The 576,716-nt window shown below is 42.6% G+C and overlaps 2 protein-coding genes, 1 long non-coding RNA gene and 1 pseudogene across 6 annotated transcripts; 2 read left to right on the top strand and 2 right to left on the bottom strand.

Annotated features, from left to right (window-relative positions):
- Positions 1–169,923: 169,923 nt before the first annotated feature.
- Positions 169,924–249,980, top strand: LOC135517527 (cadherin-6-like). Its single transcript, XM_064941917.1, has 12 exons — positions 169,924–170,016; positions 210,974–211,410; positions 229,018–229,312; positions 230,925–231,044; positions 232,944–233,111; positions 234,836–235,023; positions 238,986–239,239; positions 240,378–240,514; positions 242,847–242,968; positions 243,144–243,261; positions 243,546–243,797; positions 244,253–249,980. Exons 2-12 carry the CDS (start codon positions 211,165–211,167, stop codon positions 244,765–244,767), a joined length of 2,415 nt encoding a protein of 804 aa, XP_064797989.1. The 5' UTR covers positions 169,924–170,016; positions 210,974–211,164; the 3' UTR covers positions 244,768–249,980.
- Positions 221,114–222,535, top strand: LOC135517528 (uncharacterized). 3 transcript variants are annotated; one of them, XR_010452042.1, is made up of 5 exons: positions 221,114–221,180; positions 221,308–221,344; positions 221,439–221,545; positions 221,964–222,036; positions 222,231–222,380. It is a non-coding gene; the product is annotated as an uncharacterized LOC135517528 (long non-coding RNA). The 3 variants fall into 3 exon arrangements; XR_010452043.1 differs by lacking the exons at positions 221,114–221,180; positions 222,231–222,380 and adding an exon at positions 222,484–222,535 and having other exon boundaries at positions 221,287–221,344; XR_010452041.1 differs by lacking the exon at positions 221,114–221,180 and having other exon boundaries at positions 221,287–221,344.
- Positions 249,981–251,199: 1,219 nt separating the features above from the next.
- Positions 251,200–399,794, bottom strand: LOC135516976 (ribonuclease 3-like; annotated as a pseudogene).
- Positions 399,795–476,033: 76,239 nt separating this feature from the next.
- LOC135518573 (melanocortin receptor 4-like) lies at positions 476,034–477,180 on the bottom strand. 2 transcript variants are annotated; one of them, XM_064943739.1, is made up of 2 exons: positions 477,046–477,180; positions 476,034–477,006 (listed from the first exon to the last, which is right to left on the bottom strand). In XM_064943739.1, the coding sequence occupies exons 1-2, from the start codon at positions 477,098–477,100 to the stop codon at positions 476,087–476,089; spliced, it is 975 nt and encodes a 324-aa protein (XP_064799811.1). In that variant the 5' UTR covers positions 477,101–477,180; the 3' UTR covers positions 476,034–476,086. The 2 variants fall into 2 exon arrangements, with proteins under 2 accessions (XP_064799811.1, XP_064799810.1); XM_064943738.1 differs by having other exon boundaries at positions 476,034–477,180.
- Positions 477,181–576,716: the final 99,536 nt, after the last annotated feature.

The raw sequence follows: 576,716 nt of genomic DNA, 5'->3' as shown, positions 1-576,716 counted from the left end.
AAAAAACTACCTAGTCCTTGCTGATGACAAGCATACCCATAAAATGATGCAGCCACCACCATTGTTGAAAATATGAAGAGTGGTACTCAGTGGTATGTTGTGTTGGATTTGCCCCAAACATAATGTATTGTTTTCAAGACATAACGTTTATTTTCTTGCCACATTTGATCAGTTTTACTTTAGTGCCTTTATTGCAGGCTTCTTTTTCAATCTGTAAATTACTTTAGTATTGTGGAGGAAGTACAATGTTGTTGATCCATCCTCAGTTTCTCCTGTCACAGCCATTAAATGCTGTAACTGTTTTAAAGTCACCATTGACCTCATGGTGAATGTCCTGAGCAGCTTCCTTCCTCTCCGGTAACTGAGTTAGAAGGACGCCTGCATCTTTGTAGTGACTGGGTGTATTGATACATCATCCAAAATAAATAATCATGCTCAAAGGGATATTCAATGTCTGCTTATTTCATTTTTACCCATCTACCAATAGGTGCCCTTATTTACCAGGCATTGGAAAACCTCCCTGGTCTTTGTGGTTGAATCTTTGTTTGAAACTCTCTGCTCTAATGAGGGACCTTACAGATAATTGTATGTGTGGGGTACAGAGATCAGGTCATCATTCAAAGAGCATGATAAACAATATTATTGCACACAGAGTGAGCACATTTTTACTCCTGAATGTATTTAAAATTACCATAACAAAGGGGTTGAATAATTGTTGACTCAAGACATTTCAGATGTACCTTTTTTTTGTTTTGCAACAATGTTTTTTTATGGGGTTTTGTGTGTAGGCCAGTGACAAAAAAAATCACAATTTAATCAATTTTAAATTCAGGCTTTTAAAGTCAAGGGGTGTGAATACTTTCTGAAGGCACTGTAGATACAACCACAACTTTCCCCATGTTTATTTTTAGAGAACCAGATTGGTATAATACATCTGGGCAAGGGAGGAATTGGTGGCTTCACAGGTGCTGAAATCACTACTCATTTCTCAAATGACTCTAGCTGTGCCAGCCTGCATGGCTCCCTAGGCCTAATGGCCACTGAAAGAAAGTGTGGCATTTAACAAATGGGTCTGCTTTATTCAATATGCAATTAACCTATATTGGTGGATGGAGGTTTTCGGTCCAACCATGAGTTTTGGCACTCTGACTGATGTCTAAAAATGGCACTATACTATGGAGGAAATCAATGGCTTTTCTCTTATTGATTTCATTAAAAGCCTTTTGGAGATTGATTACACAGAAAGCTGCCCTCTCTATGCATCAGATTACAGTTGCACAATCCCTATCTCATTTTTTTAGAAGTCCACAGATGGGGAGTTTATTTTCTTATACTGTGATGTGTAAATCTCATCGTTTCAATGCACTGAAACCACTCCTACTGCTAACTAGACAAAAACTCTATCGAGGTTCCTCGAGTGTTGTTTATTTTTGGTCATCTTTTTTCTCTATTTTCTTGTAGTGTTATCATGACATTCTGCCTTTCAAGTTTATTGTCTGATGAACTACAATTTTTAAGTATAATTTTATTAAACAAAGTTAAAACCTTTCTAGGCTAGGGGGTGGTATTTTCACGTCCGGATGAAAAGCGTGCCCAAAGTAAACTGCCTGCTACTCTGGCACAGAAGCTAGGATATGCATATTATTAGTAGATTGGGATAGAAAACATTCTGAAGTTTCTAAAGCTGTTTGAATAATGTCTGTGAATATAACATAACTTATTTGGCAGGTGAAACCCCGAAGACAAACCATCCATGATTTTTTATTTTTGAGGTGACAGTGTTTTCAATGGGTTTCTATGTGGATCTAGATTTCTTAGGTACTTGGTTGCAGTTCCAATTGCTTCCACTAGTCAACAGCCTTTAGAAATTGGTTGATGTTATTCCTTTGAGTAATGAAGAAGTAGCCCTTTCCTATCTGGGTGGATAGCCAAGTGTACTGTTGTGGTTGGGGAGCACGACCTGAAAGCTCGCTCCACTTTGTTTTTATCCGCTATTGAATGAAGTTTATCCTGTCTTCAATTTCATTGATTATTTATGTAAAAAAAATACCTAAAGTTGGATTAGGAAAGTTGTTTGAAAGGTTTGGACAAAGTTGACACGTAACTTATTAGATATTGTGCAGTCATGTCAGGCGAGTTGGAACCAGTGTTTTTCAGAATCAAATGCGCCAAATAAATTGACATTTTGGAGATATAATGACGGAATTTATCGAACAAAATGACCATTTCTGATGTTTATGGGACATATTGGAGTGCCAACAGAGGAAGCTCTTCAAAGTTAAGGCGTGAATTATATCGTTATTTCTAAGGTTTATGTTTGTCTGTGTTTGTTTGATGGGTTGCTGTCCTCAGATAATAGCATGGTTTGCTTTTGCCGTAAAGCCTTTTTGAAATCTTACACGGTGGCTGGATTAACAACAAGTAAAGCTTTAATTCGGTGTATTGCACTTGTGACTGTATGAAAGTTAAATATTTCTAATAATTTAATTTGAATTTGGCGCTCTGCCATTTCACCGGATGTTGTCAAATCGATCCCATTAACGGGATTTGAACTTTAAGGAGATCTACCTCTGAACAAGGCAGTTAAACCCACTGTTGTTAGGCCAACAATGAAAATAAGAATGTGTTCTTAACTGACTTGTTTAGTTAAATAAAGGTAAAATAAAATAAATAAATATTGTCATTAAATAGTGGAGTTCAAAATCTGTATTTCGGATCTGTGATTTTGGGATCTAGTCTTCAAAACAGTGTAATTCTCTTCATTCCTACCCAAATGTGCTGAAATGAAGTCCAGATTGATTTGAAAAACTTAATCCCATGTATTAAACTGAGCAGGGCATCATCCCAGCCAGTGTTAATAGTATTTGTATTATCTATACAAAATGTAAAACAATAGCAATTACAGTACAACCCAGTAAAAACAGAATCATACAGTATTATGCCCATAGTCAACATGGCATAGCTTGGCAGTGTCGCTACAGCCAATTCTCACTGGGCAGAAACTGTTTGAATCAACGTTGTTTCCATGTCATTTCAACCCCCCAAAAATATATGTGATGACATTGAATCAGCGTGGAAAACTGATTAGATTTGCAAGAAGTCATCAACTTAAGGGCATTTCATTTTTTTTTTCACCCAACTATTCACCTAAATCCAAAAACATGGTGACATGTTGTGTCGATTTCACGTTGATTTCACGTTGATTTCACGTTAGTTGAAAACTCAGCCAATGTCAAGGCTGTGGGTAACTGGTGAAAGGAGTTAGGTGCAGGAGAGCTGAGATGCGTGGACAAGGTATTTAATACAAGATAACACCAGTATAAACACAATACTATGGTGTGGGAAAAATACCGGTACCACGAAATATACGGGGCGAAATAACAAAACCCGGCAACAAAATACCAGCCATAAGTAACAACCTGAACAATAAAGCAAACACGCACACAAACATGGTGCAAACCAGACGGTTAAATAATGAACATGTAATGGGGGAATTAAAACCAGGTGTAGTAGAAAACAAAGACAAAACAAATGGAAAATGAAAAGTGGATCGGTGATAGCTAGAAGGCCGGTGACGGCGACTGCCGAACGCCGCTCGAACAAGGAGAGAGAGATCGACTCCGGCGGAAGTTGTGACAACCAAATGTAAATTAAAGCTAGATGTTGAACTGGCGTTTGTGCCCAGTGGGTTACTTCTATTGTCGAATGTGTTCATCATCAAAGGACAAACTTAATGACAAAGAGTGCCTCGGTGGGAATTTTTATAAAATGTGATGTATGTTATTGGCATATAAACCAATAATATAGTAGATTCATAATAATAGTAACATTATTGTCTTTCCTAACTTAGCGTCTTCTACAAGGCGGCCATCTTTGAAGTTGCAATGTTGAGGTGGTGTCCTTGTAGCACCATCCACGCTTTGATTCATTTATCTGTCACATATTTTCTGCTGAGCACGCCAGTACAGTTTGTGCCAGTGGGCTGTTTATGAATATATCCTACCAAATGATATGAAAGCAATAACAGTTCACAAGATCCCCGTTATTTCATTGGAAAATTGATTGCGTATATCCCCTGAAATTGCATTTATCTTTTTAAGTTGTTTAATATCGCATTCAATATTAAACAGTGCACACACAGGGTGTGAACAGTATGGGCGGGAGGCAGACGGGTTGGATTTTACATATGGTTGTCTGTGACCTTTCTCTAGTCCCTAGCTCTGCTTAGTGCAGTATTTTTGGCAGACTGAGGTGTTTTTGCTGAATAGATAAGCGCTTCCATCCCGAAGCGAGTGAGTAGCTTGCCCCTGTGAGGTCTGAGGTTGCTCGCATTTTAAAAGGTTATTTTAGGATGCCAACTAAAACCTTCCATATCGCCTCAGGCTAACTCTCTCCCATCTCTTCCTCTTGGCTTGTCTCCTTTCGGGGCATGGCACCAATATACATGCTACTACTGTACTCAATGCATCAGGGAAATAGGAGGGAAGCAGGGGGATTTTACCCCTCTCAATCCTGTGGGATAGTCCTGCTCTGCAGCAAGAGAAGTAGGGAAAGATGTCCAATATGGCAATATGGCCTCTAATCTCTATATACTTTTGGCTCGAGCCCATGGCAAGTGCCTTATTCCCACCCATATAGGGCATATTTTGCCATTCCATGTTTTTGTCTAGTATATAGGGGCCTGTTGGCCGTATGCATGCAGTATTCTTGCTATGAATAGTGGGGTCCTGTGGAGAAGAAGGGGTTGTGTGCCCTGAGGGCCATGGTTGTTCAGAAGGCCCTGTTGGCCCCATACTACAGTATGAAGCAGGGTCCCGTTGGAGAGGGGCTGTATCTTCAAAGGGTCCTGGTTGGTCAGAAAAGTCTGGACAGAGTCCCAAATGGCAACTTATTCCCTATATAGTACACTACTTTTGACCAGGGTCCATAGTGCAATACTTTTGACCAGAGCCCTATGTTGGGAATATGGTGTCATTTGGCTTGCATACATGGTTGAATCCCCAGCTCTTTGCAGTAGTGGAGCCGTCTGAACTGCTTGTGCATTTTGACCCCAGGCAGCCTGAGTCCTGCTGCTTCATTAGCCCATTCTGCTACTGCATGCTGCCTGAGACAGATTTAAAGCAGGTCCTGTCTCATTGTCTGTGTACCAAATGGCCCTATAAATTGCACTGCTTTAGACCAGTGCCCTCTGAGCCTCGATCACGATTCCCATATGGTCTCTGTTATACTGGTCATGCAATATACATATTCGGCATAAAGAGGGAATTATAATAACACACCGTGAAGCGTCATCTTCTGTGCTCTGGGTGCTGGAACTCTGGAGCACTGATGCTGCAGGGATTTCATCATGTATGTTTGTAATTGGGAGAGTTTGTCTCACACACTTTCAGTATTATTGTAGTATGTTTTGTGAGAGAATACAGTGTCACACTGGTCCCAGTTGGGGTCATTTTCTATAATGCCTTTTCCTATTCTCTGACAGGGGAATATACTGGGTAGGTGACAAGGACTTGTTTTAAACACATAAAAAAAAAGATTCCAAAAGGAAGCTATCTGAAAAGGCATCCTTATGTAGTTGTTTGATGTGTTATTGAATCCATTACACATTTGTGAATACATTTCTTAACGCTGCAATTTAATTTTTCATAACCTACACTTCAGAACCCGTCCTCAATCAAAAAACAAAACAACATGTCAAGCGGTAAACTGTAAAAAGAACAAAAAGCCTACGTGAATGACCTTTGGATCATTTCACACGTTCAATTATAATTTTGGAACACCCACGGCAGCGCACAAAGGACAAGTGAGCTAAATAGTCCAACTTGGGCAGAAGGAAATCAGTATGTAATGAAAGGAGTGGAACGAATGGTAGCCTTTATTTCTTGAAGCAAACAAAGGGGTGACTGGAGTGACAGAGCACAGATGGTGGCGTCTGTGTCCCTCAGGGCACACCGAGACAGGACTGTGAGATGGCCAAGGGTCCTCTAACTCCTTCAGCAGGAACATTTAAATAAACTACCTCTGTACCCCACTCACGCCTCCCTCTTTCTTTTCCCTTTTTTTTGTCTTATTTCTTTCTGTCTCTGTGTGAGAATGACGAGGGCAGGAAAAGGACCTAACACAGAGAGAGTGTCTTCTCTAAATGATAAATAATGCACCTCACATTATCACAAGATCCACAGCGCACCAGAAATTATGCCCTTTGTCTTCAACAAACAAAGACCTGAAAGACTTAAAATCACTTCAAGGTCTCCGTTTGCCTGGCCCATTCTTTTTCTCGTATAATGACCAAGTCAAATTACTTTTATATCCAGACAGATGCCCATCCCTTGAGGCCCTGCATTTGACAGGTGTTGCGCCTACTTATAAACAACACTAAGTCAAAGTCAGGTCCCCAGCTTTGAGAGGGACATCAGGAGGGTATTGAATGTCACCATCTGTTAACGACCTGTTCGGATGGAGCCATTACACCGTGTTGGGAGAAGGAGGGCGTGGATCCATGGTTCACCCAGGAGACTAAGGGTTAGGGTTATTGCACGGGACCACAGCCTGGCACTGATCTGGTTTCCCGGGCTCTGTCTGTCCATGGTGATGACTCTTTTTTTGTCTGGAGCATATGGGCCACCATTATCTTCCCATTGCTGTGCCCAAAATCTGTACATTTCTGAAGACCAAAGACATTTCACAGTGACCACACCTGAACCTGTACTTTTTAGGCCAGAAAAGGGGTTAGAGAAGTTGGTGTATAGCAGTCTCTACTGAATACCATGCAATATGTATTTCTCTGGAACACATGGGCCACAATTCTCCACCCCACTGTAGTGCTCAAAATGGGTAAATCGCTGAAGAACAAAGATATACTGCACTGCACGGATTCATCAATGATCATGTTTGAAATTGACATACAGTAACCTACACAACTCACACTTTCTTATCTGATCTTCCGTCTCATCCCATCTTCTCTCTATACCTCTATCTGCCTCCGCTTTTCCTTTCACAGCTCTTGCTCATCCAGTTATTTTAAATACTCAAACACAACATAACCATATGAGTTGTTCCTGGATTGCAAACAATTATATGGTGTAGCCATCCTTTATGAACTGAATTATATGCTTTTGCTGTTAGTTCCACTCGTCCCCAATGGTAAGAGAGGGATTAATAAAATTCTCCATTGTCGGTGAAGACTCTATGGTGGGGGGCTCCATTCTCTCTCCATGCCTCAGGTTGCTGGGACAGTTACAGTGACTGATCAGCAAGAAAGGAGAATGATGTGCGTACATTTACTGTAGCTAAACTTATCTCCTAGGTGATAACTCCAGTGAGAGGAGGACAAGATAACAGTTCCGCTTCCCAGAACTACCTGCCCTGCAGCCATAACCGTTGAATAACTGTCAAAGGACTTTGCCTCACTGGTGGTCTCCTCATCAACTATGCATTTCAAGAAACTGCTGGATGGGTTTTCCTTTGAGATCGAAACCCCCCTTTCAAGTGAAGAAAAGTCATTATTAAGACCCCACGAGCTGTTCTCAGATCATATGCTATTGACTTGCTTTGTGGTGAACTGCTAGTGTTATGAATCGAAAGATTAGTCTTCAGCTCATAATGAAACTTTAGTTAGTTTACTCTTAGGCTGAAATGCTTCTGTCTGGACACTGGAACTCTAGCAGTCTGTTTGTCTCTGACTATAGTCTCTCTGCCAGTGAGACAAGGAACTACTTCTGTTCTCTTACTAGTTTGCAATTGTTACATACAATTTTAAGGAACTGTCAAGCCTTTATCATTACATACATGTCAGACCAATTAAAGCTTGTACTATTCCGATCTTAAGAAATGTATTCTGCTACTCGTCCTGTACTCCTGGCCTGCACATCACTCCCCCCCAATGCATTGCTCCCACCTTGAGCCTTGACCTCTATATTTACCAATTAGATCATCAAAGAAAAGCGTCAATAGTTTCTAGAAAACCTTCCACAGCTCCCAGTAAAATGACACCTTCCTGTGCTGCACAGCACTTGCCTCCCACTGCTCCCACCTAGTGCCATGCCCTGCATGGCCCTGACTGCTGTTCTACAACTAACCCATCCAGCATTCCAGTAGCTTTAGCCTATTCACACCCACCTTCCCCTCCTCCTATCCTCCTCCAGGGAAACCTGTCTAGCTGCCTACTCGGTCTGTTCACTGGCCTGGCATTCCATAAATTCATTCCAGCATGGCAGGTGGCTGCTCACCCTCCCTCAGCGCCCCTCCATCCCAGACCAACACCACCAATACCCCTGCCACCCGTACGCTGCCGGCAGAGTCCTGTAGTCCCTCTCCTGTGGCGAGCTATCAGGCTTAGCTGGCCCCATAGACCCCCAAGATGCTAGCTTCACAGGAGTGCCATGCTCAGCTGGAGAACAGGCTGCTGAATGTGTTTGGCCTCCTAAGACTGTCTGGAACACAACAACACCGGCGATGTCCTGCTTTTCATTTCCACCTCTCTTAGTTTGTGTAAATTAGTTTTTCAGAGTTTGGGGCTCCGGAGGAATTAATCAACATATTCCTTTGTGTCTTCACAGAATAATGCTTCATTTCTGAGGGGGATATGTTGCCAAGACTAACAGTAAGGCGTCCCGTTTGGGCATTGGTGAATGCAGATTTCTGTTTGTAAGAAGTGATAAGCACAAAGGTTTTTTTGTTATCAATCTAACAGACATCCAAATCACACTGCCTGTCTGACACATTCTGCATTGTGACCCTTTCATTTATTGACTAGCAGTCTGTTTAGAACAAATCTCTCCCTCTCTCCTGAATAGAACATGTTGCACTCTTGGGATGGCATAAATATGTGGATACATGCAGTATAAATTCATACAGTTGTTGCTGACATAATGCAACATTACTCGATGGGATAGAACAAGAGTAGGGCATTTTAGGGCCTTTGTCTGGCTCTTTAACCTTCTGTTTGATTGCCTGAGCCAGCACCACCAGAATTATTTATTTGGCTTGGAGAGCTAATTGCGTTTATCATCAGAATCACTTCATTCAAGAAGCACATTAACACATACCCAGAAATTTACTAAGGAATAAATTCTATCAGATCAAGTGTTAACCAGTAATAGCAGACACCAGTATGGCTGATGTTTTGGTTGTGTCAGAACTGTGTTGGAGTCAAATAGTTAAGCAGCTGGTCTTGTGACCATTGTCACAAAGCCAAACATGTTCCACTTGTGTTTATTAGTTCAGAGTGACAAAGCTTAGGCTATATAGAAATAATGATGATCAAAATATTTAGGATTTCTATCAGCTTAATTGAGGTGTAGATTACATCTCACATTCCAGTGTTCAAAATTGTAAAGAAGGCTGTATGAGATTTCACTTAATGCGACACCGTGCAGCCAATGGCAATGTCCGCTTTAAGAATGCAATAAAAAAAAATTAGAGAGCAAGTTAACTACTGACTTTCAGCATACACATAAGGATGGGCACTCAACTTGTACGGCACTGACTCAGATGACTGATGATTGGCTGAAGGGAATGGATAATAAGATGATAGTTGGAGCTGTATTGTTAGATTTCATTGTAGCCTTTGATGTTATTGATCATCATTTGTTAGTAAAAAAAAACCTGTTATGGCTTTAAATCACCTGCCATCACATGGTTGGAGAGTTACTTATCCAATAAAACTCAGAGAGTATTCTTCAATGGATTCTTCTCTAACACCAGATATGTAAAGTGCGGTGTCCCTCAGGTCAGTTGCCTTGGGCCGTTACTCTTCCCTATTTTTACAAATTATATGCCACTTGTGTAACAAACTTCTTCGTCTGATGAGGAGTAGGAAGGATCGGACCAAAATGCAGCGTTGTAAGTGTCCATGATAATTTACTATATCAGAACACGAAAAAATACAAAATAACAAAGTGAAGGAAAGACATGGAAATCAAAACAGTTCTGTATGGTGAAAACACAGACACAGAAAACAACTACCCACAACCCATAGTGTGAAAACAGGCTGCCTAAGTATGGTTCTCTATCAGAGACAACGTTTGACAACTGCCTCTGATTGGGAACCATACCAGGCCAAACACATAGAAATATAATACACAGAACAAAACATAGAATGCCCATCCCAACTCATGCCCTGACCAAACTAAAATAGAGACGTAAAAAAGGAACTAAGGTCAGGATGTGACAACTTGTCTTACAAGAAGGTCAAATGACTATGTATACTGATGACTGCACACTCTACACATAAGCACCTACAGCCAGTGAACCCACTAAGACTCTAAGCAAGGAGTTACAGTCAGTGTCAGAATGGTTAATTAACAATAAACTGGTCTTAAATACATCTAAAATCAAAGCATTGTATTTGTGTCAAAACATTCTCTTAGACCTAAACTTCTGCTGGAGTTGTGACCGTTGAAGAAGTTGAACACCTAGAAGTAACATTGGATTGTCATGGTCAAGTCATATTGACAAAGTTGTTGTGAAGATGGGGAGAGGTATGTCTGTTATAAAAACATGTTTAGCAAAGAAAGACCTAGCAAAGCTGCATCTGGCTCAAAACAAAGCAGCACGCCTTGCCCTTAAATGCACACACAGAACTAACATCAGCAACATGCATGATAGTCTTTCCTGGTTGATGGTTCAGGAGACATTGACTACTTCTCTTCTAATCTTTATATTAAGAAACATTTGTGTTTCTATTTGTATACACTTCAAAACAGACATACAGTGCATTCGGAAAGTATTCAGACTCCTTGACTTTTTCCACATTTTCCTACGTTACAGATTTTTTTGTATACCCTCAATCTACACACAATATCACAGAATGATAAAGCGAAAATAGTTTTTTAGGAATGTGTGCACATTTATTAAAAATAACAAACAGAAATACCTTATTTACATAAGTATTCAGATCCATTGCTATGAGACTCGAAATTGAACTCAGGTTTGTCCTGTTTCTATTGATGATGCTTGAGATGTTTATACAAATTGATTGGACATGATTTGGAAAGGCACACCTGTCCCACAGTTGACAGTGCATGTTAGACCAAAATCTAAGCCATGAGGTCGAAGCAATTGCTCGTAGGGCTCCAAGATAGGATTGTGTCGAGGAACAGATCTCGGGAATGGTACCAAAACATTTCTGCAGCATTGAAGTTACCCAAGAACACAGTGGCCTCCATCATTCTTAAAATTAAGAATTATGGAATCCCCATCACTCTTCCGAGAGCTGGCCAAACTGAGCAATCGGGGGAGAAGGGCCTTGGTCATTGGGGGTGACCAAGAACCTGATGGTCACTCTGACAGCGCTCCGGAGTTCTTCTGTGGAGATGAGAGGAACTTCCAGAAGGAAAACCATCTCTGAAGCACTTTACCAATCATGCCTTTTTGGTAGATATGGCCAGACAAAAGCCACTCCTCAGTAAAAAAGGCACATGACAGTCTGCTTGGAGTTTGTCAAAAGGCAACTAAAGGACTCTCAGACCATGAGAAACAGATTATCTGGTCTGATGAATCCAAGATTGAACTCTTTGGACTGAATACCAAGCATCACGTCTGGAAGAAACCTGGCACCGTGCCTACGGTAAAGCACAGTGGTGGCAGCATCATGATGTGGGGATGTTTTTCAGCGGCAGGGACTGGAGCAAAGTACAGAGAGATTCTTGATGAAAACCTGCTCCGGAGCGCTCAGGAACTCAGACGGGGACGAAGGTTCACCTTCCAACTGGACAACGACCCTAAGCACACAGCCAAGACAAAGCAGGAGTTGTTTAGGGACAAGTCTCTGAATGGCCTTGAGTGGTCTAGCCAGAGCCCGGACTTGAACCCCATCGAACATCTCTGGAGAGACCTGAAATAGCTGTGCAGGGACGCTCCCCATCCAGCCTGACAGAGCTTGAGATGATATGCAGATAAGAATGGGAAAAACTCCCCAAATACAGGTGCGCCAAGCTTGTAGCATCATACACAAGAAGATTAAGGCTGTAATCGCTAACAAATATTACTCAACAAGTAAGGGTCTGAGTACTTATGTAAATGAAATATTTCCGTATTTTTTTATTTTCTAAATTTGCCCCCCAAAATTGTTTTTGCTTTGTTATTATCGGGTATTGTGGGGTGAAAAAATGATTTCATCCGTTTTAAAATAGCGCTGTAACGTGACAAAATGTGTAAAAAGAGGAGGGTTCTGAATAGTTTCCAAATACACTGTACATGCCCCAACAGATAAGCCAATATGGGTTTCTTCATGGTACCCAAACAGATTTAATGTGTCTCAGATATGTATAGAGTCATGTCATCCTGGAATGCTCTTCCACCAGTGGTTACACAGGCAGAATTGTTTTATTTTACTAGGCAAGTCAATTAAGAACACAGCCTTTTTTTCAATGACAGCCTAGAAACAGTGGGCTAACTGCCTTGTTCAAGGGGAGAACAACATATATTTTTTTACCTTGTCAGCTCAGGGATTCAATCTTGCAACCTTTCAGTTGCTAGTTCAATGCTCTAACCACTAGGCTACCTGTCACCCCTAGAAAGCAAGTTTAGCTTTAAAAAACATAAAAAGAGTGCCTACCCTCTTTCTAAAGAGCTACTTTAACTATACTGTATATAAAAATATGAATATGTACAGTTGAAGTTGGAAGTTTACATACACTTAGGTTGGAGTCAATAAAACACGTTTTTCAACCACTCCACAAATGCCTTGTTAATTAACAGTCGGTTAGGACATCTACTTTGTGCATGACAAGTCATTTTTCCAACAATTGTCTACAGGCAGATTATTTCACTTATACCTCACTGTATCACAATTCCAGTGGGTCAGAAGTTTACATACACTAAGATGACTGTGCCTTTAAACAGCTTGTAAACAGCTTGTTTGCAACTGCACATGGGGATAAATATTGTACTTTTTGGAGAAATGTCCTCTGGTCTGAAAGAATAGAACTGTTTGGCCATTATGACCATCATTATGTTTGGAGGGAAAAGGGGGAGGCTTGCAAGCGGAAGAACACCATCCCAACCGTGAAGCATGGGGGTGGCAGCATCATGTTGTGGGGGAGCTTTGCTGCAGGAGGGACTGGTGAACCTCACAAAATAGATGGTATCTTGAGGGAGGACAATTATGTGGATATATTGAAGCAACATCACAACACATCAGTCAAGAAGTTAAAGCTTGGTCGCAAATGGGTCTTCCAAATGGACAATGAACCCAAGTATACTTCCAAAGTTGTGGCAAAATGACTTAAGGACAACAAAGTCAAGGTATTGGAGTGGCCATCACAAAGCCCTGACATCGATCCCATAGCAAATTTGTGGGCAGAACTGAAAAAGTGTGTGCGAGCAAAACCTGATTCAGTTACACCAGCTCTGTCAGGAGGAATGGGCCAAAATTCACCCAACTTATCATGGGAAGCTTGTGGAAGGCTACCCGAAATGTTTGACCCAAGTTAAACAATTTAAAGGCAACTCTACCTAATACTAATTGAGTGTATGTAAACTTCTGACCCACTGGGAATGAAATAAATAAAAGCTGAAATAAATAATTCTCTCTACTATTATTCTGACATTTCACATTCTTAAAATTAAGTGGTTATCCTAACTTTCCGAAGACAGGGAAGTTTTACTAGGATTAAATGTCAAGATTTGTGAAAAACTGATGTAAACTTCCGACTTCAACTCTATATATGAGTAGTGCACATATTCCTATATAGAACTTTTGTGTCACGCCTTGGTCATTGTATTTTGTGTTTTCGTTATATATTTGGTTAGGCCAGGGTGTGACATGTGTTTATGTATTGTATTTTCGTATTGGGGTTTGTAGTATTTGGGATTGCGGCTGAGTAGGGGTGTTGTATAGGCTTGGCTGCCTGAGGCGGTTCTCAATCAGAGTCAGGTGATTCTCGTTGTCTCTGATTGGGACCCGTATTTAGGTAGCCTGGTTTTCACTTTGTATTTCGTGGGTGATTGTTCCTGTCTCTGTGTCAGTGTTCACCAGACAGGCTGTATAGGTTTTTCACGTTCCGTTTGTTGTTTTTGTTATTTCATGTATCGTCATTTGTTCTATTAAAAACATGAGTAACCAACACGCTGCATTTCGGTCCGACTCTCTTTCGACAAACGAAGAACGTCGTTACATTTTGTCTGTTTTATTTTGAATTAAATTTAATTTCTTAAGTTGTTCTAGTCTATTACTGATCTGTGCATTGTTATGTATTTGTACTTTCTATGTGGATCCCAGGTAGAGTAGCTGCTGCATATGCAGTTCCTAATAGGATCCTAATAAACTAAACTAAAGCAGATGTTGGCTCTTAGGGAATAGGATCCACAAGCAATAGACAATGTTTTAGACAATGTGCAAACAGAATACAGACATAAAATCAACATGTGTGTGTAATATATATATATATATATATGTAGATGAACGGATGCTGCCGTGACAAATATGTATAGTGTTGTGCAGAGGTGTACATGGTGCAAATACATTACAGTGTAGTTATTAGTAATACTGGTAATTATTGGCAAAGGTGCAGTGATCAAATTCAGTCTCTTAATCCCTATGGCCAGTTGGTGAAGACCACAGGGGAAGAAACTATTCAGGTGGTGGGTGGTTTTGGTCATGATTGACCTGAAATGTTTGCCAGAGGGGAGTCTTTGAAAGATGGGTGTCTGGGGTGGGCGGGATTAGCGATGATCTTTCCTGCATGCTTCCTTGTCATGGAGTCGTGCAGGTCCTCGATGGAGGACAGGTGATAGCCGATGACCCGCTCAGCAGATCAAACAATGCACTCTAGTGTGCCCTTGGTGCAGGCAGACGCAGACCCAAACCAGACGATGATAGAAGAGGTTAGGATAGACTCAATGATAGACTTATTGATTGTGAGAGTTTAAGTTTCTTCAGCTGGCGCATATAATAGATTCTCTGATGCTCCATAAAGTTGTCCTCCCACTTGAGGTTCTGGGAGATGAACAATCCCCAGGAATTTGAATGATTCAGCTGTGCTAACGGCTGAGCTATCAATCACTAAGGGGATAGATGGTCGGGGACATTTTCTGAAGTCATATCAGAGACCCAGAGACCCAAATGGAGTTTAGTACGTTCTGCTGGGTGAGTTTGTCCTGTAACGGTTCTGGGATGATGGTGTGAAACGCGGAGCTGAATACAGCATTCAGTTGGCAGAAATGGTGGATCTAATCTTGGAAACGTGAAGGAGAGTGAACCTTTATTGATTCTGAATGAGAGGAGCATGTCCCTCTCATGGGATTGTGTTCTTTGTTTGAAAACAAAAAAGTACACCTTTGACATTTCTTTTTTCATTCACAATCAAACAAACATTGTCCGCCCTCATCTCACAACGTTAGCCTTCGACTGCTGCCTGCTTGCCTGTGAGAAAGATCCCTGAAGAATTACTTGATTTTTCCCCATGCTCCCAAAATTAAATATTTGTCATGTCGAGATTGTTGTCTGATTTATGAGATTGTTTTGTATTCGAACAGCTTGCCTTCAGTAATAATGTGTCACTTTTGTGTATCATTTTATTGTTGCTTGATGAAATAAACAATGAGAGACAGTGGCTGGTTTACATTAAAAACGCTGAAGACTGCTCAGTTCATTATTAATTTCTGCTGCAATGTCAGCCTTGTTAGACATAAGCTTTGGATATGTGCATCTTTGATTGCACTGGCCATAGAAGACTCTCCAAATGCGTCCCAAATGACACCCTATTCCCTACATAGTGCACTACTGTTGACCAGAGCCCTATGGGCCTTGGTCAAAAGTAATGCACTATTTTAGGGAATAGAGTGCCATTTGGGACATATCCCAAGACGTCAAAGAGGATAATTTCTTCTTTGTGCCTCTCTAATATTCAGACTAAATCATGTATTAGAGTGAAATTGGTATTCAATTGCGAATTCTCTGTCCTCCTGAATGAGAAGAGCAATCAGGGCTAGTCAACCAACATGATCACAATAACACTTCTTCGGTCTCTATTTATTTCGATGTTGATATACTTCCATCACTGTACAAGACAAGCCTTGGATCACGTCAAGACAGAGCTGATGTTGTTATATCTACGGTTATAGCCCATGCTGTCCAAATAGTCACTTATCATTCACTATCATAGACTGCTTTTCATTTTATACAAATAAAATAAAACATGCTGCCAAATAACTGCCAAATAACTGAAGGATAAATCCCTTATCTCTCTTTCTTGCTTTGGCCTACCGTTTTATTTGATATACACTGTGTACAAAACATTAGGAACACCTGCTCTTTCCATGACAGACTGACCAGGTGACTCAAATCAAATTGTATTTGTCACATGCCATGAATACAACAGATGTAGACCTTACAGTGAAATGCTTACTTACAAGCCCTTAAACAACAATGCAGTTTTAAGGAAAATGTGTTTGAGTAAAAAAATGGATGAGTAAAAAATGTAATATAAAAGCAACAAATAATTAAATAGCAGCTGTAAAATAACAATAGCGAGGCTAAATACAGGGGGTACTGGTACAGAGTCAATGTGCGGGTGCACTGGCTAGCAAAACAATCCTGCAAAGTAGCATCTGCTTCATCTGACCACTTATTTATTGACCGAGTCACTGGTGCTTCCTGCTTTAGTTGTTGCTTGTAAGCAGGAATCAGGAGGATAAAATTATCGTCAGATTTGCCAAATGGAGGGTGAGGGAGAGCTTTGTACGCATCTTTGTGTGTGGAGTAAACGTGGACTACAGTTTTTTCCCCCTCTGGTTGCACATTTAACATGCTGGTAAAAATGAGGTAAAACGGATTTAAGTTTCCCTGCATTAATGTCCCCGGCCACTAGGAGCACCGCCTCTGGATGAGCGTTTTCCTGTTTACAGCTCATTGAGTGAGGTCTTCGTGACAGCATCGGTTTCTGGTGGTTAATAGAGAGCTATGAAGAATATAGATGAAAACTCTCTTGGTAAATAGTGTGTTCTACAGATTATCACAAATATAGATAGAACCTCACCCCTTGACTTACCAGAGGATGCTATTCTATCCTGCTGAATAAGCATAAAACCCAGGTGAAAGCTATGATCCCTTATTGATGTCATCTGTTAAATACACTGCAATATGTGTAGATTATTAAGGGGGAGACAGGTTATAGTTGGATTTTTAAGCCTTAAGACAATTGAGGTCTAGATTGTGTGTTTGTGTGCCATTCAGAGAGTAAATGGGCAAAGCAAAAGATTTAAGTGCTTTTGAACGAGGTATAGCAGTAGGTGCCTGTGTCAAAAACTGCAAGGCTGCTAGATTTTTCACGCTCATCAGTTTCCCATGTGTATCAAGGATGGTCTACCACCCAAAGGACATCCAGCAAACTTGACACAACTGTGGGAAGCATTGGAGTCAACATGGGCCAGCATCCCTGTGGAACAGTTTTGTCACATTGTACAGTCCATGCCCTGATGAATTTAGGCTGTTCTGAGGGCAAAAGGGGGTGCAATTCAATATTAGGAAGGTTTATCTAATGTTTTGTACACAGTGTATTTTATTCTTAAATTCGTTGTTTGTTAAATTGGGAATGATTCTGTGGGACCTAGGGGTTAACTTTGGTTTTAATCATAACCTTGGAGTTACTCTGATGTTGGCTGGATATCCTTCATGAGAGAGCAAATAAAATGACTCGTGAATTTCTTATGGCACATTGCTTTTAGAGGCAAGCTAGATATAGTTTCCTGCAATTATTTTATCTGCCGTTTGTAGAAGTGTTTGATCTGAATCTACAAGGGGTGAGTTAGCTTATACTTTTAAGTCTGAAAATGTAATCGTTATGGGGCATCATTCTAAATAGGACTTGTTTGCAATAAGTGAAACTGACAATTCAAGATCAGGAACAGATGGTTACAAAGACTAAATTAACGATTCAAAACATGAAAAGAAAATTGTCTCAGAAAGTACAGAAATAATTGCAATACATTTCATCATCTTCTGTGGTCCGGTTGATTATTTTACAGTATACGGTGACAAGGGTCTATGAATACATTTGATTTTGAACATCATGACGGCAATACTGATCAGGAAAGGGGAAGTCATATTTGCAGTACACACACAGTTTATCATAGTAGAATTGCTGATCTAGGATCAGTTTTTATTTTTAGAACATAATGAATTACAGACAGGTGAGTCCTTACCCTACAACAGCAATCTTACTCAAAGCATACGGTAATACAGTAATGTATCTTGTTAGTATTACAATAAATAGTATTAAATATTTTTTCTCTATTTGACTCAACTCTAATATGACCCAGTTGGAACTACAGAACTTTTCTAAGTCTGGTCTTTCACCAAGGGGAGGCAGAGGTTTTCTTCAGCAGGAAACATTAGCTACCTCTCACCATTCACATCCTTGTTCTTTTTCTAAGACAGTCATGTTAGGCCTCCATGCAAAATGAAAACACATTTTCAAGCCACTTGATTAACACTAAAAGGTTTTACATACATAACAGTTTAACTGTATATCCATATGAATACAAAGCAGTTACTATGTAGGCCCAATAACAATGTAATTCCTGTAATCACACAGGTAAGAGCAGTGACGTACTGGTACAAAAAATGGTGGGCGAAAGTAATGCTCCCTATACTCCAATGAATTTTTTGGACAACAAAAAAAAAGTGGGTCAACTGCATTTACTTGCGTTGTCCCACTAAACCATTGGAAAAGAGCATGTAAATGTAAAGTGCTTACCCACAATTCTGTGTGTTTGTTTTAACAACATTCTAAGTGCAGGAGCAGAAAACATATAGAACAGGACAGACTACCTGGAATATGACTATTTATTATTCAATCTGATATGTTGGAGGGGGTCATTATTTACCCCTCTGTTTTGAATTGTTGTTATTTCAAAATGAATTAAAATGTGCCTCAACTACCTATTACAGCTCCAAATGAATGAGCCGTGTTATGAAATTTATACAGCTTCTCTCGACATGAAAATATTGTTGAAATGTATAATTAATTGAAGTGCTGAGCACTCATGGGATTATAAATAGAAACATTATTGGTTGTGTCACAATGGCACCATATTCTCTTTATATTGAACTACTTTTGCACAATGCCTTTAGATGGATATTTGTGCCCAGCAGCTCTTCATTTCTGTTACAAAACAAATCCAGGTGGCATGTAGACAGCTAGACCTAGGAGACCTTTGTACTACTGTATGTTACCCAGAAAGTGTTTTTTGTATAAGTGATTTTGTATAACCAACATGGAAACCTGACCAATTAATGTAAGCATATCCTTCTAAAAAACGACCAGACTACGTCACAAATGGCACACTATTCCCTACATGGTGCACTATGCATAACCAGAGGGCCCTGGTCAAAATTAGCATACTATGTAGGGAATAGGGAACACCAGTAAGGACCAGTAAGTTCCAAATCCAATGGGAACTATGTGCTTCAAGGACGCAATAGTATATAATACAATACTTGACTGCCCATTTGCATGGACACTCAACAATGCAATTACTGTGATGTTGATGCATTGCAGGGATGTTTATTTGGTCAGAAGGGCATGCAAGATGTACCAAACATTCAATGAGGGTAATGCAATTCACTCACTATGAACCCTCTCTCTCTTGCTCTCTCGCTCTCTCTCGCTCTCTCTCGCTCTCTCTGTCTCTCGCTCTCTGTCAATTCAATTTCAATGTATTGGCATGGGAAACATGTTTACACTGACAAAGCAAGTTAAAAAGATAATAAACAAAAGTGAAATACACTCACAAAAGTTCCAAAAGAATAAAGACATTTCAAATGTCATATTATGTCTAAATACAGTGTTGAAACAATGTGCAAATAGTTAAAGTACAAACGGCCAAATAAATAAACATAAATATAAGCTATATTTACAATGGTGTTTGTTCTTCACTGGTTGCCCTTTTCTTGTGGCAACAGGTCACACATCGTGCTCTGTCTCTCTCTCTCTCCCTCTTAACTTTTGAAGTCAGAAATAGAATTGGCCAACTGCACTGAGCCATACTACAGTATATGCGGCAAGTGGCTGGTGCACTGGAACAAAGGGAATTAACACATGATCACACTGAATCTACACTATATATACACAAATTAGTGGATTTGGCCATTTCAACCATGTATGCAATCGATTACACTGCCATTCAATCTCCATAGACAAACAATGACAGTAGAATGGCCTTACGGAAGAGCTCAATGACTTTCAAAGTGGCCACGTCATAGGATGCCACCTTTCCAACACGTCAGTTTCTCAAATGTATGCCCTGCTGGAGCTGCTCCGGTCAAGTGTAAGTGTTGTTATTGTGCAGTGGAAACCTATAGGAGCAACAACGTCTCAGCTGTGAAGTGGTAGGCCACACAAGTGTCCAGAATGGGACCGCCGAGTGCTGAAGAGCGTAGTGCGTAAAAATCATCTGTCTTTGGTTGCAACACTCACTACCGAGTTCCAAACTGCCTCATGAAGCAATGTCAGCATAAGAGCCGTTCGTAGGGGTTTCATGAAATGGGTTTCTATAGCCAAGCAGCCACACACTAGCCTAAAATCACCATGCGCAACACCAAAGGCTTTAGTGGTGTAAATCTCGCCACCATTGGACTCTGGAGCAGTGGAAATACGTTCTCTGGAGTGATGAATCACGCTTTACCATCTGGCAGTCTGATGGACTGGAGAACGTTACCTGCCCGGATGCATAGTGCCAACTGTAAAGTTTGGAGGAGGAATAATGGTCTGGGGCTTTTTCATGGTATGGGCTAGGCCCCTTAGTTCCAGTTAATGGAAATCTCAAAGCTACATCATACAATGACATTCTAGATGATTCTGTGCTTCCAACTTTCTGGCAACAGTTTGGCTAAAGCCCTTTCCTAATTCAGCATGACAATGCCCACGTGCATGAAGCAAGGTCCATAGAGACCGGTGAGGAAGAACTTGACTGGCCTGCACAGAGCCCTGACCTCAACCCCATCAAACACCTTTACTAGGAGTTGGAATGCTGACTGCGAGCCAGGCCTAATCGCTCTACATCAGTGCCTGATCTCACTAATTATCTTATGGCTGAATGGAAGCATGTCCCTGCAGCAATTTTCCAATATCTAGTGGACACCCTTTCCAGAAGAGTGGAGGCTGTAATAGCAGCAAACAATGGATCCGTTTGAGATACCATTTGGAACTTACCCTTCATGACTAAAAGTATCCTAATCCCTACATAATGCACTACTATGGGTCCAGGTCAAAAGTAGTGCACTATATCGTTAATAGGGTACCACCCACTTCTCAACCACATACTCATAGTCAGATGTGCAGAAACAACTCTTCAAGAACATGTGCTGTTCCCGAAATGGCACCTATTCTGTACATAGTACACATGCATGGGGGCCTGGTCAAAAGTAGTGCACTATAAAGGAAATAGGGTGACATTTGAGACCTATAGACTGCAACGTCTTCCAATAAAGATTCAGAAATAGCTGGATCTCCTGGGCCGCATTAGCCTGAAGGTCATCAAAGGGGAAAATTACCCTGGTTCCTCCCTCTCTTCCTCCCTCCTGCTGCCCCTCTCCCCCTCTTTTTCTTCTGTAATTGAGTGTGGTGTGTAGCCAGGGAGCCTGTGCTCATCGGCGAGCAGCTCAACATGGTTGTTAGTTACACACGTTTTCACCATAATTCCCAGGCATACTCTCTATGCACTCTGTCTATGGATCTTCCTTCAAGGACATATCAATTTCACAGTTATCCCATGCAGCCCCACCCTCCTTCGCCCACCTCTCCTCTACTATCCGCACTCGTTGGTGTCATTACCGGCTCACAGTTCCAGATTATGTACTTCCTCCTCCTTAAAAGCATATCAAATCCAAATGGTTATTGTTATTTTGCCATCTTATCTCGTCCTGGCAACCATTGCTACAGCAGCAGGAGTGCTGGCGATAACCTTCTAGTCCTGGTGTGTGACTCAATGCCGTCCGTAAACGATGCATAATTAATGTCATGCAGATTTACGGCTGGTGTCACCACTTTTAAACTTTAGCTCGATGCCCCTCTGAAGCGAGAGGCCAGTGATATTTAGAACAAGACACCCAAACATTTCACTGGCCTTTCCACTTTTTCTTTTGAAAAATCTCAGCAGTCATTCTGAGAAGTGTGGGCCGGAAAGGCTATAAGATTCGGTGCACGCTTCTTCTTTCCCTACACTGGCTTGTCTCGGATCAGCCATGCTGCATTGCTTATACAACAGGGTGTCTGTTTCCTTCAGTCTCTCACCCTCTACTGGCTCCCCTCTCATTTGCTTGACACCCTTGTCAAACCATACCCAGTAAGGCAGAGTCAGTACTTACTGGGTTCACAAGCTCTGTCAAGTCCTCTTGCAGGCCCGGCCTGTCAACCAGGCTGGTGACAGTGTTCGGAGTCCCAAATGGCACCCTTTTTCCTTATTTAGTCCACTACTTTTGACTAGAGCTCTATGATCCCTGGTCCACATTAGTGCTCTACATAGGGAATAGGGTGCCATTTGTGATGCTGACAATGGAACTTAAAGCAAGAGGCACTCAAATCAACGCACAGTGGTGGCATCTGTTGCTTTGTTTTACTTAGTTAGTTGCCTTGTGTATTGGCAAGATGCCGATAAAAGTAGAGCCACCTGTTTGCCGGTGAGTACGCCGTAACCAAATCCCCCCAATGGCCACAGTCAAAATTTTGAGTCTTGTAGTAAATGGGTCCCTGCTGAGTGTTGCTAAAATGATTGCTGCACTAAGTGGATGTGATTTGTTTATGTTTCCGATTAAACTATTAAGTCCTCATATTGTTGTCAGGGTTTTGACGTGGGGAGGGAGGCGGAGGACGATATCAACTCTGATTGTGTGGCAAAGTGATTGTAGAAGATTAGCAGATTGCTGCACTTTACGGACACTCCTCCTAAGAGACTGAGAGAATGGACCCACTCTCACTACGTCGGCATTGCTTGTTTGATTGAGATGCGATGTGTCAGCCTTTCAGGACTATCGGCCCTCGGCATCTGGGCACATGTCCGGCATCTTTACCAGAGAATTGATTGAGGTTTATTGTTAAGGTAGATTAAGGCAGGAGAGGTATATATGGTCAATCAGGAAAAGAGGCACACAGCTCTACTGTGCAGCACAGCATCCCAAATGGCATCCATCAGCTTCCTTCGTTATGACAGAGGAGGGTGACCAGGGCCAAACAGCTTCGATAGCTCATAGTAACACAATCGTTACCGTTACACAGAACCCCCATGGCAGCAGTGTCCTGAAATAGAATCAGGTGAATGTACGGTACGGCGAGGACATGCATGCTTATTAAGCAGTGATATGTGTCCCTCTGGACTTGCCGTACATACTTTGGGACTGGTCTTCAGTGGATACGGTATACACCATGCCAATACCAGTATAGTTAATTGCTTTGTTGGTCTCATCTCTTTCAGTCCAAGAAAAGGTTCCCCAAAGGAACAAACAAGCCAACTTAACTTGTTCTGTCCCTCTCTGCCTCTGGTTTCTGTTCAATCCACCCACCTGGACCTGCATCTGACAGTTTCTTGACAGATTGGGCAAGAAGGCATGATTAAAACCTTGTTCGGATATTTTTGGCATTTATATTGTGTACTTGCAGGGATGCTAATGTTTTTACAAGAGATATAAGGTCATAAGGATTTAATGTATGCCCATTATTAATTATGTGCTATCTGCTTCTGTGTGTGCAAAGGGGTGGGGGTCTCTGTGTGTTTGCACAGTATATCTAAGCTAGACCTTTTGGGCTTTTGTGGTTATTCATTCTTACATGAGTGTGTTGGTGGAGTGTGTGATGTAGGCGAAAATAGAAAAGGTGTCATCGCCAAGGCCTCTGAGGTATAATTTACTTTGCAGTACAGTCCAGAGGAACGGATCTCTGTCCAGTCAGATAAGGAGGTCACTATGGCCCTATGCCACAGACAGAGGTTGCTTCCCAAATGGCTCCATATTCCTTATATACTGTAGAGCACTACTTTTTCCAGGGCCCATGGCACCCTATTCCTTTTATAATGCACACATTTTGACCAAAGCCCTATGGTCCCTGGTCAAAAGTAGTGAACTATAAAGGAATAGGGTGCCATTTAAGATGCAACCAGAGAGATCACAGCTATGGTCTCAGCTAGCTTCACCAGGCTTTCAGTCTGGTCAGCGACTTGCCCCTTTAATAAATCCACCTGAACTGACCCAGATATCTAAACGTCTCAAATTGGCCCTAGAGGAGCCAGGAACAGATGGCTGTCATATACCAAAGGGTGTAGATAACAGCCATTTATCAAAGCATTAGAGGAATGCCACGAAATAGGGCCACTGGACATGCATCACATACTCCGGTCTTTATTCATCTGCAAATTCTCTGTTGCACTCTTTCCAAATTGTTGCTCATAAATAATTCAGTCTCCTTTATTTGGGCTATTTATATTAATAACGCAAGGCAGGATTTCATTACAATGTATTGCCTCATCCTGCCATTCCAGGTGTATTCAAGCCCTGTGAAGTGGGTGAAATTGACTTATATCCTTACATATCTCTGGTTTACAATCGTAACATGAGTAATCTGTTTAAATGCGTAACTTAGCTTATGGGAAACATTTTTGTCATACGATTATTGTGTAACTAACATGAAAAAAAAATGTGTGTCTACTTAAGGTTATATTACTCATGAGTGTCGCTGATTAATGCTGTTAATGTTCTCCAACCCTGCCACGTAGTGGCAACTGAGTTATAATTACTCGTTTATAGCAATCAGTGGCTTGATTTAGACCCTTCCGATTATTGTTGGCATTTTCTGAACTAGCCAGCCAGGTATGGAACCAAACTCTTCCAACATTGGCATTCTGTCTGACAGGGAGGAATATTCAGAGTTCTGATTGGGTATTGGTCATTCTGTAAATCCTAAATACGAGACATTAGCTTGAAATAGGTCAGTACACACTAAGACTGTAATGGACCATAGTTCAGCAAGACATATTCCTTAATTAGTCACACACGGTCTGCTCCAGCTCTCCCCAAATGAATTCACTTGATCAGAAAGGACCTTGCCCTGAGTCACTGCGTTAAATAAATAAAATAACAACTAGTATGGTAAATTACTCAAACGGCATTGAGTTTTCCAAAAAGTAAATGTTTATCCTATACTCTGAGTAATTAGCATGCATAGTGAGTGGTCTAACGTAGATTCCTTATAGATTAGACTGTGGGAAGGAAATTACCTGGGGAACGCGGTGGTAGGCTATACTGATTTATCTGGTTATTTAAGATTTACACCCAGCATGGTGTGGAACAGGAGTAGTTATAATCTACATTGATAATGGATTTAAATTGAATTAGATGATGATTTTTTTTTAGTTTTTGGGATATTCCCTTAAATCACAGAGAATCTGGGATTACACATGTGTGCGTGTGGGAGAGAGAGAGGCAGAGGGATGACAAGCATTACATGATGGCCACCATAATTGTGACCGAGAGAATGAAATACACTACTTGGCAAACAGTATGTGGACTCATAGGCGTCGAAAATCTCATTCCAAAATCATAGGCATTAATATGGAGTTGGTCACACATTTGCTGCTATAACAGCTTTCACTCTTCTGCGAAGGCTTTCCACTCGATGTTAGAACACAGGGGCTTGATTCAATTCAGCCACAAGAGCATTAATGGGGTTTGGCACTGACGTTGGGCGATAAGGTCTGGCTCGCAGTCGGTGTTCCAATTCATCCCAAAGGAGTTGGATAAGGTTAAGGTCAGGGCTCTGTGCAGGCTAGTCAAGTTCTTCCACACTGATCTATTGCTAGTGAGTGTTGTGAGTGTTGCTAGTGAGTGTTGCAACTGACGACAGACTATTTTTAGTACTCTGTGGCCCCGTTCTGTGATCTTGTGAGGCCTAGACATTTCCACTTCACAATAACAACACTTACAGTTGAAAGGAGCAGCTCTAGCAGGGCAGATATTTGACAAACTGACTTGTTGGAAAGGTGGCATCCTATGACGGTGCCACATTGAAAGTAATTGATCTCCGTTAGGAGATTCTAATTCCAAATGTTTGTCTATGGAGATTACATGGCTGTGTTCTCGATTTTATTCACCTGTCAGCAACAGGTGTGGCTGAAATATCCGAATCCACTCATTTGAAGGGGTGTCAACATACTTTTTGTATGGTGTATGTCTGAAACACCCTCTCGTCACTGAATTTCATGTAGGGAGACTTGAAAAACACCCCAAATAGTGTTTAGCGATGAAGTTTCCCTTTAATAGTGAGTGATTTAAATACATAAAACATGTCTTTATCAGCTGTTTAGCATTTGAATAACCTTATATGTCGGAATCAATATCAAAAAGGCTATGTTATAGTATAAGTCTTTAGGCATACAGTCTGGCTTCCAAATCTTTCTAATGATCTGTTCTGGGCATTTTGATTATATCTGTCTCATTTAGTTGTGATGGTGAAACATTTGAGATATGAGGAGAGAGTGAGAGATCAATAATCCCATCAGAGAATGATGACATGATGTATACTGTCTGGGTAGCCACTTTGTTGGAAAGAAATAACTTCGCATTGGTTTAAAATAAGAACAAATAGCTTAAAGGAGCATACGTGTTGTATACTTTGGTATCACCTGTAATTCTGCAAATAACATTTGGTTACCTTAGTAGGAGCTTAGATTCTGAGTTTAGTTGTTAGACAAGCAGAAGTAGAACAACGTGGACTATGCAGCCTACATTTTCATCCTAGAAATGCGCATTGCTCTTTCAACTGCTTTCCCCCCCACTCTGCCAAGGACTGTCTCTTACACATGTATTTCCCTCATGGCACATCATCCTGCAAACTAGTTTTATTCATGCATCTCTACATACATACGTTATAATGTAGCTTAATGTTTATAGTCTAGTCCAGGGGTTCTCAACTCTCACCCTACGAGGTCCGGAATCTGCTGGTTTTCTGTTCTATCTAATGATTAATTGCAGGTCTAAATCAGTCCCTGATTAGAGGGGAACAATGAAAAAAGGCAGTGGAACTGGCTTTGAGGTCCAGAGTTGAGTTTGAGGGGTCTAGTCTATAGCTTTTAGCTTCAGTGTTTATAGTGTACATAACTCTACTGTATGCAGATTGTGTAAATTCTGTGTCTATATATTTTGTCCGTATACTCTGTTTATTGTCGGTCAATGTTTTCCGTTTATTGCGGCAGCACCATTTCAGAGTCAAATTCCTGTACATGCAAATGTATTCGGTGAATGAAGGTGACTCTGAAAATGTCAACTTTCAACAAAATCAAAAGTTTAACCAAAGAGACAAAGTTTTTAAATTTGATGCAACTAAAACAGATATTCTCAATCATACACAAACGTCCATTTCAGCCCCTGCAAGCTGAATCTAACTCCTTATCAATTTTCATTATCCAATCTACTTCTAAATATACAGTACCAGTCAAAAGTAAGGACACACCTACATTTACATTACATTTAAGTCATTTAGCAGACGTTCTTATCCAGAGCGACTTACAAATTGTTGAATTCACCTTCTGACACCTTCACACCTACTCATTCAAGGGTTTTCCTTTATTTTTACTATTGTCTACATTGAAGAATAATAGTGAAGACATCCACACTATGGAATAACACTTATGGAATCATGTAGTAACAAAAAAAAGTGTCAACAAATGAAAATATATTTTAGAGTTTAGATTCTTCAAAGTAGTCACCATTTGCTTCGATGACAACTTTGCACGCTCTTCGTATTTTCTCAACCAGCATAACCTGGAATGCTTTTTCAACAGTCTTGAAGGAGTTCCCACATATGCTGAGCATTTGTTTTCTGCTTTTCCTTCACTCTGCGGTCCAAATAACCCCAAACCATCTCAATTGGGTTGAGGTCTGGTGATTGTGGAGGCGAGGTCATTTGATGCAGTACTCCTTCACTCTCCTTCTTGGTCAAATAGCCCTTACACAGTCTGGAGTTGTGTTGGCTCATTGTCCCATTGAAAAACAAATGATAGTCCCACTAAGCGTAAAACAGATGGGATGGCGTATCGTTGCAGAATGTTGTGGTAGCCATGCTGGTTAAGTGTATCTTGAATTCTAAATAAATCACAGGCAGTGTCATCAGAAAAACACCCCCACACTATCACACCTCCTCCTCCATGCTTCATGGTGGGAATCACACAAACGGAGATCATCTGTTTACCTACTCTGCATCTCACAAAGACACGGCAGTTGGAACCAAAAATCAAAATATGGACTCACCAGACCAAAGGACAGATTCCACCGCTCTAATGTCCATTGCTCATGTTTCTTGGCCCAAGCGAGTCTCTTCTTAATAATGGTGTCCTTTAGTAGTGGTTTCTTTGCAGCAATTACACTATGAAGGCCTGATTCAAGCAGTCTCCTCTGAACAGTTGATGTTGAGATGTGTCTTTTACTTGAACTCTGTGAAGCATTTATTTGGGCTGCGATTTCTGAGGCTGGTAACTCGAATAAACTCTGCAGCAGAGGTAACTCTGGGTGTTTCCTTCCTGTGGCAGTACTCATGAGAGCCAGTTTCATCATAGCGCTTGACGGTTCTTGTGACTGCACTTGAAAAAATGTTCAAAGTTCTTGACATTTTCTGTATTGACTGACCTTCATGTCTTAAAGCAGGGGTGGGCAACTCCAGTCCTCTGGGTGTCAATTTTTTTTCTCCATCCCTAGCAACCACAGCTGATTAATCAAATTGCATTCTAAACAGAAGATAATGATTAGGTGATTATTGGAGTCAGGTGTGTTAGCTGAGGCTGGGGCAAAACTGTGACAACAACCAGGCTCTCGAGGACTGGAATTGCCCACCCCTGTCTTAAAGTTAGGAATAACTGTCGTTTCTCTTTGCTTATTTTAGCTGTTCTTGCCATAATATGGACTTGGTCTTTTACCAAATAGGGCTATCTTTTGTATACCACCCTCTTTTGTATACCAACCCTTGTCACAACACAACTGATTGGCTGAAAGAAGGAAAGAAATTCCACACATTAATTTTTAACAAGGCACACCTATTAATTGAAATGCACCTTATGAAGCTGGTTGAGAGAATGCCAAGAGTGTATAAAGCTGTCATCAAGGCAAAAGGAGTGTCACGCCTTGGTCTTAGTATTTTGTGTTAATTAGTTAGTCAGGCCAGGGTGTGACATGGGTTTATTGTTTGTTGTATTCTTAGTGGGTTTTTTTAGTTATTGGGATTGTAGCTGATTAGGGGTGTGTGTTACTTAGGTTTAGCTGCCTGAGGCGGTTCTCAATCAGAGTCAGGTGATTCTCGTTGTCTCTGATTGGGAACCGTATTTAGGTAGCCTGGGTTTCGCTTTGTATTTCGTGGGTGATTGTTCCTGTCTCTGTGTTAGTTTCACCAGTCAGGCTGTATAGGTTTCACGTTCCGTTTGTTGTTTTGTATTTATTTGTTATTCATGTATAGTTCGTTTTGTTTGTTTCACTATTAAATATGAGTAACCTACACGCTGGATTTCGGTCCGACTCTCCTTCGACAAAAGAAGAACGCCGTTACAAGGAGGTTACTTTTAAGTATCTCAAATATAAAATATAAGTTTGGGTTACTACTTGATTCCATATGAGTTATTAAATATTTTTGATGTCTTCACTACTGTTCTACAATGAGTAGGTACTGTATGTATTACTTACTTAAGTTGAACAAAAAATGTGTCCCAATAAGTTTTGATATTTGATTCAGTTAAACCTCAACATTCTCATCCACTCCACCTTGATCTCTGCAATCTGAATTTGCTTACTAATTTCCACTCTCTAATCCTTTATAATGAATATACTTGTTATTCAAACAATCAGGGAGCATGTTTTTTATTGTGAGCTTATTCTGAGATTGGGTTTTCAGTGGTTTTCCAAGTCAATTTGGTGGTGCGATGGTAACAATGGTGGCATGGTCTGAGCATGCATGGTTAAATAAACGGAGGAATAGATTTTGTTAATGAAAAATGCAACAGATGGTGGATATAAACCCAGTCCCAGTCGACGCCAGAATGTTTCCTGCCGCAGAGAGAGAGAGAGGATTAAGGTCAATTTTTTTGCACAGCTTTTTCAATTTATAAATTCATGCTCAGTCAAAAAAGTTGAACAAAAAAAATGCAAAGGAGAGGAAAAAGGGACGACTGTCTGGCATCTAGCCAACTTATCGAGACTCCCTGGGATGTTTAAATGTCAACGAGCACAACCATGAAAATGTACAAATATTAGAACAAAAAAGCGAGTTTAAGAAATTAAACAATGCATAAAGTCCTCACATTATAACTGTAATTCACTGGCATGCACACAACACAATCCATTGAAGGACGTCCAACGATCAAACAGCCCAGAAGAAAAGAAAATACTGCCGTTTACTCACACAGTGCAACAGGTGTTCAAAGATAATAAAATAACAAAGACATTAAGTCACCATTTTATAGCTCAATCCACCGCATACTAAACTCTAGGTTTGAGAATTCATGTTGATTCCAGCATAACATTAATGACAAGAATGATCAATGATCAATTAAAAAGTACAACCGACTTCCTGGAATTAACTTAAATTTACCCTAACCCTGAAATGTGTCACCTTGTCTCCTTTGTTTTACTATCAAAAGCACAATGAGCCTTTACAACCTGTACAAACACACACCATATGGCAAACGATCAAACTTCCAAACTCCAGATATAGCAATAACAGTGGGTAACGATAAACATGTGCTACTATTCGATGCTGTGAAATAAAGGAGAAGGGTATGTGTGTGTGTGTGTGTGTGTGTGTGTGTGTGAGTGAGAGAGAGAGAGTGTGAGTGTGTGTGTGTGATTGACAGGGTACCATTAAAAGAGGATGAGGTGGATGGCCCGCCTGCCCACGTAGGCTCGTTCCTGAAGTGGCGACCCACATGGTGACTCCCCAGCGAGAACATGAGCCAGTGGTCATGACAGATGCCTGGGATGCAGAGCATTAAGTGTCACATTATCTTAATATGTTGCTTGGCGTTGCTCCTAGTTGCAAGCACACTGAGGGCAAATGTTTGATGAAGGTCAGTGATTTGAAAACAAGGTGCCACACTGCAAACGCTCCACTCCTCTCCCCCTTCATCTGAGAATCCAAAAACACAGCTAATGATGAGAGGATGTGGGGAGAGGAGGAAGAACTAAGGAAGTGGAGATAAAGTGTGAGGGGGAAGGGTGTTTTAATGAGTATTTATGAGAGTAATAACGGTGCTTTCACATCATCTAGGATTTCATATAACGTTTTGTGCTTATGCTGTATTTCCATTTCAAAAGGAGGATTGGAATTCAGCTGAAAAGAAACCGTTTAACCCCTCCCAGCCGGGCTTTAACCCCAATCCCCTCTCTTATTGGTCAAGAACTCTCCACCAACCAAACCACGGTGTGCGTCATCTTCCAGCCTCAGCCTCCTCATCTCTATCATCATTATCATCCATCATCATCACCATATGTCACAGTGGAGTAGTGTTAAACAATATAAACATTCTGCCAGAGGAAAGTTATGGCCCAGGCAGCCGCTGATGTAAATTACAGGCAAGATTAATTAGATGAGGATTTGTGATTGTAATTAGCTGTGGCAAAGGTTTGGTGATGTCACCCTGTCTGTTGGAGAAGACAAAGAACAGGACAGGGCAAGACTGGGGGGAGGGGGGGGGGTGTTCAAACATTGTAGAATGAATTGGGTCTACAACGTCGTGGGAGGGAGAAAGAGAGCGATATACTAGAGAGGGGAGGTGAAGGAAGAGAGAGAAAGAGCGAGAGACACGAAAGAAGAAAGAGAGAGAGAAAATCAGAGAGCGAGGGAAAAGGGAAGAGGTAGAGTGAACAAGGCAGCCCCATTGGGATTCAGGACATGCATAGAGAGCACATTAGTGCAAAAAAGTGGAACAATCAGTGCGGCATCCTTCTTTTATTAGAACTGGCTATGTCTAGAAATTTAAGACCGCCATATTTTTAGAACTCCATCAACCTGGCCTTTATATAGCTTGATAAAATAGGCCTTCTTGTTCAGATGGAGATTGAACTCGACTTATTCTCCTTCTGTCTGGGAAAAAATAGAGCTGCTTTTGTTGAAAACCTTCTGCGAGGAGGAAGACAGTGAGCTCAAAATATATGGGACACATCACAGAATAATATGTTGATGGATTGTGGCTGCTCCACCTCCCAGCTCTCAACATGGGGATTTGGATAGTGTGTGTGGACACATTTTACTATATTTGTGAGTACCAAAAGAATAGTACAACAAGAATAGTACACCAACTAAAATTCAGAGAAGTGAGGAAATTTCACAGTCCTCACTTGTAAAATTCCTATTTTAGGCTTAATGGTAAGAATTAGAATTAGGATATTGGGTTACTGGTTAAGGCTAAGAGTTAGGGTTATGTTTATCTTTAGGGTAAGGGTAAATTGGATTTTGAATGGGAATCAAATGTTGGTCACAAAAAATCCTCACAAGTACAGTAAGATATAGTTGTGTCTGTGTGTGCGTGTGTGTCTGTGTGTGCGTGTGTGTGTGAGTGCGCATGGATGTGTGCATGCTTGCTAGTAGAAAAAACATGTTGACTCACCCTACTTGTAGAGAAATGCCAATGACATCCTTCTCTTTCATGTTACTGAAACGGTGTATGACTCTGTCATACAGTACACGCTTTTAGTTTTTGTTGTCCTAGGCTACCTGGCTAAAATGCTTTCTCGCTAGCCTAACTTCCTTTCATGGGCAACGATGTGCCGACTCCATCTACCAAGAGTTCTCATCTATATTATTCATAGCCATCTATTTACCACCACAAACCGATGCTGGCACTAAGACCACAGACAACGAGCTGCCAAAAGCGAACAAGAATATTCTCATCCAGAAGTGACGCTCCTAGTGGCCGATTCCTGCTTACAAGCACAAACTAAATCAGGAAGTACCTGTGACTCGCTCAATGAGAAAGTGGTCAGATGAAGCGTTTGTTACTGTACGCTACAGGACTGTTTTTCTAGCACAGACTGGAATATGTTCCCGGGATTCATCCAATGGCATTGAGGAGTACACCCCCTCAGTCATCGGCTTCATCAATAAGTGCATCGAAACAGGCCCCATTAACATAAACTAGCAGAAGTGGAGGGGGTCGAGAGTTTCAAGATCCTTAGTGTCCACATCATGAACAAACTATCATGGTCCAAACACACTAAGACAGTTGTGAAGAATGAACGACAACACCTTTTCCCCCTCAGGAGACTGAAAAGATTTGGCATGGGTCCCCAGATCCTCAAAAAGTTTTACAGTTGCACCATCGAGAGCTTCCTGACCGGTTGCATCACCGCCTGGTATGGCAACTGCTTGGAATCTGACCTTAAGGCGCTACAGAGGGTAGTACCCAAATCCCAGTACATCACTGGGGTCAAGCTTCCTGACATCCAGGACCTAAATACTAGGCTGTGACAGAGGAAGGCCCAAAGAATTGTCAAAGACTCCAGTCACAAGTCGTAGACTGTTCTCTATGCCACCGCACGGCACGCCGTACCGGAGCGCCAAGTCTAGGACCAAAAGGCTCCTTAACAGCGTCTACCCCCAAGCAATAAGACTGCTTGAACAATTAATCAAATGGCCAGCCGGACTATTTACATTGACACTGCTGCTACTCGCTCTTTATTATCTATGCATATCTATGCACCTCCGCACATTGACTCGGTACCGGTACACCCTGTATATAACATTGTTATTGTTATGTAATTTTCTTGTGTTACTTTTTTTAAACTTTAGTTTATTTAGAAAGTATTTTCTTTACACTACTTGTAAGTAAGCATTTCACGGTAAGGTCTACACCTTTTGTATTTGGCGCATGTGACATAAAATTTGATTTGATTGAAGTAAAATTATGAAACACAGAGAGACGAAAGATACATTATTTTATATGGGCTCCCCTTGGCATCCATGACTACTTTCCACTGTGTGTGTGTGTGTGTGTGTGTGTGTGTGTGTGTGTGTGTGTGTGTGTTGTTAAGCTAAAGGACCGCACGATAGAGAATAATAATAGGAAGCAGAGGAGATAAAAATGAATCATAGAATGTATGTTTGATGCAAGTTGTGTGATCTTGTGCCTGCATGTTTTCTTCTGCATGTGTGTCCACAAATAGGCATTGTTTTTAGATATTTTTACACACTTAAATAGAGCCTCACCATCTTGAGAAGCAACAGAGCAGCATATACGGAGTGTTTCTTAAGAGAGATAACAAAAAGAGAGATATAAATAAAGAGATTAGCCATCGCAGAAAGAGAGAGATAAAGTGATAAAGTGGAGATAGCAAAAGACAGAAGAAACAGAGAGAGATGGTGAGGGACACAAGAAAAAAAGAGAGAGAAAACTAGTCAGATGTCTCAGGGGTTCCCAGTCCCTATGGCCTTTCTCCCTGGGGAGTCCGTTAATCACCCTTTTAGACCTGTCAGCCAGTGGGTGGGCCCATTACCCTCGGAGGTGCCCGCATTTTTGCCTGGGACAGTGGCTCTATTCAGGCATGTACCGTGGATGCCTCAGCCCTCGGCGTGTCGCACACAAACCCCACCTCGCACATAAAAAATGCTACAGTTTACTATAGAATACTACAGTACTTATAGATATATATTGTAAACTGTAGTATACTCTAGAATACTAAACTTCACACTGTAGTATCCCCCGATCATGTGTAGTACTTAGTATATAATGTTGCAATATACTGTAAAATACTATAGCAAATACTACAGTATTATCCACGCAAATAAAACTCTAGTAAAACTACAGAAATATCTGCAAAAACACTACATTTTTAACTATGGTAAATACTACAGTATACCGTTTGCATCTACCCAGCCCAATCCCCTCCCCCATATCCCAATTTCTGCCACTCTTAAGTGAGAAAGGTTAGAGGTTACAGGTTAGAGAAAAGAGCAGAAGTGCTTAACTCTCTGGTCAGAACCCAGTCCTACCAACATAAAGAAATAACTATCAACTTCCTCATTAACAGAGAGGCAGTCAAAATGGTTTCTTCATTCAAATATCTTGCAATAACAATAGACCACAAGCTCATCTTCGCACAACCCACCACTGAAATGATTAAGAAATCACAGCAGCATCTGTCTGTCATCAGACGTATGCGTAACGTGTCCGTCAAAACCCAAACTCCTTCTGCTACTGTACTGGAGCATAATTGAACCACTACTCATCAATTGCAGCATCTGTTACCACAATGCGCTCACAATGCAGCAAACTCTCAAATATCACAACAACGGCATCTAAACTGATTTGGCCTCATCAACTCTCCCTTCTGAATGATTGCACTATTCACTCCTGACACATAATTTCCTGCCAGGATCACCCGCTTCACCTTTGCTTCGATAATCTCCCCGCGCATTTCGGAAGTAGTTTCATCCTGAGGCTTTCACCATAGTGAACAATTCCATATAATTTCTCCCATGGGCGGGGGGGGGGTACTATTTATGCATGACTGTTGTTTGTTTCTCTGTGTTTTCATATTTGCTTTACGTATTCATGTGTGAGCTGTGCCAATAATAACTTCATTAAATTCTGCAAAAAACACTACAGTGAAAACTATAGTATACCTACAGTATTATTCACTATAGTATTTTTGTCATGTTGGCTCATTAGAGAAACATAAGAGATAATGAACAAATAAACAAAATGCAGTGAGGCAGGCTATGTGACGAGCATACAGTGATAGAGGCTGAGTACGACTCATTAAGATAAGACACTGGGTGGGTAGGATGCCTGGTTGGCTGGATGCTACATTAGAGTAAAGTACCACGCAGGGTGGCAGTGTGGGTTATTGGCCTGATATTATTTAGCCACAGACTTCACTGCTGGAAAATACAGCTTGACCAGCTGAAGTTGGTGAGCTGCTTCACCAGCTCAATGTATATTTCGATACGTAGCTGGCGTGCTGCCCAGTATGCAAAAAAATGTCTGCCTTTGGTGAGCCATCCAGCCATGAGGTTATTTGAAAGACAATAGCAAGGAATTTCTATCATCTCATATTCGTCTGCAACGTTCCAGCTAACCACTGCCAGCCAGAGGCTACAAGCTGTTTTAGTAATTTATATTATTACCCTACATTTGTTGGGATTTTATTGATTTGATTCATTTGCCAATTTAAAACACAATACAACCACATGTGGACATAATGCATTTAAAATCATTGAGGATGACAAAAAGTGATAAACCTAATCATTTATAGTTTAAGTATTAATGATATTGATTATGCCCAAAAATAGCTGACATTTAAGCCATTGATTTAATATACTGTATTTGAGGCACTACAAACGGTTCCTTTATAGCAAACGGTCGCCCCAGCGTGAGTTTATTTATGCACGTGATGTTAGAACGTTCTCTCCATTCCAGAATGTGATTGTTGCGCAACAGGACATTTAATCCGCGCTGCCCTTTAACCAAAGCACGCAGCCTGTTTTTATTTATAGGCTTTTTCAACTTCTATTTCAACTGATTTTTTCTTATTTTCTAAGAACATTTTCTAAGTTTGAATTGAGGTGTGTTCCGCCTCCTCATTCATTCACATAAAACAGTCATTTTTACTTTTGCATTGCCGGAGTCTCCCGTCCATTCGGGACCCGTGGCGAGGGTCACCAGTCCGAGGTCGTCGCTCATAAGAGGCCACGGGGGTGGTTGAGGATGCGGACAAAAACTATGGTGAAGTGGGGTCCATGTCCCGCGCCAGAGCCCCACCCAGGCCCTCCCCTATAGGTTCAGGTTTTGCGGCCGGAGTCCGCACCTTTGGGGAGGGGGGGGGAGGGGAGACTGTCACGTTCTGACCTTAGTTTCTTTGTTTTGTCTTTGTTTTAGTATGGTCAGGGCGCGTGAGTTGGGGTGGGCAGTCTGTTTGTTTTTCTATGTTGGTTTTTGTGTTCGGCCCAGTGTGGTTCTCAATCAGAGGCAGGTGTCGTTAGTTGTCTTCTCTGGTTGAGAATCATACTTAGGTAGCCTTTTTCCACCTGGGTTTTGCGGTTGTTTATTTTCTGTGTTTGTGCCACACGGGACTGTTTTGTTTGTTTCACGTTGTTTGTTTAGTATTTGGTAGTGTTCAGTTTTCTTATTAAGTTATGGACACTTACCACGCACACCACCCCCCCCCCCTTAAACATGCATACTATAAACAGACCAAACTCATCTTGTCTCCTCTTATTATCTTTGGTTTCTGTGAGGAGAAAAAAGCATGGCAGGGCATGGAAACATTGTCGGATTACTTTCGATTTCTAGAGTGTTTTGTCTCAATTATTTTGATCATTGGTGATCTCAGCGTGATGTGATTAATTGTAAATAGTAATTTCTATTAGCTAATTCATATTGTAGTTTGTCAGCGAGAGTTATGAAAATATGACCACTTCTGTTATGTCAATCTTTCCTCAGTTGGAGCTAGGACAAATGTAGCCAAATAAATTCCGGTTTGGATGATTGTGTTACGCTGTAGATACTTCCGTGAATGTCTGAACATTGCAACAAAAAATAAGCTGCACACATTCTGGACATAACTTTGTAAGGACTATGTTTGTGCAAAATGTCACTGAAAAAAAGTGTGGCCAGCTCAAATGCTGATTGTTGCGTCATTTGAAACTGTCCGTTCTAAATAAGCGTTCTACTCACACTGGTTTGATCGTACACTACATGGACCACTGTAGAAGGATCACACCCGTGTGTTGGTACGTGTGTTGGTACATGAGAAATGGTTAAATGCCACAGAAGAAGTCGAATAGCCTTCAACCGCAAGTTATCTTTTTTACCATCTTCCATCAATTTTTCAAACCTATCTTTGATACTTGATAGTAGCCAGTAGCTTTTCGAAAAGAAAATGGGAGGATTTTGGAACTAAAGAGCAGTTTAATAGTTTATTTATCACGACTGAACATTTTGAAATACCAAACATTATTAGAGTAGCGTCAACCATTCCCATTCAGTAGTGGCACCCATTCCCATTCAGTAGTGGCACCCATTCCCATTCAGTAGTGGCACCCATTCCCATTCAGTAGTGGCAACCATTCCCATTCAGTAGTGGCAACCATTCCCATTCAGTAGTGGCACCCATTCCCATTCAGTAGTGGCACCCATTCCCGTTCAGTAGTGGCACCCATTCCCGTTCAGTAGTGGCAACCATTCCCATTCAGTAGTGGCACCCATTCCCGTTCAGTAGTGGCACCCATTCCCGTTCAGTAGTGGCAACCATTCCCGTTCAGTAGTGGCAACCATTCCCATTCAGTCGATACAGACAGAGAACCTATTCGCTAGGCGAGATTTATGGCCTTGAGTTATAGCTTTGATCTTGATTTATGTATATTGGCTGGTCCATGGACATTCCTTTAGGGTGGTTTCCCAGTGCTTTGGTGTACCCCAAAAAACGTTTGCATTACATTGGACAACAGATTTAGGACAACTTGAAGCAGCCCATTTTCTTTTCCTAGACCAGAGGCGCTAGCTGCAGTTGGAAAAGCATTTGGCTGGCTATTTTGACAAAGCGGGTGCAATGGAAGTCTGATCCAACCTCCTGACGGTGCAGATTAGACTATTTGAATTACAAAAGATTCTTCTCAATTCAGTGTAGGCTGGTGGGCTGAGCCACAGTGGTTTGTCCTTTTAAAAGTTGATCCATTCTGCGGCATACCTTACGTGCTGCCGCAGCATTCTGTGGCACATCATTTAATTCTCAGCCATTTTTCCCATAGTAGCACATATATCAGCATATTTATTCCCATAGTAATTTGTTATGGATCCATAACTAAATCAACATCTGCATTTTGAAAGAGTATATTTTATCATTATTTTATTGACAAAATTTTGTTTATTTGTTTATTAGTCTACTGTGCAGTCTACAATACATACTGTAGTAAACACGCTAAAGTGCCTAATTCCTTACATAAGGGAGAGCAGGCCATGTCTGTACAACAGACTGCGAGGCACACGGGAGACCGCGGTTCAAATAGAGGTTTTCTTTACTGATTCCATATGTGTTATTTCATAATGATGATGTCTTCACTATTATTCTACAATGTAGAAAATAGTTCAACTATAGAAAAATCCTTCAATGAGAGTAGGTGTCCCCAATCTTTTGACTGGTATTTGCTTAAATAATTTGATTAATATTATGATGTTTCTATTCCATGAAAACAAAAAAAAAACTCTGGGTTTCTGTTAGGATGGAACGGGAAATGCAACGTGATGTCCGGCACTACAGTACTGGGCTATTTAGCTAAAGAATCCCCTGTGTCGTGCTTCTCTCAGACCAGCACGAAACAGTGCTAAAATTGTTGTAGGCTTTTGCTTCTAACTGAAATTTCAATGCTCTTTAAATAATTAAGACCTACACCATTTTTTAACAGTATATCTACGAATATTTTTTTCAATGATGTGACTCTCCGCCAATAATTACATTTAGAGGATTGGAGGACTCTATATTAATATCTAAGGGGCATTTTCCATTAGGATCTTTGAGAATATCTGAGAATGTCTAAGGGACTTTTATATCATTCTAAATGAATTAATAATAATTGTTTTGTTTAAAAAGTAGTGTTTTTTTGGAGATTTCATTTTCATTGAACCTAGAGTGAGTGGGAAAAAAGGCAATTCTTGAACATGTGGCAACATTCTTTATTGTAACCACAATGTCACGCATAATTTGCATCTACCTTTCCAATTACTTTTAGAGTTTGGGAATTACAGATGTGCGCTTTCTTTTCAGTTACACTGTTTTCGTTCCAACGTGCAGACTTTTTTTCTTTAAATTATTGTTTTATGTAGGATGCTACATTTTTGACCAGTTGCAGATGTTAGGCTCAATAAATAAAATTCTACTTCTATTTGACTGTTAAGCCGTATAGCCTACCTCAGCCAGTTAAGTTATTTTATATAGGTCTAGACTCTAAAGAAATAGACTTCAATTAAGCTCTCTTGCTGTTTGTAAAGTCAAACTCAAAATTCAAAAGGCAATCGCACATCTTTTTTGCAGGTTGATGACAACAGCCGGATACGATGAGGAAAAAGAAGGAATCCGCACACTGCTCTTGATCATATCACTGATCTTTAATCAGCTTTACGTATTGGCCTCACGACCTTCGTCAGGGCTTTAGTGTTTTTTTTAAATTGTCACCATTTTGAGGACGAAGCCACACCCACATCCTTTCCACGCATCAAAATGGGTTGGATGCGAAGGAAAAAGAAATAAGTGCTACCAAATATAACAATATGCATTTCAGAAATATTAAAATATTGTGTGTAGATATATATTAAACACTTCTGCAAAACCACAATGAGGACATCGACCTACCAAGCAAGCTTTTATAAATCATTGGGTGCAGTCTAAGAAAAATGTCAGAGTAATATGAAATTGGAGCATAATTCATGTTCAAATGTACAACATAACATACATAGACATTTCATCATTAAGACATTTAGGAAATAATGTCTGGAGGTGAAAATCCAATAACATTCTCTTTTACTCAAGAGTATTATTTATATCACCTCCCCTGTCTGATATCTTAACTTTTTCTATGCCACAAAATCTAAAAAGTTTGAAATATCAGGTTTTAGGTCATTAAAATATTGCAAATGTATAATCCCTGTCGTTTCTCCAAATTGAACTTGAAATGTTCAATGATTCTCTGTTTGCGAGAACAAGAAGTTTAACCTACATAGCACAGCCCACATGGACATTTAATAATGTAGATAACACGGGCGGTGTAACGGTTTTCTTCAGGTGAAAGAGAGTCGGACCAAAATGCGGCGTGGCTATTTAGATTCATGTTTAATTAATAAAGCAACTAAACACAAACACTACAAAAAAAACGTACCACGAAAACCGAAACAGCCTATACTGGCGCAAAGTACCACAGAGACAGAAACAAGGACAATCACCCACCAAACACTCAAAGAATATGGCTGCCTAAATATGGTTCCCAATCAGAGACAACGACAAACACCTGCCTCTGATTGAGAACCACTTCAGACAGCCATAGACTTTGTTAGAAAACCCCACTAAGCCACAATCCCAATTCCTATGAAAAACCACAAGACAAAACACATCACATACCAAAACCCATGTCACACCCTGGCCTGACCAAATAAAGAAAGAAAACACAAAATACTAAGACCAGGGCGTGACAGGCGGTGGATCATGTAATAATGTCATTTATTTGGAACTGTTTTCCTGTATGTGGGTGGCAGAAATATTCACACACATCATGTTGTTTCACTGTGCGCAACCTTCACATATATAGCTACCATTTGGAAGAGGGCGTAAAAGAGGCTGGCTGATTTTCTTTTGTGGCTGGTAGTTGGCATGGAACAATTTATCGTGTAAATAAAATATGCCAGTGTTTCTTGACCACATCTCCCACTTTTCGCAAGTCCAAAGTATATGTAGTTGTGGACATTACAGAGTGTTCTTTAGCTTTAGGGGGTGTCTTTTGTAGCAGTTCATCTCATGTTTTCCCCAATGCCAAATCAAGAGCTTCATCCATACATTGTGTAGAATATCCTCGTCTAACTCCTCTAACTCCACAATGAAATAGGGTGCAGGCCAGGCAGCAGGCTGTTAGCCAGCCTGCCAGCTTAGTGGAGTCTGCCACTAGCACAGTCAGTGTAATCAGCTCAGCTATCCCCATTGAGACCGTGTCTGTGCCTAGACCTAGGTTGGGCAAAACTGAACATGGCGGTGTTCGCCTTAGCAATCTCACTAGGATAAAGAACTCCTCCATTCCTGTCATTATTGAACGGGATTGTGATACCTCACATCTCAAAATAGGGCTACTTAATGTTAGATCCATTGCTTCAAATGCAATTATAGTCAATGAACGAATCACTGATCGTAATCTTGATGTGATTGGCCTGACTGAAACATGGCTTAAGCCTGATTAATTTACTGTGTTAAATGAGGCCTCGCCTCCTGGTTACACAAGTGACCATATCCCCCTTGCATCCCGCAAATGCGGAGGTGTTGCTAACATTTACGATAGCAAATTTCAATTTACCAAAAAATCTGCTCAGACCACAACCAAGGAGCATCAAAAGTTGTCCTATCAAAAGTCGTGCTATAAGATTCCTTGATGCCCTTCCAGACTCCCTCTGCCTACCCAAGGATGTCAGAGGACAAAAATCTTTTAACCACCTGACTGAGGAACTCAATTTAACCTTGCGCAATACCCTTGATGCAGTTGCATCCCTAAAAACTAAAAACATTTCTCATAAGAAACTAGCTCCCTGGAATACAGAAAACACCATAGCTATGAAGCAAGCTTCCAGAAAATTGGAACGGAAATGGCACTATACCAAACTGGAAGTCTTACGACTAGCTTGGAAAGACGATACCGTGCAGTATCGAAGAGCCATCACTGCTGCTCGATCATCCTATTTTTCCAACTTAATTGAGTAAAATAAGAACAATCTGAAATGTCTTCTTGATACTGTCGCAAAGCTAACTAAAAAGCAGCATTCCCCAAGTGAGGATGGCTTTCACTTCAGCAGTAATAAATTACTGAACTTCTTTGAGGAAAAGATCATGATTATTAGAAGGCAAATTACGGACTCCTTTAAATCTGCATATTCCTTCAAAGCTCAGCTGTCCTGAGTTTGCACAACTCTGCCAGGACCTAGGATCAAGAGAGACACTCAAGTGTTTTAGTACTATATCTCTTGACACAATGATGAAAATAATCATCTAAAAATAATCTTAATCCTCTAAACCTTCAAGCTGCATACTGGACCCTATTCCAACTAAACTACTGAAAGAGCTGCTTCCTGTGCTTGGCCCTCTTATGTTGAACATAATAAATGTCTCTCTATCCACCAGATGTGTACCAAACACACTAAAAGTGGCAGTAATAAAGCCTCTCTTGAAAAAGCCAAACATTGACCGCGAAAATATAAAAAACTAATCGGCCTGTATCGAATCTTCCATTCCTCTCAAAAATTTTAGAAATGGCTTTTGCGCAGCAACTCACTGCCTTCCTGAAGACAAACAAAGTATACGAAATGCTTCAGTCTGGTTTTAGATTCCATCATAGCACCGAGACTGCACTTGTGAAGGTGGTAAATTACCTTTTAATGGCATCAGACCGAGGCTCTGCATCTGTCCTCGTTCTCCTAGTCGTTAGTGCTGCTTTTGATACCATCGATCACCACATTCTTTTGGAGAGATTGGAAACCCAAATTGGTCTAAACGGACAAGTTCTGGCCTGGTTCAGATCTTATCTGTCGGAAAGATATCAGTTTGTCTCTGTGAATGGTTTGTCCTCTGACAAATCAACTGTAAATTTCGGTGTTCCTCAAGGTTCAATGACTTGTTACTAAATTGAAAAAAGTTTTTACATCAAAGCCAATTGTTAATCCTACTTCCTCTTTTAAACATCCAGGTGAAACAAAAACGTATGTGTACATGCTCCAAAAAAAATGTATAACTTCAACAGACATAACTTTAAATATACCCCCCAAAATCATGAGAACCATCCCCACAACTCCATCCTACACCTCCCACCCCACTGCTTGTTCTTCACTTGAGTCGTTTCATGGCATCGCTAATAATAACCAGATTTTTTTTTAAATCTAACACTGGATTTGCTTTATTTTTTATTTTGGGGGGAAGGGGTACTGGAGGCTTGAACTGGGGTGGGGGGAGCTGGCTCATTGCAGGTTGGCCACTTAGCCTTGTGTTCTGAATAGTGTATCAAAAGGTACATACAGTAGGTCTTTATTGCATGTCTTACAAGATGGCATCGACAGACATGGGAGCTCTGCTTCTAGCTCCTAAACAACTTTGCAGTATTTTGTTTATTTGTGTGCTATTTCTGTCACTGTTAGACCAGAATGTTTTTTTGTGTAATTACATAAAGCCGGAACTAACTTTTGGATATGAGAGCGGCTTTAACTCATCAGCAATACGACCAGGAATATTACTTTCCCAAATTGGATCCTTTGTTTGCACCCCCCAGGGCAATTGAACTTATACCAGAGGCTGCTCCAAGACACCGCCGGCGGAAAAGAGCAATTTGGAGCGGACATCCAGTCCGACTCAGGAGGCGGGCACACCGTCCACCGCTTCCGAGTGTATTACTCGCTAATGTTCCATCTCTGGACAATAAAGTAGATGAGCTCAGGGCGAGGATCTCTTTCCAGAGAGACATCAGGGACTGTAACATACTCAGTTTCACAAAATCATGGCTCTCTCCGGATATACTGTCCCCGTCTATACAGCCAGCTGGTTTCTCAGGACATCGATCAGACAGGAATAAAGAACTCCCCCCGGGAAGAAGAATGCTCGTGGTGTATATTTCATGATTAACCACTCATGGTGTGATTGTGATAATGTACAGAAACTCAAGTCCTTTTCTTCACCCAACCTAGAATACCTCACAATCAAATACAGACCGGCAGGGTAGCCTAGTGGTTAGAGTGTTGGACGAGTAACCGGAAGGTTGCAAGTTAAAACCCCCAAGCTGACGAGGTACAAATCTGTCGTTTTGCCCCTGAACAGGCAGTTAACCCACTGTTCCTAGGCCGTCATTGAAAATAAGAATTTGCTCTTAACTGACTTGCCTGGTTAAATAAAGGTAAAATAAATAAATAAAAGATTTATCTTCGGGTTATAGTCACAGCCGTGTATATTCCCCCTCAAGCCGATACCACGATGGCCCTGAGGTAACTACACTGGACTTTATGCAAACTGGAAACCACATATCCTGAGGCAGCATTTATTGTAGCTGGGGATTTTAACAAAGCAAATTTGAGGAAAACACTACCAAAGTTCTACCAACACAGTGACGCTGGGAAAACACTTGCCCACTGCTGTTCTCTCTTCCGGGATGCCTACAAGGCCCTCCCCACCCACCATTTGGCAAATCAGATCAGGACTCCATTTTGCTCCTCCCTTCTTATAGGCAAAAACTCATACAGCAAGAAGAAGTGATTAGATCTATTCAACGCTGGTCTGACCAATCGGAATCCATGCTTCAATATTGTTTAGATCACACAGACTGGGATGTGTTCCTGGTAGCCTTGGATAATAACATTGAAGTATACACGGACACGGTGACTGAGTTCATCAGGAAGTGTATAGAGGATGTAGTTCCCACTGTGACTATTAAAACCTACCCAAAACGTCAGAACAGAGACAAAGTGGAGTCGCAATTCAACAGCTCAGACACGAGACGTGTGTGGCAGGGTCTACAGACAATCACGGATTACAAAGGGATAATCAGCCACATCGCACACACCGATGTCTTGATCCCAGACAAACTAAACGCCTTCTTTGCCCCATTTGAGGATAACATCGATGTGGCCCACTCCCAAGGACTGTGTTTACGGACAAGTTCAATCTCTTCCTATCCCAGTCTGCAGTTCCCACTTGCTTCAAGATGTCCACCATTGTTCCTGTGGCCAAGAAAGCTAAGGTAACTGAACTAAATTACAATCGCCCCATAGGACTCACTTCTGTTATCATGAAGTGCTTTTAGTTAAGGACCATATCACCTCTACCTTACCTGACACCCTAGACCCACTTCAGTTTTCTTACCACCCCAATAGATCCACAGATTATGCAATTGCCTTTGCACTGCACACTGCCCTATCCCACCTGGACAAGAGGAATATCTATGTAAGAATGCAGTTCATTGACTACAGGTTAGGCTTCAACACCATAATAGCCTCCATGCTCATCAAGTTCGGGGCCCTGGGTCTGAAGCCCGCCCTGTGCAATTGGGTCCTGGACTTCCTGATGGGATGCTCCCAGGTGGTGAAGGAACCAAAATGTCCACTTCACTGATCCTCAACACAGGGTCCCCACAAGGGTGAGTACTCAGTCGCCTCTTGTACTCCCTGTTCACCCATGACTGCGTGGCCATACACGCCTCCAACTCAATCAACAAGTTTGCAGACAACACAACCATAGTAGTCCTGATTACCAACAATGACGAGACAGAGTGGTGCCAGGAAAATAACCTCTCACTCAACATCAACAAAACAAAGGAGCTGATTGTGGACTTCAGGAAAAAGCAGAGGGAGCACGCCCCTATCCACATTGACGGGACCACAGTGGAGAAAGTGGAAAGCTTCAAATTCCCAGGTGTACACATCACTGACGATCTGAAATGGTCCAACCACACAGACAGTGAGGTGAAGAATGTGAAACAGTGCCTCTTAACCTCAGGAGGCTGAAGAAATTTGGCTTGACCCCTAAGACTCTCACAAACATTTACAGATGCACAACTGAGAGCATCCTGTCGGGCTGTATCACCGCCTGGTACTGCAACTGCACCGCCCGCAACCGTAGGGCTCTCCAGAGGGTGGTGCGGTCTGCCCAATGCGGTCTGCCCTCCAGGACAACTACAGCACCCAATGTCACAGGAAGGCCAAAAAGATCATCAAGGACAACCTATATACATAGACATGGAATCACTGGTCACTTTAATAATGGAACACTAGACAATTGAATAATGTTTACGTACTGCTTTACTCATTTCATATGTATATATTGTATTATATTCTACTGTATTTTAGTCAATGCCACTCTGAAATTGCTCATCCTAATATTTATATATTTCTTAATTCCTTTAATTTATTTTCAGATTTGTGTGTATTGTTATGAATTCTTAAATATTATGCACTGTTGGAACTAGGAACACAAGCATCTTGCTACACCCACAATAACATCTGCTAAATATGTGTATGTGACCAATAAAATTAGATTTAATTTGAACCTCATTTGATGAGGCTGCTGTGGCGGGAGGCTCTGATTCGAACAACGCTAACAAGACAGGGGGGCTAATGGAAGGCCTGCACCCAACAACTCATGCATATCCGCATAAAACCACCAGGTGCAAGATGTGACTTCCCTGTCTTCAGTCCCAGACCCAGTCTTCAGTTCCTGCAACACATAACATCCATGCTGTTGTCTACATTGTGTGTTAACTTAAATACACATCAACATTTTTCACTGACAGTAGGCTTCTGTTGCTTTTGCCTAAAATGCATCTGAAATAAATATCGTGAAATTGCATTACTGATAACTGTCATTACTGTCACGCAGCAGCCTTTTTTGTTTATTAGTCACTGCATTTAATTCATACAGTCTTCTAGAGCAGTGACACACCAACCTTACTGATTATTCAACCAACCTTATATTTTCTCTTTAGGTTCTCCAATGTTTTGGACTCTTGTTGGCTGGCTACCCAATTCTTTGACAAATGTCCTATACAGAAACAATATTAGTGTGTGTTAAGATAATGGAATATACATTCATATGGACTGTCAATGTGAAATTGCAATGCACGTGGTGACCAGTAAAATATAAACAGCAGCAAGGCACTCACTCTCAAAATGACTTTATTTCATTTCTCTTTTTGGTGATCTAGTCTTTTTGTACCCAGAATTGTATGAGCAGCCTGGTTTGCTCAGGAGTACCTCGAACATTAAAAACATGCATTTACAAATAATACAGTACATGTATGACAAACGTGCTCATATAGTTAGCTAACTAGCCAAACTAGTACCTGACTAGCTAACTAGCTAGCTAACATTCCCTGCTGGAATCATTTAATGGCAATTTCAAAACAGGTTTTTAGGACAAATTAATTGTACTATAGATGTACTGTTACATACAATGGATAGGAGCAGTGACGTGTTGTTTTACAGGGTCAGCAATAGTAGTACAGCGCCCATGGAGCAAATTAGGGTTAAGTGAGTTGCTCAAGGGTACATGGATATATATTTTTCACATTGTCAGCTCATATATTCAAACCAGCAACTTTTTGGTTACTGGCCCAACACTCTTAAAGTTAGGCTACCTTCCTGTGCATTAAACTAACATTCCAATTGACTGTCATTTTTTGCATAAATTGTTAATAAATAATTAAATTGAATCAATAAATTACTCACTTGTGTATGTGTCTTTGCTGCCAGCCATCTTGCAGAGATGTTTTAGCCGCTTGAGGAAACTTCCACAATGTACTCTGGAAAACATTAAACAGCAAGTCTGCATCTCAATTCGCTTCATTTGAAGAAACAACTATAGGGCTGAAAAGGCACTACGCCTCACTCAAATTTAAATTGGGATACAAGGACTCGATTGGTTTTGCATGACGTAGGGATCGGGCTAAGGGGGAGGGCTAAACGGGAGTATTGGGATTGAGCATAAAACTAGTCCTAGACTAAAAAGCAGGATCAATGGCAAATCTTCTGGGAATATTATTTCTAGTCCAGGACTAGGTGTAATCTGTGTCTGCAAAACCACTCCTTAAAGTAAGACAACTATAGCCTAGAAAACAAGCAATGTGTTGCCATCTGTGATCTTCTTATTACTTTCATCATGAACTGTGTTGGATTCAATATGATTCAGGAAATAGGCTAGTTACATTTTCTTACAAGTTTTTGTTGGTAATGTTGAAACGCAGGACTATACAAACAGTTGGGATTTTTCAGAAGCAGAAAAATTACGTTGAATTACGTTACGAATTACGTTGAAAGGCCTGAGCACAATAACCCTACATGTGACCAAGCCTAACAGGCCTACTCAGATGGGAAATGGACAAGGTAGTTGACAGCTTCATATTTTGAAGCTATATATATATATACTGTAGATATTTCATAAAAAATCTGTTGATTCCAGCTACAGAAGTCATTTAAAACATTAACAATTTCTACACTGTATTTCTGATCAATTTTATGTTATTTTAATTGACAAAAAGTAGCTTTTCTTTCAAAAACAAGGACATTTCTTTGTGAACCCACTCTATTGAACGGTAGTGTAAATCCTTGAGTCAGCATGGCATTGTCCTCTAGAATGTAGTCTCAATTATTCCCCTCCTTTATCTCCGCCTATCATGGATCCTGACTTTCTCCCTATATATCATATCTCTCCTTGGCTAAACTAGGCTCATAATAAACATGTTTACTGATACCATACAATTTTGTAATTATTACTTTTAAATTTCACTTTTCCCAAACTGCACCACTTTAAAAGGTGGACATAGCATCAAACACCCATAATCTTGAATTTGGTCACATTTAAAGGACCAATCAGCCATTGCTACATCCATTTTTTGACTTTTCAATTAATGAAACACACTCATTGATTCTTGAAGAATATAACTTATATATTCATCATGAACTTTGTTCAATTGCTGTACCTCATCAGAACCCAAAATATAAGCTCATTCTACTCAACTGTTTGTGCAGTGCCTTGCATAAGTATTCGTCCCCCTTGGCATTTTTCCTATTTTGTTGCATTACAAACTGTCATTTGATTTTAATTTGGATTTCATGCAATGGATATACACAAAATAGTCCAAATTGGTGAAGTGGAAAGAAAAAAATATATGTTTCCAAAAATTTAAAAAAATTAAAAACTGAAAAATTGCGTACACTGAAAAATATTGTTAATGTACAGGTCAAATTAGATATTTGATGCTTACTAGAATTTGTCTTTTTCCTGGCCTTAGACAAACACTAAATATTTCACGTAAAACATATTTATTTGTATTAATATACAACCATGTAGATCCCATTCATAGCCAAGCATATAGGATAACATACACCACTTCAAAGTATTCAAGTAAACCAAAAATAGTCTAATTCTATACATCTATATATTTTATTATGCTCATTTAAGGCTGACGTAGCAGGCCTATGCCCCAAATGGAACCCTATTTCCTATGTAGTGCATTACTTTTGATCAGGGCCCATAGAGCTCTAGTCAAAAATAGTGCACTTTATCAGGAATAGGGTGCCATTTGGGACGAATGCCAGGTGTTCAGCATGAGGTAGAATCACTGCAATTCATGTTCGAGTCAACAGCTAAGTTACCCCATTAACCTCCATGGCTATCAAATTTACCAACTGTCTAAATTATCAATAAATATTGTGTTAGGGCCAATTAGAGCCAGATCATGTTGCTTTGTTACAACAGAATTCATCTGTTTTCCTGTGCTATAGATCTACATTTCCCCTAGAATGAATTGGCATACACTAGAGATAGGCTTTTGTGCATGGGCTGCGTCTCCAATCCACGTCTCAATCCAACTATGTCGGCATTCCGCATCTGCAGTGAAAGGTGGCAGAGCTTACAGAGGTGTTTGTCAGACCAGGAAACATCCTGAAAATTGATCTTCTCACGAAAACGTCTGTAGCGTCTGAATGGTTAGGGCTACACACTATTATGACAGCTCTCTGGAAAGAATAGACTTCTACGATCACGATGATGTTCTCCGTTTTGCCCCCCAAGTGTTGCGAGACTTTTCTGAAGGTAACCTGGTACCGGGTTGAAAAATCATTGCAAAAAAAAATCATTGCAAAAATCATTGCAAATCAAGCAAATAGTGCAAATAGGGGCATTTTTTTACTAACACCCAAACACACCCATCATGGGAGCATGCAGTGTAGTTACACTGCAGCTCCCACTGCAATCTAAGGTGTGTTGAAAGCATCTTAAATAATTTCAATATAATTTAGGAAATGTGTGATGATGCGTCAACAAAATAGATGGACGGTAGGCAAGGGAACGAAGCAGAGGGGGAAAAAGGAGAAGAAGGTAACAATCACTGAAAAGATAAAGAAAATAAAGTGGAATAAGTCACACACTCAAATGGAATAGTGAGCAAGGCACTTTAGCAAATAGCTGAGTGGTCTTTCAGTTATGAAAGCACACAGAGCGGAGGTGAGGAATGATGACTTCACTGGCTTTCAGGACAAAACATCTGACACATTTCTCTGCCTTATTCCTTGTATTCCTTTATAGTAATGTGCTGCCTGCTGCTGCTTGTACAAAAAAATAAAAACACATGATGCAGAGACAGAGTTTTCCAATTGTTCTATACATCTTTGTCCCTCTAAATTGCCTTCCATTATTGGTTCTCTCTCTGTAGCTGAGTCCATACATCCATCCATACATTTGGCATCTTGAGAGGGGGTATAGCTACATTATCTATCCACGGTTGAAAACCTTTTATGCAACAGCATCTTTAACTTTACTCGGTTGACTCCGCCAGGGGGCGGAAACTGGGCATCGAGTGAATCTGAATTGAAGAGGGCAGTCCATAAGCCCAGGGCGAAGGATATCAATGATATGGAATTAATCTGTATGGAGGAATAGTCCCTCCCAATGTGTTCTCCAATCTCATAAAACATTTCAGAAAAAGTCTCAGTGCTGTTATCCTCCAAAGTGAGGTATTGAAAACAGGAGTGGCTATAATTTTGACCCTACCTTTAAGGTTTGATTAGTACTTGTTAAACAAAACCTCTTTCACAGAGCAATTGTATTTGTAAAAAATATATTTTTTAGCATACACTATAGATCAGCATTTGCATTTACATTTGACACAATATTTATTTTGCTCATATTTATCAATGGTGCCAATAATTTTGTATGTGATTGTAGTACTCTCCTCATCACAATAACAATACCATAATATGTTACGCCATGAACACAGTCCTCTCCTCATCACAATGACAATACCATAATATGTTACGCCATGTATACAGTCCTCTCCTCATCACAATGACAATACCATAATATGTTACGCCATGTACACAGTCCTCTCCTCATCACGATGATAATACCATAATATGTTACGCCATGTACACAGTCCTCTGCTCCTCACAATGACAATGCCATAATATGTTACGCCATATACACAGTCCTCTCCTCCTCACAATGACAATGCCATAATATGTTACGCCATATACACAGTCCTCTCCTCCTCACAATGACAATGCCATAATATGTTACGCCATGTACACAGTCCTCTTATCCTCACAATGACAATACCATAATATGTTACGCCATCTACACAGTCCTCTCCTCCTCACAATGACAATACCATAATATAGTACGCCATGTACACAGTCATCTCCTCCTCACAATGACAATACCATAATATGTTACGCCATGTACACAGTCATCTCCTCCTCACAATGACAATACCATAATATGGTACGCCATCTACACAGTCCTCTCCTCCTCACAATGACAATACCATAATATGTTACGCCATGTACACAGTCATCTACTCCTCACAATGACAATACCATAATATGGTACGCCATCTACACAGTCCTCTACTCCTCACAATGACAATACCATAAAATGTTACACCATGTATACAGTCCTCTCCTCCTCAAAATGACAATACCATAATATGTTACGCCATGTACACAGTCCTCTCCTCCTCACAATGACAATACCATAATATGTTACGCCATGTATACAGTCCTCTCCTCCTCACAATGACAATACCATAATATGTTACGCCATCTACACAGTCATCTCCTCCTCACAATGACAATACCATAATATGTTACGCCATGTACACAGTCCTCTCCTCCTCACAATGACAATACCATAATATGTTACGCCATGTATACAGTCCTCTCCTCCTCACAATGACAATACCATAATATGTTACGCCATGTACACAGTCCTCTCCTCCTCACAATGACAATACCATAATATGTTACGCCATGTACACAGTCCTCTCCTCCTCACAATGACAATACCATAATATGTTACGCCATGTACACAGTCCTCTCCTCCTCACAATGACAATACCATAATATGTTACGCCATGTACACAGTCCTCTCCTCCTCACAATGACAATACCATAATATGTTACGCCATGTATACAGTCCTCTCCTCCTCACAATGACAATACCATAATATGTTACGCCATGTACACAGTCCTCTCCTCCTCACAATGACAATACCATAATATGTTACGCCATGTATACAGTCCTCTCCTCCTCACAATGACAATACCATAATATGGTACGCCATGTACACAGTCCTCTCCTCATCACAATGACAATACCATAATATGTTACGCCATGTACACAGTCCTCTCCTCCTCACAATGACAATACCATAATATGTTACGCCATCTACACAGTCCTCTCCTCCTCACAATGACAATACCATAATATGTTACGCCATGTACACAGTCCTCTCCTCCTCACAATGACAATACCATAATATGGTACGCCATCTACACAGTACTCTCCTCCTCACAATGACAATACCATAATATGTTACGCCATCTACACAGTCCTCTCCTCCTCACAATGACAATACCATAATATGGTACGCCATCTACACAGTCCTCTCCTCCTCACAATGACAATACCATAATATGGTACGCCATCTACACAGTACTCTTTATTTTCTTTCTTCTCCTCTTTTCTTGTTGATGTCTTTTCTCATTGACTTAATGAATTGTCTGAGGAGACTCCAGAATGTGGTCTTTTTTTATTCCTCCTATTAGAGCAACTCATCGCCGCTTATCCCTCAAACTTTATTGCATCCCTGACGCATTTGGCTTCCCAAATAAGATGAAATATGATTCAAAACTCTGAAATTACCATGGTTTCCTCACATTTCACTTCTCAGGGGTCTAGGGCTATATTGCTACCGGCAATTCTCACTGAGATTTCTGCTAGACTCGAGAAACATCTGCCTACCTTTTTGTCTTTGACCACTGCTGCCAATGGACTGTCTCTGCAAGTTATCTATTCAGAAGTGAAATATAAACACATTTGCACACCCTGCATGAAATTCTAATCAAGCACAGTGGATGCTTTGCAATGGCTAAGAGGCAAAAGAAGGTGTAAAAGATCTACTCATTTGAGTTTTCATGGACAGACTGGGTTCTGCTTCCCAAATGGTCCCCTATTCCCTATGTAGTGCACTACTTCTGACCAGAGACCTATGAAGCCCTGGTCAAAAGCAGTGCAATACTTAAGGAATAGGGAGTTATTTGGGAAATAGACGCTCAAGGATATGTATGAAGGACAGTGGATATATCCAGTCAAATATATAAGCGTATTCAGTCCTGAAGCAATACTCATCAGTTCATCTTTCAATACACCTAAGTGGAATAGTGTTTGAATTAGTAGTAAGGTAATGAGTGTCTTGAGGTGCTCTGCTGTGTGATGTCAAACTTTAGACAAGAAGCTAACAGTCACAGAGGAAGAAGGTGGAGGGAAGACAGTGTCTCAAATCCCCTCTTGTCTGCATTCCTCTCTCCTCAGCTACATGCTACTCATCCTGCTGTCTGTCTATATATCTGGAAGTGTCACTGATTAAAATCAGTTTTTAACGTGACTTGGGGAGAGCCTGGCTACAAACAATATGTTTGCAATGATGACCATATGATTCTGTCACAAAACCCAATTATTTGCATGTTTTTCACTTTACGTTGAGTTGAGCCTGCTGTTGGGCTCCATATGTTTATCACCTGTTGCCAAGGTATTTATTAGTGTGTAAGTGAATCTGAGCTTAGATCACAACTAGGGCGAGGTATAACCTTTCCATACAAACATAATCACAGTCATATGTTTTAGGTGCTCCGTATGGAACCAAATTGTTTACAATCTTTGACGTATGTCTATACAGTCCTGATGTATTTGAATCTATGGCATTTTTGATTTGGCCTCAGAAGCTTTGAAGAAAAAGGGATATAGGCACTGTAATTTTACTCCAACAGGGTCAAAGTCATTTACATGCATTATAAAAGGGTGACATTTAAAAACCACTCAACCGCAACCACAGAGGATGGAACACTGACAACAAAAAGCGTTGTTTCTCTAGAGATTTCAGTTTACTGTGGCATGTCTTCTCCTCACCTTGGACACTGTGCCAAGTGTCAGCTGTCAGTGCAAGTATGACAGCTTCAATAGTCTCTCTCTCTATCCCTCCAGTCTCTCAATATCCCTCTAGGAAACACATGTTTACATTGCCAAAACAAGTGAAATAAACAAAAATGTACAGTTAACATAACACTTTAAAAAGTTACAAAATAATAAAGAAATGTCTAATGTTATATTATGTTTATATACTGTACAGTGGTGCAATGATCTGCGTATAGTTAAAGTACAAAGGGAAAATAAATAAACATAAATATAGGTTGTATTTATTTGTTCTTCACTGGTTGCACTTTTCTTCTGGCAACAGGTCACAAATCTTGCTGCCGGATTGCACACTGTGGTATTTCACGTAATAGATATGGGACTTTATCAAAATTGGATTTGTTTTTGAATTCTTTGTGTATCTATGTAATCTGAGGGAAATATGTGTCTCTAATATGGTCATTAATTTGGCAAGAGGTTAGGAAGTGGAGCTCAGTTTCCAGCTCATTTTGTGGGCTGTGTGCACATAGTCTGTCTTCTTTAGAGATCCTGGTCTGTCTACTGTTGCCTTTCTCAATAGCAAGGCTGTGCTCATTGAGTCTGAACATACTGAAAGCTTTCCTTAAGTTTGGGTCAGTCACAGTGGTCAGGTACATGTATTCTGCCACTGTATACTCTCTGTTTAGGGTAATAATAGCATTCTTTGTTGCCCCTTTTTTTGTTAATTCTTTCCAACGTGTCAAGCAATTATCTTCTTATTTTCTCATGATTTGGTTGGGTCTAATTGTGTTGCTGTCCTGGGGCTCTGTGGGGTCTGTTTGTGTTTGTGAACAGAGCCCCTACAGGTCAAGGGTTCTATAACTGATTCAATCATTTTTAGCCAGATCCTAATTGGTATGTCAACTTGTATGTTCCTTTTGGTGGCATTGTAGGCCCTTCTTGCTTTGCCTTTCAGCTCGTTCACAGCTTTGTGGAAGTTACCTGTGGCGCTGATGTCTCTCACTCCCTGTCTCTCACTCACTCCCTGTCTCTCACTCCATTTTCCCTTAGGGCCAGAGGAAGGCCAAGCTATTAACTTTCCTTTAAGTGTATTCTTCTAAGCCTGGCTGTAGTCTCACCCCTACTGCAGTCTCTCCCCTTTCACTCACAAAGACCAACAACCTCCCTGTGAGAGCCAGGCGGAGCCAGAGACAGGCCCCTACGTAGGGCTGACTGTCAGGGCACTCTGCCTGCAGGAGTCTGTCTGGCAGCTGCACAGAGCCAAACACTCCTCAGTGCATTTGAAAGGCAAAATTATTCTGTCTACGAGTAAAGTTAGTCATCAAAGCAAATGTATTTCACAGGCTTTTTGCCAATTTTAGTAAGAGGGCCTGCTAGTCAGTCAAACTAACACTAACTCTCTACCATTTCCAAAGAGTTGTGATCCATGATTCGTTATTTTAGTCGATACAAGCTATTTACATAACATTTTCGATATATTTATTTATATAAAACATTTTAAATTGAGTTTTCTAACCTCAGAATAAAGAGCGGGATGGATTTATCGAAAGGATTTTGGAAATGTTTTGACTGAGTGCATGGAGAGAGAGAGAACAAAAGCTATTGTATTGGAGAACATTGGGAATGTTCCAAACCAAGGTTAGAAAGAGCACTTTACAGTTGTAGCAGTCTATCTAATTGAAATATTAAAACAACATTTCATGTCGATTTCGGGGTAAATCCTTCCTCATTGGTCAAAATGGAAGGAAATATTTCCAACTAGAGATTAACATTGACTGTAATCTGACAAAAGGCACAACAACAACCACCAAGTTCCCTTTTTTTACCACCAGCGCAATTAATCAAAAAGCAATTACATTAGTGTGCATCGGGAGATGGATTAAAATAATTTGACAATAATTTCAGTGGCTGAGATAGCTTGGGCCTCGTGCCGCTGACTGGTGATCTGAAAAACACACCTGCGTCCCAAATGGCAGCCTTATTTTCTATACTGTAAATGTAGGATATAGGGTGCCATTTGGGACGTAATCATGGAGTGGAGAGCGTTTGGCTAATTAGTCTAGGGGATAAGCCGGGGCTATTTTATGTGTGTGCGTGTGTAAGCGCGGCTCTCCAGAACCCTGTTCTAACCAACATGTATTAAAGCACACGCCTGTAAAATCAGAAGCTGCACGCCTGCCGAATGCACTCCACACACAAATGCCTGCCAGTGCCACACACTCATGCCACACAACACTGCACCATATTTCACAGCCCCTCCATGCTTTATTAGACTGTGAAATGTGCCGAAGAAAGGACCCACAGCCTAATTAAGGAAGACTTGGGTCCCCTCACAAATCAAACAGCTACACTCCTCCAGTCTGGGTGCTTCTAATGAACTCTATGTACTGTATCTACACGATGTCATATTATATTATTGACTCCTCAAATTTCTACGAGTAAACTAGCTACCTCTCCTGAGGGGGTGGGTGTTGGGTAGTGGGGGGAGGTTGTATCATAATGCAGTTACTCAAGTTTGGTTATTTCCAACCAATTCCATGCATCCAAAAGCCTATGCTACGCCAATGAAAAAAAACATTTTTTTTTTATTTAACCAGGTAGGCCAGTTGAGAACAAGTTCTCATTTACAACTGCGACCTGGCCAGATAAAGCAAAGCAGTGTGAAAAAAAACACAGTTACACATGGGATAATCAAACGTATAGTCAATAACACAATAGAAAAATCAGTATACAGTACGTGCAAATGAAGTAAGAAGGTACGGCAATAAATAGGCCATAGTGGCAAAGTAATTACAATTTAGCAATTTACACTGGAGTGATACATGTGCAGATGAGGAAGTGCAAGTAGAAATACTGGCGTGCAAAGAGCAGAAAAACCAAAACAAATATGGGGATGAGGTAGGTAGTTGGTTGGATGGGCTATTTACAGATGGGCTGTGTACAGCTGCAGCGATCGGTAGACTGCTCTGACAACCAACACTTAAAGTTAGTGAGGAAGATATAAGTCTCCAACTTCAGTGATTTTTGCAATTCGTTGCAGTCATTGGCAGCAGAGAACAGGAAGGAAAAGCGGCCAAAGCAGGTGTTGGCTTTGGGGATGACCAGTGAAATATACCTGCTGGAACGTGTGCTAACGGTGGGTGTTGCTATGGTGACCAGTGAGCTGAGATAAGGCAGAGCTTTACCTAGCAAAGACTTATAGATGAGCCAGTTGGCGACGAATATGTAGCGAGGACGAACCAACGAGAGCATACAGGTCGCAGTGGTGGGTAGTATATGGGACTTTGGTGACAAAATGGATGGCACTGTGATAGACTGCATCCAATTTGCTGAGTAGAGTGTTGGAAGCTATTTTGTAAATAACATCGCCATAGTCAAGGATCGATAGGATAGTCAGTTTTACGAGGGTATGTTTGGCAGCATGAGTGAAGGAGGCTTTGTTGCAAAATAGGAAGCCAATTCTACATTTAAAACTGCTTATGGATCGGTGTCCCGCTAGCGGGTCAAGTTCCGGTGAAACTGGAGGGTGCGCAATTCAAATAAATAATCATAAATATTATGGATTTTAAGCATATAGGTACGTATAAGTGTCTCATATCGGCAGAAAGCTTAAATTCTTGTTAATCTAACTGCAATGTCCGATTTACAGTACCTATTACAGCAAAAACATGCCATGCAATTGTTTGAAAACGGCACCCCACATCAAAATATTTTTCAACCGGCACAGGTTTCATACATTCACGTATAACGATTAAATATTCACTTACTTTTTGAAAATCTTCCTCTGATTTGTCATCCGAAGGGTCCCGGCTATAACATGTAGTGTCGTTTTGTTAGATAAAATCCTTCTTTATATCCCAAAAAGTCTGTTTAGTTGGCACCATCGATTTGAGTTATCCACTCGTTCAAATCCGAAAATCTACCCATAACCTTTGTTTCAACAAGTCAAAATAGGTTTCTATTTACTCCTCATATACCCTAAAATGTAATCAAACTATAATATTTATTTCAGAAAGAACTATGTTCAATAAGAAACTGATTTTAGCAGGTGCGTAATGTCTTCATGGCGCACACAAACACAAATGTCCAAGACTGATATTTCTTATTCGTTTTTGAAGTTACAAGTCTAAAACCTTGAACATAGACTGCTGACACCCGGTGAGAGCCATAGAAATTGCATCCAGGGAGCTAATTCCCAATATCACCCTTCTCTTGCATTTCTAAGAGGATGGTCTATCAAAAAATCAAATCTGTTTGGTTTTACTTTGGATTTTCTCCTACCATACCTATTTTGTTATATTCTCCTACATTATCATTTATCATTTCCCTAAACTTCAAAGTGTTTTCTTTCCAATGGTACCAATTATATACATATCCTGGCTCCAGGGCCGGAGCTACAGGCAGTTTACTTTGGGCATGTCATTCAGACTGGAAGTGGAGAAAAAAGTGGCCTATTTAATTTTGGATTGGAGATGCTTAATATGAGTCTGGAAGGAGAGTTTACAGTCTCGTCAGACACCAAGGTATTTATAGTTGTCCACATATTCTAAGTCAGAACCGTCCAGAGTAGTGATGCTAGTCGGGCGTGCGGGTGCGAGCAGCGATCACTTGAAGAGCATGCATTTCGTTTTAATTGGACACCAGGAAAGGAGTGTTGTATGGCGTTGAAGCTTGTTTGGAGGTTTGTTAACACAGTGTCCAAAGAAAGGCCAGATGTATGATGTCGTCTGCGTAGAGGTGGATCAAAGAATCATCCACAGCAAGAGCAACAGTTGCTGCAGAGCTGTTGGCCAGGGTTGGGGTAGCCAGGTGGAAAGCATGGTCAACCATAGAGAAATGCTTATTGAAATTCTTGATTATCGTGGATGTGTTAGTAGTGACAGTGTTTCCTAGTCTCAGTGCAGTGGGCAGCTGGGAGGAGATGCTCTTATTCTCCATGGACTTTACAGTGTCCCAAAACTTTTTGGAATTAGTGCTGCAGGATGCACATTTCTGTTTGAAAAAGCTAGCCATTGCTTTCCTAACTGACTGTGTATATCGGTTCCTGACTTCCCTGAAAAGTTGCATATGGCGGGGACTATTCGATACTAGTGCAGTACGCCACAGGATGTTTTTGTGCAGATCAAGGGCATTCACGTCTGGAGTGAACCAAGGGCTATATCTGTTCTTACTTCTACATTTTTTGAAAGAGGTATGCTTATTTAAGATTGTGAGGGAAGCACTTTTAAAGAGCAACCAGGCATCCTCTACTAACAGGATGAGGTCAAAATTCTTCCAGGATACCCGGGCCAGGTCAAATAGAAATGCCTACTCGCAGTAGTGTTTTAGGGAGTGTTTGACAGTGGTGAGGGTGGTCGTTTGACCGCGGACCAATAACGGACGCAGGCAATGAGGCAGTGATCGCTTGAGGCAGGGATCGGTTGAAAACAGCAGAGGTGTATTTGGTTTTCAAGTTGGTCAGGATGATATCTATGAGGGTGCCCGTGTTTACGGATTTGGGGTTGTACCTGGTAGGTTCCTCAATAATTTGTGTGAGATTGAGGGCATCTAGTTTAGATTGTAGGATGGCCGGGGTGTTACGCATATCCCCATTTAAGTCAGTATGAACTATAGATGGGTGGCAATCCATTCACATATGGTGTCCAGGGCACAGCTGGGAGCTGAGGGGGTCTATAACAAATGGCAACATTGAGAGACTTATTTCTGGAGAGATGGATCTTTAAAAGTAGAAGCTTGAACTGTTTGGGCATAGACCTGGATAGTATGACAGAACTCTGCAGGCTATCTCTACAGTAGATTGCAATTCCACACCTTTAGCAGTTCTATTTTGACAGAAAATGTTGTAATTGGGGATGGAAATTTCAGAATTTTTGGTGGCCTTCCTAAGCCAGGATTCAGACAGGACATCAGGGTTGGCGGAGTATGCTAAAGCGGTGAATAAAGCAAATTTAGGGAGGAGCCTTCTGATGTTAACATCCATGAACCCAAGACCTTTGTGTTTGCAGAAGTCAACAAATTAGAGTGCCTGGGGACACACAGGGCCTGGGTTAACCTCTACATCACCAGAGGAACAGAGGAGGAGAAGGATGAAGTACGACTAAAGGCTATAAGAACTGGTCGTCTAGTGCCTTGGGAACAGAGAATAAAAGGATCAAATCAAAATCAAATCAAATCAAATTGTATTTGTCACATACACATGGTTAGCAGATGTTAATGCGAGTGTAGCGAAATGCTTGTGCTTCTAGTTCCGACAATGCAGTAATAACCAACAAGTAATCTAACTAACAATTCCAAAGCTACTGTCTTATACACACAAGTGTAGGGGGATAAAGAATATGTACATAAAGATATATGAATGAGTGATGGTACAGAGCGGCATAGGCAAGATACAGTAGATGGTATGGAGTACAGTATATACATATGAGATGAGTATTTATACAAAGTGGCATAGTTAAAGTGGCTAGTGATACATGTATTACATAAATATGCAGTAGATGATATAGAGTACAGTATATACGTATACATATGAGATGAATAATGTAGGGTATGTAAACATTATATTAGGTAGCATTGTTTAAAGTGGGTAGTGATATATTTTACATCATTTCCCATCAATTCCCATTATTAAAGTGGCTGGAGTTGAGTCAGTGTGTTGGCAGCAGCCACTCAATGTTAGTGGTGGCTGTTTAACAGTCTGATGGCCTTGAGATAGAAGCTGTTTCAGTCTTTCGGTCCCAGCTTTGATGCACCTGTACTGACCTCGCCTTCTGGATGATAGCGGGGTGAACAGGCAGTGGCACGGATGGTTGTTGTCCTTGATGATCTTTATGGCCTTCCTGTAACATCGGGTGGTGTAGGTGTCCTGGAGGGCAGGTAGTTTGCCCCCGGTGATGCGTTGTGCAGACCTCACTACCCTCTGGAGAGCCTTACGGTTGTGGGCAGAGCAGTTGCCATACCAGGCGGTGATACAGCCCGCCAGGATGCTCTCGACTGTGCATCTGTAGAAGTTTGTGAGTGCTTTTGGTGACAAGCCGAATTTCTTCAGCCTCCTGAGGTTGCTGCGCCTTCGTCACGATGCTGTCTGTGTGGGTGGACCAATTCAGTTTGTCCGTGATGTGTATGCCGAGGAACTTAAAGCTTACTACCCTCTCCACTACTGTTCCATCGATGTGGATAGGGGGGTGCTCCCTCAGCTGTTTCCTGAAGTCCACAATCATCTCCTTAGTTTTGTTGACGTTGAGTGGGAGGTTATTTTCCTGACACCACACTCCGAGGGCCCACACCTCCTCCCTGTAGGCCGTCTCGTCGTTGTTGGTAATCAAACCTACTACTGTTGTGTCATCCGCAAACTTGATGATTGAGTTGGAGGCGTGCGTGGCCACGCAGTCGTGGGTGAACAGGGAGTACAGGAGAGGGCTCAGAACGCACCCTTGTGGGGCCCCAGTGTTGAGGATCAGCGGGGTGGAGATGTTGTTGCCTACCCTCACCACCTGGGGGCGGCCCGTCAGGAAGTCCAGTACCCAGTTGCACAGGGCGGGGTCGAGACCCAGGGTCTTGAGCTTGATGAAGAGCTTGGAGGGTACTATGGTGTTAAATGCTGAGCTGTAGTCGATGAACAGCATTCTCACATAGGTATTCCTCTTGTCCAGATGGGTTAGGGCAGTGTGCAGTGTGGTTGAGATTGCATCGTCTGTGGACCTATTTGGGCGGTAAGCAAATTGGAGTGGGTCTAGGGTGTCAGGTAGGGTGGAGGTGATATGGTCCTTGACTAGTCTCTCAAAGCACTTCATGATGACGGAAGTGAGTGCTACGGGGAAGTAGTCGTTTAGCTCAGTTACCTTAGCTTTCTTGGGGACAGGAACAATGGTGGCCCTCTTGAAGCATGTGCGAACAGCAGATTGGGATAGGGATTGATTGACTGTATTGTATTGTATTGTCCTCAAAGCGGGCAAAAAAGTTATTTAGTCTGCCTGGGAGCAAGACATCCTGGTCCGTGACGGGGCTGGTTTTCTTTTTGTAATCCGTAATTGACTGTAGACCCTGCCACATACCTCTTGTGTCTGAGCCGTTGAATTGAGATTCTACTTTGTCTCTATACTGACGCTTAGCTTGTTTGATTGCCTTACGGAGGGAATAGCTACACTGTTTGTATTCGGTCATGTTTCCGGTCACCTTGCCCTGATTAAAAGCAGTGGTTCGCGCTTTCAGTTTCACACGAATCCTGCCATCAATCCACGGTTTCTGGTTTGGGAATGTTTTAATCGTTGCTATGGGAATGACATCTTCAACGCACGTTCTAATGAACTCGCACACCCAATCAACGTATTCGTCAATGTTGTTGTCTGACGAAATACGAAACATATCCCAGTCCACGTGATGGAAGCAGTCTTGGAGTGTGGAATCAGATTGGTCGGACCAGCGTTGGACAGACCTCAGCGTTGGAGCTTCTTGTTTTAGTTTCTGTCTGTAGGCAGGGATCAACAAAATGGAGTCGTGGTCAGCTTTTCCGAATGGAGGGCGGGGCAGGGCCTTATATGCGTCGCGGAAGTTAGAATAGCAATGATCCAAGGTTTTGCCAGCCCTGGTTGCACAATCGATATGCTGATACAATTTAGGGAGTCTTGTTTTCAGATTAGCCTTGTTAAAATCCCCAGCTGCAATGAATGCAGCAGGATGTATGGATTCCAGTTTGAAAAGAGTCCAATAAAGTTTGTTCAGAGCCATCGATGTGTCTGCTTGGGGGGGAATATATACGGCTGTGATTATAATCGAAGAGAATTCCCTTGGTAGATAATGCGGTCGACATTTGATTGTGAGGAATTCTAAATCAGGTGAACAGAAGGACTTGAGTTCCTGTACGTTTTTGTGATCACACCACATCTCGTTAGCCATAAGGCATACGCCCCCGCCCCTCTTCTTACCAGAAAGATGTTTGTTTCTGTCGGCGCGATGCGTGGAGAAACCAGCTGGCTGCACCGACTCCAATAACGTCTCTCCAGTGAGCCATGTTTCCGTGAAGCAAAGAACGTTACAGTCTCTGATGTCCCTCTGGAATGCTACCCTTGCTCGAATTTCATCAACCTTGTTGTCAAGAGACTGGACATTGGCGAGAAGTATACTAGGGAGTGGTGCACGATGTGCCCGTCTCCGGAGTCTGACCAGAAGACCGCTTCATTTCCCTCTTTTACGAAGTCGTTTTATTTGGGTCGCCGGCTGGGATCCATTCCGTTGTCCTGGGTGAAAGGCAGAACACAGGATCCGCTTCGCGAATGTCATATTCTTGGTCGTACTGATGGTGAGTTGACGCTGCTCTTATATTCAGTAGTTCTTCTCGACTGGATGTAATGAAACCTAAGATGAAACCTAAGATGACCTGGGGTACTACTGTAAGAAATATCACGTAAAAAAAAAAATAAATGCATAGTTTCCTAGGAACACGAAGCGAGGCGGCCATCTCTGTCGGCGCCCACTGTGTCGGCGCCCACTGTGATCAATCTAATAATAAAAGGACTAATCTTTATCAATGCAATCAAAATAAAAATGTTATGTGTCACATGCTTCATAAACAATAGGTGTAGACTAACAGTGAAATGCGTACTTATGGGCCCTTCCCAACAATGGGGTGGCAGGTAGCCTAGTTGTTAGAGCATTGGACTCGTAACCAAAAGGTTGCAAGATCGAATCCCTGAGCTGACAAGGTAAAAATCTGTCATTCTACCCCTGAACTAGGCAGTTAACCCATTAATCCTAGGTTGTCATTGAAAATAATAATTTGTTCCTAATTGACTTGCCTATTTAAATAAAGGTAGAAATAGAAAAATAATAAATGAATAATGAGTAAAAATAACTTGGCTACATAAATGGGATACCAGTAAAGAGTTGATTTGCAGGGTATGAGGTAAGTGAGTTGATACACTACTTGGCCAGAAGTATGCGGACACCTGCGTGTCTCATACCAGAACCATTATACAACGATTGCCAATGAATGTGTAATAGTGTTTCTGTCTTTCTCGCAAAGCAATACTGCTTGGATACAAAGAAGCTGATGACTCTCAAGAGGATATGTGAAAGGTCCCATAACATCAATCTCCCTTGTATCAAAGTGACTCTGAGCACCACCAAAACACACCATTTGCAAGTATTTGTTGTAGGCATTAGTCGTATTCAGTAAGAACATATAGGTAAGGGTAAAGTGACTATGTAAGAGGCTATATAATAAACAGTAGCAGCAGTGTATGTGATGAGTCAAAAGAGTTAGTTCAATACGGGGGAATGCAGATAGTTAAATAGTTCACCAATAGCTACCCAGACTAACTGTTTAGCATTCTTATGGCAGACCTGGGGCATCGGCACCACTTGCCGTGCTGTAGCAGAGAGAACAGTCTATGACTTGGTTGGCTGGAGTCTGGCAATTTTTAGGGCCTTCATCTGACACTGCCTGATATAGAGGTCCTGGCTGGCAGGGAACTTGCTTGGCCTTATGCAATAGCAAGTAAAGCACATGTAAGTCTGTTTTTGACATTCCATCATTGGTTACTCAGAGTTCCTCATATTGACATTCGCTGCGGCCTCAGGCCCTATGGTGCTAACCTTGGAAAAGTAATTTCAATATGTACTCCTTCCTCTATTGCTACTGTAATAGGGATAGACCACATGGTGCAGTTCTATGCAATCTAATGTAATCTAACCTTTGTGCACTCGAGGATATACGTAACCATTTAGCTTGTTGTCTTCTTTCATGAAATCATAAACTATTATCCTGGGTGACCTAAATTATGATTGGGAAGTGCAGGCTTCAGATATTCTAAAAGAATATGTGTCATGATCTAAACCTATCCCAGCTGCTGACTAATCCTACACTGCCCAACCCTAAAGATCCTTCAAAGTCAACTCTGACTGGTGTATTGGTTAAAATAAGATCAAAGAAATATGTTTCTACAGGTATCTTCGCGGAAGACATTAGTAACTATTGCCCAGTTGTTTGTGTTAGAGATGTGAGAATACAGAATCAAACACTCGTGTCATCACAAAGAGGAACTTTAAAAACTTCAGTGAACAGGTTTTTGTTTTTTACTTTATCTTTATTTTTGTGACCTTGATTGTATTTCAGCTATCCCTGAACCTGATTTAGCTTTGAGCCTTTTTGCAGATGTCTTCAATACTATTGTGGATAATCATGCACCCTTCAAAAAATTAAGGGTTAAAGGTAAATCGAATGCCTGGTACACTCCAGAATTATCTGAAGTAATTAATAGAATAGATGATGCTTGGGTCAAGCAAATCTGAAAGGCTAAATCGGATTATTATGTAACCGTTCGTTCAGATTGTAATGGGAACCCAGCTAAATTCTAGAGAAATGGAAAATCCCTGAAGGGTTCTATGTCCTCCTCTCTGCCACATCAAATGAATTCAGACACTGGCCTCATTATACAAAAACATCTATGCATTTAATCACTAGCCCATACACAATGATATTGGGCTGGAAGCTGATAGGGTAAACTTGCAGTCAAAGCTTTTCTTTTAGGCCTTTAACAGCAAAATAAGTCCTTTGCGAGCAATAGACAACAAGAAATCCATAGGTGCCGACCAGTTGGATTCTGGTCTGCGCAAGTGTGCAGCACCCATCATTGTTGGGTCAATTACCCACATTTATAAATGCAAAATTTATGTCAGGAAATATTCCCAAAGTATGGAAATCAGCTCTTGGGCTGCCCCTCCATAAGGGTGGGAATAGTAGTTATCCTAATAATGATCATCCCAATTCAAGACTTCCTTGTCTATCTAAGATTCTTGAATCCTTGGTAAAGGTACTACTTTGCTATTTTTTTATCTGAGAAATGTATTTTGTGTATTAACCAATCAGAGTTTAGGCCTGGGCATAGCACTATTACAGCAACCACTTTAGTTCTTAATGATCTTGTCTTTACTGAAATGAAAGGTGCTGCTTTGTTTGTGGACATGGCAAAAACGTTTGATACTGTTGATCATGCTATTTTATTGAATGTCCTCAATAGGCCTGAGCTCTGACACTAGCTCACAGCTGGGTTTCCCTTTGTAATCCGTGATAGTTGTCAAGCCCTGCTAGATCCAACGCATGTCAGAGTACATGAATCAACCTTAGTCCTGTATTAATGTTTCGACTGTTTGATGGCTTATAGGTCGTAGCGGGATTTCTTGTGAGGGTCCAGAATAGTGTCTCACTCCTTGAAAACTACAGCTCTAGCCTTTAATTCAATGCGGATATTGCCTGTAATCCATGGCTTCTGGTTAGGATATATGTGTACTGTCACTGTGGGGAAGATGTCGTCAATGCACTTATTATTAATGAGACCGGTGACTGATGTGGTGAACTCCTCAATGTTATTGGATGACTCCCTATTGAAACAGTCCTGTAGCTTAGCATCCGCTTCATCAGATCACTTCCGTATTGAGTGTGTCAATGGTACGTCCTGTTTGAGTTTTTGCATGTAATCAGGAATAAGGAGGATAGAGTTGTGGTCAGTTTTGCCAAATGGAGGGTGAAGGGAGAGCTTTGTATGCATTTATGTGTGTGGAGTAAAGGTAATCTAGAGTATTTTTGCCTCTAGTTGCACAGATGATATGCTGTTAGAAATTAGATTAAACAGGTGGGAACCGTTCATGCAGATTAGAGTCTTCAGCCACACCAGATGGAGCTGAGCTGTGGGGACAACAGAACAGAGTACAGCAGGTAGCTACCAGATTACTGAAGGACCACCAGAGAGACACAGTGTACTTGGCAAAAGACACCCTATTCCCTACAAAGCGCACCACTTTTGACCAGAACCCTATGAGCCCTGGTCAAAAGTAGTGCACTATGTTGGGAATAGAATGCCATTTGGAACGAAAACACACACACACAGCCCTCTTTAGGAGTTACTAATGGGTCTGGAAGCTATAGCACACATCCGGGGCTGTGGGGCAAATGAGGGAGAGAGAAATCGCTAGGGCTGGAGGGATTAGATTAGCCACATCTCTCTCTCTCTCTAACTCTCTCACTCTCACACACACACACGCACACACACGCACACACCTATGAGAAGGACAATAGAGTCACACAGATCCCAGTAGTCTGTTGGGGTAATGGGCCCAGCCGTTGGACATAATACAGCTCCAACTTGCAGACTATCTGATCTGCAGGCAGGGCCCCTCCGGTATATTAGAGAAAAGACAGGGATGGTGTGGTGATAGTATGGGGTGGAAATTGCCTGGCCAACCGGCCAACCTTACCAGTCATTTATTTGTATATGTCTCCTGGTTCATGGAAAAGGTCAGTAATTACCATTAGCAATTACCACTGAGTGACTGCAGACACCTCCACAAGCCCAGCCCAGTGATGCCAGTTGTGTTACTGAGGGGAGAATATAACTAACAGGGCCTTGGAGTCTAATTCTCTCTCACCCACCCTTTGGCACAGTTCAGTTTGAGAACACTCCAGAATAGTTTCTAAATCTTCCCTACAGAGTCCGTCCAGAGATTGTGACCTGCACCAGTGTTCCGGATAAAGAACCACTCTATTTGTTACCGTCTGGCCATATAAATGTTTCTCAAATTAGTCTCGATATTATCAAGATAACGACTCCTTAACTGAGGAGAATAGCTCATGTCACACACACACACAAACACACAGGGATAGCATCTAGGGAGTGGGGAAGTCACAGAAACGCTAGGAAAAAAGAAGAGCCTAATAGATAAGGCAAAGTGAACTTGCTGCTGAAACCATCAGTAATGCAAACGGATGTGGACAGGGACTGCCCATTAGCTATTTCGTCTTTGGGTGTTAGCATCAGCACAACTGGGTGTGGGGGGGTGTGGGAGGGGGGTAGCTTGTTTATGACTGGCCACCTTTGTGCTTGTGGCTGCTTCCCAAATGGCACCCTATTCCCTACATAGTGCACTGCTATTGACTAGAGCCGGGCTGTGGTCAAGAGTCGTGCACTATAAAAGGGATAGGTTCCATTTGGGCCGCAGCCTGTGTCTCCAGATCAGAGACTGGCAGGGAGGCAACCAGATCTCATGGTTTGACTATTCAAATTATATCCACAGGGGGATAGGCGTCAAATTTATACGGTTACATTTAGGCATTAATCATGAAAGGTTAAGATAAGGGTTAAGGTTTGGGATAGGGTATAAACAAAAGTAAACAAAAAACGAGTTCCTAGCACTAGGATTGAACACACGACTCTCGGAGCCAGAGCTTGCAGCTTACTTTTTGGAGTCATCACCAGACGTCCTGGTTATCTGGACAAATGTCGAATATCGCCTTGGATCTGGAATGAGCTGACTGAGGGAGGATGGGGCGGGAGGAAGGCAGCAGAGTGGTAGAGAGACGCCCTGCTGCTTAGTGGCATCGCGGACACCCCACCATGACGGTAATGAGACAAGACCAGCGCTGCTGAGACAGAGGAGGTAATTACACACACACACACACACACACACACACACACACACACACACACACACACACACACACACACACACACACACACACACGCACGCACGCACACAGTGGAAAGTAGTCATGGATGCCAACTAGACTTCCACCCACTCTCCTTCTCATTCCCCTGCCTGCTGCACCAACAGCACACATACATGCCTAGCATGCACAGACTTGCGTGATCGCATGCAGAGACACACATACACAGTCCACACTCCAAAAGCACACTTGTAGTGTACAGATCAACAGCAGTCCATGGTGTGTGAGTCAGACCTCCTGGTATCTAACCCTCTCACATCTCCTTGCCTGTCCATAATATGTCCAAGGGGTCAGATACCCCTACAGCTGTACACTCCTGTACTTTACTATGTTATTCACAGCAGGTATCTGCCAATATAGTGGAAACATGAGTAGTGCTATGGGCATGTTTTACTCTGTGGATAAGAAACTATGTTTGGACTCGTTGTACTATGCTGTGCTGCTGTGTATTTACGGTTGCAAGCTGTGCTTTGCTGTTCTGTGTGCCAGGCTGTCCAGAGTACATGCAGTAGATGTATATGTGGGAGACATTGGGTGAATCTCAAAAGTCCTTTCTCGGTTCCTCGTGTCCTCTTGTCCTCACCCCACTTCCATTTTTCTCAGCCTCCAATGCTCTACTCTCTTCCCTTTGATGTTTTTGAGAAGGAGGCGGTTTGAGACATTCTGAGGAATCAAGGAAGGACTTTTAAGATTCAACCAACATCTCAGCCCATTGACATGATCTCATATGTGTGAAGCCACTGAAGACCTAAGATGCAGGCCAGTGAGAAGGTTTGCAAAACACCTAAAAAATAAATTTAAAAATGACCCAGTTTTTCAGAATTCCTGGTTGGAAAATGTCTTGTTATTCCCTCCTATTCCAGGAATTGTATAACTGGGATTTCTGGGAAAAACCTTCTGGATATGCTGCAACCCTAGGAGGAAGCTACAAAATACTATTGAGGCGCAGCCCAGAGGTTGTGTCCCCAGCTGTCATGGCTGTTGAAGAAAGAACTGGACCAAGGTGCAGCGTGGTGAGCGTACATACTTTTAATAGTAGATGTCGCCAACAAAACACTAGTACATACTTTTAATAGTAGATGTCGCCAACAAAACAATAAACAATATCAAAACAAACCGTGAAGCTTAAGGCTATATGCCAGCCCCCCGCAGGTGCCATGCGAGAGTGGGCATCCAGCCAGGGCGGATTGTGGCAGCTCAGCGTGCTTGATCTCCGGTGTTCCGTTTCGGCCAGGGTGTCCTGTGCCGGCTCTGCGCACTGTGTCTCCTGTGCGCTGGGACTGTTCAGTTCGTCCTATGCCTGCGCTCCCCCCGTGCTGGGCTAAAGTGGGCATTCAGCCTGGAGTAGTGGTGCCAAAGCTGTGCACCAGAGCTTCAGTGCTCCCCCACAGCCCGGTTTATCCGGTGCCTCCTCTACGCACCAGGCCTCCTGTAGGTCTCCCCAGCCTGGTGGGCCCTGTGGCAGCCCCACGCACCAGGCTGTCTCTGCGTCTCCTCTCTCCAGAGTCACCCTCCAGTCCGGACCCTCCAGCGATGCCGTCCAGTCCGGAGCTTCCAGCGATACTCTCCAGTCCGGAGCCTCCAGTGTCGCCCTCCAGTCCGGAGCCTCCAGAGGAGCCCTCCAGTCCGGAGCTTCCAGCAACACTCTCCAATCCGGAGCTTCCAGCGACGCTCTCCAGTCAGGAGCCCCCAACGAGGGTGCCCAGTCCGGGGCCCGCAACGAGGGTCCCCAGTCGGGGGTCGGTGGCGAGGGTCCCCGCTCTAGAGGCGCCACCTAAGTGGCCCAAGCCAGAGGTGGAGCGGGGTCTACGTCACTCACCAGAGCCGCCACCGCAGATAAATGCCCACCCATACCCTCCCCTATAGGTTCAGGTTTTGTGGCCGGAGTCCGCACCTTTGGGTTGGTGGGGGGGGGGTACTGTCACGCCCTGACCTTAGAGCTTTTTCTGTCTCTATTTTGGTTTGGTCAGGGTGTGATTTGGGTGGAAATTCTATGTTCTTTTTTCTATGTCTTTGTATCACTTTGTTTTGGCCGGGTGTGGTTCTCAATCAGGGACAGCTGTCTATCATTGTCTCTAATTGGGAACCATACTTAGGTAGCTTTTTCCCACATGGTTTTTGTGGGTAGTTATTTTCTGTTTAGTGTTTTCTGCACCTGACAGGACTGTTTCTGTTTCATTATTTTGTTATAGTGTTCAGTTTCAATAAAAAGCATGAACACTTACCACACTGCGCTTTGGTCCGATTCCTCTTCTTCAGATGACAACTCCCATGACATCAGCTACCTCTCTTCCTTTCCTCATTAGTGTGTCTGCTCTCAGCCTGCCTGATGTTCCACATGGCCTCTTTAATTATACATCCCCAGCTAATTTACAGGGGATTTAATATTAATCTGAATGCTTTATCTCTTTCTCAACCTCTTGGTGGATCATGTTTTATTTGGTAGAACCCCTCTCTTTGGTAAGGGAACAATATTTTTCTCAAATTAGCCTGATTTGGGTTTGTTCAGTGCTAGGATCCTGTCAATGTTCTAGGTGGATGCAATAAGGCGGAGTCCATCGCAGGACTCAGGTATGTGTGAAGCCATTTACATTTATATTTACTCAAATTCAACAATAATCCAACAAGGATAAACATAAACAAACCAGTTGACAAAAACAATCACGCACAAAACAAAAGGGGAAGCCAGAGGGTTAAATAAGGAACACTGATTATGGAATGGAAACCAGGTGAGTATAATGAAGACAAAACAAAACAAAAATTAAACATGGATCGGTGGTGACTAGAAAGCTGGTGACGTCGACCGCCGAACGCCGCCCAAACAAGGAGAGGGACCAACTTCGGCGGAAGTCGTGACAGATCCACATGTATTGGGACATCTCAAATAGCCTAGCTCATCTCGGGTGATCTACAAAAGCGGATTCAGAGATTTGTATAAGGATAGCATCTTTGCATTCATCCTGACGAATTGGGAACTCCCAATATGCATGGTGATATCATGTTCGTCTCATGTCATATACACTATATATATAAAATGATGTCGACACACCTTCAAATTTGTGGATTTGGCTAATTCAGCCACACCCTTTGCTGACAGGTGTATAGAATCAAACACACAGCGATGCAAACTCTATAGACAAACATTGGCAGTAGAATGGCCTTACTGAAGAACTCAGTGACTGTCAACGTGGCACCGTTATAGGATGCCACCTTTCCAAAAAGTCAGTTTGTCAAATTTCTGCCCTGCTAGAGCTGCTGGGGTCAACTGTAAGTGCTGTTATTGTGAAGTGTAAACTTCTAGGAGCAACAAATGCTCAGTTGCAAAGTGGCAGGCAACACAAGCTCACAGAACCGGCCGCCGAGTTCTTAAGTGCGCAGCGCGAAAAATTGTCTGTCCGCGGTTACAATTCTCACTTCTGAAATCCAAACTGCCTCTGGAAGCAATGTGGGCACAAGAACTGTTAGTTTGTAGCTTCATAAAATGCGTTTCCGTGGCCGAGCAACTGCACACAACCCTAAGATCACCATGCGCAATGCCATGCACAATGCATGGAGCAGTGGAAATGCATTTTATGGAGTGATGAATCACGCTTCACCATCTAGCAGTCCAATGGATTGAATCTGGGTTTGGCGGATGCCAGGAGAAAGCTACCTGCCCGAATGCATAGTGCCAACTGTAAAGTTTATGGAGGAGGGATTATGGTCTGGGGCTGTTTTTCATGGTTCAAGCTAGGCCCCTTAGTTCCAGTGACGGGAAATCATAACCTGACATCATACAATGACATTATTTGTGGCAACAGTTTGTGGAAGGCCCTTTCCTGTTTCAGCTTGACAATTCACCCGTGCACAAATCGAGGTCCATACAGAAATGGTTTGTCGAGATCGGTGTGGAAGAACTTGACTGGCCTGCGCAGAGCCCTGACCTCAACCCCAACGGAAAGCTTTGGAAAGATTTGGAACACCAACTGCGAGCCAGGCCTAATCGCCCAACATCAGTGCCCAACCTCACTAATGCTCTCGTGGCTGAATGGAAGCAAGTCCCTGCAGCAATGTTCCAACATCTAGTGGAAAGCCTTCCCAGAAGAGTGGAGTCTGTTATTGCAGCAAAGGGGGAGCAACACTGTATGAGTACCCTTGATTTTGGAATGAGATGTTCAATGAGCAGGTGTCCACATACCTTTGGTCATGTATTGTAACAGGTAACTGCCAAAATAAAGGAAACACCAACATACATTTTCTTAATAGCGTGTTGGGTCACCACTATTGAGAACAGCTTCGATACACCTTAGCATAGGTTACTTTGGTCCCAGCTCTCTGCAGGTCATTCACTAGGTCCCCCCATGTGGTTCTGGGATTTTTGCTCACCATTCTTGGGATCATTTTGACCCCACGGGATGAGATCTTGCGTGGAGCCCCAGATCTTGGGATATTATCAGTGGTCTTGTATGTCTTCCATTTCCTAATAATTGCTCCCACAGTTGATTTCTTCAAACCAAGCTGCTTACCTATTGCAGATTCAGTCTTCCCAGCCTGGTGCAGGTCTACAATTTTGTTTCTGGTGTCCTTTGACAACTCTTTTGGTCTTGGCCATATTGGAGTTTGGAGTGTGACTGTTTGAGGTTGTATACTGATAACAAGTTCAAACAGGTGACATTAATACAGGTAACGAGTGGCGGACAGAGGAGCCTCTTTAAGAAGAAGTTACAGGTCTGTGAGAGCCAGACATCTTACTTGTTTGTAGGTGACCAAATACTTATTTTCCACCATAATTTGCAAATAAATTCATAAAAAATCCTACAATGTGATTTTCTGGATTTTTTTTCTTCTCATTTTGTCTGTCATAGTTGAAGTGTACCTATGATTACAATTACAGGCCTCTCTCATCTTTTTAAGAGGAAGAACTTGCACAATTGGTGGCTGACAAAATACTTTTTTGCCCCACTGTACGTCTCAGGCGCCACTCTAAAATCTCCAATAAGTGTTCATTTGGGTTGTGATCTGGTGACTGAGACGGCCATGGCATATGGTTTACATTGTTTTTATGCTCATCAAACCATTCAGTGACCACTCATGCCCTGTGGATGGGGGCATTGTCATCCTATAGCCATGATATCTAAAATAATGGCCAAAATAATGACCTGCCCAGAATTTCTATACATGACCCTAAGCACGATGGGATGTTTAATTGCGCAACTAACTCAGGATCCACACCTGTGTGGAATAATCTGCTTTCAAAATACTTTGTATCTCTCATTTACTCAAGTGTTTCCATTATTTTTGCAGTTACCTGTATTTTCCCTCTCAATATATCTTTATTGTCCGAAATGTATAAATTATCCAATAGCATAAGCTTAGGTAGAGGGCTGTAGGAAATTAGATCAGAGTGGTTTCACCGCTGGAAACATTAGCTAAACTACATTACCCCTAGTATGAGACATGATTGATGCACGTGTCTGCTGCCGGATCGGTATATATTTAATCCAGTAAATGGCGTTTCACCTTTGATTTCACCTGATAAATAGAGAGAGCATGTATGAGACATGACATGGATATATTTTTTTGTTTAGTTAACTGAGTATACTGACCTGAGACAGCAGCCACATTATGTGCAGATTTTGTTACACTGATAAAAATAATGTCACTCATCCATCAATGGCTTCAGCAGAAGACTCCACTGCTCCAGGGGCTCTGGGGGGCAGGTATATTAACTATCTATGGGAGAGGCACAGTTACAGGGAGTATTGTAAAAAAAAATAGCAGTGAATTACGACCTTGTCTTATCTGTGGTAATGTGAGTTATGTCTTGTTGTAGTTGTGGAGGACAGAGACTACATTTTGTAAAACCGGAAAAAAAGTCAGTTGAGATTTACTTTCAAATTGAGTCTGTCTCACTCACTCTCGGTCCTGTTATGTTCACAATACAATTCACAAAATCAATTATCTTTCCACATTTGCATATCATGAAGTGAGACTAAGAAATACTTTAAAGCAGGTTTTTGCAAGCATGTCTGTAACTTTAGCAAGTCACAAATGAAATAGCCAAAAATGCTGTGTGAATAATCCCTCCAGATGCGCCCTCCAGTCCAGAGCCTCCAGCGACGCCCTCCAGTCCGGAGCCCCCAACAAGGGTGCCCAGTCTGGGTCCCGCAACGAGGGTGCCCAGTCCGGGGCCCGCAACGAGGGTCCCCAGTCCGGGGTCGGTGGCGAGGGTCCCCGCTATAGAGGCGCCACCTACGTGGCCCAAGCCAGAGATGGAGTGGGGTCTACGTCACTCACCAGAGCCGCCACCGCATATAAATGCCCACCCATACCCACCCCTATAGGTTCAGGTTTTGCGGCCGGAGTCCGCACCTTTGGGGAGGGATACTGTCACGCCCTGACCTTAGAGCTTTGACGGTGACATCGACCGCCGAACGCCGCCCGAACAAGGAGAGGGACCAACTTCGGCGGAAGTCGTGACAGATCCACATGTATTGGGGCATCTCAAATAGCCGAGCTCATCAAGGGTGATCTAAAAAAGTGGATTCAGAGATTTGTATAAGGATAGCATCTTTGCATTCATCCTGACGAATTGGGAACTCCCAATATGCATGGTGATATCATGTCCGTCTCATGTCATATACACTATATATACAAAATGATGTCGACACCCCTTCAAATTTGTCGATTCGGCTGATTCAGCCACAGCCGTTGCTGACAGGTGTATAGAATCAAACACACAGCGATGCAAACTCTATAGACAAACATTGGCAGTAGAATGGCCATAATGAAGAACTCAGTGACTTTCAACGTGGCACCGTTATAGGATGCCACCTTTCCAAAAAGTCAGTTTGTCACATTTCTGCCCTGCTAGAGCTGCCGGGGTCAACTGTAAGTGCTGCCATTGTGAAGTGTAAACTTCTAGGACCAACAAATGCTCAGTTGCAAAGTGGCAGGGCACACAAGCTCACAGAACCGGCCGCCGAGTTCTTAAGTGCGTAGCGCGTAAAAATTGTCTGTCCTCAGTTACAATTCTCACTTCAGAAATCCAAACTGCCTCTGGAAGCAATGTCAGCACAAAAACTGTTCGTTGGGAGCTTCATGAAATGCGTTTCCGTGGCCGAGCAGCTGCACACAACCCTAAGATCACCATGCGCAATGCCAAGAGTTATGTAGTACTTGCTGCCATTAGGCTCTGGAGCAGTGGAAATGTATTTTATGGAGTGATGAATCACGCTTCACCATCTAGCAGTCCAATGGATTGAATCTGGGTTTGGCGGATGCCAGGAGAAAGCTACCTGCCTGAATGCATAGTGCCAACTGTAAAGTTTATGAGGGAGGGATTATGGTCTGGGACTGTTTTTCATGGTTCGGGCTAGGCCCCTTAGTTCCAGTGACGGGAAATCATAACCCTACATCATACAATGACATTATTTGTGGCAACAGTTTGTGGAAGGCCCTTTCCTGTTTCAACTTGACAATTCACCCGTGCACGAAGCGAGGTCCACACAGAAATGGTTTGTCGAGATCGGTGTGGAAGAACTTGACTGGCCTGCGCAGAGCCCTGACCTCAACCCCAACGAACACCTTTGGAATGATTTGGAACACCAACTGCGAGCCAGGCCTAATCGCCCAACATCAGTGCCCAACCTCACTAATGCTCTTATGGCTGAATGGAAGCAAGTCCCCGCAGCAATGTTCCAACATCTAGTGGAAAGCCTTCCCAGAAGAGTGGAGTATGTTATAGCAGCAAAGGGGGAGCAACTCCGTATGAATACGTGCACGAAGCACGTGTGTGAATAATCCCAATTGAGTTTGTACGTACAGTATAGTCATTCTAGGTGGGTAATTAATGTGAGATCCATAACTCCAGAAAGTGTTGTAGGAATGAAAAGACGGGCCTCCAGAGTCTGGGCTATTCACAGGATGCTGCTGCTACCATGTCATGGTCCTCTGAGCAGGCCTGGCTAATCTCCATTATCTTGACACTGCAGCCCTTTTGTAATATATTGAAAAACATGTCAATCCAAGATTGAAGGCTTGGTACTATTAGCAGCCGAAGCATACACTCACATACACTCTGGTGTCTAAAGAAAATCGAAGGCACTCCAGAGGTGGACTTTAATTGTGGCACGACTCAACCAAGTATAAACTACAAGTCTCTCACTTACACTCTTCCTTTCTGAATGACTGACTGAATGTTTCTGTCATTGCTCATCTACATATTTATATTCTTCTATATTCTATGTTCTTATTCCATTATTTTACTTACAGTAGATTTGTGTGTATTAGGTAGTTGCTGTGGAATTGTTAGATTACATGTTAGATATTGCTGCACTGTTGGAACTAGAAGCACAAGCATTTCGCTACACTCACAATAACATCTGGTAACCATGTGGAGGTGACCATTAAAATGTGATTTGATTTGAATGACATACTGCTCTTGACCACATCACTGAAACTGAATTGGCCTGAAAAGCCTCAGTGTTTCGTTTGTGAATGTTTAAGAATTCTCATGACTAAATTATTTATACATTTTTATTGTAATCTGTGGAATTTGTATTTAAGAGACTAAACAAAAAGTAAAAAGTTCCTCTCCATCAGTTCAAACGCCTTAGCACTGCACACCCATGAAAAAATTATACAAAATGCATCCCAAAAGGGACCCCATTTCCTATATAGTACACAACCTTGAGCATAAGGTGCCGATTGTGACGCGGCCTGGGATCAGTGCAGGTAATCTTACATGGAATCACCCTGAGAATTAAAGTCCCCCTCCTCATCAGTTTTGAAATAAAATGATAGGGGGGACCCCTCTGGCAAACACCCGCATAACACATCTCTCCATGTCTCCATAGCCAGAGGAGAAGATACCAGACGTGAGTGTGAGTGTCAGAGGAGTAAAGTACCCAGGGAAATGTATTGCATTAGATAACACTGACAATGACCTACTGGGGAGATTTGAGGGCATTTTCAAAATGTTTACTTACTTGTGGAGCATTTGTTTCAGAGAAGTAAAATAGCGGCACGGCATCGTTCTCATGCATTTACTCAGTGGCCATGACCATACCCATACCATCGTATTACATTCTTAAACTACATGCTCATTTCGCCGTTTGATCTTGTCGAATTTACTCAACTTTTCCTGATTCACATGTTTGACAACAGATGAAAATCAAATACATTTTAATCCACTGGCGGGAGTCAACGCAATCGCTTATTAGATGACGCATTTGGGGGACTATCTTTGAAATTTCACAAACTATAAAATGTGACACTATTTTGTACACTACTATGGGTATTCGGACATGGACAGTGTGAACTGCAAGTCAAACGTGTCCCGGAAAGACAAACCAGTACATTTGCTTCACTGGGTTTTGTGGGCATTTAGTATAAGCAAAACACTGTTGAAATCAAATAATACAAAAAAAATCCTATAAAATAAACATTTTACTCCCACCAGAAAAGCAGAGGGAATTGGAATGAGAAAGCATGTTTAGTCTAAACCAAAACAGGCTTTAGGTTAGGAACTCTTTAATATATAATGAAGTGTAACAAGGTGAGTTAAGCGGCATTAATGTTTTTCCCAGAATGCAAATAAAAAGGTGGAAAATGTTATTTCTTAGAGATCGAACTCAGCAATTCTCGATTCCAGAAACTTCAACTGTTGCTGTTTTTTTTTCTATCTCTTCAACAAATTATAGAGGAAGTGGGTACTTTTGAGAATTATTCCTGTAGACAGAGTGAGTCAGGGAGTGAGGACCAGTGAATTATATGTACCTCCATGGAAGATTAAATTAGTATTTCAGAAACTTCCCTTAGAGCAACTCAAGTCCCTCAACCCAGAAAATGCAATTTGATTTGTGCTTCATTTTTCTATTTCTCTATTTTCTTTTAAACCTGACCTCTTGACAAAGACTTGGGCCAGTGTGGTACGGCTGGGGAAAACGTTGCGTTTCAGAGGGCTGCCTATAAAGAAGTAGAAATAAATTATCTTCCTTGTATGGGTGAATTGCCCTATGACATGGTCATTTTGTACAGTTTTGTGGAGGCCATCTGGGTAGTGTATGTGTGTTCACGCTTGTGTCCATGTTTCTAATGGTAGTTTTTATTGAAGACATTACTGATGAAACTTCCATGCAGGGCCCCAACTATGATCTAATCCACATTCCACTGTTGCCCTTACCATCATGACTTTGTAGAGATGTGTGACTGAATCTGTCTGTATCCCAAATAATGCCCCATTTCCCATGTAGCCCTACTTTTGACCAGGGCCAATAGGGCTTTGGTCAAAATTAGTGCACTACATATTGAATAGGGTGGCATTTGGGATGCACACACAGTCAGATCTTATGGAGCAGCTTGTTTTTAATGTGTCTACTCTCTGCCACAGGAATGTTATGTGACATCTGCAATGGAAATGTTCATTTTGTAAGTAGTTTTTCTTTCTAATTGGCAAAATATTTGTCAAGACAAATTGAAATTCAATAATCAAACAGAAATCTAGATCTATCTCTCTCAAGTCACCTCTCTGATATTCTGTCATCTTATGAACCCCAAATTTCCAATGTTTTCCTTCGATAAAATTAGAGGTAATTCTGTGGTATAAAAATAGGAAGTGTACCATTGAGGGATCTATGCTGTCTGTAGTCGGTTGTGTTATAATGTAAGGCTAAACCAATGTTAAAACCTATGGGAGGCTCAAATTGTGGGCCACAGATACACAGCCCTGCTAAAATACAGTAGTGTTTATATTCTGTTTTATTTCCCCATATACCACCAACATGTTTTGATAAGCAGGTAACAATAATACACTTCAGACATACTCATGGCATTAACAGTAGAACAACTGGGTGTGTGTGATACTGTGACAGTGGACATGTGGCTGATGGACCGTAATGGAAGCAGTGTGTAACCGCTGGTGGCAGGAGCATAAAAGGGACTGGAGAGGAGCACAGAGACAGGGGCCAAAGTATCTGAGCCGGGCTTGGAAAAGGAGGGAGGGGGCGAGGCTATTTAAGCTGATTGGGAGCGAGCGAGCGAGAGCAAGCGAGAGAGAGAAATGGAGAAAGGGAGAGAAATAGAGTGAGAGAAAGAGAGATGGGGTGAGTGAGTGAGCGAGATGAAATGTGTAATGAGATGGTAAGACACTGCCAATGTCACTCTCTATGATATTGACTGGCTACAATACACAGAGAAGGAAACGAAAGATCAATACATAAACAGGGGAGAAGGGATGGAAGAAGAGAGAGAAAAAACTTTTTCCCAAACACAAGGTGGCTAAGCTCTGGTGCCCAAACACTAGGCATGCCCTGGAGCTGTTATCAGAGGACAGACTAGGGTCCCCCAGCCACATCATAATTCACAGGGGCACAAATGACCTGGGGGCCCAGCAGGAAAGGATGGCCACAGCACTCAAGGGAGTGACTGAAAAAGCTTCTTCCACTTTCCCCAACACAAAAGGGGTTATCTACACCCTGCTACCGCGAAAGGACATTCACCTTGCCACCATACAGCGAGTGAATGCAAGCATTTCGCAAGAATGTGCCTCAAAACCTAATGTCTACCTTGCCCAATATTCCACCCTGGACTTGAACAGCCTTTACGACCAGGTCTACCTCTACAAGGCAGGCATCACAACTTTTGCCAGGACACTGAAGGGCATCACCCTCAACCGTAGCCCCAGTACCTCACACAGGAGCAACAGAGCAGCGGACACCCCGCCCAAACCAGCGAGACACCCTCCCAGACCTGCAAGACATACTCCTGAAGGACCTGCACCGAGAGAACCCATGCCAAGAGGACCTACACCCAGACCACAGCATCACCAGCCACAACCCAATCAGCTAAGACCACCCCAAGCAAACCCTGGCCACACTACATATAGGCCCCCCCTTCTGTCCGCCCCATGCCCCCCGCCAGTGCGGCAAGAACCTCAACATGACAGCAGGACATATGCCCAGACCATGAGCAGAGCAACAGGCCTAACCCCCACAATTACACCAGCCCAAGCCCCATCCTGCGACCTAAGAGGTACAGTATGTATCAGATGCTCAACATGCTCTGCCCACACCTACTGTGATGGTCCAGGCATAAACCAAACAAAAACAACACTATACACTATGGAAAACAGAGCTTTTACTATCTCATCCTGTAAAATACAGTGTCTGAAGTCATCTGCCTTTGGCCTAAAGAGCAGGAACCCAGACTTCATCAAATAAATTGGAAATACAGAAATTGTCATCCTACAAGAAACATGGTATTTAGGAGACGGACCCTCTGGTTACCCTCTAGGTTACAGAGAGCTGGTAGTTCCATCTACCAAACTATCAGATCTGAAACAGGGAAGAGACTCAGGGGGTATGCTAATTTGGTACAAAGCAGACCTAACCCAATCTATTAAATGAATCAAAACAGGAACATTTTACATCTGGCTAGAAATTAATAAGGAAATGATCTCAACAGAGAAAAATGTCCTCATGTGTGCTAGCTATATCCCCCCAATAGAATCCCCATACTTTAATGATGACAGCTTCTCCATCCTAGAGGGGGAAATCTACAATTTCCAGGCCCAGGGACATGTACTAGTCTGTGGTGACCTAAATGCCAGAACTAGGCCTGAACCGGACACCCTCAGCACACAGGGGGACAAATACTTAGTGCCAACATTCCCTCCCCCATATGCCCCCCTAGACACAACTACGACCACATAACCAACAAAAACGGGTCACACGTCCTGCAGCTCTGTCGGACGCTGGGTATGTACAGCTGGAGTCGGGAGATTACATACACCTCAGTCAACTACATTTAAACTCAGTTTTACACCATTCCTGACATTTAATACCAGGAAAAATTCCCTTTCTTAGGTCAGTTAGGATCACCACTTTACTTTAAGAATGTGAAATGTCAGAATAATAGTTGTGAGATTGATTTATTTCTGCATTTATTTATTTCATCACATTCCCAGTGGGTCAGAGGTTTATATGCAGTTCATTCGTATTTGGTAGCATTGCCTTTAAATTGTTTAACTTGGGTCAAACTTTGTTGTCCTTAAAAGCCATTTTGCCACAACTTTGGAAGTATGCATGGGGTCAATGTTCATTTGGAAAACCAATTTGGAACCAAGCTGTAACTTCCTGACTGATGTCTTGAGATGTTGCTTCAATATATACTCATGATGCCATATATTTTGTGAAGCGCAGCATTCAAAACACACCCACAACATGATGCTGCCACCCCCGTGCTTCACGGTTGGGATGCTGTTGTTCTGGGATTGATTTGCACTTTTCGCACCAAAGTACGTTCCTCTCTAGGAGACAGAACGCTGTCTCCTTCCTGAGCTCTATGACGGCTGCATGGTCCCATGGTGTTTATACTTGCGTACTATTGTTTGTAAAATGAACGTGGTACCTTCTGGCGTTTGGAAATTGCTCCAGAGGATTAACCAGACTTGTGAAGGTATACATTTTTTTTTCTGAGGTCTTAGCTGATTTCTTTAGATTTCCCCATGATGTCAAGCAAAGAGGCACCGAGTCTGAAGGTAGGCATTGAAATACAACCACAGGTACACCTCCAATTGACTCAAATTATGTCAATTAGCCTATCAGAAGCTTCTATAGCATGAAATCATTTTCTGGAATTTTAAAGGCGCAGTCAACTTAGTGTATGTAAACTTCTGACCCACTGGAATTGTGATACATTGAATAATACGTGAAATAATCTGTCTGTATACAATTGTTGGAAAATTGACTTGTGTCCTGCACAAAGTAGATTTCCTAGTTTGTGGTGTGGTTGAACGTTTTAATGACTCCAACCTAAGTGTATGTAAGCATCCAACTTCAACTGTCCATAGTCAATGGAAGGCTTCAAGGGGACTCCTATGTTAGGTACACATATAGCTCATCTCTTGGCAGTAGTACTGTAGAATACTTTATCACTGACCTCAACTCAGAGTCTCTTAAGACTGTTCACTGTCAGTCCACTGACACTCCTATCATATCCCAGAAAAATCACACTCTACATGAACAGAACTTTGCTCAAATCAAAACCAAAGAAACTTAATAATATTAAGAAATTATATAGATGGAAGGAGAGTAGTGTGGAAATCTACCAACAAACTATTTGGTAAACAACAAATCAAATTCAATCCCTTCTAGACAATTTCATTGGACAGAATATTTTACTGTCATAGTGAAGGTGTAAACCTGGCAGTAGAAAACCTAAACATTATATTTGACCTCTCAGTTTCCCTATCAAATCTAAACATTTCATTCACACAACCTAAGAAAATTCACTTCTTATGGCTAGGGGTTCCCCTCGAAAACATTCAGCTGAAAAGGCAGAGCATGAATTTCAAAAATAATTTTTTGAAATATGTAACTTTCATACATTCACAATTGCAATACACCCAATTAAAGCTTAATTTATTGTTAATCTACCCATCGTGTCTGATTTGAAAGAGGCTTTACAGCGAAAGCACACCATATGATTATGTTAGGTCAGAGCCTAGTCACAAAAACACATACTGCCATTTTCCAGCCAAAGAGAGGAGTCACAAAAAGCAGAAATAGAGATTAAATTAATTACTAACCTTTGATGATCTTCATCAGATGGCACTCATAGGACTTCATGATACACAATATATTTATGTTTTGCTCGATAAAGTTCACATATACAGTGCCTTGCGAAAGTATTCGGCCCCCTTGAACTTTGCGACCTTTTGCCACATTTCAGGCTTCAAACATAAAGATATAAAACTGTATTTTTTTTTGAAGAATCAACAACAAGTGGGACACAATGATGAAGTGGAACGATATTTATTGGATATTTCAAACTTTTTTTACAAATCAAAAACTGAAAAATTGGGCTTGCAAAATTATTCAGCCCCTTTACTTTCAGTGCAGCAAACTCTCTCCAGACGTTCAGTGAGGATCTCTGAATGATCCAATGTTGACCTAAATGACTAATGATGATAAATATAATCCACCTGTGTGTAATCAAGTCTCCGTATAAATGTCATATGGTCAGATGAAACCAAAATATACATTTTTGGTAAAAACTCAACTAGTCGTGTTTGGAGGACAAAGAATGCTGAGTTGCATCCAAAGAACACCAGACCTACTGTAAAGCATGGGGGTGGAAACATTATGCTTTGGGGCTGTTTTTCTGCAAAGGGACCAGGACAACTGATCCGTGTAAAGGAAAGAATGAATGGGGCCATGTTTTGTCAGATTTTGAGTGAAAACCTCCTTCCATCAGCAAGGGCATTGAAGATGAAACGTGGCTGGGTCTTTCAGCATGACAATGATCCCAAACACACCGCCCGGGTAACGAAGGAGTGGCTTCGTAAGAAGCATTTCAAGGTCCTGGAGTGTCCTAGCCAGACTCCAGATTTCAACCCCATAGTAAATCTTTGGAGGGAGTTGAAAGTCCGTGTTGCCCAGCAACAGCCCAAAATCATCATTGCTCTAGAGGAGATCTGCATGGAGGAATGGGCCAAAATGCCAGCAACAGTGTGTGAAAACCTTGTGAAGACTTACAGAAAACGTTTGACCTCTGTCATTGCCAACAAAGGGTATATAACAAAGTATTGAGATAAACTTTTGTTATTGACCAAATACTTATTTTCCACCATAATTTGCAAATAAATTTATTAAAAATCCTACAATGTGATGCTCTGGATTTTTTTTTTTTTTGTCTGTCATAGTTGAAGTGGACCTATGTAGAAAATTACAGGCCTCTCTCATCTTTTTAAGTGGCAGAACTTGCACAATTGGTGGCTGACTAAATACTTTTTTGCCCCACTGTATATACTGCCCTACCAAGCAAAGGCTTTGCACCCTCTTGGCATTCTCTCAACCTACTTCATGAGGTAGCCGCCTGGAATGCATTTTAATTAACTTGTGTGCATTGTTAAAAGTTGATTTGTGGAATTTCTTTCCTTTTTTATGCGTTTTAGCCAATCAGTTGTGTTGTGACAAGGTAGGGGAGGTATACAGAAGATAGCCCTATTTGGTAAAAGACCAAGTCCATATTATGGCAAAAACAGCTCAAATAAGCAAAGAAAAGCGACAGACCATCATTACTTTAAGACATGAAGGTCAGTCAATCCGGAGCATTTCAAGAACTTGAAAGTGCAGTCGCAAAAACCATCAAATCGCTATGATGAAACTGCCGGTCTTGAGGACCGCCAAAGGAAAAGAAGACCCAGAGTTACCTCTGCTGAAGAGGATAAGTTAACTGTACCTCAGAAATTGCAGCCCAAATAAATACTACACAGATTTCAAGTAACAGACACATCTAAACATCAACTGTTCAGAGGAGACTGCGTTAATCAGGACACTAATAAGAAGAAGAGACTTGCTTGTGCTAAGAAAAACGAGCAATGGACATTAGACCGGTGGACCTGTCCTTTGGTCTGATGAGTCCTAATTTCAGATTTTTGGTTCCAACAACCGCTGTGTCTTTGTGAGATGCAGAGTAGGTGAACTGATGATCTCTGCATTAGGGAAGTACTAACATACTGCATGGCTACCACAACATTCTGCAGCAATACGGCATCCCATCTAGTTTGTGCTTAATGGGACTGTCATTTGTTTTTTAACAGGAAAAGTTTTGGACTGCAGAGTGAAGGAAAATCTGCCCAGCATATGTGCCCAGCATATGTGGGAACTCCTTCAAGACTGTTGGAAAAGCATTCCACATCTCCAATGATCTTCCTACAATTCATTTGGCTGGACAATAAAAAAACTCTGAAGTCATTTTTCTCACGTTCACTCCATGAGCATTTTCTGCTATTTTCCTTGGTAGGGCAGTATAGGACATACAAGTCCATGTTTTTATACATGCAGATGGGACCTCATGTTGTATCTTATTCAATTATATGGCCTTGTTTTGCCCCAATCCTCAAATGCCAGTCAATCTGGAGCCTGCTATTAATGTGAAGTATATTTATCTGTCTTAATGCATCCTGGTAGGTATGTTATGTGTATGTCAGATATGTGTGTAGGTGGAATAGAGGAAATCTGATTTTTTTTAACGGTAATTTCTGAAACTCTTGCTGTTCTTGTCAGTCGGTTTCTAAGATGTGGAATGTGAGTCAATCACATTTGTTGTGTACGGCCTTGAGCCGTACTGAAATGGTTTCCTTTTCTTCTTTAAAGTTTACAGGCCTGCAGTACAGAAGGTATGCAAAACCAACACTTCAAATCGCCATCTGAATTGCACATCAAGAAGTGCTTGACAAACAGCAAGTCCAAGTGCTGCTGGTACTCAGGAGAGAGGCTGAAAGATATTCATGAAAAGCAAAGTTACCCCCCTGTGCATCAGAGTTCCATTTCCTTGAACAAACCTGTGGTTTTCTTGAAATCCTCCCCTGTTTGCCCCTCAAACAATATGTGACTCTCATTCTAAACCCATGCGTGGATTGTTGGTTAAGTATTTGGATAATCTCTGTGTGATGTGTCACGTATTGTTGGAGGTAATGCACTCCCTGGTGATGATGTAAGGAGAGAGTTGATATCCCAGTGGTCCCGTATCCACGAGGGAGCAAAAGTGGGCTTAGCCCCCTCAGTTGAATCTTGTACCGCCTCAGTTTTACTTTTATGTCCCTATATAAAAATAGCAAACTTCAAATGATTGAGTGACAGGTTGTCTCAAAATCTGTATGTATCTCAGCTGCGCTGTGCCAGCACAATGGACAGAGCGGGCCTCAACGTGTGTTGGGGTGTATAGAATACCACTTGGGTGGTTAGGTATGACTCCTTTGGGTTTCCATAAAAAGAGGGGGAATAAACGGCTAAGTGAACAACGTGGTACACCTCCGCCTGTAATATTTTATTTAGATTTATTAGGGAGGGGTCAAGTTTACCATTGTAGATGCTTCACTCAACTCTGCCTCAACCCCAACCACTACAGAGTTTAGTTAGCTTCTAATTTAGCTGTAACAAGCGTTAATGTTATTAGCCTTAGCCTATTTAGCCAGCCACAATGGACATCAGAAATTGGCTTTGTCAAAGAACCCAAACAAAGCCAAAAGGGGAAGGAGAGTGATGAGCAGCAGCATCAAACCACCAAGGTCGCTGCCAAGCCCAGCAGCGAGGATGTTGCTGAGCTCCATCAAGGATAATGGCTCGACAACCCCCTCCACCTCCGACTGTTCCTGACGATCTTGGCTCAGAGGAGCGAGCCCAGATTAGCTTAGAATCCTACCCTAGCCTAAGGTTCTGTCCAAAAACATTCATTTAACATCAATACTCGGTTACTGCAGAATTCTACAGAATTCCAATGCAAGAACCCAAATGACGCCCCTGGGTATAGCTACAAATCGGTACATTTCATCATAGAAATAGACACATTCTATTATGGTTTTCTTGGTAGCCTATTGGTTTTCGTGGTTGTAAATCGAACTGTTGATATTGGAAACGTGTTTATGGTAGGCTGGATTTGCTTACTTGATTACGTGGGTCGAATTTGATGTGTATTGTGTGCATTGAAGTGTAATGTGCCATATCATAACGTGTTGCTGTACTTATGAGCGGTATTGTTTTTCATGTTTGAAGCCGGCCTATAGGCCTATTTGTTTGACAACACAGCTGTGCATGGATGCATCTCACTGTAGTAGGCTCTGTTTTGGTTATATGGCTCTCCATTCACCTTTTGTTTACTGCGTTTGTTTACTGTTATTGTGTCATGCCTTTATCGATCTGATATTTTGTTTTCTGCCGCTGTTGTTTTGTCCTGTTTGCATTCGCCATTGTGTTGTTTTTCTAAGCCAAACTGCTAATCAGTATTTTTGTTTGCATGCATGAATAACTAGGCCACTACTTTCAGCATTTAGTTTGCATTATTTTGGTAAGACAGCTGTGTGTATGGCTGCATTCACAAAGGCTGTTTGGAATAGGTGGATTACCCTTTCTTGTAGCCTATAATAATTACCAAAACAACTTTGCTTTAGTGAGTAGGGTACAGATTTCCTTCGAACATCTCACTTCAAGAGCACTCAGAGTCTAAGCATTTGACGTTCATGTTTATTGTGGTATAACGTGATATAAGCAGAATTTATACAATTCCAATGCAAGAACCCCCAAAAATCATGCCCTCGCCAATTTCAGCTGCCCCCTTTAGTCACTTTATCCTGGCGCCAGGTCTGTTCCCCAGACAATTTCACATCTCCACGTCTCACATATATACAGATGGAGAGGGAGAGAGAAAGCGTGAGATTAAGAGAGAGAAAATAGATAGAGGGAGAGTGAGGGGGGTAGGGTTAGAGGAAGAGGAAAATATAGAGATGGGCAGAGAGAGAGGGGGTGGGGTTAGGGTTAGAAAGAAATAGGTAGAGAGAAAGAGAGACAGACAGACAGAGACAAAGAGAGTGGGTCATCCATAGCATACAAATATGTACTTTGGCACAAGCCTTGAAAAATGGGCCGCCCCATCTCTCTTCACTCTAAGCATGATTTCACCGGAGACGTGGCATCAAAGCACTCGGCAGCAGCCGTAGCGTACAGACGTACACTAATGATCACATGAGTGGTAGCGAGGTGTTGGAGCGTTAACCTTCCTCTCTGCCGGAGCTCCTATGTAGGTCAAAATAAATATGTTTTGCCTTAACAGCCCTACCTGAAAATGCCATTCAGATTCTGTCCTCCTTTCCTCATTCTGTCCTTCTATGCTCCTCCTTTCCACCCTCCTTTCCATGACATGGTGACACACAAAATAGGACAGTTACAATATTGACGTTGATACTGTGGCTTCGTAAGTCACTGTTGCGTGTTATGTGTTGAATCAACAGACATTTTTGAAGTGATGCATGCATGCGTTGATATTGTTGTAATTATATAAAAAACATTAGGAATTTAAAAGAGCCAGACATGATGCACATGCAGTCTAACGTGTCTGCTGAACATTCAGGACAGAGAAGAAGAGGTTGTTTGCATCCCAAATGGCACCCTATTTCCTACATAGTGCATTACTTTAAAAGTAGTACACTATTGGAATACGGTGCTATTTGGGACATAGCCATTGAACGAACTGATTGGATTATAAGGCTGTGTAAATACCGCTCTCCCAGTCTGAGGTAGTAATGATATAATTTATTCATACAGATAAGTTGCCAGTGTAATTCTGCACCAATTTTCAACAATTAGCGTTTATTAGGGGATCTTTATTTAAGGTAAATGAAGTGAAGGTTTCAGTGATTAAAGCACTTTTTAAGCAGCCCTTTATTTAAGGCCCATCCCTAATGTCAAAAAAGGTTATCATATGTCATTCATCATTTTTTTTGTTTTTCTCACAACTTTGCTTATCGTGGCCCAAGGCTTCTTTTTATTTCACACAAATACTTCATAGCATGTCCATTTGAATAGTAAAGAAATTAGCAATGTCTTCCTCTCTGACTCTTCAGGAGTATCCCACCAACACGTTTGCTTGATGACTCAGAGGACTCATATCCCTGCTGCTCATATCCCTCTAGTCATCAGTTGAATCCCAAATGACAGCCTATATAGTGCATTACTTTTGAACAGGGCCCATAGGTCTCTGGTCAAAAGTAGTACACTATAAAGGAAAAGAAAACCAATTGGGACATATCCTAATTTTCATACACTGCAGTAAATGTGGTTCAGGATTTAGCTAGGCAATACGCTAGACTGGACAGGCTCAGCACATGAGGTCCCCTTCCCGTTCAGTGGAATCCCCTCACTCTTATTTTTCCTTAGTGGTGATACATTCTCTCTAAGTGTAGATTATTTCCAGAGAAAACTGGGGCTTACAGTGCCAAGGCATGTCGCCAAGATAAAAGCCCTGATAGGACTGCGGTGAGCTGGGTTTCGACAATGCAGGGGTAGAAAGGGGTGGAGTGTGTATGTGTCAAAGCAGTGTATTGATAGATACATCTGCAACTACTAACTAGAGAACTACCGTGCACAGTTACATCTCTGAGAGGGACTGCAGTGTCTTTCATTTGTAAAGAAGTGTATCTATTTGGCTGGAAAACCACTGTATTCAAGCTATATTAAGTCCAAGTGGAAGTAAAGTAGAGTGCACTTGTGTTTTGATGTCAATTCAGAACTGAGTCATCATGCTAATTATGTTCTCTCAACTGTATTTTTTAAGAACTTTAATAGAATATGTCTATGGGGAAAACATTTTTAATTTCAACTCAGTTTATTCAGTCTTATGGTTTTCGGAATGTAAAAAGCGAGACCCATGACTATGTACTGTACGTGTCAGAGCTTAAACATAAATATTTAGGCCATACACAACACCAGCAAATACAATATCCTTGTCGCTCTCTTGAAGTGTAAATTCTTTAAATCTGTCCTACCCCCTCTCCCACCCCTCCCATTTTCTTTCTCTCTTCCATTTAATTAAGTTAAACCCATGTGACGGTACTCTGCGCACTTGTCCGCGTGCGTTTGGACCGTGAGGCCACTGACACATGATGCGACTCCTCAGCGGACTGACTGCAGACCTGGCATGGTCCCCTGTTGAACGTTGGGAAGGGGCCATGACCCTGTCTTTGTCCCTAGCCCTGTTCAATAGTAGTGCACTAGGCAGGGAAAACGGTGCCATTTGGGACACAACCCTGGCATGGCTTCCTTGCTGAACCTTGAGAGTCACATCACTATTCTTCTCATCCTCTCTCTTCCCCTCCTCTCCCCCCTCTCCTCCAGGGTTCCTAAGGTGTCATGGCCACAGATGGGGTCTCTCAGTTTCCTGTCTGTTTGATCTGAGCACAGATCACAGATCCCAGAGCTCTAGCCGCCGCACCACAGCCTCCCCAGCTGCCCACCCGCCCAGACCTAAATAATCAACCCCCTTTAAAGTGGATGTGTGTTTATGTTAACTCAACATGAATGGTTAGACTGCAGCATCGGGCGCTAGCTGGTTGGCCCAGTGATAATTACAGAGTGTTTATTTTATTGAATTGTAATTACTAAAGACAAACAGACTCCAACGAGCCACTTCCTGGTAGAAACAGCAGTTGAATGCAGCTGTGGAGTGGGTGGTAGATGACGCCACGGCAGACAGAGAGTGCATGTATCTGTCGTAGATGTCATGAAATATAGAATACAAACATGGTGCTAGATCACTTCAGTATGAATCACTATGGGGCAGAGTTCCAGACATATTTTTTATGGAGCTTTCATTTGATTTCAGGACTAAATTTAATCTGTGTCATGGAAACTGCCCATATCCACTTTAGTTTAGTATGTTAGTACTTCCCTAATTCTCTCTAACACCAATTGCACGCATACAAACACCATTTATTGAGTAGGTATCAAACAAAGAACTCATGCAATCTGTCTATATTATCAATAATTTATTTGGGTATCATTGATCACTAACCTTTCCACCCTGCTAAATTAATCTTATTACGACCTTTGACAACTTGACATTTCTACATAACTGACCTATCTCCGGGTATTCTACTACTCTATGAGAAATGGAGATAGCATACCCAGCAAACCAAAACTGGTTCTGTGAACCAGTAGGCTGCAGCAAATGTTCTCATAACACAAACACTGTGAAGTTGTCAGACATAGGTGTATAGGTGGCATGGAAGTCAGGCGCAGGAGAGTCAAAAGGAGTGTAAAATGGAGTCTTTTAATAAAGTCCACGTAGTATGCTCCATCACACTAAAATGTACACATACAAACAAACATGGGTACGAGGAACCGACGCGTACCTATACACCAAGCAACTACACTGACAATAGAACAATCTCTGACAAAGACATGAGGGGAAACAGAGGGTTAAATACACAACAGGTAATGAATGGGATTGAAAACAGGTGTGTGGGAAGACAAGACAAAACCAATGGAAAATGAAAAAAGGATCAATGATGGCTAGAAGTCCGGTGACGTCGAACGCCGAGCACCGCCCGAACAAGGAGAGGCAACGACTTCGGCAGAAGTCGTGACAGAAGTTGTGCTCATGATTACACAATGGTTGTATGAAACATTCGCCTGAGGTTGCAAGAACGCTCCACATTGTGGGGACATCACAAAATAAACAGTCTAGTTGTGTGGATGATAATACAGTGTTTCATTTAGGGTGCAAAAAACATTCAGCTGATGTTACAACAATGTTCCCAGACTATATTTATGTTCTTTAAAAGATCCTAAAACATTTATTTAGGTTGCAGGAACATTGCTGGGACATGATGAGATAGGTTCCCAAAACACTAAAACTGTCTACTTGCAGATAATGTTTGCATCGGGGTGCATAAACATTTTGTTGATGTTGCAAGGATGTTGACAGAACAACCTTTCTGAGTTATTTAACGTTTCCCAGAAAAATAGAGGTTCCCAAAGTACAAAATATGCTTAGTTGAGATGATATTCATACAATGTTTAATTAAGTTAGGTTGCACAGGACATTCCATTAATTCCATTGAAGGGGGCTCCTGAGTGGCGCAGCCGTCTAAGGCACTGCATCTCGTGCTAGATGTGTCACTACAGACCCTGGTTCAATTCCAGGCTGTATCACAACCAGCTGTGATTGGGAGTCCCATAGGGTGGCGCACAATTGGCCCAGCATCCTCCGCGTTAGGGCTTGGCCGGGGTAGACTATCATTGTAAATAAGAATTTGTTCTTAAGAAAAGGCTAAGCTTGAGAGATAGCATATTTATTTCATTTCATTTGCGATTTTCATAAATAGTTAACGTTACGTTATGCTAATGAGCGTGAGGCTATAACTGGATACAAGGTTTTTTCATAGCCAACATTTTTCATTGAAAACATCTGAAGTTCTTCAAAGGTAAATTATTTTATTTGAATGCTTTTCTTGTATTTGTGAAAATGATGCTGGCTGAATTCTAGGCTTATAGCTATGCTAGCTAGCAATACTCTTACACAAATGCTTGTTTAGATATGGTTGAAAAGCATATTTTGAAAATCTGAGATGACAGTGTTGTTAACAAAAGTCTAAGCTTGAGAGCAAATATATTTATTTCATTTCATTTGCGATTTTCATGAATAGTTAACGTTGCGTTATGCTAATGAGCTTGAGGCTATAAATAGGATCCCGGATCCGGGATTGCTCGACGCAAGAAGTTAAACTGACTTGCCTTGTTAAATAAAGAACGAATGTTAAGAGAACACCAGGTCTAAGTTCTTTACAGGTTTCCAGAATGTTATGGGAGTTGTCTGAGATGTTGCAGGAATTTTTTTGTGATTTTCACATATTTTCCTTAGGAGGTTGCACAGAATATTCCAACAATGTTGCATAATGTTCCAGAATTTCCAAATGACATTCAAGGCATATTTGTTTTGGGTGTCATTACTTTTATTCTTGAGTATTCTCCTGATCATTAAAATACAGGATCAGACCCTTCAATCTAAATACAAAATCATTTGACCTTTTCTCAATTTTAAATCAAAACACAAACAAAAGCAGGCAATAGCCATTCTAAAAATATTAAACATTAAATATCTTAATTTAGCACATTCAAGGATTCAAAAACATTAAATATCCAATATGAAAAGTGATTTAGCAGACATTTTAACAGAATTTGGTTTACAGTGCACAATTGGATATTCTTCAGATTAGCACCATTGTCCTCACTATGAATTCTAAAATAAACAAATAAATAAACAATAAACAAGTTTTCCTGTGTGGGGAAAAACAGAGTTTGCCCAATGTAAGGTTTCAGTTCTTAAAACCTGAATTCCTATGACTACAATTGCATGCACGTACATTGCTATTTGAAAAGTTTTCAGACCCCTTGACTTTTTTTGTAACATTTTGTTACGTTACAGCCTTATTCTGCTTAGGGTTGTTGTGCTGTTGGAAGGTGAACCTTCGCCTCAGTCTGAGGTCCTGAGCCCTCTGGAGCAGGTTTTCATCAAGGATCTCTATGTACTTTGCTCCTTTCATCTTTCCCTCAATCCTGACTAGTCTCGCAGTCCGTGCCTCTGAAAAACATACACACAGCATGATGCTGCTACCAGCATGCATCACCATAGGATGGTGCCAAGTTTCCTCTAGATGTGACGCTTGGCATTCAGGCCAAAGATTTCTCATGGTCTGAGTCCTTTAGGTGCCTTTTGGCAAACTCCAAGCAGGCTGTCATGTGTCTTTTACTGAGTAGAGGCTTCAATCTGGCCACTCTACCATAAAGGCCTGATTGGTGGAGTGCTGCAGAGATAGTTGTCCTCCTGGAACATTCTCCCATCTCCACAGAGGAGCTCTGAAAATATGTCAGCGTGACCATTGGGTTCTTGGTCACCTCCCTGACCAAGGCCCTTCTCCCTCTATTGCTCAGTTTGGCCAGGCAGACAGCTCTAGGAAGACTCCTGGTGGTTCCAAACTTCTTTAGTTATTGAATGATAGAGACCACTGTGTTCTTGGGGACATTCAATGCTGCAGACATTTTATGCTAATCTTCCCCAGATGTGTGTCTCAACACAATACTTTCTCTGAGCTCTACGGAAAGTTCCTACAACCTCATGGCTTGGTTTTTGCTCCGACATGCACTGTCAACTGTGAGACCTTATATAGACAGTTGTGTGCCTTTCCAAACCATGTCTAATTAATAGAATTGTCCTCAGGTAGCCTCCAATCAAGTTGTAGAAACATCTCAAGGATGATCAATGGAAACAGGATGCACTTGAGCTCACATTTGAGTCTCATAGCAAAGGGTCTGAAATCATATGTAAATAAGGTGTTTCTGTTTTTTTTGTCATTATTGTGTATTTTGTGTAGATCAGAGTGTTTAGAAACAATTTAATCCATTTTAGAAGAAGGCTGTAATGTATAAATATGTGAAAAACATCAAGGAGTCTGAATACTTTACGAACACACTGTAAAATAATTAACAAATCAACAACATGTTAACGACGTGTTATGAAAACAGTCCTCAGCCTTATGTACTCTACTACCTTTAAGTGTCTGAATGCTAATGTAACCTGAATGAAATGGCTAGTTATTTAGGTTGGAAGCAAGACTGTTACTATATACAATTGTATCATGTTTTAATGTCAACACACAGATTTTGAGTTCACATAATTTCAGAATTTAAAATGATCGTTTCTTGTTCCGCTTCTTGTAGTTGTACAGTGCCCACAGGTCAATGCCATCCACTTCTCTGATAACCCATCTGACTCTTTCCCAGGAAGACATTATTTGAAGGAATACAAGTTATTTATTAAAAATACGCTTTATAAATATCAATGCAACTAAAATTAAATTTCAAAATACTTTAAACAACAATAACAACTAAAATACAGTGTTGGAAATGTGCAGCTCTTAAAGGTGGGAACATGTAATAATGTCTTGATTGACCATAATGCCCTATCAACTGTAAATAGACTGAACCCCTGCCTGCTATCCTCTGGTGGTGCGGAGGGTTAATGATCTGACTGATAATCCGAAGATTGCCGTTTTAAACACAACATGTGCATTGCAGATTGTCAACATATGAAGTGTAAAACATATGGTTGTTATTGTCTGATTAAATGCTGTTCAATTGACCGGTTAATTACATTACAACTGAGCATATTTTCTTATTGTAATGCACCCACACTGTTCCCACAACATAATAACATGTTTTGGGAACCTTTAAAAAACTTAGAAAGGCTGTTTACGCTACATTTTTACATCAACGGAATGTTTTGTGCACCCTGACTCAAACATTATCTACATGTCAGCGCAACTAGTGTCACACGCTGATCTGTTTCACCTGTCTTTGTGATTGTCTCCACCCCCTCCAGGTGTCGCCCATCTACCCCATTATCCACTGTGTTTTTATACCTGTGTTCTCTGTTTGTCTGTTGCCAGTTTGGTTTGTTTCTTCAAGCCTACCAGCGCGTTTCCTTCCGTTCCTGTCTCTCAATTGTTCCTGTTTTCTAGTTTTCCCGGTGTTGAACTTTCTGCCAGCCCTGTCTCTGAGCCTGCCTGCCATCCTGTACCTTTGCCCCACCAATCTGGAATACTGACCTCTGCCTACCCTGACCATGAGCCTGCCTGCGGTCCTGTACCTTTGCCCCACCTATCTGGATTAGGAAGGTCAGGAAGCCTTGGGTTCTCTCTGCAATGGGATCATCAGGGACTTCCGGGATGACTCGGAGGCAAGGTTCAATACCTGGATGTGTGAACGAAATCGAATTTCCTCTCCCTCCATCTTTCCCTTAATCGCCCATCGATATGGATGGTCAATGTGAAGCAATTCCTCATGCATACCGATGGTGGCTCCTTGGGAGGAGATTGCGTTGTGCAGCTGGCCCGCGTCTGCTGGGTCAGTCATGGCCAGTTTGTACTGTCACGTTTCAGGTAACACCGAGATGCAGACAATGTCGTAGTAACAACAGTTTATTAATCCAACAGGGTCAGGCAAAAGACAGGTCAAGGGCAGGCAGGGGTCAGTAATCCAGATAGGTGGGGCAAAGGTACAGGACCGCAGGCAGGCTCATGGTCAGGGTAGGCAGAGGTCAGATTTCCCACTTCCTGGTTGGAATTTTTCTCAGGTTTTTGCCTGCCATATGTGTTCTGTTATACTCACATACATAATTCAAAAAGTTGTATAAACTTCAGAGTGTGTTCTATGCAGATCCACTAATAATATGAATATTCTAGATTTTATGGCTTTAAAGCAGGCCGTTTACTCTGGGCGCACTTTTCATCCGGACGTGAAAATACTGCCCCCTACCCCAAAGAAGTTAAGGCCATTTTTATGGGATTTAAGGTCAAAAGTGAACATAGAGTTCTTATTTGGCCACTTCACGTCAAAATACATAAACCTACGGTGTCAGGAAAAAAAGAACCAGACATGTATCTATCGTAATTTAACGTAAAGACTTAAAACTCTATTTTCCATAAGAGCCTACCCCATGTGTTCACTTTCAGCTTCCTGTGTCAACCGGAAGTGCCTTAAAATGGTGTCATAGGGGCTGTTTCGAAGGGTTAAAAAAGGTCAGATCTTTTCAAAACTTCATAAGTGATTAGGCAACCCTCATGAACTGTAAATCAGTCATTCATCACATCAGATTTCCAAGAAAAACTCAAACACACACACACAGCAAGGATGGAGTGACAGTGTGGGGCTTAGAGACACACTGCAATAGTTACTTTCACTCGAACTATCAAAGAACCGTAAGACCTAGAGCTCTGAAACGTTGGAAACCCGTTCTAGAGCTCAAGTTGATAGTGCACGGCGAGTTATGTGGCTCTAGAAGGTTCTCAGACCGAGAAACAGCCTTGTACATTTGCAATAACTTCAATTCATTTTGACCATCACGAAAATGAAAATGAGTCACAAGACGAGGTGCATTGAAACTGCCTCACCCCATAGAAACAGACTGTAACGTTTCTGTCCGATTGCTCATTCAAGGACCCCGTAGCAACGGCCGGAAAATGTGGATTTTCAGCACCATTTAAGGTCGTTGCTCGGGCTCCAAATGACCTATCGAGCCGAAACTTGGGAATCGGGGTCGACTCAGCTAGGCCTAAAGATAATGTCAGAATTGGACCCGCAGCTAGAACGTAACTACTTGTTTCATGTTTTTATTGTGGTTTAACTTCTTGACGCTACCCATCCCTTAACTCTTGGACCTATCGCTCCTGGATCCGGGAGAATTGTCATCAACTGACACTAATTAGCATAACCAACGGACAGAAAATATTACTAGAAAATATTCATATTCATGAAATCACAAGTGAAATATATTGAAACACAGCTTAGCCGTTTGTTAATCACCATGTCATCTCAGATTTTGAAATTATGCTTTACAGCCAAAGCAAGACAAGCATTTGTGTAAGTTTATCGATAGCCTAGCATAGCATTATGCCTAGCTAGCAGCAGGCAGCTTGGTCGAGAAAATCAGAAAAGCAATCAAATTAAATTGTTTACCTTTGATGAGCTTCGAATGTTTTCACTCACGAGACTCCGAGTTAGATAGCAAATGTTCCTTTTTTCCATAAAGATTATTTTTGTAGCCGAAATAGTTCCGTTTGTTCTTCACGTTTGGCTGAGAAATCGACCGGAAATTGCGGTCACGACAACGCCGAAAGATATTGCAAATTAGATCCATAATATCGACAGAAACATGGCAAACATTTTTTATAATCAACCCTCAAGGTGTTTTTCAAATATCTATTTGATAATATATCAACAGTTATAGAAGTCATTGTTTTATTTTACTGCGGAGCCCCTAGTCCCACTCAACATGCCATAGATAGCTCCATTGTCCACGCCCCACACATGCAGAGACCTCATCGAGCTTAACTGGTGCCTACAGAGACGCAACCTCTCTCATCGTCACACAATGCATAGGTTTACCTCCACTGTACTTGCACCCTACCATAACCTTGTCTGTACATTATGCCCTGAATTTATCCTACCACGCACAGAAATCGGATCCTTTTATTCTCTCTTCCCAACGCATTAGACGACCAGTTCTTATAGCCTTTAGCCGTAGCCTCATGCTACGCATCCTCTGGTGATGTAGAGGTTAACCCAGGCCCTGTGTGTCCACAGTCTCTCTCATTTCTTGACTTCTGTAACCGTAAAATCCTGGGGTCCATGCATGTTAACATCAGAAACCTCCTCCCTAAATTGGCTTTATTCACTGATTTAGCACACTCCGCCAACCCTGATGTCCTACCTGTGTCTGAATCCTGGCTTAGAAAGGCCACCAAAAATTCTGAAATTATCCATCCCCAACTACAGCATTCAGTCAAGATAGAACTGCTAATGGGGGCGGAGTTGCAATCTACTGCAGAGATAGCCTGCAGAGTTCTGTCATACTATCCAGGTCTATGCCCAAACAGTTGGAGCTTCTACTTTTAAAAATCCATCTCTCCAGAAATAAGTCCCTCACTGTGGCCGCTTGTTAATTAAGTCCCCCCCCCCCCCTCAGCTCAGCTGTACCCTGGACACCATATGTGAATAGATTGCCCCCCATCTATCATCAGAGTTCATACTGTTAAACCTCTTGAAGCTAGGGGGCACTATTTTTATGTTTGGAAAAATAACATTTCCAAAGTAAACAGCCTGTTTCTCAGGACCAGATGCTAGAATATGCATATAATTGTCAGATTAGGATAGAAATCACTCTAAAGTTTCCAACTTACTGTCAATTTATTGTCTGTGAGTATAACAGAACTGATATTGCAGGCAAAACCCAGTCTAAATCTCTTCGGGTATTCATTAACTCTGGGGCCAATGAGAGCTTTTTGGATGCTACCCTAGCTTCTGAGCTGAACATCCCCACTCAGCCCCTCCTATCAACCTACTGGTGTCAGGGAATCACAGTGAGACTATTCAATTTCTTCTCATCAAGTCTCCTCAGATTCTGTGGTTTTGTGATTCTCCTGGCTCCAGCGACACAATCCCCTCATCATCTGGTCTATGGGTGTCATCATGGGCTGGTGTCTGTTCTGTCATTGTCTGTTCTGCCATTGTCTGAAGTCAACCTGCCCCGGGACATCTTCCTGGGTGCTCGGAAGGTGCCCTGGATTTCTACGCCATCCCCACGGAGTACCAGGACCCCAGCAAGGCTCGGCCACTCCGCTTCTGCCCCATGAACCCTATGACTTCAGGATTGACCTTTTCCCCAGCAACACGCCGCCCTGGGGACATCTGTACTCTCTGTCAGGACCGGAGGTCAAGGCTATGGAGACCTACATTGGGGACTCCCTAGCTGCAGGATTTATCCGGTTTCTTCCTCTCCCGCCAGCATAGGGTTCTTCTTCGTGGAGGAAAAGGACAAGACCTTGCCCCCGTGCACCGACTACCGGGGACTCAATGACATTACTGTTACCCACTACACTAATTTCCTCAGCCTTCGAGCTGCTCCAGGGGAACATTGTCCTTTCCAAGCTGGATCTACAAAACGCCTACAACCTGGTGCGGGTACGAGAGGGGGGGCGAATGGAAAACTGCCTTCAACATGGCCAGCGGCCACTACGAGTATCTGGTCACGCCTTTTGGCCTCACCAACACCCCTGCTGTGTTCCAGGCTCTGGTAAATGATGTTCTCTGTGACATGTTGAACCGGTTCATCTTCATTTACATTGATGACATCCTCATCTTCTGCCGCTCCCCCCAAGAACACGTACTCCATGTCCAGCAGGTATTCTACGCCTTCTGGAGAACCAGCTGTTTGTGAAGGTGGAGAAGTGCGAGTTCCATCGGGTGGGGGGGGGGTCCAGAAAACAGGATGTTTGTGTCTGATGCCGTCCGCTCCGTGGTCCTGGAGTGGGCCCATTCCTCCACCCGGGCTCCCGTCAGACACTGGCCATCGTGCAACAACGCTTTTGGTGGCTTAAAATGGTTCCGGATGTCGCAATGTTTGTCGCCGCCTGCACGGTCTGTGCTCCGGTTGGTCCTCTTCAACCACTGCCTGTCCCTCACCGTCCCTGGTTCCACATATCCCTGGATTTCGTCACGGGTCTCCCACCATCTGTCCAAAGCCTCCCACAAAATCCGGATCCATGGACTGCCCGTGGACATTAGTTCTCATCCCGGTTCTGGAAGGCATTCTGTACCCTGATTGGATCATTGGCCAGCCTGTCCTCTGGGTTCCACCCCCAGACCAACGGCCAGTTGGAGTGAGCCAGCCAGGCCCTTGAGACAACTATGCGCTGCCTGGTCTCTGCCAACCCCAGAACCTGGAGCCAGTATCTTGTGTGGGTGAAAACGCCCGCAACACCCTTCCCTGCTCTGCCACGGGCCTATCGCCATTTGAGTGTTCCCTGGGGTATCAGCCCCCACTCTTTCCTGAGCAGAAAGAAAAGGTTGGCATACCTTCTGCCGAGATGTTTGTCCGCCACTGTCGTCATACCAGGAGGAGAGCCCGGTCAACCCTCCTCAAGACCACCTCCAGGTTAAGGCCAGGCGGAGAGGTGCTGGGTCCCCGCCAGGGTCATTCTGGATCCAAGCTTCAGCGCAGATTTCCCCCTCAGGTGTCGCCCATCTACCCCATTATCCCCTGTGTATTTATACCTGTGATCTATGTTTGTCTGTTGCAAGTTAGTTTTGTTTCGTCAAGCCTACCTGCGTTTCTCCCACTGTTCCTGTCTCTCGATTGTTCCTATTTTCCAGTTTTCCCAGTGTTGATATTTTCTGCCTGCCCTGAGCCTGCCTGCCATCCTGTACCTTTGCCCCACTTATCTGGATTCCTGACCCCTGCCTGCCCTTGAGCTGTCTTTTGCCTGCCCCTGTTGGATTACTTAAGGATCTGCCCCTTTTTTTCAATTTTTGCCTGAAATGTCATACTCAAATCTAACTGCCTGTAGCCAGGCCCTGAAGCAAGGCTATGCATATTCTTGGTATCATTTGAAAGGAAACACTTTGAAGTTTGTGGAAATGTGAAAGGTATGTAGGAGAATATAACACAATAGATCTGGTAAAAGATAATACAATTTTATTTTTATTTGTACCATCATCTTTGAAATGCAAGAGAAAGGCCATAATGTATTATTCCAGCGCAGTTGCAATATACATTTTGGCCACTCGACGGCAGCAGTTTATGTGCAAAGTTTTAGGCTGATCCAATCAACCACTGCATGTATGTTCAAGATTTTGTATCACGACTGCCCAAATATGCCTAATTTGTTTATTAATAACTTTTCATGTTCGAAATCGTGCACTCCCCTCAAAAAATAGCGTGGTATTCTTTCACTGTAATAGCTACTGTAAATTGGACAGTGCAGTTAGATTAACAAGAATTTAAGTTTTCTGCCAATATCAGGTATGTCTCTGTCCTGGGAAATGTTCTTGTTACTTACAACCTCATGCTAATCCCATTAGCCTGCATTAGCTCAACGTCCCGTGGAAGGGACACTGTTAACTTCTTGAAACTCCCCATCCCGGATCCGGGATCGTGACTAAAGCCTCAGGCTCATTAGCATAACGCAACGTTAACGATTTCTGAAAATCGCAAATAAAATTAAAATAATGCGTCTGCTCTCAAGCTTAGCCTTTTCTTAACAACACTGTCATCTCAGATTTTCAAAATATGCTTTTGAACCATAGAAATTGACTAATTTGTGTAAGAGTATGCAAAGCTAGCATAGCATTTTGTGTAGCATGTAGCACGCAACATTTTCACAAAAACCAGATAACCAAATAAATAAAATCATTTACCTTTGAAGAGCTTCTGATGTTTTCAATGAGGAGACTCTCAGTCACATACCAAATGCGCAGTGTTTCCTGAAAGCGTCTGTGTGTAGGAGAAATCGTTCCGTTTTCTACATTGCGTCTGGCTACCGAAACGAACCGAAAATGCAGTCACCTACAACGTAAAACTTTTTCCGGATTAACTACATAATATCGACCGAAACATGGCAAACGTTGTTTGGAATCAGTCCTCAAGGTGTTTTTTCACATATCTCTTCATTGACATGCAGTTCGTGGAAGCTTGCTTTACTCTCTGTATCGTATGGAAAAATACTGGCAGGTGACTTTTTGCGCACCAATTTCGGCGCAGGACACCGGGCGGACACGTGGTAAATGTGGTCTGTTATGGTCAATCTTCCAATGATCTGCCTACAAATACGTCACAATGCTGCAGACACCTTGGGGAAACGACAGAAAGGGCAGACTTACTCCTCTCGCGTTCACAGCCATATAAGGAGACCATGGAAAACAGAGCCTCAAAAATCCTTGTCATTTCCTAGATGCCATCTCATCATGGTTTTGCCTGAAGCTCACGTTATAGGGCACGCACAGAGAAGATCTTTGTATTTCTGGACACGTCAGAGTGTTTTCTTTCGAACGGTAGCAATTATATGCATAGTCGAGCATCTTTTTGTGACAAAATATCTTGTTTAAAACGGGAACGTTTTTCATCCAAAAATGAAATAGCGCCCCCAGAGCATCAACAGGTTAATAAACTGTTGTTACTTCGGCGTTGTCTGCATCTGGGCCTTACCTGAAACGTGACACTAGACAGTTTTAGTGTTTTGGAAACCTTGTCATATCCCCACAATGTTCCCTCAAACTAAACTAAATGTGTTAGGAACTTTTAAAGAAGATTAACAATGTGTTCTGGAAACATTTTTGGGAATGTTTTTTTGCACCCTAAAATTAACATTGTATAAACATCCACTCAACTGGACAGCTCATCTTTTTGATGTCCCCAGAACTTTCCCACAGTTAATGAAGCATTCTTGGATCCTTTAAAATAACGGATGGGATGTGTCATGGGAATGTTCTTGCAACATCAGGTGAACGTTTCATATAATCAGCAAGACGGGACAGATTTTGTGTTGTAAGAACATTTGCCGCAACTTGACGAATGTTTTGGGGAACTTTCACGGAGCCAATTATGGTTTACTGGGAGCATTCTTGTGAATGTTAGAACATTCCAAGGATATTTCATTAAAAAACTGATATCAATAACATCCTTTGAATGTTTTTGGGATGTTGTCATCCTAATGGTAGATAAAACCCGCACTAGAATTTAATGTGAATCTTAGCTAATGTTCTGGAAAAGTTCCCGGTTTGCTGGCCATCATCATAATAATTGACTTCTGTCCACATCTTGAGAAAAGGTCACCTACCAGCCAGCTTGACAGATGAATAATTAAAATTCTGCTTCCCAATGGGCACCCTATTCATCATAGGTCTCTGGTCAAAAACACTATATAGGGAATAGGCTGTGATTTGGGATGCATCCAATCTATGCCACTCTAAGACACCCATGGAAAGTAAAATGCTTAATTCCACTCATCATTAGTCATGGTACGACTGACTCTCAGCTCTTTGTTCCATTCCCTCTTACTTAGTTTTGCATTTTCACACAATGTGTAATCATTAGTAATATCTAAAGTAATTGGAGGTGGCATTTGGTAAATGGTTAGCTGACAGGTGTAGGGTGGGGAGAATGGAGGGAGGAGGTGGGAGTAGGTGTCCATCTACCTGTCAGGGATGAATGGAGGTGAGAAGTTTATGACCTTGGTCTCCCCATCAGACATCATCTGTCCAAACAAAACTATAAGAAGGTGAGACAGTTCACCTTAATTAACTTGTTCTGAACTGAACTCTGTTCATACAACTTTTAAATGTTCCTGCATCTAATTGTAGGCCATGTACTGTTTGTGGTTTCTACTTGTGGTTTCTTTAAGTGGTTTCTACTGTGGTATCTGATTTTTTTTTTCTTCCCAGCAACGCACAGAAAGGTTTTGTATTTCCTGGGACATTTTATAAAATGGTTAAGAGAGGATAATTGTCATATAACATTACAAATAAAATAACTCTACATGGCAGGCTCTTTCAGCCAAGCCCAAGTTAGCTAGAAGACTTTGGCACAGAATCCCTAAGGTACGCTACATAACCAAAAGTATGTGGACACCTGCTTGTTGAACAGCTAATTTCAAAATCATGAGCATTAACATGGAGTTAGTCTTTACTCTTCTGCGAACGCTTTTGACTAGATCAGGCCTGTGTAATTATTTTCCATGGAAGGCCACATTAGAATATATTTTTTCCATCGCAGGCTAGAATCATATTACAGGATTACACATCATGTGTATGACTGTGTTGGAAGTTATATGTGTAAATCATGTCCAGATGTGCTACTTATTTCCCTTTTTTAACTTCTTATTGCTGGGGGGCAGTATTGAGTAGGTTGGATGAATAAGGTGCCCAGAGTAAACTGCCTGCTACTCAGGCCTGGAAGCTAATATATGCATATTATTATTAGTTCTTGATGGAAAACACTCTGAAGTTTCTAAATCTGTTTGAATGATGTCTGTGAGTATAACAGAACTCATATGGCAGGCAAAAACCTGAGAAAAAATCCAACCAGGAAGTGGGAAATCTGAGGTTTGTAGGTTTTCTTTGCCTATCCAATCTAAGTCTTTGCCGATCTAATATACAGTGTGAAATTTGGTCCGATTGCACTTCCTAAGGCCTCCACTAGATGTCAACAGTCTTTAGAACCTTGTTTCACGCTTCTACTGTGAAGGGGGAGCGAATAAGAGCTACTTGAGTCAGGTGACTGGCAGAATGCCATGAGCTAAGTCATGCGCGTGGCCGTGAGCACGAGCTCTGTTCCTTTTCATTTCTAAAGACAAAGGAATTGTCCGGTTGGAATATTATTGAAGATTTATGATAAAAACATCCTAAAGATTGATTCTATATATCGTTTGACATATTTCTAAGAACTGTAATGGAACTGTCGTCTGAACTAAGTGCCTGCGCCTTGTGAATTTGGATTTGTGAACTAAACGCGTGAACAAAACGGAGGTATTTGGACATAAATTATGGAGTTTATCGAACAAAACAAACATTTATTGTGGAACTGGGATTCCTGGGAGTGCCTACCGATGAAGATCATCAAAGGTAAGTGAACATTTATAATGCTATTTCTGACTTCTGTGTACTCCAACATGGCGGGTATCTGTATGGCTTGTTTTGGTCCCTGAGTGCTGTACTCAGATTATTGCATGATGTGCTTTTTTCGTAAAGCTTTTTTGAAATCTGACACAGCGGTTGCATTAAGGAGAATTATATCTTTAATTCCATGCTTAACACTTGTATTTTCATCAACATTTATGATGAGTATTTCTGTAAATTTATGTGGCTCTCTGCAAAATCACCGGATGTTTTGGAAGCAAAACATTACTGAACATAACACGCCAATGTAAACTGAGATTTTTGGATATAAATATGAACTTTATCGAATAAAACATACATGTATTGTGTAACATGAAGTCCTATGAGTGTCACCTGATGAAGATCATCAAAGGTTAGTGATTCATTTTTCTGCTTTTTGTGACTCCTCTCTTTGGCTGCACAAATGGCTGTGTTTTTCTGTGACTTGACCTAACATAATCGCATGGTATGCTTTCGTCGTAAAGCGTTTTTGAAATCGGACACTGTGGTGGGATTAACAACAATTTTATCTTTACAATTGTGTATAATACCTGTATGTTTGAGGAATTTAAATTATGAGATTTCTGTTGTTTTGAATTTGGCGCCCTGCACTTTCACTGGCTGTTGTCAAATCGATCCCGTTAACGGGATTTCAGCCGTAAGAAGTTTTAACATGCACAGAAATAAACCACATCCATGTTCTCCTTTTGGTAGGTATTTCCATTATTACACATGCAATGAATTATAGGGAGGGAAAAGTACACTGTGCATTCAGCACCACGGACAGAATTCTTGTGAATGGGTATGCACAAAAACACAAGAAATAGAGAACTCAACATTACATTTAAACTACTCCATAAGTGTGAGGAGTGAAGTTTCTGATGGGCATTTACTAGAGCAGTGAAGTCAGGTATAGTTTCTGACATAGCGATGCGCAGGATTGCTGAGAGGTGAGAGTCAATAAGAGATTATCTGTGCCTTGACTTGTTATATTTCATCACTATAAATGTCTGTTCACATACATAGGTTGACCCAAACAGTACAAACATTTTCTGAGCATGATTCCTAATCTTTGGAAAGTTCTGTTTATCGAAAGATGCATAGAACCTCGTCAGAGACATTGTTTTGAATAGTTCTCAGACTGAAGATCGATAAGCTGCAGGTCAGTGGGAGCATTATCCACATTGAAGGTGAAAAGATAGGAAACCAACAGCACGTCATTTTCCCACACTTTGAAATCCTCAAAACTCACCATTCAAAGCACACACCAGCGTTGTATACCTCTTCCAACGGTCATCTGATAGGGAACAGACTAGTAGTGTCTGAAGGTGGGTGAGATTGTTGGCTTCTACTTGGTGTGTCAGGAGGAGTAATTTTCCCTTGAAGGCTTTGACAAGGCTGTACATCTGTACATCAAAGAACGCAAAATCAGCCAACTGTTCTTTATCTTGCAGTTGAGGGGAATTGCTTTCATTTGCAAAAACTCAGCAATCTCTGACTTCAGATCCCACACCCTTTTAATAAGCACCTTCACCAAACTCAGCCATCTCACTGCGTGGTAGGGTAGGGGAGATCTGCATGACCCGACTCTGTCTCTTCCAACAGTGAGACAAACTGTCTCTGGTTTAAAGATTTTGCTCTTATGACATTTCCCACTTTAGTGACTGTATCCACAACATAGCTCATTTTCAGTACACATTTACAGAGCACCTCCTGATGAAAAATGCAATGCAGAAAGAAAGCTTAGCTACTTGATCTTGAATCCTTTTCAAAAGACCAACGCTTGTTCCTATCAAGTTTGGGCACACATCAGTGGTCACACTGCATAACTTTTCAAAACGCAGTCCCAGCTTTGCCACACACTTATTATCCTCCTCCAATAAACCTTTCTATGTGGATGTGCTCTTCACTGATTGCACTGAAGCAAGCTCCTTATCAGGTTTCAGGTATGACCCAGATGCAGGCAGTGTTGAAGAAACAAAAGTTTATTTCTAATACAGTGGCAGGCAAACGGCAGTTCAAAGGCAGGCAGGGCTCAGTAATCCAGAGAGGGTGCAAAGGGTCCAGAATGGCAGGCACTCTCATTGTTAGGGCAGGCAGGGGTCAATAATCCAGGGAGGTGGGACAAGGTATAGAACGGCAGGCAGGCACAGGGTCAGGGCAGGCAGAAGGGTCAAAACTGGGAAGGACTAGGAAACAGGAGCAAGAAACAGACAGGAGCAGGGGAACAAACACTGGTAGGTTACACAAACAAAACTAACTGGCAACAGACAACACAGGGGATAATGGGTGACACCTGGAGGGGGGGGGACAAGCACAAAGACAGGTGAAACAGATCAGCGTGTGACGCTCCTCTGTAATTTCTTATGAGGTTATGCCTCGTAAGAAACTCAACAACTGTGACATGCATCACTGCTCTCATCCAGGGCCAAGGAGAAACCCTTTACCTAACTAGGCAAGTCAGTTAACTTCTTGCATCGAGCAATCCCGGATCCGGGATCCTATTTATAGCCTCAAGCTCATTAGCATAACGCAACGTTAACTATTCATGAAAATCGCAAATGAAATGAAATAAATATATTTGCTCTCAAGCTTAGACTTTTGTTAACAACACTGTCATCTCAGATTTTCAAAATATGCTTTTCAACCATAGCTAAACAAGCATTTGTGTAAGAGAATTGATAGCTAGCATAGCTATAAGCCTAGAATTCAGCCAGCAACATTTTCACAAAAACAAGAAAATCATTCAAATAAAATAATTTACCTTTGAAGAACTTCAGATGTTTTCAATGAGGAGACGCTCAGTTAGATAGCAAATGTTCAGTTTTTCAAAAAATATTATTTGTGTAGGACAAATCGCTCCGTTTTGTTCACGTTTGGCTATGAAAAAAACCTGTATCCAGTTATAGCCTCAAGCTCATTAGCATAACGTAACGTTAACTATTTATGAAAATCGCAAATGAAATGAAATGAATGTGCTAGCTCTCAAGCTTAGCCTTTTCTTAACAACACTGTCATCTCAGATTTTCAAAATATGCTTTTGAACCATAGCAAAACAAGCATTTGTGTAAGAGTATTGATAGCTAGCATAGCATTTAGCGTAGCATTTAGCGGGTAACATTTGCACAAAAACCAGAAAAGGATTCAAATAAAATAATTTACCTTTGAAGAACTTCGGATGTTTTCAATGAGGAGACTCTCAGTTACATAGCAAATGTTCAGTTTTTCCTGAAAGATTCTTTGTGTAGGAGAAATCGCTCCGTTTTGTACATCACGTTTGGGTACCAAAAAAAAATGAAAATTCAGTCATCAAAACAGCGAACTGTTTTCCAAATTAACTCCATAATATCGACTGAAACACGGCAAATGCTGTTTAGAATCAATCCTCAAGGTGTTTTTCACATATCTCTTCATTGATATATCGTTCGTGGATGTCTACTTTCTACTCTGAATCGCTTGGAAAAAGACGTGCAGCTGAAGATGACCCACCAATTTCGACGGAGGACACCGGGCGGACACCAGGCAAATGTATTCTCTTATGGTCAATCTTCCAATGATATGCCTATAAATACATCACAATGCTGCAGACACCTTGGGGAAACGATAGATCGGGCAGGCTCATTCCTTGCGCATTCACAGCCATATAAGGGGACAATGAAAAACAGAGCCTCAAAAATCCTGCTCATTTCCTGTTTGAAGTTTCATCTTGGTTTCGCCTGTAGCATCAGTTCTGGGGCACTCACAGACAATATCTTTGCAGTTTTGGAAACGTCAGAGTGTTCTCTTTCCAAAGGTGTCAATTATATGCATCGTTGAGCATCTTTTTGTGACAAAATATTGCGCTTAAAACGGGCACGTTTTTTTATCCAATAATGAAATAGCGCCCCCATAGATGTAAGATTAAGAATAAATTCTTATTTACAACTACGGCCTACCCCGAACCAATTGTGTGCCACCCTATGGGATTCCCAATCGCAGCCAGATGTGATGCAGCCTGGATTCAAACCAGGTACTGAAGTGGTGCCTCTTGCACTGAGATGCAGTTGTCTTAGTCTACTGCACCACTCAGGCGCCCACTGTTGTTCCGTATTCTCTGCAATGTCCTCAAAACGGCGAGTCACTCTTCGTCTTGACAGGGAAACATTTTCAAACAGCTTTTACTTGTCGGGGCAAACTATGGCTGCAGAGTCAATTAAACATTATTTCATGAATTCACCATCAGCAAATGGCTTGCTATGTTTAGCAATTTTGTGGGACAGCACATAGCTAGCTCTCGCAATTCCATTGTTTGCTGAATGCAGTTTTGTGAAAAGTCCTTGCTGCTTTTGCAACTGAGGAAGCAACACTTTCGATGCACTTGCACTCTGCTCAGAAGACATATTCCTATATTTCTCTGCATGCTTCGTCTAGAAGTGTCGGGAAAAGTTGTACAGTAGTCTTTCAAGACAGCAATGCTCTCTTTGCACGCTAAGCACACAGCATTCCCTGATACCTCAATAAATAAATATTTCGATGTCCACTCTTGCTGGAACACCCAACATTCATTGTCGCCTTTCCTTTTTGTGGAAAACTTTAGAAAACCTATTTTTTTCGCAATTTCAAGTTAGCTACTATTTGTAACTGTGACGTGTGTGCCAGCCTGTCAGTCAATGTCCTCGTGCAGTTGTTATTTAAACGTGCCTTCAAAATAAATGTCCCACAAGCGGTGGAAGTTAAATCAATTACACAAACGCGAGTATTGATTGGGCTTTTAGCAAATATATTTTTCAAAACTTTACTAGTGCAAATACTGTATATGATCTGAGCATGATTCCAAAGGCAGTATTGAATCATGTCGCGGGCTGGCCTTTGCCCAGGCCTGCACAAGATGTTGGAAAATTGCTGCAGGGACTTGCTTACATTTAGCCACAAGACCATTAGCGTGGTCGGGCACTGATGTTGTGAGATTATGCCTGGCTCACAGTCGGCATTTTAATTCATCCTAAAGATGTTCGATGGGGTTGAGGTCAGGGCTCTGTGCAGGCCAGTCAAGTTCTTCTACACCGATCTCAACAAACCATTTCTGTATGGACCTCACTTTGTGTACGAGGGCATTAAAGCACAGAATTGTCTCGAATATCGTTGTATGCTGTAACCTTGGGTCCAGTGAAGGGACATCTTAAGTGGCCTTGCCCAAACCATGATAAAAAGCCCCAGATCATTATTCCACCTCCACCAAACTTTACAGTGGACACTATGCATTTGGGCAGGTAGCGTTCTCCTGGCATCCGCCAAACCCAAATGCTAGTTGTTGAAGCGTGATTCATCACTCCAAGAACATGTTTTCACTGCTTAAGGGTCCAATGGAGGTGAGCTTTACACCACTCCAGCCAACACTTGGCATTGTGCATGGTGATATTAGGCTTGTGTGCGGCTGCTCAGCCATGGAAACAGATTTCATGAAGCTCCCGACGAACAGTTATTGTGATGACGTTGCTTCCAGAGGTGGTTTGGAACTCAGTAGAGTATTGTAATAGAGATCGACCATGATGATCCCTTACAAGATCCTGGATTGAGAAGGTAAAATAAACTCAAAAGTATCCACTAAGTAACTACAAAGATAAGGGGTGGCAGGTAACCTTGTGGTTAGAGTCTTCGACTTGTAACCGAAGGTTGGAAGATCAAATCCCTGAGCTGACAAGGTAAAAAATCTGTTTTTATAACACTGAGCAAGACAGTTGACCCACTGTTCCTAGGCTGTCATTGAAAATAAGAAATTGTTCTTAACTGACTTGCCGAGTTAAATAAAAATACAGGGAGCTTTATTCAATGCCTTGCAAAAAAAGGCACTGATAGGTTAAAAAGTAAACATTGAATATCCCTATGAGTGATGTTACTATTTAGGCTTTGGATAGTATATCAATACATCAAGTCACTACAAGAACAGGTGTATTTCCTAACCGAGTTGCCGTAGAGGAAGAAAACCGCTCAGGAATTTCACCGTAAGAACAATTGTGATTTTGAACAGCTACATAGTTTAATGGCTGTGATTAAAACTGAGGATGGATCAACAATATTGAAGGTACTCCACAATACAAACATAAACAATAGAGTGAAAAGAAAGAAGCCTGTAAAGAGTAAAAATATTCCAAAACATGCATCGTGTTTGCAACAAGGCACTGGAGTATATCTATATGTGCTACAGGGCAATTCACGTTTTTCCTGAATAAAAAGCTTATTTGGGGCAAATCAAACAATATATCACTGAGTACCTGTTACGATAACTAGGAGTGGTGGGTGGAATCAGGCGCAGAGAGCAGGGTTCAGTCGTTTTGTCAAATTTATTCCCCAGCGCAACAAAAACGGTTACGCCAACACACAGGGTGTATATAAGTTGCCAGTCCAAACAATAGGACAGAAATAGTCCGGCGAATAAGGATATGAACAAAATAACACCATCCAACACAGAGTAACAAAAAACAAGCCCGCACAAATACCCAGCGGGCCTAGTGCCCTTAAATAACCTACAAACAAACCCTAATACAAAACAGGTGTACCCAATTACCCAATAACCAAAACAAACGGAAAGGAAATCGATGGCAGCTAATAGGCCGGCGAATACGACCGCCGAGCCCCGCCCGAACAGGAAGAGGCACCATCCTCGGCGAGGTTCGTGACAGTACCCCCTCCTGACGCGCGGCTCCCGCAGCGCACCGACACCGGCCTCGAGGACGACCCGGAGGACGAGGCGCGGGGCAATCCGGGTGGAGGCCCTCCCCGGTACCCAGCACCTCTCCTCCGGACCGTACCCCTCCCAGTCCACGAGGTACTGCAGGCCCCTCACCCGGCGTCTCGAGTCCAGAATCGCTCGTACTGTGTATGCCGGGGACCCCTCGATGTCCAGAGGGGGTGGAGGAACCTCCGGTACCTCACTGCCTTGTAGGGAACCAGCTACCACCGGCCTGAGGAGAGACACATGAAACGAGGGGTTAATGCGATAATAAGAGGGAAGTTGCAATCTATAACACACCTCGTTTATCCTCCTCAGGACTTTAAATGGCCCCACACACTGCGGCCCCAGCTTCCAGCAGGGCAGGCGGAGGGGCAGGTTTCGGGTCGAGAGCCAGACCCTGTCCCCCGGTGCGAACACCGGGGCCTCACTGCGGTGGTGGTCAGCGTCTCTCTTCTGCCGTTCACTGGCCTGCCTGAGAGAATCCTGGACTGCCCGCCAGGTCTCTCTAGAGCGCTGTACCCACTCCTCCACCGCAGGCGCCTCGGTCTGACTCTGATGCCACGGAGCCAGGACCGGCTGGTAGCCCAGTACGCATTCGAACGGCGACATGTTCGTGGACGAATGCCGAAAAGAGTTCTGGGCCAACTCTGCCCACGGGACGTACCTCGCCCATTCTCCTGGCCGGTCCTGGCAATACGACCTCAGAAACCTACGCACTTCCTGGTTTACTCTCTCCACCTGCCCACTACTTTCGGGGTGATAACCAGAGTTAAGGCTGACCGAGATCCCCAGACGCTCCATAAACGCCCTCCAAACCCGGGACGTGAACTGGGGACCCCGATCGGAGACGATTGTCCTCTGGAACCCCATAGTGCCGGAAGACATGGGTAAATAGAGCCTCTGCAGTCTGTAGGGACGTAGGAAGACCAGGCAATGGGAGGAGACGGCAGGACTTAGAGAACCGATCCACAATGACCAGAACGGTAGTGTTCCCCTGGGATGGGGGAAGATCAGTAAGAAAATCTACCGAGAGACGGGACCATGGCCATTGTGGAACCGGGAGGGTCTGTAACTTCCCTCTTGGAAGGTGCATAGGAGCCTTACTCTGGGCGCATACCGAACAGGAAGAGACATAGAGCCTCACATCCTTAGCTAAGATGGGCCACCAGTATTTCCCCCTAAGACCCGCACTGTCCTATCAATCCCCGGATGACCCGCAGACGGTAGTGTGTGAGCCCACCGAATAAATTTATCACGGACACCAAGCGGTACGTAACTTCGACCAGTCGGACACTGTGTAGGCGCAGGTTCAACCCTCAACGCCCGCTCGATGTCCGCGTCCACCTCCCATACCACTGGGGACACCAGCCGAGAGGCTGGAAGGATGGGAGTGGGTTCGATGGACCGGTCCTCGGTGTCATAGAGACGGGACAGCGCGTCGGCCTTAGTGTTGAGGGAACCTGGTCTGTAAGAGATCGTAAATCTAAAACGTGTAAAGAACATGGCCCACCTAGCCTGACGCGGATTCAGTCTCCTCGCTGCTCGAATATACTCCAGATTACGGTGGTCAGTCCAGATGAGGAAAGGGTATTTAGCCCCCTCTAGCCAGTGTCTCCACACCTTCAGGGCCTTTACCATAGCTAGTAACTCCCGGTCCCCCACATCATAGTTCCGCTCCGCCGGACCCAGCTTCTTAGAAAAGAAAGCGCAGGGACGGAGCTTCGGTGGCGTGCCCGAGCGCTGAGACAGCACGGCTCCAACCCCAGCCTCAGACGCATCCACCTCCACTATGAATGCTAACGAAGGGTCCGGATGCGCCAACACGGGAGCCCCAGTGAACAATGCCTTCAACTGGTTGAAAGCTCCATCAGCCTCTGCTGACCACCGCAGACGCACCGCACCCCCCCTTCAGCAGTGAGGTAATGGGTGCCGCTACTTGGCCAAAACCCCGGATAAACCTCCGGTGGTAATTGGCAAATCCCAAAAACGCTGCACCTCCTTTACCGTGGTCGGAGTCGGCCAATTACGCACGGCGTTAACGCGGTCACACTCCATCATCATCCCCGAACTGGAAATGCGATAACCCAGGAAGGAAACGGCTGGTTTGGAGAACACACATTTCTCAGCCTTGACGTATAGGTCATGCTCCAGCAGTCGCCCAAGAACCTTGCGCACCAGGGAAACATGCTTGGCGCGTGTGGTAGAATAAATCAAGATGTCATCAATATAGACTACCACACCCTGCCCGTGCAAGTCCCTGAGAATCTCATCTACAAAGGATTGAAAGATGGCTGGAGCATTCTTCAACCCATACGGCATGACGAGGTACTCATAGTGGCCTGATGTGGTACTAAACGCTGTTTTCCACTCGTCTCCTCCCCGAATACGCACCAGATTATACGCGCTCCTGAGGTCCAGTTTTGTGAAGAAAAGCGCTCCGTGGAATGATTCCACCGCCGTAGCGATGAGAGGTAGCGGATAACTAAAACCCACTGTGATCGAATTGAGACCTTGATAATCAATGCACGGACGCAGACCTCCCTCCTTTTTCCTCACAAAAAAGAAACTTGAGGAGACGGGTGACATGGAGGGCCGAATGTACCCCTGTCTCAGAGCTTCCATGACATATGTTTCCATAGCCAGCGTCTCTTCCTGTGACAGTGACTCCGGGGAAGTGCAGCGTTCTCCAGGAGGTTTATCACGCAATCCCACCGTCGATGGGGTGGTAATTTGGTTGCTTTCTTCTTACTAAAAGCGATAGCCAAATCGGCATATTCTGGGGGAATGCGCACGGTGGAAACCTGGTCTGGACTCTCCACCGTCGGGGCACCGATGGAAACTCCTATACACCTATCTGAACACTCGTCTGACCACCCCTTAAGAGCCCCCTGTTTCCAGGAAATAAGGGGATTGTGAATAGCCAGCCAGGGAACCCCCAACACCATTGGAAACCCAGGTGAATCAATAAGATAGAAACTGATCCTCTCCCTATGATTCCCCTGTGTTACCATGTCCAGCGGAATCGTGGCCTCCCTGACCAGCCCTGACCCTAACGGTCGGCTATCTAAGGAGTGCACGGGGACAGGAGGGTCTATCTGCACTAACGGAATACCCAATTTACGGGCGAGTCTGCGATCCATAAAACTCCCAGCTGCGCCTGAATCGACTAGTGCCTTATGCTGAAGAGAGCAGAAAAACGCAGGGAAAATAATTAACAAAAACATGTGACCAACAAGGAGCTCTGGGTGAGTTTGGTGCTTACTCACCTGGGGTGGCCGAGGAGTGTTCCGCCGATCATCTCGACTCCCAGAGGAACTCCTCCAGCACCGGTCCGAAGTGTGTCCTCTCCGTCCACAATAGGAGCAGGAGGAGCCCCCTCCTCTGATCCCCCTAGATGCAGCTCCTCCCAACTCCATCGGAGTGGGAGTGGGAGAGCTGGAAGGTGGAATTAACAGGACCCCTTCTGAACGCCCGCGGGCAGCTAGCAGGTTGTCCATTCGAATAGACATGTCTATTAGTTCATCCAGGGAGAGGGTTGTGTCCCTGCAAGCTAGCTCCCGGCGGACGTCCTCCCAGAGACTACACCGGTAATGGTCCATCAGGGCCCTGTCATTCCACCCAGAACCAGCAGCTAGGGTCCTGAACTCCAAAGCGAAGTCCTGTGCGCTCCTCGTCTCCTGTCCTGTCAGTCGCTCACCCGCCGCTTTACCCTCTGGTGGGTGGTCGAACACAGCTCGGAAACGGCGGGTGAACTCCAGGTAATTGTTCCGAGCCGAGTCCGGACTGTTCCAGAGCGCGTTAGCCCAGTCCAGGGCCCTGCCCGTTAGACAGGAGACGAGGAGTCTCACACTCTCCTCACCCGAGGGAGTCGGATGCACGGTAGCCAGGTAGAGCTCTAGCTGGAGCAAAATCCCTGGCACCCAGCCGCCGCTCCATCGTACTCCCTCGGGGGGGAGAGACGCAGTGCGCTGGACACAGAGGACGACGTAGGTAGTGTAGGTGGTGTCGGCAGTTGGGGAGCTGGGGTAGACGTCGGTAGACCACTCCTCTCCCATCGCTCCATCCTCTCCATCATCTGGTCCATCGCTGTACCGATCCGATGGAGGACAGCCTTGTGGTGATGGACGCGCTCCTCCATAGTGGGGAGAGGGGTGGTCGCTGCTCTTGCTGACTCCATTTTTCTGGGGGTGCGGGCTTCTGTTACGATAACTAGGAGTGGTGGGTGGAATCAGGCGCAGAGAGCAGGGTTCAGTCGTTTTGTCAAATTTATTCCCCAGCGCAACAAAAACGGTTACGTCAACACACAGGGCAAATACAAGTTGCCAGTCCAAACAATAGGACAGAAATAGTCCGGCGAATAAGGATATGAACAAAATAACACCATCCAACACAGAGTAACAAAAAACAAGCCCGCACAAATACCCAGCGGGCCTAGTGCCCTTAAATAACCTACAAACAAACCCTAATACAAAACAGGTGTACCCAATTACCCAATAAACAAAACAAACGGAAAGGAAATCGATGACAGCTAATAGGCCGGCGACGACGACCGCCGAGCCCCGCCCGAACAGGAAGAGGCACCATACTCGGCGAGGTTCGTGACAGTACCATTCACCATATGCTTGTCATCATCAAAGACTGGGGAGTTTCAGGACAAAAAATAAACAGAATGGAGCTAAGCATGGGCAAAATTCTAGCCTGGTTCAGTTTGCTTTCCACCAGACACAGAGTGACAAATGTACACTGCTCAAAAAAATGAAGGGAACACTAAAATAACACATCCAAGATCTGAATGAATGAAATATTCTTATTAAGTACTTTTCTCTTTACATAGTTGAATGTGCTGACAACAAAATCACACAAAAATCGATGGAAATCAAATTTATCAACCCATGGAGGTCTGGATTTGGAGTCACACTCAAAATTAAAGTGGAAAACCACACTACAGGCTGATCCAACGTTGATGTAATGTCCTTAAAACAAGTCAAAATGAGGCTCAGTAGTGTGTGTGGCCTCCACGTGCCTATATGACCTCCATACAACGCCTGGGCATGCTCCTGATGAGGTGGCGGATGGTCTCCTGAGGGATCTCCTCCCAGACCTGGACTAAATCATCCGCCAACTCCTGGACAGTCTGTGGTGCAACGTGGCGTTGGTGGATGGAGCGAGACATGATGTCCCAGATGTGCTCAATTGGATTCAGGTCTGGGGAACGGGCGGGCCAGTCCATAGCATCAATGCCTTCCTCTTGCAGGAACTGCTGACACACTCCAGCCACATGAGGTCTAGAATTGTCTTGCATTAGGAGGAACTCAGGGCCAACCGCACCAGCATATGGTCACAGAAGGGGTCTGAGGATCTCATCTCGGTACATAATGGCAGTGAGGCTACCTCTGGCGAACACATGGAGGGCTGTGCGGCCCCCCAAAGAAATGCCAACCCACACCATGAATGACCCACCGCCAAACCGGTCATGCTGGAGGATGTTGCAGGCAGCAGAACGTTCTCCACAGCGTCTCCAGACTCTGTAACGTCTGTCACATGTGCTCAGTGTGAACCTGCTTTCATCTGTGAAGAGCACAGGGTGCCAGTGGCGAATATCCCAATCTTGGTGTTCTCTGGCAAATGCCAATCGTCCTGCACGGTGTTGGGCTGTAAGCACAACCCCCACCTGTGGACGTCGGGCCCTCATACCACCCTCATGGAGTCTGTTTTTGACCGTTTGAGCAGACACATACACATTTGTGGCCTGCTGGAAGTCGTTTTGCAGGGCTCTGGCAATGCTCCTCCTGCTCCTCCTTGCACAAAGGCCGAGGTAGCGGTCCTACTGCTGGGTTGTTCTCCTACGGCCTCCTCCACATCTCCTGATGTAGCGCCTCCATGCTCTGGACACTACGCTGACAGACACAGGAAACCTTCTTGCCACAGCTCGCATTGATGTCCCATCCTGGATGAGCTGCACTACCTGAGCCACTTGTGTGGGTTGTAGACTCCGTCTCATGCTACCACTAGAGTGAAAGCACCGCCAGCATTCAAAAGTGACCAAAACATCAGCCAGGAAGCATAGGAACTGAGAAGTGGTCTGTGGTCACCACCTGCAGAACCACTCCTTTATTGGGGGTGTCTTGCTAATTGCCTATAATTTCCATCTGTTGTCTATTCCATTTGCACACCAGCATGTGGAATTTATTGTCAATCAGTGTTGCTTCCTAAGTGGACAGTTTGATTTCACAGAAGTGTGATTGACGTGGAGTTACATTGTGTTTTTTAAGTGTTCCCTTTATTTTTTTGAGCAGTGTATATATTAACAAGAAGACAGTGGACATACATAAATGGCTTGGTTGCAGTTTTGACTTCTGCTTGAATTTGCTTGATAACCTATAGCAAGACACCAAAATGGATGTCTAGTAATTGGACAGAGCTTAAATAATTTCGAAATGACTAATGGTCAAATATTAGGCAATCCAGGTGTGAAAAGTTGTAACAGACTTACCCAAAAAGACTCACAGCTGTAATCACTGCCAAAGGTGATTTAAAATGTAATGACTCAGGGTGTGAATACTTATCTGAGCCACAAAAATGTGTGTAGATTGTTGACAAAATCCATCACACTTTGCAACAATAACATTTGAAGACATCAAAGTGTGTGAATACTTATGGTACACATCTAAAACATGAAAGGGTTCTTCGTCTGTCCCCATAGGAGAACCCTTTGAAAAAGCATTTTGGGTTCCAGGTAGAACCCTTTTGAGTTTAATATAGAACCTATAAGGGTTCTACCTGGAACAAAAAATGATTCTCCTATGGGGACAGCAGAAGAACCGTTGTGGAACCATTTTGTTTTCTAAGAGTGTAGATATCCTTTCAACAGACTGCTTGGATGTGTTATAAATATCAAAGCTGTGACTCTTTCAAAAAAGTGATGCCCTGGAACTGTAGGTTTACATTGACCTATCCTGTATTACTGTGATAAGTCATTCCCCAAAAATGTCTGTCACAAAAGGAGACATATACCGTAGTTCCAACTACACTTCAAGTGGAATTCCTAAACTTTGGGACCTTTACCCACAGTGAAAAAGTAGTCTTAGCAAACTTCAATCAGATGCGATTCCATAGTTTTAAACTGGCCTCTACGCAACATTTTAGGAATTAGCAATACCCAAGTGTGATAACTTTATACGGGCAAGTCTTCTCTCCCTCCTGGTACTACTGCCACAGCCCTAGGATCCCCACTCTGTTTGTCCTGCCTGTCATTTGCAAGGCCTTGTGGGATATGACTAATGGAGTGTTGTGCTTAAAGGATTGCAGTGTGTGTGTGTTGCGCTAGATTGTTCCCTGGGTTAATTACCTGGGATTGAGCAGTTACTTTGGCCCTCGCCAGGGCGAAACCCACAGAAGCACGTACGTGAGAGAAAAGCGATGTGTCTTAAACTGGCTGCAAGATTCCTTTTTTCCCCTCTCCTCTCTTCTTACCCTCCTGTGTGTCTTTTTTTCATAATTTCGTGTAGGAATCAATCTTATTTGATGGTATAGTAGCCTCAGGAAAAAAATCACATTTTGAGTGAATTTATGGGAAGGTGCTTTTTTTTCTCACTTCCTTCTTTTTAGAGGAGAGAGAGGGGGCATGATTGGGTCATTCTAAAATGAATTACATTGAGGTGATTTACCACATACAGTATTCACAAACATCCCGTTATTCTATGCAGCATTCAACGTCCTTGGAAGAATATAAAACTTTTTATGATTTTGTTAAAAGCAAGGGATTAAAAACACTATAAACACCTGAGAGGATTTTAGCTGGTTCAGGGCAGGTAGAACCTAATTAAACTTGCTCTGTTGGCTGGAAGTCTGGGCCGGGATAAAGCAGCATAGCTTTGGCATTAAACATCTCTTCCGCTCAGTCATACAGATAGTGAAGGTCAGTGGCAGAGGCAGAGAGGTTGATGGGTTGGAGAATCAAAAGGAAACTTTTAGCCTCCTTTCCCCTACCCCCAAATATAAGTGTGAAAAGTGATGTGTGTGGAAGTAGTTGGAAACTAGTCAGAAAAATAAATAAATACATTTTGCCTATGTGCACTTTAGAGTTTATCTCTGAGGGTATAGAGTCACGTCCAAAATGATTGGCACGCTCAATAATAATGTAAATACTGAGCTACTGTATATTGTATGCAAAAGTACATTTGGAAATTGTATTATTTTATTGGCACCCCATCTTTTTGAGAGAAAAATTTGTTAGTTGTTCATTTTGAACCCTCTGTTTTCATTACCTCACCTTGCGAGGACAATGGCACCAAGGCTTTTTCTAAATGTTTAATGAGATTGGAGAACACACTCTTGGAGACCATTCTTTCATACAGAATCTTTCCATATCCTTGATATCCTTTGTCCCTGCTTACGGACTCCCCTCTTCAATTCAGATAGTTGTTCAATGGGGTGTGCAAAATTGGCCATTGCAAAATTTGGATTTTGTGGTCAATTAACCATTTCTTTGTGTGCTTGGGGGTATTGTCTTGCTGGAAGATGCACTTCCACTTGCGACCAAGTTTGATGCCGTTGACCAGTGGAAACGAAATAGTCCCATACGATTAAAGTAGGTGTGGGGTTATTTTCTGCACAGGCATGTTTCTTTTGATGCAAAACCCAACACCGACATGTGTGACCAAACAGTTCTATTTGCATGTCATCCAACAAATGTAAGCTCTAAACGACATTGACATTTGGATTGGATTCGGTGCTACAGTCAGATGAAATAAAAATAGAGATCTTTGGCCACGCACACTAGTGGTGGGTTTGGCGTTGAATGAAAGATGCATATGCAGAACAAAACTAATAGCAAAAATCTACATTTGCAATGACCATCAAAGTATTCAGACTTCAACCCCATTGAAATTGAAGAGGGCCTTCCATAAGCACAGGCGAAGGATATCAAGGATCTGGGAAGATTATGTGTGGAGGAATTGTCTAAGATCCTTTCCAATTTGTTCTGTAATTTTCATTTTTAAAAAGGTATGCGTACAATATAGCTCAGTATTTGCATTATTTATTTTATGCAGTCTTTTTTTTCTCATCTTTATTAAGGGTGCTGATAATTTTGGACCACAACTAGTTGGCAAGTGTGCAATGAAGCCTGCTACGGTGTCACATCATACTGTGGCTCCTAATAGGAACACGGCTTAAGAGGCCCTTACATCTTTCGTTTCACTTGAAGTTGTCACTCAGTAATCCCTCGGCAAAGTGTAATGCCGATGGATTAGCAGTGCCAACCCTAGAATTCCAAATTATCATCATAAAAAAAATGTCCGAATGATGTTGATAATAGGAACTAAATTATGCAGCCGGGGGGAAAAAAAGGAAGAAATGCTTTTCTACTCTCTCTTGTCAATTCGTCATGTCAGTTTTTTTTTTTACTTTTGTAGCAGAAAGATTAGTGCCTCACGCCAGTAGTTCATGTCCATCCACTAGTGTTCGAGCCTTGGGAAAAAAACCTTCCAGATGATAATACGACAGCATCACTGGAGGATTTAGTAATAGGGGCCAGTCTGAGTCCATCTCTGGTGGAGCACTGGACTAATCCCTTACACAGTGAATGAGACTGTACATTAAAAACCCTTCCTCTGATGGCCCATGTCAACAGCAACAAGAGCGGGAGGAGAGGAGAGGGAGTGAGAATGGCTTTGGACGCCTTCCCCTCATCTCTTCTCCTCTCTCCTCTCCAGAGTGGATGGAGAGCATCCACGGACCAGGCCCACACCCTCTGGTCTTATCCCCCCAGGGGCATCTAAATCAGAGAGGCCCCATAGTGCTGTTCACTGGGATCCTCAGGCTTCACAGCCTTTCAATTAAAATACTAAATGATTATATTTGTTCTCTTTACTTTCACAAGTAAACACACATAGACACACACACACACATACACACACACACGAACAAAAAAAGAGAGACACTGTCATTGCTTTGCTTCACTATATCAATACATTTCAGCAGTAACCCAGAGAAGTAACCATACACCGGATTTTTACAAGGCTTTTCTAGTAGCCAAACGTGATTATGATGGATCATATGTTATTTGTGGATAGATTGTTTTTCTGCCACACAACAAGATGATATGACTGCCTGTTTGTGCTATATGTGTTGCTCGCTTAATGGCCACGTACAACACCGAAAAGGAGTCGTTCCATGTCATTTCAGCTAGCGACGACACCCACCATTTCAGATCATTCTGAAATTGTTTATGTAGTTAGAAACAGCTAATATTAGCATTCCTAAAACTTTTGACATTAGGCTAATTGAATGTACCCAAATTGGCACTTCTAATGTATAGGAGTCACTGAACTGTCAACAAATAGGTCTGTCAAAGTTAACGTGTGTGATTAATTTAAAATGCATGACGCTGTTCATTTTCAAACGCTGGAGAGTTTGAACAACAGCAAGTTGCAAATGGGCAACAGAAGGAGTCACTCACACAAGCCGTCACAACAATATGGAATTTCACACTGGAAATGGTCAAGTGTGTGCACAGAAACCAACAACCATAGAGATGCTCTGGCCCAACACCATGCCAACCACAGCTGAACTGGAGAAACAATTGACTGCGTTTTTATTTTTTTATTATCTTCCAATGCAGGTACACGTACTTGACTGAAATTCTGGGAGGAGATAAGTACATTTACTGTTCACTGGTCCTGCCAGCTTTGTGCCATCTCTTGCGGGTGACGGACAGCTCCGCTGGTGACCCTGCCTACATGGTAAGATTCAAGCTGACATTCACAACAGACTTGGAGAAATACAAGGAAAACACCAACGTCACATGGCTGACGAACACCACAGCACGACCTAAGGTTTAAAGATCTGAATTACCTTCCCAGAGCTGAGAGTGGGGAGGTGTGGGTTCTGGTCAAATCTTGTTGAAGGAAGAGAGGCCTGCACAGCAACCTGAGTAAGCAACAAAGTCAGAGCCACCAAAGAAGAAAGAGGCCTAATTGTTGCGTTCAGAGTCTGAGTCTGATGAAGAGGAGTCGAATGAGAAATGTGTGGAGTGTTACAAAGCAGAGCCCCGCATCAACATGGAGGACTGTTGAATGCAGTGGAGGTCACAGCATGCAGGGGCACACAACAGGTTGGCCCACATTGCATGCAGTACCCTGGCAACACCTGCCACAGCAGTACCTTGTGAGAGGTTGTTTTCACTATCAGGGCATATTTAACAGAAGAAAAGAGCAGCTTTATCATCTGAAAATGTCAGCAGGCTTGTTTGTCTTAGCAACTGTCTCAGTGGAAAGTAATAGGAGGACTGAAATTAATGGTACAGGTTTATGTTCTGGTGAAAATGCTACTAAAACATTCTGATAGATTATTTGTGTTATTTGTGTTTCCGTCCCTTACAATCAAAGTAGAGTATACCTATAACACAATGCACTGCTTTTTAAATGGAAAATATTTAGGGCAACATCTTAACAAATTCAAAAAGTGTGATTAATCGCAATTAACTACAGAAAATCATGTGATTAATCACAACTAATTATTTTAATTGTTGGACAGCCCTAATAAATACAGTAACCAACATCTGATCTGGACCATAATTCTTCCTACCATTGCGCAAGACATGGGAAATGGTAAAAAAAAGCCACCCACGGACCCCCCACACTCCATGCCAATCCCACCCCAACAACCAGTTATCTATGTCTGACAAGTAATATGGAGCTGCGGCTTGAGGTATTGCTTCTTCATCCTATGTAATGTATTCCATGAGAATCTGGTCATTTTTTTCTCCCCCTGTTCAGAGAATATAGCTATTGAAGTTGCTTGCATTATTTACCATAAATTATTGTTAAAGTACCAGGTTTTACCCATTAGATGCTGCCGTTCCTGCTATAACGCCACACTCTTTTATCTATTTTGTTGGTCTCTTGTGTTTTGTCTGACATGGCCGTTCCACTTTCTGCAGCCTATATCAGAAGAACAGCAAACATGGTTTGCGTTCCAAATGACACCATATTCCCTACATAGTCCATTATTTTTGCTCTGGTCAAAAGTAGTGCACTAAATAGGGTGTAAATTGGGACACAGCCGTAGGCAAGGGACAGGATAGTAGACTCCATGTGCCCTCACAACACTATTGGGCTCACTGCCTGCCATTAGGACTATGATTTATGATGCCGTCAAAACCTACACTGTTATTTTGTTTGTACTTTACCAAGGGTCACTGTGTTGTACAGTTTACTGTATGCCTCTGTCTCAGACTGCTGTAATATGATACTCTCTCTCTCTCACACCCTTTAAAATAAGACATTTATATCAAAAGTTCTCACTTGATTTAGGCTACATTATTGCATGCTAAATGTTTCTGATCAGTGACAGATGAGCAAATGAATAGCTATACCACCTCTGTCACGGCTTTCGTTGTGGGAAGGAGTAGCGGACCAAAATGCAGCGTAGTTGTGATTCATTATATTTAATAAGGAAACTATACACGATGAAACTAAAATAACAAACGTACGAAAACCGAAAACAGCCCTATCTGGTGCAAAACACAGAGACAGGAACAATCACCCACAAACACACAGGGAAACCCAGGCTACCTAAATATGGTTACCAATCAGAGACAATGACTAACACCTGCCTCTGATTGAGAACCATATCAGGCCAGACATAGAAATAGACAAACAAGACATCCAACATAGAATACCCACTCAGATCACACCCTGACCAACCAAAACATAGAAACATACAAATAAACTATGGTCAAGGTGTGACAGTACCCCCCCCCAAGGTGCGGACTCCAGCCGCAAAAACTGAACCTATCGGGGAGGGTCTGGGTGGGCATCTATCCGCGGTGGCGGCTCCGGTGCTGGACGTGGCCCCCACCTCACCGTAGTCCTCCCCCACCTTGTCCACTTCCGTGACCTCCTAGCCACGGCAACCCTGCTAAATAAAATGGGACAGAGGGGCAGCTCGGGACAGAGGGGCAGATCGGCACAGAGGGGCTCCTCAGACTCCGGCAGCCGCGCCGTACAGGCGGGAGACTCCGGCAGCAGCGCCTGACAGGCGAGAGACTCCGGCAGCAGCGGAGAGGAGGAAGGCTCTGGAAGAGTCTGACTGACTGGCGGATCTGGAAGAGTCTGGCGGATCTGGAAGAGTCTGGCTGACTGGCGGATCTGGAAGAGTCTGGCTGACTGGCGGATCTGGAAGAGTCTGGCTGACTGGCGGATCTGGAAGAGTCTGGCTGAATGGCGGATCTGGAAGAGTCTGGCGGATCTGGAAGAGTCTGGCTGACTGGCGGATCTGGAAGAGTCTGGCTGACTGGCGGATCTGGAAGAGTCTGGCTGACTGGCGGATCTGGAAGAGTCTGGCTGACTGGCGGATCTGGAAGAGTCTGGCTGACTGGCGGATCTGGAAGGGTCTGGCTGACTGGCGGATCTGGACGAGTCTGGCAGATCTGGAAGAGTCTGGCTAACTGGCAGATCTGGAAGAGTCTGGCTGACTGGCGGATCTGGAAGAGTCTGGCTGACTGGCGGATCTGGAAGAGTCTGGCTGACTGGCGGATCTGGAAGAGCCTGGCTGACTGGCGGATCTGGAAGAGCCTGGCTGACTGGCGGATCTGGAAGAGCCTGGCTGACTGGCGGATCTGGAAGAGCCTGGCTGACTGGCGGATCTGGAAGAGTCTGGCTGACTGGCGGATCTGGAAGAGTCTGGCTGACTGGAGATGGCTGACTGGCGGATCTGGAGAAGTCTGGCTGACTGGCGGATCTGAAAGAGTCTGGAGGATCTGGAAGGGTCTGGCTGACTGGCGGATCTGGAAGAGTCTGGCTGACTGGCAGATCTGGAAGAGTCTGGCAAATCTGGAAGAGTCTGGCTGACTGGCAGATCTGGAAGGGTCTGGCTGACTGGCAGATTTGGAAGAGTCTGGCTGACTGGCAGATCTGGAAGAGTCTGGCTGACTGGAGGATCTGGAAGAGTCGGGCTAACTGGAGGATCTGGAAGAGTCGGGCTGACAGGCGGATCTGGAAGAGTCTGGCTGACAGGCGGATCTGGAAGAGTCGGGCTGACTGGCGGATCTGGAAGAGTCGGGCTGACTGGCGGATCTGGAAGAGTCGGGCTGACTGGCGGATCTGGAAGAGTCGGGCTGACTGGCGGATCTGGAAGAGTCTGGCTGACTGGCGGATCTGGAAGAGTCTGGCTGACTGGCAGATCTGGAAGAGTCTGGCTGACTGGCAGATCTGGAAGAGTCTGGCAGATCTGGAAGAGACTGGCTAACTGGCAGATCTGGAAGTGTCTGGCTGACTGGCAGATCTGGAAGAGTCTGGCTGACTGGCAGATCTGGAAGAGTCTGGCTGACTGGCAGATTTGGAAGAGTCTGGCTGACTGGCAGATCTGGAAGAGTCTGGCTGACTGGCAGATCTGGAAGAGTCTGGCAGATCTGGAAGAGACTGGCTAACTGGCAGATCTGGAAGTGTCTGGCTGACTGGCAGATCTGGAAGAGTCTGGCTGACTGGCAGATCTGGAAGAGTCTGGATGACTGGCAGATCTGGAAGGGTCTGGATGACTGGCAGATCTGGAAGGGTCTGGATGACTGGCAGATCTGGAAGGGTCTGGATGACTGGCAGATCTGGAAGGGTCTGGATGACTGGCAGATCTGGAAGAGTCTGACTGGCGGATCTGGAAGAGGCTGGCTGACTGGCGGATCTGGAAGAGGCTGGCTGACTGGCAGATCTGGAAGAGGCTGGCTGACTGGCAGATCTGGAAGAGTCTGGTTGACTGGCAGATCTGGAATAGTCTGGCAGATCTGGAAGAGTCTGGCTGACTGGCAGATCTGTAAGAGTCTGGCTGACTGGCAGATCTGGAAGAGGCTGGCTGACTGGCAGATCTGGAAGAGTCTGGTTGACTGGCAGATCTGGAAGAGTCTGGTTGACTGGCGGATCTGGAAGAGTCTGGTTGACTGGCGGATCTGGAAGAGTCTGGCTGACTGGCAGATCTGGAAGAGTCTGGCAGATCTGGAAGAGTCTGGCTGACAGGCAGATCTGGAAGAGTCTGGCTGACTGGCAGATCTGGAAGAGTCTGGCTGACTGGCAGATCTGGAAGAGGCTGGCTGACTGGCAGATCTGGAAGAGTCTGGCTGACTGGCAGATATGGAGGAGTCTGGCTGACGGCTCTGGCTGCTCCATGTTGACTGGCGGCTCTGGCTGCTTCATGCTGACTGGCGGCTCTGGCTGCTCCATGCTGACTGGCGGCTCTGGCTGCTCCATGCTGACTGGCGGCTCTGGCTGCTCCATGCTGACTGGCGGCTCTGGCTGCTCCATGCTGACTGGCGGCTCTGGCTGCTCCATGCTGACTGGCGGCTCTGGCTGCTCCATGCTGACTGGCGGCTCTGGCTGCTCCATGCTGACTGGCGGCTCTGGCTGCTTTTTGCAGAGTGGCAGCTCTGGCAGCTCCTTGCAGACTGGCAGCTCCTTGCAGACTGGCAGCTCCTTGCAGACTGGCAGCTCCGGCTGCTCCATGCAGACTGGCAGCTCCGGCTGTTCCATGCAGACTGACAGCTCTGGCTGTTCCATGAAGACTGACAGCTCTGGCTGCTTCATGCAGGCTGGCAGCTCTGGCTGCTTCATGCAGGCTGGCAGCTCTGGCTGCTTCATGCAGGCTGGCAGCTCTGGCTGCGCTAAACAGGCGGGAGACTCCGGCAGCGCTGTAGAGGAGGAAAGCTCTGGCTGTGCTGAACAGGCGGGAGACTCCAACCTCGCAGGAGAGGAGAAAGGCTCCGACAGCGCTGAACAGGCAGGAGACTCCGACAGCGCAGGAGATGAGGAAGGCTCGGGCAGCGCTGAAAAGGCGGGAGACTCCGGCAGCGCAGGAGAGGAGAAAGGCTCCGGAGCGCTGGAGAGGCGAGGTGCACTGTAGGCCTGATGCGTGGTGCTGGCACTGGTGGTACTGGGCCGAGGACACGCACAGGTAGCCTGGTGCGGAGAGCTGCCACCGGAGGACTGATGTGTGGAGGTGGCACCTTGAGCACCGAGCATGCCCAACCTTACCTGGCTCGATGCCCACTCTAGCCCGGCCAATACGAGGAGCTGGTATGTACCGCACCGGGCTCTGCACCCGCACTGGAGACACTGTGCGCTCCACAGCATAACACGGTGCCTGCCCGGTCTCTTTAGCCCCCCAGTAAGCACAGGAAGTTTGAGCAGGTCTCCTACCTGGCGTAGCCCTACTCCCTGTGAGCCCCCCCAAGAAATTTTTGGGGCTGACTCTCGGGCTTCCTTCCGTGCCGCCTTGCTTGCTTCGCCATCTCCATTCTCCTATAACCCTCTTCGCACTGCTCCAGTGAATCCCAGGCGGGCTCCGGCACTCTCCCTGGGTCGACCGCCCACCTGTCTATTTCCTCCCAAGTAGTGTAGTCCCGATATTGTTGCTCCTGCTGCCGCTGTTGCTTCTCCTCATACCAGCGCCTCTCAGCTCTCTCCGCCTCCAGTTCTTCTTTAGGGCGGCGATATTCTCCAGGCTGATCCCAGGGTCCTTCTCCAAACAATTCGTCCGCCCATGTCCATTCCTCCCGTTGTTGCTCCTGCCTGTTACCACGCCGCTTGGTCCTGTTGTGGTGGGTGATTCTGTCACGGCTTTTGTTGTGGGAAGGAGGAGCAGACCAAAATGCAGCATAGTTGTGATTCATTATATTTAATAAGGAAACTATACACGATGAAACTAACAAAATAACAAACATACGAAAACCAAAAACAGCCCTATCTGGTGCAAAACACAGAGACAGGAACAATCACCCACAAACACACAGTGAAACCCAGGCTACCTAAATATGGTTCCCAATCAGAGACAATGACTAACACCTGCCTCTGATTGAGAACCATATCAGGCCAGACATAGAAATAGACAAACAAGACATCCAACATAGAATACCCACTCAGATCACACCCTGACCAACCAAAACATAGAAACATACAAATAAACTATGGTCAGAGTGTGACAACCTCCATTTATTTGCCCATTCAGAGAATTAACTAAATATACAGACAGAGATTCAGTGAAATCAAATCATATTGATTGATTAAGACAAGTCAAGGCTTTTGGTGAAACACAAACAATTCCACTTGTTAAGCTACATAACATGCTGTTAAAATGCTATGGTCAGTGCTAATAAATGAGCCAACTAGACAACATGATCATGAGCAGCACTCACCTCAACTTAGCTAACATTTCCATAGCCTAATTGTAGCCTAACCAAAATCCAAAATGGAGATTTAGTGAAAAAAAATAGTGGACATTGATTTATTGATCAAGAGAGTCCACATGCTTCTCTCAAAGCAGCAAAAAATGGTGCTGGACTAATTGACCCCACGCGGGTATGCTATTGCTTAAAATGTGTTGTAATAATTGGATGACATTGGGAGTTTCAGTAAAGAACCATTTGATGACTTCAATTGCATTAGCCTACTAAATTACAATATTTCCATCATTCAGTGATATTATTCCCAAAGTAATTTGTTATGGGTCCACCCAGTTTTGATTAAGAATAACAGTGCATGTGGTGGACTATGCAAAGAGATGGTGAAGTTTAGAACTGCAAGGAAGAAGCATTGTAGTAATGGGCGCACCTAGCAACAGTCAAGAGCAATAGAACATAGTGCATACCAATGTTGTCTCAGCATTACGGCTACATTTCATACTAAGCCATAGGCAGAACTTTATCGTAATCAAGACTAGATCGGTTAGTGAAATTAACAGTTGAGGCTGTATATACAGTGCAATCGAAAAGTATTTAGACCCCCTGACCTTTTCCACATTTTGTTACATTACAGCCTTATCAGTAAAATGTATAAAATTATTTTTTCACTCAATCTACACACAATAGCCCGTAGTTGTTTCTTTGCAGCAATTCAACCAAGAAGGCCTGATTCATGCAGTCTTCTCTGAACAGTTGATGTTGAGAGGTGTCTGTTACTTGATCTCTGTGAAGCATTTTTTAGCCTGCAATCTGAGGTGCATTTAATTTTAATGAACTTGTCCTCTACATCAGAGGTAACTCTGCATCTTCCTTTCCTGTGGCGGCCCTTATGAGAGCCAGTTTCATCATAGAACTTGATGGCTTTTGCAACTGCACTTGAAGAAATGTTCAGTTTCGACATTTTCCGCATTGACTGACCATGTCTTATCGTATTGATGGACTGCCGCTTCTCTTTGCTTATAGGAGCTGTTCTTGCCATAACCTTGCCATATCTTCTGTATACCACCCCTACCTTGTCACATCACAACTGATTGGTTCAAACACATTAAGAAGGAGAGACATTCCACAAATGAACTTTTAAAAAGGCACACCTGTTAATTAATTTGAAATGGATTCCAGGAGACTACCTCATGAAGCTGATTGAGAGAGTGCCAAGAGTGTGCAAAGCTGTCATCGAGGCAACTTTGAAGAATCTCAAATATAAAATACATTTGTTTAACACTTTTTTGGTTACTACGTCATTCCATATGTATTAATTCATAGTTCTGATGTCTTCACTGTTATTCTACAATGTAGAAAATAGTAAAAATAAAGAAAACCCTGGAATGAGTAGGCGTGTCCAAACATTTGACTGGTACCATATGTATGCAGGCACTTGAATCGGCAATGATCAGCACAATACGATGTGTTAACGTCATCTTGACCAAGTACATCAACACATTATTTTCATAGTTTCAGCGTTTCATTTATTTTAGGGCAATGTTTCATTTAATTTTTATGTCATGCTTTTATCATAAACACGTGCAATAACGGTATTGATAACATTGTTTGATTATGCTGTGATCATCTCTTTGGGTACTACTAGACCAAGTTGGTATGACAATTGTGGCTTGCCATACTGTTAATAGTCCATGATTAGATGTTAACATCAATTCACAGAGAGGAGATGAGAGCTGTGCATCTCTCTGAGAGGGAATATCAAACTGTGAACTTTCTAACTCCAGAACTACTGTAGCCAGTTATTTCCAAAGCAAATATGCAGTAAGGTGAAAACTCTTCAGCACACCTTGCAAAATACCAAGTAACAGAAAGTTATCAGTATTTGAAGGTGATAGGAGACTTCTTAACATTTCCCTTTAAAAATGGCTGTGAGTAAGTGCAATGCAACATGACAGAGTCTATTTGGATGTGTGTCTAATTCATTTCATCCCCTGCTAGAGCCACGCGGCTGCCAGTCATGTGCAGCGTGTGAGTGTGTGTGTGTGCATGTGTGTGTGTGCGTGTGTGTCAACAGACCCAGAGTGGGATTTTTCTCTGTCAAAGGAGGCAACTTGGCTTCACTGATTAGCTACGCTGCCTAAGCGTGCCCCATGCCCAGATGCCTAGCCCATGGTTAAAGGGGTGGAATGGATTCTGGTTTCTGTATGTGTGCGTGTGTACGTGCGCGTGTGTGGTCAGAAGCTGTGATTGCATGCTTATAAACACATGGTGTCAACAGAGTCATGCAAATAGGAACTGTCCCTGGTGATACACAGGACTTTGACTGGATGGCTGTGATTTTGGTTGCTGTTGTTGTTTTGGTGCCTCAATCACATATATGAGAATGTGGTTAAACCACTAAGTTAGCAACAGTAATTGTAGTTGTTTTTTATATTCCAATATTGAGTATTACAACTTCACTGGAAGCAGTTTGAAAATTCAGCTGACCAAAACAAAATAATTTTTTGTCATCATGTACTCTGTGACCCTTCTTGGCTTTGATCTATAGGGTTGAGTCCCAAAATGGCACCCTATTCCCTATACAGTGCATGTTTCTTGACCAGATCTGTATAGGCCTTGGTCAAAAGTAGTGCAGAAATAGAAAATAGGTGTCATTTGGGATGGAGCCTAGTTCTTTATTAAGAGCAAATGTGAGCGCTAGCCAATACTCTATTCATTTGGCCTACTAAGACATTGAGAATCATTAAAAATAACGTGACTAACGTGCTGATCAGCATGAGGAGTGGCCATTTTGTCAGCAGAGAATTATGTGAATTATTGCACAATGTCTGATGATCTGTTCTCTTTTCTAAAGCAGCTATTACACTGCTTATTAAAGAGTAATTACAATGTACTTGTTTGGGGTTATGAACATCGAGATAATTCACAATTAGAATATGGCTCAAATGTTGTTGCAGCCTTGATACTGACCTAACTAGCATGGTCTGATGCCTTTATCACAAATTAGAATTACTATATTTATGAAAGTCGTGTAACAGAGACTCTTATTAGCATCTTTTTGTTCTACTCATCACACAATGTATAGTTTTTTTATTCATCCAAGCAGAAAATTAATCTTCATTACTGTACTGCACTACTGAACTTTTATTACCATGTTCATCATTCAGAAAACCTTTAACACAGCAAAGACCTTATCAGTTTTACAATTAGCCAGAGGCAGAGTTTATAATGGCACAAGGTGAGACCCAGATGCAGACACAGAATGCAGATGGTTTGAGTCTCTGATATTTATTGTAATCCAAGGGGTAGACAAGAGAATGGTCGTGGACAGGCAAAAGATCAAAACCAGGTCAGAGTCCAGAAGGTACAGAGTGGCAGGCAGGCTCGAGGTCAGGGCAGGCAGAAGGGTCAGGCGGGTTCAGAGTCCAGACAGGCAAGGGTAAGAACCGGGAGAACTAGCAAAACAGAAAGCAGGAAAATGCAGGCGAATGGGAAAAGCATACTGGTTGACTTGACAAACTGGCAAGCTGGGAACATAGGAATAAGTGCCCAGGGACTAATGAGGAAAACAGGTGACACCTGGAGTTGGGTGGAGACAATCACAAAGACAGGTGAAACAGATCAGGTTGTGACAGCGTTAGGATGACGCTACAACACGGACGCATACCCATGTTTTTTATTTGATGTTAAGCTACTCTGCATCTGCGGTTTGAGTTACCTAATTGGCCATTTATAAAGGGCGCTCAGATTAGGTTGGCATGTGGGCTGCATTAAAACCCATCCACCCATTGATGCACCATGCAGTTATCATGACGACCTAGACTCATTGCCATAGTAATCCACACTAAGACCCTGTGCTATATGGCCATTATAAACACTAGGTCAAATGGAAAGATTCTAAACAAACACTACCAAGACAGCATCCTAATTGGCACCCAATTCCCTATGTAGTGCATTACTTTCGACAAAGGCCCATCAGACCTGGGTTCAAATACTATTTCAGATATTTCAATTACTTTTCAATGAATTTACAAACAAGTAGATAATCCTTTTTTTCTTTTTTTTTCTTACAAAATACTCAAGTACACCTGATCAAATACATTCCCATGTATTTAACACAGGTATTGTCACGTCTACTACCACTCCCAAGCTCGCCGTCACTGGTCTACTAACCACCAGTCCTGGCAGCCCACGTTGCACACACCTGGCAACCATCATTGCACACACCTGCTCCCCATCATTAAGCATACCTGGACTGCATCACCACCCTGATTAATCTCCCTTCATATAGCCCTCAGTCATCAGGCAGTATTGGTTTTGGTTATGTTTGTTACGCTTCTCCTGTTTTGTACTTTCTTCTTCAATTAATTATTGTTTATCTGCTTTTCATTATTATTAAACTCACCTTATGCACAATTTTCCTGACTCCCAGCATATACGTTACAGAATACTGCCTCTTCAAAAATGGAAACAGCAGAAGATAAGGATATCTCCCAGACGGTGGACCAACAAGGACACATCCACCAACACCATGATCAGCTGGTGCAACTGGGTGTGGCTATGGATGAGGTCCTCCACCATCTCGACACCACCTGAGAGATTCACCTCCAACTAGTGGAGGGCCTTCTACCACGAGTCTACCCAACAAGTAAGACGGGACTCCATCCAAATGCCGTGGCTTCCTACTCCAGCGCTCCCTCTATTTCACTCATCAGACGGGTGCCACCACCAAGAGGTCCAAGGTTGCCACAGTCATTTCACTGCTGACCGGACGGGTGTTGGAGTGGGCTACATCCATCTGGGAGAGAAGAGAGGAAGAGCTGGGTTCCTCAGGGGGTTCATGGCTCTGTTTGGGGCGATCTTTGATCATCCACCAGAGGGCAGAGCGGGAGGTGAGCGACTACTCCAACTCCGATAGGGTGCCCATTCCCGATGCTGAGTATGCCCTCACCTTCCGGACTGTGGCAGCCTCCAGTGGCTGGAATGAGCTGGTGCTCCACACCCAATTCCAAAAAGGACTGCGCGAGGAGGTCCAGATGGAGTTAGCATGCCGAGGCGACAAACTTGGACACGCTCATTGCTACCTGTAAGCATTCATTGCTACCTGTACGCGCTCATTGCGATGGCCATCTGTCTGGACAACTTTCTTCGGGAGCGCCATAACTCCCCTCGCCCTCCTTCTTTGGCCTTCCTGGGGCAGAGCCTGAACTCATGGAGAGTTCAGGTGTGACCAGGTGTGACCACACCTCCCCGTGGCAGAGTGACATCGCCGGAGACAGCTGAGTCTGTGTCCCTATTGTGGCCAAGAGGGGATGCAGCAGTGTCCGGTGCGTCCCAATCCAAAGTCGGCCCCGTGATCTTCCGTCTCCCAGAGTAAGCGTGAATATTCCTTCATCGTTTTCCACCAAATCCTTCCTGGTTTCCATTTCACTGGCTGGCCGTCCCTCAGGTGTTGTCTCTGTGGTTCTAGTGGTGCCACAGGGAATTTTGTCGACCAGGCCCTAGTCTCCTCCCTGAACATCGCCGTGTTCCCACTCTCCTGTTCTGGTCCAAGCCCTGTATAAACATCCTTCGGGATCCGGCACAATTCGGCACTATCATGCCCATCACAAAACTACTCACCCTCACCGTGGGACCCATGCACCAAGAAAGCCTTCGATTCCTTATCACTGCTTCTGTACATAAAGTAATATTCTGCCTTCCGTGGCTCCAACGTCATGACCCCACCATCTCCTGGTCGAGGATAAAAACTCACCACCTGGGAACCCGGATGTCAGTTGACCTGATTTCCCTTACCGTGTGGTTCCAAATCAATTGAAAGTCCTGTGAGTGTCCTCCAGTCCATCATTCCATCCTTCCATATCGTTGGCCCCTATTTTGGGACGTAGATGTGGAGTCTGCCAGGCTCAGTAGAGGGAACCCGGGCCTGCTACCTGCCCACTTGAGTGCATCTCCATCTTCACGGAGGTGAGGGGTTGCCTGTTGGCCTGGGTGCACATATCCCTTGCCGCTGGACACCCAGGCATCACCCGCACTATTCAAACCATCTCCATGAAGTACTGGTGACCCACCTTGGCACAGGACGTCACCCGCTATGTCCATTCATGCTCTGTTTGGACACATAATCTCCCCGGCATGCTCCAGCAGAGATACCTCTTCCCGTACCTCAGTGGCCTTGGTCCCCTCTGTCCATTAGATGTTACTGATCACCCTCTGTCTGATGGTTTCACCACTATTATTGTTGTTGTGGACAGATTCTCTAAATCCTGCCGTTTTCTCCCTCTCACTTGTCTCCCTATCGCTCTCCAGGTTGCTGAGGCATTATTCCAGCAGGTCTTCCGGCACTATGGTCTTCCGGAGGACAACGCCTCCGACCGTGGTCACGGTCAGCTTCACATCCAGGTACCAGCCTCAGTCTGGCAGGCAGGTGGAGAAGACCAACCAGAAGCTGGGGATTTTTCTAAGGAGTAACTGCCAGGCCAGGTTTCTTCCATGGGCGGAATACGCCCAGAACTAATTTCGTCACTCCTCCACCGGTTTGACTCCCTTCCCGTGTGTCCTGGGATTTCAGCTGACCCTTGCGCTGTGGACTCCAGAGCCAGACCGAGGCCCCTGTAGTGGATGAGTGGTTCCGGCATGCAAAGGTGTCAAACGCCACACATGTGAGGCTCCACCCGGGGAATCATCGAGATGACACAGATTCCAGCTCCCAACTAACTACTGGATCTCACCCTCTTTTCATGTTTCCCTCCTCAGGCCTATGAGAGAGAGAAATTACAAGATTATGTTATAATACTGTTATCGCATCAAATTGTGATTTTTATGGAGTAGAATAGGGTTTTTAGAACACTCTCATCTGTGTGTGGTCTTCTGAATTTGGCCTCTGGGGCTTAATGCTGACAGTAGATTTACAATGCCTTAGGCCACGTTCCATTCATGTGAGGGACATGGCTCCGGTTTCACTGGAAGGTATCGGGGAGAGATGGCTCGGGTATGGATAATTATGAGAGAAACCTTGTTTGGGGCCAGACCCTGGTTTCTACACAATGAGAACAGTCTTTACAGCAGATACTGTCATATGTGAATGATTAGTTTCTTTCATACAAATTCTAACCTTGTGACCCATACATCTGTTTGTTATGAACATTCAGGAGTGCTGTGGCTCAAATCCGTTCATTGGGCTCAACAAATCACCTAAGGGTGGGTTGTCGACCACCTTCATTATTGCAATAATTAATCAACACTAATAATAACATTATTAATAAGTTTTGAATAAAGTAATGTCCTGATTGGTGATTGACCTTGTCTCTCTTCATTATTGATTAGTATTTCCACGACAGGCCGGTCGTTCCTGGTCCCCTGGCTGATGCCGTTCGCCATGACACAATCCCACCTATCTCCACAGATCTCGTGGGGTGGGAGGGGTATCCACCTTCGCCGACTGGCTCGCTCCTTCCTCTGGGGACTGTCCCCCTGGCCTGCGTCATCCTGCGACTGGGGCCGCGTAATGGGGGGTACGTTCATGACTAATACCGCTCCGGCACTCGCCGTCGCCGGTCCTGGCAACCCACATTGCGCACACCTGTTGCCCATTAAGCACACCAGGACTTCAACACCACCCTGGTTACTCTCCCTTCATATAAGCCTCAGTCATCAAGCAGTATTGGTTTTTGGTTATGTTCAGTAAGCTTCTCCTGTTTTGTATTTTTTTCTTATTATTATTAAACCCAATTTCTTCACTCCCTGCGTGTATATTAAACTAGTATTTGAATTAAGTTTTTGAAAAAACTTTCAAATACAATTTGGAAGACGATTTGTTTTTTTCCAATCATTAAAATAGAAAAAATAGAAAACTTACAATTCAAAAGTTTGGGATCACTTAGAAAAGTCCTTGTTTTTGAAAGAAAAGCACTTGTCCATTAAAATAACATCAAATTGATCAGAAATAGTGTAGACATTGTTAATGTTGTAAATGACTATTGTAGCTGGAAAATACTTTATTTTCATGGAATATCTACAGAGGCACATTATCAGCAACCATCACTCCTGTGTTCCAATGGCACATTGTGTTAGCGAATCCAAGTGTATCATTTCAAAAGGCTAATTGATCATTAGAAAACCCTTTTGCAATTATGTTAGCACATCTGAAAACTGTTTTCAGTATCCCGGAGCCGGCGCCTCATTGTTGACGTTGAGACTGCTGTTTTGTGTGTACTATTTAATGATGCTGCCAGTTGAGGACTTAATTAAGTTGTCTGTTTCTGATCAATTTCATGTCATTTTAATGGACAAAAAATGAGCTTTTTCTTTCTTAACCTCTTACACCTATGGTGGCGCTATTTCATTTTTGGAAGAAAAACGTTCCCGTTTTAAACAAGATATTTTGTCACAAAAAGATGCTCGACTATGCATATAATTGCTACTGTTCGAAAGAAAACACTCTGACGTGTCCAGAAATACAAATATCTTCTCTGTGCGTGCCCTTTAACGTGAGCTTCAGGCAAAACCAAGATGACTTGGCATCCAGGAAATGACAAGGATTTTTGAGGCTCTGTCTTTCATGATCTCCTTATATGGCTGTGAACGCAAGAGGAATGAGTCTGCCCTTTCTGTCGTTTCCCCAAGGTGTCTGCAGCATTGTGACGTATTTGTAGGCAGATCATTGGAAGATTGACCATAAGAGACCACATTTACCACGTGTCCGCCCGGTGTCCTGCGCCGAAATTGGTGCGCAAAAGTCACCTGCCAGTATTTTTCCATGGGGCACAGAGAGAGAAGCAAGCTTCCACGAACTGCATGTCAATGAAGAGATATGTGAAAAAACACCTTGAGGATTGAAGTTTCACATTGTAGGTGACTGCATTTTCGGGTCGTTTCGGTAGCCAGGCGCAATGTAGAAAACGGAACGATTTCTCCTACACACAGACGCTTTCAGGAAACACTGCACATCTGGTATGTGGCTGGGAGTCTCCTCATTGAAAACATCAGAAGCTCTTCAAAGGTAAATGATTTTATTTATTTGGTTATCTGGCTTTTGTGAAAATGTTGCGTGCTACATGCTACACAAAATGCTATGCTAGCTTAGCATACTCTTACACAAATTAGTCAATTTCTATGGTTCAAAAGCATATTTTGAAAATCTGAGATGACAGTGTTGTTAAGAAAAGGCTAAGCTTGAGAGCAAACGCATTATTTTAATTTTATTTGCGATTTTCAGAAATCGTTAACGTTGCGTTATGCTAATGAGCCTGAGGCTTAGTCACAATCCCGGATCCGGGATGGGGAGTTTCAAGATTAAACAGAGACATTTCTAAGTGATCCCAAACTTTTGAACGATATACAGTAGAGAGAACAAGTATTTGATACACTGCCGATTCTGCAGGTTTTCCTACTTATAAAGCATGTAGAGGTCTGTAATGTTTATCATAGGTACACTTCAACTGTGAGACGGAATCTAAAACAATAATCCAGAAAATCACATTGTATGATTTTTAAGTAATTCATTTGCATTTTATTGCATGACATAAGTATTTGATCACCTACCAACCAGTAACAATTCCGGGTCTCACAGACCTGTTAGTTTTTCTTTAAGAAGCCCTCCTGTTCTCCATTCATTACCTGTATTAACTGCACCTGTTTGTACTCAGTAAAAGTCTAAAAGTATTTGGTTTTACAAATACAGTTGAAGTCGGAAGTTTACATACACCTTAGCCAAATACATTAACTCAGTTATCCTAGTAACAATTCCCTGTCTTAGGTTAGTTAGGATCACCACTTTATTTTAAGAATGTGAAATGTCAGAATAATACTAGAGAGAATTATTTATTTAACCTTTTATTTATTTCATCACATTCCCAGTGGATCAAAAGTTTACATGCACTCAGTTAGTATTTGGTAGCATTGCCTTTAAATTGTTTAACTTGGGTCAAACGTTTCGGGTAGCCTTTCTCAAGCTTCCCACAATATGTTGGGTGAATTTTGGCCCATTCCTCCTGACAGAGCTGGTGTAACTGAGTCAGGTCTGTAAGGCCTCCATGATCGCACACGCTTTTTCAGTTCTGCCCACAAATTTTCTATAGGATTGAGGTCAGGCCATTGTGATGGCCACTCCAATACCTTGATTTGTTGTCCTTTAGCCATTTTCCCATGACTTCGGAAGTATGCTTGGAGTCATTGTCTATTTGGAAGACCCATTTACGACCAAGCTTCAACTTCCTGACTGATGTCTTGAGATGTTGTTTCAATATATCCACATAATTTCCCTCACTCATGATGCCATCTATTTTGTGAAGTGCGCCAGTCCCTCCTGCAGCAAAGCACCCCCACAACATGATGCTACCACCCCCGTGCTTCACAGTTGGGATGGTGTTCTTCGGCTTGCAAGCATCCTCCTGTTTCCTCCAAACATAACGATGGTCATTATGGCCAAACATTTTTGTTTCATCAGAGCAGAGGACATTTCTGTAGCAGCCTGTGTAGCTGTTTGAGTTATACTAATTTTATCAGTAACCTTGTGTATAAATCAACAGATTGATGTTGTATAAACTGAATACAGTACTATACTGTAGAATTCACAGTAAAATACTCTGTTTTACAGAACACTAAGACCATTTTGTAATTTCAACATTAAAACACCTTAGACCCGCTCAGTAAAATACTGTAAATGTGTTTTACAATATTAATTATGGTGGATTGTGGGAAAATGTTGTTGGTGGGGAAAGAATCTCAGGCTCATTAACATATTTTAAGGTGTGCCTTGTAAGTGGCTATATTTGTTGCACCTGTGAGTGAGAATGCTGTACCCCTACAGAATAAGGTAATACTGTATACTCTATTTTATGAATACTACAAACTTTGTCCTGAAACTCTACAGTAACTCAATGGCCAATTGCTGCCAGTAATTTTCTCTAATTCAGAATATAGTACCACACCACATTTTTGGAGTGCCAAAAATATTTGAACACTAGTGGGTGAATGATATTGTTGTTTTTCTTTTGTCAACCTATTTTGATGTATGTCTGTAGGAGGCTATATTTGTTGCACCCTTATGTGGTAGGTCTTCCTTAACAATTAAATATAGGGGACAGATCAGAGTGACAAGTCTCAAAATGTTAATAGTTGAGTGTTTTGCCATGTCCTTTTGACCTGTTTTGCCTTGAAGTCTTTAGAAGCCTTTCTTAAGGCCGAAAGTGCAAGTCATGTAAAACACCAAATATCAGCTGGTATGCTATAATATATTTTATGTATTTTTATTTGACCTTTATTTAACTAGGCATGTCAGTTAAGAACAAATTCTTATTTACAATGACGACCTACCAAAATGCCTCTTGCGGGGAAGGGGGCCTGGGAGAAATAAAAATAAATACAATATACATATAGGACAAAACACACATCACAACAAGAGAGACACAACACTACATACAGAGAGCTAAGACAACAACATAACAAGGCAGCAAAACATGACAACACAGCAATGGTAGGAACACAACATGGTAGCAGCACAAAAACATGATACAAACATTATTGGGCAAAGTCAACAGCACAAAGGCCAAGAAAGTAGACAACAATACATTATACAAAGCAGCCGTAACTGTCAGTAAGAGTGTCCATGATTGAGTCTTTGAATGAAGAGATTGAGATAAAACTGTCCAGTTTGAGTGTTTGTTGCAGCTCGTGCAAGTCGCTAGCTGCAGCGAACTGAAAAGAGGAGCGACCCAGGGATGTTTGTACTTTGGGGACCTTTAACAGAATGTGATTGGCAGAACGGGTGTTGTATGTGGAGAATGAAGGCTGCAGTTGATAATTCAGATAGGGGGGAGTGAGGTCTAAGAGGGTTTTAATTAAATATAATTACATATTCACTATTAGCAATTGCTGTTTTTATTTGAATACAATTCAACCGTAATGTACTGTACTACAGTTTTGCTATATATTAACTGCATCATACAGCAAATGATTGTGGAGAAATATTTTGGGAGGAGAAATAATCACTGCCTCATTAACATGTTTTAAGGCGTTCCTTGTAAGTATATTTGTTGCAACCATTAGTGAGAGTCCTGTACAATTTCAAGGATAAGTAGTAGTAGTGCCCTGAAAATGAAATGTACAGACCCTTTTCCACAATTTTTTTGTTACAGCCTGAGTTTAAAATTGATTAAATTGACACGTTTTGGTCACTGGCCTACACACAATACCCCATAATGTCAAAGTGGTGAATTTTTACAAATTAATGAAGAATTCTAAGCTGAAATGTTTTGTGTCAATAAGTATTCAACCCCTTTGTTATGGCAAGCCTAAATAGGTTCAGGAGTATACATTTGCTTTACCAGTTAAGCATTGGGAAGTTATTATTGACACTTTGGATGGTGTATCAATATACCCAGTCACTACAAAGACACAGGAATCCCTCCTAACTCAGTTGCCGGAGAGGAAGGAAACCAGCCAGGGATTTCACAATGAGGCCAATGGTGACTTTAACCTTTTCACACGTAAGTTCCAAATTTCTCTACCGGTCTCCCCAGCGTGAGTTGTTTTATGCACGTGATGTCAGAATGCACTCACTGTTCCAAAATGTGATTGCGCAACATGACAGTTAATTGCGCAACATGACAGTTAACATGCGCTGCCTGCTAATTATCTATAGGCTGTGTTTGAACTTGTCAATTTCAAATTATTTTCTAAGAAGATGTATTTTCTAACAGTTTAAATTGAGGTCTGTTCCACCTCCTCATTAATTCACGTAGAAATAGTCAATTTCAGCGATGCAGACAATTTATGTTTGAGGCTTTACTGAGAAGGATAAACTTCTCTCTTCAAGGAGACCCCACCGCACTTCACTCATGTTTGCGCAGATCAAGTATGCATATATTTGCAGTCTTCCAAGAATTGGAACATTTTCATGCTGGTGCTCGATTTGCCTTCCTTGTTGTTTTCCTTACACATAATAACTTTGGACATGTGTGCATTCCTATCAAAGTAAGTTCCTTACTTTCTGAATATCATGCTGGCGTTTCTACTGTAGCCACATATAGTATGAATGTATATAAACTCAGCAAAAAAAGAAACGTCCTCTCACTGTCAACTGCGTTTATTTTCAGCAAACTTGGCATGTGTAAATATTTGTATTAACATAAAAAGATTCAACAACTGAGACAACATCTGAACAAGTTCCACAGACATGGGACTAACAGAAATTGATTAATGTGTCCCTGAACAAAGGGGGCGTCAAAATCAAAAGTAACAGTCGATATCTGTTGTGGCCACCAGCTGCATTAAGTACTGCAGTTCATCTCCTCCTCATGGACTCCACGAGATTTGCCAGTTCTTGCTGTGAGATGTTACCCCACTCTTTCACCAAGGCACCTGCAAGTTCCCAGACATTTCTGGGGGGGAATGGCCCTAGCCCTCACCCTCCGATCCAACAGGTCCCAGACATGCTCAATGGGATTGAGATCCGGGCTCTTCGCTGGCCATGGCAGAACACTGACATTCCTGCCTTGCAGGAAATCACGCACAGAACGAGCAGCATGTCTGGTGGCATTGTTATGCTGGAGGGTCATGTCAGGATGAGCCTGCAGGAAGGGTACCACCTGAGGGAGGAGGATGCCGTCCCTGTAATGCACAGCGTTGATATTGCCTGCAACGACAACAAGCTCAGTCCGATGATGCTGTGACACCGCCCAAGACCATGGCTGTCTTGGGGCGATGCAGGTGCAGGTGTTGTTACACGTGGTCTGCCACTGAAAGGACGATCAGCTGTCCATACTGTCTCCCTGTAGCGCTGTCTTAGGCATCTCACAGTACAGACATTGCAATCTGGACATTGCAAATTATTGCCCTGGCCACATCTGCAGTCCCAATGCCTCCTTGCAACATGCCTAAGGCACATTCATGCAGATGAGCTGGGCATCTTTCTTTTGGTGTTTTTCTGAGTCAGTTGAAAGGCCTCTTTAGTGTCCTAAGTTTTCATGACTGTGACCATAATTGCCTACCGTCTGAGTTCATGCTGAGTTAATGTATGTATGGAGCATAATGTATTTATAGTTTTAGTTACATTTTACTGGTGACAAAGCAATTTGCCAGCTATATGTGGTGCCATGTTTGTTGACATTAAACAATTCATTCTGGGTGTCACGTAATCTGCCAGACCAAAGTTGTAATTATATTATATATGTTATAATGACGTGAAGGAATGGTTCACTCATCTTTCGGGTAAACTTCCAGAAGTGAATGAAGGGATGTGGATGATCGTAGACGACACACCCCATTCACCATGCATACTATAAACAGACCAAACTCTTCTTGTCTCCTCTTATTATCATGGCATGGCGGCACGCACAAACTACCCATCGTCTGATTACTTTCGATTTATAGAAAGTGTTTTACTCAATTATTTCGAACAATGGTGAGCTCACCCGTGATTTGATTCATTCTAAATTGTAATTGCTATTAGCTAATTGATATTGTATTTTCTGTCAGCCGAGAGTTATAAAAATATGACCGATTATGTCACGTCAATCTTTCCTCCGTTAGCACTAGGACAAATGTAGCCTACATTTTTGCGGTTTGGATGATTGTGTTATGCTGTAGCTACTTCTGTGAATGTCTGAACATTGCATCCAAAAATGAACTGCTCACATTCTGGACATGACTTTGTAAGGACTGTGTTTGTGCAAAATATTTTTGTAAAAACTGTGTGGCCAGCTCAAATTGTGACTGTTTTGTCATTCGAAACTGGACGTTCTATATAAGGGTTCTAGTCACACCGGTTTGATCGTACACTACAGGTACCACTGTAGAATGATCACACCCATGTGTTGGTATGTGTGAAAAGGTTAAAACAGTTACTGAGGTACATGGCTGGCTGTGATAGCAGAAACCTGAGCATGGGTCAACAACACTGTAGTTAATCCACCATTCCACCAACCTAATTGACAGAGTGAAAAGAAGGAAGACTGTACAGAATAAAAACATTCCAAAACATGCGTCCTGTTTGCAACTAAAGGAATACTGGAAAAAAAAACTGCAAAGGAATTTACTTTTTTTCCTGAATACAAAATGGGGCAAATCTAATGCAACCAGTGGTGGCTACTGAGGGGAGGATGGCTCATAATAATGGCTTGTAACGGATCAAATGGAATGGCATCAAACACACAGAAATTATGTGTATTATGTAATTGATACCATTCCACCTATTCCACTCCAGCCATGAGCCTGTCCTCCCCAATTTTTTATTTTATTTATTTTACCTTTATTTAACTAGGCAAGACAGTTAAGAACAAATTCTTATTTTCAATGACGGCCTAGGAACAGTGGGTTAACTGCCTGTTCAGGGGCAGAACGACAGTGTAGATTAAGGTGCCACTAACCTCTTGTGAATGTGACACATTACTGAGTACCACGAGAACCACTCTCCATATTTCCAAGCATAGTGGTCGCTGAATCTGTCACACCCTGACCATAGTTTGCTTTGTATGTTTCTATGTTTTGGTTGGTCAGGGTGTGATCTGAGTGGGCATTCTATGTTAGATGTCTTGTTTGTCTATTTCTATGTCTGGCCTGATATGGTTCTCAATCAGAGGCAGGTGTTAGTCATTGTCTCTGATTGGGAACCATATTTAGGTAGCCTGGGTTTCACTGTGTGTTGGTGGGTGATTGTTCCTGTCTCTGTGTTTGCACCAGATAGGACTGTTTAGGTTTTCGCACATTTATTGTTTTGTTAGTTATTTCATGTCGAGTTCCTTTATTAAAGAACATGAATAACCACCACCCTGCATTTTGGTCCGCTTCTCCTTCACCAGAGGAAAACCCTTACAGAATCACCCACCACAACAGGACCAAGCGGCGTGGTAACGGGCAGCAGCAGGAGCAGCATAAATAGGACTTCTGGACTTGGGAAGAAATCCTCGACGGGAGAGGACCCTGGGCTAAACCAGGGGAGTGTAGCCGCCCCAAGGTGCAGCTCAAAGAGAAATGGACATGGGAGGACGAACTGGACGGTAAAGGACCCTGGGTACAGCCAGGAGAATATCGCCGCCCCAAAGAAGAGCTGGAGGCGAGGAAAGCGGAGAGGCACTGGTATGAAGAGGCAGCACGGCGACGCAGATGGAAGCCCGAGAGTCAGCCCCAAAAATGTCTTGGGGGGGCTCACAGGAAGTATGGCGAAGCCAGGTAGGGGACCTGTGTCAACTTCCTGTGGGTACCGGGGGGCTAGAGAGACCGGGCAGGCACCGTGTTATGCTGTGGTGCGCACGGTGTCCCCAGTGCGGGTGCATAGCCCGGTGCGGTATATTCCAGCTCCGTGTATCGGCCGGGCTAGATTGAGCGTCGAGCCAAATGCCATGAAGCCGGCTCTAAGCATCTGGTCCCCAGTGCGTCTCCTTGGGCCGGCTTGCATGGCACCAGCCTTGCGCACGGTGTCCCCGGTTGGCCTGCATAGCCCAGTGCGGGCTATTCCACCTTGCCGCACTGGCAGAGCGACCGGGGGAATTCAAAATCAAATCAAATCAGGTAAGGTTCGGCAGGCTCGGGTGCCATGTAAGGCTCGGTGCTCAAGAGCTCCAGTGCGCCTGCAAGGTCCGGTCTACCCAGTACCACCTCCATGCACCAGCCCTCTGGTGGCAGCTCCCCGCACCAGGCTTCCTGTGCGTTTCCTCGGCCCAGTACCACCAGTGCCAGCACCACGCATCAGGCCTACAGTGCGCCTCGCCTCTCCAACGCTGCCAGAGCCTTCCTCCTCTCCTGCGCTGCCGGAGTCTACCGCCTGTTTAGCGCTGCCAGAGCCTTCCTCATCTACAGCGCTGCTGGAGTCTCCTGCCTGTTCAGCGCAGTCAGAGCTGCCAGTCTGCATGGAGCAGCCAGAGCTGCCAGTCTGCATGGAGCAGCCAGAGCTGCCAGTCTGCATGGAGCAGCAAGAGCTGCCAGTCTGCATGGAACAGCCAGAGCTGCCAGTCTGCAAGGAGCTGCCAGTCTGCAAGGAGCTGCCAGAGCTGCCAGTCTGCATGGAGCAGTCAGAGCTGTCAGTCTGCAAGAAGCCGCCAGAGCTGCCAGTCTGCAAGAAGCCGCCAGAGCTGCCAGTCTGCATGAAGTAGCCAGAGCTGCCAGTCTGCATGGAGCAGCCAGAGCCGCCAGTCAACATGGAGCAGCCAGAGCCGCAAGTCAGTATGGAGCAGCCAGAGCTGCCAGTCAGCATGGAGCAGCCAGAGCCGTCAGTCTGCCAGGATCCGCCAGTCAGCCAGACTCTTCCAGATCCGCCAGTCAGCCAGACTCTTCCAGATCCGCCAGTCAGCCAGACTCTTCCACATCCGCCAGTCAGCCAGAATCTTCCAGATCCGCCAATCAGCCAGACTCCTCCAGATCCGCCAGTCAGCCAGGATCTTCCAGATCCGCCAGTCAGCCAGGATCCGCCAGTCAGCCAGACTCTTCCAGATCCGCTAGTCAGCCAGGATCTGCCAGAACCGCCAGTCAGCCAGACTCTTCCAGATCCGCCAGCCAGCCAGGATCTGCCAGAGCCTTCCTCCTCTCCTGTGCTGCCGGAATCTCCCGCCTGTCCGGCGCTGCTGCCGGAGTCTCCCGCCTGTCCGGCGCTGCTGCCGGAGTCTTCCGCCTGTCCGGCGATGCCGGAGTCTGGAGAGACCCTCTGTCCCGAGCTGCCCCTCTGTCCCGAGCTGCCCCTCTGTCCCGAGCTGCCCCTCTGTCCCGAGCTGCCCCTCTGTCCCGAGCTGCCCCTCAGTCCAGTGTCATTAAGTAGGGTCGCCGTGGCTAGGAGGCCACGGAAGCGGACAAGGTGGGGGACCGGACAAGGTGGGGGACTAAGACTACGGTGAAGTGGGGGCCATGTCCAGCACCAGAGCCGCCACCGCGGACAGATGCCAACCCAGACCCTCCCCGATAGGTTCAGGTTTTGCGGCCAGAGTCCGCACCTTGGGGGGGGGGGGGGCTGTCACACCCTGACCATAGTTTGCTTTGTATGTTTCTATGTTTTGGTTGGTCAGGGTGTGATCTGAGTGGGCATTCTATGTTGGATGTCTTGTTTGTCTATTTCTATGTCTGGCCTGATATGGTTCTCAATCAGAGGCAGGTGTTAGTCATTGTCTCTGATTGGGAATCATATTTAGGTAGCCTGGGTTTCACTCTGTGTTGGTGGGTGTTTGTTCCTGTCTCTGTGTTTGCACCAGATAGGACCTTTTAGGTTTTCGCACATTTATTGTTTTGTTAGTTATTTCATGTCGAGTTCCTTTATTAAAGAACATGAATAACCACCACCCTGCATTTTGGTCCGCTTCTCCTTCACCAGAGGAAAACCCTTACAGAATCATGTTTTGGGTTTGTTTTTAATCAATAAAGACTGGGGTTTTTCAGGATTAAAAAGAAACGGAATGAAGCTAAGCACAGGTAAAAATCCTAGAGGGAATGTTGGTTCAGTCTGCTTTCCACCTGACACTGGGAGATTAATTCACCTTTCAGCAGTACAAAAACCTAAAACACAATGCTAAATCTACACTGGATTTTCTTTCTAAGAAGACAGCAAATATTCCTACTTAAAAATCTATTGCAATACCTGAAAATGGTTGTCTAGAAATGATAAACAATTTTGAAAGATCTTGAAAAATGTTGAAAATAATTATGGGCCAATGTTGTACTATCCAGGTGTGCAAAGATCTTAGACTTATCTTCTTGCGTCGAGCAATCCCAGATCCAGGATTCTATTTATAGCCTCAAGCTCATTAGCATAACGCAACGTTAACTATTCATGAAAATCGCAAATGAAATGAAATAAATATATTTGCTCTCAAGCTTAGACTTTTGTTAACAACACTGTCATCTCAGATTTTCAAAATATGCTTTTCAACTATAGCTAAACAAGCATTTGTGTAAGAGTGTTGATAGCTAGCATAGCTATAAGCCTAGAATTCAGCCAGCAACATTTTCACAAAAACAAGAAAATCATTCAAATAAAATCATTTACCTTTGAAGAACTTCAGACTTCAGATGTTTTCAATGAGGAGACTCTCAGTTAGATAGCAAATCTTCAGTTTTTCAAAAAAATATTATTTGTGTAGGACAAATCGCTCCGTTTTGTTCACGTTTGGCTATGAAAAAAACCTGTATCCAGTTATAGCCTCAAGCTCATTAGCATAACGTAACGCAAATGAAATGAAATAAATATATTTGCTCTCAGGCTTAGACTTTTGTTAACTCTTGAAACTCCCCATCCCGGATCCGGGATCGTGACTAAAGCCTCAGGCTCATTAGCATAACGCAACGTTAACGATTTCTGAAAATCACAAATAAAATGAAAATAATGCGCCTACTCTCAAGCTTAGCCTTTCTTAACAACACTGTCATCTCAGATTTTCAAAATATGCTTTTGAACCATAGCAATTCACTAATTTGTATAAGAGTATGCTAAGCTAGCTTAGCATTTTGAGTAGCATTTAGCACGCAACATTTTCACAAAAACCAGATAACCAAATAAATAAAATCATTTACCTTTGAAGAGCTTCGGATGTTTTCAATGAGGAGACTCTCAGTTACATAGCAAATGTGCAGTTTTTCCTGAAAGCGTCTTTGTGTAGGAGAAATCGCTCCGTTTTGTACATCACATTTGGCTACCGAAACGAACCGAAAATTCAGTCACCTACAACGTCAAACTTTTTCCGAATTAACTCCATAATATCGACCGAAACATGGCAAACGTTGTTTGGAATCAATCCTCAAGGTGTTTTTTTCACATATCTCTTCATTGATATATCGTTCGTGGAAGCCTGCTTTCTTCTCTGAATTCCATGGAAAAATACTTGCAGCTGACTTTTGCGCACCAATTTCGGCGCAGGACACCGGGCGGGCACCTGGTAAATGTGGTCTCTTATGGTCAATCTTCCAATGATATGCCTACAAATACGTCACAATGCTGCAGACACCTTGGGGAAACGACAGAAAGGGCAGACTCACTCCTCTCGCATTCACAGCCATATAAGGAGACAATGGAAAACGGAGCCTCAAAAATCATGCTCATTTCCTGGATGCCGTCTCATCTTGGTTTTGCTTGTAGCTCACGTTCTAGGGCACGCACAGAGAATATCTTTGCAGTTCTGGACACGTCAGAGTGTTTTCTTTCCAAAGCTACCAATTATATGCATATATGCATTATATGCATAGCATTTGTGTAAGAGTATTGATAGCTAGCGTAGCATTTAGCGTAGCATTTAGCGGGCAATATTTGCACAAAAACCAGAAAAGGATTCAAATAAAATCATTTACCTTTGAAGAACTTCGGATGTTTTCAATGAGGTGACTCTCAGTTACATAGCAAATGTTCAGTTTTTCCTGAAAGATTCTTTGTGTAGGAGAAATCGCTCCGTTTTGTACATCACGTTTGGGTACCAAAAAAAAAAAGAAAATTCAGTCATCAAAATGGCGAACTGTTTTCCAAATTAACTCCATAATATCGACTGAAACACGGCAAACGCTGTTTAGAATCAATCCTCAATGTGTTTTTCACATATCTCTTCATTGATATATGTTCGTGGTAGTCTCCTTTCTCCGGTGAATCGCTTGGAAAAAGACGTGCAGTTGAAGATGACGCACCAATTTCGACGGAGGACACCGGGCGGACACCTGGCAAATGTAGTCTCTTATGGTCAATCTTCCAATGATATGCCTACAAATACGTCACAATGCTGCAGACACCTTGGGGAAACAAGGCTCATTCCTTGCGCATTCACAGCCATATAAGGAGACAATGAAAAACAGAGCCTCAAAAATCCTACTCATTTCCGGGTTGAAGTTTCATCTTGGTTTTGCCTGTAGCATCTGTTCTGGGGCACTCACAGACAATATCTTTGCAGTTCTGGAAACGTCAGAGCGTTTTCTTTCCAAAGCTATCAATTATATGCAGAGTCAAGCATCTTTTTGTGACAAAATATTGCGCTTAAAACGGGCATGTCTTTTTATCCAAAAATGAAATAGCGCCCCCATAGATGTAACAGGTTAACCAAAAAGACTCACACTTGTTATCACTGCCAAAGGTACTTCTACAAAGAATTTACTCATGGCTGTGAATACTTATGTAAATGAGATATTTCTGTATTTAACTTTCAATAAATTTGAAAACATTTCGAAAAACATGTCATTATGGGGTATTGCGTGTTGATGGGTGAGGACAAGAGTTTACGATAAATTATGTAAATGTAAATATAAATGTAAAAATGAAAACTTGCTAAGGACACTGGGTAATATGTAACTGTATGGGTAATTTCAGTTATTGTCACGCCCTGGTCTATATTTATTATGTTTATCTTAATTTATTGGGTCAGGCCAGGGTGTGACATGGGTTTATTTGTGGTGTGTTTCGTCTCGGGGTTGTGTGGGGTGTATAGCATAGTCTATGGCTGCCTGAGGCGGTTCTCAATCAGAGTCAGGTGATTATCGTTGTCTCTGATTGGGAACCATATTTAGGCAGCCATATTCTTTGAGTGTTTCGTGGGTGATTGTTCCTGTCTCTGTGTTTAGTTTCACCAGACAGGCTGTATAGTTTTTTCACGTTTCCGTCTGTTGTTTTTGTTCATGTTCAGTTATTTCACGTCTAGTCTACTTTCTTTCAATAAACATGAGTAACCATCAGGCTGCATTTTGGTCCGCTCCTCCTTCAACAGAAGAAAGTCGTTACAGAATCACCCACCACAACAGGACCAAGCGGCGTGGTAACAAGCAGGTGCAGCGAAAGGAGGAATGGACATGGGAGGACAAATTCTTTGGAGAAGGACCCTGGGATCAGCCTGGAGAATATCGCCGCCCAAAAGAAGAACTGGAGGCGGCGAGAGCTGAGAGGCGCTGGTATGAGGAGGCAGAGCGGCGACGCGGATGGAAGCCCGAGAGTCAGCCCCAAAAATGTCTTGTGGGGGGGCTCAGGGAGAGTGTGGCAGAGTCAGGAGTCAGACCTGAGCCCACTCTCCCTGTTTATCGTGAGGAGCCAAGGAGGAGACCAGAATCAGAGCCGGTGTTGGAGGTGAGCGAAGCAGAGACTATGAAGGAGAAATTGAGAGAGAAATGAGAGAGAAATGAGGGAGTTGCTGTGTTGGTGCTTTTTGCATGGAATTCGCCCGACGGAACGAGTCAGGGATTTGATGGCACCTGGGTCAGCGCTCCATACTCGTCCTGAGGTGCGTGTTAGTCGGCTGGTGAAGTTGGTGCCAGCCTCACGCACCAGGCCTCCTGTGCACATCCCTAGCCTCGCACGTCCTGTGCCAACAATGCTCTCAAGATCTCCAGTACGCCTTCACGGTCTAGCCCATCCTGTGCCACCTCCACACACCAGCCATCCGGTGGCAGCTCCCTGCACCAGGCTTCCTGTGCGTGTCCTCGGGCCAGTACCACCAGTGCGAGCACCATGCATCAGGCCTACAGTGCGCATCGCCTCTCCAGCGCTACCGGAGCCTTTCTCCTCTCCTGCGCTGCCGGAGCCTCTCGCCTCTCCAGCGCTACTGGAGCCTTTCTCCTCTCCTGCGCTGCCGGAGTCTCCTGCCTGTTCAGCGCTGTCAGAGCCTTTCTCCTCTCCTGCGTTGCTGGAGTCTCCCGCCTGTTTAGCGCAGCCAGAGCCTTCCTCATCTACAGCGCTGCTGGAGTCTCCCGCCTGTTTAGCGCAGCCCGAGCTGTCAGTCTGCATGGAGCAGCCAGAGCTGTCAGTCTGCATGGAGCAGCCAGAGCTGTCAGTCTACATGGAGCAGCCAGAGCTGTCAGTCTACATGGAGCAGCCAGAGCTGTCAGTCTGCATGGAGCAGCCAGAGCTGTCAGTCTACATGGAGCAGCCAGAGCTGTCAGTCTTCATGGAACAGCCAGAGCTGTCAGTCTGCATGGAGCAGCCGGAGATGTTAGTCTGCATGGAGCTGCCAGTCTGCAAGGAGCTGCCAGTCTGCAAGGAGCTGCCAGTCTGCAAGGAGCTGTCAGTCTGCAAGGAGCTGCCAGTCTGCATGGAGCTGTCAGTCTGCAAGAAGCCGCCAGAGCTGTCAGTCTACATGGAGCAGCCAGAGCCGCCAGTCAGCATGGAGCAGCCAGATCCGTCAGTCAGCCAGACTCTTCCAGATCCGCCAGTCAGCCAGACTCTTCCAGATCCGCCAGTCAGCCAGACTCTTCCAGAGCCGCCTGTCAACCAGACTCTTCCAGATCCGCCAGTCAGCCAGGATCTGCCAGAACCGCCAGCCAGCCAGGATCTGCCAGAACCGCCAGCCAGCCAGGATCTGCCGGATCCAACTACCTGGCTGAGCTTCCTCTCAGTGCTGGGCTTCCTCTCAGTGCTGGGCTTCCTCTCAGTGCTGGGATTCCTATCAATGCCGGGCTTCCTCTCAGTGCCTGGCTTCCTCTCAGTGCCGAGCTGCCCCTCAGTCCCGAGCTGCCTCTGTGCCGAGCTGCCCCTCTGTCCCGAGCTGCCACTCTGTCCCGAGCTGTCCCTCAGTCCCGAGCTGCCCCTCTGTCCCGAGCTGCCCCTCAGTCCCGAGCTGCCCCTCAGTCCCGAGCTGACCCTCAGTCCAGTGGGGTTCTGGGTGAGGACTACTAGGCCATGGTCGGCGGCGAAGGTGGACTATCCTAGGACGCGAGGAGGGGGGACTAAGACATTTATACAGTGGGTTCCATGTCCCGCGCCGGAGCCGGAGCCGGAGCCGCCACCATTTACAGACGCCCACCCGGACCCTCCCTATTGTTTTGATGTGCGTCCTGGAGTCCGCACCTTAGGGGGAGGGTTCTGTCACGCCCTGGTCTATATTTATTACGTTTATCTTCATTTATTGGGTCAGGCCAGGGTGTGACATGGGTTTATTTGTGGTGTGTTTCGTCTCAGGGGTTGTGTGGGGTGTATAGCATAGTCTATTGCTGCCTGAGGCGGTTCTCAATCAGAGTCAGGTGATTATCGTTGTCTCTGATTGGGAACCATATTTAGGCAGCCATATTCTTTGAGTGTTTCGTGGGTGATTGTTCCTGTCTCTGTGTTTAGTTTCACCAGACAGGCTGTATAGTTTTTTCACGTTTCCGTCTGTTGTTTTTGTTCATGTTCAGTTATTTCACGTCTAGTCTACTTTCTTTCAATAAACATGAGTAACCATCATGCTGCATTTTGGTCCGCTCCTCCTTCAACAGAAGAAAGTCGTTACAGAATCACCCACCACAAGAGGACCAAGCGGCGTGATAACAAGCAGGTGCAGCGAAAGGAGGAATGGACATGGGAGGACGAATTGTTTGGAGAAGGACCCTGGGATCAGCCTGGAGAATATCGCCACCCCAAAGAAGAACTGGAGGCGGTGAGAGCTGAGAGGCGCTGGTATGAGGAGGCAGCGCGGCGACGCGGATGGAAGCCCGAGAGTCAGCCCCAAACATTTCTTGGGGGGAGGCTCAGGGAGAGTGTGGCAGAGTCAGGAGTCAGACCTGAGCCCACTCTCCCTGTTTATCGTGAGGAGCCAAGGAGGAGACCAGAATCAGAGCCGGTGTTGGAGGTGAGCGAAGCAGAGACTGTGAAGGAGTTAATGGGGAAATTGGAGGAGAGAGAAATGAGGGAGTTGCTGTGTTGGTGCTTTTTGAATGGAATTTGCCCGACGGAACGAGTCAGGGATATGATGGCACCTGGGTCAGCACTCCATACTCGTCCTGAGGTGCGTGTTAGTCGGCTGGTGAAGTTGGTGCCAGCCTCACGCACCAGGCCTCCTGTGCACATCCCTAGCCTTGCACGTCCTGTGCCATCACTGCTCTCAAGATCTCCAGTACGCCTTCACGGTCTAGCCCATCCTGTGCCACCTCCACACACCAGCCATCCGGTGACAGCTCCCTGCACCAGGCTTCCTGTGCGTGTCCTCGGCCCAGTACCACCAGTGCCAGCACCACGCATCAGGCCTACAGTGCGCATCGCCTCTCCAGCTCTACCAGAGCCTTTCTCCTCTCCTGCGCTGCCGGAGCCTCTCGCCTCTCCAGCGCTACCGGAGCTTTTCTCCTCTCCTGCTCTGCCGGAGTCTCCTGCCTGTTCAGCGCTGTCAGAGCCTTTCTCCTCTCCTGCGTTGCTGGAGTCTCCCGCCTGTTTAGCGCAGCCAGAGCCTTCCTCCTCTCCTGTGCTGCTGGAGTCTCCCGCCTGTTTAGCGCAGCCAGAGCCTTCCTCATCTACAGCGCTGCTGGAGTCTCCCGCCTGTTTAGCGCAGCCCGAGCTGTCAGTCTGCATGGAGCAGGCAGAGCTGTCAGTCTGCATGGAGCAGCCAGAGCTGTCAGTCTACATGGAGCAGCCAGAGCTGTCAGTCTACATGGAGCAGCCAGAGCTGTCAGTCTGCATGGAGCAGCCAGAGCTGTCAGTCAACATAGAGCAGCCAGAGCTGTCAGTCTTCATGGAACAGCCAGAGCTGTCAGTCTGCATGGAGCAGCCGGAGATGTCAGTCTGCATGGAGCTGCCAGTCTGCATGGAGCTGCCAGTCTGCAAGGAGCTGCCAGTCTGCAAGGAGCTGTCAGTCTGCAAGGAGCTGCCAGTCTGCATGGAGCTGCCAGTCTGTATGGAGCAGCCAGAGCTGTCAGTCTGCAAGAAGCCGCCAGAGCTGTCAGTCTACATTGAGCAGCCAGAGCCGCCAGTCAGCATGGAGCAGCGAGATCCGTCAGTCAGCCAGACTCTTCCAGATCCGCCAGTCAGCCAGACTCTTCCAGATCCGCCAGTCAGCCAGACTCTTCCAGATCCGCCAGTCAGCCAGGCTCTTCCAGATCCGCAAGTCAGCCAGACTCTTCCAGATCCGCCTGTCAGCCAGACTCTTCCAGATCCACCAGTCAGCCAGGATCTGCCAGAACCGCCAGCCAGCCAGGATCTGCCGGATCCAACTACCTGGCTGAGCTTCCTCTCAGTGCTGGGCTTCCTCTCAGTGCTGGGCTTCCTCTCAGTGCTGGGATTCCTCTCAGTGCCGGGCTTCCTCTCAGTGCCAGGCTTCCTCTCACTGCCGAGCTGCCTCTGTCCCGATCTGCCCCTCTGTCCCGAGCTGCCCCTCTGTCCCGAGCTGTCCCTCAGTCCCGAGCTGCCCCTCAGTCCCATGCTGCCCCTCAGTCCCGAGCTGCCCCTCAGTCCCGAGCTGCCCCTCTGTCCCGAGCTGCCCCTCTGTCCCGAGCTGCCCCTCAGTCCCGAGCTGCCCCTCAGTCCCGAGCTGCCCCTCAGTCCCGAGCTGACCCTCAGTCCCGAGTCCCTCAGTCCCGAGCTGACCCTCAGTCCAGTGGGGTTCTGGGTGAGGACTACTAGGCCATGGTCGGCGGCGAAGGTGGACTATCCTAGGACGCGAGGAGGGGGACTAAGACATTTATACAGTGGGTTCCATGTCCCGCGCCGGGCCGGAGCCGGAGCCGCCACCATTTACAGACGCCCACCCGGACCCTCCCTATTGTTTTGATGTGCGTCCTGGAGTCCGCACCTTAGGGGGAGGGTTCTGTCACGCCCTGGTCTATATTTATTACGTTTATCTTCATTTATTGGGTCAGGCCAGGGTGTGACATGGGTTTATTTGTGGTGTGTTTCGTCTCAGGGGTTGTGTGGGGTGTATAGCATAGTCTATTGCTGCCTGAGGCGGTTCTCAATCAGAGTCAGGTGATTATCGTTGTCTCTGATTGGGAACCATATTTAGGCAGCCATATTCTTTGAGTGTTTCGTGGGTGATTGTTCCTGTCTCTGTGTTTAGTTTCACCAGACAGGCTGTATAGTTTTTTCACGTTTCCGTCTGTTGTTTTTGTTCATGTTCAGTTATTTCACGTCTAGTCTACTTTCTTTCAATAAACATGAGTAACCATCATGCTGCATTTTGGTCCGCTCCTCCTTCAACAGAAGAAAGTCGTTACAGAATCACCCACCACAAGAGGACCAAGCGGCGTGATAACAAGCAGGTGCAGCGAAAGGAGGAATGGACATGGGAGGACGAATTGTTTGGAGAAGGACCCTGGGATCAGCCTGGAGAATATCGCCACCCCAAAGAAGAACTGGAGGCGGTGAGAGCTGAGAGGCGCTGGTATGAGGAGGCAGCGCGGCGACGCGGATGGAAGCCCGAGAGTCAGCCCCAAACATTTCTTGGGGAGGCTCAGGGAGAGTGTGGCAGAGTCAGGAGTCAGACCTGAGCCCACTCTCCCTGTTTATCGTGAGGAGCCAAGGAGGAGACCAGAATCAGAGCCGGTGTTGGAGGTGAGCGAAGCAGAGACTGTGAAGGAGTTAATGGGGAAATTGGAGGAGAGAGAAATGAGGGAGTTGCTGTGTTGGTGCTTTTTGAATGGAATTTGCCCGACGGAACGAGTCAGGGATATGATGGCACCTGGGTCAGCACTCCATACTCGTCCTGAGGTGCATGTTAGTCGGCTGGTGAAGTTGGTGCCAGCCTCACGCACCAGGCCTCCTGTGCACATCCCTAGCCTTGCACGTCCTGTGCCATCACTGCTCTCAAGATCTCCAGTACGCCTTCACGGTCTAGCCCATCCTGTGCCACCTCCACACACCAGCCATCCGGTGACAGCTCCCTGCACCAGGCTTCCTGTGCGTGTCCTCGGCCCAGTACCACCAGTGCCAGCACCACGCATCAGGCCTACAGTGCGCATCGCCTCTCCAGCTCTACCAGAGCCTTTCTCCTCTCCTGCGCTGCCGGAGCCTCTCGCCTCTCCAGCGCTACCGGAGCTTTTCTCCTCTCCTGCTCTGCCGGAGTCTCCTGCCTGTTCAGCGCTGTCAGAGCCTTTCTCCTCTCCTGCGTTGCTGGAGTCTCCCGCCTGTTTAGCGCAGCCAGAGCCTTCCTCCTCTCCTGTGCTGCTGGAGTCTCCCGCCTGTTTAGCGCAGCCAGAGCCTTCCTCATCTACAGCGCTGCTGGAGTCTCCCGCCTGTTTAGCGCAGCCCGAGCTGTCAGTCTGCATGGAGCAGGCAGAGCTGTCAGTCTGCATGGAGCAGCCAGAGCTGTCAGTCTACATGGAGCAGCCAGAGCTGTCAGTCTACATGGAGCAGCCAGAGCTGTCAGTCTGCATGGAGCAGCCAGAGCTGTCAGTCAACATAGAGCAGCCAGAGCTGTCAGTCTTCATGGAACAGCCAGAGCTGTCAGTCTGCATGGAGCAGCCGGAGATGTCAGTCTGCATGGAGCTGCCAGTCTGCATGGAGCTGCCAGTCTGCAAGGAGCTGCCAGTCTGCAAGGAGCTGTCAGTCTGCAAGGAGCTGCCAGTCTGCATGGAGCTGCCAGTCTGTATGGAGCAGCCAGAGCTGTCAGTCTGCAAGAAGCCGCCAGAGCTGTCAGTCTACATTGAGCAGCCAGAGCCGCCAGTCAGCATGGAGCAGCGAGATCCGTCAGTCAGCCAGACTCTTCCAGATCCGCCAGTCAGCCAGACTCTTCCAGATCCGCCAGTCAGCCAGACTCTTCCAGATCCGCCAGTCAGCCAGGCTCTTCCAGATCCGCAAGTCAGCCAGACTCTTCCAGATCCGCCTGTCAGCCAGACTCTTCCAGATCCACCAGTCAGCCAGGATCTGCCAGAACCGCCAGCCAGCCAGGATCTGCCGGATCCAACTACCTGGCTGAGCTTCCTCTCAGTGCTGGGCTTCCTCTCAGTGCTGGGCTTCCTCTCAGTGCTGGGATTCCTCTCAGTGCCGGGCTTCCTCTCAGTGCCAGGCTTCCTCTCACTGCCGAGCTGCCTCTGTCCCGATCTGCCCCTCTGTCCCGAGCTGCCCCTCTGTCCCGAGCTGTCCCTCAGTCCCGAGCTGCCCCTCAGTCCCATGCTGCCCCTCAGTCCCGAGCTGCCCCTCAGTCCCGAGCTGCCCCTCTGTCCCGAGCTGCCCCTCTGTCCCGAGCTGCCCCTCAGTCCCGAGCTGCCCCTCAGTCCCGAGCTGCCCCTCAGTCCCGAGCTGACCCTCAGTCCCGAGCTGACCCTCAGTCCAGTGGGGTTCTGGGTGAGGACTACTAGGCCATGGTCGGCAGCGAAGGTGGACTATCCCAGGACGCGAGGAGGGGGGACTAAGACATTTATACAGTGGGTTCCATGTCCCGCGCCGGAGCCGCCACCATGGACAGACGCCCACCCGGACCCTCCCTATTGTTTTGATGTGCGTCCGGGAGTCCGCACGTTAGGGGGGGGGGGTTCTGTCACGCCCTGGTCTATATTTATTATGTTTATCTTCATTTATTGGGTCAGGCCAGGGTGTGACATGGGTTTATTTGTGGTGTGTTTCGTCTCGGAGTTGTGTGGGGTGTATAGCATAGTCTATGGCTGCCTGAGGCGGTTCTCAATCAGAGTCAGGTGATTATCGTTGTCTCTGATTGGGAACCATATTTAGGCAGCCATATTCTTTGAGTGTTTCGTGGGTGATTGTTCCTGTCTCTGTGTTTAGTTTCACCAGACAGGCTGTATAGTTTTCATGTTTCCGTCTGTTGTTTTTGTTCATGATCAGTTATTTCACGTCTCGTATAATTTCATTCTATAAACATCAGTAACCATCACGCTGCATTTTGGTCCGCTCCTCCTTCAACAGAAGAAAGTCGTTACAGTTACATCAGTGGTGTGTATTTATGGATGCCAATGGAAGCCAGGCTTCCCCAAAACGTTTAGCAAGAATACACATGTAAAAAATACAATAATTTACCTTTCATCTCTATGTGTTTCATAATTTTCCTTCAATTCGCAAGAGGCTGAATGTATCTCAACAGAGAAAGTATCCGAGCAAACGGAACAGTGCCCATATGTCTCTGTATGTCTAACTGATGATGTCTGGTCCAAAAGAGTATGATATTGTTTCCCCCCAGAGCATTGAATGCAATGGAAGTCAGCGAGTATTTGGCCTCCATTGATCATTTTTTAAATAAAATAATAGTCAACCAGCGTTGAGCTAAACTGAGTGAGCTCAACTGTGAATGGTCCTGGCGCACCAAAAAAAATCGATTTTGGTCTGGCTTCCTTCCAATCACATCGCATCGAGTGCATATGTCATTGACAAAAACTCGTTGTGCATCTCATTGTGTCATTGTTCTCTGATGGCTAGCTAGCTAAAGTGGGCCCACTCCTAAATTAGCCATTGATGTAGATAGGGATTTGGACTTGTTATTTTACTTAATTCTCCATACTGGCCAATGATTATAAGGGCGATTATGATCCCTCCATACATTCATACATTGTCAAGTGGCAACCCGTCATTCAGGGCAGGTGGGGCAGACCCACATTTTTAGGGGTGCTTGCCTGTTTTGCTTGTTATTTTGGTGTTAATACGTGTCACATATCAGTTTGCAAACAATGTAATAAAATATATAATCATTGAGTTAATAAAACCGTATACAAACATGGTCTCTTTTTTGCTTTCTTGAGTAAGCCAGCTGCAAAATGTTCCAGCCTCTGCTTTCTGTGGTGGTGGGGCCAGCCAGCAGAAAATACAGAGTGTTGCTCCTGATTGGCTCAGTTTTCTGCCACTCATGGGACAGTACGTTACCCCAAATGTTAAGGTTAGAGTTTGAAATGTTTTGACTGGAGAGTAAAATTAGAAGTGCCCATCCAAATAGGCTCAAGGTCATTGGCCGCAGATAGAATGACATCAAGTCACTTTATATCTACAGTAGCTTTGATTGGACTGATCATGTCAACATTTTACTTTCAAACTCTTAGCTAGCAGTAATTCTCATAAATCAAGTTGGCAATCTACTGGCAAATCCTTTTTAATCCTTGTCATTTGAAAATAAATAATGAAGAGAAATTATAGATAAAACGAATCGGTGCTCATCGGCCATTGGACATAAAGATTACACAACAAGTTGGAAATCTCAAATTCAACAATGAGTTGTTTGGAAGGAATCAGTGGCTAACTGCAAGCAGTACAAAGAAATCAGTAAGAGTAGCCTGCTATTCAATCGAGTGGCTGTGTGTTTTTTCCCCAAGGACTCACCATAAATCCAGAGAATGACAGACTTTGATGACAAAGTTTGATGACAAAACCGCCTCGCCATCTTCATGTTTAAGTGAGCACATCAGAAGCCAAGGTGAATTCAAAAATGTCTTGCATGCTGCTGCATAAATGATGTAATATGCCAGGGAGCTATGTATACTGTAGCTGAGAAAGTACTACTAAGTGTATGTTGTGTAGTAAGCTGTTCGTAGCCCATGTGCCTGACCCTAATAATTGGCCTATATTCACCAACGCGGTGTTGTAAACACATCGTTCGTGGCTGGTGTGTGCTTGTTTGCCTATGACCTGTTTTCGAGAGATGTAAACATTGAATATTGTAAGAGCTTTTATTCAAAACAGAAAACAACTACCCACTAACACAGGTGGGAACAGGCTACCTAAATATGGTTCTCAAGCAGAGACAACGATTGACAGCTGCCTCTGATCGTGAAGCATACCAGGCCAAAGACATAAAAATACAACACAGAACAAAACAGAATGAAAAACAAAATTCCCACCCCAACTCAAGCCCTGATCAAACCAAAAGAGACATAAAGGAACTAAGGTCAGGACATGACAGCATTCCCCCCCAAAGGTGCGGACCACAGCCGCAAAACCTGAACCTATAGGGGAGGGTCTGGGTGGGCATTTCACCGCGACGGCGGCTCTGGTGTGGGACGTAGACCCCACTTCACCTTAGTCTTGGCCGACTTAGCTGGCGTCTCTGGAATGGCGACCCTCGGAGTGAAGGGCGGCTCCGGACTGACGGGCGGCCCTGGCGGCTCCGGACTCACGGGGGCCTCCGGACTCACGGGCGGTTCCGGACTCACGGGCGGCCCGGACTCACGGGCGCTTCCGGACTCACGGCGGCTCCGGCGGCTCCGGACTCACGGGCGCCTCCGGACTCACGGGCGGCTCCGGCGCCTCCGGACTCACGGGAGGCTCCGGCGCCTCCGGACTCACGGGCAGCTCCGGCGCCTCCGGACTCACGGGCGTCTCTGGCAGCTCTGTACTGATGGGCGGCTTGAACAAAAATACGAACACTTGAACAAAAGACAACAAACGAACAGTTCTGCAAGGTGTAATACACAACAGAAAACTACCCACAAACACAGGTGGGAACAGGCTACCTAAGTATGGTTCTCAAGCAGAGACAACAATTGACAGCTGCCTCGGATCGGGAAGCATACCAGGCCAATAGAATGAAAAACATAGAATGCCCACCTCAACTCACGCCCTGACCAAACCAAAATAGAGACATAAAAAAGGAACTAAGTTCAGGACGTGACAGCAACCTAAGAGGTATGTATCAGATGCTCAACATGCTCTGCTCACACCTACTGTGATGGTCCGGGCGTAAATCACACAAAAACAACACTAGACACTATGGAACACAAAGCTTTTACTATCTCATCCTGGAATATACAAAGTCTGAGGTAATCTGCTTTTGGACTAAAGAGTGGGAACCCACACCTCAAATAAATTGGAAATACAGACATTGTCATCCTACAAGAAACATGGTTTAAAGGATACATTGTTTGTCCTCTAGGTTACAGAGAGCTGGAAGTCCCATCCACCAAACTACCATGTGTGAAACAGGGAAGAGACTCAGGAGGTATTATGATAATTTGATAGAGCAGACCTAACGGGCTCTGGCCCATTCCATTCTATTAAAAGTCAAAACAGGAACATTTTACATTTGGCCACAAATGAATAAGGAAATTATCTAAACAGAGAAAGATGTTATCATGTGTGCTTCCTATCTCCCCCCAATAGAATCCCCATACTTTAATGATGACAGCTTCTGCATCCTAGAGGGGGAGATCAACAATTTCCAAGCTCAGGGGCATGTACTACTCTGTGGCGGCCTAAATGCCAGAACTGGACACAAAAAACTGAGCCTACGCCTTCACTATTGTAATGGTTTTCTTCTGGGGAAAGAGAGGCGGACCAAAATGCAGCGTCGTTAGTTTTGTGCATCTTTAATAAAGATGAAAGTACAACAATCTACAAAACAAGAAACGTGAAAAACCAAAACATTCCTATCTGGTGCCAAACACAAAGACAGGAATAATCACCCAAAAAACCCAACACAAAACAGGCTAGCTAAATATGGTTCCCAATCAGAGACAATGACTAACACCTGCCTCTGATTGAGAACCATATCAGGCCAAACATAGAAATAGACAAACCAGACACACAAACATAGAATGCCCACCCAGCTCACGTCCTGACCAACACTAAAACAAGGAAAACACACACGAACGATGGTCAGAATGTGACAGTACTGATCCTGGCTGATCCTGGCTGACTGGCGGTTCCGGCAGATCCTGGCTGACTGGCGGTTCCGGCAGATCCTGGCAGACTGGCGGTTCCGGCAGATCCTGGCTGACTGGCGGCTCCGGCAGATCCTGGCTGAATGGCGGATCCCGGCTGACTGGCGGATCTGGAAGATCCTGGCGGACTGGCGGCTCAGGCGGCGCTGGGCGGACTGGCGGCTCAGGCGGCGCTGGGCGGACTGGCGGCTCAGGCGGCGCTGGGCGGACTGGCGGCTCAGGCGGCGCTGGGCGGACTGGCGGCTCAGGCGGCGCTGGGCGGACTGGCGGCTCAGGCGGCGCTGGGCGGACTGGCGGCTCAGGCGGCGCTGGGCGGACTGGCGGCTCAGGCGGCGCTGGGCGGACTGGCGGCTCAGGCGGCGCTGGGCGGACTGGCGGCTCAGGCGGCGCTGGGCGGACTGGCGGCTCAGGCGGCGCTGGGCGGACTGGCGGCTCTGGCGCCTCTGGACTGAGGGGCTCTGGCGCCTCTGGACTGAGGGGCTCTGGCGCCTCTGGACTTAGGGGCTCTGGCGCCTCTGGACTGAGGGGCTCTGGCGCCTCTGGACTGAGGGGCGGAAACTCTGGTAGCGCCGGACAGGTGGGTGCACCTGTGTTGATGGGACAGAGAGACAGCCTGGTGCGGGGTGCCGGCACTGGTGGTACCGGGCTTGGGACACACCTCAGGGCGAATGCCTTGCATACTATGCCAAATCAACTGCTCTCTCTCTTCACACTCCCCCAATTCTATTAACACCTCCTCGAGTGTCTCCTCATCTCCCATCCGTTCACTCTCCTCCATTCTGTCCAATAACTCCTCGACCCTCTCAGACTCAGCTTCGCCGATAGCTCCGATAACATCCATGGCTCCTTACGGTTAACAAGGGGAGTTGGCTCAGGTCTGGCTCCTGACTCTGCCACACTCTCCCTGTGCCAACCCCCCAATACATTTTTGGGGGTGCCTCTCGGGCTTCCAGCCGCTCTGCCGTACTAGCTCCTCATAATGCCGCCTCTCTGCTTTCGCTGCCTCCAGCTCGGCTTTGGGGCGGCAATATTCCCCTGGCTCTGCCCAGGGTCCTTTCCCGTCAAGGATCTCCTCCCAAGTCCATTCTTCCAAATAGTGCAGCCTCTCCCACTGCTGCTGCTGCTGTTCCTGCTCCTGCTGCTTCTCCTGCTGCTGCTTCTGCTGCTGCCTCTGTTGCTTCTCCTGTTGCTGCTCTTGCTGCTGCTGCAGTTGCTCCTGCTGCAGCTGTCACTTCTCCTGCTGCTGCTGTTGCTGCTGCCTCCGTTTACCACGCCGCTTGGTCCTTGGTTGGTGGGTGATTCTGTAATGGTTTTCTTCTGGGGAAAGAGAGGCGGACCAAAATGCAGCGTGGTTAGTTTTGTGCATCTTTAATAAAGATGAAAGTACAACAATCTACAAAACAAGAAACGTGAAATACTCTATGGAAAAATAAGGAACAGCACGTCATAAATAAGCTCAATGGAATTGAATAATCAAAAGAATCTAAACACTTCTGGAAAAATTGGAAAACACTAAACAAATGACAACATAAGAGTTATAAGTCATAAGAGTTATCTATCCAAAACGGAGATGTATGGATAAACCACTTCTCTAATCTTATGGCTCTATAACAAAGAACAAACAGCAAAAACATATACCGTTGAAGTCTGAAGATTAAATAAACTTAGGTTGTAGTCATTACACTCGTTTTTCAACCATTTCACACATTTCTTGTTAACAAACTATAGTTTTGACAAGTCGGTTAGGACATTTACTTTGTGCATGACAAAAGTAATTTTTCAAACAATTGTTTACAGACAGATTATTTCACTTAAAATTCATTGTATCACAATTCCAGTGGGTCAGCAGTTCACATACACTAAATTGACTGTGCCTTTAAACTGCTTGGGAAATTCTAGAAAATTATGTCATGACTTAAGAAGCTTCTGATTGACATAATTTGAGTCAATTGGAGGTGTACCTGTGAACATATTTCAAGGCATACCTTCAAACTTAGCGCCTCTTTGCTTCACATCATGGGAAAATCAAAAGAAATCTGCCAAGACCTCAGTAAACAAATTGTAGACCACAACAAGTCTGGTTCATCCTTGGGAGCAATTTCCAAACGCCTGAAGGTACCACGTTCATCTGTACAAACAATAGTACGCAAGTATAATTGCCATGGGACAATGCAGCCGTCATACCACTCAGGAAGGAGACGCGTTCTGTCTCCTAGAGATGAATGTACGTTGGTGCGAAAGTGCAAATAAATTCCAGAACAACAGTAAAGGACTTTTTAAAGATGCTGGAGGAGACAGGTACAGTAAAACGAGTCCTATATCGACATAACCTGAAAGGCCACTCAGCAAGGAAGAAGCCACTTCTCCAAAACCGCCACAAAAAAAGCTGGTATGGTTTGCAACTGCACATGGGGACAAAGATCGTACTTTTTGGAGAAATGTCCTCAAGACTGATGAAACATAAATAGAACCGGCCATAATGACCATTGTTATGTTTGGAGGAAAAAGGGGGAGGCTTGCAAGCTGAAGAACACCAAAGTCAAGGTATTGGAGTGGCCATCACAAAGCCAAGGCATCAATCCTATAGCAAATGTGTGGGCAGAACTGAAAGAGAGTGTGCGAGCAAGGAGGTCTACAAACCTGACTCAGTTACACCAGCTCTGTCAGGAGAAATGAGCCAAAATTCACCCAACTTATTGTGGGAAGCTTGTGGAAGGCTACCTGAAACGTTTGACCCAAGTTAAACGTTTTAAAGGCAATGCTACCAAATACTAATTGAGTTATCTAAACGTCTGACCCACTGGGAATGTGATGAAATAAATAAAAGCTGAAATAAATAATTATCTCTCTTACTATTCTGATATTTCACATTCTTAAAATAAAGTGATGATCCTAACTGACCTAAGAAAGGGAATTCTTACCAGGATTAAATGTAAGGAATTGTGAAACTGAGTTTAAATGTAGTTGGCTCAGGTGTATGTATACTTCCGACTTCAACTGTACATGATACATTACAAATATTAGAATCAACTATTAAAGACCAGAACCTACTGGATTCTCCAAATACATTGAATGAACTAGAGGACAAAATACAAACACTCCAACCCAAAAGGCCTGTGGGATTGAAGGTATCATAAATTAAGTGATAAAATATACAGACCACAAATTCCATTTGGCTATATTTAAACTCTTTAACATCATCCTCAGTTCTGGCATCTTCCCCAATATTTGGAACCAAGGACTGATCACCCAATCCACAAAAGTGGAGACTAATTTGACCCCAATAGCTAATGGGGGATATGCGTCAACAGCAATAGCGGGGAAATCCTCTGCATTATCATTAACAGCAGACACTCACATTTCCTCAGCAAAAATAATTTACTGAGAAAAAGTCAAATTGGCTTTTTACCTAATTACCATATGACACCCATGCTTTCACCCTGCACACCATAATTGACAAACAAACAAACAAACAAAAACAAAGGCAAAGTCTTCTGGTGCTTTGTTGTTTTCAAAAAAGCATTAGACTCAATTTGGCATGAGGGTCTGCTATACACTTATGGAAAGTGGTGTTGGGGGAAAGACATACAACATGATAAAATCCATGTACACTAACAACAAGTGTGTGGTTAAAATTGGCCAAAAATACACACATTTCTTTCCACAGGGCCGGGGGCTGAAACAGGGATGCAGCTTAAGCCCCACCCTCTTCAAAATAAAGAACAGCAAATTAGCGAGGGCTCTAGAACAGTCTGCTGTACTCGGCCTCACCCTACTAGAAACTGAAGTCAAATGTCTATGTGTTTCTGTCCCCAAACATGGAGGGCCTAGAGCAGCACCTATATCTTCTGCACATATTCTGTCAGACCTGGGCTCTGACTGTAAATCTCAGTAATACAAAAATAATGGTGTTCCAAAAAAGGTCCAGCTGCCAGGACCACATACAATTCCATTTAGACACTGTTGCCCTAGAGCGTGCGAAAAACTACACATACCTCGGCCTAAACATCAGCGTCACAGGTAACTTCCACAAAGCTGTGGATGATCTGAGAGTAGGCAAAAAGGGCCTTTATACCATCAAAAGGAACATAAAACTGTGACTTAGGTTCTAAATCAGTTATAGAACTATAACTGATAACTGTAACTAATAACTGTTATAAGAATTCAAGTTATATAACTTGAATCAGTTATAGAACCCATTGCCCTTTATGGTTGTGAGATCTGGTGTCCGCTCGCCAACCAAGAATTCACAAAACGGGACAAACAGCAAATTGAGACTGCAAGAGCTGTTAAATTCTACAACCACCTAAAATTAAGCCAATCCCAAACCGTCCATAACAAAGTCTTTACCTACAGAGAAATGAACCTGGAGAAGAGCCCCCTAAGCAAGCTGGTCAAGGGGCTCTGTTCACAAACACAAACAGACACCACAGAGCCCCAGGACAGCAACACAATTAGACCCAATCAAATCATGAGTTAACAAGAAGATAATTGCTTGACACATAAACAAAATTAACAAAAAACATAGCAAACTAGAATGCTATATGACCCAAACTTAAAAAACGCTTTCAATATGTCCAGACTCAGTGAGCATAGCCTTGCTATTGAGAAAGGTCGCCGAATGCAGACGTGGCTCTCAAGAGAAGACAGGCTATGTGCACACTGCCCACAAAATGAGGTGAAAACTGAGCTGCACTTCCTAACCTCCTGCCAAATCTATGACAATATTGCAGACAAATACAACCTATAGGTATGTTTATTTATTTTCCCTTTAACTATTTGCACATCATTACAGCACTGTACTGTATATAAACATACTATGACATTTGGATTGTCTAACTGTTTTGAGTGTAATGTTTACTGATAATGTTTTACTGTTTTATTTCACTTTTGTTTAATATTGAGTTCAATTGCTTTGGCAATGTAAAGATATGTTTCCCATGCCAATAAAGCCCCTTGAATAGAAATTGAAATTGAGAAAGAGAGAGACAAAGTGAGAAAGAGAGAGAGAGAGAGAGAGAGAGAGAGAGAGAGAGAGAGAGAGGGGAAAGGGGGGAGACAATGAGAAAGAGGAGAGAATAGGAGAGAGTAAGAGAAAGAGACCATGCATCCGTGAAACAAGTCAGTATTCAACATTCCTCCATGCCTGTGGAGCTGATGTCTCTCCTGCAGGAAAAGGCGGCCAAACAGGCCGCTATTAACATTGACGGGGCTGTAGTGGAGCGGGTCAAGAGTTTCAAGTTCCGTGGTGTCCACATTACCAACAAACTATCATGGTCCAAACATACCAAGACAGTCGTGAAGAGGGTACGACAAAACATTTTCCCCCTCAGGAGACTGAAAATATTTGGCATAGGTCCCCAGATCCTCAAAAGGTTCTCCAGCTGCACCATCGAGAGGATCCTGACTGGTTGCATCACCGCCTGGTACAGCAACTGCTCGGCATCTGACCGTAAGGCGCTACAGAGGGTAGTGCGAACGGCCAGTACATCACTGGGGCCAAGCTTCCTGCTATCCAGGACCCATATAATAGGAGGTGTAGGAAACCCAGAAGATTGTCAGAGACTCCGTCACCCAAGTTATAGACTATTATCTCTGCTACCGCATGGCAAGTGGTACCGGAGCGTCAAGTCTAGGACCAAAAGTCTCCTCAACAGCTTCTACCCCCAAGCCATTAGACTACATTGACCCCCCCTCTTTTACACTGCTGCTACACTGCTGTTTGTTTGTTACCTATGCATAGTCACTTCACCCCCACCTGTACATAGACTCGTTATTATTATTATTATTGTGTAACTTTTTATTATTACTTTTTATTTTAGCCTACTGGGTAAATACTTTCTTCTTCTTGAACTGCTCTGTTGGTTATGGGCTTGTAAGTAAGCATTTCACAGTAAAGTCTACACCTGTTGTAGTCGGCGCTTGTGGCAAATAAAGTTTGATTTTATTTGAAGATGGTGTTAAAACCATCAACTAGGGGCAACAGTGAGCGCTATTACCTTTAAGTAGGTTTCGGTATTGCTAGGGCGTTGTGGACTGGGACTTATGTTGCCAAAGTTTGAATGTGGAATCCAGCGATGGAAAGTTATTTGCATTTTTCCTTTAAGCCTATCTAAAATCTTAACCCTTAGCTTAACCATTCTGAGTTAATGCCTAAACTTAACCTGAAACACACATTTTGTTTAGAAGAATTTCAAAATTGGACTTTTCTGAAACATGGATAAACTTCTAATTCTGACGAGAGACTGTGAGAGTTAGTTGAGACCAAGACCAAAACAGAATTCATAAATATTCACAAAACCAATATTGTGTCTATCCAGGCCCATTCAGTAGGGATGATTTGGTCAAGACCCACAGTCAGTCATTGTCAATCAGTGGCTGATCTTTTAATTGAACATGCCAGATGTAGAAATCCCTCTGGCTCAGTGAATAGCTAGAGTTTGATGCTTGGTTGGGAGGACAGCTCCAAAGTGAAAGCTTGGGAGAGTTCCAGGAATTAAACTCATGCAACTAACACCCTGGGGAGGGAACAACTCTTCTATGCCCTGTTGTTTGTCACGATTTATAAAGAACTCGCCATAGTTCAATAAATCTAAATTAGAACCACAAACTAAACAATTTACATATTTTGCCCACTATAGATTTTTTTATTTGTATTTAGAGGAACAAAATATTATTGCCACACTATGTAATTCAAGTTTTCTATATTATCCACACTTCAAGGTTAGCATTTGAATAGTTACAAAAAGGCATGCAAACAGTAGCCTACCTTATTCTTACATGCTAAATAGGCCTATCCTACTGGTCACGGATGTCAGTTCATCTAGTTTTGAGTTGTCAACTAACATGAATTCAACATGAAATGAACAAAAAAGGTTCAAAGTTGGGTGACAAAAAGAGAAATGCCCTTACATTGATGACTTTTTGCAAATCCAACTAGTTTTCCACATTGATTCAACATCACATATATTCTTGGAGGTTGAAATTCCATGGAAACAATGTTGATTCACCAGTGGGATATGTCAATATATTTGGACATTTCTTTATTAGGCCTATATTATTATAGATGTTAGTAGTCTTACTTTCAGTCTGATGTTTTCAAATTGAGCTGACAACAATATATCATTTCTATCCATCCCTCCGTTGAAGTAGCCTACATCAGTCCGTTCAAACATGCCTCCACAGCGCGGCAAGCTGTTCATTATTTCTGTCGGACGATTTCTCCCCCTGCCCTGTATCAGGGACTTGTGAAAGACAGCCAATCGGAGGCTGTGCCCTTTCCTTCAGCCTCCCTGACATACACACAGAGAAGTGATGCTGCCTACGCGAAAAAGCTAAACGCAATTGAGGTACAGCCTTGAAGCTCTTTTGGAACTGCTGCAGTGAACGAAAGGATACACTTCGCTCTCATCACACCAACTACCCCTTCGCTATCGTAGGATTTCTTTAACTGAATAAGAACTCCGGTGGCAGGTGAGTGAAACGATCAAATCAACTTTATATATATATATATATATATATATATATATATATATATATATATATATATATATATATATATATATATATATATATATATATATATATATATATCGATGTGAACATATTTTCAGCTTTGTGCTTTGTGGCCAAATTTAAGGTTGTCCCGATATATAATGCTACTGTTTGAAAACTGCCGAGTCAAGTGCTATTGCGACCGAGAGGTTAGGCTATTGGTGTAATTTATTGACCGCTGTGCATGAATTGATTTCCAGGTAGCATTATACGTTATATGTTCAATAGTTGATTAATAAATAAGGGTAAGTCTAGGCGAGGTAACTTTAGCCTACATCGCTGGAAGTTTCTTGGAATATCACTCGATGTGTAATGCATTATGCCGCATTCACGTAACCACCCGGAACTACGAAACTCGGAAATGTTCGACTTGCTTACTGGTTGAACGCGGCACGTGCAGCCTCTAACTAGTTAGCAAGTCGGATATTCCCGAGTTTCCTAGTGCCGACTACCACATAAACGCGGCATTAGACATAATGGACCACTGCGTCAACTTTAGGCTTTCGTTTATTATAGGCCACGATGTTGGATAATGTATTTTGGATAATATTATTTATTTGACTCCTTCAGATCAGATGTACAGTAGGCTGCAGTAGCACTGTGATGGCACCACAAGGCAACACATCATGGAGAGTATCAAACAGAAGGAGGTCCACCTATATCTCCTTAATATAATGACAACTGAATATTTTTTTAAATGTAATACTCATTGTTTGTTGGTGCTATATGAAATGTTCTCATTCCTCTTAATTCTTACCCACTGGTTATGCTACGGATATCGATGCAGGTAGCCTAAAGGCTACAGTAGAATAAGCTACATGTGTTGATGAAAATATGAAATTCTTTCTCTCTGTACAGTTGGTTGGTGTAGCCTGAAGCGCAGGGGCCAGACCATGATTTGAATAGGCTCCTGGAGATGCCTGGATTTTTCCAAGTATGCCTCCTCAAGTGCGCCCTTAGTCATATTACATTAAGTCTTAACGTTTGAGGCTTTTACAGTATTAATTTGGACTAGGTACATTCGGGTAGGCCTGTAGGCTATGCCATTCCTCAATAACCTTTGCTTTCTCATCAGCTTTTTTGGGGGCTTTAAGCAAGATTTGGTTGGGGGGGCCCCCACCTCGCTGTATTTTGTTTTTGCCATGGGCAGAGAGAAAACAAATGCAGTTTTACAGCTAATTTCCTGCATTTCTACCCATTTTGTCACGGGGTGGAGTAAGGTGTTTGCAGTATTAAAGCTAATTTCATAAACTTTAAAGCTAATGTTGTCATGACATCTGAGTGAGAATGACTAACAAAATCAATGGGGACCCCTGGAAGTCAGGGCCCCTGATCAAGTGCCCTATATGCCCGGTCGGTATTCGGACGTGATTACTACAAGTTTAGATAGCTGGTTAGACTAATTACCAATCCAACAATTGTTAGTTGGCATGACTAATTGAGTGACTGTCAGTGACTGACATAACAAGGTAAAACGTTGCTTTACATATGTTTGTATGCCAAAATATGTATGGGGGTTTGGAAGTAATGCAGTTAATTACATTGATGGAAGCTACAGTCTATCTGCAATATTAAAGCTGATCTACACCCTGGAAAAAAAACATTTGAGACCCACACTGAGCCCTCCCCACCCCCCATACGGTCAGGGGCCCTACATTTATGTTGCCTATGCCTGGAACCTTAATAACTTTAATTGCTTGCATGAGTTTGATTGAGCTGTATTCTTTGGGTTGGTTTGGCCTACCTTTGTCACGACTTCCGCTCAAGTTGGCTCTCCTGCCCGTTCAGGCGGTGCTCGGCGGTCGTCGTCACCGTCCTATTAGCCACTACCGATCCCTTTTTCGTGCATCTGTTGGTTTTGTCTAATTGGTTTCACCTGTGTGTTTAGTTAATTAGTGTCTGTATTTAATGTAGGTTGTCCCACCCTTGTTTTGTGCGGGATTGTTTATTTTGTCATTCATTTTGTTTGTCGGTGTTTTGTGTTTCTTATTCTCCGGTTAGTCTTTATCCTGTGTTGGATAATTTCACCCTGTGTGTATTTGGGTTGACCGTTGTTTATGTTGTTCACCGGAGAATAAAACTTTATATCGCTATCTGCTCTCTGCGCCTGATTCCACCCACCTTGATTAGATGTGACAACCTTATGCAATTTTCTTGGACAATATGGCAGTTGATTCTTTCCTAGTGGTTTTCTTTTGTTTGGTGCCATTTAGCTTATATCACAAACTTGACTCTTGACGCATCCATCCCATTAGCGGGATCATTTTCATCACCACCCGCCGAATTGCAGCGCGCCAAATTCAAACTAAATTACTAAACATATTTAATTTTCATGAAATCACAAGCGCAATGTTGCAAAAAACAGCTTAGCTTGTTGTTAATCCACCTGGCATGTCAGATTTCAATACTGCTTTTCGGCAAAAGCTTAACAAGCGTTTATGTAAGAACATCTCAGTAGACAAAATATTACAAACACCTAGCAGCCAAGTAGATTGGTCACGAAAGTCAGAAAAGCAATAGATTAAATTGCTTACCTTTGATGATCTTCAGATGTTTGCACTCACGAGACTCCCAGTTACACAATAAATGTTCCTTTTTTCCATAAAGATTATTTTTATATCCAAAATACCTCCATTTGTTTGGCGCGTTATGTTCAGAAATCCACAGGCTCGAGCGGTCACGACATCGCAGACGAAAATTCCAAATAGTATCCGTAATGTCCACAGAAACATCTCAAACTTTTTTTATAATCAATCCTCAGGTTGTTTTTAAAATATATAATCGATAATATATCAACCGGGACTGTCACTTTTTCAATAGGAGAGGGAGAGACAATGGCTGCTCCACTCTGTTGCGCAAGCAAAACTCTGCGATCACCCAGCTATCCACTGACGCAAAGTTAACTTTCTCACTAATTTTTCAAAATAAAAGCCTGAAACTATGTCTAAAGACTGTTGACACCTTGAGGAAGCTGGGATACCTTGAGGAATCTGGTTGATATCCCTTTAAATGGAGCAAAGGCAGGCTATGGAACATGGAGCTTTCAAAATAGAAGCCACTTCCTGGTTTGATTTTCCTCAGGTTTTCGCCTGCAATATCAGTTCTGTTATACTCACAGACAATATGTTGACAGTTTTGGAAACTTTGGAGTGTTTTCTATCATAATCTGACAATTATATGCATATTCTCGTTTCTGGGCCTGAGAAATAGGCAGTTTCAAATAGGTACGTTTTTTAGCCAAAAACAAAAATCCTGCCCTTAGCTTGTGCAGCTTATAAATTACTTCATGTTTCATGCTTCAGTTATGAAAAATATTGCTCTTAATTAAAGGATAAGATTACAAACTACATTCAGGTGACCGCTACTGGGTGTTGTCTAGATGGCTTACAGTTATGTCAACATTGACTTTTCGTAGCTGGTTAGGAGAACTTACACAGCAGGTTAGGAGAATTAACATAGCAGGTTAGGATAATTCGATTAAAGCTAGGAACATTTTTAGGGTTAGCTAAAATTTGACATCAATTTGGCATAAACTGAATCCCTTCTAGACATGACCATGCTGTTGGTCATGTGCACTGCATTCTGGGAATCTGCCTATTCCTCAAAACTTTGGGAGAAAAAATGCCCCATTTAGACATACCTCACTGTGACCAAAAAAAACACAAAGATAAAAAAAGAAAAAAAGAACCACTGTTAAATTAAAGTTGATATGTAACAGTAATTAATTATTCAAACATTCATATTTTGTGTTTTAATGCTTGAAAAAGTTATCCAGGCCTCCTCTAGCCTCCAGATTGCTTCATGTTGGTTATATTGTTCTAGCTCTCTAAAGCCTGCAGTGATATGCCTGGAGGAGGCCAAGAAGTTGTTAGGGGGAGTTGACTAAGTAGGCTACCAGGGGAATATGCTGCAAGAATATTACCCTCTCTCACACATTCAAATGAGCCGATCATGTACTACAGTACATGCTTAAAAATAAAAAAAGATTGCACGCTGTTGACAGAGACCTGTGCAATGGGTAGCTCATGCATTACAGTTGGCTTTGGAAATAACATACGTTTTACATTGACACCTGCAAGGAATTGTGTTATAGGCCTAATGCTGATATGTTTTTCATAATTCACCCATCTGCATTTGAAAATTACTTATCACCATTTTGTTTGCATGAGACAGATGACAGCAGTTTGGTACTGTAAAATAACTTACTAGTGTGACGAGACCAAGGTTTTTGCAACAGAACAGATTTCATGGCTCAGTTTGTACATACATTTTGGTTTGAAGTTGGAAGATGAAAGAGAGAGAGTAGCATAAGATCTGTGTCTGATCAAAGACATACAGTAAACATGTCAGGGAATGAATATTTATAGCCTCTGAAAATAGACATTCCTCTGTGTGTGTGCCCGCGTGCATGGATGTGTGTGTGTGTGTGGGGGGGGGGGGGGGGTTGTAAGAGAATAGACATATCATGGAATTTGTTTTGACAGGTAAGGGAATAAACATATCAAAACCATTATTCTTCAAGGCCTTGAAATTAATGCTTTGGAGTCAACATTTCATTAATCATTAAAAAAAACTAGCTTGTATATTCCACAGGTAATTTGTTTCATCAGTTTAGGGCAAATCCAAAAGCTGGATGTTGTTATGAGGTGATGCTGATTACCTGTGTTCTCAAACTGCTCTCTCTCTCTCTCGCTCTCGCTCTCGCTCTCTCTCTCGCTCTCTCTCTCTCTCTCTCTCGCTCCCTCTCTCTCTCCTGTCTTCACTATCTCTCATCTCTTGAGTGTTAGTGTGATGATGATGACACCACAGGATGCGGATAAACCCGTTGGCCGCGCTGTCTGCGATGACCAATGACCCACTGCTGATTACATTATGTCCGCTCCAGATGGACAGCGTCATTTTGATGTGTCCTGCTCCAGAATCATAATATTGAACCATTTCAAGTCCTCAGTCCTCCAAGTAGCAGCATCTGGTCTTCATGAAATCACATCCCCATGCCCACTGTCTATCGGTACCACTTCACAGTGACACACAAAACGAATTGCGTTCTGTCTGTGTTTGTGTGCGCGTGTGTCCTCATGCGTGTATGTGGTATGTGTCTGTGTGTGTGTGTGTGTGTGTGTGTGTGTGTGTGTGCACATGCGTATCAGTACCAGAATACCTTGGGGCACCTTGATTTATTCTGTGCGTTAGTGAAGGTCCATACATGTTGTGATTGTCATGGCTATGGTTGTATTGAAACAAAGGGTATGGAGATTGAGCATTTGTTCATTTTGATATTCCTGGGTTTAACTCAAATGGAGGATGGACTCACTAGAATGTTTGTAGAATTGCCTTTAGTATTTTGCCCATAGAAAAAAACATGCCCCCTTCTGGACAGAAGAGAAATGGAAACTATATGACAGGTGTTTATGACAGGTGTTTATGACTGCTGACTTGTCATCATCAAAACTAAGCATTTTGAAGTTTCTTTGAGTTTCTATGTGCTAATGGTGTATCTTCATTCAACAAGGTATGGTCAGAACATTTTGTAACTGAACACATGCAAAATAACACTTAAGATGTGGTCTATTCCATCTTGAGCTAATGATGGAAATAGGCTGATAACAACAATTACATACACACCAGTGTTGGGGTCAATTCCATTTCAATTCCAGTCGATTCAGGAAGTACACTGACAATCCTATTCCACTTATTTCCAATGCTTTTAAAATGCATTGGAATTTCGTTTACTTTCTGAATTGGGTGGATTTGAAACCCTGACACGCACGCGCACACACATACACACACACACACACACACACACACACACACACACACACACACACACACACACACACACACACACACACACACACACACACACACACACACACACACACACACACACACACACACACACACACACACACACCAGAGACAGCACGAAGCAAAAGGTATAAGGTTCCCAACACGCTTCTCAGCACAATTTAACAAGATATATTAGTCACCCAGGAGGCAGCAAAAAGCCAGCCGTCCATAGTGCTCAGCAGACTGGGCTCTGACTGGGGAAGAGAGATAGTGATTTACCACAAAGCCCTGTAGACCATGGCACCATTTCAGAGGCTGGGAAGTCACATGGTTGAGGCATGGCCGTGAAAGCCCACACATACAGTAGCTAGTTACTTATTTTTCTTTTTTCTTAGGGATATAGGCTTGGAAAGAGTTGGAATTAGGGGTAAAGGGGATTTACGGTGGTTAAAATGCAGGTTTTAGCTAAATTGTTGTGTTTGGACAGTGCTGTGAGCTGTAAGGTATGAAAAGACAAACAACTCCACTTTATATAAACTTAGATCGGGTGCTGAATCCTCGTGCTGTGCATAGTCCAAACAACAAAAATAGGACAGCACACCGGTGAATAAACTGAAATTAACGTATTTGTATTAACGCACAAACGTTTAGAGTATGAGCCCTTCTTCAGCATGCATAGGAGGCAATGGCAATCAATGTTATGACAAAACAGGCCACAGACAGGTGGCCATTATTATAGACTCACAAAGTCAGTATTGATCCAATCAAGAGATGCAATGCAGACTTTTCTATGACGCATCATGTGTGTTCCCTCAGTAGTATTATAGCATGTGTCTAATCTGCGCTGTGAGCTATAAGGTGTGGACAGATACTGTAGATGAAGACACTCACACAGCAGCACACATTCACACACACTAAGATCCTACCTCGCGTCCAGCCGCTTCACTCTGGTTATAAGGATTCCTGGCAGTAAACAGCCCAGGGGCTTAACTCCAGCACTACAGACAGGGCACGTCCCAAATTGAACCTTATTCCCAATATCATGCACTACTTTTGACCAGGGCCCATAGGGATCTGGTCGACAGTAGTGCACTATGTAGGGAATAAGGTGCCATTTGGGATGAAGGAACAGACTGCACTAAGTGGCCTGAGGATGTTAAACAGTGTTTGGGGGGCAGAACAGAACAGAACATGACAGTCAGTTAATAAGTGTTGAGAAGAAGACCAAGTGGAGGCCAGAGAACAGACGACAACAATGTCTGTCTGTCTGACTGACTCAACATACTGTACAGCACCGGAGGGTCTGACTGGTGATAGAGAAAAGGAATGGATCCTATTGACTGTTGGATAAGAACGGGGCAATAAGAAGAGATCACAGATCCAAGCAGAAGACGAGAGTATTAGTGGCTAGCTTTGATACATAGACAAGGAATGGGGCTGTGTGTGTTTGTGTCTGACTCGCTAGAGCAGGGACTGTGGGAGAGGAGAGGAGAGAGGGATCTAGCTAAATAGGGTGATAATGACACATGCTTACTCCTGTAGGGCCTGCCATTGTTCTGTCATCACAGCCGAGAACTGTCAACTACAGAGAACGCTAAGACCAAGGAAGGTGTGTGTGTGATAGACTGTTTGTCTGTCAGTGTGTGTGTGTGTGTATACTGTAGGTGTATATACTGTAAGTTGGCAGCAGAGGGGCGTGATATGATTTCCACACCCTAATAGTCTTCAGAAGTAATTATGCAGGTTATTGCATATGACTAGTAACACGTCAGCTCAGTGAATGTTCACAGTGTGACAGGCTGTCCTTGTGCATTAGCCTAGGGGCTGTGCTTCTGTCCTACTGCTGGCCAAAACTCTCCTCTTACACCCAGCCCATTCAGGCAGGCAATCATTATTTTATTATTTCTCTCTCTCTCTCTCTCTCTCAACACTCACACACACACTTTTTAGTAGCACATTCACACGAATCTGCATGATAAATTGTTTCACATGAAGTATGTAAACATTTCTCATTTATTTTCCAACGCTAAACTGCTTAGCATCCTTTCACGACCCAACTTTCAAATACTGGAGGGAAGAAATGGTTCTAAAACACCGGTCCAAGATATATCAATCAGAAAGGGGAGGAGTCAAGGTTAGAATGACTGTCAGTTGTCAGGAAAGCAGAACATTATTTCCAAGCAAAGCTCTCTCGCTCTCTCTCCCTCTCTCGTTCATGGAACAACACTTGAAAACTCTGTAGGATTTTATAGCATCTCTCAAATCTCTCACTCTCGCTCACTCTGTGGGAACTGTATGTGTGTCTCTCTTTCTCTTTGCTGTTGATGGCTTCCCTGCCCATTGTGACACTGATACTCTATCTGGACTTTCCTTTCCCGACAGTCCTCTCTCAGCACATCTTACTAGATGTACCTTATACGGAAGAAGAACAGCTAACCTTTACAACAGCCTTTCATACACTCTTAAATATTAAGGTGCAAATTGGAACCAAATAAGGTTCTTGAGAGCGATGCCACAGGGTAGCCATTATATATACAGGGGGGTACCGGTACAGAGTCAATGTGCGGGGGTGGCACCGGTTTATTGAGGTAATATATACATGAAGGTAGAGTTATTAAAGTGACTATGTATAAATGATAACAACAGAGAGTAGCAGCGGTGTAAAAAGGAGGGGGGGGGGGCAATGCAAATAGTCTGGGTAGCCATTTGATTAGGTGTGCAGGAGTCTTATGGCTTGGGGGTAGAAGCTGTCTCTGCTAGCACACGCTTGCCGTGTGCTAACAGAGAGAACAGTCTGTGACTAGGGTGGCTGGAGTCTTCGACAATTTTTAGGGCCTTCCTCTGACACCGCCTTGTATAGAGGTCCTGTATGGCAGGAAGCTTGTACTGGGCCGTTCGCACTACCCTCTGTAGTGCCTTGCAGTCGGAGGCCGAGCAGTTGCCATGCCAGGCAGTGATGCAACCAGTCAGGATGCTCTTGATGGTGCAGCTGTAGAACCTTTTGAGGATCTGAGAACCCATGCCAAATCTTTTCAGTCTCCTGAGGGGGAATAGGTTATGTCGTGCCCTCTTGACGACTGTCTTGGTGTGCTTGGACCATGTTAGTATGTTGGTGATGTGGACACCAAGGAACTTGAAGCTCTCAACCAGCTCCACTGCAGCCCCGTTGATGAGAATGGCTGTGTGCTTGGTCCTCTTTTTCCTGTTGTCCACAATCATCTCCTTTGACTTCATAACATAAATACAGACCAAATTGAAGCTAACCTTGTAAGATTTTCGCTGTTTGGTGAAAATGCATAAAATATACATTTTGACTCTCTGGTCTGGTGATCAATAACGGTAGCTTCACAACGCTAACTGGAATGTAGGTAGCAGCCATCTTGAAACAAGGTCATCGGCTCGGCCTGCCATTATGAATGTGTATGCCCATATATGGTAGTAAGTCATACCAAAGATTTGAAGGCACCGATCAATAGCCAATCTACAGTGCCTTGCGAAAGTATTCGGCCCCCTTGAACTTTGCGACCTTTTGCCACATTTCAGGCTTCAAACATAAAGATATAAAACTGTATTTTTTTGTGAAAAATCATCAACAAGTGGGACACAATCATGAAGTGGAACAACATTTATTGGATATTTCAAACTTTTTTAACAAATCAAAAACTGAAAATTTGTGCGTGCATAATTATTCAGCCCCTTTACTTTCAGTGCATCAAACTCTCTCCAGAAGTTCAGTGAGGATCTCTGAATGATCCAATGTTGACCTAAATGACTAATGATGATAAATACAATCCACCTGTGTGTAATCAAGTCTCCGTATAAATGCACCTGCACTGTGATAGTCTCAGAGGTCCGTTAAAAGCGCAGAGAGCATCATGAAGAACAAGGAACACACCAGGCAGGTCCGAGATACTGTTGTGAAGAAGTTTAAAGCCGGATTTGGATACAAAAAGATTTCCCAAGCTTTAAACATCCCAAGGAGCACTGTGCAAGCGATAATATTAAAATGGAAGGAGTATCAGACCACTGCAAATCTACCAAAACCTGGCCGTCCCTCTAAAATTTCAGCTCATACAAGGAGAAGACTGATCAGAGATGCAGCCAAGAGGCCCATAATAACTCTGGATGAACTGCAGAGATCTACAGCTGAGGTGGGAGACTCTGTCCATAGGACAACAATCAGTCGTATATTGTACAAATCTGGCCTTTATGGAAGAGTGGCAAGAAGAAAGCCATTTCTTAAAGATATCCATAAAAAGTGTCATTTAAAGTTTGCCACAAGCCACCTGGGAGACACACCAAACATGTGGAAGAAGGTGCTCTGGTCAGATGAAACCAAAATTGAACTTGTTGGCAACAATGCAAAACGTTATGTTTGGCGTAAAAGCAACACAGCTCATCACCCGGAACATACCATCCCCACTGTCAAACATGGTGGTGGCAGCATCATGGTTTGGGCCTGCTATTCTTCAGCAGGGACAGGGAAGATGGTTAAAATTGATGGGAAGATGGATGGAGCCAAATACAGGACCATTCTGGAAGAAAACCTGATGGAGTCTGCAAAAGACCTGAGACTGGGACGGAGATTTGTCTTCCAACAAGACAATGATCCAAAACATAAAGCAAAATCTACAATGGAATGGTTCAAAAATAAACATATCCAGGTGTTAGAATGGCCAAGTCATAGTCCAGACCTGAATCCAATCGAGAATCTGTGGAAAGAACTGAAAACTGCTGTTCACAAATGCTCTCCATCCAACCTCACTGAGCTCGAGCTGTTTTGCAAGGAGGAATGGGAAAAAATTTCAGTCTCTCGATGTGCAAAACTGATAGAGACATACCCCAAACGACTTACAGCTGTAATCGCAGCAAAAGGTGGCGCTACAAAGTATTATCTTAAGGGGGCTGAATAGTTTTGCACGCCCAATTTTTCAGTTTTTGATTTGTTAAAAAAGTTTGAAATATCCAATAAATGTCGTTCCACTTCATGATTGTGTCCCACTTGTTGTTGATTCCTCACAAAAAATACAGTTTTATATCTTTATGTTTGAAGCCTGAAATGTGGCAAAAGGTCGCAAAGTTCAAGGGGGCCGAATACTTTCGCAAGGCACTGTATTTACCCAAAAGATATGGGGGATTGGAAATGATGCAGACAATTACATTGGAAGCAACATTTTTTCCGCAATATTAAGCTGATCCACCCTCTAAAAAAGAAATAAAAGAATAAAATAAAAAAAGGAACGCACATGTCCGAAGTTATTATTTGTAAGGAAAACAACAAATAAGGCAAAGCGAGCGCCAGCAAGAAAACATTCAAATTCTTGCAAGTCTGCGCAAATATATGCATACTTGATCTGCGCAAACATGAGTGATTTAAACCCGGCTAAGTAAAGCCTCAAACAAAAATTGCCCACAACGCTGAAATGGACGACTACTATGTGAATTAATGAGGAGGCAGAACAGACCTCAATTCAAACTGTTGTTAGAAAATACAACTTGATAGAAATCATTTGAAATTGACATCTTGAAACAGCCTATAAATAATTAACAGGCAGCACATGTTAACTGTCCTGTTGCGTAATAATCACATTTTGGAACAGTGAGTGCATTCTGACATCACGTGGGGGCGACCGTTAGAGATATTTGGAACTCATGTGAAAAGGTTAATCCATCGCTGTCCACAGTCACTTTGACCACAAACAACGCAATCCTTGCTCCTTTTTTCGTATCAGAACACATTTGGCGTTTCATCGATTTGAAGTATTTCTTCTAACTGTTAGATAATGAATTCACCTCATTATATGGACACTAATAATAGTTTGTGAGAAAGAGAGACTGGAAACAGCATACATGTAATCCCGGTTGTGGCCCTACAAGCTTGTTGGAATGGTACAATACAATCTGTCTAGAGAGTGACAGTCAGAAAATGAACATGTACTAACAATGCAACAATACCACAGTATATACATAGGCCTATCGGTGGTGCCAGGGGCTGGGGTCCCTTCTGTGTCTTACATGTCCTCAGTCAGCCCCTTTGTGAAAAGGTCACACTTTGAGACCCAAAACAGCTGAACACAATGCCGTGACACACTTAACTGACAGGTGGATTTGTATGGGCTGTGAAGGCCTCCAATTACTTTCTGACGTGTCAGCCCATCAAAGAGAAAGAGAGCAAGGACCTGTCAGTGAGGTTGGTGTGTGTGTGTGTGTGTGTGTGTGTGTGTGTGTGTGTGTGTGTGTGTTTTAACTACATTTGTGGGAACCAGACGTCCCCACAAGAATAGTAAACAAACAAGGTCAAATGTTATTTCTAGGGGGTTTAGGGTTCTGGTTAGAAGTAGTGTTAGGTTTAGGGTTTGTGTTAGCATTAAGGTTGGATTTCTGGGTTAAGGTGAGGGTTAAGGTTCTCATTAGGGTTAGGTTTAGGGTGAGGTTAGGGAAAAAAGGATTTTGAATGAGATTGAATTGTGTGTCCCCACAATGTTAATTGGACAAGACTGTGTGTGTGTGTGTGTGTGTGTGTGTGTGTGTGTGTGTGTGTGTGTGTGTGTGTGTGTGTGTGTGTGTGTGTGTGTGTGTGTGTGTGTGTGTGTGTGTGTGTGTGTGTGTGTGTGTGTGTGTGTGTGTGTGTGTGTGTGTGCATGCGCATGCCTAAAAGTCCACGAACCCCTGTCATTGTGGAGGGGCTGCAGGGTACTCGTCATTAATTGAGTTTGATCTAATGAAGCCGATGCCAAATGAGAGTTATTGTTAGCCCCGAGGACAATACAAAGTTGAATTTGATTTAAGATGCTTGGGGAATTTCTTTGAAATGGAAAAATTGCATTAAACATTCCATTTGTATTAATCATATTGTGCTTGCTATTAGTAGCTATGGTGTGCTTCTCCTACTAGCAGCAGAAACAGCAGTTTAGGGCTATTTCCAACATGATATCCTTTTCCCTATGTCAAAGGTAGTGTACTATATAGGGAATAGGGTGCCACTTGGGACATAGACAAGCAGTGGTAAGGAATAACTAAAGCAGGACTCTCCAACATTGTCCTGGAGAGCTACCCTCCTGTAGATTTTCGATCCAACCCCAGTTAAAACTGACCTGATTTAATTTATGAACCAGCAAATGTTTTTAATCATGTACACTAGATTAGGGCTGAAGCAAAAACCTACAGGACAGTAGCTCTCCAGGAACAGTGTTGGATAGTCATGCTGAAAAGACATGAGAATAACCAGAGGCTAACTGTATGTGGCTTAGGCCCTTAGTCAAAAGTACTTCACTATATAGGGCAGTGTTTCTCAACCCTGGTCCTTGAGTACCCCCAACAGTACACATTTGTGTTGTAGCACTGGACAAACACACTTCATTCAACTCATTGAGGGCTTGATGATTAGTTGACAACTTGAATCAGGTGTGCTTGTCCAGGTTTACAATAGAAATGTGTACTGTTGGGGGTACTCGAGGACCAGGGTTGGGAAACACTGATATAGGGAAAATGGGTGCCATTTGGTACGCAAGTTAAGTGAATCCAACAGTTGGTATATTGTTAATCATAATGTTTAGACCTCTGTTCCCGTGGGACGTTGTCAGTCATTCAAGCTCTTCACCAGCAGATTAAATGAATCATCCTCTTAATTCAATCAAATGGCCGACACTCACAGGTCAGCCTCTCTAAGTGGCTTTAAGAGAGTTGGAGTATACATCACAAATAGCACCCAATTCCCTTTGTAGTGCACTACTTTTGACCAGAGGCCATGGATAAAAGTAGTGCACTACATAGGGACTAGGGTGCCATTTAGGATGGATAGGAGACTATGTTTGAGGGTGTGTATGGCCCGTCACAACAGAGCTAAAGAGCTAGGCTTCTTTCTGTCTGGAGAGAATGAGAACTACTCCAAGTGGTCAGGGGTTGGATTCAGAGAGTCAGGTGTAGTAGTTATTCATGTTTCGCTTATCCTACACTACAAACACACAACTTCAAACCTGGCCTTATTCATGGGCTTGCCTAAGACTATACTACATACACACCAACTCAAAGTCAGAACTTGAATTCTATCAGATGCTGAGTTGCAGACCAGTTGTAAAAATGCAATGCAGTCCATCCATATCTTGTAGTTCTCCTCTTCAGCCAGGGGTGGCAGGTAGCCTAGTGGTTCGAGCGTTGGGCCAGTAGCCATAAGGTTGCTGGATTGAATCCCCGAGCAGACAAGGAAAAGTAATTAGTTGTTCTATCTGTGAACAAGGCAGTTAACCCACTGTTCCCTGGTAGGCTGTCATTGTAAATAGGAATTAGTTCTTAACCTCTTGAAACTCCCCATCCCGGATCCGGGATTGTGACTAAGCCTCAGGCTCATTAGCATAACGCAACGTTAACGATTTCTGAAAATCGCAAATAAAATTAAAATAATGCATTTGCTCTCAAGCTTAGCCTTTTCTTAACAACACTGTCATCTCAGATTTTCAAAATATGCTTTTGAACCATAGAAATTGACTAATTTGTGTAAGAGTATGCTAAGTAGCATAGCATTTTGTGTAGCATGTAGCACGCAACATTTTCACAAAAGCCAGATAACCAAATAAATAAAATCATTTACCTTTGAAGAGCTTCTGATGTTTTCAATGAGGAGACTCCCAGCCACATACCAGATGCGCAGTGTTTCCTGAAAGCGTCTGTGTGTAGGAGAAATCGTTCCGTTTTCTACATTGCGCCTGGCTACCGAAACGAACCGAAAATGCAGTCACCTACAACGTGAAACTTTTTCCGGATTAACTACATAATATCGACCGAAACATGGCAAACGTTGTTTGGAATCAATCCTCAAGGTGTTTTTCACATATCTCTTCATTGACATGCAGTTCGTGGAAGCTTGCTTCTCTCTCTGTGCCCCATGGAAAAATACTGGCAGGTGACTTTTGCGCACCAATTTCGGCGCAGGACACCGGGCGGACACGTGGTAAATGTGGTCTCTTATGGTCAATCTTCCAATGATCTGCCTACAAATACGTCACAATGCTGCAGACACCTTGGGGAAACGACAGAAAGGGCAGACTCATTCCTCTTGCGTTCACAGCCATATAAGGAGATCATGAAAGACAGAGCCTCAAAAATCCTTGTCATTTCCTGGATGCCAAGTCATCTTGGTTTTGCCTGAAGCTCACGTTAAAGGGCACGCACAGAGAAGATATTTGTATTTCTGGACACGTCAGAGTGTTTTCTTTCGAACAGTAGCAATTATATGCATAGTCGAGCATCTTTTTGTGACAAAATATCTTGTTTAAAACGGGAACGTTTTTCTTCCAAAAATGAAATAGCGCCACCATAGGTGTAAGAGGTTAACTGACTTGCCTAGTTAAATAAAAATGATATATAATGGACACAGGCGAAGCATCTGTCAACCTGTTCCAGATAGGAGTCAAGCAGGATGTGCTTGCTGCTTGATTCAAACTCAGCATCCACTTCTGCCATCTCTATCTGATGAATTCATGAGGTCCTATGTCTCTAAATTGACCATCGTCCCCTCCACACACACAAACAAACTGGCACCTGCCGCCCGGAAACTTGCCAGTAACGTAACATCTTCAGAGTGTATGACTGTAGAATAAACTTAAGCCTCTGATGCCCTCGGTCTGTCAATTTATGGAGGGCACTCTTACACTTCTTGAACAATGAAATGGACAGCACTCCAAAGACAATCTTCAATATTTACCCACACATTTTTAAAGAATAATCTCTAGTTAGTATGTAGTCTATCATCTCACATTCTCACTCTGCAGGCAGCTTCGCTCAATGAAACCAACGTACCTCTATGCTCACTGACATAGGGCTAAAAGTGGCCGTGAAATATGTCTCAGGACATTTTGAATCTCTGTTTTCATGGCTGCTGTAATTCCTACGCCTCTCCCTGCTCACCGCTGTTGAGGTGCTCAGTAGAATGAGTGGTGGCAGCCTGCATCCCAAATGGCACCATATTTCCTATATAGTGCACCACTTTTGACCGGGACCAGGTCAAAAGTAATGCACTATATAGGGAATAAGGTGCCATTTGGGACACAGACAGGGGGTACTCTACTGTACGGCTGTACTGATATAGCTGGTTTATGGACTATAGAGCACTGTCCACCCAGCTTTGTCCTAATGGAGGATTCAGCTCATAAAACAGCATCATGATTTGCAATAAGCAGTGTGAGAGCGAGTAATGAGTGGAAATCAACTGAGCATTTTTTTTTCATCTGACGTTTGCGGCCCTCCCAGCCTGTCTGTCCCCTCTACTCTTATGTCTTCCTCTCCTCCCCCCTCCCTGCCGACTCACCCTTCTACCGACCGGCTCCCCTTTTCCCGGCCGGCTCACCCTCCTCCGGGCTGGCTCCCCTTCTCCCTCTGTAATGGAAATCGTGGTGCTCCCTAATAAAGCTAAGAGTGAGCTGTGGTGTTAGTAAAGATAACCTGTAATCATTCAGCCAGGTACCAGTTCTAGCAACGTGCCTCTTCTCATGCGTGACTTCGACTAGCCATATCCAGGAAAACAAAAGCTGACCGGAAGTGGGCAGTTGGGGATTTTACTTGGCGATGAATACAAATAGTTTGATCCAAGTATGGAGGGGGTACTTTTTGGGCCTACTGATAAATACAGCTTTGTTGTCAGCTATTCACAGACGTTCAGAAAAGTTGCTTATTTCATTGGCTGTGCATGGACTATAGCAGGGAATGTATTGATTACGAGCAGGCATTGTAAAGGGCAAGATGGGGCCTTAGAGCTAACCATTTTATAGATAGTCATCATCATCACAGTGTAGAAATGGAGTGGCCAAGAATGTGGATTAGAAGCAATCATCAAAAAGAAAAGGGTCAGATACTTTTAGAGTGGAAATACTTGGCCTGGGAGTCGTGTTAAAATATCCATTCCTCACCCTGTGACATTGATCGAAAAGCAAAAAGGCTATAAAGTAGGGTATTCGTTTTTTAATGCAGTGGGGTCTTTCATTCTGAGACTAAGGCCAGGGTAAGAAATAGAACACTTGTTTGACTGAGTGACTGAGTGAGTGTGTATCTGTTGACCTCATATACAAATAAATGACGTCTAGGGATAATGAAAGAAAGTGGCCTGCATTTTTTATATCAGTTTGCCCCTCAAGTTCATGAGGGAGATTGGTTGCCTATAGTCCACCCATGACATTGGGCTGAATGATTTTCCTCATCTAGCTGTTTAAAACCAGGTTGCCTCCTCTGCCTCTTTAATGTAGTATTGATTGTTTATGTGAAATAACACAGTGCTGGAGCTGTGTTGGTGACAATGAGGGTTGGGTAGAGGATGGATAGGGCAGTGGGGGAGAAAGGCTGGGTGGTAAGGTTATGATGGATAATCAGACACACTTTACAGACCGGTTGTGATCCTGTATCTTACAAGTTCCACCATACCAGTACAGTATATTAATGGCCCACGTCTTAAATAGCTAGAACCTGAGTTTGAAATGTTAGAAATGTGGCACATGTTCGATAAGGCATCCTCAAATTCATATGAAATCTTATGCCCTAGTGGCTTCCTGTTGGCTTTGCCTGGTGCCAAGGGCTTGTGTCCACCATCCACCCCTCTCTGCACCCTCTCTTTTCTGCCCATGGCCACGGGGTCTCCAGCCCATATGGTCAGATACAGTGTATCACAGTGACCTGTGGCTGGGGTTGTTGTTCAGCCAGACCCCTGAAGTGCCTGATAATTAAACATGCACTGGATGTCACCCTGGTCACCGGAGAGGTGAGTAGGGTGGTGGGGGTCCTGTATACTGTTTAGGCGCGCGTGTGTGTGTGTGTGTGTGTGTGTGTGTGTGTGTGTGTGTGTGTGTGTGTGTGTGTGTGTGTGTGTGTGTGTGTGTGTGTGTGTGGTTGAGTGTGTGTGTTCTTTCATTAGAGTGTATAAAAAACAACACATTCAAAGCAATTAATTTCAATGATTAGACAACCCAAGCCATAGGAATAACTTATTGCCGATAGTCACCATGAGTCACTGTTAGGGTCAACAGAGGTTACGCCAGGCCACATCTCTAAGGAATTCACGGACAGAGTGGTTAGAAATGAAAGAGACGAATTCCACCAAGCCATTCATTGGAGCAAGTGGTGTAAAGTACTTAAGTAAAAATACTTGAAAGTATTACCTAAGTCGTTTTTTGGGGTATCTGTACTTTACTATTTATATTTTTTGCCAACTTTTACTTTTACTTCACTACATTCCTAAAGAAATTATGTACTTTTAACTCCATGCATTTTCCCTGACACCCAAAAGTATTTGTTACATTTTGACAGGAAAATGGTCCAATTCACACACTTATCAAGAGAAAATCCCTGAGCATCACTACTGCCTGTGTTCTTGTGGACTCACTAAACACAAAATGCTTAGTTTGTAAAATATGTCTGAGTGTTGGAGTGTGCCCCTGGCTATGTCTAAAAAAAATAACTCTGCTGTCTGGTTTGCTTCTTTATAAAGAATTTGAAATGGTTTATAGTTTTACTTTTGATTCTTAAGTATATTTAAAACCAATTACTTTTAGACTTTTACTCAAGTAGGATTTTAGTGGGTGACTTTCACATTTTCTATTAAGGTATCTTTAAGTATGACAATTTAGTACTTTTTCCACCGCTGATTGGAGCACAATCTAACCTGAGATAAATTGATAGCTGCTGTAGGATAACCACTATTGCTTTCTGAATGGAAGCATGGTAATCACGTTTCTTTAGGTCAAGGACATATATCCATATCTTTACAATGTTCTCATTTTATGAAGTATACAAGACGCATTTACAAAGTGCATGTATGACTCAACCTTCTGACTCAACTGCATGTGTGACTGACACATCAATAATGTAAAAGCAGCTGTTTTACTGGGAGCTTCCAAGAAAATACATTATTTTTCTCCGGACGGTGGAAGAGGAGGAGGAAGAAGAAGCCATTCTAATTTAAATGTGTAATGTCTCCTGTTTTAGCTCCATGAATTATGTAGGGTTGTGTGACAATTAGGTCTGTAGAGTGGTTGCTCCACTAAAAGTTGTGTGATTATGCTGCAGGACTTAGAGGTAATTTCTGGTTTAGTTACGGTACTCTTCGTCACTACTTCATTGTTCCAGACCAGCGCAAAGGGGGAGTTAGAGCACTGATTATGCTTTTGGGTCCTACTGTGTCTCTAACGGACAATGAATGGGCGATAGAAACTGTAGTACTGTTGCCCACTCCCGACAGGTCACATTGAACAGAGCCACAGCGGTTCACCTGTCTAAGACACTGCTTAGTGGTGCAAGCTGTGTAGCTACAGATGCTGGTTCAATACCTGTGCCGGCCTTAGATGGAAGACCTATAACATGACTGTAGGTCTTTGGTTATTCTCACAGATACATTATTAGCAGGACAATATATATTGGTCATATTGGTCATGGCTTCCGAGTGGTGTACAATGGGATTGCCTTGTAGTTCTCCAGCTGTATCCACTGAAACAGAGGTAGGCGCACGAGGGGGATAATGGCGCTGACTAGGGAAACATTCCCGCTGTTCTTAGTGCCAGTCTGCAAGTTCAAACTTAAACAATGTAACTAAAAATGCACCTTACATATGAATTCGGTGGGCAGATATTATTGAATATTAAAGCATTGGACCTCTCACCAAAGGTGTCACTCAAAAGTTATACTTAAAATGCGAACTGGATTTAACGAAAAATGACATGAAAGCACACATTTGTAAATCCCAAATTCGAAAAAGTAATTAGATACAAATTATTTGTGACATTGTGGTTACAATAATGAATGTAAACAAGATGTAAACAAGCTGTGTTTTTATTTACAGTAATGATGGCCAGCTGGTGGCATTTTGAAAACAGGTTTTCATACAATTGCAGTTCGATGAGCAGGACTCTTTACAGCCCGGCTACTGTAGATATGAACATCCCCCTACCTGCAAAAAAATGACATTGCGACCAAAGAGAACCAACGAAATGGACATCATTTTCATCAAGCCAGCTGTGGTGCTACCCATTCCAGGGTTAGGACCGTAACCACGAGAGGACATAAAAATGAGCCCGAGCTGAGAGGATTGCCAAAACTAAAGATATTTGGTTTCAGTGCATTTTCTTAAATAAAAAATGTATATAGCCTATCAAAGTGTAGGCATAATGTGTAATAACATTGATAAATAAAGGTTAAATAAAAATAAAAATGATTGTGAAATAAAAACAGGAATGTGTTTTTGCAAAGCATATGAACATGCCGACAACCATCCGTGGTGATCAGTGGACAAAAGGCTGGACAACTGGCCGCACCGAAAAAAACTCATGGTTGCCGAGAAAGTGGTAAGTTTTGCAAGATTCTTAAAATGTGTACACAACATTTGTGTGTTGGAGTCACTTTTAATTATCAATTGATCTACCGTTTCTATAATAGGCCACTGTAATCAATGGGGGCTCAGGGCGGTGTACCATTCTGCACATCTGATGAAGGTGCACATGGATACGTTTAAAACTCTGAAGACCGAGATCGAGTCATTGAAGGCAGACCACCCGAAAGAGAAACATTAACGGGTGGGAGAGATACGGGCGACAGCTAATGCATTGGTCCAGAGCCAGATGGCATTGGCGGAGAGATGGGCAGAGGATGAAAAGTGTGAGGAACGAGATGGAGTCACAATCCATGCCAGGCACACCTGTGAGATCTGAACTCCACCTCCGACAGGCAGAGTCAACATACCTGGCGGGTTCACCACGGCGTCGGTTCACCCTGACATTTCCATCCTTCTGACAGTAGAACTTGACCAACTGCTCACCATGCACAGCAAGGGCCGTCCGGACTTTTATGCTGTTCTGCTACAACCTAATAAACAATGAATTTATTTGCAAATTATGGTGGAAAATAAGTATTTGGTCACCTACAAACAAGCAAGATTTCTGGCTCTCACAGACCTATAACTTATCCTGAATAAAGATCATGGCCTTCTTGAATGCTGAGGATTTCTTCCTATACCACTGCTTGAAGAAAGTACCTTTCAGAAACTGGCAGTAGGTTCTGGAGTTGAGTTTCAGTCCATCTTCAACACAAAAAGGTCCAACTACCTCATCCTTAATGATAGCAGCCCATACCAGTACCCCTCCTCCACCTTGCTGGCGCCTGACTCGAAGTGGTGCCCTGTGTCCATTACTGATCCAGCCACGGTCCCAGCCATCTGGTCCATCAAGATTCACTCTCATTTCATCTGTCCATAAAACCTTTGAAATATCTGTCTTCGGGTATTTCTTTGCCCAATCTTGATGCTTCAATTTGTGAATCTTATCCAGTGGTGGTCGTGTTTCAGCCTTGACCTTGGCCATGTCTCTGAGCACTTGACATCTTGTACTTCTGGACTCTCCAGGTAGGTTGAAGTTCTTGAACATGGTAGCACTGGAGGATAATGGGTTCCTAGTAGATTGACGTTTAATTCTTCTCAAGTCTTTTGCAGTTAATTTGCGCCTTTTCATTTTTTTTCCACCCCAGTTGACTATTCTCAACAAAACGTTTGATTATCCGGTGGTCACGCCTCAATAGTTTGGCTATTTTAAGAGTGTTGCATCCGTCTGAAAGGCATTTAACAATTTTTGACTTTTCAGTGTCAGTTAAATCTTCTTTTGGGGCACATTTTACCTGAGGTAATGAAGCTGCCTAATAATTATGCACACCTTGATATAAGGTGTTATTCACTTTTGCCACACCCTCCCTCATTACACAAATACATATCACCTGAACATGATTAAATCCAATAAGCATTCAAGTTATATGGTATATTCATTATATGGTTTGGAAAATGTCCATAGAAATAATGATAAGGTCAGAATACTCACTTGCCTAATAATTGTGCACGCTGTGTATAATCAAGTTGATGGCACAGTCATATACAGTGCCTTGCAGAACTATTCATCCTATTTTCCTATTTTGTTGCATTACAACCTGTAATTTAAATGGATTTTTCCTATTTTGTTGCATTACAACCTGTAATTCAAATGGATTTTTATTTGGATTTCATGTAATGGTCATACACAAAATAGTCCAAATTGGTGAAGTGAAATAAATAAATAAGAATGATATAAAAATACAAAAACACCCCCCCCAAAAAAAAAACGCCAACAACAACTGAAAAGTGGTGCGTGCATATGTATTCACCCCCTTTGCTATGAAGCCCCTAAATACAATCTGGTGCAACCAATTACCTTCAGAAGTCATATAATTAGTTAAAGTCCACTTGTGTGCAATCTAAGTGTCACATGATCTGTCACATGATCTCAGTATATATATACTTGTTCGGAAAGGCCCCAGTCTGCAACACCACTAAGCAAGGGCACTACCAAGCACCATGAAGACCAAGGAGCTCTCCAAACAGGTTAGGGACAAAGTTGTGGAGAACTACAGATCAGGGTTGGGTTATTAAAAAACATCCAAAACTTTGAACATTCCACGGAGCACAATTGAATCCATTATAAAACATTGAAAGAATATGGCACCACAACAAACCTGCCAAGAGAGGGCCACCCACCAAAACTCACAGACCAGGCAAGAAGAGCATTAATCAGAGAGGCAACAATGATACCAAAGATAATCCTGAAGGAGCTGTAAAGCGCCACAGTGAAGATTGGAGTATATGTCCATAGGACCACTTTAAGCCGTACACTCCACAGAGCTGGGCTTTACGGAAGAGTGGCCAGAAAAAAAAGCCATTGCTGAAAGAAAAAAATTATCAAACACATTTGGCGGTTGCCAAAAGGCATGCAGGGGACTCCCCAAACATATGGAAGAAGGTACTCTGGTCAGATGAGATGAAAATGTAGCTTTTTAGCCATCAAGTAAAACGCTATTTCTGGTGCAAACCCAACACCTCTCATCACCCCGAGAATACCATCCCCACAGTGAAGCATGCTGGTGGCAGCATCATGCTGTGGGGATGTTTTTCCATCGGCAGGGACTGGGAAACTGGGCAGAATTGAGGGAATGATGCATGGCGCTAAATACAGGGAAATTCTTGAGGGAAACCTGTTTGTCTTCCAGAGATTTGAGACTGGGTTGAAGGTTCACCTTCCAGCAGGACAATAACCCAAAGCATACTCAAGTGGTATAAGGGGAAACATTTAAATGTCTTGGAATGGCCTAGTCAAAGCCTAGATCTCAATCCAATTGATAATCTGTGGTATGACTTAAAGATTGCTGTACACCAGTGGAACCTGTCCTACTTGTAATGGCTGAAGCAGTTTTGCCTTGAAGAATAGGCAAAAATCCCATTGGCTAGATACACCAATCCTATAGAGACATGACCCAAGAGGCTTGCAGCTGTAATTGCTGCAAAAGGTGGCCCTACAAAGTATTGACTTTCGGGGGGTGGGAGGGGTTGAATAGTTATGCACGCTCAAGTTTTCCATTTTTTTTTGTCTTATTTCTTGTTTGTTTCATAATAAAAATATGTGGCATCTTCAAAGTGGTAGACATGTTGTGTAAATCAAATGATAGAAACCCTCCAAAAATCTATTTTAATTCCAGTTTGTAAGGCAACAAAATAGGAAAAATGACAATGGGGTGAATACTTTCGCAAGCCACTGTAGCCCGGCACCTACATAAAGCTGAGTGACTCACTCATTCATGGCTTTGGATCAAAATAGATAAGTACCAACATTCTTTCTGATAGTCTTTAATAAAGAAATGTGTTGGTTATCCTGACCTGGACACCATGTACAATATTATAATAGCCCATTATGGGCTATTAGCAGGACAATTTACCTTTACCAACACCTCTCTGTATTTTGATACTTTGTGGATAGAGACTCCCGAGTGGATGGGGGCTCCCACAGTGGAAAATGCATTGCTACAGATGCAGGCTTGATACCCGTGCCGGCCGCCACCGGGAGACCCATGAGGCGGCTTTTGGTTTTAATTTAGAATCCTCCAATCCTCTATATGTAAATATTGGCGGAGAGTGATGTCATATTTTTTCGATGTACTGTAGGCCTACCGTAGGCAACATGAGCCTCACTAGTGTTGAGTATTGTGCTACTTAAAGTGGTGTAGGTCTTATTTATTTAAAGAGCATATTGAAGATAGAAGCAGTAGGATTTGAAGCAGTAGCCTATAACAATTTTTGCACTGTTTCGTGCTGCTCTGAGACAAGCATGGGGACTGGTCTTGATTAATAAAGTAGATTTTTATTTTCACTGAATCTCCATTTGGGTATTGGTTAGACTACAATTATACAATTAGGGTGTAGAAATGTTATGCTCTTTGTGTAACCTTTCTTTCAGTAGGCAAATCAGTTAAGAACATATTCTTATTTACAAGGGCAGCCTACTGCTTCCTCCCTGTCGGGGGAATTGAAATCCGGTCTCCACGACACTGGGATTCTTTATCTAAATAGCCCAGTACTGTAGCCTACTCTCTACTGTCACTTTGTACTGCGCCATTTGTTCTGTTCTGTCCTAATGAAAACCCAGAGGATTTTTTATTTTTGTTGGAATAGAAACACCATAATATTAAGCAAATTTATTAAGCAAAATTTCTGTCCCATATACTATGTTCTTACAAAAAAACGTTTTAAATTCTTTAGTACAGCTAGTATTGAAGGCTATCTAATGCTTCTCAAATATGCCTTCTGGTGGTCAAACGAGCACTAACTAGCACTAATGGTACCCATGGTTGGCACTTAAATAACGTGTCATAGAGTTCTGCGGCACCATGCAAGCTGTGCCTCAGTACGCTGCAACTGTAGCTGACCTGCTGTTTACAGCGTCAATAGACGCTTGAATGAAGATGTGTTTTTTTTTACAAAGGTCCCCCTGTTTGTAATTGTCACCACCAGGCTGGAAAGAGGAAGAGAGGGAAATGAAACAAACTGAACGTGGGAATGCAACGGCCGCTCTGATTTTCAATTCACAACACACTGTTTGACCTTTGTGTTGCTGAATCAATGCGTCCGCTTCTGAATTGCACCATTCATTTTAAAAAGTAAGGAATTGTTAGCAGTCGATCTAATCTCCAGGTACATTAAAGCAAAACAAACAAAACAATGAATAATGGATAATAACAACACTCTTTTTAATTACATTTGCTTTGAGTGTGTTTATTTCTGTATTGATGTATTTGGGGTGTTTTTCCTGTGGACTGTGTATTGGGATAATTGTTGAGAGAATACGCTTTCACACTTGACTACACATGGCAGGCACACACACTCGGCACACATACACACACTTGGCACACAAACAAATGTGCACACACACACTTGGCACACATTCACAGGTCATTTGCATAGGAATAGAGGCTCCCATACAGTACCCATCACCGAAGCACAATGGGCAGGCAGCAAATGAGTAATGAGTAAGGCAGGGGAACCAGTCGAACCCCCCACTGAGTTCTCTCCTCCTTCTCTGTTGTAAACAACAAAAATGCATTCTAAATGGCAAGCTTTTCCCAACATAGTGCACTACCTTCGACCAATCCCTTTGTTCACTGGTCAAAAGTAGTGCACTACGTAGGGAATAGGAAACTCTTTTGAATGCAGCCTAAATGCCAAACCTCAGAGGTCGATTTGCGGAAATCGGAAATCGGTGATGCCATCACGTTTTATTAAAACACAGTGTGTTTACACTACTGACTTCCTGTTTCTAGCATGTGCTACGTCGCAGTAGCAGTAGAGCGGCACTTCCCAGTTTCTCCCCCGAAAAGTTACTTATCACAAAAATGTCTGTCAAGTCCGAACGGTTTGAGCAAGAATCTATTTGGACCCCACTATCGAAAGTTGAGACTCACAAACACGGACATTTCGGCTTCAAGGGACTTTTCTGAAGGTAACACATTACCGGGATATAAAAATGATTGGAAGTGAATTGGGCATTTCCACATCAAAGGTATACGATATAAATAAATACATTTTGAGCTTTCTTATATCTCTCAGATATAGGACAGACACTTCAAAACATACCGCCTTTTGATTTCCTTTTTGACTATCTGTGCTAGCTAAGGAGACAAGAACAAACAAACTAGGATAAAATGATTCACAGAGACAACAGGGAACGATGGTGGGGGGGGGCAGAGAGAGAGGAACCTCTTCCCTAACCACTATGTCCCTCCACTATCGTAAACAGTAACACCACTAGCTAACACAGGGACATGTTGACAGGGCCATCTACTATATAAAAAGAGAGTAATGAAAAGAAAGAAAGAGAAAAAAAAAATAATTCAGATCAAAGAACAGAATGTTGAGAAAGCTGGTATAGTAGTAACACCATTTTAACACACACAACCTGAGCTAAAGAGGCTAAGGCAATAGAAAGACTGGTGGAAAGAAAGGGTTACACCAGTAGCCTATGTCTGCGGTATCTAAACTGGGCCATACATGCGGTGAAGACAAGTGTTGTGAATGTGAGCAGTGGTGGCGGTGGCGGCTTTGGAGCGCCTGCTTGGGTTGAGTGATGGGGTCGTCTCTGAATGATAGCGGGGCTGGATATAATGAGAAACGGACCAAGTCCCAAATGGCACACTATTCCCTATATAGTGCGCTACTTTTGACCAGGTCCCTTAGGGTCTAGTGAAAAGTAGTTCACTATATAGGGAATAGGGTGTCATTAGGGATGCACAGAGGGAAATGGTCCAGTCGCATTGACTTGGCCCAGATCTTATGATTTATCAGGTTATTTGGTAAGCATTTGGGCAGCCAAGCAAGGTAATGGTGTTTGCATTGAGCTCTGGAGTGATACACATGGATGTATTGTTGAGGGAACATCCCCTGAACATTGGCATGGATGGTTCGGACTAACACACCCCCGCCCCCTGACAAGGATGGTACAGGTTCATTTGTTTGTTTTGTGTTATTATGCGAATGGTGCATTGGTTGAAATCGACATGCAGTTATTCAGGGCATGATCGAAGAATGCATCGTCCTTATTGGTTATAAATGTCTTAATTTATAGGCTTTCTTTGGTTAATGCCCTGGGCATTACCTCTGCTAGCCTGAGAGCGGGTGATGCAGATGGAGAAATGTTAGCCAGGAGTAATGTTGTCTCTGTCCAGTTATACAATCAACCATCATATTCGAAATGCACTTCTCCATACCCGCTCCCTTCCATTAACCTGGTTCAGTTAGAGCCGAAACTGAACGAGTGTGCTCGCATACTCCATTAAAAGGCCTTGAAAAAAGCGGCAATAGTACTGTTTGTCCATTTTGAGACACCGTAGCCAGTTTACGCTTCCTCAAAAAAGTCCAGATTAATCTAAGATAACCAAAGAAATCTGTCATTAATTATAAATTTTTTTGCCCGGGGACATCTTAGTTGCACAAATTTACATATAACTAATATGCTTGGTACAGTATTTCTCAAAATGTGCATGAAAACGAGGCGTCTCTCGTTGAATGACAACAGACATTATTGAAGAATCCCTACTGTTGACCAATCACAGACAAAGGGGCGAAGACTTTAGCTCCGAACTTCGGCTTGCCTCCGTAAAACATTTTGTGTGTCCGGAACAGCTGAAAAAAAACATCACCGAAGTCAAAAACAAACTAAAACATGGCAAAACCTCAAACTCTTCTGAACTGTTTCGGCTGGGAAGCATGTGGACGCCTTTAGGAGATATGACTAAGGTGTGATTATGGTTCAGCCTTAAGGGGACCGTAAGAGAATAAACAGGTTCTACTAATTAACCTTAACAACCTAAGCAAAGCCAAAAAAAAAGAGTACAAACAAGGGAAGGGCCCTCAGGCTTTCTGTCGAGAGAAAGTGTGTACATGTACACACTTTGTAAAGGAGAATTACTCTGTAAAAGGGGAATTACTGGGTATGCTACATGCTGCCACATACTTCTCAACATACCCCAGTTTCTTTGCTGAATCCTCTTTTATTAAAGTAAGGCGGCAAGAAATATATTTTCAAGACAAAGACTAGACAGACACTCCCAGTTGAGCCAAAGATCAGGTTTTCAGAATGAGAATCTAGAAGGTCCTATGTTTCTTCTGTTAGTAGGAGGAGGCGAGGAGATTGGTGAAACAAGAACAGCCAGCCAAGCACTCTTTACCCAGCGGTTTGGCTCATTACTAAAATCCTTGTGACAGAGTAGTGTCCTGTCCAGGTGGTGTTCATGTACAGAAACAAGTGATAGGCTCTTGCCCTATGGCCCGTTCTGGCTCGTACTACGCTACTTACTGACTTGAGGACAAGGAAATCTAAACCCTACCCAGTAGCCCATCCATTGGGTTTCCATGCTCACAGGTATATGAACAAAAACTGAAAGAAAGACACAAAAAAGTAAAGAGTTATATTTGGGTCGGCTACTCTATTCCCAATGCACCAAGTGGGATTTAGTGATACATTTATCCAAGAAGAGGGGCTAGAGAATAATAGCATGGAGAGCGTTACTGTGAGGGAGTGACTCTCTCGGTCTGTGTCTGTGAGTGCGTCCCAAATGGCACCCTATTCCCTATGTAGTGCACTACTTTTGACCAGTGCCCTGGTCATATTCAGTGCACTACATAGGAAATAGGATACCATTTGGGATGTAGCCCATGTTCTCTTAATAAAATAAATTCAGAGCGTGACAACATTGTGTCAAGGCGAAGGAAAAGAAGGGAAACTGTGAAACAACCTGTCGCTGACAGTGACACACATTAGCAGCCTTTAAGGGCCTCTTCTTTGGTTTGTACCAGGGCAATGTACCTACCCCCCACCCCCCCAACTTGCCCGTGGCTGACATTCTCCTATCTCACTTTTAATTGCCCCCCCCTGAGGGCATCTTCTGGGTTGCCGTGGAAGCCTGGGTTGCCGTGGCTCAATGGGTGCGATAGGGTACTGTCTCTCTGTGTCGCTCATCTTCTCTCGTTAGGAGACTAAAGAAACAAAGAGAGAGAGAGAGAGAGAGAGAGAGAGAGAGAAAGATAGAGAGAGACACACAGAGAGAGGAGAGTTGGATAGAGAGAGCGGGAGGGAGAGAAGGAGGGAGAGAGACAGAGAGAGACAGAGAGAGAAAGAGGGAACGAGGAAGAAGAGTAAAAGCAAGAGGAGGATGAGTAGTACTGCTGTTCATAGGTCAGTTTTGCCTGCATGGCTCCAGACTATACACGAAATCCCCCTGAAGCCATTTAGTGTAGTTACATATAAAACACTAGAAAAGCTATTAGTCTGCTACATCCAATATGAAGGATAAGTTTATGTGTCTCGCTGTGTCCCTGTCTTTATCTATGAGTCCCTGTGTTCGATACGAGCAATATATATATATTTAATAGCTAATTGTTATGAGTTGAAATGTTATTTCATGCAATTCTAAGAGCCTAGAATCCTTGGGCCCACTCTCCAAATTGCAGACATATTCATCTTGCTAACCTTGCACGGAACACAATGCAGAAGTATTATAGCCACGTGTAGTGACTCCAGATAATTGGTGACAGGCAATTTAAAGCTTTTTTTATGGTTGCAATTAAATGGCGCAAAAAATGGATGCAAGGAGAAAGAGGGAGTAGAGGCAGAAAATCAAGCAGTGTCAGGGTTGTTGTAAACACTTTCTCTTAACTGCGAGGATATAATTGCGTTGTCATGTTCTATTACACAGGTTCATTATGACGCTGACACTTACTGGGGCTGGGTACCAAGAAAAGAGAGGAGAGCTACTCCACACACACACACACACACACACACACACACACACACACACACACACACACACACACACACACACACACACACACACACACACACACACACACACACACACACACACACACACACACACACTCACCGGTACACACAGATGTAGAGAAAACTAAGCTCTGGATGTAACTGACTTACTGCTACTGGTTCACTGTTGATGAATAATTAAAGGGTCAGAGAGCTGTGGCAGCGTCCCAAATGGCACCCTATTCCTTACATAGTGCACTACTATTGTATCCTCCCAATTTAAAGTAGTGCACTGCATACACTCATAAAAATAAAGGTGCAAGTAGGAACCGCATTAGGTTCTTGAGAGCGATGCCTTAGGGGAACCATTTTAGGGTCTCTGAAGAAAGATAAATGTGATGGTTCTTTGAAGAACCATACAGAAATCCAAAGCCAGAAGTAGTTCTGCCCTCCTGGACCGAAATTGAATAGCACTGATGTAAGGTTTTAAGCCCTATTTGCATATTTTTGAGTTACCAGTACCACCCATAAGGCCTTCTTTAGAGGGCCGAGAATTACCCTAATACAGTGGCCTGAAACTCAAGGTTTACAGGCGACATCAAGCCTGCAAGTCACATTATGCTGGTTTGCAAAGTGATGTGTAGGTCATATTCTAATCCAGCCAGAGAGGGCATATCCAATGTTTTAATTCACCCACAACCTGCTTTCAGAATGACAGCCATGGTTGTGAACACTAAGATTTGAGACTAACTTCAACATCCAAACTGGAACAACCATTTCAGTAACAAGTGCAATATGTCCAAGCAACAGATTTGAATAGTTTGTAAAAAATTGTATTTATATTTTATTAGCATGAGATACATTAATCCATCAATGACATATTTTACACTAGTTAACACTGGCCATAGCTGTGTGCTATGAAAGGGATACATCTGAAGGCTTCCACATTTCAATAACCTTTCAGAATTCATAAGAACCATAGATGCCACATCAAGAACCCCAAATTTAACTCAAAGGGTTATTGGGCAAGAGTTCTCCCATGGAACCATAAGAGCTGAGGAAAAACAATTTAAGAACCTTTATTTTTTTTCAGTGTAGGGAACAGGGTACCATTTGGGACAACATGGATTCCAGGGCATGACAAAATGTGATCAGCGGTGCGAGCACTCCTCAGGGACAGCAGGCAGGGCCTTTTCATACAGTCAGGCAGGCATTAGCTTCCAGCCTTCCACAGTGACATTATAAAGAAATATATTGAAAGGACTGACTGTCTGCCTCCCACCACAGCAGAGCAGCGTGTGTGCTTGCTTGCGTGCATGCGTGTGTGTGCATGTGTTGAGAAGCTGAAGACTGGAGGTATTAGAAGGCTCTGAGAAGCAACCCCGGAGACCGCATGGTATTTCCAACCACACTGCGAGTCCTATAGCAAATCAATAGCTCCCAGTCCCCCACGCTCCCTCACCATGGTCAATTAAGGAAATTCATAAAGTCAAGCGTGTGAGGACTTGGAAAGAGAAGGAGGGAAATAGAAGAGAGGAAGTAAAGGAGAAAAAAATACTTTTAGCTAAAAATGTATTTGAAACAGAGCTATCCAAGTGAGAGTTACGAAGAGAGAGAATGTGAGTGGGCCGTGGGTTCGGCTACTCTATAGTTCCGTCCCAAATGGCACCCTGTTTCCTATATAGTGCACAACTTTTGAAAAGAGCCCTATTAGTTGACTATGGGAGCTCGTCAAAGGGAACGCACTATATTTGAGACAGGCCGTCACTCTCACCTGCTTCGTCGGCCCAGAGAGAGCCTGTTGTGACCTATGGGTTCTTATTCCCCCTGCTGAGGCATGCAAAGGACACATTCAAAGTGACTAGCATCGCAAGCGTCTGGAAATCCCCCATGATAATGCATATCAGCTGAAGCGCATGCAGCAGGCATAGAGGAGAGGAGCTTTGGCATGGAGTATAATAAACTGCTTGACATGGGGGAAAAGAGAAAGGAGGACCTAACCCCTCAGCTTTTCCCATTTGCGTTTTGCCTCATAAGGGAAAAGCAGGGTTGAAAGCAGGTAGGGAGGGAGGGCAGGGAGAGATGCCTTGACTTGGATGGCTAAAAGGATAGAGAGAAGACAGGTAGGGTAATGGATGGGCTAGACACACACAAACTCTCACCCACACACACAGCTCCTCTCTTAACTGTCATGCTGACGCTGCTCTGACAGGAGCACTCCCTCCATCTCTCTCTTTCTCTCCATCCTCTCAAACTCTCCCTACTAGTCCCTGACCCACCCTCTCCCCCTTTCAACAATTGTCTCTACCTCTCTCCCTCTCTCTCTTTCTCCATCTCTCTCCATCTCTCTCTCTGCCCAACCTACCATGGCCCTCCCTCTCTCTCTACCTGAGCCTCTCCCGCCATCTCTCCCCCTCTCAATGTGTCTCGACCGGTCTGTCTCTCCCTCTCTTTCTCTTGCTCAATCTCTCCCCACTTTCTGCATGCACTTCAAAGCTCTTAATTCAGCAGAATGGTCAGAGATGTTTTCCTTTATGTCCTATGAGAAAAGCAGAGCTGCCATACAGCATTCTGCATCTCTCTATCTGAGCGGAGCATGTCCGTGTGTCCCTAATGCACCCTATTCCCTATATAGTACACTAATTTTGACCAGTAAAAGTATGGGTCCTGGTCAAAAGTTGTGAACTAGGATGTCATTTGGGACGTAGTCTGTGTGTGATAGTGACGGTGGTGCTGCTAGTTCCCAATGTGCCCACTGATAACCCAGCGCCCAGACCCCAGCGGTACCACGTCATTGGCCTGGATAGCACCCAGACAGGAATAATGAGCATAGAATAAGAAGTCATGCCCTTTTTCATCTCTCCATCTTGTTCCATTTTCTCCCCCCATGTTTGTCTAACCATGCCTTCATAGAGAGAGAGAGAGAGAGAGAGAGAGAGAGAGAGAGTGAACATGGGGGAGAGTGTGTTTGGTACTGTATGCTCTGTGCTTTCTTTGTGTGGTTTGCAAACAACCATTTTGCTTAGTATCTTTACAATGATCTGAAGGTTATAAACTCAGATTGACATTGCTCAGGGTCTCCATTGACAGCCTGCTTGCTCTGATAACATAGTGTGACCAAACAGATTGTTTCAAGAGATACAAGCTGAGCATGTAGACCTGTTAGTCTATTAAAAGTTTAGTATACATACAGTACCATTCAAAAGTTTAAACACACCTACTCATTCAATGGTTTTCTTTATTCTTACTATTTTCTACAATGTATAATAAGAGTGAAGACATCAAAACTATGAAATAACACATATGGAATCAAATGATAGTTCCACTGTCACGCCTTGGTCTTTGTATTTTGTGTTTTTAGTTAATTAGTTGGTCAGGCCAGGGTGTGACATGGGTTTATGTTATTGTGTTGTCGTATTGTTTTTTTTTTGTAGGCATTGGGATTGTGGTTGATTAGGGGTGTGTTTAGTTTAGGTTTGGCTGCCTGAGGCGGTTCTCAATCAGAGTCAGGTGATTCTTGTTGCCTCTGATGGGGAACCGTATTTAGGTAGCCTGGGTTTCACTGTGTATTTCGTGGGTGATTGTTCCTGTCTCTGTGTAGTGTTCACCAGATAGGCTGTACTAGGTTTCACGTTCCGTTTGTTGTTGTTTTTTGTATTTATAAGTTATTTCATGTACCGCGATTCATTCATTAAAAAACATGAGTAACCAACACGCTGCATTTCGGTCCGACTCTCTTTCGACAAACGAAGAACGCCGTTACATCCACTAAGCGCAAACCCAATGTACATGTAGCCCTTTGTAGCTGTGTCAATGTGTGGATGGAGAAGTAGACTCATTATATCGAGTCATATTCCTTTAAAGGGGCAATCTGAAATTGAATTTTTGAGAGAAAGAGAGAGAGAGAGAGAGAGAGAGAGAGAGAGGTAACAGCATTCCCTCCCCAATATGACCCCCGAGACAAAACTACAACAAAACAACAATAAATGTGTCACAATTCCTGCAGCTCTGTTGCATGCTGGGTCTGTGCATTGTCAATGGTATGCTTCTAGCGGACTCCTATGGTAGCTACACCTACAGCTCATCCCTTAGCAGTAGTACTGTAGATTACTTTATCACTGACCTCAACCCAGAGTCTCTCAGAGCGTTCACAGTCAGCCCATTGACACCCCTATCAGATCACAGCAAAATTACAGTCTACTTGAACAGAGCAATACTCTGTCATAAGTCATCAAAGCCAATGGAACTGCATCATTTTAAGAAATGCTATAGATGGAAGGAAAGTAATGTAGAAAACAATTGGGGAAGAACAAATTCAATCCCTTTTAGACAACTTCATGGATAAAACTTTCACATAATTAGTGAAGGTGTAAACTTGGCAGTAAAAAGCCTAAACAGTGTATTTGAGCTTTCAGCTTCCCTATCAAATCTAAAAAATGTAAAGCAGACAAGCTAAGAAAATTAACAACAATGACAAATGGTTTGATGAAGAATGCAAAAAACAAAACAATTTATTGTGAAACCTAAAAAACATTGAGACCCAGAAAACCTGAGCCTATGTCTTCACTATGGTGAATCACGAAAACAATACAGAAATACACTAAGGAAAAATAAGGAACAGCATGTCAGAAATCAGCTCAGTGTAACTGAAGAATCCATAGTCTAACCACTTCTGGGAAAATTGGAACACTAAACAAACAACAACAGACTTATCTATCCAAAACGGATAAACCACGTCTCCAGTCTTTTTGACTCTATAACAAAGAACAAACAGCAAACATATACATGATCAATTACAAATCTTAGAATCAGCTATTAATGACTACCAGAACCCACTGGATTCTCTAATTACACTGAATTAACTACAGGACAAAATACAAACCCTGATAAATGATAACATCTTGTGTGTTACAAGATGATGATGACAGAGAAGGCTGCCTCACTTCTCGTCCTTAGGAAACTTTGCAGTATTTTTTTTTTAATGTATTATTTCTAACATTGTTAGCCTAGAAAATCTTAAGTGTTATTACATAAAGCTGGGATGAACTATTAGATAGAGTCGCAATTCAACGGCTCAGACATGAGACATGAGACCAGGGACTACAGACAATCACGGACTACAAAAGGAAAAACAGCCTCGTCACGGACACCGACGTCTTGCTTCCAAGCAAACTAAACACATTCTTTGCCCGCTTTGAGGATAATACAGTGCCACCGACGCGGACCGCTAACAAGGCCTTTGGGCTCTCCTTCTCTGTGGTCGCCATGAGTAAGACATTTAACCGTGTTAACCCTCGCAAGTCTCCCGGCCGAGACGGCATCTCTATACACGTCCTCAGAGCATGGGCAGACCAGCTGGCTGGTGTGTTGACGGACATATTTAATCTCTCCCTATCCCAGTCTGCTGTCCCCACATGCTTCAAGATGGCCACCATTCTTTCTGTACCCAAGAAGGCAAAGGTAACTGAACTAAATGACTATCGCCCTGTAGCACCCACTTCTGTCATCATGAAGTGGTTTGAGACTCTAGTCAAGGATCATAATCACCTCCACCTTACCTGTCACCCCAGACCCACTTCAATTTGCTTACCGCCACAATAGGTCCACAGACGATGCAATCGCCATCTCACTGCACACTGCACTATCCCATCTGAGGAATACCTATGTAAGAAGGCTGTTCATTGACTATAGCTCAGCATTCAACACCATAGTACCCTCCAAGCTCATCATGAAGCTTGAGGCCCTGGGACTCAACTCCGCCCTGTGCAATTGGGTCCTGGACTTTCTGACGGGCAGTCCCTAGGCGGTGAAGGTAGGAAACAACATCTCTACTTCGCTGATCCTCAACACTGGGGCCCCACAAGGGTGCATACTAAGCCCCCTCCTGTACTCCCTGTTCACCCATGACTGGGTGGCCATGCACGCCTCCAACTCAATCATCAATTTTGCAGATGACCCAACAGTAGTAGGCTTGATTACCAACAACTACGAGACAGCCCACAGAGAGGAGGTGAGGGCACTCGGAGTGTGGTGTCAGGAAAACAACCTCTCACTCAACGTCAACAAAACAATGGAGATGATCGTGGACTTCAGGAAACAGCAGAGGGAGCACCCCACCCATCCATATTGACGGGACAGCAGTGAAGGTGGAAAGCTTTAAATTCCTAGGCGTACACATTACGGACAAAATGAAAGGGTCCACCCACACAGACAGTCTGATGAAGAAGGCACAACAGCACCTCTTCAACCTCAAGAGGCTGAAGAAATTTGGCTTGTCACCTAAAACCCTCAGAAACTTATACAGATGCACAATTGAGAGCATCCTGTCAGGCTGTATCACCGCCTGGTACGGCAACTCCACCGCCCACAACTGCAAGTATCTCAAGAGGGTGGTGCGGCCTGCACAATGCATCACCGGGGGCAAACTACCTGCCCTCCAGGACACCTACAGCCCGTTCACCATCCAGAAGGCGAGGTCAGTACAGATGTACCAAAGCTGGGACCGAGAGACTGAAAAACAGCTTCTATCTCAAGGCTGTCAGACTGTTAAACAGCCATCACTAACACAGAGAGGCTGCTGCCTATATACAGACTTGAAATCATTGACCACTTTAATAAATGCATCACTAGTCGCTTAAATAATGCCACTTTATTAATGTTGACATATCTTTCATTAATCATGTATGTATATACTGTTTTTTCTACCATCTATTGCATCTTGCCTATGGTACTCTGTCATTGCTCATCCACATATTTATAAGTATATATTCGTATTCCAGTCCTTTACTTAGATCTGTGTGTATTAGGTAGTTGTTGTGGAATTGTTAGATTACATGTTAGATATTGCTACTGTCGAAGGACAAGCATTTCGCTACACACGCAATAACATCTGCTAACCATGTGTATGTGACCAATAACATTTGATTTGATTTGAAAATATACATATCACACATTCCAATTGGCTATACTTAAACTCTCTTCATCCTCAGATCTGGTATCTTCCCCAATATTTGGAACTAAGAACTGATCACCCAAATCCACAAACTGCCTCAATTTTGACCCCAATAACAACAGTGGGATATGCGTCATCAGTAACTTTGGGAAAATCATCTGCATTATCATTAACAGCAGACTAAAATACTGTACGAAAGACCACATATTCACCCTGCACACCTTAATTGACAAAAAAAGTTGTTGTCACATGCTTTGTTGATTTCAAAAAAGCTTATGATTATATTTGGCATGAGGGTCTATTATACAAATTGATGGAAAGTGGTGTTGGAGGAAAAACATATGACGTTATAAAATCCATGTACACAAACAACAAGTGTGCAGTTAAAATTTGCAAAAAACACAAGTCTTTCCACAGGATCATGAGGTGAGACAAGGATGCAGCTTGAGCCATACCCTCTTCAACATATATATCAATTAATTGGTCAGGGCACTAGAACGGTCTGCAGCACCGGGCCTCACCCTACAAGAATTTGAAGTCAAATGTCTAGTGTTTGCTGATTTATCTGGCCCTTCTGTCCCCAACCAATGATGGCCTACAGCAGCACCTAGATCTTCTGTCCAGATTCTGTCAGACCTGGGTCCTGAAAGTGAATTTCAGTAAGTCAAAAATAATGAGGTTCCAAAAAAGGTCCAGTTGCCAGGACCACAAATTACCATTCTTGTCCTGCTTTAAATGACGTGGAGCTTAGAAAGCCTTCATAAACACTACATGAATGTGTTGCAAATCATCTATAACCATATGTCATACTCTGTAAAGGGTTCATAAATGTAGTATAACTGTGTGACATAACTACCAATGTCAAACGTGACATAACCCACTAGTTGGAATATGACAAAACCTGTGCTTTATAAAGGGTGGTGTGCCGGGACCACCCATACGTTAAAGAAAACATGCAACCATGACTGTAATTTGCCCTCTATTAAAGTGTCTGCTAAATTGTATATATTACTCTAATATATATTACTATATATTATATTATGCAACGCCAAGCGTCGTGGGTTCGATTCCCGCTAGGGCCACCCATATGTAAAAGTAGTGGCCCCAGCCGACTTGTAAGTCGCTTTGGACAAAAGCGTCTGCTAAATGGGATATATTATTATTATTATTATTATATTATATTATATATTACTCAAATATTTATAGGATGGCCAAACCTCTTTCCCTCTTGGGTTCTTTGCCAATATTGGACCTGACCTCAACTTTCCCCCGCTCTGAAGTACAGTCATTTACAATAAAAAACACTGGTTGGACCTTTTTGAAATCTGTTTTTATTTTTGACCCAATTCTGTTCCAAATTCAAGTTCTCTCTGTGTTTTTTTCCAGGTTTCCGATCCCCCCCGAATTCTGGTTTCCCCCAGTTTTTTCACACTTTTTTAAATAGAGAAACAACAACATTTCATTTTCTGTGTTCACAAAAATGCTTAAACCACATCAGGGAGTGACTTTTCAGTTCTGGGGAAAATCTTAGAAACGTATAGTAGTTGCCCTTTAATTCAGTGTACATGTCCTGCACAGTTTTTTGGATAGTGGTGTTTCTGTAAGTAAGCACACATGCGCACATGAGTTCGCAAATCAAATGCCCGCTTGTGGTGCCACTGGACAGCAAAAAATCATACAAGTTAATCTTTATTTATTGTCATTTAAATTAATTTGTAGTAGTGTAGTGTTGACCTAGATAACTTAGCTACTTCAGTTTCAAATTTCAAATAATTTCACAACATTTGCTAGTTGGCTAATAACATTTTGCTAGCTAGCAGGGTCAGCTAAATAAAAATTCCCCTAGATACAGCCACGTCTCATAGTCACATTATGAGATTTGTAAATGAAAGAGGAATATAATAATATGAGTCAAATGGAGTTTCCTATTTCACTATATAGAGTATTTCTGGCGCAGCACTGAAAGGCCCTTATCCAGATGGTTGGACAAAGGCATTTATTAACAGACCTGCTAACTTTCTTTGTTGTTTCATTTAAGGTTAGAACCAACATGCAGTACCTACAGTAGGCAGAGAGGCAAAAATCATTAGTACGCCAGCTCAGGGACAAGCTACACTATTCACAGCCCTGTGTAATGTTCATTGTAATTGCATTGCTGGACTTTCTGAAAGGGAATGTTTTCACAATGCAAATACATTTACACAAACAGATCCCACAGAGCCCGAGGACAGCAACACAATTAGATCCAACCAAATCATGAGAAAACAAAAAGATAACTATTTCCAATATGTAAAGTAATTAACAAAAAAACATGCTATTTGGCCTAAAACAGAGAGTAAACAGTGGCAGAATACCTGACCACTGTGACTGACCCAAAATTAACGCTTTGACTATGTACAGACTCAGTGAGCATGGCCTTGCTATTGAGAAAGGCTGCCGTAGGCAGACCTGGCTCTCAAAGGAAGACAGGCTATATGCACACTGCCCACAAAAATAGGTGGAAACTGAGCTGCACTTCCTAACCTCCTGCCGAATGTATGACCATATTAGAGACACAAATTTCCCTCAGATTACACAGACCCACAAAGAATTCACATTTCTATTGGGTGAAATACCACAGTGTGCAATCACAGCAGCAAGATTTGCCACACAAAAAAGGGGCAACCAGTGAAGAATTAACATAATTGTAAATACAACCCATATGTATTTATTTAAGTATTTGCACATAGTTAGAACACTGTATATAGACATAATATGACATTTGAAAGTCTTTATTCATTTTGTAATGTTTACTTCTATTGTTTGTTTAATTTTCGATTTGGTAATGTAAAGATATACACTGCGCCAAAAAATTAAGGGAACACTTAAAACAACACAATGTAACTCCAAGTCAATCACACTTCTGTGAAATCAAACTGTCCACTTAGGAAGCAGCACTGATTTACAATAAATTTCACATGCTGTTGTGCAAATGGAATAGACAACAGGTGGAAATTATAGGCAATTAGCAAGACACCCCCAATAAAGGAGTGGTTCTGCAGGTGGGGACCACAGACCGCTTCTCAGTTCCTATGCTTCCTGGCTGATGTTTTGGTCACTTTTGAATGCTGGCGGTGCTTTCACTTCATTGGTAGCATGAGACGGAGTATACAACCCACACAAGTGGCTCAGGTAGTGCAGCTCATCCAGGATGGCACATCAATGAGAGCTGTGGCAAGAAGGTTTGCTGTGTCTGTCAGCGTAGTGTCCAGAGCATGGAGGCGCTACCAGGAGACAGGCCAGTACATCAGGAGACGTGGAGGAGGCCGTAGTAGTGCAACAACCCAGCAGCAGGACTGCTACCTCCGCCTTTGTGCAAGGAGGAGCACTGCCAGAGCCCTGCAAAATGACCTCCAGCAGGCCACAAATGTGCATGTGTCTGCTCAAACGGTCAAAAACAGACTCAGACTCCATGAGGGTGGTATACACCAAGATTGGCAAATTCGCCACTGGTGCCCTGTGCTTTTCACAGATGAAAGCAGGTTCACACTGAGCACGTGACAGACGTGACAGAGTCTGGAGACGCCGTGGAGAACGTTCTGCTGCCTGCAACATCCTCCAGCATGACCGGTTTGGCGGTGGGTCAGTCATGGTGTGGGGTGGCATTTCTTTGGGGGGCCGCACAGCTCTCCATGTGCTCGCCAGAGGTAGCCTGACTGCAATTAGGTACCGAGATGAGATCCTCAGACCCCTTGTGAGACCTTATGCTAGTGTGGTTGGCCCTGGGTTCCTCCCAATGCAAGACAATGCTAGACCTCATGTGGCTGGAGTGTGTCAGCAGATCCTGCAAGAGGAAGGCATTGATGCTATGGACTGGCCCGCCCGTTCCCCAGACCTGAATCCAAATGAGCACATCTGGGACATCATGTCTCGCTCCATCCACTAACGCCACGTTGCACCACAGACTGTTCAGGAGTTGGCGGATGCTTTAGTCCAGGTCTGGGAGGAGATCCCTCAGGAGACCATCCACCACCTCATCAGGAGCATCCCCAGGCATTGTAGGGAGGTCATACAGGCACGTGGAGGCCACACACACTACTGAGCCTCATATTGACTTGTTTTAAGGATATTACATCAAAGTTGGATCAGCCTGTAGTGTGGTTTTCCACTTTAATTTTGAGTGTGACTCCAAATCCAGACCTCCATGGGTTGATACATTTGATTTCCATGGATAATTTTTGTGTGATTTTGTTGTCAGCACATTCAACTATGTAAAGAAAAAATTATTTAAGAAGAATATTTAATTCATTCAGATCTAGGATGTGTTATTTTAGTGTTCCCATTATTTTTTGAGCAGTGTATGGAGGAAAGCATATGTTGCTGAGAAGAAGGGAGACAGGACAGGAGGAGAAGAAAGTTATGGCTTACTTCCTACAGACAGGGATTGTTGCACCAAATATCGTAGTAGTTAACTGTTCCAAGTATTCTCAGTACTAACATCCTGACTGTGTGTTCTATGTTCCAGATACTGGCTGGACCTGGGCCCGAATGACAGACTGACAGCCCGTGCTGCTACTGCGGACCTACACCCAGACCTGGAGGAGTGAGCCAATGACGAAACTTCTGACTAAAGTCTACTGACCACTTCACACTAACACCCAGAGGGATTAGAACATCTAGCTGAGTGAAGCTGTATTTGGAGCTATTGGCCTGGCCATGTTGAGAGGAAGAACTGTACTTCTCCTGCTGGTCCTCTGGGCATACCTGTGTTCCCATGGGGACGGACTGCGAGCCCTGAGGAGGACTACAGGGGGGAGGCGGGGTGGCGCAGGGGTGGGGTTGACGCTGATGGGACAGGACGCTAATGGAGTGCCTCTGAGACGCTCCAAACGAGGATGGATGTGGAACCAGTTCTTCCTACTGGAGGAGTACACAGGGATGGATCACCAGTATGTTGGCAAGGTACGGCGTGATGTTAAATGTCTCCGTTGTTTTCTATTCTTAATTTTTTGTCATTATTGTTCTCTTCTCATTGTCTGAGTTCGACAGGATGAAAGGTGGGGACTTATATTATTATTCTGATATTGAATATGACATTTCAGTCATAGCCAGCATTCTAGCCATAATACTTATTTTGAAATAGGATACACACCACATATTATCATTCTCAGATAGCCTAAAATGTACTTTGATTGAGATACAATACTTTCGCTGGTAAAACAAACTCCTCCATGTACTTCTCCCTAGATCTGTACCTAGAGGAAACTACACCCCTGAGCACTGCCTCCTAGGCTGACTCGGATGTTGTGTTGTCTGATGTGTTCAGTGCTGACTGTCAGCTATGTGGTAGCTCGGCCGATGTCCACTCCACTCATATCAAAACATCCTAAGGAGGTAGTGGACTAGTTCCCTACTGCCAAACACACAGGCTTCTTACGGCTATTATTTGTCCAACAAAATCAAAACACAATGTCGACCTAGATAACATAACGGAGAGTAGGCCTACAGCAAAGAATATCCAATAAGAAATGCTTTACATAGCTAGATGAGAGAGTTGAGGAAGTCGATATCACTCTGTTTGTTTGCAACGTCGTACAACATACTGTAATTGAGAGATTGTGAATGTCAAGCATCCCAGCCAAGGTCAGGACAAGTGACGAGGAGTAAAGAGTTTCTTGTGAGGACTGGGATGTGTCCCAAATGGCAGCCTATTCTCTATATATTACATTACTGGTCGAAAGTAGTGCACTTTACAAGAATAGGGTGCCATTTGGGATGAAACACTGGATGAATAGGGTCTGGTTGCTTTGCATTCCTGTGGTGCAGTCGGTCTCTCCGTCCATCCAGAGAATAGAGCCATCCAAACCCAAATAAGATTCCACAACATAACATCGTCCCCAAGCGAGGCTTGACTTTCAGCTTTGCTTCTAAAACGATTACAGAGCTTGTGAAGGAATGAAGCGGAGGAGGAGGAGAAGAACAAATATGAGAACAAAAAAAGACAGAGAGAAAAATAAAAAAAAGTAAAGAAAATACAAGACGGTTGAGATCAAAAGTCAACCACTGGAGTATAATCAAACCACTTTATCTCCTTTGAGCATTGATTGATGTTTCCAGCTCGTCCTTTAGCGTGTAAATGGCTAATAGACTGTGAGGGTATATGGATTATCAGAACATGGTTAGCACACAGGCAAGTGCACACACACACACACACACACACATTAAATACGCACACACTAGAGACACACAGACTCACGGCAACAACCCTTGAGCTACGGCGGAGCCGCGGCCTTAAGAGCCTTTCTACTGAAGATAGTCACCATTAAGGTATCAAGCCATTGAGGAGTGTTTCACTTAATCAAGCCTCTCTGAGCGATGTGTGTTATTTCGCAAGTACACACAGATGCCGGGACATTCTCCTCTATACTCTTAGAAATAAGGGTACAGTTAGGGTACAAAATGTACCCTGGGGTACAACAAATATTAAATACACATAATGTACCTTCAGAGGTACACATAATGATCTCACATGGTGCTGTTTGGTACCTTTTTAGGGTATATGTGCAGACAATTTAGTATAATGGTACATTTTTGTACCCAATATTTTTCATATAAAATGTACACTACAAGAATAAAGGTATGTGGATACCTGCTCTTCAAACATCTCATTCCAAAATCACGGGCATTAATATGGAGTTGTTCCCCCCTTTGCTGCTATAGTAGCCTCCACTCCTCTGGGAAGGCTTTCCACTAGATGTTGGAACATAGTTGCGGGGACTTGCTTCCATTCAGCCACAACAGCATCGTGAGGTCGGGCACTGATGTTAGGCGAGTAGGCCTGGCTCGCAGTCGGCGTTACAATTCATCCCAAAGGTGTTTGATGGGATTGAGATCAGGGCTCTGTGCAGCCCAGTCAAGTTCTTCCACAACGATCTCGACAAACCATTTCTGAATGGACCTTGCTTAGCGCACGGCGCATTGTCATGCTGAAACAGGAAAGAGACTTCCCCAAACTGTTTACACAAAATTGGAAGCACAGAATCATCTAGAATGTCATTATATGCTGTAGCATTAAGATTTCATTTCAATGGAACTTAGGCACCGAGCCCGAATCATGAAAAACAGCCCCAGATCATTATTCCTCCTCCAAGAAACTTTACAGTTGGCACTATGCATTCGGGCAGGTAGCATTCTCCAAAACCCAGATTCATCCATCAGACTGCCAGATGGTGAACCATGATTTATCACTCCAGAGAACGCTTTTCCACTGCTCTAGCCGACGCTTGGCATTGCGCATGGTGATCTTAGGCTTATGTGCGCCTTCTCGGCCATGGAAACCCATTTTATGAAGCTCCCGACAAAGAGTTATTTTGCTGACATTGTTTCCAGAGGCAGTTTGGAACTCGGGAGTGAGTGTTGCAACCGAGGACAGATGATTTTTACATGCTTCAGCACTCAGTGGTCAAATTCTGTGAGCTTGTGTGGCATACAACTTTGCGGCTGAGCCGTTGTTTCTCCTAGACGTTTCCACTTCACAATAACTGCACTTGCAGTTGACCGGAATAGCTCTAGCAGGGCTGAAATTTGATGAACTGACTTGTTAGAAAGGTGGCATCCTATGACGGTGCCACGTTGAAAGTCACTGTGCTCTTCAATAAGGCCATTCTACTGCCAATGTTTGTCTATGGAGATTGCATAGCTGTGTGCTCGATTTTATATACCTGTCAGCAACGGGTGAGGCTGAAATAGATTAATCCACATGTATTTATAGTGTAAAATCATCGCACTCTACGGTGAAGTCACATTTCTGTTTTCCAGGGTACAAATGCATTTTGTGTAACCTCAATATCCACCATAAGGTACAATGATTAATTTGTGCCACTTATAAGGAACTAACGGCTTTGTCAAAGTAACCAAATTTCCATCCACAGTTTTAAGTGAATGAAGTAATTCCGTATACAACATGTATCAGCTGTGATGGAAACAAAACGTGTTGGTAGAATTTGATAAATGCTGCAATTTGTTTGTTCGACATGGGATCTTTTTGTGTCTGTCAAATGTATTATACGAGAAATGGCAGTGGAAACGCCTTTATGTGCAAATATTGATATAATAACATAATTTAAAGTAAACTTTGAGTCGATGATATGGTCTGTTGTCCTGCCACTACAACTTTGTAAACTAGTTGTTGTTCCCTACACTCGCAATAGCACCTGCTGACCATGTGTATGTGACCAACACAATTTGATTTCATTTGATTCGAAACAATTCAGTTTATTAGGTTACAGATTAAATACATTATTATGAACTTCACAGAATGGTGAAAGTGCACGGTGAGGAGCTTGATGCTTCTTTTCTCAGCCAAGGGAGTAGGCTCACTCACAATTTTGCCAAAGAACACAGCCATGAATAAAGAATGGTATCAACACATCCTCCGAGAGCAACTTCTCCCAACCATCCAGGAACAGTTTGGTGATGAACAATGCCTTTTCCAGCATGATGGAGCACCTTGCCATAAGGCAAAAGTGATAACTAAGTGGCTCGGGGAACAAAACATTGATATTTTGGGTCCATTGCCAGGAAACTCCCCAGACCTTAATCCCATTGAGAATTTGTGGTCAATCCTCAAGAGTCGGGTGGACAAACAAAAACCCACATATTCTGACAAACTCCAAGCATTGATTATGCAAGAATGGGCTGCCATCAGTCAGGATGTGGCCCAAGTTAATTGACAGAATGCCAGGGCGAATTGCAGAGGTCTTGAAAAAGAAGGGTCAACACTGCAAATATTGACTCTACATTGACTCTAATAGTGAAGACATCAAAACTATGAAATAACCCATATGGAATCATGTAGTAACCAAAAAGTGTTAAACAAATGAAAATATGTTTGAGATTTGAGATTCTTCATAGTAGCCATCCTTAGCCTTGATGACAGCTTTGCTTTGGAATGCTTTGGAATGCTTTCCAAAAGTCTTGAAGTAGTTCCCACATATACTGAGCACTTGTTGGCTGCTTTTCCTTCACTCTGCGGTCCAACTCATCCCAAAACATCTCAATTGGGTTGAGGTTGGGTGATTGTGGAGGCCAGGCCATCTGATGCAGCACACCATCACTCTCCTTCTTGGTCAAATAGCCCTTATACAGCCTGGAAGTATGTTTTGGGTCATTGTCCTGTTGAAAAACAAATGACAGTCCCACTAAGTTCAAGCCAGATGGGATGGTGTATCGTTGCAGAATACAGTGGTAGCCATGCTGTTTAAGCGTGCCTTGAATTCTAAAGAAATCACTGACATTGTCACCAGCAAGCACCCCCACACCATCACACCTCCTCCTCCATGGTTCACGGTGGGAACCATACATGCAGAGATCATCCGTTCACCGACTCTGCATCTCACAAAGACACGACGGTTGGAACCAAAAATCGATTCAAAAAACAAAAAACAATTCGACCATGAAGGCCTACTTCATGCAGTCACCTCTGAACAGATGATGTTGAGATGTGTTTGTTAGTTAAACTCTGTGAAGCATTTATTTGGGCTGCAATTTATGAGGTTCTGTTAACTCTAATGAACTTATCCTCTGCAGCTGAGGTAACTCTGGGTCTTCCTTTCCTGTGGCGGTCCTCATGAGTGTAACGGTTTTCTGAAGGTGAAGGAGAGTCGGACCAAAATGCAGCTTGTAGATTTCGATCCATGTTTAATCAAAAAACGTAAACACGAATCAATACAAAATACTACAAAAACAAGAACGTAATGAACGTAACGAAAACCGAAACAGCCTATACTTATGTAAACTAACACAGCGACAGGAACAAGGACACTAAGGACAATCACCCACGAAACACACAAAGAATATGGCTACCTAAATATGGTTCCCAATCAGAGACAACGATAATCACCTGACTCTGATTGAGAACCGCCTCAGGCAGCCATAGACTATGCTATACACCCCACACAACCCCAAGACGAAACACACCACAAATAAACCCATGTCACACCCTGGCCTGACCCAATAAATGAAGATAAACATAATAAATATAGACCAGGGCGTGACAATGAGAGCCAGTTTCATCATAGCGCTTGATGGTTTTTGCGACTGCACTTGAAGAAACTTTCAAAGTTCTTAAAATGTTCCACATTGACTGACCTTCATACCTTAAAGTAATGATGGACTGTCATTTCTCTTTGCTTCTTTGAGCTGTTTTGCCGTAATATGGACTTGGTCTTTTGCCAGATAGGGCTATCTTCTGTGTACCACCCCTACCTTGTCACAACACAACTGATTGGCTCAAACACATTAAGAATGAAACAAATTCCCCAAATTAACTTTTAACAAGGCACACCTGTTAATTGAAATGCATTCGAAGTGACTACCTCATGAAGCTGGTTGAGAGAATGGCAAGAGAGTGCAAAGCTGTCATCAAGGCAAAGGGTGGCTACACTGAAGGATCTCTAATGTAAAATATATTTTGATTTGTTTAACACTTTTTTGGTTACTACATGATTCCATATGTGCTATTTCATAGTTCTCATGTCTTCACAATTATTCTACATTGTAGAAAATAGTAAAAATAAAGAAAAATCCTTGAATGAGTAAGTGTGTCCAAACTGTATATATATACAGTACCAGGTTTTCCAGACCTGTGGGCGCGCTCCACCTCAACCTTCCTATGATCCATCTGTAGCTTTCGGTGACAATAATTCTCACGTTCTCCTCAGACACTTTACAGTTCTCATGTGGAGACTCTGTTATGCTATCCACAGCATTGCCCTTCTCGATAGTCTGTTTTCCCAGTGATCTGTAATAATGATTCACAGACAGTACTGATGTCAACAAGCTTCATTTGTTGTCATCTCACTGCAAGTCTATTTCAGGACATCCACCTATCCCTGGGAGAACGGCAAACTGTTATTACAGTCTTGGACCTCTGGTCAGATCGTCCATTGTTTTGTTGAGTCTAAGAGATTTCTACAAATACTGTTTGACGTTTTTTTTTCCTTTTGTTTTTACAATTGCTTGTAGACACATTCATTTTAAAGATCATGCACCTGTGATAGCAAAACACTGTCGTCTCCATTACTCCAACCTTCTTTAACTTTGGGCAGCATGATGGTGGCAATGTAGGCTAATGCTGGTACTCCACACAATTCCAGCCACCACAGCTTGCAGGAATAAAGGAAACAGCAACAAACAGCCACAAGCTCAGGACTATCTGCAGTCCCAGCCACGAGGGCTAACCGCATTACCGGCTGTGTTCAAACTGTCAAGGAATTCTGGGTAGCATCGCCAAGCAGCAGCTCTTCAGACTTTAGCGGTTGGCAGTATGCCGGGACAGATAGAAGAGGTCCCAGCAACTGAGGCTAACAGCGTCGCAGGATCCAAATTAAACAGGTAGACTGGTAAACAAACACTTTCTCAGAAACTTTCAAAACAACAAACCTGAGCTCTCTCTCGTTCCTTATTGAGCATGCGTTGCACTCTGATGACATATTAGTCTGCGAGGAGGCTTGTGCCAATTGAATGTCAGCATGCGTAGTACATCAAGGCCACTCCATCTCTCATTGAGTGATGTTATGATAGGGTAGGAACCAACGTGTTGGTCAGTGTTTCCCAGGGGACCCTAATCACATTTTAATAGATGTTGCATTTAGACAAATATTTTAGAATAGGCTATCTGATTCAGAACATGCTGTTGCACAAACAACTTGATGATCTACAACACCTCTGGTAGCATCCTGTATTAGATTTATCGTTTGCTTCTCTGTAGCTAGTGAATTTAGGTAAATGACATTTAGCTAGCTAGTTAGCGATTAGCATTAGCATTATTTTAGGCACATGTCAGCTTCCTTTGACTAACTAACTCACATTTTGCAGAGAGCAACATTCACAAACTAATAGTATAATAGAGATATATGTGGATTCATATTTAGACGCAACGTGGAAAGCAGCATCGTTCGTGTCTTGGAGGAATATGTTCAGTGCATGAATTAACAGCGTGGAGGAACTGTGTGCTACCTGCTTTAGTGAAGGGGCAGGATTTAGTGTGTGTGTGGCCCGGAAACTGTAAGCAAGTAGCATCGGGAGGCAGTCTGTTTTGTTTGAGCAGTGTAGAGAAGGGTGTTGAGGTGAAATATTGTTCCGCATTGAATCTTTTATTGGATTTTCTTTTAGTCACACTGGTGCTCCCAAAATAAAACTCCAGGTCGCACAGCAAAATATTTTGTTGCAGATGCGACCAAATTGGTCACACTTTAGACCCCTGAGTGCACTACTTTTTACCATAGCCTTAATGGTCTTTGTGAAAAGTACTGCATTAAATAGGGAATAGGGCGCCATTTGGGATGCAGCCTTTGGCTGTTGTCTTGGTGTGTGTATGGGCCGGTTGGTTGTTTTTCCTGGAGGAAGAGAAGAGAATCACTGTACACGGCGTCTCATTAGCAGTCGAGCAACATATCGGCCTAAAGAGAGCCTGGGCTGTCACTGGGGAAGAGTTTGTTTGCTTATTTGATTATTTTCCTGCTTTACCAAAGGGCACATTCCTAGTGAAAATGGTTAATGGCCTGTGGTTGAGGAGTATCATCATATCTCATAAAGTATTTACAGACCCTGATAGGCCCCAATGGTTTGCTAGGCCTGGTGGGTATGGTCTCTCCGTGCCTCCCAAGCAAGCAGTTATATTCTATCTATTTTCACTGCCTGGCCCTGTTTTCCCCACAGTAATGGGCTGGAAATCGGGGAACATTTAAGGAAATAAAGCAAGTGAACAGAGACATAATGCATCAGGCTAGGCTGGTTCCTACTCGGCATTCCCAAGTCAATCTAGCTGTGTGTCAGTCAGCGCCTTCCTGAAACGTGTTCCAAATGGCACATTGTTCCCACATAATGCACAGCACTACTTTTGATCAGCGCCCTATGGACCCTGGTCAAAAGTAGCGCACCTCAAAGGTACTAGGGTGCCATTTGAGAGTCACATATTGGCTATGTGGGAATCTGTGGGGAGATGCCCAGTCTTGGAGGCTCCCATGGTGGTGGTGGTGGGGAAAGTGGGGCCTAGCTCTGCTCTCAGCATCTTTTCATGCTCCCCCATCCCCACTGGGCGATGGAGTTTGTAATATGGCACAGACAGAAACACTTTTTGTACCTGCGCCATGGCAACGCCTTGGTCTCTGGTGGAGCACAAATCAAATCGAAGTTTATTGGTCGCATTCACAGAATTGCTGATGTTATTGCAGGAGCAGCGAAATTATTGTGTTTTTAATAATACACAACAATATGCACATACTCCAAAAAGGTCAAATAAAGAAATTAAGACGTATCAGAACGAACAATATAAGAGTCCGGAATATAAATATATATATATAGGTATATACAGTACCAGTCAAACGTTTGGACAAACCTACTCATTCAAAGATTTTTCTTTATTTTTTACTGTTTTCTATATTGTAGAATAATAGTGAAGACATCAAAACTCAGAAATAACACATATGGAATCATGTTGTAACCAAAATAGTAATCAACGAATCAAAATATATTTTCTATTTGAGAATCTTCAATGTAGCCACCCTTTGCCTTGATGACAGCTTTGCACACTCTTGGCATTCTCTCAACCAGCTTCAAGAATTAGTCACCTAGAATGCATTTCAATTAACAGGTGTGCCTTGTTAAAAGTTTCCTTTTGAATGCGTTTGAGCCAATCAATTGGGAAACAATGCTTCGAGGGGGACTGTTATCTATATGTGCAGAGGGTCCCTGATTCAAGCCTAGTTAGGGGCGAAGAGAGGGACAGAGGCAAAACTGTTACACAGGCACCATTTTAATCAGAAGAATCTCCTCTTTGTAATTATGTAAGTCTGGGCAGCGTGCTTTTTTTTTCTTTTTTTCCCCCCTACTTTTTCATTACGCAGACATAACCACAGTTGACACCATCGAGATGCAGATGTTTACTTTCTACACAAGTTGTTTTTGTCCAACAAACAGATTGTAGTGGTGAAATAAAAGAGATACATTTTTTATGGAATTCTAAGCATCACTCCAGTCAAAACAGGCTCTGCGAACGTTCGATTCCATTAATGGGCTCGCGCTAGTGTTCCAGTCTTTCAGCCTTGGGTGGATTTTGACGAGTTCTATTGTCCAGGCTATAGACAGCCAGGGCGAATTTACGAAAGCACCCAAATGTCCATTGAGAAGGTACAACGACTATACCATTTAGCTAAGCTAAGAATGATGAGAATAATCAAGTCAATAAAAGTTTGGTAGTTAGATAGCCTATAGTTAATATACTGGCAAGTTTGATGTATAACTACTAACGTTAGGTAGCTAGCTAACATACCGGTACATGCTGCTATTATATGCTATGTGATTCGTAAGGACAGCGTAGCTAACAAATTGTCAGCCAACATAACGTGTAAGGTAACTTATTTGAAAAGTCATTACTTTATTACATTGAGTAGTAAGCAACCCCTTAGTTGTTAGGGCAAATCTGGTCTGTGATAGGAAGGGGGGTTTTCAAACTTTACTTGTATTAAGTAAAGGTTGAAATGTCTATTGTTCAGCTATTAGCACCCCTCCCCAACTTGCAACAAATTGCTGTTCCCATCTCATTCCTTTCCCTCTTCCATGCATCATCATTCTGCTCCTGAGTGGCTCGCTTGTGGAAGTGCTGGCAGGATATGGCAACATCGTCAGTTGTGCGTCAAGAATTCTGCATACAGTAGCGCGTTTGTAAGAAGGTGTGGTTATTCACAGAAATTGTTATATGCTATGGAGGTACATTTGTCTTTTTGTCGAGAGCAAAACCTTTTTTAAATTTTCAATTATAAATAATTTTTCTGAAAGCAACTTTTTTCCAACACAAAGGAAATCAAAGTGGACACCTACGAAGATGGCATCTCAGGTAAGCAGCACTGGGCTGTATATCTTAAAAATCTGCTGCTTTAGATTGAACGGTCAATATCTATTAAAAAATAAGCTGTTTTCTTTACTTTCAGAGAGCGAGCTGACCAAGGGGTCGAAAATGTAGATATTGACAGATGTTCACTGTCCGAGGAACAGGCCGTGGAAGCTTTATTGCTGGCAAAAGTGTCCATAACCAGAGGTAATTAAACTGTTATGTTTTCTTTTTCTCTGTCTCTGCCTGTCTTGTGGTACATGGAACCTGTCTCACATGCATTAATTAAAAAACTCTTAAAATTTTCAGATTTACACCACATAAACACAGCCATTTTCACTGAACTATACTTTTCCCTGGGGGTTAGCCTTTCAATAACCAAGTGGTGAGACACATAGCCCTCTATATTTAAATGTTTCCGGCACACTCCGATTTGTCTGCATCACATACTGTATCTACCATTGACATTATCTTCTATTGTTTGTCCTCATTTGTCTGTTTTTCAGCATAGTGCTCTGTAGCCAATTAGTGTGGACACCAGGTGAAACCACACACACACACACACACAATAACAGTCTCTCTTATTCACTTCATCCCCTCTCCCCCTTCTCCCTAAATCCTCTAGGTTATATCAGCTGTTTTGGTGAACCCCTCCTGCATCTGAACTGGCTGACACAGAGGGAGCAGTATGATCATAGGTGAGATGCCACTTGGTCAGGTCAACAGGAAGTATTATTATAGAGATGTTTTACATTGAAATACAGACATCGATGTAGTAGTCCCGGAGTTAATGATCCAAGGTCAGTTTTGCATTTCACCTCCTGATTTAAGATGGGGAAAAAAACAAAACTTAATCATGCTCTCTCTCTATCTATTTGTCACTCGTCTGCAGGTATGTGTAATGTGAGAGGAAGCCAGTCCTATCATTGCCACCTCACCCGCGCTTAAGATAACCAGCTCAAGGCTGGTTAGGAGACACCGCAATTGTGATGAACTTAGAGAATATTAGGGTAGCACTGTAATTCATGAATCATATGCTGTCTACCGCTGTTCTTACCTCTTTCCCATTCTGTCTTCTACACCTCTCTCCACCTCGTTTTTCTTCCTCGTTTTATAATGCATACCATATGTGCATTGAAGTACAGATTCAACTTGTATTTATAATATTACAATTATCATAATTATAATGCATTTATGTATTTGTAACACCTGGATAATGAACTTCTTTCAATAAAGCGTTTCACATTCTTCACTGGTTGAAATTAAGTATCTCATTGAAATAATATCCTTTGTCCTCAGATTAATGCAGATCAAGGGAGTTAGATATGCATAGTTATTTTTGTATATGTGAATTACAGATCAATCATGTTTCGAGTCTATTGCATAGTTACAATGTGTAATCATTGATGTCCCAGGAGCAGGAGTGGTAAACATTGTTGACGTGTATAGTTGTAATACATACATGCAGACACAGTATCATTCAAATAATGGAGTTTGATATGATTGAAAAAGAATGTCTCAGAGAACCGCACATTTATTTGCCAGGGAAGAGTACATGATCAGTGCATATATTCAATGTACAGGCTACAATGTTGTAATCTCATGCATGGTAATAACTACAGAACATGTGTATATAGGACTTGCATCCTTGGCACAATAAATGTATTATATTCTACTCTATCAATAGGCTTCATTAATGCCATTCAGACTTGAAGTTGATACAACTATGAAAGCTGAGGTTCATAGATAGGTTCTAAACTAATATTCATACCAAACTTTTTAGGGTCCATGCACAGATCGGCTACATACTGCAGCTATCTACACATCCATAGGCATACAGTTATTTTTATCCTCCACTACACAATCAACAAGTAAATAGTTAGCTAGCTATGTTACTGGAGCTGCATCGCAAGGCAAGCTTACACAATTGTACATTCAATTTGCAGTAAATGCTTTAGCTAGCTAGATTCTTTACAACCACTGTTTCACAAGACGACAGCCTGGTTTGCTGCTTTTCTCAAGAGTCCCTAAAACATTAAGCCATACGAATTACACATTCATTGTCCTAACACTAGCTAGCTGGCTAATGATAGCTAGTCAACTTGCTAAATAGAGATTTTTGTACATTAACTTTATGACAAAAGAATATGCACAAATGTTTGTCTTTACATTAACTAACATATTCCTCTCAATTGTAAATGTTTTGCTTGACTCGTTATGACGTTATAACAATTTACATCTGGTTCCACCATAATGTTTTGTCAGCCATCTTTGTTGAAGCACGCCACAAGGCAAGGGTGGCTCGCGCAAAAATTCTTCATTGGAACCACTCGATATGATTGGTCATAAAAAAACAAATGCATAATGTGTGCTCTATCTCCCCCTTGTGGTAATCTGGAGATATGAAGCCATGACACTGGGTACCTCTAAGTCCTGCGGTGCATCTTCTAAAGGAGGAACCACTGTACGTGCAGATGTGTGCACCACGTCATTGTTCTCTCATGCTCTGCTGTGGGTGTATGATGTCGCTTTCAAACTAGGGATTTCGTCGCTAACTGAGGTACTACAGTAATTCTACTCACAGATTATGCATGTGTAACAGTATAACTTTAGTCCGTCCCCTCGTCCCTACCCGGGCTCGAACCAGGGACCCTCTGCACACATCAACTACTGACACCCACAAAGCATCGTTACCCATCGCTCCACAAAAGCCACAGCCATTGCAGAGCAAGGGGAACCACTACTTCATGTCTCAGAGTGAATGAGGTCACCGATTGAAACGCTATTGCACCACCGCTAACTAGCTAGTCATTTCACATCGGTTACACATGTATGAACTACACATTGACACATCCAGCCCAAATTGGAATATTTGTAAATTACTTAGTAGTTGTCAGTATACTGGAGCATGTCTTAAATGAGGCTTACAGAAGTTGAGTTCCTCAAGTGCCTATGTGTATCCCAATGATGAAATAGTTACCACTTTGTTATGTTATTTAAATAATAATGTTATTAATTGTATATGTCCACATTTGCCCTCGTCCACTGCATATGGGATAGTGTGCCATTTGGGACACAAGCAGACTATTTGGCGGTAGACTGTAGGGCTAAAAGGGTAACTGGCTGGTTGACCTATTGGCCTCGTCTAAAACCATACATATTGTATACCCTATAGCTCTGTGATACTCAAATGGCAGCTAAATATGTCTGGACCACCATGCCATTTTCTGTGCTAATGACATACATTGATTTAAAATATAAACATCTACAATATTCATGCTGCTAATATGCAGAATTAAGGTTAAAACGTATGTGATATCATTATTTTTTAGGAATGTATTGATTATTATTAGTATTATTACACTTAAAATTTTAGGATTTATGGATCTTGCGGAGTTGGTTAATGTTGCCTTTCAAAACTACTGTCACATGACCTCTTTATTGTGTGTAATAAAATGGAATAATTATTAATCTAATAGAGTATTGGTGACCTATAGAACAGAAACTCGCTCCACAAAATATCAAAGCTCTCCTGTAGCACTAGTACTGGAGCATCTTCCTTCTGTGCTTCCAAATTACACACTAAAGAAGTTCACTAAATAGGGAATAGGGTGACATTTAGGACATATTCCTCCTTTGCTTTATTTCATTATGATTTGATATCATGGTGGACGGAGGAGAAAGGGCTCTGCATCAATGTGTGGAGGTTTCCTGGTGGCCATGATCAATGCTTTCTTCCCCCTGGTGAGTCTTTTATTGAATTTTCAAGATACATTTATCAGGAGCCATTGTGGATCCACGTCTGGCTGACAGATTGATTTTCGGGGGAGGTTTTTCTCCTAATTTGAGTAGCAGGGACCTGGGTGGGCGGCTGTAAATTCACTTCTACCATAGGAAGGGTTAGGGTGGGTGACTCGAAGAGGAGGGAGACGGAGGGATCACAAACCTTAGTGCAGTAAGCAGGAGAGGAGAGCAGGGGTTCGATACACTGAGCTGGCTGTGTAATATCCTTCAGGGGAATGGAGGAATGATGCTGAACCCCTCAAAACCAAAAGAGCAGATCCTGAGCACTCACTCTGTCCATACAAACAAGATTGGATGGAATATGTCACACTGTCTGTCTATCGGTGGCAGGTAGCCTAGCGGTTAAAAGCGTTGTGCCAGTAATCAAAAGGTTGCTGGTTTGAATCCCCAAGGGACTATGTGAAAAATCTGTTGATGTGACCTTAAGCAAGGCACTTAACCCTAATTGCTCCTTTAAGTTGCTTTGGATATGTGTCTGCTAAATTGCTTAAATGTATCTCATTGGGAGAGGAACAAGAAGATAAACAGGCAGTTGCACAACTGAATTCATTCAACTGAAATGTACCTCCTAACTTTTGATCCAACTCCTCTGAATCAGAGAGGTGTGGGGGCTGCCTTAATCAACGTACACAAAGCTGTTGTTGGGCGTTAACTGCCTTGCTCAAGGATGGAAATACAGACTTTTCACCTTGCCAGCTGAGGGATCTGAACAACCAACCTTCTGGTTACTGGCCCAACACGCTTAACCACTCAGCTACCTGCCACACCAGAGGGGAGGTACATGGTCAGCACAACATAACCACAAATATAGACAGTCAGTAGCTAGCTTCTCCCAACTTGGTTAGATAGTTGGAAAACACAACGATCATATATTTCAGTGTTTATAACAAACACAGAAATGTTAAAGATACTAAACTTAAAAGGCAGCCATTTTGCTTCCACAGCTTTGTTTTCACACAGAACACAATGAATTAGTTATATAAAGCCTTCCAGCACCTGAAATAAAAAGCCATTCATATTTTAGAGAGAGAGGGAGTTAGGAGTATGGTGCATACTCTCCTTGTCCCAAATGGTGCCCTATTTCTTATGTATAGTGCATTACTTTCGACCAGGGCCCACAGACCCCTAGGGCTCTGGTCAAAAGTAGTGCACTGCATAGGGAATAGGGTGCAATGAGCACATGCAGTGCTCATCCACCTGATTGAATTTACTGACTGCACAATCTAACATACTCCATCTGTCCAGCACCAGAAGCTAGCAAGTCACACACCACATTATGTGACCGGATTCAGAATCGTAGGCTTTTGATGCTATTTCCTACTTCAAAGTAGGGCTTTTTGAAAACAAATATTGTGTTCTTTAACATGAGAACTTTCATATGCCTTAATTACAAGCTGGTCTGGGGTCCGTAAATATGAATACATGAGCTATGTAGGAAGAAAGGAAGGGTCCATGATTGGCTGAGATAATTGAGGGGCATAATAGAGACAACACTCTAAAAATAAGAGGTTCCTGGGGTATCCTTTAGGGGTTCTTCAAATTGAAACTGTAGAAGAACCCCTATAAGTTCTTCAAAGAACCAATTAAAAGGGTTTTTCAAAGAACCCCTTTTAAAGGATCCTCAAAGAACCTTTGAAGAACGTTTTGAGGTTAATGTTTTAACTACCACCCCCCCTCCCCTATTATTTTTTTATTATTAATAATAATATGGATAACAATAACACAATATTGTAAATGTCAGTGTTTATGATTTTCAGTGTCAAAGCAGGGGAAAAAAATCTAAATATGAGGTAAACTCCCAGCAGAGCCCCAAGTTCAACTGGTATATCCTCTGGTATGTTAATGTTGATGTTCTCCATATCCATAGCAATGATAGCATAGCAGTGCATGGGGATCGAACAGGTTTCCTGTTATATTCATCACAGGTGTAGGGAGGGTCTGTGAATCCAATAAATAGTAATTATACAGATGTTTAACAAACATGCACACAACAGTATTCATACCTTGTTTTTTTTGTAAATGTGAATGGGGAAAAAAAAAAGTTTTTTATAATGGTGTTCATACACATACCTTGTCCATAATTTAGAGGCCTATGGGATTTTTATTGAAGAGGTACATGTGATCTGCATAACAAACCAATACCGATTGGCAATCCTTTGTATGCCTCCTCATCTGTATACGTGTTGAGACGGACACAAAAATGAGCATATCAGTCATCTGCACCCAATACAGCTAGCCTTCAACATATTCTTATAGCTGTAAGGGATCTCGTCCTCATCTTCTGAGGAGGAGAAGCGAGAAGGATCGGATGACCAAAACGCAGTGTGGTAAGTGTCCATAATGTTTATTTTAAAACATAAACTGAACACTATGAAATACAAATACACTCGCATTAACGGGACTCTCAGACCTTGAGAAAACAGATTCTCTGGTGTAATGAAACCACTATTTAATTCTTTGGCCTGAATGCCAAGCATCATGTCTGGAGGAAACCTGGCAACTTTCCTACGGTGAAGAATGGTGTTGGCAGCATCATGCTGTAGGAATGTTTTTCAGCATCAGGGACTGGGAGACTAGTCAGGATCAAGGGAAAGATGAGCGGAGCAAAGTACAGAGAGATGCTTGATGATAACCTGCTCCAGAGCACTCAGGACCTCAGACTGGGGCAAAGGTTCACCTTCCAACAGGACATCGACCCTAAGCAAACAGCCAAGACATCACAGGAGTGACTTCGGGACAAGTCTCTGAATGTCCTTGAGTGGCCCAGCCAGACTTAAAGCCGATCGAACATCTCTGGAGAGACCAGAAAATAGCTGTACAGTAACAACCTCATCTAACCTGACAGAGCTTGAGAGGATCTGCAAAGAAGAATGGAATAAACTCCCCAAATACATGTGTGCCAAGCTTGTAGCATCATACCCAAGAACACTCGAGGCTGTAATAGCTGCCAAAGGTTCTTCAACAAAGTACTGAGTAAAGACTCTGAATGCTTATGTAAATGTGATATTTCAGTAGATTCAGTAGAAAAATGGAATCCATATTAGAATAAGGCTGTAATGTGACAAAATGGGGAAAAAGTCAGGGGGTCTGAATACTTTCTGAATGCACTAAAATAGAAATAATAAAGGAGGGGGAAAGAGAGGAAGGACAAGTTTTGTGTCCCAAGTAGTACACTATTGGCTATACCATATAGTGCACTACTTTTGACCAGATATCTATGGGCCCTGGAAGTGCACTGTATAGGGAATACAGTGCAATTCAGGACGCAGACAAGATTTTGATGAGTTCCCAGACATGAATATGTTGAGGAGATTTTGTGGCTGAATTAAAATGTCAGAGCAAGCTAAGCTGTTGTTCATGCAGACAGAAACAGGCCACATCAGGAGAGCGAGCAAATAGTGGAGTAGAGAGGAGATTGATAGGAGAGGAGATGATTGAAGAAAAGAAGAAGTGAAAATATCATGTCATATTTCTACAGCATGTTAGAGAAATCTGATCTCCTCGGAGTTAGTAAGAACAGACATAGGACACACTGGTCACACTCAACCTGATTACATTTCTATGAAACTATAATTATTTCTGCAAATGGCATAGGAAATTGGGGACAACACAAATGTCTTAAATCAAACATCTAAAGAGTCGTTTTAGAAAAATATGTAAATGGTCAGGATATCGTTCTGTCACAGTTAGATTATTTGTCTTCAGATCATTTGCAATCAGTCACGAGCACAGAGTGGCTTAGACTTGAAGTGTCTTTGTTTGTCCCAAGAGGAGTCCAATAATTGAAATGTACATATTCACTGCAAATCCTTTGTATTGAGATTGACTGCCATTGTGAACTGACTCCGCCCCCTTTGTTTCTCATTACTCTACAGCTCCACTCAGACGGGGACCGGGGTGACGGTAGCATACGATACGTCCTGACCGGTGATGGAGCCGGTAGTCTGTTCATCATCGATGAGAACTCTGGGGATATCCATGCCACTAAGAGATTGGACCGGGAGGAGAAGGCCTACTACACGCTCCGGGCCAAGGCCGTCAACAGAATCACTAACACCTCTCTAGAGGGAGAGTCAGAGTTTATCATCAAGATTCATGACATTAACGACAATGAGCCCAAGTTTACCAAGGACCCTTACTTCACAGAGGTACCTGAGATGTCCCCACTGGGTGCGTATGAACACCTACACCCTGACCCTTAATTCACACACATGCCAGATATGTAACCTCTTGGTACGTATGACAGAAGTAGGCTACAGAGAACAGCCCTACATCCCATCTCACTCACTCCTTACCACAGGCACCTACCAGGGCAGAAGTGGTTGAAATGTTTCTGGTTGTCAAGTCATAACCATGTCATCCAGTTTTGCCCTGTGTGTAACTGTAACTCATATCCTGACCGACCATTGTTAAACAGTTACACAGTTAAGCTGATAGCCTGGACATCATTATAGAAGAGGGGGATCTCATGCAGTCAGTGGTAATAATATATGCCATACTTGTATCTGCAATGGATTGCAGGATTAGAAGGCTTATGTGTGAGACAAGCTAAAGTTGTTACAAACAAATTCCTATCCTGTTGGATCAATGAGGGCTTTATCAATCATAATAATGAGAGGAAAGATTGTCCACATCCCAAATAGCACCCTATTCCCTATGCAGTGCACTACATTTGAGCAGGGCTCATAGGGAATAGGTTGCCATTTGGGGTGAATAAATTGAGTCGTTAAATGCGAATGATTACAGGCCATTAACAGTTTTATTACAGCCAAACGAACTAAGTGAAGCGGCCCAATGATGCTGATTATATTATATACTTGAGCTAATCTTATGAATACTCTGTCCAGTTATCAATTGCAACACATTAAAAACTCTGTTTTTGCCCGGCGTATGTCAATAATGTAGTTGGAATTCAAGACGATTAATCATGCAGTTCAGATATTAGGTAGTCTTGAGTATACACTTAACACTAAATAGTTACATAACACCGACAAGTGACAAACTGTCAGCTTGTTTACAAACTCTAAGTAAGAAAAGCAGTTACCCATAGCCACAAGTGAGGTGTGCCTTGAAAGAGGGCCTGTTCTGGACCTGTCTTTATAGTGCAATCGACTGGACACTTTGTCCTGTGAAATACTGAGCATTCCCTCTTCAGAAAGCAAAGTGGTATCATCAAAGAAATTAGCTTGCACTTTATTTATTCAATTAAGAGGTTAAAGAGAAAAGTAACTTTCCAATGTTTGTGCAGCAATGTAAAGCGCCCCACTAGTTTCACCCGTGCAGACCTCACATTGGCACTGAATTAGAAGTTTCCGTTGGTCACGATTCCAATGTCAATTGCACAATTCTATATTTATGTTCATTGCCATTAAATAGTTCCATTCAATTAATTATTCTTATGCATTTAACGAGACAACACTGGGCCCCACTAGGCATCGCTGGGAGGTACTATGTGACGAACACTTCTCCCCTTTGTTCTGTTGAAATATCATTCTCTGCCTCTTTGATAAGGAAAATGGATCACAGCCGTTGCTTTGGATCAGATATATGGTTGTGAGACACTCGAGATACACTAATAGGTTTTTTAGGGGTTTGCAAACAGCAGAGCTGCTTGGGGGGAGCACCAAAGACTTCAGTTCAGCCCAGTTCACTTTATTGGCCTTATTCAGGAAGTTGTCTTGAATCTTGTGTTATTGAGTGCTCCCCAACGCCCTCCGACTCCATTCCATGTGTATAACTTTGCTCACCTCTTTTTGTTTCTCCTCCTCCTTTCCTTCCCCAGGCACGGTGGTGATGCAGGTGACCGCTACAGACGCTGATGACCCTACATATGGTAACAGTGCCAGGGTGGTCTACAGCATCCTGCAAGGACAGCCATACTTCTCTGTAGAGCCCAACACAGGTCAGTGTTAACAGACCCTGTCTTTTATTTATTTATTATTTTTTTACCCCGTTTTCTCCCCAATTTCATGGTGTCCAATTCTTTAGTAGCTCTTTAGTAGCTACTATCTTGTCTCATCGCTACAACTCCCGTACGGGCTCGGGAGAGATGAAGGATGAAAGTCATGCGTCCTCCGATACACAACCCAACCAAGCCGCACTGCTTCTTAACACAGCGCGCGCACATCAGACCCGGAAGCCAGCCACACCAATGTGTCGGAGGAAACACTGTGCACCTGGCAACCTTGGTTAGCCCCCACTGCGCCCGGCCCGCCACAGGAGTCGCTGGTGCGCGATGAGACAAGGATATCCCTACCGGCCAAGCCCTCCCTAACCCGGACGACGCTAGGCCAATTGTGCGTCGCCCACACAGACCTCCCGGTCGCGGCCGGTTACGACAGAGCCTGGGCGCGAACCCAGAGTCTCTGGTGGCACAGCTGGCGCTGCAGTACAGCGCCCTTAACCACTGCGCCACACGACACCAGACCCTGTCTTTTTGCTTTTCTGTAAACAGAAAGGAGAATTAGGGTCAGTTACAATGCATATACAGAGTTCTATAATATTTACCCTCTACAGTCTATCTGTGGCTCAAGGGAGAAAAGTTCCCAGCGAAGTATACACAAGGTGCCATTAACCTGCCTCACTAAAGATTCAACTAACACCTGAATGGAACCCAAGTGAACCAGGATATGAACAGTGTACTCACCCTCACTACCACGTCTGGAGACTGTGTGTGTGTGTGTGTGTGTGTGTGTGTGTGTGTGTGTGTGTGTGTGTGTGTGTGTGTGTGTGTGTGTGTGTGTGTGTGTGTGTGTGTGTGTGTGTGTGTGTGTGTGTGTGTGTGTGTGTGTTCACCGCGGCTATTAACTCCCGTGTCAGACTGAAGAGACATGACAGAAAAGAAGGACAGAATCTCCGCCATCCGCCGCTTTTCGATCCCACTGCTCCGTCACCGCTGCTATATTTAATCATTTGTAATGTGTGCTTCGGAATGGATCCCAAATGTGTTCTTTGCGTGAACAAAAGGGAAATGGCGACCCCCCCAAAATATATTTGCAGTTTTAATCGCAGGATTAACAGTAATGTGGTTTATGCCAGATGTGCCATGTAAACTGACATCCCCCCCCTACACAAAGGCAGGCTTGGACATCATAAGCATGATTCTCTCTCTCGCTCTGTGTCTATGACTGTGAGGAGAATAGGAATAAGAGTGAATGAGGGAGAGTAGCAAAAAACGAGAGAGGGAGTGGGAAAGATAAAAAGATATAAAGAAGAGAGAGAGAGAGAGAGACAGAGAGGGAGAGAGAGAGAGAGTGAGATTAAGAAAGAATAGAGGGAGAATGAGAGAGAGAGAGAGAGAGAGAGAGAGAGAGAGAGAGAGAGAGAGAGAGAGAGAGAGAGAAGAAAGATAAAGAGAGAGAAAGATAGTGTTGAGAGATGTATTCAGAGTGTACTGGTGTATACATACAGTACACACACATACTGTGTATCTATGTATTGTTCCCCCTCAGAATGGCTTGAATGGACTAGCATGTTTTTCAGTTGCTAGCTGTCCATCAGCGAGTGAGATACACACACACACTCCTCTGTGTCTCCCTCCTCCCCTGCTGCCACATCCTAAGTGATGAAAGAGCAGGATGAGATTTTTATACCCCTGCGTTCACCTTACGTTTCACCAACGCTGCTCAGAACTAGGTTTGAATGATGTGCACCATCAACCCTCACATCCCCTATTGTTTGATATTCAATTAATTTCCTCTTTGGAAAAAGTGTTAGTGCTATAAATATCTATATCGATCAGAAGTATCTAGTCTTGCATCACTTTGATCGTCTGTCCTGACTGTCTGTCCTTCACATTCAGGTGTGATCAAGACAGCCCTGCCTAACATGGACAGGGAGACCAAGGAGAACTATGTGGTTGTGATCCAGGCTAAAGACATGGCTGGACAGATGGGTGGGTTATCAGGGACCACCACAGTCAGCATTACCCTCTCTGATGTCAATGACAACCCACCACGCTTCCCAAAGAGTGAGTATAGTGCACAAAAACAGACAGATGTGTGTATGCACATGCACTCACTCACACACACACACATAAGCACACTCACACACACACACAGTCCCCTGAATATAAAACTCAGTTCACTATACAGGCTTGTGCCAACCAGGCAGCCTCCATCTGGTGGCAATTTCAAAATGAATGTGGATTATTGCAGCAAGTATTACTGTGCTGCTGTGGCGTGTGTGTGTGTGTGTGTGTGTGTGTGTGTGTGTGTGTGTGTGTGTGTGTGTGTGTGTGTGTGTGTGTGTGTGTGTGTGTGTGTGTGTGTGTGTGTGTGTGTGTGTGTGTGTGTGTGTGCGCGCGTGCGTGCGGCAGTGCCGCTCTCTTGAAGGCTTGGCATAATTAAATGTAGAGCCATATGAGAGAGTGAAGGGTCCTGCACAGTGCATCAGATCGGCCTGCTAATCCCTATTAAATGAAAAGAGTACACTGTGGGTTTTATCTTCTTCACTCTTTCTCTGTCGCTCTCTCTTTATCTCTAACTCTATCACTTTCATTCTCTTTCTCTCTGTCATTCTCAATCTCTTTCTCTTGCTCTCTCTAACACTCTCAATGTCACCGTGTGTGGCTCCGCTACTGTCCTTTGTTTCTCGTGTTTCTTCTCCTTCCTCGTCCTCGCTTTCAGTGTTTCTTTTTTGCCATTCATCTTTTTCTCATACACTCCTCTCCCACTTTCCTTCCATCTCCTCTCACACATTGTCTCCTGTCCCTCTCTTTCTCTTGCTCTCTCCCCTTCTGGTGCATCTGGTGAATTGCAAAGGCAGCTGCGTCAGATTGACAGATTACTGGTGTCATTTTGTTTCCCCACAGTAACAGCAGTGTGTGTGTGTGTGTGTGTGTGTGTGCTTCTGTGTCTCTGTGTTTATCTCTGTGTGTTTGCGTGTGTGTGTGTGGGCGTGGGTGTGTTACACTCGGTTAGAATCAACGCGCACAAGCCAAACAGCTCTTCACGTGACAAAACTCACACAAACGTAGAAACCCTGACTCCATTTATCACCCTCTACAACAGGGAGACAAACACTGTCCCTGCACCTAACCTCAATGGACAGAACAAGAAGGGAGTGTGATATGTGTGTGTGTGGTTTTACTATCCGTGTGGAGACCATAATTCCTCACAAGGATAGTTATGGTTAGGGGTTAAGGTTAGGGGTTAAGGAAAATAGGATTTTGAATGGGAATTAATTGTTTGTTCCCTACAATGATAGTAAAACAAAAATGTCTGAGTCTGTGTGTGTGCCCATGCCTTTGTGTGTGCGCGTGTGCGTATGTGTGTGTGTGTACACTTGCGTGCCTGCATGCAAGATGTGTGTGTGGGACCTGCCGACTCAGGCGTTGTCCAGAATGATGTCAGCATGTTTTATGAGGGTGTCAGTGGTGTTTGTATATGCAGCCCATGTGTATATCAGGTCTGCAGACCAGACCAGCTATTTATTGAAGCATATGAGATACAGTGGGGTGCTCAAGCTGGCAGACAGGGACGCATCAATTTATCTGACTCAAACCAGGAAATCATCTGGTGAAAATAACTAGCTATGCATGGGCCAATGTATTCAGAGTTGAATAAATAAATGATGCAAGATTGATTGATCTTGGCTTTGAAGATGTACAGTATTTAAAAGTATAGTTTAGTTTAGGGGTTGATCCAGGTGCTACAGATGGAAAAAGCGAACGTGCGCATTTCTTTCCTCCAGGTCTGTATGAGTTCAAAGCTCCCGAGTCGACAGAACCGGGCTCGACAGTGGCCGTGCTGCGTGCTACGGACGCTGACATCGGCAGGAACGCTGAAATGAACTACCGAATCACCAGCAGCGACGGCCCGTCCATGTTCGACATCTCAACCAATAGGAGCACACAGGATGGTGTCATCACCCTCAGGAAGGTCAGTGTATGGCTGGATTCCAAATTTACCACTACCCTTTGTCCTTCGTCCCTATTCCTTCGCTCCTAATCCCTAGGTCACTCCTTCAGTATGGCTGGATTCAAAATCACTCCTAGTCCCTCGTTAATGGGGCATTTGACACTACTCCCTAAGTGTTATCACACTCAGAAAGTTCAGTATGGCTGGATTCGAAATGGAACCGTAACCCCTATAAACACTAGATCAAGGTTTCCCAAACTCAAACCTCAGGGCCCCAAGGGTTGCACGTTTTAGTATTTACCATAGCACTACACAACTGATTCAAATAATCAACAAATCCTCAAGCTTTGATAACTTGATTCAGCTGTGTAGTGTTCGGGCAAAAACCAAGACGTGCACCCCTTGGAGAGAGTTTGGGAAACACTGCGCGAGAATGTACGACTGTCCACACTTGATCAAAATGTTTGCATTCCAAATCAACCCCTAACCAGTACTCCCTAGGGCCCTAAATGTATCTGGTAGATTTAAGTGATATGGTAACAGCTTCACCTTGCTTTTTGAAAGGGTGGATTTTGCCACATTGCTATCCAGTCATGTCAGATTGTACATTCACATGCATTCACGTGCATTCACATGCATTCACATAGGATGCATTCTTAGTCACGGTTTCTGAGTGCAGATCAGATTGATGCTGGGTATTTATTTCACCAGAACCAGCCAGTAGTCCTCTGGGTGCTCTGAGCTATAGTATGTTTTGATGTATTAAACAGAATCAGATTGTTGCTTCATCAAACGCCCTCTTATCCTCTAGTGTGGCTTTAAATCGATCACGCCACTTCCACCAGGTCGTCATTGAGTGGAGGGAGATGTAATTGCCTTCTGCTGATGCTACCGTTGTAATGATATTGGAGGGATCTCGGCTCGCTCTCTCTCGCTCTGTGTGTATGTGCGGGCGTGTGCATGTGCGTGTGTACAGGGTCTGGTCTACAGCCGAGCCTACTTTAATTAAATGGCTCATCTAGGTAAAAGGGCATGCCATTTCTCCTGTACCACTAGCACTGTCACCAAACAACACATGCTCATGTTGACATCATTAAACCCATGTCTTGAGGAAAAGCCAAGCAAGGACAAAAAATAAATCAATGATTTATTGAGTATGAAGGGTCATATCAAATGTCGGTATTTGTTTGATATCAAGTTCGGTACAGGCAGACAGTGGCCAGTTGAACGCTCATTGGCATTGAAAAACCTGCACTGATGAAAGTGCGCACACACACACACACACCTACCTCTCTGGTTAAATGACTGCATTTGATTTGGCAGTAGCTCCCTCACAGCTAAAGGCACACGTCAGATGTGTTCTTTCCAGAGAGCGGTTGGTGTGATGACACTCTTAAAGATGAAGAACAGAGCCAGAGGTTTCATCCCATGGCTAGTGTTTCCATAGCATAGACCAGTCATTTCCTTTCAAAGCCATGAAGGGAATAATAATAATAATAATAATAATAATAATAATATTAATAATACTACATGTTATTTATATAATGGACCCAAAGTCGCTAAGACGCAAACAAGTGCACACTTCAGGAGAAAGGAGAGATTATTGGGGTTCGCACACAAGAAGAGGAGAGAGCTTTAAACCTTTTTTACACCACGTACCTGAGTAAATTTACTCAAGACAGAATATAATGCTAATTGGGTGGCGCTCATATTTGTCCTATTTTCACACGCGCATGTGTGAATTGGAAACATATTTTTGCATATCCCAACTCTCCCGTTACACCCTCGGCGAGTGGGGTCACTGCCAGGGGCTGCCGTTATCAAATCAAATCAAATTCTATTAGTCACATGTGCCGAATACAACAGGTGTAGACCTTACAGTGAAATGCTTACTTACGAGCCCCTATCCATCAATGCAGTTAAAAAATAAATAAAAAATATGAGTAAGAATAAGAAATAAAAGTAACAAGTAATTAAAGAGAAGCAGTAAAATAACGATAGCGAGACGATACACAGGGGGAGGTACCAGTACAGAGTCAATGAGCGGGGGCACCAGTTAGTTGAAGTAATATGTACATGTAGGTAGAGTTATTAAAGTGACTATGCATAGATGATAACAACAGAGAGTAGCAGCGGTGTAAAAGAGGGAGTGGGGGGGGGGGGTGTTCAGGATTAGATGTTCAGGAGTCTTATGGCTTGGGGGTAGAAGCCGTTTAGAAGCCTCTTGGACCTAGACTTGGTGCAATTAGGGTTAAGTGCCTTGCTCAAGGGCACATCAACAGATCTTTCACCTTGTCGGCTTGGGGATTTGAACTCGCATAATGTAATATAGATATCGCCAATAGCTGTATGAGTCACCATTTAGTTAGGTGGAAGTGATCCAACCTTTATGTCTGTTGGTGGAAATCCCCATCGACTGAGGATGAGGGGTCTCCATTATGTATGTTGAATAATAATAAAATACATTTATCAATCTGACTCCATTATTATGTGAATGCTATAGTTCCATACCCGCATCCAGTGCGTATAGCCAAGGTTGCGAGCCTTGAGTCACCACTCAGAATACTATAAGATACACATGTCTAGGTTTACTGTTATGCAATTATTAAGAGGCTGAGGAACAAGGAGCTAATATCTGGCAATTAATGTCCTAGCATCAAATTATTGAGTTATCCTCAGCTCAGAGATGCACAGTTAGAGACCAAGCGTACTGTATATGCTATGTGTATTGTGTAATTAACAACTATCAATAGCCCTATTAAATTATAGGCACATTGTCAATCGAATAATTACTCTGTAAAACGAGGAATGCATTTGCTCAATTCAACTAATAGAATGTATTACGAAATAATTGACACTCAAACAATTAGAGTGCACATGAAACACATACATTACAAAGTAACACAGAGTCAATTACTATCCCCAATAGGCTAAGACTTAACGTGGTTACATCTTCAGTTCAGAATCACCTCTAAGAGACAAACTGTGTGTTTGATACACACAGGAGCTTGAATTAAAATGACGTAGCACTTTGTGAGTGAAAACGGAAACAGGAAAACACACCCAGATTCAAATCTAACCAGCTCAATTTGAATGTTATGACCAGACAATAGGAATGTGCCTGGTAACCAGTCAACCCAACATACAATTTCAATTCAGTCACTTTAAAAATACAGCAACCAGAGAACACACAATGCAATAAGACATGTCGAAATGTGCAGCTCTTTATAAGCTCTTGAAAGAAACCAACCGCAACCATTTAATTCACACAGTAACATTCATTTAGTCGATTCAAATTTCATCAGTCTTCACACCTCTCCTGGTGACAGTGACCCTAGCATTTCCACGAGAACTTCGCGTCCTGGAGATTGCTACAGCAAAGGTGTGACTCGCTCCTGTGAGATGCAAATATACTGCTATCACTCCGGACAATGCCATATTGAATCAACTCACCAGGCTGGTTTCAGCAAGTCACCAGTCGCGAGTATATCACCTTCTCACGTTCTTCTACTACACTAGCAACAGTCAGGTTACTGGTTCAACGCTCTAGCCACTAGGCTCCCTGCCACCCCAGACACCAGAAAGCAGCCAGACACAGAAAAAGAGGGAGTCGTTGAGTTACACTGAATTAATTCAATTGTTGATATTGTGTGTCTTCGACGAGGATTGTGTTGCAAGTCACAGGATTTGTCTGTGTGAGAGGGGAAGTGAATTAAAAATGTGTCAACTGACGAGGGACAGAGAGGTTGAGTCACACTGAATCAATTCAATTGTTGATAGAGTGCGCGTTGTTTGGTGTGTCTGTGTGTGTCTTTGGGTGCGTGCGTGCGTGTGTGTGGGTTGCTTAGACAAGGAGGGTGTTGCATGTCACAGGATTTGTCTGTGTGAAAAGGAAAGAAAGTGGAATAGAAATGTGTCATCTGGCGATTCAGTGCGTGTGAGTTGTTAACCCTCTCTTCTCCACTCTCCCTCTGTCTCCTCAGTCTCTGGACTTTGAGAGGAAGCGGTCCTACACTCTAAGGATCCAGGTGGAGAACTCCAACCCTGACCCTCGGTTCCTGCGCTATGCGGCGACCACGGACGGGGCGACGGTCAAACTGATCGTGGAGGATGTGGACGAGCCGCCCGTGTTCGACCGGGTCGGCTATGTCATGGAGGTCAAAGAAGACGTGGCAGTAGGCACAATCATCGGATCAGTCAGCGCCACAGATCCAGACAGCAGCCGCAGTCCCGTCAGGTACTACGCACACACACAAACACACACATTGGGGAGGGGAGAGGACAGACACATGCACACACACACATACACACTTATCTGTTGTTATTAATCAGCGGAGGAGTTCAGCCGACTGAATTATTGAGAATATTAGAAAGGCAATTAGCACCCCAACAGCAACAGATTTAACAAGCTTAGACTATCTGTCAGAAACGAGAAGGGCAAATAGTGTGTCTGTATGTGTGTGTTTGTCTGTGAGAGTGTAGGGCGCATTTAGATAGATAGATGCTAACAATGTTGGTTGTTCAGAAAAAAGGAGTAAAAATAGTGGCTGTGAAAGGGGAGAGTGGAAGAGTGTGGATATGGAATAGAGGGAAGATTGGGGTAGGGGGTGCGATGGTACACGATACCTGAGCGACTGATCGCCCTTGTTCATGCTCTCCCCCGGGGGTATGCTTCCCTCCTTCGCTCCCCTCCCCTTCCCTCTTCTCCCTGCCAACATCTGCAACTAAATGGCACCCTATGGGCCCTGGTCAAAAGTAGTGCACTATATAGGAAATAGGGTGAATTTGGGACACAGCTGACGTCTGATCCTCCATTAATCAAACTGATGTATAACAGTCATTCTTAGGAAGTGGAGAAACACAACACGACTGGATTTCCTGTGTGTGTCTGTGTGTGTGTGTATGAGTGGGTGCACATAAATGGTGTGTGTGTGTGTGTGTGTGTGTATGCGTGTGTGTGTGTGTGTATATGCATGTGTGTGTATGCGTGTGTATGTATGCATGTGCGTGTATGCCTTTGTGTTTTGTCCATGATAGCACAGATAAATATTTTTGAAATCATTCTATTTTTAGACGAACGACCAATCCACAACTGTCAGTCATCCAAATTGCTTTCAAATTGGATGATATTTGTAGCAGTAGGATGTATTGTTGTGATAATGCGGCACTGGATTTCTCTAAAAAGAATGCAAGGACATTTATACTCGTTTGCTATGTGCAGATACAGGTACTCGGTAGAACAGCGCACAGACAAAGGCAGGATGCATAATATTCCTGCGAATGTGAAGAAGCTTATACACTGCCTCACTGCCAACAGTGCATTGGGTTTATGTGAAAACAAAGTAAGGAAGCTTATACTTATTTGCTATGTGCAGGTACTCTATTGACCGCCGTACAGACATGGACAGGGTGCTCAACGTGCACCCAGGTAACGGCTCAGTGTTCATGCTGAGGACTCTGGACAGAGAGGACATCGCCTGGCACAATGTCTCTGTTATTGCCACTGAGTTCAGTAAGTACCATGTTTAAATAAAATCTAAAAATATTTCACCTTTATTTTCACCTTTATTTAACCAGGTAGGCCAGTTGAGAACACAGAGTTACACATAAACCAGCGTACAGTCAATAACACAAAAGAAAAGAAAAATGAAAAAAATCTAGGTACAGTGTTTGCAAATGTAGAAGAGTAGGGAGGTAGGCAATAAATAGGCCAGAGAGGCGAAAATAATTACAATTTAGCATTAATACGGGAGTGATAGATGTGCAGATGATGATGTGCAAGTAGAGATACTGGGGTGCGAGAGAGCAAGAGGGTAAGTAATAATATGGGGATGGGGTAGTCGGGTGTGCTATTTACAGATTGGCTGTGTACAGGCACAGTGATCGGTAAGCTGCTCTGACAGCTGATGAATAAGACTATAAGACTCCAGCTTCAGAGATTTTTGCAATTCGTTCCAGTCATTGGCAGCAGGGAACTGGAAGAAAAGGCAGCCAAAGGAAGTGTTGGCTTTGGGGATGACCAGTGTGTTATACCTGCTGGAGCGCATGCTACGGGTGGGTGTTGCTATGGTGACCAGTGAGCTGAGATAAGGCGGGGCTTTACCTAGCAAAGACTTATAGTTGACCTGGAGCCAGTGGGTTTGGCGACGAATATGTAGTGAGGGCCAGCCAACGAGAGCATACAGGTCACAGTGGTGGGTAGTATATATTTATATATATATATTTTTTTTTTACCTTTATTTAACCAGACAAGTCAGTTAAGAACACATTCTTATTTTCAATGACGGCCTGGAAACAGTGGGTTAACTGCCTGTTCAGGGGCAGAACAACAGATTTGTACCTTGTCAGCTCGGGGATTTGAACTCGCAACCTTCCGGTTACTAGTCCAACGCTCTAACCACTAGGCTACCCTGTCGCCTAGTGGTGATATGAGGCTTTGGTGATAAAATGGATGGCACTATGAAAGACTACATCCAGTTTGCTGAGTCAAGTGTTGGGGGCTATTTTGTAAATGACATCGCCAAAGTCAAGAATTGGTAGGATAATAAGTTTTACGAGGGTATGTTTGGCGGCATGAGTGAAGGAGGCTTTGTTGTAAAATAGGAAGCCGATTCTAGATTTAATTTTGGAATGGAGATGCTTAAAATGAGTCTGCTAGGAGAGTTTACAGTCTAACCAGACACCTAGGTATTTGTAGTTACCACATATTCTAGGTCAGAACCGTCCAGAGTAGTGATGCTAGTCCGGCGGGCGGTTGCGGGCAGCAAACGGTTGAAGAGCATGCACTTACAGTTTACTAGCATTTAAAAGCAGTTGGAGGCCAAGGAAGGAGTGTTGTATGGCGTTGAAGCTCATTTGGAGGTTTGTTAGCACAGTGTCCAAAGAAGGGCCAGATGTATACAGAATGATGTCGTCTGTGTAGAGGTGGATAAGAGAATCAACAGCAGTAAGAGGGACATCATCGATATACACAGAGAAAAGAGTCGGCCCGAGAATTTAACCCTGTGGCACCCCCATTGAGACTGCCAGAGTTCCAGACAAAAAGGCCCTGAATTCTATCTGAGACGTAATTGGTGAACCAGGCGAGGCAGTCATTTGAGAAGCCAAAGCTGTTGAGTCTGCCGATAAGAATGCAGTGATTGACAGAGTCGAAAGCCTTGGCCTTGTTGATCATTGATGTACGTGTGTATCTGTGTGTGTGTGTGTGTGTGCATGTGTGTGTGTGGTGAATTAGTACAGTACTTTCTAGTTACATGTAGAGTAGTATGAGTAGTTGAGTTTGCATCATTGTATCAACAAGACAAAGCAGATCTACTTCTATAGCCCCCAAATCCAATATGGACCTTGAATCCAGTTCCACATAAAAAAAATCTTAATTCTTCCTCTGTAATCATGGACTGATTCAGACCTGGGACACCAGATCAGGTACAACAACATACCAGAATTACTCCAGACCTCATAGGGCAGTGCCTGCTGTACGTTTGTTCATCTCCCCCTACTGGGTGCGAGCCACTGTCGTAGTGTAATATTTGAATACCCCTATTCTACAGTATTTTCCACTGTGAGCAGGGGTATTCAGATATTACACTATGCGGTCCTGCTGGTTTTCTATTCGACCTGATAATTTATTGCACCCACTTGCCGTCGCCAGTCTAAATCAGTCTCTGATTAGAGGGTAAGAATCAAAAAAAGCAGTGGAACTGACTTCAAAGTCTAGATTTAAATTTGAGGGACTTACACCAAAGTGCTTGCTGAGACACAGAACAGTATCATAATTGTATCAAAGGCATTTATTGTCTTTTACTTGGTGTTGTTCTTAAATGTCATGTCCCTTTGTTACACAGACAACCCACGGCTGATGAGTCGTGTACCAGTCTATGTTAGAGTACTGGACGTTAATGACAACGCTCCTACGTTCGCCACTTACTACGAGACATTTGTCTGTGAAAACGCCAAGGCTAACCAGGTAATGGAAAACAATGTACTATTATTTTAAACCCCTACAGCAGGTCTTCTTTGCCACCTAAGGTCCCCAACTGATCTAACCTTTATCAGTTTATAACCTTCGTCAGTTAACACATTCATCTTGTTCCTCGAGATAAAGTATGTTATCTTGATCATATTTGTCATGCCTTTTTCAGAGGATTCAAACAGTAAGTGCTGCGGACATTGACGAGCCTATTGGTGGACACAGGTTCTTCTTTAGTCTAGCGCACGACGCTTCTGTGAAAGCCAACTTCACCGTCAGAGACAATAAAGGTCTGTGCCCTTCCTCCTGTAGAACAGCAGTTGACACACATTTAATTGTCAGTGTCTTTTATTTGGTGTATTCATAACATGCTGTATGTATTCCACAGCTGCCATGATCACAATTTGTAAATCACACCCAGTCATATATATTTAAGCACGCTCTAATATAATATTTAAGGCCGTACATTTGAGACAAGGTAAATTGAAAGAAAACAAGCCTCTTAAAAAAACTGTGAAACGTTCCTCCACCTAACTTGTATAGTAGCTAACTCGAACACTTTTCTCTCCAACAGACAACACGGCAGGTATCCTAACCAGACGAAACAGCTACAGCCGGCTACAGAGGAGTAACTATCTGGTTCCCGTGGTGATCTCGGACAGCGACTTCCCCATGCAGAGCAGCACCAACACCCTGACGGTGCACGTTTGCACCTGCGACCGCGAGGGGAACATGCAGCTGTGTAACCAGGAAGCTCTGGTCCTCACCGCAGGCCTCAGCACTGGAGCCCTCGTGGCCATCATCTTCTGTGTCCTCATACTGCTCAGTGAGTACTTTGCAAATCAGTTCAATTTAAAAAAAAGTGTTATTTTCCATTAATCTTTATAAATTACACAGAAAATGTTATTTGGCATGTGGCTTACATAGAGCATATTTAAAGCGTCAATCACATCAACACACATAAATGATAAGTTTCACATCACACATTCTATGTGGCAGCGCAAGCCTTTCTCAGCCCACCAAAGTACATTAGTGAGCGTATCATATATCCACACCATCAATGGTTCCCAACAGACAAAAGCTATCCTTCAGAAAATAGGAGGAATCCAGGAAGGAAAAATCTAAAAAGTTGCTCAGACTTTTTTTGTCTTGTTTCTGAAGTGATCATGATCAATCGAAGCACACTCCTCTCCTTTGCTCACCTCTCCTTTCCTCGCCTCTCCTCTCCCATCTCATACTCAAGTTCTTCTCTCTCTTTCCCTCTCTTTTTGTTGCCTATAGTGATTGTGGTGCTGTTCGCTGCCCTGAGGAGGCAGCAGAGGAAGAAGGAGCCTCTGATCATCTCCAAAGAGGATGTGAGAGACAACGTTGTCAGCTACAACGATGAAGGGGGCGGAGAGGAGGACACCCAGGCCTTTGATATTGGCACGCTGCGCAACCCAGAGGCCACAGAGGAGAGCAAACAGCGCAGGGACATTAAGCCCGAGACCCTGCACCCTCCCATCCGTCGGACTGTGATCCTTCCCCCAGCCCACAGGGACAACGCGGACGTCAGGAACTTCATAAACCAAAGGCTTCAGGAAAATGACCAGGACCCCACCGCACCGCCCTACGACTCCCTGGCCACCTACGCCTACGAAGGGAGCGGCTCGGTTGCTGAGTCCCTTAGCTCCCTGGGCTCCATGACCATAGAGGGAGACCAGGACTATAACTACCTGAGCGAGTGGGGACCCAGGTTTAAGAAACTGGCTGACTTGTACGGGGGAGAGGACAGTGACAGCTGCAGGGATTCCTAATGAGAGAGAAGGAGCTCGTAAGAGGGGAGCTAAAGGAAAACATACAACAAACAAACAAACAAACACTCGCACACTAGCTGAAGTGAAGTTAACTCCTGGTACTTTGTGAAAGTGGCAAACAATAGAACAAAACAAAAGAGGACACAAACCGACACGAGGCAGTGTTTTTTTTATCGTCGTTGATCACCGTTGATGTTTGACCTCTCTGGAGGACGAGGAGGAAGAAGATAAGCTATCCTGTCAGTATTTAGTGGTCTTTCTCTTTCTCTGCTAGGCAGCAGGGGACTCCTGAGGAAAAGAGTTGTTGTACTTTACTCTGTACACCAGGCCCACATACACAGTATCTCTATATACAAACAAACTTCTACTCTTTTCTTTTTCATAAGCTTCCTGCAAAGGAGGGAGTAACAGCAAGCGGTTTTGTGGTGGACTTGATAGACAGACAACGCCTATTCATTTTTCAGTGTTTCTGGGACAAAAAAAAAGCTGCATTTTGTGAGTTCTATCGTAGCTTGTGTGTGCGTATCTGTAAATCGATACAATACATTGTACAGTTATGTTTTGTTTTCAGGCTTCTAGCTTCCCATCCACCCTCTTATAGCAATGACTCTGTACGTCACAATGCTCTTTTGAGATCACACAAGCCTTGCTGAGAGGCTGACTGTTGTATCTCTATGCGTACACTCAAACTGTCCGCCAGTCACCCACTATAGCATAATTGACTTGAATGGGGACAACCGCTCTACTCATTGTATTTCTATGGGTTGGACGTCAGAAAACACACCTTTCGGCCTGTCAATACCTGATCCACATCTTCTTATAGTTTTGCATATATTCTGTCTCACAAATGGCATACTATTTCATAGTGCATTACATTTGTACTAAGGTACATAAGTCTCTGCTCAACAGTAGTGCACTATCTAGGGAATAGGGTGCCATTTGTGACAAACACATACAGTCATGACCGAAATTATTAGCACCCTTGATGAAGATGAGAAAAAAGACTGAGCTGTATGCTAATATATGCTAATTTTTATTATTATACTAATACAATTGCTCAGAGAAAGAGATTTTGTTTAACAAGTAATACATTGTTTTTTTCCCAAAAATAGTGGTCAAAATTATTGCTCAGTACTCTGGTACCCGCCACTTGTGAGGATAACAGCACTTAGCCTTTTGCTAAAATGTTTTATGAGATTGTAGCACACATTGGGAGGGATCTTAGACCATTCCTCGGTACCGAATCTTTACATACAGATTTGTTTTTAATTATTGTTATAAAAAATAGTTCTATGAGCAATTGTATTCGTTTAAAATAATATAATTGTCAAATGAATTTATCGTACAATATAGCTCAGTATTTTTTACTCATTGTAACGGTTTTCTTGAGTTGATGGAGAGGCGGACCAATACGCAGCGTGGTTACTATTCATGGTTCTTTAATAAAGCAACTACACATAAACAAACTAACAAAACAAGAAACGTGAAAAACTAAAACAGCCCTATCTGGTGCAAACACAGAGACAGGAACAATCACCCACAAACGCACAGTGAAACCCAGGCTACCTATGTATGATTCTCAATCAGAGACAACTAATGACACCTGCCTCTGATTGAGAACCATACTAGGCCGAAACATAGAAATACCCAAATCATAGAAAAACAAACAGACTGCCCACCCCAACTCACGCCCTGACCATACTAAATAATGATAAAACAAAGGAAATGAAGGTCAGAACGTGACACTCATATTTATCAAATGAAGGTAAAATTAAAAAAAATCAAGGATGCCATTCATTTTGATCATAAACTATATTCTGCGTGGGGGTACCTGAAACACCTGGACCATGTATCTGAAGAACTAATGTCAATAATGCTTCACTTTTAAGGTACCCTCTTTAAAAAGTGTTACTGTAATACCTGTCATAACATCCTTGTTGACCTGGCTGAAGAAGTAGGTGAGAAACTCTGGCGTTGACCTCGACTGATTCAGGTCATATTTATGTGGCAGACGTTTCCCGTGAGCATGGGTGGTTCAGTAATGTCCCCAGCAGCTGTTCACTATCGTGTCCCTCAGGGGTCAAATCTGGGCCACATCCTTTTTTCACCAGTCCCCTTGGTGACATCATCCACAATAATAACAATTCAGTGTCACTGCTAGGCGGATGACATAGCTTTATTTAACAAATCAGACCCAGTGACCAAGCTAGCATAGCTACCCTTCACAAGTGTCTTGCTGACATAAAATGTCGGATGACTGAACATTTTCTCCAGCTCAATGATACAAAAATCAGAGGATGTTTTATTTGGCCCCCCATCCAGATTGTAAATAACCTTGGTCATTAGTCCACCAATGTAAAGCCTACGGCCAGTAACCTTGTCCTCTTTGACCTTGACCTCGAGCATGTAAAAACGGTAGTCCAGTCCTGCTTGTATCACCTAAGAAATATAGCTAAAGTCAAAGTCTTATTTCAGTCACTGATCTGGAGAAAGTTATACGCGCTTTTTATTCCTCATGCCTAGATTACTGTTACTCTTTTGTGTGCATGTCTCAGTCAGAAATCACTCTATTTGTCTACAGTTAGTTCAAAGTGCTGCAGCTCTTCTTTAAAACAAGCACCAGGACATGTTACCACATCACACCTATTTTAGCTTCTCTACAAAGGCTACCAGTCACTTTTGGAGTATATTTCTAAATTGTATTAAATCACATGTAAGGTTAGACTTGGTTTAGCCCCCATTCCATATCGCAGATCTTTCATCTCCCTACGAGCCAAGATGCAGCCTGAGATCCTCTGGCAGGGGCACCGCTGACCATTCCAAAGTCTCGGTTGAAAACGAAAGAAGAGCAGGTATTTGCCATTAGGGCCCCTGGACTTTGGAATGGTCCGCCAGAGGATACCAGGCCTGCCGATTCAGTGCCTCTTTTAAAATCCCTGCTGAAGACACACTTTTATAAAGATACATTGAAATCATACATTAAAAGGTCATTTCATTTTGCTATCATTTGTCATTTTCCTTCCTGTCTCTGTCAATACATTTTATTTGATTGTTTTATGAAGTGAGGCACTTTTAACTTGTGTTAAAACACACTATACAAATAAAGTAGTTACTATTATTATGTATTCCTATTGGAAGACTGTCTATAGACATGAAAGCATAGAGGGTTACAGTAGCAGTGTGTTGCTTAGTATAAACGAAACATGCAGTTCCCATTAAACATGAATTCCTTACTTAGTGTCTTACTCTGTATGCTCTTCTGTATTTTAAAACAGTTTCCTTTTCTTTCAAATTTAAGTCATTGATTGATGGTTGACGATATATTTGTGAAGTGCACACTGACAAAAAGGGCATTCGCAGGCTTGACATATTGGGACGATGTGGGGGAAAACGCTGCCTATTATTAAGGGAAATATGATATTTCAGTTGTGAGGAAGAGGGTTGACATTGCCTTGGGATTGTCCTTGACATAAGAGGTAAAGGTCAATACAATATTAGGAGCATGAAATGGTCTGACACTTACGTATGAAATGGTCATGAAATGGTCTGACACTTACGTATGAAATGGTCATGAAATGGTTTGCCGCCATAAAATGGTTTGACATATATGTAGTAAGAAAATATAGCAATTCAAATGAAGCAAAGCACCCACAAATTGTCCAAGGCCACAAAAGACAAATTAAACAGCAGTAGCATTGCAATTTTGCCCCCAAGCATTATTTCTCTATGATTTATGAACAAACAGCTTTGATATCGTTTAGCTGATAAGAGGAATGTATGAGGGAGCACTCAGAGGGCAGCGGGACATCAAGAGAAAAAAAGTACAGCGATGCATCCTAAAAGGCCCTTTATTCCCGATAGTCCACTAATTTTGCCCAGGGCCCTGTTCAAAAGTAGTGTGCAATATAGGGAGTAGACTGCCATTTGGGATTTAGCCTAGCTAAAAACAAGCAGTGGCCACTCTCTACTAAAGGCCAACCTGAGGACAGATTACATTTATCAGACATTTCAAACGAATAACACAACTGACGTAATTGCCACGATGACGATTATATTTTTCTCTCTGTCTGCAGCATTTACGATTCACACAAATCGGACTTGATTCTTTATTTTTCAAAAATATTTTCCAAGTGCCCATGGATGTAAAAAATCGTATAGTTTGATGAAAATGGTGTGGTAGCTTAGACAGTACTCTAAGACAAGAACACACTTGTTAAAAATGTATACTGCTATAATATGCTCAATAATATAAGAAGAAAACTGTGTAAAAAAAAATGTTTTTAAAAGACCATTGAGCACCCACTGTGGCAAATGTGGCTTTGATAAGCAGCATTTCTTTAGGTTCCTAAATCCTTCACACTGAAAAACAACTGTTATTCTTCTTCTGCCCTGAGGGTTTGACATCTAGTTTATGTCAGAAGGAGAAATGACAGCAGAAGACTGCATTATTGTTTTCCTTCTTTAAAGGGGCAATCTGGGATTGGTACCATCCATTGTCTCTCTTTAATACAGGGTGTCAGCAGCATAATTTCACTATAAATACATGTTTGTGCATTAACACCATGCTCAGCTAAGGACACAAGAGTCAGCTGCCAGATATGGCTCGCCTACAGTAAATTCTGGTCCAGGGTGTTAGTGCGGCCTGCTAACACCGATGCTTCCATTCACACCCTGGACCAGAGCTAGCCTACAGTATACAGTACTGATGTCCTCCTCAACTGTAGACAGTTGGCTAGCCTTTAAGGTTGCCTCTATATTATGTTGCTGACTATGTTATTGAGCAGTCTATTGCTATGTCCCAATTCTCCACCCTTCTCCTAAATGGTGCACTTACACACTACCCGTCATGGATTTACAAGAATAGGAATGTTAAATCCATGCGAGAAGGTAGCATCCTGTCCAGAGGCTGTAATTGTACACCAACCTGCCTCACGCAACAGAAAAAGAAGGGCTAGGCTCCTGCCCCATGTGCCGTTTTGGCTCGGATAAGGCTTACTTACTACTGCGAGAAAGTACGCAAGTGCACACTTCAGGGGACGGATGGAGAATTGGGATGCAGACATTTTTTTCTATGTGGATTAATACTATGAGTGGTTATAGTATGTGAAGTTGTTAAAAGAGGCCCGGTCATGACACGATGCCCATCTGCTTTGTACAAGATGATTTTCTACTGCATATTTACATGATCCAGCAATTAAATTTCTTCAAAATCATGCATTCATCCTTACTGTTTCTATGCATAGACAGCAGTGTTTCAGAGTCAGATAAGCTTTGCTGTCCTAACCGAGGGCAATTTAACAGACATAGGAAGTGAGAAAGTTGGGGACTACTTGACAGCCAGACTGGCAAAAAACTCAAACTTACCATAACCACACCCTAGACACTGGCCAAATTTTTACCAATTTGGAAATAAAAAATCAGTCTGCACATTAGCCATATTCCCTTAGTTTTTGCCTAGTATGACATCAGATGAGCTCGAAGGTACTGTAGCTTAAGTTCTAATGACGTACGTTGAAATTCAAGACAAAGTGGTTAATAGCATGGATCCTGTGGCTACTGAACTGAAGCAATCATTAATTCCACACAATCTATAATTAAGATCTTTAAAATCTGGCTATCGGATTTGGAGAGAGGGGGGAAAAACAATGTTTTCATTGTTAGAGGAAGAGGCAGCAGATGCGCGACAGATGGTGGCATTTTACATATTTAATGTAATTAAATCATATTAACCCTTTCCCCTCCTCATAACGTGCATGTGATATGCCACTACTAGTTTTCCCATTAAGCAATTTGTCATTGGACACTGATTATGAAGAGTATGGCTATCAAGAGGACAGATGTCATTATAATGAAAAATCTATATTTCAAATACCCTTGTTAATATCAATTAGTATCAATGTCACTTGCAGTAAAAATTGACATTTAAAACATAGCATTTCTGTTGATGCCGTTCATTATCATGAGCGACGACCAACAGTGCTGTAGATTTAGGTAAAAACGGACTGTACATAATCAACATGAAATTGATTAAGACCTACACATGAAAGCAGCTCAAAACAACCACAAACGCAACCAAGCACAATAAAAATGGGACGAGACAGAACAAGGGTGGACTGTAGACTGGTGGTCTTTCTCAATTGTCTAGAAATTTGTCCTCTCCTCGCATTCTCTCCTTCATTGCACTGATCTGAAAGAACTGACCAGGTGAAAGCAAGTTGTTTACAACATATTGTTTACACCTGACAAATCTTCTCCAGTCAGATGCAGATGAAGGGAGTAGTCAGAGGAAAATGCATTTTTTGTTTGCAATTCAGTGTTTGTAAATTGTTCATCCCTCCACTTCACGCTCCTTCCATGCGCTATTCAATATCATCCATCTCAATTGGTCAAAGAAGTGCTCTGTCCATCTCGATGGGTCAGAGAAAGGCTCTGTTACTTCCTACTTTCCTCTGGTTCGTCTCCCACCTTCTGCTGGCGCTCCCTCTCTCGTTTCATCTCTTTCAGCTCCTGTCTGTACTTCCGCTCGATGAATCGCTTCTGATGAGACATAATAAAAGAGATGGACCAGGGAAAATATAAAAGACAGAGAGGAATAAAGAGAGAGAGACAAGGTCAGTCTATGACCGATAGAGGACAGTGATTAGTATAGTGTTTCGCATGTGTTGACATTGTAATGTACACATACTCCTACATGTTGTCATTTGAGTTATAATTCGTGAAACACTGCAAACATTACCAGCACTGAATGGCCCTAGTACCTCATTATTTTCCTTCCTAATATTAGCAAAATAACATGTAATTCGACAGGCTTCATTTGATGTCATTGTGATGAGAATGGGATCTGATAAGCTAATTAGAACATAACATCTCCAAATGAGATCTGTAATAAAGAGAACAGAAAAGGATCACTGCGTCACTGCGTCTCAATTTAAAACTGTACCCATGGAGGGATGCCAGGTCTTCTATGTCAAAGCATTTGTGTCACAAGTTTAGATCAAGTCGATTAGGATATCATGAAAGAACAACAGACAGTTTAGTTGTGTAGACCATGTTTGTTCTGTACTGTAGGTTATTCCGTTCACAGATTTTGCACTGGCTCTAAGATTTACAGTATCCTTTTGACTAACTGTCTATGTGTCAAGTTCAATCAATAAAAACCCTGATGAAGGCCACGGGCCGAAATGCGTTGGTTTTAAAAATATCAATAGCATTTTTATCAACTTCCACTGTCCTCCAGGAGTTGCTTAATTTCCTCTTCACTTAAAACTCAATCAAACACACTCTATTTAAAAGACAACTAATAGTATTTGACCCCAGGTCGAATCTTTGGTCACTACACCATGTCATGTAGTCTACAGACAATAAAAGCATTCAGGATAAGACTGTCGGCTAAATGACTAAAATGTCAAACGTATAGCCAAATGCCCCAACGTCTCTCTACAGCAATGGGAGGCCAGCATCTAGTATAAGCAAACATATTCACTTCAACAAACAGTGAGGGATACACTATAGTGTGGTTGACCATAGAAGGACTAAGCAACACTTGATGAGCCTCAGAGAGAAAAGAAAACTACCTATTGCAGTTCAAGTATGGAAATCAGTGTCAGCATTGCAGTCTGGAGATGACTTAATAGATGAGAATAACACACACACAGAGAGAGAGAGAGAGAGAGAGAGAGAGAGAGAGAGAGAGAGAGAGAGAGAGAGAGAGAGAGAGAGAGAGAGAGAAAGAAAGAAAGAAATAAATGTTTCTTTGGTCATTTGCATTGTTTATCATGCCGTTACATAAAGAGTGTAAAGGGACAAGAGATTGAGACTCTTAAAACTGGTGTCCCTAACGTGGGACTTTTGAGCTAACGTAGGCTGAAGCAATTAGCATGAGGTTGTAAGTAACAAGAACATTTCAAGGACATGAACATATCTGATGTTGGCAGAAAGCTTAAATTCTTGTTATCTAACTGCACTGTCCAATTTACAGTAGCTATTATAGGGAAAGAATACCACTCTATTGTTTGAGGAGAGTGCACAATTCTGAACATGAAAAGTTATTAATTGACAAATTAGGCACATTTTGGCAGTCTTGATACAACATTTTGAACATAAATGCAATGGTTCATTGGATCAGTCAAAAACTTTGCACATACCCTGCTGCCATCTAGTGGGCAAAATATAAATTGCACATGAACTGGAATAATACATTATGGCCTTACTCGTGCATTTCAAAGATGGTACAAAACAAATACAAAATAACAATTGTTTTTTCTTTTTATTATCTTTTACCAGATCTTTTGTGTTATACTCTCCTACATTCCTTTCACATTTCCACAAACTTCAATGTGTTTCCTTTCAAATTGTACCAAGAATATGCATATCCTTGCTCCCAGTCTGGCAGGAGAAGACAGAAAAGACAACAGGGTCTCTGTGTTGTGTTGAGGTATTGCATGAAGAGACATATTGAGAATTCTCTGCAGTCCAACGTTGTGTTGAAAATCACCTTTGAGGAGATGTGCTTTTGCATACTGATCACCTTAGTGTTAGGCATTAGCCCATTTAGCTTGACTTGAGTCTTTTGTTTATCGACAGTCTGGTAATTACTTTCAAGGACAGGGTTGCGACTTGCGGTCTTGCGATTCTAAATTCCGTGTTTTTGGAGAGAGAGAGAGAATGGTTTAAAGTTTGGGACCCTATCAACAATGAGACTTGTTGTGCACCACAGCAATGACACTTTGGAATGTAGCTAGCAACACTCGACTCCCTCAAGGGGTGCTGCGGAATACACACACAAACACAACACACAATGACTAAAGAACAGCATACCTATTGCCTATGGGAATCAAACACATTTTAAGGCCTACTAACGAATCAACACATCTAACCAACACTAACATTGCATCTACCCATGTACCTTCATTGATGAGATAAGATTTCCCTACAGCCTACCTCCCTGTCTCATCAAGGGGCAAATACATAAACACACACAGAACCACTATATCAAGATCATCCATCCTCCATACTGTTCTGTACTGTACTTGTTGTGTATTCACACAAGCCCTTACCCAGAGATTGAGGGTTAAGTGACAGTTGAGGAGAGAGGTTGTCGTCCCTCCCTGCTCGCTGACAGCCAAATAGATAGAGAGGCTGCATCCCAAATTCCAATGGGGCACAGGTCAAAAGTAGTGCACTATGTAGAGACTAGGGTGTAATTTGTGAAACATTCAGAGACTATTTCTTGTCGTATCCAGGAGAAGAAGAAACTGTATTGTTTAGGAAACATGCAGCTGCAGGAGAGACAGAGGATCGGACGATGTGGTGGTGATAAAGAAAAGAACGAGGGAGCGAAAGAGAGAGCGGAAGAAAGTGTGTAACAGCTGATTGAGAGAGAGAAAGAGATTTGAGAAAACCAAACTGGTTGCTCTAAAAAGGATGAGCGATGCGTTGATAAATGGTCAACTCGTCTCCCCATGTATATTTCATCTTCTCTGACCTTTCAGGGCCAAGGTATATGGGGCTGCTGGGACGCCTCTCCCCCTCCCATCTTGCCCGCCTACATGGCAGGCTCAGCTCTATTCGTTTGCTCCTCCCCTCCACCTCCAGCTCCAGTTCACGCCTTGGTTAACATTTAATTCTGCTTCGACAGATATTTATACATTTTACATTTTAGTCATTTAGCAGATGCTCTTATGCTGAGCGATTTACAGGAGCAATTAGGGCTAAGTGCCTTGCTCAAGGGCACATCAGCAGTTTCTTTCACCTAGTCTCAGGCTCAGGATTTGAATTAACTTTCAGTTCATGACCCAATGTTCTTAACCGTTTAGGCTACCTGCCGCCCAGAGCCACCAGAGAATCTATAAAGTGAAGCATAATACTAACCTTTTGGCCACTTTCTCTTTAATGAGCCGTCAATGTGAGGACTAAGCATGGCTATTTTTCTCACTTTTCTACTCTCTACTACTGGCAGTTAACCCTCAACAACTGCTCCTCGGGCGCCAATGATGTAGATGTCGATTAATGCAGCCCCCCGCACCGCATCGCTCTGAAAATGCATTTTGGTTAAATGCATTCAGTTGCGCAACTGGCTAGGTATCCACTTTCCCTTTTCTCCTTTGCAGCTATGTTGCCTGTTCGGTAGGGAGGGAGGGAGGGAAGGAAAGAGGGAGGTGGGCATGGCGTTGGTGCCTTCGAACAAAAAGTTCAATTTCACTGAGTGGCTCGATACCCAAGAAGGCCTTAATAAATAAAACATGGAAATGATCCCAGACAGAAAGACGGAAGCCCATTGGACAGTCTGAGATATACTGTAGGTAGCTAGTGTAAGACACTAAGTGTAAGAGAAAATGAGTCTGTGCCCTGAGGTTGGTCGAGTGGTTAAGGCCACACACACCCTCAGCACATTATGCATTCGCCTAGCTGCGTGGTTTCCAATTCCAGCCTCACTGGCCTTCACTCTCTGTTCCCTTTAACGATCTGGTTCCTAGCTCATTTCTGTCTATCCTTCTCAATAAAACAATTAAAATACAAAAAATATATATGGAAAAGAGTGCCATTGATATTTTAAGTATAAATTGTGTACCGGTATTGCATTTTAAAAAGCTTTTTATTTTAAATGAGGTGCTCTTAATATAGATCATATGAATTCAATAAATTTGACTTGGTAAAGTGCAAAAATTCAGCATTTGACATGTCCCTCCATGTACAATCTGTGGCTTCTAGGAAGATTTTAACTCACTTAACTCCAACATTTATCCAAGTTTTCGCCATAATTGCAAAGCCCTAGTTATTTTGTGGCTTTGACAAAGTTCTTTCTGAAGATTATTATTATTTAATGTGATTAGTGATTCATTTATGTCTGCTCTCATTTTATGGTCAACCCTGTTATGTGAACTGAACTCTATTTAATATAGTGAATTTATTCCTTTAAAAAAAATCTACTATTTTTAGCCATTTTCTGGTGGGAGACTGAGCGGGTCAAGCAAAACACGTCAAGCCTGTGAAGCTTGCATTCAATTGACACTCCATGCTGCACACAAACAGCTTCCATTCCCCTGTTACAAGGTGATTTATGGCTGATTTCAAATGAAATTGTCAACCCTGTTACGGTCAACCCTGTTACTTTATTTGGCACTTAAATAGACACTTTTTTTATTTAACCTCTTGAGATGGGAAAACATGTTCTCTTTATGACGCTATGTTAAAGGTGAAATTATTTTACATTTTTTACTAAGTTACACTTCTCAAACGACACCAAATTGGTGGAACGACCTATAGTCAAATACATTCAATGCTCAATACAATAAAACTATCGATGATGCACACAGTAGAGCCAGTTAGTGTTGGTATAGAAATAAAGGAATAAAGGCCCCCGGCAAACATCTGAGAGACAATATGATCACACTATTGAAATCTCATCTAAGATACATTTCAATGGCATTTCAGATATATTTTCAACGTACAAATGGCAAATAAATGAAACTTGAACGCTCAAATGAAAGTTGGATCCTCAATACAGAAGAGTTAAGATTTATGACTCCACTCCTTTTCTACCCTCATTATCTGTTTAATAATATGTCCTGTGATCCCTGGGTGTTACCGGGGTGTAAACAGACCCCTTTAAATACAGATACACTGTCTTCGTCCCAAAATAGCACCTTATTCCTATATAGTAGACTAATTTTGACCAGAGCCATATGCGGGCCATGGTCAAAGGTAGTGCAATTTGTCAGGAATAGTGGCTCATTTGGGATGCAGGAGTGTCCACTCCCCATCTACAGGCAAGTAGCGAAAAAAGGAAACATCAACATAAAGTGTCTTAATCGGGCATTGGGCTACCACGAACCGGCAGAACAGTTCCAATGCACCTTGGCAAAGATTCGGTCTGGAACTCTATTGGAGGGATGCGACACCATTCTTCTACCAGAAATGTCATCATTTTGTGTTTTGTTGATGGAACACGCACACGCGCACACGTGCGCGCACACACACTCACACACACACCTCTTTGAGACTCCTCTTTCAAAATCACTGAAATCTTTTCTCCTAGCCAGAGTAGCCAAAATAATGTACAACTGGGCCTTTTATACATGAGACGAAGCATGATGGGATGTTAATTGCTTAATTAACTCCACTGTGTGGAAGCACCTGCTTTCAATATACTTTGTACCCCTCATTTACTCAGGTGTTTCTTTTATTTTGGTAGCTACCTGTACATTTCCCCTTAATTAAAGGAACACTGTTTGATGTCATTGTACATCCATAATTGGGCCCCTAACACATAGATATCATTCATGCTAGTAGGTAGTAAGCGCTTTAGGAGACTTCAGTCATAACCTGGACAAACATTGGCAATGTTCAAAAGTCTTGAGAAGTTTTGAAATGTCCCACCTGTACTGTAGAGAGACGTCTCTCTCGCAGGAGGTAACTAGCAGTATTAACAGAGGAAACAACTGTCCAACACAGTTTGTACTGAAGGAAGAGGAGGCTTGCAGGGGTTCAGTGCAAAGTTGAAGGGCAAATCAGCAAGCAATGGTATCAAGGATGATGCTAGAAAATCCTCCAGTTGTAGGCTCATTCCAGTTGTCGGCTCATCCGTCGGAGCTGCGTGACCAAATACTACATTTTTGACTAATTTAATACAAAAGTGAAATTGTCCAAATACTTTTGGTCCCCTAAAATGTGGGAACTATGCACAAAAAGTGTTGTAGTTTCTAAACGGTTCACACGATCTGGATGAAAATACCCTCTAATTAAAGACGAGTCTGCACTTTAACCTCAGTCATTGTATTATCTCAAATCCAAAGTGCTGGAGTACAGAGCAGAAAAACAACAAAATTGTTGCTGTCCAAATACTTTTTGAGCTCAGTGTACAGTATCTATAATTGGGTCCCCAACACAGAGAAATGACTGACCCTGGTAATGAGCAAATATTTCAGTCATAACCTGGACAAACTAGGGCTGTGTTCAAAAGTTTTTAAATGTCTCAGCCGTACGTACGGTAGGGAGATGTGGTGGGGCTCGCTCTCTCCCAGGAGGTAGCTAGCTTTATTAAGGATAGGAAACAACAGGTCCAACACAGCCCTGGGCTGCATCCCCTATATAAAGGTAGTGCACTATATAAAGGGTGCCATTTGGGATGCAGCCCTGGACAGTTTGTACTGTCTGAAGGAGTGAGAGGAAGAGGCTTCGCAGGGGGAGAGATGATTTTAAATGAACTGACCTTTTCAGGATGCATTGCTAATCTAGCCACTTGAAAGTGCAATTTATGAGAGAAATGTTAATTTACTAGCAATGAGCATCTATCAATCATTATGACAGGGGGATTACACAGGGGAGAGAGAATGGAGATAATTAAGGATGGGAAGAAGACTAAAAAAAGGAGAGAGAGAGTGGAAGAGAGATAGGGAGGGGGAGGAAGAGGTAAAAGGAGGGAGAGATTATCTTCTCTACGCCTCAAATGGCAAGAGGGGGAGCGAGGTAGGGGGGTTGTAAAAAACAACACCGTAAGACACTAATGTTCCATAAAAGCGAGGGTTTGAACGCCCAAACAGTATCAAACACAGGCCGCTAAGGGCCTCATTTACAGGCCAAACCAAATAAAAGCTTTGACCTTTTCAACTTCCTACAGGCCTGCTTCCTCCTTCCTCCAGCAAGGCTAACTCTACCCATCTATCCAGTAATTAGTTCCAGTGAAGACAGACAAATTGTACTGTTTGATTAATGTGTTGCTGGTTGGCGCGGACAACACTGGTTCATTCCAAAACCACACTAACTCACCATACACACTACCCACCTCTCAATGTATACACACTAATGCATTAGCCATGCACATACATATGCAGGTGCTCCGGAGGAGGAGGATAGATGATGATGATGATGATGATGGGGATAACTTTCAGATCAGGATCTGAGAGCATGTAATTGTGTTTTACCTGGCAGTGAATGACGCATGGTTATTAATGCTAAAACGTTTATAGATTTTCCTTAAGTGCAGTTTAATGACAAACGGCCAAAAACTAAAGCAGCGTGTGGCTAGAAGTGAGTCGCAAATGGCTACCCTCTGGTTGAACATAGGGCTCTAAATAGGCTGCATACCAAATTACACCCTATACCCTAAAGGGCGAGTCAACATGTCTTCCACTACACAGCTTAAGGACCGGGGCCATGCTCAACACAAGAGTTCTTTCGTCTCACGGCCTCACACACAAACCAAGGCCTATTCTTATTCTGTCCCTTTTTCTAATAGCGAAATACACAACACAAAGAAGAGACTTCAACATGGTCCTCCAAGGCTATTAGCATGGAAGAAGGCTCTTAGCTGCAGTTAGCTTAGCATTCATGAACCACAATGCAGGCAGGTCAAGGTCACATGCTAGCTGTTCTCTGGACTAGCACTTCAAAACAGGCTAATTCTCCGTATCCACCAGACAACCGACAGCACAGTCCACCACTCTCCAGCAGCCATTAACCTTTTTTAAAAATGTTTAAACAAAGTGAATTTCAAAAGACACCAAAGAAAGTTATACAGTTGAAGTCAGAAGTTTACATACAAGTTTTTCACAGTTCCTGACATTTTATCCTAGTAAAAATTCCATGTCTTAGGTCAGTTAAGGTCACCACTTTATTTTAAGAATGTGACATGTCAGAATAATACTAGAGAGAATTATTTATTTCAGATTTTATTTCTTTCATCACATTCCCTGTCGGTCAGAGGTTTACATAAACTCAATTAGTATTTGGTAGCATTGATTTAAAATGTTTAACTTGGGTCAAACGTTTTCGGGTAGCCTTCCACAAGCTTCCCACAATAAGTTGGGTGAACGTTGGCCCATTCCTCCTGACAGAGCTGGTGTTACTGAATCAGGTATGTAGGCCTCCTTGATCACACATGCTTTTTCAGTTCTGCCCACAACATTTATATAGGATTGAGGTCAGGGTTTGTGATGGCCACTCCAATACCTTGACTTTGTTGTCCTTTAGCCATTTTGCCACAACTTTGGAAGTATGCATTGTTAATTTGGAAGACCCAATTGCGACCAATCATTAACTTCCTGACTGATGTCTTGAGATGTTGCCTCAATATATCCACATAACCTTCCTTCCTTACGATGACATATATTTTGTGAAGTGCACCAGTTCCTTCTGCATCAAAGTACCCCCACAACATGATGCTGCCACCCCCGTGCTTCACAGTTGGGATTTCTCCAAAAAGTACGATCTTTGTCCCCCGTGCAGTTTCAAACAGTAGTCTGGCTTTTTTATAGCGGTTTTGGAGCAGTGGCTTCTTCCTTGCTGAGTGGCCTTTCAGGTTATGTCGATATAGGACTCGTTTTACTGTGGATATAGATACTTCTGTACCTGTTTCCTCCAGCATCTTCACAAGGTCCTTTGCTGTTGTTCTGGGATTGATTTGCACTTTTCGCAACAAAGTATTTCATCTCTAGGACACAGAAAGCGTCTCCATCCTGAGTGGTATGACAGTTGCTTGGTCCCATGGTTTTTATACTTGCGTAGCACTAACCAACTTGCAAAACCTTAAGTTTGTTAACAAGACATTTGTGGAGTGGTTGAAAAACAAGTTTTAATGACTCCAACCTAAGTGTATGTTAACTTCCGAATTCAACTGTAGGCTATTTTTAAGAAGCTTTTAAACATGTAATGGTGGTTCCAACTTCTTCAAATGACTGGACAGACCACTGTACATCAAATCAAATCCAAATGTTATTGGTCACATACACATGGTTAGCAGATGTTAGTGCTAGTGTAGCGAAATGCTTGTGCTTCTAGTTCCGACAGTGCAGTAATATCTATCAAGTAATCAAAGAATTCCCCAACAACTACCTAATACACACAAATCTAAAGGGGTGAATGAGAATATGCACATGTAAATATATGGATGAGCGATGGCCGAGCGGCACAGGCAAGGTGCAATAGATGGTATACAATACAGTATATACATGTGATATGAGTAATGTAAGTTAAAGTGGCATTATTTAAAGTGGCATTGTTTAAAGTGACTAGTGATCCATTTATTAAAGTGTCCGTTGATTGGGTCTCAATGTAGGCAGCAGCCTCTCTGAGTTAGTGACTGCTGTTTAGCAGTCTGATGGCCTTGAGAGAGAAGCATTTTTTCAATCTCTCGGTCCCAGCTTTGATGCACCTGTACTGACCTCGCCTTCTGCATGATAGCGGTGTGAACAGGCAGTGGCTCGGGTGGTTGTTATAATTGATGATCTTTTTGGCCTTCCTGTGACATTGGGTGCTGTCGGTGTCATGGAGGGCAGGTAGTTTGCCCGTGGTGATATGTTGTGTAAACACACACTCCCTAGAGAGCCTTGCGTGATATGTGATATGTGATATGTACGCCCAGGAACTTAAATCATTGGCAGCCATTTATATTTTTTTCTATAGACAAAGCTAGGGCTGATTAAACATATAAGATGTAGTGGTGGTTACAAATGACTCTTCTTCAAACAATTTATATTTCTCGAGCGCGTCCATAGCAGCCTCCATCACCGCCTGTTGGATACCGGATTGAAAGGGAGAAAAATTCATAAATAAAATAGAGAGACAGACAGACAGACAAGAAAAAAGGTCTTAAGTATATTAAAAACATCCTTTTCATATGCTGTAGTCTGAGAGCAGGCCAAAGACAGAGGATTATATCAAAAAGTTTCTTTCCCCAAAGCCCATTTTTCCTCCTAACAATCCCAGGTAGCTAGCACCATGCATACGTCTTACAGAGGTAGCTAAGCCTTTGGGCTAGGCACTGTTTACCGTACCGCTCTCAGTATATATTATATTATGCATTATGTGATCATAGCCAAGAGGCAGGGGGGTAGTGGGGCTTAAAATTCCGTAAATATAAAAACAGTAAGCTGGGTAGAGATACTATGGAGGGGACAAAGTTATCACCAGCTTAGAGGCAGAGAGCTCTTTCAAGGGGGGCCAAGGAGAGGGATTTCCAATGCAGAGGGTTGAGAGATGTTTGATGCATTTCCGTTTTATTCCTCCTAAGCTGAGCCAAAGGGTTTTATCTCTTATGCTCTCCTCCACCCTGAAAGGGCCTTCCTTCATGCAGCGATTCACACTTGCTTTACCCTAGGCTTCTTCACAAAAGCCCTCCCCACCCCTTACGCCCTTTTCCTGTGAAGAGACAGATCACAGGTAGAACCAAACCAAACCCCACTTAGCCCCGGAGAGAGGTTGCATCCCAAATGGCACCCTATTCCCTTTATAGTGCACTACTTTTGACCAGAGCCATACGACCACAGCCCTATTGGCCCTGGTCAAAGTAATGTACTATATAGGGAAAAAGGTGTCATTTGGGACGCTACCGGAGGGACTCACTGTGTGCCGTCTATCTTCACAGCTAGCCCTAGATATAGTCCAGGGTGTGAGTAAAGGAAGGCTTAGTGTCCGCAAGCCGCACTAATTCCATAGACCAGAGCTAAGCTATCTCCAGAGAGAGACGCACTCTGTGCGGCCTCTCACTCTTCGTCACAGGGCACTTCCCCTCTTCAAATTGATGTTGTTTCTATAATACTAGTCATGTCAATTCAATAATGAATCGATAAATTTTCATTCTGCATAATGTTGCTACCAATAGAACAGCCACTGAAAGCTTAATTGCTATGATAAACACTATCAATAAAACATTGCCATTATTTCTAGAGCCCATTAGACATGCATTGAGCAGAGTGGAGCACACTAAGGAATTCGTCCCAAATGCCAACTTATTCTCATTATAGTGCATAACTTTTGACCAGTGCTCCATGGGAAATAGGGTCCCATTTGAGTTGCATGCTAACTCTGCCTATTGGGTGGTTGTTGTGGGTCTACATACCTTGGGCCCTTGCCACAGCCTATTCTCTCTTCTTTGAAATACACAGCCACAGTCTCGGGTCCGCGCGTGAGAATGCCCGGCCCTACTGTCTGCAAGGTCCTGCAACAAACAGATGAAAAGAAGAGTGGGATGAATGAGGGAGAGGACAAGAGAGAGAAATAATATGAGAATGCTGAAGGACACTAGACGCTGGTATTGTCCTTCTGGAAAATACCACAAATAAAGTCAGACAGAGAGAAAGATAGAGAAGCGAGGACAAAGTGAGAGAGAGAAAAAGCGAGAGAAGAGAGAGACAGATACAGTGGGGCAAAAAAGTATTTAGTCAGCCACCAATTGTGCAATTTCTCCCACTTAAAAAGATGAGAGAGGCCTGTAATTTTCATCATAGGTACACTTCAACTATGACAGACATAATGAGAAAAGAAATCCAGAAAATCACATTGTAGGATTTTTAATGAATGTATTTGCATATTATGGTGGAAAATAAGTATTTGGTCATTAACAAAAGTTTATCTCAATACTTTGTTATATACCCTTTGTTGGCAATGACAGAGGTCAAACATTTTCTGTAAGTCTTCACAAGGTTTTCACACACTGTTGCTGGTATTTTGGCCCATTCCTCCATGCAGATCTCCTCTAGAGCAGTAATGTTTTGGGGCTGTTGCTGGGCAACACAGACTTTCAACTCCCTCCAAAGATTTTCTATGGGGTTGAGATCTGGAGACTGGCTAGGCCACTCCAGGACCTTGAAATGCTTCTTACGAAGCCACTCCTTCATTGCCCAGGCGGTGTGTTTGGTATCATTGTTATGCTGAAAGAACCAGCCACGTTTCATCTTCAATGCCCTTGCTGGTTTTCACTCAAAATCTCACGATACATGGCCCCCTTCATTCTTTCCTTTACACGGATCAGTCGTCCTGGTCCCTTTGCAGAAAAACAGCACCAAAACATGATGTTTCCACCCCCATGCTTCACAGTAGGTATGGTGTTCTTTGGATGCAACTCAGCATTCTTTGTCCTCCAAACACGATGGGTAGAGTTTTTACCAAAAAGTTATTTTGGTTTCATCTGACCATATGACATTCTCCCAATCTTCTTCTGGATCATCCAAATTGGCTCTCCAGCAAACTTCAGGTGGGCCTGGACATGTACTGGCTTAAGCAGGGGGACACATCTGGCACTGCAGGATTTGAGTCCCTGGCGTCGTAGTGTGTTACTGATGGTAGGCTTTGTTACTTTGGTCCCAGCTCTCTGCAAGTCATTCACTAGGTCCCCCCGTGTGGTTCTGGGATTTTTGCTGGTGTTCTTTGACAGCTCTTTGGTCTAGGCCATAGTGGAGTTTGGACTGTGACTGTTTGAGGTTGTGGACAGGTGTCTTTTATACAGATAACATGTTCAAACAGGTGCCATTAATACAGGTAACGAGTGGAGGACAGAGGAGCCTCTTAAATAAGAAGTTACAGGTCTGTGAGAGCCAGAAATCTTGCTTGTTTGTAGGTGACCAAATACTTATTTTCCACCATAATTTGAAAATACATTCATTAAAAATCCTACAATGTGATTTTCTGGATGTTTTTTCTTCTCATTTTGTCTGTCATAGTTTAAGTGTACCTATGATGAATATTACAGGCCTCTCTCATCTTTTTAAGTGGGAGAACTTGCACAATTGGTGGCTGACTAAATACTTTTTTTGCCCTACTGTATATAGAAAGATAGATAGAGAGAAAGATGGAGAGAGGCACCTTGAGCTGGAGAAGAGGTTTGATTAATCTGAGGGACATATCAACAGCACATAGTCCCCCATCATCTCTGAATGGGAAGAAGATGTGTGTTCCACTGCTACAAATTTCACACGCCGAGAGGAGGGATAAAACAAAGACATAAGAGAAAGACAATGCCCCATCAAACGTTGGTGTTGTGCAGAAATATGTGAGAAAGCAGCACACTCAGGGAGAAAGACGAGGAAAATATCATATTCATATCATATAAAACATTTAAAAATACATTTAACATCACCCATTTTGGTTAGATTTCAGCAGGGGGAAGCAAGAACAAGTAAACAAACAACACTTGTAGATGTCAAAAATGCTAACATTAGCATAAAACACACAGACACAAAACACCCAGGGTTTTTGAGTACCCTAAATTATTAACAGCCAATTTACTATATTACTTTCAGGAAAGCTATTAATTTTTAATGCAATGTGGTCACTTATGTCACTTTATCAATAATTAAATCCTATTTCTCACTTACAAATGAAGAGGCCTGTGGCATGTTCCAAACAAATACTAACTGTTCCTCTGTGCTTCTGAATTCGAAATCAAACAGACAGAAAAACTGAAAAGCAGCATAAACCAAAGAAAACTTTGCAATACGGGAAGCATTAGGGAGGCTGTCAGTTCCAAGCAGCACACACATACCGTACAGACAGACAAACATACTGTATATACTGAACAAAAACATAAACACAACATGTAAAGTGTTGGTCACATGTTTCATGAGCTGAAATTAAAAATCCCAGAAATTCTCCAGACGCACAAAAAGCGCACCTCTCTCAAGTTTTGTCCACAAATTTGTTTACATCCCTGTAAGTGTGAATTTCTCCTTTGCCAAGATAATCCATCCACATAACAGGTGTGGCATATCAAGAAGCTGATTAAACAGCATGATCATTACACAGGTGCACCTTCTCCTGGAGACAATAAAAGGCCACTCTAAAATGTGCAGCTTTACCACACAACATAATGCCACAGACATCTCAAGTTTTGAAGGAGTGTAAAATTGGCATGCTGACTGCAGGAATATCCACCAGAGCTTTGCAAGGGAAATTAATGTTAATTTCTCTACCATAAGCCGCCTCAATGTTGTTTTAGAGAATTTGGCAGTACATCCAACCGGCCTCACAACAGCAGACCGCGTGTATAGCTTTGTGTGGGTGAGCGGTTTGCTGATGTCAGCGTTGTGAGTTCCCCATGGTGGAGGTGGGGTTATGGTATGTGCAGGCATAATCCACGGACAATGAAAACAACTGCATTTTAAAGATGGCAATATGAATGCACAAAAATACTGTGACGAGCTCCTGAGGACCACTTTTTTTTCTTTGGGGGTGGGGTATCGGTGAGCAAGAGATACATATGTGTGCGCAGTCATGTGAATCCATAGCTTAGGGTTCATGAATTCATTACAATTGACTGATTTTCTCACTGTAATTCAGTAAAATTAATGAAATTGTTGCTTGTTGTGCTAATATTTTTATTCAGTATATAATATGTGTGTTTGTGTTGATTTGATGGATCCCAGGATTCAGGCAATTGTTATTGAGTAGATTGCCCTGCATAAATATATACAGCACCTGTCAAGTTTGGACACACCTGCTCGGTCAATGTTTTTTCTTTATTTTTTACTACTTTCTACATTGTAGAATAATAGCGAAGACATCAAAACTATGAAATAACACATATGGAATCATGTAGTAACCAAAAAAGTGTTAAACAAATCCAAATATATTTTATATTTTAGATTCTTCAAAGTAGCCACTCTGCCTTGATGACAGCATTGCACAGACTTGTTATTCTCTCAACCAGCCTCACCTGGAATGCTTTTCCAACAGTCTTGAAGGAGTTCCCACATATGCTGAGCACTTGTTGGCTGCTTTTCCTTCACTCTGCGGTCCAACTCATCCCAAACCATCTCAATTGGGTTGAAGTCGGGTGATTGTGCAGGCCAGGTCATCTGATGCAGCACTCAATCACTTTGCTTCTTGGTTAAATAGCCCTTACACATCCTGGAGGTGTGTTGGGTCATTGTCCTCTTGAAAAAAAATATATTCCCACTAAGCGCAAACCAGATGGGATGGCATATCGTTGCAGAATGCTGTGGAACTCACGCTGGTAAAGTGTGCCATGAATTCGAAATAAATCACAGACAGTGTCAACAGTAAAGCACCCCCACAACATCACATCTCCTCCTCCATGCTTAATGGTGGGAACCACACATGCTGAGTTCATCTATTTGTCTACTCTGCGTCTCACAATGACACCGCGGTTGGAGCCAAAAATCTCAAATTTGGACTCATCAGCCCGAAGGATAGATTTCCACCGGACTAATATAATTGCTCGTATTTCTTGGCCCAAGCAAGTATTTTCTTCTTGTTAGTGTCCTTTAGCAGTGGTTTCTTTGCAGCAAATTGACCATGAAGGCCTGATTCACCCAGTTTCCTCTGAACAGTTGATGTTGAGATGTGTCTTGTACTTGAACTCTGTGAAGCATTTATTTGGGCTGCAATTTCTTTGGGTGGTAACTCTAATGAACTTATCCTCTGCAGCAGAGATAACTCTGGGTCTTCCTTTCCTGTGGCGGTCCTCATGAGAGCTAGTTTCATCATAGTGATTGATGTTTTTTTGTGACTGCACTTGAAGAAACTTTTAAAGATTTTGAAAATTTCCAGATTGACTGACCTTCATGCCTTAAGGTATTGATGGACTGTCATTTCTCTATGCTTATTTGATCTGTTCTTTCCATAATATGGACTTGGTATTTTACCAAATAGGCCTATCTTCTGTATACCATCCCTACCTTGTCACAACCCAACTGATTAGCTCAAACACTTTAGGAAGGAAATAAATTCCACAAATGAACTTTTAACAAGGCACACCTGTTAATTGAAATGCATTCCAGGTGACTCCCTCATGAATCTGGTTGAGAGAATGCCAAGAGTGTGCAAAGCTGTCATCAATGCAAAGGCTGGCTACTTGGAAGAATCTCAAATATAAAATATATTGTGATTTGTTAAACACTTACGTTTACTCCATGATTACATAAGTGTTATTTTATAGTTTTGATGTCTTCACTATTATTTTACAATGTAGAAAATAGAAAAAATAAAGAAAAACCCTTGAGTGAGTAGGTGCTAACAAAGTTTTGACAGGTACTGTACAATGAATGAATGAAAATGCAGGCAGATTGACAACGTATAGTACAAACACAGTGCGTGCCTATCTCTCAGACTTTTAGAGTCTGTAGTAGTGGCCACAGACTAAGTCAAGTTCTCTGTACAGCTATCGAGGGGGTATAGAACACTCTGAGTGACTCTCCATTTCACTTCATGCAAAAAGCACTCTTTAAACGCTCGCTACCTTGGACACATATTCCTGTCTAATCGAAGAGTGGAATTTTTGTGTGTGTGGGTGCGAAAGTGTGTTGGGATTCTAATGGAATGCACTTCATACCAATTGCCCTTTGTCTCTGTACTCATGACCTCATTTAGAGAGCTGGATCAGGGTGAGGGGTCAGGGTTGTCGAGGTGACTAGTGGTGTGCCAAAATGACACCATATTCCCTATATATTACCCATAATGATTTTGGTAGCACACTATAAAGTGCATTCAGTAAGTATTCAGGGTAGCCTAGTGGATAGAGCTTTGGACTAGTAACCGGATGGTTGCAAGATCAAACGTTTGAGCTGACAAGATACAAATCTGTCGTTCTACCCCTGAACAGGCAGTTAACCCACTGTTCCTAGGCCCTCATTGAAAATAAGAATTTGTTCTTAACTGACTTGCCTAGTTAAATAAAGGTAAAAAAAAAATTACGACCCTTTGACTTTTTCCACAGTTTATTACGCTACGTCATTATTCTAAAATTGATTCAATACAATTTCTACAAACACGTTCTACACACAATACCCCATAATGTATTAATGTATATATATAAAATATACATATATCATATTTACATGAATATTCAGACCCTTTTCTCAGCACTTTGTTGAAGCACCTTTGGGTATGATGCTACAAGCTTGGCACACCTGTATTTGGGGAGTTTCTCACATTCTTTGCAGATCCTCTCAAGTTCTGTCAGGTTGGATGAGGAACGTCTCTGAACAGCTATTTTCTGGTCTTTCCAGAGATGTTTGATCAGGTTCAAGGCTGGGCTCTGGCTGGGTCACTCAAGGACATTCAGAGACTTGTCCCGAAGCCAGTCCGGCATTGTCTTGGCTGTGTGCTTAGAGTTGATGTCCTGTTGGAAGGTCAACCTTCGCCCCAGTCTGAGTGCCTGAGCTCTCTAGAGCAGGTTTTCATCATCAATCTGTACTTTGCTCCGTTCATCTTCCCTCGATCCTGATTAGTCTTCCAGTCCCTGCCGCTGAAAAACATCCACACAGCAAGATTCTGCCATCATGCCTTCACCGTTGAAGAAGGTGCCAGGTTTCCTCCAGATGTGACGCTTGGCATCCAGGCCAAAGAGTTCAATCTTGGTTTCATCAGACCAGAGAATCATGTTTCTCATAGTTTGAGAGTTTTTTAGGTGCCTTTTGACAAACTCCAAGCGGGTTGCCATGTGCCTTTAATGAGGAATGGCTTCCGTCTGGCCACTCTACCATAAAGGCCTGATTGGTGGAGTGCTGTAGAGATGGTTGTTCTTCTGGAAGGTTCTCCCATCTCCACAGAGGAACTCTAGAGCTCTGTCAGAGTGACCATCGGGTTCTTGCTCACCTCCCTGACCAAGGCCCTTCTCCCACTATTGCTCAGTTTGGCCGGGTGCCCAGCTCTAGGAAGAGTCTTGGTGGTTCCAAACTTATTCCATTTAAGAATGATAGAGGCCACTGTTTTCTTGGGGAACGTTTTTCTGTTGTTAAATTTTTTATAAATTTGAACCCCCCCTCTGTCATTAATGGGTATTGTGTGTAGATTGATGAGGATTTTTTTTAATTAATCCATTTTAGAATAAGGCTTTAATTTAACAAAATGTGGAGAAAGTCAAGGTGCCTGAAGACTTTCTGATTGCGCTGTACACTGTAGATATTATGGTGCATTTTGGGACACAGCCCATGTCAGTCTTTAAAAGTGGTGGTTGGTTGGTTACATTCCAGTCTGCATGGGCTCATTATGGAAGTCTCAGAACCCTTACTTAAAAACACTGTCAAACTGTGTTCCAAATCGAGCCCAATCCCACAGGTGTTGGTTACATTGGTGTCTACCTAGGGAGTAGGGACAAACGGTTTGATTTGAAATGTAGTATCACTGTTCACATAGGGCCCTGTTTATACCAGTGTTATGCAAATCTTACCCTACGAGGTCCGGATGACTGCCGTTTTCTTCTGTTCTACCTGATAATTAATTGCACCAACCTGGGGTTCCGGGTTTAAATCAGTCCCTGATTAGGAGGGTATAATGAAAAGCAGTGGAACTGGATTTGAGGTCCAGATTTTAATTAGATGGTCCTGGCTCCGGGTGAGGAGTCATCAATGTCAATTTGACCAGGTCAATCTCTACCAGGGTTGTGGTAGGTTACGTTCCAGTCTGCACTAGAATTCTCAGAGTGAAGGTCTCACCCTACTCCAACACAGAAACACCTAGATTATTGGGTGATATGCTTGAATGAAGGAAATCAATAGTGTTTCTACTGTGACCACTGTAGTCTGTAATATACTACCCCTGGTGAGGAGTTTGCTAACACTGTAGTGACAAGCTTAAAACCTTCAAGATAAAAGCCTGAAACTATGTCTTGTGACACTAGACACATTAGGGAAGCCATAGAAAAAGGAATCTGGTTGTTATCCCTTTCACTGCTCAATAGGGACGCATAGGAATGCAGAGGTTTCTAAATAAGAGTCCCTTCCTGATTGGATTTTTCTCAGGTTTTTGCCTGCAATATAAGTTCTGTTGTACTCACAGACAATATTTTTACAGTTTTGGAAACTTTAGAGTGTTTTCTATCCTAAGCTGTCAATTATATGCATATTCTCGCATCTTATCCTGACAAAATAGCCTGTTTACTTTGAGAACGTTATTTTTCCAAAAATGAAAATAGTGCCCCCTAGTTTCAAGAGGTTAAAGGGCCAATCTGCGATTGTGACATCCATTTTTGGACTTTCAAATGAATGATATATAACTTACAATATAACTTACAAATATCTCATGATTTTAGGTGAACTGTTTAACCCCATCAAAACCCAAAATATAAGCTTGTTTTACTCCATTGTGTGTAAACAATGTAATTGTAAACAAAACATAGGTATTGCATCCATATCCCGGCCTATGAATTTGAGAGTGGTTACATCTCTCCAGCCCCATCTCTAAGCTGTTTACCTAAAAAGGTGTCAGGGTGTCTGCTTTGTTGTTGTTTGAATTGCAGATTGCCCCTTGAAGGGCTGTGTGCTGACGCCAATGTTAAAATCCTCCTGAGGGCTTTCTCTCTGAGATTTGACAGAGGGAAGGGTGTTGATGATCAAACTGCCAGAGTACCAGATGGTGCATGAAATGTGTGAGGGGGTATTTACCTTGTTGCATATGTCTTTTCCCAATGTAGCTTTTCTTGATTCCTTGCATCCTATCTCCCCCTATCTCCTTGGATCTTCTCCTCAAATACGGTTCAGAAGGAAGCAAAGCAATATTATGCGAGGAATCACAGACAGGCACCATTCTATATACCTCTGGCCCGTCTTTGGACACTGTGTTAACTAACTTCCAGACGAGCTTCAATGCCATACAACTCTCCTTCCGTGGCCTCCAACTGCTCTTAAATGCAGGGAAAACTAAATGCATGCTATTCAACCGATCCCTGCCAGCACCTGCTCGCCCGTCCAGCATCACTACTCTGGACAACTCTGACTTAGAATACGTGGACAACGACAAATACCTAAGTATCTGGTTAGACTGTAAACTCTCCTTCCAGACTCACATTTAGCATCTCCAATCAAAAATGTAATCTAGAATTGGCTTCCTATATCTCAACAAAGCATCCTTCACTCATGCTGCCAAACATACCCTCGTAAAACCGACCATCCTACCGATCCTCGACTTCGGTGATGTCATCTATAAAATAGCCTCCAACACTCTACTCAACAAACTGGATGCAGTCTATCACAGTGCCATCCATTTTGTAACCAAAGCCCCATACACTACACACCATTGCGACCTGTATGCTCTCGTTGGTTGGCCCTCGCTTCATACTCGTCGCCAAACCCACTGGCTACAGGTTATCTACAAGTCTCTGCTAGGTAAAGCCTCGCCTCATCTCAGCTCACTGGTCACCATAGCAGCACCCACTCGTAGCAACCGCTCCAGCAGGTATATCTCACTGGTCACCCCCGAAGCCATTTCCTCCTTTGGTCGTCTTTCCTTCCAGTTCTCTGCTGCCAATGACTGGAACGAACTGCAAAAATCTCTGAAGCTGGGGACTCATAGCTCTCTCACTAGCTTTAAGCACCAGCTGTCAGAGCAGCTCACAGCTCACAGATCACTGCACCTGTACATAGCCCATCTACCTACCTCATCCACATACAGTATTTATTTATTTATCTTGTCCCTTTGCACCCCAGTATCTCTACTTGCACATTCATCTTCTGCACATCTACCATCCCAGTGTTTAAATGTCTATATTGTAATTACTTCGCCACCATGGCCTATTTATTGCCTTAACTCCCTTATCTTACCTCATTTGCACTCACTGTACACACACAGTGGCTTTTCATTACTTCATTTCTCTTTGACAAATCAGAGTGCTTCACCATCCTTTCTCCACCACAATCCTTGGCCCAAGTAGTTCAGCCCGTCTCTGAATGGAACGACAGCGGTCAGGGTGAGAGACGCATGTGAAAGAATGAAAAAGATAACAGCAGAGATAAAGAGAGGGTCTGGGAGAATAAGAGAGGGAGAACAGCTTGTATGGAGCCAAGGGAACAGCTTACTTATAGAGGGGGGAGAGAGGGATGGAGAGAGCAGTGGCTTACTTGTAGAGGGGGATGTCAGGCTCCTTGCCCTCTGTGCCCAGGGTCAGGCAGAACTGCTGGAGCTGGGATTTAGGATCATTCCTTTACTGGTTCAGGATGAACTACTGACACACACACCAAAAGTAAACATTAGTCACAAAAAACATGGACGCACACGAGCCAAAACAAATTTGAACACATCACAAATACAGTAGAGCAACCATTATAGAAACCTTTACAATCACTGTCTCCATCTCTCTCATGTCCCCCCTCTCGCTCCCCCTTCTTTGCCCATGCTTTCTTTCATTCCCTCACTCTCTTTCAACCTCTTGCTCTACACTCACTTATTGCTCTTCTCTGGCTCTCTCTCTGTTTTCTCCATCTCCCTGACTTCTCTTTCGCTCTCCGTAGTGGGCACAAATCACGGGCTACTTAAGAAAATATCATCTCCTGCCTGCTACTTTCTGAGCCAGAAATACAGATCTCTCTCTCTTGGTCTGTGTCTAAAAGCACTTCCATTAACAGGAAAGCAGCCTTGTTATAAAAGGGACACTTTGAATCTAGAGCTGCCTGTTTCTACAAAGAGATCTCTCTCTCTCTCTCTCACACACACACACACACACACACACACACACACACACACACGGTCACCCAGCCTCCCAGGACATATACACACACAGCAATTAGCACACCACTGTAGGCTGCGCATGGCCTTCACACAGGGCCACAGTGTGTGTGTGTGTGTGTGTGTGTGTGTGTGTGTGTGTGTGTGTGTGTGTGTGTGTGTGTGTGTGTGTGTGTGTGTGTGTGTGTGTGTGTGTGTGTGTGTGTGCACGCATTTGTGATGGGAGTAGCACAGTTTTTCTCTCGACCAGTCTAACATGAAGAGGCAGGTCCAGGAACCTGTTCATCGGAGACATATACTATCTTCTCTAAAGAGAGGGAGGGAACAGGTCCAACCTGTTCATTATACAGACAGACTCCATTCGCTAAATCTTACTGCTACTTCATCTCATACGAGAGGAGGCTTAACTGATGCCTTTCTGAATGAACATCCACCTCACCCGTCCCTGAACCACTTGAGAAACAACATCAACACACCCTTAGAACAGAACAGCACTGACTACCGGTTGGGGATCAATATCTAAACAGACACCAACAACCCAATAACATTCAGCTAACATAGACCCGACCGCAACCGCCGCACATTAACACTAGAACCCTTCCCTGACTTTTCCTAAATATAATAATAATAATAGTATTTTACATTGCTCAGTTGTCAGAATGTTTTAATCACATACAGAAAAGTATTCAGAGGCTGTAAACCTTTTGATTTTCTTTGCCATTACTATCTTGAGAGGACAAGACAAGTGCGCCAAAGGGCGTTGGTTTGGACTATTCAAGCAGAGTTGGGTTGAAGCATTAGGTTGCTAAGAGATGGACCAACTGAATTGGTTTCATGGAGGGCTGACTTGACCACGCAATTTATTTTGATCAAAAGCAATTGTTTTTTTACCCAAAGCTGCAAAGAAAATGTTGTGATCCATTTAATAAACACAAGAGTCCAGCAAAATGGATAAAAGGGTGTGGTGGCAGTAGCAGGAACAGCGGCATCTAGTGTGCAAACTCATTTGGTGTATTTTGGTAAGATGAAATAAGATTAGCATTCTCTGTGAAATTAAGCTAATTGATTGTACCCAAATTGCCCATTTGTATTTATTTTATTCATATAATCATCAATTAATATAGTTCATTAAATCTGATTTGGACCATAAACAAGAGTAAGACATGAGGAATCCAATAAAATGATCAATAGCCACGCACAGACCGCCCCCGTGCCAATCCCACCCCAATATGGTGTATACTGCATCAGTTCTCTATGTCTGACAAGTAGTTTGGAGCAGCTGCTTTCCTATGAATCTTTTTCTCCCTGTTCAGAGAAATTAGCCATTGAAGTTGCTTGCATTCTTTACCATACATTTGTGTACCATGTTTTACCCACTAGATGTTTGTGCTACATTTTTTGGGACTATTCGAGCAGAGTGAGGTTGAAACATTAGGTTGCTAAGAGAAGCACCAACTGAAGTGGTTTCATGGAGGGCTGGCTTGACCACAGAATTTATTTTCATTAATTCTGCAATTGGTTTTCTATCCAAAGTTGCAAAGAAAATGTGGTGAACCATTTAATAAACACAAGAGATCAGCAAACTTGATAAATGGGTGTGGTGACAGACCCTGTGTCACGACTTCTGCCGAAGTCGTTGCCTCTCCTTGTTCGGGCGGTGCTCGGCGTTCGACGTCACCGGTCTTCTAGCCATCATTGATCCTTTTTTCATGTTCCATTGGTTTTATCTTGTCTTCCCACACACCTGTTTTCAATCCCATTCATTACCTGTTGTGTATTTAACCCTCTGTTTCCCCTCATGTCTTTGTCAGAGATTGTTTTATTATTGTCAGTATAGTGTGATTGTTGTATAGGTGCGCTTCGGGTCCTCGTACCCATGTTTGGTTTGTTTGTATATTTAGTGTTATGGAGCATACTCTTGGAACTTTATTAATAGACTCCATTTTACACTCAGTTTGACTCTCCTGCGCCTGACTTCCCTGCCACCTATTACACCTATGCATGACACCCTGGTTCATTCCCAGGCTGTGTCACAACCGGCCATGATCGGGAGTCTCATAGGGTGGCACACAACTGGCCCAGCGTCGTCCGTGTTAGATTAGGGTTTGGCTGGGGGGGCATCAATGTTATTAAGAATTTGTTCTTAATTGACTTGCCTCGTTAAAACAAGGTTAAATAAAAATACTAATGATGCATACTCAATCATAAAAATTATAATGCAATATATTCTTTTTATATTTCAATTAGAATTTTTTCACAAAACATACCTACCCATTTCGGAAAAGTAAGAGCAAATATATTGATTTATCATTTTACCATTTGCATTTCCAATTGAGTCTTGACAGCTAAATGCTTCCATACCCAGCATTTCAGTGATGTATGATTTATTTCTCAACTAAGATTTGAGCGCAATTGAGGCCATTTTACAATCTTGAGTGTATGGCATGACAATAACAAAGTAACCACGGGAAGCTTGTTTGCTATTCAAATGCATTGCTTGACATTACTGTTGATGAGCAACTGTTCCCAGCTAAAACTCATGGCCAATACATGGCCAACAAGCCGGACAAATTCGGAATTAAGTTTTGGATAGCCGCGGATGTCGAAACCAAGTTTTAGCTCAACGGCTTTAGATTGCCGGAGGAAAGATGAAACCAGGCCAGAGGATGAGAGACTATCTGAGACTGCAGAAATGTGACCCTGGACAAATTTTACACATCAATTTCCCTGGAAGACAAGTTCACTGCAAAAGTCTAGCCTGCTCAGAACCGTTAACAAAGACCCACCCTCTGCGTAAAACAACATACCAGGGGAACTGTACTCCACATCAGTGATAGAGAGGTGTAAAGTAACACTCACAGTGTACAGATTTAAAATAAATAAGTGTTTGCATCCTCAACACCATGCCAATTTCTGTTGCCATCGGCAGTGACCAGAAGAAAAAAATGGACGGTGACAAAGATATGTATCTCTACCATATACGGATAGCCTTTCCATCTGCCAAACACCAAATACTGTATGATCTCCTTTTATTATAGTACATTAATATTACTCTTATTACTATTAGTATTATTATTCTATATGATTCTAAACTTTTTTTCCATTCTTTTTTCTAAAACAGTAGGTTGGGGTGGATTCACTCGTGCAGATGGCAAGACTGAACTGTAATTACGTCTTATAAGTCCATTACTAATTGAATCTACAGATAAAATGGTTCAAATGCATTACACTGTAATACTCTTAAAGACAGCAAAAATAGTCTATACACTTTTAATAGGCAAAAGAAAAATAAGCTAACATATCCTTTACTCGATCAAAACAAGACATTTTTTAAAAATATATATTTCCACAAATATTTGTTAATGCGATTCACCCTTTACAATTGTTCATGCACTAGTGCTTTTGTTTAGGAATATGGAAAATCTTTTGACCTGTGCACCTTGCGGGTTGATATGCATATGATGAGTATGCTAAAGGTTACGCCCAGCAATGTTCTCTAGTGGGTACTTACAGGCAGGGAGGCCCAGTGCTTCTAGTGTTAAAATGACCAAAATAGGACCACACAGCCATGATAAGAGAATTAAGTAGTCAAGCATCACTTGCGCACCGCTTGTCAATGCTAGAGCTATTAGTATTTAGCCATTAGCTCCTCTCGCCTCCCCTCTCTATCCGCGGTGCAGAGAGAAGAGTGCTCATTGATTTGAGAGTGAGTGGCCTCTCTCCCAGGCGAGGGGAGGCTGGGCTGTCGTTGGGATCGGAGAGGTAGGGAGATCTCACCTTTCAGGCATGCAAGCTTACACACTCACGCAAGAACGCACAGACACTGAACACACACACGTTCTCCTTCAGTTGAAGGAAGAAGTAGACGTTCACGAAGGTGTGAACTTACTTCAGGTCCTTATCGATGTAGAGCATTTCGATGAAAGCTGAGGGGGAACACAACAATGAACCAGGGATGAAAAAAAGAGAGAGGAAGCGAGGTCTAGGCTACTTAGTTGACGTTTAAGAGGTAACGTCAGACACATTTAAAGGCTGCTTTGTGAATAAGAACAACATTAACACAAGAGAGGAAGAAATGGGGAAGTTATGGAATGGCTATACTCAAAGTGTGTTTATATTGACTGAATCGATCCAGGTAAACAGCATACCACCTTGCATCCCACTGTTTGCTTGCCTCTGAAGCTAAGCACGGTTGGTCCTGGTTGGGAGACCAGATGCTGCTGAAAGTGGTGTTGGAGGGACAGTGGGAGACACTGTAAGGGTTGCGGAACTGGTGGCAGTGAAGTCAGATGCAGGAGAGCAGAGATAGATAATAGATGGTAATAGATGGAGCAGTTTAATTACAAAACCCACGGCAATACAAAAAAAACCTACATGGGTACAAAAACCCGATGCGCACCAGTAACATAGCGTACAATCACTTACAAACAAACAATTCCACACAAGGACATGGGGGGGAACAGAGAGGGTTAAATACACAACAATGAATGATGGAAATGGAAACCAGGTGTGTAAGAAAACAAGACAAAACAAATGGAAAATGAAAAGTGGATCGACGATGGCTAGAAGACCGGTGACTCCGACTGCCGAACACTGCCCGAACAAGGAGAGGAAACAACCTCGGTGGAAGTCGTGACTGACACTCTTTCCGATGGTCTAAAAAAATACCCTAATGCCCCTGGGCAGTGATTGGTGACAATGTGTAGGGTGCTGTCTTTCAGGTGGGATGTTAAATGGGTTTCCTGACTCTCTGTGGCCACTTAAGATCCCATAGCACTTTTTGTAAGAGACATTGACTTCCGGCGCCGACAGAGATGGCCGCCTCGCTTCGCGTTCCTAGGAAACTATGCAGTTTTTGTTTTTTTACGTGTTGTTTCTTACATTAGTACCCCAGGTCATCTTAGGTTTCATTACATACAGTCGAGAAGAACTACTGAATATAAGAGCAGCGTCAACTCACCATCAGTACGACCAAGAATATGACTTACGCGAAGCGGATCCTGTGATCTGCCTTTCACCCAGGACAACGGAATGGATCCCAGCCGGCGACCCAAATAAAACGACTTCGTAAAAGAGTGAAACGAGGCGGTCTTCTGGTCAGACTCCGGAGACGGGCACATCGTGCACTACTCCCTAGTATACTTCTCGCCAATGTCCAGTCTCTTGACAACAAGGTTGATGAAATCCGAGCAAGGGTAGCATTCCAGAGGGACTACAGAGACTGTAACGTTCTTTGCTTCACAGAAACATGGCTCACTGGAGAGACGCTATCGGAGTCGGTGCAGCCAGCTGGTTTCTCCACACATCGCGCCGACAGAAACAAACATCTTTCTGGTAAGAAGAGGGGCGGGGGCGTATGCCTTATGGCTAACGAGACGTGGTGTGATCACAAAAACATACAGGAACTCAAATCCTTCTGTTCACCTGATTTAAAATTCCTCACAATCAAATGTCGATCGCTTTATCTACCAAGGGAATTCTCTTCGATTATAATCACAGCCGTATATATTCCCCCCCCAAGCAGACACATCGATGGCTCTGTACTAACTTTATTTGACTCTTTGCAAACTGGAATCCATACATCCTGAGGCTGCATTCATTGTAGCTGGGGATTTTAAAAAGGCTAATCTGAAAACAAGACTCCCTATATTGTATCAGCATATCGATTGCGCAACCAGGGCTGGCAAAACCTTGGATCATTGCTATTCTAACTTCCGCGACGCATATAAGGCCCTGCCCCGCCCTCCTTTCAGAAAAGCTGACCACGACTCCATTTTGTTGATCCCTGCCTACAGACAGAAACTAAAACAAGAAGCTCCCACGCTGAGGTCTGTCCAAAGCTGGTCCGACCAATCTGATTCCACACTCCAAGACTGCTTCTATCACGTGGACTGGGATATGTTTCGTATTGCGTCAGACAACAACATTGACGAATACGCTGATTCGGTGTACGAGTTCATTAGAACGTGCGTTGAAGATGTCGTTCCCATAGCAACAATTAAAACATTCCCAAACCAGAAACCGTGGATTGATGGCAGCATTCGCGTGAAACTGAAAGCGCGAACCATTGCCTTTAATCAGGGCAAGGTGACCGGAAACATGATCGAATACAAACAGTGCAGCTATTCCCTCCGCAAGGCAATCAAACAAGCTAAGCGTCAGTATAGAGACAAAGTAGAATCTCAATTCAACGGCTCAGACACAAGAGGTATGTGGCAGGGTCTACAGTCAATCATGGATTACAAAAAGAAAACCAGCCCCGTCACGGACCAGGATGTCTTGCTCCCAGGCAGACTAAATAACTTTTTTGCCCGCTTTGAGGACAATACAGTGCCACTGACATGGCCTGCAACGAAAACATGCAGACTCTCCTTCACTGCAGCCGAGGTGAGTAAAACATTTAAACGTGTTAACCCTCGCAAGGCTGCAGGCCCAGACGGCATCCCCAGCCGCGCCCTCAGAGCATGCGCAGACCAGTTGGCTGGTGTGTTTACGGAAATATTCAATCAATCCCTATCCCAGTCTGCTGTTCCCACATGCTTCAAGAGGGCCACCATTGTTCCTGTTCCCAAGAAAGCTAAGGTAACTGAGCTAAACGACTACCGCCCCGTAGCACTCACTTCCGTCATCATGAAGTGCTTTGAGAGACTAGTCAAGGACCATATCACCTCCACCCTACCTGACACCCTAGACCCACTCCAATTTGCTTACCACCCAAATAGGTCCACAGACGATGCGATCTCAACCACACTGCACACTGCCCTAACCCATCTGGACAAGAGGAATACCTATGTGAGAATGCTGTTCATCGACTACAGCTCGGCATTTAACACCATAGTACCCTCCAAGCTCGTCATCAAGCTCGAGACCCTGGGTCTCGAACCCGCCCTGTGCAACTGGGTACTGGACTTCCTGACGGGCCACCCCCAGGTGGTGAGGGTAGGCAACAACATCTCCACCCCGCTGATCCTCAACACTGGGGCCCCACAAGGGTGCGTTCTGAGCCCTCTCCTGTACTCCCTGTTCACCCACGACTGCGTGGCCACACACGCCTCCAACTCAATCATCAAGTTTGCGGACGACACAACAGTGGTGTGCTTGATTACCAACAACGTCGAGACGGCCTACAGGGAGGAGGTGAGGGCCCTCGGAGTGTGGTGTCAGGAAAATAACCTCACACTCAACGTCAACAAAACTAAGGAGATGATTGTGGACTTCATGAAACAGCAGAGGGAACACCCCCCTATCCACATCGATGGAACAGTAGTGGAGAAGGTTGTAAGTTTTAAGTTCCTCGGCATACACATCACAGACAAACTGAATTGGTCCACCCACACAGACAGCATCGTGAAGAAGGCGCAGCAGCAACTCTTCAACCTCAGGAGGCTGAAGAAATTCGGCTTGTCACCAAAAGCACTCACAAACTTCTACAGATGCACAATCGAGAGCTTCCTGGCGGGCTGTATCACCGCCTGGTATGGCAACTGCTCCGCCCACAACCGTAAGGCTCTCCAGAGGGTAGTGAGGTCTGCACAACGCATCACCGGGGGCAAACTACCTGCCCTCCAAGACACCTACACCACCCGATGTTACAGGAAGGCCATAAAGATCATCAAGGACAACAACCACCCGAGCCACTGCCTGTTCACCCCGCTATCATCCAGAAGGCGAGGTCAGTACAGGTACATCAAAGCTGGGACCGAGAGACTGAAAAACAGCTTCTATCTCAAGGCCATCAGATTGTTAAACAGCCACCACTAACATTGAGTGGCTGCTGCCAACACACTGACTCAACTCCAGCCACTTTAATAATGGGAATTAATGGGAAATGATGTAAAATATATCACTAGCCAATTTAAACAATGCTACCTAATATAACGTTTACATACCCTACATTATTCATCTCATATGTATACGTATATACTGTACTCTATATCATCTACCGCATCTTTATGTAATACATGTATCACTAGCCACTTTAACTATGCCACTTTGTTTACATACTCATCTCATATGTATATACTGTACTCGATACCATCTACTGTATCTTGCCTATGCTGCTCTGTACCATCACTCATTCATATATCTTTATGTACATATTCTTTATCCCATTACACTTGTGTGTATAAGACAGTAGTTTTGGAATTGTTAGTTAGATTACTTGTTGGTTATTACTGCATTGTCAGAACTAGAAGCACAAGCATTTCGCTACACTCACATTAACATCTGCTAACCATGTGTATGTGACAAATAAAATTTGATTTGATTTGAGTATGGGTGTTAACCCTGGTGTCCTGGCTAAATTCCCAATCTGACTATCATGGCCACCTCATCATCCCCAGCTTGCTATTGGCTCATTCATCCCCCTCCTCTCCCATGTAACTATTCCCATGGTCATTGGTGTAAATTAAAATGTGTTCTCAGTCACCTTACCTGGTAAAATAAGGGGAAATATAATAGACAATGATGGCTGGCTCCTGTTGTTGACAAATCAAATCAAATTTATTTATATAGCCTTTCGTACATCAGCTGATATCTCAAAGTGCTGTACAGAAACCCAGCCTAAAACCCCAAACAGCAAGCAATGCAGGTGTAGAAGCATGGTGGCTAGGAAAAACTCTATAGAAAGGCCAAAACCTAGGAAGAAACCTAGAGAGGAACCAGGCTATGTGGGGTGGCCAGTCCTCTTCTGGCTGTGCCGGTTGGAGATTATAACAGAACATGGCCAAGATGTTCAAATGTTCATAAATGACCAGCATGGTCAAATAATAATAAGGCAGAACAGCTGAAACTGGAGCAGCAGCACGGCCAGGTGGACTGGGGACAGCAAGGAGTCATCATGTCAGGGAGTCCTGGGGCATGGTCCTAGGGCTCAGGTCCTCCGAGAGAGAGAAAGAAAGAGAGAAAGAGAGAATTAGAGAGAGCACATGTAGGGTGGCCAGTCCTCTTCTTGCTGTGCTGTGTGGATCTTAGAGAGAGAAAGAAAGAGAGAAAGAGAGAATTAGAGAAAGCACACTTAAATTCACACAGGACACCGAATAGGACAGTAGCAGTACTCCAGAAGTACTCCAGATATAACAAACTGACCCTAGCCCCCCGACACATAAACTACTGCAGCATAAATATTGGAGGCTGATAAACACCCACATCCACAAATTGTCTCTGAGTTTAAGTGCTGATCTAGGATCAGTTTAGACTTTTGTATAAGATTATATGGACAGATCAGCACTCCTACTCTGAAATAGTTTGTGTATACAGGTCCTGGACCTAATAATAAAGTCCACCATCAAAGCAGCATCAAATGGAAATTGGAAATAATATAAAATATACAGAGAAATAGGAGCTTCCACCATAGTTGCTAGAACTGGAAAGGATGATTTGAAAAGAAAATATTTCAGCCAGAGTAGTAAAGTTAGTGGTAATGTAGTGTGGAAAGGTTAATAAAACGTAATGCAGCAGGCCCTACTTCAGGTTGTCTTACTATAATAATATAATACATACTGAAAAAAAATATAAACGCAACATGTTAAAGTGCTGGTCCCATGTTTAATGAGCTGAAATAAAAGATCCCAGAAGGGTTCCAAACACACAAAAAGCTTATTTCTCTCAAATGGTGTGCAAAAATGTGTTGACATCCCTGTTCGTGAGCATTTCTCATTTGCCAACATAATCCATCTACCTGACTGGTGTGGGATATCAAGAAGATGATTAAATAACAGGATCGTTACACAGGTGCACCTTCTGCTGGGGACAATAAAAGGCCATTCTAAGATGTGCTGTTTTGTCACACAACCAAATGCCACATTTTGAGGGAGCGTGCAAATGGCATGCTTACTGCAGGAATAAATGAATGTTCATTTCTCTACCATAAGCCACCTCCAATGTAGTTTTAGAGAATTTGGCAGCATGTCAAACCGGACTCACAACCGTAGACCACGTATATGGTGTCGTGTGGACGAGTAGTTTTCTGATGTCAACGTTGTGAACATTTTGCCCCATGGTGAGGGTGGGGTTATGGTATGGGCAGACATAAGCTACAGACAATGAACACAATTGCATTTTATCGAAGGCAATTTGAACGCACTAAGTTATGAGATCCTGAGACCTATTGTTGCCACCATTCCTTCACGTTTCAGCATGATAATGGACAGCCCCATGTCGCAAGAATCTGTACACAATTCCTGGAAGCTGAAAATGTCCCAGTTCTGCATATTCACCAGACATGTCACCCATTGAGCATGTTTGAGAAGCTCTGGATCGACATGTACGACGTTGCGTGTTGACTCAGCTTGTTCCAGTTCCCGTCAATATCCAGGAACTTCACACAGCCACTGTAGAGGAGTGGTACAAGATTCCACAGGCCAACACATTTTCTTCGCAATAGAGTTGATCAATGTTGTGCTGCATGAGGCAAATGGTGGTCCCACCAGATACTGACTGGTATTCTGATCCATGTCCCCATCTTTTTTTTTTAAGGTATCTATGACCAACAGATGCATATCTGTATTCCCAGTCGTGGAATCCATAGATTAGGGCCTAATGAATTTATTTAAATTGGCTGATTTCATTACATGAACAGTAACTCCGTAACATATGTGAAATTGTTGCATGTTGCATTTATATTTTTGTTCAGTGTAATATCATATGCCGTTTAGCAGTACATAGTCAAAAGTAGAGCCCTATGTACTCTGGTCAAACGTAATGCACTATTTAGGAAATAGGGTGCCATTTGAGATGCAGAGAGACAGTGTCGAGGCTCTACTGTAGGTACACTGTGTGTACGTAGCTAGATAGATGACATGACTGTTTATATGCTCAAGAGAACCACTCATTTCAGCCCAAACCCCTTAACCCTGCTGTCATCATCTCTGCTTTGCTCTGCCCTGGCCTTAGAAGAATATAAGAGGATGCGAATGATCTAGTGTGTGTGTGTGTGTGTGTGTGTGTGTGTGTGTGTGTGTGTGTGTGTGTGTGTGTGTGTGTGTGTGTGTGTGTGTGTGTGTGTGTGTGTGTGTGTGTGTGTGTGTGTGTGTGTGTGTGTGTGTGTGAGGACATATGTTTGTATATGTGTGTGCGCACAGTGCATGTCATCCTATTGTGGCTTGGCCTTTGAAGAGCATCCAGTAGTGTACATCTCATCATGCGGCCGCTCCTCCATCCCTCCACCCTCTCAACCCCCTCCACAACCTAACCCTCCCAACCCCTTAATGCTCAAGCCTTTTTTCAGGATGCATCCCAAAAAGCGACCGATTCCCTACATAGACCTTTGGGCCCTGGTCAAAAGTAGTGCACTATGTTGGGAATAGGGTGCCATTTGGGATGCAACTTAGCCTTTTTGATGTCTAAAGACCGGAAGGCTGGGAGGCCAAATGAGGGAGGGAAGGCTATAACCTTCCTTTTCACTAGCCATGACAGGGAGCCCTCACACTCATCATCAACCCTCCAGTCACCAAGCAAGGGCTTGTGAGCCAAAGGACAAGCCGGCGTACCTGTACTCCCACAGGATAACTAAATGTTTTTACTTGCCTTTCATAAAGGAAAGTGAATAGTAAAATGCCAATATTTCAGGGTTTGAAGACGTCAAGGAGGGAGAGGACATGTAGCCTATGTACAGAAATAGGCAAACTCCAATTTAAAAACCTCAAGGAGAGCGCAATGTACTATAGGATCTCTATGCCAAAAAAACAATTTTGGTTAATTTTTTTAAACCTCACATCAGAGAGAATGGAGAGGCCTTGGACATATATCAATACAGTACATGCAAAATGGCAATAATTTAGTTACTAAGAGAGAAATTAGAAAAATGCCTTGTACATATGGTACAAATAAATAGACAATGGTTGAGGTTTTAAAAAGGGTTTAAACGCTATACTACATACACTCCAGCAAAACAGCTAGGGTCTTGGTGCGGAGGCCCACGAGCCGTTTGGCTTTGTCGTTCGTGATGGCAAACTCCTGCATGCCCAGCTCCTCTTCTACATTGACCTGGGTACGGTTGTTTACCAATGAGCTACGCAACAACTGTGGAACACACACACACATGCACGCACACACAACTCCAATTTTGATCACACACAGAATACCCAAGTCTCACAGATCCACTTTGCACATATGCCAAAGTGCGTGCACAGTACACGCGCACATACAAAAAAAAAAGAAGGAAAATAAACACCATATGCACTAATACATCACAGACCCTGTAGCGTGTAGGATCACGCCAGGCTATTCAATGTTTCACTTTTCACATCATTGGACTGTTAAATATTACATTGAGATTCAAAGCTCAGCAGATGAAGACATGTCAAAACAAGACGAGTGCATTGCCCGCTCTGAAAGAGTTGCCATAAACATTATAAATATAAACGCAGTAGTGGGTGAAAGTAGAGATAGAATAGATCAAATGCTGTGGGACGTCTCAGCTAACTGGATCTTAACGCCACACACACACACACACACACACACACACACACACACACACACACACACACACACACACACACACACACACACACACACAAAGGCAATGTGTTGAATGAGCACTTCAATTTGAAATCCATTTGAGTCCGAGTCTGTTTCTACTCTTGGGCAGGCCGGGACCATCTCAGTCTCTTAGCTATGCTTCACTGCAGAGCTTTTATCCCATTGATGTCACATCTACTCTGCACTAATAAATATCTAACTGCAGATCTGTTTTTACTTAGCAGCTTTTAGTTAGGACTTTTCTATGACAAATCAGTTACAGCAGCACTGCCCTGCATGCTCCGCCCCACTGCAGAGTATGTAAGGAAAAGGAACCAAAAAGAAAGAGCGGAATTAAGTTTTTTTTTTCCTTTCCACCATTCAATATTGATTGACAGGATGGGAAATGCATGACTGGAATGTTCCGGCAAGTATTGTATAAGATGAACACAGAGACACCCTTAAACCCACACACACACACTGTTACAGCACCATCCAAGGACGGAGACAATCTGTTTTCATCTGCACTCCACAGCCATCACAAAAGAGTACCAACAAAGGCCTGCTATTAAAGACACTTTCCCGTGCAACAATAGGCTACCCATCTCGCTCTCTCTTTAGCCCAGTAACTCTTCCTTTCAGCACACAAAGACAGGGAAAGAAAGGGGGAGGGATACAAAGGGAGCAGGAAGAGCTAAAGAAGAGAGAGATACAGCACGGAAGTGCAGCAGGGGAAAAAACAGATGCGGTGAATAACCAGAGAAAAACGGAGAGATGGGTGCAGAGCGAGGAACAAACAAAGATGGGGAGAGCAGGAGAGTAGAGAGAGGGCACAGTGAGAGAGGAGTGCAAGGTGAGGAGGGAGAAGCGCAGAAAGATAGAAGGAAAGCAAGACAGACAAAGATGTAAATAGCGAGGGAACTAGATGAGGAGAAGGAAGAAGAGAATAGATGGAGAGAGAAGTTAGGGGATTTCTCCTTACTGTTAAGTGTCCTTTGTGGTGGTCAGGGAAATGGATGAAGAGGTACTCTGTAGCCATCAGCTGCATGATGGAGTCTCCCAGGAACTCCCTTTTCTGGTTGTGACCCCAGAGAGAGGGAGCGAAACAGGGAAACGGGTAGAAAGGGGTGGGGGTGGGGAGGGGGTAAAGAGGGGTGAGGAAGAGGAAAGAGGGCTTATTTAGGTGCACAGCCTCAGGCCTTCAATTCACATGTGTCTTCAACTCTCAGTCAAACCCATGGGGGCTTTAGCCTTAGTGCCATGCTGATTGTGATGCACTAAAGCACTAATGCGAATGTGCACACACACACACACTACTCATGGGCAGCCCTGGGGAGAGACGAGAGCAGGCCCTAACAGTCAGTGACAAGTGAAAGGTTATTACCCACATGGAGAGAAGTTTATACCACTAAGGTTAAATAGAATGGTAAGCTTGGATCAGATCAATGATACCGCTGCGTTCAGTCAATTGTGTTGAATTAACTAGAACAAGCAGACATGCACAGTACCCCCCCCCCCCCCCACACACACACACACACCTTCCAACATTAAACCCCTACTGATATCTATGGATGTGTTTGATCATATTCAGAGCCTTCTACTCCCTATGCAGTAGTACCATATTAGACAGGGGGGTACTGCAGTATAGTAGGAGATGGAGGAGAGGCGCTGCACAGCATTGCTCCTTAATTAAACAGAATTATAGATTAGTGTTGCAGATGTAGGTTGGTGCTATGCCAAGGAGCCAGGGCGGGCAGCACAGACCACAGTGAGCAGAGTGGAGTTGGACTGTATCGCAAATTGCACGCTATTCCCTTTTCAATGCTCTACTTTCGACCAGGGAACATAATGCTCTGGTCAAAAGTAGTGTACTGTATAGGGAACAGGGTGCCATTTGGGACGCAAACAGAAATATGAGGTTCAGCAGGTTAGAGCAGGATTGACTGAGTACAGTTATAGTTGAGTGGAGAGGGGATAGAGCGAGGACATAGGAGCACGGGAAGGGGGGAAAGAGAGGAGGGGTGAAAGAGAGGAGGGATGAGGAGGGGAAATGATCACATCAAAGTTCAGAGTTTATTGTCCCATTTCTGCGGCATCGACTGGCAGGCACATTTTATGTTATGCGGCATATCGGAACTGGGAAACTCTCCTGGAATGTGCTTCATAAGAAGGGTGAGGGAGAGAGAGAGAGAGAGAGTGCTGCAGCATGCACATACTGAACCTCAATATGTGTGTGTTAAGATGACAGTGAGCATGTGTGTTCTAGAGGGAGAGAAAAAAGGCGAGGGAAAGCGAAAATAAGAGAAAAACATAGTAAAAAAGGCGAGAGAGATAGAGGGTCGGGGCAGAAGGAAAGCGTTTTAGTGTGAAAGCCACATAGAGCCATCTCTCCAACACAGGAGGCACATTGTAGCGGTAGTGAGATGGTAAAGGATGGGGGAAATTGAAGTAAAGTGTGAATCCCATGTTTTATTCTGCCCTGACTTTGATCTAAAACACCTTTAACAGCTTCAGGAGGCTCACGTTCCAACGACAACTACTCCATATTGTAACGCCTGTGTGTGTGTTCGTGTATGTGGCTCCTTTGCGACTTAGGAGTTCTAGAAATAGCGGGAGAATAGAGAGGCCTGATCCAACAGGGAGGCTATATATACCTGAGCGGAAAGGGGCAGGATGAGAGTAGCGGTGCGGTCTCTCGTGGTTTGGGATCATTGATCGTGGCAGCCATTGAGTGTCCTGATCATTAGGGGCCTATGATAAAAGGTATGCTTCCCAAATGGCACCCTAATCCCTTTATAGTGCACTACTTTCTGGTCAAATGTAGTCCGCTGTATAGGGAATGGGGTGCCATTTGAGAGGCAACATAGGGGATTTAGAGGGTAGGGTCGCGGGAGCAGAGTCTCGCCGTCTGTGTACCTCTTAGGTTGTCTAATGTCACTAGGATCTCTAAAAGGGGTCCACGCACAGCTCCACTTCCTCTAGGTCAGACTCTATCTAAATCCACTACTATGAGGTTACTGAGTGTGTGTTCTATCTATCTACTTCCACAATGAGGTTAGTTTGTGTACGTGTGTGTGTGTGTGTGTGTGGTGTGGTGGGGGGGTCTCGTCTCCTCTACGTCCTGTACTATTCTTTTGTATGACCTTCATTTCGGTTTCTAAAGGTTGCCCTACATTGGGCGGACTCACACTGCTTACCGACCTCTTCTCAGGTTCAATTTCAAACTCGGTTTCATCAGCATCCCATTTTAAGAACAAAGGATTCCATACAAACAGTTGATTTGTGTTTTTACACGTCCACTAATACTTTTTGAGTAAAAATATCAGCATGAGGCTTGACTACTGGGTATAATCACAAGCTAATGGTAAAGAATTGGCCCCCCCAAAAAAAGAGTTAAGGTTTGTATCGTAATCTTCACATTTACGGCCACCTAATTATTCCACTGAGATTCCCAATTGGCATATAATCACTCCTCACCTCTTCACCATGCTAGCAGATGTGTGGCGAGCGTTCTGGCACACAATGGTTGCTGTGCATCAAAAGCGGTTGGTGGCACCTCAATGGGGACGACGGGCTTGTGGTAATTGAATGGTATCAAACACATGCCATTCCATGTGCCCCGTTCCGGCCATTATTATGAACTGTCCTCCCCTCAGCAGCCTCCTGTGCCGTGCATCACCTCAACAGGTGAGTTTCCCCCTTATTACGTAAAGCGCTTTGAGCACCTACTTTAGGTGGAAAGACGCTGCATGAATCCAATTGAACATTATTATTATTATTATTATTATTATTATATAATGGCTAAGGATTAGTGTAAAAACTGAGTCTAATAATAACTTGGTCATTAATAATAGGGTTAGCATTGCAGGCGTCAGTCTATACTTTGAGAAGGAAGAGAAACCTTCAAAGTTAACCTTGACAGTTCAGCCCTCTAATCGACTTCACTGACCATGAGTGGTGAAAGGCTCTGACGTTAAAGTGATGGATTAAAAAACACAACACACACGCGCACACACACACACTGAAACATCCTTGTGGCAAATCTAAAAGCAATTACTGAGTGCTGCCTGCCAATAAGATATCAGAGATGCACTGTCAAGGCTAATTTGGTTTTGCTGTCAAAACTCACTATTGTGTTGCTAACATTTCACTCTTGTGAATGGATCACACATTTAACCCTCATATACTCTACACGGTGAAGCACATCTCTTAAAAGATGGCACGACCTCTGCAATTATTTTCCATTACATGTCATTTTTAAGAGCATTTTAAACACAATGAAAGAGGAATGCTAAGTACAGAGCATTTGATGAAACCCTGAAGACAGGGTTTAAACGTTGGTGAATAAAGTATTGCATCGGAGCTACTAGAGTGTAAAGCTTTTCCTTTCATTTAAAAACAAAGCTACAGTACAAAGCAGTAAATCATGATAAAAATATTTATTTCATTCTACTGAGAAATTTGCTTTACGTTCGTATTTTTATCTTTTATTATTTCCTATTGTTGTTGCATTGTCGAGAAGGAACGTGCATGTAAGCCTTTCGTTGGACGGTGTATATACCAAGTGTATCCCGTACAACTAATAAAACATGAAACTTGAAACTGAAACACCAAAGTTAACAGGGTAACTCGAGACAAGTGTGAATCAAAGCTGACTTATTCAAAAACACATTGTCTGCATTCTGCACTCACTCGAGTAAAATTACCCATTTTTAAAAAACACTATTTTACTATTGTAAGTCGCAAACGATGAAAGCCACCTATGAAAGGTAATAAGCAGGGAAGAGAAACACAGCAGTTCTTCACCCAATTGAAATCGACCTGATTGAAATGTCAGCAACTTTATAACACCAATGATTTCACCATTGTTAAAAAAACAAACATGCTGTTTGATTTAATATAAAAGCATTTGGAGAAAATGTTAGCGATGTTGGCATCTGAAATGACCTCTAGGGTCAAATCAAGTCTAACAACATCTCAGACAGTATTCGTAAAAATGTGTCTCCAAAGCAACAACAACAACACAGTAAACGTGGCAGAATTCAAATAAATAATAAAGTAAGCTAACAAAATGTGTGCATGCTAACTGTAATATACATAATACACTGCCTGCAAGTAATGGCTTAAAACATAAAAGAGCTAAGTTATTAAATTAAACTACAAACTATGAATATAAATTAAATCAAGTGAAATGGGCCTCCAAGACCTCACAGAGCTGAGAGGGAGAGAGAGAGAGCGAGAGAGAGAGCGAGAGAGAGAGTGAGAGAGAAAGACCGAGAGAACGAAAGACCGAAAAAGAGAGACAAATTAACAGAGGGAGAAAGAGAAAGGCTCTATTCGCATGAGAGAGAAGGATTAACAACCAATGCCACGGGCCAGCCAGTAAATATAATCAACAACATGTAAAAACTCAATTTCCCATGGGGGAGTGGGGTTGTGACCTCCCTCGCGGTGTCGGGCCATGGCTGGAGAGGGGCTTTAGTGTACCCTGGGAGTACTACACATGCTGTAAAAGCCACAGGATTAGGCATTGGGCCAACTAGGAGTTAAACAATCCATCCATCATTACCGGATTGGGATGGAGGATGGACCGGGCGGAGAGGCAGGCAGCAGGCCCTGTGACTATGTGCACAAAGCTCTGAAGACTGGAAGACACTCCTACTGTAGACTAGATGTCTCATACTGAACAAGGCTGGGGAGATATGGGGTGCTTCCCAAATGGCACCCTATTCCCTATATAGTGCATTTCTTTTGACCAGAGCACAAGTGGAAAATTAACTAGGACCTAGCTAAAGATATAGAGATGTACACTAATGGTGGCGTTTTAGCACTGTTATGAGAGTTATGAGAGAATATTCGTAATGACGCGCACACATGCACACGCTCACATACACACCCCTCCCATACTCACAGTGTGAGGTGGTTGAAGCCCACGGTCCTCAGTGTGAAAGATTTGGCCAGCAGGCGACAGTGCGTGAACATAACACCAATGGCGTCCTCAAAGTCCGTCAGCTTTAGAATCACCGGAGACATCTCGATCAGCTGCCTGTCCATCTGCGGCTCCTGCACCTGGGAACACAACATTTACAGCTAAACACTTCAGGAAATGAGCGGTTCCTGGGAACTTCCAAAGCTGATCACATCAGTTTTGAAAGTAAAAATGAATAAGTAAGTCTGCCTTTTACCTGCCCTGCAGAACCAATCAAAAAGCCTATCCCGGGACTAGAGTATAGGGTTGGGATCACAGATCAGGGCTCGGCTATAGGCTTGCTTGGTAGTTCAGTGAATTGGGAGGATATCGGGTTTTAACCTGGTGGAACACTGAAACTTATGATGACCTCCCTTATTAGGGGAGGAAATGTGCTAAAATGCATGCTTTAAATCAACAGAGGGCTGAGTGAGTGTGTTCAATCAGGAGAAACACTTATAGATGCATTCATTCGCCTGTATTTAACCAAGAAAGTCAGTTAAGAACAAATTCTTATTTACAATGACAGCCTAGGAACAGGGGGTTAACTGCCTTGTTCAGGGGCGGAATGACAGATTTTTACCTTGTCAGATCAGGGATTCGATCTAGCAACCTTCTGGTTACTGGCCCAACGCTTTAACCACTAGGCTACTTGTCAGCCAAACCTGGACAACGCTGGGCAAATTGTGCGCCGCCCTATGAGACTCCCAGTTGCGTTCAGTTGTGATACAGCCTATAATGGAACCAGGGTCTGAGGTGACACCTTTAGCACTGAGATACATTGCCTTAGACCACTGCGCCTGCCTGTAGTAGAGAGAAGTATCTAATTGGCCTCTGGCTTGCTGCTGCTGGAGGTTTGATCAAGACACTTCCCTCATTGAAAACAAACACTGAGCTACATCATCCCAAATGGCACCCTGTCCCCTAGTGCAGTTCTCTTGACAAGAGCCCAATGGTCCCTTGTCAAAAGTAGTCCACTACATAGGGAATAGAATCTCATTCGGGACGTGGTCATCATTAAATATATACATGAATTCACCTTATTCACCTGGCTGGCAGTACATGTATAAACACTGTACTGTAAGTAGGTAAGTACAATATGTATGTAAAGTTTCTATAACAGTATCTATCAACTCCAGTCTGCCTGATGCATATGGTACAGTACAGTCACAATCCAGAGTGTGTATATATATCATGGATTGGAGAGACCATTGGAGAGCAGTAAATATTGCAGATCGTACCTTTGAGTTCATGTTTGGTTTAATTTAATAAGCAATATAGACTAAGCAGCGGTGGAATAGCTAGATGCCCAATGTCAAACAAGCAGAGTGGTTGGTAGCTAGTCAGGTGTATTTTTATACTCTACGTTTTAATTGGATGGCTGCTGACAATATCATGGTTCCGTCTTCCCACTTTAGCCCCAAAGAAGATGTTCAATTCTGCCGTCCTCTTAATTACCAACAACTCTTTAAATGCCACACGTCACCACTAACAACATTGGATGAGTCAAGCATTCACAACACACGATCAGACACACACACTCTTTCTGGCATTTGGAAAAAAATTCTGACTTGATTTCCATGTGAGTTTTATCTTAAGGGGACGATGGCTGATAGCAACACTTCAGAATAACAAAGTTATATACATTCTGATTTAAAAAACAAACAAATGTTGCATACATTTTTGAGAATCCGAGGGCACATGCTAAATCTTTTCATCCCCCTGAGGGAGAAGAAGCTCTGACGTCCGTGGAGTCATGCATTGCCACTCAGTCGTGGGTGAACAGGGTAGGACTTCCGCCAGGAAGTCCAGGATCCAGATGCAGAGGGAAGGGTTCAGTCCTAGGTTCCTGAGCTTGGTGTTCAGCTTGGAGCTGTCTATGGTGTTGAACGATGAGCTGGAGTCTATGAACATCATTCTCACACAGTGTGTTCTCCTCTTGTCCAGGCGGGAGAGGGCAGTGTGAAGTGCAATTGAGATTGCGCCATCTGTGGATCTGTTGGGGTGGTATGCAAATTGGAGTGGGTTCAGGGTGTATGGCATGGTGTTGATGTGTGTAATGACAAGCCTTTCAAAGCTATTCATAATTACAGATGTGAGTGCTAAAGGGCGATAGTCATTTAGGCAGGTTACCTTAGAGCTCTTGGGAACAGGTACAATGGTAGTATGCTTGAAACATGTTGGGATTACCAACTGGGACAAGGAGAGACTGAACATTTCAATGAAGACACTTGCCAGCTGGTCTGCGAAGGCTCCGAGAATGTGACCTGGTATTCCGTCTGGTGGCCTTGCAAGTGTTAACCTGTTTAAAAGTTCACTCACATCAGCCATAGAGAGCGAGATCACACAGTCATCTGGAACAGGAGCTTTCATGCAGGACTCAGTGTTGTATTCCTTGAAGTGAGCATGAAAGGCATTTAGCTCGTTTTGGAGTTCTGCATCACTGGGCATCATTGTCTGCAAGACCTGCCACATCTGACGAGTGTCAGAGCTGGTGTAATAGAATTCTACCTTCCTCCTATATTGTCCTTTTGCATGTTTGCATGTTTTTGCATGTTTGTTGGAGGTGGTAGTCAGCTTTCTTGTATGTGTTCATTTCCATGTCCTGTTCTTTGTAAACAGTAGCTCTAGCCTTTAATCCCATCAAGGATTGTGCCTTTATTTCATGCTTTTTGGTTTGGTTACATTCGTATAGTCACTGTGGGGAAGACGTTGTTTATGCACTTATTGACTGATGTGGTAAACTCCTCAATGCTATCGGGTGAATCCCGGAACATATCCCAGCCTGTACTTGCAAAACATTATTGGAGCTTCGAGTGAGGGGTGTGCCAGCCTCGCATCTGCATCATCGGACCACTTTCGTATTGAGCGCTCACTAGTACTTCCTGTTTGAGCTTTTGTTTGAAAACTGGGAAACAGGAGAATGGAGTCATTCATTTTCAAATTATTATATATATTTGTTTATCTTTATTTGTTTATCTAGGGAGTAGATCAGCTTTAAAATTGTAGATAGATTGTAGCTTCCATTAATGTAATCGTCTGCATCACTTCCAACCCCCCATATATATTTTTTGAAAATACACTACTATTGAAAAGTTTAGGGTCACTGAGAAATGTCCTTGTTTTTGAAAGAAACACACATTTTTTTGTAACTTAAAATAACATCAAATTGATCAGAAATACAGTGTAGACATTGTTAATGTTGTAAACGACTATTGTAGCTGAAAACGGCAGATTTTTTATGGAATATCTACATAGGCGTACAGAGGCCCATGATCAGCAACCATCACTCTTGTGTTCCAATGGCACGTTGTGTTAGCTAATCCAAGTTTATAATTTTAAAAGGCTAATTGATCATCAGAAAACCCTTTTGCAATTATGTTAACACAGGAGAAAACTGTTGTACTGATTAAAAAAGCAATAAAACCGGCCTTCTTTAGACTAGTTGAGTATCTGGAGCATCAGCATTTGTGGATTTAATTACAGGTTCAAAATGTCCAGAAACAAAGACCTTTCTTCTGAAACTCGTCAGTCTATTCTTGTTCTGAGAAATTAAGGCTATTCCATGCGAGAAATTGCCAAGAAACTGAAAATCTCAAAGTTGTGTACTACTCTTTTCACAGAACAGTGCAAACTGCTCTACCAAGAATAGAAAGAGGAGTGGGAGGCTCCAGTGCACAACTGAGCAAGAGGACAAGTACATTCGTGTCTCTACTTTGCAAAACAGATGCCTCACAAGTCCTCAACTGACAGCTTCATTAAATAGATCCCACAAATCACCAGTCTCAAAGTCAACAGTGAAGAGGCAACTCCGGGATGCTGGCCTTCTAGGTGCTTCTAGATGCTGGCCTTAAGAAAGTTCTTTCTGTCTGGCTATTTTTCAGCCTGTAATCAAACCCACAAATGCTGATGCTTCAGCTGTGCTAACATAATTGCAAAAGGGTTTTCTTTTGATCAATTGGCCTTATAAAATGATAAACTTGGATTAGCTAACACACCACGTGCCAATGGTTGCTGATAATGGGCCTCTGTAAGCCTATGTAGATATTCCATAAAAATCGGCCGTTTCCATCTACTATAGTCATTTACAACATTAACAATATCTATACTGTATTTTTGATCAATTTGATGTCATTTTAATTATCAAAAATGTGCTTTTTTTCAAAAACAATGACATTTCTAAGTGACCCCAAACTTTTGAACGGCAGTATATATACAGTGGGGCAAAAAAGTATTTAGTCAGCCACCAATTGTGCAAGTTCTCCCACTTAAAAAGATGAGAGAGGCCTGTTCTTTTCATCTTAGGTACACTTCAACTATGATAGACAAAATGAGGGGAAAAAAATCCAGAAAATCACATTGTAGGATTTTTTATGAATTTATTTGCAAATTATGGTGGAAAATAAGGTCAATAACAAAAGTTTATCTCAATACTTTGTTATATACCCTTTGTTGGCAATGACAGAGGTCAAATGTTTTCTGTAAGTCTTCACAAGGTTTTCACACACTGTTGCTGGTATTTTGACCCATTCCTCCATGCAGATCTCCTCTAGAGCAGTGATGTTTTGGGGCTGTTGCTGGGCAACACAGACTTTCAACTCCCTCCAAAGATTTTCTATGGGGTTGAGATCTGGAGACTGGCTAGGCCACTCCAGGACCTTGAAATTCTTCTTACGAAGCCACTCCTTCATTGCCCGGGCGGTGTGTTTGGGATCATTGTCATGCTGAAAGACCCTGCCACGTTTCATCCTCAATGCCCTTGCTGATGGAAGGAGGTTTTCACTCAAAATCTCACAAAACATAGCCCCATTCATTCTTTCCTTTACACGGATCAGTCGTCCTGGTCCCTTTGCAGAACAACAGCTCCAAAGCATGATGATTCCACCCCCATGCTTCACAGTAGGTATGGTGTTCTTTGGATGCAACTCAGCATTCTTTGTCCTCCAAACACGACGAGTTGAGTTTTTACCAAAAAGTTATATTTTGGTTTCATCAGACCATATTACATTCTCCCAATCTTCTTCTGGATCATCCAAATGCTCTCTAGCAAACTTCAGACGGACCTGGACATGTACTGGCTTAAGCAGGGGGACACGTCTGGCACTGCAGAATTTGATTCCCTGGCGGCGTAGTGTGTTACGGAGGGTAGGCTTTGTTACTTTGGTCCCAGCTCTCAGGCAGGTCATTCACTAGGTCCCCCCGTGTGGTTCTGTGATTTTTGCTCACCATTCTTGTGATCATTTTTACTCCACGGGGTGAGATCTTGCGTGGAGCCCCAAATAGAGGGAGATTATCAGTGGTCTTGTATGTCTTCCATTTCCTAATAATTGCTCCCACAGTTGATTTCTTCAAACCAAGCTGCTTACCTATTGCAGATTCAGTCTTCCCAGCCTGGTGCAGGTCTACAATTTTGTTTCTGGTGTCCTTTGACAGCTCTTTTGGTCTTGCCCATAGTGGAGTTTGGACTGTGACTGTTTGAGGTTGTGGACAGGTGTCTTTTATACTGATAACAAGTTCAAACAGGTGCCATTAATACAGGTAACGAGTGGAGGACAGAGGAGTTACAGGTCTGTGAGAGCCAGAAATCTTGCTTGTTTGTAGGTGACCAAATACTTATTTTCCACCATAATTTGCAAATAAGTTCATTAAAAATCCTACAATGTGATTTTCTGGAATTCTTTTTCTCATTTTGTCTGTCATAGTTGAAGTGTACCTATGATGAAAATTACAGGCCTCTCTCATCTTTTTAAGTGGGAGAACTTGCACAATTGGTGGCTGACTAAATACTTTTTTGCCCCACTGTATATTTATATAAATATAAACACAGCAGTGGGGAAAGTAGAGATAGAATAGATAAAATGCTGTGGGACGTCTCAGCTAACTCTTTCTTAACAACACACACACACACACACACACACACACACACTTCATGGTTACAGCAGACGCAATCAATCCCCTCTGAGGTCAAGATCACTGCTGTCTATTATTTATTTTGTGCGTGCAGCAAACCTATTGACATAGTTGTACAACTTTATGAGCTAGGTTGTCTGTCCTTGCAATTTGTTGATGTTTGCTTGCGCTTGTTTGCATTTACAGTGGCAAGTGTCAGCAATTTTTTTTTTTTACATTTGGAACGAATTAACAGCGTCTTGTGTAAACTGCAGGTAATACTGTAAAACACGTACAGTAAATGTACAGAAACTGTATGAAAATACACAAATCTAAATACCGCCCAAACTTAGCAGGCAGGCAGAGCTAACCCATGGTGTTAATGCTAATATATGAACATGGGCCAGCGCACATGCACATGTACACCTACAATCCTGGATATTCTTTATTTAATAAAAGTTTAGTAAAAATAAAATCAAAGATAGATTGTCATCACCATAAGCCTGGGCCTCATTATTGGTGAATTGCTTTCAGCTAACTAACTCCTGACGATCATCAGTCTTTATGTTCTGCCTGGGGCCAGAGTCATCTTGTTACACTGTAGGCTGAGAGAGAGAGAGAGAGAGGCAACTGGTAGCCATTTATGCTCAGAGAGAGAGCCCTTGAGCCAGATGTTGGTTGTCCCTGCTTACCTTTAGGCTTCAACAACATAGAAAATTGATGTCTTCACTTAAATAATCATATCGTAAGACTATTCATTCATGTTAAAAGGACATTTAAATTTAAGTCATGGGTTCATAAACTAAGCTAGGCATGTAAGTTAAGTAGAAGGAGGAGGAGGAGACCCCTCTGACCCACAGCAGACTGACTCAGGTTGGAAATATGGAGAGATGGAAGGATGGCCTTTGCTCTAAACCCCATAATTATCCAGGATCCCGCCTAGCATAAACCTTACCCAGGAACACCCAGCGGTGGTCCCTTCCTGACCGCTGAGGATTGTGGGATTGACCCTAGGGGTCCACACCTTACCCAGGCATTGACCTCCAAGGCTGCTGTTGAGAAGGGAAGGGCATGGCTGAAATGACCACAAGCTACCATCCTCAGATGCTGGTAACAAGTCAAGAATGAGTGGCTGGAAGATTTTTCTAGACCTCCCAAATAATGTCTGTAATGCCCTGTTGGTGGGATTTCATAGGTTTCTGTGGCTAAATAGAATGACCCACTGACTTGTATAGGGAAGCCCATTCTAGTGATTCTATTTCTATGGCCATGGCAGCAGCTGACACAATATTATATTCACTGGCATGGTGGCAGGCATATAGGAAGAAGGACAGGCAAACGGTTTGGGCTCAGTTGTACTGTCAACGTGGGCCAAAAGCTCTCTAAACCATGTCTCAAAATCTCTGTCATCAATTGAGAGCAGAGAGCAAACAAAAATATAAAAACATACATCAGCCAAGATCAGAGTGGGATTTAGAAACAAACATGGATATGCTCAGAAAAACATGCACGTGAAAACACATTGACTCACAAAACGCACTGTGAGACACACACACACACACATACACACTGACACACACAGAAGCAGTGTTTTGGTCCCTGGAGGCCCTATGTGATTTGGGACTGTGTGTAATCCTGTTACACCATTTTTGATCTCTTCCTCCGAATCCTACTTTCAAACAAACATCCTCTTCTCTCTCTTTGCCCTACTCTCAATGTTTCTAGGGAGATCATGCACTGCAAAGGGGAAGAGAGTGAGAAGAATGGGGACAAAAATAGGGGGAGAGAGAGGGAATGAAATAGGGAGAGAGAGAGAAATAGAAAGAGAGAGAGGAAGAATGAATGAATGAAAGTGTATAAAGAGAGAGAAAGAGGGCGAGAGACAGCGGTAGAGAATAAAAGAGCGAGAGGGTGTCTGAGTAATGTAAGAAAGCGGATTATGGAGAGCGGAAACAGCAGATTGACAACATAGGGACTAGCTAGAGACCAACAGACAGTCTAACTGAGCGTGTGTGTGTGTTTCCGTAAGGAAAATTTGGTGCCAGACAAGTGACCAGGAATATCTACATTTATCTGAAAACTGTACAGGTCATCCATATACAGTACCAGTCAAAAGTTTGGACACACCTACTCATTCAATGGTTTTTCTTTATTTATATTATTATATATTTGAGATTCATCAAAGTAGCCTACCTTAGCCTTGATTGCAGCTTTGCACACTCTTGGCATTCTCTCAACCAGCTTCACCTGGAATGATTTTCCAACAGTCTTGAAGTAGTTCCCAAATATGCGGAGCACTTTCTGGCTGGTTTTCCTTCACTCTGCAGTCCGACTCATCCCAAACCATCTCAATTGGGTTGAGTAGGTATGCCCAAACTTTTGACTGATACTGTACATTGGGTGCTTAACCCATTAGAGGGTCCACCCTCGCACCCAGCACCATCAATAATGTTAGCCATATCCTTAAAAACAGCCTATAAGGAAAACTTTATAGCCTATTTGTATTGGCTTTTCCTTTCCTAAAACAATCATTGTCAACCCACGGTTTAAAGCATAACAAGAAAACTAATGATGAAACTTAAGTCAATCTTAGATCAACCTCCCCTTTCATACAAGGAAGTCATGACCATCATGCTTTTAGGGAAACAGGATACGTTTGTACATGTACTGTATAAAACTGTAAGTCTGACCAATTCCAGTCCCCTTAGGACTGAGAAGCTCAGTTCTGGTGACCTTTTAAAAAGGACATTCTACTCCAAAATAAGTGAAAATAAAATGAAGCTGACACCAACTAAAATAAAATGTCCACCTCCAGAAACGAGCCCCATAACATATCCAATTATTTTAACATATGGGACAATGCATGGTCTAAATCAGTGGTTCCCAAACTTTTTGTAGAACCTTACCCTTTCAAACATTCAACCTCCAGCTGTGTACCCCCTCTAGCACCAGTTAGCACACTCACAAATGTTGTTTTTTGCAATCATTGTAAGCCTATATGATACATTTATTGAACATAAGAATGAGTGTGAGTTTTTGTCACAACCCGGCTCGTGGGAAGTCTTAAATCATTTTCCACACACAGTCTGTGCCTGTATTTAGTTGTCATGCTAGTGAGGGCCCAGAATCCACTCTCACATTGGTACGTGGTTGCAAATGGCATCAGTGTCTTAACAGCGCGATTTGCCAAGGCAGGTCACTCTAAGCGCAGCCCAATACAGAAATCTAGCAGTGCCTTCTGATTAAATAAGATTTTCACAGAACCGCTTGTCGTAGTTTCGATGAGGCTCTCTTGTTCAGATATCGGTTAGTGGACTGGAGGCAGGGCATTAAAGGGATAACTAATCCAGTTGTTTGTGTCATCCATTTCGGGAAAGTACCTGCGTTATTGTGCACCCAACTCATTCAGGTGCTTCGCTATATCACATTAGGCAATGTCCGTAAGCTTGAGTTCATTTCCACACAGAAAATCATGAAATTATAGGAATACCTGTGTGTTGTTCTTGTTAATGCAGACAGAGAAGAGCTCCAACTTCTTAATCATAGCCTCAATTCTGGCCCGCACATTTAATATAGCTGCGGAGAGTCCCTGTAATTCTAGATTCAGATCATTCAGGCGAGAACAAACATCACCCAGATAGGCCAGTCGTGTGAGAAACTCGTCATCATGTAAGCGGTCAGACAAGTGATAACTGTGGTCAGTAAAGAAAACTTTAAGCTCGTCTCCCAATTTAAAAAAATGTGTCACTACTTTGCCCCTTGTTAACCGGCGCACTTCTGTATGTTGTAAAAGTGTTACATGGTTGCTGCCCATATCATTGCATAGTGCAGAAAATCACTGAGAGTTCAGGGGCCTTGCTTTAACAAAGTTAGTGTCCAAAACATATTTCAAGCTGTCAGGCATTTCCCTTGGCAGCAAGAGCCTCTCGGTGGATGCTGCAGTGTACCCAAGTGGCTTCGGGAGCAACTGCTTCCACAAGCGTTACCGCTCCCCTATGTCTCCCTGTCATGGCTTTTGCGCCATCAGTACAGATACCAAAATGAGCAGCAGCTACGTTTGGCTACATACGGACCGTTAGTGGAATTCCCGCGAGAGAGTAAAGGTTAATGTGATTGGATGTTAATTATTTGACTAGGCTACCTGTATTTGACATTGTGTTGTTATTTCGCTGAACACTAGATGGTTTAGTTTTATTTTTGGCAGTGAAACGAGGCTACTCAGGCTATAAAATGTACATAGGCTGCTGCTGAAGCATGGGTTTTTTCCATCTGCATTTACCCCATTGGACACAACACCTGATTGTTCTAATTATATATTATTATTAATAATAATAATAATACTTTTTTTATAAACACATAAATTATTATTATTCACTCAAAAATGTAAATGTTGGAGTTTCTATTAGAAAGTATGTCATTGCCCTTTTAAGAAGAACTCCGCTCCAGTTTGCATTTGAAAAACGAGGCCACTTGCGTAATTGAAGGAGTAGAGAAATAAACATGGTAGCAATGGAAAACTGCGACCCCCTTCTTTTTATTAAACAAGGAACAAAGATGCTTTCAAAATAAAAATGTCAAAACTGCTTTCAAAAGTGTTCTCCTGAGATTGCATTGTTGTGCATTGACTGCTTATTAGAATACATGTTTCCCTTCCTATGGCTCTCGCAACTTGAATATATATATATATACTATAGTATATATACTATATATATACTATATACTATTTCCCTTTCAACAGGCTATGCGATTTAAAACAATCCTCAGGCTTATTTACAAAAAAATAAGCCAGCAATGCTCTGATCCTCCAAATCATGCTTTCTGGTGTAGAAGCCTGTTTTGAATGATTTTATGTATTTATGTTTAGAAGGAGTAGGCTAATTAGTCTATATCATTTGGGCAATTTAATTTAATTTACTTTAGGGAAACTTAGCCCCTACCTAACCTTATGGACTCGCCGCCTTTGGTAAGCAACAATCATGCATGGGACCATTCTTGATGCACACAGGAAACTGTTTAGCGTGAAAAACCCAGCAACGTTTCAGTTTTTGACACACTCAAACCGGTGCACCTGGCACCTACTACCATACCCCTTTCAAAGGCACTTAAATCTTTTGTCTTGAACATTCACACTCAGGATGGCACATATACACAACCCTTGGCTCAACTGTCACAAGGCCTAAAAATCCTTCTTTAATAACTTTAATGCTTTGTACACTCAGTGTATTTCACAGAACAGACATGATTCTGTATTAGGCCATTTCACCAACCAGACCTCTCCCAAATCTATATGGCATAAATCCGTCGCAGTGATGGAGAACTTTAATCCGAGTCGACCTCACGGTTCAGCTGTCGGAGATTCGAGCACAAAATGCATCAGGGCATTGCATTCATAGACCTATACTAGGCTTAGGGATCCACTGTATGATAGCCTATTAATATTTTAAAACACTTATATCAAAAGGAAGAGAAGCTTGGGCCTAGCCCCAAAGAGAGGCAGAGATATGCCGACAGCATGCTACGACACCGACATGCATTTCTTGATCCTTGTCAGATAGGCTAAAGCATCTGCTGTGCAGATATAGGCGTACAGAAGTGCATTTTTGTTCAGAATTTAACAGGCAATATTGCAGCAATTACCAAGAAATGCTAGTGCCTAATGTACCCAACAAACGACAGCAATAGGCTTATGATATTTATTTAACAGGCCTACGTATACCCTATCTTAAACTACAATGAACAAAATGCAACATGTAAAATGTTGGTACCATGTTTCATGAGCTCAAATAAAAGATCCACAACATTGTACATAGACACAAATCTAATTTCTCTCAAATTGTGTGCACAAAGCTGTTTACATACAGTACCTGTTAGTGAGCATTTCTCCTTTGCCAAGATAATCTATCCAACTGAAAGGTGTGGCATATCAAGAAGCTGATTAAACAGCATGATCATTACACAGGTGCACCTTGCGCTGAGGACAATACAATTGCACTCTAAAATGTTTTGTCACACAACGCCACAGGTGTCTCAGGTTGAGGGAGTGTGCAATTGGCATGCTGACTGCAAGAATGTCCACCAGAGCTATTGCCAGATAATTTAATGTTCATTTCTCTACCATAAACCACCACTAATGATGTTTTAGAGAATTTGGCAGTATATAAAACTGGCCTCACAACCGCAGACATTAAAAGTCAATATATATAAAAAATAAAATAAAAAAAGAGTTCTTAACCTGTTGATGCTCTGGGGGCGCTATTTCATTTTTGGATGAAAAACGTTCCCGTTTTAAACAAGATATTTTGTCACAAAAAGATGCTCGACTATGCATATAATTGATAGCTTTCGAAAGAAAACACTCTGACGTGTCCAGAACTACCAAGATATTTTCTGTGCGTGCCCTAGAACGTGAGCTTCAGGCAAAACCAAGATGAGACGGCATCCAGGAAATGAGCAGGATTTTTGAGGCTCTGTTTTCCATTGTCTCCTTATATGGCTGTGAATGCGAGAGGAATGAGCCTGCCCTTTCTGTCGTTTCCCCAAGGTGTCTGCAGCATTGTGACGTATTTGTAGGCAGATCATTGGAAGATTGACCATAAGAGACCACATTTACCAGGTGTCCGCCCGGTGTCCTGCGCCGAAATTGGTGCGCAAAAGTCACCTGCCAGTATTTTTCCATGGGATTCTGAGACGAAAGCAGGCTTCCATGAACGGCATATCAATGAAGAGATATGTGAAAAAACACCTTGAGGATTGATTCTAAACAACGTTTGCCATGTTTCGGTCGATATTATGGAGTTAATTTGGAAAAATGTTCGCCGTTTTGATGACTGAATATTAGGTTTTTTTGGTACACAAACGTGATGTACAAAACGGAGCGATTTCTCCTACACAAAGAATCTTTCAGGAAAAACTGAACATTTGCTATGTAACTGAAGGTCTCCTCATTGAAAACATCCGAAGTTCTTCAAAGGTAAATGATTTTATTTATTTGGTTTTCTGGTTTTTGTGAAAATGTTGCGTGCTAAATGCTACGCTAAATGCTAAGCTAGCTAGCAATACTCTTACACAAATGCTTGATTTGCTATGGTTCAAAAGCATATTTTGAAAATCTGAGATGACAGTGTTGTTAAGAAAAGGCTAAGCTTGAGAGCAGGCATATTAGTTTCATTTCATTTGCGATTTTCAGAAATCGTTAACGTTGCGTTATGGTAATGAGCCTGAGGCTGTATTCACGATCCCGTATACGGGATGGGTAGTATCAAGAGTTAAACTTCTTAAGGTTAAGCCCCTTTTTTCTAAATTTCCACCTGAATGACATGCCTGAAGTAAACTGCCTGTTGCTAAGGCCCTGAAGCCAGGATATGCATATAACTGGTACCATTGGAAAGAAAACAATTTGAAGTTTGTAGAAATGTTAAGATAATGTAGGAGAATATAACACAATAGATATGGTTGGAGAAAATCCCCAAAAAAACAACCAGAAATATTGTTTTTGAGAGACCATCCTCTTAGAATGGCAATAATATGGTCATATTGAAAATTAGCTCCCTGGATGCAATTCCTAAGGCTTCGACATGGTATCAGCAATCTATGTTCAAGGTTTCAGGCTTGTAACTTCAAAAACAAATAAGAACTATCAGTTTTAGTACAGGGACATTCAGAAATTAGTGTTTGCTAAATATTTTCTTAATTCTTCCTTGAACTGCACTGTTGGCTAAGGGCTTATAAGTAAGCATTTCACGGTAAGGTCTGCACATTGTATTCGGCGCAGATGACAAATTAAGTTTGATTTGAGTGTGTGTGTGTGTGTGTGTGTGTATGTAAGAAAGTAGTACTCTGGGGGGTTACATATATACAATATGTATTTCGGAGCTGTACATAACATATATTTTATACATCATTTTTTTTATCCATCTACGGATACAGAATGTCGGGACAAACAAACAAAATAGATTATTTCCAACCAACCTGCAGAGGGTGGGACGGATATTTGAGCCAAACCTCCCGTAGGTCCTGTAAAAGGGAAGAGCGGAGGAGATGAGGAGAGATGGAGAGCGAGGGAGGGTGAAGGAGAGACGTGGGGGGCGGGATTATTGAGTGAATGTGCTTTCAGGACCCCCCACACCTCCATGGAGGGAGATAAAATAACAGTAAGGCTGTGTCATAAATGGCACTCTATTAAAGTAGTGCACTATATAGAGAATAGGGTGCTATTTGAGATGCACACTGAATGAGTCAGCAGCATGTCGTTCTGAGCACAGAGATCTCCTCATCAACCATCACAACACACCAGGTCCTGAGGCAAAGCCATCACCACACACACACATATATAAATGCACACAAAACACACACACACACTTGAAAGCTCCCATCACCCCACACTGGCAGACACTGGCCTGTGTAGACAGATATGCATTTGTGCTGTACGTTCCTCCCGTTGGCTCACATAGTCGCGGTGTTTTTTTATCCACACAACAGGAGTAACTTTGATGGATAACAGCAGGATAACGCTGTGGTAACGCAGCAGAGACGGCCCGGTTGCTATGGAGACAGGTCGCCAAGACACAGTTTGGTGCTGGTTTCATACTGGGTGAGTCATTCCTGAGATAGAGCGAGAGAGAGCGACACAAGACAGGGCCGGCAAGTCTGTCATTGGGGCGTTTAAGGGTTTTTTAAAGGGATAAATAGATAAACCTTTAAAGATGCTACACCTTTGGTTGGCCGCAATGAGCACACACACCTCAACTACTCTCCAACGCTACTGCCTTCATGGTAAGGCACTGAGGTGATGAAAAATTCATGAAAGTGCTCAATATGTTCGAGCAAATGCTTTCATTCGTTTTCACATCTCTTCAAAGGTAAAAAGGTCCTAAGTACATAGCACGTACTGAGTCAACATCGTATTGAGTGAAAAATCCACAGCCGTGGTGAGATGGTAGATGGCATCACTCAAGAGTCAACACCACTAGCTATAGCTACGCTCAGAACAGCCTCATTTTGTCTGGGCACGGACTCTACAAGATGTCGGAAGGGTTCCACAGGGATGCTGGCCCATGTTGACTCAAATTCTTCCTACAGTTGTGTCAAATTGGCTGGATTTCCTTTGGTAGTGAACATTCTTGATACACTCTGGCAACTGTTGAGCCTGAAAAACCCAGTAGCATTGCAGTTCTTGACACAAACCGGTTTGCCTGGCACATACGACCTTACCCCGTTCAAAGGCAATTCAATATTTTGTCTCGCCCATTCACCCTCTGAATGGCACACATACACAATCCATTGTCTCAATTGTCTCAAGGTTTAAAAAAAATATTTCTTAAACCTGTGTCCGCCCTTTCATCTACACTGATTGAAGTGGATTTAACGAGTGACATTAAGGAATCATAGCTTTCACCTGGATTCATCTGGTCAGTCTGTCATGGAAAAAGCAGGTGTTCTTAATGTTTTGTATACTCAGTGTTGAGTATATGTATATATTTTTTATGTTCTCTCTAAATAACCTTTGTTGCATAATTAAGATGTCCATACACTGCATTTCAAATAATCGGGAATAATCTAATTAATTCAGGGCTTCAGGGCTAAATATAACCATTCAATCAAAAGACCCACTAAAAACTTTATTATTTCATCAAAATAGTTGAATCTGCTTTTTTTGTGCAATAATCAGCAATCTGGCTTTCATGTCGGTCTATGAAAATGCCCTTTTTGTTACACATTTATCTAGAACCATGTACAATGCACATCAATGAACAAATCACCAACTTCTGATAACAAACAATATAGAAAATGAACACAGGTTTCATAAACATCGCTCAAGCACAAGCCCACCTGCTAGTGAGTAGCTAGCTAATCTTTATATTTAAAGTCTAGCCAAATTGGATTTCATTTCTTGCTAACAAGGTAGAACAGTTCACGTTTAGATGTTGAAGTCAAGTGGCCTACCTGGATAAGAAAATGCTTATTTCTCAGAATGAGAACGAGTTGCCAATTGTTATTAAATGTGCATATGTGACATTACGGTCTCGTCGCGTGCAACAGAAACTGCAATGCCACGCGACAGAAACAGAGCATTCATTTTTAACAATCATGCTAATTGATACTCCTGTCTTAGTAGGGTCTCCTCTGTTCTAAATTTTGGGAGTTGAGATATAAAAAGGGCATTTTACTCTATTACAGTAAAATAACGTCTCAATGTGTTTTGGTGTCCATATGACTGATTGTTTTGGACCCCAGATGCAAATAGTGAGTTGCAACTGTTTGTTGTCAGAGAGGAAGATGAATGCCCAAGCCTAATGGTGAAAATCTGCTGATGTGCCCTTGAGTAAGGCACTTAAGCCTAATTGCTCATATGATTTTCTCTTGATAAGAGAGTCCACTAAATGACAAATGTAATATTATCTTTCGTCTTTGTTATCTTTTGTCTTTGTTGGCAGGGAGAGGGGCTAAATGTCTGTTTGCAAGTGGGAAGGTGCACAGTGCACACAACATAGAAGGAGCGAATGAGACCAAAAAGACAAACACACACACACAAAAATGTTGATTCCTGCAATAGAGGCATTTGGAACATCGCAATCAAATTAATTTGATATAATGTCCAACCCTAACACACACACACACTGTCACACACACCTGATTAAAATGGGAACATGGATTGCAGAGGGCCGCCCTACCAGCCACATATTGTCACGTTCTGACCTTTGTTTTGTCTTTGTTTTAGTATGGTCAGGGCGTGAGTTGGGTGGGCACTCTATGTGTGTTTTTCTATGTTGGGGTTTTGAGTTCGGCCTAGTATGGTTCTCAATCAGAGGCAGCTGTCAATCATTTTCCCTTATTGAGAATCATACTTAGGTAGCCTGGGTTTCACTTTTTGTTTGTGGGTGTTTGTTTCAGTGTGAGTGTTTGGGCCACATGGTACTGTTTCGATTTTCATTTTGTTCACATTGTTTATTGTTTTGTATTTCAGTGTTCAGACGCTGTGCTTTATTCCGATCCCTCTTCCACCCCTGAATGCCGTTACAGAGACACCCACCAAGAAAGAACCAAGCAGCATGGTAACAGGCAGCAGCAGGAGGAGAGGCAGCGATACCTGGAGAGATGGACTTGGGAGGAGATATTAGACGGCAAGGGACCCTGGGCACAGCCGGGTGAATATCGCCGCCCCAAGGCAGAACTGGAGGCAGCGAAAGCCGAGAGGCGGCATTATGAGGAGCTAGCTCGGCAGCGAGCCCGAGAGGCAGCCCCAAACATTTCTTGGGGGGGCACACGGGGAGTGAGTCTCCTCAGGCTGGCATACATGGCACCAGCCTTACGCATGGTGTCCCCGGTTCGCCAGCACAGCCCAGAGTCTCCCGTCTGTCCTAAGCCGCCAGAGTCTCCCGTCTGTCCTGAGACGCCAGAGTCTCCCGTCCGTCCTGAGCCGCCAGAGTCTCCCGTCCGTCCTGAGCCGCCAGAGTCTCCCGTCCGTCCTGAGCCGCCAGAGTCTCCCGTCTGTCCTGAGCCGCCAGTCTCCCGTCTGTCCTGAGCCGCCAGTCTCCCGTCTGTCCTGAGCCGCCAGAGCCACCAGTCTGTCCTGAGCCGCCAGAGCCGCCAGTCTGTCCTGAGCCGCCAGAGCCGCCAGTCTGTCTCCCGCGTGTCCGGCGCTGCCGGAGTCTCCCGTCCATTCAGGACCCATGGCTAGGGTCCCCAGTCGAAGGTTGGCGGCGAGGGTCGCTGCTCGTAAGAGACCACGGAGGCCACAATGAGGCAGAGAAAAACTGTGGTGAAGTGGGGGTCCACGTCCCGCGCCAGAGCCGCCACCGCGGACAGACGCCCACCCAGACCCTCCCCTATAGGTTCAGGTTTTGAGGCCGTAGTCCGCACCTTTGGGGTGGGGCACTATCACATTCTGACCTCGGTTCCTTTGTTTTGCCTTTGTTTTAGTATGGTCAAGGCGTGAATTGGGTGGACAGTCTACGTATGTTTTTCTATGTTGAGGTTTTGAGTTCGGCCTTGTATGGTTCTCAATCAGAGGCAGCTGTCAATCGTTGTCCCTGATTGAGAATCATACTTAGGTAGCCTGGGTTTCACTTTTTGTTAGTGGGTGTTTGTTTCCGTGTGAGTGTTTGGGCCACACGGTACGGTTTTCATTTTGTTCACATCGTTTATTGTTTTGTATTTCAGTGTTCAGTTAATTTCAATTAAATATCATCATGAACACTTACCACCCTGCGCTTTGGTCCGATCCTTCTTCCACCTCTGAATGTTGTTACACATATTGACCAGAAACACTAATGTTTCAATTACAGACGGCATCCCGAAGACAAACCAGACAACAGGTTTAAATGATTACGCCCACATCAAGTGGGGATTTAACAATAAATGTTTTCCTGAGTGAGGTGTAATTGCAAGGAACAAATCATCAATACTACCACTATGTACAGGTGAATCACTGCAATTTGCTAGGATGGTGCAGGATCATTCTCTTCTTGAGTCCCTCCCTCCCTCCCGATCCTCCATCCCTCACTCCATTTCTCCCTCTCCCCCCCTCTCTGTCTGTCTCTCTCCATCCCTCTATCTTCCCGTCTCTCTTAAAAATGAAATGCCATGCAAACGCACAACTATTTGAATCACAATGATGACTTTTTCTCATAATGAGAGTATAAATGAAAACAGGCTGCTGAATAACCAGTAACATATTGAAGAAGTCAGAGGCTTCAATCAGTGCTGCTCTCTCTAACCCTCTGAGAGAATCAATCTTCCACAACCCACTCAGACCAAAGCTCAGCACAGCCCTGGCACTGCATGGTAGCGTTGTCACGATACCAGAATTTTGACTTTGATACCAATACCAGGTTTAGTATCATGATACAGGAAAAATCTGGTGGGACGTGAGTTGGCAACCGGAGGGTTGCTGGTATCACATTGTAGATGCCAGTGCCTGCTGTTGTATAAGGAACTTGCACAAAACTGCTGGCTGGCTACTGCTAGCAAGCCCAGAAAAACACGAAGCAGTCTAAATACAGTGGCAAGAAAATGTATGTGTGTCACGCCCTGACCTTAGACAGCCTTTTCATTTCTCTATTTGGTTAGGTCAGGGTGTGATTAGGGTGGGCATTCTATGGTTTTCTGTTTCTATGTTGGTGTGTTTGATTCCCAGCTGTCTATCATTGTCTCTTATTGGGAATCAGATATAAGTTGTCAGTTTCCTTTTGGGTTTTGTGGGATCTTGTCTATGTTTGTTGCTTTATTGCATGACTAGCTTTACGTTCGGTTTGTGTTCATTGTGTTTTCCCAGTGTTACGTTTTCAAATAAAGAGAGACTGTACGCCTACCATGCTGCACCTTGGTCCGGTCATTTATCATCTGACGACGAGTGTAATAGATGATCCCACCACCAACGGACCAAGCACCGTGCCCCGGAGTGGAGGACATCATGGACATGGGAGGAGGTAATGGCAGGGCATGAGAGCCTGCCGTGGATACAGGTGGAAGCAGCGAGGGAGGAACGGCGATGAGACCAAGAGTCAAGGCAACGACGGAAGCCCGAGAGGAAGCCCCAAAATGTTTTTTTGTGGGGCTCAGACGGGGAGATTGGCGGAGTCAGGGTGTAGACCTGAGCCAACTCCCCGTGCATATCGTGGGGAGCGAGTGACCGGTCAGGCACCGTGTTATGCGATGATACTCACTGTGTCTCCAGTGAGCATTCACAGGCCGGTGCGCTCTGTGCCAGCACCCTGCATTTGCCGGGCGGAAGAGGGCATTCAGCCAGGATGGGTTGTGCCAGCTCTACGCTCGAGACTTCCAGTGCGCCTCCACGGCCCAGTGTATCCGGTGCCTGCTCCATGCACCAAGCTTCCAGTGCATCTCCCCAATCCGGTGAGACCTGTTCCGGCTCCACCTACCAGGCCTCCAGTGTGTCTCCTCAGTCCGGTAAGCCCTGTGGCAGCTCCACGCACCAGGCTGCCAGTACGTTTTCTCAGTCTGGTGAGACCTGTTCCTGCACCACATACGAAGCCTCCAGTGATGATCCATGGTCCGAAGCCTCCAGTGATGATCCATGGCACAAAGCCTCCAGTGATGATCCATCGCCTGGAGCCTGTAGTGATGATCCTTGGCACGAAGCCTCCAGTGATAATCCATGGCCCGGAGCCTCCAGTGATGATCCATGGCCCGAAGCCTCCAGTGATAATCCATGGCCCGGAGCCTCCAGTGATGATCCATGGTCCGGAGTCTCAGGCGACGGTCCGGTTCCACGGAAGCGGAGGGATCAGCGTGCGGAGCGGAGGCTACGTCCCGAACCGGAGCCGCAACCGAGGACAAATGCCCACCCGGACCCTCCCCTGTAGAGTCAGGTTTTGCGGCCGGAGTCCGCACCTTGGGAGGGGGGGGGGGGAGTACTGTCACACCTTGACCTTAGAGAACCTTTTTATTTCTCTATTTGGTTAGGTCAGGGTGTGATTAGGGTGGGCATTCTAGGTTTTCTGTTTCTATGTTGGTGTGTTTGATTCCTAATCGGAGGCAGCTGTCTATTGTTGTCTCTGATTGGGAATCAGATTTAAGTTGTCAGTTTCCTTTTGGGTTTTGTGGGATCTTGTCTTTGTTTGTTGCTTTATTGCACGACTAGCTTTACATTTGGTTTTGTATCCATTGTTTCCCCGGTGTTACGTTTTCAAATAAAGAGAGAATGTACGCCTGCTACGCTGCACCTTGGTCCGGTCATTTATCATACAACGACGAGCGTAACAATGTGAACCCTTTGGAATTGCCTGGATTTCTGCATAAATTGGTCATCAAATTTGATCTGATCTTCAGCTAAGTCACAATAATAGGCAAACATAGTGTGCTTAAACTAATAACAAAGTATTTTATTTTTGTCTGTATTGATTACATAATTTCAACATTCACGGTGCAGGTTGGAAAACGTATGTGAACCCCTAGGCTAATGACTTCTCCAAAAGCTAATTGGAGTCAGGAGTCAGCTAACCTGATGTCCAATCAATGACACGAGTGTGGAGATGTTGGTTAGAGCTGCCTTGCCCGATAAAAAAAAAATCACAAAATTTGAGTTCGCTAATTCACAGGAATTGCCTGATGCGAACCATGCTTCGAACAAAAGAGATCTCAGAAGAACTGAGATGAAGAATTGTTGACTTGTTTAAAGCTGGAAAGTGTTACAAAGTATGTCTAAAACCCTTGATGTTCATCAGTCCATGGTAAGACAATTGCCTATAAATTGAGAATGTTCAGCACTGTTGCTACTCTTCCTAGGCGTGGCCATCGCGCAAAGATGACTGGAAAAGCACAGAGCAGAATGCTCAATGAGGTTAAAAAGAATCATAGAGTGTCAGTTAAAGACTTACAACAATTTCTGGAACATGCTAACATCCCTGTTGACGAGTCTACAATATGTAAACACTAAACAAGAATGGTGTTCATGGGAGGGCACCACGGAAGAAACCTGTCTGAAGTTCCAAAAGTGTACCTGGACATTCCACAGTGCTACTGGAATTTTCCACAGTGCTAAAAATATATATATATTTTTTTCAATGGTGGGGGAGTGCCAAGATGGAGTCACAGTGACTTCAACACAGCGCGCCCCATCAGTCATCTATTGTATAATACATTAGCCGGCACTCATCATCTGCTCTGTAAACAATGTAATTCAATAGTTTGCATTTGGAGCCAGATTTACAACAAACTGTGGGTGTGGAAGTACGATGTTTTCATTAGAAGAAGCCTTGCAGAACTAGACTCGCACAGGAAAGCAGCGCTATAGATGAAAGGAGAAACTAGTGATCAAACATGAGTTAGTAAGTAACCCATCTTTGGTTGAGCGTGCATGACTCGCACTGCTCCCTCCGACAGTCAAACAAACAGTGGATTTTTTTCATGAAAGGAACTGAAAGTAATATAACGCGTTACTTTCCAAGCAAAGTAATATTGTAAAGTAGCATGTTACTCTCGTTAAATGCAATGAGTAATATGTACACTACTTTTTAATAAACTAATCCCAACACTGGTGCTGTGTCAGCGGAATGCGCAAGAGGCCTGGCTAGCTTAATTCTGCCCCCTTCAGAAGATTCAAACAAATTACTAGACAGACTTGATCAGCTTAATCCATATATGATGTGAGACACATTTGACAGACGTACCGAAAGTAACAAAAATGTGAGTACTGAACCATTTTTCATGATCTAGTATTGAAAAAGTAAAACGTTTTTTTAACGTACTGTGCAACACAGACAGACAGACACACAAACATGGCTCCTCTCAATCATGCTGGCTGGGACCTCCTGGGATTACTGGACATCCATGATTGGGACATAATGGTGTGCTCTCTCCCTCTCTATCCTCTCTCATCCTTTATCTCTCGTACCATTCTCTACCACCTCTCTCTCTTTCCATGTCTCTCCATCTCTACTCTTCTCTCCTCTCTCTCATTGAGGACCCTGACAAATTAGTATAAAGTGAATGGCTGTCAATCTATCAAACCACAGTCTTGAGCCAGTTCAAATCAATAACACCATAGAACTGCAGATTAATAACAATCAATAGGAGAACATACTGTACATGGTCAGTATAGGGATTAAGGCTCCTTTTAACCAGAATGGTGATAAATAACCCTTAAACTTGGCTAAAGATTGAGCAAAATGTTTTCTGGTATTTGCATTTGGATATGAACTGGGATGAATCATTAGGACAAAGCATGAGTAGAATTTCTATTGGACCTTGCATACAATTGGACAATAATGCAATACTCATTGTCTTTTTCATTGATAAATACGTATGGTTGTGTTGCGTATAGGCCACATCTCTCCATCTATTTGTGAGTCTTTTTATACAACGCATTCGGATAGTATTCAGATCCCTTGACTTCTTCCACATTTTGTTACGTTACAGCCTTATTCCAAAATGTATTTGTTTTTCCCCTCATCAATCTACACACAATACACCATAATGACAAAACAACAACTTTTAGATATTGTGCAATTTTTGAAATGTCACATTTACACAACTATTCAGCCCCTTTACACAGTATGTTGTTGAAGCACCTTTGGCAGCGATTACAGCCTCAAGTCCTCTTGGGTATGATGCTATTGTACAAGCTTGGCCCACTTATATTATGGGAGTTTCTCCCATTCTTCTCTGCAGATCCTCTCAAGCTCTGTCAGGTTGGATGGGGAGCGCTGCTGCACAGTTATTTTCAAATGAAATATTATTGGTCACATACACATATTTAGCAGATGTTATGTGTAGCGAAATGCTTGTTTTCAGGTCTCTCCGGAGATGTTCGATCGGGTTCAAGTCTGGGCTCTGGCACTCAAGGACATTAGGAGACTTGTCCCAAAGCCACACCTGCATTGACTTGGCTGTGTGCTTAGGGTCATTGTCCTGTTGGAAGGTCAACATTTGCCCCAATCTGATGTAATGAGCGCTCTGGAGCATGTTTACATAAAGGATCTCTGTACTTTGTCCGTTCATCTTTCGCTCCAGACTAGTCTCTCAGTCCCTGCTAATGAAAAACATCCCCACAGCATGGTGCTGCCACCACCATGCTTCACTGTAGGGATGGTGCCAGGTGTCTTCCAGACGTGGCACTCAGGTCAAATAATTCAATCTTGGTTACATCGCAACAGAGAATCTTTTTTTCTCATGGTCTGAGAGTCCTTTAGGTGCCCTTTGGCAAACTCCAAGTGGGCAGTAATGTGTCCTGTACTGAGGAGTGGCTTCCGTCTGGCCACTCTACCACAAATGCCTGATTGGTGGAGTGCTGCAGAGATGGTTATCCTTCTGGAAGGTTCTCCCATCCCACAGAGGAACACCTCCCTGACCAAGACCCTTCGCCCCTGATTGCTCTGTTTGACCAGCTCTAGGAAAAGTCTTGGTGGTTCCAAACGACAGAGGCCACTGTGTTCTTGGGGACCTTCAATGCTGCAGACATTTTTGGGTACCCTTCCCCAGATCTGTGCCTCAACACAATCCTGTCTCTGAGCTTTACGGACAATTATTTTGACCTTGTGGCTTGGTTTTTGTTCTGACAATCACTGTCAACTGTGGGACCTTGTGTTTACAGGTGTGTGCATTTCCAAAAAATGTCTAATCAATTGAATAACCACATTAATGTAAATCAGGCATTTCAGTTTTTCATTTGTAAAATACATGTGCAAACATTTCTAAAAACCTGTTTTCACTTTGTCATTATGGGGTATTGTGTGTAGATTAATGAGGAAAAAAGTGTTTTAATACATTTTAGAATAAAGCTGTAATGTAACAAAAGTACCCAACTGTCATACTGTCATACTAGAAAAAGTAAAGATACCTTAATAGAAAATGCCACAATTAAAAGTAAAAGTCACCCAGTAAAATTGAGTAAAAGTAAAAAGGTATTTAGTTTAAATAATACCTAAGTATCAAAAGTAAAAGTATAAATGATTTGAAATTCATTATATTATGAAACTCAGATGGCAACATGACATTTAAAAACATTTTTTATTTTACGGAAAGCCACGGGCACACTCCAACATTCAGACATAATTTACAAATAAAGTGTATGTGTTTAGTGAGTCCACCAGATCAGAGGCAGTAGGGATGACCAGGGATGTTTGGTTGATAAGTGAGTGAATTGGACTATTTTCCTGTCCTGCTAAGCATTCAAAATGTAACGAGTATTGGGTTTGTAAGTAGGAATTGGAAAATGTAAGTAGTACAAAGTATAATATTTTCTTAAGGAATGTAGTGAAGTAAAAGCAGTCCAAAATGTAAAGAGTAAATTACAGATTCACCCAAAAAACTATTTGGCTAGTACTTCAAGTATTTTTACCAAAGCACTTTACACCACTGACAAAAGTCAAGGGGTCTGACAACCTTTCTAATGTACTGTATGTGGTGTTTTTCAGAGCTCTTACTAAAGCCAAGAAAAACAACAAACGAACGCTCTCTCACACACACTCACCCACACTCACACACGACTCACACACGACTCACACACGACTCACACACGACTCACACACGACTCACACACGACTCCCTCAAATAGAAGAGAAGAATAGCAACAACCCTGGAGAGAGATGTTGATTGTGTCTGAAGAAACAAAGCAAACCAACATATTCAACAAACACAAAGTCGGACAAGGGAACATTTTGAAAGTACTGTTGGTACATTCGAAGAAAACATGTAAAAAACTTAAGTGAAATATAAATATAGTATGAGAGAAAAAACATTGAGGGAGAGGGATGGAGGGGAGTGCGCTTAAATACAATTAGACGTGGGTGGATACAGTTGAAGTCAGAAGTTTACATACACTTAGGTTGGCGTCACTAAAACTCGTTTTTCAACCACTCCATAAATTTGTTGATAACAAACTATAGTTTTGGCAAGTCGGTTAGGACATCTACTTAGTGCATGACAAGTAATTTTTCAAACAATTGTTTACAGATTGTTTATCTTAAAACTCACCGTATCACAATTCCAGTGGGTCAGAAGTTTACATACACTAAGTTGACTGTGCCTTTAAACAGCTTGGAAAATTCCAGAAAATGATGTCATGTCTTTAGAAGGTTCTGATAATTTGAAGACAATTGGAGGTGTACCTATGGATGTATTTCAAGGCCTACCTTCAAACTCAGGACCTCTTTGCTTGACATCATGGGAAAATCAAAAAGAATTGTAGACCTCCACAAGCCTGGTACATCCTTGGGAGCAATTTCCAAATGCCTGAAGGTACCACATTCATCTGTACAAACAATAGTACGCAAGTATAAACAGCATGGGACCACGCAGCCGCCATACCGCTCTGGAAGGAGTTGTGTTCTGTCTCCTAGAGATGAATGTACTTTGGTGTGAAAAGTGCAGATCAATCCCAGAACAACAGCAAAGGAACTTGTGAAAATGCTGGACGAAGCAGGTACATTACAAAGCCCTGACCTCAATCCTATAGAAAATTTAAGGGCAGAACTGAAAAAGCATACGCAAGCAAGGAGGCCTACAACATGACTCAGTTACACCAGCTCTGTCAGGAGGAATGGGCCAAAATTCACCAAACTTATTGTGGTAAGCTTGTGGAAGGCTACCAAAAAATGTTTTGACCCGATTTAAACAATTTAAAGGCAATGCTACCAAATACTATTTGAGTATATGTAAACTTCTGACCCACTGGGAATGTGGTGAAAGAAATAAAAGCTGAAATAAAAGATTATTTGCTTTTATTCTGACATTTCCCATTCTTAAAATAAAGTGATCTAAAACTAAATCAACTGAGGTAGAGGAGGCTGTGGTGATGCTGAGCATTAGGAAGCCATTTATTTTCTACCCCTCGCTAGGCTCGGCACGGTTAGCTGGCTGAGGTAGTGGAGTGGGGCTGTCAGAACCAGCTCCTACCTGTGTGAGTGCGTGTTCAGCATTGGACTGCTTGCACTGTGTAAGCCTAGCACACTCTACTGGTAGCCCATGTCCAGAAACCAAGTACAACAGGCTAAAAGAGTTGTTGTGCAAATCTAACAGGAACAAATACACAATCACAATACACGTGTGATATTGTATGAATTGATTTCACAGGGATGTTTTAATGTGCTCAAGTCTCATGGCCTATGTATTCCATTCAAGGGAATCAATTTGATCATTGCCCATAGGTTTTCACCCATTTACAGTGGACACCAAAATTGACATTTGTGAACATTGAATTGAATTTAAAATCTAGAATAGTTTTACTGAGGGGTTAGATTTGAATGTTTTTTTCAGATACCACTCTATTTTGTTTTTTCTTCTCTCCACGCTGTTATTAAAAACCCAGCATCGTTCCATTCAGTGTGGCCGTGGACTTTGATGGGGTGAGGGCTGTCTGTTGCTGCTGTACAAAACCAACAAAAAGTTAGACAGTCACATAGCGCTGTGGCGACCACGTTTATTGTCATGGCAACCCCTGGAACGTTTTCATAGGATGGTCGAGGACAGGGATGGGGACGGGGTGGATTAATAATAGGCAGTAGTGGATTAGTATATTGGGAGTGAGTGCTATCGTCATTATGGAGATTACTGCTCAGATAACCTTTTTTCTAAGAATGGAGCAGAATGCATCGTCTCAAGAATATCCAATATAGTACAATCGCGCAGACACTCACACACTGTGGAGGCTGTCTAGAGAGGCCCTTCCTTCACCTGTAAGATGGCATAATAACCTTGAGCTATTTCTATAACAAACTAACATCATTAAGACATTCACATCTACATATTTCACAGGCTCCCTATGGAGAGTTGATATGTTAGATTTTCCTGTATTGAATTACAGTACAGTCATTTAGAAACTAGTGGAAGGCAAGGAGTTGTGTAAAAAAAAACTGTCACGTTTAACTGTCTCTGTGTGAAACAGACATGAATGTTAAACCAATTAGGGATTCATTTGAAACCCACTAGGGACATTGTCTGAGTCCCAAATGGTACCATACGCCCTATGTAAATGTGCTACTTTTGATCAGAGTCAACAGGGCTCTGGTCAATAGTAGCACACTTTGTAGGGAATAGGGTGCCATTTGAGAAGAAGCCATTTTGATTTGGTCTGTCATAAACAACTGGTACGGGACTGAAGTTCTCTGACCATAATAACACACTATGGAACTGACAGCAGAGAAACAGAGGGATAGGGAGAGAAAGAGGGATGGAATGAGAGAGAGAGAGCGGGAGATAAATACAAGAGAGAGAAACAGACGGTGAGTGGTGAGGAAGTGACAGTGTATAGGCCCATGAGCATCCATGTGTGAATGTAACACCACTCTGAACAGAGACATCCCTCAGTAGGCAGAGAACATAGAGAGAAATAGAGAGGCCTTCAGCTTGACACATCCCAAATGGCACACCATTCCATACATAGTACATTACTTTTGCCCAGAACCGTATATGTTTCCCTTAAAATTAGTGCACTACATAGGCAATAGGGTGCCATTTGCAACATAGCCCTTTTATAACTTTGGTAATGTGGTGTGTAAAGACAAATTGGGAGTGTTAAGTTATAGACATAGTTTTCTGTAACTGGTATGGCTGGCAACGTGTAAATCTTCATCTTATTGTTCCATCATGTGGAGAATTCAGCTGGTGGTGATGACACTGATATTTTAAACTCCAACACATTTAAATTATCCTTCATTATATCCCTCCCACATTCCCTCGTTATTCACTTCTACACCCTCTTGCTTCCTCCCACATACACTAATTAATACACCCACTCCTACACACCTTACCTCCCTCCATCCCATTTCCAGTTCTCCCTCACTTATTTGTAAACCCACTCCCTACTACACCTCCTCCGACCCACCCTCCCTCTCTCTCCCAGAAATCTTTCCCTGTCCTCATCTCCCGACACCAGTGAAACCAACACCTGTGTCATCATTTAGATAATGACTATAGAGAGAGAAACAGTGTGTGTCGTTAGACTATTGCTATAAGAGAGAGAAACAGAGCGCGCAGCAGGCAGTCTTGTTGCTATAGCCAAGGGATGTTTATCTGCTCTGCTCCGCACTGTTTGTTTCTATTGTCTACGAATCTAGGAGAGGGTGTGTGTGTGTGTGTGTTTATGCTTTCTGTGCATTTTTGACTCTGAATTCCTTTCTGTGGCTTTAGCAGTCGAGCCGCCTCCCTTTCTTTGCACACCAATGTGTCTGAGGAAACACTGTACACCTGGCAAGCATGTCAGCGTGTACTGCGCCCTGCCTGTCACCGGAGTCGCTATTGTGCAATGGGACAAGGACATCCCTGCTGGCCAAACCCTCCCCTAACCCGGACAGAGCCTGGACTCGAACCCAGAATCTCTAGTGGCAAAGCAAGCACTGTGATGCATTGCCTTAGTCCACTGCGCCACTCGGGATGCCCTTGCACCTTATTTTTTTATCGCCCAGAGTTACTGCCTTAGTCCACAACCATTCAGCAAATCCGGGTGCATCTATTGTATCTATTTACTGTAGCTGAAACCCTCAGGCTGCATACAGAGGCAGCCTTTGGTCACTGATTCCACTCCCTGCATCCCAAATGAAACTCTATTCCATACATAATGTACTACTTTTTACCAGGGCCCTTAGGGCCATATAGGGAGCAAAGGGGTCTGAGCGAAAGGGCTAACAAAATTGGCAGCACGCATCTCTCTCTGTGTAGAAACACAGACTCCTGCATCACACAGACTCCTGCATCACACATACACACACACACACACACACACACACACACACAAAAACAGAGTTTTCGTTAGCCAGCTTTGGGCCGTTAAAACGATTGCAAAGCTGATAAATAAAATTGGCACCGTCCAATTGTCCAGTAGAAGAAATGTTATCCCTTTGCAAAATAATGGATTTTAGCCTACTCTTTGATTGAAATAGCTGTCAATGTAGTGCGAGAACTGCTGATACAGCTGTTTGTTGCTGTTGGAATGAAACGTGCTTTAATAAGCACAATCATCGCACATCAATTCTAAAGGCAATCACATGTAAAAAAAAAAAAAAATTAAAATAAAACTAATGGCCATGACTGAAAAGAGCTACTACTTTTATTTATCAACTGGAAATTGAAGCATGCTTCCCATTCAAGTGCATAGGCAACAAGGCAGACTTCAGCGCATCACACACCACTTTGCTATCAGCTGGAGGCAGTATGCATTTTGAAAACATATACTTAATTGTTTGAAACCTGAACATGAAGCGTGTCACTCCATGGCGGCAGGAAGCCTAGTGGTTAGAGCGTTGGGCCAGTCACCAAAAGGTTGCTGGATTGAATCCCCGTTCTGCCCCTGAGCAAGGCAGTTAACCCACTGGGCGCTAAAGATGTGGATGTTGATTAAGGCAGCCCCCGCACCGCTCTGATTCAGAGGGGTTGGGTTAAATGTGGAAAACACATTTCAGTTGAATACATTCAGTTGGGCAACTTACTAGGTACCCCCTTTTCCCCTTACTTCAAAGTTGCCTAGCAAATATCCATCCAACTTAATATTGTTTACTAAAGACTTCCATATGATATTGAAACTAGTAGCGTTTTTCTCTCATGTTCTATTTGTTTTAAAATCAACTTCCTTTCATTCTCCAGTAGCCAAAGGCACAGTTCTAGTCATATTAGCAACCCATGCTAGCCTATTTAGATTGGATTTTTATGTAACAGGAGATTTGGTGTTTTCCTGCTAATTGAATGGAACGGCAAGTTGCGCGTAGCCTACTGCCTTGTGCGCATTGCTGAAGAACTAATAGTTTATCAACATTTTATGCTCCACGATCTGATCTGTTGCATGCCTCATTGCTTTTTAACGTTTTTTTTTGGGATGTCGCCTAGGCTTAGTGGTTGTATGAATTTGGGATCTATGATTCTTTTTTTTTAAAGAAGCTAATAATCGTCTGTGGGCAAATTATGTTTTCTGGTATTGTAGCCTATTTTGAATGGTTTTCATTTTTTTTTTCCGTATAGACAGGGGTAATCTAATTAGGCTATACAATTTTGGCAATTTAATTCTATTTACTTTAAGGAAAGTTTGCCCTAGCCTTGTGGACGTGCCACCTATTTATTCCATCTTCAAATTGCTCATCGGAATTCAGTAAGAATGATGCACGCCATTGCATATGAATTGCATGTTCTGTTAAGACAGAACTCCCATAAACTAAATGTGATTTCTGTCATTCTGAGAACTGTGGTAGACTCCCTAATCTGGTTACGCAACCAATGAATATGTGCCCAACCAATGAATAAGTGTCCAACCAATGAATATGTGTCCAAATTAAAATGCTGCCGGTCAAATGTCCAGCTCCACGTTTTCCTGATGGAAACCCTGACACGCACACACTCTGTAAAAACACAGACCCTGCATCACACACAAACTCAATAGACTGTCGTTAAGCTGCATGGCCAAAGGGAAGTCATAGACAGAACCAAGGATGTTGAATCAATCCACACTACGAAAGTAGAACTCAGGTGCACACACACACACACACACACACACACACACACACACACACACACGTCATCACACACATCGTACACACACGTCATCACACACATCGTACAAATGTTTCTCACACACAAGGGGGAGTAAGTAGGAACATTGCATTAGACAGTATTAGTCATTTAGTGATTAAGTGATTGTACCTCTCCATTGAAAAGCAGCCTCCCAAACAGCTGCTTTGGTTCCTCTACACCGTTTGGTGTTTGGTATAGGAATGCTGTTGGCTAGGCATACACACACTCCTCGGGAGGGATGACAAATCACATGTGCTTTTTAATACAACATTTCCTGAGTTCAAAGTTGAGCAATCACTGTTTGACAACCACTTTCCAGATGGAAAAGTTGACATTAATTGAACTCTGCAGAATTTGTTATAATTGCTTTATTAAAAGTGTTTCTGTTTTTTTGCATAGCTTTTCATGTTAAAATGACCACTGTGTGTATGTGTGTCCCACCTCTGTGCGTGTGTCCGCGTCAGCCCCCTCTGTCACAGAGTGCAGTAGGAGGCAAGGAGAAATGGCATGGCTTCATCACCACAGTGACAGAGATGAAACTAACCAAGGTCACATAAACAAGAGGACTTAGATGTGCTGTGCAAACACCTCTCATATGAACGCCGAACACACAAACGCGCATGTACACACACACACAATCACAACTCTCACATGAGCTGCACACACACACGGGGAGACAGTGTACAATGTTTTAAAATGTTCAAAAGATACACACTTGAGAGGAAACATACACACAAACAAGGAGACAAACAAAAAAAACAAATTGTTTTCTGTCACAGCATCTGCTGTGTTGTAATAATACCTCTCTCTCCCTCCATCTCTATATCCACCTCTCTCCTCTCTCTTTTATCCTCACATCTCACTCTCCTTCTTCGTGGGTTCTCTTTCTGTCTCTCCCTCTGTGTCTCTCTCTCTGGTGTACTGAAGGAGCTGCTTCGGCACACAAACAAGTGTTTGAGAACACCAATAATTTAGTCTCAACAAAAGTTGTTCTTGTTCGTTGGGGCTTTTATTAACATTGATGTGTTGCAATCTTCTTCTGTTAAGTTGCCTACAACTTCGTCCCACATCACCTAAGAAAGGTTCATTCAATTTAGAAAAAGCAATAAAACCCTGGCAAATTGAAAATACGATTGTGCAGTGCTTCTTTGATGTGCGTAAATGAGCCCATTGGAGATGGTTGCGATGTGTGGTTTTGCTCAAAGTGTCTTTATAAACGACATCAAACGCAGATATGTTAGATTCATCCTCCAGGAAAGGAAACAGCTTTCAGATGGCTAACAGGCCCATTGCCTCACACACCACCAAAACACACGTGACCACACGTGAGAACTCATTCTCACACACACACACACACACACACACACAAAGCATCTTATCTGTGATGAAACCCCTTCCAGCTGCCTCGGAGGTCGAGACCTCTAATCTTGCCATGACAGTGTGAGTGTTTCCGTGTGTGCGTGCCCACTAGACCCTCACTGCAAGGGGACCAAAGAGGGGGAGTGGTTCCTCTAATGGACACCTATATTTGTGCTGAGATTTGTGGTTTGACCATGATTCGACCACAACTTTGGAGATGCTCCTACACAGAAGATGGTTCTTAAACACGTTATTAAACACCATGCATTTGATCCATTTGATCTATTCCAGAGCTGTACACCCGATTCAACTTTTCAACAAATCATCTAGCCCTTGGTTAGTGAGTCCGGTGTGGTAAGTCAGGGCTACAAGGAAACTGTGAAAAGTCTGGGGGTCCGCGAGGAGAGAGTTGAGATCCACCGCGTCTAAAGGACATCCTCCCACTTCCAGATTTGTGGTTTGACCACAGTTCTGGATGCTCCAACACAGCAGATGTTTCCTCTGAAGATTATAAGGCAGCTATGAGGAGAAACACACCCCTGGCTGCTTTCTCTCTCTACAGGTATATTTCTTATTGATATTGACTGTACAATACAATATAGGCTACATTTTCAAGAGCTAAGGGCTTTTCCTGTGGTTTCGGTGATCCATCACTGATACTGACTCCCTGGAAGTTACAGAAAGTTCAAGTTATGGACGGAAGGTTGACGATTCAAAGAGTTTTGCCTCTTATTGCATTTCTCAAACTTTCCCAAGAATCGGGGAGTGGGAACCTCAAGGGGAAGGAAAAATGTATTAAAACATCTCAAAGTAACACCTTCGGTGTCAATCAAAGAGCCAGTAGATGAAAATTAAGATAATTTTAGAGAGGGAGGAAATAGACTCAGAGGGAGAGCGAGAGCTAGAGAGAGAGCACTTTGACAAGAATTCTGTCCGTGGAAAGATTACCCTGCAGTGGTCTGACCAATCGCACAACATGCAGTGATCATTAGATGGAGCCAGTCAAGTCAGGCGATCCATCGTCAAGCTCACCAGCCTGGCTGCTGCCTTCTACAACTTACACTACCTGCCAACCAAAACAGAGAGAGATACAGACATAAACACAGAGTCAGTAAGTAACCTTGACTTACGTCATGACCTGGCCAGAACAACCCATACAGCATCTGTACAGTTTCAGATTTATACCCAGGAAGTTACTGAAGCCAGAACACATATGTTTATTATGCATCAAAAATGGCACCCTATTCCCATTAAAGTGCACTACCTTTGACCAGGACCCATAGAGCTCTGTTCAAAAGCAATGCACTATAAAGGGAATTTGGTGCAATTTGTGATCCAGGTCAGGGCTATTCATGTCATTAACGACTATAATATACCTGTTGTCTTTGTGTCAGATTTAGGGAAAGGCAGGTGCTACATTTACATTAGTAATTTAGCAGTGGCTCTTATCCAGAGCGCCTGTATAGCCAGACATGCTTCTGTGCTGCTGCACGCTACAGTTCTCTTTAGGGAAAAACATTGAAATACTGAGACGCCCTTCTGATAAACAGGGTCCAGAGCTCAAAATATCTGACAGTCACATTAATAACTTCAAATGAATTATTCAAAAAAGCTCAGGCTCTAATCCATCAAATAGAAATAAAGCAGTTTCCCCCTCTCTCCTCCTCTCTCTCTTTGCTCCGGCCCGGCAGCCCAACCAAACGACATGCAAAACTGTGCAGGCGCATTAATGGCAAAATAAACGGAACAAGAAAATAAATGGAACTTTGTCGTCGACCGCTGATTGCATTCCCACATCAAACATCTTAACTATTCCAAACTAAAAGGGGTTGAGGGAAACAAAGGAGAGAGAGGGTGAGAGAAGAAAAAAAAAGAAAAAAAAGGGAGAGAAAAACAGTGAGAGAGTGAGAGAGAGGAACCGAACAGAGATAACTATCCCTCCATTGCTACCATCCACTGCAATTAACAATGGAGCTGTGCTCGCTCAATAAATTCACCATCTCTGCATTGTGCAAATCTGACATTCAGACGAGTGAAACATAATCCTTTTCTCTGCTCTCTTAATAGGAAGAGTGTTGAGATTGAAGAGCGTTGAGGCTGAACAGAGAGAGAGAGAGAGAGAGAGAGAGAGAGAGAAACAGACAGGGAGAGAGTGAGGGAAAGAAACTCATAATGATCCACCATCTGCATCGTGGCAGTGCCTGGTGGCTGCTGGCACACTATAATCCACAGATCAAATACACAAGGAAATTAGGGCCATAAAACAGAACGTAGCTCCTTTCTTCTTCTTTTTCAATTCTTTCCTCTTTTCAAGCGGTTCAATAGGATGGAAGGAAGGAAAGAAGATGAGAGGGCTTATCAGTCATGACCTCAAAGAGAAGAGTGGAGGATGGAGGGAGGGGGAGAGAAAGCTTGCGGCAGCCCCGTTGAAAAGGCTGAGGGAGAAAGTATTTTGTTTACATTACAAGAGGTAAAGAGAGAGAAAGGAGAGAAAATGAAGAAGCAGGAGAATGTGAAGGCAAACTGGGCCAAAATAACCCAAATGAGAATGGACCACTCTGCCAGGAAGTTTAATGACAAGAGATCAAGAAAGCTCAATTTTCCATTGAACACTTTGAATAATGCAGGGTTGCAGGCGTCCATTTGCATTACAGATGCCGCTTTGCCTTTCCACCTCTCTCTCTCCCTTCCTCCCTCCATTCTTTCCCTCCTCTCCCTTCCTCACTCCCCGCCAAAGAGTGGCCCTGCTTCAGGGCAAGCAGATATAGACATTGCATGTGGGTGCGTGCGTTTGTACCACAGTGAGACAGGAGAGTCAGTCGGTCTATGCAAAGTAGGAGATTATCTGCCGCTTCCGACTGCTTCCTGCATAGCCAGGGTTTAAAGGTCACCTCGGCACATAAACAAATACAACAAGGGTCACGAAACACATCCAACAACCACTTAAAACCATCCACTCTTCGCTACGCTCTTCAAATATAGATGTAGATGCATGTCAGATTTCATCTCTCTTCTTAAAAAAAGGACTAATTAAAGAGCCGAGAAACACACCCGAATTCTATGTGAATAAGAGAAGGCACAGGAAAGATCAGAGATATGCAGAAAAATAATAAGTTACAAAATGGAAGACACATCTAAAGAAGAAAAGCAACTTGTTCTCAGGGATGTTTGAGTGTGTGTGTGTGTCTGTGAGTGAGTCAGTGAGTCAGTGAGTCTGAGTCAGTGAGTCAGTGAGTCAGTGAGTGAGTGAGTGAGTGAGTGAGTGAGTGAGTGAGTGAGTGAGTTTGTGTGAGTGAGTCTATGTGAGTGATGGAGTGATGAGTCTGAGTGAGTGAGTATGTGAGTGAGTCTGTGTGAATGATAGAGTGTGTGTGTGTGTGTGTGTGTGTGTGTGTGTGTGTGTGTGTGAGTGAGCCTGGGTGAGTGAGTGAGTGAGTGAGTGAGTGAGTGAGTGAGTGTGTGTGAGTGTGTGTGAGTCTGTGTGTGTGAGTGAGTCTGTGTGTGTGAGAATGAGTGAGAGAGTCTGCGTGAGTGAGTGAGTCTGCGTGAGTGAGTGAGTCTGCGTAAGTGAGTGAGTCTGTGTAAGTGAGTGATGGAGTCTGTGAGTGAGTGAGTGAGTGAGTGAGTGAGTGAGTTTGAGTGAATCAGTGAGTGAGTCTGTGGGAGTGAGTGAGTGAGTGAGTTAGTGATGGAGTCTGTGAGTGAGTGAGTCTGTGAGTGAGTGAGCGAGTGTGCGTGTGTGCACGTGTGTGTGGCTATTCGGTATTTGGTATTTTATTAGAATTAGCTGTTGCAAAAGCAGCAGCTACTCTTCCTGGAATCCACACAAAACATAATACAGAATGACATAATACATCACATCATTAGACAAGAACAGCTCAAGGACAGAACTACATACATTTTACAGTGGGAGCTGCTCTATGATACTGTATCTGTTTTACAGGAAATGTGTGTAAAAGAGGATGAAATGACAGCCAGCGTGCCCTCGACCTGTTACTCTAAACTGGGAATGTTTTAGAGAGGAAGGAAGACTCAATGAGAGGAAGAGAGAGGGGTATGAGGGAAATAGAGAGAGAGCTAGAGATAGAGAGAGAGAGAGGGCGGGGTTAAGTCGGGGGCACATGAGCCCGTGATTAACCTCAAACCTGAATTAGAGTTGGATAAACCTGGATTGTTTTACAAGGACTCACACATAAAACTACCTTCTACAACACAACCATTAATCCAAAACTTCAAACCTACAACCTTGGATTTTTGACAACTATTAGGATTCTTATTGCATAGGACTACCCAGCAAACTCTCTAGCAAACCAACAACCAGTAGAATCAGCACACCGGAAACCTAAACAACCTGCAACTGAGTGAGTAGATCAGTCTGTAGATACTTCTAAGGGTTCAAACACATCAAAAGCATTTGCTCACTGAGAGTACCTAGCACATCAATGTTTTTTTGCGAACCGACAACGCACCAATTCACATGTAGAATCATGACATTTTTTGGCAGTCAGACATCTAGAGCGGGTGGTCCCTAAATTGAGAGGGGGTATAATGACTCGAGTGTGGTGGAAGTGTCGGCCCATTATTCACCCGTCTTGGAATACCTGATGCTCAAATGCCAATTCTTCTACCTCCCTGAGGGAGTTCACCCAAATTGGAATACCAAATGGTCAAATGCCAACTCTTCTACCTCCGTCAGGGAGTTTTCAGCTGTTTTTGAGACTTGTATACATTCCACCTCGTGATAAGAAAAATAATAATTATGTGTCATTAAGCCACGTGATGCCCAACTTGTCTCCTTTGCAACTAGGAGTGATAAAGTCTTACACCACTGTTATTCTACACACAAGCAAGTACAAAAGGCCCTCCCTTGTCTGCCAATCGGCATATGGGATCATGTCTCTGTACTCGGCAGGGTAGCCTAGTGGTTAGAGCGTTGGACTCGTCATTGAAAATAAGAATTTGTTCTTAACTGACTTGCCTGGTTAAATAAAGGTAAAAAAAAAAACTCCTGCCTCCTTTTTACAAGCAGAAGCTCAAATAAGAAGTGCCCGCAACTCGCTCCGTTGAGAAATGGTCACCAGAATCAGAGATTATGCTAAAGGGCCACTTTAGCTAGCGCTGGATGGAATATGTTAAGAGGCTACACTTATAGCTCGTCGATGAACACAGGCTCCGACACCTTCTGCACGTGGCAGAGGCTACATTCCATAATGGATTACAAAGGATGACACAGCCGTAATCTGCCCAACGATGCCTCTCTATTAGACGAACTCAACACATTTCATGCAAGTTTACACAATAACAACATCATGCCGGGTGAGGGCCATCGCCAACCCAGAGGACTGGGTGATATTGCTCACCGTGGCCAAAGTGAATAAGATCTTTAAATCAGGTCAACACCCGCAATGCGGGCACCCGGCAGTATTCCAGAGCATGCGCAGAACAGCTGGCAAGCATATTCACTGTATTTTCAACCTTTCTTTATTGCGGTCTGTAATCCCCACATGTTTTAAGATGACCACCATCATTCCAGTTCCCAAGAACTCTCAGGCTTGATGCCACAATGATTACTGCCCTGTAGCACTCACATATGTAATCATGAAGTGCTTTGAATTCTGGTTCTGGCACACAACTCCAGTATCCCAGACACCCTAGATCCACTCCAATTTACATACCGGTCCAACAGATTCATAGACAACGCAATCTCAATTGCACGTCACAAGGCTATTTGACCAAGAAGGAGAGTGATAGAGTGCTACATCAGATGACCTGGCCTCCACAATCACCTGACCTCAGCCCAAATGAGATGGTTTGGGATAAGTTGGACCGCAGAGTGAAGGAAAAGCAGCCAAAAGGTGCTCAGCATATGTGGGAACTCCTTCAAGACTGTTGGAAAAGCATTCAAGTGAAGTTGGTTGAAAGTTTGCCAAGGGTTGCTAATTGAGGAATCTCAAAAATAAAATATATTTTGATTTATTTAACACTTTTCTCGTTACTCCATGTGTTATTTCATAGTTTTGATGTCTTCACTATTATTCTACAATGTAGAAAATAACTAAAATAAAGAAAGACCCTGGAATGAGTAGGTGTGTCCAAACGTTTGACTGGTACTGTATATCACTTCAGTATCCAATCACATTGTAAATATGGTACTGGAAATGATTGAACCGGTATATAGTGCATTTGCAAAGTATTCAGACCCCTCTACTTTTTCCAGATTGTTACATTACAGCCTTTTTCTACAATGTGTTCAATGTTTTTTTACTAATCAATCTACACACAATACCCCATAATGACGAAGCAAAAACAGTTTAGATTTTTTTGCAAATGAAATAAAAATACATATCATAAAAATCTTATTTACATAAGTATTTAGACCCTTTGCAATGAGACTCGAAATTGAGCTCAGGTGCATCCTGTTTCCATTGATCATCCTTGAGAGGTTTCTACAATTGATTGGACATGATTTGGAAAGGCTCACACCTGTCTATATAAGGTTCTACAGTTGACAGTGCATGTCAGAGCAAAAACCAAACCATGAGATCGAAGGATTTGTACGTAGAGCTCCAAGACAGGAATGTGTCGAGACACAGATCTTGGAAGGGTACCAAAACATTTATGCAGTATTGAAGGTCCCAAGAACACAGTGGCCAGCATGAATTTGTTTTGAACCACCAAGACTCTTCCTAGAACTAGTCACCTGGACAAACTGCTCAATTAGCGCAACAGGGCTTTGGACAGGAAGGTGACCAAGAACTCGATGGTCACTCTGACAGAGCTCCAGAGTTCCTCTGTGGAGATGGGAGAATCTTTCAGAAAGACAACCATCTCTGCAGCCCTCCATCAATCAGGCATCTTTGGTAGATTGGCCAGACGGAAGACACTCCTCAGTAAATGGCAAATAAAAGTCAGCTTGGAGTTTGTCACTTACAGACTATCAGACCATGAGAAACAAGACTCTCTGGTCTGATGAAACCAAGATTTAACTTTTTGGCCTGAATGCCAAGTATCACATCTGGAGGAAACCTGGTACCATCCGTAGGGTAAAGCTTGGTGGTCGCAGCATCATGCTGTGGGGATGTTTTTCAGTGGCAGGGACTTGGAGACTTGTCAGGATAGAGGGAAAGATGAACAGAGTACAGTACATAGAGATCCTTGATGAAAACCTGCTCCAGAGCGCTCAGGACCTCAGACCGGGGCAAAGGTTCACCTTCCAAGAGGACAATGACCCTAAGCACACAGCCAAGACAACACAGTAGTGGCTTCGGGACAAGCCTCTGAATGACCTTGAGTGGCCCAGCGAGAGCCCGGACTTGAACCCAATCTAACATCTTTGGTATAGTAACCTGTTATATTTATGTTTACCATTCGATGGCAGTATTGACTTAAGTCGGGGGTTTTCTTTCCGCTATCCGTAGCCGTTTTCTATGTCTGCCATATATAACCTTGCTTGAGAAAGCTTACGCCAGGTACTTTAGGGAATGTTATTCTAAGTTACAATTAAATACTAAAACGTACTTATGTCTCTGGTGTTATTAATGTAAGAAGCATCTTAAGATGATACATATTTGGCGACGAGGATGACTATGGATGACTGCGTTGGATTTGTTTTCCACAAATTCAAAGGAGTGTTTGGCGTGTGATGCTGGATGTGAGACTCAAGTGAGAGGTGGAAGATGCTAAAGGATTGATTCCCTGGTTACGGGTAGGACAAATGATTGACTATTTGAGGGGAGAGCGAACCGGAAAAGATAGTTTTGGCAACAATAGGCTCGCAACCACCATTTGACCCTAAAAATCAGGAATGGGAGGAGTACTGTGAAATAAAGGAACATTTCTTTGCTGCTAATAAAATAACTGATGCCTCTATACAGAAATATGTCACACCCTGATCTGTTTCACCTATCTTTTTGATTGCCTCCACCCCCTCCAGGTGTCTCCCATCTTCCCCATTATCCCGTGTGTATTTAAACCTGTGTTCTCTGGTTGTCTGTTTCCAGATCGTCTGTTTGTTTAAGTTAACCAGAATTTTGTATCTCAGCTCCTGGTTTTGACCCTTGCCTGTTCTGACCACTCTGCCTGCCCCTGAGCCTGCCTGCCGACCTGTACCTTTGCCCCGCTCTGGATTACCAACCACTGCCTTACCCTGACCTTGCCTGCCACCCGAAACTGTTGCCCCACCTCTCGTTTACTGACCCCTGCTTGCCTTGACCTGTCTATTGCCTGCCCCTGTTGAAATATTTAACTATTATTTATTTGATGTGGTCTGCATCTGGGTCTTACCTTCATACCTGATAGTACAAACTCTGGTGGGCCATATGAGGAACCTTTCTGCTTCCCTTACTCGCACCCTTTTCATGTCATTCTGCTGTGGGGAAACCAGTCCAAATCTCTCCTTGTCTGCAATGGCTCTGTGGCCGATGAGAGCTTTTCGGACGCCACACTGGCTTCCGAGCTGAACATCCCCACTCAGCCCCTCTCCATTCCCATGGATTTTAGAGCGTTGGACGGGGGCTCTATAGGTCGGGTCACCCATAACACCACTCCCATCAACCTATGTGTGTCAGGGAATCACAGCGAGACCATTCAGTTCCTGCTCATCAAGTTTCCCAGATACCCGTGGTTTTGGGATTCTCCTGGCTCCAGTAACACAACCCACTCATCAACTGGTCTACGGGTGCCATCATGGGCTGGAGTCCGTTCTGCCACACCCATTGTCTGAAGGCGGCACAACCTGCCCTGGGACGTCATCCTGGGTCCCCGGAGGTGGTTCCGGACGTCTACGCCATTCCCGCAGAGTACCAAGATCTCAGAGAGGTGTTCAACAAGGCACGGGCCATTTCCCTTCCACCACACCACCCCTATAAACTCATAAGCGTTGTCGGTGCGTAGACATACAGCTTAATGAGAAACCTGTTGAGCCCAGAAGCCAGGACAAGTCACTCATAGATCTAGCGAACTATTAAAAGATCACTTCAAACCCATTGAAACAGTGCGATGATTCAAGTTTGCTTGACACATAAGAAACATACTGAATCAGTGGGGGAATATGTGGCTAAGTTGAGAAAACTAGCATTGGACTGGAACTATGGGAATACATTATCGCAAATGCTACGCGATCGGCTGGTGTGTGGGGATAATGATAATGTGTGAGCCTAATCTCACGTTTGAGAATGCACCCATTGAGTCCGCAAATAGAAATGCACTGGATAAGGAGGCAAGTGTCGCAACTGCGTGCCGTACAGTAAAGACAAGTAGCTCTGGGTGCACTGAATTTCAAAGAGGGATAGCCGCGGGGCAGCTGCCAATAGAGACGACTCGTTGCAAAGGCAAACACACAGTGTTTGACTGTAACTTCAAACATGAAAAGTGTTATGCCTGTGGCATAATAGGACACATTGCGAGGGTGTGCCGCAATAAGAAAAAGCCACGGGCTACAGAAAAGAACATGGACAGAAGAATACCAAATACCTCGCAATGCTTTAGCCACCGCTCAAATCATGTGATAGAAAGTGAAAGTGAGTGAGTAGACACAGAGCAAGCATTCTCAACGTACCGTGTACTAGGGGTGTGAGTATGAAAAGGGTGAAGCCTTTCATTGTGGAAATGGGAATAAATGGACCTAAGGTACCATTTGAAATAGACAAAGGATGTAGCGTCACGCTGATGAGCATGTCCCAATTCAATGAGAAGTGGAAAGAAGTTGAAGTGCCTACACTGAGAGACACCCCCATTAAACTCGAAACGTACACAGGGGAGAAGATCACTGTGATTGGAGTTGCTGATGTTCAAGTGGAATATCAAGGACGAAAGGCAGACTTTTCTATCTTAATAGTGGAAGGTACTGGCCCCAGCTTACTAGGGAGAGTGTGGTTGGAAGAAATACAATTGAACTGCGATGAAATCAAACATGTCACCATAGAGACAGTGACACTGCAGCAGGTGCTTTCAAAGTATGAGTGTGTTGTCAAAGAAGAGCTAGGGACATTAAAAGGGGTCCAAGCTATCATTCTTGTTGCTGCAGATGCTACTCCCAGATTCTATAGGCCAAGATCAGTTCCATATGCCATGAAGCCTAAAGTGGATGTGACAGACTATTAGCAGAGGATATAACTATTCCTGTCAAGTTGTTCCCATACTCAAACCAGATGGTTCGATCAGATTATGAGGTGACTACAAGCTGACTGTACAAGCTGACTACAAGCTGACTGGGAGCTTCATCACTGGAGCAGTACCCTATACCCAAAGTGGAGGATTTGCTTTCAACGTTCACCAGAGGGCAACAGTTCACAAAACTGGACATGAGTCATGCATATCAGCAAGTGCTAATGGATGAAGCGTCACAGAAGTACCTGACCATAAACACCCACAAAGGAATGTTTACCTATAAATGCTTATCTTTTGGGGTGTCTTCCGCACCAGCTGTCTTCCAAGGAACCACGGAGGGAGTTCTGCAGGGCATACCCAAGGTAGCAGTTTACCTTGACAACATTTTGTCACGCGAGTCACATCTCAGAAACTTGGGTGAAGTTTTGAGGGGGATGGAAGAGGTCGGTCTCCGGCTGAAGAGGAGCAAGTGTACACTGTTAGCAGATGAAGTGCAGGACCTAGGTCATAAGGTGGACGCCAAGCCCCAAGGGACACTGTAAAAGCTAAAGTGAGGGCTGTCGTTGGTGCTCCAGCTCCGACAAGTGTTTGAAGAGGTTGTCAGGGCCTACGAGTACAGAGTAATTTACAAGCCAGGTAGATACCATGGGAATGCTGATGCTCTGAGTAGGCTGGCCTTTCCAGAAATCATTGCACAGGAAAGAGAAAATGACCAAGTCTTGATGATCGGTGTGTTGGATGATGCACCGGTGAAGACAGCACAAAATCAGGCAATGGACTTCAAAGAACATGACATTATCATAAGTGCATGAATTTATCCTGAAAATATGGCTTACAGTGACAGAGCCTCAGATCATGTCTTACTGCACTCGCCGCTTGAGTGTTTGAGATGGGTGTGGGCTGTGGGGTTCAAGAGTAGTTATCCCACCACAAGGGTGGAGTATGCTACTGAAGTTGTTGCACCAGTCGCATCCAGGTATGTCGAGAATGAAAGGCTTAGCGAGGTCATACTTCTGGTTATCAAAGATGGACCAGGATGTGGACAATGAGGTTAGCCTGTGTGCAGATTGTCAGAGTAACAGGAAGTCACCCCCCACCAAGCCATTACATCCATGGGAATGGCCCGAAAAACCATGGACACAACTACATGTGGACTACCCTGGACCCTTCCTAGGGAAAATGTTCCTTGTGCTGATTGATTCTCATTCAAAGTGGATGGACGTTTACCCCATGTACAAGTCAACATCCCACTCTACGATTGAGAAGTTGAGACAAAGCTTCAGTGTCATGGGATTGCCTCAAATGTTGGTTAGTGACAATGCTACTTGCTTTACTAGCACTGAATTCACAAGCTTCATGAAACAAAATTGAATTCAGCATGTAACGTCGGCCCATTTTCACCCATATTCAAACGGATTAGTAGAACGTGGGTTCAGAACATGGAGGGGATGAGGATGATGCAAGTGGACAATATTTAAACAAAGGTGTCCATATTCTTGTTTAGCTACAGGATCACTCCTCAAGCTATAACTGGGTTGTCACGTGCAGACATGCAGGTCAACCATGGATTTCACCAGGCCAGACCTGAAAGTGAAAATACAATAAAAGCAATGGAATCAAACACAATCATCTCACCTGGTAATGATGCCTACACGAGAACCATGGGTTTGGTCCTAAATGGATTCCAGCTACAATTGAGGATTGCTGAGGACCTATACTGTGATCATCGGAAGTGGACAAATTCTAAGGAGACACGTGGATCAGATCCAAACTCGAATTCCAGTTCCATACTTGGACATGTAAAATGATTCGACCTAGGTTGGGCAAAACTAAACATGGCGGTGTTCGCCTTAGCAATCTCACTAGGATAAAGACCGCCTCCATTCCTGTCATTATTGAAAGAGATCATGATACCTCACATCTCAAAATAGGGCTACTTAATGTTAGATCCCTTACTTCAAAGGCAATTTTAGTCAATGAACTAATCACTGATCATAATCTTGATGTGATTGGCCTGACTGAAACTTGGCTTAAGCCTGATGAATTTACTGTGTTAAATGAGGCCTCACCTCCTGGCTACACTAGTGACCATATCCCCCGTGCATCCCGCAAAGGCAGAGGTGTTGTTAACATTTACGATAGCAAATTTCAATTTACAAAAAAAAAATATGACGTTTTCGTCTTTTGAGCTTCTAGTCATGAAATCTATGCAGCCTACTCAATCACTTTTTATAGCTACTGTTTACAGGTCTCCTGGGCCATATACAGCGTTCCTCACTGAGTTCCCTGAATTCCTATCGGACCTTGTAGTCATAGCAGATAATATTCTAATCTTTGGTGACTTTAATATTCACATGGAAAAGTCCACAGACCCACTCCAAAAGGCTTTCGGAGCCATCATCGACTCAATGGGTTTTGTCCAACATGTCTCTGGACCCACTCACTGTCACAGTCATACGCTGGACCTAGTTTTGTCCCATGGAATAAATGTTGTGGATCTTAATGTTTTTCCTCATAATCCTGGACTATCGGACCACCATTTTATTACGTTTGCAATTGCAACAAATAATCTGCTCAGACCCCAATCAAGGAACATCAAAAGTTGTGCTATAAATTCACAGACAACACAAAGATTCCTTGATGTCCTTCCAGATTCCCTCTGTCTACCCAATGACACCAGAGGACAAAAATCAGTTAACCACCTAACTGAGGAACTCAATTTAACCTTGCGCAATACCCTAGATGCAGTTGCACCCCTAAAAACTTAAAACATTTCTCATAAGAAACTAGCTCCCTAGTACACAGAAAATACCCGAGCTCTGAAGCAAGCTTCCAGAAAATTGGAACGGAAATGGCGCCACACCAAACTGGAAGTCTTCCGTCTAGCTTGGAAAGCCAGTACCATGCAGTACCGAAGAGCCCTTACTGCTGCTCGATCATCCTATTTTTCTAACTTAATTGAGTAAAATAAGAACAATCCGAAATCCCTTTTTGATACTGTCGCAAAGCTAACTAAAAAGCAGCATTCCCCAAGAGAGGATGACTTTCACTTTAGCAGTGATAAATTCATGAACTTCTTTGAGGAAAAAATTATGATTATTAGAAAGCAAATTACAGACTCCTCTTTAAATCTGCGTATTCCTTCAAAGCTCAGTTGTCCTGAGTCTGCACAACTCTGCCTGGACCTAGGATCAAGAGAGACGCTCAAGTGTTTTAGTACTATATCTCTTGACACAATGATGAAAATAATCATGGCCTCTAAACCTTCAAGCTGCATACTGGACCCTATTCCAACTAAACTACTGAAAGAGCTGCTTCCTGTGCTTGGCCCTCCTATGTTGAACATAATAAACGGCTCTCTATCCATCGGATGTGTACCAAACTCACTAAAAGTGGCAGTAATAAAGCCTCTCTTGAAAAAGCCAAACCTTGACCCAGAAAATATAAAAAACTATCGGCCTATATCGAATCTTCCATTCCTCTCAAAAATCTTAGAAAAGGCTGTTGCGCAGCAACTCACTGCGTTTCTGAAGACAAACAATGTATACGAAATGCTTCAGTCTGGTTTTAGACCCCATCATAGCACTGAGACGGCACTTGTGAAGGTGGTAAATGACATTTTAATGGCATCGGACCGAGGCTCTGCATCTGTCCTCGTGCTCCTAGACCTTAGTGCTGCTTTTGATACCATCGATCACCACATTCTTTTGGAGAGATTGTTCTGGCCTGTTTTAGATCTTATCTGTCGGAAAGATATCAGTTTGTCTCTGTGAATGGTTTGTCCTCTGACAAATCAACTGTAAATTTCGAAGTTCCTCAAGGTTCCGTTTTAGGACCACTATTGTTTTCACTATAAATTTTACCTCTTGGGGATGTTATTTGAAAACATAATGTTAACTTTCACTGCCATGCGGATGACACACAGCTGTACATTTCAATGAAACATGGTGAAGCCCCAAAATTGCCCTTGCTAGAAGCATGTGTTTCAGACATAAGGAAGTGGATGGCTGCAAACTTTCTACTTTTAAACTCGGACAAAACAGAGATGCTTGTTGTAGGTCCCAAGAAACAAAGAGATCTTCTGTTGAATCTGACAATTAATCTTAATGGTTGTACAGTCGTCTCAAATAAAACTGTGAAGGACCTCGGCGTTACTCTGGACCCTGATCTCTCTTTTGAAGAACATATCAAGACCATTTCAAGGACAGTTTTTATCCATCTACGTAACATTGCAAAAATCAGAAACTTTCTGTCCAAAAATGATGCAGAAAAATTAATCCATGCTTTTGTCACTTCTAGGTTAGACTACTGCAATGCTCTACTTTCCGGCTACCCGGATAAAGCACTAAATAAACTTCAGTTAGTGCTAAATACGGCTGCTAGAATCCTGACTAGAACCAAAAAATTTGATCATATTACTCCAGTGCTAGCCTCCCTACACTGGCTTCCTGTCAAAGCAAGGACTGATTTCAAGGTTTTACTGCTAACCTACAAAGCATTACATGGGCTTGCTCCTACCTATCTCTCTGATTTGGTCCTGCCGTACATACCTACATGTACGCTACGGTCACAAGAAGCAGGCCTCCTAATTGTCCCTAGAATTTCTAAGCAAACAGCTGGAGGCAGGGCTTTCTCCTATAAAGCTCCATTTTTATGGAACGGTCTGCCTACCCATGTCAGAGACACAAACTCGGTCTCAACCTTTAAGTCTTTACTGAAGACTCATCTCTTCAGTGGGTCATATGATTGAGTGTAGTCTGGCCCAGGAGTGGGAAGGTGAACGGAAAGGCTCTGGAGCAACGAACCACCCTTGCTGTCTCTGCCTGGCCGGTTCTCCTCTTTCCACTGGGATTCTCTGCCTCTAACCCTATTACAGGGGCTGAGTCACTGGCTTACTGGGGCTCTCTCATGCCGTCCCTGGAAGGGGTGCGTCACCTGAGTGGGTTGATTCACTGATGTGAACATCCTGTCTGGGTTGGCACCCCCATTGGGTTGTGCCATGGCGGAGATCTTTGCGGGCTATACTCAGCTTTGTCTCAGGATGGTAAGTTGGTGGTTGAAGATATCCCTCTTGTGGTGTGGGGGCTGTGCTTTGGCAAAGTGGGTGGGGTTATATCCTTCCTGTTTGGCCCTGTCCGGGGTGTCCTCAGATGGGGCCACAGTGTCTCCTGACCCCTCCTGTCTCAGCCTCCAGTATTTATGCTGCAGTAGTTTATGTGTCGGGGGCTGTGGTCAGTTTGTTATATCTGGAGTACTTCTCCTGTCCTATTCGGTGTCCTGTGTGAATCTAAGTGTGCGTTCTCTAATTCTCTCCTTCTCTCTCTCCTCCGAGACCTGAGCCCTAGGACCATGCCCCAGGACTACCTGACATGATGACTCCTTGCTGTCCCCAGTCCACCTGGCCTTGCTGCTGCTCCAGTTTCAACTGTTCTGCCTTATTATTATTCGACCATGCTGGTCATTTATGAACATTTGAAAATCTTGGCCATGTTCTGTTATAATCTCTACCCGGCACAGCCAGAAGAGGACTGGCCACCCCACATAGACTGGTTCCTCTTTAGGTTTCTTCCTAGGTTTTGGCCTTTCTAGGGAGATCTTCCTAAAACCTTGAAAATTGCTTGCTGTTTGGGGTTTTAGGCAACACTTTGAGATCCAACCTGACAGAGCTTAAAAGGATCTGCATTTGATTTGAAGAATGGGAGAAACAGCCCAAATACAGGTGTGCCAAAAGCTGCAGTTGGACAAACAACCTGAGACCAAAAGGTCTTCCTGTCACCACCAGTCCAGGACGCCCTTAAACAAAAGTACTGTTTCAAAAAGTGAATACCTAAGTAAGATGTTGTATTTTTCAGATTTAAGTCATTTCGAAAAATGTAATATAAAAATAGCATGTGATTGTTGAGAAAATTTAAATATTTAATCCATTAAAAGAATAAGGCTGTATCGTAACAAAATGTGGAAAATTTTAATATCTACCAAAATAGCAGTATTGAATGCACTTGTTTCCATTATCCGACGTTCTTCGTTTGTCAAAATTACCATGCTTTGAGAAAGCCTCAGGAAGCTTATGCCAGGTGCATTAGGGATTGTTTATTAGTGAAAACAAATAACGAAACTATACATGAAATAACGAATAAATACAAAACAACTAAACGGATCTTAACAACCTCTTCGGGCTAGTGAAACCCGGATTACAGCCTGACTGGTAAACTAACACAGAGACAGGAATGCAATCATTGGATTTGGAAAAACACAAAGTTTTGTTTGGGGCGCGTGACCTGGCTACCTAAACTTTCATTTCCCAATCAGAACACAGTTTACCTGACTCTAAATTGTATTGAATTTACGTTTTCAAATACCTAAAGTTGGATTAGGAAACCTGTTTGAAACAAAATGTACTGGTACCCCTAATCAGCTAATCAATCCCAAATAATTTAAAAATATAACCTATAAATACAACAAAAATAAACCCATGTCACACCCTGGCCATTGTGGTACCAACTAATTAACTAAAACACAAAATACTAAGACCTGAGTTTTGTGACAGCACTGTAGTGTTTTGTCATGTGTTTGTCCGTTTGCTTCCTCAGTGTGTTTTTTTCCATAAATCTGATGTTATTTTTAGCATTGCATTGTTATTGTATTTAGAGCTTGTAAGAAAGGCATTTCACTGTACTCACTGTGCACGTGACATTCAATTTTGAAATCATGAAAAAATGTTACGATAACTATTTGACACACTGGAAAGAGTCAGAGAGTACACAGTGGCAGAAAACCTGACCACTGTGACTGAAACAAAATTAAGAAAATCCTTGACCCAGTACAGACTAAGAGAGCATAGCCTTGCTGTCGAGAAAGGCTGCCATAGGCAGACCAGACTCTCGAGAGAAGACCAGCTATGGGCACACTGCCCATAAAATGAGGTGGTAACAGAGCTGCAAATCACAGACCCACAAAGAATTTTAAAACAAATCTAACATTGGTAAATTCCCAGTAAGAATGTTTACCTGTTGCCTTGAGAGCACAAACAACATTGTAAATACAACCGGTATGTAGATTTATTTTCCCAACCAATTATGCTTCAAATATTTGCACATTTTTACAACACTGTACACAGCTGATAACATAACATTTGAAATGTCTTTATCTGTTTGAAACATTTGAGTGCAATATTCTAATTGTTTTTTTGTTTTGAAGTTTGTTTCTTCTCATTTTTGTTTATTTCATGTGCTTTGGCAATTTAAACATATGTCTACCATGTCAATTAAGCCCTTCTGAATTGAAAAGCAAGACAAAGGGGTCTTCAAGAGCCCTTGGAGTTTAAAACAGAAATTGAGATGACAGAAGTGTCACAAAAGAAAAGGTACATTGAGCCAATCAATGTTAATACAAGTGTTTGTGTGTGTGTGCATGATTGCGTATGTATACGCCCGCACATCAGCGTACGTCTCGGCATGCGGAGACTATTTCGAGTTAGAGATCCTCATCCTCTCTGACAGCCAGGCTCTGTTACACTGAATGAACAGGTGGGCATCAAACTTTCTCTTATAAAGATAGCACGAGAGAAACAGAGAGACATGTAGAGATGGAGAAAGATCAGGCCTACGCCCCTTCTGCCCCCTGCCCCCTTGCAGCAAGGATCTCATCATGACATGCCACACATATGCCCAGGCTGTGAGAACAGGACAAGGCTCAGCTCCCACTAATACACCCACCCAAGCCTATTCCTGCGACCTAAGAGGCTTACACCAGATGCCCCCGAGGCTCAACCTGGCACTGTACATATTTAATAGGCTTTGAGGGGACTCCAACTGCAGGTAAAACTACAGTTGAAGTCAGAAGTTTACGAACACTTAGGTTGGAGTCATTAAAACTTGTATTTCAACCACTCCACAAATTTCTTGTTAACACACTATAGTTTTGGCAAGTCAGTTAGGACATCTACCTTGTGCATGACAAGTAACTTTTCCAAAAATTGTTTACAGACAGATTATATCACTTATAGTTCACTGGATTACAATTCCAGTGGGTCAGAAAATTACATTCACTAAGTTGACTGTGCCTTTAAACAGCTTGGAAAATTCCAGAAAATGATGTCATGGCTTTAGAATTTTCTGAAAGGCTAATTGACATCATTTGAGTCATTTGGAGGTGTACCTGTGGACGCATTTCAAGGCCAACCTACAAACTCAGTGCCTTTTTGCTTGACATCATGGGAAAATCAAAAGAAATCAGCCAAGATCTCAGAAAAAAAATTGTAGACCTCCACAAATCTGGTTCATCCTTTGGAGCAATTTCCAAATGCCTGAATATACCACGTTCATCTATACAAACAACAGTACGCAAGTATAAACACCATGGGACCACGCAGCCATCATACCGCTCAAGAAGGAGACACGTTATGTCTGCTAGAGGTGAACGTACTTTGCAAATCAATTCCAGAACAACAGCAAAGGACCTTGTGAAGATGCTGGAGGAAACAGGTACAAAAGTATCTATATCCACAGTAAAACGAGTCCCATATCAACGTAACCTAAAGGCCGCTCAGCAAGGAAGAAGCCACTTCTGATAAACCGCCATAAAACACAAAGACTACGTTTTGCAACTGCACATGGGAACAAAGATCCTACTTTCAAATAGACAATGACCCCAATCATACTTCCAAAGTTGTTGCAAAATGGCATAAGGACAACAAAGTCAAGGTACTTGAGTTGCCATCACAATTCTCTGACATCCCCATAGAAAATGTGTGGGCAGAACTGAAAACATGTCTGCAAGCAAGGAGGCCTACAAACCTGACTCAGTTACACCAGCTCTGTCAGAAGGAATGGGCCAACATTCACCCAACTTATTGTGGGAAGCTTGTGGAAAGCTACCCAAAACGTTTGACCGAACTTAAACAATTTAAAGGCAATGCTACGAAATACTAATTGAGTGTATGTAGACTTCTGACCCACTGGGAAAGTGATGACAGGAATAAATGCTGAAATAAATCATTTTCTCTACTATTATTCTGACATTTCACATTCTTAAAATAAAGTGGTGATACTAACCGACCTAAAACAGGGATTTTTTACTGGGATTAAATGTCAGGAATTGTGAAAAACTGAGTTTAAAATGTATTTGGCTAAGGTGTATTCTTATGGCTTAGATCCCGCAAACGGGATCGATATGACAACAGCCAGTCAAAGTGCAGGGCGCCAAATTCAAAACAACAGAAATGTCATGATTAAAATTCCTAAAACACAGAAGTATTTCACATCATTTTAAAGATAAACCTGTTGTTAATACCACAGTGTCCGATTTCAAAAAGGCTTTACGACGAAAGCACACCAAACGATTATGGTAGGTCTGCACCTAGTCACAGAAAAACAGTGCCATTTTTCCAGCCAAAGAGAGGTGGCACAAAAAGCAGAAATAGAGATAAAATGAATCACTATCCTTTGATGATCTTCATCAGATGACACTCATATGACTTCATGTTAAACAATACATGTATGTTTTGTTCGATAAAGTTCATATTTATATCCAAAAATCTCAGTTTACATTGTTTAGTAATGTTTTGCTTCCAAAACATCCAGTGATTTTGCAGAGAGCAAAATCAATTTACAGAAATACTCATCATAAATGTTGATTAAAATACAAGTGTTATGCATGGAACATTACATAAACTTCTTCTTAATGCAAGGCTGTATCAGATTTCAAAAAAGCTTTACGAAGCACACCATGCAATAATCTGAGTACAGCGCTCAGACAACAAAACGAGCCATACAGATATCCGCCATGTTAAGGAGTCAACAAAGACAGAAATAGCATTATAAATATTCACTTACCTTTGATGATCCTCATCAGAATGCACTCCCAGGAATCGCAGTTCCACAATAAATGTTTAATTTGTTCAATAAAGTCCATAATTTATGTCCAAATACCTCCTTTTTGTTTGCACGTTTAGCCTGTAATCCAAATTCATTAGCCGCGATCACTAGGTCCAGACGGAAAGTCAAAAAGTTCCGTTACAGTCCGTAGAAACATGTCAAACGAAGTATAGAAGCAATTTTTAGGATTTTTTTATCTTCATTAATGTTCCAACCGGAGATTCCTTTGTCTTCAGAAATGCAATGGAACCCAAGCGTGAACGCGTGTGGTCAGCTCATGGCACTTTGACACACCTTTGACTCATTCAGCTCCCATTCCCCCATCCTTCACAGTAGAAGCATCAAACAAGGTTCTAAAGACTGTTGACATCTAGTGGAAGCCTTAGGAAGTGCAATATGACCCCATAGACACTGTATATTGGATAGGCAATGAGTTGATAAATTACAAAACTCAGATTTCCCACTTCCTGGTTAGATTTTTCTCAGGTTTTTGCCTGCCATATGAGTTCTGTTAAACTCACAGACATCATTCAAACAGTTTTAGAAACTTCAGAGTGTTCTATCCAAATCTACTACTACTAATAATATGCATATATTAGCAACTGGGCCTGAGTAGCAGGCAGTTTACTCTGGGCACCTTATTCATCCAAGCTACTCAATACTACCCCAGCCATAAGAAGTTAACTTCCGACTTCAACTGTACATCTCATCTCTTGTCAGCAGCACTGTACAGTAGATTACTTTATCACCAACCTGAACCCAGAGCCTCTCAGACCTTTCAGTCAGCCCACTGACACCCCTGACAGATCACTGACACCTCAGCAAAATCACAGCCTACTTCAATAAAGCAATACTCAATCATGAGGCATCAAAGCTGAACAAAACACATACTATAAGAAATGCCATAGATTGATGGAAAGTTTTGGAGAAACCTACCAGAAAACAGACTACTTCTGGAAAAAATGTTTCACTGCAAAAGGGATGGTGTAAACTAGACAGTAGAAACCTAAACAGTATATTTCAGCTTCCCTATCAAATGTAAATGTTTAAACCAGACAACCTATGAAAATTAACATCAATGACAAATGTTTTGATGAAGGCAAAAACATAAGATAGAGATTACGTAACCTATCCAAACAAATAAAAAGAGACCCAGAAAACCTGAGCCTACGCCTTCACTATAGTGAAACACTAAAAACAGTAGAATTACAGTAAGGAATGATTAAGAACAGCATGTCAGAAACCAGTTACTGAAGAATCCATAGAATCAAACCACTTCTGGTAAAATTGGAACACACTAAAGAGACAACAACAAGAAGATATATCCATTATATATACAAAAGTATGTGGACTCCCCTACAAATTAGTGGATTTGGCTATTTCAGCCACACCCATTGCTGACAGGATATAAAATCGAGCACACATCCATGCAATCTCTATAGACGAACATTAGCAGTAGAATGGTCTTACTTAAGAGCTCCGTGACTTTGAACGTGGTACCATCATAGATTGTCACCTTTTCAGCAAGTCAGTTCGTACAAATGTATGCCCTGCTACAGCTGTCCTGGTCAACTGTAAGTGCTGTTATTGTAAAGTGGAAACATCTTGGACAACATAGGCTCAGCCACTAAGTGGTAGGCCACACAAGCTCACAGAATGGGAACGGAGAGTGCTGAAGAAAGTAGGACGTAAAAATCATCTGTTCTTTGTTGCAACACTCACTGAAATGGGTTTCAATGGCCAAGCAGCAGCACACAAGCCTAAGATGCGCAATGCCAAGTGTAGGCTGGAGGGGTGTAAAGCTCGCCGCCTTTGGACTCTGGAACAGTGGAAACGCTTTCTCTGCATTCTCTGCATTCTCTGCAGTGATGAATCATGCATCACCATCTGGCAGTCCGATAAACGTATCTGGATTTGGTGGATGCCAGGATAGTGCTACCTGCCCGAATGCATAGTACCAACTGTAAAGTTAGGTGGAGGAGGAATAATGGTTTGGGGCTGTTTTTTGTGTTTCAGGTTAGGCTCCTTAGTTCGTGTGAATGGAACTCTACAGCATACAATTCAATTCTAGATGAGTATGTGCTTCCAACTTTGTGAAAACAATTTGGAGAAGGCCCTTACCTGTTTCAGCATGACAATGCCCCGTGCACAAAGTGAGGTCCATACAGAAATGGTTTGTCAAGATCAGTGTGGAAGAACTTGACTGGCCTGCACAGAGCCCTGACCTCAACTCCATCGAGCACCTTTGGGATGAATTGGAACGTTGACGACAAGCCAGTGGCCGACCTCATGCTTGTGGCTGAATGGAAGCAAGACCCCGCAGCAATGTTCCAACATCTAGTGGCAAGCATTCCCAGAAGAGTGGAAGCTGTTATAGAAGAAAAGGGGGGGACCAACTCCATATGAATGCCCATGATTTTGGAATGAGATTTTCGACGAGCAGGCATCCATATACTTTTGGCGTCCATATACTTTTGGTCATGTAATATAGGTAAAACACTTCTCCAATCTTTTTGGCCTTACAACAAATAACAAACAGCAAAACCATATACATAATCCATTACCAAATTACAGTCCAACAGACTATATATTCACCCTGCACACCCTTCTTGACAAACAAACAAACAAAGCAAAACAAAAGTAATGTCTGCTCATGCTTTGCTGATTTCAAAAAAGCTTGACTCAATTTGGCATTAAAGTCTGATATACAAATTGATTGAAGGCGGTGTTGGGAGGAATACATACAGCATTATAAAATCCATTTATAGAAACAACAAGTTTGTGGTTGTTTGAATAGACAGGGACGCAGCTTGAGCCCCACCCTCTTCAACATTTATATCAACGAATTGGTGAAGGCTCTAGAACTGTCTAAAGCACCCAACCTTATCCCACTAGACTCGGAAGTGTTTGCAGTTGAGGGCCTAGAGCAGCACCTAGATCTTCTGCATATATTCTGTCAGACTTGGGCCCTGACAGTTAATCTCAATAACACAAAAAATAATGGTATTCCAAAAAAAGGACCACAAATAAAAATTCCTCCTAGACACCGCTAGCACAAAAAAACTATGCCTATTGTACCTCTGCCTAAACATCAGCACCACAGGTAAATTCCACAAAGCTGTGAACGATCAAGGCAAGAAGGGCCTTCTACGCCATCAAAAGGAACATACAATTTGACATCTCAATTAGGACCTAGCAAAAAAATACTTGAATCAGTTATAGTACCCATTGTCTATGGTTGTGAGGTCTGAGGTCCACTCACCATCCAATAATTCACAAAATGGTAATAACACAAAAAAGCAGAATTCTGCAAAAACATCCTCAGTATACAACGCAAAACACCAAATAATGCATGTAGAACAGAATTAGGGTGATTCCCGCTAATTATCCAAACCCCAGAAAAAAGCTATTAAATTCTAAAAAGAATAAGTGATTCTCAAACCTTCCATAACAAAGCCCTCACTTACAGAGAGATGCACCTGCAGAAGAGACCCCTTAGCCAGATGGTACTGGGACTCTGTTGACAAACACAAACAGACCCCACAGAGCCCCAAGACAGGAACACAATTAGACCGAACCAAATCATGAGAAAACAAAAAGATAATTACTTCACACAAACTGGAATTTTATTTGGCACTAAACAAAAAATAAACAGTGGCAGAATACCTGAACACTGTGACGGTGTCTAAAATTTCAAAAAGCTTTGACTATGTTCAGGCTCAGTAAGCATGGTTTTGCCATTGAAAGAGGTCAACATAGGAAGATCTGGCTCTCAAGAGAAGACAGGCTATGGGTACAATTCCTACACAATTAGGTAGAAACAGAGCTGCACTTTCTAACCTCCTGCCAAATCTATGAGCATATTAGAGACACATATTTCCCTCAAATTACACAGACCCATAAAGAATTTGAAAACATATCTAATCTTAATAAACTTGCATATATATTAGGCGAAATTCCAGTGTGTCACCACAGCAGCAAGATGTATGACCTATTACTGCAAGAAAAGAGCAATCGAGCACAAACACCATTGTTAATACAACCTATGTTTATTTTCCCTTTTGTACTTCAACTATTTGCACATTGTTACAACACTGTACATGCACACTAATGACATTTGAAACATCTAGAGTCTTTAAAAAATAAATGTGAGTGTAGTGTTCATTGTGAAAGGAAAATTCCACCCCAAAACTATGTTTGATTCATTAGTCCATTGTCAGCAATCACGTTTTCAAGATATGTACATTTCAAAATACAGACAAATGATGCAAAATCCATCATCAAAGCTATATGATGCGTTTTGCAGTATTTTGAAAGAAATACCAACATATCGTTTTTGGGAGGATTGTTTATTTCCCCTGTATAGTTTATTTCTGTTTATTTTCTGTCACTTGCTTTGACATTCTATGTGAAAATATAGAAAGAGAGAACAAATGAGAGGATGAGTCTCTCTCTCTCTCGCTCTCTCGATCTCTCTCTCTCTTTCTGAGCAGCTATGGAATGGAATAGATTACTAAGCTGATCTCGCAGCCAATATGAACAAGTATGGTTGGGGGCCCCGGGGCCCAGAGAAAGGCGAGGGACCACTCCGATCCAAGACGCAATACAGCACTACTCTCAACAATGTTTGCCTCTCATTTCTTGCCCACTTTAATTTTGTCTCTTCTTTTTAAATCCACCCAGCTGTGTCCCAAAAGGCACACTATTATCTACACAGTGCACTACTTTGACCAGAGCCAATCGGGAAACCCACATGGCCCTGATGAAAAGTAGTGCACGATATAGGGAGTAGGTTGCCATTTGGGACGTAATCTCCATTGCCTATCGGGGGAGTGGAGGAATGGCTGAAATGGTTTAATCAAGATGGTGATAAGATGGGAAAGCTGCCGACACTGCACACTCGCCAGGACCGAGCGCTGCTCAGCTCCCCTACTGTTGCCTGCCGCCCAAGGGGGATAGAGAGGAGACTGTCCCAACAGACAGCTTAGTCTGTGTGGGGTGTGTGTGTATATGTGTGTGTATGTGGTACTCTAGGGACTGCCTGTCCAGCCAGAGGTCAAAGCCCATCTATAGAGAGATCAATAAAGCTGCTTAATGTGTCTGGACCTGACGGGAGTTATACTGCACACACATACACACTGACCTGGATACAACACTCTGGTTCGAGCATGGTCACGCACACACCCACACCTGTGAATTACAGAGACATATGGATGGACACACTCACCTATGAGGGCTTCAAAGCAGGTGGCCATGGCGGGTCTCAGGTCTGACTCCCTGTAGAGGTCTGGTCTGTGCACATAAAACATGAAGCGATCAAGCTCCAGTTTCTGGCAAAGCACGAAACATACTGTACCAACACATACAGTCACAATCTATGCCATGCAGTACTGCGAACAATAACAGTTTTCTGACCTGGTTGGCTAGTTCAGGCTAGCGGGATAGCTTAATTTCCATCATACTATAACACACAATTACTATAACACACAATTATGGGAGCAAATAAAACAATCACCGTTTCTCCTGACCTTATTTTTGTCTTTGATAACTGACACTTTGATATTTGTCCAATACAGAGATGGTCGAGGTGGTGAAAATAAAGCTGACTGCTAACCCTATTGTCTAGCCCAAACCTAAAACTTTTTTAAATACATTTTTACAATATAGCAAATTTTGACATTGCAGCTGGCCTATCTAAGGAAAATAATAAATGTCAACCTGTCTCTCAAATCAAATCAAACTTTATTGGTCTCATACACATATTTAGTAGATGTTATTGCGAATGTAGCAGAATGCTTGTATTGTTCTGTATGGCACTCAGCTACAGTACACACACACACACTGTAAGGGGCCTGTAATCTACACAAAATACCCCATAAGGACAAAGTGAAAACATTTTTTTAGACATTTCTGCAAAGGTATTGAGAATTAAATACAGAGATATCTCATTTACATAACAATTCACACCAGAGTCAATACTTTGTAGAAGCACCTTTGGCGGCGATTACAGCTTTGAGTTATCTTGGGTATGTTTATTAGCTTAGCACATCTGGATTTGGGTATTTTCTCATTGTTCCCACTGTGTTTGGGTTACTAATCATTTGTAGAGCGGCTCTATTTTCCCTCAGCTTGCATTGTTTAACCATTCTGAATGTCTAAAGAATCCATATGTTCTTCTGAAATATGAACACAAAAATACTGGACATTTTTAACTCTTATTATGGTGGCGATTTTACAAACGTGATCTTGAATTGGACTCACATTTTTCTAGTCTTGGTTTTGACTCTGTCTCAAACCCCTTGTCCCCATCCCGCCCCCGCTGTTGGTCTTGAATCTGACTCGATTTGCTCCGGTCTTGGTCTTGAATAGGTCTTGCTTTAATAGGACCAGTGTTAATCTGTGTCTGTGAAACTTCCCCCCAAAAGGGTACAAGTCTTACCTTCGCTAGCATAACCAGGTGCTGGTTCTGTACAATGGCTGTTCTGTAGGTGGCCAGGACTCCTTCTTCCAGACAGGGGAACCGGTAGTAAAGATGGACACTGTGAAGACAGGAAGCACACAGACAGAGCTGTTAGATCCAAGATGGCCCCTGGTGGGTCACAGATCTCCAGCTGTGTGCAGGCAACTAAAGACCAATTAGAGCCAAGATTGTCGACGAAGGTTTACAGATCCCCAGCTGTGTGCAGGTAACCAACCACAGGCCCATTAGATCTTAAATGGCTGACAATGGGTCGAAGTCTACCAGAACCACAGCTGTGTTCAGGCAACCAGCTAGCCTACATTTTCATTACTGTTCTTTGTCTTTGTCCACATTCTCCAAAACGTTGGACCAATACCAGGTGTGGCTTTTTCAAAAGGTCTATTCGTCAGGGCATTGTGATCAAACAGCAATATATCACATTTGGAATACATCATTCTTAAAATAATTCATTAATTTAAATTCTGTATTTGTTAATGTAGAGAAACAATAATGCGTATGTTTTTTGTCATGAATTATGAAAATAACTATTTTACAAGCTAGCTGACAAGCTAACATTAAGCATCTGGTTATACATTTAGCTGGCTATATGGGAGTTTGACATTAGTATGAATTGTAATTTCTGTTCTTTAATGTTTTAAGTCATCCTGAACAAACCAGTCTGTCAACTTGTGAAACCCAGTGGATGTAAAGAATCTAGCTTAAACATTTACTACAAATTGAATGTAAAATGTTGTAAGCTTGCCTTGCTGTTCATTTAAAAAAAGTCTAATTCAAACACTTGTCATTGTTCTTTATTGTAGTAACGTTAACATTAGTGTTTGAACATACTTTCCATACAATGCAGCTGAAGTAACCTAGCCAACTCTTTTCTTGCTTATTGTGTAGAGGAGGATAAAAATACCTGTATGCCTATGGATGTGTATCTATATAGCCAATCTCTGTATGGACCTTAAAACCTTTAGTACAAATATTAGTTTTGAACAGTGGTTTTAATTGTTCTTTATTGCTTCCACTAGTTAATCATTAATCTCCAATAAATGAAGTGTGACTGTTACATGTCAACCTGCTATTAATGAATGCAAGTCCTGCTTCAGTAGTAGTACTACTCTATGTTGAAACAGCCAGAGCATGGGTACATTACGGCACATTGTTGTTTTGCTGTTCTCAGATTTCTTGCTCATATGGTAAGTACGTATTTGTTTTTTTATTTTTTATTTTTTATTTCACCTTTATTTAACCAGGTAGGCTAGTTTACAATTGCAACCTGGCAAAGATAAAGCAAAGCAGTACGACAGAAACAACAACACAGAGTTACATGGAATAAACAAGCGTACAGTCAATAACGCAATAGAAAAAAGTATATATACAGTATGTGCAAATGGTATGAGGAGGTATGGTAATAAATTGGCCATAGGCGCAAAGTTATTACAATTTAGCAGATTAACACTGGAGTGATAGATGAGCAGATGATGATGAGCAGATGATGGTGTGTAAGTAGTGATATTGGTGTGCAAAAGAGCAGCAAAAGTAAATAAAACAATATGGGGATAGATTGGTAGATAAGTAGGTAGATTGGGTGGCTATTTACAGATGGACTATGTACATCTGCAGCGATCGTTAGCTGCTCAGATAGCTGATGTTCAAAGTTAAGTGAGGGAAATGTAAGTCTCCAGCTTCAGCGATTTTTGCAATTCGTTCCAGTCACTGGCAGCAGAGAACTGGAAGAAAAGGCAGCCAAAGGAGGTGTTGGCTTTGGGGATGACCAGTGAGATATAACTGCTGGAGCGTGTGCTAAGGATGGGTGTTGTTATTGTGACCAGTGAGCTTTGATAAGGCAGAGCTTTACCTAGCATAGACTTGTAGATGACCTGGAGCCAGTGGGTCTGGTGACAAATATGTAGCGAGGGCCAGCCGACTAGAGCATACAGGTCGCAGTGGTGGGTGGTATAAGGCACTTTGGTAACAAAACGGATGGCACTGTGATAGACTGCATCCCATTTGCTGAGTAGAGTATTGGAAGCTATTTTGTAGATGACATCGCCGAAGTCGAGGATCGGTAGGATAGTCCGTTTTACTAGGGTAAGTTTGGCGGCGTGAGTGAAGGCTGCTTTGTTGCAAAATAGAAAGCAGATTCCAGATTTGATTCTGGATTGGAAATGTTTGATATGAGTCTGGAAGGAGAGTTTACAGTCTAGCCAGACACCTAGGTATTTGTAGTTGTCCACGTATTCTAAGTCAGAACCGTCCAGAGTATTGATGCTAGTCGGGCGGGCAGGTGCAGGCAGCGAACGGTTGAAAAACATGCATTTGGTTTTGATGGCGTTTAAGAGCAGTTGGAGCCCACGGAAGGCATGTTGTATGGTATTGAAGCTCGTTTGGAGGTTCGTTAACACAGTTTCCAAAGAAGGGCCAGATGTATACAGAATGGTGTCGTCTGCGTAGAGGTGGATCACCCGCAACAAGAGCAACATCGTTGATATATACAGAGAAAAGAGTCGGCCCGAGAATTGAACCCTGTGGTACCCCCATAGAGACTGCCAGAGGTCCGGGCAACAGGCCCTCCGATTTTACACACTGAACTCTATCTGCAAGGAGTTGGTGAACTAGGCGAGGCAGTCATTTGAGAAACCAAGGCTATTGAGTCTGCCGATAAGAATACAGTGATTGACAGAGTCGAAAGCCTTGGCCAGGTCGATGAAGACGGCTGCACAGTACTGTCTTTTATCAATGGCGGTTATGATATCGTTTAGTATTTTGAGCATGGCTGAGGTGCACCCATGACCAGCTCGGAAACCGGATTGCACAGTGGAGAAGGTACGGTGGGATTCGAAATGGTCAGTGATCTGTTTATTAACTAGGCTTTCAAATTCTTTAGAAAGGTAGGACAGGATGGATATAGGTCTGCAACAGTTTGGGTCTAGAGTGTCACCCCCGAAATGAAAGAGAGGTTGACAGACTGGTAATCGGGGTTGCAACAATGGCGCGGATAATTTTTGAAAGAGACGGTCCAGATTGTCTAGCCTAGCTGATTTGTACAGGTAAAGGTTTTGCAGCTCTTTCAGAACATCTGCGACCTGGATTTGGGTGAAGGAGATGCTGGGGAGGCTGCGAGGGTTGTGGAGCTGTTGGCCAGAGTTGGTGTAGCCAGGAGGAAAGCATGGCCAGCCATAGAGAAATGCTTATTGAAATTTTCGATTGTCATGGATTTATCGGTGGTGACTGTGTCGCCGAGCCTCAGTGCAGTGGGCAGCTGGTAGGAGGTGCTCTTGTTCTCCAATGACTTTACAGTGTCCCAAAACTTTTTGGAGTTAGAGCTACATGATGCACATTTCTGTTTGAAAAAGCTAGCCTTTGCTTTCCTGACTGACTTTGTGTATTGGTTCCTGACTTCCCTGAACAGTTGCATATCGCGGGGAATATTCGATGCTATTGCAGTCCGCCACAGGATGTTTTTGTGCTGGTCAAGGGCAGTCAGGTCTGGAGTGAACCAAGGGCTATATAGTATGTTCTTAGTTCTGCATTTTTTGAAAGGGGCATGCTTATTTAATATGTTGAGGAAATTACTTTTAAAGAACGACCAGGCATCCTCGACTGACGGGGTGAGGTCAATATCCATCCAGGATACCTGGGCCAGGTCGCAGAAGTGTTTTAGGGAGCGTTTGACAGTGATGAGGGCTGGTCGTTTGACTGCGGACCCATAGCGGATGCAGGCAACGAGGCAGTGATCGCTGAGATCCTGATTGAAAATAGCAGAGGTGTATTTGGAGGGCAAGTTCGTCAGGATATTATCTTTGAGGGTGCCCATGTTTATTTATTTAGGGTTGTACCTGGTGGTTTCCTTGATCATTTGTGTGAGATTGAGGGCATCTAGCTTAGATTGTAGGACTGCTGAGGTGTTAAGCATATCCCAGTTTCTGAAGATAGATGGGGGAAATCAATTCACATATGGTGCCCAGAGCACAGCTGGGAGCTGAGGGGGGTCTATAACAGGCGGCAACAGTGAGAGACTTATTTCTGGAGAGATTCATTTTTTAAATTAGAAGCTCAAACCTTTTGGGCATAGACCTGGAAGGTATGACAGAACTTTGCAAGCTATCTCTGCAGTAGATTGCAACTCCTCCCCCTTTGGGAGTTCTATCTTGTTGCATGATACATTTAAGGAAAGCTATTACTGCCACCAGTACTGGTATTTTTAAAAACAGGCTCAATGAATGGTTGTAGGCTATCCATTGGTGGTTTCTGATGTGTGTGAGTGATGGAGTGATGTTCTGTTCCTTAGGTTAATTTATCTCTCCCTACCACAAGTTATTATTCCTTGGCAGTAGGTATGTATGCCTGTGATGAATCAATGTGTCATCAAATGGCCATGAAAGATCAAGACGAATAAAACACCTTATCCCAATTCAGGACACTTGCTATTTTACACCTAAATATTCTATATCCCCAGCACCTGGTACTCCGGTTTCAGAATTGTTCAGTCCAGGAGACTGCAGTGCTGGAATGGAGGGAGCGAGTGAGGAAGAGGGGAAAAGAGAGAGAGATAGGGAGAGAGAGCGAGAAAGAGGTAGGTAGAGTGGTCCAGAGCAGGTCCAGTGCTTGCCAGGGGAAGCAAGGGTGGTTAACTGGATTTGCTCCATCAGTTAACTAGACAAGAGGGTGATACATTATTCACAGCTCTGAGGAGGGCCAAAGCGAGTTGCGTGGGCTGAACGGGTCCTTATGAATGCCTACATCAGAAGAGGAGCAACACAAGATGAGATGAACTGCCCAAGTCCACAGAAACAGCAGTTAACCACCCCTTTCCTTCCTCACTCACTCCATCCATGGCTGAATCCCAAATGGCACCGTATCTGCTTTATAGTTCACTGAGGGCTATGGTCAAAAGTAGTGCAGTGTAAATGGAATAGGGTGCCATTTGGGACACAGTCCATCTGCTGGGTAAAACAGCTAAAACTGACTCCTAGCCATCCACTCCTAACGGTCAACTCCTATTACAGTCAAACTCTTGCAGTCGGGGCTCGGTCTATCCAAGGCTATATATTGGCAGGGGTGAAATAAATTACTTGCTCTCATCTCTAACAACAAACAGCCGGAAATGGAAAACGGGGAGAAGTGAAAAACAACAACTTATCCCTAGGAAGGTTTTCATTTTAAAATGAACAGGGCAGCCCTCAGCTCACCTTTTTCCCGGTGAGGCTTCTATGATTTGACGTGCAGAAACTACCTAATGAGCTAAGCTGGGCTAGCCTAGACATTTCCCCTCTCCAGCTACCTTTCTATCCAAAGAAAGGCTGTGTCCCAAATGGTACCCTATTCCCTATGTAGTACATTACTTTTGACCAGGGCCCATATGGCTACATAAGGAATAGGGTACTATTTGGGATGCAGAGGAGGTAGCTAGGTAGGGAGGTAGTGTAGTAATAATAGCTCTATGTAATTAGTAGTATGGCAGTGCACGCTGAGTGGTGCCTGGGCCACAACGGTACCCTCTCACCTGGGAGTGACTCAGTCAATAACACACGCAGCATTTACACAGCTAATTGCTGGTTGTCATGGATACTTTCAGTAAGGCCCTATGAAAAGGACTGTAGTGAAATTACAACCCAATCCCCAATTAAGGGTGAAATCACAGAGTAGAGTAAGAGGAAGGGGGAGAAGAGGGGGAGAGAGTCGTCGCCATGTTCGATTAGCAAACGTGTCTGTCAAAAAAATGAAAGCGAGGGACATATACGGACATAAATCTCACCTGGCGAGAAACCCCACAATGGCATCGCCAAGAAACTCCAGCCGCTCGTTGTGATTGATCCTGGAAGAGAGAAAAAAAGAGATGAGGAGAGAAAGAGAGAGAGACAGGGAGAGAGGAAAGAGACCGAGAGAGGAAGATATGGTGAGAGAGAAAGAGAGAGGGAGGGAGGGAGGTGGGGAGGAGAAAGAGACAGAGATGAGGGAGGGAGAGATAATTTAATGGGCATCTAAGTCTATAGTAGATCAGACATTTACACAGGAACCACAGGTCTCTGAGACAAACCAAATCAACACAATCTGACAAATATCACAGGTGAAAATCCAATAGTGACCTGAAATATGACCTATACCGGTTTGAATCAAGTTGATTCATTCTGCTGAAGTGTATTTATTCTGTCTCAAACCTTCACAAATCTAATAGCACACATGTATTAGCACACAATGCAAAGGTGTATTGGAATTAGAATGGCCCTTGCATCAGTGGTTTGTGATATTTCTTAGAACTCACTCATGGAAATAAGTGCAGGGCCTACCCACACTGAGGCATTGCAGGACAGCAACTGCTTGATTTAGGGACTTTGCATTTGTATTAGATAAGGGATTAAGATTGTCCATTGCATCAGTGGTTGGTGACATTGCGTAAACCTCCTTATGGAAGTAGAGTCTACCTGGAGGGAAGGGGTCGTCTTGTCTGTGACGAGACTTAATGTTGATCAAGGTGTTGATTCCTGACCAACCAGAGAGAGGTTGGTTATTCAGCATAGATAGAAGTTACATCCATTAATCAATATTGATGAAGTGTGTGTGTGGTGTGTGTGTGTGTGTGCATGCGTCTGTGTCTGTGTGTGTCTGCACGTATGTGTTTTACTGTAGGTACCCACCCTTCTTCCTCATCATATACATGTGGAGGACCTCCCTGTCTTCATACTTGGGCTGGCGGATGCCACAGTTGGACAGGGAGTTTCAGGCTTGGTCTGGTTTCATGCCGAAGTTCAGGTGGTGGCTGAGGTGAGTCATGGCCAGCTGGAGAGGGAGAAGAGTAGGAAAATCTGGTGGTGATTATGACTGATGGGTTGACTGTCTGATTGGGCTTGAAATTGCCAGGGACCTCACGATACAATATTATCATGATACTTAGGTGCCGATACGATATGTATTGCGATTCTCACGATTCTAAATGTATTGCGATTTGATATTGTGATTTTACTGCAATTTAATGTTCCAAACATATTGCTCTCTATATGTCTGCTACCGAGAGACAAGAGTGAGATTTAGAAAAACAGTTTTGATCAGTCAGGGAAATAGAAGTGCTGATAACATGTTGGCTCACTATTTAAAAAGAAGATGGAGAACAAGCTATAGGATGAAACATTCCTGCGTTTTGGCGCAGGTACAGCCGACTATAGTGCTAGCCAACGCAACCTACAGAAGCAAAATATAAATTTAAATAATATTGCAATATGTAACTGTATTGATTCCCCCCCATCACTACTGTCTGATGTAGGCATCTAGCATCTGAGAGTATTACAGCTGATCTAGGATCAGGTCTTCCCTGGCAATATAACCCTTTATTTATGAACTAAAAGGGTATTGCGGATCCTAAATCAGTACACAAAGCATACTAGACTTTCTTTGACCTCCAAGATATGACAAGACTAGAACACCAACCATCTGAAAGGTTGATCATTGAAACATTGAGCAACAGTATGTAATAGGGACGTGAGCATAAAAAAATATGAATAAAATGGAAGAAAGTATAAATAAATTAAGCTATTTATAACAAAAAAGCCAGTAGCACAGCAGACACTACACATATTCTCCACAACTCTGCTTTGGTTTGAGACAGGACAAACTAGAGAGCTTGGAAAGCAGTGTGTCTGTCTGAATCGAACATTGTCAACTGAGCACAAACAGGGAAAAGAGAAAACCGCTGTAGTAAGACGTGTCGAGCATTTATCAATCTAACATTATCAGAATGTAGCTTCTCTCAGCAAAAACACTTTCCAATTCATCTCTCCTCTCACTGGGCTGCTAGGTGTTCAAATGCTTGTCTTCGTTCAGCCAACTTCAAATCAATTTCAAGCTCCAATGAGAAATAAAGAGAAGTAAAATGTTAAGAGAGAGGGTTTCAATATTTATAATTGGTGCAAACAGAGCCGGGGTTGTATCCTTGAACAGAAACAAATTCAACAAAGATCTATTTTCATAGTAACTAAAAGGAACAGAACAGCAAGAATTTTTCAAAAGTATTTGACATTGCACAAGTAGAAGTCTAGCATCCAAGCACAACTCTGTCCTTTTCTCTGACAGCTTGACTTAAAACAACTGTTACTTGGAATTGTAACTCAGCCCCGTTCTGAAAACAGACACATTGACTGTGTCGCAAATGGCACCCTACTGGCCCTTGTCAAAAGAAGTGCACTGTAACGGGAATAGGGTGCCATTTGGGATGAATAAATCAAGTGTTAAAGACAGTACACTAGTCTTCCTTCTCAGTTTGGTATTCTATAAAGATTTTTTTTTTTAAAGTGCACATGAAGTGTTTCAAAAGCAACACATAAATCATTTTTGTAAACATTCCAAGGTAAAATATATACAGTAGCAGTCAAAAGTTATACACACCAACTCATTCAAGGGCATTTCTTTATTTTTACTATTTTCCACATTACAGAATAATAGTGAAGACATCGAAACTATAACACATATGGAATCATGTACTAAACCCAAAAAGTGTTAAACAAATTAAAATATATTTTATTTTTTAGATTCTTCAAAGTAGCCACCCTTTGCCTTCATGACAGCTTTGCACCCTTGGCATTCTCTCAACTAGCTTCATCTGGAAAGCTTTTCCAACAGTCTTGAAGGAGTTCCCACATATGATGATCATCCAGAACCATCTCAATTGGGTTGAGGTCGGGTGATTGTGTAGGCCAGGTCATCTGATGCAGCACTCCATCACGCTCCTTGGTCAAATAGCCATTACACAGCCTGGTGGTGTGTTTGGTCAATGTCCTGTTGAAAAACAAATGATAGTCCCACTAAGCGCAAACCAGATGGGATGGCATATCGCTGCAGAAAGCTGTGTTAGCCATGCTGGTAAAGTCTGCCATCAATTCAAACTAAATCACAGACAGTATCAAAGTAGCAAAGCACTCCCGCACCATCACACCTCCTCCATGATTCACGGTGGGAGCCACACATGTGGAGATCCGCAGTTCACCTACTCAGCGTCTCACAAAAGGTACAGCGGTTGGAACCATGGCTCTCACAAACCAAAGGATTTCCACCAGCTTATGGTAACTCAGGTAACTCTGGGTGATTGACACCCTTTCCTGTTACTTGAACTGTGTCCTCATGAGAGCCATTTTCATTACAGCGCTCCCTTCACAGAACTGCACAAACTGGCTCTAACCAGAATAGAAATAGGAGTGGGAGGCCCCGGTGCACAACTGAGCAAGAGGACAAGTTAATTAGAGTGTCTAGTTTTGGAAACAGACGCTTCACAAGTCCTCAGCTGGCAGCTTCATTAAATAGTACCCGCAAAACACCAGTCTCAACGTCAACAGCGAAGAGGCGACTCCGGGATGCTGGCCTTCTAGGCAGAGTTGTGTCTGTGTTCTTCTGCCCATCTTAACCTTTAATTTTGATTGGCCAGTCTGAGAGATGGCTTTTTCTTTGCAACATTGCAGAGAAGGCCAGCCGCCCCGAGTCGCCTCTTCGCTGTTGACATTAAAACTGGTATTTGTGGGTACTATTTAATGAAGCTGCCAGTTGAGGACTTGTGAGGCACCTGCACCACCTTTACCTGCAAAGCTCTCCAGAGGTTGTTGCACAATGCATCACCGGGGGCAAACTACCTGCCCTCCATCACACCTACAGCACTCAATGTCACAGGAAGGCAAAAAAGATCATCTAGGACAACTACCACCCGAGCCACTGCCTGTTCACACTGCTACCATCCAGAAGGCGAGGTCAATACAGGTGCATAAAAGCTGGGACCGAGAGACTGAAAAACATCTTCTATCTCAATGCCATCATACTGCTAAACAGCAATCATTAACTCAGAGAGGCTGCTGCCTACATAGAGACCTAATCACTGGCCACTTTAATAAATGGATCACCAGTCACTTGAAACAATATCAGTTTAAAACTTGTTAGGGCTGCAATCCCGTTAAGGGGATCAATATGACAACAGCCAGTGAAAGTGCAGGGCACCAAATTTAAAACAACAGAAATCTCATAATTAAAATTCCTCAAACATACATGTATTTTATACCGTTTTAAAGGTAATCTTGTTGTTAATCCGACCACAGTGTCCAATTTCAAATAAGTTTTACAGTGAAAGCACCACAAACGATTATGTTAGGTCACTACCAACTCACAGAAAAATTCAGTCACAAAAAGCACAAAGAGAGATAAAATGAATCACTAACCTTTGATTATCTTCATCAGATGACACTATTAGGACGTCATGTTACACAATACATGTATGTTTTGTTTGATAAAGTTCATATTTATATAAAAAAGATCTCAGTATACATTGGCGCGTTACGTTCACTAGTTCCAAAAACATTCGGTGATATTGCAGAGAGCCACATCATTTTACAGAAATACTCATTATAAATGTTGATAAATACAATTGTTGGACATGGAAATATAGATATACCTCTCCTTAATGCAACCGCCATGTCAGATTTAAAAAAAATATACCAGAAAAATCAAGGAAATAAATAAAATTATCCGCCATGATGGAGTCAACAGAAATCAGAAATCACATTATAAATATTCCCTTAACTTTGACGATCTTCTTCAGAACGTTCTGCTGCCTGCAACATCCTCCAGCATGACCGGTTTGGCGGTGGGTCAGTCATGGTATGGGGTGGCATTTCTTTGGGGGGCCACACAGCCCTCCACATGCTCGCCAGAGGTAGCCTGACTGCCATTAGGTACCGAGATGAGATCCTCAGACCCCTTGTGAGACCATATACTGGTGCGGTTGGCCCTGGGTTCCTCCTAATGCAAGACAACGCTAGACCTTATGTGGCTGGAGTGTGTCAACAGTTCCTGCAAGAGGAAGGCATTGATGTTATGGACTGGACCGCCTGTTCCCCAGACCTGAATCCAATTGAGCACATCTGGGACATCATGTCTCGCTCCATCCACCAACGCCACGTTGCACCACAGACTGTCCAGGAGTTGGCGAATGCTTTAGTCCAGGTCTGGGAGGAGATCCCTCAGGAGACCATCCGCCACCTAATCAGGAGCATGCCCTGGTGTTGTAGGGAGGTCATACAGGCACGTGGAGGCCACACACACTACTGAGCCACTACTGACTCCAAATCCAGACCTCCATGGGTTGATAAATTTGATTGCCATTGATACTTTTTGTGTGATTTTGTTGTCAGCCCTTTCAACTATGTAAAGAAAAAAGTATTTAATAAGAATATTTAATTCATTCAGATCTAGGATGTGTTATTTTAGTGTTCCCTTTTTTTGCAGTGTATAAGCAAATATGTAAACTGTGATATGACTAAAGAGGTAATCGGGGTGATTTTTCCACAAATAGACAGGTATTTTCCTTTCCATTGTAGCAAGATTAATTTTTTGCAAACTCTCTACAAACATGTTTTGGAGTTAGAATTTCTTTTGGGATATGTACACCGGGTATGACCACATCCCCGTCAGACCATTTTATTGGTAAAATACATGGTAATGTAAAAGTATTTTATTTTAGTGATCCAATATGTAATATATTACATTTATCATATTTTTTTTTAATCCAGAGAGTTTAGAAAAAGTATCTAGATCTTCTATGAGACTGTGGAGGGATTCCAGTTGTGGATTTAAAAGAAAACATGAATTAGAGTACAATGACACCTCCGTCCTGCTCCTAACAGCCTACAGGCAAAAAATGTAATCAGGAATTGTTTGTGGTAAGATCTGTTCAATGCTTGTCTAACCAATCAAAACCAGGAACTGCATAGAGGATGTTGTTCCATCAATGACTATTTGCACATATCCCAACCAGAAACCGTGGGTAAATGGCAACATCCACACAAAACAGAGCGTGGACCAATGTATTTAACTCCAGTCGGATTTCTAAGGATATGGATGAACACAAAAAGACCAGCTCCAACCTCTAGAAATCAATCAAAGACACAAAAAAGACATGAATGCGAGACGCAGGTGGCAAGGACTAGAAACAATCACTGACTACAAAAGGAAAACCAGTTACGGGGCGAGCACCAAATCCTCTTTCCCAGACGAGCTGAACACTTTCTATGCTCGCTTCGAGGTAATCAACACTGATCACCCTACGTGGGCCCTCCGCTGCTTTAGAGGAATTTAAGCTCTCGATATCTGTGGCCAACATGAGTAAGACCTTCAAGCGAGTGAATATTCACAAAGCAGCTGACCCAGGCGCTATCCATGGCCGTGACCTCAGAGCATGCAGATTAGCAGGCTGGAGTGTTCCCAGACATATTCAACCTCTCTCTGTCCCAGTCTATGATAACCACATGCTTAAAAATGTCCACTATTGTCCCTGTGCCCATGTGAACAAAGATAACTAGCCTACATGAATATCGTAACACTCATTATTTCATTATGATGTGCATCGAGAGGCTTGCCAAGGACTACATCAGCTCCACCTTATCTAACACCCTGTACCCACTCCAATTTGCATACCACACAAACACATCCACAGATGACACAATCGCCATAGCTCTACACACTGTCCTATCCAACCCGGAAAAGAGGAACTCCTATGTGAGAATGCTGAAGAAAGAATACCCGTAAAAAATATATATATGTATATACTGTGTGCACACCATACATACAGTGGCTTGCAAAAGTATTCACCCCCTTAGACCTTTTCCTATTTTCTTGCCTTACAACCTGGAATTAAAAATCATTTTTGGGGGGTGTTTGTATCATTTGATTTACACAACATGCCTACCACTTTGAAGATGCAAATTTGTTTTGGGGCGAAAGAAATAAGGCAAAAAAACAGAAAACTTGAGTGTGCATATCTATTCACCCTCCCAATGTCAATACTTTGTAGAACCACATTTTGCAGATATTACTGCTGCAAGTCTCTTGGTATGTTTCTATAAGCTTGGTACATGTAGCCACTGGGATTTTTGCTCATTCTTCAAGGTAAAACTCCTCCAGCCATTTCAAGTAGGATGGGTTCTGCTGGTGTACAGCCATCTTTAAATCATACCACAGATTCTCAATTGGATTGAGGTATGGGCTTTGACTAGGCCCTTCCGAGACATTTAAATATTTCCCCTTAAACCACTTGAGTGTTGCTTTAGCAGTATGCTTAGGGTCATTGTCCTGCTGGAAGGTGAACCTCCACCCTAGTCTCAAATCTCTGGAAGACTGAAACAGGTTTCCCTCAAGAATTTTCCTGTATTTAGCGCCATCCATCATTCCTTCAATTCTGACCAGTTTTCCAGTCCCTGCCGATGAAAAACATCCCCACAGCATGGTGTCCTCGGGGTGACTGGAGGTGTTGGGTTTGCGCCAGACATAGTGTTTTCCTTGATTGCCAAAAAGGTACATTTTAGTCTTATCTTACCAGAGTACCTTCTTCCATATGTTTGGGGAGTCTCCCACATGCCTTTTGGCGAACACCAAACATGTTTGCCTATTTTTTGTACTTTTTTCTGGCCCCTCTTCCATAAAGTCCAGCTCTGTGTAGTGTACGGCTCAATGTGGTCCTATGGACAGATACTCCAATCTCCGCTGTGGAGCTTTGCATCTCCTTCAAGGTTATCTTTGATCTCTTTGTTGCCTCTCTGATTAATGCTGTCCTTGTCCGGTCTGTGAGTTTTGGTGGGCGGCCCTCTCTTGGCAGGTTTGTTGTGGTGCCGTATTCTTTCCATTTTTTAATAATGGATTTAATGGTGATCCGTGGGATTTTCAAAGTTTCTGATATTTTTTATAACCCAACCCTGATCCACACTTCTCCACAACTTTGTCCCTGTCCTGTTTGGAGAGCTCCTTGGTCTTCATGGTGCCGCTTGCCTGGTGGTGCCGCTTGCTTAGTGGTGTTGCAGACTCTGGGAACTTTCAGAACAGGGGTATATATTCTGAGATCATGTGACAGATCATGTGACACTGACATTGCACACAGGTGCACTTTATTTAACTAATTAAATGACTTCTGAAGGTAATTGGTTGCACCAGATCTTATTTATGGGCTTCATAGCAAAGGGGATGAATACATTTGCACGCACCACTTTTCTGTACATTTTGTGGGTGAATTTTGGAAACATTAATTTTTTTTTCATTTCACTTCATCAATTTGGACTATTTTGTGTATGTCCATAATATATCCCATTTAGCAGACAGCTTTTGTCCAAAGCGACTTACAAGTCGGCTGGGGCCACTACTTTTACATATGGGTGGCCCATTATAACTCCGGGAAAATGCCATCTATTCCCACGACGCTTAAAATCGTCAAACTTTGTCAAGCGCCATGCTCTACCGACTGAGCCACACAGGACACCATTACATGAAATCCAAATAAAAATCAATTTAAGTTACAGGTTGTAATGCAAAGGGCGATGAATAATTTTGCAAGGCACTGTATGCATGTTTCCCATTATAAAATCAGACCTGTCGTAAAACTGTGCGAGCTTGAACGGGCATTATAACTCCGTCAGGAAAATGCCATCTATTCACCTTTTATGGTGACAGGAAACGTATATTATTAAAATCAAACTTTGTCACATGCGCAGAATACAAGTGTAGACCTAACCGTGAAATGCGTACTTACAAGTCCTTAACCAACAGTGCAGTTCAAGTTCAAGAGTTAAGAAAATATTTACCAAATAAACTAAAGTAAAAAATTATAAAACTAACACAATAAAATAACAATAATGAGGCTATATACAGGGGGTACCGGTACCGAGTCAATGTGCGAGGGTACAGGTCAGTTGAGGTAATTTGTACATGTAGGTAGGGGTGAAGTGACTATGCATAGATAATAAACAGCGAGTAGCAGCAGTGTATAAAACAAATGAGGGGTGTCATTATAAATAGTCCGGTGGCCATTTTTTGAATTGTTCAGCAGTCTTATGGCTTAAGCTGTTAAGGAGCCTTTTGGTACTAGACTTGGCGCTCCAGTACCACTTGAGCGCCACTGACCATTTTTGGGGCTTTCCTCTGACACCGCCTATTATATAGGTCCTGGATGGTAGGAAGCTTGGCCCCAATGACGTACTGGCTCATACGCACTACCCTCTGTTGCGCTTTACGGTCAGATGCCGAGCAGTTGCCATACCAGGTGGGGATGCAAACCGGTCAGGATGCTCTCGATGGTGTAGTTGTAGAAACTTTTGAGGATATGGGCACCCATGCCAAATCTTTTCATTCTCCTGTTGGGGAAAAGGTGTTGTTGTGCCCTCTTCACGACTGTCTTGGTGTGTTTGGACAATGATAGTTCGTTGGCGATGTAGACAACAAGGAACTTGAAACTCTCGACCCGCACCACTACAGCCCCATCAATGTTAATGGGGGCCTGTTCGGCCCGCTTTTTCCTGTAGTACACGATCACCTCCTTTGTCTTGCTCACACTGAGGGAGAGGTTGTTGTCCTGGCACCACACTGCCAGGTCTCTGACCTCCCTCCCTATAGGCTGTCTCATCGTGCATGCTGCCAATAGCGAGTGCAAAACACGTGATCAATTGTATATCATAGACCAGGGGTATTCAACTCTTACCCTACGAGGTCCTAAGCCTGCTCGTTTTCTGTTCTGCCTGATACTTATTTGCACCCATCTGGTGTCCCAGGTCTAAATCAGTCTGTGATTAAAGGGGAACAATTTAAAAAAGCAGTGGAACTGACTTCACAGTCCAGAGTTGATTTAAAAGTTAAATATTACAGCCCACACTTGTTCAAAATGTTGTTTATCAATCGATTGTGTTTCTATGTCCTGCCTTGGAATAGGCTCTGATGTCATGCTCCTATCGCACAGAAATACTTTAGCCTACCCATACTGTCAAACATTTTACATAAGCTACCGGTCTATTTACTGTGTTGGCAGAACATTATCTTTTGCAGTAACTTATGCTGTATTTGGCAAAGCACTGTGACAGTTTCTGAAAGGAAAATAATGGCAAATTGTTGTGGGCCTGTCAGCATAATGTTTGAATTTAACAATGTTGTACATTGACTTTCCCCCCAACCTAATAAGAAGGACTGCCTGTGAATTCTGAAACATTGTCTAGGCTACTCACATTATTTTTTATTACAGTAGGCTAAAAAACAGTAGTAGCATACACAAATAAACACAACCTGCAACAATTTCAAAGATTTTACTGAATTACAGTTCAAATAAAGAAATTAGTTAATTGAAATAAATTAATTAGGCCCTAATTTATGGATTTCACATGACTGGGAATACAGATACGTATGTACCTGTTGGTCACAGATACCTTAAAAAAAGGTAGGGGCGTGGATCAGAAAACCAGTCTGGTGTGACCACCATTTGCCTCAAGCAGCGCGACACATCTGCTTCATATAGAGCTGATCAGGCTGTTGATTGTGACGTGTGGAATGTTGTCCCACTCCTCATCAATGGCAGTGCGAAGTTGCTGAATATTGGCCAGAACTGGAACATGTCGATCAATAGCATCTCAAACATGCTCAATGGGTGACATGTCTGGTTAGCATTCAGGCCATGGAAGAACTGGGACATTTTCAGCTTCCAGGAATTGAGTGCAGATCCTTTCGATATGGGACCAGCCAATTATCATGCTGAAAGATGAGGTGATGGCGGCAGATGAATGGCACGACAACGGGCCTCGGGAACTCATCGCGGTATCTCTGTGCATTCAAATTGCCATTGATAAAATGCAATCGTGTTCGTTGACCACAGTTTATGCCTGCCCATACCATAACCATACCACCACCATGGGGCCATCTTTTCACAAACGTTGACATCAACAAACAGCTCGCCCACACTACGCCCTACACTTGGTCTGCGGTTGTGAGGCCGGTTTGACGATCAAATTCTAAAAACGACGTTGGCGTAGGCTTATGGTAGAGAAATTAACATTACATTCTTTGGCAAAAGCTCTGGTGGACATTTCTGCAGTCAGCATGCCAATTACGCACTCCATCAAAACTTCAGACATATGTGGCATTGTGTTCTGTGACAAAACTGCAAATTTTAGAGTGGCTTTTTATCGTCCCCAGCACAAGGTAATGATCATGCTGTTTAATCAGCTTCTTGATATGCCACACCTGTCAGGTGGATAGATTATCTTGTCAAATGAGAAATGCTCACTAACATTTTAGAGACAAGCTTTTTGTGAGTATTTCTGTGATCCATTATTTCATCTCATGACACACGGGGCAAACAATTTACATGTTGCATTCATACTTTTTGTTCAGTGTAAAATATCAGCTGTCTACATGTGTGCTTGTTAAATATGACTGTCGGCTATAAACCAGCTGCATATGGGATCGCATACAGCAAAACTTGAAATACATAGAGTAGTCTATAATTTACTAGGCAACTTGGCCCACTTAAATGTAAGATGTGCATGGTAATTTGTTGTAGGGCTACTTCGAGATACTAAACCATCACAGCTAGAAAAGGTGAAGAATTTATTCTGCAATGGTGATGAAAATATAACTAATATTCCAAAAGTTAAACATAATTTCGCTCTTCTCACTAATGGCCTCATCTGCTCTTCTCACTAATGGCCTCATCTTGTTACAATGTTTTCAAGAAAAAGGTTGTCATCATTTCTCCCATTTGCACACAATACTTACAATACTTACTTGCAGAGGTGTGGACTCGAGTCACATGACTTGGACTCGAGTCACAAATATGATGACTTGCAACTCGACTTTGACGCCAATGACTCATGACTTGACTTGGACTTGAGCGTTATGACTCGACCTGACTTGATACCCTCCCCAAACCCAAATATTAAAAATGATGGTTTTAAAAAAAGTGTGCAGCGCATCAACTCTTCATTTAACTGATTACAGTTTGAATCATACAGCAGCCAATCAAATGGTGCCAGCTGAGAAAAAGTTGCATGTGGCAGTGCAGAGGAACGTCGGCGGGTGAATTCAGATGGAGCCCTTGGAAAGATGATACCCGAAATTATTATTTTCGGATATAAAGACAACGGTGTATCAACACAAAACGTATTGCAACTTGCAAAATATGCAGGAAGAAAATTACAATTTCCAACTTTGTTCAACATTTGAAGCTGCACAAAGAACAGTAAGTCGTGGCTAATATAGCCGACAGCTATATATTTTATTACTTTACTAGTGTATAATGTAGGCCAATGTAATGTTAAATGAATGAGCCTCCACACAGTCAGTCAGTGCTAGAACATGATCATTGCACCCAAGATTGAGCTACAATTGGCTAGGCATTTGGTAGCCTAAATCCTGTCTGATGTTACTGCTGTTCCTAAAACCATTGACATACGTTAGCCTACTGTAACCAAAAAGAGAGAGTGTGTGAGTGAATGAGTGAGTGAGTGAGTGTGCGTTAAGATTGGGCGATTGTGTACTAGCCTACATCGCTGATTGCTCCCATAGCGATCCTCGATAGATGATGACCATTGTGGGGGGGGGCTCTTTCTCATGGCTACCCATGCATTTCCATGGAAATATAACATTTATTTGGAAAGTATTAAATATATATTTTTTAAAAGCATTCATGATTTGCATAAATATACTTTATTAACTTTTACTTTTGTAAAAAATATGAAATGGTATTACATTTGGTGAAGAGCACATCATGACTTGTTTCGGACTCGAAACTCAAAGTTTAGGACTTGAGACTTGATGGTCTTGACTTGGGACTTGAGTGCTAAGACTTGAGACTTACTTGTGACTTGTAAAACAATGACTTGGTCCCACTTCTGCTTACTTGACTGCTTGCAATACAATACCTCAAACACTACAAAATGTATGCTAGGTCAAGTGTTTGTTCACTTGCTTATTTCTTAATTTGCTTTATGTCCCTGTTAGTCAGCATCTCTCCTTTGCCAAGATAATATATCCACCTGACAGGTGTGGCATATCAAGAATCTGATTAAACAGTCTCTCCAAGAGCCTCCGGAGACTGACAATGCATATTTTCCCGAGTCGATGGAGCTCGGCAGGGCTAGGTTGTCTCCATCCGAAAATGTACGCAGACTTGAGACCCAGAGTTGTCTGTATTGCGGTACTGACAGTAATTTTGTGTCTACTTGTCCCTTCAAGAGACCTAGCTCATTCATTGGAGTGAGTACACTGGTGGGTCTAAAAGATAACGGTTCTTCTCCCCTTACTCGCCCCCCTCTCCATGGGGGGGCGACCAGCCCAAGTCTATCCAGGTATTCAATGACTCGGGGGCCGATGTGAGTCTCATGGACATTACCCTGGCGTCTGAGTTGGGCTTCCCCTCTCAATGCCTCTCCATTACCATGGGTGTTAGAGCGCTGGACAGGCGATCTATAGTCCGGATCACCCATCAGACCACCCCCGTCAACCTACGAGTTTCGGGAACCACAGCGAGATGATCCAATTCCTGCTGGTTGAGTCTCCGCAGATTCCCGTGGTACTGGGATTCTCTTGGCTCCAGTGACACAATCCCTCCATTGACTGGGCTTCTGGTGCCGTCGTGGACTGGAATCCATCCTGCCACACTCATTGCCTGAAGTCAGCTCTGCCTGCCCCGGGATGTCTTCCTGTGGGCTTGGAAATTGCCCCAGACCTCTCCGCCAGCTCTGCAGAATACCTGGACCTCCAGGAGGGGTTCAGTAAGGCCCGGGCCACTTTGCTTCTACAGCACCGACTGGTATCCAAGAAGGTCAAGCCCGAGGCGCTGGCACGCTGCTATAGTGCTGTGGCTACACCCCCAGAAACCGATAACTTTTTCTTCCGCTCCAAGATCATTAGCCCCTCTGTTGTTCGTCTTCTGTTTTCCCGTACCCTCTGTGTTCTTCCTACCTTCTCTGTGTCTAGAGTCAAAACCATGTCTGACTGCCCCTTGTCTTCTGATTCTAGGCCCCCCCCCGAGTCACCGATGGTCAGCCAGCGTACACGGTGAGAAACTTCCTGAGGGTTCGACCATGGGTCAGGGGTTTCCAGTACCTGGTTGACTGGGAGGGTTATGGCCTGAAGGAGAGGTGCTGGTTCCCACTAAAGACATTTTGGACCCATTCCACTTCGCCAACATTCACCGCCGGCAACCCTGTCAACCAGGTATCCACCCAGGTGGAATGCCAGGCGTCACTAGAGGGGGGGTGGGGGGTACTGTCATGTCCTGATCTGGTGTCGTCCATCTTCCCCACTTATCCTCTGGGTATTTATACCTGTGTTTTCTGTCTGTCTGTGCCAGTTCCTCTTGTTGTCAAGCTTTCCAGTGTTTGTGCTGTCAGCTCCTGTCTTTCCCTGCCTCTCTTTCCCATCCTCCTGGTTTTAACCCTTGCCTGTCCTTGACCCTGTACCCATCTGCCTGACCACGCTGCCTGTTCTTGAGCCTGCCTGCGGTCCTGTACCTTTGCTCCTATTCTGGATTATCAACCCCTGCCTGACTTGAACTGTCGTTTGCCTGCCCCTGTTACAATAAACATTGTTACTTCACACAGTCTTCACTTGGGTCTTACCTTGATAGCTGATAAAGGCAAAGGGTGGCTACTTTGAAGAATCTCAAATATATGATATATTTTGATATTTTGACACTTTTAGTTACTTTCATATGTGTTATTTCGTAGTTTTGATGTCTTCACTAGTATTCTACAATGTAGAAAATAGTACAAATCAAGAAAAGCCCTTGAATGAGTAGGTGTCCAAACTTTTGACTGGTACTGTATAGTGAACAACAATTTAAACGCAATATGTAAAGTGTTGGTCTCATGTTTCATGAGCTGTATTAATGTGGCTACCTTTTCAGGCACCTCCCTCATTTGGCACGACCAAATGGCCTTTCCCCTAAAATCACGAAATTACAGGGCCGAGCAGCAGTCCCAGCAACTGATACCAACCAAAACTAAATTCCTAGCTAGCTGGTAACCACATTTTTTCAATAGAACACTTTTTCAGAGACATTCAAAACAAAAATCTGAGCTCTCCCTTGTTCAACAAGGAATGACTAAGAGGGCCTTGTGAGGGGCAACCTTCTCTTTAAAAAGGGGTAATTCACAGTTGCTAAATCTATTTTTGGACTTATAAATTAATGACATGTGCCCATTGATTACTAAAAAATATAACAAATGCCTCATGAGCTTAGTTCAACCGTTGTACCACATCAGAACCCCAAATATAAGATTGTTTTACTCCAATGTTTGTAAACAAACTACATGTAAACAAACAATATTTAGCATCAAAATATGGTTAAAACTAAAATTTTGATGACATGGATGGCGAGTCCTTGCATCCATGGCTCGGCCCATTCATTTGAGAATGGTTACATTCTGGAAGACTACACTGTCTGTGTGTGACATTGTGTTGTATCCTGGAGAATATCATTACAGCACACAGCAGTTACACACACATAGACATGCTGCGGGCTGCTACAGGGGCATGTATGACTTGTAGAATAAGTGTTGATTACCATTACCTGTCCTTACCCGACTATTTCCTGCTGTGATGTTCAGCTGGCAGGCTGAGCGTGTGCGCGTTTGTGTGTCACACCTGTATTAGGCAGAGCTCCTTGACGTAGCCAATCAGCTTGTCCAGGTGCTTCAGACAGTGGTGGTAGCAGACGTGGTGGGTCAACACTGAACACATCATGGCATGCTGCGGAGAATAACAGAGAGGGGAGAGAGAGAGCCAGAGAGGGGAGAGAGCGAGCGAGAGATGGGCAGAGGGAGGTAGAGAGAGTGAGCGAAACAGAGCAAGAGAAAGAAGAGAGATACAGCGACAGAGAGTAGAGTAGAGGAGAGGGAGAGCGAGAGAGAGAGAACATGTCAAATCAATCAGCTGGTCATTATTTATGAAGTGGAGCTCCGACAGAGGGAGATTCAATAATCAAAACCCCAATAAGTGTGTGTTCTCACCATGAAGAGAAATGAGAGTTGTGAGGGAAATTCACATTTTGTCACGAACTAATCAAGACCGCTATTTCAACATGTTGACACAAATGTGCCTGCAGAAACTAACAGGCTTTTCCTGTTTCTGTCACTGAACCACATCTCTCAAAATTGTCAAACAAAGAAAGAAGGAAGGAGCGAAAGGAGAAACGGAGTGAGGAAGAGAGAGGAGAGATGCAGAGGCAGTGAGATTGAGCCCGGGAGAGAAAGTTAGAGAGAGGGAGATAAATAAAGAGATAAAGAGAGAGTGAGAGAGCGATAAAAGAGAGTGAGACCAAGCTATAGACAGAGGTGGAGAGTGAGAGAGACTGAGCAAGAAAATGAGAGAGAGTGTAACCAATGAGAGCTATCATTAGCAGGAGTCTTATCAAGCCAGACTGGAGAACAGTGTGGGGAGCATTGTGTAGCGGGTGGAACATCCATTAACCCCGCGCCACCACAAAGAGCAGGCTGAGCTGCAAGCTCTAATTAGTGTTACCGGGGGGTCTTGCAGGGGGCCCAGGGTTCCTACAGGTCAGTTAAATGATCTGCGTTTCCCTCTCTTTCCCTTTCTCTGCTCCATCTCTCTCTCTCTGTTATGTCCTCTCTCTCTCTGCACTAACCGCTAACCCACGCAGCCCAATCTGTTAGCCCACCCCTGGCCCTTGCCTGCCCACCTGCCGCCCACAGTGTGCACCCTGCTGGCCTGCACCCATCCACAGGGCATGACCACACTACTCCAAGGCCTTGTTAACTAGCCAATTAACAAAGCAAGACCGCGTCTCAACTCATCAGACTAGGCTACAGCCTTACTGCCTGCCTGACTGGCTTAGTGGCTCAGACAACATCCGCATGGGTCCACTCCCAGACCAATTTACTCACTGAGTCCTCAGTAGGAAACAGGTGTGTGTGTGTGTGTGTGTGTGTGTGTGTGTGTGTGTGTGTGTGTGTGTGTGTGTGTGTGTGTGTGTGTGTGTGTGTGTGTGTGTGTGTGTGTGGGGGGGGGTAAGAGTGTGTTTGTGAGAATGATTGGGCTCATCAATGGAAGCCTCTAGCTACCGGCCACATATCAGACCTGACAACAAACTGCTATCCATGTGTGAGTGTTTGCTATGCGTGGGTGATGTTATGGTGTGATGGCAGAAGAAAAACTACTGGTAGTGTACATCTGTGTGTGTATGTGTGTGTCTGTGTGAACGTGGGTACAGTGTGTGTGCGTACAGTGTGCGTGTGCGAGTATGAATACTTCTGTGTCTGTGTGCATGTGCTTGCATCTGTTTGCTGCATGAGCTTGTGTGCTTGTGCATATATTTTCTGCGTCTCTGCCTAAGTGTGTAAGGCTGGGTGCAGCGTGGCAGTGAATCGTCTCTCCTGCCCACCTGATAGACATCAGAGCGGATGCCAGTCTTCCAGAAGCGGATGCCACTCTTCCATGGCTAGTGAGCTCAACGGTCACCTCCCGGCACATGGTGTTCTTCTGTCAAATCTTCTGCAGAGCTTCCTGACAAACACACATACATTATTGATCTACTGGGTTAGAGATGCTGCTACAGGGGACAGCCAACCATCTTTACACCACACAGTTACAGATACAGCAACCGAGAGAGAGGCACATGCATATACAGAGACACGCACAAACAGGTGCATACAGAATGACCACACACACACACACACACACACACACACACACACACACACACACACACACACACACACACACACACACACACACACACACACACACACACACACACACACACACACACACACACACACACAGCCCATTTCCTTCCTCCCCTCTCTCCAGGTAATGCTCCGACCCCCTGCGTCTCATGACAGACACAATAACAGTGAAAGCAGTAGACAGCTCCTCTAGACCTGGCTAATTGAGGCATTGGAATTGGGCAGCATGGCGGCTGTGGGTGTATGTGTGTGTGTATTTGTGTGTGTGTGTGTCGGAGCCTGGACTCCAATCTCAGGCAGCGTGCCCAGAGGCATCAGGCTGTTCATTAGGACCTGCAGCTAACTCTGGCTCCGACACACACACACACACAGAAACATAGAGCACATACACACACAGATATGCACACACACACACACACACACACACACACACACACACACACACACACACACACACACACACACAACACTTGGGTGTGTAGAAACCCAGAAATCTCTTGTTACAGGGCTAAAGTGTACACATTGTCAGCCCTACAGGAGAGAAGACAACTGGTAACAACACCAGAGAGATGAGGTCTGGTTAGCACCAGAGACAGTGCGGACCAAATGACCCTATAGATTGGACAAAAGTTGTGCACTACGTAGAAAATAGGGCTCATATGTTGCCATTTGGGACATAGCCTTGGTCTGGGCTGAGAAAGACAGCGTCTACAAATCAGAATTACGACTGGGGACATGTGTCTAGGGTATCTCTGCTACAGTGACTAAATTACCCATGATGCAGTCTGAAATGGAATGGCATGATTTTCAATCGGCAGCGAGGAAATAAGAACAACAAAGAAATGAATAAATAATAATGCCATCCTATTCCTGCGCATCAAAGGGAACATGGTCACACACACACAAAGGCACGCACACAGACACGCCAGCGGCCCTCTGTGTACGACCGAATACAGTATATATACAGTATCAGTCAAATGTTTGGACACACCTTCTCATTCAAGGGTTTTCCTTTATTTTTACTATTTTCTACATTGGAATCATGTCGTAAGCATAAAAAATTGTTAGACAAATCAAAATATATTTTATATGTGAGATTCTTCAAAGTAGCCACCTTTGCCTTGACAGCTTTGCACACTCTTGCCATTCTCTCAACCAGCTTCACCTGGAATGCTTTAACAACAGTCTTGAAGGATTTCCCACATATGCTGAGCACTTGTTGGCTGCTTTTCCTTCACTCTGCGGTCCATCTTATCCCAAACCATCTCAATTGGGTTGAGGTCAGGTGATTGTGGAGGCCAGGTAATTTGATGCAGCACTCCATCATGCTCCTTCTTGGTCAAATAGCGCTTACACAGCCTGGAGGTGTGTTGGGTCATTGTCCTGTTGAAAAACTACTGTTGAAAGTCCAAACCAGATGGGACGGCGTACTGCTGCCGAATGTTGTGGTAGCCATACTGGTTAAGTGTGCCTAGAATTCTAAATAAATCACTGATGGTGTCAACAGCAAAGCACCCCCACACCATCACACCTCCATGCTTCACGATGGGAACCACACCTGTGGAAATCATCTGTTCACCTACTCTGCGTTTCACAAAGACAGAGGTTGTAACCAAAAATCTCAAATTTGGACTCATCAGACCAAAGAACAGATTTCCACCAGTCTAATGTCCATTGCTCGTGTTTCTTGGCCAAAGTAAGTCTCTTCTTCTTACTGGCGTCATATAGTTGAGGTTTCTTTTCAGAAATTTGACCATGAAGACCTGATTCACGCAGTCTCCTCTGAACAGTGGATGTTGAGATGTGTCTGTTTCTTGAACTCTGTGAAGCATTTACTTGGGCTGCAACCTGAGGTTCAGTTAACTCTAATGAACTTATCCTTTGCAGCAGAGGCAACTCTGGGTCTTCCTTTCCTGTTGCAGTCCTCATGAGAGCCAGTTTCATCGTAGCGCTTGATGGTTTTTTTTGTGACTGCACTTGAAGAAACTTTCATTTTAGACGAAAATTGAAAAATGTGCCCGATTCTTAAGAGCTTATCTGACTTGTTTGGTTAAATTTTTTCTTTTTTAAGTTACTCTCCTGCTCATATAAAATAAACCAGACTCCCTCTAATGTGTTCAACTCGGCCACAGATGTGAAGGTAGAAACCTTGAATGATATGGAGTTTCTTCCCTCTAAAGTTTCAACTTAATGGTTTCCACCTCAGCAACTTGTCTTACATTTTGTGATAATCTGTGTGTTTGTGTGCCCTGAGCTCAGTCAATTAGCCCGTTTCCCAGGTAGCACTGGCTAGGAGCTCAGGCAGCGTCGCTAATGATTACTGATATTCCCACTGTCAACCCACAGAGCAATTAGTTCAACACACACCAAGCCATCACAGCTCCAAGGGCTAGCCATGTCAGCGAGTCTTCACACAGCTATAACAATTCAGCAACACTCTTATTATCCACAACCCCCTGGGAACATCATTAGGAGTGTGTGTTTTTGTGTACGTGTGTGAGCATGTGTTTGTGTGTTTGCACGTCGTTTGTGTCACTTGTTCATCCACAGGTCCGGTAAACGTTCATTTGTTGTTTTCTGCTGAACCGAGTATAAAATGTGCCTTTAAATTACAGAGAGAGGCCTTTCATCTCATCAGAGAAAGAAGGGCTTGTTAGTGTTAGTGGAGGTTGATGGTTGGTGCTCTAGTTCTGTCACTGCCAGTATGGCCGTTTAATGTGTGCATTCCCAAATGGCACTATATTTTCTACTTAGTGCACTACTCTTATCCAGGTGCCATTTTGGACATAGGTACTGTAGGGTAAGTGAGGAGTGGAGGTTACAGTGTAGGGGCTCTCACCCCAGAGAGATGCCCAGATGGTATCTTTTTCTGCCTCTAGAGAGACTGCAGATGAAGGATCCACGGCCCCTGGCTGGCCACTTTGATGCGCTTCAGACACCACCACCTGTCAACACACACATACATGTAGCGATACCAACACACACACGAAAATGTAGGAACGTATGTAGCAACACCAACAACTGCATGCAGACATTCAGTTCAGGTGGAGTCTCCTCCTCTTCTCTTAAAACCTGTTAGAGATTGTGCTACTTTTTTCAAAATTCTGTTACAAAATCGCGCAACATTTCAACATCCTGCTACTCATGCCAGGAATATAGTACATGCATATGATTAGTATGTGTGCATAGAAAACACTCTGAAGTTTCTAGAACTGGTTCAATGGTGTCTGTGACTATAACAGAACGAGTTCCGTTAAAATCGCAAGAAAACCTCATCACAAAATCTACAAAGAAAAAATCCATCCGCCAGTGTTTGTATTACATTTACATTACATTACATTTAAGACATTTAGCAGACGCTCTTATCCAGAGCGACTTACAAATTGGTGAATTCACCTTCTGACATCCAGTGGAACAGCCACTTTACAATAGTGCATCTAAATCATTTAAGGGGGGGTGAGAAGGATTACTTATCCTATCCTAGGTATTCCTTGAAGAGGTGGGGTTTCAGGTGTCTCCGGAAGGTGGTGATTGACTCCGCTGTCCTGGCGTCGTGAGGGAGTTTGTTCCACCATTGGGGGGCCAGAGCAGCGAACAGTTTTGACTGGGCTGAGCGGGAACTGTACTTCCTCAGTGGTAGGGAGGCGAGCAGGCCAGAGGTGGATGAACGCAGTGCCCTTGTTTGGGTGTAGGGCCTGATCAGAGCCTGGAGGTACTGCGGTGCCATTCCCCTCACAGCTCCGTAGGCAAGCACCATGGTCTTGTAGCGGATGCGAGCTTCAACTGGAAGCCAGTGGAGAGAGCGGAGGAGCGGGGTGACGTGAGAGAAGTTGGGAAGGTTGAACACCAGACGGGCTGCGGTGTTCTGGATGAGTTGTAGGGGTTTAATGGCACAGGCAGGGAGCCCAGCCAACAGCGAGATGCAGTAATCCAGACGGGAGATGACAAGTGCCTGGATTAGGACCTGCGCCGCTTCCTGTGTGAGGCAGGGTCGTACTCTGCGGATGTTGTAGAGCATGAACCTACAGGAACGGGCCACCGCCATGATGTTGGTTGAGAACGACAGGGTGTTGTCCAGGATCACGCCAAGGTTCTTAGCGCTCTGGGAGGAGGACACAATGGAGTTGTCAACCGTGATGGCGAGATCATGGAACGGGCAGTCCTTCCCCGGGAGGAAGAGCAGCTCCGTCTTGCCGAGGTTCAGCTTGAGGTGGTGATCCGTCATCCACACTGATATGTCTGCCAGACATGCAGAGATGCGATTCGCCACCTGGTCATCAGAAGGGGGAAAGGAGAAGATTAATTGTGTGTCGTCTGCATAGCAATGATAGGAGAGACCATGTGAGGTTATGACAGAGCCAAGTGACTTGGTGTATAGCGAGAATAGGAGAGGGCCTAGAACAGAGCCCTGGGGGACACCAGTGGTGAGAGCGCGTGGTGAGGAGACAGATTCTCGCCACGCCACCTGGTAGGAGCGACCTGTCAGGTAGGACGCAATCCAAGCGTGGGCCGCGCCGGAGATGCCCAACTCGGAGAGGGTGGAGAGGAGGATCTGATGGTTCACAGTATCGAAGGCAGCCGATAGGTCTAGAAGGATGAGAGCAGAGGAGAGAGAGTTAGCTTTAGCAGTGCGGAGCGCCTCCGTGATACAGAGAAGAGCAGTCTCAGTTGAATGACTAGTCTTGAAACCTGACTGATTTGGATCAAGAAGGTCATTCTGAGAGAGATAGCGGGAGAGCTGGCCAAGGATGGCACGTTCAAGAGTTTTGGAGAGAAAAGAAAGAAGGGATACTGGTCTGTAGTTGTTGACATCGGAGGGATCGAGTGTAGGTTTTTTCAGAAGGGGTGCAACTCTCGCTCTCTTGAAGACGGAAGGGACGTAGCCAGCGGTCAGGGATGAGTTGATGAGCGAGGTGAGGTAAGGGAGAAGGTCTCCGGAAATGGTCTGGAGAAGAGAGGAGGGGATAGGGTCAAGCGGGCAGGTTGTTGGGCGGCCGGCCGTCACAAGAAGCGAGATTTCATCTGGAGAAAGAGGGGAGAAAGAGGTCAGAGCACAGGGTAGGGCAGCGTGAACAGAACCAGCTGTGTCGTTTGACTTAGCAAACGAGGATCGGATGTCGTCGACCTTCTTTTCAAAATGGTTGACGAAGTCATCTGCAGAGAGGGAGGAGGGGGGGGAGGGGGAGGAGGATTCAGGAGGGAGGAGAAGGTGGCAAAGAGCTTCCTAGGGTTAGAGGCAGATGCTTGGAATTTAGAGTGGTAGAAAGTGGCTTTAGCAGCAGAGACAGAGGAGGAAAATGTAGAGAGGAGGGAGTGAAAGGATGCCAGGTCCGCAGGGAGGCGAGTTTTCCTCCATTTCCGCTCGGCTGCCCGGAGCTCTGTTCTGTGAGCTCGCAATGAGTCGTCGAGCCACGGAGCGGGAGGGGAGGACCGAGCCGGCCTGGAGGATAGGGGACATAGAGAGTCAAAGGATGCAGAAAGGGAAGAGAGGAGGGTTGAGGAGGCAGAATCAGGAGATAGGTTGGAGAAGGTATGAGCAGAGGGAAGAGATGATAGGATGGAAGAGGAGAGAGTAGCGGGGAGAGAGAGCGAAGGTTGGGACGGCGCGATACCATCCGAGTAGGGGCAGTGGGGGAAGTGTTGGATGAGACCGAGAGGGAAAAGGATACAAGGTAGTGGTCGGAGACTTGGAGGGGAGTTGCAATGAGGTTAGTGGAAGAACAGCATCTAGTAAAGATGAGGTCGAGCGTATTGCCTGGCTTGTGAGTAGGGGGGAAGGTGAGAGGGTGAGGTCAAAAGAGGAGAGGAGTGGAAAGAAGGAGGCAGAGAGGAATGAGTCAAAGGTAGACGTGGGGAGGTTAAAGTCGCCCAGGACTGTGAGAGGTGAGCCGTCCTCAGGAAAGGAGCTTATCAAGGCATCAAGCTCATTGATGAACTCTCCGAGGGAACCTGGAGTGCGATAAATGATAAGGATGTTAAGCTTGAAAGGGCTGGTAACTGTGACAGCATGGAATTCAAAGGAGGCGATAGACAGATGGGTAAGGGGAGAAAGAGAGAATGACCACTTGGGAGAGATGAGGATCCCGGTGCCACCACCCCGCTGACCAGAAGCTCTCGGGGTGTGCGAGAACACGTGGGCGGACGAAGAGAGAGCAGTAGGAGTAGCAGTGTTATCTGTGGTGATCCATGTTTCCGTCAGTGCCAAGAAGTCGAGGGACTGGAGGAGGCATAGGCTGAGATGAACTCTGCCTTGTTGGCCGCAGATCGGCAGTTCCAGAGGCTACCGGAGACCTGGAACTCCACGTGGGTCGTGCGCGCTGGGACCACCAGATTAGGGTGGCCGCGGCCACGCGGTGTGGAGCGTTTGTATGGTCTGTGCAGAGAGGAGAGAACAGGGATAGATAGACACATAGTTGACAGGCTACAGAAGAGGCTACGCTAATGCAAAGGAGATTGGAATGACAAGTGGACTACACGTCTCGAATGTTCAGAAAGTTAAGCTCACGTAGCAAGAATCTTATTGACTAGAATGATTGAAATGATACAGTACTGCTGGAGTAGGCTAGCTGGCAGTGGCTGCGTTGTTGACTTTGTAGGCTAGCTGGCAGTGGCTGCGATGTTGACACTACACTAATCAATGTCTAAGGCTTTCATAAATGATGGAACTGTGTTTGCAATTCCTACAGATTCCACACGATGTCGCCAGTGTTGTGATTACCATGGCACTTTATCCTTGGTTAGATTGGTCAAAAACACATCCGGTCTTCAGGTGCGCAACAGAAAAAAATGTCCATGAGGAACTGGAATTCGTTTTGTAAACTTCTAGCTATTGAATACAGATCTCTCCGTGATCAATTTGATCGTTTATTAACGTTTACTAATACCTAACCTTGGATTACAGAAGTAGGTTGAAGTGTTTTGTCAAAGATTATAGGCAACTTTATGAATTTTAAAAAATGACGTTGCGTTGGGAAAGGTGCCTTTTTACATGGATTTCACGGTGTTCATAAATGGACATTTTGGGTATATATGGACCGATTTAATCGAAAAAAAGATGCAATTGTGATGTTTATGGGATATATAGGAGTGCCAACAAAGAATCTCGTCAAAGGTAATGAATGTTTTATATTTTATTTCTGCGTTTTGGGTAGCGCCGGCTACGCTAATTTCTTTGTTTACGTCCCCTTTGTGTGTTTCTGAGGGCTGCAAGCTATCAGATAACAGCTTCTCATGCTTTCGCCGAAAAGCATTTTACAAATCTGACATGTTGGCTATATTCACAACGAGTGTGGCTTGAATTGAGTACCCTGCATGTGAATTTTAATGAAAGTTTGAGTTTTAACAAGTACAATTAGTTGGCGCTCTGGAATTTCCGCTGATTTGGTTCCTGTACAGGAACAAACTCCTGATGTTGTTGTTAACATGACATCTTTGTTGCTATGCAGAGTGCAATGACCTCTGCTGCCATTCCTTACTAATCCACAGCTATCCACCCTTATCATTTCTTAGTGACATTCCATGCCCCTGGCTCAAATCCAGCATTAATTGACCCCACCATATACAGTTGAAGTTGGAAGTTTACATACACATACTGTAGATCGTTTTTCAACCACTCCACAAATTCCTTGTTAACAAACTATAGTTTTGGCAAGTCGGTTAGGACATCTACTTCGTGCATGACACAAGTAATTTTTCCAGCAATTTTTTACAGACAGATTATTTCACATATAATTCACTGTATCGCAATTCAAGTGGGTCAGAAGTTTACATACACTAAGTTGACTGTGCCCTTAAATAGCTTGGAAAATTCCAGAAAATTATGTCATGGTTTTAGAATCTTCTGATAGGCTAATTGACATAATTTGAGTCAATTGGAGGTGTACCTGTGGATGTATTTCAAGGCCTACCTTCAAACTCAGTGCCTCTTTGCATGACATCATGGGAAAATCAAACAAAAATTGTAGACCTACACAAGCCTGGTACATCCTTGGGAGCAATTTCCAAATGCCTGAAGGTACCACATTCATCTGTACAAACAATAGTACGCAAGTATAAACAGCATGGGAACACGCAGCCATCATACCGCTCAGGAAAGAGTTGTGTTCTGTCTCCTAGAGATGAATGTACTTTGGTGTGAAAAGTGCAGATCAATCCCAGAACAACAGCAAAGGACCTTGTGAAGATGCTGGAGGAAACCGGTACAGACATATCTATATCCAGAGTAAAACTGGTCCTATATCGATATAACCTGAAAGGCAAGGAAGAAGCCACTGCACATGAGGACAAAGATGGTACTTTTTGGAATAATGTCCTCTCGTCTGATGCAACGAAAGTAGAACTGTTTGGCCATAATGATCATCATTATGTTTGGAGGAAAAAGGGGGAGGCTTCCAAGCCGAGAACACCATCCCAACGGTGAAGCATGGGTGGTAGCATCAAGTTGTGGGCGTGCTTTGCAACAGGAGGGACATGTGCACTTCTCAAGATAGATGGCATCATGAGGGAGGAAAATTATGTGGATATATTGAAGCAATACCTCAAGACATCAGTCAGGAAGTTAAAGGTTGGTCACAAATGGGTCTTCCATTGACAATGACCCCAAGCATACTTCCAAAGTTGTGACAAAACGGCTTGGGCTAGGCCCCTTTTCTCTCAATTTCTGCCTGAATGACATTCCCAAAGTAAACTGCCTGTTGCTCAGACCCTGAAGCCAGGATATGCATATAATTGGTAACATTGGAAAACAAACACTTTGAAGTTTGTGGAAACGTTAAAATAATGTAGGATAATATCAAAAGAAGAACAAACCTGCACCTAAGAGACCATCCTCTTGCAATAGCGGCAGTGTAGCCTAGTGGTTAGAGCGTTGGACTAGTAACCGGAAGGTTGAGAGATCAAACCCCCGAGCTGACAAGGTACAAATCTGTCATTCTGCCCCTGAACAGGCAGTTAACCCACTGTTCCCAGGCTGTCAGTGGAAATAAGAATTTGTTCTTAACTGACTTGCCTGGTTAAATAAAGGTAAAACAAAAATAAGGGCATACTCAATTTTTGCTCCCAGGATGTAATTCCTATGGCTTCCACAGGGTGTCAGCAGTCTGTTCAAGGTTTCAGGCTTGTAACTTCCAAAACAAATAAGAAATATCAGTTTTAATACAGGGACACAGTCTTGGAAATTAGTTATTCCGTGCACCGTGAAGACAAGATCCACCTGCTAAAATCGGTTTCCTATTGAACATACTTCTTTCCATAAGAAATATTATAGTTTGATTACATTTTATGTTATCTGAGGAGGAAATAGAAACATAGTTTGACTTGTTGAAACAAAGTATAGTGGTAGATCGGTTTCCTTTCTCTGCATGTTCAACGAGTGGATTGCTCAAATCGATGAAACCAACTACAGACTTTTTGGGATATAAAGAAGGATTTTATCTAACAAAACGACACTACATGTTATAGCCGGGACCTTTTGGATAACAAATCAGAGGAATATTTTCGAAAAGTAAGTGAATATTTAATCTTTATATGTGAATTTATGAAACCTGTGCCGGTGGAAAAATATTTTGATTTGGGGCGCAGTCCTCACACGATCGCATGGCATGCTTTCACTGTTATAACTTCTGTAAAGCAGACAGTGCAGTTAGATTAACAATAATTTAAGCTTTCAACCGATATAAGACACTTGTATGTGCATAAATGTTTAATATCCATAATTGTATGATTATTTATTTGAATTGCGCGCCCTCAAGTTTCACCGCCTTTAAAAACAAATTCTTATTTACAAATTCGTATTCCCCGGCCTACCGGGGAACTGTATATTGACTTTTCTTCTATTGTGTTATTGACTGTACGTTTGTTTATTCCATGTGTAACTCTGTGTTGTTGTTTGTGTCGACCTGCTTTGCTTTATCTTGGCCAGGTCGCAGTCGTAAATGAGAACTTGTTCTCAACTTGCCTACCTGGTTAAATAAAGGTGAAATAAAAATGGGAAAAAGTAATAATAATTGGATTAACTGCCTTGTTCATTGGCAGAACAACAGCTTTTCACTTTTCCAGCTCAGGGATTCGATCAAGCAACCTTACTGGCCCAACACTCAAACCGCTAGGCTACCTGCTGGAACAAATCTGATTAACGGGACCTCGTTCATTTTATGAGCAGGTCCAAAGCCTAGCACAATACCCCAGATAACCCTTCATGGTTGGTAGACTGTAACACGTTACACTATATCGTAGCTAACCCATGTCAGGTTCTAATTAAATCAAATCAAATCAAATTTTATTTGTCACATACACATGGTTAGCAGATGTTAATGCGAGTGTAGCGAAATGCTTGTGCTTCTAGTTCCGACAATGCAGTAATAACCAACAAGTAATCTAACTAACAATTCCTAATCTACTGTCTTATACACAGTGTAAGGGGATAAAGAATATGTACATAAGGATATATGAGTGAGTGATGGTACAGAGCAGCATAGGCAAGATACAGTAGATGGTATCGGGTACAGTATATACATGTGAGATGAGTATGTAAACAAAGTGGCATAGTTAAAGTGGCTAGTGATACATGTATTACATAAGGATGCAGTCGATGATATAGAGTACAGTATATAGGTATGCATATGAGATGAATAATGTAGGGTAAGTAACATTATATAAGGTAGCATTGTTTAAAGTGGCTAGTGATATATTTACAACATTTCCCATCAATTCCCATTATTAAAGTGGCTGGAGTTGAGTCAGTGTCAGCGTGTTGGCAGCAGCCACTCAATGTTAGTGGTGGCTGTTTAACAGTCTGATGGCCTTGAGATAGAAGCTGTTTTTCAGTCTCTCGGTCCCAGCTTTGATGCACCTGTACTGACCTCGCCTTCTGGGTGATAGCGGGGTGAACAGGCAGTGGCTCGGGTGGTAGATGTCCTTGATGATCTTTATGGCCTTCCTGTAACATCGGGTGGTGTCCTGGAGGTGTCCCCCGATGATGCGTTGAGACCTCACTACCCTCTGGAGAGCCTTAGGTTGAGGGCGGAGCAGTTTGCCCAGCCCGAGGATGCTCTCGATGTGCCTCTGTAGATTTGTGAGTGCTTTTGTGACAAGCCGTGCCTCCTGAGGTTGAAGAGGCGCTGCTGTAGGTGTCCTGGAGGGCAGGTAGTTTGCCCCCGATGATGCTGGCAGACCTCACTACCCTCTGGAGAGCCTGAGGGGCGGAGCAGTTGCCGTACCAGGCGGTGATACAGCCCGCCAGGATGCTCTCGATTGTGCCTCTGTAGAAGTTTGTGAGTGTTTTTGGTGACAAGCCGAATTTCTTCAGCCTCCTGAGGTTGAAGAGGCGCTGCTGCGCCTTCTTCACGATGCTGTCTGTGTGAGTGGACCAATTCAGTTTGTCTGTGATGTGTATGCCGAGGAACTTAAAACTTGCTACTCTCTCCACTACTGTTCCATCGATGTGGATAGGGGGGTGTTCCCTCTGCTGTTTCCTGAAGTCCACAATCATCTCCTTAGTTTTGTTGATGTTGAGTGTGAAGTTATTTTCCTGACACCACACTCCGAGGGCCCTCACCTCCTCCCTGTAGGCCGTCTCGTCGTTGTTGGTAATCAAGCCTACCACTGTTGTGTCGTCCGCAAACTTGATGATTGAGTTGGAGGCGTGCGTGGCCACGCAGTCGTGGGTGAACAGGGAGTACAGGAGAGGGCTCAGAACGCACCCTTGTGGGGCCCCAGTGTTGAGGATCAGCGGGGAGGAGATGTTGTTACCTACCCTCACCACCTGGGGGCGGCCCGTCAGGAAGTCCAGTACTCAGTTGCACAGGGCGGGGTCGAGACCCAGGGTCTCGAGCTTGATGACGAGCTTGGAGGGTACTATGGTGTTGAATGCCGAGCTGTAGTCGATGAACAGCATTCTCACATAGGTATTCCTCTTGTCCAGATGGGTTAGGGCAGTGTGCAGTGTGGTTGAGATTGCATCGTCTGTGGACCTATTTGAGCCGTAAGCAAATTGGAGTGGGTCTAGGGAGTCAGGTAGGGTGGAGGTGATATGGTTCTTGACTAGTCTCTCAAAGCCCTTCATGATGACGGAAGTGAGTGCTACGGGGCGGTAGTCGTTTAGCTCAGTTACCTTAGCTTTCTTGGGAACAGGAACGATGGTGGCCCTCTTGAAGCATGTGGGAACAGCAGACTGGTATAGGGATTGATTGAATATGTCCGTAAACACACCAGCCAGCTGGTCTGCGCATGCTCTGAGGGCGCGGCTGGGGATGCCGTCTGGGCCTGCAGCCTTGCGAGGGTTAACACGTTTAAATGTTTTACTCACCTCGGCTGCAGTGAAGGAGAGACCGCATTTTTCCATTGCAGGCAGTGTCAGTGGCGCTGTATTGTCCTCAAAGCGGGCAAAAAAGTTTTTTAGTCTGCCTGGGAGCAAGACATCCTGGTCCGTGACTGGGCTGGATTTCTTCCTGTAGTCCGTGATTGACTGTAGACCCTGCCACATGCCTCTTGTGTCCGAGCCGTTGAATTGGGATTCTACTTTGTCTCTGTACTGACGCTTAGCTTGTTTGATAGCCTTACGGAGGGAATAGCTGCATTGTTTGTATTCAGTCATGTTACCAGACACCTTGCCCTGATTGAAAGCAGTGGTTCGTGCTTTCAGTTTCACACGAATGCTGCCATCAATCCAAGGTTTCTGGTTAGGGAATGTTTTAATCGTTGCTATGGGAACGACATATTCAACGCACGTTCTAATGAACTCGCACACCGAATCAGCGTATTCGTCAATGTTATTTGACGCAATACAAAACATGTCTCAGTCCACGTGATGGAAGCAGTCTTGGAGTGTGGAGTCAGCTTGGTCGTACCAGCGTTGGACAGACCTCAGCGTGGGAGCTTCTTTTTTTAGCTTTTGTCTGTAGGCAGGTATCAGCAAAATGGAGTTGTGGTCAGCTTTTCCGAAAGGGGGGCTGGGCAGGGCCTTATATGCGTCGCGGAAGTTAGAGTAACAGTGATCCAAGGTTTTTCCGCCCCTGGTTGCGCAATCGATATGCTGATAAAATTTAGGGAGTCTTGTTTTCAGAGTCTGAACTCGTTGTCACTATGAAAACTTAAACCAAGTTTATTCTTCCCAAAGGATCAAAATGCTGAATTGACAAGAACATGTTTGTAATAGGGGTGTATAGGTACCCCATTTTGGAGTCTCCTCCTTCTCGTTAAACATTCTATCTTTAGTCCTAGGCAGGAAACTAAGTGATAAACCTTTCCTTCTCCCTTAAAACCTCTTGATACTCCCCATCCCGGATCCGGGATCGTGAATACAGCCTCAGGCTCATTAGCATAACGCAACGTTAACGATTTCTGAAAATCGCAAATGAAATTAAAATAATATGCCTGCTCTCAAGCTTAGCCTTTTCTTAACAACACTGTCATCTCAGATTTTCAAAATATGCTTTTGAACCATAGCAAATCAAGCATTTGTGTAAGAGTTTTGCAAGCTAGCTTAGCATTTTGCGTAGCATTTAGCACGCAACATTTTCACAAAAACCAGATAACCAAATAAATAAAATCATTTACCTTTGAAGAGCTTCGGATCTTTTCAATGAGGAGACTCTCAGTTACATAGCAAATGTTCAGTTTTTCCTGAAAGAATCTTTGTGTAGGAGAAATCGCTCCGTTTTGTACATCACGTTTGGCTACCGAAACTAACCGAAAATTCAGTCACCAAAACGTCAAACTTTTTCCGAATTAACTCCATAATATCGACCGAAACATGGCAAACGTTGTTTAGAATCAATCCTCAAGGTGTTTTTTCACATATCTCTTCATTGATATGCAGTTCGTGGAAGCCTGCTTTCTCCTCAGATTCGCATGGAAAAATACCAGCAGCAGAAAATGACGCACCAATTTCGACGGAGGACACCGGGCGGACACCTGGAAAATGTAGTCTCTTATGGTCAATCTTCCAATGATATGCCTACAAATACGTCACAATGCTGCAGACACCTTGGGGAAACGATAGATAGGGCAGGCTCATTCCTCTCGCATTCACAGCCATATAAGGAGACAATGGAAAACAGAGCCTCAAAAATCCTGCTCATCTCCTGGTTGCAGTTTCATCTTGGTTTTGCCTGTAGCTCCCGTTCTAGGGCACCCACAGACAATATATTTGCAGTTCTGGAAAATTCAGAGTGTTTTCTTTCCAAGGCTATCAATTATATGCATAGTCGAGCATCTTTTTGTGACAAAATATCTTGTTTAAAACGGGAACGTTTTTCATCCAAAAATGAAATTGCGCCCCCAGAGTTTCAAGAGGTTAATGTGATCTGACCTGACCTCGACCCCCTTCATCATTAATCCATGACTCTCTCCTCATATCAATGCCTGCCACATGTGATTGTTTTCCCTACACAGTACATTCCAAGATAACCATTATCTTCTGGTGTAGCCGCTTGGCTATGGCACCCTTCATGTCTGTATTACAACCAATGATTAATCACATTTGAAGTTCAGAAATGCAAACCTATCACAGATTAAGGGAGATGAACTGTAACAAGGCTCAAGATTCAAGGCCTGGTTATTTCATGTTCATGATTATGGATTTTACCTAATGAAGCCCATAGCGTGTGGTAACTAACAAAAGGTAAGACGTGTCAGCCTATTTGCAATGCACCTCATTGTTATTGAATTTCATTTTCACATTTGTCTTTCAGTAGCATCTTTTAATCAAATGATTTTGAAGGCAAGCAAAATTATTCAGCCCCTTTACTTTCAGTGCAGCAAACTCTCTCCAGAAGTTCAGTGAGGATCTCTGAATGATCCAATGTTGACCTAAATGACTAATGATGATAAATACAATCCACCTGTGTGTAATCAAGTCTCCGTATAAATGCTCCTGCACTGTGATAGTCTCAGAGGTCCATTAAAAGCGCAGAGAGCATCATGAAGAACAAGGAACACACCAGGCTGGTCCGAGATACTGTTGTGAAGAAGTTTAAAGCTGGATTTGGATACAAAAAGATTTCCCAAGCTTTAAACATCCCAAGGAGCACTGTGCAAGCGATAATATTGAAATAGAAGGAGTATCAGACAACTGCAAATCTACCAAGACCTGGCCGTCCCTCTAAACTGACTATACACACACCTCCCGAGTGGCGCAGCGGTCTATGGCACTGCAACGCAGTGCTAGAGGCTGTATCACAACCGGCTATTATCGGGAGTGCTATAGGGCAGCGCACAATTGGCCCAGCATCATCCGGTTTAGGGGAGGGTTTGGCAGGGGGGGCTTTACATGGCTCATTGCACTCTAGCTGCTCCTTGTGGTGGGCCGGGCGCCTGCAGGCTGACTTCGGTCGTCAGTTGAACGGTGTTTCCTCCGACACATTAGTGCAGCTGGCTTCCGAGTTAAACAGATGGGTGTTAAGAAACACGGTTTGGCGGGTTATGTTTCAGAGGACACACGACTTGACCTTAGCCTCCCGAGCCCATTGGGGAGTTGCAGCTATGAGACAAGATCGAAATTGGGGAGAGAAAACATACTATACAAACCGATTTAGGACCACTGACTGACCTGGAGCTACAAAAGCCTCAACAGCAGGTACTGCAGACAATAACTACATGTAGGACCAACAAAGGCAGCAAGAGCAACCAGAGCTAGAAGGATAATCAAGCACTATAGGGGCTCAAAGTGCTCTAAGGGTATAAAGCTAGTCTAGCTAGTATTCTACCCTTCTCCGCATTCATCAACAACAAAAAAACGAAGTCGCTGTGGAGCGAACAGTGGCGCTGTTTCCCCTAATGTGGATTTGATCTTTAATAAGGAGTAAATTACTAGCCAGACACATGACGCTCCAGAGATACAATGGCTGTGAGGAAAGATTAATAGCAGTAGCCGAAGAAGGATATGCAAGGGTGAAAAGAACAGGCAGTGAATGGATCAGGACCTCAGCTCTGCAGCACAAGGCTACAATGTTGTGTTAGATGGTTCTAGTAATTACACTGCTACATGTTTCAGCCCTATGCTCCTAGGACATTACAATTGTATGAAGCTGGCATGTGTCATACTTAATTATTATGAGGTCAGGTGGGCAGTGAGATGTACTGTGCTGTAGTGTGTGTGATACCCACCTGCCTCTGTGTTAGCTTCTGTTTGACTATCTGCTTGACCTTGGGACTGTTAGCCAGCAGGTGGCGTAGTTTCACATAGGGTTTCCACAGCTTTGAGAGATGGAGAGAGATAGAAAGAGAGAGAGAGAGAAAGACGTCTCTCAGACCAACACATTAATATTTCACCATTATTAAACAACATAATTTAATAGTACATTTGTCTGCTGTGTGTGTGTGTCTATGTGTGTGCGGGGCCTGGTTTCCTTTTGTTTTCGGCCAGAGAGGTCGCCTTCAACAACCAGGAAGTAAACACAAAAAAGTTTATGAGCACCACTTGTAACACTACTTCACTTACTAGTCACTCTTCTGCAAAATGTTGCAGTTATAACAAACACATGTGTGTGTGACAAGAGAAGGGACATCTCTCCAAATGCCCCAATTACAATTTATATGAATTATAAATTATTTGAAAAGGACATTGATTTGGAGAAGGTTACACAGTGATGTACCATTGAAAACCCCCTCGGACTGCCAGACTCTAGTAATAATAGACCGAGGGCTCTGACCGCACCGCTCCATTAAAGCTTTTCCTCATTTAGTGGCCAAGTTATTCAAATTATATGACTCTCGAGCTGGGCCGCATGCCAGAGCGAGAGAGAGCGAGAGAGAGCGAGAGAGAGAGAGAGAGAGAGAGAGAGAGAGAGAGAGAGAATGGTGGCGATGAGGGGAATTAGAATTAAGGCTGTTTAATAGGGCGACTTCATTAGTGATCTGTGTGGAGAGAGACTGAGACGGCTTTACCGCTGTGATTATCGGCTCACCGCTGGCCTAACGGCGTGCGTACAGTCGGGCGCAGGTGGAGGCTGCGGAGGAGAGGAGAGCAGGTTAAAGCTGCAGCCTGAGAGGCCTCCCTCCCCAACCTGCTCACTTGACATTTCAGAAGATCCGCTCTGTGCTCTCAAGGTATGACAGGCTGGTGTGTGTGTGTGTGTGTGTGTCTGCCACATGCTCATTAACATATGCTGTCTGACTGCCGTCGCTCTCCAGTAAATGCTAATTTACCACCATCCGCTTCTCCCTCGTCTCGCTCCCCCTCTCTTTTTTTAAATTTCACTCCCTCTCCCTGTGGCCCTCTATAGATACAGGGGTTAGAACAACCCTAAACATTCATTTCTAAAGTAAGGGAACAGGAAGGTGTACCTTAACGTATGTAGCATTGTCTGTGTCCTCTCTCTCCTTCCTCGCTCCCCTCTCAGTGGTATTGCCATCAATGCAATGAAAGACAGCTCTGCCCTCACTTCCCTCATTATGTCGCAGGAATGTTCCGGTGCTTTCCATCTTATTTAATTTCCACATTTGCAACTTCCTGTTAATCATGTCCACGTTCGTCAACAAATGTGTCGTCTGTGGATCAGAGAGATTTGACATAGCCTAGGGAAGTGTGTGGTGTGTGTGTGCATCCATGACCGCGGGGAAACATGCAGACGCAGATGGACATCCCTAATATTCCGACAGACAAAAATCTGCATTACTCAAAGGACAAAGGTCTGAGCACAAACACACTAATGATGGGGTTTCATAATAACGAGATCTCCTGTTTACCGGCTATAAAGCCTTCAATCCCTCGTCATTGGCTTCTAAGAATGTGTCCCAAATGGCACGCTATTCCTTTTGTAGTGCCATACTTTTTATCATGACTCTGGTCAAAAGTAGTTCACTATAAAAGGAATAGAATGACATTTGGGATCTCCTTGTAGTATGTGACAAGGATACAGATAAACAGATGATAATAACAGACACAGTGAACAAACATAAACTAGTTGAAGAGTTTCACTTTTGATTGGCGCTTTGTTTTGTTTGTTGTTGCTTCTCTCTACACCTTGGAGACGATGGAAGAGAAAATGTAATATACTTTTGGTAATTATGCACAGGCACAGTACAGTATTCCCTCTCCTTCACCTCCACACTGTCTGTGTGTGTGTGTGTATCTGCTTGTCTTTACTTTTCAAGAGACAGACAGTGTCGTTCCCACAGCGAGATTACCCAGTGGAACCCTAGGACCCATGACGACGCATGTGAAAATGTCACACCACTCTTTCTCTACCTCCCTGTCTCTCTACGACATACGCCTCTCTCTCTCTCTCTCTCTCTCTCTCAACAAACACAGAAGAGTGCCACCATCAACCCGTCCTGTGAGAGATTCCTTAAATAAGGAGCGTGGGGCACAGGGGAGCAGAAGGAGTGTGTCTGAGGAAGGGGACTATGCAGTAGTGTTTGTGACCAGGGATGAGAGGCTGGGGGCAGTATAAATCTAGATCCTGGGTGGTTAGTGGTTAGGGTCTTACTGCGGATCCCCAGTGTAACTGAGCTGGGACAGGGGTTGTGGGGAGCGGGACAGGGGAAGTATAGTTCCTGGGTGGTGGGGGGCGGTTGGGGTTTGAGGGGTATAGTGAGGATCTTACTGCGGGTCCCCGGGGGAGCTGAGCTGGATGGGCCAGATCCCAAAGTGGACGATGGTGGGGAGGGTGTTGACCTCTGGGTTGAACTGCTCTCTGTTCAGCTGGTCGATATGCACCGAGCTGGGCTTCTGAAACAACAACACAACACAACACAAACACTATGATACCAGGGCCCATATCAACTCAAATTGTACTTGTCACATGTGGCAAAAACAACAATTGTAGACCATACAGTGGAATGACAATGTATGACAAGCCCTTAATTAACCAACAATGCAGTTTTAAGAAAATAAGTGTTAAGAAAGTATTTACTAAAAAAACTGAGGTAAAAAATAATTAAATATACAGTGGGGAAAAAAGTATTTAGTCAGCCACCAATTGTGCAAGTTCTCCCACTTAAAAATATGAGAGAGGCCTGTAATTTTCATCATAGGTACACTTCAACTATGACAGACAAAATGAGAAAAAAAATCCAGAAAATCACGTAGGATTTTTAATGAATTTATTTGCAAATATGGTGGAAAATAAGTATTTGGTCACCTACAAACAAGCAAGATATCTGGCTCTCATAGACCTGTAACTTCTTCTTTAAGAGGCTCCTCTGTCCTCCACTCGTTACCTGTATTAATTTCACCTGTTTGAACTTGTTATCAGTATAAAAGACACCTGTCCACAATTTCAAACAGTCACACTCCAAACTCCACTATGGCCAAGACAAAAGAACTGTCAAAGGACACCAGAAACAAAATTGTAGACCTGCACCAGGCTGGGAAGACTGAATCTGCAATAGATAAGCAGCTTGGTTTGAAGAAATCAAGTGTGGGAGAAATTATTAGGAAATGGAAGACATACAAGACCACTGATAATCTCACTCGATCTGGGGCTCCACGCAAGATCTCACCCCATGGGGTCAAAATTATCACAAGAACGGTGAGCAAAAATCCCAGAACCACACGGGGGGACCTAGTGAATGACCTGCAGAGAGCTCGGACCAAAGCAACAAAGCCTACCATCAGTAACACACTACGCCACCAGGGACTCAAAACCTGCAGTGCCAGATGTGTCCCCATGCTTAAGCCAGTACATGTCCAGGCCCGTCTGAAGTTTGATCCAGAAGAAGATTGGGAGAATGTCATATGGTCAGATGAAACCAAAATAGAACTGGTAAAAACTCAATTTGTCGTGTTTGGAGGACAAAGAATGCTGAGTTGCATCCAAAGAACACCATACCTACTGTGAAGCAAGAGAGTGGAAACATCATGCTTTGGGGCTGTTTTTCTGCAAAGGGACCAGGACGACTGATCCGTGTAAAGGAAAGAATGAATGGGGCCATGTATCGTGAGATTTTGAGTGAAACCTCCTTCCATCAGCAAGGGCATTGTAGATGAAATGTGGCTGGGTCTTTCAGCATGACAATGATCCCAAACACACCGCCCGGGCAACAGAGGAGTGGCTTCGTACGAAGCATTTCAAGGTCCTGGAGTGGCCTAGCCAGTCTCCAGATCTCAACCCCATAGAAAATCTTTGGAGGGGGTTGAAAGTCTGTGTTACCCAGCAACTGCCCCAAAACATCACTGCTCTAGAGGAGATCTGCATGGAGCAATGGGCCAAAATACCAGCAACAGTGTGTGAAAACCTTGTGAAGACTTACAGAAAACGTTTGACCTCTGCCATTGCCAACAAAGGGTATATAACAAAGTATTGAGATAAACCTTTGTTATTGACCAAATACTTATTTTTCACCATAATTTGCAAATAAATTCATTAACAATCCTACAATGTGATTTTCTGGAAAAAAAAATTCTCATTTTGTCTGTCATAGTTGAAGTGTACCTATGATGAAAATTACAGGCCTCTCTCATCTTTTTAAGTGGAAGAACTTGCACAATTGGTGGCTGACTAAATACTTTTTTGCCCCAATGTATACATTTTTTTTAATCAAGAAAAATAACAAGTAATTCAACTTCTTCGGGATTGGGTCTATTTTTCTCAATTTCTGCCTGACTGACGCGCCCAAAGTAAACTGTCTGTTGCTCAGGCCCTGAAGCCAGGATGTGCATATAATTGTTACCACTAGAAAGAAAACTCTGACATTTGTAGAAATGTTAAAATAATGTAGGAGACTATAACACAATAGATACGAGAAAATCCAAAGAAAAACCAGCCGGAAATATATATTTTTTGAAAGCCCATGCTCTTCCAATGGAACGTATAAGTAAAAGATTTAATCTAGCTCCCAGTATGCAATTCCTATGGCTTCCACTGGATATCAGTAGTCTTTGTTCAAGGTTTCAGGCATGTTTCTTCCCAAACGAGGAAGAATAATGAGTTTTGATACAGGGACTCAGACTTGGAAATCAGTGTACAGTATGTGCAATGAAGTGGACACGCACCTGCTAATATCGTTTTCCTATTTAACAAACTTCTTTCCGTATGAAATATTATATTTAATGACATTTTAGGGTATGTCCTTGTTTTTGAAATAAAATAATTTTTTCCCATTAAAATAACATCTAATTGTTCAGAAATACATTGTAGAGATTGTTAATTTTGACAAATGGCTATTGTAGCTGGAAATGGCTGATTTTTAATGCAATATCTACATATGTGTACAGAGGCCAATTATCAGCAACCATCACTCCTGTGTTCCAATGGCAAGTTGTGTAAGCTAATCCAAGTTTATAATTTTATAAGGATAGTTGATCATTAGAAAACCCTTTTGCAATTATGTTGTGCTGATTAAAGAATGAGCATCAGCATTTGTTGGTTCGATTACAGGGTCAAAAGGGCCAGAAACAAAGAACTTTCTTCTGAAACTGGTCAGTCTTTTCTTGTTCTGAGAAATGTTGGCTATCCCATGCGAGAAATTGCCAAGAAACTGAAGATCTCATACAACACTGGGTACTACTCCCTTCACAGAACAGCACAAACTGGTTCTAACCATAATAGAAGGAGAAGTGGGAGGCCCCGGTGCAGAACTGAGCAAGAGGAAAAGGACAATAGTGTCTAGTTTGAGAAACAGATGCCTCACAAGTCCTCAACTGGCAGCTTCCTTAAAAAAGGGTTTCCTAATGATCAATTAGCATTTTAAAATTATAAACTTGGATTTGCTAACACAACGTGCCATTAGAACACAAGAGTGATATTGCTGAATATGGGACTCTGTACGCCTTTGTAGATATTCCATAAAAAAAATCTGCTGTTTCCCCCTACAATAGTCATTGACAACATTAACAATATATACACCGTATTTCTGATCAATTTGATGTTATTTTAATTGACAAAAAAATAGCTTTTCTTTCAAATAACAAGGACATTTCGAAGTAACCCCAAACTTTTGAACGGTAGTGTAGATGAAAACTCTCTTAAATAGTGTGGTCTAAAGCTTATCATGATCTACTCTATCCGGTTGGTAAGATAGTCTTGATCTGAGCTCATCCATTTTATTATCCAACGATTGCACGTTGGCTAATAGGACTGATGGTAAAGGCAGATTACTCACTCACCGTCTGATCCTTACAAGGCACCCCGACCTACATCCCCGATTTCTCTGTCTCTTCTTCATGTGAATGACCGACATTTGGGCATTGCCGGGTGTCTGAAATAAATCCTTTGCGTCTGACTCGTTAATTAAAGATAAAATCTTTGTCCAGTACGAGGTGAGTAATCACTGTCCTGATATTCAGAAGCTCTCTTCGGTCATAGGAGGGGGCAGAAAAAAAACACACAATAGCACAATATTAGATCATATTAATTATGATCTAAAAGGCTAAACTGATCATAGATCAGCACTACCACTCTGTGACGCTTTGTGAATACGGACCCAGGTCCCATATGTATCAAATGTCTCATAGTAGAAGTGCTGATTTAAGAGCAGTTTTGACTTAGCTCAAAATATATAAGTTTACATGGACGGGTGACGACCTGATCCTAGATCAGAACTCCTACTCTGAGACGCTTGATACGACCACAGATCGTCTCAGTACAGTGACATGTTATTTTGTTACAAAAAGAGCATCTGAATTCAAGGAAATTTCCACTCAAACGTGCACAGCCTTCCAATCTAGCATTCTGACAATCACACACACCCTATTGGACCTGGTCAAAAGAAGTGAACTAAATACAGAATAGGGTGCTATTTGATTAACAGCCTTTTCCTTAATATGGATGGGCATTTGACTTTCTATTTTAACCTTCAAATAATCTCATAACAATTTTTAGGGATACCCGGATATATATATATATACACACAGACACACAGTGGGGAGAACAAGTATTTGATACACTGTAGCGGTTTTCTTCCGTTGAAGGAGAGGACCAAAATGCAGCGTGGTTAGTGTTCAACATGTTTAATATAGACGATAAACGAGAACACTGCAAAATACAAAACAACAAATGTGAAAACCGAAACAGTCCTATCTGGTGCAATGACACAAAGACCGAAGACAACCACCCACAAAGTACCCACAGAATATGGCTGCCTAAATATGGTTCACAATCAGAGACAACGATAGACAACTGCCTCTAATTGAGAACCAATCTAGGCAACCATAGACAGACAAACTACCTAGAAAAGTAGAGCTCCATAAACATACAAAAAACCCTAGACCAGACGAAACACATAAATCCCCATGTCACACCCTGACCTAACCAAAATAATAATGAAAACAAAGAACTAAGGCCAGGGCGTGACACACTGCCGATTTTGCAGGTTTTCCTACTTACAAAGCATGTAGAGGTCTGTCATTTTTATCATAGGTACACTCCAACTGTGAGAGACGGAATCTAAAACAAAAATCCAGGAAATCACATTGTATGATTTTTAAGTAATTAATTTGCATTTTATTGCATGACATAAGTATTTGATACATCAGAAAAGCAGAAATTAATATTTGGTACAGAAACCTTTGTTTGCAATTACAGAGATCATACGTTTCCTATAGTTCTTGACCAGGTTTGCAGACACTGCAGCAGGAGTTTTGGCCCACTCCCCCATACAGACCTTCTCCAGATCCTTTAGGTTTCGGGGCTGTCGCTGGGGAATACGGACTTTCAGCTCCCTCCAAAGATATTCTATTGGGTTCAGGTCTGGAGTCTGGCAAGGCCACTCCAGGACCTTGAAATGCTTCTTACAGAGCCACTCCTTAGTTGCCCTGGCTGTGTGTTTCGGGTCGTTGTCATGCTGGAAGACCCAGCCACAACCCATCTTCAATTGCTCTTACTGAGGGAAGGAGGTTGTTGGCCAAGATCTCGCAATACATGGCCCCATCCATCCTCCTCTCAATACGGTGCAGTCGTCCTGTCCCCTTTGCAGAAAAGCATCCCCAAAGAATGATGTTTCCACCTTCATGCTTTGCGGTTGGGATGGTGTTTTTTTGGGTTGTACTTATCCTTCTTCTTCCTCCAAACACGGCGAGTGGAGTTTAGACCAAAAAGCTCTATTTTTGTCTCATCAGACCACATGACCTTCTCCCATTCCTCCTCTGGATCATCCAGATGGTCATTGGCAAACTTTAGACGGGCCTGGACATGCACTGGCTTGAGCAGGGAGACATTGCGTGTGCTGCAGGATTTTAATCCATTATGAAGTAGTGTGTTACTAATGGTTTTCTTTGAGACTGTGGAACCAGCTCTCTTCAGGTCATTGACCAGGTCCTGCCGTGTAGTTCTGGGCTGATCCCTCACCTTCCTCATGATCATTGATGCCCCACAAGGTGAGATCTTGCATGGAGCCCCAGACCGAGGGTGATTGACCATCATCTTGAACTTCTTCCATTTTCTAATAATTGCACCAACAGTTGTTGCCTTCTCACCAAACTGCTGGCCTATTGTCCTGTAGCTCATCCCAGCCTTGTGCAGGTCTACAATTTTACTCCCGATGTCCCTACACAGCTCTCTGGTCTTGGCCATTGTGGAGAGGTTGGAGTTTGTTTGATTGAGTGTGTGGACAGGTGTCTTTTATACAGGTAATGAGTTCAAACAGGTGCAGTTAATACAAGTAATGAGTGGAGAACAGGAAGACTTCTTAAAGAAAAACTAACAGGTCTGTGAAAGCCGTATGTCTTGCTGGTTAGTAGGTGATCAAATACTTATGTCATGTAATAAAATGTAAATGAATTACTTAAAAATCATACAATGTGATTTTCTGTATTTTTGTTTTAGATTCCGTCTCTCGCAGTTGAAGTGCACCAACATTCAATAGTTTGTTTTATTACATTAAGTAGTTCAAATGTCATGATTTATACTTGTGGGTAAGAAAGAATTCTCCAGAAATGAACACTCACTCAAGTAATTTAATACTAACGTTCGTTAACCGTGCCCATCCCTAGTCCTTACCATGCCAGGGTTGGTGATGATCATGCTCTTGCACTCTTCTGCATATTTCTGCTGCTCCAGTTCCTACCACCGCAGCATGTCAGCTATCTCCTCCTCATGGACCAGATGCTTGGAGCTCTGCAGGATGTAGAGGAGCACCTGTTGCATGGACAACACCTCCTTACCACCATCTGACAGAGAGGATACACAGAGATAGTGAGATGGGAAGATAGACAGGACGTAGAGCAACAGCTGGTTCATGGACCAGCACCTCCTAACCTTCGTCTAGACACACAGAGTCGGAGAGAGAGAGAGACATAGACAGCATGCAAAGAGAAAGACAAACACATTCACACAAGAGAAACAAGACTGACAGACACAGACACAAAGAGACGGACAGACGAGACAAGGCACACAAATGATCAGAGAGATAGACAGAGAATACGAACAGGTTCAATTACACAATCAGGTTAATAAACACTAATGCAAAATTGCTTGACCTCAATTTACAAGTGTTCAAATGGACTGACACACACAGAAAATCTCCAGGATGACTCTCAATCTTAGAAATGCATTACGACAATAACTCATGTGTGCATAGTGTCTCACACAGATAAAGCACATACCACTCAAACAGAGTAGCAGGTTCCAACATTCTCCAGCAGAGAGAGACAGAGTGCTCTAAGTAAAGGACAGATCGAGACAGGAAGGACAGTGACTCACCAGGTAAGAAGTGAACAAAGCTAGGCATGAAGTGGAACTTCTGACATCCAGGAGATTGTCCCACTGTGATTGTCCCACTCTGGACCTGCATGGAGAAAAAACAAAAACACTGAAAACACCTTCCCATCCCTCTCAGATATAGTGCCTAGGGGGTAAGGAAAAGTGCTTCAAAAAAGTAGTGAGTAAAGGCTCTGAATACTTATGTAAATGTGATATTTCAGTATATTTTTTTCTAAATACCTATGGGCAAGTAACCGAAAGGTTGCTAGATCGAATCCCCGAGCTGGCAAGGTAAACACCTGTGGTTCTGCCCCTGAACAAGGCAGTTAACACACTGTTCCTAGGCCATCATTGTAAATAAGAATTTGTTCTTAACTAACTGAATTGCCTAGTTAACTAAAGGTTAAATAAAAAATAAAAAACAGGTTTTGCTTTGACATTAGGGGGTAATGTGTGCCGAAACTACAAAGAAAAAAAAAAGATGTAATCAATTTTAGAATAAGTCTGTAATTTAACAAAATGTGGACAAAGTCAAGGGGTCTGAATACTTTCCGAATGCACTGTAGGTTACATGTGCCTTGGATGGGTTCACAGAGAGCGATACGCGACCGGTTGGAGAACATTAAACACACACACACACAGACAGACAGACAGAAAGACAGACAGACAGACATACAAGAGAGGAGGGGCTTTACTGACCTCTGGTGTCATCTCTTCAATAAAGTGAACTGTGTAATCTATGTTGAAACAAATCACTCTGCACAATGGAAACTGGGATGATGAAAGAGAAGAAGAGTGAGAGGGAGTGAGGGAAGAAAAGAGGAACATTCATTACCATGGTGTTAAACAGAGTTTGCAGCTTCTGAAGGAAACTCATAAAAAAAACGGAATCTCCATAAGCAGGGTCTGCTGCCCCAAAAAACAGACACATCAAACACACACACACATATGCAGGAGAACACACTTACACAACCACAAACACAAACACACACACACAGAGTAACGTGCACACACTGGAAAAACACACTGAACACACACCCAACATCTCTTTACCCAGGACTTTTGAACATTAAGTGGCTCCAATCTCTTTAAGGAGATTAACCCACTCTTCCGTGTTTAATCTTCCAGTTACATGCTCTTTGTTGTCTGAGCGAGTGTCCATTTTGTAGGATTAACCTGGCCTTCCGCCGTACAACGTGCAGCGGTGCCCACCCTTCTGGCTAACTAGCAGTGGTTAATATTGCTGCGCTTGGGGTTGTCCAATCACCAGGCCCCTGGTGATGCAAGGTTTTTGCAGGTGTTGTTTAAATTATCCCACGATAATCTGGGCATAATCTTCACTGAATCATTTTTTAATTTGAAATGATTGATCATATGTGACTTTCACTTCATTATTCAAACACACACACCCACAGACACACAACTCTCTCGGTCACAGCCTTGTTTCAGCCAGGCATTGCCTGCCATCGATTTGCCTGGGGAAGCGGGAGGTACGGACGCAATCTTTCCCCAATGAAAGCAGTGCCGCCAAGCCAGATTTTAAGCAATAACGACACACATAGTTAAACCATTTTTTTTTTTAAATAACTGGATTTTAGCTCCCGTCCAATATGTTCTATCAGACATTTCAAACTAAATTCCCAGCTAATGAGAAAACAAGGCAACAGCAGAATGAGGGATTTTTAAATCCATATCCCAGTACGACCCACGTGACCACAATGAACGTCACACTGTGAGGGACTATCGAGGGATCCTCATTCGAGGGATCTATACGTAGGAGACATTTAAAGTCCCAAACTCTGTAATATTTGACAGATACTGATGGGCCTTCAAAAGTAGACAGAGAGGGAGAGGACTTTAAACACAAGGTCACCATCAGCAGTGTGGCTGGGACAGAACAATAGTGAGTATCTCCCCAATGGCACCCTATTCCTTATAAAGTGCACTACTTTTGACCAGGGTCCATAGGGCAATTAGGGCACCATTTGGGACACACCCTAAGTTTATCCGAGGTTGACTCAGGAAAAAAGATGAGGGTTGTAGCGAAGGGCGGATTTGAAGTTGGTGTTTTAAGCCAAACGCTAATCGCTGGTTGTGAAATATGAATGTGCTTTGCTTTGTAAACCTGCCTATTGGAACAGAGAGAACATTCATATTACGCAGCACACACACACACACACACACACACACATAGTACAGCTGATGCGGCACAGGTTGTCCCATTGGAGGGCATGAGGGAGGAGAGGGAGGAGAGAGGAGATGGAGAACGAGGGAACAGAAGAGTGTTGAGCTATGCATAGGGTTTGAGACTGTGACCCAAACACTTGCATTTGTGACCCTTTGACTTGGCAGTGTTACACACATTTTATATTGTTTGGTACTGTAGGGTGCCAATGAAAACATTTAGGTGGCCATGTTAGTTGAGCGTTGCATGGTATACCCGAAACTTCTGTTCTTTTTCGATACAATTTTTTTTTAAACAGTTCGGTACTAACATTTGTTACTTTCAGAAGTTCTGTGAAATGTGTCTCATGTCATCTAATCAAATCAAATGTTATTTGTCACATGCACCAAATGCAACAGCACTAAGAACTTGTTGACTTCTTTTCCTTCACTCTGCGGTCCAACTCATCCAAAACCATCTCATTTGGGTTGAGGTCGGGTGATAGTGGAGGCCAGGTCATCTGAGACAGCACTCCATCACTCTCCTTGTTCAAATTGCCCTAACACAGCCTGGAGGTGTGTTTTGATTCATTGTCCTGCTGAAAAGCATATGATAGTCCCAATAAGCGCAAACCAGATGGGATGGTGTTTCGCAGCAGAATGCTATGGTAGCCATGCTGGTTAAGTGTGCCTTGAATTCTAAATAAATCAAAGTGTCACCAGGTGCAGCTAACTCTAATGAACTTATCCTCTGCAGCATAGGTAACTCTTCCTTTCCTGTGGTGGTCCTCGTGAGAGCCAGTTTCATCATAGCGCTTGATGGTTTTTGCGACTGCACTTAAAGTTCTTGACATTTTCCGGATTGACTGAACTTCACATCTTAAAGTAATGATGGAATGTAGTTTATCTTTGATTATTTGAGCTGTTCTTGCTATAATATGGACTTGGTCTTTTACCAAATAGGACTATCTTCTGTAAACCACACCTACCTTGTCACAACACAACTGATTGGCTCAAACACATTAATAAGGAAAGAAATTCCACAAAGTAACTTCTAAGAAAAGGCATACTTGTTCATTGAAAATTCCAGGTGACTACCTCATGAAGCTGATTGAGAGAATGCCAATAGTGTTCAGAACTGTCATCAAGGCAAAGGGTGGCTACTTTAAAGAAAAAGTATATTTTGATTTGTTTACCTAAAAAAGTATATTTTGATTTGTTATTTCATAGTTTCAAATCAAATCAAATCAAATTTTATTTGTCACATACACATGGTTAGCAGATGTTAATGCGAGTGTAGCGAAATGCTTGTGCTTCCAGTTCCGACAAGTAATCTAACTAACAATTCCAAAACTAATTTCTTATACACAGTGTAAGGGGATAAAGAATATGTACATAAATATATGAATGAGTGATGGTGCAGAGCAGCATAGGCAAGATACAGTAGATGGTTTCGAGTACAGTATATACATATGAGATGAGTATGTAAACAAAGTGGCATAGTTAAAGTGGCTAGTGATACATGTATTACATAAGGATGCAGTAGATGATAGAGTACAGTATATACGTATACATATGAGATGAATAATGTAGGGTATGTAAACATTATATTAGGTAGCATTGTTTAAAGTGGCTAGTGATGTATTTTACATCATTTCCCATCAATTCCCATTATTGAAGTGGCTGGAGTTGAGTCAGTGTGTTGGCAGCAGCCACTCAATGTTAGTGGTTGCTGTTTAACAGTCTGATGGCCTTGAGATAGAAGCTGTTTTTCAGTCTCTCGGTCCCAGTTTTGATGCACCTGTACTGACCTCGCCTTCTGGATGATAGCGGGGTGAACAGGCAGTGGCTCGGGTGGGTGTTGTCCTTGATGATCTTTGTGGCCTTCCTGTAACATCGGGTGGTGTAGGTGTCCTGGAGGGCAGGTAGTTTGCCCCCGGTGATACGTTGTGCAGACCTCACTACCCTCTGGAGAGCCTTACGGTTGTGGGCAGAGCAGTTGCCGTACCAGGCGGTGATACAGCCCGCCAGGATGCTCTCGATTGTGCATCTGTAGAAGTTTGTGAGTGCTTTTGGTGACAAGACAAATTTTTTCAGCCTCCTGAGGTTGAAGAGGAGCTGCTGCGCCTTCTTCACGATGCTGTCTGTGTAAGTGGACCAATTCAGTTTGTCTGTGATGTGTATGCCGAGGAACTTAAAACTTACTACCCTCTCCACTACTGTTCCATCGATGTGGATAGGGGGGTGTTCCCTCTGCTGTTTCATGAAGTCCACAATCATCTCCTTAGTTTTGTTGACGTTGAGTGTGAGGTTATTTTCCTGACACCACACTCCGAGTGCCCTCACCTCCTCCCTGTAGGCCGTCTCGACGTTGTTGGTAATCAAGCACACCACTGTTGTGTCGTCCGCAAACTTGATGATTGAGTTGGAGTCGTGCGTTGCCGCGCAGTCGTGGGTGAACAGGGAGTACAGGAGAGGGCTCAGAACGCACCCTTGTGGGGCCCCTGTGTTGAGGATCAGCGGGGTGGAGATGTTGTTGCCTACCCTCACCACCTGGGGGTGGCCCGTCAGGAAGTCCAGTACAAAGTTGCACAGGGCGGGGTCGAGACCCAGGGTCTCGAGCTTGATGACGAGCTTGGAGGGTACTATGGTGTTAAATGCCGAGCTGTAGTCGATGAACAACATTCTCACATAGGTATTCCTCTTGTCCCGATGGGTTAGGGCAGTGTGCAGTGTGTTTGAGATTGCGTCGTCTGTGGACCTATTTGGGCGGTAAGCAAATTGGAGTGGGTCTAGCGTGTCAGGTAGGGTTGAGGTGATATGGTCCTTGACTAGTCTCTCAAAGCACTTCATGATGACGGAAGTGAGTGCTACGGGGCGGTAGTCGTTTAGCTCAGTTACCTTAGCTTTCTTGGGAACAGGAACATCTTCACTATTATTCAAGAATGTAGAAAATAGTAAAAAATAAATAAAAACCCTGTAATGAGAAGGTTTGTCCAAACTTTGACTGGTACTGTATAATGAACAAAAATATAAACACAACATGTAAAGTGTTGGTGGTCCCATGTTTCATGAGCTGAAATAAAATATCCCAGCATTTTTCAAATGCATACAAATCTTATTTCTTGCAAATTCTGTGCACATCCTTGTTAGTGAGCACTTCTCCTTTGCCAAGATAATTCATTCATCTCATTTGATGAGGTTTAGCAGTTGTTGGCATCCAATAAATGTAGCATTAACGCCACCGAGTAGACTGGAGTATAACTCCCTTATACTTTGCTTGAGAAAAGCAAAATAAATCAACAAATATCCTACCATCTAAGCTACAGACACCATAGGACATTAGATCGGGAGGAAATCTGTCCTTTATCTGATTGATCCAAATGTAACATTTTTGGTTCTAACCGCCGTGTCTTTGTGAGACACAGAGTAGGTGAACGGAGTAGGTGAACGGATGATCTCCGCATTTGTGGTTTCCACCGTGAAGCATGGAGGAGGAGATGTGAGGGTGCTTTGCTGGTGACACTGTCGGTGATGTATTTAGAATTCAAGGCAAATTTAACCAGCATGGCTACCACAGCATTCTGCAGTGATACGCCGTCCCATCTGGATGCTTAGTGGGCGCTTAGTTCGACTATCATTTGTTTTTCAACAGGACAATGACTCAACACACCTCCAGGCTGTGTAAGGGCTATTGACCAAGAAGGAGCATGATGGAGTGCTGCATCAGATAACCTGGTCTCCACAATCACCCAACCTCAACCCAATTGAGATGGTTTGGGATGAGTTGGACTGTAGAGTGACGAAAATGCAGCCAACAACTGCTCAGCATATGTGGGAACTCCTTCAAGACTGTTGGAAAAGCATTCCAGGAGAAGCTGGTTGAGAGAATGCCAAGACTGCAAAGCTGTCATCAAGGCAAGGGTGGCTACTTTGAAGAATCTAAATATATATTTTAATTTGTTTAACACTTTTTTTGGTTACTACATGATTCCTTATGTGTTCTTTCATAGTTTCGAAGTCTTCACTATAATTCTACAATGTAAAAAACTTTAAATATAAAGAAAAACCCTTGAATGAGTAGGTGTCTCCAAACGTTTGACTGGTAATGTAGATATTGACACAATTTTTTTAATCATTTGAATAAAGTCATGTTTTTCCTTTTCACAATGTTGTTCCTCAGTCTTACTATGTGATAGGATTTAGCCTACTGTGTCATATAAATCCAGTAGCAACCAGCATCCCCCTTCAACTGTCATAGATGAGGTACAAGCATGAGTAATTAGAAGGAACTGGAATTAGAGGTGAGGGATTGCTATCAGTCATGTCATGATTCATGAGTATTCATTATTCCAGGATTTAGTATCCTTAGTTATTCCAGGCACTGAAAATAGCAAGGCAGTTTGGGATAAAGCATTAATCTAAAGTTAGAATGGAACATTTTGGCTGAGCTCTTGAAAACACCCTCAATTGAATTATATTAATATAACTGAGATTGTTTGCATTTAAACAGGACAGTGAAGACAAATAATGTATGTGTCAGTAAAGCTCTAAATTCCACAAAAAAAGGCAGACTCTTCTGAATGGTGAGCATTTGCCCTACTAGTACATTCAAAAATTGCAACATTTATTTAAAATCCTCTGTGACACATTTATGAAGTTTCGCCACTAGAGTGTAGCAGAGGACTACAGGCACAGCACATCCAGGTTTAGAAAAAGGTTCTACAGAAAAAAAGGAGAGTGGAGAGACTACTGACTATAAGAGACTGACAGGCAAACATATACCCCTAAATGCCCACATCCTGTTATGTTCAACATTATTTATGCATTATTACCTCCTAATTTACAGAGACATATTTGTTGACGCTCTTAACCCGTTTCTCTGCCTGAGTGCTGCTCCCAACTGTATTGTCATGAACAGTGTTTGTCTGCAGCTGGAAAAATCTATGTGATGGACCTCGGGCATTTGCTCACGTATTTAGAGAAGCCTTGGTATAAGGCGAGCACTAACCCTGCTACTAGGTAGAGTGGGATAATAATTTCACAAAACTGCATGGATAAAACATGTGTATTTGAAGGTTTAAAAGGTTACTGCCTGCTTAGTTTTCTTCGAATTGTGTAAATCCTCTTCCATAATCATATCTATGTGGATAGCAATATGTACATAATATACTGCATATTATTTAATTAACAAAACTTAATGAAGTTGGACACGCAAACAGGGACAAGACTGTTGGATGATGGCATATCGTCATCATCAATTATTTAATTGACAGTAACTTGTCTTGCATTGCCAATAAAAGCTAGTGCACTACATACATGCCAAAAAGACAAAGTTCCCAGAATGGAATTACTGGAAATGAAAACAAAAGCCACCTTCCCCAAGCAGAGTCAAGGTAGCTCAGCTGCTGTTCCCAGAAGACAGGCCAGTAAAAAATATAACACACCGCATTGTGGTTCAGTAGCCTTACCTCATACCTCCCAAGACAACGTGTGTGTGTGTGTGTGTGTGTGTGTGTGTGTGTGTGTGTGTGTGTGTGTGTGTGTGTGTGTGTGTGTGTGTGTGTGTGTGTGTGTGTGTGTGTGTGTGTGTGTGTGTGTGTGTGTGTGTGTGGGTGGGTGGGTGGGGGTTGACTGGCCTGTTATTTGGAAGGAGAATTTGATTAACCTTGAGTCTGGGGAAGGAGGCTTTTGAGGAGAGGACAAGGACGTCTGTATTGTCATTCCACTTTACTGCCAGCTGTTGATTGTTCTGCTTGATCCCCAGCTAGCCCATATTGTTCTGAGAACTACATGTTTCTTAGAGCTTGGTGAGAGCATGGTTGTCCTACTGTTATTTAGCATACAACCTTTCCACAATGTTTTTGGAATAGGGGCAGGATTCCCAGCTAGCACTTAATGTTCTGAGAACGTTTCTTATGTGGCCATTTCAGTACTTCAGCTCAAAACGTTTCCTCATCGTTCTATTTAGAGTAATGTTTTCATTTTGTTCCGAGAAAGTTAAAAAAGCTACTGTCTTCTGCTGGAATATCAGTACTTTCAGCATAACATTTTCTGCAGGATTCCTCATGGCTCAATTTCAAGGCATGTTCTCAGAACATTAAGAACACTTTCCATGAAAACCGCAAGAAAACATTAGTAATGTTCAAAGATTGTTGTAAGAATGTTATTTAAAAACTTGTTAAAGCGTGTTAAGTGTGTTGGCCATGCCCACTAATTGGCCACAGCTGACCTTAATGACTGCTTGTTTCCTTTGAAATGAGTTATATGAGTTTTGTATGAGTTATAAAAAACATGGCCTGCTAGTTCCATTCTGGTGACGCAATGGCCTAATTCAATGGTGACAGATGAGCATAGATTCAAATCTCACTGATGCCATGCCACAATAAAACATGTATTTGTTTGCATGATTACTGATGCCTAAGCAAATGCATTTCAATGTGTCTTAACTGTGAGTTAAAAACAGTTAACCTAAGATGAGAATTATTGAAACGTTCCCAGAACGTTATTTAATTGCCTTCAAATAACCTATAATTTACGTTTTCAGAAAGTTAATAAAACCTCCCAGGAAAACTTTCAGGGAACCTTAGTAAACATTCTCCCTGCAACTCAAAAATTCCCAGAAAGTTCCCTGAACAGGCAACATTTTCTCAGAACCTTTACTGGTCAGGAAATGTACTGATTTGTTCCCAGAACCAGTGGGAAATAAAAAATAATATGTTCCCACAACTTGAACGTCACTGGCGGGCCCTATGTAGACTGTCCTGGACAAATAGAGACTTCTCGTCCCTGATCAAGATGGTGCGTACAGGATGGCAGCCGTTTTGCAAGCTCCGACCCAACTTTGCTATTTTGTGATTCTTTTGTTGTTTATTTGTACAAAATTTTCACGAAATGCATCCTCTATTGTTTCTTGCGACCGAGAAGAACCCTTGAACATCAGATCGGCAGTTACTTACCCCAATTCCGGCTTCTACTTGTGACTCGTTTGCCCTGGGTTCTCCGAAATTCCAACCCAATTTTCAGGCTACCCAATACCAAACGCGTTACAGAGGCAATAGAGGGAAAACCGGCCACCTCTTCCCTCAATTCTACTGACTAATGTACAGTCACTCGATAATAAGATGGATGACCTTTGATCATGGGTTTGCTATCAACGGGACTCTCGGGAACTGCAATATTCTTTGCTTTTCAGAAACATGGCACTCCGACAAGATACCCCCCATGACTATCCAACTCGATGGATTCTCCATTCACCGGGTGGACAGGACAGTGGAATCAGAAAAAGGGGGAGGGGGATTGCCTTCAACAACAACAACAACTGGTGTGCTAATTCCAGAGAGTTGGAAACGTCGACCCACTGTTCACCCACCTGGGAATACCTGATGGTCACATTGGTATTGATATTTTGTATTTTATTAGGATCCCCATTAGCTGTTGCACAGGAAGAGTATGCCAACCTTTCTACCTCCCGAGAAAGTTTTCAGCAGTTATCATGACTGCTGTAAAAATTCTACCTCATGACAATGAAAATAACCATCTGGCACTTAAAACGTCTTATGGCTTGAATCACGCTAACGGGATCGATATGACAACAGCCAGTGAATGTGCAGGGTGCCAAATTCAAAACAACAGAAATCTCATAATTAAAATTCCTCAAACATAGAAGTATTTTACACCATTTGAAAGATAAACTTGTTAATCCCACCTAAACTGTCCGATTTCAAAAAGGCTTTACAAAGAAAGCACACCAAACAATTCTGGTAGGTCTGCACCTAGTCACAGAAAAACACAGCCATTTTTCTAGCCAAAGAGAGGAGAGGAGAAATAGAGATAAAATTAATCACTAACCTTTGATGATCTTCAGCAGATGACACTCATAGGACTTCATGTTACACAATACATGTATGTTTTGTTTGATAAAGTTCATATTTATATACAAAAATCTGAGTTTACATTGGCACGTTTCAGTAGTTCCAAATCATCTGGTGATTTTGCAGAGAGCCACATCAATTTACAGAAATACTCATAATAAACATTGATAAAAGATACAACTATTATGCATGGAATTATAGATACACTTCCCCTTATTAATGCAACCGCTGAGTCAGATTTTGAAAAAAGGAAGACTCTACTGGGACCTGCCAAACTATGCCTCCCTACGAGATGAACTCAATTAATTTTATTTGCTCTTTGACGACAACAACATCTAGCCAGTTGTGAGGGCCATCACTGACACAGAGGACTAGGTGATCTCACTCTACAAGGCCGACGCAAGAAGGGTCTTTAATCAGATCAACACTCACAAGAGTGCGGGACCTGACGGTATTCCAGGGCGTGTTCTCAGAGAATGCGCAGAACAGCTGGCAAGCATATTCAACCTCTCCTTGTCCCAGTCTGCAATCCCCACATGTTTTAAGATGACCACAATCATCCCTGTCCATAAGAACTCTAAGCCGTCATGCCACAAGGATTAACACCCTGTACCACTCACTTCTGTAATCATGAAGTGGTTTGAGAGGCTGGTTATGGCACACATTATGTCGACCATCCAGCCACCTTTTTAATAAAAGAAGAATGTATTCCAGTCACGCTGCGCCTTGGTCTCCTCTTATAATGAATGTGACACCATGCTTTAAAATATGTAACTTTTCTGACTGATTCAGATGCTATACAGTGAAAACATCACTGACCTAAGGTGGGTGGGGGGGGGTGGAACTTTAATTAGACTTTTACGAGTTATTCATTAGAGGACATAGTGTTTTTGTGAAGATGGCTCTGGAAAGTGTATTATGCCATGGAAAATGCCTGCTGTGTGAGATCAAGCAACAATGCCCCAGGTAGTGTACAGTACTTACATTTGTGTTTGAGAGTTGAATAGCAACCATTGTTGGAGTGCCCTTTTATCTCATTTTATCTAATGAAAGAGATGTTCTCTGAAGAGCATTGGAGCTATCCTTCTGAGGCAGTCAGAAAAGGACATTCATCACAAGTTTATTTTCAAGTCCTATGACCTTAGACATCCCTCCCCCTCTTATTCACTTGATCTTGAAACGGTCAAAGAAAATGGATGAGAGAATGCTAAGAGTGTGCAAAGTTGTCATCAAGGTAAAGGGTGGCTACTTTGAAGTTTAACACTTTTTTGGTTACTACACGATTTCATATATAGTATATTATTCACAGTTTTGCTGTCTTCATCATTATTATACAATGTAGAAAATAGTCAAAATAAAGAAAAGCCCTCTCATGATTTGTGTCCATACTTTTTAATATACAGTTCAAGTTTACATACACTTAGGTTGGATTAATTAAAACTTCTTCAGGATTGGGGAGTTCCCTGCGGGACGATTGAGCTAAAATAGGCTAATGTTAATAGCATGAAGTTGGAAGTAACAAGAACATTTCCCAGGACATAGACATATCTGATATTGGCAGAAAGCTTAAATTATTGTTAATCTAACTGCACTGTCCAGTTTACAGTATTTATTACAGGTGAAATAATACCATGTTATTGTTTGAAGAGAGTGCACTGATTAATAAACAAATTAGGCACATTTGGGCAGTCTTGAAACAACATTTTGAACAGAAATGCAATGGTTCATTGGATGGTTTATCTTTGTATTTTCTTTTACCAGCTCTAATGTGTTATATTCTCCTACATTCCTTTCACATTTCCACAAACTTTAAGGTATTTATTTCAAATGGTACCAAGATTATGCATATCCTTGCTTCAGAGACTGAGATACAGGCAGATAGATTTGGGTATGTCCTTTTAGACAAAACATTTTTTTTAATGATTTTTATTTCACCTTTTTTTAACCAGGTAGGCCAGATGAGAACAAGTTTTCATTTGCAACTGTGACCTGGCCAAGATAAAACAAAGCAGTGCGACACAAACAACAACACAGAGTTACACATGGAATAAACAAAAGTAGAGTCAATAACACTATAGAAAAAATATATATAAAGTGTGTGCAAATGGCGTGAGGAGGTAAGGCAATAAATAGGCCATAGTAGCGATGTAATTAAAATGTATCAAATTAACACTGGAGTGATAGCTGTGCAGATGACGATGAGCAAATAGAAATACTGGATGTTTTAAAAAAAGGGGAAGATCCTTAAGAGTTTGGATAGGCTAATTGACATAATTTGAGTCAATTGGAGGGGTACCTGTGAAAGCCTACCTTCAAACTCAGTGCCTCTTTGCTTGACATCATGGGAAAATCAAAAGAAATCAGCCAAGACCTCAGAAAAGAATTGTAGACCTCCACAAGTCTGGTTCATCCTTGGGAACAATTTCCAAACGCCTGAAGGTACCACGCAGCCGCCATACTGCTCAGGAAGGAGATGCATTCTGTCTCCTAGAGATGAATGTACTTTGGTGCGAAAAGCGCAAATCAATCCCTGAACAACAGCAAAGGACCTAGTGAAACGGGTACAAAAGTATCTATATCCACAGTAAAATGAGTCCTATATCAACATAACCTGAAAGGCAAGGAAGAAGCCACTTCTCCAAAACCGCCATGAAATCGCCAGACTACGGTTTGCAACTGCACATGAGGACAAAGATCGTACTTTTTTGGAGAAATGTCCTCTCGTCTGATGAAACAAAAATATAACTATTTGACCATAATGACCATCGTTATTTTTGGAGGAAAAAGGGGGAGGCTTGCAAGCCGAAGAACACCATCCCAACCTTGAGGCACGGGGGTGGCAGCACATGTTGTAGGGGTGCTTTGCCTCAAGAGGAACTGGTGCACTTCACAAAATATATGGCATCGTAAGGGAGGAAAATTACGTGGATATATTGAAGCAACATCTCAAGACATCAGTCAGGAAGTTAAAGCTTGGTCGCAAATGATTCTTCGAAATGGACAATGACTCCACGCATACTTCCAAAGTTGTGGCAAAATGGCTTAAGGACAACAAAGTCAAGATATTGGAGTGGCCATCACAAAGCCCTGACCTCAATCCCATAGAACATTTGTGAGTAGAACTCAAAAGGCGTGTTTGAACAAGGAGGCCTACAAACCTGACTAAGTTACACCAGCTCTGTCTGTAGGAATGGGCCGAAATTCACTCAACTTATTGTGGGAAACTTGTGGAAAGCTACCTGAAACGTTTGACCCAAGTTTAACAATGTTAAGCAATGTTAACAAATATTAATTGAGTGTATGTAAACTTATTCTGACATTTCACATTCTTAAAATAAAGTGTTGATCCTCACTGACCTAAGACAGGGAATTTTTACGAGGATGAAATGTCAGGAATTGTGAAAAACAAAGTTTAAATGTCTTTGGCTAAGGTGTTTGTGAACTTCCGACTTCAACTGTAAATACGGCAGCATCCTCTAAGGTGCAGGGTTGAGTAACCGAGTTGTAGCCAGCTAGCGACAGTGACTATGTTCAGGGCAGCGTACTCGGTGGGGGCTGGCTAGTTATGGCTATTTAACAGTCTGATGTTCGTTACTAATTACTGACCTCATTTCATCCATCAAGTACAAGGGAAGAGTGAAAACCTGCATACCCTTAGCCCTCCATGGAATAAGTTTGGCACTGTGTCTTACAAAATCTTATTTTAACATCAACATTCGCTAAGGATCTCACTTGGTGAAGGCCACAGTACTGACAATGAATGAATGCAACAACCTTGTCTCTGTCACTAGCAAACACAGTCATGTGTGGTACTGGTAACTCTAAAATTCCCTCGAAAGGCACCCTGGGAAATATACAAAGAAGGCCCTACAGCAGGGCTATTCAATTTCGGTCAATAAGGGCCCCAAAAAATCTGGGATTTATATATTCTTTGATGGTTCTTCTAAGAACCATCCCATTTATGGTTCTTCAGAGACCCTAAAATGGTTCCCCTATGGTATCGCCTTATTGGGTTCCAACTTGCAGCTTTATTTTTAAGAGTGTAGGCCCCATCAAAGTTTAACAAACATTGTGGTGTCAGTATTGCGCTAACGAACAAGCAAACATGTACAGTACATCACTGTGTTATCATTCTTTAAGTTTGATATTGAGTTACCTATCTTGTATAAAAGAGGAAACTTAATGACAGTGATCCATCTATAAATCGCTTTGCAGCCCATCATGATTCATGATCACCTAATTTTTCCGTACTTTTAATGGTTGATATCCCAAATGGTACCCTATTCCCTATATAGTACACTACTTTGGACCAGGGTTCATAGGTCTCTGCTTTAAGGTACTACACTGTGTAGGGAATAATGACTGACTTTTGGGACTCGCATAATGTCTCCTAATGTAAAAACTCTACATTTCCTTTCAACTGGCAGTTTATCTGCTAATGCAACTGCTTATGCCTGATACTTTTCTATTAGGGTGTCACGCCCTGACCATAGAGAGCCCTTGGTTCTCTATGGTGTAGTCTAGTATATCTATTTCTATGTTGGTCCTAATGTGGTTCCCAATTAGAGGCAGCTGTTTATCGTTGCCTCTGATTGGGGATCATATTTAGGTAGCTATTTCCCCACCTGTGTTTTGTGGGATATTGTGTTTGGGCAGTACGTCCTCACAGTCTTTGTAAGTTTTGTTATTTTGATTTTGTTAGTATCACTTAAATAAATATGTGGAACTATACTCACACTGAGCCTTGGTCCTCTCATTTCCAAGATCGTGACATAGGGGAAAGTTTGGAGAGATGTTCAACCACTGATTCTCTCTCAAAACATATACTGATCATCCTCTGACTGATTTGACATTAGATCAACAATAATATCTTCCACCAGCAGGCTGAGCCTGGTAAAATGGCTAAATGGCAAAACTGGAGAGTTCTTTTTGTCAATGTGCCTATTGCCTTTAAGTCTGTGGCAAGGTAACCCCCAACCCCATTATACCATTAGCTCAGTTCAGGCAATCAGCAAAAATAGGAAGGTAATTGGTAGCGAGTTGAGCTACATTCCCTACAATAGGAGGCAACACGGCATCAACAGGTGCACTGTGGGAGGGTAATGGGGGAAACAAGTAGAGAGATTACCTGCCTGACAACAAGCTCAGTCCGATGATGCTGTGATACACCGCCACAGACCATGATGGACCCTCCACCTCCAAATCAATCCCGCTCCAGAGTACAGGCCTCAGTTTAACGCTCATTGCTTCGACGATAAACGCGAATCCGACCATCACCCCTGGTAAGACACAACCACGACTCATCAGTGAAGAGCACTTTTTGCCAGTCCTGTCTGGTCCAGTGATGGTGGGTTTGTGACCATAGGTGACGTTGTTGCCGGTGATGTCTGGTGAGGACCTGCCTTTACAACAGGCCTACAAGCCCTCAGTCCAGCCTCAATCAGCCTATTGTGACCGTCTGAGCACTGATGGAGGGATTGGGCATTCCTGGTGTAACCCGAACAGTTGTTGCCATCCTGTACCTGATCCGCAGGTGTGATGTTCGGACGTACCGATCCTGTGCAGGTGTTGTTACACGAGGTCTGCCGCTGCGAGGGCGATCAGCTGTTCGTCCTGTCTCCCTGTAGTGCTATTTTAGGCATCTCACAGTACGGATATTGCAATTTATTGCCCTGGCCACATCTGCAGTCCTCATGCCTCCTTGCAGCATGCCTAAGGCACGTTCACGCAGATGTGCAGGGACCTTGGGGTTTGGTGTTTTTCACAGTCAGTAGGAAGGCCTCTTTAGTGTCCTACGTTTTCATAACTGTGACCTTAATTACCTACCGTCTGTAAGCTGTTAGTGTGCATGTTCTTTAATTATTTATTGATCATTGAACAAGCTTGGGAAACAGTGTTTAAACCCTTTACAATGAAGATCTGTGAAGTTAAGATTTTTACGAATTATCTTTGAAAGACAAGGTCCTGAAAAATATTTTTTTTTGCTGAGTTTAGTAACAAAAACTGAAGACAAACACATGATATCAAAACTAGTTGAAATACCTGCTCTTGTGACATGTCTGTCAACCCTCCTGCTGAGGCGGAGTCTCTTCTCTGTTGGCCTCTCATAGCCCAGAAAGAGCATTGGGTATGGGTTATCCTGCGTTGGCGTCTTATCAACAAAGTGAAACGAACAAACACAACTTTTTGGGGGGCTTTGAAGTTTAAATTTTGATTCAATTTCTTTTCACTTCATCGTAATTTAGGGGGCAATGGAACCTGTACCATCTCTGCCAGGAACATTCTGAGTTAGTTTTAGCTTTATGGTCGAAGCACTCCAATTTAAGGCTATCATTAAGTTTTGTCTGGTTGTATGTACAACCACGAACAGCACATGTTGTCCGTAACATTTCAACATCTACGAGTAAATATCTTATTATTGCTTATCCCAGTTGGCTAGCTTCTAAAACCCAAAATTTCACCGGTCAAATCAGTAATTCGCTGTAGTGCCGGAAGTGCCACCTATAATTCTTCCCTAGTAATCTCCAAGGAAAATTGTGGATAGAGACATAAACAAAAAAAATGCAGCATGGAGGAATGTGGCAGAAGTCATTGGTATCCCTGGTGAGTTTTATAAAATAACATAACATTTATGTCAATATTAGCTAGCTGGCTAGCTAGATTGCTCCCTGTCTAGCTATAAATCTCAGTTTTATTGACTTCAAGAAACTCTGAATGGCATCAATGAAGCCTATTGATTGAGTAGAATATAATCTAACTTAATGGTGCCAAGAATGCAAGTCATATATTGCCACATGTAGTTGTTACCCCACATTGTAGCCTAGACATGGAATATATTCACTGTAGTCAATTCTCTGTGTTACATGCCATTGAATTACTTTCAGATATCACCTTGCATTTACATGTCATTCCTCTATGAGAACATATGCTTAATCTAATACCATAATAAGAATACGTTAGATCATATAATAGATCTGGGTAAAATATACAGTATATTACCTTAGATTATGTTATATATTCATTTAATTAATTTCATTTTTCACCTGTTTTCATTAGAGGAACCTTTCAGGAGAAAGTGGAAGAACCTTTGAAACACTTTGGTCAAGGAAAGAAACAAGAAGAAGTAGTTAAGCAATACAGGTCATGGCGCCTCATGGCTGTCATGGGTTTCCTCAACCCCTTCTTTGTCCCGCCAGACCACTTCCAACATGGCTGGAGGGTTTAGTTGAGCAACGGACAGCCATGGAGCGTCAGGAGGAGGAGAAGTAGGAGCAGCAGTAGCAGCGGCAGGAGGAGGTGGAGGAGGAGCGGCAGGGGACAAGAGAAAAAGAGGGAGAGAAGGAGCATAGGAGTGAGGATAGTGATGGTGAGAGAAGTGGTCAACCACAAGCAACTCAGTGCTCCCTTCCGGTGTTGAGCCACAAGCCTTGTCTGTCAAGAGACACGTCTTCCACAGAAACCAATTAATATTTTCGAGAAAGAGCTCCTTGTCGTAGCAAGGAAGGCATCGGAGGGTCCACCATCAACACCACCCACCCAGGGCACTATCCAGGCTCCTCTGGATGAGGACAAGCTATTAGTTTATATACTGTATATAAAAAAAGCTTACTCCTATCCACGAAAAGGCTGACCATTGCCAAAAAAGTAGCCATCAGGTTCCACATCCATAGGATAATTTATGAAGCAGAGGCCAAGGAGAAATAGCTCTGTGTGTGTGTGCGCACACGCGCATGTGCGTGTGTTTTTGTGTGTGTGGTCCACGACTGTGTATACTTCCGAAACTGAAACTAAGACTCAATGGTTCACTCAGTGTCTGAAATGTTAATTAAGGTGAAAAGGATACAATTATTGCACTATAATCTTTAACACATAACCTATCTTGGAAATGGTCATTTTTGAAGAGCTCACTATCAGTGTTCATGCTATTGATGTCAAGTTCAATTCACAACCTCCTAAGAGTTGAATATCCACAAAGTTTTAATACCACTCGTTTCTGCAAGCTGTTGCTGGACGTTATCACTAGTCCCAGGTCAAACTAATGACTAAATGAACAAGTCACTCAGAAAAATAAATCATGACTATCGAGTCAGTCAAGAGTCTTTTGCCAACTGCACATCACTAGTGTGTGTGTTTGACGTTATTGTTGTTTGCTATTAAGTTATTAAGCCTTGGAAAATAAAGGTGTTGTTCAAGTATGAATGTCTATAAAACATAATTTTGCAGTCATATCCAATACCAGGAGTATCAAACTCCAGTCTTTGAATGATGCTGTGTCCGCATGTACTTACATATTACAATTACACACTTCAGTGTTTACCAATCCTGGTCCTGGGACATCAATGGTTCCACAATATAACTCCGTAGCAGACTAAATCACATGATTTAATTAGTAAAATGCTGATTGGTAATTAAAATATTTCGGTCCAGAATTTTTTTAATGGTTTTTTGAACTTCCTATGCGTCATGTAAATACTGTACAGGAGAGGTGTAGTATTTCATGAAATGAGACTTAATTTCAACCAGAAGAGAATGTTAAAAGGTTTATTGGAAAAAGTTCAATATCCAAGTGTTATACATGCATAATACATGTATTAATAATATTATAATTGTACTATTTAATATTTTATGAATACAAGTTCAATCTGTGCTTCAATGCTGTCATGACGTTGGCCTGGGGGTAGGTTTATTACAGTCATAAATACCTCTTCTCCCCTTTTTCCTCTCTCTACCATACTGAGGTTACATTTGCAAAACCCTTGGTTAATTAAGGCTAGGGACAATACTGCCCCCTTTGGAGGAATTGCGTGCCCATAGTAAACTGAATTTTCTTTTGTCCAAAATTGCTAATATATGCATATCCGGCAAGTTTTGACCCTTTGGGAGGCTAAAGAGTGGGTGTCGCGAGAAAATACATGTGCGTTAGGGCGCGAATTGGACACAGACCTTCCTCTGTTCCAGCTTGCCTGAGAAGAATTGCTTTTGTTCGGTTGAATCGCCAAATTGTTTTGTACTTTTATAACATCCTAAAGCTTGATTCTGCACTTAGTTTGACCAGTTTAGTCGACATATAATATGTAATTTTGAAGTTTTGATGCGCAACTGTTCGGGACCGGAAGTCATTTTGGATGCATTTCAGCTGAAAGTGGTAGCAGATGCTAATACAAAGACACACGAACTGAAACAAAACAATGTATTGGGTAAGTATGACTCCTTCCACTACATTCTGATCGAAGACCATCAAAGGTAAGGGAATATTTATGTTGTAATTTTGTATTTCTGTTGACTCCAACATAGCGGAGAAATATTGCTTACGTCTGAGCGCCCCCTCAGATTATTGCATAGTGAACGAATTCTGTAACGTTAAAAATAAATGTGACACAGTGGTTGCATTCAGAAGCAGTGTATCTTTCTAACTATATGTAGAACATGTATATTTAGTCAAAGTTTATGATGTGTATTTCTGTTATCTTGCGGAGCTATCTATAATTTCTCCTGACATTTTTGAGAATTTTCTGAACATGGCGTCAATGTAAATGGAGATTTATGGATATAAATTGCATATTATTGAAAAAAACATAAATGTACTGTGTAACATGTCCTATTACTGTCAACTGATGAAGATTAGTGAATTATTTTTCTTTTAATCCTGCGTTTGTGATTGCATCTTTTGTTCGACAAAATGGTTGTATATCGTCTGTGTCTTTGTGGTGGTTTGACATAAATATGTGCTATGTTTTCGCCGTAAAACATTTTAGAAATCTGACACGCTGTGTAGATGAACAAGGTGTTTATCTTGCATTTGAGCTATTGGACTTGTTAATGTGTGGAGGTTAAATATTTCTAAGAATATTTTTGCATTCTGTGCGCCACCGTTTGAGTTGAGCGGGGGGGGGTGTGGTACCCCTTGGGGAACCTGTACCGTTAACAAGTTTTAACATAGAGATTCTGGGAACATCAGAAGGGGGGATGAACTATATTTTGGTAATCCGAACCATTGAACATACCCGGTGGTACTTAATGAATATGATGTCAGTTCGGTTGTCATCTGAACCATTCTTATCAATGATAAGATGACATAAACTCTCCAGTGGAAAGTCTAAACATCAGAGTTATCGTATTCACATGGAATTGTTGTTCAATTTAAATGTTTGAATATGAAATTATTCGTTATAGGATGAAATATGATTTTAGCTTCTAAAATGTGAGTTTTCATAATATAGGGCTGCTCAATCTAAAATAGAATGACGCTTTCATTTGGACTTCACCTGTATAAAATTGAAAAACAGATTACATAATATACCAAGGTTATCGTACACATTTTTGGAGTGGTAGACAAGCATTATTGGGTGTGTGTGTGATGAAGATTATTGGGTGTGTGTGTGCTGTAAGCGAATACATTTCTGTATGAGGGCCGAGAAAGCTAATTATAGAAATCTGAGAAATAGAGCGTTTGGCCAAACGCAGGGCTATTTCTGCCTGGCGTGTTTCAGACGCGGATAGGCTTGGTCATTATTCATTTCTCGAGCGAGGACAAAGAGCCAGCCGATTTAAATTAAGGAGATAAAAGTTTGACCAGTGATATATATCTCTGTTTCTCTCGCAAGTAGACCAAGGTGCATTTCGCTGTTGTCGCGTGTTCCGGTTAAAACATCGTCAAAAAAACGCCTGAAAAGGGTTTGAACATAATACGTTATAAGTAAAACCTTTCACCTGCCAAGGGAATCCTATGTGCTGCATTTTCAGGCACAATGGAGGTTTTAGCTTACATGATAAAGCTAACAAGGGAAAAGAGCCATTTTGTTTTCTTGTACTATGTTGAAATTGCGGAACGGAATCCCAGCCCGGCTAGTTCCGTTTGATTTGAGCGTGAAATCATTGACTGCTTAAGTGCCCTAGTATATTCTTTCATGAAGAATTATTCAGGTCACACTCAAGTCATTACTTAGGATATCCAGACGGATATCAATGTCTTATCCAATTGAACTAATCTGGCAATTTACATTCTGAAATAGATCTTTCAAATAATATCCGAATTGATACGTTTTCTAAATAAGACATTGTAAACTTTTTCCAAACTAACCTAGATGAAGCAACGTCTCAGGTTAATTAAAGTTTAATACCCAGATAGCCTACCCAGCTAGGATTAATCATTGGCATTGATTAATTAATTCAATTTGCTTTTGCAAATTCATTCACGTCCAACTTCCACATCACTGGTACAGTACTGATAGTTTGTCAACATCTATAAGTAGATTTAACTTGTCTATAAAGCTTCCAATGAATTCCAAACCCAAACTTTGAAAGAAAATAGGAACATTTTTCCTATCAAAGGAGGTGGTCATCACTCCTCCGCTAATTAGTGAACCTCCACCCATAAAAGGATTGATCTCTGACCTCAGTAGCGATACCAACCCTAATTATGCCATTAGCGAAAAACATTCGAAATTGCGAACGCTCTCCAAAATCAACCATCAAACACAGGCTTTGTGATGGTTCTCCCCACTTTGCACTGTTGTATCGCCATAAAAATGTGGCATTGGTCAAATACCACAGTGCACAGCTGAAGCACATGCCAGACATGGCTAACAAGAGGAGACAGGTGGAAAGAGCTGAGCAACTATTGACAAAAGCAGGAAATTAAAACATTCTGCTAGTCGAGGAACTGCATTTGAAATCTGAACAATTAAAAGTAATTGCAAATACTTACAACGATGAATGAGCACAAACTCTTCATCAAAATCGTTGTCTCCAGGAACAACTCAATTTAGCCAAAACTAAATACGATGTTGTACACTCCAAACTAGATACAGTGGGGCAAAAAGTATTTAGTCAGCCACCAATTGTGCAAGTTCTCCCAATTAAAAATATGAGAGAGGCCTGTAATTTTCATAGGTACACTTCAACTATGACAGACGAAATGAGGAAAACAAATCCAGAAAATCACATGGTGGAAAATAAGTATTTGGTCACCTACAAACAAGCAAGATTTCTGGCTCTCACAGACCTGTAACTTCTTCTTTAAGAGGCTCCTCTGTCCTCCACTCGTTACCTGTATTAATGGCACCTGTTTGAACTTGTTATCAGTATAAAAGACACCTGTCCACAACCTCAAACAGTCACACTCCAAACTCCACTATGGCCATGACCAAAGAGCTGTCAAAGGACACCAGAAACAAAATTGTAGACCTGCACCAGGCTGGGAAGACTGAATCTGCAATAGGTAAGCAGCTTGGTTTGAAGAAATCAACTGTGAGAGCAATTATTAGGAAATGGAAGACATACAAAGACCACTGATAATCTCCCTCGCCCTCGATCTGGGGCTCCACGCAAGATCTCTACCCGTGGGGTCAAAATGATCACAAGAACTGTGAGCAAAAATCCCAGAACCACACGGGGGACCTAGTGAATGACCTGCAGAGAGCTGAAACTAAAGTAACAAAGCCTACCATCAGTAACACACTTCTCCGCCAGGGACTCAAATCCTGCAGTGCCAGACGTGTCCCCCTGCTTAGGCCAGTACATGTCCAGGCCCATCTGAAGTTTGCTAGAGAGCATTTGGATGATCCAAAAGAAGATTGGGAGAATGTCATATGGTCAGATCAAAACAAAATATAACTTTTTGGAGGTACTGTTTGGAGGACAAAGAATGCTGACTTGCATCCAAAGAACACCATACCTACTGTGAAGCATGGTGGTGGAAACATCATGCTTTGGGGCTGTTTTTCTGCAAAGGGACCAGGATGACTGATCCGTGTAAAGGAAAGAATGAATGGAGCCATGTATCGTGGGATTTTGAGTGAAAACCTCCTTCCATCAGCAAGGGCATTGAAGATGAACTTTGGCTGGGTCATTCAGCATGACAACGATCCCAAACACACCGCCCGGGCAACGAAGGAGTGGCTTCGTAAGAAGCATTTCAAGGTCCTGGAGTGGCCTAGCCAGTCTCCAGATCTCAACCCCATAGAAAATCTTTGGAGGGAGTTGAAAGTCCATGTTGCCCAGCAACAGCCCCAAAACATCACTGCTCTAGACGAGATCTGCATGGAGGAATGGGCCAAAGTAACAGCAACAGTGTGTGAAAACCTTGTGAAGACTTACAGAAAACATTTGACCTCTGTCATTGCCAACAAAGGGTATATAACAAAGTATTGAGATAAAATGTTGTTATTGACTGGATATATTATTTATTTTCCTCCATCATTTGCAAATAAATTCATTAAAAATCCTACAATGTGATTTTCTGGATTTTTTTTCTCATTTTGTCTGTCATAGTTGAAGTGTACCTACGATGAAAATTACAGGCCTCTCTTTTTAAGTGGGAGAACTTGCATAATTGGTGGCTGACTAAATACTTTTTTGCCCCACTGTTGATCTGTTGACTTTAAAGGAGGGGCTCATAGGAACTATTTTAGTGAGTGGTCTGGCAGAGAGCCTCGGTCTCATGACGCGCGATCACGAGAGAGTTAGCTCCCGTTCCAATGCGTTTCTTCAGACAATGAAATTCTCCCGTGGGAACCTTATTCATGATTCATGTTAATATATTTATGTTTTAGAAACCATCAAAATGTGGAGAAAATGTAAATTTGGGGGGTACCACTGAGCCTGCCCTGCGCACTATGGTTATGGTTTAGGACAATTATGTCAGATTCATCCGAAAGATGTTTTGTTTTTAAAAAGCATTTTTTTGGATAAATGACCAGATATGGCTTGAAAAAAACACTCGGGTTTTAGGGCATCCAAACCTTAATGATAGGTCAAACCAACATGTGTATGTTAATGTAAACTCAGCCAAAAAAGAAACATCCCTTTTTCAGCAACCTGTCTTTCAAAGATAATTATTAGAAACCTAATAACTTCACAGATCTTCATTGTAAAGGGTTTTAACACTGTTTCCCATGTTTGTTCAATGAACCATAAACAATTAATGAACATGCACCTGTGGAACGGTCGTTAAGACACTAACAGCTTACAGACGGTAGGCAATTCATGTCACAGTTATGAAAACTTAGGACACTAAAGAGGCCTTTCTACGGACTCTGAAAATCACCAAAGAAAAATGCCCAGGGTCCCTGCTCATCTGCGTGAACGTGCCGTAGGCATGAGGACTGCAGATGTGGGCAGGGCAATAAATTGCAATGTCCGTGAGACGCCTAAGACAGCGCTACAGGGAGACAGGATGGACAGCTGATTGTCCTCGCAGTGGCAGACCACGTGTAATATCACCTGCACAGGATCGGTACATGCAAACATCGCACCTGCGGGACAGGTACAGGATGGCAACAACAATTGCCTGAGTTACACCAGGAACACAGAATCCCTTCTTTAGTGCTCAGACTGTCCGCAATAGGCTGAGAGAGGCTGGACTGAGGGCTTGTAGGCCTGTTGTAAGGCAGACATCATCGGCAACAACGTCGCCTATAGGCACAAACCCACCGTCGCTGGACCAGACATGACTGGCAAAAAGTCCTCTTCACTGAAGAGTCGTGGTTTTGTCTCACCAGGGGTGATGGTCAGATTTGCGTTTATCGTCAAAAGAATGAGCATTACACTGAGGCCTGTACTCTGGAGCGGGATCGATTTGGAGGTGCAGGGTCCGTCATGGTCTGGGGCAGTGTGTCACAGCATCATCGGACTGAGCTTGTTGTCATTGCAGGCAATCTCAACACTGTGCGTTACAGGGAAGTCTTCATCCTCCCACATGTGGTACCCTTCCTGCAGGCTCATCCTGACATGACCCACCAGCATGACAATGCCACCAGCCGTACTGCTCGTTCTGTGTGTGATTTCCTGCAAGATAGGAATGTCAATGTTCTGCCATGGCCAGCAAAGAGCCCGGATCTCAATCCCATTGAGCATGTCTGGGACCTGTTTGATCGGAGGGTGAGGGCTAGGGCCATTCTACCTAGAAATGTCAGGGAATTTGCAGGTGCCTTGGAGGAAGAGTGGGGTAACATCTCATAGCAAGAACTGGCAAATCTGGTGTAGTCCATGAGGAGGAGATCATGATTATTAGAAAGCAAATTACGGATTCCTCTTTAAATCTGCGTATTCCTTCAAAGCTCAGTTGTCCTGAGTCTGCACAAGTCTGCCAGGACCTAGTATCAAGAGAGACACTCAAGTGTTTTAGTACTCTTGACACAATGAAAATAATCATGGCCTCTAAACCTTCAAGCTGCATACTGGACCCTATTCCAACTAAACTACTGAAAGAGCTGCTTCCTGTGCTTGGCCCTCCTATGTTGAACATAATAAACAACTCTCTATCCACTGGATGTGTACCAAACTCACTAAAAGTGGCAGTAATAAAGCCTCTCTTGAAAAAGCCGAACCTTGACCCAGAAATATAAAAAACTATCGGCCTCACTGCCTTCCTGAAGACAAACAATGTATACGAAATGCTTCAGTCTGGTTTTAGACCCCATCATAGTACTGAGACTGCACTTGTGAAGGTGGTAAATCACATTTTAATGGCATCAGACCGAGGCTCTGCATCTGTCCTCGTGCTCCTAGACCTTAGTGCTGCTTTTGATACTATCGATCACCACACACGGACAAGTTCTGGCCTGTTTTAGATCTTATCTGTTGGAATGACATCAGTTTGTCTCTGTGAATGGTTTGTCCTCTGACAAATCAACTGTAAATTTCGGTGTTCCTCAAGGTTCCGTTTTGGGACCACTATTGTTTTCACTATATATTTCACCTCTTGGGGATGTTATTCGAAAACATAATGTTAACTTTCACTGCTATGCGGAAGACACACAGCTGTACATTTCAATGAAGCATGGTGAAGCCCCAAAATTGCCCTCACTAGCAGCATGTGTTTCAGACATAAGGAAGTGGATGGCTGCAAACTTTCTACTTTTAAACTTGGACAAAACAGAGATGCTTGTTGTAGGTCCCAAGAAACAAAGAGATCTTCTGTTGAATCAATTAATCTTAATGGTTGTACAGTCGTCTCAAATAAAACTGTGAAGGACCTTGGCGTAACTCTGGACCCTGATCTCTCTTTTGAGAAACCTTCTGTCCAAAAATGATGCAGAAAAATTAATACATGATTTTGTCACTTCTAGATTAGACTACTGCACTGCTCTACTTTCCGGCTACCCGGATAAAGCACTAAATAATCTTCAGTTAGTGCTAAATACGGCTGCTAGAATCCTGACTAGAACCCCAAAAATGTATCATATTACTCCAGTGCTAGCCTCCCTACACTGACTTCCTGTCAAGGCAAGGGCTGATTTCAAGGTTTTAAGGCTAACCTACTAAGCATTACATGGGCTTGCTCCTCTGATCTCTGATTTGGTCCTGCCGTACATACCTACACGTACGCTACGGTCACAAGACGCAGGCCTCCTCATTGTCCCTAGAATGTCTAAGCAAACAGCTGGAGGCAGAGCTTTCTCCTATAGAGCCCATGTGAGAGACGCAAACTCAGTCTCAACCTTTAAGTCTTTACTGAAGACTCATCTCTTCAGTGGGTCATATGATTGAGTGTAGTCTGGCCCAGGAGTGTGAAGGTGAACGGAAAGGCTCTGGAGCAACGAACCGCCCTTGCTGTCTCTGCCTGGCCGGTTCCCCTCTTTCCACTGGGATTCTCTGCCTCTAACCCTATTACAGGGGCTGAGTCACTGGCTTACTTGGGCTCTTTCATACCATCCCTAGGAGGGGTGCGTCACTTGAGTGGGTTGAGTCACTGATGTGATCTTCCTGTCTGGGTTGGCGCCCCTTTGGGTTGTGCCGTGGCAGAGATCTTTGTGGGCTATACTCGGCCTTTTGAGCATTGGCCCTGGTCAAAAGTACTGCACTACAAAGGGAATAGGGTGCACTATAGAAGCTGACACACTGGCCAAATGTTGTCAATATTGATATCGACCCCTCTTCCTTCACAACTACTGGGAGCTGAAAACAGTCGAGGGGTTATAAAACGGTATGGCTATGGCTATGGTCCTAGACTTCAGATTATCAACTCATTATAATGTTTAATATTGTTCCACAGTCTTTTCTAGTCTCTGCCTCTTATAAAAGGGGGATGTCTCAGGATGGTAAGTTGGTGGTTGAAGATATCCCTCTACTGGTGTGGGGGCTGTGCTTTGGCAAAGTGGGTGGGGTTATATCCTTCCTGTTTGGCCCTGTCCGGGGGTGTCATCGGATGGGGCCACAGTGTCTCCTGACCGCTCCTGTCTCAGCCTTCAGTATTTATGCTGCAGTAGTTTATGTGTCGGGGGGCTAGGGTCAGTTTGTTATATCTGGTGTACTTCTCCTGTCTTATCCGGTGTCCTGTGTGAATTTAAATATGCTCTCTCTAATTCTCTCTTTCTTTCTCTTTCTCAGAGGACCTGAGCCCTAGGACCATGCCCCAGGACTACTTGACATGATGACTCCTTGCTGTCCCCAGTCCACCTCCAGTTTCAACTGTTCTTGCCTGTGATTATTATTATTTGACCATGCTGGTCATTTATGAACATTTGAACATCTTGGCCATGTTCTGTTAAAATCTCCACCCGGCACAGCCAGAAGAGGATTGGCCACCCCACATAGCCTGATTCCTCTCTAGGTTTCTTCCTAGCTTTTGGCCTTTCTAGGGAGTTTTTCCTAGCCACCGTGCTTCTACACCTGCATTGCTTGCTGTTTGGGGTTTTAGGTTGAGTTTCTGTACAGCACTTTGAGATATCACCTGATCTACGAAGGGCTATATAAATAAATTTGATTTGAGTTGCACTGCAGTACTTAATGCAGCTGGTGGCCACACCAGATACTGACCTTTTGATTTCGACCACCCTTTTGTTCAGGGACACATTATTTCATCACGTCTGTGGAACTTGTTCAAATTACGTCTCAGTTGTTGAATCGTGTTATGTTCATACAAATATTTACACATGTTAATTTTGCTAAATATAAACACAGTTGACAGCGAGAGGTTTCTTTTTTTGCTGAGTTTATATAAAACCAATATTACTGTATATCGTCATTTGAGCCTCAAGATGCTAAAAAAATACATTATTTAGGCATTATATATTATACATTTACCCTAAATCATTGAGAAAGCATAGGTCTTATTTGTCTATTTCGGATAGCGATAGTCAATGAAGCACTGAATTCATTATCACACAGATGGCAGTGCCATGATTTGTGTTTTATCTTTTGATGATGTTTGCCAAGGACAAGTAGAACTCAAGAAGATGGGCATGCATGTTCTCCATACATGCACCTAAATTTTGCATTGCAATATGTCACAAGCACAAAAGCCTAACAGAGAAAATTCAGTTCATACACTTATTGTCATGATTTTTATATAATCAACATCATCCTATTACGATAGTTTAACATCGAGTCAGGAAGCATGTGCAGTTAGTGAGTTTAATAATAATGACGATGATGATGAACGTAAAATGATACAAAACAAGATAAACATAACCAATAATGCCTGAAGAGTGATGCTAGATAAATGGAGTTATCAGGGTAGTGATGGAGTACAGGTGGGCATCATGATGGGGCGCAGGTGTGCGTAATGAGTGTTGAAAGGTATGCATAATGAAGGGTTGCCAGGACCTGAGTAGACATGACAGGTAGACCTAGACAGGCCAATGAACACCGCTTTGAAGATGCACGATTTGCATATTATGTCTATATGTCGGCATTTGAAAATAAGTTGCCGATATGAAACGCTTGACTGATTATTCTGTTACAATTCAACGAAACACTCTAAGCTTTTTAGAAGTAGACGAGGCCTAATAAAATGTGACATGGACTAGGGGGCCGCCAATACGGTTATGCTTCAGTGCTGGTCTCAGATCACTTCAAAGAGGAGGTATGATGTTTTGTTTCTTCATCATCCCTTTTAATGTAGCCTAGACGTATCTTTCTCCAACGCTTGTCAGTCTGTCTTACACAATGCGTTTTCACTTGTTAAACATAACATGCGCATGGTGCAAGATTGTAGCAGCCGCTGCAATTCACCGTTTTTATTTCAATTAACAATTACACCAAACAGATACATTATTTACATGAACTCTTGGTGATTCAATAGTGTACCGGCGTTCTTCGTTTGTCGAAAGAGAGTCGGACCGAAATGCAGCGTGTTGGTTACTCATGTTTTTTTTTATGAAAACAAATGACGATTACATGAAAATACTGAGACAAATACAAAACAACAAAATGGAACGTGAAACCTAAGTACAGCCTATCTGGTGAAACTACACAGAGACAGGAACAATCACCCACGAAATACACAGTGAAACCCAGGCTACCTAAATACGGTTCCCCATCAGAGACAACAAGAATCACCTGACTCTGATTGAGAACCGCCTGAGGCAGCCAAACCTAAACTAAACACACCCCTAATCAACCACAATCCCAATGCCTACAAAAAACCCAATACGACAACACAATAACATAAACCCATGTCACACCCTTGATGGGAAATGATGTAAATATATCACTAGCCACTTTAAACAATGCTACCTTATATAATGTTACTTACCCTACATTATTCATCTCATATGCATACGTATATACTGTACTCTATATCATTGACTGCATCCTTATGTAATACGTGTATCACTAGCCACTTTAACTATGCCACTTTGTTTACATACTCATCTCATATGTATATACTGTACTCAATACCATCTACTGTATCTTGCCTATGCTGCTCTGTACCATCACTCATTCATATATCCTTATGTACATATTCTTTATCCCCTTACACTGTGTATAAGACAGTAGTTTAGGAATTGTTAGTTAGATTACTTGTATTTATTACTGCATTGGCGGAACTAGAAGCACAAGCATTTCGCTACACTCGCATTAACATCTGCTAACCATGTGTATGTGACAAATAAAATTGGATTTGATTTGGCCTGACCAACTAATTATCTAAAACACAAAATACTAAGACCAAGGCGTGACAAATAGTTAATCATTACAATACTTGCTAAACTATGCTAGTATTTGTTGTTTTGTCCATTATTAAACGTTTATATTATATCCTTAGCTACAAATCGTGTTATTAGTAGCAATAATTCATTAACCCACCATACAGGGTTCTATATGGAACACATTTTGGTTCAGTTAAGAATAATCCCTGGGATTCTATATTTGCTTCCGTGTAGGTCTATTAATGGAATCATTGCCAATAAAATATGTCTAAAAAGTGGCAATGCTAACAAATTACTTTGGTAAAGATGCTTGCTGTTCTTTTTTTGAAATTACATTGATAATAATTTTAATTCTGGTACATCCAAAGTGAAAAACATAAGCAGCGTACAACCATCAATGTTGACACATGCTTTTGATAAATGTTGTTCACAATTACAGTATACAGACCTTGAAAACCCTAAATGTTTCCAGTACAAAGATATGAGAGAAGTCTGATAATTTAAATACACATTACAGAGCAAAGTGGCAAGGTCTCCATTCACACATTCTTATAGCAAAGAAATTCAAATGTTTGAGCTTCAACAGAAACTCTCTCCACATTGGATCTAGACACTACCCTCCAGATTGATTGCCACTTTGATAGTCAGCAGTTGATGAAGATTGGAGAAGGGTATGGCAAGCCTCTTAAAATTGTACAGCTACATTGATGCCCTGAATTTTCAAGATTTCAAGAATTGCCTTGACAACGTTGTCGCCATTGCCTGACCCTCCGAAATGAAACAAAAACAAAACAGTGAGACAGTATCACAGTTCAGATAATGTTACCCTACTGTGCATATAGAAATCAAAGAAAGCTACCGAGATTTTCATTACTATCACCTGCATATTTCCTCATTAACCCGCACATGAATTTATGTTCCAGACAGGCCCAGCGGCAGGATTAACTCGGCAAGGGGGCACTGCGCATGATAACAGAAATGATTTTTCCATAGCAAAGAGTTGTTTATGGCAATACTATAGCTACATCATTACTCAACCATTGGTCAAGGTCTGCCCACCCTCATCAATGTAATGCAAGTCACCTATTCTACCATACAACACAACATTAAAAACCATCAGATTATATTATAAACCAAACATTTCCAAACACATCACAGAAATCAAGTAGTAGACTTGGCAGCAACGCCAATAAAGAAAATCCCATCTATGCCTATTTCTGACATTTACCACGCATTTCCAAAAGCTAGCAAATCACAAAATATCACAAGCATAGCCAGGCTGCCTGTTCTTACCCAGATTCAAAAGTGTTTCAGCCACCTTGAAGCTGTGTTAAACCTCCTCAGCAGTCTCTCGTTCCACTCCTCACGGAATTTGCTTGTAAGGGCCCTATCAAATGCTTGTTGAATCAGCTATGCTTCCTCCTGTGTAACATGCTTCATATGTGCTCACTAAATACAATTTTCAATGTTGAAAAAGAGTTCTCTCAAGTTGCTTCAATATCTTGTGGTGCCGGGCACGGTTCCAGAGGAGAGTGGTAGATGGTCCTCGACACATCTTTTCTCCATCGCAGTGTTGAGTTCTCCCTTGGATACCAAGCTGACCTAGTGACCACCGCTGCACCAAATTATGTTTTTTATTCATTGCCTGGATGTTTTTCTCTGCCCTGATAATACACAGATGGCAAACAAATATGCAATACATTTTTAAAAAACAACATATTTTCAAACAGTATTCAACACAGTATTCAACACAATATAGCAAATGTAAAAATCAAATGTTGAAATTACTTTTCTGTCCTTGAAACCAGGTCCACCACTTTGGATCCACATTCTAAAGTTTCAAGTTGTGTTCTATAGGTAAAAAAACAAAACAAATATTGATCCTACAGTGACACCTTAAAGTGTTTGTTATGGGGTTAGTTACGTTTTTTTCTGTAAAGCATGATGTGAAATAGAAGCATGGAATGTAAAAAACCGAGTGGCAGCAGACGCGGATTTTCCAAAATCCTTCCTTCCGACAGCTAAAGGTCCCAAAGCTTCTGCGCATGGGCGGGACCCTCCACTCCACCCCCAGACTCTGCTCCACTCATAGGGAACAGGCTAGCCTACTCTGGAAAAAAATGTTTGTTTAATAAAGTTAGATCAAAGCTGGGTCAATGTCTCCAAGACCACATAATGATAGAATTCTACATAACAGAGCTGAATATAATAGCATAGTGTAACTTTATTGTTGGATAAAAAAAACAATGCTTTTAGAATGTGCTGCAAGGCAAAATATGTGCTTTGATTGAAACTAAGCAGGTAAGCTATGCTACAGTTTGTTCACACTATCTGATCTGTAATTCATTCACTGTGCGTCATTCTAAACAACACTGGAGGCTACTTTGAAACTGTAGCCTTCAGATCAAATCCTTGGTATGCAGATTCTGCATGGACGTTTCACCGGTAAAAATGTGATTGTTATTCACGATTGACTGTGAGAAATGTGAAGGGAGGGTTGCTACGACTAGAGCAGAATGCACAAAGTAGAAAAACAAAGAATATGCTCAGAAGTCAACAGTCTGGAACATGGTCCAAAAAAGTTGGATCTGCAGCCTCTGCCTATAAAAAAAAAATGTTCCTACCGACCTTTCAGTTGTCTGCTGTCTTCAGAGATTCCGCCAGAACCTTGCTCCAACGTCTTAAATCAGCAAGAGAGGTTTCTTGCATACATATATAAAAATACTAATTTAAGAGAGTTATTACAGTCACAACCCAGTGCACATAAATGTATGTTTTAGGTTAATCCTTCCAACTCCAAAATAAGCTATTTATGCATTTTAAAGCTAAATGCAAGTGGGGTAATTTAATCAGCTGTGAAATGGTTGGCTGTCGTGGAAAACTTTGGTAAACCCTAGTGTAGTTGATGGCATTGCATCCTGCAAATGAATATGATTGGGACACTGCATACCACAGGAGGTTGGTGGCACCTTCATTGGGGATGCCGGGCTCATGGAAGCGGCTGGAGCATAATAAGTGGAATACTATTTCCATGTGTTTGATGCCATTCCATTCGCTCCGTTCCAGCCATTATTATGAGCTATCCTCCCCTCAGCAGCCTCCACAGCTGCATACCTGCATCTGGGAAACTGCATAGACCTTCTTCCTTAGTCTTCTCTGCTTTGGACCATCTTTGACTACAATCAGATAATCAACAAAAAAATGTATTACTCTACGTCTGAAGAAAACAATTTCTGATGATGTGAAATGAATGTTTAAATCAAAAGGACTTCTCAATGCACTTTACATACACCTTATCCATCACCAATGCATTGCAACCATATTGTGCCAGAATGTTCACCACACATCAGCTATCAGGCTGGAGAGGTGAGGAGTGTTATGCTCACAAGTGATGTGTGCTTTGTTTGAATGTACTCTGCAATCTGAGTTTCTCTTAGCATAACCTTCTGCTATCTACAGTATCCCAGTCAATATTGTGATACCATATTGTGATACCCTACCATTAGATTTGGCTCTGTGGCTCCTTATTACACCCACCACTCTTCACTCTAGAGGAATTTAGTGTACACTTTCTGACAACAGATGCCAAATATATTGTATACACATTAATTTGTAAAGCCCCAATCTAGCGCACTAAACTCAAGTCAGTCTATTGTACTAATATCGTAATACTTTGTGTCTGTCACGCCCTGATCTGGTTCACCTGTTTTGTGATTGTCTCAATCCCCCTCCAGGTGTTGTCCATCTTCCCCATTATCCCCTGTGTATTTATACCTGTGTCATCTGTTCGTCTGTTGCTAGTTCGTTTTGTTAGTAGAGCCTACCAGCGGTTTGTTTCCCTGCTACGGCCTGTGTCTTGCTCTTGTTTTCTAGTCTTTCTTGGTTTTGACCCCTGCCTACCCTGACCCTGAGACTGGCTGCCGTTCTGGACCCTTACACCCTCTCTGGATTATTGACCCCTGCCTGACTTGTTGTTTGCCTGCCCCTGGAATACACATTTGTTTATTCAACACTGTCTGCATCTGGGTCATACCTTAAAGCGTGATAGCGTCCCCACATCCCATTTTGATATTACATATTTAAATTAATTTAATTTATTCACTTGCGTGATAAAAACATTTTTAAGCAAACATATATTTAGGGAACTATTGTTGTGGATGTTGTTTGGAGTTGACGTTCATGTAGTGCAGGGCTAGGCAACACTGGGCATGATCTTGATTTAACTGACCTGGAAGACCAGGTGTATTGATTTTAGGCAATCACTGAACAGATCAATTAGCTCAGTTGGCCAGGTGTGGTGCGTAGTTGGAACAAAATTTGGTAGTATCTGCGGCACTCCAGGAACAGGGTTGACTATCCGTGATGTAGGGGATGGAATATTTTCGAGATCATCCAGTTCTTGCTTTGACTGGTGTTTTTCATCCAGAGGTTGTGATGATTGGTTGTTAGACTGGAGGATGTGATGGGGAGAGGTTGAGGGTTGAGTCTGCTGATGTATCATGGTCCAAAGATATTCCAGCATGCTCACTTCTGTATTCCCTCCAATTGTGCAGTTATGGTTGAGGTATTGTGGTACAGGCCTAAAGTTGGTGGTGTAGATGGTCACCAGCCCAGGTCTGTTGACACTGAAACACTTGAGATGACGCAACACAAAAATATATATATATATATAAAGTAACATACAGTATATGCCATTTAGCTGACAGTAGCACCCGAAGCATCTGTGCATACATTTTCTATATGGCTGGCCCCAGTGGGAATTGAAACCGTTGAATGCACCATGCTCTACCAACTGAGCTAAAGAGAACCACATCTTCTGGTTCCCCTTTTTCACCAAGGACTCCATCTGCAGGTCCAACTGAACATCCTGGATCCAGGGTCCCAGCAGTTAAATATCATATGTTGTTTGCAGAGTCTGTACATTTAGATAGATTGGTGCCAAAGGGGGTGGGTTGTTTGTAAAGCAAACATGCAGTACTTTGCACTTTTTGGGGTTGAACTGCATGAAGTGTTCATTGACCCAGGAGCACAGCTTCAAAATGTTGAAGGCTGAAGAGCTTCTCCCACCCTTATGCATTCTGCAATGTATATCCATCCACCTGTGATCAAACTTTTGAAATGTGCTGTCGATAAGGGCCAGGAAGAAGGTTCAAGAAGGGTATAAAGCATTGTTCACACTGCAATGATAAAATCACTTTATTTTTGTATATGTTTTTTTTTATATATTGACGGTCCAAACAGCAAGTTACAAGTGACCAAATCAGATGTGTGTGTTCAGACTGCAGTACTTTATTGACATGGCTATGCTAGTTGTCAAGTAACAACGGGTATGTGTAGCCGTGGTGTAGACTGATTGGTGATGGTGCTCGTGCTTCCGATCACTCAGTTATGGAGCAAATTAAGGTGATAACAATGCCTGTCATTGACGTTTCCCAGTTGCTTTGAATGTTAAAAATCATTGCGTAAGAACAATTTTAAAGCTTTCAAGGATAAGATGATCCAACTTTCAAAACAAGTCATTTTTGGCTAGCCAAGACTGTCAACTAGCTAGCTAGTTAGCTGTTTAACTTTCTATCACATTCACTAATTTGTTTGTAAACAATTAACAAGCTTACTAGCTGCACCCTCTGCAGGAAGCCATGGCTAACCCTGTCAAAGGCCTTCTCCTGGTCAAGGCTTTTTTTTAGGGGGAAGATCAGTTTGAATAATGCAGATAAAATGTAGTTTCACCACCAATTTCACCATCACCAATCACCATATATTGTTTTGTAAATATATTTACATATATACAGTGCCTTGCGAAAGTATTTGGACCCCTTGAACTTTGCGACCTTTTGCCACATTTCAGGCTTCAAACATAAAGATATAAAAATGTATTTTTTGTGAAGAATCAACAACAAGTGGGACACAATCATGAAGTAGAAACGACATTTATTGGATATTTCAAACTTTTTTAACAAATCAAAAACTGAAAAATTGGGCGTGCAAAATTATTCAGCCCCTTTACTTTCAGTGCAGCAAACTCTCTCCAGAAGTTCAGTGAGGATCTCTGAATGATCCAATGTTGACCTAAATGACTAACGATGATAAATACGTTATAATGGATTTAATGGTGCTCCGTGGGACATTCAAAGTGTCTATTTTTTTTACAGCCCAACCCTGATCTGCACTTCTCCACAACTTTGTCCCTGACCTGTTTGGAGAGCTCCTTTGTCTTCATAGTTCCGCTTGCTTGGTGGTGCTGCTTGCTTGGTGGTGTTGCAGACTCTGGGGCAATAAAACTGTCATTCTTTAAACTAGTTGAGTATCTGGAGCATCAGCATTTGTGGGTTTGATTACAGGCTCAAAATGGCCGGAAACAAAGCATTTTCGTCTGAAACCCGTCAGTCTATTATTTTTCTGAGAAATGCGAGAAATTGCCAAGAAACTGAAGATCTTGTACAACTCTGTGTACTATTCCCTTCACAGAACAGCATAAACTGTCTCTAACCAGAATAGAAAGAGGAGTGGGAGGCTCCGGTGCACAACTGAGCAAGAGGACAAGTATATTAAAGTGTCTAGTTTGAGAAACAGACGCCTCACAAGTCCTCAACTGGCAGCTTCATTATATAGTATCCGCAAAACACCAGTCTCAACGTCAACAGTGAAGATGCGACTCTGGGATGCTGGCCTTCTAGGCAGAGTTACTCTGTCCAGTGTCTGTGTTATTTTGCTCATCTTAATCTTTTCTTCTTATTGGCCAGATATGGCTTTTTTTTGCAACTCTGCCTAGAAGGCCAGCATCCCGGAGTCGCCTCAGTACTTTGTTGAAGCAGCTTTGGCAGCGATTACAGCCTGGAGTCTTCTTGGGTATGATGCTACAAGCTTGGCACACCTGTACTCTCAAGCTCTGTCAGGTTGGATCTGGAGCATTGCTGCATAGCTATTATCAGGTCTCTCCCGAGATGTTAGATCAGGTTCAAGTCTGAGTTCTGGGTTTGGCCACTCAAGGACATGCAGAGACTTGACCTGAAGCCACTCCTGCATTGTCTTGCATATGGGGTTAGGGCCATTGTCCTGTAGGAAGGGGAACCTTCGCCCCAGTCTGAGGTTCTGAGCGCTCTGGAGCAGGTTTTCATCAAGGATCTACCTGTACTTTGCTCCGTTCATCTTTCCTTAGATCCTGACTAGTCTCCCTGCCACTGAAAACATCACCACAGCATGATGCTGCCACCACCACATTTCACCTTGGGGATGTTGCCAGGTTTCCACCAGACATGATGCTTGGCATTCAGGCCAAAGAGTTCAACCTTGGTTTTATCAGTATAGAGAATCTTGTTTCTTATGGTCTGAGAGTCTTTTAGTGCCTTTTGTCAAATTCCAAGCAGGCTGTCATGTGCCTTTTACTGAGGATTGGCTTCCATCTGGAATGTTCTACCATCTCCACAGAGGAACTCTAGAGTTCTGACCAAGGCCCTTTTCCACCGATTGATCAGTTTGGCCAGGTCTAGGAAGAGTCTTGAAGGTTCCAAACTTCATTATATTAAGAACGATGGAGGCGACAGTGTTCTCAGGGAACTTTAATGCTGCTGAAATGATTTGGTACCCTTCCCCAGATCTGTGCCTCGACACAATCCTGTCTCGGAGCTCTACGGACAATTCCTTCGACCTCATGTCTTGATTTTTTGGGACCTTATATCATGTCCAATCCATTGAATTTACCAAGTTGTAGAAACATCTCAAGGATAATCAATGGAAACAGGATTCACCTGAGCTCAATTTCAAGTGTCATCGCAAAGGGTCTGAATACCTATGTAATTAATGTATTTCTGGTTTTAAATTTTTTATACAATTGCAAACATTTCTAAAACGTGCTTTTCCTTTGTCATTCATCCATTATAGAATAAGGCTGTAATGTAACAAAATGAGGCAAATGTCAAGTTATCTGAATACCTTCTGAAGACACTGTAGTACGGAGCATTTTTAGTCAAGGACTGAACTATATAATTGTAAAATGTCACACAGCCTACAAATCAGTACATACACACAATATATAGGTTGAATACATACTGTAATATAGTGCAAATTACAATACACAATATTTAAAATGGCTGTGTCTCTTCACCATCCTCTTTGTGCGGTAAGGTGCTCTTTTATCTGTTTTTTATCTAGTTTTATTTCTATTTTGAGTTACCTGGGGTGCCAGGTAGTTCCATGTAGTCATGGCTCTATTAATACTGTTCATTTCCCATGCTCTGTTCTGGACCTGGGGATTGTAGAGAGACCTCTGGTTCCATGTCTTGTGTTGTACCAATGAGTGCCAACTACTTGAACAGACAGTTCGGTACCTTCAACACGTCAATACCTCACACAAAGATCAAGAGAGATGCAATCAATCTCTCCTCAACTTTGCGCCAGGAGAGATTGACATGCATGTTACTGACACTTGCCCTCCGTGTACATCTAAGTGCAATACGTGCCTCTTCATTCTGGACCAACCGCAGTACATGACCACACAGCTGGGCGGTAGTCCAGGTGCAACAAAACACGGGCCTGTAGGACCTGTCGGTCGACTGAGACTTCAAGAGGGCAGAGCAACATCATATCATGGACAGACCACTTCCTATTTTAGCAACCATTGAGTCTATTTGTTGTGACCATGGTAGCTTGCTATCTAGGTTTACACCTGGCAATTTAGTCTCTTCAACATGCTCAATCGCCACATTTATTCAATAATAGATCTAAATGAGGTTTAGCATTGAGCGAGTGATTTGTTCCAAAAATTATGCTTTTAGATTTTGAGATATTTAGCACCAGCCTATTGCTAGTTTCCCATTCTAAAACTGACGAGCTCTATGTATGGCTGCATCCCTTGTTCTCAATTTCCACCTGAAGTCATACCCTAATCTAACTGCCTGTAGCTCAGCCCCAGAGGCAAGGATATGCATATTCTTGGTATCATTTGAATGGAAACATTCTGAGGTTTGTGGAAATGTTAATTGAATGTAGGAGAATATCACACAGTAGATCTGGTGGAAGAAAAGAGAAAGAAAGAGCATACGTTTTCTGTTTTTTATTGTTGTAGCATCATCTTTCACATGTACCAGAATAGCCACACAGTCAGATAGGATGCTGGAGATAATTTTGATGGAGGGCAACTGTAGGTGTGCAAAGTTTCAGACTGATAACTTCAGGAATGGGTGAGCTACATGACATTTAGCATGAAGTCACCCAGGTGTCCCAAACAAGTTGCCCAAGTGGCCGAATTGGTGAAATGACCTATAACTATATACAACAGTGCAAATAACTATATACAACTGATCAAAAAGCAATTCTAACACACAAAAAAAATGTTTAAAAAAATATTACAAATAAAATAAAAATAAAAAGTCCTCTACACTATATTTTGCTGCCTGTGCCATGTCCCATAGCAGTCTCGTTCTGATGTAAAGCAGAGGCAAACTGAACAAGTGGTGCAGTTCATGCGACACAGAACACAACAACGCCTCCATGCTGTGCCCTTTTGGCCCTGTGGCACAGTCATGCCTGCAGTAATGAACTGTGGCATATGAACACCACTGGAGGCAGGAATAGAGGGGGCAGAGGTAGAGCGGGCAGCTTGGCACAGGGGGCTCCCAGTCGGAGTCACTATCACTGTGAAAGAAAACATAAATATTTGTATTGTATGAGCCTTTTATCATAATATAAAATAAACAGATATGTATTATACACCACACTCAACTGAAATGAGAGAGGCTTCCATTAACGAAATCCATCTGTGTTCTACTACGTAGGAAGCTCTCAATCCATAATAAGGCAGAGGATGCAAATCCATAACACCTATTCTTTTTCAGCAATAGGTTATGATCAATGACATCAATAGCTGCACTGACGTCTAACAGAACAGCTCCCACAATCATCAGTCATTTGTGTCAGGGCCGAGCATGTGGAGTGCCCTTCCCTATAAGCATGCTGAGAGTCTGTTGTTAATTAGTTTGTGTTGACATGACAACTGCATCAGAGTTTTGAACAACCCTGCCCCCTCTTTTGTTCCATGTCATCTTAAGCCCTAGCTAGACAGTAACTAGCTAACACCAGACACAGATGAAATGAGAAACATATAAGTGTCTTTGAATAGTGTAAATTCTATGTATATTTGCTAACACCCTACAGACATATTTCAGCACCAGAAGAGTAACTATCTAACTATATAAACCACACCCCTTCTCCAATTTTGGTTACAAGGCTGTGATTATTTAAATGAGATGAGGGAATATCATGTTACCATTGGTGTATTAAAATGAGAACAATAGGGTGAAGTCACCCTATGCCCTCTGTGACTTACAAATACAGCCATGGTTAGTAACTATACATGAAAGGCAAGTCCCTCTGGGAAATAAGGCTTTATGCCAAGCAGTGTGTTAATTAAAATTAAGACTGGAGAATTTTTTTATGTAAAAAATTGAGCAGTTTGGAATTGGGACACCTGTTGACAATATCCGGTGAAATTGGAGGGCATGCAATTCAAATAAATAATCGTAACAAATTATGGATATTAAACATCTAGATACATACTAGAGGTCGACCGATTAATCGGAATGGCCGATTAATTAGGGCTGATTTCAAGTTTTCATAACAATCGTAAATAGGTCATTTTGGATGCCCATTTTGCTGGTAAAAAAAAACATTTACACCTTTATTTAACTAGGCAAGTCAGTTAAGAACACATTCTTATTTTCAATGACGGCCTAGGAACGGTGGGTTAACTGCCTTGTTCAGGTGTCACGGGCGTCCTCCTCTTCATCTGAAGAGGAGAGGCGAGAAGGATCGGAGGACCAAAATGCGGCGTGGTATGTGTGAATGATGAAATTTAATAAAGAAAACACTGAACACTGAAACACACTATACAAAAACAATAAACTAAATAATGACCGTGAAGCTAATGAGAACTGTGCTGACACAAGCAATCAACATAGACAATCACCCACAAACAAACAGTGCAACCCAGGCTACCTAAGTATGATTCTCAATCAGAGAAAACTAATGACACCTGCCTCTGATTGAGAACCATACTAGGCCGAAACATACAAATCCCCAAATCATAGAAAAACAAACAGACTGCCCACCCCAACTTACGCCCTGACCATACTAAATAAATACAAAAACAAAGGAAATAAAGGTCAGAACGTGACATCAGGGGCAGAACGACAGGTTTTTTACCTTGTCAGCTCAGGGATTCAATCTTGCAACCTTATGGTTAACTAGTCCAACGCTCTAACCACCTGCCTCACGAGGAGCCCGCCTGTTACGCGAATGTAGTAGAAGCCAAGGTAAGTTGCTAGCTAGCATTAAACCTAATCAATCATAATCACTAGTTGTAACTACACATGGTTGATGATATTACTAGTTTATCTAGCGTGTCCTGCGTTGCATATAATCGATGCAGTGCGCATTCACGAAAAAGGACTGTCGTTGCTCCAATGTGTACTTAACCATAAACACCAATGCCTTTCTTAAAATCAATACACATAAGTATATATTTTTAAACCTGCATATTTAGCTAAAAGAAATCCAGGTTAGCAGGCAATATTAACCAGGTGAAATTGTGTCACTTCTCTTGTGTTCATTGCACGCAGAGTCAGGGTATATGCAACAGTTTGGGCCGCCTGGCTCATTGCAAACTAATTTGCCAGAATTTTACGTAATTATGACATAACATTGAAGGTTGTGCAATGTAACATGAATATTTAGACTGATGGATGCCACCCGTTAGATAAAATACGGAACGGTTCTGTATTTCACTGAAAGAATAAACGTCTTGTTTTCGAGATGATAGTTTCCGGATTTGACCATATTAATGACCTAAAGCTCGCATTTCTGTGTGTTATTATGTTATAATTAAGTCTATGATTTGATAGAGCAATCTGACTGAGCGATGGTAGGCACCAGCAAGCTCATAAGCATTCATTCAAACAGCACTTTCGTGCGTTTTGCCAGCAGCTCTGCTGTTTTATGACTTCAAGCCTATCAACTCCCGAGATTAGGCTGGTGTAACAATGTGATGTGAAATGGCTAGCTAGTTAGCGGGGTGCGCGCTGATAGCGTTTCAAACGTCACTTGCTCAGAGACTTGGAGTGGTTGTTCCCCTTGCTCTGCATGGGTAACGCTGCTTCGACGGTGGCTGTTGTCGTTGTTTCCTGGTTCGAGCCCAGGTAGGAGTGAGGAGAGGTACGGAAGCTATACTGTTACACTGGCAATACTAAAGTGCCTATAAGAACATCCAATAGTCAAAGGTATATGAAATACAAATGGTATAGGGAGAAATAGTCCTATAATTCCTATAATACCTACAACCTAAAACTTCTTACCTGGGAATATTGAAGTCTCATGTTAAAAGGAACCACCAGCTTTCATATGTTCTCATGTTCTGAGCAAGGAACTTAAACGTTAGCTTTCTTACATGGCACATATTGCACATTTACTTTCTTCTCCAACACTTTGTTTTTGCATTATTTAAACCAAATTGAACATGTTTCATTATTTATTGGAGGCCAAATTGATTTTATTGATGTTTTATATTAAGTTACAATAAGTGTTTATTCAGTATAAGCCTGAAACCTTGAAAAAGACTCTTGACATATAGTGGAAGCCATATGAATTGCAATCTGGGAGCTGAAATTGCATAGGACCCATAGCTTTCCATTGTAAGAACATGGGATCTCCCCAAAAAATTGTGGTTGGTTTTTCTTTTGATTTTCTCCTACCATATCCGTTGTGTTATAGTCTCATACATTATATTTAACATTTCTAGAAACTCAAAGTGTTTTCCATCCAATGGTACTAATTATATGCATGTCCTGGCTTCTGGGCCTGGGTAACAGGAAGTTTACTTTGGGAACGTCAGTCATGTTGAAATTATGAATAAGGGACCCTTGCCCTAACAAGTTTTAATTCAGCGATTCTAATCAGACAATAATCTGACCATGACACAAAAGATGTTGAAAAGATATGAAAAAAATATTATTAAATGCTAATAGTACCAATAAGAATTCATCCACACACTACTCTTCTAATCCTAGTGGTATTTTCACAATAGTTTGGTTTCTAATTATAAAGCCCTTATACTATTGCCCGAATACTTAGCTGGACTAATACAGATATATCCTTCTGACTGCAGGGTGTGTTTGCTAACAGTGAGTTGTTGAGTCTGGATCAAAGCTAGGGGCCTGTTCCTGGTATGCGTCCCAAATGGCACCCTATTGCCTACATACAGTGGCTTGCGAAAGTATTCACCCCCCTTGGCATTTTGTTGTCTTACAACCTGGAATTACAATTAATTTTTTGGGGGGTTGTATCATTTGATTTACACAACATGCCTAACACTTTGAAGATACAAAACATTTTATACTGTGAAACAAACAATTAATAAGACAAAAAACTGAAAACTTGAGTGTGTGTGTGTGCTATACGTCGTGATTTACACGTGGGGTAGAGCAGGCAGAGTTACACCGTCCTCCTTTAAGATAAGCAACTCTTTATCTACACATGAATCATGATGACGGATTTTGGTTGACCACTAGGCGCAAAATAAATAGGTTTATTTACACCATTGCCCTATCTATTTTGCACCTAGTGATCAATTATTTACCTTTATTTAACCAGGCAAGTCAGTTAAGGACAAATTATATCAATCAATCAAAACCTGTTTGTATGAAGTTCTTAAAAGTACTTTCTAATCCGTTCCAATCCAAGTGAAATTTCCACCATAAATTCTTAAAATAAGTTATTGAAAGAACACCAAACTATAGCAGAAAGACACTGTTGTTGTTTGTCTCCTCATGTAAGAAAAAGGCCAAGCTTTGACAATGGAGAAAGAAACAGACAAGTTAAAAGGTACAGTCAATATGATTGAAATGGACATTAAAGAACTTAAAAAGGAGAACAGGTTTCTGAGAGAAGCCTCAAATGAAATACCGACTCGACTATTTTCATGAATGTGGTTAGTATTACAATTTTTGTATTTTGAATTTTGCGCCCTGCAATTTCACCGGATGTTGTCGTGAGGTTTTAAATTAAAATCAAAGAGGTTTTAAATTAAAGAAGTTTGAGACCACCAAGAATCTTCCTAGAGCTTGCCTCCTGGCCAAACTGAGCAATCGGGGGAGAAGGGCCTTGGTCAGGGAGGTGACCAAGAACACGATGGTCACTCTGACAGAGCTCAAGAGTTCCTCTGTGGAGATGGTAGAACCTTCCAGAAGGACAACCATCTCTGCAGCACTCCACCAATCAGGACTTTATGGTAGAGTGGTCAGACAGAAGCCACTCCTCAGGAAAAGGCACATGACAGCTCAATTGGATTTTGCCAAAGGGCACCTAAATACTTTCATACCTTGAGAAACAGATTCTCTTGTCTGATGAAACCAAGGCTGAACTCTTTGGCCTGAATGCCAAGCGTCACATCGGGAGGTAACCTGGCACCGTCCCTACGGTGGAGCATAGCGGTGGCAGTATCATGCTGAGGGAATGTTTTTCAGTGGCAGGGAATGGGAGACTAGTCATGATCGAAGCAAAGATGAACGGTGCATAGTACAGAGAGATACTTGATGGAAACCTGTTCCAAAGCACTCAGGACCTCAGACTGGGGCGAAGGTTCACCTTCCATCTGGACAACAACCCTAAGCACACATCCAAGACAATGCATGAGTGTCTGAATGTCCTTGAGTGGCCAGGCATGGCCTGGACTTGAACTCGATCTGACATTTCTGGAGAAGCCTGAAAATAGCTGTACAGCAACCCTCCCCATCTATCCTGACAGAGCTTGAGAGGATCTGAAAAGAAGAATGGAAGAAACTTCCCAAATATAGGTGTGCCAAGCTTGTAGCATCATACCCAAGAAGATGTGTGTCTAATCGCTGCCAAACGTGCTTCCACAAAGTACTTAGTAACAGGTCTGAATACTTATGTAAATAGAATTTGAGTTTTACATTTGCTAAAATGACTAAAAACCTGTTTTTGCTTTGTCATTACAGAATATTGTGTGTTAATTGATGAGGAAAAAAATCTACTGTATACATTTTAGAATAGGTCTGTAACCTAACAAAATGTGGAAAAAGTCAAAGGGTCTGAATACTTTCTGAAGACATATACTCTGTATATCATATATATTATATATTTTAAAATAACTGTATATAAAACAATCGAGGTGAGGGTGTTGGAAATGTTTTTGACTGTTGATATGATTCAGTTCTGTGGGTGGCACTGTGTGCTCTTTTTGAAGGATAGGTCCCATGTCTCTTGGGTGGCCTGCCAGTCATTGAGACCAAAACCCAAATTGGGAAGGGGGGATGTTTTAGTGGGTGGAATAGTGGAAAAACAATTTACTTAGTAGCAATGCAAATATCATTGTACAGCTATATGGACACTGAATCATTTTGTAACTTTTTAAATGATAAGTTTTCCAACATATATTACGATAAATAGAATTTTAACGTGTATCTGATTATGGTAAATTATTAAATAAGTATATCCAGTTATAATTGAAATTGCTTAGCCAATAGTACGAAAAGATTATCAATATTTACCTGGCCGAAAGAGAACAAATATAATATCTATTGTTTAAAGGAAACTCATTGAACAATTTTAGATGAAGTTGTGTGGAAAAAGGACTGGAGGGGCGAAATATACTTCTCTCATGGACATGGAAGCTGAAAAGGGTTGATGTTATTGATTAAAATCTCTGCATACAACGTTTGCCGTTGAACTCATGGAGCAGATGGAACAGATGGAAGCTCCAGAAGAAGACCTCAAATCCAGAAGAGGCAACATTCAGGAGGACGATGCTGGTGCCCCATATGTCCGACCCACAGAACCAACAAATCCAATACTGGAAGTCAGAGTGAGTGATGTGACGTTGTTGCCTAGTGTAACTATATATGTGAGTGATTAATTGAGATGTTAGTAAAAATTCCTGTTGTCATCATTCTAGATTGCAGCCGGTAGCAACAAGTGCTGCGATGTGAATGACAGAAAGACACTGTACACATGCATCAAGTGCAAGAAATACATTTGCAACACACATACAGTAAACTACGTTCCTCACGTGGTGTAGACCGGCATTAATTTGTGTTGAATGGGGCTCATTTATAATTTCCATAAAATACTGTATGTAAAATGTGTCCTCCAAATATGTTAAGTTCAAAGCAATTAACATAAATATGACGAATGTGATGAAAAATGTGTCAAATGTATATTTCTTCAAGGTTGCCTCCTGGTTGGCGCAGTGGTCTAAGGCACTGCATCATAGCACTAGCTGTGCAACTAGAGATCATGATTTGAGTCCATGCTCTGTCGAGACTCATGAGGTGGCGCACAATTGGCCCAGGGTCGTCCAGGTTTGGCCGGCAGGAAAGTTCTTGTCCCATTGCGCACTAGCGACTCCTGTGGCTGGCTGGGCACAGTGGACCATCAGGTAGCTCGGTCACGAAAATCAGAAAAGCAATCAGATTAATAATTTACCTTTGATGATCTTCGGATGTTTTCACCCGTTACACAACAAATGTTCCGTTTGTTCCATAAAGATGATTTTTATATCCAAAATACCTCAGTTTGTTTGTCGCATTGTGTTCAGAAATCCACAGGAAAGAGCGGCCACGACAACGCAGACTAAAATTCCAAATAGTTGACATAATGTCCACAGAAACATGTCAAACGTTTTTTTTCTAATCAATCCTCAGGTTGTTTTTAAAATATATAATTGATAATATATCAACCGCAAATGTCTTTCACAGTAGGAGAGGGGAAAACAATGGCTGTCCAAATTCTGTTGCGCAAGCAAAACTCATGTGACCACTTGACGCGATGTTATCCCTCTGGCTCATTTTTCAAAATAAAAGCCTGAAACTATGTCTGAAGACTGTTGACACCTTGCGGAAGCGATGGGAAAAGGAATCTGGCTCATATCCCTTTAAATCCAGCATAGAGAGGCTATGGAACATGGAGTTTTCAAAATAGAAGCCACTTCCTGTTTTGATTTCCCTCATGGTGTCGCCTGCAATATCAGTTCTGTTATACTCACAGACAATATTTTGACAGTTTGGAAACTTTAGAGTGTTTTCTATCCAATACTACTAATACTATGCAGATATTAACAACTGAGACTGAGGAGCTGGCTGTTTACAATGGGCACCTTTTCATCCAAGCTACTCAATACTGCCCCTGTAGCCATGTGAAGTTAATAATGCACACCATATGGGCATTGAAGTACAAATTGAACTTGCATTCATAATATTACAATTATCATAATTAGTATGCATGTACTATGTATTTATAACACCTGGATAATTAACTTCTTTCAATAAAGGGTTTCACTGTCACGCCCTGGTCAAAATGTATTATGTTTATCTTCATTTATTGGGTCAGGCCAGGGTGTGACATGGGTTTATTGTGGTGTGTTTCGTCTTGGGGTTTTGTGGGGTGTATAGCATAGTCTATGGCTGCCTGAGGCGGTTCTCAATCAGAGTCAGGTGATTATCGTTGTCTCTGATTGGGAACCATATTTAGGCAGCCATATTCTTTGAGTGTTTCGTGGGTGATTGTTCCTGTCTCTGTGTTTGTAGTCACCAGATAGGCTGTATAGTTTTTCACATTTCCGTCTGTTGTTTTTTTGTACATTTAAGTTATTACATGTCTAGTAATTTTTCTTCAATAAACATGAGTAACCACCACGCTGCATTTTGGTCCGCTCCTCCTTCAACAGAAGAACGTCGTTACATTCACATTCTCCGCTGGTTGAAATAAAGTATCTAATTGAAATACTATCCTGTGTCTTCAGATTAATGCAGATGAAATACTATCCTGTGTCCTTAGATTAATGCAGATGACGGGAGTTAGATATGCATAGTTTGTTTTCTCTATATATGAATTACAAATCAGCCTTTACTTATATCATGTTTCTAGTCTATTGCATAGTTACAATATGTAATCATTGATGTCCCAGGAGCATGAGTGGTAAACATTTTTGAAGTGTATAATTGTAATACATTCATTCAAATAAAGGAGTTTGATATGACTGAAAAAGAATGTCTCAGAGATTCATAGCTGAACCGCACCTTTATTGGCCAAGGAAGAGTACATGATCAGTGAATATATTCAATGTACAGGCTACAATGTGGGAATCTCATGCGTGGTAATAACTATAGTACATGTATATAGGACCTGCATCCTTGGCACAAAGTTATTATATTCTAATCTATACATAGGCTTCATTAATGCCATTCAGACTTGAAGTTGATACAACTATGATAGCTGAGGTTCATCGATAGGTTCTGAACTAATATTCATACCAAATGTTTTACGGTCCATTCACAGATTGGCTACATATCTATAGGCATACAGATAATTGTATCCTTCACTCCAGAATAAGCAAGTAAATGGTTAGCTAGCTATGTTACTTCAGCTGCATTGCAAGGCAAGCTTACACAATTATACATTCAATTTGCAGTAAATGCTTTAGCTAGCTAGATTCTTTACTTCCACTGATTCACAAGACAACAGCCTGGTTTGCTGGTTCTCAGAAGTCCCTAAAACATTAAACAACTCAAATTAAAAATCCATTCTCCTGTCATAACACCAGCTAACTAGCTGGCTAATGTTAGCTCGTCAGCAAACTTGCTAAATAGCGATTTTCGTAAATTAACTTCATGACAAAAGATATGCACAAATGTTGGTCTCTACATATTCCTCTCAACTGTAAATGTTTTGCTTGACTCATTATGACATTAAAACTACTTACATTTGGTTCCACCATAATGTTTTGTCAGCCATCTTCACCCAGGGACGAGTAGCTCGTGTCAAATTTGTCATTGGAACCACTCGATATGATTGATCACTTGATATGAATGGTCACGGCAATAAAGCCGTGATGCTGGGTACCTCTAAGTCCCACGGTGCAAGACTGCAACTTTTAGAGGAGGAACCACTGTACCTCCCTCAATGATTTATTATTTTTGAATAAACCTATTCCCCTGATTTGCTTTGGGGTCTGTGTTATTGAAGAATAACATCAACTGCTAACATTTGGTGCCGTGACCCAGATGATTTGGTCGTGAACAACAAGAAAACTCATCAACTGTGCGTTGATCCAGAAGAAAGAGAGAAGGCTGAGCGCAACCCACTTTGGGAGTTAACTCTTTATCTCCTGATTGATGGCATATGTGCTGGGTGAGTTGAGACCAATATCATTTTAAAATAATCAAATCAGGTTTAAATTAGTGCATGCAATGAGTAATACGTATCTGTGATGTATAAGGTTTCAAGTCCTTTGTTCCATTACAGAGGTTAGTCCTTTCTTTGCTTGGTTAGGGGTTTGAGTCCTTTCTCTACTATAGGAGTTCAAGTCCTCTATTTAAAGGTTTGACGCCTTTCTTTTTGTGATACCTTCTTGTTGCATAGAAGTGAGTTGCTAGTTGAGTAGCTTTTGAGGTTAAATAAATATATAAACATATGGGTGTAAATTATACAACTTTTGAAGTTGATGTAATGTCATTGTTAAGTGAGAAAACCACTCTGGAATAGGGCGGAACAGCTCTTCTGGATGTGAACATGAAACAGATTTTAAATTCAGTGACATAAACAACCATTTCAAAGTAGAGGAGGAGACATTGGTGAAAAAGCAAGACTTGACCCCCACCTGTGGACCATTTGTTCCCTCAACCTACCCTCACACTGAGTTATGCAAGGATGATTGGGTTTCAAGCATCTAGTCAGCATTTCCTGGATATGAGTAAACAGATTCTAACAGCGGTGACAAAATGTGTCATACATGCCATACATGTTTTCCTTAAGGGTCTGACAAATGCAACCACCAATTGGGAAGAGATAATCATGTGTTCAAAACAGAAAGAACCATTTGTTGAATAAAAAAAAGGTTTAGAGCAGAGGTGGTTAGACACAGTGGGTTATCTGACATGGAAGATGAAGACCCACTCAATTCCTCCAAAAATGAGGCAATCACTCATCAGCTGATGCAATCCATACATGATGATTTGTGAAAAACCGTTGTTCCACAACTAATGACTGGGAGAGGCATCATCAAAACTACGGTGACATCATCGACAGGTTGTCACGACTAGACAGAGACATCAATCAACATAGTAAACAGGCTGTTCTGCAGGTTCCGAGTGAAACCAACAGCATTATTCATTCAGCAGAAGAGAAACCTGGTGAATGTCATTTTCCAGGATTTCTGGTCACTGGCAACGAAAATGTCAGAAAAGAGAGCATGTTTTTATTAGGCCAGGAGAAGCAGTGTCCGTCTCAGGGAAAATGGAATCAAGGCAACAGCCCCAATGTCACAATGCTGGTGCAGAAATCTAAGAAGCTCCCTCTGGCTCAGCAGCAGAGTTTGCTGGATGCTGTGGAGGGAAACTAACAGACCCCCTCTTATGTCCCATCTCAGCTGGTAAACATATGAAATTGGATGGGAAAATACCCTTCCGTTCAAAAGTTTGGGGTCACTTAGAAATGTCCTTTTTGAAGGAAAAGCTATTTTTTGGTCCCATAAAATAACATCAAATTGATCAGAAATACAGTGTAGATTTTGTTAATATTGGAAATGACTATTGTAGCTGGAAATGGCTGAATATTAATGGAATATCGACATAGGCGTACAGAGGCCCATTATCAGCAACCGTCATTCCTGTGTTACAATGGCACATTGCGTAAGCTAATCCAAGTTATCATTTTAAAAGGCTAATTGATCTTTAGAAAACTATTTTGCAATTATGTTAGCACTGCTAAAAACTGTTGTTCTGATTAAAGAAGCAATATAACTGGCCTTCTTTAGACTAGTTGAGTAAATGGAACATCAGCATTTGTGGGTTCGATTAAAGGCTCAAGGGTAAGAAACAGAGGACTTTCTTTGAAACTCATGTCTATTATTGTTCTGAGAAATGAAGGCTATTCCATGCAAGAAATTGCCAAGAAACTGAAGATCTCGTATAACGCTGTGTACCATTCCCTTCACAGAACAGCGCAAACTGGCGCTAACCAGAATATAAAGATGAGTGGGAGGCCTTTTCCGAGCACAAAACCACACACCCCACCTTCCATCACAATACATCTGCAAATACTGTACAGTGCCTTTGGAAAGTATTCAGACCCTTTGACTTAACACATTTAGTTTCGTTACAGCCTCATTCTAAAATAAATTAAATACATTTTTTTCATTAAATCTACAGACAAAACCTCTTCATGACAATGCGAAAACATGAGTATTCTGACCCTTTGCTATGAGACATGAAATTGCACAAAGGTGCATCCTGTTTCCATTGTTCATCATTGAGATACGGTGTCCACAGATCCATTTATAAGTGAAAATGTCAGTCAGAACCGGTACCAGAACCATACAGGTACCTAAAACAGGGAACTTTATATGTAAGGGGTTTAAAGGAACAGTTACAATAAATATAGCTTCTTACAAGGAAAATGTTAATGAGCCAGAAAGAGCAATACTATGCACCCACTAGTGTTTAAAATGTTTTTGGTGCTGTATGGTACTGTATTCTGCAGAGTGGAAATTAATTACAGTATATTAATGGCAACATAATAGCCAGAAAGTTACTGTAGATTTACAGGGCAAGGTTATTTGATTCCAAGAATAAGGTATAGTACTGTATTCTGTGGGGAAAATTTTCAATTCCCAACGATTATAGCCTCAAGACATTTTCAAAATATGTTAATGAGTCAGAGATTCTTTCTTCCAGCATTTTCCCACAATGTACCTCATAATTCAGAATTGCTGCTGAAATGCAACAGGAAAACAGGTAATACAAAACACAGAACTGTATATCAACAATTTTACAAAATACCTTCAACAGAAGAAAATAGCTTACTGTAAGTGGCCCAAAGTTAGAGTTTTGATAGCTAGCTACAGATTGAGATGCTGATACAATGGAAACAAATGCACTAACCTTATTGTCCCGCCCTGCAAAAATGGTATTTTAATTGATCTAACATTCAAAGGTGTCAGATTATATTTAACCTCAAAATGAAGGGTTTTCCATTTATTGTCATGAAACCAGGTTTTGTCTGTAAAAAACGATTTTGTTCATTGAAAAAAATTTGTTTTTAAATTTATTTTAGAATGAGGGAGTTTGACAGCAAACAAATTTGGAAAGCATTATTATCACTATGTCCGGGGATTTCCAATGACCTATGAATAAGAACCCCTTACCTTTTAACAACTATTGTGTAGCTTGTGATTGTAATAGAGCAAAACTCTGCAGCTCGAATACACAATGTCCAAAATGTGCCGGCAATACAGTAGGACTCATTGGGTTATCACATACAGTTGAAGTCGGAGGTCATTATAACTCGTTTTTCAACCACTCCACAAATTTGTTACAATCTATAGTTTTGGCAAGTCTGTTAGGACATCTACTTTGAGCATGACACAAGTAATTTTTCCCAAATTTTTTTACAGACAGATTATTTAACTTATTAAACTTGTACCACAATTCCAGTGGGTCAGAAGTTTACATACATTAAGTTGACTGTGCCTTTAAACAGCTTGGAAATTTCCAGAAAATGATGTCATGGCTTCTGATAGAAGCTTCTGATAGGCTATTTGACATCATTTGAGTCAATTAGAGGTGTACCTGTGGATGTATTTCAAGGCCTACCTTCAAACTCAGTGCATCTGTCAGGACCCGGTTACGAACCTGGGTCTCCGGAGTGAGAAACAGTCACTTAACCTACTGAGCCACGAATAGTCAGCAGAACCCAGAAGATGAGGCAGACACAGCAGTACTTAAGACGGTGTATTTAATAAAGTAAAAAGGAGAAGTCCTTCAATACAAAAATGGCAAATCCAAAAGGTGGTAGGAATAGCACAAAAAAGCCTCAAGAGATACTCAAAAACAAAAACAGAATTCCACAAGCGCATCCACCGGAATCGACAAGAATACACAGAACACTAGGGCTGGGTGCTAACATACAAACACAGAGCACAGAACTGAGGGAAACTAAGGGTTTAAATACAATCAGGGGAAACGAGGCACAGGTGCAAATAATAATGGGGAACAAGGGAAAAAACATAAGGTCAAAAAGCACAATGGGGGCATCTAGTGACCAAAACCCGGAACAACCCTGGCCAAATCCTGACAGCATCTGCTTGACATCATGGGAAAATCAACAACAAAAAACACCCGAAGGTACCACATTGATCTGTACAAACAATAGTACGCAAGTATTAACACCATGGGACCACGCAGCCGTCATACCGCTCAGGAAGGAGATGTGTTCTGTCTCCTAGAGATCTAGAGATGAACCTACTTTGGTGCGAAAAGTGCAAATCAATCCCAGAACAACAGCAAATGATCTTCTGAAGATGCTGGAGGAAACAGGAATATTAGTATTTATATCAACAGTTAAACGAGTCCTATATCGACATAACCTGAAAGGCTGCTCAGCAAGGAAAACGCCACTGCTCCAAAACTACCATAAAAAAAGCCAGACTATGGTTTGCAACTGCACATGGGGACAAAGATCATACTTTTTGGAGAAATGCCCTCTGGTCTGATGAAACAAAAATATAACTGTTTGGCCATAATGACCAAAGGGGAGGCTTGCAAGCCGAAGAACCCTATCCCAACTGTGAAGCACAGGGATGGCAGCATCATGTTGTGGGGGTGCATTAGGAGGGACTGGTGCACCTCACAAAATATATGGCATCATGAGGTAGGAAAGTTATGTGGATATATTGAAGCAACATCTCAAGACATCAGTCAGGAATTTAAAGCTTGGTCGCAAATGGGTCTTCCAAATGAACAATGACCCCAAGCATACTTCCAAAGTTGTGGCAAAATGGCTTAAGGACAACAAGGTAAAGATATTGGAGTTGCCATCACAAAGCCCTGACCTCGATCCTATACAGTATACAATTTGTGGGCAGAACTGAAAATGTGTGTGTGAGAAAGGAGGTCAACGAACCTGACTCAGTTACACCAGCCCTGTCAAGAGGAATGGGCTATATTTCACCCAACTTATTTTGGGAAGCTTGTGGAGGGCTACCCGAAACGTTTGACCCAAGTTAAACAATTTAAAGGCAATGCTACCAAATACTAATTGAGTGTATGTAAACTTCTGACCCACTGGGAATGTGATGAAAGAAATAAAAGCTTAAATAAATCATTCTCTCTTCTATTATTCTGACATTTCACATTCTTAATATAAAGTTGTGATCCTAGCTGACCTAAAACATGGGAATTTGTACGAGGATTAAATGTCAGGAATTGTGAAACTGAGTTTAAATGTATTTGGCTAAGGTGTATGTGAACTTCAGACTTCAACTGAACCTTGTTTTTCATGATAATTTGTGTTCTCTCGCTTATGAGGCAGCCAACCAGTCAGGCAGGCAGGCTGTACAGAAGTTTCCACTAGATAATACAGCCACAAAGTGAGATTACCAAGACCTGAAAGGAGCGTGAGCAAAGAAAGAAACCAAGTGAAGAGTGCAGTCAAAAAAAGAGGTGCTGGTGGCGTGGTTGATGAGGCTCTGTATGCTGTCGCTAGGAGATCACTCTGACTGACAAGTGAATCCACCTGTAGCGGTGAGCGTGGGGGTCACTGTGTGAAATCCTAGGAACAGGGCTGTATTCACTAAACAAAACAGAGGCAGATAGTTGCAATTGGGGCAGCTACTATGTCAAATTGTCCAATACGAAACACCTATTTTTTTTCTATTGAAAAACATTTTTCTAAAATGTTCTATGATGTGAATTAATGAATATGTCTGGTAAAAGTACTGGGGCAAATGCTATCTCACTACATGTTTTCCGGCGTCTTTGCAAACAGTATAGTCAGCTAGACCATGCTGGTCAGACCAGCTAGACCATGCTGGTTAGTCCAGCTTGACCAGCAGTAACTAGCAGAGAAGCATGGACAGGTAAATACCAGCATGGACCAGCTTGAAATGTATGCTGGTGTATGCAGTTTGTTTCAACAGGGACATCCATATCACCACAATAAGTAAAATGTTAAATATAATACATTTCCTGCTGTGCAAACAACACATGGAATCACTTAGAATCCATTTAGAGTTTAATACAAACATGTCTAACCGTCTGCCCATGTAATGTCCCATTACTTCAGTTCAGCTAACAGTGAAGGGCATTGCTTTAAACATGGATTGAACATTTCTTTTGAGAGCAGGGACCATTTGTATTAACTGGATTTGGCCCCTGCAGCTCCTACTCATCCAAAATGTAATTAGCAAATGAATTCCGTTTTCATTCTTCCATTTACTGTGGTTACCGGTATACACATTTTGGTTCCCAATATAGTAGCTCATTCATATTTTAGTGATTACAGCACGATGGGGAATTGGAGTGTACATAATGTTTCATCCAGGGCCAGGCCTCCCACTGACTCATAATTATCTGTATTATCTGTATCCAGCGGCAACAGGGTCAAATGGATTAAAAGGGGAATAAGCGAACAGAAAGAAAAAAGGAGCCAAGGATAACCTAATATTGTAATGGTGTTCTTCTTTTGTTGAAAGAAAGTCGGACCGAAATGCAGCGTGTATGTTACTCATGTTTATTTAGTGAAACAAACAAAACGAACTATACATGAATAACAAATAAATACAAAACAACAAACGGAACGTGAAACCTATTACAGCCTGACTGGTGAAACTAACACAGAGACAGGAACAATCACCCACGAAATACAAAGCGAAAACCAGGCTACCTAAATACGGTTCCCAATCAGAGACAACGAGAAATCACCTGACTCTGATTGAGAACCGCCTCAGGCAGCCAAACCTATTAAACACACACACCCCTAATCAGCTACAATCCCAAATACTACAAACCCCAATACGAAACTACAATACATAATAAACCCATGTCACACCCTGGTCTGACTAACTAATAAACTAAAACACAAAATACTAAGACCAAGGCGTGACAGAACCCCCCCCCCCTAAGGTGCGGACTCCCGAACGCACCTCAAAACCATAGGGAGGGTCCGGGTGGGCGTCTGTCCATGGTGGCGGTTCCGGCTCCGGACGTGGACCCCACTTCATAAATGTCATTGTTCCTCCCCTTCGCGTCCTGGGATAATCCACCCTCACCGCCGACCATGGCCGAATAGTCCTCACCCAGAACCCTACATAACAGAGGAGCAGCTCGTGACTGAGGGGCAGCTCGGGACTGAGGGGCAGCTCGGGACTGAGGGGCAGCTCGGGACTGAGAAGAAGCCCAGTACTGAGAAGAAGCCCAGTACTGAGAAGAAGCCCAGCCAGGCAGTTGAATCCGGCAGATCCTGGCTGAATGGCGGATCCTGGCTGACTGTCGGATCCTGGCTGACTGGCGGATCCTGGCTGACTGGCAGATCCTGGCCGACTGGCGGATCCTGGCTGACTAGCAGATCTGGCAGATCCTGGCTGACTGGCGGATCCTGGCTGACTAGCAGATCTGGCAGATCCTGGGTGACTGGCGGATCTGGAAGAGTCTGGTTGACTGGCAGATCTGGAAGAGTCTGGTTGACTGGCAGATCTGGAAGAGTCTGGTTGACTGGCAGATCTGGAAGAGTCTGGTTGACTGGCAGATCTGGAAGAGTCTGGTTGACTGACAGATCTGGAAGAGTCTGGCTGACTGGCAGATCTGGAAGAGTCTGGCTGTCTGGCGGATCTGGAAGAGTCTGGCTGACTGGCAGATCTGGAAGAGTCTGGCTGACTGGCAGATCTGGAAGAGTCTGGCTGTCTGGCGGATCTGGAAGAGTCTGGCTGACTGGCAGATCTGGAAGAGTCTGGCTGACTGGCAGATCTGGCTGCTTCATGCTGACTGGCGGCTCTGGCTGCTCCATACTGACTGGCGGCTCTGGCGGCTCCCTGCAGACTGGCAGCTCCTTGCAGACTGGCAGCTCCTTGCAGACTGGCAACTCTGGCTGCTCCATGTAGACTGGCAGCTCTGGCTGCTTCATGCAGACTGGCAGCTCCTTGCAGATTGGCAGCTCCTTGCAGACTGGCAACTCCATGCAGACTGGCAACTCCTTGCAGACTGGCAACTCCATGCAGACTGGCAACTCCTTGCAGACTGGCAACTACATGCAGACTGGCAACTCCATGCAGACTGGCAACTCCATGCAGACTGGCAACTCCATGCAGACTGGCAACTCCTTGCAGACTGGCAGCTCTGGCTGCTCCATGCAGACTAGCAGCTCAGGCTGCTCCGAACAGGCAGGAGGCTCCGGCAGCACTGGAGAGGAGAAAGGCTCCGACAGGACAGAAGAGGGAGAAAGCGCTGGCTGCGCTGAACAGGCGAGACGTCCTGAAGGCCTGATGCGTGGTGCTGGCACTGGTGGTATTTGGCCGAGGACACGCACAGGAAGCCTAGTGCGGGGAGCTGCTACTGGAGGGCTGGGGTGTGGAGGTGGTACTGGATAAACCAGACCGTGCAGGCGCACTGGAGCTCTTGAGCACCGAAAGAATATGGCACCACAACAAACCTGCCAAGAGTGGGTCGCCAACCAAAACTCACAGACCAGGCAAGGAGGGTAAAAATCAGAGAGGCAACAAAGAGACCAAAGATAACCCCAAGGAGTTACAAAGCTACACAGCTGAGATTGGAGCATCTGTCCATAGGACCACTTTAAGCAGTATACTTCACAAAGCTGGGCTTTATGGAGGACTGGTAAAAAAAAATCCATTGCTTAAAACTTCTTAAGGCTAGGGGGCACAATTTTCACGTCCGGAAGAAAAGTGTGCCCAAAGTAATCTGCCTGCTACTCAGGCCCAGAAGCTAGGATATGCATATAATTGGTGATTTAGATTTCTAAGGCACTTGCAGTTCCTATCGCAACCACTAGATGTCAACAGTCTATAGAAATTGGTTGATGTTTTTGCTTTGAGAAATGAAGAAGTAGGGCTGTTATGAATGAGGGTCGAGTCTAGTGTACTGTTGTGGTTGAGGCGCACGACCTGAAAGCTCGCTCCAATTTGTTTTCCTCCGGTATTGAACACAGTATATCCCATCTTAAAATGTATCAATTATTTACGTTTAAAAATACCTAAAGTTGGATTAGGAAAGTTGTTTGAAATGTTTGGATCAAGTTTATAGGTGTAGTCATGTTGCGCGAGTTGTAACCCGTGTTTTTCTGGATCAAACGCTCCAAATAAATGGACATTTTGAAGATATAACAACAGAATTTATCAAACAAAAGGACCATTTGTGATGTTTAATGTTTATTAAAGAATTTTAATTAAATGACAACATATTCACATAGAAGCTCACTTGGTGAAGGCTACAGGACTGAACATGAATAAATGAAATAATCACATCTCCATCACTGATACTGGTAACTCTTAAAATTAACTTGAAAGGTACCTTGGGAAACATGTAAATAAGGCTTTATAACTGTACAGCAGGGTTATCCAATTAGGTCCCTGGGGTCTCGTTTATAAATATTGAGTCAAAACTAAAACTAAAATACTACCTCCGAATGGGATTTAAAATGTTTGCATGCATAGCGCCAGGGTTGTGGGTTCAATTCCCACGGGGGACCAGTATGAACAAAATATTAAAATGCGCGCTAGATACGAGCGTCTGCTAAATTGTTCAAATGTACAAGACCCCAGTATGAACTGTACATTTAAGATTGTGTACATTTATGCATGTTATATCATAATTTATACAAGGCTATGAATATATCTACCTTTGCTATACCTTTTTTGCCAGCTCAAGGTTTCTGCCCATCTGGACCAGTATTATGGAGGAAATCACATCACTTCCAGAAAAGAGGTCTCCTGACTTCAATGGGACTTCCCGGTTAAAAAAAATTCTAACCGTATTGCTGAGTGTTTCTATCTGTATATAAATTGGAGATAGTGAAAGGATCGACGCAGGAGATGCGAAGCAGGTACAGGGAGTGAAGGTTTAATAACAGACATGAAACAGAACGGGAACAGCGTCTGGACAGGAACACATAACAATTAATGAGGACACAGGGAACACCACCGAGGAACAGACAGATATACAGGGGCAATCAACCACGTGAAGGAGTCCAGGTGAGTCCAATGAGAGCTGATGCGCGTAATTATGGTGACAGGTGAGTGTAAAGACGGGTAGCCTGGTGCCCTCAAGCGCCAGGGAGGGGGAGCGGGAACAGGCGTGACAGTACCCCCCTCTAGGGGTGCCACCCAGCATCCAAACCTGGGCGAGACAGGCAGGCCGGCCGAGGCATGATAGCCTGACGATCCTGCTGCTGCGTAGAAGCCCCATGGGCCAGCTGAAGCATGACATGAAACGGGAACCTGCCAAGCCAACCGGAGCAAGGAAACCTCTTGAGCCAGCTAGGGCATGACAGCCCGAAGAGCCAGCTCAGGCACCCCTGGTTCCATCGGCGGCGGAATCCAAGCCCTACATCACCAACAAAACAAAACAACTCATGGGACGGCTGAGGCATAAGAGCCCGATGAGCCGGCTGAAGCATGAAGTGGGATGGGAACCTGCCGTGCCAACCGAGGCAAGGAAACCTCTCAAGCCAGCTAGGGCATGGAAGGCCGACGTAGGCACCCCCGGTTCCATTCGCATCGGCCCGTACATAGTGGCTCAGAAATGATCTTATCTAATCTTAAATATGTCTATAATATGAAACTCATTGTATTATAATAGCAATATTATATATGTTCTTGAATAAACCAACTACAGGCAATACTGATCACTTCCCCTCAATGCTTTCTGTTTTGATTGAGCTGTAGGCTGCAGGATCACATTCTGACTACTTTGGCTAATAGATAGTATTGGGTCAGTAAATTAGAACGCAACAGGACAGGATTGTTATGATCGTTACATAGCTCCTGAGAGTTTGATGTGTGGGTCTTTTGACTCAACGTATTGTTATCCTGAAGGGCCTACGCACTTTGGCTAAACATTGTTGTTATGCTAGCTCAGGAACATGAGCATGTTAGACTGGTAGCTAATTAATCCAAGCTATTTATGATGAACAAAGTCTCATTCTTCCAACATAACAAGGATGCCTTCATCTAATGGTTAGATTTGGAAGAAGATATTGACTGTGTGTGTGTGTGTGTGTGTGTGTGTGTGTGTGTGTGTGTGTGTGTGTGTGTGTGTGTGTGTGTGTGTGTGTGTGTGTGTGTGTGTGTGTGTGTGTGTGTGTGTGTGTGTGTGCGTGTGTGTGTGTGTGCATCCTTTCAACCAGCTTTACCCTCTGGGTGTGTACGTGCATCTCTGCACAAACCTCTGATCTTTCAGGATTGCACACATTGTAACCCTTATGAAATCTGTACATATGTAATGGAATATCAACAGCATATGGGTATATGAGCATGCAGAACATATTATTCACATACTATAGCTTCATACATAGCATGATTGTTAAACAGCAGGGAAGACATTAGTCAGTAAACAATGTACTATACGTGCCCTGAGACATGACACTGTATGAACTTTCATAATGTGCCTGAGGGTGGTACACATTATGCAAACACCAGACGTACTCATCTGAATTAGACAGGCAAGCTTACAGGGTAAAGTCAGTACATATGAACACCCACACATCACATAGTCGAAGCATTACCACCTTGAAAACCCATGTTTCATAGTTTGTTGGTCTAGCAGGGGCTAATGCCTCCAGATCATAAGTCATGGTTTACGAGTGTGTTTTTCATGCATTACAAGCGTATGGAGAGGGTAGCCAGAGGGTTCATGGTCAAAGACGACATTATTAAATAGACCTTCAAATCAAGACCGTGACTAGGGTGGTAAAATTCTGGTAACTTTCCAGAAATCCTGGTTGGAGGATTCCCGGATTTGCTGGATATTCCCTCGTGATTGCAGGGATCTTCCAACCAGGATTTCTGGAAAACAGGGTAATTAGGGGAGGGTTACCAGATATTTGCAAACCTAACCCACATTTTGGAGTGATTAACAAACATTTTGGAGTGACTGAGACTAAGGATGTGCCTCAAATGGCAGCCTTTTCCCTATATAGTGCACACGTTTGACCAGGGAAGATAGGAAACTGGGAACAATTTAGATGACAATCTAACATTAGCCTGACTCGTAAGGTCTGAAGCCTGTATTTAGTTTAGCATTCAGAATCAGACACAAAAATTGCGCTGTCAACCATGCTCATCATACTGCATACTACAGACAATAGCTTCTCTTAGAAACAGGTGCTATGTACCTCTACACAAAACATGATGCTTGTTCTCGGCAGTGTGTATTGTCTGAGCTTATCAATGCTGCCTGTATTTAATTGTAAAATACAATTGTCTGGTATGCGTATATTGTGGCAGAGTGTATTGTCTGAGCTTATCAATGCTGTATTTAACCAGTAAATACGATATAGTCTGGGGATGGGGCTAATGCTGTATAACTCGACTAAGTAACACTGAGGAGGAGAAGAGATATGACATTGAGCTGAATTGGTTTTAAAGGGTCATACAGTTGATGAGAAATGTGCCACTTGTTGGAGTCCAATCAGTGTTATAGGATTTCAACACAAGGAACTAACATGGAGTCTGAATATTGAGAGACAATAATACGTTTCTCACTTGGGTTATGTTTGAATGATTTGATGATAGTTTTGGTGACACGTCTTTGATGTGCAATAGTGTACATCTGTTGTGAAAGACCTCTTCTGACCTCAATAGGACTTAAGGGGAAGTAAAATCAAAACAATAAACAAACATTTGAGGTATCTTCATTTTTGACTGGGTGATGTTTGAAAGGTTTGCATGTCAGGGCCCTGACACGCAATAGCCCCTCTGTTTACTGGAGAGTAATCTAAGGGAGGATGACTGTGGATCCACAGGCTGCTTTCCAAATGGCACCATTTTCCCTTTATAGTTCACTACTTTTGACCAGGCACCATAGGGAACGTGGAAGTTATATACTGTATGTTCAACCCAGAAAAAGATTAATTGTATTTTACACATGGTATCTGCAAGGCTTTCCGCTGCCTGTCTTGGTTTACTGCAATCTATCAGAGTGCTCTTAGGGAATGAGAGCTTAGTTTTTAATCCCATGAAACGTGGAAGTTATATACGGTATGTTCAACCCAGAAAAATATTAACTGTATTTTACACATGGTATCTGCAGGGTTTTCCTCTGCTTCTCTTGGTTTACTGTAATCCATCAGAGTGCTTTTATTACACCGGGCCGGTTCACACACTCAACTCTAAGGGTCGAGTCCTAAATGGAATGCTTTTCTCTATATAGTGCACTAGTTTTGACCAGGTCCCATAGCGGGTCTGTCTCCTTCCCATAGGGTTCTGGTTGAAAGTAGTGCACTATATGGGAAATAGGATGTACACTACATCTGTAGCAATGAGGATTGAGCCTCGTGTCTGCTGGATTAGGCAGGAGAGACCTGGGACCCAACCCCTACAAAAGACATACATATAGGTTTTGGAGAGGTGCGAGAGGTTGCCACACTTGGTGCTCAGGGAGCTGTTGTTGTTATGGGGAGTTAAGTGCCTTACTCAAGGGCACAACGGCAGGCACCGGCATTAAGGATTTGATACCAGCAACCCTCCGGTTGCCAGCTAACTTTCCGCCAGACCCGTGATTCAAACTGGCAACCCTCTGGTTGCTGGCTCACCTCTCTAACCGAGAGTGTACCTGCCTCATGAACAACATAACTATTTACTATCACATTAATTTGTCAATCACATTACAAATTTGATCTAAATCACCTGACCTAAATCACCTGATACCTAAATACAGTGTTTTATCAAGGCCATCTACTCCCACCTCAATTGAGTACAAATTGAGCATACTTTCCAAAGTGATTCTGTTTATTCTGATGTAACCATAGCTCCCGAAGCCATATTGGCCTAGAGGAATTGTACTTTTTTTTATGATGATAAATGACAAATTTACTGTATTTGTAGAAATTACTGTTAACAGCTCAAATACTGCAACCAAAACAATATACAGGTAGACCTACTGTATTTCTGTTGGCTTTGTGTCTCGGCATGGCTACTTCAGTAGTGAGTGAGCTCTCTTTCTCTAAGTCAAGACACTAAAGTCAATCGTGATTCAGTCTTTTAATTGTTCAACAAGCTCATGTCCACAGACGTTTATAGAAAATAGAATATAGAAAATAGAATATATATCACCTCCGGGGAAGGATTCATATTGATAGGTCCTCAAAAAAACTCAAGGGCCTTCTTTAATATACAGTGGGGTCTGACGTTATTGACACCCACATGCCAAGTTCACTTAATAGAAGTGGTTCATGTAGCCAGTTCAGAATAATATTATCCACCTGATGTTGCACGTTTTCTGTGTGAGTTTCAAAACTGGGTTCAAATAGTATGTTTATTTTTTGTTGAGTTTGATTGAGTGTCAGATGAGCAGGGTTTGTGCATTTTTGTGATAATTCCATTTATTACACTGCGCCTCAATCAAACACTGCTAAAGTAGGTGTAATAAAAACCAGTGCAATCCAATCCCACGTCTGGTGTCATTATCCTACATTTCTACTTGAGAAAGCCCTCTTCAAATTAAGGGGCACTATTTTTAGTTTTGGAAAAATAACGTTCCCAAAGTAAACGGCCTATTTCTCAGGACCAGATGCAAGAATATGCATATAATTGACAGCTTAGGATAGAAAACACTCAGTTTCACACAGTTTCCAAAACTGTCAAAATATTGTCTGTGAGTACAACAGAACTGATATTGCAGGCGAAACCCTGAGGAAAATCCAATCAGGAAGTGCCTCTTATTTTGAAACCATTGTGTTCCTATGCATCCCTATTGGCCATTGAAAGGGATATCAACGAGATTCCTTTTTCTACGTATTCCCCAAGGTGTCTATAGCCTTTAGACGTAGTTTCACGCCTTTATGTTGAAGAATGAGTGTAAACGACTGCATTGCGTAAGTGGCCAGCTGAGGGCTCTTAGAGTGATTCTTGCGTAAAAGACAGAGGTAGTCATTTTTCCTCTCGCTCCTACTGAAAAGCCTATTGTCCCGGTTGATATATTATCAATAGATATTTGAAAAACACCTTGAGGAATGATTATAAAAAAACATTTGCCATGTTTCTGTCGATATTATGGATATAATTCGGCGTTGTCGTGACCGCTATTTCCGGTGGATTTCTCAACATAACGTGACCAACAAACAGAGGTATATTGGGTATAAAAATAATCTTTATGGAACAAAAGGAACATTTGCTGTCTAACTGGGAATCTCGTGAGTGAAAACATCCTAAGATCATCAAAGGTAAACGGTTAATTTAATTGCTTTTCTGATTTTCATGACTAAGCTTCTTGCTGCTAGCTGGACATAATGCTATGCTAGGCTATCAATAAACTTACACAAACGCTTGTCTTGCTTTGGCTGTAAAGCATCATTTCAAAATCTGCGATGACAGGGTGATTAACAAAATGCTAAGCTGTGTTTCACAATATTTCACTTGTGATTTCATGAATATGAATATTTCCTAGTAATATTTTTTGACCGTTGCGCTATGCTAATTAGTGTAGTTGACGACAATTCTCCCGGATCCGGGATACGTAGTTCCAAGATTAACAATGCCTCGTAGCTACCTTATTGACCATTCCGGTTCCGCTTTAAATTATTTTGAGCATATAAAAGCTTCATAATGCCTTCATAAACACTACATAATGTGTTACAAAGAATCTATAACATACTTTGTAAAAGGTTCATAAATGTGGCATAACTGTGTGATTTAATCACCAATATCAAATGTGACATAACCCACTATGTTGAACATGATATAGACATGTTAGGCTGAATGATGGCACACACTCTAAAGTTAAGTAATTCTAGTAATATTAAACCTAATCTCAGTCCCAGACACTTCTGCTGAAATGCGTGGAAGGTCTTGTGGACCAACGCATCAAACTTGGCCTTCACTAGTTAGGGTTAGGTTTCAAATCTAATTTTAAGAAGATAAATTATGGAAATGGGAAGTCCATAGTGGATTCGGCTATCTCTGCCTGCTGAAAGGTGTATACAATCGAGAACACAGCCATGCAATCTCCATAGACAAACATTACTGAAGAGCTCAGTGACTTTCAACGTGGCACCGTCATAGGATGCCACCTTCCCAACAAGTCAGTTCATCAAATTTCTGACCTGCTAAAGCTACCCCAGTCAATTGTAAGTGCTGTTATTGTGAAGTGGAAACGTCTAGGAGCAACAATTTATTATTATTTTTTTTACCTTTATTTTACTAGGCAAGTCAGTTAAGAACAAATTCTTATTTTCAATGACGGCCTAGGAACAGTGTGTTAACTGCCTGTTCAGGGGCAGAACGACAGATTTGTACCAATGGCTCAGCCCTGAAGAGGTAGGCCACACAAGCACACAGAACAGGACCGGCGAGTGATGAAGCATGTAGAGCCTAAAAATCATCTGTCCTCGGTTGCAACACTCACTACCAAGCTCCAAACTCCCTCTGGAAGCAACGTCAGCACAATAACTGTTCGTCGGGAACTTAATTTACATTTTTACATTTAGCAGATGATCTTATCCACAGCGATTTACAGGATTAGGGTTATTGACAGATTTTTCACCTTTCGGTTAGTGGCCCAACGCTCTTAGCCACTAGGCTACCTCATGAAATGTTTTTCCATGGCCGCACACAAGCCTAAGATCACCATGCGCAATGCCAAGCTTCGACTGGAGTGGTGTAAAGCTCGCCGCCATTGGAATCTGGAGCAGTGGAAACGTGTTCTCTGGAGTGATGAATTAAACTTCACTATCTGGCAGTCTGACAGGCGAATCTGCATTTGGCGGATGCCAGGAGAACGCTACCTCCCAAATACATAGCGCCAACTGTAAAGTTTGGTGGAGGAGGAATAATGGTCTAGGGCTGTTTTTCATGGTTGGGGCTAAAAGTACGATCTTGTCCCCATGTGCAGTTGCAAACCGTAGTCTGGCTTTTTTTATGGATGTTTTGGAGGAGAGGCTTCTTCCTTGTTGGCCTTTCAGGTTATGTCAAAAAAGGACTCTGTTTACTGTGGATATAGACAATTGAGTACCTGTTTCCTCCAGCATCTTCACAAGATCCTTTGCTGTTGTTCTGGGATTGATTTGCACTTTTCACACCAAAGTATGTTAATCTCTAGGAGACAGCACGCGTCTCCTTCCTGAGCGGTATGACGTCTGCGTGGTCCTATGGTGTTTATGCTTGCGTAATATTGTTTTACAGATGAACATGGTACCTTCACAGGGTTTAGAAATTGCGCCCAAGTATGAACCAGACTTGTGGAGGTCAACAATTTTTTTTCTGAGTTAGAAGGTAGGCACAGCATTTGAAGGTAGGACTTGAAATACATCCACAGGTACACCTCCAATTGACTCAAATGATGTCAATTAGCCTATCAGACGCTTCTAAAGCCATGACATAATTTCCTGGAATTTTCGAAGCTGTTGAAAGGCACAGTCAACTTAGTGTATGTAAACTTCTTACCCACTGAAATTGTGATATAGTGAGTTAAAAGTGAAATAATCTGTTTGTAAACAATTTGTCATTCACAAAGTAGATGTCCTAACCAACTTGCCAAAACTATAGTTCTTTAATAATCAGAATGAATACACCCCTGATTACACGCAAACACAGTTCACTTTCATAGCAGTCACATACAAACAGCAAGATCATTTTGTATGATTCCTTCTCGCATCTAAGTGCTATGCTCCTCTCACCTTTTCACATCATATACACAGCCTACCTCATTGTCTCCAGCTAATGTCATAGTCAAACTAGCTGCAATACTGAACAAAAATATAAACACCAGTGTTGTGTTGAAGCGAGACCGATTCAAGACCAAGACCGGAGGGGGGTGTGACTGAGTCAAGACCGAGACTGGGAGGAGACGAGGGGTACGAGATCGAGTGAAGACCGAGACCAGAAAAATACGAGTCCAATTCAAGACCATGATTGTAATTTTGTAAAATCGCCACCATAATAAGACTTCAAAATGTCCAGTATTTCTGTGTTCATGTTTCAGAAGAACATATGGATTCTTTAGACATTCAGAATGGTTAAACAATGCACTCTGAAGGCATTTATTCTTAACCAAAACACATTGGGGAACAATGAAAGACTAAAGATATCTAAAATAATATTATTATTTTCTAATGGTGTTCTGATTTAATCTCTTCAGTTTTTGTTAGAAAGGATAGGGTTAACACTCAAGATTAAAACATATCCAATCAGGATGTATTTTGGGTGGTCTCTGGGGAGATACATCTAGCAAGCTAAATTAGCCATTGGCCATGACATCAGACACTTGATAGTAGCCATTCAACTGTATTAGGGCAACATTTTGGATTACCAGTGGAATCAACCAATCACATTGAATTGGACAATTTTACAAAAACGTTTGTGCTTTTCTTATAACTAATTCATGTGTTCTCTTCATGTGCTGTTCTATAAACCAAATTCTGTGTTCATGCAAGTGGTTGACTGAACAAATCCTTCTCTTATCAGTAGCTGCAATTTGGTATTATGTCCAGACCTTGTTTTGAGAACAAACAAAAGATATCTTAGTTTAGAGAGAAGCCTCGTAAGGTGTTGGTCTGTCACATGTTATGAAACAGTATTGGTTGGTCACATGAATGAAATAAAATGGTAATGATTAAATAATTATGCTAAATCATGCAAATATAACTTGTCTGTGTATAGCCGTATAGAAGACGAATTCTGGGTCTGCCCAGGCAAAGACCCTGATTGACATGTGTACTATGGTGCATTGAGTTGGTTGAAACCTCTCCAGCCGCTGACAATAAACAGTGATTAATTTAATATTGACTGAGTGTTCCTGTGTAAGAATTTACACAACAAAATGTTAATGAGAAGTGCATGATGACTGAATTTCATAAAGCAAAAAGCCTACTAACCAAGATTACGGATCAAACTTTTTCAATATCTGGTTTGCATACCCATTGTTGCATTAGTTAGCATTTACTGGTAGATATACCCTAACGTTCAAAAGTTTGGGGTCACTTAGAAATGTCCTCAATTTTGAAAGAAACTCAAATTTATGTCCCTTTAAGGGGACATGGGGGGGCCCTCGTCTGCATCATATGTTTGTGAGTGACCGACCAGTATCTTTAATGAGGGGCCAGAAGCTGATCTACGCTGCTATACCCATCAATGGGGCTCTGGCAAAGACCTTATCTCCAGCCTCACCGTTTGCCTGCTCACCAACGATCATTGATGGGGAGCACAGAATAAGGTAGATACAGTCTGAACTGTTCAAGGTTCAACATACTACCTGTTTGTGAGTCAGATATGACCTATCCTAACTGCCATTGGTAATATAACATTGACTGTGTATGTATGCGTTCCCAGAAACATGTATGGAGCCAGCACATGGAGACTTGCAAGATGCTGTAAGGAAGACAAGACTAACAGACAGGCTTGGTTCTGATGTCTCTGAGTGGAGAGAGACCTGGCATTCAGCATTAACATTTTACAAGACAAAATGTTTACTTGTATTGTCTTTTTTATTGTTGAATTGAAAGGTATCAGTCAGTATGGTGAGGTAGAAACACTGTGCATTCTGCACCAGGATCAGGGAAGAACTGTATATGGGACACTACTGTACACTACTGGTTAATACCAGACAAAATGCTGATAGGCATGGGAATGACAATGAAATGTGCACATTGTTTTATTAGCAGGACACTGTTTCTATGGTATTGTGTAAATGTGTTTATTCATTTGGATTATTTTTATTTCTTTTTTTGCACCCAAATACAAATTTATACGAACAACGACTTACAGACACACAAATAACGACTTCATATCATCTGCCCAGACCCGCATTTTCACACCTCCACACTCCATGCCTGTATTATTGTTTGCCATATGTCCTTAAATGGTAAAAAGAAATACTCATAATATTTGTCACCAATGCTATTTCAATACTTCTAAAATTAATAATACACATTTTCCATTGTGTTAATGATGGCGGACTGATTGATTTCCATGTTTTTTTTTTTTTGAAGAAGAGTGATGAGAAGAGAATTGTCCTGTCCATTAGATTAGATTACACTTATATATGCAAAAGTATGTGGAAAAAGTATGTGGACACCCCTCCAAATTAGTGGATTGGCTATTTCGGTGGTTACCCGTTGATGTATATACCCGTTGATGACTGGTGTATAAAATTGAGCACACAGGATGGCAATCTAACATTGGAAATAGATTGGCTTTCAACATGGCACCATCATAGGATGCCACCTTTCAAATAAGTCAGTTCATCAAATTTCTGACCTGCTAGAGCTGTCCCGTCAACTGTAAGTGCTGTTAATGTGAATTGGAAACGTCTAGAGGCAGCAAATGACTCTGCCACAAAATGTTAGGCCACACAAGTTCACAGAACGGGACCGGCGACTGCTGAAGCGAGCAGTGCATAAAACATTGTCTATCCTCGGTTGCAACAAACACTACCGAGTTTCAAACTGCCTCTGGAAGCAAAGTCAGCATAAAAACTGTTAGTCGGGAGCATGAAATGTGTTTCCATGGTCGAGCAGCCACACACAAGCCTAAGAGCACCATGCACAATGCCAAGCATCGGCTGGAGTGGGGTAAAGCTCTCCGCCATTGGACTGTGAAGCAGTGGAAACACTATTGCAATGATAAATTACTCTTCACCATCTTGCAGTCGAACGGACGGATCTGGGTTTGGTGGATACCGGGGTCATCAGCAAAGCACCATCGCACCTCCTCCTCCATGGTTCTTGATGGGAACCACACATGCAGAGATCATCCGTTCGCCTTTTCTGCGTCTCACAAAAACACAGTGTTTGGAACCAAAAATTGAAGTTGGACTTATCAGACCAAAGGACAGATTTCCACCAGTCTAATGTCCATTGCTCATGTTTCTTGGCCCAACAATGTATCTTCTTCTTATTGGTGTCCATTAGTAGAGTTTTCTTTGCAGTAATTTGACCATGAAGGCATGATTCAATCAGTCTCCTCTGAACAGTAGATTTTGAGATTCATCTTTTACTTGAACTCTGTGAAGCATGTATTTGGGCTACATTCTTTGGTGCAGTTAACTTTAATGATCTTTTCCTCTGCAGCGGAGATAACTTTGTGTCTCCCTTACCTGTGGCGGTCCTCTTGAGAACCATTTTAATCATAGCACTTGATGATTCTTGTGACTGCACTTGAAGAAAAGTTCTTGAAATTGTCTGGATTGATTGACCTTCATGTCTTAAAGTAATGATGGACTGTCATTTCTCTTTGGTTATTTGAGCTGTTCTTGGCATAATATGGACTTGGTCTTTTACCAAATAGGTGCTATCTCCTGTGTACCATCCCTACATTGTCACAACACAACTTAATGCTCAAATGCATTAAGAATGAAAGAAATTCCACAAATTAACTTTTAACCAGGCACACCTGTTAATTGAAATGGATTCCAGGTGACTACCTCATGAAGCTGGTAGAGAGAATGCCAAGAGTGTGCAAAGCTGTCATCAAGGCACAGGGTGGCTACTTTGAATAATCTCAAATATAAAATATATTTTGATTTGTTTAAAACGTTTTGGGTTACTACATGATTACATACAGGTTATTTCATAGTTTGTATTTTCACTATTATTCTACAATGTAGAAAATAGTAAAACTTTTCACTGATTCTGTAAATATAAACATAATTTGTGTTCTAGGCAGTTTTTTGACAACAAGTGATTTCTTCAAATCCTACTATAGAGTCAAATAAATGTAAGACATTTTGATTTGTTTTGAGGAATAGCAGATTGAGGTTTTCCAAAACACTTAACATTGCCAAATATATTTCAAAATCGAAGATATGAGCTCTAAATCTAAATATACACTACATTTGGAAGTATTCAGATCCATCGACTTTTTCCACATGTTGTTTACTTTACAGCATTTTTCCAAAATTGATTAAAACTAATTCTCAATCTACACACAATACCCCATAATGACAAAAAAAACACGTTTGTGCAAATGTATAAAAAAAAGCAGAAATACCTTAATTACAAACAGTTGAAGTCGGAGGTTTATACATACAGTCATTAAAACTCGTTTTATAACCACTCCACAATTTCTTGTTTACAATCTATCATTTTGGCAAGTCGGTTAGGACATCTACTTGTGCATCACACAAGTCATTTTTCCAACAATTGTTTACAGGCAGATTATTTCACTTATAATTCACTGTATCACAATTCCAGTGGGACAGCAGTTTACATACACTAAATTGACTGTGCATTTAAAAAGCTTGGAAAATTCAAGAAAATTATGTCATGCTTTAGAAGATTCTGAAAGGCTAATTTACATTATTTGAGTCAATTGGAGGTGTACCTGTGGATGTATTTCAAGGCCTACCTTCAAACGCAGTGCCTCTTTGCCTGATATCATGGGAAAATCAAAAACAAAATCAGCCAACAACTCAGAAACAAAATTGCAGACCTCCATAAGTCTGGTTCAACCTTGGGAGCAATTTCCAAAGACCTGAAGGTACCACGTTCATCTGTACAAACAATGGTACACAAGTATAAACACCATGGGACCTCATAGCGTTCTGTCTCCTAGAGATGAACGTACTTTGGTGCGAAAAGTGCAAATCAATCCCAGAACAACAGCAAAGGACCTTGTAAAGATGCTCGAGCAAGCAGGTGCAAAGTATCAATATTCACAGTAAATTGAGTCCAAAATCAACATAACCCGAAAGGCCGTTCAGCAAGGAAGAAGCAACTGCTCCAAAACCGCCATAAAAAAAGCCAGTCTATGGTTTGTAACTCCACATGGGGACAAAGATTGCACTTTTTTGGAGAAATCTCATCTGATGAAACAAAAATAGAACTGTTTGGCCATAATGACCATTGTTATGTTTGGAGGAAAAAGGGGGAGGCTTGCATGCAAGCAGAAGAACACCATCCCGACCGTGAAGCACTGGGGTGGAAGCATCATGTTGTGTGGTGCTTTGCTGCCGGAGGGACTGGTGCACTTCACAAAATAGATGGCATCGTGAGGCAGGAAAATTACGTGGATATATTGAAGCAACATCTCAAGACATCAGTCATGAAGTTAAAACTTAGGTCTTCCAAATGGACAATGACCCCAAGCATACTTTCAAAGTTGTGGCAAAATTACTTAAGGTCATCAAAGTCAAGATTTTGGAGTGGCCATCACAAAGCCCTGGCCTCGATCCTATAGAACATTTGTGGGCAGAACTACAAAAACGTGTGAGAGCAAGGAGGACTACAAACCTGACTCTGTTACACCAGCTCTGTCAGGAGGAATGGGACAAAATTCACCTGACAGCTTGTGGAAGGCTACCCGAAGCGTTTGACCTAAGTTAAATAATATAAAGGCAACGCTACCAAATACTATTTGAGTGCATGTAAACTTCTGACCCACTGGGAATGTGATGAAAGAAATATGAAATATTCTGAAAATTCATATTCTTAAAATAAAGTTAAAATAAAGTTGTGAAAAACTGAGTTTTGAACAAACTTGGGATGTTATTTGGACAAGCTGGGATAAAGTACCTATTCTGCTTTGCAGCAGTTCCATTCAGGGTGTTACTGTAGAATACACACACATGAGTGAAAAATGAGAGTGAATGATGAGCATGAGAGTGAAAGATGATTTGTTGAAAAATAGGAATCCTATTATAGATTTAATTTTGAATTGGAGATGCTTAATATGAGTCTGGAAGGAGAGTTTACAGTCTAACCAGACATCTAGGTATTTGTAGTTGTCCATATATTCTAAGTCAGAACCGTCCAGAGTAATGATGCTAGGCGGGCAGGTGCGGACAGTAATCAGTTGAAGAGCATGCATTTAGTTTTACTTGCATTTAAGAGCAGTTGGAGGCCACGGAAGGAATGAGAATTGAACCCTGTGGCACCCCCATTGAGCCTGCCAGAGGTCCGGACAACAGGCCCTCTGATTTGACACACTGAACTCTGGTCAAGGGCAGTGCTGGTCAAAGGCAGTCAGGTCTGGAGTGAACCAAGGGCTGTATCTGTTCCTGGTTCTACATTTTTTTGAAGGGGGCAAGCTTATTTAAGATGGTGAGGAAAGCACTTTTAAAGAATAACCAGGCATCCTCTACTGACGGAATGAGGTCAATATATTTCCAGGGTACACAGGCCCGGTCAGCTGAAGTGTTTTAGAGAGCGTTTGACTGTGATGAGGGGTGTTCGTTTGACTGCGGACCAATTACGGACGCAGGCAATGAGGCAGTGATCGCTGAGATCCTGGTTTTATTTTATTTATTTATTTATTTATTTTTTATTTTACCTTTATTTTACTAGACAAGTCAGTTAAGAACAAATTCTTATTTTCAATGACGGCCTAGGAACAGTGGGTTAACTGCCTGTTCAGGGGCAGAACGACAGATTTTGTACCTTGTCAGCTCGGGGATTTGAACTTGCAACTTTTCGGTTACTAGTCCAATGCTCTAACCACTAGGCTACACTACCGCCCAAAGACATCAGAGGTGTATTTAGTTGAAGACAGCAGAGGTGTATTTAGAGAGTACGTTGGTCAGGTTGATATCTATGAGGGTGCCCGAGTTTACGAATACTGATCGATAGTCTCAGAGTTGAACCATTTCAGGCTGTGTAGCCAGTGCTCCACGTGGTTTGGTCTTCTGGTCTTGTAGTTTAAGCCATTTCATACGCATCTTTAGCTGTATGTTTTCTAGTCTAATGTGAATTTCATCAGGAGTGGGTTTTATACACTTCAGAGAAAAGGGCGGTCCATGACGCCAACATAATGCCTGTGCTCACGTGGGCGTGGTCATTGATTTGGTTAACTTGATATGAAAACCCAAATTTTCGAATATAGACCGTTAACCTGACAGCTGGGAAATGTACACTTTAAGAGATACAGTTGTGTGTTTCCTGTCCTTCGAGTGATCACCAAATGAAACAACATTGTTTTTTAAATACCCACGGACCATTCCCAAGAGAAGCTCTTTGTTCAACTGTGAAATTCTCTATCCCCATACTGCAAGTCCAAAGGGGGAGAGGGTCCCTTCCAGGAATGTACAACCTGCCATTAAGTCGGAGAGAGAGAGAGAGAGAGAGAGAGAGAGAGAGAGAGAGAGAGAGAGAGAGAGCCTATGATCTTTCTCGCAGGGCACGGGATGACACCTTGATGACAGCTTTGCAGCTGTTGCAACATTAATATCCTCGGAGCATTCTAGTCGATACAAAATGTTTCAATATTCTCTGAGCATCCTCGTCTGTTGAAACAATGTTTCAATATTCTCTGAAATGCCTTGTTTCTATGCTTCAATATTCGCAGAATGTTTCCCTTACCTGGCGAATAATGCATGCAGGCAAATACCAAAAAAACTGGGCACACAAATTATAAGGAAATCTATAAATGCAGAGCAACAATTTCAGTGCGAAGTGCACCAGACAATGACACTGTCATAGTATACTGTATGCGCCATTCCACAAGGGTGACTTCATATAGCCTACAGTAACCTTTTTCATAATATCCAGAGTTTCTCCCATTCTTCTCTGCAGATCCTCTCAAGCTCTGACAGATTGGATGGGGAGCGTTGCTGCACAGCTATTTTCAGGTCTCATCAGAGATGTCCGGGATCTGACTGTGCCACTCAAGGAAATTCAGAGACTTGTCTCGAAGCCACTCCTGCGTTGTTTTGGCTGTGTGCTTAAGGTCGTTGTCCTGTTGGAAAGTGAACCTTCACCCATGTCTGAGGTCCTGATCACTCTGGAGAAAGTTTTCATCAAGGATCTCTCTGTACTTTGCGCCATTCATCTTTCCCTCGATCCTGACTAGTCCTCCAGTCCCTGCCGCTGAAAAACATCCACACAGCATGATGCTGCCGCCACCATTCTTCACCATATAGATGGTGCTAGGTTTCCTCCAGACGTGACACATGGCATTCAGGCCATGAAATATTGGTTTGATCAAACCAGATAATCTTGTTTCTCATGGTCTGACAATATTTAGGTGCCTTTTACTGAGGTGTGGCTTCCGTCTGGCCACTCTACCATGTAGGCCTGATTGGTGGAGTGTTGTAGAGATGATTGTCCTTCTGGAAGTTTATATCATCTCCATGGAGGAACTCTAGAGCATATACAGTATCAATATTCTCAACAAGAGCACCTGGTTTGGTCTTCAGCCTTTATATGTCAGGGCTGCCAGTGCTCTAACCTGTAATACAAACTCTCTCAGCCCTATTATAGACTAAGTACACAAATACTCAAAGAGCAAAATCCTGCAGAATTTAATCTATTCAAAACCTAATATACTGTAACTAGATATTAGGTTGTTTAAGATGATTTCCCAGTCTTATTTGTCCAAACCATCATTTTGATAAGAAAATAAATTACATTAATTCCATAGAAAGCTCCCAGCCTTCAAAGAGATCTTCTTTGTTTGTGATTGACCACATTTTTGAGTTCTCAAAGGTTAAAGTCTAAACTGGGAGAAGAAAAGTATAAAATCCTCATTTACTGTTTCAAAACACTGGGGGGGGATTTGTAGATACCTACTCATAGAAGTTAACTTGTCTAAACACATAGGCCTATTGATCTAAGCTCACAGGGTCGGCAACACTTTTAATGAGAGTAAGGCTGCTTTTGAGTAAGCTTTAACACAATAGTAAGGGTGCAGCTTTCATCTAAAGAATAAAACTATAACCAATCAGAATAAATTATGATACTGAGTATGAACTGCAATGAAAGAATAATACGAGAAACAGCTGGTTATATCGTTCTGTAAACAACAGGCTTTACACGTGATTTTATTAAAATATGTATATATAACACCGCCGTTGAAATTGTTATTTTACATCACAGTGCAGCATGTTTAAGGCCAGAACAACAAGCGACATGATATAAACACAAAAGCACATACTCACATGGTTTAAATTTTAGAGCAAAATACAATATCAATAGAATCTAGAATTAGGGTTGGGGTTAGGAAATGATAGAATTCCTACATAAGAAGTTACATGTACACTGTAAAATAAGTCTGCAAATAATTATCCAAGCACTTGATGAACACATATTGAGGAGGAATTAAAAATATAGATGAAAGTGTGACTGTGTCATGTAATGGTGACTTTATAAATGCACATGTCCACACAAGGTCTGTTTTTTTTTTCAAGCAGCATAGGTCGCTTTTAGCTTTTAAACAAATGAGATGTAGCTCTCCCGACTGGATTTATTCTCAAAATAAATCATTTCAATTAGTGCTTCACTTTGTTCAATTTAGAGCCACTATGTGTTGTAGTTGTCAGCCTAAGATAGGCTAAAGGAAAAATCCTCTGACAGTTATTCTACAAAGCACGGTGCAAGACTTTAGTTTTTTTTTTTTACTGTTTGCTCACAATATCTAACAGCTACATTGTGTTTGATCCGGGAGGTAGATGATCTTTTTGAAGCTTTCCACTTTCAATCGTTCAGAGTCTGAAATAAACGTACACTGTCATATAGTGTGCCATTTAAAAATGCAGTCCTGGATCTTAAGCACTTACAAATATATTCCTAATATATCATATAAATTGGATGACGTAGTACACGACTGTGCACAATTTTCGGTGACCAGTTTTGGCTCGTGAGCACTACTTTCAGTGTGTATGTTATCCTTGAAAAAATACCGTAGTGTGTAGGCAGCTGCCACTCAGTACTTCAAATATGTTTTAAATATTAAAATATCCAACTTATTTTAAATAGATATCTTTCTCATATCATCATCATATCTTCTCACATTATGGGTCAGTTACTTTAAAAACAGATTTTTTCGAGACAAACAAAAAGATACCTGATTGTGCTGTAGAGAACAAATGGGTTTTGTGTTATGTTCTGTTTTTACAGTTTGTATGTAAACCAACCTTCTCTTTGGCTACCCGAGCCATGGTAACCAGAACCGGTTAAGAGGAACTACTTTTGAAGAATTTACAGCCATGTCCTGGAGCACGGGCAGAAAGAGGGCAAATCAGTCCTCACCAATCACAATCAGCACTACCATCAAAGACCGCATGCTGTACACAACGTCTCAGCTGTCTCTTTCATGTGAGGAGACAAAGGCAGATGCCACCTAAGCAGTTGTCAGCTGTTCAAAGGGGCACTATTTCCCGGGGAGCTCACACACACACAGGTTTGGCAAGCTATACCAGCAGAAGATCTCCTTGAAGGTCTTCCTCATCTCCTGGCTACGGAGTGCGTAGATGAGAGGGTCGATGACCGAGTTACACATGATGAGGATGAGGTACATGTTGAAGTGCGACATGAAGCAGGCACAGTAGGGATTCCTGGGGCAGGCGATAATGAGGATGAGGTGGAGGAAGAAGGGAGCCCAGCACACTATGAACACACCTAGGAGAATGGTGAGGGTGATGGCGCCCTTCATGTTGGCATGCTGGCGGATGGGCGCGTTCCCAGGCAGCATGGCAATCCTCTTCATGTGTAGCCGGGCTAGGAGGAACATGTGGATGTAGAGCGAGGCCATAAGTGCCAGCATGGTGAAGAACATGGTGATAAGGCAGATGAGGACAGTGGTGCTCTCAGAGTAGATGATGAAGAGGACGCCCGACGCCACGCAACACAACCATATGAGGGAGATCACCGCCAGCGCTCTTTTAACCGTCACAATGTTATGGTAGTGCAGTGCGTAGAATATGGTGATGTAGCGGTCTATGGCGATTGCCAAGAGACTACAGATCGACGCCAGCAGTGAGCTACAGATCATGGAGTCAAACACGTTGTCCATGCTTTTTATCAGCGACCCAGAGATGCTCAGGTTGCCGCTGTTGATCAGGGCTATGACGATCGTCTCGGAGGCATTGGAGACGCTGACCAGCATGTCAGCCACAGCCAGAGAACAGATGAAGAAGTACATGGGAGAGTGGAGGTTCTTGTTCTTGATGATAGCGACAATCACCAGGATGTTCTCTAATAAACTGACAATCCCCAGCGTGAGGAAGACCTCGGTGGAGATGAGGAGCTGGTCGTAACATCCTGTCGAAGAGTCATTGAGACCAATGCTCTCTGAGTCTTTGTTGAAGGATACCAGACTCCCAGCAGTGCTGGAGTTCCTGCTATAGCTCACAGAGATCAACCCATGGTGTTCTGTGGCATTCATTGTGTAGTTGGTAGTTATCTTAGTTGGTTCTCTAAGCCTTTTAGTAAAATGTTAATGTCACCATTCTAGCCTTGTTGTTGGCTATTAATCCACCTAGTTAAGTCCATCAGTATACTCCGAAATTCTCAGTGCTGCGTGCTCAATGGTCCTCTTGTTCTGTTGTCTTCCATGCTCAGAGTCAGGCGCCCGGCAGGTGGTGGAAAGCAGAATGAATCCCAATGTTTGATCCTCTTCTTTGCCTCATCCAGCCCCCAAACTGGTCAAGCAGAGTCATTTTCTTCAGACATCTGCTGATGTTAGCCTTCCTTAGCCCCTGGCACTCTCTCTACACTGCTATCAACTGGCAGCCTCCAGGAAGAATGAGAAAGAAAGAAAGCGAGAGAGAGAGAGAGAGAGAGAGGGGGGGCAGAGGTAAGGATGAAAATAGAGTGATGATAGAAGGAGAGAGATAGTGAATAGAGAATTGAGAGATAATAGAAATATGAAGTAAAATGTATGTAAATAGAAAAGTGGTCGAAGGAGGAAATGGAAAGAAAGAAAGAACTGAAGATAAAGAAAGCAGAGGAGTGAGAGAGCATGGCAGAGAATGAATGAAAGAACAGGAGCTGAGTTGATCAGTGACAGGAGTGTGAACCTCAGAGATGGAGAGGGCGGACCACTTTGCAGACTACATAATCTCTTCCCTTTCCTTCCAGAGTTATACAGTCAAAAAATAAACCTCCCCACAGCCCCTCCCCCTAGTCATGTTAGCCATTCAGCTCACAAGACAAGAGTAGGGAGGGGCAAACTGTATTGCTGGGGTTGATAAACATAAAAAGGCACAGCAGATTTAAGAATGAAGGATTATAACAGATCAATGTTTTGTTGCCTACACACTAAAAACAAATGGATATACATAGTGCCAAATAATGGTTATTTGGCTTGTAACCTTAGCGGATCCCTTTTTGGGGCGCCCCACCTGGGTGCATGCTTTGTTTTTTGCCCTAGCACTACACAGATGATTCAAATAATGAAAGATTGATGATGAGTTGGTTATTTGAATCAGCTGTGTAGTGCTAGGGCAAAAACCAGAACGTGCACCCGGGGGCGGGCAGGGGTGTGCCAATGTGTGTATCGCTTAATCAGAAGTACATCGTCAATGACGTCCCGAAGCTTCATTTGATCATGTGCTTTATCTAACTGTGTGTTGCAAAATGTGAGATCACGCTGATTTCACTGTGGTTCTGATGCTTTCTTTGATTCCAAGCTACCTTCAAACACCGACCTATTCTGGACACCGTATTTACAAATATAGTTAGGATTCTGTAGTTTCACCTGACAGGGAGCTTAGCAGGTAGAGTAGGGAGCTATGGAACATTTAGGGATGTGAGGATATGAGGCCAAATACCGTTGAAAACACAATATTCATTAGTTTTTCAAATACATTAGCATAGTATACGTTTCTGTCTTAAGCATCCCAAATAATGACAGATTCTGTTTTTTTATATACTAGTAAACTTGAAGTTATAAAAAGGAAACCATGGTGTAAGATGTATCCAGGCAAAAAAACTCAGTTTCCCATCACTAGTGCTAGCTATAGTATAGTTTTGAGCCGCTAAAGAGAGAATTAAGAATCTCAGACAAAGTCAATGGTCTGAATCCAAAGCTTGTCACTAGCTGCAAACGTCAAGGTTATCTGTCCCCACCTAATAATGTGGTGTGTGTTTGTGTGTGTGTGTGTGTGTCCAATCAAATCAAATCGTATTAGTGACATGCGGAGAAAACCGGTGTAGACCGCACAGTGAAATGCTTATTTACGAGCCCCTAACCGACAGTGAGGTTTCAAAAAATACAGATAAGAATAAGAGATAAAAGTAACAAGCAATTAAAGAGGAGCAGTAAAAAAAAAAACAATATACAGGGGGGGTGCTGGTACAGAGTCAATGTGTGGGGTCACCGGTTAGTTGAGGGAGTATGTGCATATAGGTAGAGTTAATTAAAGTGACTATACATAGATGACAACAGAGAGTGGCAGTGTTGTGGAGAGGGGGAGGGGAGGGGAGGGGAGGGGAGGGGAGGGGGAGGGGAGGGGAGGGGGAGGGGAGGGGAGGGCAATGTGGATAGTCTGGGTAGCCATTTGACTGGATGTCCAGGAGTCTTATGGTTTGGGGGTAGAAGCCTCTTGGGCCGAGACTTGTGTGTAACTACATATTTGTGTGCATGCATGTCTGTTTGTGAGTGATTGTGTGTGTGCACATGTTTGTGGGTAGCTCTCTTCTGCAGTCAAATGACCAGAAGAGCCCTCTAGTGGCCTCATGGGTGGAATGTTGATATTTTCATACATTCACAATCAATAAACAATTTTATTAACACTGTCTAAGTCAGGGGAGGGGGTTCTACTGAGCTATATTTAATTGTTTAATGAAGGTAATACCAAGGATCATTTTGCTATTTGACTTTGAATTTGAAGACCCCTTGAAATATAAAAAAATCTATATATTTTTGTTACTGCCACTAGCCCTCACTAGCAGCTTGATGATAGGCTCCCTGTTAACCAGCTATACATTTGATAGCAGTAGGTATTAATATCTCACTTTTTTTTCCTTCTTCATGAAACTGATCTCAGGCAGAGGTCGACCCTCCCTTTTAATTTGCACCTTTTCCTTGTACCCCAGAGAATGAAAGTGGTTCTTCAACAAAAGGTCCATAACATTTTCAGCAGCATAGGCCATTCTACCCTTCTGGCGGAGAAAACTACAAAAACGCACTGGTAGCTAGCAACTGAAGTTAGCAAGGCAACTTGTCACGTTCGTCATAACGAGGAGACCAAGACGCAGCATGACATGTATACATTATTTAAATTAACGAATAAAGACTAAACAAACTAACAAAATTAATGTGAAGCTATAATAACTGAGTGCTGACATGCAACTACACACAGACAATAACCCACTAAATACACAAGGAATATGGCTACCTAAATATGGTCCCCAATCAGAGACAACAATAAACAGCTGCCTCTGATTGGGAACCAATCTAGGCAACCATACACATATAAACACCTAGATATACAAAAATCTTAAACAACACAAAAACTACACAAACAACCCTTGTCACACCCTGACCTAAAAATAATAATAATGATAACTAAGGTCAGGGCGTAACACAACTGGACACAAAAGTAAAGTTCTAAACCCAAGAAAACAATTTATAATATACCTCCTCCACCTCCTGTAATTAAAAAAAACTAATTTGAATTGAATGATGCCCCAAAAATCCTCAACTATCACGCAACTATTAATCTCTATCCAACAGTGTCACCAAGCTTCTCAACACATAGAATCCCCATAATGCTCTGTGGCACAATCCCAATACAACACACGAGATTCGTTCTCTGATCCTACATCTATGATTGGATGGACAACATGTCAATTCATACTGCAAAAGCTTTGATTGGTTGGAGGACGTCCTCCGGAAGTGGTCAGAATTACCATGTCTATGGAAGGGGGTTTACCAGCCTCCTAGGTTTTGTATTGAAGTCAATGTAGCCAGTTCCAGTGAAGAGAGATCTTAATGCTGCATCATTCAATGACATTCTAAACAATTCTGTTGTAAAGGCCGTTGTTGGTGGTGGAAGAAGAGGAGGACCAAGATGCAGCGTGGTAAGTGTCCATGTTAGATTTATTCGATAAGCTGAACACTGAAACACAAAGTAAACAAAAGAACAACCGAACAACAGTCCTGTCAGTTAGAGACACAGAGACAGAAAACAAACACCCACGAAACACAAGTGGGAAAAGGCTACCTATGTATGATTCTAAATCAGAGACAACTAACGACACCTGCCTCTGATTGAGAACCATACCAGGCCAACCGCAAAAACACAATACAGAAAACGAAACATAGACAACCCACTCAACTCACGCCCTGACCATGCTAAAACAAAGACATAACAAAGGAACTAAGGTCAGAACGTGACATCTGTGCTATCAACTTTGTGTTAACAGTTTGGGGATGGCCCTTTCCATTTTCAGCATGACAATGACCCGTGCATAAAGCGATGTCCATACTGAAATGGTTTGTCGAGATTGGTGTGGAGGACCTTGACTGGCCTGCACAGAACCATGACCTCAACCCCATTGAACACATTTGGGATGAATTGAAACACCGGCTGCAAGCCAGGCCTAAACACCCATCATCAGTGCCCGGCCTTATTAGTGCTCTAGTGACTGAATGGAAGCATGTCCCTGCAGCAATGTTTCAACGTCTAGTGGAACGCCTACCCAGAAGAGTGCAGCCTGTTATAGCAGAAAATCCATATTAATGCCCAAGAATTTGGAATGAGATGTTCGACAAGTAGGTGTCAAGAAATTAAGATCAAGGGCCTGATTACCTGTCCACCAATGTTATTTACATGTTGAAATGTCGTTGTTGTCTGTCTTAAATAGGGAAAACCCATAGGAGCCTTATCACACAGATCAGTGAGCACCGCAGCAATATATGGACAAGTGAGACAAAAAAACTCTGGTTGCTACTCCATTTGTACAAGCTAGATATCCTATTAGTTCTCTGACATACATTGGAATAGAAATGGTCAAGATGTCATGCAGGGGTCGGGACATTGAGAGGAAACTTCTTCAAAGGGAATATTTTTGGATCCACAGGCTCAAAACACTGTCTCCTCTTGTTCTTAACGAGGAGTTTGACTTGAAACCGTTTTAACAGTTTCAATATGTCCAAATTGTGTGTTTTTTTAATCCAAATCCAATATTGTATGTGTATGTATATTACTGTCAATCTTGATCATATTTCCTGTGTATGATCACATATCTTGATACATTGAATGATAATATTGTGAAACTATGTTATACATTTTTTTACTTGTGTTTCAGGAGGTGATGTCAGTGAGTATTGCCCTTATATATAGGACGTGTCAGGACCCGGTTTCGAACCTGGGTCTCCGGAGTGAGAAACAGTCACTTAACCAACTGAGCCACGAATAGTCAGCAGAACCCAGAAGATGAGGCAGACACAGCAGTACTTAAGACGGTGTATTTAATAAAGAAAAATCCTTAAATACAAAAAATGGCAAATCCAAAAGGTGGTAGGAAAAGCACAAAAAGGCCTCAAAAGAAACTCACAAAAAATAAACAAAAACAAAAAACAGAATACCACAAGAGCGTCACCCAGAATCGACAAGAGTACACAGAACACTAGGGCAGGGTGCTAACATACAAACACAGAGCACAGAACTGAGGGAAACTAAGGGTTTAAATACAATTAGAGGAAACGAGGCACAGGTGCAAATAATTAATGGGGATCAAGGGAAAAACATAAGGACAAAAAGCACAATGGGGGCATCTACTGACCAAAACCAGGAACAACCCTGGCCAAATCCTGACAGGACGTTACAACTATGTTGTAAATAAATATAACCTGGGAGCATGAGCAGCATTTTCCTTCTGTTTTCCATTAGTTTGCGTACAGCAACCAGCACCTGTGAAAAGTACTTGGATGTACGTATGTTATTTTGCTTTTGTCGACAAGCATGTGGCCATGTAGTGCAATTTTGCTGTAATACCAAATAATTTATAGGTGTCATTTCTGTCCTGCTTTCATAGTGAAGTTTAATTGTAACAGAAATATAAACTCATGATACGAATGCTGTAATACCAAATCGTTTGTAGGTTACTTTTTAAAATGTATTTTCATTCCATAGTTAATAATAACACAAGTATAAGCTCAAAAGCCTGGTGCCAGATATGTTTGGGCTATAATTTCATCCTCTCATAATACCAAACAAGGAGTGGGATTCTAATGATAATAACAGGGGTAGTGCCATAAATGTATTCCAACGGTCTGTTAGTCCAGTCCTACAAAGGATGACTTTTCGGGTGTGAATGACAATCCACCCTAGGCTACAGTACAAAAGGTAGTTTCTGACTAGATTTGTGTATTTCACCCCACATACTAACGATCTTCTTCTTCTGATGAGGAGTATGAAAGATCGAACCAAAATGCAGCGTGGTAAGTGTCCATTTTAATTAAATATAACTGAACACTGAATACAAAATAACCAAAGTGAAACACTGAAAATCAAAACAGTTCTGTATGGTGAAACACAGACACAGAAAACAACTACCCACAAACACCAGGTTGGAACAGGCTACCTAAGTATGGTTCGCAGAGACAACGATTGTCAGCTGCACCTGATTGGGAACCATACCAGGCCAAACACATAGAAATAGAAAACATAGAACACAAAACATAGAATGCCCACCCCAACTCACGCCCTGACCAAACTAAAATAGAGACATAAAAAAGGAACTAAGGTCAGCACGTGACACATACACAGTACAGCAATTGAAAACTAAGGTCAGCTATTCAAAACAATAGTCAAACCAGTACATTTATGCAACCATATAGATTACTGCAAAATGTTATGACTGCTGTCTCACACATTAAAATATGTGCAATGGAATATAATGAACATGAAATTAGCTAGGCTAAAGCAAATGTATCCCTATGTGGAAAGTAATAACTGATATAAAACTAAGCAATACAAGTAGGTTGGCTACAAATAAAGTACTTTATGACAAATACTGTAAAAAAAATCTATGAATATTAATCTGTGTGTAAATGTAATGCTGCCTGACATTTACATGTTGGTGTTTTAGCACTCCTCCAATGACCTTGCTGGTTCCAGGTCAATGCCTTCAAACCCACCGTCAGGGCAAAACCTCCCTCAGTGCAGAGAGCAACGTACTCTTGCTCCTCCCTATGCTTTGAAGGTACACTGTAACAAATTGCTGTAAATGTACAGTAAAATGTTTTGTTAGCTACTGTAATTCTATATTACAGTACAGTACTGCAAAGAGCAATACATTATGGGGGCTCAATGGCATTGCGCTACACTACTGCAAAATGATTTTACAATATAATACCATTTCACAGTAAAGTACTGAATTACATATTTTTCTGTACACAGTGTACAAAACATTAAGAACACCTTTCTAATATTGAGTTGCTGGCTACTGTGCTGGCAGCTATTCACTCTCGTTCATCACCAAATTACGGTACTATCCTGTGTTATTGGAGCTCCAAAAACATGTTGAACACTCGTGGGCGCATGGTATTGTCGTTTCTGGTTAATTAACATATTGTGAGGCGTGCTTTGTAAGCGGCTATAATTGTTGCACCTGTTCGTGAGACGGCTCTATTAATTTAACTGAAATGTGGTGTTAGTTCCATAACAACGTTAACAAATCCCCAAAAGCTTAAAATCTCACCATTCTGGTAAAAAATAGATAGAAATAGCTGAGGTGTAGTCACTTTTGAGAACACAAGCTCATGTACACAGTACAAATATGATAAAACATATGCAAATATGAAATATTTTATATGACATATTTCCTGTTCAATAAACATTTATGAATAAGGCTTCAAATGGCTTTTATGCTTTCTAAATATAGTATAATAAAAATATAAAACCACTAACTATAAGATTTTACATTCCTTATAACTGTGAAATACATATTTATATGTTTCGTGTTAGAGAAAATGTGCATATTTTCAAAACTTCTGCCCCCATCGCTGTAAACGTCACATAGAGCTCTAGCTTGACATCCTGAACTCGTTAGGAACTCGCCAATCATCTCATATTAAACTTGTCCATCTATGACAAGCAGAATTATCTTTTGTTTAAATTCAATGAATTATTTTAGATTAATGCTATAAATCAATCTCTGAATGTGCTACAGTGACAAAACCACTCTTTCCTGCTGCACTATGAAGTAAGGATTGCAGACATGTTCTTTGTTAGTGTCTGTGATGTAGGGTTCAGCCAGGAGTTGACAGATAGTCGGGAGAGCGAATGAAATGGTAGGAGGGACATCCCAGCTTCAAGGGGTTTCAGATTTCACATCCTACAAAATATGCTACTGTGTCTGTGGGAGCCATTTCGATCTACGGTGCCCATAGATCCATGTATAAGCACAAATGTTCGTCTGAACCGGTACCAGAACCACACAGGTCTCCTAAATAAGTGACTTTACATGTGAAAACATGATCTCATGTGAAATAAATGTGACAACATGGGGATGCAAAATTTCAACATGTGATACCATGACACTACACATCTGATGCCATTTCAGCATGTGAAAACCCAGGTGTCAAATGTAATTTATAATATTTTACCTTAAAAGGTACGATTTACCTTCATTCGTTTTAAACATGATAGTCCACCTGCAGTTTTTTTCTAGTTCCCAGTTTGTTTCAGGGACATCCCCAAGGATTGTGTCATGGTCCCATAGAATGTTTGTCTAGTTTCTGTGAAAATATGATCAATCTACAACCAGCTACTGTATTTATACAGCTAAATTCATGTGTTAAAAGGAGCTATCGTAATTTTGGCAATGAGGCCCTGCATCTACTTCCCCAGAGTCAGATGAACTTGTGGATACCATTTGTATGTCTCTGTTCCCAGTATGAAGGAAGTTAGTGGTAGTTTTTCTAACTAACGTTAGCACAATAATTGAATGTCTATGGGTTTCTGCAAGCATGCTAAGTGTAGTCCACTCTCCCCACTGTAGCCCCTCCACTGTATGAATGAGAGCTGCAGGGTGCAAACAGCTCCGTGGTCACGTTCTGACCTTGATTTCCTTTGTTTTGTCTTTATTTAGTATGGTCAGGGTGTGAGTTGGGGTGGGCAGTCTATATGTGTTTTTCTATGTTGGGGTTTTGAGTTCAGCCTAGTATGGTTCTGAATCAGAGGCAGGTGTCGTTAGTTGGCTCTGAATGAGAATCATACTTAGGTAGCCTGGGTTTCACTTTTGAGTGGTGGGTGTTTATTTCCATGTGAGTGTTTGTTGCCACACGGTACTGTTTCGGTTTTCGTTCATGTTTTGTATTTCATAGTGTTCAGTTTATGTCTTAAAATAAACGTTATGGACACTTACCACGCTGCGTATTGGTCCTCCGATCCATCTCGCTACTCCTCCTCAGAAGAGGAGGAAGAATGCCGTTACATCCGTGAGTGAATGACAGCTGTCTGAGGAGAGAAGTAGCTAAAAATGCCCAGATTTAAAGCAGAAGAGCTGACGAGGAAACACTTGGCGACCAGAATAACAGTTTAGGGACAGGGAGATTCCAGCTGAACTGTACAAGGATAGAGGAGTACTGTTCTGCAAAGTCTGTCAACATTTAATCGACATTTTTGTACATCGCGCTGGTACATACAATTGACCTTATTTTAGCGCCCAGAAAACTTAATACTTCCAGATCAACTGTACTATCAATAATATTGTAAAGTATAATTTCTTCCCTTTCCAAGAAAATCAATGACGAGGCCTTCATGATGCCCATCTCTGCATGACTCAAGAAGGCAACGAGCTCCGTCGGGTCTTTTTAAAATGGCGGATGGGGAAGTAAAAACCTATTGCGGGATAGTGAGAAGGAGAGATGTCGTATGGGGAAACATTTTTTCACTCGATCTATCCAACTTATCACCTTATTGCCTTTAAAATGTAAATAAAACACTATAAAGAGTTTAAATAATGTGTCATTACATTCCTATTTGAAGGTTTGTGTCAAATTTGAATCGAGATTTTAGGGTGGTGCTAAAGTGATCATCAGAAATAAACAGGGGCTATTGAGAGTCCTATCTTGCAGTGATGACGCAAAAAATGACTAGGTATAACCCTGTCCATATCCCTTACATGTTTTTAAACTGTAAGACAGAATTAGTTGCTTTATGCGTGCTGTACGTTACGCCATGACACATCACGATGTAACGTACAGCATCGTAGGGGTCAATTTTTTCAACTTTCTCCAATACCATAGAGACATTAGCATGTCAATCAATGCTTGAATATAAACTTAGTTCACACCCCAGATTTTGATGTCAACACAGTCGCTACAGTCCCATTAGTTTTCTTTGCAGCCTCGTTTGAATGTTGCGGTTATGTACATTTGTACTGGATGGGGTTAGCGTACGTTACATATGACGTCAAACTGTGGTGGAGCACCTTAGGTCACTCCGACACAAAAATAGGAGGGCTAGTAGTGGACTAGGTAAGCATTATGATGCTTTAGCTAGATATTGATTTATTAACTAGCTAGTAGATTTTCTCTATCTCGCTATTATCTGATCTTGATAATTCCATTTTTGTCTGTACCTAGATAGAGTGGCACGTTATTTAGCTAAAGTTAGCCTGGAAAGCTTCCCAACTTGTGACTCCAGCTCCATCACTATGTTTAGGTTAGCTAGATAGCTAACTTAGCTGAGGTAATGTTAGCTAACTAATAAGTTAGCAAAACTGACTTGGTGGAGCTATCAAAACAAGTGACAAGTTGAGAATTACAAAATAATATGTGATTTGTTGTATGTGCGACATTTATTTTTAATTACTTTCATTATTTGAAAAAAATGGTGTGTGAGACATACTGTCAGGTTTATGGACCGTTTGTGTATGTCTTTGTGTCTGTCTGTGTGTTCCAGGCCTCTGTGTCTGGCTTATGGGCTGTGTGTGAGTGTGTCTGCGTGTGTGTCTGTGTGTTCCAGGTTTCTGTGTCAGGGTTATGGAATGTTTCTTTGTGTGTGTGTGTGTGTGTGTGTGTTTCGCTTCAGGAGAGAGTGCTTAGCTTCAAAGCTTGAGATCTACTGTAGGCCTGCTATTGAACTGAAAATCTGAGAATCCTTCATTTAAAAAATGGAACCATTGTTCTTTATATATTTTTATTTTTTCAGTACAAACAAGCACACAGACCCTGGTCTCCTGTCTGGAAAATACCCCCTCCACAGCTGAGAGAATTGAGTTCATCTTGGATGAAAAATATCTGTTATCTAAGAATTCAAAGGACCAATAAAAAGGGATAAAAACGTAGGTGCTGGATCTTAGGCCGGTAGCAACGTCCACAGGGTGTCCGTTCCGAACACGAGGAAGCATTAGTTCCAGTTCAATGGTTTAATGAAGATCCACACACACACATACAACACCACTCTCTCTGATACTAATTTTGGTTATGTAAAGAAAAGAGGAGAACTTAGGCTAAAGCACGGTATGGGAAAATTATGCCTATTTGCATGTCAAAAACTAAACAGGCTGTGTGGACCCAAACACAGGCTAGATGCACAAAGAACAATAGAGCAATGTATAAATATCTAAACATTATGAAACGTAATAAGCATGAGTGATCTACAACCAAAAATAACCTAACACAGACAAATGCTAACAAATGCTAATCGCTAATAAGCATGCAAAATAGTAATGTATTCTGGATAAAAAGGCTAATGCTAACACTAGCAGGAGTACGCGAGCTAGCTACCTCGCAAGTTTAACACAAATGGTACATATTTAAAACAGACACTATTTTATTGTTTTTGTACTGTTCGTGTCGTTATTCATTAAACATCATAAACATTAAAATTACCACGCTGCATTTTGGTCCGATCCTTGCTACACCTCCTCTTCAGAGGAGGAGATAGAAGAAAACTGTAACAAATCTATAATATTTAATATGGTTAGAAGTATGTTCAATAGAAAGGCATATAACCGATAGCTGTTTGAGAGCATGGGATCTAAAATAAAAACAATTGTGGTTGGTTTCCCTTTGTATTTTCTCCTACTGTAACAATTGTGTTATAGTCCCATACACTATTTTAACATTTCAACAAATTTCAAAGTGTTTTCTGTCCAATGGTACCTATTATATGCATACCCTAGCTTCTGGGCCTGAGTAACAGGCAGTTTACTTTGGGCACATAGTCAGACAGGAAGTGGAGAAAAATAGACCCTAGCTGGAGAAGAAGGCTTCGAAGTGCATACTTGGAGAAGCACAGAGAGAAGTTACATTTCTTTGAAAGTTGCTGGGATGGTGTAAATAAAACTAGGCAGCATTACACACTGCATTGAATATTCCATCGCTGAGCCCTGGCCTGCCCTGTGCTGCATAACCAATGCTGTGCTCTGTAGAACTACAGTCGCAGTTCAGGAGGAGAGTCAAAGGCTACTTTTTTTTATTAGGCCTAGTCCCAAATCTTTCTGGTGGACTTGCCTATAGGCTATGTTCTGTTCAGTTTGAGAAGGAGAGCACAAAGATGAGAAGGAGGCTAGTCTTTGATAGCTGAATTGACTGAATTGAATAAAAAAATATATGTTTCTTGCCCATGATGTATTTATCAGAGGCACAATAAGCCAGATTCAAGTAACTGACATTGTGAAGCAACAGCCACGGCACAATCAATCGGAAATGGTCAGCTTGTGCTGCTCAAAGTAGGTGAATTCAAAAAGGCAAAATTCATTTTGACCCACTTCATGTTAATTAGACTTTATTAACAACAAGAGTAATTTGTGTTGGTGCCTATTTCTTCTTAAGAGGTAGGCTTACGTGTTTTACAGACACAATTAGAATGTACAGTGCTTATTCCACATTATGTTGTGTTGCGGTCTCAATTCAAAATGTATGAAATATATTTTTTTATCACTTACAATTCCCCACAATGACAAAGTGAAATTTTAGCACATTTATTGAAAATTAAATACATAAGTATTCACAGATGCAACTTTTGCAATGATTACAGCTGTGTCTTTTAAAAATTCCTCAACCTCTTGTCAAATTGGTTGTTGATCATTGCTAGACTATGACTTTCGGGTTTTGCCGTAGATTTCAAAACTGTAAATCGGCCACTCAGGAACATGCACTGTCTTCTTGGTAAGCAGCTCCAGTGTAGATTTAGCCTTGTGTTTAAGGTTATTGTCTTGCTGAAAGGTGCATTAATCTCCCAGTTTTTTGGATAGCAGACCGAACCAGGTTTTCCTCTTGCATTTTGCCTGTGCTTAGCTCCATTTACCAATAGGAGCCCTTCTTTGTAAGTTATTGGAAAACCTCCCTGTTCTTTGTGATGGAATATGTGTTCACTGCTCAACTGAGGGACCTTACATATAATTGTGTGTGTGGGGTACAGAGATGAGGTAGTCGTTCAAAAATCATGTTAAACATCATTCCACTCCTACTCTTGCCCACAGAGAAAGCCACAACCCTCTACTGTCTAAAAATTCCTGCGTTGGCATGTAATGCTTACAGGACAACCAACAATTTCTAAGACTGCATATCTAGGGCTCTGGTTTGTCCAAGAAGTGTGGGTAAAGGCATGTTCTCTGCTATAAACTTTTGTAATATTTTTTTTACCCCTTTTTTATGATATCTAATTGGTAGTTACAGTCGCTAGAACGTGATGGGACAAGGACAACACGGCCGGCCAAACCCTCCCCTAACCCGGAAGACGCTGTACCAAATATATTTTGCTGATGGGAGGCCATTCAGTTTCATTTCAGAGAGGTGCAATTTTTTCCATGTAACACTTCATAAATTATAAATAATGTTCACTCCCTTAGTCAACGTAGAAGGAGCCTCACAGATATGTTTTTTTAAATGTTGATCACAAAGTACAATATAATTTAGCATTGAAAAGGATGCCATTCACATAAACACACACAAACTCTCCCACACTTTCTGTGTTTTGGTTTGAAGCAATTTGATAATAGTTACAGTATATGGTATATGGAACGAAAAGACAGCATTGTTATTTTAATCTATTTGATGTTTATGTATTTATTTGACACTGATATTTATATATCATATTTTTCCATGAGAAAAAGTTTACAAAAAAATGATCATAGTCTGTGTAGACGTTATTTCTGACAGAATTTTATTTGAAGGATGGATAACTGTATGTTCATTGTCATCTAACACACATAATTAAGTGTTTATTTACGTAAAATAAAAACTTGTCCCTAATTTTACTAATAAATTATGTTAGTTAGTACTCTAGAGGCAAAGCAGAGATCACATCAGGAAATAGAAAAAATCCTAGAGGATTCCGTTTGGGTTTGGTTATAATCAACCGATTGCAGCATTATCGCAAAAATGGAGGAGGCAAGTGAAGGGGTTGAAGGGAACTTGTTTGTCTGCCAAATATTAAAGACCAAAATTGGCAGAAAAATATTGGCATAAATAGACATATATACCAGTTTCATTTGAGTACAAAAATATTTACAGCTGCACCAAACAGGTTGCAAAGTAGCTGGGAAGAGATTTTTGATGTACCAATTCCATGACACATGGTATATGAACTGATTCACATGTTAAAGCTTGCCACCAACATAATGTTGCCACCAACAGAATATATATATATATATATATATATATTTGTATTTGCTATGATGTATAATGTACAGTGCCTTGCGAAAGTATTCGGCCCCTTTGAACTTTGCGACCTTTTGCCACATTTCAGGCTTCAAACATAAAGATATAAAACTGTATTTTTTTGTGAAGAATCAACAACAAGTGGGACACAATCATGAAGTGGAACGACATTTATTGGATATGTCAAACTTTTTTTAACAAATCAAAAACTGAAGTATTGGGCGTGCAAAATGATTCATCCCCCTTAAGTTAATACTTTGTAGTGCCACCTTTTGCTGCGATTACAGCTGTAAGTCACTTGGGGTATGTCTCTTTCAGTTTTGCACATCGAGAGACTGAAATTTCCCATTCCTCCTTGCAAAACAGCTCGAGCTCAGTGAGGTTGGATGGAGAGCATTTGTGAACAGCAGTTTTCAGTTCTTTCCACAGATTCTCGATTGGATTCAGGTCTGGACTTTGACTTGGCCATTCTAACACCTGGATATGTTTATTTTTGAACCATTCCATTGTAGATTTTGCTTTATGTTTTGGATCATTGTCTTGTTGGAAGACAAATCTCCGTCCCAGTCTCAGGTCTTTTGCAGACTCCATCAGGTTTTCTTCCAGAATGGTCCTGTATTTGGCTCCATCCATCTTCCCATCAATTTTAACCATCTTCCCTGTCCCTGCTGAAGAAAAGCAGGCCCTAACCATGATGCTGCCACCACCATGTTTGACAGTGGGGATGGTGTGTTCAGGGTGATGAGCTGTGTTGCTTTTACGCCAAACATAACGTTTTGCATTGTTGCCAAAAAGTTCAATTTTGGTTTCATCTGACCAGAGCACCTTCTTCCACATGTTTGGTGTGTCTCCCAGGTGGCTTGTGGCAAACTTTAAACAACACTTTTTATGGATATCTTTAAGAAATGGCTTTCTTCTTGCCACTCTTCCATAAAGGCCAGATTTGTGCAATATACGACTGATTGTTGTCCTATGGACAGAGTCTCCCACCTCAGCTGTAGATCTCTGCAGTTCATCCAGAGTGATCATGGGCCTCTTGGCTGCATCTCTGATCAGTCTTCTCCTTGTATGAGCTGAAAGTTTAGAGGGACGGCCAGGTCTTGGTAGATTTGCAGTGGTCTGATACTCCTTCCATTTCAAAATTACCGCTTGCACAGTGCTCCTTGGGATATTTAAAGCTTGGGAAATCTTTTTGTTTCCAAATCCAGCTTTAAACTTCTTCACAACAGTATCTCGGATCTGCCTGGTGTGTTCCTTGTTCTTCATGATGCTCTCTGCGCTTTTAACGGACCTCTGAGACTATCACAGTGCAGGTGCATTTATACGGAGACTTGATTACACACAGGTGGATTCTATTTATCATCATTAGTCATTTTGGTCAGCATTGGATCATTCAGAGATCCTCACTGAACTTCTGGAGAGAGTTTGCTGCACTGAAAGTAAAGGGGCTGAATAATTTTGCACGCCCAATTTTTAAGTTTTGATTTGTTAAAAAAGTTTGAAATATCCAATAAATGTCGTTCCACTTCATGATTGTGTCCCACTTGTTGTTGATTCTTCACAAAAAATACAGTTTTATATCTTTATGTTTGAAGCCTGAGATGTGGCAAAAGGTCGCAAAGTTCAAGGGGGCCGAATACTTTCGCAAGGCACTGTATTTATTCATTGCTATGATCATTGATCTACTGAAGAAGCTGTCCCTTTGCCTTTCTTTCTGTGCCCCCAAATGTTTGGATGAAGTTACCTGGTTGTTAGCTAGCTAGCTACATGACTGAACAATGTGAACAAGTGTCAGATAGCTTAGCGGTTAAGAGGGTGTGACCAGTAACTGAAAGGTCGCTGGTCTGAATCTCCGAGCCAACTAAGTGAAAAATCAATCGATGTGCCCTTGAGCGAGGCACTTAACCCTAATTGATTCTGTAAATCACTCTGAATAAGAGTGTCTGCTAAATTACTGAAATGTTAATGGGCCGCAAGTACTTTCAGAATGGTTTATGATTATGAATGTAAAATACGGCCCGGCAACGTGTGACAAAAGGGGAAAAAAGTGGTGCAGGTAATCTGAGTCACAACATTTGAACGGTTTGGGCTAGAGACAAGTCGTTTCGTCTGTAGTAACAATAATCTTTGGTAGTACTGGTGCAACCACATGTTAGGGAATAATCAGAATTTGTTTTCAACATATGTAAGATGTTTTATATTCATCATATGTTTGTAAGTTACTTCTCATCAAGAATGGTATTTTTGTATAATACTGTGGCGAGGTTGCAGTTATCTGTTCTATGTCAAGACTAAGTTGCATGGGCCGCAGAGAGGGGAGAGGTCAAAGTGGCATCATGTGTAAACATATCTTTTGCCCCACTATGTGTGTGCCAATCAGTGTGTCTCTGTGAGCTTGTCCAGGATTAGTTGTATTTAGAATTGGTTGTATCTAAATGACAATTTGATATATGCCTGTTGATATGGAGGATTGGTTTATGGTTCCGAGTTTGAGAAAGGAGGCAAAACTGAACGATAATTTATAGCCAACTCTGTCTGGCTAGGGGATACTCCTCTCTGAAGTAAAGTCTTTCTTTGTGTAAGTTCCTGGGACCTGTGGATTGTCATGTCGTCTAGGGGGGGGGGGGATCTTCGCTATAAAGGATCCCATTTGCCATTGTGTGGGGGCTATCAACTTTTGAGTAGAGATACTGAACTGTTGAGAGTCACAGAAAATGCTGTAGAGCTCATATAATTAAAGATGGACTTTGATAACTTACTCTGACTTGTGTGTGTGGTTTGCTCCCATGATATGGTAAATAGAGGAAATTTCCACGACACAATGGTCATGAATATGCCCTCTTTTTTTAAAACTAGGGCACTCAGATAAACAACGGTACAATGAAGCCTAGTCATTACAACAATTATTATATTGGTGAATTTTTTTCAAGGCACACTGGGGCCCCAAAAGTCCCACAGCCACATATGTATTTAATAGTTGGTCACAATTTCGAGCCCTGTGCATAGGCCTTCTCCACTGCTCTTGAAATAGTATCATGCAGTGTAAAGGAAACCTGATACCATGACTTACTGACACGGACTGCTCCATGTTCCTGCTGGAAGCAAGCCTCAACCTGGATGCAGAGAAATGTCCTGCTTTGGAGTATGGTAGCATCTACAGGACTCTCTCCACCAGGCTCCATGAAATCAAATGACAAACCAGAGATTAACAAAGTAAAAAGGTAGGTATTTAGGATTCATTCATTAGTTTGCCTACTTCACAGCATCACAAACAAAACCCAGATGCATTGCTTGATGATTACAACCTACTTGAAGACAAGAATACAATCTCTGACCTGCTCTTCTATAGAGAACATTCTGCTGCTTGGTATTCTGCAACATGTAAGCACTTTACCCATGCCAGATCGAGAGGAATCCCTAATGGTTGACAGTATTTGATGAACAGAAGTTGTACTAATCCTCTATAGAGTTTACATCATTGAAAAAGCTAGCAGACACCTTGAAAGAGAATGGCACTAACTGCTACACTTCAATGTAAAGACAGACCCAATGAGAAATGTGTTAATTCCAAAAGTCCCCCACGCTAAAATCTAACCTAGCCACCCTGGCAGACATGGAGTGTGACAACCTGTCCCAGCTGTCCCAGGCCTTTGAGGGGTATCTCCCTATTGGAGGTAGAGGTGAATGAGCTTCAAGGTGAGGGGACAGTTCTGAGGCAGGATAAGGAGGAGCTAAGACAGAAACTGGCAACGGTCGAGCATCATGAGGAGAGAGGTAGCTGACATCCAGGAGGAGCTCCAGAGGAAGTTGTTAGCAGTCAGAGGATTGCTACAACACAGAGACACCACCCTACACACTCTAAGAGAACAACTGGAGCCAACCACCACAACCCTCACTACCACACTCACATATCAGCAGTCCCACTACTAGTCCCAGGTAATTTCTGTAACTCACACAGACTCAGCACAAGAGGTCTGTAACAAGACACAGAACAACTCCATTATATAAACTCCTTCTACCACAACAGCACATCCCCTTACCCAAGATCTTCATATCCCAGCCCCAGAGCACCCCCACTACAGGCCCTGACATGGACATCCTTCCAAATTAGGGCCATGTATGACCCTGTAAATCAGCACATTCCACTGCACCTATCCAGTATAATGTGTTAATGTGGGCCATTTTTAACACTTTTCTGTGATGTTTGATTGTTTTTCTTGCTTTACTGGGAAGTTTAGCAGAGGTAGACATGCTCAGGTTATTTATGTTAGTTCAGGGTGAGCTGCACACTATCTCAGTGCTAACATTATTACTCTGGTTAATAGGCATATGATTACTGCATGCAATAGCTGTAGGATCCGCAGAGGCATTCAGGGCAGTAAGAAGGACATCAATAAGGCTACTTACATTGTGTCTTCCAACGCCCCTGGGATAATGTACATTTGCTGAAGAATTATGACAACTCGGTGACAACGGTAGGGATTAAATGAGCTGGACTTGGGTCACTGATAAGTCATTGTCTCAATGCAGCCTTATAATACTGTGAAAAGATCCAGGAGCCCAAATAATTTGGGTGGAACCCATCCTCCTTATAATACAATCTTTGTTTCCAGAAGGTATCAAATTTGTCAATAAATGTTACACCCACAGAGCTGCAATATTCTTGTAGCCAGTTATGGAGGGATAATAGTCTTCTGAATCATTCAATGCCATGATTTAGACAGGACATAGGGCCAAATATTATGGGGTGTGTTACGTTCCCCAGTTTATGTGTTGTAGTTTGTGTTTGTGCATGTGTTTATTTCAGGAAATGGCTTCGTGAAATCCCTCAAGCAGCTGATTGGTTGACTCCGTGGCTAATTGGAGAGCTGACCCCGCCCCCTCGTCAAGACGCAGCTCCAATTACCTATGCCTTCTGAAGCTATATAAAAGCCAGTGTTCTGTTCAGGAGAGAGATATTGCTGGGGATCATTGCTGGGAGGTAATTGCAGAGAGATTGAATGTGAGGGACGTCAGTGCTGAGAGAGGAGGCTGATTGCTGTGGATAATTTACTATGTTAGTTGTTGGTAGAGTTGGTATGTTCTGTGAGTTTGTTGCTCAGGTAGAGCTTATTTGATGTCCTTTGTTTCTTAGTTTGTTTGTGAAATTGTTTAATATTCTGTTTCATTTGTTCCCAGGGGGGAAGGGGAAGGCACCTAGGGAGTGCTTAGGCAAGAGGCCCGCGGGCATACATATACCCGTAGTTTATTCATTGTCAAGGCACTATAGGTAAGACCTGGGCGGACCACCCCCTGTATTTTGGTTAGGGCACCAGGTGGTGCTAAATTAGGTAAGTATTGGTTAGTCAGCTAAGATAGGAGAGGGGGCTTTGAGATTTACTTACTTTGGTTCCGTCCAGCCCCTTTTCCCCATATTACCGTGTAAAGGAATAAAGTCCTTGTAAACGGTACCACACACTGTCATCCTTACTCACACCTATAGTCCATACCTCTTACACTTCATGGAGAGTTGAGTTATAGCAGGGTGTTGCGTTCCCTCTTCATAGAGGCGTGCGTAACAGGGTGTTTGTTGGTGATAGTGACCCAATCAGTTCTTTGAAATCAATATCTGCTATTCTGAGCTGTCCTTCAACCCCACATGAACCATGACACTATTGGCCCCGGTGACCTACGCACTGCCTAAGGAAGGAACCTGGTATATTCTTTTCCCCCAGGAAAACACTAAGTCTTTTGAATCACATGTGAAAGGTTATGTTTTGATGATAAATGGCATGTCAGTTTATACTGAAGTCACCGACACTGCCCACTACAAGAGACATGGGTTGTCAATGGGAACACAGACCAAAGGCAACACAAGATATGGGCTCACAGACCACCTTGGAGAGGAAGAACAGTTGGAATTCAGCTTTCCATGCTAACTCTACAGCTGAATACAAGCACTCAAGGTGGGTTGCAGTGATGATAGTATGATTATGTTCAAAATATTGTAGTAATTTCAATCTCTGCACAGTTTCCCAGAATCAAGTTCACCAAATATGTGGCAGCTGCAAGCACCATGCCAGTAGATAACTTTGTATTAGCATCGACTTCTGTGAAAGACAGCTCATCCAAACTTTCACCATTTAGTGTCACGGATGGAGTATATAGAGGTGTTGACACAAACCTCACACTGAACTAACCTGTTTTGTCTCTGTAGGTTTCTCCATGCCCATTGCCATCCTAGGCCTGCGGGACATCAAGGTGTTCCAAGATGGCAGCTGCCTGCTGACAGATTACTGTTTTGTCCTGGTGAGCATCTTCATAACCTACTTCGAACCCCTCCCAATCAAAGCGGTCACCTACTTTCTCACCATCAGTGCTGTCGTGTCTTTAGTACCATTCATGTGATGACACATTTAATTGATTACGTGATTGAATTAAATCGTGCAACAATTATCTGATTAATGACCTGGGGCACCACGGAGAAGTTTATTTAAGGAGATCCAAAGATCTCTTACATTTCATTAATCAATCAGTCATTAACTTTACCTTCTACCTCATCTGAACGTCATAAGATCTAGGATGTGCATGAACCGTAGTGTCACGCCCTGACCTTAGAGCTTTTTATGTCTCTATTTTGGTTTCTTCAGGGTGTGATTTGGGTGGTCATTCTATGTTCTTTCTATGTTTTTGAATTTCTTTGTTTTGGCCGGGTATGGTTCTCAATCACGGAGAGCTGTCTATCGTTGTCTCTGATTGGGAACCATACTTAGGTAGCTTTTTCCCATATGGTTTTTGTGGGTAGTTATGTTCTGTTTAGTGTTTTCTGCACCTGAGAGGACTGTTTTGTTTTCATATCCTCTTTGTTGTTTTGTTATAGTGTTCAGTTTCAATAAAAAGCATGAACACCTACCACGCTGTGCTTTGGTCCGATTCTTCTTCCAACAACGACACCCGTGACACTTAGTCTACATGATGAATCAGCAATTCACAAATTGGCTCATTTATTTACGAACTACCTAAATAAATCGCACAAAGACACAAAAGGATAGATAATACATTGATTACTAATCATGCTACGAGAAGCCCCTAGTGGACTAACCCGATATGACAGCTGGTTACACAAAAGGTGTGGGAAGAGAGTGGGAGGACGAGAGAAAGGAATAAGTCTCTATTGGACCTTGAGAAGCTATGCTCACGTAAATACAAAATCATATGCATTCTATCAACCTATTCGGATAAAGAGAATTAAATACACTGCTCAAAAAAATAAATGGAACTCTAAAATAACACATCCTAGACCTGAATGAAATATTCTTATTAAATGCTTTTTCTTTAGAGTTGAATGTGCTGACAAAATCGCACAAATTATCAATGGAAATCAAATGTATCAACCCATGGAGGTCTGGATTTTGCGTCACCCTCAAAATTAAAGTGGAAAAAAGCACTACAGGCTGATCCAACTTTGTAATGTCCTTAAAACAAGTCAAAATGAGGCTCAAGTGTGTGGCATCCATGTGCCTGTATGACCTCCCGACAACGCCTGGGCAGTCTCCTGGTGAGGTGGCGGATGGTCTCTTGAGGGATCTCCTCCCAGACCTGGACTAAAGCATCCGCCAACTCCTGGACAATCTGGTGCATGTTGTTGGATGGAGCGAGACATGTCTCAGATGTGCTCAATTGGATTCAGGTCTGGGGAACGGGCGGGCCAGTCCATAGCATCAATGCCGTCCTCTTGCAGGAACTGCTGACACACTCCAGCCACATGAGGTCTAGCATTATCTTGCATTAGGACGAACCCAGGGCCAACAGCACCAGCATATAGGCTCACAAGGGGTCTGAGGATCTCATCTCGGTACCTAATTTCAGTCAGGCTACCTCTGGCGAGCACATGGAGGGCTGTGCGGTCCCCCCCAAAGAAATACCACCCCACACCATGACTGACCCACCGCTAAACCGGTCATGCTGGAGGATGTTGCAGGCAGCAGAACGTTCTCCACTGCGTCTCCAGACTGTCACGTCTGTCACGTGCTCAGTGTGAACCTGCTTTCATCTGTGAAGAGCACAGGGCGCCAGTGGCAAATTTGCCAATCTTGGTGTTCTCTGGCAAATGCCAAACGTCCTGCACGGTGTTGGGCTGTAAAGCACAACCCCCACCTGTGGACGTCAGGCCCTCATACCACCCTCATGGAGTCTGTTTCTGACCGTTTGAGCAGTCACATGCACATTTGTAGCATGCTGGAGGTAATTTTGCAGGGCTCTGGCAGTGCTCCTCCTGATTCTCCTTGCACAAAGGCAGAGGTAGCGGTCTTGCTGCTAGGTTGTTGCCCTCCTATGGCCTCCACGTCTCCTGATGTACTGGCCTGTCTCCTGGTAGCGCCTCTATGCTCTGGACACTACGCTGACAGAGACAGCAAACCTTCCTGCCACAGCTCGCATTGATGTGCCATCCTGGATGATCTGCACTACCTGAGCCACTTGTGTGGGTTGTAGACTCTGTCTCATGCTACCACTAGAGTGAAAGCACCGCCAGTATTCAAAAGTGACCAAAACATCAGCCAGATAGCATAGGAACTGTGGTTATCACCTGCAGAACCACTTCTTTATTGGGGGTGTCTTGCTAATTGCCTATAATTTCCACCTGTTGTCTATTCCAATTGCACAACAGCATGTGAAATGTATTGTCAATCAGTGACTTGGAGTTACATTGTGTTGTTTAAGTGTTCCCTTTATTTTTTTGAGCAGTGTATACAGTTGAAGTCAGAAGTTTACATACACCATAGCCAAATACATTTAAACTCAGTTTTTCACAATTCCTGACATTTATTCACAGTAAAAAATGACCTGTCTTAGGTCAGTTAGGATCACCACTTCATCTTATGAATGTGAAATGTCAGAATAATAGTGTAGAAAATTATTTCTTTCAGATTTGATTTCTTTCATGACATTCCCAGCAGGCCAGAAGTTTACATACACTCAATTAGTATTTGGTAGCATTGCCTTTAAATTGTTTAACTTGGGTCAAACATTTCGGGTAGCCTTCCACAAGCTTCCCACAATAAGTTGGGTGAATTTTGGCCCATTCCTCTTGACAGAGCTGGTGTAACTGAGTCAGATTTGTAGCCCTCCTTGCTTGCACACACTTTTTCAGTTCTTCCCAAAAATGTTCTATAGGATCGAGGTCAGGGCTTTGAAATGGCCACAACTTTGTTGTCCTTAAGCCATTTTGCCACAACTTTGGAAGTATGCTTGGGGTCATTGTCCATTTGAAAGACCCATTTGTGACCAAGCTTTAACGTCCTGACTGATGTCTTGATGTTTTTCAATATATCCACATAATTGTCCTTCTTCATGGTGCCATCTATTTTGTGAAGAGCATCAGTCCCTCCTGCAGCAAAGCACTCCCAAAACACGATGCTTCCACCCCCGTGCTTCACGGTTGGGATGGTGTTCTTCGGCTTGCAAGCCTCCCCCTTATCCTCCAAACATAATGATGGTCATTATGGCCAAACAGTTCTATTTTTGTTTCATCAGACCAGAAGACATTTCTCCAAAAAGTTTGATCTCTGTCCCCATGTGCAGTTGCAAACCGTAGTCTGGCTTTTTAATGGTTGTTTTTTGAGCAGTGGCTTCTTCCTTGCTGAGTGGCCTTTCAGGTTATGTTGATATAGGACTCGTTTTCCTGTAGATATAGATACTTTTGTACCTGTTTCCTCTAGAATCTTCGCAAGGTCCCTTGCTGTTGTTCTGAGAATTATTTGCACTTTTCTCACCAAAGTATTCTATCTCTAGGAGATAGAATGCGTCTTCTTCCTGACCGATGTGATGGCTGCGTGGTCCCATGGTGTATAAACTTGCATACTATTGTTTGTACAGATGAACGTGGTACCTTCAGGCATTTGGAAATTGATGAACCAGACTTGTGGAGGTCTACAATTTCTTTTCTGAGGCCTTGGCTGATTTCTTTTGATTTCCCCATGATGTCAAGCAAGAGGCACTGAGTTTGAAGGTAGGCCTTGAAATACATCCACAGGTACACCTCCAATTGACTCAAATGATGTCAGAAGCTTCTAAAGCTGTGACATAATTTTCAGAAATTTTCCAAGCTGTTTAAAGGCACAGTCAACTTAGTGTATGTAAACTTCTGACTCACTAGAATTGTGATACAGTGAATTATAATTGAAATAATCTGTCTATAAACAATTGTTGGAAAAAATTACTTTTCTCATTCACAAAGTAAAAGTCCTAACTGACCTGCGGAAACTAGAGTTTGTTAACAATATGTTTGTGGAGTGGTTGAAAAACAAGTTTGAATGACTCCAACCTAAGTGTATGTAAACTTCTGACTTCAACTGTATTTTTATGATTTTACAATTTACGTTGGAGTACCCTGTAGTTCTTAAAGGAGTGTCTATGTCTCGTCCTATGCCATGTACATTCTCAGCTGTAGACTGATAACTGTGACGACTAGTTTTTAATCACTTATTTTATGCAGTGATCAATAGTTCAGAGTTCATATAATTTAGCCATACTCAGCTTGCTCTGTATTCTGGCTAGTGATGGTTCGTTCGTGAACAAGTCGGCTCTGAGATCCGGCTCATGTAGGTGAACATTGGGAGCCGACTCGCATATCAGAAGAGCCAAATCTATTTATAAAAAAATTATGATATGAATAATCCAAAGATTTAAATGAATAGAATCACCTAATTCAAAGAAAGAAAAAAAAATAATAATAATATAGGCCTAAATGCTCAAGTGCACACAGTTGTTCTGACTGTCTGCTCAGACTATCAGCCTCACCTGTTGTTCCTGTCAATCAGACACGTAGTGTCAACCAATGAACTAAATATGCGTGAGGGAGGGCTGAGCCAACTCACTTACAGTCACATACTTAGACGCCGAGGAGAGAGAGGAAGGACACCAGTGAAAACAACAGCTGGAAAATGAGTCAGAAGCACAGTAGCATTTTAATAATGTAGACAATGTTAGAGCACAGTGTAGAATTTGTCAAAACAAAAACTCATATGAATCCGGTTCTACACACAACCAACACTGGCATATGTAAACTGTGCACCCAGCTGTGAAGCTAGCTGTAGCGGAGCTTTGCGACACTCGTGGGCCAGCACCTCCACACGTGGCTATGTATCCACTCAGTCAAGTAGGCCCACTCCGTGACCCACAGCAACGCTGTCTTCTATGGACCAGTTTATGCCAAAGTCTATGTCTGTAGCAAAACAAGGCCAAATTAATACTGCATTGGCTAAATGATTGCCACCGATTTCCAGCCATTTCCGATCGTGGAAGACAGAGATGTTAGAAATTATATCAATAGTCTAAATCCAATATACACAATTCCAAGCAGGAAAACCCTTTCAAAATCACTTATTCCACAACTGTATGAGAGCACACAGGCTTCAGTGCGGGAAAGAGTCCAAAAAGCTACTGCAGTTTGCCTTACCACTGACTGCTGGACATCAAAGGTAACCACTTCTTACATGTCGGTTCATTGAAGATTGTTCAATGTCTAGCTGTCTTCTGGACTGCTTTGAGTTCAGTGACACACACCTCAGAGAACTTGGCAGAGGAACTGCTGAGAGTGGCCAGAGAATGGCAAGTAAATGGAAAAGTGTTCTGTTTTGTTAGCAACAATGCAGCTAATAACCAAAGCCATGAAAATGTTAAAATGGACCCATCATCCATGTCTTGGCCACACAAGACATCCTGCTTATAAGAGATGCTCCGAAGGTGATGAAGCCCACTGTGGACAAAGTGAAAGCACATGTGGAATACTTCCACAGGAGCACAGTAGGTGCTGAAAAGTCTACACAATGCCAGGTGGGGATGCCTGAGCTGAGGCCTAAACAAGATTGCACTACAAGGTGGAATTCAACATTTTATGTTGAAGCAGTTTATTGACTCAAAGGATGCCATCATCTCTACCCTGGCCATTGTCAATGCATCTGTTGATGCTCTGACCCAAACGGAATGGGAGCTGGTGGAGGAGGTGTGCAGAGTCCTGGAACCCTTTGAGCAGGTCACTGTGGAGATCATTGGAGAGAGATACAGTAAGCAGTTATTACTACATCATTATTTAATCCAGTATTATTTATCTATTTGAGCAGTATATGATAATGTAGTATCAGTAGACAAAACATGAACCTGAACTAATAAGTTACTATTCTCGCTTTTCAGCTATGTGACAGCCTCAAAAATGATATTCCTTTGTAAGGGTCTGCAGCGAATCACAGCCAGCCGCCAGAGAGAAGCAAATGTAAGCACAAGACAGGTGACAGAGTTGATGGACACCCTATGTTCATCAATGGACAGAAAGGTCCACAGAATGGAATATAATCATGTGCAAATAGAAACCGCTGCACTTGACCCCAGGTTTAAGAAGTTAGCCTGCAGTTTTGCTCATTGTTATTCATCTTTGATATGGTGCAATATGTTGTTCAGACTGTATTCATTTTTAATTGTTCATTTATATGCACTTTGTACATATACTTTAAAAGCACTGTCACGCCTTGGTCTTAGTATTTTGTGTTTTAGATAATTAGTTGGTCAGGCCAGGGTGTGACATGGGTTTATGTTATTGTGTTGTCGTATTGGGGTTTTTGTAGGCATTGGGATTGTGGTTGATTAGGGGTGTGTTTAGTTTAGGTTTGGCTGCCTGAGGCGGTTCTCAATCAGAGTCAGGTGATTCTTGTTGTCTCTGATGGGGAACCGCATTTAGGTAGCCTGGGTTTCACTGTGTATTTCGTGGGTGATTGTTCCTGTCTCTGTGTAGTTTCACCAGATAGGCTGTAATTAGGTTTCACGTTCCGTTTTGTTGTTTTGTATTTATTAGTTAGTTCATGTATAGTTCCGTTTTTTCTTCATTAAAAGACATGAGTAACCAACAGGCTGCATTTCGGTCCGACTCTCATTCAACAAACGAAGAACGCAATTACAAGCACATTTGTAATAGCATCCTTTTTTCCATTCATTTCAATTTGTGGGATGTTGCAGTTTTGCAAATTGTGGTGCAATGGTATTCTGTTATGTTGTTCAGATTGTATTAGTTTTGAATGGTTAGATTTGTTACGCGGAGTGGACACAGGGGAACCAAAGAGCGGAAGCAGGGATGAATGAACCAACATGTTTATTGTACACAGGGAGATATGGAGTGCAGAACCGGGGTAGCTCAGATGAGTTGCAGAAAAACCCGAAGTGTAGAGTGAGATTGGAGTTGACTGAGTTGAACAGGGTAAACCGGTCCTGAGGGGAATCCAAGGTGGTGGTGGTGAGATGTGGTACAGGAGACAGGACCCAGAGACAAAGCAGTAATTGCAATGAGAGGACAAAACAGTGTAAGGCAGGGAAACAAGCACAGCAGAGCAACAGGATTTTGATAACGAACAAAAGGCTAGGATAATAACTGACTGAGCAGAGATTACAATCTAGTAGAAGTGGCAGGAATGAGTATTTGTAGAGGTGTTGATTTATGGAACGGGTTATAGCTGATAGGGCTCTGCTCTGACTCCAGCACACCTGTCTCCAACTTCACAATCAAACAGAGAGTGAGAGGGAGAGGGAGAGAGAGAGAGAGAGAGAGAGAACAGGGGGAGAACTGCAGGTCAATAAGACCACGGACGAACACCAGAGGTGTCACGCCCTGACCATAGAGTTCCTTATTATTCTCTGTTTGGTTAGGTCAGGGTGTGACCCGGGTGGGAAAGTCTGTTTTCTAATGCTTTGTTTTAGGCCGAGTGTGGTTCCCAATCTGTCTCTGATTTGGGATCATATATAAGTTGTAATTTTCCTTTGGGTTTTGTGGGATCTTGTTTGCTGTTTAGTTCCTTAGAAAGACGATGTACGCCTACCACGCTGCCTTCTACAAACGAGAGCCGTTACAAGAGGGCATAGAAAGAAATGTGACAAGATTTATATGCACTTTAAGAGCATTCTTTTTCATAACAAACCAATGCATTTTAAAATACATTGTGGTTAAGGTAGTAAGGTAGAGTATGATTTCATTTAATAATTTAATTTAAATTGTTTTAACCCCAGTCATGAAGCCGTTTGTGAGCCAAAAAAGCCGAACTAGCCATCTCACTGAAAAGAGCCGGTATGTCCATCTAATCTAATGTCCACTAATTCTGCCTGGTCTAGTTGAAATTCAACATTTCAACACTGGGGATCAACACTTCCACGTTATCTGGTCTCCTGTGAATTTAATTATCTACTATTCTAGTTCAACCATTTGCAACCTCAGCTGACACCGTGGTTTGCGTAGTCTGGTTTGAATTGCGTCACGGGGACTCTTATACTTGGGTAGAAAAGTGGCCGTCTCATCATGTTTGTGTCCACGCGGGCGTGGCCACTGATTTTGTTAACTTTATATGAAATCCCATACTCATTTAGAAGGTAAACATTACATCTTTTCGCAAATAGTTTCATGTTTAATCACATGCGTTTCACAATATTTAGATGTAAACCTGACAGCTGGGAAATGTACACTTTAAGAGGTACAGTTACGTGTGTTTCCTGTCCTTCATGAGATCACCAAATGAGATCACCACACTCGTCATAACTGTCCCCTAAGTGTCCATGGACCCTTCCCACGTTCTCAAAGTAGAAATATTGTTTAATTCTCCCATTTTGGGGATTAGGAGTTTGGCCAGGAGAGGTTCTTTGTTCTCTCTCCCTCAATACTGCATGGCAGTTTCTCAAAGGTATTTATGACCTGTCGTAAAGTCATAACACTGTAGAGAACGAGAGAGAGGGAGGGAGAGAGAGAGAGTTATGATCCTCCCCCCAGGGCACGTCATGACAGTGCCCTTCAGACTGAAGCTACCTTCTGCCTGGACCAGTTGGTTCCCTGGCCCAAGTGGAGCACCACCCTGACCCTGGGCTTCTTCGCCCAGGCCTTGGCCTCAGAAAAACACTTATTCGACACGGGAGGGGTAGTAGGAGCGGTCTTCAGGACCTGGGTGGACCCGCAAGTAAAGGCATTGCAACATCCATTCAATCAGCAATGAGCCTGTCTCCAAGGTCCTGGGCGTGGTTTTTTCTTGTTTGTGGTCATGTTATCCATTCTTCATCACCAACATACTGGCAGTGGTGTGATGGGGTGGGTGTGATACGTCTCCTCAGCCATTAGCCATCTGGAATCTACGCCACAAGACATACTGTGCAGCCTTCTTCTGCTACATAAGCTTCCAGTACAGACCAGTGTGGAAGCCACAACAGCTCATACTGGTCTACACCATCCCTCCACTGGCATAAAACACCACTCACCTAGCCCTGGAGGAAGTGGGGTCCCTCAGGAATGGGGTCCACAGTAGTGGAGGATCCAGAGATTCCTATCTCTGTTGTGAGACTCGAAGGCATTTTCTCAATTGCAAAATCCTTGTTGCTGGCAGCATGGACTTTTCTGAATTGCAGAATCCTTACATCCTCTCTCCACACCTCCTCAAAAACAATTGAGAAATCCAGAATCCCAGCCCCTCCGACCTCCTCCAATGGGTTTTGAGAAGGAGGCGAGGAGATAGCACACGAGGATTATGCATTTGAGAAAAGGTCATGCTGCCATGTCAGGAACGGGAAATACAGAGAGAGGGAGGACAATATCTGCCTCACTTAAACTACAGAGTGGCCTACAGACTGCACTTTCCAAAAGCCAAGGGAGGGGGGGGGGGGCATTCAGCACATGTTAAAATTGCAATGTATAACAATATTCAGTAAACAACGTGGAACATTCATTCATTCTAATTACAATTTCAGACTACATCAATGCTTTGACGAACTACCGCTTCATTGAAAATGAAAATCATCTATAAAATATACTGTAGCTATTTTAAAACAAGCTGTAGAAAGCTGGTTGCCATTTTAGTTTAATCCACCAGAAAAGACAAAACAAATAATACAACAAATATTGTGGTTAACATGTTAAATCTATGGGGGCGCTATTTCATTTTTGGATAAAAAGACGTGCCCGTTTTAAGCGCAATATTTTGTCACAAAAAGATGCTCGACTATGCATATAATTGATAGCTTTGGAAAGAAAACACTCTGAGGTTTCCAGAACTGCAAAGATATTGTCTGTGAGTGCACCAGAACAGGAGCTACAGGCAAAACCAAGATGAAACTGCAACCAGGAAATGAGCAGGATTTTTGCGGCTCTGTTTTTCATTGTCTCCTTATATGGCTGTGAATGCGACAGGAATGAGCCTGCCCTATCTATCGTTTCCCCAAGGTGTCTGCAGCATTGTGATGTATTTGTAGGCATATCATTGGAAGATTGACCATACGAGACTACATTTGCCAGGTGTCCGCCCGGTGTCCTCCGTCGAAATTGTTGCGTCATTTTCAGCTGCTGGTATTTTTCCATGTGATTCTGAGACGAAAGCAGGCTTCCACGAACGGCATATCAATGAAGAGATATCAATGAAGAGATATGTGAAAAAACACCTTGAGGATTGATTCTAAACAACGTTTGCCATGTTTCGGTCGATATTATGGAGTTAATTTGGAAAAAGTTTGACGTTTTGGTGACTGAATCTTCGGTTCGTTTCGGTAGCCAAATGTGATGTACAAAACGGAGCGATTTCTCCTACACAAAGATTCTTTCAGGAAAAACTGAACATTTGCTATGTAACTGAGAATCTACACATTGAAAACATCTGAAGTTCTTCAAAGGTAAATTATTTTATTTATTTGGTTTTCTTGTTTTTGTGAAAATGTTGCGTGCTAAATGCTACGCTAAATGCTAAGCTAGCTAGCAATACTCTTACACAAATGCTTGATTTGGTTCAAATTGACAGCTATGCCATGTAGAAATACTGTACTTGGGAAGAGATTTTCAGTGTACCGATTCCATGGCACATGGTTTATGAACTGATACACAAAACAACTCAGGATTCAAAACTTAGAATTTTCAATGTAAATTATTATACAGATTCTTGCAACTAATAGAATATCACATAAACTCAACAAAAAAAGAAATGTGCTCTCACTGTCATCTGCATTTATTTTGAGCAAACTTAACATGTGTAAATATTTGTATGAACATAACAAGATTCAACAACTGAGACATAAACTGAACAAGTTCCACAGTAACAGAAAGGGAATAATGTGTCACGCCCTGATCCGTTTCACCTGTTCTTGTGGTTGTCTCCACCTCCTCCAGGTGTCGCTTATTTTCCCCAGTGTATTTATCCCCATGTTCCCTTTCTCTCTGTGCCAGTTTGTCTTGTGTGTTTTCAAGTCAACCAGGGTGTTTTTCCAGTGCTTCTGTTTTGTATTCTCTTTTTCTAGTTTTCCCGGTTTTGAGCCTTGCCTATTCTGTCTGGACTCCGCACCGGCCTACCTGACCATTTTGCCTGCCCTGACATCGAGCCTGTTTGCCAATCTGTACCTCTTGGACTCAGAACCTGGTTTTGACCTTTTGCCTGTCCACAACCATTCTCTTGTCTACTCCTTTTGGATATAAACAACTAAAACTCTAACCATCTGCTCCTGTTTCTGCATCTGGGTCTCACCTTGTACCCTTATAGTATGAACTGGCCATGATAGACCCAACAGACTTGGACCAGCTCTGCCATGCTGTCTCCCTGCAGAGAGCCACTATTGGGAGACATGAGGAGATGTTACAGGACCTTCTGGAAGGGCTCCGTTCCTTGACGAAACGCCACATCCAGCGTTTTAAGGAGATTATGGAGGAAATCAGGGAGTTTTTCCCTATTAGTGGTGAGCTTGTACAGCCTACCCCGGCTCCCGAGAACCCCGCTTACCACCTCTGGAGCAATATTCTGGGGATCCTGGTACCTGCTGGGGTTCTCTTTCTCAGTGCTCTCTTATTTTTGAGCTTCAGCTGTCTTTGTTTCCTTCAGACCGATCTAAAATGGCGTATGTTATTACGCTAATGTCGTGAAGGGCGCTCTTCTGGGCTACGGCAGTTTGGGAGCAAGAATCCACCATTTGTTGTAATCTGGAGGATTTCATGGCAGAAGTGAGGAAGGTATTAGATTCTACGGTATCCGGGAGAGAGGCGGCCAGTAAACTTCTGGAATTACGTCAAAACTCACGTAGCATGGCAGACTTCGCGGTTGATTTTAGCACATTGGCCACCGAGAGTGCCTGGAATCCGGAGTCTTTTTTTCTATACTTTTCTTCACGGATTATCTGAGGTGGTAAAAGATGAGCTATCTGCTCAGGAACTACTGATGGACCTCGACTCTCTCATCGCCCTGACCATTAGAATGAATAGACGCCTAAGGGAACACAGGAGTGAAAGGAGGTCTGGTCTCATGCACACTCCGAGGGAACCCGGAAGTCCCCGAGGATGGTTTTCCCGAGAGGATCCGAAGCCACCCGAGTTCCCTCAAGAATTATTGGCGACGGGTGAGCTGGATACACTAGAACCTACGCAACTGAGAAGATCCAGATTATCACCTAGGGAATGTTCACATAGGCTAAGCTCCAACAGTTGTCTGTACTGTGGTGCTGCAGGGCATTTCATTGCTACCTGTCCAGTGAGGAGAACTAGATCAATAGTAGGTACAAGTACTCTGGTGAGTCAGACTGGTAATCCCCTAATTCCTATTACCCGCACCCCTTTTTCTGTTATTCTGCTGTGGGGAGACCAGTCAAAGTATTTTCGGGTGCTGGGGCTGATGAGAGTTTCATGGACGCTACCCTGGTATCTGAACTAGGTATTCCCACTCAACCCCTTTCCGTTCCCATGGATGCCAGAGTACTGGACGGCCGTTCCATTGGCAAAGTAACACACAGTACAGTTCCCATGACTCTGGCAGATTTCTGGCAATCACAGTGAGTCAATACAGCTGCTTCTCATTGAGTCTCCGCACATCCCTGTTGTTTTGAGATTTTCTTGACACCCAGAAGCAAAATCTCAATATTGACTGGACCACGGGTTTAATCCTGGGTTGGAGCCCGTTCTGTCACTCACACTGCCTAAAGGCGGCACAGCCTTCCCTTAAACGTCTGCCTGCTGGATTAAGTTCGGCCTCGAATCTCTCTGCCATTCCCCCAGAGTATCATGACCTTCAGGAGGTTTTCAGTAAGGACCGTGCTACCTCCCTTGCTCAACATTATCCTTACGATTGTGCAATTGACCTCCTCCCCGGCACCACACTGCCTCAAGGCCAGAACTATTCCCTGTCAATCCCTGCGACCAATGCCATGGCTGAGCACATTGATAACTCTCTGGCGGCTGGAAGCATTCGCCCTTCAGCCTCTCCTGCCGGCGCAGGGTTCTTATTCGTGGGAAAGACAAGACCCTGCGTCCATGTATTGATTTCAGGGGTCTCAATGACATCACGGTCAAGAACCAGTACCCCTTACCACTCCTCTACTTGGCTTTCAAACCTCTCCTGGGAGCAACCATCTTTTCTAAACTGGACCTCCAGAATGCCTACCACCTTGTTTGGATACGCAAAGGAGAAGAGTGGAAAACTGATTTCAATACAGCTAGAGGAGACGGAGTACCTGGTCATGCCGTTTATGGAGACGGCACTCCCTAATGCTCCTGCTGTCTTCCCGGCTCAGTTTAACAATGTGTTCCGGGACATGTTGAATCGGTTTGTTTTTGTACACCTCGTTTTCTCCCGTTCCACCCAGGAACACGTTCTTCAGCGCCTTCTGGAGAACCTGTTTGTTAACTTCTTTGGGATAGGGGGCAGCATTTTCACTTTTGGATGAATAGCGTGCCCAGAGTAAACTGCCTCCTACTCAGTCCCAGATGCTAATATATTCATATTATTATTAGTATTGGATACAAAACACACAGGTGAAACAGATCAGGGTGTGACAGTACCTACCCCCCTCTAGGGTCTACCTCATGCATCCGACCAGTCATTTTGTGGTAGAGGTTGACGCTTCAGACGTGGGAGTAGGGGTTGTTCTTTCCCTGCGATCCGTCCAGGACCAAAAGCTTTATCCCAGTGCCTTCATGTCCCCATCATCTCAACTCGGCAGAGAGGAACTATGACGTTGGCAACCGGGAACTCCTAGCAGTAAAGATGGCCCTGGAGGAGTGGAGGTATTAGCTGGAAGGGGCGGAACATCCATTTTTGGTTTGAACTGACCAGAATAATTTGGAATATCTCTGCACAGCCAAGAGCCTTAACTCTAGGCAGACCCAGTGGGCTCTGTTATTCACTAGGTTTAATTTCACCATCTCCTACCGCCCAGGGTCCCAAAATGTGAAGCCGGAATCCCTTTCCTGCTTCTATAGTTCTGCTGCCACACCCTCAGAATCAGAGACCATCCTCCCTGCCTTATGTTTGGCTGCTGTTGTCTGGCTGCTGTTGTCTGTGGTATTGATGCTCTGGTTCGCAAAGTACAATGTTCCCGGCTAACCGGATGTTCGTTCCTGATTCTGTCCGGTCCCAAGTCCTGGAATGGGCTCACTCTTCCAGGCTTAGGCTTACCTGTCATCCTGGTGCTCGTAGTACCAGGGATTTCCTCCAACAGCGCTTCTGGTGGCCCAACATGGCTCCTGATGTCTCAGACTTTGTTGCCGCATGCATGGTGTGTCCTAAAAGCAAGACTCCATGGCAGGCTCTGTCTGGTCTCCTTCAGCCAGTTCCTGTTCCTCATTGCCCATGGTCCCATATTTCCCTGAATTTTGTCACTGGGTTTCCTCCATCAGATGGCAACACAATCATCCTGATGGTGATTGGCAGGTTCTCCAAGGCTGTCCATTTCATCCCGCTTCATAAATTAACGTCTGCCAAGGAGGCGGCCCAGCTCATGGTGCAGCAGGTCTTTCGAATCCATGTACTCCCGGTCGACATTGTCTCAGATCGGGATCCTCAGTTTTTGTCCCAATTCTGGAAGGCATTTTGCATCATTATCAGGTCGTCAGCCAGCCTGTCCTCCGGGTTTCATCCCCAGTCCAATGGCCAGTCGAAGCGAGCTAATAAAGATATGGAGACGGCAATCCGGTGTCTTGTTGCTAGTAACCCCACCACCTGGAGTCAGCAACTGGTCTGGGTGGAATACGCCAGAAACACTCTCCCCTGCTCAGCCACTGGACTATCCCCTTTCGAATGCTCCATGGGATATCAGCCCCCGTTTCACTGGTCCATTACCCATTTCTAGAGCCATTAGTCCCACTGCTGTCTGTCTGCTTTTGCCCTGTACCCTCCGTGTTCAGCCTACTTTTCATGTGTCCAGGATTAAGCCCTTGTCTCACAGTCCTCTGTCTCCTGTTTCTAGGCCCATCGCTCCCCCGGGTCATCGATGGCCAGCCGGCATATCCGATGAGACGCCTACTGAAGGTTCGAATACAGGGCAGGTGTTTCCAGAACCTGGTTGACTGGAGGGGTCATGTTCCAGAGGAGAGGTGCTAGGTTCTTGCTAAAGATATCCTGGATCCGTCCCGGGTCGCCAATTTTCACCGGCGAACACCCTGGTCAGGCAGGTATGCGCCCAGGTAGGATGCCAGGTGGTGACCCTAGAAGGGGGGAGGTACTGTCACACCCTGATCTGTTTCACCTGCTCTTGTGGTGGTCTCCACCACCTCCAGGCATCGCTTATTTTCTCCAGTGTATTTATCTCTGTGTTTCCTGTCTCTCTGAGCCAGTTCATCTTGTTAAAATCAGACCGGATAATCTTGTTTCTCATGGTCTGAGACTCTCTAGGTGCCTTTCGGCAAACTCCAAGTGGGCAGTCATGTGCCTTTTCCTGAGGAATGGCTTCTGTCTGGCCCCTCTACCATAATGGACTGTTTGTTGGAGTGCTGCAGAGATGGTTGTTCTTCTGGAAGGTTCTCCCATCTCCACAGATGAATAGAGCTCTGTCAGATTGACAATCGGGTTCTTGGTCACCTCATTGACCAAGGCCCTTCTCCCCCAATTGTTCTATGCCTTCCAGATTGGATTAGGTTCAGTCCAGTGACGCCATTACACTATGCTAACCAACTGTGACATGTTTTGTTATGGCCTTGGGTTGATTTGAGTTAGTTGCTGCTAGTTAGTACACTGCTGTACTTAGACATGAGTTAGCTAGTACTGACATGCAAAAAATAATTTAGTCAGCCACCAATTGTTTAAGTTCTCCCACTTAAAACGATGAGGCCTGTAATTTTCATCATAGGTATACTTCAACTATGACAGATAAAATGAGAGAAAAATATCCAGAAAATCACATTGTAGGATTTTTAATGAATTTATTTGCAAATTATGGTGGAAAATAAGTATTTGGTCAATAACAAAAGTTTCTCAATACTTTGTTACATACCCTTTGTTGGCAATGACAGAGGTCAAACGTTTTCTGTAAGTCTTCACAAGGTTTTCACACACTGTTGCTGGTATTTTGGCTCATTCCTCCATGCAGATCTCCTCTAGAGCAGTGATGTTTTGGGGCTCTTGCTGGGCAAAACGGACTTTCAACTCCCTCCAAAGATTTCCTATGGGGTTGAGATCTGGAGACTGGCTAGGCCACTCCAGGACCTTGAAATGCTTCTTACGAAGCCACTCCTTTGTTGCCCGGGTGGTGTGTTTGGGATCATTGTCATGCTGAAAGACCCAGCCACAATTCATCTTCAATGCCCTTGCTGATGGAAGGAGGTTTTCACTCAAAATCTCATGATACATGGCCCCATTCATTCTTTCCTTTACACGGATCAGTCATCCTGGTCCCTTTGCAGAAAACAGCCCCAAAGCATGATGTTTCCACCCCCATGCTTCACAGTAGGTATGGTGTTCTTTGGATGCAACTCAGCATTCTTTGTCCTCCAAACACGACGAGTTGAGTTTTTTACCAAAAAGTTATATTTTGGTTTCATCTGACCATATTACATTCTCCCAATCTTCTTCTGGATCATCCAAATGCTCTCTAGCAAACTTCAGACGGACCTGGACATGTACTGGCTTAAGCAGGGGGACAAGTCTGGCATTGCAGGATTTGAGTCCCTGGAGGCATAGTGTGTTACTGATGGTAGGCTTTGTTACTTTAGTCCCAGCTCTCTGCAGGTCATTCACTAGGTCCCCCCGTGTGGTTCTGGGATTTTTTTCTCACTGTTCTTGTGATCATTTTGACCCCACGGGGTGAGATCTTGCGTGGAGCCCCAGATCGAGGGAGATTATCAGTGGTCTTGTATGTTTTCCATTTCCTAATAATTGCTCCCACAGTTGATTTCTTCAAACCAAGCTGCTTACCTATTGCAGATTCAGTCTTCCCAGCCTGGTGCAGGTCTACAATTTTGTTTCTGGTGTCCTTTGACAGCTCTTTGGTCTTGGCCATAGTGGAGTTTGGAGTGTGACTGTTTGAGGTTGTGGACAGGTGTCTTTTATACTGATAACAAGTTCAAACAGGTGCCATTAATACAGGTAACGAGTGGAGGACAGAGGAGCCTCTTAAAGAAGAAGTTACAGGTCTGTGAGAGCCAGTTTGTTTGTAGGTGACCAAATACTTATTTTCCACCATAATTTGCAAATAAATTCATAAAAAAATCCTACAATGTGATTTTCTCTATTTTTTTCCCTCATTTTGTCTGTCATAGTTGAAGTGTACCTATGATAAACATTACGGGCCTCTCATCTTTTTAAGTAGGAGAACTTACACAATTGGTGGCTGACTAAATACTTTTTTGCCCCACTGTAGCTGTATTCAATGTTTATTTGTGCTCTAGACATGGGTTGCACCTTGGAGGCTAATGTGACTGTTTAGCCTAAATTACACTAACTTAGAGTGCCATGGAAATACGATGGCATTGCTAAAGTAGGCAAAACATTTGTAGGAAAAAACTTTATCATATTATGATGTCGGCAATTTTACTTTAGAGAGATGGCAATGTTACTGTTACTAGCAAAGTTCATCAAAAATAGAAAGCAATGCTGTCATACTATCTAGCTAAAAGACAGTGGTCCCCTCAATCTTAGTTACAAGTTATACTATGTCTTAAAATCAATCTGGCGACATCACAATATTTTTTTATTTTTTATTTCACCTTTTTTTAACCAGGTAAGCCAGTAAATGAGAACTTGTTCTCAACACCTGCAACCTGGCCAAGATAAAGCAAAGTAGTGCATCACAAACAACAGCACAGAGTTACACATGGAATAAACAAACGTACAATCAATAACACAATAGAAAAGGCTATATACAGTGTATGCAAATGAAGTAAGATTAGGGAGGTAAGGCAATAAATAGGCCGTAGTGACAAAATAATTACATTTGAGCAAATAAACACTGGAGTGATAGATTTGCAGAACATGAATGTGCAAGTAAAGATACTGGGGTGCAAAGGAGCAAAGAAATGTATAAATAAAATACATAACAATATGGGGATGAGGTAGTTGGATGGGCTATTTACAGATGGGCTATGTACAGGTACAATAATCTGTAAGCTGCTCTGATAGCTGATGCTTAAAGTTAGTGTGGGAGATATGAGTCTCCAGCTTCAGTGATTTTTGCAATTTCTTCCAGTCATTGGCAGCAGAGAACTGGAAGGAAAGGCGGTCAAAGGAGGAATTGGCTTTGGGGTGACAAGTGAAATATAGCTGCTGGAGCGAGTGCTACGGGTGAGTGCTGCTATGTTGACCAGTTAACTGAGATAAGGCGGGAATTTACCTAGCAAAGACTTATAGATGACCTGGAGCCAGTGGGTTTGGCGACGAATTATGAAGCGAGGGCCAGCCAATGAGAGCATACAGGTTGCAAGAGTGGGTAATATATGGGGTTTTTGTGATTAAACGGGTGGCACTGTGATAGACTGCATCCAATTTGCTGAGTAGAGTTCGTTTTATGAAGGTATGTTCGGCAGCAAGAGTGAAGGATGCTTTGTTGCGAAATAGGAAGCCGATTCTAGATTACATTTTGGATTGGAGATGCTTAACCTCTTGAAACTAGGGGGCATTAATATTAGTCTGGAAGGAGAGTTTAGAGTCTTTCCAGTCACCTAGGTATTTATAGTTGTCCACATATTTTAAGTCAGAACTGTCCAGAGTAGTGATGCTAGGTGGGCAGACAGGTGCGGGAAGCAATCAGTTGAAGAGCATGTATTTAGTTTTACTTGCATATAAGAGCAGTTGGAGGCCATGCAAGGAGAGTTGTATGGCATTGAAGCTTGTCTGGAGGTTAGTTAACCTGTTTGGGGTAGAGGGCAGCATTTTAACTTTTGGATAAATAGCGTGCCCAAACTGAACTGCCTCCTACTCTGTCCCAGATCCTAATATATGGATATTATTATTAGTATTGGATAGAAAACACACTGAAGTTTCTAAAACAGCTTGAATCATGTCTGTGAGTATAACAGAACTTATTTAGCAGGCGAAACCCAGAGGACAAACCATTCAGATATTTATTTTTTTCAATAAGTTTTCATGTGGAATCCAGAATTCTAATTGACTTTCCTGCAGTTCCTATCGCTTCTACTGCATGTCACCAGTTTGTAGAAATTGGTTGAGGTTTTTCCTTTGTGTAATGAAGTACCATAGTTCAGAACGAACGTCACTTCATGTGTACCTTTTGATAGAGGCACGTAACCAGAAAAGTACCGTCAGTTTGTTTTGCTCCTGTATCGAACACAGATCATCCCGTCTTCAATTTGATCGATTATATATGTTTGACTTTTGAGATATTTTGTAGTGACGTTGCGTAAGTTGGAAGCAGCGGTTTTCTGGATCAAACGCGCCAAATAAATTGACATTTTGGATATATAACGATGGAATTAACCAAACAAAAGGACCATTTGTGATGTTTATGGGACATATAGGAGTACCAACAAAAGAAGCTTGACAAAGGTAAGGCATGATTTATATTTTATTTCTGCATTTTGTGTCGTGCCTGCAGAGTTGAAATATACTCCTCTCATTGTTATACTGTTGTGCTATCATCAGATAATAGCATCTTGTGCTTTCCCCGAAAAGCCTTTTTGAAATCTGACATGTTGGCTGGATTCACAACGAGTGTAGCTTTAACCATCTTGCATGTGTAATTTAATGAAAGTTAGATTTTTATAGAAATGTATTTGAATTTGGCGTCTGCATTTTCCCTGGCTATTGGCCATGTGGGACGCAAGCGTCCCGCCTACCCCGGGGAGGTTAACACAGTGTCCAAAGAAGGGCCGGAAGTATACAGAATGGTGTTGTCTGTGTAGAGTTGGATCAAAGAATCACCAGCCACAAAAGCGACATCATTGATGTATACAGAGAAAAGAGTCGGACCGAGAATTGAACCCTGTGGCACCCCCATAGAGACTGCCAGAAAGGTTTTTTGACTAATTATTTTCTTTCTTTTGAAATGTTATTGTGTTTCCAAGTCAGCTATGCTAGTGATGATAGTGATAATGATGATTAAAATATACATATCCAGACAAATAACCAGTAGTCTATGGTCTAGCTACTGGTATACTCACCACTGCTGGGGACCGATGACTCAGATTTTATCAAATGAATTTCAAAAATTGAAATGTTTAGCATTTTAGCTAACCCTAAACCTTTTTCTAACATTAGCCTAATTCCCGAACCTGCTATGTAAGTTCTAACCTGCTATGAAAATTGAAATTGGATGTAAATTTGACAAAAGATGGATTCCTTCTAGCCATGACCATAACAACGGAGTCCCATTCAATGAAAGGAAGCAATGTGGTGAAAGGTGATATTTGCCCTTTTTATTAATCCCCATTGAAGCAATATTATGTGCAGTTACTTCTACCCGCCACCCGGTGGCAGTAAGGCGTCACACCATTTAGTAACTGTAGGCCTACTCTAGGTTATGAGCAGAGCCGCTATAATTTTTCGAAGTGGGGTCCCCTGCATTTTGTAGTGTCAATTTTGGGTTGTATAAATGTTAAGGAAGCCCTGAACTAAATACTCCAATGAATGGAGTCATGTTCCAGTCAAGTAATAACAAACAAGTTAAATGTGTTTTTAAGTTAACCTTCCTAGCGCAGGGGTTCCGCTAGTGGAACAACATTCCGCTGAAAAGGCAGTGCGTAAAATTGAAAAATATTTTGGGGAAATATGTAACTTTCAAACATTAACAAGTACAATACAGCAAATGACAGATAAACATCTTGTTAACTTCTTGAAACTCCCCAACCCGGATCCGGGTTTGTGACTAAGCCTCAGGCTCATTAGCATAACGCAACGTTAACGATTTCTGAAAATCGCAAATAAAATTAAAATAATGCGTTTGCTCTCAAGCTTAGCCTTTTCTTAACAACACTGTCATCTCAGATTTTCAAAATATGCTTTTGAACCATAGAAATGGACTAATTTGTGTAAGAGTATGCAAAGCTAGCATAGCATTTTGTGTAGCATGTAGCACGCAACATTTTCACAAAAGCCAGATAACCAAAAAATAAAATCATTTACCTTTGAAGAGCTTCTGATGTTTTCAATGAGGAGACTCTCAGCCACATACCAGATGCGCAGTGTTTCCTGAAAGCGTCTGTGTGTAGGAGAAATCGTTCCGTTTTCTACATTGCGCCTGGCTACCGAAACGAACCGAAAATGCAGTCACCTACAACGTGAAACTTTTCCCGGATTAACTACATAATATCGACCGAAACATGGCAAACGTTGTTTGGAATCAATCCTCAAGGTGTTTTTTCACATATCTCTTCATTGACATGCAGTTCGTGGAAGCTTGCTTCCCTCTCTGTGTCCCATGGAAAAATACTGGCAGGTGACTTTTGTGCACCAATTTCGGCGCAGGACACCGGGCGGACACGTGGTAAATGTGGTCTCTTATGGTCAATCTTCCAATGATCTGCCTACAAATACGTCACAATGCTGCAGACACCTTGGGGAAACGACAGAAAGGGTTGATTCATTCCTCTTGCGTTCACAGCCATATAAGGAGATCATGAAAGACAGAGCCTCAAAAATCCTTGTCATTTCCTGGATGCCATCTCATCTTGGTTTTGCCTGAAGCTCACGTTAAAGGGCACGCACAGAGAAGATATTTGTATTTCCGGACACGTCAGAGTGTTTTCTTTCGAACAGTAGCAATTATATGCATAGTCGAGCATCTTTTTGTGACAAAATATCTTGTTTAAAACGGGAACGTTTTTCATCCAAAAATGAAATAGCGCCACCATAGATGTAAGAGGTTAATATACCCATCGTCTCCGATTTAAAAAATGCTTTAGAGCGAAAGCACAACATATGATTATGTTAGCTCATAGCCAATTCGAAAAAACACACAGCCATTTTTCCAGCCAAAGATAGGAGTCACAAAAATCAGAAATATAGATAAAACTAATCACTAACCTTTGATGATCTTCATCAGATGACACTCATAGGACATCATGTTACACGATACATGTATGTTTTGTTTGATGGTCTTTATTTAAATGAATCATATTTTTATTTAACTTGGCAAGTCAGTTAAGAACAAACTATTATTTACAATGATGGCCAACCAGGGAACAGTGGGTTAACTGCCTTGTTCAGGGGCAGAACAGATTTTTACCTTGGCAGCTCAGGGATTCGATCCAGCAACCTTTCAGTTACCGGCTGAACGCTCTAACCACTAGGCTACCTGCCACACCAATGACTAAGTTGCTCGCCTTGTGAACCCTCCACAATATCGGGTATTTTATTGATAAGATCCCAGCTCATAATCCTACTGGTCATAGCTCAATGCAAATTAAGGAAACAAAGAATGAAGCAAATATTTACTATGCGTGCACACAGTGTACTCTAGCTGGCTAGATTACTACACTGTTACAAAAAAAGGTTCCAAAATGGATATTTGTCTAAACCCATAGGAGAGCCCATTTTGGTTCTATATAGAACCATTGTTGGTTTCTTCATGGAACCCAAAATGGTTCTACCTGAAACAGAAAAGTGTTCTTGAAAGGGTTCTCCTACAGGGACAGCCGAAGAACCATTTTAGGTTATTTTTAGCAACTTTTTTTTTCGAAGTGTACAGGAATACAAAATATGGATGAGCTACAAAATATGGAAGGGTTATGAAATATTCTCTGTCGCCAAGGTGAGGTGTAACCATTAATATAATACTAGCAAATCAACTGGACAGCGGCGAATTGTCCATTTCATGTCAAACGGATCAATAGTAATTTCTGACTTAATGACAGCTAATGTTGCTGTGTTGTGTTAATAGGCTACTGTTTTTGTCACTCGCAATGCTGTCTAGGCCTAACTGGTGAGATGGACAAAACATTGTGTACAAAATATTACGAACACTTACTCGTTCCATGACATAGACTGACCAGATGTCCCTTGTTAAATCCACTTCAAATCAGTGTAGATAACGGGGGGAGGCAGGATAAATAAGAATTTTTAAACCTTGAGACAATTGAGACGTGGGTGAATGGGCAGACAAAATGGGCATGGACCTTGTACAGGGTCTGTTCTGAGGGGAATAAGGGGGAGATGTGTTAATATTTTGTACACTCTGCGTATATCTACTGTCTAGGCTTCTTACCTGTTAATGCTCAGCTAGGTCATAAATGTTCTTCAAATATATGATTATGGCCTGTAAAAATAAATCAGATATACCTACTAGGCCCTGGTATAGGCCTGCTAGCTAGTAGCATAAGCAAAAATAAATTCAGACCTGCTAACTATTTAAACTGAACTATCAGACAAATCTGAAATACAATGTCAAAAATAAAAACAGTTTTCTTGTATGTTGATGATTAATCGTTGTACGGGTGAGTAGTTGTAGGAGATTATCTCAGCAATAAGAAGGGAGTTCGAGAAAGTCTGACAGGAGATCCTTTCCGAGCAGAGATAACACCTTAATTAACCTCTTGGAATCACCCATCCCAGATCCGGGGTAATTGTCATCAACTACGCTAAATAGCATAGCACAACGGTCAAATCATCTTATTAGAAAATATTCATGAATTCACAAGTGAAATATAGCAAAACACAGCTTAGCCTTTTGTTAATCACCCTGTCGTCTCAGATTTTGAAATTATGCTTTACAGCGAAAACAATTCAAGCTTTTGTGTAAGTTTATCGATATACTAACAAAACATTATGTACACCTAGCAGCAGGTAACTTGGTCACGAAAATCAGAAAAGCAATCAAATTAACAGTTTACCTTTGAGCTTCGGATGTTTTCACTCTCGAGTCCCCCCTCATACCTTACCTGCCTACCCACTACTTACCCAATCTTTTATCACCTCCTGGCGAACTAACCAAAATATAGCGGGTGGTCCGCCAAGGTCTTACTTAGTGTGCATAGACAGAGTAAATACTATGGGTTAGGTATGCCCACAGGCCTCTTGCCTAAACACTCCCAGGGTCCCCTTCCCCCCGGAACAAATAAAACAGAATAAGTACTAACTTAAGGTGAACAATTTCAATAAGTCCTATTGGCATATGTAGAAATACAACAGTTAAAACAGATTAGAATTGGTGCTTCAATGGTATTGTTGTCTAGAAAAATGAGAAACATACAGAAAATGGTTTGCCCTTGCAAAAGTCTGAATTGTACAATTAAAGCTGCCCTGGAATGCAGTTCCATTCAATCCCATCTAAACTGTAGTACTGCTACTACATTTCTCTCTTTTTGTTCGCAAGCTTCCATGCATTTAACTCATTCATCAACATGAACATTGGCATGAACACTTTGTGTCTTGTTGGGCTTTTGTGGATTCTCTGGTTGGAGAAGCATGCCAAGAAGTTTGGAAATCCTCCCAACCTCTCCCTTGACGACTGTCACATTAGGTGGCTCGAAGAGCGAGGAATGAATTTGGGCAAAATGCTCCATTTTATGTGCCAGAAGAGAGCCTGTGCTGCTCCTTCCCCTGACATCAATGGAAACCACTTAGGACATACAAAGGGGACAGCCCTGATGCGTCAGATCCACACTAATTTGGAGATAGTCATCTGAATGTTCCCTGGGACAACAATGGTCTACTCTGACATCGTTCTCTGGAAAAACGGTTGTCTATTCTGACATCACACAGTGGAGGATTTAGTTATTCCATTGGGAGTAGGACATTAACAAGCACTTAGATATGGCCTGGCGGTCTGTCAACAGTTGTTGTTTGCATTTATCCATGACAGGCTGATGCCCATAATCCGCTACCCTGTTTAGGCAATAAGTAGTACATCCATGGGCAGTACCTTAGGGATGGCATGCATATCACGGATGAGGGAAATTACCTCTTACTTGAGAGTTAGAGCTGGTCTTTCCTCCATTCTAGCAAGACACATGCAGTAGTACACAACACCACACTCTGTCACATGCCTGCCACCACGAACCCAAAGGGTTTTTTAAGAGCCACCTAATAATTGTATTTTTTGTCGCTGTAACTATATATTCCTGGAAGCTTTCATTCCAAAATATGATTTTGTTCATTCAGTTAGCAAAAAGAGCCCTAGCTAGCCAACATGACTGTGCAGAAATAATAAACATAGACATAGCCAATAAACATAGACACACAATCTAAGTGTCCATGTAGCTTAATAATTATGCATTAGCACTGGCACAACAGATAACTGAACACTTAAAATAGCTAGATATATCCAAAGAAGCTAAATTCGTCACAAAGCGTTAGCTGGCATGCTAACACACAATGTTAAGTGAATGGGCAATAGTTATTGCAATTAGCTTAGCATCATCGGAACTTAGAATAAACATGTAAAAAAAAATATTCTAGAAACACAATTTGAATTAGCAAGAGCATGTTCTAATAACTCTAAAGAAAGGGGCAAACCTAGTCAGTTGAATGCATTCAACTGAAATGTGTCTTCCATGTTTAACCGGGGCAGCAATGTATCGGGGTGGCAGTGTAGCCTAGTGGTTAGAGCGTTGGACTAGTAACCGGAAGGTTGAGAGATCAAACCCCCGAGCTGACAAGGTACAAATCTGTCGTTCTGCCCCTGAACAGGTAGTTAACCCACTTTTCCCAGGCTGTCATTGAAAATAAGAATTTGTTCTTAACTGACTTGCCTGGTTAAATAAAGGTAAAAAAACCCTACCCTTTGAATAAGAGAGGTGTGAGGTGCTGTCATAATCAACATCCACGGCACAGTGGGCCTTGCTCAGGGGCAGAATGACAGATTTTTACGTTGTCAGCTCCAGGATTCGGTCCAGCAACACTTCGGTTACTGGCCCAACGCTCTGACCACTAGACTATCCTGACTTTCAGTCTTATCTTTAACCAAGGCCTAGTAAGATAGAAAAACAGAGCTTGTCTGTTTGTCAACCAGATTGTTCTGACAGGATTTTGCTCTGAACTGAAAGTTAGCAAATTAAAAGCTACAGTATCCAAATTCGCCACTAGATGACAACGTAGGGCAATAGCTGTACTTCTGTACAGTGTATTATATCAGAACACTCCCTGCTAGGCATAATGAGCTTTTTTATGTCAGTATGTTTACTTTTGGAGGATTAGGGCGACTTCGGAGAAAGGTCTGAAGAACATCTTAGGGGTGCCCTGTCTCATTACTTTCACTTCCACTTCCTGACGCTTGGTACAGTTTTGACGACGAGTTCATCAGGCCATTAGTTTCGGTGGACTTGCATGTCTTTTAGTAAGATGACATCTCCAACTTACAGGTTTGTCAAATTGTCTTTTTCTGCGTGACTGGAGTGTCACCAGGTATTCTTGTCTCCATCTTTTCCAGAATGTGTCTGCGAGGCTCTGAACTTTCCGTTTCCGTTGCTTGCTGTTGAGGTCTCCTGGGGGTGCTGTTGTAGTTTCAATATTTTCTGTCAGAAGCATTGCAGGTGTAAGAGCTGCTGGCATCTCTGAATCCATGGACACTGGAACTATGGTTTGAGAGTTCATGATGGCCATGACTTCAGCTATGAGTGTGGTGAAGACTTCATGTGAGACGAGTAGAACTAACTTGCGACAAGCGATTCCAGTGATCCTCTCCCAAGCTCCTCCCATATGTGACACATGAGGGGGATTGAACGTCTTGGGCTTGAAAGTAAGTACTCATCTCAGTGTCCTCTGTTCTGATATTCAGCTCTTTGCAGGCTCCAATGAAGTTTGTGCCACGATCCGAGCGTTGTTGCTTTGCAGGTCCTCGGATAGAGAAGAATCTTCTCAAAGTGTTAATGAAGCTGGGGGTAGACACTATTACTTCGATGTGTACCGCTCTTGTACTCATGCAAGAGAACAGGACAGTCCAGCATTTACTTTCAGCGCTGCCTCCTCTGGCGAGAGGTGATGCTCCAGGATCCAAAGATGTCCAGTCCAAAATGACAGAACATAGGATCAGAGGTAAGTCTGTCTGCAGGTAAATCTGACATTTTCTGCAGATTACAAATGTATGGATTATGCTGGTTTTGGCTTGTTTAAAACCTCTCTGGGATAGGGGGGACGCAAATGTCCCACTTGGCCAATTGCCAGGGAAAATGCAGAGCGCCAAATTCAAATAAAATCCTATAAAATTCAAACTTTCATTAAATCACACATGTAAAATACCAAATTAAAACTACACTTGTTATGAATCCAGCCAACATGTCAGATTTCAAAAAGGCTTTTCGGCAAAAGCATAAGAAGCTATTATCTGATGATAGCACAACAGTAAACAAAGAGAGAATAGCACATTTCAACCCTGCAGGCACCACACAAAACGCAGAAATAAAATATAAATCATGCCTTTGACGAGCATCTTTTGTTGTTGGCACTCCAATATGTCCCATAAACATCACAAATGGTCCTTTTGTTCGATTAATTCCGTCGATATATATATATCCAAAATGTCAATTTATTTGGCGCGTTTGATCCCCCCAAAAAACAGCTTCCAATTGGCGCAACGTCACTACAAAATATCTCAAAAGTTACCTATAAACTTTGCCAAAACATTTCAAACGACTTTTGTAATACAACTTTAGGTATTTTTAAACGTTAATAATCAATCAAATTGAAGATGGGTATATCGGTTTTCAATACAGGAGGATCACAAACTAACGCTACTTTTCAAGTCTTGCGCAACTCTCAAACAGTACACATAACATTATCCTGTTCCAAGATGGCCGTACTTCTTCATTGCACAAAGGAATAACCTCAACCAAATTTTAAAGACTGGTGACTTCCAGTGGAAGCGGTAGGAATTGCAAACAAGTGCCTTAGAAATCTCGTTTCCCAATGAGAATCATTGAATAGACAGTGACCTCAAAAAAATACTGAATGGTTTGTCCTTGGGGTTTTGCCTGCTACATAAGTTCTGTAATACTCACAGACATGATTCAAACAGTTTTAGAAACTTCAGAGTGTTTTCTAAATCTACTAATAATATGCATATCATATATTATTGGCATGAGTAGCAGGAAGTTGAAATTGGGCACGCTATTTATCCAAAAGTGAAAATGCTGCCCCCTATCCCAAAGAGGTTTTAAGATGGTGTTGTGTTCTTTCAAACACTTTGCATCCAAAGTAGTCCATATCTCCAGCTGGGATAGCGTCTTATATGCAACTCTGAGCTTCCTGAAGTTGTGCTGTTTTATTCAGTCTCTCTTTTTATCTGAATGATGTTAGCACAAGGGCTAAGGAATGATGTGCATCCATTTCACAGCATATTTGTTCCATAAACACTAACTTTAACTGGCCTGTGAGATCCGTTCAGACATACTGCATATCACCGATGATGATCCATCTGAGGCGTTGTGCATGGGTGTTGCAGGAATTAAATTTCTCTGTTTTAATACCCAATTAAAATGAATCACTCTGTCAATTCACAAGAGTTTGTAAGACCCTTATTTGTATAAAATGGACAGAGACCAGCCTTTGAAATCAACCAGCTATGTTTATTCTCGTGAGTACTGCCCATTACACATTTTACCACAGGTTATAAACTGAAAATCACGTCATTAGTTTTAGTACTAGCCCGTGTCATCTCCGCTGTGTGGTTCTCACATCGTCTCTCCCTATTAAGATAATATATGACCGAGCCAAGGCCAGCTTGTGTAGATAAGTTCATTCATTTCTACCATGGTACAGACAGTCATTGTTCTAAGTCTTGATTATATTTACACACATTATATTCAGTACTAGGACTAAAAAGAAAATTCATACATATACAGTAACATAATAGTATTCTGATTACTCAGTCTGATTGAAATGTAGACATAATTAGTCATTATTGATAAAAATTCCCTTAACCTTTTGCGACTAGCAAATGCGTATCCGGGAGCGTAATCATAGCCTCAAATGCATTAGCATAACGCAGCGGACAAAAATACACTAGAAACTTTTCCTATTCACGAAAATCGCAAATGAAATTAATAAAATATATTCAAACACAAGCTTAGCCTTTTGTTAACAACACTGTCATCTCAGATTTTCTAAATATGCGTTACAGCCAACGCTAGACAAGCATTTGTGTAAGTTTATCATGGCATAACGCTATGCTAGGCTCTGCTGGCAGCAGGCAACATTTTCACGAAAATAAGAAAAGCAACCACATTAAATAATTTACCTTTGAAGCACTTCGGATGCTTTCACTCAGGAGACTCCCAGTTAGATAGCAAATGTTCCTTTTTTCCAAAAATATTATTTTTGGAGGAGAAAAAGCTCCTGTTTCTTCATCATGCTTGGCTGAGAAATCGACCGAAAAATGCTACTACTATAACGCCAAACTTTTTTTCAAAATTAGCTACATAATATCGACAGAAACACGGCAAACATTGTTTAGGATCCATCCTCAAGGTGTTTTTAACAAATATATTTGATAATATATCCGTTGAGGCAATTGGTTTCTCATAAGAGAAAATATCTTGTTTAAAACGGGAACGTTTTTCATCCCAAAAATGTAATAACGCCACCTAGTCGCAAGAGGTAATTTCTTAACTGACTTGACAATTTAAATAAAGGTAAAATAAATACCATTTTCTCTCAGCCTGTGATAGATCTAGGGTTGCTTGAGAGGGTTAGATACGTTGAGGAAGGAGTAGATTCAGTTGTAAGTGAACATTTAAGAACAAAATACTATGCTTTCTTGAATATATTCACAGATGGATCTAAGGACCCTATTACAGGGAGGACAGAAGCAGCGTTTAGTTTGAGGAGGCAGTGATGAAAAGAGCAACGATAATTTATCTGTTTACACAATCCAGAGTGGGTGGAGTAGGTGAGGCCAGACAAAGTTTTAATCTGCTCTGACTCCTGTGACGCACCGATGAGCTTAAATTAATTCATGTGTCAGAGCAGACAGTATGTATTGTATTAGGTTTTGCAGTGCTTGCATAGGGTGAAACAGATGGGGGTATTTGATGTTCCTCTGGGTACCAGCTCATGTGGGATTAGAGGGTAGCAGGCTCTTAAAAATCCTAATATTGTGATAGAACTGTAAATCAGTAAAGCAGAAGCCAAGGGGTAAATAAGAACTGCGGTTAAAAATAGGTATCAAGAGTTGTGGAACATTGAGAAAAAGGGAAGACCGTTGTATAAGATTCAGGAAAAGGTGGGGGCAGGGAGGTCCTCAAATTGAAAGAGAAGGGAGGAAAGTGTCGTCACAAGGCTGAGACTGGGACACACAAAGCTCAGAAGTACACTGACATTGGTGGGGAAACTGGGAGGTGTGATCATTGTCAGGAGGAGATGGACAGTGGAACATGTTCTACTTCAGTGCAAAAAATATATGAGGGAAAGAGAGCGATTGTTATTAGGTTTGAGTAATAGGGTCAAAGCGCCTGGATTAAGTGAACTGCCGGGGTAACATTCAGGGGATGCAGTATTTCATTATATATTTTGTTTTCTTAGGGAGACAAGATTATTGGGTAGGATTTAGACCTTGACTGTCTCTGGTCCACACTCCAGTCCAGTCGGTTGTGGTAATGCACCTTATTAAAGTTAGCTGCCAAAGGTCATATAAAACATATGAATATTAGATGTTTGGGGTTCAACCATTGACTATATGCAATTCAACACAGCTAGCTAACTTTCTTCTTCAAAGCAATTTGTTTTCTCGACTATGGTTTGTGCTGTGGTCTTGATTGTTCTTAGCTGAGGAAATGTAATGTAGCTAACTGCAGTTTTTGACCTGTCTGAAATCTGGCTACCTCATTTTACCATAGCTTGGTCTGTGGATTAGTCTTCCTAGCTACTTTTGCTATGCTCATTGCATGCATTTTAAGATAGCTGGCTGTTTTGTGGAAGAATGTAGGCTATATAATCAACATTTTCTTGTGGTACAGTCTTGTTGGGGTAACGTTGGCTACCTAACTAGTTCGGGAGCAAACATAAGAAATGCATCTCATTGATCTCATGTTTTGTATAAGAAAGTAGCATATACTGTGGTAAATGAACTGGTCTTACATTGGCTAACGTTACTTAGCTAGCTAACGGTGACTAACCCCATTCCGTACAATTCTGCGCAACCTCGGCATTCAAACAAGGCTGCAATAAAAACTAATGGGACTGTTAGAGACTGTGTTTGCATCAAAAGCCAGGATTTGAACTACGTTTCTATTCAAGCGTTGATTGACATGATAATGGCCCGATTGTATTGGAGAAAAGTTGAAAAACCCTCTAACGCTGTACGTCAAATTGTGACGTGTCATGACGTAACGCACGGCACTCGTTATGCAACTCATCATTCTGTGTCATACAGCCACCTTTCCACCAGGCGTAGCGCTTCTCTAGCAGATTAATAACAAAGGGACAAGGTAAGGGGGATACCTAGTCAACTGTACAACTGAATGCATACATTTTTTTTGCGTCATCGCTTCAAGTCATCATGACTCTCAAAAGCTGCAACAGCCGCTGTTTACTTTGCCCTAAAAACACGATTCAAATTTGACACAAACCTTCAAACACATTACATAAACTCTTTGTAGTGTTTTATTTACATTTCAGAGGTAATAAATTGGACAGATTGGGTGAAAAAAAGCCACTTCCCCACATGACATATCTCCCCCTGCCACTATCATGCAGTAGGTTTTGCTTCCCCACCCACCATTTTTAAAAACACCAGACGGAGCTCATTGCCTTCTAAATCATGCAGAGACTGGCAGCATGAAGGTCTTGTCATAGATTTTGCTGGAAAGGGGAGAAATGGTGCTTTACAATGGTATTTATATCTTACAGTTGACTGGAGGAATGTTTTTTGGGCACTAAAATAAGGTAAATTGTTCAGACCAGCGTGATGTACAAAAGTGCGTTAGTTACCGTTAACTGATTATTATAGCAGCAAAGGACGTTCACTAGCTTATTTGTGCATATTCGTTTGTGCTTTGATTAAATGCAAGTGTTTAGGTCAGCAGTGCACACAGATGCCTTCAGCCTTACTATACTAAATATAGCTAGCTTTCCTCCTAAGTATGGTTCACAATCAGAGACAACGATACACAAACATAGAAAATCATAGAAACACAAAACATAGAATGCCCACCCCAACTCACTCCCTGACCAAACAAAAATAGAGACATAAAAAGGATCTCTAAGGTCAGGGCGTGACACCTCCAAAGAAAAAAACTGATAAAAATGAATTGATATTAATGCTGTAAGTACATCAATGTTTTGCACACTGGGAAATTAATGTCCAACTAGTCAGTGACAACTGTGTGGAGTTTGTAGTTTGTGACAGTCACTGTGAGACAGTATTATAGACACTGTCCTGGAATTTCCAATGATCTGCTATGTGGAAGAACCCTTTACCATCTAATGACTCGTGTTGCTTGTGAGCCTCATAGAGAAAAACATTTGCGTGTGCGTGCTCATGAGTGTCTCAGCTTTTCATAGATAACATTAAATGGATTGTAGCTCAAACCATTCGGACTCTACACCCGCAGGAGGTAACCGGACAGGTGTATCACTGGATGAGCAAGCTCCGTTAACAAGAAAGAAACAAAAATTGCGTCCAGCTTGAGGGGAAGATGTGGTACCCCCTACCTCCCTCCCCGATGGGACAGAGCACGCGTGCCCTGGCGACCCACTCGTACCTGCCACCCCACATGAACTGAAACACAAGCCTCACTAGAGGCCTCCTCAGACAAGCCGGCAATGGGTAGATGTACGCCAAATAGAAAAGAGACGGCAACACATCCACCTTTAGGACCAGGACCTTGCCCATAAAAGACGAAGACGTAGGCCTGCACATTGCTAGCTTTCTCCGTACCACTGCAATACCCATGTTCCAGTTCAGCGTCGCTGAGCCGGAGGTCTCAAAATGGACCCCGAGAATCCTCAGGGCCCTCTCACAGAGAGAACCCCCCGGGCACATCCGTCCTACCACGCCATCTTCCGAAAAACTTAACGGAAGACTTTGCATGGTTCAGAACCGCTCCTGACGCTCGGGTGAAAACCCCAATGATGGCAAGGGACCTTGTCAGGCACGAGTCATTGCACAGCAGCAAGTAAGTGTCGTTGGCGTACTGCGTCATCTTAACACGCAGCCCACCACTTCCAGGGATCAACAAGCCTTCCACCCCTGTGTCTGCCCTAATGGCAGTCCTCAGAGGCTCCATGTACAGAACAAAGAGGAGAGCCGAGAGTGGGCACCCCTGCCTGACCACAGACGAGAGGTCAAAAACGTCACCCAAGTGACTATTTACACTAACTCGGCACCCCGCTCCGACATATAATGTACGGATCCATCCTATGAACTTCTCCCCAAATCCTAATCGACCTAACACTCTGAATAGAAAAGATCTATTCACGCGATCAAAGGCTTTCGCCTGATCTAGCGCTGCTACCATTAAAGGCAGCCCTCTAACTTCAACACAAGCGATGGAGTCCCTGATTAACTGTAGGTTCCATCTAATAGAGCGGCCCTCTACCCCGCACGTCTGATCCTCATGGGCGACGTAGGGAAGGGCTGTGCACAACCGGTCTGCTAAAACCTTTGCAAGTAGCTTGTAATCTACGCACAGCATGGTCAACGGCCGCCAGTTGCCAAGGTCTGTTGATTCCCCCTTCTTATATAGAAGTGACAGAACAACAACAGCCATTGATCCCCCCGGGACCCCCGTCTCAAGGATGGCCTTCAAGACTTCGAGGACCACTGGTCCAAGTATACCCCAAAACTTGAGATAAAATTCAGCAGGCAGCCCATCCATCCCAGGCACCCTGACCATTTCCTCTGGTTTTCTAACTATACTACCATTTTCTTCCCTAACACCATGCATTATCTTCCTACTCTGTCTGGCCCTAACAGACTTAAAGAACATAGCGGAACAAGTCTCATTATGTTCTAGAAAGCCACTATGCGCACTCTCCAGGAAAGCTTGAGCCTTCCGCTCGTGCAGCTCCCTGAGCTGCGCCTTTAGGGTTGTGGATCTCTCCCAGTCAAACGACCCGCCGATGTTGCCTGCCTCGTACTCGAGTTTGATTAACCTTTTGGATACGATCCACCTCCCTCCTCTCCTCCCTTTTTTCCCTATTGCAATACCCTATTATAAAAGCCCTAATCCTCACCTTAACTAATTCCCACCACTCTAACACCCCCTTGCACATGGACCGGAGGCCTTCAAGCCTCCAAAAGAAACCAAAAAAAGCGTCAACAAAAGCCTGCTCCTCCAGCACATCCCGATCTAACTTCCAGTACCCCCTACCAAAGAGGCAGACTGGCGACCCCATCTGCAGGAGCACCCCGTCGTGATCCGAAAAGAAAACAGGAAACAGCCGCCCAGACAACTTACTCAAAGACCTGGGTACAAAAATATAGTCGAGCCTCCGCGCAACCCCCCTGGAGTTATCCCATGTAGGACCGGCCATTTTCGGAGTAGTGTGCAGGCCACCATAAACCAGACCATGGCAAGCCATTAGCCCAGTGATGGCGCCTGCACTGCTATCCCCCCTATTCATAAATCTGTATTAAAATCCCCCCTATCACCAATTTCCTTTTTGTGACACAGAGGGGCGCCAGACAGTCCACCATCTCCCTCCTGTCTGCCACCACCTGTGGCCCATACACCACCAATAATCTAAATTTACAATCCAAATCGTGACATCCACCCCCAAAACCCTGCCCTGCATCACCACAAAAGAACCCTCCACTTTTACCACCCTGTGCCCACACAAAATCCCTACCCCGATGAGTTCACCCCCCCAATACCCCAAACCGACTCCCCCTTGTCCCACTCCCTCTTAAACCTACTAACATCCCCTCCATCCCTCAGGTGAACCTCCTGTAAAAAACAAAATCAAACACCACACCCTCCAAATAACTAAATTACCGCCCTCCTCTTAACAAAATCCCTTAAACCCCTTACATTTAAACTAACAAAAGTAAAATTAGACCCCATGAAAGAATAAAATAAAAACATGTAATACACTCAAATACTTAACCCAGACAGAAAAAAACAAAAACAGGAGACTCACCAGATGCTCGCCTGCTCCATATCTGCCGGTGATAACACCATCCGTACTCCCGACGTCCCCCCCTTTTCCTCCATCTCACCAACCCAGGATGCAGGAATAGTGTTTGGCTCCGGGGTGCCCTGCACCCTGGGTCTACTCCCACACTCCTCCCCCTCCACAGCGCTGCAGCTGGTTTGGAAAAAAATAGGGGAGGCTGAGTCCCCAAACAAAAAACTCCCCACCTCCTCCTGTACCCAGTCCTGGGTCTTGTTAGGTGTGTCCCCACCCAACAGAAGTTGAGGGCCTGGGGAAACCAGCAGCAACCCAGAGGTTTCTCCCACCCCCATCGCTCTCTTGGCCATCCCCTCCCTCTCAGTGTCGGCCAATCGCACCCTCCTCTTCACTCTCTTCTTTGGTGATGGCGGCAGTGGAGAGATAACACCCCCCCGCCAGCTCCTCCACCATACCCCTCATCTCTTCCACCAGGGCACTTTCCCCCCACTCCACTTGCTCTTCCACCGTCTCCTTCTCCACCACCCCTCTCTCGCTTTCTTCTCTCTCATGCTCCTCCACTCGCTTGCCTTCTTCTGCCGCTTTTCCTGGTTCTCCTACTCCCGTGCCTTCCGTATCCTTCTCTCTTCCATCCTCCGCTTCTTGCTCCTCCTCCTTCGTTGCGGCCTTCCCCTCTGGACCTATACTCTGGTCATGAGGCGTGCTTCCTTCCCCTCCTCTTCTTCCCCATCCCCCGCTCCTGCTCCCCTCTCCCCCCAGCCGCAGACGCGTATGACCTCTGACGAGCCGGGCACCCCCGCCACAGGTGTGCTGATGAGCCACACCCGTGGCACGCCTTAGGCTCGTCACAATCCTTCGCCTCGTGCTCCCCAGGTCCACAAAATCTGCATTTTCTTGTGCTGCACGAGGCGAAGATGTGGCCGTAGGCCATACAGCGCCTGCAAAATGTGGGCTGACGTGCATAAAACAATGTCCCCCTGTCAGCCCCCAGGGAGAACATAGCAGGCGTATGGAGGTAGTCACCATGTCCCTTTTGGTCCTCCCTGAGGAGGGCCTGGAATCCTCTCCTCCCATTCCAAAACCCAAGGGAGTCTTTGAGGTGCCTTGCTGAGGAGATGTTATCCATGTATCTCCCCAGAAAGGCCCTCACCTCTTCGTCCTTAACATATGGGTTGTAAATGTTGACAGTTACAACCCTAAAGTTGTTCCTCGCCAGGCTTGTTATTTCATAGTGGCACATCGGCCTCTCACCTCCCACTGCTCTTGCCCTTCTCAGGATATCATTGTGTTTCTCCTCTGTATGTAGTGCCACATTGTATGCTCCCTCCAACGAGTTGCCTTGGAAGTAAAAGACGTCCTTCACCATCAGCTTTAGAATCCCCATCAAGATTGTCCTTCCAAAAGTTTCCCGTCCTAAAGGCTCCAATTCCTTTTCCTTCCAAGCAAACAGAATCGTGTTGGCAAACCCAATCCCAGGCTCACGTTCTCTTCCAAAACAAGGAAAAAATAAAATCCAAAGTGACCGAGAAACTGAAGCTAAATATATAGTGCAGACACAGGCAACTAACACATAGACAATAAACCACCAAGATACCCAACAAAATCTAGAAAGGTGTTTGCATGGAGAGTGTCTCTTCCATGAATGTGGAAGAGGTCTATTTATCCTGGGACACACCTGGCCCAGGTGTTTCCCATGTAGCTGACGATCCTACCAACTCCGCCCACTGGCATCCTAATAAGGAAACAAGAACAAAGAGAGAATATGGCAGACAGAGTGGGAGGGTCGTTACAGAGAAGGATATTGCAAGAAACTACATCGGATCCCTTTTAAGTTAATAATCATTATTGCCAGTTCTTTAAACATTTTAAACCCTTGTTTGAAAGGTTTAAAATTGGGATCCTTGGGATATAGTTCACTGCCGGACAAAGATTGTCCCGACTTTCAAGAATCCCTGACAAGCAGGCGTCATTGTTCAGGCAGGAATCGTTGGACTGTGGCTTCATCTTTGTTTTCAATACACCTCTATTTAAGTTTGTATGATATTGATTCCAAGGTTTGGGTCAATTCAAATAAAAATTCTAATTCAATTCTGGAATTCAAGCAGGAAGCAATAATAATGATAATAATAGTGATAATAATAAATGTAATTTGTATTGCACTTTTCAATGGTCTTCTCAAAGCTCTACATGGGCAAAACTAAAAAGAGTGATCATGAAGTAAAACATAAAATATAAACATCATACACTTAGAATCAAGTTAGGAAAGAGCAATAATTAGCCCTAAAAGGGCTTTGCAGATTAAGGCTATAAAGAGTCCATAGAAATGTGTTTTAACCTCTTACACTTATGGTGGCGCTATTTCATTTTTGGAAGAAAAACGTTCCCGTTTTAAACAAGATATTTTGTCACAAAAAGATGCTCGACTATGCATATAATTGGGAACTGTTGGGAAGAAAACACTCTGACGTGTCCAGAAATACAAATATCAATCTCATGCGTGCCCTTTAAACATTAGCTTCAGGCAAAACCAAGATGACTTGGCATCCAGGAAATGACAAGGATTTTGAGGCTCTGTCTTTCATGATCTCCTTATATGGCTGTTTAGAACGCCTCTGAGGAATGAGTCTGCCCTTTCTGTCGTTGTCACAATGGTGTCTGCAGCATTGTGACGTATTTGTAGGCAGATCGTTGGAAGATTGACCATAAATGAGACCACATTTCCATTGTCCGCTGGTGTCCTGCGCCAGTTGGTGTGCAAAAGTCACCTGTCCAGTAAAATTTTTCCAGAATTGGCACAGAGAGAAAGTATTTTTCCATGAACTGCATGTCAATGAAGAGATATGTGAAAAAACACCTTGAGGATTGATTCCAAACAACGTTTGCCATGTTTCGGTCGATATTATGTAGTTAATCCGGGTCGAAAGCCTTTCACGTTGTAGGTGACTGCATTTTCCATTTGTTTTGTCTTTGTTTTATTAGCGCAATGTAGAAACTTGTTTTTCTCCTACACACTGGTTTCAGGAAACACTGCGCATTTGGTATGTGGCTGGGAGTCTCTCATTAAAACATCAGAAGCTCTTCAAAGGTAAATGATTTTATTTATTTGGTTATCTGGCTTTTTTTGTGAAAATGTTATCTGCGTCCTACATGCTACTGTACAAAATGCACACAGACTTCATACTCTTCTCCAGTTAGTCAATTTCTACGGTCAAAACAAGCCATAACGCCCCCAATCTGAGATGACAGTGTTGTTAAGAAAAGGCTATATTTGAGAAAACGCATTATTTTAATTTTATTTGCTTTTTGTAGAAATGTCCCTCTTCAATTTACCTCTCCAAAAGCCTTTAGGAGCAACAATCCCGGATCCGGGATGGGAGTTTCAAGAGCCAGTGAGTTCGGATCAGTTTTCTCTGTACCCTTGATGGAGCAGCTCTCAGATGGTTAGAGAGCATTCCATAGGCGAGGGGCAAGGTAGCTGAAGGCTCGATCTCCCATAGTATAGAGACATGTCTTGGGAACTTCAGGTTGGGAGTACGAGGTGGCTCATAGATAGAAATGAGGTTGCTGAAGTAGATGGGAGTCAATCCATGCAAGGCTTTAAACATTAGGAGGAGGATAGGGGTGATGTGGGCTGACTTCTTGGTACTGGTCAGAACTATTTTAGAAAAGTTGTAGCCTCTGACGTGAATCGGCTAGAAGCCCTGTCATGCCAAATAGTGTCCCCCTGCTAACACCCAGAACAAAGAGACAATGGTTTTCTGGAGTTCTCGCCACCCACACAGGAATTCTGAACCTTTATGTAATGAACCAAAGTGTCCATTGCAATGCTGGTTGCTTGGCTCAGTTGAAATTCTATTACACCTCATAAACGCTCTCACAGTCCAAGCAAAATTATTACCTCAGAATTGCTCTTCAAGGTGTTTTTTGTATTTTTCTCTTTGTTATCCTAGGGTTACCTTTGGAAGCCAACAATCTTCTTGTCATTTGTTCCGCGATCGGTCCCTAGTCATTGTTCAGGCGTAATTCGCGGGTCGACCTCACCAGCCTTCTAGCCATAGCCGATCCACTTGACATGTTCCATTTGTTTTGTCTTTGTTTTACACACCTGGTTTCAATCTTTTTGGTTACCCAATTACTTGTTCATTATTTAACCCTCTGTTGCCCCATGTTATTTTTGTGAGTGATTGTTTGTATGCCTGGAAGGTCTGTTAATGTGGGCTCTGTTTTTGTATTGCATTTATTTATATTCAGTAAAATCTGTTTATTTAATACATATCTGCTGTCCTGCCTGACTCCTGTTCACCAGATACACACAGACTTCACACTTCTCCAGTGGCTTAATTACAAACAAAAACTATCATTGGTGCATTTAACGCCATTTTATTTCAGCTGGCTATAGACACATTATGTTAAGTCTTTGGTTGATATTTCCAGAAAGCAATAAATGGTAGTTATGCTGTGTTCCAGTGGAAATGTCCCTCTTCAATTTACATCTCCAAATCATTTAAGGGGGGTGAGCAACGATGTCCGAGCCCCCCCTAGGAGGTATCCCATCCACCAGAGCCAGTGGGGTTTCAGGATCAGTCTGATTCTCTGTACCCTGAGTCAAGGGGACCACCATTGAGGGGCTATACAAAAACTTTTGAAAAGTACATATCTCCCAATTAAAACACTGCACTAATCCATCACATTTTCTCACAGTAAAGCCTGATCAGAGCCTGTGTGTCTCCTACCCTGTTCCCTTTAACCTCTTGAAACTCTAGGGGCAAGCACCATTTCATTTTTGGATGAAAAACGTTCCAACTGGAAGCCAGTGGATTTTGTCGGAAAAGCGATGTGACTATGAGAGAACTTGGGAAGGTTGAACACCAGACACTGCGGACGTTTCCAGAGTTGTAAAGATATTTTGGCACAGGCAGGGAGCTAGAACAGCGAGCTTGCAGGCAAAACCAAGATGAGATGACATGCCTGGAAATGAGCAGCCGATTTTTGAGGCTCTGTTTTCCATGTTGTATATGGCTGTGAACCTGCAGGAACGAGCCACCCCCTTGAGTAAGTCTGAGAACGACTTTTGTCCAGTTTCACGCCAAGGTGTCTGCAGCATTGGGACGTATTTGTAGGCATATCATTGGAAGATTGACCATAAGAGACCACATTTACCAGGTGTCCACCCGGTGTCCTTCCCCGGGGAGGAGAGCCTGCGCCGAAATTGAGGTGGTGAAAAGTCAGCTGCAAGTATTTTTCCACAGAATTCAGAGAAGAATGCAGGTCTTCCAAGTGGGAAACGATATATCAATGAAGAGATATGTAGCAAAAAACACCTTGAGGATTGATTCCAAAGCAATGTTTGCCATGTTTAGCGGAGAAATTATGGAGTTAATTCGGGGAAAGTTTGACGTTGTAGGTGACTGAATTTTCGGTTAGTTTCCTGGTAGCCGAATGTGATGTAGGACAAAATGGAGCGATTTCTCCTACACACAGACGCTTTCAGGAAAAACTGCGCATTTGGTATGTAACTGAAGTCTCCTCATTGAAAACATCCGAAGGTCTTCAAAGGTAAATGATTTTATTTATTTGGTTATCTGGTTTTTGTGAAAATGTTGCAGTCTCAGTTGAATGACTAGTCTTGAATGCTAAGCTAGCTTAGAAGGTCTTCACAAATTAGTCAATTGCTATGGTTCAAAAGCATATTTTGAAATTCTGAGATGACAGTGTTGTTAAGAAAAGGCTAAGCTTGAGAGCAGGCGCATTATTTTCATTTTATTTGCGATTTTCAGAAATCGTTAACGTTGCGTTATGCTAATGAGCCTGAGGCTTTAGTCACGATCCCGGATCCGGGATGGGGAGTTTCAAGAGGTTCTGCTCCTGTTCTCCAGGACCTAGTGGTTCTGCCCAACACCCATATGTGGATCCACCTTATGTCCTCCATTACCATCCACCCTCCAACTTTTCATTACATCATCTACAGCTACTGTTATTGTCATGTTGTCATTATCTGCTAAGAAAGTATTTTTTGCTCTATCATACTGGGCACATAATATGGGAGATACAAAGATTAAGGTGGCAAAACACTAGCACTGCTAACACTCAGAACAAAGAGAGAAGCAGTGCCTGGACTTTGCCGAGACACAGAAACCACCACCTTTATATTCCACGTCATCAGAATTCAGTATTTTAGTCTATGGTTGTCATGTGTGTAAAAAATATGACAAAACTCAAAAATCAAAAAATAAGTTTATGTATTAAAATCTTAAATATTGCCATGTTGGCTTTCACAGCTTCCTCACAAGGTGTTAAATGTTGCAGAAAGGTAACCTTTGATGGTATTTATTTGTTCCATATTAGTCATTGTTCTATAATATGACCTACAATAGATATAGATATCTATACAATATAGGACTTTTTGGTTACTACATGATTCCATATGTGTTATTTCATAGTTCTGATGTCTTCACTATGTAGAAAATAGTAAAAATAAAGAAAAACCCTGGAATGAGTAGGTGTGTCCAAACTTTTGACTTGATTTAGGCCTGGATTTGCAGTCTGTTAATCAACTGATGAGTAATACTGATTAGATAGGTCAAGTCTGAGTACTATGTAAACACTCTGATTGTAAGGGGAGTCCAGCTAAACTGTCTTTGAAGGGTACCACCTCCCCATCTCTACCCCAACCAATTAACATTGGCTTAATTACAAACAAATATGCTATCATTGGTGCATTTAACCACCATTTTATTTCAGCTGGCTATATCTTTGAAATAACTTCTACACGCTATGAGATTCAGCATAATGCTGATAGCGGAAATAATGCAGAATGATTTGGAAAATGGTAGTAGAGCATTTACTTTTCTGAAATTCACAGAAAAAGTAGTCCTTGATGCCCTGATAGCTATAGACACGAAGAGGTCCACAGGGGCCGACAAACTGTCGCCGGGTCTGTTTAAGTGCGCAGCGCCATTCATCCCTGACTCAATAACACACATTTTAAATGTAACATTGAGCTCTGTAACTTTTCCAAGAGTATGGAACGCTGCCTATGTGCCTCATTTCACTTATTGAATCTTTGGTAAGTGTACAACTTCATTCCTTTTTATCTGATAATTAAATTCTGAATGTACATCAGTCGGGGTTTAGACCACGGCACATGATTATTACTGCAATAACATTAGTTCTAAATTATATTTTCAATACTTTAGATGCCAAAATCAATTGTGCTGCCTTGTTTGTCGACTTGTCAAAGGATTTTTACACAGTTAATCATTTTTTATTCATTAAGGTGTCCTCAATAGGCCTGGACACTGAAACTTGTTCTCTGTTATATAATCTGTAAACCAAGACTTTTCCCATGTTCAGTCTGATTTACAAGTGCTACATGCTGTCGGGTTCTCTGGCATTCTCTATGGGAGTGCCACAGGGTTCAATTTTCGGGCCGACTCTTTTCTCTGTATATATCAATGATGTTGCTCTTGCTGCGGGCGATTCCCTGATCCACCTCTACGCAGACGACACCATTCTGTATCCTTCCGGCCCGTCCTTGGACACTGTGCTATCGAACCTCCAAACGAGCTTCAATGCCATACAACACTCCTTCCGTGGCCTCCAACTGCTCTTAACCGCTAGTAAAACCAATGCATGCTTTTCAACCGTTCACTGCCTGCACCCGCACGGCCGACTAGCATCAACACCCTGGATGGTTCCGACCTAGAATATGTGGACATCTTTAAGTACCTAGGTGTCTGGCTAGACTGTAAACTCTCCTTCCAGACTCATATCAAACATCTCCAATCTAAAATCAACTCTAGAATCGGCTTTCTATTCCGCAACAAAGCCTCCTTCACTCACGCCGCCAAACTTACCCTAGTAAAACTGACTATCCTACTGATCCTCGACTTCGGCGACGTCATCTACAAAATAGCTTCCAATACTCTACTCGGCAAACTGGATGCAGTTTATCACAGTGCCATCCGTTTTGTTACTAAAGCACCTTATACCACCACTGCGACCTATATGCTCTAGTCGGCTGGCCCTCGCTACATATTCGTCGCCAGACCCACTGGCTCCAGGTCATCTACAAGTCCGTGCTAGGTAAAGCTCCGCCTTATCTCAGTTCACTGGTCAGGATGGCAACACCCACCCGTAGCACGCGCTCCAGCAGGCGTATCTCACTGATCATCCCTAAAACCAACACCTCATTTGGTCGCCTTTCGTTCCAGTTCTCTGCTGCCTGTGACTGGAACGAATTGCAAAAATCGCTGAAGTTGGAGGCTTTTATCTCCCTCACCAACTTCAAACATCTGCTATCTGAGCAGCTAACCGATCGCTGCAGCTGTACATAGTCTATCGGTAAATAGCCCACCCAATTTTACCTACCTCATACCCATACTGTTTATATTTATTTACTTTTCTGCTCTTTTGCACACCAATATCTCTACCTGTACATGACCATCTGATAATTTAACTCTCCAGTGTTAATCTGCAAAATTGTAATTATTCGCCTACCTCCTCATGCCTTTTGCACACAATCTCTTTTTTTCTTTTTTGTCTACTGTGTTATTGACTTGTTAAATGTTTACTCCATGTCTAACTCTGTGTTGTCTCTTCATACTGCTATGCTTTATCTTGGCCAGGTTGCAGTTGCAAATGAGAACTTGTTCTCAACGAGCCTACCTGATTAAATAAAGGTGAAATAAAAAAGTACAGAAGTCGCCCCAGCGTGAATATTTTTACGCACGTGATGTTAGAATATTCTCTCTGCAACAGTACATTTAATCCACGCTGCCCTCAAACCAAGGCACGCGGCCTGTTTTCATTTATAGGATGTTTTCAGCTTGTCAATTTCTAATTATTTTCTAATAAGTTTAATTTATTTCTATGAACAGTTTGAATTGAGGAGTGGTCCGCCTCATTCATTCACATAAAAATAGTTATTTTACTTTTGCGAACCAATTAATATTTTTTTATTTTCTGACCCGGACAAAATTGCCCGAGCACTTCCCAATTGTTTGTGCAGTTCAAGTCTGCAGACATTTGCTCATCTCTATTCCGGCACACACGTGTTCACATTGACCGTCTGTTGCTTGCATCGCAATCATATTTGTTTTCGTTACCAATAATTACTTTGGAAATGTGTACGTTTCTATCAAAGTAAATGCCTTTTTATTACGTTATAATAGTTTATGCATGTCGTGTTATGTCGTTTCTACTGTAGCATAATGTTTTTGTGTATTTTCCTTATAACCGCGGACACGCGAGGTAAAGTTACTTATTTCATAACCTTTCTGGTCTTACACTCAATACTTAAGGTAGCTTGCTACATTATTCTATTCGCTCTGGAAAACAATGCTGATTGTATCAGAGAAGTATTAGCATGTGTTGTATTTTGAAGCTACCCTGGCCCTTTGACTCCCAATTGGCACAGCTGTCTAAAGCACAGCGTCTCAGTGATGGTGTCTGTCGTGACGCCTCTCAGGTTCAAATCCAGACTGCATTTCTATCAAAGTTTATACCGTTTCTACTGAAGCTCACTGTGTGCATGGAGCATAATATATTTGTATATATTCATTATAACCGCGGACACACAAGGTAACGTTACTCATTTCATAACCTTTATTGTGTTATATTCAATCATGCGTATGTAGCTAGCTACATTATTCTATTAGCTCTGTAAAACAATGCTATTTGTGTCAGAGAAGTATTGGCTTGTTGTATTTTGTAGCTACCCTGGAAAAATGGTTGGTTGTTTTCTGAGTGCATTCCACAAAGCTGTTTATCATGTCCGCCTTATCCACTGCCCCCATTTTGAGGTTATAGTCAAGCACACAGTCTGGTTTGTTTCTCTCTCCCGTCAAGTGGTCCATCTTCCCTGTGGCTGACATGGTTGCTGTATGGACAGTGGAGAGGACATGGATGTCTCGTTTGTCAGGCCACTTTACTGCCAGCTGTTGCCATTTCTTATTTTGTATAACAGGTCATTTAGAATGGCAGTAGCATTGTTGATGTAATGCAGTCATTGCAGCAGAACTAGGAAGTGGTCTTGGGAAAAGAGGGTGGCAAAGAAGGGAGTTGCAAACATAGGGTCTGTGTTCCAGTATTCTCTTAGGGAGTTCTTCTTTACTATCCCCATGAGAAGTACTGTCACCAGGAAGGTATACATTTCACTAATATTGGTTGTCCCCCACTAATATTGGTTGTCCCTCAGATTCAGTGTTCTCAATGGCTGGGAGGCAGCTCCGCACTGTCACTGTCAGAATCGGATTCCTGACTTTCAGACTCATTGACTCATTGTTAAAAATCAACAACCACACTGAATGGCTCAGAGTGGGAGTGAGAGGTAACGTGATTGCTTGCCTGCACCCACCATTTGTATCATTAAATCACTATCAGAAAATGTTTTGTGTGGTAATTATTGATATATTTACTTTTTTATTAACATGTTTTTCAAGTTCCGATGACAAATCATGCATTCTGATTTTTCCATAGATTTTAATAGGCACATATTATGTGTGTAAAAACTTTTTTGAAGGTTGTACTGATTATAATGAGCTAAGCTAATTCTTACTCTGTATGTTGTTTGGGGCGTGACAGTGACTAGGGTGGGTTAACTAGGTGATTAATTATCTATATTGGCCTGGTATGGTTCCCAATCAGAGGCAGCTGTTTATCGTTGTCTCTGATTGGGGCTCATATTTAGGCAGCCAATTTCCCCATTGTGCTTTGTGGGATCTTGTCTAGGTAAAGTTGCCTGCGAGCACTACTTTGTACTTCACGTTTAGGTTTTTTCTCTTTATTGTTTTTGTTCTTTGAGTTTCTCTTCCAAATGAAAGGATGGAAACATACGGCGCCGCATCTTGGTCCACTCCTTATTACGATCATGACAGTGGAGTCATGTTTGTTGACATATAATGCATTCTGGGTTTCACGAAATTGTCTGTCAGCCCAAAGATGCTATAACAAAATGAGGTGAGTAAAGGTTCACTCATTTTGAGAACTTCAGGAAGTGAATGGTGGGATGTGAACGATGGTAGACGACACACCCCCTCAACATGCATACTACAGTATAACCAGACCAAACTCATCCTGTCTTCTCTTATTATCTTTGGTTTCTGTGAGGGGAAAAAAGTATGGCGCCGCGCTGAAACTTATCGTCGGATTACTTTAGATTTCTAGAAAATGTTTTACTCAATTATTTCGATCAATGATGAACTCACCCGTGATGTGATTTAATTTTAAATAGCAATTGCTATTGGATAATTCATATTGTAGTTTATGTCTGCCGAGAGTTATAAAATATGACCACTGGTGTTGCTTCAATCTTTCCTCAGTTAGCGATAGGATAAATGTAGCCTACATTTTTCCGGGTTGGATGATTGTGTTATGCTATAGATACTTTTGTGAATATCTGAACATTGCATCCAAAAATAAACTACTCACATTCTGGACATAACTGTGGACTGTGTTTGTGTAAATAGTTTCTGAAAAAAGTATGGCCAGCTCAAATGCTGATTGTTGTGTCATTCGAAACTGGCCATTCTAAATAAGTGTTCTAATCACATGTGTGTGATGGTACATGTGAAAGGGTTAATGCAAACAAAAGACATGCTATTTTCTAGGTCCGATAACTTGGACTTAAATTACCTTCAAATTACTAGCCTGAACGGAACATAAATTGACAAGATCCCTCATATAATAATCTTGGTATCTGGCTACATGATAAATCGACATTTAAAACATGTTACTGAGCTGGTAAAGAAATTGCTCAAATTTTAAGCAGGTCTGTATTTTGATTAAATAAAGCATGTTTTCCATGCCAATATTATGTCTGTTTTAGATTACGGGCATATATTCTACATGCATGCAGCAGCTTCCACACTTAAACTTCTAGATGTTGTTTTCCGTTTTGCCCTTATATTCATTACTGGTGATAATTTTAGAACTCACCATTGTGTATTGTATCAAAAGGTGGGCTGGGCCTCTCTTTATGTAAGGGAATTCACCCCCGTAGTGGACAAAAATGAATGGCAAATTATTGGCATAGTACAAACCATGTACACATTGGTCAATACCACCCAAATCGGCGTTGATTCATGCAAAGTTTACTTCAAATGCCATATGGCTATTGCCAGTTGTAACACTTCAAAAATCCAACAGGTGGCGTGTGCGCTCCACCGTGGTTTTTCATATTGATATTGGACTCCAAGTCAACATCCAAAAGCCAAATTTTGAAAAAATGGATTTTTTGTCAAAAACTTATCACCCCTTAAAAAAGTGCTTTCTGGACCGTTTTTCGAAATTCTTTCGCTTTTTTTGTCAATTACACATGTGTAAGAACTGTATGAATATACTTTTGTCCAATTTTATTATCATAATTTTTTATTTTTTTTACTTGCGCATTATTGCATGTGTTTTGTCCATCTGCAATATGATTTCATAGGAAGTCAGAAGTCAAAAGTCAATAATTGCAAAATTTCATGAAAAACTTCACACACCCCTAAAAAAGTGCTTTCTGGACCGTTTTTCGAAAAATTTTCGTATTTTGTGTCAATTACACACGTATAAGAACGTCAACATACTTTAGTCATATTTTATTATCATAATGTTGTTGTTTTTTTTTACTTGTGCATAAGGCATATGTTTTGTGGGGGCCAAATGTCATAAGAAATTTGACATGCTCAAAAATCCTTCAGAAATGCAAAATTGACTGGCCTGATGAACTCGGGATGGCCGGGCAGTGATTGTTGTTCCTTTCAATCACTCGTGGTGTTGATTTCATCATGTCCATTTGTTTATGTTTTCTCACTTTTGCAAAGTCACTGTGCATTTGCAATATGGTTAACTGGGCATTCACCATCACCAATTTGTCATGCTATAAAAATCGTGCAGGAATGCCAAATTGACTGAACCGATGAACTCGGGATGGCTGGGCAGTGATTCTGGTACCTCTCCATCGCTCGTTTGGGTTGATTTCAGAATGTCACTTTTGGTGATGGTACCTCACTGTTAAAACATATTGCAAATGTTGTCTCACTTTTGCAAAGTCACTGTGCATTTGCCATATGGTTAACTGGGCAGTCACCATCACCAATTTGTCATGCTATAAAAATCATGCAGGAATGCCAAATTGACTGAACCGATGAACTCGGGATGGCTTGGCAGTGATTCTGGTACCTCTCCATCGCTCGTTTGGGTTGATTTCAGAATGTCGCTTTTGGTGATGGTACCTCACTGTTAAAACATATTGCAAATGTTTTCTCACTTTTGCAAAGTCACTGAAAATTTGTGCAGGAATGCCAAATTGACTGGCCCGATGAACTCGGGATGGCTGGGCAGTGATTTTGGTACCTCTCCATCGCTCGTTTGGGTTGATTTCAGAATGTCACTTTTGGTGATGGTACCTCACTGTTAAAACATATTGCAAATGTTGTCTCACTTTTGCAAAGTCACTGTGCATTTGCCATATGGTTAACTGGGCAGTCACCATCACCAATTTGTCATGCTATAAAAATCATGCAGGAATGCCAAATTGACTGAACCGATGAACTCGGGATGGCTTGGCAGTGATTCTGGTACCTCTCCATCGCTCGTTTGGGTTGATTTCAGAATGTCGCTTTTGGTGATGGTACCTCACTGTTAAAACATATTGCAAATGTTTTCTCACTTTTGCAAAGTCACTGAAAATGTGTGCAGGAATGCCAAATTGACTGGCCCGATGACCTCGGGATGGCTGGGCAGTGATTTTGGTACCTCTCCATCGCTCGTTTGGGTTGATTTCAGAATGTCACTTTTGGTGATGGTACCTCACTGTTAAAACATATTGCAAATGTTGTCTCACTTTTGCAAAGTCACTGTGCATTTGCCATATGGTTAACTGGGCATTCACCATCACCAATTTGTCATGCCATAAAAATCATGCAGGAATGCCAAATTGACTGGCCCGATGAACTCAGGATGGCTGGGCAGTGATACTGGTACCTCTCCATTGCTCGTTAGGGTTGATTTCAGAATGTCGCTTTTGGTGATGGTACCTCACCGCTTAAACATATTGCAAATGTTTTCTCACTTTTGCAAAGTCACTGAAAATTTGTGCAGGAATGCCAAATTGACTGGCCCGATGAAGTCGGGATGGCTTGGCAGTGATTCTGGTACATCTCCATCGCTCGTTAGGGTTGATTCCAGAATGTCCATTTGGTGATGTTTCTCACTCTTGCAAAGTCACTGTGCATTTGCCATATGGTTAACTGGGCAGTCACCATCACCAATTTGTCATGCTATAAAAATCGTGCAGGGATGCCAAATTGACTGGCCCGATGACCTCGGGATGGCTGGGCAGTGATACTGGTACCTCTCCATTGCTCGTTAGGGTTGATTTCAGAATGTCGCTTTTGGTGATGGTACCTCACCGCTTAAACATATTGCAAATGCACAAGAGTCACCTGCAAGTCACTGTCCATCAGTCAATTTGATATCATTCAAAGCTAACTATTGGAGGCACTGTCAGTCTCTACGCACCCCAATAATACGTCCCTCCATCCAAGTTGTGTATCTGTGTGATTTAGTTTTCCTTTGAATTTTTTGGGAAAAATGACTGATTTACAGTTCATGGGGGTTGCCTAATCATATATATGAAGTTTTGGAAAGATCTGATTTTTTTAACCCCTCCAAACAGCCCATGAGACACCAATTATGGCACTTCCGGTTGGCACAGGAAGCTGTAACTCAACATACATCCTCATTGGGGTATTCCATTACAGAATCCTGCGTTTTAAGTCTTTACCATTAAAACTGACTGATTTACACAGGGTTGAATGCACTATGTCTATCAAACTGCAGGCAGGTTATGGGTATACACTTTTAGGGCGATTTGAACCACTTCCGGTTGGTCCAGGAAGCTTAGAATCGACACAGGTAGACCTTATAGTGGCCCTGATGGACTGGTACCAAAGACAGGTTCATACAGCATTCATAACCCATATAGACTCCAGGTTGTATTTAGTGGAGCAGCCAATGTATTCCTATGGGGAGAGAAGTCAATGCACACTGTTTTTATGTAAACACCTTCTTTTAACCTTGAAGGGTTAATGTCACACGGTCAAGGTTAGGCTTGCACAGATCATGAGGAACTTAGGAACAGTCCTGTGTTTGAATTGTCCTTCTAAACCTAACGGTTCCGCCGCTGTCACCCAAAATCAAATGACGTACTGGTGCAGGCTTCATATTGGGCCTATTTTTCTCATGGTCGCTGCGCTCAGACCGAGCGAGCTACGGTCAAGAGGGGCACCTCGTTGGACTCGGCACAGTCTGGACACTATGGTGATGCCATTGTTTGTGTTGATTTCAGAATGTCCATTTGGTAATGTTTTCTCACTCTTTCAAAGTCACTGTGCATTTGCTATATGGTTAACTGGGCATTCACCATCACCAATTTGTCATGCCATAAAAATCATGCAGGAATGCCAAATTGACTGGCCCAATGACCTCGGGATGGCTGGGCAGTGATTCTGGTACCTCTCCATCGCTCGTTTGGGTTGATTTCAGAATGTCGCTTTTGGTGATGGTACCTCACTGTTAAAACATATTGCAAATGTTTTCTCACTTTTGCAAAGTCACTGAAAATTCGTGCAGGAATGCCAAATTGACTGGCCCGATGAACTCGGGATGGCTGGGCAGTGATTCTGGTACCTCTCCATCGCTCATTAGGGTTGATTTCAGAATGTCCATTTGGTAATGTTTTCTCACTCTTTCAAAGTCACTGTGCATTTGCCATATGGTTAACTGGGCATTCACCATCACCAATTTGTCATGCCATAAAAATCATGCAGGAATGCCAAATTGACTGGCCCGATGACCTCAGGATGGCTGGGCAGTGATACTGGTACCTCTCCATTGCTCGTTATGGTTGATTTCAGAATGTTGCTTTTGGTGATGGTACCTCACCGCTTAAACATATTGCTAATGGACAAGAGTCACCTGCAAGTCACCGTCCATCAGTCAATTTGATATCATTTTGACACCAAACTGATACAAACTGACACCAAACCCACTTTTCCCAACTCGTTTAGGAGCCAAGTATCACATACTTCAGAGCTGGCCCAAAATTCACTTGGCCTTCGGTACAAAACATAAAAAAAACATAAAACACACAGTTACTTTCTAGCTGCGGGGCCAGTTCGGACATTATGTGTAGTCCTATGTGAGGCGACCCCGAATCCCGAGTTTCGGCTCGATAGGTCATTTGGTGCCTGAGTAAAAGCCTAATTGGTGCTGAAAATCCACTTTTTTCCATGCCTTGCTACGGGGTCCTTGAATGAGCTATCGGACAGAGATGTTGGGTTCTGTCTCTATGGGCCGAGACGGTCACAATGCACCTAGTCTTGTGTCTCTGGGACATTTCTAAATGTCGCCATTTTCGTAATGGTCAAAATGAATTGAAGTCATTGCAAATGTTCGAGGCTGTTTCTCAGTCTGAGAACCTTCTAGACCGCCGTAACTCACCACGCACTATCTACCTGAGGTCTAGAACAGGATTCTAAAGTTTCGGAACTCTAGGTCTGACGGTTCTTTTTTAGCTCGAACTATTGGAGGCACTGTCAGTCTCTACACACCCCAATACGTCACTCCATCCAAGTTGTGTATCTGAGTGATTTATTTTTCCTTTGAATTTTTATGGGAAAAATGACTGATTTACAGTTCATGGGGGTTGACTAATCACACATATGAAGTTTTGGACAGATCTGATTTTTTTAACCCTTCCAAACAGCCCCTGAGACCCCAATTATGGCACTTCCGGTTGGCACAGGAAGCTATAAATACACACATGTCTTGATTGACATAGAAACCTACAGAATCCTGAGTTTTAAGTCTTTAAGTTGAGAATTGACTGATCTACACAGGGTTGAATAATGCAGAGTCATTTCCACCTTTGGAGGTGATGTACATCCAAATACCTTTTGGGTCAATTTAACCACTTTCGTTTGCTCCAGGAAGCTTAGAATCGACACAGGTAGACCTCATAGTGGTCTGATGGAATGTCATAGAAGACAGGTTCATACAGCATTCATAACCCATATAGACTCCAGGTTGTATTTAGGGGAGCAGGCAATGTATTCCTATGGGGAGAGAAGTCAATGCACACTGTTTTTATGTAAACACCTTCTTTTGACTGTGAAGGGTTAATGTCACACGGTCAAGGTTAGGCTTGCACAGACCGGGAGGACCTTAGGAACAGTCCTGTGTTTGAATTGTCCTTCTAAACCTAACGGTTCCGCCGCTGTCACCCAAAATCAAATGACATTGTGGTGCAGGCTTCATTGTGGGCCTATTTTTCTCATGGTCGCTGCGCTTAGACCGAGCGAGCTACGGTCAAGCGGGATATCTCGTTGAACTCGGCACGGCCTTGGGATTATGTTTATGCCATTGCCTGCTCTCTGTGTCTTTAAACACCGCGCTTTGTCACTCCATCCTTGCTGTGTGTGTGTGTGTGAGAGCTTTTCTTTGACATCTGTTGGGAGAAATGAGTGATTTTACAGTTCAGGAGGGTTGCCTAATCACATATGAAGTTTTGAAAAGATCTGACCTTTTTAACCCTTGGATACAGCCACTATGACACCATTTAAGGCACTTCCTGTTGGCACAGGAAGCTATAAATAAACTCATATCCTCATTGGGGTATGCCTTTACAGAATCCTGAGTTTTAAGTCTTTACGTTAAGAACTGAGTTATTTACGGAGGGTTTAGTGAGTGTGTTATTTCAGAAAATCATAGAAAATCACAGAAATGTCGCAGAGCTCCGCAGCACACTTTAAAAATATTCGTATGAACACCCTGCAACCGGATCTGTAACCGTTGAAAAAAAAAACACCTATATCTGAACATCACAATCTGGTCATCGTACGATTTCTCTTAAATGACGATAGATAAATGGCTGATTTTTTTTTATTGACACCGGAGGCTCCTTGACTTTGACGTGAAGTGAAAAAATGATTTCTCTATTTTCATTTTGGACCTTTAATCCCAGAAATATGGCCATAACTCAAAAACCGTTGAGGCCTAGACGCCATCTTGTTCGGGGCCAAACCTACGCTCACCAAGTTTCGGCTTCGAAATATTTTCAGTTTTCGAGATATGGCCCGTCATGATTCGGGATGTTTTGTCCAATAGCAATATGATTGCTTATGCCCTCTTGTGGGATCTTCCGGCATAGCGGAAAAATTGACCAAAATTTGATTATTTTATAAAACGAAAACCGAATGTCCGACAAAGTTCATTTGATGACTTCCCGGTAGGTCTGGCCCTGCCGCTCGGCCCGACACCGTCCCCGAATTTTAAAAATGTTTTCGGACGTCTAGTAAGGGTCCGTACGTTTCCAATATGGACTTTCTCACTAACCATACGGTGATTGTCAAAAAGTTCCCTTAACTTCTTGAAACTCCCCAACCCGGATCCGGGTTTGTGATTAAAGCCTCAGGCTCATTAGCATAACGCAACGTTAACGATTTCTGAAAATCGCAAATAAAATTAAAATAATGCGTTTGCTCTCAAGCTTAGCCTTTTCTTAACAACACTGTCATCTCAGATTTTCAAAATATGCTTTTGAACCATAGAAATTGACTAATTTGTGTAAGAGTATGCAAAGCTAGCATAGCATTTTGTGTAGCATGTAGCACGCAACATTTTCACAAAAACCAGATAACCAAATAAATAAAATCATTTACCTTTGAAGAGCTTCTGATGTTTTCAATGAGGAGGCTCTCAGTCACATACCAAATGCGCAGTGTTTCCTGAAAGCGTCTGTGTGTAGGAGAAATCGTTCCGTTTTCTACATTGAGTCTGGCTACCGAAACGAACCGAAAATGCAGTCACCTACAACGTGAAACTTTTTCCGGATTAACTACATAATATCGACCGAAACATGGCAAACGTTGTTTGGAATCAATCCTCAAGGTGTTTTTTCACATATCTCTTCATTGACATGCAGTTCGTGGAAGCTTGCTTTCCTCTCTGTATCGCATGGAAAAATACTGGCAGGTGACTTTTGCGCACCAATTTCGGCGCAGGACACCGGGCGGACACGTGGTAAATGTGGTCTGTTATGGTCAATCTTCCAATGATCTGCCCACAAATACGTCACAATGCTGCAGACACCTTGGGGAAACGACAGAAAGGGTTGACTCATTCCTCTTGCGTTCACAGCCATATAAGGAGATCATGAAAAACAGAGCCTCAAAAATCCTTGTCATTTCCTGGATGCCATCTCATCTTGGTTTTGCCTGAAGCTCACGTTATAGGGCACGCACAGAGAAGATCTTTGTATTTCTGGACACGTCAGAGTGTTTTCTTTCGAACGGTAGCAATTATATGCATAGTCGAGCATCTTTTTGTGACAAAATATCTTGTTTAAAACGGGAACGTTTTTCATCCAAAAATGAAATTGCGCCCCCAGAGCATCAACAGGTTAAGGTATGTAAGATGAGAACATCATTCCCTTTGGTTGATTTGCAAATAAACAGAAACTTTGATGTATTTGACCATTCTCGTCAAGGTCCAAACAATAGAATACTGTACAAGATCATAAGACTGGATATGGCTAGAGGTAACAAGGGTGGCTTCTGATTTAGGGAAAGTTGCTTTTGATTTTTAAGCTCCACATATGTGGAATGTGTTGCAGGGGAGGCTAATATGACTTGCTGTTAACCTCTTGAAACTCCCCATCCCGGATCCGGGATTGTGACTAAGCCTCAGGCTCATTAGCATAACGCAACGTTAACGATTTCTGAAAATCGCAAATAAAATTAAAATAATGCGTTTGCTCTCAAGCTTAGCCTTTTCTTAACAACACTGTCATCTCAGATTTTCAAAATATGCTTTTGAACCATAGAAATTGACTAATTTGTGTAAGAGTATGCAAAGCTAGCATAGCATTTTGTGTAGCATGTAGCACGCAACATTTTCACAAAAGCCAGATAACCAAATAAATAAAATCATTTACCTTTGAAGAGCTTCTGATGTTTTCAATGAGGAGACTCCCAGCCACATACCAGATGCGCAGTGTTTCCTGAAAGCGTCTGTGTGTAGGAGAAATCGTTCCGTTTTCTACATTGCGCCTGGCTACCGAAACGAACCGAAAATGCAGTCACCTACAACGTGAAACTTTTCCGGATTAACTACATAATATCGACCGAAACATGGCAAACGTTGTTTGGAATCAATACTCAAGGTGTTTTTTCACATATCTCTTCATTGACATGCAGTTCGTGGAAGCTTGCTTCTCTCTCTGTGCCCCATGGAAAAATACTGGCAGGTGACTTTTGCGCACCAATTTCGGCGCAGGACACCGGGTGGACACGTGGTAAATGTGGTCTCTTATGGTCAATCTTCCAACGATCTGCCTACAAATACGTCACAATGCTGCAGACACCTTGGGGAAACGACAGAAAGGGCAGACTCATTCCTCTTGCGTTCACAGCCATATAAGGAGATCATGAAAGACAGAGCCTCAAAAATCCTTGTCATTTCCTGGATGCCAAGTCATCTTGGTTTTGCCTGAAGCTCACGTTAAAGGGCACGCACAGAGAAGATCTTTGTATTTCTGGACACGTCAGAGTGTTTTCTTTCGAACAGTAGCAATTATATGCATAGTCGAGCATCTTTTGTGACAAAATATCTTGTTTAAAATGGGAACGTTTTTCTTCCAAAAATGAAATAGCGCCACCATAAGTGTAAGAGGTTAAAATAAAGGTTAATAAAACCCATCATGAAGACATGCTGGAAATTAGTACAAACTAGAGCATGGTATGCATCTGGCTAATTGTTATTATCTGATTTATTAATTCAATGTGGCAATCATTTAATTGTATCTCTCTCAAATTATACATAAATCCTTGAGTAGCATAACGACCTAACACTTGCATGAAAAAACACTATAGTGCATACCAGGGGTCGGCAATATAAGATTATTTGTCTTGGCACTCTTGAAATGTATTATGTCACTTACTTTTGCTTGTTACTTGTTTTTTTTTTACCTTTCTAGTGCAGGTGTTCCACTAGCGACCCACCTCGACAACATCCGGTGAAATTGCACGAAATTGAAACTACAGAAATATAAATATTTAACATTCATGAAAATACAACAAAATAAAGCTTAACTTCTTCTTAATCCAGCCGCTGTGTCAGATTTCAAAAAGGTTTTACGGCGAAGCACACCATGCGATTATCTGAGGACAGCTTCCTACCGACAAAACCATGAAAAACATGTTTCAACCAGGCAGGTGCGACATGAAATTGCGATATAATAAATTCCTTACCTTGATATCTTCTTCTGTTGGCACTCCAAAAGGTCGCAGTTACATCACAAATGGTCCATTTGTTCGATAAAGTCCTTCTTTATATCCATAAAAACCTATTATAGCTGGCGCGCTTCAGTCAATAATCCACCGGTTTCCCTCCTTCAAAATGCATACAAAATGAATCCCAAAATTACCAATAAACATAACCAAACAAGTCAAAGAACGTTTATAATCAAACCTTCGGTACCCTAATACGTAAAAAAACAAAGCTATTCTCCGTCTTAAATTGTATGTTCATTAACGGAGATAAATAATAAAGAACGCGCTTTCCTCCATGCGCATGGAAAGACTACAGCCAAAATGGGAGCCACTTCGAAAAACTACAACTTCTAGCTCATTTTTCCAAAACACAGCCCGAAACTCTTTCTAAATACTGTTGACATCTAGTGGAGTCCCTAGGAACTGCAATCTGGGAGGTTTTTGCCTTATAATAAAAGTGACAGCCATTGAAAACAGTGGTAGGCTGAAAAAAGTTTTCCCTGCGATATCAGTTCTGTTATACTCATAGACATTATTTTTAGTTTTAGTTTTAGAAACGTTATAGCATTTTCTATCCAAATCTACCAATTATATGCATATTCTGGGCCTGAGTAACATGGCAGTTTACTATGGGCACGCTTTTCATCCAGATGTCAAAATACTGCCCCCTAGCCCAGATATTATTAAACTAGAGAAAATAATTGAAATTTTATGCATTGGTTTTTTGAAATTGCATTGGTATTCACTGCAATGTTGTAATTCTCAAGGTACAGTATGTCAATTCTGATTAGCCAATGGGCTTTCATGATTTTTCAGGAGTTTCATATTTTTAGATCAGTGCAAGACAACCCACCTCTTCTGCAAATTCAAAACCAAGGCAGCACTGAAGATGAGAGATTTGCTTTACTGAAGGACCGGTCTGTTTGCGCTCTCTGTTGTAAAACTGGTGTTTGTCGGACATCAAGTGTATGGCATCATTTTGAAACAAGACATGAGAAAAACCTAAAAGGTGAGGCGGACAAACTGAAAGAATCAAGAGGGCCGTGTCCATATGAAAGCAAAGCAGTATGTTTCCAAATCTACATGCAGTAAAAAATGAAGCTACAGAGGGCAGCTACAAAGTTGCGCAGTGCATTGGTAAACATGGAAACCATTTACTGATGGGGAATATATCAAGGAGACTTTCCTCAGTAGTTCACAGGCTTTATTTGATGGATTTCCTAACAAAGACACAATTATCTCAAAGATAAAAGCCTGTCTGCCAGAACGGTTGAAAAGCACGTTACCGAGATGGTTGAAAAGTAAAGGAGCAGCAAACTGTAGTGTTAAAAGATGCACCTGTGTGGCTCTTGATGAGAGTGTGGATGTGAATGACGTTCCATGTCTGGCAGTTGTTGCAAGACGCTGTGACTCAGAGCAGGTAGGTGAGGAGCTGCTTTGTCTAAAACCCATGCATGGTACTCCTTAAGGGGAAGATGCAGCAAAAGCCTTCACAGATCAATTTGAGGAGAGAGGTGTCAATATTAAAAACCTATTCGCTATTACAAATGACGGTGCCCCTGCTATGGTGGGGAAAGCTGATTGAAGATAGGATTGCCCACACCGTGGTTAAATGTCACTATCATTCACCAAGAGAATCTGTGTTCCATCATCAATCCCGTGGTTCTAATGGACAGCGTATCTGTTTAGCAATCTATTTTAATTCTTCCATTTGTGAGTAATTAGATATTCAACAGACACAAATCGGTTGCAATGTGTAACCTTTATTTTACTAGGCAAGTCAGTTTTATTATTTACAATGATGGCCTACCGAAAACATTGGGTTAACTGCCTTGTTCAGGTGTAGAACAACCTTGTCAGCTCAGGGATTTGATCCAGCAACCTTTCGCTTACTGGCCCAATGCTCTAAGCACAAGGCTACCTGCCACCCCAAATGCACATGTGAAAAACATAACTGGCACGCAGATTGTTAAAAATGGTAGGATAAATGGTAAATTGGCACTCCACTCAAAGGTTGCTGACCCCTGGTGTATACAATGGTAGGACTACAAAAGTATTCACTGTAGTATTTTTACAGACGGAAGTATACATACTGTACTATGTACTGCAGTATACTGTAGTATTTACAGTTTATTGTTGTAGTAAAACATTGGAGTATATACTATAGTATTTACTGTAGTGTTTACTGAAGTGTTTCTATTTTACTATCATTGACATAAGTGGGGTCTTTCTCCTTGAGGAAACCTACTGAAGAAATACAAAAAGAGCAAATGTTGTATAACCTGTATGTAGGAGAGTTCAGAGATTCTGCTCTTTTCTATAACCATAGGGCACACAATATATGTTTTATACTTGGCATGTAGGTTTCTCACTTACAGGTGGCACAAATTGGGATATGGGGGAGGGGAATAGTCAGGGTATGCAAAGTAAATACTGTTTACTATAGTTTGTTTATGTAGTATTCTTGCGGACTGGAGTGTTTTTGCGAACATTTCTGAAGGATTTATTACATTGCTTTTTGGTGGATAATACTGTAGTATTTACTATAGTATTCTACAATATAGTAGACAAGTATATACTAAGAAATACACATGATCGAGGGATACTACAGTGTATAGTACAATACAGTTTACCGTGCTGTTGCTCCAGTTTCAACTGTTCTGCCTGTGATTATTATTATTTGACCATGCTGGTCATTTATGAACATTTGAACACCTTGGCCATGTTCTGTTACAATCTCCACCCGGCACAGCCAGAAGAGGACTGGCCACCCCACATAGCCTGGTTCCTCTCTAGGTTTCTTCCTAGATTTTGGCCTTTCTAGGGAGTTTTTCCTAGCCACCGTGCTTCTACACATGCATTGCTTGCTGTTTGTGGTTTTAGGCTGGGTTTCTGTACAGCACTTTGAGATATCAGCTGATGTACGAAGGGCTATACAAATAAATTTTATTTGATACTACAGAATACTATAGTAAACTGTAGTATTTTATGTGGGCAAGTCAAAGAAATAGCAATTTTCACTCTTGTGTGAGAGAAACATTTGCTGGTTGTTTTCAGAAACACATTTTGGAAACATTTATTGGGTATTGGTTTGCAGTGCACTCATCGAGGTGCCTCACTTTCTTACTCTTGGATTTCTGGGATGTTATGTAATATATACACTGAACAAAAATATTAATGCAACATGCAACAATTTTACAGAGTTACAGTTCATATAAGGAAATCAGTCAATTAAAATTAAATAATTAGGCCATAATCTATGGATTCCACATGACTGGGCAGGGTTGCAGCCATGGGTGGGCCTGGGAGGGCATAGGCCTACCCACTGGGGAGCCAGGCCCAGCCAATCAGAATAACTTTTTCCCCACAAAAGAGCTTTATGATAAACAGAAATACTCCTCAGTTTCATCAACTGTCCGGGTGGCTGGTCTCAGACGATCCCGCAGGTGACAAAGACGGAACTGGAGGTTCTGGGCTGTGGCAATGTTGTGTGACAAAACTGCACATTTTGGAGTGACCTTTATTGTCCCCAACAAAGGTGCACCTGTGTAATGGTCATGCATATCAAGAAGCTAATTAAACAGCAACACCTGTCCAGTGGATGGATAATATTGGCAAAGGATAAATGTTCACTAACAGGGAAGTAAACAAATATGTGCACAAAATTTGAGAGTAATATGCTTTTTTTTATTGCAGATGGAACATTTCTGGGATGTTTTATTTCAGCTCAGGAAACATTCAACTAACACTTTACATACTTGACTTAAGCCCTTGGCTGTCACTGATCCCTCCGGAACTTTCATCATGCACACCTGTCCCCTATTCCCGCTGATTAGTATTTGTATATATGTGTCCTTTGGTTTCCATGGTCTTGTTGATTATTGTTTCAATGTTTGTGAGTGCCAGTGCTGTGTGTTTTGGGATTTCATGCCCTTGTGGATTGTGCAGATGATTACGGGTCTTTCCCGTCTGTTAATCATTGTGCGCGTGTGTATTTATTCGAGGTTCTCCTCACTCTTTTGTTTGGGTTTCAACCCTTTGTTACATTTTTTTCGGTCTTCGTCCAAGTGCCCTTACATGACACGCCGTAATTTGGGGTGTAATAAAAAAAACTATTACGCATTCCTGCGCCTGTCTCCAGCGTCATTCATGCCAACGTGACAAAATAATCAAACATTGAAGGAGACAGCGGGAATGGCCCATCGACGACGCTGCGACTGGTCCGTCAAGCGCAGCCGCAATTTCGGCAGCTGCAACTGGGTCATCCGACGCCGCCACAACCGGTCGGTCCAACTCCACTGCTAATGGTCCGTCCGCCGCAACTTCAGCAGGGACAACTGGCCCGTCTGACGACGTTGCAACTTTGGCAGCTGCATCGGGTCCTGATCGATCCGCACTGCGTTACTGTGATCGTCCTTGGGGCCGGTGTCGTTGCACTGCTGGTGCAGAGCATCGGGGGGGTACTGTCACTGATCCCTCATGAACTTTCATCACACACACCAGTCCCTTATTCCTACTGATAAGTATTTGTATATACAGTATGTACCCTTTGGTTTCCATTGTCTTGTTGATTATTGTTACAATGTCCGTTGGTGCTTGTGAGTACCTGTGCTGTGTGTGAGGTTTTGTGCCCTTCTGGAATGCACAGATGATTACGGGTCTCAACCCATGTGCTAATCATTGTGCACGTGTGTATTTTAATCGAGGTACTCCTCGCTCTTTTGTTTTAATTTCAACCCTGTGTTTTTGTTACATGTTGGTTTGGTCCCCATGCCCTTACACGGCATGCTGTAATTTGGGGTATAATAAACCCTATTACGCGTTCCTGTCTCCCGACTTATTCATACCAACTTGAAAATTGAATCCTATAAGGAACATAGGCCATTGACAAATGTCCTCCATCTCCCTCTGTTTTTGGTCAGGTTTTTGTTTTAGAGTAATTTCATAAAGTTCTGTCATAATACAAGTACAATATGAATTTTTTTTAAGAATGTGAGTGTCTGGGTCACAATGAAGTGGAGGTAAATCAACCACTGCATCACATTAACATTTTTACCTCACTGAAATGTAATCTTATCAAATTGTTTTGCCCCCGATACCTAAGAAGAATACTAAACAGTGAAAACAAAACCACTTATGCATGTATTTACAACCCCATTGGGTGTACTGTATTGTTTTCTTGGTAAACAATGTGCGTCCGAAACGGCACCCCTCTCCGTATGTAACGTAGTTACCTATGTAGTGCATTATATAAAGAATAGGGTGTTATTTGGGCTTTGTGTTTCTTCTACCAAGCAGTTGTCCATTTAGTTGAGCCCTCTATAGTGATCTCAGTGCTTGACAGATGTTTAACCACCTATTGGAATTCCTGTGTCATCAGCTATTCATGTAGAGTTCCTCAGGAATTAGTAATCAAACCATAAAAAGGACAAACCAAGGAGCCAGAGGTGCAAAACATATATTTAATTTCATGCTCACATACGCTTCATTGTCTATACCATCCATTCTGTTCTAGGATCAGGTTCCCCATCTCACTCATGATGTAGAAGGAGAAAACCCTCCTCAATCAGCACTAGTCTGAGACGCTATTTAAACGAGTTCTTGTTCAGGAGTCTGTAGGGGCTGCATTTTACATGTAATAGAAACATTAACCTTAATTATGTAACATCAATACTTTCCTTGAGTATATTTTGCTATGTTCAATGCCAAGGAAAAACTGAGATCCTTGAATGTCCTCATCTGGAACACTCTGAAAAGCTCTGAAAAGTTTTCAGATAGGAGTGTTTTAGAAAGGAGCTAAGCTTGCATTATTACTCATGAACCCAATGGGATTATGGGTAGACAATGGTCATCATTCTGAACCCCTCAGAAGGTTGGCAGTTCCCATAGGGACAGATTGGGAAATACTGACTTCTGAGATAGTGTGGAGTTCCTTAGGGACTTGTATGGGTGCATCCCAAATAGCACGCTATCCTCTAGTGCACTGCTTTATACCAGAGCCCTTTAGCACTGTACTGTATAGGGAATAGGATGCAATCTGTAATTTCACTGACTTGCAAACCACCTGACATTCCTTGAGGGGTGACAAAGTCCCTTAGCTGAGGCAAACAATTTGAAATTATTCTGGGCATGTGTCACTCAATAATGTGCATAGAGATGTATACTGGATCACACAATTAAAAGCTGTGATTTAACTCCACCTCTAGGAATGAACTCTACCATTACTTCCACAAGATGGTGCTCAGTTATACACTTTAAATGTGCCAACTCACTCTGCCTATTATTTTTCTTCTTCTTTTTGCTCTCCAAGAACTATGCCTTCAAAGAAACATAGATTCACTCTACATTAAAACTTAAACATTATGCACTTAGATTTGCCAATAAGTGTTCTCATCTTAGACACAGACATTTAGAATGAAAGATTAAACATGATAGTGAACTTTTCCCAATCAGTTTCCAACCAGATTTTTAACACTAGTGTTTACTTTCCCATCATCCTGTTTAGATTGCATTTTATTCAGATCAGGGTTAGGAAAATCTGTCACCTTACCAACATTTCGGCACAGTCAATCAATCAAATATATTTTTTAATCAAGTTTTACATCAGCTTATATGGAAACCCAGCCTAAAACTTCAATGCCCTCCGACGAACCATCAAACAGACAATACAGGACCACGATCGAATTGTACACTGGCACCAAACGCTCATCGGATATGGCAGGGCTTGCAAACTACTACAGACTACATAGGCAAGCAGAGCCGTGAGCTGCCCAGTCACACAAGTCTACCAGACAAGCTACATTACTTCTATGGTCACTTTGAGACAAGTAACTCTGAAACATGCATAAGAGCAACAGCTGTTCCGGACGACTGTGTCATCACACACTCTGTAGCCATTGTGAGTAAGCCCTTTAAACAAGTCAAAATTCACAAGGCCAGACGGATTACTAGGACGTTGTGGCAAAGAAGGGGGTCGAGTGATAAATGGCAGATATGTGAGAGCAGAACTAGAAAACGGGCTCTGCCCGATCACTAAAATGGCCACCCCTGGCAGAACTACAGATCACAAAATGTCCGACTGCCAAAACTACAAGTCCCAGAAGCAAGGGGAACCCTAAGAAGGTGGAGCCGACCCACAGATAAAGGGTCAACAAAAAACAGGAAGAGGGAGAGAGGGCTGGAAGGATCTATGAACAATAGAGAAAGAGACAATAGAGATTGGCTGGATTTACCATGTATGAGCTGGATTGTTTTGGACTTACCTGTTGGCGTTTGGACCTGGACCTACGAGAACCCGATTCGTGTACCAGGACGGAGAAACAAACACACAGGTACTGTCCTGTTCGAAAGAACTCTCATTCTTGGGTGATTTGGTGACAGTTACCACTTAATTTGTGACAAACGCTCCTAACCTTGAAGAGGTTTGCCACAGCGTGTACTAAAGAACACTAAGGTAACCTGCCTAAATGACTACGAACCCGTAGCACTCACATCTGTAGCCATGAAGTGCTTTGAAAGGCTGGTCAAGGCTCACATCAACACCATCATCCCAGAAACCCTAGACCCACTCCAAATTGTATACTGCCCCAACATATCCACAGATGCTGCAATCTCTAATGCACTCCACACTGCCCTCTCAACCTGGACAAAAGGAACACCTATGTGAGAATGCTATTCATTGACTACAGCTCAGCGTTCAACACCATAGTGCCCTCAAAGCTCTTCCCTAAGCTAAGGACCCTGGGACTAAACACCTCCCTCTGAAACTTGATCCTGGACTTCCTGACAGGACACCCCCAGGTGGTAAGGGTAGGTAACAACACATCCGCCATGCTGTTCCTTAACACGGGGCCCCTCAGGGGTGCTTGCTCAGTCCCCTACTGTACTCCCTGTTCACTCATGACTGCATGGCCTGGCAAGACTCCAACATCATCATTAAGTTTGCTGATAACACAACATTGGTAGGCCTGATCACTGACAACAACAAGACAGCCTATAGGGAGGTCAGAGACCTGGCCGTGTGGTGCCAGGACAACAACTTCTCCCTCAACGTGATCAAGACAAATGAGATGATTGTGGACTACAGGAAAAGGAGGACGGAGCACGCCCCCATTATCATCGACAGGGTTGTAGTGAAGCAGGTTGAGAGCTTCAAGTTCCTTGGTGTCCACATCACCAACAAACGAACATGGTCCAAGCACACCAAGACAGCCATGAAGACGGCACGACAAAACCTGTTCCCCCTCAGGAGACTGAAAAACTGTGGCATGGGTCCTCAGATCCTAAAAATGCTCAGCCTCTGACCGTAAGGCACTACAGATGGTAGTGCGTACAGCCCAGTACATCACTGGGGCCAATCTTTCTGCCATCCAGGACCTCTATATCAGGCAGTGTCAGAGGAAGGCCCTAGAAATGGTCAAATACTCCAGCAGCCCTAGTCATAGACTGTTCTCTCTGCTACCGCACGGCAAGTGTTACCGGTTCGCCAAGTCTAGGTCCAAAAGGCTTCAAAACAGCTTCTAACACCAAACCATAAGACTCCTGAACACCTAATCAAACGACTATCCAGACTATTTGCATTTCCCTCCCCCTTTTACGCTGATGCTACTCTCTGTTTATTATCTATGCATAGTCACTTCAATAACTCTACCTACTTGTACAAATTACCTCGACTAACTGGTGCCCCGCAGATTTAATCTGTACCGGTACCCCTTGTGTATAGCTTCGCTATCATTATTTTACTGCTGCTCTTTAATTATTTGCTGCTTTTATTTCTTGTTTTTTAAAGGTATTTTTTTTTCAAAACTGCATTGTTGTTTTTCTTGTAAGTAAGCATTCCACTGTAGTGTTCCTGTTGAATATGGCGCATGTGACAAATACGATTTGATTTGAGCAAGCAATGCAGACGTTGAAGCACGGTTGCTAGGAAAAACTCGCTAGAAATACAGGATACAAGAGTAGATCATTCTTCAAGATGTTCAAACCTTCATAGTTGACCAGCAGGCTCAAAAAATAATCACTGTGGTTATAGAGGATGCAACAAGTTAGCACCTCCGGAGTAAATGTCAGTTGGCGTTTCGTAGCCGAGCACTCAGAGTTCGTGAGAGAGAGAGAACAAAACACACCACACCACACCAGATAAGACAAACTGACTCTTTCCCCCTCAGCATAATCTATTGCAGTCTAGATGCTCGGAACTGAGACAATTGGGGTGGTGGGGTTATATCCAGGAAAGCACCACCAAAGGAATAAACAGACCAATAATTTACTACCCAGACAGAAGGCAGAGTATAGCCCCCGAAGATCTCCCCCACTGCACCAGCCTGAGGGTGTGCAAAATCAGACAGGAAGATCACGTCAGTGACGTAACTTACACAAGTAGAGTATAGCAAAAAAAAGCCTGCGATGACGTGATGCACCTCTCTTCGGGGAATGGGAGAGCGCGAGCAAGCAAGTGACTCAGCTCCCGTAATTGAGTCAGAGAATCCCAGTGGAGAGAGGGGAGCTGGTAAGACAGTGACAGCAAGGGTGGATCGTCAATCCAGTGCCTTGTTGTTCACCTTTGCACCCCTGGGCCATAGGACTTACTGAAGGAAGAGTCTTAAATAAAGACTTAAAGGTTGAGACAGAGTCTGCGGCTCTCACATGGATTGGCAGACCATTCCATAAAATATTAGCTCTGTAGGAGAATGTCCTGCCTCCAGCTGGTTGCTTAGAAGTCCTTGGAACAATAAGAAGACCTGTATCTTGTCATTGTAGTGTAGGTATGTACAGGCGGACCAAATCAGAGCAATAGATAGGAGCAAGTCCATGTAATGCTCTGCAGGTTAATAGTAAAACCTTGAAAATCAGTTGGAGTAATATGATCTACTTTGATGGTTCTAGTCAAGATTCTAGCAGTCGTATTTAGAGCTGAAGTTTATTTAGTGCCTTTATTTAGCACATGCAGTAGTCTAATGTTGAAGTGACAAAAGCATGGATTAGCTCTTCTGCATAATTTTTGGACAAAATGTTTCCAATTTTTGCAATGTTTTACGAAGATGGAAAAAAGCTGCTTTTATGTTTGTCAAAAGAGATCAGTGTTCGTTGTTCTTCACAGTTTTTTTAGACGATATTCATTGTCATTGAACTCTGTTTCTTCTGACCTAGAACTCGCATTTATGTTATTTGTCAGAGTTTAAAAGTTAAACATATTCAGCCATCCACTTCCTTATATCTGAAACACAGGCTTCCAGGGTAGGCATTTTGGTGCCTTGCCATGTTTCATCGAAATGTACAGCTGTGACTCATCTGCAGAGCATGAGACATGAGATCTAGACCAGGCAAGCACCTGCCCATGCAGGACAATTAAGGTTTTCAATCTCTCTTAAATAATGTGTTGAATGATGGTTTCTAAAGCGTCACTAAGGTCTAGGAGCATGAGGACAGACACAAAGCCTTGGTCTGACGCATTAAAAGGTAATTCACCACCTTCACAAGTGTGGTCTCAGTACTATGATGGGTCTAAAACCAGACAGGAGGATTTTATATACATTATTATAGACCATGACTATTTTAATGAACGTGTCGAGTGATACAGGATAAAATAAATGTGTGTGTCCATTGATCCGAGGTCCTGGCAGTTCTGTGCAGACTAGGTACAACTGAACAGGACGAGATTCAAGAAATATTTTTAAATCGCATTGTGCAGTTTACTGTGTTGAGTTAAGTTCCGTTCACGTTGAGTATTACGGACGTGAGAGGGGTACCATTATCATATTTCCCAGCATGCTTCGTTGCAAGTAGATTTTTTTGATTAGTTTGTTTTAATATCTGTTTCCTTATGCACATTCATTGATTAATTAATCTTATACAACACAAATATGAATTACTTTGATTTTTCTAAACTACTCCAATCTGTAATGGCTTGGATTTATTGCACCAATTCCTGAGATGGTTATTGCAGTTTACATGGTTTATTTAGTCTTGTATGTTAAGTCCTTCACTTTAGTGGATATTCTGAGAGGAAGGTATTGGTGATAAAATATTTAATCAAAATAAGTTAATTTAAGCAGTTACTTGGGGAAGGCTTCGGGAATATTAGTTATTTAATGCAACAACCATGTCTCTGTCACTAACAAACACATTCATGGGTGGGCAGATATGACTTTTCACCCTAAAGTGTTAAATGCTTTTCATAGAAATTCTAAATGCCTTGATGCATTTGTAAAGTGTTTAGTTATGTGTTCACATCCTAAAGACTTGGTTTTACAGTGTACATATTTCAATAAAATGTTCATCTGATAAAAGGGGAAAAAATAAAAGTGCTGTATCAAAGATTCAACAGTAGAGGGCAATGTGGTATGCTACTTTTCCAGGTTTTCTTGGACGACTATAAACTACCTTAGAGGAACTATAGAGCAGCAATGACCAGTTCCATTATATTCAAATAACTTTATTTCCACCATATTGATAAACTGAGTCATCTTTCTCTGATGTCATTCAGGCTCTTACTGACTAGTCAACTCCAATGGGCAGGAAGGAAAGAATGAAATGTCTCTTTCTAAATGGAGCTGTGGGTTTCATATGTGTCTATGTTGGCTTTGACCCAGTCTCCCGCACCTCCCTACCTGCCTGCATGTATGCATTGGTATCAAAGTTAACCCTATTATATGGTGCCATTTAGGACCCACTCTCTGAAATATGACTTCTGTGCCTAACCACCCTGCCATACCTCAGTCTCACACAGCTGCCTGGCTAAACACCCTGGTGTTTTACTCATTAAACATTGATGCCACCACTTGAGAAGAGACGCCACTTAAAATGAATACATACTGTAGCTTAATTTGAGATGACAATGAGAAGCAACTCCTCTCACTTCAAAAACGCTTTTGACAACTTTTACAAACTTTTAAAAACATTATTTCACCCCCCACTCATTAAAGGAATCTTTCATCACATATATTAAATTGACAACAGTGTATTCAACTGTGAACATATTGTTATTTTTGTATGTTCTCTTTTTACAGTTTTTCTCAATTGCTAAAACACTAAAACCCATTGGCTGAACAAAGTTCTCAGGTGCCTGGACTCATTTAGCTAATAATGCAATCTGTTGTCAATACCTTAAACCATTTCACATGGTAAAACACAATTTGCAGATCTCACATAGACTTTTCAGCAACACTCTAAACACATTCTCATTCTCAAAACACATTCTGCACTCTAATGCACATGTCATCCATACTGTTAAACACAAGTGGCAACAATCAAATACAAATAGAGAAGACTTGTCGTTGATTGAACACAACCACTCAAAATTCATTTAACCTGTTCAAAATGATGCGACACAACCAATATAAGCCAATTCAGAGAGCAAACAGGTTGTTGAAGGTGGGAAGGAGAAAGTCTGGGAATGGATACTGTAGTACAGTGCATTGTGGGCTGTATACTGCACTATGGACAAATTGTATGGCCCTGAACATTGTGCTTTCCATTTATTAACAGTACTGACTGCTCAATAGATTTTGACTGGTTGAATGTTCATATCAACAAAGAACAAGAATTACAGTATCACAGAGACAAAGGACAAGTTTGTGAGATGCAGGGTACTGTAACAAATAGGGGTACATGGAGGAGGAAGAACAAAACAAAATTGGAAAGGGCCAAGCAGAGTAGTAATTTCGTATCACTTTTGAGCTACTATAATAGAACATGTTTTCGTTCATCAAAAGACAATGACGGAAAATATATATTTTTTTAGATTAAAAATGTACTTCTCCCTGAAAATTGTATGTTTTCAACAATGTGTTTTCTATTTTTCCGTGTATTGTTTACTGACTGCTTGAGAGTGTATATCATTTTGATCACTTTGTTTATGATTTGAGAGCTGTGTTTGATTTTGAACACAGGTAAAACTGTTTTGAGGCAAATGTTTAATTTTGCAAGAGGAGTCAGATGTTATGTAAATAGTGCTTGAAGATGAGGTTTTGTGTTTAATGTTTTCAGGAAATGGAGCAAGGTTTCAGAAATGGTGTTTTAGTAATTGAGAAAAACTGTAATGACACTAGGATCTGAGGGAGAGAAACACATCTGTCTGAATGCATTGGGACAGAAGTTCAAAAGGGGGAGAAAAAAAAAGAGGTGTACAGAGTGAGAGCATGAGAGAGAATAGGTGACAAAGAGAGACATACAGAGCCATAGAGAGGGAGGGAGAGAGAGGGGGGAGAGAACGACAGAGGGACAGTGAGTGAGTGACAAAGAGAGATGGACAGAGACCGAGAGAGTTGGGGAGAGAATGCCAGAGAGACAGTGAGACATTGTGAGATAAAAAGAGGGAGAGAGAAGGACAGAGAGAGAGAGAGCAAAAGAGAGATTGAGAATGAGAAAGATATAGCACAAAGGTAGTGAGAGAGAGAAGGAGGGCAGGAGGAGGAAAATGTGTCTCTGGTGAAGGAGACCTGGGACTACTCTAGTCCCAGTCCACAATCTCATCCTGGCATCTGTAACCCATCACACAGCAACGTGCTCATCTTTCCTTACCCCAAATTGAGGCTTCAGCTTTGCCACAAAATTCCACTCGCAACAAGAGAGGGTAAGCAGGGATATGATATTTTTTCACTCCATGGTATAACATAATTTTGAGCTGTTTCTTGCAGGGTTAGGTTGGGCTTAAGATTTCCAATAAAGAAAAACAAGAGAAAACAATTTAATGGTCACAGATGGCCATGAGTTTTTCCTTTCCAATTGACTATACCATAGGGCCCATATTTTTACCAGAATGATCCTGTACATTACGAGTAATCCTTGACATGTGTGGTTGGTTTATGGGTGCTTTGTACCGTTGTAATATCAAATGAAAGACAAACAAACCATCATTGTGGTTTGGAGTGCCTTCAATAAGAAACCAAACCTATGCTGATAGTGTTTTATATGCATTTCCTATTCACCAGATGGCTGTATAATGATATCAAATCAAATGTTATTAGTCACAACAGGTGACCTTAGACCTTAGAGTGAAATGCTTACTTACCAGCCCCTAACTGACAGTGCAATTTAAAAAAAATATGGATAAGAATAAGAGACAAAAGTAACACGTAATTAAAGACCAGCAGTAGAAAAAACAATATATACAGGGGGGCGCCAGTTAGTTGAGGTAGTATGTACATGTATGTAGAGTTAATTAAAGTAAGTATGCATAGATGACAACAGAGAGTGGCAGTGGAGGGGAGGGGGCGGGGCAATACGAATAGTCTGTAGAGCCATTTGACTAGATGTTCAGGAGTCTTATAGCTTGAGGGTAGAAGCTGTTTAGAAGCCTCTTGGACCTAGACTTGGTGGTCCAGTAACGCTTGCCGTGCGGTAGCCGGTTAGAACAGTCTATGACTTGGGTGGTTGGAGTCTTTGAAAATGTTTAGGGCCTTCCTCTGACACTGCCTGGTATAGAGGTCCTGGATGGCAGGAAGCTTGGCCCCAGTGATGTACTGGGCCATTCGCACTACCCTCTGTAGTGCCTTGCCGTTGGAGGCCGAGCAGTTGCCATACCAGGCAGTGATGCAACCATGCTCTCAATGGTGTAACTGTAGAACCTTTTGAGGATGTGAGGGCCCATTCCAAATCTTTTCAGTCTCCTGAGGGGGAATAGGTTTTGTCAAGCCCACTTCACAACTGTCATGGTGTGCTTGGACCATGTTAGTTTGTTGGTGATGTGGACACTAAGAGGAACTTGAAGTTCTCAACCTGCTTCACTGCAGCCCCGTCAATGAGAATGGGGGTGTGCTCAGTCCTCTTTTTCCTGTAGTCCAAAATCCTTTTCTTTGTCTTTGTCACGTTGAGGGAGAGGTTGTTGTCCTGGCACCACACGGCCAAGTCTCTAAACTCATCCCTATAGGCTGTCTCGTTGTTGTCGATTATCAGGCCTACCACTGTTGTGTCATCGGCAAATTTAATGATGGTTTTGGAGTCGTGCTTGGCCATGCAGTCATGAGTGAACAGGGAGTACAGGAAGGGGCTGAGCACGCACCCCTGTGTTGAGGATCAGCGAGGAGGATGTGTTGTTACCTACCCTTACCACCTGGGGGCGGCTCGTCAAGAAGTCCAGGATCAAGTTTCAGAGGGAGGTGTTTAGTCCCAGGGTCCTTAGCTATTGATGAGCTTTGAGGGCACTGTGGTGTTGAACGTTGAGCTGTAGTCAATGAATAGCATTCTCCCATAGGTGTCCCTTTTGTCCAGATAGCATGTTCTTCAAAGTTTAAGCCGTGGGGGGTTCTAAACTGACATATGGAGTTGATTTAAGATAGTCACACTATAGATCATATAACTATTTAATTTAGAGTTTTATGATACCTTTAGGTATGATACCTTTTGGATTTGAATTTGGCCTTTACTTCTATAGCTTAGAGAAACACATTGAATAACATTCATAAACAGCAAAAACAACAGTAAAAACATATTGCCTTACAACCAGTTATCAAAGAATGTTAGCTGTATGCAGTTATCTTAGCCTGCAAGTTAGCTAGTCTTCTAACATTAGCTATTTAGCCAGCTAGCTATTAGCTTAGCCAACCACCACAGCTATGAGAGGCAGGCCTGAGCCCAACAACTGGAGACCGGCTAGAACACAACAAACACAACTAAAACATAACCGCAGAGTCAGCTGGTTGAGTTAGCTACCACAGCAAGAGTGGGTAGGGCACTTCACCGGGCCGAGGGAGAGTCAGTGAGTGAAATCAAAATAGCTATATAGTGAGAAATCTAAAATGGATAGACTACAGATTTTGCTAGCATTAAGCCAATGTGGAAAAAGTTACAAAACTGCCGAAGCCTACTTCACAGTGAACATGCCGAAAAGTTGACAAACAAAAGGAAAACAGGTGAGGTACAACATAATTAGAGCCAAGTATGTATGATTTTCTCTTTTGTTTTGAGCTCAGGGAAAGAAGGCCGCAGAGCATTGTGGGTGGTTTAGAAGATATCCTGAAATAAATATGTAATAACCCCAAAATATAACTGTAGATATAGTTAACTTCTTCGATATAGGGGGCGCTCTTGTAATTTTTGGATAAAAAAACGTTCCCGTTTTAACCTGTTGATGCTCTGGGGGCGCTATTTCATTTTTGGATGAAAAACGTTCCCGTTTTAAACAAGATATTTTGTCACAAAAAGATGCTCGACTATGCATATAATTGATAGCTTTCGAAAGAAAACACTCTGACGTGTCCAGAACTACCAAGATATTTTCTGTGCGTGCCCTAGAACGTGAGCTTCAGGCAAAACCAAGATGAGACGGCATCCAGGAAATGAGCAGGATTTTTGAGGCTCTGTTTTCCATTGTCTCCTTATATGGCTGTGAATGCGAGAGGAATGAGCCTGCCCTTTCTGTCGTTTCCCCAAGGTGTCTGCAGCATTGTGACGTATTTGTAGGCAGATCATTGGAAGATTGACCATAAGAGACCACATTTACCAGGTGTCCGCCCGGTGTCCTGCGCCGAAATTGGTGCGCAAAACTCAGCTGCCAGTATTTTTCCATGGGATACAGAGAGGAAAGCAAGCTTCCACGAACTGCATATCAATGAAGAGATATGTGAAAAAACACCTTGAGGATTGATTCCAAACAACGTTTGCCATGTTTCGGTCGATATTATGTAGTTAATCCGGAAAAGGTTTTACGTTGTAGGTGACTGAATTTTCGGGTCGTTTCGGTAGCCAGACGCTATGTAGAAAACGGAACGATTTCTCCTACACACAGACGCTTTCAGGAAAAACTGCGCATTTGGTATGTAACTGAGAGTCTCCTCATTGAAAACATCAGAAGCTCTTCAAAGGTAAATTATTTTATTTATTTGGTTATCTGGTTTTTGTGAAAATGTTGCGTGCTAAATGCTACTCAAAATGCTATGCTAGCTTTGCATACTCTTACACAAATTAGTCAATTTCTATGGTTCAAAAGCATATTTTGAAAATCTGAGATGGCAGTGTTGTTAAGAAAAGGCTAAGCTTGAGAGCAGACGCATTATTTTCATTTTATTTGCGATTTTCAGAAATCGTTAACGTTGCGTTATGCTAATGAGCCTGAGGCTTTAGTCACGATCCCGGATCCGGGATGGGGAGTTCCAAGAGGTTTAAACAAGATATTTTGTCATGAAAAGATGCTCGACTATGCATATAATTGACAGCTTTGGAAAGAAAACACTCTGACGTTTCCAAAACTGCAAAGATATTGTCTGTGAGTGCCACAGAACTGATGTTACAGGCGAAACCCAGATAAAAATCCTTGTGAAGATGCTGGAGGAAACAGGTACATACTGTAAGGCCGTGCCCCGCCCTCCTTTTGGAAAAGCTGACCACGACTCCATTTTGTTGATCCCTGCCTACAGACAGAAACTAAAACAAGAAGCTTCCACGCTGAGGTCTGTCCAACGCTGGTCCAACCAATCTGATTCCACACTCCAAGACTGCTTCCATCACGTGGACTGGGATATGTTTCGTATTGCGTCAGACAACAACATTGACGAATACGCTGATTCGGTGTGCGAGTTCATTAGAACGTGCATTGAAGATGTCGTTCCCATAGCAACGATTTAAAACATTCCCAAACCAGAAACCGTGGATTGATGGCAGCATTCGCGTGAAACTGAAAGCGCGAACCACTACTTTCAATCAGGGCAAGGTGACCGGAAACATGACCGAATACAAACAGCGTAGCTATTCCCTCCGCAAGGCAATCAAACAAGCTAAGCGTCAGTATAGAGACAAAGTAGAATCTCAATTCAACGGCTCAGACACAAGAGGTATGTGGCAGGGTCTACAGTCAATCATGGATTACAAAAAGAAAACCAGCCCTGTCACGGACCAGGATGTCTTGCTCCCAGGCAGACTAAATAACTTTTTTGCCAGCTTTGAGGACAGTACAGTGCCACTGACACGGCCTCTAAAACATTTAAACGTGTTAACCCTCGCAAGGCTGCAGGCCCAGACGGCATCCCCAGCCGCGCCCTCAGAGCATGCGCAGACCAGCTGGCTGGTGTGTTTACGGACATATTCAATCAATCCCTATACCAGTCTGCTGTTCCCACATGCTTCAAGAGGGCCACCATTGTTCCAGTTCCCAAGAAAGCTAAGGTAACTGAGCTAAACGACTACCGCCCCGTAGCACTCACTTCCGTCATCATGAAGTGCTTTGAGAGACTAGTCAAGGACCATATCACCTCCACCCTACCTGACACCCTCGACCCACTCCAATTTGCTTACCGCCCAAATAGGTCCACAGACGATGCAATCTCAACCACACTGCACACTGCCCTAACCCATCTGGACAAGAGGAATACCTATGTGAGAATGCTGTTCATCGACTACAGCTCGGCATTTAACACCATAGTACCCTCCAAGCTCGTCATCAAGCTCGAGACCCTGGGTCTCGACCCCGCCCTGTGCAACTGGGTACTGGACTTCCTGACGGGCCGCCCCCAGGTGGTGAGGGTAAGGCAACAACATCTCCACCCCGCTGATCCTCAACACTGGGGCCCCACAAGGGTGCGTTCTGAGCCACCTCCTGTACTCCCTGTTCACCCAAGACTGCGTGGCCACACACACCTCCAACTCAATCATCAAGTTTGCGGACGACACAACAGTGGTAGGCTTGATTACCAACAATGACGAGACGGCCTACAGGGAGGAGGTGTGGGCCCTCGGAGTGTGGTGTCAGGAAAATAACCTCACACTCAACGTCAACAAAACTAAGGAGATGATTGTGGACTTCAGGAAACAGCAGAGGGAACACCCCCCTATCCACATCGATGGAACAGTAGTGGAGAGGGTTGCAAGTTTTAAGTTCCTCGGCATACACATCACAGACAAACTGAATTCGTCCACCCACACAGACAGCATCGTGAGGAAGGCGCAGCAGCGCCTCTTCAACCTCAGGAGGCTGAAGAAATTTGTCTTGTCACCAAAAGCACTCACACATTTCTACAGATGCACAATCGGGAGCATCCTGGCGGGCTGTATCACCGCCTGGTACGGCAACTTTTCCGCCCACAACCGTAAGGCTCTCCAGAGGGTAGTGAGGTCTGCACAACGCTTCACCGGGGGCAAACTACCTGCCCTCCAAGACACCTACATCACTCGATGTTACAGGAAGGCCATAAAGATCATCAAGGACAACAACCACCCGAGCCACTGCCTGTTCACCCCGCTATCATCCAGAAGGCGAGGTCAATACAGGTGTATCAAAGCTGGGACCGAAGTGACTGAAAAACAGCTTCTATCTCAAGGCCATCAGACTGTTAAACAGCCACCACTAACATTGAGTGGCTGCTGCCAACACACTGACTCAACTCCAGCCACTTTAATAATGGGATTTGATGGGAAATTATGTAAAATATATCACTAGCCACTTTAAACAATGCTACCTAATATAATGTTTACATACTCTACATTATTCATCTCATATGTATACGTATATACTGTACTCTATATCATCTACTGCATCTTTATGTGATACATGTATCACTAGCCACTTTAACTATGCCACTTTGTTTACATACTCATCTCATATGTATATACTGTACTCGATACCATCTACTGTATCTTGCCTATGCTGCTCTGTACCATCACTCATTCATATATCATTATGTACATATTCTTTATCCCCTTACACTTGTGTGTATAAGACAGTAGTTTTGGAATTGTTAGTTAGATTACTTGTTGGGTATTACTGCATTGTCGGAACTAGAAGCACAAGCATTTCGCTACACTCGCATTAACATCTGCTAACCATGTGTATGTGACAAATACATTTGATTTGTATATATCCCTGTGTTTCCTGTCTCTCTGTGCCAGTTTGTCTTGTTTGCCAAGTCGACCAGCGTTTTTCCTTGCTCCTATTTTTCCCAGTTTCTGTTTTTTCTAGTCCTCCTGGTTTCGACCCTTGCCTGTCCTGACCCCTGAACCCGCCTGCCTGACCACTCTGCCTGTTCTGACTACCAGCCTGCCTATCCCCTTGTACTGTTTTGGACTCGGATCTGGTTTCTGACCAGGTTTCTGACCAGGTACCTCCACGGAGCACAGTTTTTTTTAAATCCCTGCCATGGAGAACTCTTGCCAGATAAAGAACCTTCGAGTTACATGTGGGGTTCTTCAAGTGGCATCTACTGTTCTTCAAAATTCTGAAAGGTTCTTGAAATGTATGGAAGCCTGCAGATGTGTCCGTTCCTTAGCACACAGCAAATTGGCCAGTGTTAACTAGTGTTTACTGTCTTAAAGAATACATTTTTAATGACAACATATTCACTTCTGAATATCTGGTAATGCATCCAACACTTTATATATTCAATCAGACCAAATCTTCTCTCCAGTATCCCTCAGAATCAGCTTTAAGAGTCAAAAGACTTGTGTAGGTCTAGTCCATATCAAGACATATTCACAAACAATACTTACTTTGGAACCTGGACATTGTGTCATGCTCTGACCATAGATTGGTTCTCTATGGTATAGTAGGTCAGGGCATGACGACTAGGGGGTGATCTAGCATATTTATTTATATTCTTGGTGCTAATGTTGTTCCCAATTAGAGGCAACTGTTTGCCAGTGTCTCTAATTGGGAATCATATTTTAGTAGCTATTTTTCCCACCTGTGTTTTGTGGGATACTGTTTTTGTGTTTTGTGCATGTGCACCACGTAGTCACGTTTTGTTGTTTCTTTATTGTTTTGTTGTTTAGTTCACTTACCTTAATAAAAAGATGTGGAAGCCAGATCACGCTGCACGTTGGTTCGAGTATGCTTCCAACGACGATCGTGACACATTGTCACTTACAATAATTTCTCTCTCTGTGAATTTTTGTTTATAAATGTATTACTTTGTTTTTTGTGACTTTCTGTTGAGTTAATAAAAGTACGTTTCTTAGCCATGTGGAAACTTAATTCTTTCATTTGTATTTTTATGTAAATGTGACCTTTATTTAACTAGCATCTCATTCCAAGGAAATTAAAACCTGCAACAGGGGAATAAGGGGATGACAGTCTTTGAAACGTTACCTCTTATGAAAACAAACAAACTTCCCTCATGGTGGGCAAGCCAATTGAATTCTATCGTTGAAGAGCTACACCAATTACATATGAAAAATGTATCTGCACAAATATTTTTTACAAAGGATATATTCAAATGGATTCAGTTATTTTTTTCCTGATGTATTTATTTTTTCAGTCCAAGTCACTTAAATATGTCCAAAGGAAGGAATTAAAATGTATGCTCTTTCTTCTTGTAATATACTTTAACCCCTGGGTGACTAGCCTTGGTCTCCATGAAAGGGCAGAGCTTCCACCGTGAAATATAGATTATTTACAAATAATTTGGTTCTAATTTGGTAACTTTTTTCAATCATCTTTATTCACGATTCATTCAGGACTATCAGCAATCAAATAGTTTGGGTTGCTGCAGTTCGCAAACAATATTGTGCTCATCACCAAGATCCAAGTCAATAAAAAGAGTCAAACTTCCCATCACTGGGAAGCTACATGAGGTGGTGTGCAAGTCAAAGACAATTTTGCTGTGCTAGGAAGTAAATGGGTAATCAAAGATGTACCTTATGGTATTTAAAACTAATTGCAAAAATCGCTGAAGTTGGAGACTTTTATCTTCCTCACCAACTTCAAACATCTGCTATCTGAGCAGCAAACCAATCGCCGCAGCTGTACATAGTCTATCGGTAAATAGCCCACCCAATTTTACCTACCTCTTCCCCATACTGTTTATATTTATTTACTTTTCTGCTCTTTTGCACACTAATATCTCTACCTGTACATGACCATCTGATCATTTATCACTCCAGTGTTAATCTGCAAAATTGTAATTATTCGCCTACCTCCCCATGCCTTTTGCACACAATGTATATAGACTCTCTTTTTTTTCTTTTTTTTCTACTGTGTTATTGACTTGTTAATTTTTACTCCATGTGTAACTCTGTGTTGTTGTCTGTTCACACTGCTATGCTTTATCTTGGCCAGGTCGCAGTTGAAAATGAGAACTTGTTCTCAACTAGCCTACCTGCTTAAATAAAGGTGAAATAAAAATAAATAAAAACACTTACAATTCCATACAAATATAGGCTGAGCATGCAACTTAATGCAATGACTAGACCTCTGTCATTAACAAACACAGTAATGGGTGGTAATTCCAATGTTCACCCTAAAGGCACCCTGAGATATATGGAAAACAGTGTGCCGACGCTTGTATCATTTTATCAGAAGCATGTGATCAATGATGTCCGAAGTTTTTGTCGAACAACAAACTGATTGGTTTGGTAATGGTTTCGGTAGAAGACAAAAGGCTACCGTGCCATGTCATCTATAATCATTTGGCTGTTCTAAATTATTTCGATCAGCTGGTGCCACTAGTGTACACTGTGTTGATCAAAGCCTTCCAGCCAACACAATTGTCTGGAAATGCTCAATGCTTCAGGAAGCTTTGTTTCCCCATCACTATCTTTTAGTGAATATTGGAATTACCACTCATGACTGTTTGCTAGTGACAGAGACAAGGTTTTTACATTCAAGTCTTATCAAACCTGTAGTCTTCATCAAGTGAATGACTAAGTAAATATATCATTCTTAAAATGTAACACTTTATGACAATACATGATTTATCGTAAGGCTATACCTCGAAAGCACAGGTGTCAAACTCATTCCACAGATGGCAGTGTTGGGGGTTTTGGCTCCTCCCTTTTACTTGAATGATGAATTAAGGTCACAAATTAGAATGAAACTCCCCACACCTGGTTGACTAGGGCTTAAACAAAAGGAAAAAACAAAAATCTCCAGATATTAAGCCCTCCATGGAATGACTTTGACACCCCTGCTCTACAGTCTAGTTTAAACCTAACATAGTGGTCAGAAAATCCTGGTTTGCAGGACACATCAGGCAAGTCACATTATGATGTCTTGCAAAGTGA

The sequence above is a fragment of the Oncorhynchus masou genome, chromosome 28, assembly GCF_036934945.1.
Source record: "Oncorhynchus masou masou isolate Uvic2021 chromosome 28, UVic_Omas_1.1, whole genome shotgun sequence".
Lineage (NCBI taxonomy): Eukaryota > Metazoa > Chordata > Actinopteri > Salmoniformes > Salmonidae > Oncorhynchus > Oncorhynchus masou.
This window is presented reverse-complemented; position numbering and strand designations above follow the sequence as displayed.

Bases quoted from the DNA above. Each gene is read 5' to 3' on its own strand.
- LOC135517527 (XM_064941917.1), top strand. From the start codon at position 211,165: ATGTTGAGAGGAAGAACTGTACTTCTCCTGCTGGTCCTCTGGGCATAC. The intron at 229,313-230,924 runs GTGCGTATGAAC...TTCCTTCCCCAG, and splicing joins ACCTGAGATGTCCCCACTGG to GCACGGTGGTGATGCAGGTG. The intron at 243,798-244,252 runs GTGAGTACTTTG...TGTTGCCTATAG, and splicing joins CTGTGTCCTCATACTGCTCA to TGATTGTGGTGCTGTTCGCT.
- LOC135518573 (XM_064943738.1), bottom strand. From the start codon at position 477,100: ATGAATGCCACAGAACACCATGGGTTGATCTCTGTGAGCTATAGCAGG.